The sequence below is a fragment of the Scyliorhinus torazame genome, chromosome 9 (assembly GCF_047496885.1).
Source record: "Scyliorhinus torazame isolate Kashiwa2021f chromosome 9, sScyTor2.1, whole genome shotgun sequence".
Lineage (NCBI taxonomy): Eukaryota > Metazoa > Chordata > Chondrichthyes > Carcharhiniformes > Scyliorhinidae > Scyliorhinus > Scyliorhinus torazame.
Window position 1 is genome coordinate 182,287,124 of NC_092715.1, and position 536,366 is coordinate 182,823,489.

At 47.1% G+C, this 536,366-nt stretch overlaps 2 protein-coding genes and 1 non-coding gene across 7 annotated transcripts; 2 read left to right on the forward strand and 1 right to left on the reverse strand.

Annotated features, from left to right (window-relative positions):
• The first annotated feature begins 20,560 nt into the window (after positions 1 to 20,560).
• On the forward strand, positions 20,561 to 471,769 carry dock8 (dedicator of cytokinesis 8). 5 transcript variants are annotated; one of them, XM_072516863.1, is made up of 48 exons: positions 20,561 to 20,753; positions 101,502 to 101,607; positions 185,026 to 185,201; positions 199,948 to 200,019; positions 201,070 to 201,196; positions 206,549 to 206,761; positions 207,067 to 207,152; positions 213,625 to 213,691; positions 216,907 to 217,056; positions 218,287 to 218,367; positions 221,622 to 221,778; positions 221,882 to 222,018; positions 230,788 to 230,881; positions 238,314 to 238,476; positions 281,357 to 281,474; positions 283,745 to 283,815; positions 296,065 to 296,209; positions 316,694 to 316,795; positions 322,037 to 322,135; positions 331,493 to 331,727; positions 337,288 to 337,452; positions 347,427 to 347,599; positions 352,836 to 352,931; positions 367,599 to 367,694; positions 371,737 to 371,886; positions 372,688 to 372,801; positions 375,855 to 376,010; positions 378,586 to 378,725; positions 384,302 to 384,471; positions 387,267 to 387,409; positions 392,512 to 392,694; positions 393,333 to 393,465; positions 403,712 to 403,799; positions 410,307 to 410,403; positions 412,786 to 412,920; positions 413,933 to 414,085; positions 416,256 to 416,414; positions 420,878 to 420,978; positions 423,631 to 423,823; positions 423,915 to 424,058; positions 425,555 to 425,686; positions 430,974 to 431,108; positions 431,698 to 431,787; positions 438,008 to 438,244; positions 440,346 to 440,489; positions 456,184 to 456,290; positions 458,878 to 459,048; positions 470,670 to 471,769. In XM_072516863.1, the coding sequence occupies exons 1-48, from the start codon at positions 20,704 to 20,706 to the stop codon at positions 470,734 to 470,736; spliced, it is 6,321 nt and encodes a 2,106-aa protein (XP_072372964.1). In that variant the 5' UTR covers positions 20,561 to 20,703; the 3' UTR covers positions 470,737 to 471,769. The 5 variants fall into 5 exon arrangements, with proteins under 5 accessions (XP_072372964.1, XP_072372965.1, XP_072372966.1 ...); XM_072516864.1 differs by having other exon boundaries at positions 322,040 to 322,135; XM_072516866.1 differs by lacking the exon at positions 20,561 to 20,753 and adding an exon at positions 52,754 to 52,949.
• On the forward strand, positions 176,439 to 176,638 carry LOC140430148 (U2 spliceosomal RNA). The gene has a single exon (XR_011949334.1). It is a non-coding gene; the product is annotated as a U2 spliceosomal RNA (small nuclear RNA).
• On the reverse strand, positions 238,696 to 269,652 carry LOC140429620 (angiopoietin-related protein 3-like). Its single transcript, XM_072516868.1, has 7 exons — positions 269,098 to 269,652; positions 262,108 to 262,218; positions 255,076 to 255,181; positions 247,679 to 247,783; positions 247,286 to 247,381; positions 246,084 to 246,359; positions 238,696 to 241,021 (listed from the first exon to the last, which is right to left on the reverse strand). Exons 1-7 carry the CDS (start codon positions 269,572 to 269,574, stop codon positions 240,846 to 240,848), a joined length of 1,347 nt encoding a protein of 448 aa, XP_072372969.1. The 5' UTR covers positions 269,575 to 269,652; the 3' UTR covers positions 238,696 to 240,845.
• Positions 471,770 to 536,366: the final 64,597 nt, after the last annotated feature.

Below are 536,366 nucleotides of genomic sequence, written 5' to 3' on the forward strand. Positions count from 1 at the left end.
ACGGCATTTGTTTGCCGTTTCCCGGTGTGGGAAGAAGGCTGCAACATTTCCCCGACAGTGTCCCCAAGGAGGGTATGTCTCTTGGTTGCCAGACACGGCAGAAACAGTAAAAGATTTGGCTGCAACTGCAAGATAAGCAGGGCCTCTTCCAGCATGCAGGCGGGGGAAGGGCAAGCTTAAAGCTGCAAGCTGACCTGAGGGCCTGTATCAAAGGGAACAACTGTGAAAAGATCTCATCAAGGCCACTGAAGGGACTTCTGGTTGCGGTAATGCCTAGCTAGCCGCACGCTTCGGCGGCTCCAGCTCCGAAGGACCTTCGGGCTCTTTTAAGAGCCCCAACGGGGAATTTTACGACGACGCAACCCGGTGTGGGGTGTGTGAGAAGGGAGTCCCCCCCAAACGAAGGAGGAAAAAACTGGCGGCGGCGGCTGCAGCGCGAGGAATCGTCGACCAAAGGGTCAGAAAGAGAGAAGTACAAGATGGCGGCGGAGAAAGCGCAGGCGACATGGGGGCCTGAGCAGGATGAAATCGTGAGACGGTGCGTGGAGCTGCTGAAGAGGGAGGTGCTGACCCCGATGCTACAGGCAATTGAGGGGCTCAAGGAGACATTAAAGACCCAGGAGACTGAGCTCCGCGTGGTGGAGCAGAAGGTGACAGATATTGAGGACGAGATCCTGGGCCTGGCGGTTAAGACTCAGACGCACAAGGCACTTCATAAAAAGTGTACTGAAAGGATCGAGGCCCTAGAAAACGGAGCGCGAAGGAAGAACCTTCGGATACTAGGTCTCCCTGAGGGTGTGGAAGGAGTGGACTGTGGAGAGTACGCAAGTAAGATGCTGAGCTCACTGATGGGTGCTGAGGCCCCTGCGGGCCCCATGGAGGTGGAGTGGGCAAATCAGATTCCGGCGAGAAGCCCAAAAGCGGGAGAACCACCGAGGGCGATAATCGTGCGATTTTACCGCCTTAAGGTCAGAGAAGAGGTCCTGAGGTGGGCTAAAAAGGTGCGGAGTAGCAGATGGGAGAATGCTGTGGTACGGATATACCAGGATTGGAGTGCGGAGGTGGCGAGAAGGAGGGCGAGCTTCAACCGAGCCAAAGAGGTGTTGCATAAAAGGAAGGTGAAGTTTGGGATGCTGCAGCCGGCAAGACTATGGGTCACGTATCAGGAGAGACACTATTATTTCGAGACGGCGGAGGAAGCATGGTCCTTCATCAAAGAAGAGAAATTGGACCGGAACTGAGGGACTGATGCTGCAGGAAATGTTATTGTTATTGTTTTTGTTAATGTTACGGTGGAAGTTAATTGAGAAGTAAACAGGGAAGGGGGGAGACATTGGGGAAATGTGGGCGCCGGTGAGGGGGGAAAGACGGGACATAGTCGGAGAATGGGGAAGGAGAGGGGGAGGGGAAAGGGATCTGCGCCATAAGAGACGGGTCAGGTAAAGGGATGTTCCCGCGCCAGAAAGAATAAGGCGGGAAGACAGGCGCAAGGCGGATGGGAGTTCCCCACACGGGGGGGTCGAGGAGTGAGCAGGAGTAGCCGGGGTCAGTTGAAGTCAGCTGACTTACAGAAGTAATATGGGGGGAGCAATCATGCTAGAAAGAGATCTAGCGGGGAGGGGGGGAGGGAGGGGCAGGGAGGGGGGGGGGACAAGTGGGTTGCTGCTGCGGAAATCCAAAAGGAAATGGCTAAAGAGTGGGTGGGCGGGGATGGTGTGCGACGCTGGGGGAGCGAACGGGAGCGCGGAGGCGGGATATGGGACTGGCCTAGAGAAGGTAATGGCTAGTCGACACGGGAGGGGGGCAGGTAGCCCCATAGTGAGGCTGATCACGTGGAACGTGAGAGGCCTGAACGGACCGATAAAAAGGGCCCGAGTGCTCGCGCATTTGAAAGGACTAAGGGCAGACGTGGTTATGCTCCAAGAGACGCACCTAAAGGTGGCGGACCAAGTTAGGCTAAGGAAAGGATGGGTGGGACAGGTGTTCCACTCAGGACTGGACGCAAAGAATAGAGGGGTGGCCATTTTGGTGGGGAAACGGGTAGCATTTGAAGCAAAGAACATCGTAGCAGATAGCGGAGGTAGATATGTAATGGTGAGTGGTAGGCTGGAGGGAATGGAGGTCGTGTTGGTTAATGTGTATGCCCCAAATTGGGACGATGCGGGATTCATGAGACGGATGCTGGGGCGTATACCGGACCTGGAGGCAGGAAACTTGATTTTAGGAGGGGACTTTAATACGGTGCTGGACCCGGGGCTAGATAGATCCAGCTCAAGGACCGGAAGAAGGCCGGCAGCGGCCAAGGTACTTAAGGGGTTTATGGACCAAATGGGGGGAGTGGCTCCATGGCGATTTCTTAGACCTAGGGCTAGGGAGTTTTCCTTCTTCTCCCATGTCCATAAAGTGTACTCCCGGATAGATTTTTTTGTGTTGGGAAGGTCGTTGATCTCTAGGGTGGAAGAAGCTGAGTACTCAGCCATAGTGGTTTCGGATCATGCCCCACATTGGGTGGACCTGGAAGTAGGAGAGGACAGGGAGCAGAGAACACTCTGGCGATTAGATGTGGGACTGATGGCGGATGAGGGAGTGTGTGCAAGAGTGCGGAGGTGTATTGAGAGATACCTGGAGGTCAATGACGACGGCGAGGTCCCTGTGGGAGTGGTCTGGGAAGCATTAAAAGCGGTGGTCAGAGGAGAGCTGATCTCTATTGGGGCCCACAAAAGGAAAACAGAGGCCAAGGAAAGGGAAAGATTACTGGGGGAGATTTTAAGGGTGGACAGGGAATTTGCAGAGACCCCGGAGGAGGAATTGTACAGGGAGAGGAGACGACTCCAGACGGAGTTTGACCTTCTGACCACCAGAAAGGCGGAGGTACTGTGGAGGAAGGCACAGAGGAGGAGGTATGAATATGGGGAAAAGGCTAGTCGCCTGTTGGCGCATCAATTGCGAAAGAGGGCAGCAGCGAGGGAGATAGGAGGAATTAGAGACGAAAGGGGAGACACGGTGCGAAGGGCAGGAAAGATAAATGAGGTGTTCAAGACCTTCTATGAGGAATTGTATAGGTCTCAACCCCCAGAGGGAGAGGAGGGGATGCGGCAGTTCCTGGACCAATTGAAGTTCCCGAAAGTGGAGGAGCAGGAGGTGGCAGGCCTGGGAGCGCCGATTGAGGTGGACGAGGTTATTAAGGGACTGGGAAGCAGGGAAGGCCCCGGGGCCAGACGGGTTCCCGGTGGAATATTACAGAAAACATGTGGACTTGTTGGCCCCGTTGATGGCGAGGACGTTCAATGAGGCCAGGGAAGGGGGGACTCTACCCCCGACGATGTCGGAGGCGACGATATCGCTAATTTTGAAGAGGGACAAAGATCCGTTGCAGTGCGGGTCCTATAGACCTATTTCACTATTGAACGTGGACGCCAAATTGCTGGCAAAGGTACTGGCAGCGAGGATAGAGGACTGTTTCCCGGGGATGGTGCACGAAGACCAGACAGGGTTCGTAAAAGGGAGACAACTGAATGTTAACGTGCGTCGACTATTAGGGGTGATAATGATGCCCCCAGTGGAGGGGGAGGCAGAGATAGTGGCGGCAATGGACGCAGATAAGGCATTTGATAGGGTGGAGTGGGAGTATTTATGGGAAATGTTTAGGAGGTTTGGGTTTGGGAACGGGTTTATTAGCTGGGTTAGACTTCTTTATGGGGCTCCAACGGCAAGCGTAGTTACAGGTCGACATAGATCGGAGTATTTCCGATTATATAGGGGAACAAGACAGGGATGCCCGCTGTCTCCATTGTTGTTCGCGTTGGCAATTGAACCTCTGGCCATGGCGTTGAGAGACTCCAGGAAATGGAGAGGGGTGATTAGAGGGGGAGAAGAACACCGAGTCTCGTTATACGCAGATGACCTATTGTTATACGTGTCGGACCCAACGGGGGGATGATAGAGGTTAGGAGAATTTTGAGGGGGTTCGGGGAATTCTCGGGGTATAGGCTAAACATGGGGAAGAGTGAATTATTTGTGATCCATCCAGGGGACCAGAGTAGAGAGATAGAAGGCTTACCGCTAAGGAAAGTGGAAAGAAACTTCCGATACCTGGGGATTCAGATCGCTAGGAGCTGGGGAACCTTGCACAGACATAATCTGACACGGCTGGTAGAACAAATGGAGGAGGACTTCAAGAGGTGGGACATGCAGCCTTTATCGCTGGCGGGCAGGGTGCAAGCAATTAAGATGATGGTCCTCCCGAGGTTCTTATTTGTATTTCAATGTCTCCCTATACTAATCACCAAGACCTTTTTTAATAAAATAGATAGGAGCATCACGAGCTTCGTGTGGGCAGGGAAAGTTCCGAGAGTAAGGAGGGTGTTCCTTCAGCGTAGTAGGGACAGAGGAGGACTGGCACTACCGAACTTGGGTGATTACTATTGGGCCGCCAATGTGGCAATGATACGTAGATGGATGATGGAGGGTGAGGGAGCGGCGTGGAAAAGACTGGAGAGAAAGTCCTGTAAAGGGACGAGTTTAGAGGCGCTGGTGACGGCGCCGCTACCGTTCTCACCTAAAAAGTTTACCACGAACCCGGTGGTGGCGGCAACACTGAATATCTGGGGACAGTGGAGGCGACAGAGAGGGGTGCGGGGAGCCCTGGTGGGGTCCCCTATCAGGAACAACCATAGGTTCGCCCCAGGAAGAATGGATGGAGGATTTCAGAGCTGGTACCAGTTGGGAATTAGGAAGGTGGGAGATTTATTTATAGATGGGACTTTTGCGAGCTTGGGAGCATTGGAGGAAAAGTATAAGTTGCCCCGGGGAAATTTCTTGCGATATATGCAGGTGAGGACGTTTACTAGACAACAGGTGAGGGAATTTCCGTTGCTCCCGACACAGGGGATACAGGACAGGATGCTTTCAGGGGTGTGGGTCGGAGAGGGCAAGGTGTCAGAGATTTATAGAGAGATGAGGGAAGAGGGGGAGGAGTCGGTGGGCAAACTAAAAGGAAAGTGGGAAGAAGAATTGGGGGAGGAGATAGAGGAGGGTATGTGGGCTGATGCCCTAAGCAGGGTAAATTCCTCTTGCTCATCCGCCAGGCTTAGCCTGATTCAATTTAAGGTGCTACATAGAGCACACATAACGGGGGCAAGATTGAGCAGGTTCTTTGGAGTGGAGGACAAATGTGGGAGGTGTGGCGGGAGCCCGGCAAACCACGCACATATGTTTTGGGCGTGCCCGGCACTGGAAGGGTATTGGAAGGGAGTGGCGGGAGTGATTTCGCAGGTGGTGAAGGCCCGGGTCAAACCAGGCTGGGGGTTAGCTCTAATTGGAGTTGCGGAAGAGCCGGGAGTGCAGGAGGCGAAAGAGGCCGATGTCGTGGCCTTTACGTCCCTAGTAGCCCGGTGCAGGATCCTACTCATGTGGAAGGAGGCGAAACCCCCCGGACTGGAGGCCTGGGTAAATGATATGGCGGGGTTCATTAAACTGGAGCAGATAAAGTTTGCCCTGAGAGGATCGGCTCAAGGGTTCACCAGGCGGTGGCAGCCATTTCTCGACTACCTAGGGGAACGTTAGAGGGAAGACAGATGACCAGCAGCAGCAACCCAGGGGGAGGGGGGGGGTTTAGTTTAGTTAGGTCAATAGACAATGGGGTTTTGTTACCTGTGTATTGTTAAAAATTTCTGTTTTATTGTTTCGTTTGCTTTGTAAGGGAAAAATTGTTGTTTGGAAAAATTTTTCAATAAAATATATTTTTAAAAAAAGAGGGCCCGAGTGTTCGCGCACTTAAAGGGACTGAAGGCAGGCGTGGTCATGCTTCAGGAGACACATCTGAAGGTGGCAGATCAGGTCAGGTTATGGAAGGGATGGGTAGGACAGGTGTTCCATTCGGGGCTGGATGCGAAGAATAGAGGGGTGGCAATACTGGTGGGGAAGCGGGTGTCGTTTGAGGCCAAGACCATAGTAGCGGACAATGGAGGCAGATACGTGATGGTGAGCCGTAGGTTGCAGGGGACGGGGGTAGTATTGGTAAATGTATACGCCCCGAACTGAGAGGATGCTGGATTCATGAAACGGATGTTGGGGCGTATTCCGGACTTGGAGGTTGGGAGCTTGATAATGGGTGGGCATTTCAACACGGTGTTGGACCCAGCATTAGATCGTTCCAGATCTAGGACGGGGAGGAGGCCGGCTGCGGCCAAGGTGCTCGGGGGGTTTATGGATCAAATGGGGGAGTAGATCCGTGGAGATTTGCCAGGCCTTTGGCCAGAGAATTTTCTTTTTTCTCCCATGTACATAAGGCCTACTCCCGGATAGATTTTTTTGTACTGGGCAGGGCATTGATCCCGAAAGTGGAGGGAACGGAGTATTCGGCCATAGCCATTTCAGACCACGCCCCACATTGGGTGGAGCTAGAGCTGGGGGAGGAGAGGGACCAACGCCCATTGTGGTGGTGGGATGTGGGACTGTTGGCAGACGAGGAAGTGTGTGGGAGGGCGCGGGTGTGCATCGAAAGGTATCTGGAGGCCAACGACAATGGGGAGGTGCAGGTGGGAGTAGTATGGGAGGCGCTGAAGGCGGTGGTCAGGGGAGAGTTAATCTCCATCAGGGCTCATAGGGAGGAGAGAGAGGGCAGGGAAAGGGAGAGGTTAGCGTGGGAGATTTTAAGGGTGGGCAGGAGATATGCAGAGGCCCCTGATGAGGAACTACTCAGGGAGAGATGAAGTCTCCAGACGGAGTTCGATCTGTTGACCACAGGGAAGGCAGAGGCACAGTGGAGAAAGACACAGGGGGCGATGTATGAATGTGGGGAGAAGGCGAGTCGGATGCTGGCACATCAGCTCCGTAAGAGGATGGCAGGGAGGGAAATAGGTGGAGTCAAGGATGGCAGGGGAACTACAGTGCGGAGTGCGGTGAAAGTGAATGAGGCAGTCAAGGACTTTTACGAGGAGCTGTATAGGTCCCAGCCCCCAGGGTGAAAAGAGGGGATGCGACGATTCTTGGACCAACTGAGGTTCCCAAGGGTGGAGGAGCGGGAGGTGGCTGGTTTGGGGGCGCCAATTGGGGTGGAGGAGCTGGTTAAAGGACTGGGGAGCATGCAGGCAGGGAAGGCCCTGGGGCCGGATGGGTTCCCGGTGGAGTTTTATAGGAAGTATGTAGACCTGTTAGCCCCGTTGCTGGTAAGGACCTTCAATGAAGCAAGGGAGGGGGGGGCCCTGCCCCCGATAATATCGGAGGCGACAATCTCTTTGATCCTGAAGCGGGATAAGGACCCACTGCAATGCGGGTCGTATGGACCGATCTCGCTCCTCAACGTAGATGCTAAGTTGCTGGCAAAAATGTTGGCTACGAGGATTGAGGACTGTGTCCCGGGGGTGATTCACGAGGACCAGACAGGATTCGTAAAGGGTAGGCAGCTAAATACCAATGTGCGAAGGCTCCCAAATGTGATAATGATGCCATCGGTGGAGGGAGAGGCGGAGATAGTGGCAGCCATGGATGCGGAGAAGGCCTTTGACCGAGTGGAGTGGGAGTATCTCTGGGAAGTGTTGCGGAGGTTTGGGTTTGGAGAGGGGTTTATCAGTTGGGTTAAACTCCTATATTGAGTCCCGGTGGCGAGTGTGGTTACGAATCGGCGGAGGTCGGACTATTTTCGGCTGTATCGAGGGACGAGGCAGGGGTGCCGCCTGTCCCCCTTGTTGTTTGCACTAGCAATTGAACCTTTGGCCATGGCATTAAGGGAGTCTGGGAAATGGAGGGGGGTGGTCCGAGTGGGAGAGGAGCATCGAGTGTCGCTGTATGCAGACGACCAGTTGCTGTATGTGGCGGACCCAGTGGTGGGGATGGTGGAGGTCATGCAGATCCTAAGGGAGTTTGGGGACTTCTCGGGCTATACGCTCAATGTAGGGAAGAGCGAGCTCTTTGCGGTGAATCCGGTGGATCAGGGAAGAGGGATAGATGACCTGCCGCTGAGGAGGGCGGATAAGAGCTTTCGATACTTGGGGATCCAGTAGCTAGGAGCTGGGGGGCCCTGCACAAACTTAACTTGACGAGGCTGGTGGAGCAGATGGGGGAGGACTTTAAACGGTGAGACATGTTGTCGCTCTCGCTGGCGGGCAGGGTACAGTCGATAAAAATGGTGGTCCTTCCGAGGTTTCTTTATGTATTTCAATGCCTTCCAATTGTGATCACCAAGGCCTTTTTTAAGAGGGTAGGCAGGAGCATTCTGGGCTTTGTATGGGCGAGTAAGACCCTGAGGGTAAGGAGGGGTTCCTGGAGCGAAGTAGGGATCGAGGAGGGCTGGCGTTGCCAAATCTGGGTGGCTACTATTGGGCAGCCAACGTGGCGATGATCCGTAAGTGGGTGAAGAGGTTGGAGATGGCGTCCTGCAAAGGAACGAGCCTGGGGGCGCTGGTGACGGCACCGCTGCCGCTCTCGCCGACAAGGTACACCACGAGCCCGGTGGTGGCGGCAACGCTAAATATCTGGGGGCAGTGGAGACGGCACAGGGGTGCGATGGGAGCCTCGGTGTGGTCCCCGATCAGAGGCAACCATCGGTTTGTCCCGGGAAGGATGAACGGGGGGGTTTCAGAGCTGGCATAGGGCAGGGATGAAAAGAATGGGGGACTTGTTCATTGATGGGACGTTTGCGAACTTAGGGGCGCTGGAGGAGAAGTTTGGGCTACCCCCGGGAAACGCTTTCAGGTACATGCAAGTAAGGGTGTTTGTGAGGCGGCAGGTGAGGGAATTCCCACTTCTCCCGGCACAGGGGATTCAAGACAGGGTGATTTCGGGCGTATGGGTCGGAGAGGGCAAGGTGTCGGCGATATACCAGGAGATGAAAGAAGAGGGGGAGGCTTTGGTAGAGGAACTGAAGGGTAAATGGGAAGAGGAGCTGGGGAAGGAGATTGAGGAGGGACTGTGGGCTGATGCCCTAAGTAGGCTTAATTCCTCTTCCTCATGTGCCAGGCTCAGCCTGATACAGCTTAAGGTAGTTCACAGAGCGCACATGGTGAGGGCGAGGCTGAGTAGGTTCTTTGGGGTGGAGGACAGATGTGGGAGGTGCTCAGGAAGCCCGGCGAACCATGTCCATATGTTTTGGTAATGCCCGGCACTGGAGGGGTTCTGGAGGGGAGTTGCGAGAACAGTATCTAAGGCGGTGAAAGTCCGGGTCAAGCCAAGCTGGGGGCTAGCACTATTTGGAGTAGCGGACGAGCCGGGAGTGCAGGAGGCGAAAGAGGCCGGTTTTCTGGCCTTTGCGTCCCTAGTAGCCCGGCGAAGGATCTTGTTAATGTGGAAAGGGGCGAAGCCCCCCAGCGTGGAAGCCTGGATAAATAATATGGCAGGGTTTATCAAGTTGGAGAGGATAAAATTCGCCTTGAGAGGGTCTGCGCAGGGGTTCTACAGGCGGTGGCAACCGTTCCTAGACTATCTCGCGGAGCGTTAGATGAAGGTTGGACAGCAGCAGCAGCAACCCAGAGGGGGGGTGGGGGAGGAGTGGGGTTTTTCTGGGGGGCATTTGAGCAAGAAAATACATGAATGATCCGGAAAACTGAAATGTCCGGGAGGAATCCAATGTACAAAGTTCTGTATCATATTGACTTGCCAAGTTCATGTCTTGCTATGCGAGCTTTCTTTCTTTTGTGTTACGGGGGGGTGGGGGGTTTTGTTTGTAAGGTTGAAAATTTTGTTAAAAAATTCTTAATAAATATATTTTTTTAAAAAAGAATTTTGTTGAGATTATGTTTGTGTTCCAAGAAAAATTCTTTTTTAATTAGCTCTTGCATTCTTTTACATTCATTCTGTTTTTTGGCATCTCACTTGGCACAAGTTTTGATTATTATATTTTAAGCTCCACACCGTTAATGCACCCTCGTAGGTCCTTGTCATTCTACACCAACAGCATCAGGCAGAGCCAAGTCATTTTAGTTAAATGCACTGTCTATCTCTGATTGTCCATTTGCCAAGAACATTTCTGCAGTATTCTGCTTTGACTCCTGTGCCTTTGGGGCCCGCAGGCAAGTTCAAAGCAAGTAGATACAGTTTGCTTGTATTTGTTATCAGAGGTTTCAAGTCAGAAGTGTGAGCTTTTGATTTTTTGGACACATCTTTAGTCCAAGCAGCACTTTCAACAGCAGGATTATAAATAGTCCCTATATTTTTTTCAATGTACATACCGACCATCCCTGGAGATGGCAGCACTTTATCTCACATTGGGTCATTTCCTAGCATAAAATGGTCTTAAATAGAATTGCTACAGTGCAGAAGGAGGGCGCTTGGCCCATCGAATCTGCGCCCACCCTCTAAAAGAGCACCCTACCCCCCCCCCCCCCCCCCGCCCACACACACACACACACACACACACACACCCTCACCCTATCCCTGCAACCTTTAGACTCTAAGAGCAATTTAGCATGGCCAATTCACCTAACCTGCACATCTTTAGACTGCGGGAGGAAACCAGAGCAGCCAGAGGAGACCCACGCAGACACAGGGAGAACGTTGAAACGCCACACAGACAGTCACCCAAGATGTCCCTGGTGCTGTGAGGCAGCAGTGCTAACCACTGTGCCATCTCGCCATCCATAATCTGCAATATTGAGACCACTACAACAATAGCAGACCAATTGCCTAAAGCATGAGTTAAATCCACTCGCCCAATGAAACAAGTAAACAATTTCCATCAATGCCCGTTATCAATACATTTTCTTTAGCAAATTCTCTGGAGAGAAATTCATGTATTTTGCTAACATCAAGCTTTGAATCAACCCTGTATCCCGAAGAATAACTATCTTTTTGGCTCCTCAAATCTAAAACTCCTAGAATCTTTTGTGCTCTGATGTATACCCTGCAAGTACATTACATGATATCAGTTTGCCACAAGCTTCACTCACTAGTCCAACATTTTCTGGAGACATACACGACACGCTCACAAAAGTTACCGGCTTAGCTTTTAACATCCAGTAGTTGGCTTTTCACATGCCCTGTTTTATAGCAAAGGTAACAAAGTCATATTTACATTAAAAACTTATATTTAGCCTCCTGACTGTCTTTTCCACCATTCTGAGAAGCATCTGTCTCTTTGGTTCTGCTGTCTCCCTAAAGGAAAATAGTGTACTTAGTCATCTTCCAAGTTTCTACAGACTCCGGAAAAGTTCCTACACATTGGAGGGTAGCTGATGTAACCCCCACTATGTAAAAAAGGAGGTAGAGAGAAAACGGGATTATAGACCAGTCATTCTGACATCGGTAGTGGGAAAAATGCATTATCTAAGATTTTATAGCAGAGCACTTAGAAAACAGTAGCAGGATTGGACAGAGTCAGCATGGATTTATGAAGGGGAAATCATGCTTGACAAATCTACTGGAATCTTTGAGTATGTAACTAGTAGAGTTGATGAGGATGTGGTTGATTTGGACTTTCAGAAGGCTTTTGAAAAACCCCACATAAGAGATTAGCGTGTAAAATGGAAGCGCATGGGATTGGGGTAGTGTATTGAGATGGATAGAAAATTGGTTGGTAAACAGGAAACAAAGAACAGAAATTCACAGGTCTTTTTCAAATTGACTTGTGGGGCACCACAGGGATTGGTGCTGGGACCCCAGCTTGTCGCAATATACATTAATGATTTAGATGAGGGAACGAAATGCAATATCTCCAAATTTGCAGATGAGACAAAGTTGGGTGGAAGGGTGAGCTGTGAGAAGGATGCAGAGATCCTTCAGTGTGATTTAGACAAGTTGAGTGAGTGGGCAAATGAATGGCAGATGCAGTATAATTTGGAGAAATGCGAGTTTATCCACTTTGGTAGCAAAAGTGGAAAGGCAGACTATTATCCGAATGGACATAAATTAGCAGAGGGGAATGTGCAATGAGACATGTGTGTCCTCGTACACCAGTCTCTGAAGGTAAGCATGCAAGTGCAGCAGACGGTAAAGAAGGCAAATGGTATTTGGCCTTCATAGCGAGAGGATTTGAGTACAAATAGCAGGGATGTCTTGTTGCAATTATACAGGGCCTTGGTGAGGCCACACCTGGAATATTGTGTGCAGTTTTGGTCTCCTTATCTGAGGAAGGGTGTTCTTGCTCTAGAGGGAGTGCAGCAAAGGTTTACCCCCAGACTGATTCTTTGGATGGCAGAATGGACGTATGAGGAGAGATTGAGTAGGTTAGGATTGTATTCGCTGGAATTCAGAAGAATGAGGGGGGATTTCATAGAAACCTAACAGGACTAGACATGGTAGATGCAAAAAGGATGTTCCCGATGGTGGGGCGTCCAGAACCGTAGGTCACAGTCTGAGGACACGGGTTAGACCATTTAGGACAAAGATGAGGAGAATTCTCTTCACCCAGAGAGTGGTGAGCCTGTGGAATTTGTTACCACAGAAAGTAGTTGAGACCAAAACATGTATGTTTTCATATAGCACTTGGGGCGAAGGGGATCGAAGGATATGGGGGAAGGCAGGATTAGGCTATTGAGTTGGATGATCAGCCATGATCATAATGAATGGCAGAGCAGGTTCAAAGAGATGAATGGCCTCCTCCTGATCCTTTTTTCTATGTTTCGATGTTCTGTTCATGATTACTAATCTTCTCTCCAGTTCCTGAGAGAGCTTGCAAACAAAGATTTGCTGTCACATATGTATGTGTGGGATAGTTCATATCTATCAGCCAGAACTGCGGCTTCCCTTAATTTAGAAATGTTAGTGTTCTTTCTGGGAATTAATTCCTAAAGGAATACTGCTTTTACACTCCTCCATTAACAATATCTCTAAAGATTTAGATTCAGCTTCACACCATACTATACCATCAATATTTTTTCTTTTTCTCATGCAAATTACACAAAAGTCTGATTCTGTTTCTTCCTCAGATTTCTAAACTTTGCCTTTAGGCTTCTGGGACTATAGCATACATTTTAGGCATCACAGCCTTAACCATATCATCATCTGCAGACTTCATTTGAAAGAGTCGAATAAACCTCCCAATTCTTACCCTACCAAACACTTTAATAAATCACCCAAATTTCTTTAACTTGGTAGCAGTGTAACTTTGTAGCTATAGGTCAAATACATTTCAATCCTTTCCTTACTAAATTTAGAAACTGGGTGAATGTTCTTTGCCTAATCAAGACCAGGCGTTAAATCTGAACCATCATCAAGCATGTTTGCTATTCCCAGTTCACATAATTGAAGCTTTTCCCAATCTAATTCAAATTTCCTGACTTCTCTTTCTCTTTGACACTCTCTGTCTTTCACATTTTCTTCCCTTTGGAATGTAACTTGAGCTTTCGCATTTCTCTTTCTTTTTCACCTTTTCTCCATCTCTTTCCAAATCGGGTTGCATTTTTGTAACCAAATCCGGGCTGACTAATAATCATAATCTTTATTGTCACAAGTAGGCATACGTTAACTCTGCAATGAAGTTACTGTGAAAAGCCCCTAGTCGCCACATTTCGGCACCTGTTCAGGTACACAGAGGGAGAATTCAGAACGTCCAAATTACCTAACAGCGCGTCTTTTCGTGATTTGAGGGAGGATACCAGAGCACCTGGAAGAAACCCACGCAGACATAGGGAGAACGTGAAACTCCACACAAGGCGGTAATCGAACCTCTGACCCTGGAGCGGTGAAGTAACAGTGCTAACCACTGTGCTACCGTGCCGTGACTAATTCATGTCAAAATTATTTTTGTGTTTTTATATTTGCATTTTCTTATCTTTATCTCCATGGTTTTCGGCATAAGAAAGGCACATCCAGTAAAGTGATGTTTTCTTCATAATCTGAACGGCATCTCCCAGTGTGTCATATCTTATCTTCCTAATTGATGCAGACTGCTCAAGCACAGGACCTTCATACACTATGTTACAAAGAATTGGGATGTCTGGCAGCCAGCGTTTAACATGACCAGTGGCAGAGACAGGACGGCAACACTGCAAGATGCTGAACACAAGCTCTAGTGCAGCAGTCTTTACTCCATTGAGCTTCAAGAAGTAATACCATGTGAGTCACATGCACGCATAACGCCAAATAAAATGGTGACTGCAATGGAGGAACAGGAACTTATATCTCAGGACCAGTTCACTTTCTTCCTTGGCCGTAGTGTTTGAGTATTTAGACCTCACAGGGACGGCTAATAAAAGAAAATTGTTGTCTAATTGAACTAACTATATGAGTCAGTCATGTCTGTTTAAGATATCCACCAACGCCTGCTACAGAGGGGAAGGCAAGCAAGGGGTTTGGGTCTCCGGAACCTGATGTATTACTACTGGGCGGCGAATGTGGAGAAGGTACGGAGCTGGGTCAGAGGGGTTGATTCCCAGTGGGTCATGTAGCCACCTAAAATGGCTGATTCCCTATTAATTTGGTCAAAACCCAATTTAAAATGGCTAACCGAAAAGGCTGATGGGAAAAGCAGCCAACAGGACACAAACGGACAGCTGCAGACAAAATAGCGTATTCGGCTCTGGGGAAGTCGGCCCAGATCGATACTCAAGACTATTAGCAGCACATCAACCCAGACATCTGCAGTTTAATCGGCTATCCCCGGGAACAATTGCAACATCTTAGCAATTGAATGCCGGGCCAGACCTGTCGGCGCCTGCAGTGGCCGAAACAAAGACAGGTGAATGACCACCCCCCGATCGAGGAATCGCCCCATTATTGGACATATAGAACCCAGTGATTGGGAACAAGTCCAATCAATTTGGACTCGGGGTCAAGGGCGAGAGGCGGGAAGCCCCTGGGCCCTATAAAGTGAGGGGCCAAGTTCAGATCTCGTTCTCTCTCCCTTCTTCGCCTGCTCGCAGCCTTCGCAAGAACCTTCAGCAAAGAACCGTAAGTTTGACTCCAGCAATCGCTACCAGATAGAGATTCCTAGCCATCGACCCGTATCAGCCTTTTGAATCCCGCAGGCCAGATCCAATTCGATAAGCCATTCATTTCCCTGACCTGGTGGGCCCTTCCGAAAGTTAAGTATTGGCCAGTAGTGGTAGGTTTCGATATAGATAGTAGGATTATTGTGAAAGCATTAATTGTTGTATATAATAAATGACCGTTGATTTCAACCTTACTCAGCAGTGTGCTGACTTATTAATCATAACTTGAGCTTGAACCACGTGGCGGTATCAGAAAGATACCTGGTGACTCGTGAGCAAAGGTGACATAATCAGAGCTAATAAACTAAGGCTAAAAAGAGCAACAGTCAGAATGGAGGAGAGCTTGTGCAGGGGGTCGGGGCTGAAAGCACTCGCAACAGCGCCGCTCCCGATAGTTCCTGGGAAATACTCAGGGAGTCCAGTAATAATAGCTTCATTGAAAATCTGGAGGCAGTTTCAACAACACTTCGGGTTGGGGGCACGGTCAAGGGAAATGCCGATTCGGGGGAAACCACAGAGCCAGGGAGATGGGATGGAAATTTTCGGAAATGGGGAAAGAAGGGGATTAAGACGCTCAAAGATTTGATTCTTTGCGGTCGGTTTGCAGGATTGAGGGAGCTGGAAGCGAAGTATGGGCTGGAGCAGGGAGAAGTGTTTAGATACATGCAGGTTCGGGATTTTGCCAGGAAGGAGATACAGAGCTTCCCGGAGGAACCGGCTTCCTCATTGCTGGAGGAGGTGCTGACGACAAGGGGATTGGAGAAGGGGGCAGTGAACAGTGGTGTACGGAGCTATTCTGGAAGAGGATAAGGCACCACTGGAAGGGTTCAAAGCAAAATGAGAGGAAGAGCTGGGAGAGGTTATAGAGGAGGGGGTCTGGTGTGAGGTGCTCCGGAGAGTGAATGCCTCCACCTCATGTGCAAGGTTGGGGCTGATACAGCTGAAGGTGGTATATAGAGCGCACCTCACGAGGGCGAGGATGAGACGATTTTTTTGAAGGAGTAGAAGATGTGTGTGAGCGTTGCAGGGAGGTGCCCGCTAATCATGCTCATATGTTTTGGTCCTGTCCAAAGCTAGGGGAGTACTGGAAGGAGATTTTTAGGGTAATTTCCAAGGTGGTGCACGTGAAACTGGACCCGGGTCCCCGGGAGGCCATATTTGGGGTGTCAGACCAGCCAGGGTTGGAAACGGGAGCGGAGGCAGATATCATAGCCTTCGCCTCGTTGATCGCCCGAAGGCAGATCCTGCTGGGATGGAGAGCAGCCTCTCCACCCTGTGCCCTGGCGTGGCGGGAGGACCTGTTGGAATACTTGACCCTTGAGAAGGTTAAGTTCGTACTGAGGGAAAGCTTGGAGGGGTTCTACAAGTCATGGGCACTATTTATTATGCACTTTCAAGAACTGGATAGCATCGAACATTAGTTGAGGGGGGTGAGGGTTGGGGAGGAGGGGGGCTGTGTATATAAAGGATGACTACGGGTAATCCCAGATTCCTTTTTGTCATTTGTTTATGTAAACATGCGGGCTGATGTTTGGGGGTTGGTGGGAGGATGGGATCGTTGTTATTGTTATGGAGATTGACATATCTGTTGCTGATTATTGTTTATTGTTGGTGGGTGTAAATGCGGGAGAAAATGTGAAAAAGGAGGAGAATAAAAATATTTATTTTTAAAAAAAGATATCCACCAACTCCTAGCCAGAAATGTCGAGGCGTTCACTAGCTCCATTTATGCAGACAAACAAGCATATATTTCTGGTTTGTAATCTTATGGGGCATGTGGCAATTCCAAACAGGAATTTGTTTTTTGGGCATGTGGCAATTCCAGTCGTATCACAAGAGTGTTATAAAGTAAAATTAGACGCAAAATCATTAATTCTATGATTGTATTCTATTTTAAAGGAGGCCTTGTGGCGCAGTGGTGGCTCTCCTACTGCTGGACCGGACGGCTGTGCATTTGAGTCCAACGCCAGGACTTCTTGACCACAGAAGGAGCGTTTATCGGGGTTTAGCGAGTTGATTATCAGATCAGAACTCCTTCCACCACTTCCCCATCTATCCCCACCTATTCCCCAAAGGGTAAAAAACAGTATATAGTTGTGAATATACACCAGCAGCAACATTCTATTCTATACACCAAGCTACAAATATTAGGACAGATGGTCTAGTGGATTAACATGGGAGAATACTGATTCATCAGCTCAGGGTGGATAAGAGGTGGTAATCAGCAGGCCCATGTTTGACTGAATGCCATGAAACGTCATGAGTTCCAGAATTAACATCAAGGACTCCCAGTTCCAATTCCTCCCCAGTGTATACCACTGCACCCTCACCTCTGGTGATATCTTTTCAGGTGGGGGACAAGATGTGATGGAGGAGTCTGGGACATTTGCATTAAGTTAGGATTCTGCCAGTATTACTATGTCAGTCTGTTGCTTGACTAATCTTGTGGGCTCGCTGTTCAAATTTTGACACATGTCCCGAGATGTCAGTGAGGAGAACTTTGCATGATTGACTGGGCTGAATGCGCCTTTGTCATTGTTTTCAGTTTTCAGTAAACTACCCAGATATGGAGTAAAGAAAGCGGTTTGTCGGACTTAATGAAATATTTTATGGTTTGAATTTAATCTGCACAATCCATAATAATTCATGCCAATCGAACCGAAGTTTGATTCTTGTTTAACACTTTGTATACATACTGTTCGGAAGTTGGAATGAAATGAAAAGTAAAGAACTGGATAAAAAAAAGAACCTGATAAGAACTTTAGCTGCATTGAGGACTTGTGAGATGCAGATTAGTCTAGCAGCAGGATCAAATAGATACTTTGTTAAGCAAAGTGGAGACGAGCAGTCTCGAGACCTAGATCATAGCCACACCCAGTTGCAAAGCAGAGCTCTCTCACACAATTATGCTGTTGTGCAGAAAAGAAAGCAGCCAAAGTCTGTCTCTGTGAAACCCCATATGTTGTACTCTAGTAGAAGTGACCCTAAAAGACAGCTACAGGTCCCGTGTGGTAATTAAAAAAAAAATTTAGAGTACCCAATTCATTTTTTCAAATTAAGGGGCAATTTACCGAGGTCAATCCACCTAGCCTGCACATCTTTGGATTGTGAGGGCGAAACCCACGCAAACAAGTGGGAGAATGTGCAATCTCCACACAGACAGTGACCCAGAGCCAGAATCAAACCTGGGACCTTGGCGCCGTGAGGCAGCAATGCTAACCACTGCGCCACCGTGCTGCCCTCAGTCCCATGTGGTAATTATGGTAATTATTTGTTGAATTTGGCTCATAGTGCGACGTTACGACACCTAGGCAAGGGCGCGGTCAATTCCAGCCTCACTCATCCCGGAGTCACAACACAAGTGAACTTTTAAAAATATAAATTTAGAGTATCCAATTCTTTTTTTTTCCCAATTAAGGGGCAGTTTAGCGTGGCCAATTCACCTAGCCTGCACATCATTTTGTGTTGGGGGGTGAGACTCACACAGACACAGGGAGAATTTGCAAACTCGACATACTGACCTGGGCCGGGACCGAACCCGGGTCCACAGCACCGTGAGGCAGCAGTGCTAACCACTGCACAACTGTGCCGCCCACAACACAAGGGAATAAACCAATAATTCTTATAAAAATACCTGAAGACCTTGGCCCCTGGCTGCCCAATAATTACAATCATCACGTTTGTCAGCTTAAACACAATTACTGTTTATTTATAACAAGGCCTATCATGGAATTCGCTGATACAGTTGGTTAAACATCAGTATGTACCTAACTCCTAGTTTAACTTGCCCCCCCCCCCCCACTCTCAACTAATACGCAAGACAGACAAACACAGATGGGTGGAAAAATGTAAGTGAAAGAGAAAAGAGTCTTTTCTTCAGATGATTGTTCCTTGCAGACCTTCATCTCAGTGAGCTTGTAGATTACAGTCTTTGATTTGCAGCCTGTACTCACAGCTTTCCTGGAGAGGCGGGGTCCTTGTTTCATAAAATTGCTTTCAGTTCGTGGATTGCCGTCAGGCCCTGTAGCAACAGGAATCCAACACCCACGGGCTAATTGGGCACTATGAGCCAAATTCAACAAATAATTACCATACTTACCACATGGGACTGAGGGCAGCACGGTGGCGCAGCACGGTAGCATTTTGGATAGCACAATTGCTTCACAGCTCCAGGGTCCTAGGTTCGATTCCGGCTTGGGTCACTGTCTGTGCGGAGTCTGCACGTTCTCCCCGTGTGTGCGTGGGTTTCCTCCGGGTGCTCCGGTTTCCTCCCACAGTCCAAAGATGTGCAGGTTAAGGTGGATTGGCCATGATAAATTGTCCTTAGTGTCCAAAATTGCCCTTAGTGTTGGATGGGGTTACTGGGTTCTGGGGATAGGGTGGAGGTGTTGACCTTGGGTAGGGTGCTCTTTCCAAGAGCCGGTGCAGACTCGATGGGCTGAATGGCCTCCTTCTGCACTGTAAATTCTATGATTAAACTATGATTGGAGAGAGAGTTAGGTAGTTCCTTCTGGAGCGAGCTACAGCTCTCACAGCAGGCTTTCTGGAAAGAATTTATCCGGATCTTTTTTTGGAGTGGCTTAGCTACAGCTTTATGGAGAGAATTTAGCTGGATCTTTTCCCTCCGGGCTGCCAGAATCAAAACTGAAACCAAATTGGAACCTCGGAATTCTGAAAAACATATCAATGGGATCAGATCCAATCACCACCTGTTACCAGCAGAGCACATCCTTTTGGGGCCAATTCACCAGCCACCAGCCAAATCAATCAAACTGAGTCATCACTGACACTGGCCAGTCTGCAATCATCAGTTTAAACCAGCACATCCTGCCAGATTCTTCTGTTTGAATGAAAGGTATAGGCTTCTTACACAATGTTTGTCTTGAAATGGTATGTACATCCATAAGTCAAAAATGCAACAGCAAAATAAAAGAAAGGGGAAAAAGGGAATAAATGAGAATACCCTTACAGTTAAAACCTATGGGTTGTTGTTTTGGGGAAGGTGTATTCTTGGAATTTAGGAAAGTAGATAATTTGGATTTGGTGTAATTTAAGTATACTCTCTGGGTTATCATAGTTAATTGTAAACTTTGTTCTTTATTGTTGCCTTTCTTGTGTGTTTTAAAGTTTTCAATAAATGTTTTGTTATTTGAATAATTTATAACAAGATTGGTCCCTTTCCTCGCTCAGTTTCATTTTTCTCACATTTTTCCCAAATCGCAAAAATAGTTAAGAATCGGCACTTCAAGTTTTCCTTCTGAGATTTGGGATGACCTTGCATTGAGGAACAGTGGGATTCATAACAAAATATATAACATTCTGTATAGGCCAAGAGCCAAACCGAATACACCTTTTATAAACGAAATGCTAATAATACAGACGTTTCTTAATTATTACAAATACAATTGCATTTCGTTACTATCCTCGTCAAAGTTGTTGTTGTATTCCTTTAATTGCAGCTTCCACTTAACAAACATAAATTGGCGGCAAGTTTCCCAGACTGAAGCTCCAGCGGCTATCAGTTTATTGCAGGATATTTAAGCACAGATAAAGTATTGTTAATATCACCCTGCCCATGTGACTCCGAAAGGAGCCAGGAAGCAGATCTGAATATCACAAGAGCTGACCGTGAGCGAATACATCCCCTGTCAAGTGACGCGACCTTTAATCTCGACAGGCGGGCAATTGCCTGAACACAAGCCTGTCCCCTCATATACAATTGGCTCTCGGGTTGGAGAGAAAGGTGAAAATGCGGAAGTTTCCACCCCGGCTTGGTATTTTAATCAGATCACAGCCTTCACATCTTTGATCGACGGCCAGGATATAAACACAGGGGTCTATGGCCACTTTAAATTCAGAGCGGAGGGCTTTTGCTCAGAGAATCAACAGGTGAGGGGTGCTGTTTACATGAATTATTCCTAGTTATTTTCTGACGAAGTTGGTGAAGACTAACGTTGCCTCAGAAATGCAGAACTGTTTGCAGGAAGGCAGGATAGCACACGCAGCCACCAGCGACTTTCGTACTACAGATGTGTTTGCACTAGCTGTTGCTCTTTGCGATGTGTGTAACCTCAAGCTATATTTTGTTCATTATACCACGACTTTAAACGGGTTCCCTTTACAGAAAAGTTTTTCAAAGTGGGTTTGTAATGTGGGGAAGCTGTGTTATTAACCATGTGAACTGGATGACAGTCATGTGTTTGGACTAACTATGAGTTTGATTGTGTTTGACTGGAAATATTTTCCTTTAACTCAGATCATTGATTTAACAGAGTCCTCAGCTGTCAGCAAATGGGAGAGGGTTAATTAATTAACGAATGACATAGACTATCAATTTATTTAAATGTATGGAACCCAAATTAATTTGAAGATGAGGAAAAAGTCTACATAATATATGTTTGTATGGAAAAAAACATTAATGCTTTGGAGCTCTGAATGTCAATGGAATTAGACTACAGCTTGACTCAGTTGGGAGCGTTCTTGTTTCAGATTAAATGTTTCTGTGTTCAATCCTGACCATCATCCTCGGCACACGAGATTGAAGAAGTGCGGTACTGTCAGCGTTGTCCCTATATTAGACAAGCCATTCATGAAGGCCTGATGAACTGGAAGCACTTGAACCTCTGGCCAAGAAAAACAAAGCTTTTTCCCTCCTTTAATGCCAAATCACAAATATATTATCCAGTATACAATTGCCATTTGTATGATCGTATTATGTTTACTTAGGTCTGACCATGCCAAAGGCAATACATATAGATCCAACTTCTTTCTTATGTGTAATAATGTGATTTCCTCTGGACACTCATGCTATCGTGGGGCAGCACGGTAGCACAGTGGCTAGCACAGTTGCTTCACAGCTCCAGGGTCTCTGGTTCGATTCCTGGCTTGGTTCACTGTCTGTGCGGAGTCTGCACGTTCTCCCCGTGTCTGTGTGGGTTTCCTCCGGGTGCTCTGGTTTCCTTCCCACTGTCCATAGATGTGCAGATTAGATGGATTGGCCATGCTAAATTGCCCTTAGTGTCCAAAAAGGTTGGGTGGGGTTACTGGGTTATGGGGATAGGATGGAGGTGCGGGCTTGGCTAGGGTGCTCTTACCAAGGGCCAGTGCAGACTTGATGGGCCGAATGGCATTCTGCATTGTAAATTCTATGATCGCTGGTGTGAGATTTAGTGTAAAACTCATAGTGTGAGTCTTTGAGATATTCTGTACTGCAGAATGGACCACTGAAAGACTACTATTCCTTTTGAAATGGAATTGAAGGGTGGCACAGTGGTTAGCACTTCTGCCTCACACGCTGAGGACCCAGGTTTGAACCTGGCCCCGGGTCACAGTCCATGTGGAGTTTGCACATTCTCCCCGTGTCTGCGTGGGTCTCACCCTACAACCCAAAGATGTGCAAGGCAGTTGGATTGGCCACGCTAAATTACCCCTTAATTGGAAAAGGGGAAAAAAAGATATACTCTATTTCTAAAATGGAATTGAGTTTCGAAAGTGCCCGTTTAGTTCAAACTTCCCTTTCAAATCACGGCACGTTAAATCTAATAAAGCGGTTGGATGTTTCACAATCAAACATCTGTTTGTTACTAATATCACTGGTGAACACATTTGGTGGCGTGAAGAAGCCCTTCAGTCAGTTTCAAAATGCTTTTTGATCTTCTTGCTGAATGCATTGAAATAGTAATGACTGATACACAGTTTAGCTTTATGGCATTGGTTTGGATGCTCACTTCCCTTTGGTTGAACGATATGATGACGATACTGGCCTACTGTGCATTTTATTTGCATTAGCAATGTAGGAATCGGAATAAATGTTTTGTTTATTGTCATGTAAGGTCAGGGTACAAACAGTTGAAGCTTTGATCAAAATCTTTGGATCCTCCTTGGATTCTGCAGTAATCCCACAGGACTGTAGGATTGAACATATTACAGCCTTACTCAAAACAAAATAGAGGGGAGAGGAATAAACCTGATCATTGCAGGCTAATAATTTGTTTCTCACATTCTCCCTGTGTCTGCGTGGGTTTCCTCCGGTGCTCCGGTTTCCTCCCACAAGTCCCAAAAGTCAGGCTTGTTAGGTGAATTGGACATTCTGAGTTCTCCCTCAGTGTATCCAGACCGGCGCCGGAGTGTGGCAACTAGGGGATTTTTACAGTAACTAAATTTCAGTGTTGATGTAAACCTACTTGTGACACGAATAAAGATTATTATTATTATTATAAACTTCTGATAGAGCTCTTTTGAAGTTGATTTATTGTCACGTGTACCAAGGTCCAGTGAAAAGTATTGTTCAACGTACAATCCATGTAGCTCGCTCCATACATGAAAATATATGATAAATATGAGGATATATAAACATAAACAGTGAGTGAAGTATACGGTATATAATGCTACAACTGTAGAGAAGATGTGTGGAGAGATCAGAGGGCTATTCAGGAGTCTGGTAACAGCGGGGAAGAAGCTGTTTTTTCAATCGATCTATTGGTGCGTGTTCTCAAATGTTTGTATCTTCTGCCCAATGGAAGAGTGAATAGCCCGGGTGGGAAGGGTCTTTGATTATGCTATACGCTTTCCCAAGGCTGCAGCAGGTGAAGATCGAGTCAATGGGCGGGCTTGCATGATGGACTGGGCGGTGTTCACGACTCTCTGTAATGTTTTACGGACTTGGGCCGAGCAGTTGCCATACCAAGCTGTGATGCATCCAGATGGGATACCTTTTATGGTACATCTATAGAAATTGGTAGTCGTCGTGGACATGCCGAATTTCCTTAGATTCCTGAGGAAATATAGGAAATGTTGTGCTTTCTTGGTCGTAGCTTTGATGTGGGTGGACCAGGACAGATTGTTGGTGATGTTTACACCTAGGAATTTAAAGCTGTCAACCATCTCTACCTCAGCACCATTGATACAGACTGGGTGTGTTGCCATTGATTTTCATATATAATACAAACAGATCTCTGTTAAGCCCAATGAAGTAATCTCCATTCCCACATAATACATACAACAAACCAGCATATAAAAAATACAACGTAGAGCTGTAAGTTGAATATGCATGGTCCACAAATGTATGCATCCCCACACCTGGATAAAGAATTTGAGATTGCATTTGAAATGAACAAGCAAATGGGGATGGACAGTATGTGTAAAGTTACAAGAACAGTACTGGAAAATATGATCCTAAATATTTTGTCAAATCTTAAACTAAACTTCAGTTTGGGGTTGAATCCTTGAAAATGCAGCTTCCTTAACGACAAATTGGGAGCTTGTCGGCTGCTTTGAGATGCAAGTTACTGAGCCTAAATCATCAAAATAATCTGGCAGGGATTATTACCATGTATATCTCATTGATGTTTCCATTTGATGACAAAGTACTTATTACATGAAATCTTAGAACAGCATGTTTTCTGGTTCTGTATTCAGAAGCATGTTCATTCTGATTCATAGAATATTTCAAGTCTACAACAGGGGAAAAAAACAGCCTTTAACAATGTTGAGGTATCAAGTATCAAATTCTTCAAAGTGTTAACTGATGCTGTGCATAATATAGGGGGTGGTTTGGCTCCATTGGCTGTACACCTGGTTTATGATGCAGAACAAGGCCAACAGCGTGGGTTCAATTCCTGTACCGGCTGAAGTTATTTATGGAGGTCCCACCTTCTCAGCCTTGCCCCTTGCCTGAGCTATGGTGATACGTGGGTTAAATCACCACCAGTCAGCTCTCCCCTCTAAGCCTATAGTCACCCCTCAAAGCCTATAGTCACCTGGGGCTATGTCAACTTTACTAATATAGAATCCATGATCCTGTTGTACATTTTGTATTAACATTCAGAAATTTTTCAGTGGTTTAGCTAAAAGTGTTTTTTCAACGTTTCTCAAAGATTGATTTGTTCAGCATTTTTATAGAAATGCTTATGAAGGAATGTGAGTCAAATGTGGGATAAATGGAATTGACATACATATCAGCCATTATCTAACAAAATGGTGGACATACTTAAGGGGCTTAATGGCCTGAATGATTGATTGATATTTATTGTCACATGTACTGAAGTACAGTGAAAAGTATTTTTCTGTGGCCAAGGGACATGCACTGTATGTACATAGTAGACAAAAGAATAATCAACAGAGTACATTGACAAATGGTACATCAACAAATAGTGATTGGTTACAGTGCCAAACAAGGGCCAAACAAAGCAATACATGAGCAAGAACCGCATAGGGCATTGTGAATAGTGTTCTTACAGGGAACAGATCAGTCCGAGAGAGAGTCGTTGAGTCTAGTAGCTGTGGGGAAGAATCTGTTCCTATGTCTGGATGTGCGAGTCTTCAGACTTCTGTATCTTCTGCCTGATGGAAGAGTCTGGAAGAAGGCAAAGCCTGGATATGAGGGGTCTCTGACAATGCTATCTGCCTTCCTGAGACAGCGAGAGGTGTAGACAGAATCAATGGGAGGGTAACAAGCTTGTGTGATGCGTTGGGCTGAGTTCACCATAATCTGCAGTTTCTTGCAATCTTGGGCCGAACAGTTGCCATATCAAGCTGTGATGCAGCCGGATAGGATGCTGTCTATCGCACATCAGTAGACAGTTGTGAGAGTCGATGCAAACATGCCAAATTTCTTTAGCTCCCACGGGAAGTAGAGATGTTGTTGGGCTTTCTTGACTGTTGCATCAACGTGAGTGAACCAGGACAGACTGTTGGTGATATGGTTAATATCTTTTGTATGTATGTAACCAGATTCCTGAGTGGCTGTCAAGAGGAATGGTTGCATAGTGGTAATATCAATGGCCTAGTAATTCAGGTTAATACTCTGGAGCCATGGGTTCAAATCCCAAAATTGGCAAATCTGGAATATAAAATAAATCTCTTGAGTAATGATGACCACAACAACTATCATTGACTCAATAATGCAGATTTGCTGACAACCTTGCCTACGTGTGACTCCAGACCCACAGCTTAACTGCTCCCTGAAATGGCCCAGTAAACCACTTAGTTCAGGGTAATTAGGGATGGGCAATGAATGTTAGCCTTTTCAGTGACATGCACACCATTGCAATAAAATAATATGTATTAAGTTAGAAATTCGAGGCGTTACTATGCCAAATGCACCGGGGCTATTGTTTCCTCATGCTTTAGTTTAATTCCAAAAAATGCACAGTACCTGGACATGTTCCTTTGTCCTGCAGAGGAACTGTCCTTGCAGGTGAATATATCATTCAGTATCATTTTCTCCTCCAGTATAAATTGTTGCTCCCTTTGTAATTTGATTTTATATCTATCCTGATGAGTGCAAGATGCAAAGCTTCAACAAAAGTGTCTTATTGCTCATTGTATACCATCAACCCACTACTTTAAAATAAGTTGTAGGGCATGGTGCACAACGTTCATTGTTGCTGTGGCTTAAATGGAAATAGCATCAAGGAGGAAGAGCTGACCAAAATGCTCAGTTTTTTTTTGTTGAATTTCTAGCAGATGTCTGGCATTCAAGGAGGAAGCGTGTTCCATGAAGGATGTTTAAACATTATCTGAGCTTTGTTTAAATTAAACTTGCACCTTGTTGCCACTCTCTGTGCCTTGCCCACAAATGAGCACCAAGTGCTCATTGGACTAGTAATCCAGGGACCCAGGCAAATGCTTGGGGGACATGGGTTCAAATCCCACCAACTAAGAATTAAATTAAATTAATAAATCTGGAATTAATGTGAGTTTCTGTAATGTTGAGTGACCCATCTTGATGTAGTCCTGAGGTCCCCAGCATCATACCTGCCAGTCCACAGCCAATTAGATTCACTCCATGTGATATTGTCACAATGTTTAAAAAAAATAATCTTTATTGCCACAAGTAGGCTTACATTAACACTGCAATGAAGTTACTTGAATATCCCCACATTCTGGTGCTTGTTCGGGTACACAGAGGGAGAATTCAGAATGTCCAATTCACATAACAAGCACATCTTTCGGGACTTGTTGGAGGAAACCGGAGCACCCGGAAGAAACCCACGCAGACACGGGGAGAACATGCAGACTCCACACAGCTAGTGACCCAATCGAACCTGGGACCCTGGCGCTGTGAAGCGACAGTGCTAACCCCTGTGCTACTGTGCTGCCAGTTATTTGCGAGGGTATCACAACTTGGAACACTGTTTCATGGGGGTGTTTAGTTTAGTTTTTGTGTGAGGAGTAGCCCAGTTGCCAGGTAACAATTATTAAAGAGAAGACAAATGCACACAAACAGGATGACTCTACTCTCACGCAAATAGGATGTATGAATGACTAAACAAACACAGTTTCTATAGAACATGCCCCTCCCACCACACCACCCCACTTGAGCCATCTGTTCCCTGTTCCTAGTCCTCCTTTGACACACTGCTCACCTTTGTTCTGCCATCAATACATTCTAATCTCTTATGTTAAAATAGCAGCACCCTTCTGAGCATTGATCACTCCATTTACATTCCCATTGTCTTTCTGTTCATGACATCCTTGTCAATCTCCACCTATTGCTGTCTGTCTATCCAGTCCCACTGTAACTCCGCCCCCGCACAACAGTATGAATTTCATTTTCTTCCCAAATTCTGTCAGCTATGACAGAATCATCCAGACTCAACTTTGAAATTCCCTTCCCTCTCCACAGATGCTGTCAGACCTGCTGAGATTGTCCAATATTTGACCCACGGGTGGGTTGCAGGCGGGTGTCGGGACGGTCGCGGAGCCGTCCGTCGCGGCGCTCCCGATCGCGCAAATCTGCGCGCAACAGCCGCAGCAGCCGGCTGTTAATAACGCCGGCTGCAAGCGGCCTTCAAAATGGCCCCGAGCAGGTTTAAAAAAAAAAAATGGGGCCGCATTGCACATGCGCAAAACTATGCGTATGCGTGCCGATGATCGGGAACGCACGCGCAGTGTGCCCGATTTTATTTTATTTATTTTTTTCGCAGCTTTTTGTTTTACAAGTTCGGGGTTTTTTGTTCATTTTATTCATGTATTTTATCCATTTCATTTTTATTTTTTTCATTTATTTTATTCTTTTTTTTTTACAAGTTCGGGGGGGTTTTATTTGATAAAACTTTACAGGAAAAAAATGCAGAACTTTGTACCGATGGAGACTCCATACATTCCGACACCGGAAGGCTTCACCTTCATCCAACAGGTTCCATTGGGGGAGAGTGTACCAGGGCCAAAGGGACCCAAAACCATTTCCTCCATTTTTGTCAGCAGCAAACAAGGTAAGAGAAAATGGTGGGTCGCGCAGGTCGGCCGGCGTGGGTCGCGCAGGTCGGCCGGGTTGGGTCCCGAAGGTTGGCCGGTTGGTAAAAATGGGTCCCCGGAAAAAAGTTTGAAAAACACTGATCTACGAGGTACACTGCAGTTACTCGCCAAGGTTCCTTTAACACTGTGGCCCTCCCAGTACAACTGATCGAACGTGGTGAACGCTTCGATGCTGTAAATGGTGGCCTGAGCGAGAACACCAACGTTGGTGTGCCTTTCCTGCCAATGGATTTGCAGGATGTTGTGGAGACAGTGCTGGTTGTATTTCTCTTGGATATTGAGCTGCCTGCTGTACATAGTCCACGCCCCTAAGCGATATAGGAGGGTGGGTATCTGTAGAGGGCTCTGGCGACCATGAGCTTAATGCCAGGTCTGAAGTTCTGGTCTTCAAACACTTTCTTCCTCAGGCCACCGGAGGCCATGCGGGCACACTGAAGGCAATATTGAACCTTATTTTTGATGTCTGCTGTGTCAGTAGTGTCACTAAGTGATATGCATTCTGAAAGAAAAACCTGCATTCTCTCAGGCCGAGTTGCATTCAAATCTAGGCCTGAGAAATGAAAGCGTAGTATGCTGAATCATACCACCACCCAATCCTACAGATGCCTGGCAATGCTATCTGAATTGGACTAAATTTATTTGCATGTCTTCTTGATGATGTTTCTATCCATAAAGGCTCTTGATGGAGCCACTGGAGCGAAGATAAATAATCCTAGTTCTCTCCTATCCAATATAAAACAGCAAAAAGTACTGGATACTGGAAATTGTACTTCTCTCTGAATGCAGAGTTTGGAGTTGGCTGAGTAGACTGCTATTCTGCTGTAAGAATAATGTGACTGTTCTGAAGTAATTCTCTTGTTTGGTACACATTGCCTTGTGCTCATCTCAAGGCCTCAGCATTGTGTTTGAATTAAATCTGTGACCTTGAGATAAACTGGATCCTTCAGTTTTTCAGAAAGCAGCATGCTGACATTTTATGTTCTGAGTTTTCATAAATCCATATTTAGAGCTAATTTTGGACAGTCTTCAAATTAAAATGTGTTTGGGAAGATAAAATCTAAACGTTAACTTTTGTTCCTCCTTCTCTTTACCACATTCTTCTGCTGATCATAAGAATATATTTCTAGATTAAAGTTTTTGGTTGGCAGATATGATAATTTTGCACTATTAACATTTAGAAAAACTAAGGCTTGAAACTCAGTGTGAAATTGTCCCAAAATTTGGCAGCGTGTTGGTTTCAGTCCGAAAACGGGCATCTAGCTCTCAAACTGCACAGCCGCGTTTTCGCTCCAGATTCTCGCATTCTTTGCACAGAGAATCTGAGGGCATAGTTGTGGCACTCTGGTGGGGCAGAGCCTGATAGAGCCAGCAAGGCCGCTCCACAGAGATCAGATTGCCATCTTTAAAAAGCGTCCTGATCTGTGCGCACAAACTCTGCCACCCCTCCTCCTCCACCTTAGCCCTCAGATACCAAAGACACCCTCACAAACATTGGGGCGACCGCCACCCCCCCCCCCCCCCTCCCCCCCCCCCCCCCCCTGTCATGATATTCAAACACACACATCATGATGGACACACTAACAGGCAAATCAGAGTACACAACACCACAACCAATCACAGACAAGAACACCAACCACATAAAAAGCACGAGCACGACACCTGGAGGTCAGTAGGTCTGGGGAGAAGGAAGCATGAAAGAGCTGTTGAAACACCACAAGCAGGGAGCCCCCCACGTGCAGAGTGCAAAGACCAAGTTGTAAATAGTGAGTTTAAATAAACAAGTGTTGTACCATATGCAACTGTGTTGGCTCTTCTGTGTGTTAGAACACCCAACACCACATGGTACAGGAGTGGATCGATACCTGCCTACCAACCTGCCATTCTGGACATGGACCACACCGGCAAACCGCAGCCGATGCAAGTCACGGGGAACCTAGGCACCAACTGGAAGCTCTACAGGCAGCGATTTGACCTGTACATCCGTGCCACCGAAAAACAGAATGTCTCGGATGATTCGAAGATTGCAATGCTCCTCTTCTACGCAGGCCCCCACCCAAATGATGTCTTTAATTCACTGGTGTTCGAGGAAGGCGAAAACCAGGCCAAATATGACACGGTCATCCTCAAAATGGACCAGCACTTTCAAACTGAAGTAAACGAAACTTTCGAAAGATACATCTTTCAGCAACGCCTGCAAGGTAAGGAGGAGCTTTTTCAACCCTTTTTGACGCACCTCCGGATTCTAGCGCAGTCCTGCGGTTACGGCACCACCACAGAGTCCATGATCAGGGACCAGATTGTTTTTGGCGTTGCCTCCAGTGGCCTACGCCAGCAGCTTCTTAAAATAAAGAGCCTCACCTTAGCGTCTGCTGTGGAAGCCTGTGTCCTCCATGAAAATGCGACCTGCCGTTTTGCCCGATTCCAGGCGTCCGAGTTGGCACGGAGGGGGTCCCCAGCCGTCGAATCGGCAAGCCAGGCCGCCCACGACGTTGAACGCATCCAGGCCGTCGATTTCTTCCCGCCCCACGGCCCGGACGACAGCGGCCGCTTCCCGCGCTTTTCGCGGTCTCCCGCGCAGGTGCGCGCCAAGAATAACGGCCACAACGAGGGACGCACTGCGCAGGCGCGCCCACCGCAAGATCGCACTGCGCATGCGCAGTGGCGCAACGAACGCCGTGACGTCATGACGTGCAGCAAGTGTGGAGGTCTACACTTAAAAGGGCAATGTCCTGCAAAATACCAACAGTGCAACAGATGTGCCATGATAGGCCACTACGCAGCCCGCTGTCGTGCGGCTCAACCCATGGATCCGGCGCATCCTCGACAACCTCGCACACGAGTCAGGACCGTCCAGCCCACGCATCAAGACTTCCAGTTAAGTGATGCAGATGACCAGGATGACTTCAGAGTTGCCGTCATTGATGTCAACAAGGTCAATGCCATCAATCCAGACGATGAGTGGTGTGCCACCCTGACGGTCAACCGATCGCGCGTCGCCTTCCGTCTGGACACCGGCGCATCCGCCAACCTGATTGCTTACTCTGCAGTCCAGGCCATGAAGGTCAAACCACTCATCACACCATCCCGGCTTAAGATGGTTGACTATAACGGGAACGTTATCCCGTCCGTAGGATCTTGCCAGCTACAGGTGACTCACAAGGGGTACACGGCCACACTCCCCTTCGAAGTTGTGGGCTCATCAAAGGACTCGTTACTGGGCGCACAAGCGTGTAAGGTCCTTCACCTGGTACAGCGCATCATGTCTCTCTCTCCAGATGAGATATCCGACTTCCCGGATGCTGAGTTCCACGCGAATCTCCATTCCCTCCTCGCTCACAACCAGGAGGTTTTTGAAGGCATGGGGACATTGCCACACACGTACAAGATTCGACTCAGACCGGACGCCATCCCTGTCGTTCACGCACCTCGCAGGGTTCCTGCGCCTCTCAAAGACCGCCTCAAGGCACAACTGCAGATTCTTCAGGACCAAGGGGTCCTATCCAAGGTCACGGAGCCCACGCCATGGGTCAGCTCCATGGTCTGTGTAAAGAAGCCCTCTGGCGAGCTCCGTATATGTATAGATCCAAAAGATCTGAACAACAACATCATGCGGGAACACTATCCCATCCCAAAACGAGAAGACCTCACCAGCGAGATGGCGCGAGCCAACATATTCACTAAATTGGATGCGTCCAAAGGATTCTGGCAGATCCAACTGGACCCGGCCAGCCGAAGACTATGCACATTCAACACCCCTTTTGGCAGATTCTGCTACAACCGGATGCCATTCGGCATCATTTCGGCATCTGAAGTATTCCACCGCATTATGGAGCAGATGATGGAAGGCATCGAAGGGGTACGTGTATATGTGGACGATATCATCATTTGGTCCACCACTCCGCAGGAACACATGCATCGTCTTCGACGTGTCTTCACCCGCATACGGCAAAATGGCCTGCGTCTCAACCGTGCGAAGTGTGCTTTCGGCCAGACGGAGCTGAAATTCCTCGGGGACCACATCTCAAGGTCCGGGGTCCGTCCCGATGCAGACAAGGTTAGCGCCATCACAGCCATGCCACGACCGGCTGACAAGAAGGCTGTCTTAAGATTCCTGGGCATGGTCAACTTCCTTGGGAAGTTCATTCCCAACCTGGCTTCTCATACAACAAACATGCGCCATCTCGTAAAAAAATCGACGGAATTCAACTGGCACCAGTCGCATCAGCAGGAATGGGAGGAGCTCAAGCACAAACTGGTCACGGCACCAGTGCTGGCCTTCTTTGACGCGACTCGCCCTACAAAGATCTCAACAGACGCCAGCCAATCTGGTATTGGAGCGGTACTCCTGCAAAAAGACAGCACGTCATCATGGGCCCCGGTTGCGTATGCCTCACGAGCCATGACCCCTACCGAACAGCGCTACGCGCAAATCGAAAAAGAATGCCTGGGCTTGTTAACTGGACTGGACAAGTTCCACGACTATGTGTATGGCCTGCCACGATTCACGGTCGAAACTGACCACCGCCCCCTGGTCAACATCATTAACAAAGACCTGAACGACATGACTCCTCGCCTCCAGCGCATCTTACTCAAACTCAGGAGGTACGATTTTGAACTGATCTACACTCCGGGGAAGGAACTCATAGTGGCGGACACTCTTTCCCGAGCAGTGAGCACACCACCAGATGCGGAGGGGTTCGTGCGTCAAATTGAGGCACACGTGACTCTGACAGCAGCAAATATGCCAGCTGATGATCCTTGTCTGGCCCACATACGCGCAGAGACGGCGACTGACCCTCTGCTGCAGCGAGTGATGCGCCACATGACGGAAGGGTGGCTAAAAGGGCAGTGCCCCCAGTTTTACAATGTGCGAGATGATCTCACCAATATAGACGGGGTCCTTATGAAATCGCATAGGATCGTCATTCCACACAGTGTGCGCCAGATGATTCTTCGTCAACTACACGAAGGCCACTTGGGTGTCGAAAAATGCAGACGAAGGGCCCGGGCGGCGGTATATTGGCCGGGTATTAATGAAGACATAGCCAACATGGTGCTCAACTGCACAACCTGTCAGAGGTTTCAGCCGGCGCAACCTCCGGAAACACTTCTACCACACGAGATGGTGACGTCCCCCTGGGCGAAGGTGGGTGTTGACCTATTTCACGCGCTCGGCAGAGATTACATTGTTATTATAGACTACTTCTCAAACTACCCGGAAGTCATGCCTCTCCATGATCTGACGTCGTCCGCAGTCATTGGGGCCTGCAAGGAAACGTTTGCTCGCCATGGCATTCCAAGGACTGTCATGTCAGACAATGGACCTTGTTTTGCCAGCCGTGAATGGTCGTCCTTTGCCGCAGCATATGGTTTCACTCATGTGACATCCAGCCCTCTGCATCCACAATCGAACGGGAAGGCTGAAAAGGGTGTCCACATCGCAAAGCGGCTCCTGTGCAAGGCGGCTGATGCCGGATCGGACTTTAACCTTGCCTTGCTGGCCTATCGATCGGCCCCGTTATCCACGGGCCTCTCGCCAGCGCAGCTACTAATGGGTCGCTCCCTCAGGACGACGGTACCTTCCGTCCTGGCACCGACAACAGACCATGAGGCGGTTCTTCGGGACATGCAACTGCAGCGTGATCGCCAGAAAGGTCGGTACGACACACGAGCGACGGACCTGCCCCCCCTGTCCTCCGGAGACAAAGTACGCGTCCATCAACCGTATGGTGGCTGGTCAGCACCGGCCGAAGTCCTCCGACAAGTGGCTCCCCGCTCGTTCCTGGTTCGCATGCCGGATGGTTCCGTGCGTCGCCGCAATCGGCGCGCCCTTCGCCGACTTCCACGTTCACAGCCACACAACACGCCAGATCCTCAACAGGCTTCCGAGGATGACTTTGTGGAGCTGCCGCACATCACGCCCTTTCCATCGCCACCCATGGCCATGCCTGCACAGCAGCCGGTGGTTCTTGATCCACCCTTAAGGCGGTCAACCCGAATTCGTCGCAAACCCATTAGAATGGACTTATAATACAGTTCATATGTTTAATAAGTTGGACAATTTTACATGATAACCTGTTGTTGTTTATCGTTCCAGATGTCGTCTGACTGGACAACTGTTCAAAATTTTTTTTTCTTCTTCTCTCGTTCGCATTTCTGTTATGTTATGGTACAACTGGATTCATGTGACGCACTCGACATCGCCCCATGTACATAGTTCCGTCATAGACACATGCTGCACACGACACACACACACTCTTAGATGCACTCACGTCACGATCATATTTATTACCACGTAGGCACATATCTTTGTAAAAAGGGGGGATGTCATGATATTCAAACACACACATCATGATGGACACACTAACAGGCAAATCAGAGTACACAACACCACAACCAATCACAGACAAGAACACCAACCACATAAAAAGCACGAGCACGACACCTGGAGGTCAGTAGGTCTGGGGAGAAGGAAGCATGAAAGAGCTGTTGAAACACCACAAGCAGGGAGCCCCCCACGTGCAGAGTGCAAAGACCAAGTTGTAAATAGTGAGTTTAAATAAACAAGTGTTGTACCATATGCAACTGTGTTGGCTCTTCTGTGTGTTAGAACACCCAACACCACACCCCCCTTGTACTTCCCACCAAGGGTGGCTCGACAGAGATCGGGCAGCCTTCTTTAAAAGGCACCCTGAACTGCGCACATAATAAACTGCCACCCCCCACCTCAGCTCATAGACACTGAGGATACCCTCAGAAGCATTGGGGGCAACCGCCACCCCAACCCCGTGAATCACATTGCATCATCGGGGGGGGGGGGGGAGGAGAGATCAGAAACCTAAATCTCGCTGGCGCCAATCCCACAAGATTTATCCGCCATTACAGGATTTGCGCCTGCAGCTGAATCGTGGCCGGTATTTGCTTTACTCTGCCAGATTCTCACACTTTGAAATTCAAATTTTATTTTTTAAGTGTAAGAAATCCGGCCATCCAATACCCACTAAGTTATTCCTTACATCATCATCTTCTAATTGTTTACAATTCTAAAAGCAAATGATTGCGGATGCTGGAAATCTGAAATAAAACAGAAAATGCTGGAAATACTGAGATGTCTGACATCATCATCTGTGGAAAGAAATATATGAGAGGGGAATTTGGTCACCACACCAGAACTCTGCTTTCCGTCAGACATTGCCTCGGGATCTTTTATGTCACTGTAAACAATCAGCCTCTCTCTTTAAAAAAAAACGTGAAGCTTGATTCTACTCGCTCTTATTGCAACAGTGTAACTACTACAGGCAAGCTAAAAGAAAGGGACAGAACCCCTGGTTCCTCCACGATTTTGGCCTACAGTAAATTTCCTCTCTTTTGATTAAAGAGTGGATTTTCTGCTGGTCTAAACAAAGGGGGAGATCAAAAAGGAATTCCCTGCTGCCCGAGGAATTCTAGCCAGTATGCACTAGTCCAGTATGTTTTGGACAGAGCATTCATTCACTTCAAAGAATGTATAATTGATGTCTTTTTGCATTTCTTTGAAATGAAATGAAAATTGAAAAATTAAATGAAAATCGCTTATTGTCACAAGTAAGCTTCAAATAAAGTTACTGTGAAAAGCCCCTAGTCGCCACATTCCGGCACCTATTCGGGGAGGCTGGTACGGGAATTGAACCGTGCTGCTGGCCTGCCTTGGTCTGCTTTAAAAGCCAGCTCTTTAGCCCTGTGCTAAACCAGCCCCGGGTTGAAGCAGGTTAAATAAGAATTCACACCAGGTTCACCTGCTGAGGGTCCCAGTCTTCTACATTTAGTAGCAGTGTGCCTCTCCAGTTTCCCAGGTTGGCATCAGGTCAGACCCACTGATGCATGCTCATGGTTAGCAAGGTAAGGGTTTACGGGTGAAGGGCATTGATTGAAGTAGCTTCAGCCTACCTTAAGGCACTGTGACTAGTGGGTGCTGCAGGGGGCGGAGCAAATCATCATCGCCCCTGGTAATGACTGTTCGGTTTGGTTTAGTTAAGTTTCCTTTGCCATTTTGCTTTGTTTCAGTCCCCACCAGGTTCTGTCACCCCTCTTTAATTTGTTTATTTTATTGAGGTTTATTAGTTTTACTCAAGAGTATAAAGAAAGACTGCCCCTCTACCAAGGTTATATTCACAGCCAGGTGGTCTTGGAAAGGGTGCATGTGGTAACCACCGATCTGTCAGGGCTGGGGTGCATCATCATCCCCGGTCACGATATTTTGGTTTGGTTTGAATAGTTGGGTTTACTTTTTATTTTTGTTACAGTGCCCCACCAGAGGCTTGTCACCACTCTTTCCTCCCCCTGCCCCCCTGTCATTTTTGTTTCATTTATTTATGTTTTTGTTCTATTCAAAAAGAAATGCTAGGATGCTGGGTGTTGGTTCAGAAGTAGGCAGATACGTACAATGCTGCATTCTGTAGATTAATCTAATAAGTACATTGATTGGGGTCTGGCTTCCTACTTCACCATCTGGCTTCCGAATGAAATATCACTGGGAAGCAATAGTTGCTAATACTGAGGTTTGCAATTGACCCCGCAATTTAAGAGAGGACCTGCATTTTTAAGGCTTTTTGACAGTCTCGAGACCTGCTCTGTCCTTTTATCCATTGACCTATTAGGCTGATTGGAATTTCAGGTCCAGTATCTCTGAAGATTCTATGTTCTCTTGGTACCACACAGAGTTATCAGCCATAGATTATATCTTAAGTGGGCTTGAAACCCATAAATGTATTTTTCAAATAAATTTAGAGTAACCAATTAATTTTTTCCAATTAAGGGGCAATTTAGCATGGCCAATCCATCTACCCTGCACGTCTTTGGGTTGGGAGGGGTGAGACCCACACAAACAGGGGGTTGAAACCCATAAACTTAAGACCTGGAGCATGCTGACAACCAATGAAGCTGGTTGTATTGTTAAAGATTCTTTTGGCTGATATCTCCAACAATGATACCGTAAAAGTTGCAACCCTCAGCTGCAAGTAGACTTTGCAAGTTGGAACTGGGTTCAGATGAAACCATGAAGTGCTGGTTCCCTCTTGTTGGAACAAAAATCGATCAAGGAAAGTGTGATGATAGATGCACGCATGCATTCTAATGTGACAGTGCCCAGCTGAGTAAGGGTTATTGCGGGACTGGTGGGTGGCATCGCCCACAGTGTGATGTATGTAGTCACATAGAGAACAATCTCGAAGCAACATTCTGTAGCAGCTAGCCTGCATGCTGGAAGCATCACCATGCAAGACTATTCTTGAAACTAAATAGTTAAAGCCTTGCAATAAAAGTGTTTGTATTTAAACACGCACACCTCAATACCTCCTCAATGAGCCACCACCACAGCAGCATAAATAACCCATATTATGACAGAAAGATGTTTGAAATTTCGATCTCAAATTGTAAGCATTAGAACTAATTATTTGAAGAAATGCTGATCCAGCATCATGTAATAACGGGATCGCTTACACGTGTTTTGGTCGTGCCCGAAACTAGAAATTCTGGAACACCATGTCGGCAGTGTTACAGTTGGACCTAGAACACAGTCCCCCGGGAGCCATATTCGGAGTGCCATATTCGGGGTATCGGACTTGCTGGAGTTCCACACAGGGGCAAGGTCTTGGCCTATTGGGTTGGAGGTCAGTTTCTTCACCCTGTGACTCAATATGGCTAGAAGATTTAATGGAGTTTCTAAGCCTAGAAAGGATTCCATTTAGCTTAATCGGGAATGAGGAGGCGATTCACAAGAGGTGGCATGTGTACATATCTCACTTTTAAAAATTGGCCTCGGTTAGCAGCTAAAAGGAGAGTAGTTAATTGTTTTTGGGTTGAGGAAGGGATTGTTAAATGTTCGTTAGATATGTGTAATGTAATTCATGTAAAAATTTGAAAAAGCTAATATTTATTAAAATAATAAGGGGATCAGGGGTTATGGGTGAAGGTAGGAGAATGGAGATGAGAAACATATCAGCCATGATTGATAGGCGGAGCAGACACAATGGGCTGAATGGCTAATTCTGTTCCTATGTCTTATGGTCTTATGGCACACAAATAGATAGCTACAAGGTGCATTTGAAGCTATGCATTGTTTTAATTTTCAGATTAATTTCATATTGATCTATATTCTGGATTAAATGTTCATGACTGCAGTGTAAACCGAGAAGCAAGATTTGACCCATGGTCCAAAAGGGAGCGAGTTGAAGCAGAATTTGTGAGAGTGACGGAAAGTTATTTTAACTGTCGAATATGTGGGCTTATAAGGATATTTCACTTTTTAAGTTGTGTCCTGTACACATCCCAGCTGTTCAGTTCAAAACCACGTCAGTGATTTTCTTTTTTGGTAGGAATCAATTTCAGAGCAAGGCCTGAAGTAAATATTTGAAGCGGCCAAAATGTTCCTTTTAAAATTCCAAGCCCAAAATTGCATGACTTTTTTCTGTAACTCAAATGAAACATTCTCTGAATAGTGCATTATTTCTGTTTTATTAATTCACATACTTTAACCATTGGCACTTCCAGAGGAAATTAATGTGTTTGTGTAAAATTGTTTTATGTACAATTTCAAAGTAATTAACACACATTTAATGACTGTATATTCCACTTTAAATAGCACACCACAGTTTTATATAGATGTATGAACTAGTGCAGCCAAGCTAAATAAAATCCTATTTGTTTTCTTTTTCACCTGTAGATTTGTGCTTGCAATGCAGTGTGATTATATTGGATAAGTAAATAGTTATTGACGATTGAGAACTATCTTCTACATATTTATTTAACGCAGGTAGCCATTTGAGCTGGTAACTAATGTTAAGCAATTATGACAATGCCCAGCTGAAAGTGCAAAATTAGTAACAGCAAGAATAGCTTCATACAACCTTTATCTGTAAGGATGTGCTTTACAGTGCTCTTTTGGAGGGCCGGTGCAGACTTAATGGGCTGAATGGCCTCCTTCTGCACTAGAGATTCTATGAATATCCAGACTTTGACTGACAAGTGGCAAGTAACATTCGTGCCACACAAGTGGCAGGCAATGACTATCTCCTCCAAGAGAGAATCAAACTATCGTCCCTTGACATACCATCGCTGAATCCCCCACAATCAGCATCCTGGGGTTACCAATGACCAGAAACTGAACTGCACTAGCTACATAAATACTGTGCAAGTAACTCTCCTCCTGGCTCCCAAAAACTTGTCTACCACCGACTAGGCACAAGTCAAGAGTGTGATGGAATACTCCCTGGGAGAACGTAGCTCCAACAACACTCCAGAAGTTTGATACCATCCAGGGGAGGTGGTGGTGTAGTGGTATTGCCACTGGACTAGTAATCCAGAGACCCACAGCAATATAGTTGACTCTTAACTGTTTCTCAAGGGCAATTAGGGATGGGCAATAAATGCTGCACAGCCTGCGACGTCCACGTCTAATTAACAAATTTTTAAAAAAAGGACAACTTGATTTGCACCCCTTCCAGAAACATTCATTCCCTCCACCACCGACTAACAGTAGCAGCAGTGTGTACCATCTACAGGATGCATTGCAGGAACTCACCAAGGCTCCTTAAGCAACACGTCCTAAACTCATAACAGCTAACATCTAGATGTACAACTGCAGCAGATACATGGGAACACCACCTGGAAGTTCCCTTCCAAGTCACTCACCATCTGACTTGGAAATATATCGCCGTTGCTTGTTGCGGGGTCAAAGTCCTGGAACACACTCCCTAACAGTACTGTGGGTATACCACATGGACTGCAGCAGTTCAAGAAGGCAGCTCCCCACGAGCACCTTCTCGAGGGCAATTAGGGGTGAGCAATAAATATTGGCTTAGTCAGCAATGTCCACATCCCATATGAGTTAACAAAATCTGCAGGAAATACTTGACTGAATGTTTCCCTTCGGGAGAACTGGAAAATAACCTACAATTAATATTACCTACCCACAATAATCAGACAATCCCTACAGTGCAGAAGGAGGCTATTCAGCCCATCGACTCGTTACCCGACCCACCCGAAAGACCACCCTACCTAGGCCCAACCCCCGTAACCCCACCTAATCTTTGGACACTAAGGGGCAATTTAGCATGGCCAACCTACCTATTGCACATTGGGAGGAAGCCAGAGTACACGGAGAAAATCACGCAGACAGAGGGAGAGTGTACAAACTCCACGCAGACAGAGAGAGTGTACAAACTCCACACAGACAATCACCCAAGGTTGGAATCGAACCTGGCTCCCTGGCACTGTGAGGCTGCGGTGCTAACCATTGTGCCTATTTATCTTGAATAGGGACATGGTTAATGGAGACGTTTGAAGTTAAAAGTGGTACACCAATTTATACCTGGTGAATTTAAGTATAATACTCCCTATCAAATCGGATTTAATGAGCAAGTTTCATAATACAACTTTATATATTTTTAAAGTCTGTTAAGAATTATGGTTCATCCTTTTTGAGATACCTTCCTAGATTTAGTCTTTTTGAATGTTCCTCAATAAGAGCTCTGTTGTTAGTTGTTAAGCAAGGATCCTATTGGAAAAAGTTTCCTTTGAATTAGTGCAAGTACCTACAATGTTGTGGACATTTCTTGTTCATGAATCTGCAGCGTATTGGCAAAATGTGTGGCTACAATCATGATTTACAGTCAAGATCCTAAACTCTTGCATCAATGCTTCTGAGTAGATGTAAGCGAAATATTCCAGCAAGCCTGTATTTTTAAGTCCCCCAGATGCTCCCTCAAGAATAACCTGACTAATCAAATAATTCCGTTGAGAATGAGTATTTGGTTAATTGGGGAGTACTGTCAAGTCTCCACACGCAATATGACCCCATAACAGCATTGAACAAAGCTAATTTTAGATCTAATTTCCTTGCAACATAGTTTTATTCCACACTCATGTCAAAAGAAAATGTTTGTCAGATCTATCCATTTATTCTCTGTTACATGAAAGGCTGAAATAGGTAGGGCAGGTTCAGCCAACCTATGGCCTACCTGAAGTTAAGAGCAGGCCTTTTCACAATAGAAAAATACTGAATGAAAATTTCAAATAATTTCTGAACAACCTGGTAATTAAATTCTTTCTTGGCAGCTCACTAATTTATGTTGATCAATTATTTATGTTGTTTAGTTGGGTAACCAGCAGGAGGACCCAGACTCCTGGTGATTTTGCACCATTGTATTGGCACAGCTACATCATCAATGAAGGTTCCAAGCACCTTGTGGTGAGGTAGCCATTCCTGGAGTCATTTCAAAATGCAGCAGTTCAAGAAAAAGCAGGTCGAACCAGTACTCTTATTAGTGTTCCATTTTAAGGCTGACAAAACAAATTTGGACCAGTATTCTTCTTTCCTGGTTTATACTGGTTTTTTTTAGCTTTGGGAGTACCACTGCTTTCTCGAGGTAATTAGAGATTGGCAGTCCATGCTGGTCTAGCCAGCGATACCCACATCCAATGAATGAACTAACCATGGACAAGGAAATCCAGATACGCTGTCTTAACTCCATAAGCAGAACAGAGCAATTTAACAGGAACAAATAAAACATGGGGCAGAAGCCAATCTTTCGTCCTTCTTATCAGTCTACAAAAATATCAGTCTATTCCAAGTTGGGGAAAGCAATTCCTGAACTGGCCAGTAGTGTGACCCTGCCAGCGCTGCAGTGTGAAGCAGAGGGATCAGTGCCTTGTAAGTACAGCCCTACTTTCTGTAACAGGATGCACCCCTATATGGTAAACTGAGTCAAACCCCAAAACGTTATCCATGAGAACGAGACTGAAGACACACAGCCGTGCTTCTTGGTGAAGTCAATTATTGTGCTGTCTCATTCTGGAATGCAGACACCTTTGTCAATGACAATCGAATAACATTCTGCATTCCATTTGGGTGCCAGCGTGACAATTCTGTCAGACGGAACCATGACTCAAAAACCTCTGGTTTTAAATGACCGATACTCCACCTTTGCCATGATCATGGAACCACTGAGGTAGGGTGGCAAACAGATCTTTAAGTTGATGTATGTTATCCATAACCAACCTTTCTCTCCTGAGCAGGAATGCGTGTGTAACCTTGGATCGCCTCCAGATGGCAGAGGATGTCACGGCAACCATAGTCGTGAGCCAACCAGAACTGCTTGGTCTCGAGTGCTCATAGTAAAGAGTCTTCCAACTCCGACTTCAGCTCTGAACTCTCCTCTCTTTTGAAGGACAGGTTTGTCCATTCTCCTTGTAAATTCCAGAACATTCCCAATAGTTAGACCAGCCTACCATTCATGACATAACCACAATGCCTCCAGTGATAGTGGAATAAGAGGGTGATCAGCAGTCTGAGAAGCCTCTATCTCCAACTCCAACTGTGGTACAGCTGGTCAACATAGCGACCACAGTGCATGCACTGCAATGTCTAGCCAGCAGGCCCCCAACCACATAGGATACTGGCATCTGGTAGCAGTGTCCCACCATTAACAACAAAAAGCAGAGGTCAGCCACAGAAAAGAGGAGAAAAGAAAGAAGTGACAGAAAGGTGAGCACAAGAATGCTTTCTCAGCCACAGAAAACATTGAGGCGGCCGACATGTAGAAAGAAGTGACAGAGAGGTGAGCATAATGTTCATTCACCCCAAGAAATAATTTGAAGTAGCAGCAGCCACTGATCAAAGCAGCAGCCAATCCGTGCAAGTGTGGTTCAACGCTAAGAAAAGACTGAAAATATACCCAAATGCTTGTCCAACCTCAACATGCAACAGAAAGAATCAGAAACAACAGAATCTACCACTCCTCCCACAGCATGACGAATGAGATACGGAAGGATCATAAGGCCTCCAGACCAGATGTCACTTTGTCCACAATAACCTGCTCACGGACACTTGTTTAGGTTCCACCAGGGCCACTTATCTCCTGTCCCCATTACACTCTTGGTGCAAATATGGACAAAAGAGCTGGTGAGATGTGGTGAGAATGACTGCCCTCAACATCAAGGCACCAAGGAGCTCCAAACTGAAGCCAATAGTAATTGTAGGAAAATTATCCATTGGTTGGAGTCTTACCTAGCATGGGTTGTGGTTTTGGAAGTCGATCATTTCAAGTCTCAGGCCATTGCGCCAGGAGTTTCTCATGATAGTGTCCTAGGCTCACCCTCTTACAGCTGTGCCATCAATGACTTCATGATAAATTCAGAAGTTGGGTTGTGCAATCATCAGTGAGCAATGTTCCGCACCACTCCTCAGATACTGAAACAATCCAATGTCCAAATGTAGCGAGACCTGGACAGCATTCGGGCTTGGGCTGATGTGTGGCACAAAAATTACTTGCCACTTAAGTGCCAGGCAACGACCATCTCCAACAAAAGAGAATCTAACCACCTTTCATTGACAGTACCATGTCCGACTCCCCAAATGAGAGAACCTGACTGGACCAGCCATGTAAATATTTACAAGAGCTGTCGGAATTCTGCAGTGAGTAACTCCTCACCTTTACCTGGCAAAGTCAGGTGTGTGATGGAATATTCTCAATTTGCCTGCATGAGTTCAGTTGCAACTCGAAGTTCAACACTGTCCAAAACATAGCAGCCTCCAGTGGCAGCAGTGTGTATTATCTACAAGATGCACTGCAGCAACTCATCAAAGTTCCTTCATCAGCACCTTCCCAAATGTCCAACCTCTAGCACCGAGAAGGGCACGGGCAGCAGATGCATAGAACACTATCACCTGCAAGTTGCCCTCCAAGCCACACAGCATCCTGACTTGGAATTACATTGCAGTTCTTCACTGTCATTGGGTCAAAATCCTGAAACCACCTTCCTGACATCTGTGTGGGTGTACCCACACCACATGCACTGCAGCAGTTCAAGCAGCTGTGCAGAAAATTCTAAATCCACCAGCTTAGTAATCAAATGCAAAATACTGCAGGTGCCGAAACTCTGAAATGAAAACAGAAGTTGAAAGGTTAGCCTGAAACATTAACTCCGTTTTTCAATCCCAAGATACTGCATACTTATTTTATTAGCATTATCTATTTTTGGCTCCATAATCAATTAATTATGTTACTTGTGCAGATACAAAGCACAAGCTGTCTTCTGGTATGACCCCTTTTAATAACTGCAGCATAGCCTAACCGTTGGCTAACATCTGTCCCTTTCGAGCATTATCCACATACTGTACCTCAGGGTACAGGACTTTTTAAGCTCAAGGACAAACACAATCCTCAGAATTTACAGTGCAGGAGGAGGCCATTTGGCCCATCAAGTCTGCACCAGCCCTTGGTAAGGGCACCCCACGTAAGCCCACACCTCCACTCTATGCCTGTAACCCCACCTATCCAAACCTTTTGGACACTTAAGGGGCAATTTAGCATGGCCAATTCACCTAACCGGCACAGCTTTGGACTGTGGGAGGAAACCGGAGCACCCGGAGGAAACCCATGCAGACACTGGGAGAAATCCAAACTCCACACAGTAGCAATGCCCTGTGATTTTTTTTTTTAAATCCCAGGACATTGGTCAAGTTCCAGTTGGAAATATTTCATAGCATGACACAGCACAGAACCCCTGTCCATCACAGGAGTATGTATCTCTCTTTTTTGCTTTTACCTGGTCTTTGTACTGGTCATCAGCATGACCGTATTTGTGGATTTAGTTTTGTTGGATATACCATACCTATGCTTTCCTTGTTTTAAATCTGAAACTCGTGCTTTGTGTGACTGGCGAGTTTTATATTGAATTACAACAATTTAATGGTTATCATCTGAAATTCATCACAGATGAAATTGCCATGTCAGCAGTTTACTCCATTGCTAGATTACAGATGGCGCCATTCAAGTCAGGTTCACTGTGCCCAATACAAGTAATAATTTCCAATCGGGGAAGTGAAAGTAAGGGGCTTTCTTTTATGGAAGGTATTGCTTTATAATTTGGTAATGGAAGGTATTGCTTTATAATTTGGTAATGTATTCTGATTAGCTGTTCAGAATAGTTTGGAGTAAATTGTCATCTCCAGTGGAGCGAAAGGGGCAAAGGAGGGTGGTACAGGCGGGTTGCCTCACATCCTTTTTAAAAAGTACCTGGATGAGCATTTGGCACAACATAACATTCAAGACGATGGGCCAAGTGCCGAGGAGCCTCTTCACTGTATTTTCTGTGATTGCCATCTCATTGAGATATTTCCTATGTAGTGTCCAGATGCTTTGAGATATTTCCTATTTAGCCTCCAGATGCGGAGATATTTTGTATGTCGTGTCCAGATGCATTTTGTGTATTTTCCTTCCCACTTGGAATACGCAAAGAATGGATTAAAAGCCAGCTGAAAGATGTCCCACGTGTGTGTGTTCATGAGAACAAGATTTGTAAGCAAACATACTCCCAAGTACCCCTGCAGATAGCCTTTTTGCAGGTGTCTCGCTCACTCTATCTAACTCTCTCTGTGGAAGTCAGCCAAATCAGTAGCTTAAAAGAGAACTGTGAAGCTTCTCCGCTAAACTACAGAACACTGCAATCACCTACGGAAGTCAGCTTTACTTGAGTCTCAAGCCGCGCTGATCAACCATCTGCTCCTAACAAGTCAAGGACTGTTCCATATACCTTTAAAAAAATATTTACTTTGAACTCAATTCTCCCTTCTAATCTGTGTGAATGTATATGCATGTGTTTTACCATTTTCTTGCCCTTAATAATTAATAAACGTACAACTGTTGGATCCAGAAAAAATATATTGTCTGTAAATCTTTGACCAGTTTATTATTCAAACGTTTTACCCAGGTGCCCTTATTTGCGAGATGAACAAAGCCAAATACAAGTTTATAATTCAACCAAATTTATTACCAATCACAGTAAAAACAGTTACTGCCTTTAAATTATCCCAACTACAATAATCCCCAAATTCTTAATACTACCTGTGCCGATGAACTTAATTGGGCTACGGGTGCAATTCTCTGAGTCTCGGTGGTCTCAGGGCCTCCATCTGCGAAGGTGGATCTCAAATGCTGCTTCCTTCCATCCTCCTGGTCCACCATCAAATCTTCTTTGTTGCCTCTGTGCCGAGTCTTCGCTGGGGAGGTCCTGGTGGTCGATTCTTATACCCCTCCTCATGCCTTTCCAGGAATTCTCTGGCTTTCAGGCAATGAGATTGTGGCGAGGGCCGCAGCACCCAATGGAGTTGCCGATTTCAACTCCTGAAGGACACCAGGAACCCACGCCCATCTCCAGCTATTTTCCACACGAACCTTATTCCATAATGGTCATGGTGGGAGATTTGGGTGCCAGAAAGTCTAGCCTTATCTAGGCAATCCACAACAATTGATCCATTTGAATGGGACCGCTTATCTCCTGATGTCCTGTTTACTGGGCAGGCCCAGACTTGTCCCGACTGTCTCTTTTCAGTGGATTCGAACTTGGCTGTTCAAATTCCCATCAGGCCTGTCTGTGGGCTGACTGTGGTTTACAAGTGTCCAATTATATATTAGGCCTAAAATTCAGGCCGTTGTGCATTTTACCACAAAAAGGGATCCTTTCTGGATTAAATTTTGTTGCGACCAACAGAGTTAAATAGCGACTGGGAACCAGTTCATCCCACATCAACATGGGTTGTAATAGTATGAAATATGAACTGTCTGATTGTGTTACCTTGTTCTAACTTGGCATGACTCGTCCTCCTTTAGTGGCTTTAGAATATACATTTAGTTAGGCCACATCTGTCCCTTTTTGAGCATTGTCCATGTACAGGGTCTTCAAAAGAAGGACAACGGCAATTGAATTGGAAACAAAGCAATGGCCCTCCTAATTTTTATTTACAAGTCTCGGGACATTTGTGTAGTTGCATCTAGAAATATTTCATAATATGACATAGCACCGAGCCCACATGAGGACCCAGAGTGGAAACACACCACTGAGCCCACGCGGGGACCTATAATGGAAACACACCCAAGTGTAACGGAGGATCAGCCAGAAGAGCCGTTGCCTTGGTGAACATTGCAGGCTTGTTCCACCCTGTAGATCGTCTAGGCATACATCATGTACAAATCAGCTGTCAAAAAGTTTACAGTGCACTTCTATTCCTTGAGGCTGCTGCAGAATTTGAAGGATCAGCATGCAATTTCATGTCCCATATGGCCAAGTTCCCAATGAGAGGCTTTTCAATACCTGGAGCTAATGTTTTTCATGCAAGATTTCAAAAACAAATGATCCCTTTGATCAAATAATTCACTTTTTGTTTGTAGCCCTTTTATACAAATTCGTTAAAGGAAGATGAGGGCTGTTTCTCCTTCAAGGTTGATGTGTTTACACATTCTCCCCGTGTTTGTGTGGGTTTTGCCCCACAACCCAAAGACGTGCAGGCTAGGTGGATTGGCCACGCTAAATTGCTCCTTAATTGGAAAAAATGAATTGGGTACTCTTAATTTTATAAAAACAAAAAAAAAGGTTGATTTGGGAATGGGTTTGCGCGAAATATGCCCCAACTGCACTATGATCCCAACCAACCTTTGTCAATTGAAATTCATTTTAAAAGCAAGGGACACGCTCCTGGTAACAGAGCTAGACCTTACTTAGCAGCAAGTAAAACTCAGCAATGGAGGAGGCTGGATTAAAGAGGGCCAAGGTGCCTCGAAGAGTAATTTTTCAAATTTGAACTGAAGCTTCTTCATGAACCATAGCTTCTAGATGGTAAGAAGTCTTACAACACCAGGTTAAAGTCCACCAGGTTTGTTTCAAATCACTAGCTTTCGGAGCACTGCTCCTTCCTCAGATGAATGCCTCCGAGTTGAGACGGGAAAGGGAGGTGGGGGCAACACTTATCATCATGCTGCTTTTCCTAGTAGCTGAGACTGGAATGTAAGGACATCAATGAGTTTCTGTGACAATGCCATCACTGAAATGCAACAAGTTAGTCAGAGGTTGGGTAGCCAACTTGTCAGTGGGGTGGCACAGGGGCTGGGGTCTGGGGCTGAGTGGAGGGCAGTTTGTGCAACCTAGTGCCAGAATCTTCAATCCCTCTTTATTGCGTTGCTATTCCACCTGATTTTGGACAGTACAGCAACAGAAAATTTAGCTACCCTGAAAAGGATTCTTTGAAACAATCTAATGAGTTGGTGCATTTACAGCATTTGTGAAAAAGCATCCTAATGTGAACAAACTGACAACTGCCGATCAAAATTTCGCTTCCATAAGTATTTAGGCATTGATTTTTTATTTCATAAACAAATAAGACAATCCCAGCCATCCTTTATAACAAGGTCTATCAGATTATGAATCTCCATTTCCTACTGAATTGTGAACCGTTTTGTACTGTGAACTAAACTTGCTAGACCCTGGGTTGACACTTGGGGAAGACCGAATTTCCTCCATGGACATAGAAAGGTGCAGCACACGTGACTGGACTCAGCTAGATATTTTCTATCCCTTTCCTAACCTAGTGTTATTTGTATGACCCAGATGGAGCTGGTGTTGGTTCCCACCTGCCTCTGCACTTAGCCAATTCCAAACGAGCAGGATTAGGGAACAAAAGTGAGCAGAAATTCAGACCCTAGAGGCATGGAGTTGGAGGTCAGTAGCTAGAGGGCCCTAAAAATGTTTGGATAATCTGAGGGAGATCAGTTAATAAACACAAACAAATAAACAATTGACCCATCTGAAAAATCTCCCTGGAAACCCCTGCCAATGCTCCTGTCTGAAGGCAGGCCATCTGCTCTTTTTTTAAATTTATAATACCCAATTCTTTTTTTCCAATTAAGGGGCAATTTTAGTGTGGCCTATCCAGCTACCCTGCACATCTTTGGGTTGTTGGAGTGAGACCCATGCAGACACTGGGAGAATGTGCAAATTCCACATGGACAGTGACCCGGGGTCGGGTTCGAACCTGGGTCTTCAGTGCCATGAGGCAGCAGTGCTAACTACTTCGCCACCATGCAGCCCTCCACCTGCTCTTTCAACATGTGCAAACACCAGAGGATCCGGGGACTCAGGTTCTCGAGGCATCTGACATCTGCAGCCTCCTGGAGCAAATCCTCCTTCCCAGTGGACCAGGTAGGGATGTATTGCCAATGGACAGTAAGGCGCCTGTCACTGGAGGGTCATTCTGTGACTCCCCAGGCGTCTGCCTATTGCCTAGGTCAGTGTTTTTCAAGCTTTTTTTCTGGGGACCCATCTTTACCGACCGGCCAACCTTTGGGACCCACCATTTTCCCTTACCTTGTTTGCTGCTGACAAAATGGAGGAATCGCAATCGCGCCCAAAGCACGCGACGTCAACGTTCAGGGGGGGCATGACCTGCGCTCCGCCTCCCTTCAGGCAGGAACATTACATTAAAACATTTATCCTGCGTCTCCGATTGCGCAGATTCGGGGGCAAAAGCCGGCTTTTAACAATGCCGGTTGCGAGCGGCCTTCAAAATGACGGCCGCAACCATATTAAAAAATGCGGCCACACTGCACATGCATGCCCGCTCGTCGGTGCGCATCCACAAAACCACGGTGGTTCTGCGCATGGGCACCGATGAGCTGGCTCGCATGCGCAGTGCGCCCGCATCTCTTTGAATGTGGTTGTGGCCTTCATTTTGAAGGCCGCTCGCAGCCGGCATTGTTAAAAGTCGGCTGAAAGTCGACATAGATCGGAGTATTTCCGACTATATAGGGGAACAAGACAGGGATGCCCGCTGTCTCCATTGTTGTTCGCGTTGGCAATTGAACCTCTGGCCATGGCGTTGAGAGACTCCAGGAAATGGAGAGGGGTGATTAGAGGGGGAGAAGAACACCGAGTCTCGTTATATGCGGATGACCTATTGTTATACGTGTCGGACCCAGCGGGGGGAATGATAGAGGTTATGCGAATTTTGAGGGGGTTCAGGGATTTCTCGGGGTATAGGCTAAACATGGGGAAGAGTGAATTATTTGTGATACATCCAGGGGACCAGAGTAGAGAGATGGAAGGCTTGCCTCTAAGGAAAGTGGAAAGAAACTTCCGATACCTGGGGATTCAGATCGCTAGGAGCTGGGGAACCTTGCACAGACTTAATCTGACACGGTTGGTAGAACAAATGGAGGAGGACTTCAAGAGGTGGGACATGCAGCCTCTATCGCTGGCGGGCAGGGTGCAAGCAATTAAGATGATGGTCCTCCCGAGGTTCTTATTTGTATTTCAATGTCTCCCTATACTAATCACTAAGACCTTTTTTAATAAAATAGACAGGAGCATCACGAGCTTCGTGTGGGCAGGGAAAGTTCCGAGAGTAAGGAGGGGGTTCCTTCAGCGTAGTAGGGACAGAGGAGGATTGGCACTACCGAACTTGGGCGATTACTATTGGGCCGCCAATGTGGCAACGATACGTAAATGGATGATGGAGGGTGAGGGAGCGGCGTGGGAAAGACTGGAGAGAAAGTCCTGTAAAGGGACGAGTTTAGAGGCGCTGGTGACGGCGCCGCTACCGATCTCACCTAAAAAGTTTACCACGAACCCGGTGGTGGCGGCAACATTGAATATCTGGGGACAGTGGAGGCGACAGAGAGGGGTGCGGGGAGCCCTGGTGGGGTCCCCAATCAGGAACAACCATAGGTTCGCCCCAGGAAGAATGGATGGAGGATTTCAGAGCTGGTTCCAGTTGGGAATTAGGAGGGTGGGAGATTTATTTATAGATGGGACTTTTGCGAGCTTGGGAGCATTGGAGGAAAAGTATAAGTTGCCCCGGGGAAATTTCTTGAGATATATGCAGGTGAGGGCATTTACTAGACAACAGGTGAGGGAATTTCCGTTGCTCCCGACACAGGGGATACAGGACAGGGTGCTTTCAGGGGTGTGGGTCGGAGAGGGCAAGGTGTCAGAGATTTACCGAGAGATGAGGGAAGAGGGGGAGGAGTCGGTGGGCGAACTAAAAGGAAAGTGGGAAGAAGAACTAGGGGAGGAGATAGAGGAGGGTATGTGGGCTGATGCCCTAAGCAGGGTAAATTCCTCTTCCTCATGCGCCAGGCTTAGCCTGATTCAATTTAAGGTGCTACATAGAGCACACATAACGGGAGCAAGATTGAGCAGGTTCTTTGGAGTGGAGGACAAATGTGGGAGGTGTGGCGGGAGCCCGGCAAACCACGCACATATGTTTTGGGCATGCCCGGCACTGGAAGGGTATTGGAAGGGAGTGACGGGAGTGATTTCGCGGGTGGTGAAGGCCCGGGTCAAACCAGGCTGGGGGTTAGCTCTATTTGGAGTTGCGGAAGAGCCGGGAGTGCAGGAGGCGAAAGAGGCCGACGTTGTGGCCTTTGCGTCCCTAGTAGCCCGGCGCAGGATCCTACTCATGTGGAAGGAGGCGAAACCCCCCGGACTGGAGGCCTGGGTAAATGATATGGCGGGGTTCATTAAACTGGAGCAGATAAAGTTTGCCCTGAGAGGATCGGCTCAAGGGTTCACCAGGCGGTGGCAGCCATTTCTCGACTACCTAGGGGAACGTTAGAGGGAAGACAGATGACCAGCAGCAGCAACCCAGGGGGGGGGGGGGGGGGGGTTTAGTTTAGGTCAAAGATAAAGGGGTTTTGTTACTTGTGTATTGTTTAAAATTTCTGTATTGTTATTGTTGCGTTTGCTTTGTAAGAGGGGAAAAATTGTTGTTTGGGAAAAAATTTTCAATAAAACATTTATAAAAAAAAAAAAGTCGGCTGAAATGCGCACATCGGGAGCGCCGCGACGGACGTCTCCGCGACCCTCCCGAAACACGCCCGCGACCCACCCGCGGGTCGCGTCCCCGACTTTGAAAATGCCTGGCCTAGTTTGTGTGGTCTCTGTTGCAAGGGGAAAAAGAGAGGAGCGAGTTTTCATAATGGTTGTGTGTAGAGGAGGGAACTATACCATTTATGGAGAGTAACTGTGAGGCATGTGTGTGAGAGGGTAATGAGCTGAAGGTGACTGTTCGCTGCTCAGATGTGAGCATGAGGTACCTGAAGAGATATGAATGACAGGAGCTCCCAAGGTTTGCTAAGTGTGCAGTGCAGGAGAATACTGAGAAACTCAGAGTGTTGGGCATGGTACCTTGGTGTTCTGTCATTGCCATCCAGAGATTTGAGATCCTTTTGTTGCACTGTCTCCAGGTTGGAGGGACCACGCTTCTGCTGCTGACTTCCTCGGCCACATCAATCAACAACTGCTTAAGAGGTTGTCCTCTTCCTTCCACCCTTGGGAGAGTTCACCTCATTGTAGCCCCCTCTGATCCTGCAGCAGGACCTCTAGGTAAGAGTGTGAAACCTAGGGAACAGCCTTCCCAGTGCCCTCCATTCCCGTGGGCGGCATGGTGGCGCAGCGGTTAGCACTGTTGCTTCACAGTGCTAGGGACCCGGGTTCAATTCCGGTCATAGGTGACTGTTTGCGGTGAGTTTCCACTTTCTCCCCTTGTCTGCGGGGGTTTCCTCCTACAGTCCAAAGATGAAAAGGTTGGGTGGATTAGCCTTGATCAACGCGCAGGGTTATGGGGCTAGGGTGGGGGGCGGGGGTGCGGGGGCCTAGTGGGGCTAGGTAAGGTACTTCTTCAGGATGTCGGTGCAGATTTGATGGGTCAAATGGCCTCCTTTTGCATTATAATGATATTCTATGTTGCAGCCTTAAAAACCTAATTGCACTTTTAACCCATGTCGTTCGTTTAATTTAGAAATTCCTTGACAGAACTACTTCTCACCCACCCACGGTGCCTGGTTAGTTTGTGAACCCAAAGATGAACTACAGTCTGCTGGATCAGTTTAAAAAGTCTCCGCAAAACCCAACTCCTCCCGTATTTCTGTTCCTGACTTGTAAAGAGATCTGGCAAGGATAAAGGTGGGAAAATTCCACCCACATGTTTTCCTTTCTGAAACACCGTTCATGATCAAGGTGGGATTTTGCTACAGTCATAAATACTATTACTGCTATTTACTTTTTTTTCAAATTTATGTAATTAATTAACTGAACTTAAATTCCCCAACTGCTGTCGTGTTTGCTGATTATTGATCTAAGCTTCTGTATTCCAGTTCCAGTAACATAACTATGTTACTGTAATCCTAGATTATGTTAAATATCCCATCTGATAATATTGGGCAGATCCCAGAGTGAAATCTGGCTTGATAGATCCTCGGCTGGATTCTCCTTTTTGGAGACTTAATTCCCCAGCACGTCGGGAAAACTTTTTTTTAATGCCAGGAACATTAGCGTCAAAAGCCACAGATTCCCCGTTTTGCTGGGGGCCAGCAGGGAATCATCGTGGAGCTTGCAGCTCTAGCTGCCGATACGGCCCCCAGCACTTCCGGTACCGAGGCCGCGCATGGCAGCGGCCGTGCCATGCTCCATGGCGGACTCGGCCCGTGCGCACCGGACCGCCCGCGCCCACCGGAGCGCACACTTTCCCCCCCAGCCCCCACTGCCCGCCGATCGGCCCTTCCCCCAATTGTGGCGGCCCTGGACAGAGTCCGCAACCGCCACGCGAGGATCCCGGACGGTGTGAGCACACGTAAGCCACGCCGTTGGGAAATCGGCCGGTCGGCAACGGAGCATCGTGGGGCAGGCCTTCAGGCAATGACCTGAGGCGGTGGCTACTCGTCGCGGTGTACTCCTAGAGTACACTGCTTTTCAGGGGGCGGAGAATTTAAAAATCGGCGCCGCTCCCAATTTAGGTGGCAAAACGGATTCTCCAGCACGTCGCCAAACACTATTTTGGTGTCGGGGAGCGGAGAATCCAGCCCCCTACCTTTTTTTTAGAAAGTGTAGAGGAAAATTGAAAATTACTGAACAAATTCGCAGGAGTCCATTGATGAACATTAACACAAAGAATAAAATATTTACTAAACAAGGAAATGAATTATAATGCACCACACAAAAAGGTTGAAAAAAATGTCAATGCAAGCACTTGAAGATGATTCAAATATACACAATTCCTTTACACCAGCAATATCTCTACAGCCACATGCAAACTCAGAAAGATAAAACCATTTCCAATATTTTGGGTAACTATGAAGTACATGAGAATTAACAGACAAATTGTGTTTGGACACACCGCATTCCAAAGTAATGATAAATGTGAGCAAAGCAGATTCCATGGATTTCTCAGCAACTCATCCAGACGTTTGTCACATTGTGAGCCAACCAGTCTAACAGAAACCTTGTCTTCTCACAAGGGTTTCCAATCTTCAAATTGAAGAATTTACTTTGGATACTTCTCCAAACGTTGCTCCCACTCGGACAGCTTCAGCAAGGACCCACCTTCAGGGTATCAATCTTGTCTTCGAAGGACTTCCGGTTGCAGCGATGCGGAGCTAAGCCGCACGATTCAGCAGCTCCCGCGATCACAAACTTTCGGGCTCTCTAGAAGAGCCCCAACGGGAATTTTTTGAAGACGTTCCGTGTGGGAAGGGGAGAGTGAGGTCCCCTTTCACTGTTTATGGATCGGACAAGAAGTGAAACGGCCAAAAAAGCGGCGTTGGAGCAGCGGGAGAAGGGAGGGAAGAAAAACAAGGTGGTGGCGGCCAAAGATAAAAGTGGAAGGCGGGCCGGAGCTGCAAGAGTTCATTTAGCACTGTTTTGAGTAGCAGCGGAAAGAGATGCTGGCGCCTATGCTGTCGGCGATTGAAGGATTAGGGATGACCCAGAAGGCCCACGAGGTAAAGATCCAGGAGGTGCAGAAAAGAGTCAGTGAGAATGAGGACGAGATCTTGGGCCTGGCGGTGAGGGTGGAGGCGCTGCACAAGAGGTGGGCGGAAAGATTCGAAGACCTGGAGAACAGGTTGAGGAGAAAGTATCTTCGGATCCTGGGTCTCCCTGAAGGAGTGGAGGGGGCCGATGCCGGGGCATATGCGAGCACGGTGCTCGAGTCGATGATGGGCGCGGAGGCCCCTCCGAGGCCTTTGGAGCTGGATGGGGCACACTGGGTGCTGGCGAGGAGGCCCAAGGCGAATGAGCCGCCAAGGGCAATTGTGGTGAGGTTTCACCGTTTCACGGACAGAGAGAGGGTCTTGAAATGGGCCATGAAAGAGCGGAGCAGCAGCTGGGAGAATGTGGCGATCCGAATCTACCCGGACTGGAGCACGGAGGTAGCAAAGAGGAGAGCGGGTTTCAACCGGGCCAAGGCGGTGCTGCATCGGAAAGGAGTGAGATTCGGAATGCTGCAGCCAGCGCGATTGTGGGTCACATTCAAGGATCAACATCACTATTTTGAAACGCCTGAGGAGGTTTGGACCTTTATTCAAACTGAAAAGTTGGACTCAAACTGAGGGTTTGTGAGGGTGGGGGGGATGCTTGATGTTTGATGGTTGTTGTACATAGGGTGTTAATCACGCGCAGGAAATGTTCCACGGGCTGGGGGATGGATGGGGAAAGGGACCGGGTGAGAAGACCGTACGAGACGGTGGGCGCTGGTGCTGGAGCGGGAGGGGGCTTGGGGATGGGGGAAATGAGACAAGGCCGCGACAGGTGCCGCGCCAGAGGGGGCGGGGCAGGCTTAGGAAAGCGCGGGCTTTTTCCCGCGCTAGGGAAGGACGGAGGGGGGAGGGGAATGGAGGAGCGTACACTGATTGGGAGATTCCCACACGGGGGGGGTCAATGGGACGGCGGGGGAAGCCGTGGTCAGCAGGAGTCAGCTGACTTCCGGGAGTGCTATGGGGGGAGCAAGAGAGCTAGACACTGGTCTAGCGGGGGGGGGGGGGGGGGAATAGGGTTGCTGCTGCACTGGCTGAAGGGGAATTGGACACAGAAGAAGTGGTCGAGGCAGGGGTCCCCCGACTGGGGGACTGGAGGGTGAGGGAGGCGCGGGCACGGGACTGGCCTAGAAAAGGAGATGGCTGATAACGTGGAATGCGAGGGGCCTAAATGGGCCGGTAAAGAGGCCCGAGTGTTCGCGCACTTAAAGGGACTGAAGGCAGACGTGGTCATGCTCCAGGAGACACTTTTGAAGGTGGCGGATCAGGTCAGGTTAAGAAAGGGATGGGTAGGACAGGTATTCCATTCGGGGCTGGATGCGAAGAACAGAGGGGTGGCAATATTGGTGGGGAAGCGGGTATCGTTTGAGGCCAAGAATATCGTAGTGGACAATGGAGGTCGATACGTGATGGTGAGCGGTAAGTTGCAGGGGACGTGGGTGGTATTGGTAAATGTATACGCCCTGAACTGGGATGATGCCGGATTCATGAAGCGCATGTTGGGGCGCATTCCGGACCTGGAGGTAGGAAGCTTGATAATGGGTGGGAATTTTAATACGGTGTTTGACTCAGCACTGGGTCGCTCTAAATCTAGGACCGGAAAGAGGCCGGCTGCGGCCAAGGTGCTTAGGGGGTTTATGGGTCAGATGGGGGGAGTGGACCCGTGGAGGTTTGCCAGGCCGCAGGCCAGGGAATTTTCTTTTTTCTCCCACGTGCACAAAGCCCACTCCCGGATGGATTTTTTTGTTCTGGGCAGTGCGCTGATCCCGAAAGTGGAGGGAACGGAGTATTCGGCCACAGCCATTTCAGGTCACGCCCCGCACTGGGTGGAACTGGAGTTGGCAGAGGAGAGGGTACAAACGCCTGTTATGGCGGTTGGATGTGGGACTGCTGGCAGATGAGGCGGTGTGTGAGAGGGTGAGGGGGTGTATTGAAAGGTACTTGGAGGCCAACGACAACGGGTAGGTGGGGGTGGTATGGGAGGCTGTGATCAGGGGAGAGCTAATCTCCATCAGGGCTCATAGGGAGAAGATAGAGGGCATGGAAGGGAGAGGTTAGTGGGGGAGATTTTAAGAGTGGACAGGAGATACGCAGAGGCCCCTGAAGAGGGATTACTTGGGGAAAGGCGACGTCTCCAGACGGAGTTTGACCTGTTGACCACAGGGAAGGCAGAGGCACAGTGGAGGAAAGTGCAGGGGGCGACGTATGAGTATGGGGAGAAGGCGAGTCGGATGCTGGCACATCAGCTCCGTAAGAGGATGGCAGCGAGGGAAATAGGTGGAGTCAAGGATAGAAGGGGAGCTACGGTGCGGAGTGCGACGAAAGTAAATGAGGCATTCAAGGCCTTCTATGAGGAGCTGTACAGATCCCAGCCCCCAGCAGGGGAAGAGGGGCTGCGACGATTCTTGGACCAACTGAGGTTCCCGAGGGTGGAGGAGCAGGAGGTGGCTGGTTTGGGGGCACCAATTGGGTTGGAGGGCTGATCAAAGGTCTGGGGAGTATGCAGGCGGGGAAGGCCCTGGGACCGGACGGGTTCCCGGTTGAGTTCTATAGGAAGTACGCAGACCTGTTGGCCCCGTTGCTAGTGAGGACTTTTAATGAGGCAAGGGAGGGAGGGACCCTGCCCCCGACAATGTCGGAGGCGACGATCTCTTTGATCCTGAAGTGGGACAAGGACGCACTGCAATGTGGATCGTACAGGCCGATCTCGCTCCTCAACGTGGATGCTAAGTTGCTGGCAAAAGTGCTGGCCACGAGCATCAAGGACTGTGTCCCAGGGGTGACTCACGAGGACCAGACGGGATTTGTAAAGGGTAGGCAGCTAAACACCAATGTGCGGCGGATCCTAAACGTGATAATGATGCCATCGGTGGAGGGAGAGGCGGAGATAGTGGCGGCTATGGACGCAGAGAAGGCCTTTGACCGAGTAGAGTGGGAGTACCTCTGGGAAGTGCTGCGTAGGTTTGGGTTCGGGGGAGGGTTTATTAGTTGGGTTAAGCTCCTATACAGAGCCCTGGTGGCGAGTGTGGTTACGAAACGGCGGAGGTCGGAGTATTTTCGGCTGTATCGTGGGACGAGGCAGGGGTATCCCCTGTCCCCCTTGTTGTTTGCATTAGCAATTGAACCCTTGGCCATGCCATTAAGGGAGTCCAGGAAATGGAGGGGGGTGGTGCGAGGGGGAGAGGAGCATCGAGTGTCGCTTTATTCAGATGACCTGTTGCTGTATGTGGCGGATCCAGTGGAGGGGATGGTGGAGGTCATGCAGACTCTAAGGGAGTTTGGGGATTTTTCGGGCTATAAGCTTAATGTAGGGAAGAGTGAGCTTTTAGTAGTACAGTCAGGAGACCAGGAAAGGGGGATAGATGATCTACCGCTGAGGATGGCGGAAAGGAGCTTTCGGTACCTGGGGATCCAAATAGCTAGGAGTTGGGGGGGGCCTACATAAACTTAATCTGACGAGGCTGGTGGAGCAGATGGAGGAGGACTTCAAACGATGGGACATGTTGCCGCTCTCGCTAGCGGGTAGAGTGCAGTCGGTCAAAATGGTGGTCCTCCCGAGGTTTCTTTTTGTGTTCCAGTGCCTTCCAATTGTAATCACCAAGGCCTTTTTTAAGAGGGTAGGCAGGGGTATTGTGGGTTTTGTGTGGGCGAAGACCCCGAGGGTAAGGAGAGGGTTTCTGCAGCACAAGAGGGACCGAGGAGGGTTGGCGCTGCCGAATCTAGGTGGCTACTACTGGGCAGCAAATGTGGCGATGATCCGTAAGTGGGTGATGGCGGGAGAAGGGGCGGCATGGAAGAGGTTGGAGATGGCGTCCTGCAAGGAAACGAGCCTGGGGGCGCTGGTGACGGCACCGCTGCTGCTCTCACCGACAAGGTACACCACGAGTCCGGTGGTGGCGGCAACGCTAAAGATCTGGGGCCAGTGGAGACGGCATAGGGGTGCAATGGGAGCCTCGGTGTGGTCCTCGATCAGCGGTAACCATCGGTTTGTCCAAGGGAGGATGGACGGGGGGTTTCAGAGCTGGCATCGAGCTGGGATTAGAAGAATGGGGGACCTGTTCATTGATGGGACGTTTGCGAGCCTAGGGGCACTGGAGGAGAAGTTTGGGCTACCCCCGGGAAATGCTTTCAGATACATGCAGGTGAGGGTGTTTGTGAGGCGACAGGTGAGGGAATTCCCGTTGCTCCCGGCACAGGAGATTCAAGACAGGGTGATTTTGGGCGTATGGGTCGGAGAGGGCAAGGTGTCGGCGATATACCAGGAGATGAAAGAAGATGGGGACGTGTTGGTAGAGGAGCTGAAGGGTAAATGGGAGGAGGAGTTGGGGGAGGAGATTGAGGAGGGGCTATGGGCTAATGCCCTAAGTAGGGTTAATTCCTCTTCTTCATGTGCCAGGCTTAGCCTGATAAAATTTAAGGTAGTTCACAGAGCGCACATGACGGGGGCGAGGCTGAGTAGGTTCTTTGGGGTAGAGGACAGATGTGGGAGGTGCTCACGAAGTCCGGCAAACCGTGTCCATATGTTTTGGTCATGCCCGGTACTGGAGGGGAGTGGCGGGAACAGTATCTAAGGTGCTGAAAGTCCGGGTCAAGCCAAGCTGGGGGCTAGCACTACTTGGAGCAGTGGACGAGCCGGGAGTGCAGGAGGCGAAAGAGGCCGGCATTCTGGCCTTTGCGTCCCTAGTAGCCCGGCGAAGGATCTTGCTAATGTGGAAGGAGGCGAAGGCCCCCAGCGTGGAGGCCTGGATAAATGATATGGCATGGTTTATCAAGTTGGAGAGGATAAAGTTTGCCTTGAGAGGGTCTGCGCAGGGGTTCTACAGGCGGTGGCAACCGTTCCTAGACGATCTCGCGGAGCGTTAGATGAAGGTCGGTTAGCAGCTGCAGCAACCCGGGCGGGGGGGGGGGGGGGGTGGGGGGGAGAGGTGTCTTGCGTGGCGGGGGTGGGGGGGGGGGGGGGGGAGGTGTCTTGCGTGGCGGGGGGGAGGGTGGGAGGAGGGAGGGAGGGGGGACTGTCTGGGGGGTATTTGAGCAAGAAGATACATGAAGGAGCTGGAAAACTGGAATGTACGGGTGGAATCCAATGTACAAAGCTCTGTAACATATCGTTTTACCATGTTCATGTCTTGCTATGTGCGCTTTCTTTCCTTTTGTTACGGTGGGGGGGGGTTTGTAAGGGTGAAAAATTGTGTTAAAATTCTTAATAAATATATATATATTTTTTAAATCTTGTCTTCGAAGATTCCTTTTCCCTGGATCTCAATTTCAGATCCTTGGCCATCTCCAAAGCGTTACTTTTGCACTACAACCCACAACACTGGGTCATCAACCTTCAACTTCTCTCAAGCTCTCTTTGCTTCAAGGCTGTTGTTCACATCTCTCTCTTTAACTCTGAGCCAATTTCTCTGCACTTGCAATTTGACTTCTAGGACCTCTTTACAATCCTGCCTGGGACATTCTTCTGGGACATCTCCCTGTCCATCTCCCCATGTCCTCCTTGGGCCACCTTCCTTGGTAACGGCACTCTGGTTCAGGTTACCTGACCTGCATGTCATGCCATCTTACTTCTTTGCTTCTGTGCAGATGTGCAGGGCCAGTTTCCAGCCGAAAGATGTTAAAGGACATCTGTGTGTTTGTGTGGTGGTGTGTGTGACACCCTTTCCATCACATTAGAGGACTAATATTTGGAAAGGACAGTAAATGCTGTGTCATGATTCAGCTGTTGAAGGTCCTCATGTGGCGGGGAGGGGTTGATGATGAAGTGTCAAACTGCAAGCATCCAACTTGAATTCATTGGCATTTTACAGTAATATTATATTTGTGCTAAAATCCCATGTTTGAGCATTCCAAGTGTAAGGATTTGAATGACGCCTTTAGTGAATAGTTTTAATATTTGCAAATAAAAGCTTTAGCATCTTTGAGGGAATATGTTTGATTAAAATTGAAAGGCTGAGAATCTAAGACCGAGTTGCATAAGAAGTGGGTAACTTTTTGATATTCGCTGTGTGAAATTGTGAAACTGGATCCTTGTGTAAGACCCATTGCAAACTATATGGTTTGGGAGAATACAAAAATAGACTCAAGACGGTTAGGTTGGGAAGAAAGGTTTCATATCTGCTTTTCAATTAACTCCACCAGTGACTGGAATGCTAAGTTTAGATTTGACATTCATCAACTTGCCTGTTTCACGAGAAATGATACCATTTCAAGCATGCTTGAACTTTTGAGTTCTGACTTTTGTACAGTTACCTCTATTGGCTTAATAACTCATTTTATGATTTTGCTAAATGCCCTATTCAGTTCCATAGTTTTTACATGTATTTTGTTCGCACAGATGTGAGCCATCTTATTTTGAACCTGAAATGACCAGCTGTACAAAAGCATAACTAGATGAATGCCGTCTGAATCTGGATGTTAAAACCTAAATATAGCCTGATGAATGATTTAATAGAGAGCCTGCCACAGTAATGCTGGCAGATACATCACAGACTAACATTACTGAAGCTTGATGGGAATTGACAAGATTGTTAAACTTAACTAATGGTGATTTATTTCTTCATTTGACGTTTGACAATTACTAATTTCACAACATTCGCTGAGAATTACAGGATATTGGGAATTAGTTAGAATTGCAGCTGATAACCCACCCTTCCATCAGTACCAACATAGGCAGGGATAAGACCAAATAGAAATGATTCTTACCTCCACTGTGAGCTAAGATGCTGAACTTTGGTAGACTATTAGTAAAGTATTGTGTAACACATTATTTTTTTAAAAAAGAAACCATTTTCGACTGTTTTTCTGAGATAGAAGAATTCAACCTCCAGGCAGCAGCTGATCAAAATATTTTCCACAGAAGTGTTGAAGCATTAATTAGCAACTACTAAAACTATTGACTGTTCATGCTGAAATCAGGTGATTCATTAAACTAAAAAGGGCAAGCTGTAAACAGGCAACATATTCACGAATGTTCACATGCTGCCAGGTAGTAAAAGTTAAAATTCATCCCATTGAGTTTCAAATTGAGCTTCAGTAGTTGTGCAAAACGAGCAGAGCGATTGTGACCCAGTCACTGGAAAGGCAAATTGGGCAGAGTAGAAGGCAGGCCAAAGATTTGCTATCAGTGAGGACTAATTTCACTCGTATTATTTGGGAGGAATGGCTTTTCCTCTCCCATGATGCCTTTAGTTATCTTTTCAGAGTAGCTAAATAAAAAATGATCACCATAAATATAGGAATGTGCATTAGCAGAAATGTTAAATCACAAAATGTTGGAAATGTTCAGCAGGTCTGGCAGTACCTATGGAGAGTGAAATAGAAGTTAACTTTTCAGCGTGACAATCTTTCATCATAAATGGGAAAAGTTAACGAAGCATAGATTTTTTTTCTGGGCAGCACGGAAGCACAGTGGTTAGCACAGTTGCTTCACAGCTCCAGGGTCCCAGGTTCGATTCCCGGCTTGGGTCACTGTCTGTGTGGAGTTTGCACTTTCTCCCCGTGTCTGCGTAGGTTTCCTCCGGGTGCTCTGGTTTCCTCCAACAGTCCAAAGATGTGCGGTTAGATGGATTGGCAATGATAAATTGCCCTTTGTGTCCAAAATGGTTGGGTCGGATTACTGGGTTATGGGGATAGGGTGGAGGTGTGGGCTTAAGTGGGGTGCCCTTTCTAAGGGCCGGTGCAGAATCAATGGGCCGAATTGCCTCCTTCTGCACTGTAAATTCAATGATTTTAAGGAAATAAAAGGGAAGGCCTGCTTTAGGGTGAGCAGCAGGAGAGATTAAGTGATCGAAAGGTCTCAAAGAACAAAGAAATGTACAGCACAGGAACAGGCCCTTCGGCCCTCCAAGCCCGTGCCGACCATACTGCCCGACTAAACTACAATCTTCTACACTTCCTGGGTCCGTATCCTTCTATTCCCATCCTATTCATATATTTGTCAAGATGCACCTTAAATGTCCCTATCGTCCCTGCTTCCACTACCTCCTCCGGTAGCGAGTTCCAGGCACCCACTACCCTCTGCGTAAAAAACTTGCCTCGTACATCGACTCTAAACCTTGCCCCTCTCACCTTAAACCTATGCCCCCTAGTAATTGACCCCTCTACCCTGGCGAAAAGCCTCTGACTATCCACTCTGTCTATGCCCCTCATAATTTTGTATACAAAATGTCTCATGCCATTTCCATCACCTGCAATGTGATGCCACCGAATGCATCTTCCCATTTCCTCCTGTCGGCATTCTGGAGTCAGTGATCGTTCCATTTGCAATAACCTGGTCCACCTCTGCTGCATCTTTCCATACAAGCATAGGAGATGCAGCCCATTGACGTCCTTCCTTCCCACTGTTCAAGGCTGCAAACACGTCTTCCACGTAAACAGCAATTTACTTGTAGTTTTTTTGCTTTAGCATACTGCATTTGCTGTTCACGATGCGTTGAATGAGTTGGAAACCACATGCAGATTGGCTGCCTGTTTTGAGTAGACGGTGGGCAGATTGGCTGCCTGTTTTGTGAGTAGGCGGTAGTGCAGTGATATCTTCTCGACTAGTAATCCGGAGATCCAGGGTGATGCTCTGGGGGTTCCAGGTTTGAACCCCACCATGGCGGATGGTGAAATTGAATTCAATAAAAATCGTGATGACCGTGAACCATTGCAGATTGTCACCAAAAATGAATCTGGTTCACTAATATCCTTTAGGGAACGATATCTGTGTTATGGGTCAGGGCTTAGAGAATCCCAAAGTGTATCATGGAGTTCACCTGACCCACAACTTTTAATAGATTGTGGTATGGGGAGCACACGGCCCACTGTACAGGTGTGGTACAGCAGAAATCGAAAAGTATTTTTTAAAGCAAAGCAATGTTTATTCTATGAACTCAAGTTAACCTTTTTAAAACATAGTGAACATCTTAGCAACCATTAACTCAAATACAACCCCCAAAGAATGCAACACTAAGTAATCCTTAAGCTGTCCTTTTAACATCCATAAGACTTAAAAAAGAACACTAAATGACCTGTATGATGTCCTTTTTACCATCCAAAAGACTTAACAAACCTTCAAACAGGAGCACATTAGATTTATATTCAATACTGAGACCTTTTTACAATTCTGAGTTCTCCAAATGATCCATAGATAGTCTTTGGATGGCATAGATCAACAGCAGTGCAGCTCACCGACACCCCAGCTCTTCTCAAACTGAAACGAAAAAGCAGAACCAGAGCTCAGCTCCACCCACACTCTTATGTCATGGGAGAGTACCTTTAAGACATGGATGTTTAAGCAATGTACCTTTAATAAAACAGTGATGTCATAGAGTGGGTGGGGCTGAGCTCAGGTCAGCCATTTTGCAGTTTAGTTTTGCAGTTTGGAGGAAAAGAGCTGGGTGTGTCTGTGTTTTGCAGTGAGCTGGATCTCTGCCATGAAAGACTATCTCTGGATCATTTGAGTGGTTTAAACTTATAATAGTGAAGCCTTTAACCTGATGTGATTTTGTTTAAAGGTGTTAAGTCTCTTGGAAGTTTGAAGGAACATTTTAAGGAATTATTTACTGTTGCAATATTTTCTGAGTTATCTTTGAAGTAAGGGTTGTTAAGAGATCCAATGTTTATTTAAGATGTTAAGTTGAGTTCATGGGATAAACAGTGTTTTGTGTTTAAAAACCCACGTGTCCATAATTGTAATCCCACACCTAGGGAAAAGCCGTGAGCTAGGAAAAGCAACTAATCCATTAAAGGGAGAGGTTGGTTGAACTCCATGATACATTTTGGGGTTCTGAAAACGCCTCACCCATAACACTAACATCACTGCAGTAACATGAGCAGCTCCATTTCTTAAAGGTACATTTCTTAAACACCCATTTCTTAAAGGGTACTCTCATGTGACACCTCCACCCCCAAGAAAAAAAAACCCATCAACTTCAAGATGGTTTCATTTTTCACCTTTTCACCATCCTTTAAGAAATGCACACAGTAAATATACTTTTTGTTTTAAAAAAACCACACGCAAACAGGTACAATAATTGTTCTTTCCGTGTCTGGCTGAAAATTACCAGATCATCAATGTATACCGCACAATTAGGTAATCCTGAAACAACTGTATTAGTTAACCGTTGAAATGTGGCTGGGGCATTTTTCATGCCAAATGACATAACTTTGAATTGGTATATACCATCTAGAGTCACAAAAGCTGAAATCTCCTTCGCCCTTTCGGATAAAGGTACCTGCCAGTAACCTTTTAAGTAAATCCAATTTGAAAATAAACACTGATTGTCCCACTTTCTCAATGCAATCCTCCAAACGTGGGATAGGATAAGAGTCCCTTCTTGTAACTGCATTAACCTTTCTATAGTCCACACACAACCATTGGGTACCGTCTGGTTTAGGCACCATCACTATGGGTGAGCTCCATTGGCTGCAACCCACTTCAATTATGCCATTTTTAAGCATACTCTCAATCTCTTTGCTGACCTGTGCCAATTTTAAAGGGTTAAGTCTATATGGATGTTGTTTGATCGGAACAGCATTTCCCACATCTACATCATGTGTAGCCATTTTAGTACTTCCCAATTTATCTCTACAAACTTGCCCATGTGATATCAATAACTCTTTCAGGTCAGTTTGTTTTTCCTCTGGAAGATAACCCAAAAATGTATCCCAATTTTTAAGAACATCCTCATTTTCCAATTTTAATTTGAGTTACGTCAAATTCACAGTCATCTGGATTTGATTTGTCATTTTGAGTTAGAATCATTAAAACCTCCTTTTTCTCTCCTTCCCTTTCAAAGTACCTTTTAAGCATATTCACATGACACACTCGGTGAGTCTTCCTTCTGTCTGGTGTTTGTACCACATAATTCACCTCACTTAATTCCCTTTCAATCTGATAAGGTCCACAAAAACTAGCTTTTAAAGGTTCACCTACCACTGGTAACAACACTAAAACTTTATCTCCACTGGCAAAACTACGAACTTTGGATTTCTTGTCCGCAACCCATTTCATCACGTTTTGTGCAACTTTCAAATGTTGTCCAGCCAATTCACCTGCTCTATTTAATTGTTCCCTAAAATTTGACACATAATCCAATAATGTAATTTCTGATTTCTCACTCACCAATTTTTCCTTAATCAATTTAAGTGATCCTCTTACCTCATGACCAAAAATTAGTTCAAAAGGACTAAATTTTGTTGACTCATTAGGTGCGTCCCCAATTACAAACAGTACGAATGGAATTCCTTTATCCCAATCCTCTGGATAATCGTGACAATAAGCCCTCAACATTGTCTTTAATGTCTGATGCCACCTTTCTAACGCTCCCTGCGATTCTGGATGGTACGCAGTTGATAGAAATTGTTTTCTTCCTAAGCTATCCATAACTTCTTTGAATAACCTCGAGGTAAAATTTGATCCTTGATCTGATTGCATTTCTGTGGGTAGTCCATATCTAGTAAGGAATTTAAGTAACTCCTCCACAATCTTTTTAACTATAATATTACGTACTGGAATGGCCTCTGGAAACCTAGTAGACACATCCATTATAGTCAAAAAATATTGACTCCCACTCTTTGTTTTAGGATGCGGTCCTACGCAATCAATTAGGACCCTTGTAAAAGGTTCCTCAAATGCTGGAATGGGCGCTAGTTTTATCACAGCTTGAGATTTCCCTATCACTTGACATGTGTGACATGATTGACAAAATTTAACTACATCTTTACGTAGTCCAGGCCAATAAAAATGTTTCTGGATTTTGGCTTGAATTTTCCTTATCACCAAATTACCTCCCACTGGTATCTCATGTGCAACTCGCAACGCCTCCTTTCTATACCCTATCGGCAATACTACTCGATGAACCTCTGCCCACTTTTCATCCGCCTGCATATGGAAAGGTCTCCATTTTCTCATCAAGACATTACTTTTATGGTAATAACACTTTGGTATACACGCAGATTCCTCTTCCGTGTATGCGTTCTGATACATCCGTTTTATTTCTACATCTTTCTGTTGTAACTCCGCCAATTATCCTGAACCAAAAATATCTGCCTCATCCTCCACCTGTTCTTGTTCTTTTTCAACATCTGATCAAAAATCATTTCAGATAATTGCACTTCAACTTCATCTTCACTCTTTGATTTCTCCTCTTGTCTTAACCTGTGACTTTGTGACCTTGTTATTACACAATCCGGAAAAATCCCAGGATATTCGTCCTTCAACACTTCAGTTGTATGATTTTCCACTGGCTTATCAATCACAGTAGTCATCACTCCCACTTACGATCCAGCTATATCATTACCCAAGATAAACTGTATTCCTGGACAAGATAGTTTCTCTATTACCCCTACTACCACTTCACCACTCTTCACTGGACCTCCAACCTTATCTTATATAATGGAACGCGACTCCTCTCACCCTGAATTCCACATATTACCACCTTTTCTGGCAACATTCTTCCCAAACTACATAACTCCTCATCTCTTACCATTAAAGATTGACTAGCTCCTGTATCTCTTAAAATTGTGACTTCTTTATCTGCTCCTCCTGATACACATGAGTAAACTTTACCCACACAAGTAAATTCTTTAAAGAGATCTGGCACCTTCTTATCAATCACCTCTTGATCAGGCTGTACAATCTTTTGCACCCCCTTCGCTTCACTTGGGCTTTCCTTAACCACTCTAACAAGCCCCACTGTCTTATCCTGTTTTACCACATCAGCCTTCCCAGTGCTTTTCTTCAACCACCAACACTGTAACTTTACATGGCCTAATTTATTACAGTGAAAACATTTGAAACTTATTTTACCCACCCTCCTGGATTTCTTTTTTAATCTGAGGTACACTCTCCTTATTATCTCCCATCAGATCACCTTTACCTTTACCACTTGAGTATTTCTCATGCCCCCAGTTTCTATCCCTCACAGGCTGAAACTGATGTCGGAAACCAAGCTTTGATTTATGAACTAATTCATAATCATCTGCTATTTCTGCTGCTAATCTTGCAGTTTTAACCCTCTGCTCTTCCACATGAGTTCTCACTGCATCAGGAATCGGATTTTTAAACTCCTCCAAAAGTATAATTTCTCTGAGAGCTTGGTCTATTTTCAAAGCCCTTATCCACCTATCAAAATTACTCTGTTTGATCCCTTCAAACTCCCATGTATGTTTGACCAATTCTTTCCGTAAATTTCTAAACCTTTGTCTGTAAGCTTCAGGCACTAGTTCATATGCACCAAAGATGGATTTTTTCACCACCTCATACGACCCAGATACCTCCTCCAGTAGTGATGTAAACACTTCACTAGCTCTACCTACCAGCTTTGTTTGAATCAGTAATACCCACATGTCCTGTGGCCATATTATTTGTTCAGCTACCTTCTCAAATGAAATGAAAAAGACTTCTACCTCATTCTCGTCAAACCTTGGCAATGCTTGGACTGTTGCAGCCAGCGCGATTGTGGGTCACGTTTCAAGACGGCCACCATTATTTTGATACGCCAGATGAGGCATGGACCTTTATACAAAACAAGAAGTTGGACTCGAACTAAGGGATTGATGTGGGGTTGGGTTTGTTTTTTCGTTGTTGTGTGGGAAAGCTGGGGTGAGGAAGGGATGAGTGGATGTGATATGTGGGTTTGTGGGCATTGATACTGTTTTGCAGGGGCCAGTCCCTGTGTGCGAAGGGGGGCAGGAGGCCCTGGGTCGTGGGGAGCTGGGGTGAGGTTGTAGGAGAAAGGAGTTGCGCCATAGGGGGCGGGGCCAGCCCAGGTGGAAAATGCGGGCCTTTTCCCATGCTGAGGAAGGAGGGGGTGGGGCCTGTGGGGAGGGACGGTGCTGGAGAGGTGCTCACACCAGCGTGAAGGGGGGATGGGATGGGGATTCCACGCGGGCGGTTGTTGGCAAAGGCAGGAGCGGCCGGGGTCAGCTGACTTATGGGAGTGCAATGGGGGGGAGCAAGGGGGCTAGACGGTGGTCTAGCCGGGTGGGGGGGGGGACTGGTTTGCTGCTGTACTGACCGAAGGGGAGCTAGAGGTAAAAGGGAGAGTTGGGGCGGGGGTTCGCCGCCTGGGGGACTGGAGTGTGCGGGAGGCGCGGGCACGTGGCTGGCCTAAGAAAGTGGATGGCTAGTTGGCAGGGGGAGGGGGGGCGAGTAGCCCCCTGATCCGGCTGATAACATGGAATGTGAGTGGCCCGAATGGGCCGGTCATGGGGGCCCGGGTGTTCACGCACTTAAAGGGGCTGAAGGCAGACGTTGTTATGCTTCAGGAGACACACTTGAAGGTGGCAGATCTTCAGATCAGGCTGACAAAGGGATGGGGAGGGCAGGACTTTCATTCAGGGCTGGATGCGAAGAACAGAGGGGTTGCAGTACTGGTGGGGAAGCGGGTGTCGTTCGAGGTGCTGAATATTGTGGCGGATAATGGGGGTCGATACGTGATGGTGAGTGGCAGGTTGCAGTGGACCTGGGTGGTACTGGTGAATGTGAATGCCCCAAATTGGGACGATGCAGGGTTTTTGAAGCGCATGTTGAGTCGGATCCCGGATCTGGAAGCGGGGAGCTTGATAATGGGGGGGGGGGGGGGGGGGCTTTAATACGGTACTGGACCCAGCATTGGAGCAATCCAGGTCCAGGACGGGTAAGAGGCCAGCTGCGGCCAAGGTGCTGAGGAGGTTTATGGACCAGATGGGGGGAGTGGATCCATGGAGGTTTGCCAGGCCGGTGGCCAGAGAGCTCTCTTTTTTCTCCCATGTACATAAGGCCTATTCACGGATAAACTTCTTTGTGATGAGTAGGGCACTGATCCCAAGAGTGGAGGGAACAGAATATTCGGCTATAGCGATTTCGGACCACGCCCCGCACTGGGTGGAGTTGGAGTTGGGGGAGTAGAGGGACCAGTGCCCGCTGTCGCGCCTGGATGTGGGACTGTTGGTGGATGAGGAGGTTTGTGGGTGGGTCCAGGGGTGCATTCAGAGATACATAGAGGCCAATGATAATAGGGAGGTGCAGGTGGGTATGGTTTGGGAGGCTCTGAAGGCGGTGGTTAGGGGAGAGCAAATTTCAATTAGGGCTCACAGGGAGAAGAGAGCGAGGATGGAGAGGGAGATAGTAAAGGTGGACAGGAGCTATGCAGAGAGGGCTGCTGAGGGAGCGACGGAACCTCCAAATGGAACTTGATTTATTGACCACAGGGAAAGCAGAGGCTCAGTGGAGGAAAATGCAGGGGGCAGTATATGAGTATGGGGAGAAGGCGAGTCGGATGCTGGCGCATCAGCTACGCAAGAGGGAGGCGGCGAGGGAGATTGGAGGAATCAGTAATGGGGGGGGGGAATACGGTGCTGAGTGCGGTTAAAATAAATGAGGATTTCTATGGGGACTGTTGCTAGCTTTCCGTTGGTTCAATTGGTCTGTTTTATTACCTTTGCTCTCGACTCGCCAGGTATCTTTATGATACCGCCACGAGGTTCAAGTCCGAGTAATGATCAATAACTCAATACACCGATTACATAGAACATAGAACATAGAACAATACAGCGCAGTACAGGCCCTTCGGCCCACGATGTTGCACCGAAACAAAAGCCATCTAACCTACACTATGCCATTATCATCCATATGTTTATCCAATAAACTTTTAAATGCCCTCAATGTTGGCGAGTTCACTACTGTAGCAGGTAGGGCATTCCACGGCCTCACTACTCTTTGCGTAAAGAACCTACCTCTGACCTCTGTCCTATATCTATTACCCCTCAGTTTAAAGTTATGTCCCCTCGTGCCAGCCATATCCATCCGCGGGAGAAGGCTCTCACTGTCCACCCTATCCAACCCCCTGATCATTTTGTATGCCTCTATTAAGTCTCCTCTTAACCTTCTTCTCTCCAACGAAAACAACCTCAAGTCCGTCAGCCTTTCCTCATAAGATTTTCCCTCCATACCAGGCAACATCCTGGTAAATCTCCTCTGCACCCGCTCCAAAGCCTCCACGTCCTTCCTATAATGCGGTGACCAGAACTGTACGCAATACTCCAAATGCGGCCGGACCAGAGTTCTGTACAGCTGCAACATGACCTCCCGACTCCGGAACTCAATCCCTCTACCAATAAAGGCCAACACTCCATAGGCCTTCTTCACAACCCTATCAACCTGGGTGGCAACTTTCAGGGATCTATGTACATGGACACCTAGATCCCTCTGCTCAGCCACACTTTCAAGAACTTTACCATTAGCCAAATATTCCGCATTCCTGTTATTCCTTCCAAAGTGAATCACCTCACACTTCTCTACATTAAACTCCATTTGCCACCTCTCAGCCCAGCTCTGCAGCTTATCTATATCCCTCTGTAACCTGCTACATCCTTCCACACTATCGACAACACCACCGACTTTAGTATCATCTGCAAATTTACTCACCCACCCTTCTGTGCCTTCCTCTAGGTCATTGATAAAAATGACAAACAGCAACGGCCCCAGAACAGATCCTTGTGGTACTCCACTTGTGACTGTACTCCATTCTGAACATTTCCCATCAACCACCACCCTCTGTCTTCTTTCAGCTAGCCAATTTCTGATCCACATCTCTAAATCACCCTTAATCCCCAGCCTCCGTATTTTTTGCAATAGCCTACCGTGGGGAACCTTATCAAACGCTTTGCTGAAATCCATATACACCACATCAACTGCTCTACCCTCGTCTACCTGTTCAGTCACCTTCTCAAAGAACTCAATAAGGTTTGTGAGGCATGACCTACCCTTCACAAAGCCATGCTGACTATCCCTGATCATATCATTCCTATCTAGATGATTATAAATCTTGTCCCTTATAATCCCCTCCAAGACTTTACCCACTACAGACGTGGGGCTCACCGGTCTATAGTTGCCGGGGTTGTCTCTGCTCCCCTTTTTGAACAAAGGGACCACATTTGCTGTCCTCCAGTCCTCTGGCACTATTCCTGTAGCCAATGATGACATAAAAATCAAAGCCAAAGGTCCAGCAATCTCTTCCCTGGCCTCCCATAGAATCCTAGGATAAATCCCATCAGGTCCCGGGGACTTATCTATTTTCAGCCTGTCCAGAATTGCCAACACCTCTTCCCTACGTACTTCAATGCCATCTATTCTATTAGCCTGGGGCTCAGCATTCTCCTCCACAACATTATCTTTTTCCTGAGTGAATACTGACGAAAAATATTCATTTAGTATCTCGCCTATCTCTTCAGACTCCACACACAATTTCCCATCCCTGTCCTTGACTGGTCCTACTCTTTCCCTAGTCATTCGCTTATTCCTGACATACCTATAGAAAGCTTTTGGGTTTTCCTTGATCCTTCCTGCCAAATACTTCTCATGTCCCCTCCTTGCTCGTCTGTGTTGGCTGACTTTCCCATCAGCTTTTGCCGTTCGCCATTTTAAATCGGGAGTTGGCCAATTTTGATGGCTACAGGACCTGTACAAGTCAGAGCCCCCGGAGGGGGGGAGAGGGGATGCAGCGGTTCTTAGATCAACTGAGGTTCCTGAGGGTGGAGGAAGAGCAGGTGGCTGGCCTGGGAGCCCCGATAGGGCTGGAGGAGCTGGTTAAGGGATTAGGGAGCATGCAGGCAGGCGAGGCCCCAGAACCGGATGGGTTCCTGGTTGAATTTTATCAGAAGTATGTGGATCTGTTGGGCCCGTTGCTGGTGAGAACCTTCAATGAGGTGAGGGAGGAAGGGACTCTGCCCCCGACAATGTCTCGGGCGCTGATCTCACTGATTCTCAAGCAGGACAAGGTCCCACTGCAGTGTGGTTCGTATAGGCCGATCCCACTCCTTAACGTTGCTGGCGAAGGTCCTCGCTACAAGGATTGAGGATTGTGCCCCGGGAGTGATACATGAGGACCAGACTGGGTTCGTGAAGGGCAGGCAGTTAAATGCGAATGTGCGCAGGCTCCTGAACGTGATTATGATGCCCTCTGAGGGGCGGGAAGCAGAGGTGATGGCGGCTATGGACGCGGAGAAGGCCTTTGATCGGGTGGAGTGGGGGTACCTATGGGAAGTGCTTAGCAAGTTTGGGTTCGGGGAAGGGTTCATAGGGTGGGTCAGGTTGTTATACTGGGCCCCGGTGGTGAGCATGTCTACGAACCGGCGGAGATCGGAATATTTCAGGTTGTACCGGGGGACGAGACAGGGGTGTCCCCTGTCCTCTTTGCTGTTCGCGCTGGCAATTGAGCCGCTGGCCATGGCATTAAGGGAGTCTAGGAACTGGAGGGGGTTGGGCCATGGAGGGGAGGAACACCGGGTGTTGTTGTATGCTGACGACCTGTTATATATTGCAGATCCAGTGGAGGGGATGGCGGAGGTTATGCAGATCCCTAGGGAGTTTGGGGACTTCTCGGGCTACAAGCTCAACGTGGGAAGAGTGAGCTCGTTGTAGTGCACGCGGGGGTCAGGAAAGGGGGCTAGAGGAGCTGCCGTTGAAGAGGGTGGAGAGGAGATTTCGATACCTGGGTATCCAGGTAGCTCGGAGCTGGGGGGCCCTGCATAAGCTTAATTTGACATGGTTGGTGGACCAAATGGAGGAAGACTTTAAGAGATGGGATGTGTTGCCACTTTCCCTGGCGGGTAGCGTGCAGTCGGTCAAGATGACGGTCCTCCAGAGGTTCTTGTTCGTGTTCCAGTGCCTGCGCATTCTAATCCCCAAGGCTTTTTTCAAGCGGGTAAGCAGGAGTATTATGGCGTTTGTATGGGCGAGCAAGACCCCGAGGGTGAAGAGGGTGTTTCTGGCACGCAGTCGGGACAGGGGCGGGCCGGCACTGCCGAATCTGTGTGGTTATCATTGGGCAGCTAATGTGGCGATGATCCGTAAATGGGTAATGGAGGGAGAGGGGGCGGCGTGGAAGAGGCTAGAGGTGGCGTCTTGTGTAGGTACTAGCTTGGGGGTGCTGGTGACGGCACTGCTACCGCTGCCGCCGATGCGGTACACCATGAGCCCGGTGGTGGCGGCGACATTGAAGATATGGGGGCAATGGAGGCGACATAGGGGTGAGGTGGGAGCCTCAATTTGGTCCCCGATACGGGATAATCATAGGTTTGTGCCGGGCAGGATGGATGGGGGGTTCCGAAGTTGGCATCGGGCAGGAATTAAAAGGATGGGGACCTATTCATAGGTGGGACTTTTGCTAGCCTGGGGGCGCTGGAGGAGAAATTTGGGTTGCCTCCCGGAAACGCTTTTAGATATATGCACGTGAGGGCGTTTGTGAGACGGCAGGTGAGGGAATTTCTGCTACTTACAGCACGAAGGATTCAGGATAGGGTGATTTCGGGTGTATGGTTTGGAGAAGGCAAGGTCTCGGCGATTTATCAGGAGCTGCAGGAAGCGGAGGAGGCCTCGGGGGGAGGAGTTGAAGGGCAAGTGGGAGGAAGAGCTCGAGGAGGAGCTGGATGAGGGTCTGTGGGCTGATGCCCTGGGCAGGGTCAATTCCTCCTCCTCTTGCGCCAGGCTCAGTCTAATACAGTTCAAAGTAGTACATAGGGCGCATATGACAGGGGCGAGGATGAGTACGTTTTTTGGAGTGGAGGACAGATGTGTGAGATGTTCGGGGAGCCCAGCAAATCATGCCCACATGTTCTGGACGTGCCCGGCACTGGAGGGGCTTTGCGAGGGCTATGTCCAAAGTTGTGAACACCTGGGTCAAGCCGAGCTGGGGGATAGCTCTATTTGGGGTATCGGACGAGCCGTGAGTGCAGGAGCCAAAAGAGGCCGGAGTTCTGGCCTTTGCGTCCCTGGTAGCCCGTCGGAGGATCCTACTAATATGGAGAGATGCAAAGCCCCCGAGCGTGGAAGCTTGAATCAATGACATGGCAGGGTTCATTAAGTTGGAGAGGATAAAGTTTGCCTTGCGAGGGTCTGTGCAGGGGTTCTCCAGGCGGTGGCAACCGTTCCTATAATTTCTCGCGGAACGCTAGGTGGAGGTCAAAACAGCAGCAACTTTTGGGGGGGGGGGGGGGAGGCGGGGGTGGGGGGGAAGAGTCTGGTTTATGTTTTGGTTAAAAGGGGACATTTCCCCCACATTGTATTTATTTGTTAAATGGGGTTAATGTATCTGTTTGATTTCCTATGTACAATTTTGTTTTTCTTTCTTTCTTTCTGGAGTGCTTGGTTGAAAAGTGTTAAATTTTGAATAAACATTTTTTTTTAAAAAAATCTACAGTTAACAGACTCAGGAATACTTGCCGTAAAGAGATGTCTTGAATAAACTACTTTGAGAAAGATAGATCCTCCAGGAAACAGCTTCCAGAGTCTTGCCATTTCAGAAACCACTTCTGTTCACAATCTTTTTTTAACGAAACTGCTGGGAGAGAAAAAGCTTGTCTGTTCAGACAAGTCCAGAATTCAACAGAACTTCCAGAAAGTGCTTCAGCTCCTGGCTCCTTCCATTAACTACATCATCAAACTAAGCCAAACACAATGTTTCTAATTATCTGCTCCCCAGGGAACCTTCTTAATATTAAAAAAAAGTCAACTAGTCTAAACTTTTACGATGTTTTAATTACATCTGTCTCCAAAAGGCCCAGCTGTTTTTCAAGCCAGATTTTTAAAACCATGACTGCAGCAGTCGTATACTATCTCACCTTTTAACCTTTTATGCACCAAATACATATAATACAATCTATCTGAAATTGCTACATTCATCATATTTTCCCATCTATCTCACTTTCACTTGTGTACGGTTATCAACCTGAAATGTTAATGCTGCTGATGTTGTCAGAAATCCTGAGCATGTTCTGCTTTTCAGAATGTTACTTTTGTATCAGTACTTAACACCACATGAACTGCAGTGGCTCAAGAAGGTGGCTCAACACAGCTTTCTCAAGGGAAATTGGGGATTGGAAATAAATGCTGGATTTCTAATGATGCTCATATCCCCAAAATCAAAATCTAACCTTAATTCTGCACTAAAAATGTGTTGATAATGTTGGCCTCTTCCCATTGATGCTATCATTTTATCCCTGACAATATATGGGACTGAATCTTCTCACCATTTCTAGCATTGCTTGATTTTTGTTCCAAGTTTTCACACCAGTTCCAAGCTGATATCTTGTCCTGATGTATCTATCGTTCACTGATTTACACTCCCTGGTGTGTTCCTCTCCTCTGGTCACAAGAAACACAATTATTCTATGACTTTATTGAAGATTAATCACCAAAGAGACAGGACAAGAAGAGAGTGGTTGCTGAATCACAATTACTAAATCATAAAACTGAGCTCTGCTCCATCAATGTAGGAGCACGACACAAAGTTTGTGATGAAAGTGAACAGCTTAGAGAAATTTAGATTTATTGTCACGTGTACTGAGGTGCAGTGAAAAGTATTGTTCTGCGTACAGTCTAGCAAGATCGTTCCATACTTGAAAATCATAGTACGAAGTCTTACAACACCAGGTTAAAGTCCAACAGGTTTGTTTCGATGTCACTAGCTTTCGGAGCGCTGCTCCTTCCTCAGGTGAATGAAGAGGTCTGTTCCAGAAACACATATATAGACAAATTCAAAGATGCCAAACAATGCTAGGAATGCGAGCATTAGCAGGTGATTAAATCTTTACAGATCCAGAGATGGGGTAACCCCAGGTTAAAGAGGTGTGAATTGTCTCAAGCCAGGACAGTTGGTAGGATTTCGCAGGCCAGATGGTGGGGGATGAATGTAATGTGACATGAATCCCAGGTCCCGGTTGAGGCCGCACTCATGTGTGCGGAACTTGGCTATAAGTTTCTGCTCGGCGATTCTGCGTTGTCGCGGGTCCTGAAGGCCGCCTTGGAGAACGCTTACCCGGAGATCAGAGGCTGAATGCCCTTGACTGCTGAAGTGTTCCCCGACTGGAAGGGAACATTCCTGCCTGCTGATTGTTGCGCGATGTCCGTTCATTCGTTGTCGCAGCGTCTGCATGGTCTCGCCAATGTACCACGCTTCGGGACATCCTTTCCTGCAGCGTATGAGGTAGACAACGTTGGCCGAGTCGTACGAGTATGTACCGCGTACCTGGTGGGTGGTGTTCTCACGTGTAATAGTGGTATCCATGTCGATGATCTGGCACGTCTTGCAGAGATTGCCATGACAGGGTTGTGTGGTGTCGTGGTCACTGTTCTGAAGACTGGGTAGTTTGCTGCACACAATGGTTCGTTTGAGGTTGCGCGGTTGTTTGAAGGCAAGTAGTGGGGGTGTGGGGATGACCTTGGCAAGATGTTCATCATCATCAATGACGTGTTGAAGGCTGTGAAGAAGATGACCTAGTTTCTCCGCTCCGGGGAAGTACTGGACGACGAAGGGTATTCTGTCGGTTGTGTCCCATGTTTGTCTTCTGAGGAGGTCGGTCCGGTTTTTTGCTGTGGCGCGTTGGAACTGTCGATCGATGAGTCGAGTGCCATATCCCGTTCGTACGAGGGCATCTTTCAACGTCTGTAGATGTCTGTTACGCTCCTCCTCGTCTGAGCAGATCCTGTGTATACGGAGCGCTTGTCCATAGGGGATGGCTTCTTTAATGTGTTTAGGGTGGAAGCTGGAGAAGTGGAGCATCATGAGGTTATCCGTGGGTTTGCGGTAAAGCGAAGTGCTGAGGTGACCGTCCTTGATGGAGACGAGTGTGTCCAAGAATGCAACTGATTTTGGAGAGTAGTCCATGGTGAGTCTGATGGTTGGATGGAACTTATTAATGTCATCGTGTAGTCGTTTCAGTGATTCTTCGCCGTGGGTCCAAAGGAAAAAAATGTCATCGATGTATCTGGTGTATAACATCGGTTGAAGGTCCTGTGCGGTGAGTAGGTCCTGTTCAAACTTGTGCATGAAGATGTTGGCATATTGGGGTGCGAATTTGGTCCCCATGGCTGTTCCGTGCGTCTGGATGAAGAACTTGTTGTCGAAGGTGAAGACGTTGTGATCCAGAATGAAGCGGATGAGTTGCAGAATTGCGTCTGGAGATTGGCAGTTGTCGGTGTTGAGTACGGAGGCTGTTGCAGCAATGCCGTCGTCACAATGGACGTCTCGGCACTCTACACCAGCATCCCCCATGACGACGGAGGAGCGTAACAGACATCTACAGACGTTGAAAGATGCCCTCGTACGAACGGGATATGGCACTCGACTCATCGATCGACAGTTCCAACGCGCCACAGCGAAATACCGGACCGACCTCCTCAGAAGACAAACATGGGACACAACCGACAGAGTACCCTTCGTCGTCCAGTACTTCCCCGGAGCGGAGAAACTACGTGATCTTCTTCACAGCCTTCAACACGTCATTGATGACGATGGACATCTTGCCAAGGTCATCCCCACACCCCCACTACTTGCCTTCAAACAACCGCGCAACCTCAAACGAACCATTGTGTGCAGCAAACTACCCAGTCTTCAGAACAGTGACCACGACACCACACAACCCTGTCATGGCAATCTCTGCAAGACGTGCCAGATCATCGACATGGATACCACTATTACACGTGAGAACACCACCCACCAGGTACGCGGTACATACTCGTGCGACTCGGCCAACGTTGTCTACCTCATACGCTGCAGGAAAGGATGTCCCGAAGCGTGGTACATTGGCGAGACCATGCAGACGCTGCGACAACGAATGAACGGACATCGCGCAACAATCAGCAGGCAGGAATGTTCCCTTCCAGTCGGGGAACACTTCAGCAGTCAAGGGCATTCAGCCTCTGATCTCCGGGTAAGCGTTCTCCAAGGCGGCCTTCAGGACCCGCGACAACGCAGAATCGCCGAGCAGAAACTTATAGCCAAGTTCCGCACACATGAGTGCGGCCTCAACCTGGACCTGGGATTCATGTTGCATTACATTCGTCCCCCACCATCTGGCCTGCAAAATCCTACCAACTGTCCTAGCTTGAGACAATTCACACCTCTTTAACCTGGGGTTACCCCATCTCTGGATCTGTAAAGATTTAATCACCTGCTAATGCTCGCATTCCTAGCATTGTTTGGCATCTTTGAATTTGTCTATATATGTGTTTCTTCATTCACCTGAGGAAGGAGCAGCGCTCCGAAAGCTAGTGACATCGAAACAAACCTGTTGGACTTTAACCTGGTGTTGTAAGACTTCGTATTGTGCTCACCCCAGTCCAACGCCGGCATCTCCACATCATGAAAATCATAGGACATACGATAAATACACCGACATCAGGTGAGGCATACAGAGTATAGATCTACAACAGTAGAGAAGATACACAGAGAGATCCATTCAGTCCACAAGGGGGTCATTCAGGAGTCCGGTAACAGCAGAGAAGAAGCTGTTTTGAATCAGTTAGTGCGTGTTCTCAGACTTTTGTATCTTCAGCCCAATGGAAGAGGTTGGAAGAGAGAATACCTGGTTAGGGGGTGTCTTTGATTATGCTGCCCACTTTCCCAAAACAGCGGACGTAGCGTCGACGTGGGTGGACCAGGGCAGATTGGTGATGTGCACACCTAGGAATTTGAAGCTGTCAACCATCTCCACCTCGGCACTATTGATGAAGACAGGGGCGTGTACAACACTTTGCTTCCTGAAATCGATGACCAGTTCCTTAGTCTTGCTAACATTGAGGGAGAGTTGTCGTTGAACCATGCCACTAGGTCATTATCTCCCTCATGTACTCTGACTCATTGTTGTTTGAGATCTGACTTGTGGAGCAGCAAACATGTGGAGGAGTTGGAGCCAAATTTTGCCACAGCCATGTGCGCATAAGGACTATAATAAGTACACTCACGATAAGCCTAACAATTTTAATTAATGCAAAAAATCTGTCTGAAAGAGTCTGTTGAGAGGAATGAAATGAAATGAAATGAAAATTGCTTATTGTCACAAGTAGGCTTCAATGAAGTTACTGTGAAAAGCCCCTAGTCGCCACATTCCGGCATCTGTTCGGGGAGGCTGGTACGGGAATTGAACCGTGCTGTTGGTCTGCTTTAAAAACCAGCGATTTAGCCCAGTGTGCTAAACCAGCCCCAAATCAGCATTCATCACGTTAGATTCTCCATAAGCAAACAAAATCACTTTTTTCCCTGATTGAACCGGGTTTTTTTTCCACCTAACATCAGAAGAGCATGTAACTTGTCTATTTCCTATATCAGTCGCTGTTGTGGGCTCTTGAGTAAGATTGCATAATTCCGAACTAAATTTATGTGGAGATGCCGGGGTTGGAATGGGGTGAGCACAGTAAGACGTCTTACAACACCGGGTTAAAGTCCAACAGGTTTGGTTTGAATCACCTGAGGAAGGAGCAGTGCTCCGAAAGCTAGGGATTCGAAACAAACCTGTTGGACTTTAACCTGGTGTTTTAAGGCTTCTTACAGAACTAAATTGACCAAGCTAAGCTATGACGAGCTTCAATGTTTTGGACTTGTGTCAACTACTAAACTCAATTAATTTCTTTGTTCACATTTTCACAGTCAACAAAGAGAATAGGCATTTGTCCAATCACCCTAAATTAGTTTGTTCAAATCCATGTATTCGAAGTGGATGGAGACATTGGTTAGCAGGTTCGATAACCAAAACCCCTTGTATAAATAACCACCGCCTAGGTGATGAATGATCTTTATTGGTTAATAAGTAATTTTAATCACCCCTGTGGTGTTGGGTTCTCTGGTGCACAGATGAGCCAACACAGTTGTATGTGGTACAACTCTATTTTATTATAACTCTTATAATACAGTTCGTTCTGGATACTCTGCACGTGCTGTCTCCCTGAGTGTGTTTGGCAATAGATGTGTCCTGGTTCTCCTCTGCAGCTAATACTGACCACCGGGGGTCGTGTCTGTGCTTTTATATCTTTCTGTCATTGGTTGTGGTGTTGTGTGTTCTGATTTGTCTGTTGGTGTGTCTATCATGATGTGTGTGTTTGAATATCATGACATCCCCCCTTTTTACAAAGATGTGTGCCTACGTGGTTATAAATATAATTGTGTCGTGAGTGCATCGAAGAGTGTGTGTGTGTGTGTTATGTACAGCGTGTGTATATGATGTAACTATTTACATGGGGCGATGTCGGGTGCGTCACACTAACAAGGTTGTACCATAACAAAACTTGGATGCGAGAGAAAAAAAAAAAAAACTTGAACATTGGTCTGGTCAGACGATATCTGGAACAATAAACAACAACAGGTTATAATACAGAAGTGTTTGACTTTTTGAACGTATGAACAGCGTTATAAGTCCAGTCTAATGGGTGACCGCCTCAAGAATGGGCTGGTCCTCAAGCCGGTTCAGCTGTGGAGATTTGGTTCTGGTGGCGATGGAAGGGGCATGATCCGTGGCATCTCCACGAAGTCATCCTTGGGAACCAGTGGAGGATCCGGCGTGTGCGTACGGTTCAGTTGCGAGCGTGGAAGGCAGCGCAAAGCTCGCTGATTGCGCCTACGCACCAATCCATCCGCCCTGCATGCCAGGAACAAGGTGGAGTCTTTCTCTTTTTATGTTTGTGGTGGACGGCATCTTGTAGCCGATGGGTCGTTGCCATCGAAGTAGCACCATCACTAATATCATGCAAGGCGATGACTGTGCCAGATGTGGAAGTTGGCCGTGACCGTGTACGCTGGTTCCGGCCACCTGCTGTGCCGGAAGGGCGACTCCGCAGAGAAACGTCGAAGCATGTCGCCTTGGAGAGAGAATTGTTGCTCGCATCAACGTCTGGCGATGGCGCGAATTGGTGTGTCCATCTTGGACCGCCGGTGCTGGTTGCCACTGCCGACCCAGTGGGACTGCCACGCGATCCATTCCCTGTCGCCGTGGCATCCGCCGTCACCCTGAGCGTGTCATCACCGAGGCCGCGACACCGCCCGTCCGGAGCAAGGTCTGGCGTGCGCGAATCAGAGTCGGCGCTTGGCTGCTCCCCATCTGGAGTCCGGTCTGCCTTCCGTCGATGCCCCCCGTCCGGAGGCCCAACAGGTTCACTGGAGGCAGCCGAGATTCCCTGAAGCTGCACTTCTGGAGTCGGAACATGCAGGAATGCACCAACCAGTGGAGAGGGTCGAGCCATCGAGGGTGGAAGCGGTGCGCTGCCACCGCAGTCGTCAGTGGTCCCACCGTGATCGTCGAGTGCCTCGGTACGCACTAGGCGAGGTCTGTCACCTTGCACCTTTTGCATGGGAAGTGGGATGCTGTCGTCACTCGTCTCACATCCCGTGGATAGATCCTCATTAGCAGCTTGCTGTTCACTAGGGTTGGGTAAATTGTCAGAGTTTTCATCTGGTGGTGCACACCATGTCGGTGGACTGTCATTGTCTTGCCGTTGTCCTTCATTTGGGCTTTTCTTCTTTGGAATTTTAAATCTTCCCCCAGACATTGCAGAACCTTGTTTATTACCCCCAAATTCTCCCATAGGTATGGTCTCGAATATAGGATCCAATGTTTCTATCGACATTGTACTATTTTCCAAAGAACATTCCGTTTCACTTTTCTTCTCAGGTGCCTCATGTGTATCTTTGTCTAATGTACATGCCTTCATGGTCTCTGGGTCTGATTTTGCTGGGACTGGCATGGTCACAGTCTCTCTTTTACTGTTCTCAATTGCCCACCTTATACTCCCCATACATAACTGCTTAATCACTGGGGTTAGTGTGGTACAATGGATAATCGGGTCGACCTTATCTGCATCTTCACCATTAGTGGAAAGCACACTTGGTTCACTTGACACTGTTGTGGGTTTTAAATTCGTTATCTGGCTACTCGATGTCGGTGTCCTCAGGATTCTTGCTCCAATGTTCTGCTCAATAATCAGTGGAGCGTGTATAGGTTCAATGCAATTAATGTTCCCCTCAAGGTTTGAAGAGTCATTACTGACTAACTGCTGGTCTCCGAAGTTGGGATTTTGCGGTGTTGTGTTGAAGGGAGACATTTGTCCCTGCTGTAGATATGATTCAGGTTGTGTTATTTCCATTACCTGAGGATCAATGTCTTGTCCATTTTTTCGATCCGTACTAAAACACTGGCAATTCTCAGTCTGCTCCTTGCAAGTTAAACATTCAATTAATTTCGTTAGCAAATCCTCAGCATCCTTCTGTGGCCGTGCAGCATTATTAATCTCTGTTCGGCTATAATGATCCTGAAGGTCAGCGCATAAACCTTTTTTCTTCGGGCTTGGACGAGGCGATTCCTTTGGCTTGTCTTCAGTTGGGCTTGAACAGTCTTCAGCGCTGTGCCCTTCATTGTAGTATGAGAGACCGTCATGTTCATGCTGCTGTGTAGTGGAGCATGGTAGACTTGCATCGTCTGCCGCTGGTTGGTCAGGAGAGGTTGCTAGACCCTCATGGTCTTGTTCCTGCAAGGACTGCGCTCTGGAGTCTTGCGTTCCTTCCATCGTGGAGTCCGTCCACGAGCTCTCTGTGGAGGCTTGTGACACTGGAGTCACTTCTTGTTCGTGCAAGGACTGCGCTCTGGAGTCTTGCGTTGCTTCTATCGTGGAGGCTGTCCACGAGCTCTCTGTGGAGGCTTGTGACACTGGAGTCACTTCTTGTTCGTGCAAGGACTGCGCTCTGGAGTCTTGCATTTCTGCAATTGTGGAGTCTGTCCACGAGCTTGCTGTGGAAGCTTGTGACACTGGAGTCACTTCTGGTTCATGCGAGGACTGCACTCTGGAGTCTTGCATGTCTTCTTTCATAGAGTCGGGAACGTTGAGCGGGACGTGGACCACGCTCTGTGTGGCAGCAGGGCACTCTCCGTGTGCTTGCACCGCTCCCTGTCTGTTAATGTCAGGCTGCAGCATCATCCGGTACTGATAAGTTGGAACGTCATATCTGCTGGATTGAAGATCCTCAAATCCGAAAAATGAATCCGCATCTGCGTCGGATTCAATGTGGGGGCCGCCAATGTGCAACACGAAAGGTTCGTCCGAATCATAGTCATATAGGACCACGGAGCTATCATTGGGCTCGCGAGGTCCGGAAACACTGTAAAGATCGTCATCGAAGTATTCAAGGTCGGAATCATCGGCTTGTGCGTAGGTAACTGCTTGTCGGAGGGTTCTTCGGAGGTCAAATTCATCTCCTGGGTCAATTTGCGGCACTGTGCTGTCATTCCAGGTGAGGGAAGGTTGTTTTACAGCTTTAACAGATTTTTGTTTTTTTGATTTGGGACGTTTCCCTTTTAAATTGGATTTGGGACATTTCCCTTTTAAATTGGTGCAGTCTGGGGCCTCTGACATCCTGACGCTCGGTATGTAGCACGTAGGAAGCGACTGCGCATGCTCAGATCGCTGTTCCTTTACCGATGGCCGTTTTCTTGACTGCGCATGCGCAGCATCTCGCGCATGCGGAAACGAAACTTCCGGTTCTGCGCACTTCTCGCGCAACTGTGCTAGCGTTATACCTTTAGCAAGATGGCCGCCGACCTCGACCCAGCCTTTTCTCAGGCCCGGGATTTCGGCCTCTGGGAATTCGGGCTCCGGGATCCCAGCCACGAGGTGAGTACTGCAGCTTTTCTTACCTTTATGTGCCCATTGGATTGCGTATTCTTCACAGTACTTGGAGAATTTGCCCAGGACTGCCTGGTAATCGTACCTTTGCTGCCTCCTGAAGAACCTGAACCTTCTGAATATTTCTCTTGCCCTTGCACCGGCGACGGTGAGGAGAAATTCAATTTTTTCCCTATCATCCAGGTCTTTGAGTTCAGCTGCCACCAGGAACAATTCGAAATTTTGCCGGAATCGCCGCCAGTTTTCGCGGAGGTCGCCGTGGCACTGGAGCGCCTGCGGAACTGGGAGCTCGTACATCATGCCTGGGCACTGCTGGTTGTCTGTGTACACTGAGGTATTCCGGCAGGTATCGATCCACTCCTGTACCATGTGGTGTTGGGTGCTCTGGTGCACAGATGAGCCAACACAGTTGTATGTGGTACAACTCTATTTTATTATAACTCTTATAATACAGTTCGTTCTGGATACTCTGCACGTGCTGTCTCCCTGAGTGTGTTTGGCAATAGATGTGTCCTGGTTCTCCTCTGCAGCTAATACTGACCACCGGGGGTCGTGTCTGTGCTTTTATATCTTTCTGTCATTGGTTGTGGTGTTGTGTGTTCTGATTTGTCTGTTGGTGTGTCTATCATGATGTGTGTGTTTGAATATCATGACAACCCCTAAATTTAAGTTGAAGAATGGACTTTCTAGACAGAGCTAAAGTAATTAATACTTTCATTTGCACCAAAGTAACAGTATTTTCTTTGATTAAAACATATCAGCCAGCGAGATGATCTGTGTATGCAAAATACATTATTACTATTAGTAGTAAATACATTTTTTAAATTGAGATCTCTTCCTTTATAGGTATTGGAGGTTTCCAACAGCATGATGCTGTTTTTTTAATTTGACATTTTGTAGTGTGACTAGGAGGAAATATCTTGGGTAAGGTAATTTCCTACATCTTAATAAAACACTATTCCTATGTGTTTGAAAACCTATCCAAATGTGCACTTAAAAATTGATTATATTTTGCCCCATGATTCTCGATGTTAAGTTGCATCGCTGTTTATGACCGATGCATATATAATGAATTCAATTCAAAACTGATTTGCAACCTATTGTAAGAATTGTTTCAAAAAAACTCATGCAGAGCAGTGAACTAAAGGTTTAAAGAGGAAGGAAGTTCTCTGAAAAAATTACCAACAAATTTCCACTTTTTGTAGCTTTAAATTTAACAAAAATCAGAATGCACATAAATCGAACATGAGTTAATAGGTAAATTATGCTCAGTAAGAATTATAAATTACATATGAAATAGCAGATATAACCAAGATTACAAGCTTTCCTGTCAGCCTCGGAACACATGTGTCACCTTGTGCAATCTCGCTGTCTTTCCAACTCTGGCTCCAGAACAAGGATGTCTCATCTTTTTTCTCATTCAATGAATTTAGTATCAAGTCACCAGCAATGGTAGCTCTACTCCATCCATGTCTCCTGGAGGCACTCATCACCTAAGCAGCATGTTCTAGCAGAACCTCGTTAGCTAGGTTCACAACAGATTTGATGGCACAGATTCTCCAGAGCCTCTTCCATTCATAAACCTTGTGTAATGTTCTTTGTATGCATGGATAGCGATGTCTTTGTAGTTGAAGTGATCAGAGAACATACGGCTTTGTAAATGAACAAAACTGTTTATTAACTAACTAAAGGGTTTTTATGTTGTCTACTATAATTACAGTTGGATACTATGGCTAAATATAAATAACTATGATTAACTAGTATTAGTTACTATTGACTAAGGAGCTACTCGATATGCGACTGGACTCTACACCTGCTAGTCACGTTCTGCCTCACTTGTCTGTGTTCCAGTAACGTTCTCCTGTCGCCACGCCATCTGGGATATGCATATGCAATGGTCTCCTGTTACCACGCCAGCTGTGGTCGGATCTCCTGTTACCACGCCAGCTGTGGTCGGATGCTAGAATTGTAATCTATATATACAGGCACTGATGTTTATATACAGTTTGGTTATTATATTATGTACACATGATAGTTCACATATCATCACACCTTGTTGACTGTATTATGTGCACAACTCCTTGTATATGCGTCTTCTTCCTCTGCTGCAGCTCTCCTTTGTGTCTGCCAGCCACATGTTTTTTGTATATAACTTCCTCTTGGTACTGCTCCCAGATCAAGGGTTACTAAGTCACATGGACCAATGTCTCTTATTGTCCAAGAAAATTACATTTGACCCCTTTAAATTTGTGGCAAAAGGCCCTTTTCAAACGTTCTTAAAATCAATGACAAATTCTATATTTAAATTACAAATTTTCCTTGCCTGCTTCCAGGTCAAACTTCATCACAATATCTAGAATTTAGAGATGTGAAGTCCTTAGCCATTCAAGAATATAAATAATGAGCGAATAATACAGCACAGAAGGAGGCCATTCAGCCTGCTGTGCTTGTGCCAGCTCTTTAAGAGCTATCTTATTTAGTCCCATATTCCAGCTTTTTCCCAATAAATCGCTTTTTGAAGGTCCCAAAGAATCTCGCTCCACGATCCTTTGCAGACCGGAATAACCATCCGTGGAAAAATATTCTTCTCTAGTTCTTTGCTTAATGACCTCTGGTTACTTACCCACTTGTCAACTGAAAACTCTTATCAAAACACCTTACAATTCTGAATATCTCTCTTCATTCTCACCATAAAGGAGAATAATCCCAGCTTTTCTACATCATGGCTGAATTTCACTGGGAGTGGGGGGGTGGCACATGTTACTCACCCACCCCATTGCAAGAGTTGGGTGCATCCCACAGCAATAACACACTATTGTTGGGCGAATCAAGCTGAGAATGAGACTTCTGCCCCTCAGTGGGAGGAAGTCCTGCCCTTGAGTCAGCTCTCGCAGTTACTGCAGTGCCTGGACTCTGTAGTGGATGCTGCAGGGACTGCAAGAAGACCCCTGGGATGACGACAGCCATGGCATCTGGACAAAGGTAACTTTGGGGTTTTGAACAGAAAGGGATCGGGGTTGGGTGAGTTGGTGAAATGGGATGTGGGGGAGTGTTTTGGAGGTTAGGCGGGGAGGAACAAAGGGATATCCCAATGAAGTTTCTTATTCCTTGTATTATCCTGGGTAAGCCTGTTTTGCATCCCCTCCACGGCTTTGATAGCCCTTCTAATTTGTGCTTCCCAGAATGGAAGGAACACTGGTGCTCCATTTGAAGTCCAGCCAGTGATTTTTAAAGCTTTAGAATGACATTTTTGTTTTTTTATTCAACACCCCTATTTACAAAACCAGGCATCATGTATGCTTTTAAATTGATTTTTACATTTATTTATTGTGCCCGTCTCAAGGGTATTATACAGAGGAATCTCAAAAGAGAAAATTGTTTAATAAAAAGGAAAGGAAACAATACTACACAATAAATTTTCATAGAATTTACAGTGCAGAAGGAGGCCATTCGGCCCATCGAGTCTGCACCGGCTCTTGGAAAGAGCACCCTGCCCCCCCCCCCCCCAAAAAACAAAATGGCGGCGCCAACAGACAAAGAAGAGATGCAGGAGTTCATCAAGCGCTGCTTTGAGGAGATGCGCAAGGAGATGGTGGCGCCTCTGCTGGCGATAATTGAAGGACTTGGAGCAACCCAGAAAGCCCAAGAGGTGAAGATCCAGGAAAAAGTGACCGTGAACGACTATGAGCTCGTGGGCCTGGCGGAGAAAGTGGAGCGGCACGAGGCGCTGCACAAGACGTGGACGGGAAGACTCGAAGACCTGGAGAATAGGTCGAGGAGAAACAACTTGAGGATCCTGGGACTCCCAGAAGGAGTGCAGGGGGCCGATGCTGCGGCATATGCGGGCACAATGATCGGGACGCTGATGGGTGTGGAGGCCCCCCCGGGATTGCTGGAGCTGGATGGGGCGCACCGAGTGCTTGTGAGGAAGCCCAAGGCAAAAGAGCCGCCAAGGACGATGGTGGTGAGATTTCATCGGTTTACGGACAGAGAGAGGGTCCTGAAATGGACCAAGAGGGAACGGAGCAGCAAGTGGGACAATGCAGAGATTAGAATATACCCGGATTGGAGCGCGGAGGTCGCTAAGCGGAGAGCGGGTTTCAACCGGGCCAAAGCGGTGCTGCATCGGAAAGGAGTGAAATTTGGAATGTTGCAGCCAGCGCGACTGTGGGTTACACATAATGGCCAACACCACTACTTTGAAACGCCCGAAGAGGCGTGGACCTTTTATACTAACTGAAAAGCTGGACTCTAATTGAGGGTTTGTGTGGGAGGGGGGTGTTTGAGGGTTGAAGTATGATGGTTGTTGTACATAGGGGGTCAATCACGCACAGGGAATGTTATATGGGCTGGGGGAGAGAGACAAGGTCACGACAGGAGGCGCCATGGGGGGCGGGGCAGGCTTTGGAAAGCGCGGGGTTTTCTTTCCCGCGCGCGGCAAGAAAGGCGGGAAGGGGAACAAAGGAATGTATATTGATTGGGAGTCCCTACAATACGGCTGATAACATGGAACGTGAGGGGCTGAACGGGCCGGTGAAGAGGGCTCGAGTGTTCGCGCACTTGAAGGGACTGAAGGCAGACGTGGCAATGCTCCAAGAGACTCACCTGAAGGTGGCGGACCAGGTCAGGTTAAGAAAGGGATGGGTAGGGCAGGTATTTTACTCTGGATTAGACGCGAAAAATAGAGGGGTGGCAATTCTGGTGGGAAAGCATGTGTCATTTGAGGCCAAGACTATCGTAGCGGATAATGGAGGGAGATATGTGATGGTGAGTGGTAGGCTGCAAGGGACAAGGGTGGTGTTGGTAAATGTATACGCCCCGAACTGGGATGATGCTGGATTTATGAAGCGTATGTTGGGGCGCATTCCGGACCTGGAGGTAGGAGGACTGGTAATGGGAGGGGACTTTAATACAGTGCTGGACCCAGCACTGGACCGCTCCAGATCAAGGACGGGAAGGAGGCCGGCGGCGGCCAAGGTGCTCAGGGGTTTTATGGATCAGATGGGGGGAGTGGACCCATGGAGATTTGCAAGACCGCAGGCCAGGGAATTTTCTTTTTTCTCCCACGTACATAAGGTTTACTCCCGGATAGATTTCTTTGTTCTGGGTAGGGCGCTTATTCCGAGAGTGATGGGGACGGAGTATTTGGCCATAGCCGTGTCGGACCATGCCCCGCACTGGGTGGAAATGGGGCTGGGAGAGGAGAGGTACCAACGCCCGCTGTGGCGGTTGGACGTTGGACTGCTGGCTGATGAGGTGGTGTGTGGGAAGATGAGGGGGTGCATTGAAAGGTACTTGGAGGCCATCGACAACGGGGAGGTGCGAGTGGGGGTGGTATGGGAGGCGTTGAAGGCGGTGGTCAGGGGAGAGCTGATCTCCATTAGGGCTCATAGGGAGAAGACAGAGGGTATGGAAAGGGAGAGGTTAGTGGGGGAGATCTTGCAAGTGGACAGGATATACGCAGAGGCCCCGGAGGAAAGAGTACTCAGGGAACGGCGACAGCTCCAGACGGAGTTTGACCTACTGACCACGGGCAAGGCGGAGGCACAATGGAGGAAGGCGCAGGGGGCGACCTATGAGTATGGGGAAAAGGCTAGTCGGATGCTGGTGCACCAGCTCCGTAAGAGGGCGGCACTGAGGGAAATAGGGGGAATCAAAGATGGAAGGGGAGCCACGGTTCGAAGTGCCGAAAATAAATAAGGTATTTAAGGCTTTCTATGAAGAGCTGTACAGGTCCCAGCCCCCAGGGGGGTAAGGGGGGATGAGGCAATTTCTGGACCAGCTGGGGTTCCCGACGGTGGAGGAGCAGGAGGCGGTTGGTTTGGGAGCACCAATTGGGTTGGAGGAACTGAGTAAGGGCTTGGGGAGCATGCCTGCGGGGAAGGCCCCGGGGCCGGACGGGTTCCCGGTGGAGTTCTATAGAAAATATGTGGACCTGCTGGCCCCGCTGCTAGTGAGGACCTTTAACGAGGCAAGAGAGGAGGGAACCCTGCCCCAGACAATGTCGGAGGCGACAATCTCCTTGATTCTGAAGCGAGACAAGGATCCACTGCAATGTGGATCGTACAGGCCGATATCGCTCCTCAATGTGGACGCTAAGTTATTGGCAAAAGTGCTGGCCACGAGGATTGAGGACTGTGTCCCAGGGATGATTCATGAGGACCAGACGGGATTTGTAAAGGGCAGGCAGTTAAATACCAATGTGCGGCGGCTCTTAAACGTGATAATGATGACATCGGAGGAGGGAGAGGCGGAGATAGTGGCAGCTATGGATGCGGAAAAAGCCTTTGACCGATTAGAGTGGGAGTACCTCTGGGAGGTATTGCGCAGGTTTGGGTTCGGGGGAGGGTTTATTAGATGGGTTAAGCTCCTTTATAGCCCTGGTGGCGAGTGTAGTGACGAACCAGCGGAGGTCGGAGTACTTTCGGCTGTACCGAGGGACGAGGCAGGGGTGCCCCCTGTCCCCCCTGTTGTTTGCACTGGCGGTTGAACCCTTGGCCATATCACTTAGCGAGTCCAAGAAATGGAGGGGAATAGTCCGCGAGGGAGAGGAGCATCGGGTATCGCTATACGCGGATGACCTGCTGCTATACGTGGCGGACCCAATAGAGGGGATGGTGGAGGTCATGCAGACTCTGAAGGAGTTTGAGGAGTTCTCGGGCTACAAGCTTAATGTAGGGAAGAGTGAGCTTTTTGTATTACAGGCAGGGGACCAAGAAAGAGGGATAGGGGACCTACTGCTGAGGAGGGTGGAGAGGAGTTTTCGGTATCTGGGGATACAGGTGGCCAGAAGTTGGGGGGCCCTACATAAACTGAATTTGACGAGGTTGGTGGAGCAAATGGAGGAGGATTTTAAAAGATGGGACATGCTCCCGCTCTCGCATGCGGGTAGGGTGCAGTCGGTCAAAATGGTGGTCCTTCCGGGGTTTTTGTTCGTGTTTCAGTGCCTCCCCATCGTGATCACCAAGGGCTTGTTCAAGAAAGTAGGTAGGAGTATTATGGTGTATGTGTGGGCAAATAAGACACCAAGGGTTAGAAGAGGGTTCTTGGAACGCAACAGGGACCGAGGAGGGTTGGCTTTGCCAAACCTAGAGAGTTACTACTGGGCAGCAAACGTGGCGATGATCCGCAAATGGGTCATGGAGGGAGAGGGGGCGGCACGGAAGAGGATGGAGATGGCATCCTGTAAAGGAACGAGCCTGAGGGCGTTGGTAACGGCACCGCTGCCGCTCTCGCCGACAAAACACACCACAAGCCCGGTGGTGGCGGCAACGCTAAGGATCTGGGGCCAGTGGAGAAGGCACAGGGGTGCAATGGGAGCATCGGTGTGGTCCCCGATTAGGGGTAACCACCGGTTTGTCCCAGGGAAGATGGACAGGGGGTTCCAAGGCTGGCATCGGGCGGGGATTAGAAGAATGGGGGACCTGTTCATTGTCGGGACATTTGCAAGCCTAGGGGCACTGGAGGAGAAATTTGAGTTACCCCCGGGAAACGCATTTAGATATATGCAGGTGAGGGCTTTTGTGAGGCAACAGGTGAGGGAATTTCCGTTGCTCCCGGCACAAGAAGTTCAAGACAGGGTGATCTAGGGGGTATGGGTCGGGGAGCGCAAGGTGTCGGAAATATACCAAGAGATGAAAGCAGAGGGGGAAGCGTTGTAGAAGAATTGAAAGGTAAATGGGAGGAGGAGCTGGGGGAGGAGATTGAGGAAGGGCTATGGGCTGATGCCCTGGGCAGGGTTAATACCTCCTCCTCGTGTGCCAGGCTCAGTCTGATACAATTTAAGGTGGTTCACAGAGCGCATTTGACGAGGGTGAGGCTGAGTAGGTTCTTTGGAGTAGAGGATAGATGTGAAAGATGTTCAGGGAGCCCGGCGAACCATGTCCATATGTTTTGGTCATGCCCGGCATTTGAGGGGTTCTGGAGAGGAGTGGCGGGAGTAATATCTCAGGTGGTGAAAGTCCGGGTCAAGCCAAGCTGGGGGCTAGCAATATTTGGAGTAGTGGATGAGCTGGGAGTGCAGGAGGCGAAAGAGGCCGGAATTCTGCCCTTTGCGTCCCTAGTAGCCCGGCGAAGGGTCTTGCTATTGTGGAAGGAGGCGAAGCCCCCAGCCTGGAGGCCTGGATAAACGATATGGCTGGGTTCATAAAATTGGAGAGAATTAAGTTCGCTTTGAGAGGGTCTGCACAAGGGTTCTACAGGCGGTGGCAACCGTTCCTAGAATACCTCGCGGAGCGTTAGAGGAAGGTCGGTCAGCAGCAGCAGCAACCCTGGGGGAGGGGGGGGGGGGGAGAGAGATTGCTGGAGGGGACGGATGAGCGGGGGATAACATGGAGGGTGGGGGAAACTGGCATGAATGGGCGAGAGCCAGTGTATAAAGCTATGTAAATATACCATCTTGCCATGTATATATCTTGCTCAGGGAGAATTTGCGTTACTTTGTAACGGGGGGTGGGGGGGGGGGGGGGGGTTATTATTTGTAAGGGGAAAAAATTGTGTTGTTAAAAAACCTTAATAAAAATATTATTAAAAAGAAAAGAAAAGTAGCTGGTGTCAAGTCTCACCAAAAAAAAAAAGGTATTCAAAGTTAAAACATACTTTTTTTTTTTCAAGCGTTTGTCAGGTGCGGGTACATGAACAAACACATGTGTATCCGAGAGCATGGACCTCTTTTCACCAACTTTACTCAAGTAACGGGCATCCCTGAGAGTTTTTGTTTCCAAGCTGCCTTCTGTACTTCACAGTTTTCCACATGAGATTGCACCTTCCATCTGTCTGCCCATTTCACCAGTCGATGACCTCCAGAAGGCTCCTATTTCCTCCCTTGGCATTTACCACAATACCATAACTTGTATTTTCTCCTTATACCCAAGTGCAGGTCGGTTATATATAACCAGAAAAACCAAGGACTCGATTCAACTAAATGGAAACAAAGTCCCTTCAACTAAATGGAAACAAAGTCCCATAGCGAGCGTGTTTAGCCGTGTGTTTCCCAGCGCTCGTAGTGCCAAGAAACCCATGGCTATACAAGTTGTATAAGGGGCCTCAGCATGGAATGCGCGGCCGAGGCATCATATAGCCCCGTTTTTTCAGCCCCCAAGAGCGATGCCCGATTTTCCTCTCTGTTCTCCCCCCCGCCCCCCCCCCCAGTCCAAACGAACTATGGGAGGGTCCCCAGCACCCTCAGCCCGATTGCGTGTGCACAAAATCAGCCTGATTGTAACCTTGCAGTGCCAGCCTGTCAGTGCACATGACAGCTGGCAATGGCCCCTTGGCACCCAGGCAGTGCCAGGTTGGCATCCAGGTGGTGCTGGCCTTACCAAGGTGCCCAGGTGACACTACCAGTGCCAGGGTACCACCCTGTCCAAAGGACATGCAACCGGGGGCCTCCGATCCCCTGGGAGACCCTCCATGAGTGCCAGTCCCAAAGCCTCGGGCACCTCGGGAATCTGCATGTGACACCAATTGTCTTGCTCTAATATGCAGATTTGGCAAAAATTTAATGGGCAGGATTTACATCGCAACATCGCGCGAGATCGCGTTCGATTTCTCAAGATGTTCTGAGTGGGGTCCCCGGCTTTCTTCAGCCCTGATGCACTGTTTTTCAAGTGTAGCATAGCCATTGGGTTGCGCCCCAAGGCTTAACACAGATCACGGGTTGGGGTGGAAACCTACTGCATGCGTTTCCACAACCAGGAAAACACCCATCCAGCACACTTTCTGTTTCCTATTCCTTAACCAATTACATATCCAAGTTCTCCCACTGGCTCTTTAATCCTATGCATTTCTATTTTCGAGTAAGTCTGTTATGTGTTACTTTATCAAATGCCTTTTGAAATTCTTGTTACGATCCCAGTTGATATAACTGGATGGGATGATCCCAGAATGGCTCAAAAGACCATCACATTTTATAATCACAGGACTACTAACTCATTTGAACAACCAGAAAAAACATTTATTAATCATGAAAAAATTGTGGTTGTGGCATTGGACGCTGAGAAGGCGTTTGATCGGGTAGAATGGGGGTATTTGATGGCAATTCTGAAGCGGTTTGGGATTGGACCAAAATTTGTGGACTGGGTAACGCTACTATATAAGATGCTGAGGGCGAGTGTCCACACAAACATCAGCTCGAGATACTTTTCTCTCCACTGTGGGACTAGGCAGGGATGTCCTATGTCCCCTCTACTGTTTGCACTCACGATTGAGCCGTTGGCCAATGCATTAAAAAGTTCGGGGGTATGGAAAGAGATAGTGCGGGGAGGGGGGGACAGAGCATAGGGTGTCCTTATATGCCGATGACTTGTTATTATACATGTCGGACCCAAGTGTGTCAATAGGGGGAATATTGGAGCTGCTTGGGGTGTTTAGGTCTTTCTCTGGGTATAAATTAAATCTAAAGAAGAGTGAGTATTTTGTGGTGTCTCGGCCGGGGGTGGGGGTAGCCATTCCGTAGGGCAGGGACTCACTTTAGGTACCTGGGGGTGCAGGTTGCCAGGGAGTGGTGGGGGGGCTCCGCAGGCACAACATTTCTAGTTTGGTGGGGAGAGTGAAAGCTGATCTGGCAAGATGGAATGGCCTCCCTCTGTCACTGGCGGGTCGGGTACAGGTGATTAAAATGAACGTGTTGCCACGATTTCTGTTTATTTTCCAATGTCTGCCGATTTTCCTGCCAAAGGCGTTTTTCAGAGAAATTGAAGGAATGATCACCTCATTCGTATGGGGAGGGAAGATGGCCAGAGTTCGAAAGGTGCTGCTACAGAGGGGAAGGCAGGAATGGGGTTTGGGTCTTCCGAACCTGATGTATTATTACTGGGCGGCGAATGTGGAGAAGGTGCAGAGCTGGGTCAGGGGGGTTGATTCCCAGTGGGTCAGAATGGAGGAGAGTTTGTGCAGGGGGTCAGGATTGAAGGTGCTAGCAACAGCGCCGCTCCCATTGGCCCCGGGGAAATACTCAGGGAGTCCGGTAATAATAGCTTCATTGGGACTTCTGGTTGCGGCCATGCCTGAATAGGTCGCACGTTCGGCAGCTCCCGCCGGGAACGGACCTTGGGGCTCTCTAGAGCGGCCCCCACGGGACTTGTTCGACGGCTTCCAGTGTGGGAAGGTGACAGCAGGTCCCCCCGACAGTATATGGATTGGACCAGGAGCGGAGCGGTGTAAAAAGAGATCTTGGAGCAGCAAAGTGAGAGGGAGAAAAAGCAAGATGGAGACCAAGCAGCATGGGCGCAGTGGTCGCAGGAGCAGCAGGAGTTTCTTAAACGCTGCTTTGAAGAGCTGAAGACAGAAATGCTGGCGCCAATGAAGGCGGCGATTGAGAAGCTAGTGGAGACCCAGAGGGCCGCGATCCGGGAGGTGCGGCAGAAAGCCTCTGAGAACGAGGATGAGATCTTGGGCCTGGCGGTGAAGGTGGAGGCGCACGAGGCGCTGCATAAGAGGTGGGCGGAAAGATTTGAGGACCTGGAGAATAGGTCGAGGAGGAAGAATCTTCGGATTCTGGGTCTCCCTGAAGGAGTTGAGGGGCCCGATACCGGGGGCATATGTGAGCACGATGCTCAATTTGCTGATGGGCGCGGGAGCTTTCCCGAGGCCCCTGGAGCTAGATGGGGCTCATCGCGTCCTGGCAAGGAGACCAAGGCCAACGAGCCGCCAAGGGCTGTAGTGGTGAGGTTTCACCGCTTTATGGATAGAGAGTGTGTCCTGAGATGGGCCAAGAAAGAGCGGAGCAGCAGGTGGGAGAACACGGAGATCCGAATCTACCAGGACTGGAGTGCAGAGGTGGCCAAGAAGAGAGCTGGCTTTAATCGGGCCAAGGCGGTGCTCCATCAGAAGGGGGTGAAGTTCTGTATGCTGCAGCCAGCGCGATTGTTCACATTCCAAGATCGGCACCACTATTTCGAAACGCCTGAGGAGGCTTGGAGCTTTATACAGACTGAAAAGTTGGACTCAAATTGAGGGTCTGTGGTTGTGGGGGGGATGTCTGCTGTATATATGGTTTTAACTACGTGTAGGGAATGTTCCCTTGGTTGGGTGCTGCATGGGGATGGATGAAGGGATTTGATGGGGAGACTGTGGGAGAGTGTGGGCGCCGGTGGTGGAGGGAGGGGAGGCCCGGGGATGGGGGAATTGAGATAAGGCCGCAAATGGAGCTGTGCCAGAGGGGGCGGGGCGGCTCAGGAAAGCGCGGCTTTTTCCCGCGCTAGGGAAGGACGGCGGTGGGGGTCGGAGGAGCGCACACTGAATGCTAGGGAGGAGGGGGAGGGGGGATTCCCACACTGGGGGGGTCGATGGGAAGGCGGGAGAGGCCCGGGTCAGCAGGAGTCAGCTGACTTACGGGAGTGTTATGGGGGGAGCAAAAGAGTTAGATATGGATCTAGCGGGGGGGGGGGGGTATAGGGTTGCTGCTGCATTGGCCAATGGGGAACTGGAAATAGGAGAGGTGGTCGGGGCGGGGGTCCACCGTCTGGGGGACTGGAGGGTGCGGGAGGCACACGCACGTGACTGGCCTAGAAAAGGAGATGGCTAGTCTGCGGAGGGGTGGGGTGAGAAGCCCCCCAATCCGGCTGATAACTTGGAATGTGAGGGGTCTGAATGGGCCGGTTAAGAGGGCCCGAGTGTTCGCGCACTTAAAGGGACTGAAGGCAGACGTGGTCATGCTTCAGGAGACACATTTGAAGGTGGCAGACCAGGTCAGGTTGAGAAAGGGATGGGTAGGACAGGTATTCCATTCGGGGCTAGATGCGAAGAACAGAGGGGTTGCAATACTGGTGGGGAAGCGGGTGTCGTTTGAGGCCAAGAATATTGTAGTGGATAATGGGGGTCGATACATGATGGTGAGCGGTAGGTTGCAGGGGGTGTGGGTGGTATTGGTAAGCGTATACGCCCCGAACTGGGATGATGCCGGATTTATGAAGTGCATGCTGGGTCGGATTCCGGACCTGGAGGAAGGAAGCTTGATAATGGGGGGGGGGGGGGGGGGGGTGATTTCACACGGTGCTGGATCCAGCATTAGATCGCTCCAGATCCAAGACTGGGAAGAGGCCGGCTGTGGCCAAGGTGCTTAGGGGGTTTATGGACCAGATGGGGGGAGTGGATCCATGGAGGTTTGCTAGGCCCCTGGCCAGGGAATTCTCATTCTTTTCCCATGTACATAGAGCCTACTCCCAGATAGATTTTTTTGTTCTGAGCAGGGCGCTGATCCCGAAGGTGGAGGGAACGGTGTATTTGGCCATAGCCATCTCAGACCATGCCCCGCATTGGGTGGAGCTGGAGTTGGGGGAGGAGAGGGACCAGCGCCCGCTGTGGCGTCTTGATGTGGGATTACTGGCGGATGAGGAGGTGTGCGGGAGGGTGCGGGGGTGCATTGAGAGATACTTGGAGGCGAATGACAACGGAGAGGTGCAGGTGGGGGTAGTCTGGGAGGCGTTGAAGGCGATGGTCAGGGGAGAGTTAATTTCCATTAGGGCCCATAGGGAGAAGAGAGAGGGCAGGGAGAGGTTGGTGGGGGAGATCTTAAGGGTGGACAGGAGATATGCAGAGGCCCCCGAGGTGGGACTACTTCGGGAGCGGCGAAGCCTCCAGACGGAGTTTGACCTGTTGACCACAGGGAAAGCAGAGGCACAGTGGAGGAAAGCACAGGGGGCGACGTACGAGTATGGGGAGAAGGCGAGTCGGATGCTGGCACACCAGCTCCGTAAAAGGTGGGAGCGAGGGAGATAGGTGGAGTTAAGGATAGCAGGGGGAATACGGTGCGGAGTGCGGTGAGAGTAAACAAGGTATTTAAGGACTTCTATGAGGAGCTGTACAGATCTGAGCCCCCAGCGGGGGAAGAGGGGATGCGACGATTTTTGGATCAACTGAGGTTCCCGAGGGTGGAGGAGCAGGAGGTGGCTGGTTTAGGGGCGCCAATTGGGTTGGAGGAGCTGGTTAATGGATTGGGGAACATGCAGGCAGGGAAGGCCCCGGGGCCACATGGGTTCCCGGTCGAGTTTTATAGGAACTATGTGGACCTGCTCGGCACGTTGTTAGTGAGAACTTTCAATGAGGCAAGGGAGAGGGGGACCCTGCCCCCGACAATGTCCGGGGCGTTCATCTCGCTGATACTGAAGCGGGAGAAGGACCCGCTGCAATGTGGGTCGTATAGACCGATCTCGCTCCTCAATGTGGATGCTAAGTTGCTGCCAAAAGTGCTGGCTACGAGAATTGAGGACTGTGTCCCTGGGGTGATTCATGAGGACCAGACGGGATTTGTAAAGGGCAGGCAGCTAAACACTAATCTGCAGAGGCTCCTCAACGCGATTATGATGCCATCGGTGGAGGGAGAGGCGGAGGTAGTGGCAGCTATGGATGCGGAGAAGGCCTTCGACCGGGTGGAATGGGAGTACCTCTGGGAAGTGCTGCGCAGATTTGGGTTCGGGGAGGGGTTTATCAGTTGGGTTAGGCTCCTATATAGAGCCCCGGTGGCGAGTGTGGCTACGAATCAGCTGAGGTCGGAGCACTTTCGGCTGTACCGAGGGACGAGGCAGGGGTGCGCCCTGTCCCCCTTGTTGTTTGCATTGGCAATTGAGTCTTTGGCGATGCCACTAAGGGAGTCCAGGAAATGGAGGGAGTTGGTCCGAGGGGGAGAGGAACATCGGGTGTCGCTTTATGCGGACGACCTGTTGCTGTACGTGGCAGATCCAGTGGAGGGGTTGGTGGAGGTCATGCGGATCCTAAGGGAGTTTGGGGACTTCTCGGGCTATAAGCTCAACGTAGGGAAAAGTGAGCTCTTTGTGGTGCATCCAGGGGACCAGGGAAGGGGGATAGACGACCTTCCATTGAAGAGGGCGGAAAGGAACTTTCGGTACTTGGGGATCCAGGTGGCTGGGAGCTGAAAGTCCAGGTCAAGCCGAGTTGGGGGTTGGCATTATTTGGGGTAACGGACGAGCCGGGAGTGCAGGAGGCGAAAGAGGCCGGTATCCTGGCCTTTGCGTCCCTGGTAGCCCGGCGGAGGATCTTCTTACTATGGAAGGATGCGAAGCCCCCCAGTGTGGAAGCCTGGATAAATGACATGGCAGAGTTCATTAAGCTGGAGAGGATAAAGTTTGCCTTACGAGGAACTGTGCAGGGGTTCTTCAGGCGGTGGCAACCGTTCCTAGACTATCTCACGGAGTGCTAGTTGGAGGTCAGCAACAACCCGGGGCGGGGGGGGGGGTTCCCCAAGGGTACTCCTGAATGTCATATGGGGGGGGTTAATATATGCGGAGAAACCCAATGTATAAGTAGTTTATTATTTTTGATTGTGGTGTTTGTGTTCTTTTTGTTATGGGGGGGTGCTTGTTTGTTAAAAAATTGTTGGAAAAATTTGAATAAACATTTTTTAAAAAAATAATAGCTTCATTGAGAATTTGGAGGCAGTTTTGCCAACACTTCGGGTTGGGGGCCGGATCAAGGGAAATGCAGGTTCGGGGGAACCACAGATTTGAGCCAGGGAAGTGGGATGGAAATTTTCGGAAATGGGAGAAGAGGATTAAGACACTAAAAGATTTGTTTCTTGGGGGTCGGTTTGAAGGATTGAAGGAGCTGGGAGCGAAGTATGGTCTGCAGCAGGGGGAAATGTTTAGGTACATGCAGGTTCGAGATTTTGCCGGAAAGGAGATGCAGAGTTTCCCGGTGGAGCCGGCCTCCACATTGCTGGAGGAGGTGCTGACGACGACGGGGGGACTGGAGAAGGGGGTAGTGTCGACGGTTTACGGGGCTATTTTGGAAGAGTAGAAGGCACCACTGGAAGGGATCAAAGCAAAGCACCACTGGAAGGGATCAAAACAAAGTGGGAGGAAGAGTTAGGAGAGGGTATGGAGGAGGGGGTCTGGTGTGAGGTGCTCCAGAGAATGAACGCCTCCACCTCGTGCGCGAGGTTGGGCTGATACAGCTGAAGGTGGTATATAGAGCACACCTCACAAGGGCAAGGATGAGCCGATTCTTTGAAGGGGTAGAAGATGTGGGTGAACTTTGCAGGGAGGTGCCCCGCAAATCACCTTAATTTGTTTTGGTCCTGTCCGAAGCTGGAGGATTACTGGAAGGAGGTGCTTAGGGTAATCTCTAAAGTGGTGAACGTGAAACTGGACCCGGGCCCTCGGGGGGGGCCATATTCAGGGTGTCGAACCAGGCAGGATTGGAAACTGGTGCGGAGGCGGATGTTGTAGCCTTCGCCTCGTTGATTGCCCGAAGGCGGATCCTGATGGGATGGAGAGCAGCCTCTCCACCCTGTGCCCTGGCGTGGCGGGGGGACCTGTTGGAATTCTTGACTCTTGAGAAGGTTAAGTTTGAACTGAGGGGAAGGATGGAGGAGTTCTACAATCCATGGGCATTATTCATTATGCACTTTCAAGAACTGGATAACTTTGAACATTAGTTTGGGGGGGGGGGGGTGGTGAGGGTTGGGCGGAGGGGAACTGTGTGTGTTAATGGTGACTATGGGTAATTCCTGATTCATTTTTGTCATTTGTTTGTGTTAACATGCGGGCTAATATTTGGTGGGAGGATGGGATCGTTGCTATTGATATGGGGATTGACATTATATTTGTTACTGATTATTGTTTATTGATGGTGGGTGCAAACTTGAGAGAAAATGTGAAAGAAGAGGAGAATAAAAATATATTTTTTCAAATCATGAAAAAATTGATGGAATACTCCTTTACTCCCGCTTAGTTTAACAATTACACATGTTTTAGGATTAATGCGAATTACAAGTACATAACTTAATAGTTTCATTAACACAATCCCTTTTAAGCACACAAGATGACTGGCAAATGACCATCTCTGGTGCATAGGTACCAGTGAACTCCGAGTGAATGTTTGTGGATGTCTCCTCGGAATCGCCCCAAACACACTTTAATATTTTTTCGCATAATTATGTTTTCCAAGTGGTTTTCCAAATTACACTTTTAAACAAAGTTTCTGCTCCACTTTTTAAAAATAAGTTTCATTTTTTCCAATTAAGGGGCAATTTAGTGTGATCAATTCACCTAGCCTGCACATTTTTGGGTTGTAGGGGTGAGACCCAGAGACTGGGAGAATGTGCAAACTCCACAAGGACAGTGACCCGGGGTCAGGCTCGAACATGGCTCCTCGGCGCCGTGAGGCAGCAATGCTAACCACTGCGCCACTGTGCCGTCCCAACTCAAGGAAAAATAAGGGTTTTTAAGCTAGTAAAGACAGGACACGAGGTCTGTATAAATTGCACTGAACCTGCTATTGATCTGTAATAGGAAATGAATTATTGAATTGTTAATGACAATATAATCATGTAAGATTTCTGCCATTATCCACATCTAAGTTTTTTAATGTAATCCTTTTTTTTTATTGTAGATATTCCTCGGCTGAAATTAGGAGACAATGTTTTCAACAAACAAATCCAGCAACTGTTTGTCAACAACGCACTTCAAGTGCCTATGGCTCCACTTCATTACAGATAGTAAGTAAAGATTTAGTTTCAATTCATGTGAGATTGCAAGGCATATAGTGTGTATCGTTTCTTTAATTTAAAGAATTAAACCGAGACATCAATTTAACTTGTACTTCGAACTAAGGGATCATTATGAGATTTCCCACAAACTCATTCACTAATGTTACAAGAAAGGAAAAGTACAATGATGGTTAGAAAAATTAATGTAGATTAACTGGGAGAGCAGCAGTTCCATTATTATTGCATCAAAGATGTTCATAATTTCCAGTTCATTTTGAAGCTCTTAAGATTAAGGATGTTAACACTGAGGAATGGCTCCCCCACCAAGCAGTCCTCTGTCAATTGTCCTATAATCAGAGTGAAACACACAATGCTCTGTTCAACAATGTACCTTAATGTTCCGGGTGCGGCTATGCAGAGCTAGGTCGCATATTCGGCAGCTCCTGCTTGGAACGGACTTTTGGGCTCTTTTACAGGGCCCCCATGGCATTTGTTTGACATTTCCTGGTGTGGGAAGAAGGCTGCAATATTCCCCCGACAGTGTCCCCCAGGAAGGGTATGTCTCTGGGTTGCCAGACACGGCAGAAACAGTAAAACATTTGGCTGCAACTGCAGGATAAACAGGGCCTCTTCCAGCATGCAGGCGGGGGAAGGGCAAGCTTAAAGCTGCAAGCTGACCTGAGGGCCTGTATCAAAGGTGAATTCTAGCAGCAGAGGGAACAACTGTGAAAAGATCTCATCAAGGCCACTGAAGGTACTTCCGGTTGCGGTGATGCCTAGCTAGCCGCACGCTTCGGCGGCTCCAGCTCTGACGGACCTTCGGGCTCTTTTAAGAGCCCCAACGGGGAATTTTTCGACGACGCAACCCGGTGTGGGGTGTGTGAGAAGGGAGTCCCCCCCCCCCCCCCCCCCCCCCCCCCAAACGAAGGAGGAAAAAACCGGCAGCTGCAGCGCGAGGAATCGTCAGAAAGAGAGAAGTACAAGATGGCGGCGGAGAAAGCGCAGGCGACATGGGGGCCTGAGCAGGATGAAATTGTGAGATGGTGCGTGGAGCTGCTGAAGAGGGAGGTGCTGACCCCGTTGCTACAGGCAATTGAGGGGCTCAAGGAGACATTAAAGACCCAGGAGACAGAGCTCCGCGTGGTGGAGCAGAAGGTGACAGATATTGAGGACGAGATCCTGGGCCTGGCGGTTAAGACACAGACGCACGAGGCACTTCATAAAAAGTGTACTGAAAGGATCGAAGCCCTAGAAAATGGAGCGCGAAGGAAGAACCTTCGGATACTGGGTCTCCCTGAGGGTGTGGAAGGAGTGGACTGTGGAGCGTACGCAAGTACGATGCTGAGCTCACTGATGGGTGCTGAGGCCCCGACAGGCCCCTTGGAGGTGGAGTGGGCAAATCGGATTCTGGCGAGAAGACCAAAAGCGGGAGAACCACCCAGGGCGATAATCGTGCGATTTTACCGCCTTAAGGATAGAGAAGAGGTCCTGAGATGGGCTAAAAAGGTGCGGAGTAGCAGATGGGAGAATGCAGTGGTACGGGTATACCAGGATTGGAGTGCGGAGGTGGCGAGAAGGAGGGCGAGCTTCAACCGAGCCAAAGAGGTGTTGCATAAAAGGAAGGTGAAGTTCGGGATGCTGCAGCCGGCAAGACTATGGGTCACGTATCAGGAGAGACACCATTATTTCGAGACGGCGGAGGAAGCATGGACCTTCATCAAAGAAGAGAAATTGGATCGGAACTGAGGGACTGATGCTGCAGGAAATGTTATTGTTAATGTTATGGTTGAAGTTAATTGAGAAGTAAATTGGGAAGGGGGGAGACATTGGGGAAATGTGGGCGCCGGTGAGGGGGGAAAGACGGGACATAGTTGGAGAATGGGGAAGGGGAGGGGTCAGGGAAAGGGATGTTCCCGCGCCAGAAAGAATAAGGCGGGAAGACAGGCGCAAGGCGGATGGGAGTTCCCCACACGGGGGGGTCGAGGAGTGAGCAGGAGTAGCCGGGGTCAGTTGAAGTCAGCTGACTTACAGAAGTAATATGGGGGGAGCAATCATGCTGGAAAGAAATCTAGCGGGGAGGGGGGGAGGGAGGGGGGGGGACAACTGGGTTGCTGCTGCGGAAATCCAAAAGGAAATGGCTAAAGACTGGGTGGGCGGGGATGGTGTGCGACGCTGGGGGAGCGAGCGGGAGCGCGGAGGCGGGATATGAGACTGGCCTAGAGAAGGTAATGGCTAGTCGACACGGGAAGGGGGCAGGTAGCCCCCTAGTGAGGCTGATCACGTGGAACGTGAGAGGGCTGAACGGACCGATAAAAAGGGCCCGAGTGCTCGCGCATTTGAAAGGACTAAGGGCAGACGTAGTTATGCTCCAAGAGACGCACCTAAAGGTGGCGGACCAAGTTAGGCTAAGGAAAGGATGGGTGGGACAGGTGTTCCACTCAGGACTGGACGCAAAGAATAGAGGGGTGGCCATTTTGGTGGGGAAACGGGTAGCATTTGAAGCAAAGAACATCGTAGCAGATAGCGGAGGTAGATATGTAATGGTGAGTGGCAGGCTGGAGGGAATGGAGGTCGTCCCAAACTGGGACGATGCGGGATTTATGAGACGGATGCTGGGGCGTATACCGGACCTGGAGGTAGGAAACTTGATTTTAGGAGGGGACTTTAATACGGTGCTGGACCTGGGGCTAGATAGATCCAGCTCAAGGACCGGAAGAAGGCCGGCAGCGGCCAAGGTACTTAAGGGGTTTATGGACCAAATGGGGGAGTGGATCCATGGCGATTTCTTAGACCTAGGGCTAGGGAGTTTTCCTTCTTCTCCCATGTCCATAAAGTGTACTCCCGGATAGATTTTTTTGTTTTGGGAAGGTCATTGATCTCTAGGGTGGAAGAAGCTGAGTACTTAGCCATAGCGGTTTCGGATCATGCCCCACATTGGGTGGACCTGGAATTAGGAGAGGAAAGGGAGCAGAGAACACTCTGGCGATTAGATGTGGGATTGATGGCGGATGAGGGAGTGTGTGCAAGAGTGCGGGGGTGTATTGAGAGATACCTGGAGGTCAATGACGACGGCGAGGTCCCTGTGGGAGTGGTATGGGAAGCACTAAAAGCGGTGGTCAGAGGAGAGCTGATCTCTATTGGGGCCCACAAAAGGAAAACAGAGGCCAAGGAAAGGGAAAGATTACTGGGCGAGATTTTAAGGGTGGATAGGGAATTTGCAGAGACCCCGGAGGAGGAATTGTACAGGGAGAGGAGACGACTCCAGACGGAATTTGACCTTCTGACCACCAGAAAGGCGGAGGTACTGTGGAGGAAGGCACAGGGGAGGAGGTATGAATATGGGGAAAAGGCTAGTCGCCTGTTGGCTCATCAATTGCGAAAGAGGGCAGCAGCGAGGGAAATAGGAGGAATTAGAGACGAAAGGGGAGACACGGTGCGAAGGGCAGGAAAGATAAATGAGGTGTTCAAGACCTTCTATGAGGAACTGTATAGGTCTCAACCCCCAGAGGGAGAGGAGGGGATGCAGCAGTTCCTGGACCAATTGAGGTTCCCGAAAGTGGAGGAGCGGGGGGTGGTAGGCCTGGGGGCACCGATTGGGGTGGACGAGGTTATTAAGGGACTGGGAAGCATGCAAGCAGGGAAGGCCCCAGGACCAGACGGGTTCCCGGTGGAGTATTACAGAAAATATGTGGACTTGTTGGCCCCGTTGATGGTGAGGACGTTCAATGAGGTCAGGAAAGGGGGGACTCTACCCCCGACGATGTCGGAGGCTACGGTATCGTTAATTTTGAAGAGGGATAAAGATCCGTTGCAGTGCGGGTCCTATAGACCCATTTCATTATTGAACGTGGACGCCAAAGGTACTGGCATCGAGGATAGAGGACTGTGTCCCGGGGGTGGTGCACGAAGACCAGACAGGGTTCGTAAAAGGGAGACAACTGAATGTTAACGTGCGACGACTATTAGGGGTGATAATGATGCCCCCAGTGGAGGGGGAGGCAGAGATAGTGGCGGCAATGGACGCAGAGAAGGCATTTGATAGGGTGGAGTGGGAGTATTTATGGGAAGTGTTAAGGAGGTTTGGGTTTGGGAACGGGTTTATTAACTGGGTTAGACTTCTTTATGGGGCTCCAACGGAAAGACTGGAGAGAAAGTCCTGTAAAGGGACGAGTTTAGAGGCGCTGGTGACGGCGCCGCTACCGATCTCACCTAAAAAGTTTACCACGAACCCGGTGGTGGCGGCAACATTGAATATCTGGGGACAGTGGAGGCGACAGAGAGGGGTGCGGGGAGCCCTGGTGGGGTCCCCAATCAGGAACAACCATAGGTTCGCCCCAGGAAGAATGGATGGAGGATTTCAGAGCTGGTACCAGTTGGGAGTTAGGAGGGTGGGAGATTTATTTATAGATGGGACTTTTGCGAGCTTGGGAGCATTGGAGGAAAAGTATAAGTTGCCCCGGGGAAATTTCTTGCGATATATGCAGGTGAGGACGTTTACTAGACAACAGGTGAGGGAATTTCCGTTGCTCCCGACACAGGGGATACAGGACAGGGTGCTTTCAGGGGTGTGGGTCAGAGAGGGCAAGGTGTCAGAGATTTATAGAGAGATGAGGGAAGAGGGGGAGGAGTCGGTGGGCGAACTAAAAGGAAAGTGGGAAGAAGAACTAGGGGAGGAGATAGAGGAGGGTATGTGGGCTGATGCCCTAAGCAGGGTAAATTCCTCTTCCTCATGCGCCAGGCTTAGCCTGATTCAATTTAAGGTGCTACATAGAGCACACATAACGGGAGCAAGATTGAGCAGGTTCTTTGGAGTGGAGGACAAATGTGGGAGGTGTGGCGGGAGCCCGGCAAACCACGCACATATGTTTTGGGCGTGCCCGGCACTGGAAGGGTATTGGAAGGGAGTGACTGGAGTAATTTCGCGGGTGGTGAAGGCCCGGGTCAAACCAGGCTGGGGGTTAGCTCTGTTTGGAGTTGCGGAAGAGCCGGGAGTGCAGGAGGCGAAAGAGGCCGACGTTGTGGCCTTTGCGTCCCTAGTAGCCCGGCGCAGGATCCTACTCATGTGGAAGGAGGCGAAACCCCCCGGACTGGAGGCCTGGGTAAATGATATGGCGGGGTTCATTAAACTGGAGCAGATAAAGTTTGCCCTGAGAGGATCGGCTCAAGGGTTCACCAGGCGGTGGCAGCCATTTCTCGACTACCTCGGGGAACGTTAGAGGGAAGACAGATGACCAGCAGCAGCAACCCAGGGGGAAGGGGGGGGGGTTTAGTTTAGTTTAGGTCAAAGATAAAGGGGTTTTGTTACTTGTGTATTGTTAAAAATTTCTGTATTGTTATTGTTGCGTTTGCTTTGTAAGAGGGGAAAAATTGTTGTTTGGGAAAAAAATTTCAATAAAACATATTTAAAAAAAAAAAAAACAATGTACCTTAATCCCACTCTCAAAACCTACTGATAATTCAATTTCCCAAACCATTATCCTTCTGACTTGTGTGACTGGTCATCTTCATTCAATTATTTGAGGAAAAAATAAAGCTGGAGAATGATTCTTGTTTGATGAGGATGACTACACCAGTATTGTTCTTCATTCTATTAAGTGGACGTCTAATATTTATGTGTGCCAATTGATAGCTTTCAAATGTTTAAATATTGTACAAAAACAATGGATTAAATTGGTGAATAATTTGGGTATTTGTAAATGGGAACATACACTAATTTCATTCCAGATATTTGTTTCAATTCTTACAATTATTTGAAAGAAAAAAAGAAAGACTTGCATTTATAGAGCACTGTTCATAATCACCGAATGTCTCAAACCAATTTCCTGTCAATTAAGTACTTTTCAAAGTATTGTAATGTTGGAAAAATGGCAGGCTCCCTGCTCCCTGCTCCCCAAACTCTCTCAAACAGCAAGTGATCGTAACCATATAATCTTTTTTTTGTGATGTTGATTTGAGGGATAAAAATTGACCACCTTTGCTGATGGATGTTTCCATCAAAATGTCTGCCAATCTTATTAATTTGCATAGTACGGTTACCATTGACAAAAAACAACAGAACCATCAACAGTCTGGGACCAAGGAACGCAACAAGTTTTCAAATGCATTACAGATCTTTTCAGGATAAACCATTTTTTTAAAAACTATTTGAAAAATTGCTGTGAAACATCAAAAATTTTTTTTTTTTTTTTTGCTGCACCTTAATTTCTGGGAATTTTGAATGTGAACCAGAATAATTGCAGGAAATTTGTATACGGCTGCTCACCTCGTGGAGGTTAGGGAAACGGGGATTGTCATAATGTTGATATGAGCTGAGATGTGTGCAAGGACAGGGATGGGTGAATTGATTGAGACTTAATTACCTGCCTGACTTGCAAGTGCCCGAATATCCTCAATCTTTTTCATGGGCATTTGTTGTACTCCCTGCTGCATATCTCAATAACAACAACTTGCATTTATCGAACACTTTCAACGTAGCAAAACATCCCAAGGCATGATGCAGGAGTGCTATCAAATAAAATTTGACATGGAGCCACGTAAGATATTAGAACAGCTGAACAAAAGCTTGGTCAAAGAGGTCGGGTGGAATTCTCTGTCCCCGGGACATCGAGAATGTGCTCCCTGATGGGATGGAGAATTGGGTGTCGGGCAAAATTGTGATCGGCGCCTGGTGCCGAACCAAATTCCATGCTCTAACCCTTTGTTGATGGTATAAATGAGTTCTACGCCACACACCAGCGGGAGAATGGAAATAAATGCAAATTGATCCCGGCGTGGGGGGGGGGGGGGGGTCTCCCTTCAGGGGCGATATGCTCCGTCCTCCTGTGATTCTCCGGTCCCCAAGGCCGAGAATCACGTCAGTGAGGTTCACTTGTGAACCTGACATGGTTGACCTCGCGGTTGCCTCCTTGGCCTACCACAAGGACCACCGTGCCAGGGCCACGATGGTCGAGACCATCCGAAGCTCATCCCTCCACACTAGACTGCAGCCCCCAAATTTCCAGGTACCCCCTCTCACAGGGGCCCCTGTGTTAGGGAGACATCTTCCCCCAAAAAAGAGACCCCTGTCTGGAAACTGGCGAGCAGTCCAGAGACGCATTGTAGCTATAATAGAAGGTAAGAGAGACCATGGGGGAAGGTGGACATAACTCGACATGGAGGATATGAGGAACCATGGAGGTGATGAAGGGTCATAGCTTGGCATAAGGGCACATGTGTAAGACCTTTTGAGCTTATCTTTCAAAACATTCCCTCATCCAGACTATGGTTCACAACAACTCTGAGGGGCCGTGAACCATGAATCCCTTAAAAGCTGGCCTTACTCCATGAAGATTACAGGGGTATTGATGATGCCTTATCCATTATGGAAATGATCGGGTCACGAGTGTCGGATGTGGGTTTGCGCCTAGCAGTAGCCCACACACTTGACTCTCACTTGTGAAAATTAGGGGCGCCAGAAATGGATTTGGGAATCTCAATTGGGCCCCGGCTGCCATTTTTTCACCCCCACTGAATCTCCCCAACTTGTGAAAATCCAGCTTTCTATCTCTCCACCTCTCTCTGCAGCTGCAAGGCATTCTTTCATTCTCTTCCCTATCTTAACACATCCTTCACCTTGTCAAGAGCAAGCTTCCTAGTGGAGTGGACATCATCTACAGGATGGTCGGAAAACTTTGCAACCTCAACTGGTTGAAATCGAAGAAGAAGGCAACACTGACATTTTCAGTTTGAGGATAACAATGCTATCTCCACTCTCTCGGAAGACAATCTTCAAGCTATGTTTAACACCTTCACAAAAGCATACCAAAGAATAGGTCTCGGCCTCAAGGTGACCCAATTCCTTTACCAAACCTCCCCAGGGCAGGATTCAGTCTCTTTGTTAATGCGGAGATCCAACATTGCATCCGATCTGCGAGTGCCACCTTCGGACGCCTAAGGATGAGAGTCTTCGATGATCACATCTATGCTGAGACCAAAATCCTTGTGTACAAGGTAGTCATCCTCCCAACACTTTTTTTATGACTCAGAAACTTGGACTAGGTACTTAAAGTCCTGGAGAGGTACCATCAATGCTGTCAGAGACAGATTCTCTGCATCAGCTGGGAGGACAGGTGTACTAACACCAGTGTCTTTGAAGGAGCCAAGATTGCCGTGTGCTTAAGATGCCAGAGACCCGACTGCCAAAACCAGATCATCTTCGCCCCACTCGAGGAAGGCTCCAGGACACGAGAAAGACAAAAGCTTCAAAGACAGACACCCTGAAGGCTTACCTCAAGAAATGCACCATAGATGTCCACATGCGAGACTCTTGCTCAAAAGAGGCCTACTTTGAGGAGCCTCCTGATTTGAAGGAACACAATTCTTGGAGAACAAGACAAGAGGAGGTCCAGAAAATGAGCCTGTGAAAGAAATACCAGCGATCTAGAGTCCAAGGACTGATCCCACTTCCTGGAAACGGCGGTTAGAGATGTCTCTCTCAGCTAGGGATCATCAGCCATGCAAAGACCCAAAGAACCCATGCCTTGTGATCACTGAAGACCTTCATGTGCCTCAGTGTCAAATTCTGATTGATAATTGCTCTTGTGAAATGTTGTCGGACATTTTATTATGCAAAAGCATGATACAAATTCATGTTGCTGAGGCAAACTGTGACATCTGCATTTTGTAAAGAAACACGAGGTGAGTTGAACATTTTTATTTGTGTATGTCCCTGCAGAGAAACCATAAACCAAGATAGCCATTCCTAATTAACCTCCAATGAAGGAATTAACCAGTAAGATTTAAATTTTTGCAATTTTAACTTGCCATAAATCAGAACCAACAAATGTTAAACCTGAATCAGCAAGCCAATAATACTTCAAATAAAAAGCTAAGTTTTATTTTAAATGCTCTTACACTTGCACTATGACAAGCTCCCACATCACCCGTCGTACTTGCACTATGACAAGCTCCCACATCACCCGTGGTACAACTGTGGCACCAAATAGCTACACTGTTCCAAAATCTGCTGTTCTTTATCTATGTAGGGTAGGTCAGACACCTACTGATAGTTTTTAGTTCAGGTTTATGATCATTATCAGCAAGGCACACTTCTCTGAGCCCTCTCTCCCTTCTGTCACCATAGTTCTGATGGTCCAGCCTTTCAAATCACCATTAAATAACGCTCCTGTTCAAAGTTTGGCCTTTTCTGGGAAAACGCTCAGCTGCGTCTCCAGGCTATTTACCCAGCTTTCCAGGCTTTGAACCTTTTTTAGTTAGCTCGATTAGTACCTCCAAGTAATCCTCTGCCAAACAAGAAAACTTAACCTCTTCCTGAGAGTGTGAACATAGAACATACAGTGCAGAAGGAAGCCATTCGGCCCATCAATTCTGCACCGATCAACTTAAGCCCTCACTTCCACCCCACCCCCCTAACCCAATAACCCCTCATAACCTTTTTGGACACTAAGGGCAATTTAGCATGGCCAATCCACCTAACCTGCACGTCTTTGGACTGTGGGAGGAAACCGGAGCACCCGGAGGAAACCCACGCAGACGCGGGGAGAAATTGCAGACTCCGCACAGACAGTGACCTAGCGGAATCGAACCTGGGACCCTGGAGCTGTGAAGCCACAGTGCTAACCACTATGCCACCGTGCTGAAAAATTTTCTGTGTTATTCTTTCTCTTTGTGTACGTAGCTGTGCCTTTGCTCTTCAGCTCATCGTTTTCCTTTGCCTGTCAGGCACACTCCTTCCTGTTTCTTCCAGGTCAAAGGTCAGCTGTGTTGATTGCAAGAAAATAGATTTACAGTTGATGCAAACTTTATGTACTTTTCAAACATGTGTACTTTTCAAACATTCTTAAAACCATCACAGATTTTACAGACCTTTTAGAAAAATTACAAATTTTCATTTTTGTACCTCTATCATTTGTTCAGTTTTATCATTTTCACTTTGTGATTTAGGAATATTACATCTGCTCAAACTGGTTTCATTTGGGTTTTACGTGGATCTTCAGCCAAACTTAACAGCAGACGACCAGAAAAGCCCCACAGAAATTCCCCCCTTATGGTTCAAAAATGGAGCAGAGAGGGTGGGGTGTAGCAAGTTAAATTTGCACCACATCAGTACCAGACAATGCCCATCTCCAGTAACAAACACCAAAATGCTGAGCATCACCAAGCACCTCTGACCTTTGATTAGAAGCTTACCTCAGCCAGCTATGTAAATATCATGGCTACAAGAATAGTGATGGTCCAATACCGTGTGCTTTATCTCTGACCTTTCCGCCTACTAGAGTCAAATCAAGACAGTGATGAAATACCTAGTGCTGGCCTGGATGGATAAATGTACAACAACTTTTTAAGCACCTCCACACCATCCAGGATGGAGCAATTTCCTTGATTGAGCCTGAAGACAGGATTTCCAGGATCTCCAATGTCCACTCCTTGGGACACCAGCACAATATGGCTGCAGAATGTATTAACGACTGAATATGCTAGAACAGTTCACAAAGATGGCAACACTTCTCTTCTCCCTTGACCTGTGCCACTGGGAATGACAATAACAGCAATGTTATAAGAACAGCATTTCTTCCAAGTTTCATTCAAGACCACAAGTAACTGAGAAACTGAGTGAAATCTGCTTGATGTATTCATTGTTGAAGGTGGGATGCCCTTACTTTGGTAGTCAGACTTGGACAGATATCATTTTCTTTTTCATTGTTGCCAGATCAAAAGGCTGGAATTTACTGTCACACCACAGTGGCAGCACAGAAAACACAGCAGCCAATATGCACATAGAAGCTCCCACAAATCGTAATGTATTAATGACCAGATACACACTTTTTGTGTGTGTGTGTGTGTGATGTTAATTGAGGGATAAATGTTAGCCAGGCCACCAGGGCTAACTTCAGTGTTAAGCATCATCTGTTGAAGCCATACTCTGGCATGCTAGCCTCTGTCACATTCGCTGTTGGGGAAGACAATGGCCTGAGAAGGTGCATGATTCTCTGGGCCCTATCCTCTGCCTGCTGAGCTTTTTGTTTCTGATTGCCTTTTTGTAGCCATCTGGGATGGCCACTTCCAACTAAGTACAGAGCAACTCGCAGAGTCTGATGGGCAAAATGGACAAGCCAAGAGTCAGGCAGGCTCAGAGCCTGAAATGCATATTTGTCAGTAAAGTCCAGACGGCATAGATACTCCATCCCATTAGCATGTTAATCAGGCCGATTAGCAGGCGATGGCCCATTTCCCCCAAAACAAAGGTACTCCAGCAACTGCGACAGTCCCAGACATTTCGGCATGACTCCCTGTCTAAGGGAAACGCAAACAACGGGGTCAATGACCGCTTGGGATCGCTCAGTCATCCAGATCCCCGCCCTCTTATTGGTTAAGGAATAGAACAGAGTGATCAGGGATCACCCAATTAGTAAGGCCCAAATCGAAGGACCGGCCAAAAGAGTGCGAAAGCCCCCCCCCCCGAGTATAAAGGAAGAGTTCGCCATATGCTCGCTCCCTTTTGGCCTTGGTCACAGCCATTGCCAACTGCAGTAATACCAGAAGCAAGTTCGAGTTCACTGCCCACTACCAGACAGATGAGCCCAGCTGAGCAGCAATTACCACTTCGAACCCAAGAGACCCTGAATTGAACAGCGGCCACTGTTTCCTGACCTAAGCCGGGTGCCCGAAGTTAAGTACAGGTTGTCTTAGTAATAGGTGTAGTTAACTAGTAGTGTTTATGTTGCATGATTGATTGTCTGTAAATAAAGTACCCTTGACCTTGAACTAACTAACTGGCGTTTGGCTCTTTGATCGTTAGCCGGTTGAAACTTGTGGTGGTATCATTCGATACCTGGCGACTCTAAGCATTCGGACATAGACAATATAGAAAGAAGGCAGATTTACTGTTTGCCCTAACTGGAACAGAGCCACAGAAAGTAGAGATAAATCAACAACATCTTCCAATACCCTTCCCTCCAGGAGACGTGCTATCAGTAACTGTCTCCCAGTTGAAAGTGTCAATAGTTGACAACTTACTGCTAGCAGGAGAAACGACTGAAATAGTTCCCACATTTACCTGTCTCCGATATATACTTGGCAGGACAAGGTCACCAACTCGTAGTGCCATGAGATCCTTTGCATTCACCCAAATGGACAGCCTCCATTCAATATCTCATCTGAAAGATGGTGTGTGTGTGGGTGTGTGGGACGCGTGCGTGTGTGTGTGTGTGTGTGTGTGTTTCAGTGGGACCCAGTGCCACAGCTATTCCTATAAGTGCGACAGCCCACCCCCAAGGCTTGCCAGTCTAACAGAGGCCAGCAGCTCAGAAGCCTCAGATAGTCACTGCTGGGCTACACCAGGAGGCGAGGTCGTTGGGACAAGGTCAATGGATATCTGGGGTTGCTCGATATAGGGAAGCAGGCCCTGTGAGAAAGCAGGATTGCTAAAGGCTGCACCAAAAGGAGCCTGCTGGAATTTGCTTAGCCACTGATAAAACACCAACAGAGGTGGGAAAAGGCCCTTGTTTGGCCACTTAAGTGGTTCAATTTGGCTCTGCAAGCTGCCAATCCTCCAACTTTCCCACTGTTGGAAAAATGGCATGACATTGCAATGACATCAATGCCGTCCCATACTGTTTCTCCAGCCTTCCTGCTGCTGTCCCATTTCCAAAGGCCTGGTAAAATTCATCCCTTTTGTGTCGGTGTTTCTCTCCCTTCTCTTGTTCTGCTGTTGTCTTTTTTTTAACTTGAAAACAAGTTTCAATTTGTCATTTCCATGCAATTGCCATTGCGCACAGTACTGTGGGCTTGCTCTCTCCATTGGTTATGAAGCTGTAAGAATATTACACAACTTGACAGAACCTTAGCAATGACCACCTCTGTTGGCCGAGGCATTTGAGTATAAAAATTGGCAAGTCATGTTGCAGCTGTATAGAACCTTAGTTAGGCCACACTTGGAGTATAGTGTTCAATTCTGGTCGCCACACTACCAGAAGGATGTGGAGGCTTTAGAGAGGGTGCAGAAGAGATTTACCAGGATGTTGCCTGGTATGGAGGACATTAGCTATGAGGGGAGGCTGAATAAACTCAGTTTGTTTTCACTGGAACGACGGAGGTAGAGGGGCGGCCTGATAAAGGTCTACAAAATTATTATGGTCATGGATAGTCAGAGGCTTTTTCCCAGGGTAGAGGGGTCAATTATTAGGGGCATAGGTATAAGGTGTGAGGGGCAAGGTTTAGAGGAGATGTACGAGGCAAGTTTTTTACACAGAGGGCAGTGGGTGCCTGGAACTCGCTGCCGGAGGAGGTGGTGGAAGCAGGGACGATAGTGACGTTTAAGGGGCGTCTTGACAAACACATGAATAGGATGGGAATAGAGGGATACGGACCCTGGAAGTGTAGAAGATTTTAGTTTGGACGGGCAGCATGGTCGGCGCAGGCTTGGAGGGTCGAAGGGCCTGTTCCTATGCTGTACTTTTCTTTGTTCTTTGATTTCCCATTTTAAATATTCAAGAGCTCTGGCTTTGGTACAATTTACATAAGAACATAAGAACTAGGAGCAGGAGTAGGCCATCTGGCCCCTCGAGCCTGCTCCGCCATTCAATGAGATCATGGCTCATCTTTTGTGGACTCAGCTCCACTTTCCGGCCCGAACACCATAACCCTTAATCCCTTTATTCTTCAAAAAACTATCTATCTTTATCTTAAAAACATTTAATGAAGGAGCCTCTACTGCTTCACTGGGCAAGAAATTCCATAGATTCACAACCCTTTGGGTGAAGAAGTTCCTCCTAAACTCAGTCCTACATGAGCCGCGATATTATACATTATAAATTGAAATAGGATGAATAGGTTTCCTCTGGGTGCTCCGGCTTCCTCCCACAAGTCCCGAAAGATGTGCTGTTTGGTAATTTGGACATTCTGAATTCTCCCTCGGTGTACCCGAAGAGGCAGCAGAATGTGGCGACTAGGGACTTTTCACAGTAATTTAATTGCAGTGTTAATGTAAGCCTACGTGTGACAATAAAGATTATAAAGATAAAGATCTGCTCAATATTGTTCTTTAAAACCTTGCAATCAGTTTTAAAATGGCCTAGCGGAACCCCAGAACATTGTTGTTTTTGCCCTTGACCATAAATGGTTAAAATGGAGGTACCAAATTGGAAAAATAAGAGAAAATAACTTTTTAGAAAGAGGGAAAATCTTTTCAGAGTTGTATCTGAACCAGGATGTAGCATGGATGCTGTAAATGTTCGTAGTGCCCAAGAGTCAGAGAAATTACGTGTGTCAGTGGATATCAGACAAGCCGAGACTTTGCTTGGATTGTGATGCTGCCAATGCCCACGATGGGTAGCTCAGTAAAGCTCAGGCAATGATATAATGATAGGTTCTATGCCCACTTTGAGCAGTCAGCCAATACATCAGTGCCATCTGCCCCAACAGCCCTGAACACACCCATACCCACTATTACAGCCTCAAGAGGTAAGAGCTGCCTTCTTGAAAGTGACTCCGCGGAAAGCGACGGGCCCCGATGGAGTCCCTGCCGAGCACTCAGAGCCTGTGCAGACCAGCTGGCGAGTGTATTCGCAGATATCTTCAACACCTCACTCCTCCACTCTGAGGTCCCCACCTCCTTTAAGAAGACCACCATAATACCAGTACCAAAGAAGAACAATGTAGCCTGCCTCAACGACTACCGACCAGTGGCCCTGATGTCTGTTATCATGAAATGCTTTGAGTGGCTAGTCATGAGACGGATCACTGCCAGCCTCCCAGGCGGTCTCGATCCACTGCAGTTTGCCTATCACTACAACCGGTCCACAGCAGACGCGATATCCCTGGCTCTGCAATCAACACTCGAACACCTCGACAACAAGGACACCTATGTAAGACTGCTGTTCATTGACTACAACTGCACCTTCAACACCATTATCCCGATGAGACTAATAACCAAACTCTGCAATCTTAGACTTGACCCCTCCCTGGGCAGCTGGATCCTTGATTTCCTCACCAACAGACCGCAATCTGTCAGGATAGGCAACAGCACCTCCTCCTCATTAGTCCTAAACACCGGGGCCCCGCCAGGATGTGTGCTCAGTCCTCTACTGTACTCCCTATACACACATGACTGTGACAAGATTTAACTCTAACTGAATCTATAAATTTGCGGATGATACAACTGTGGTGGGCCGTATATCAGACTACAGGAGGGAGATAAATCACTTGGTTACATGGTGTACCGAAAACAAGCTCTCTCTAAATCTCGGAAAGACCATGGAACTGATCATCGACTTCAGGAAGCGTAGCGCAACACACACTCCCCTCTGCTTCAATGGCTCTGAAGTGGAGATGGTCGATAGCTTTAAGTTCCTGGGGGTCACCATCACTGACAGTCTGTCCTGATCCACTCATGTTGATGCAACAGTCAAGAAAGCCCAACAACGTCTCTACTTCCTACAGAAGCTAAAGAAATTCGGCATGTCTGCATCGACTCTCTCAAACTTCTACAGATGTGCGATAGAGAGAATCCTATCCGGCTGCATCACAGCCTGGTATGGCAACTGCTCGGCCCAAGACCGCAAGAAATTGCAGAGTGTGGTGAACTCAGCCCAGCACATCACGCAAGCTTGCCACCCCCACATTGATTCTGGATACACCTCCCGCTGCCTCAGGAAGGCTGACAGCATTATTAGAGACCCCCCCACCCAGGCATTGCCTTCTTCCAGACCCTTCCATCAAGCAGAAGTCTAAAGACTCGCACATCCAGACATAGGAACACCTTCTTCCCCACAGCTACAAGACTCCGCTTCGTCCCCACAGCTACAAGACTCCTCAGCGACTCCCCCTCAGACTGATCTTTTCCCTGTAAGAACACTATTCACGAGGCCCTATGCTGCTCTTGCTCATGTATTTGCTTTAGAACATAGAACATACAGTGCTGAAGGAGGCCATCGGCCCATCGAGTCTGCACTGACCCACTTAAGCCCCCACTTCCACCCTATCCCTGTAACCCAATAACCCTTCCTAACCCCTTTGGTCACTAAGGGCAATTTATCATGGCCAATCCACCTAACATGCACGTCTTTGGACTGTGGGAGGAAACCGGAGCACCTGGAGGAAACCCACGCAGACACGGGGAGAACGTGCAGACTCCACACAAACAGCGACCAAGCAGGCAATCGAACCTGGGACCCTGGAGCTGTGAAGCCACAGTGCTATCCACTTGTGCTACCGTGTTTGGCCCCTTGTTCTGCACGGTAACTTTGTTGATGTATCATTTGTCAATGTTCTCTGTTGATTGTTCTCTTTGTCTACTGTGTACGTTCCCTCAGCCACAGAAAAATACTTTTCACTGTACTTCGGTACATGTGATAATAAATCAAATCAATCAATACCTATTTGACTTGCATTCTGAGTTAATGCCACCAGGAAAGGAGGGGTTGAAAGGTTTTGAAGTTAGCTGAAGAAATGGAAACGGCATCACAGGAAAAATAAGTCTGCTCTTGTTGATCTTATCTTTTGATGTTATCTGCATGCACGTTAAATTAAAAGCTCCCACATGTAAGTAGCCTGCATGGAGAAAATTGGAATTAAAATAATAATAATCGCTTATTGTCACATTCTAACTCAGTAATTTTGGCTTTTTTTTTTATAGAAAGAGAACTGAATATGATTTTTTTTAAACCAAGAAACTGAGTGAAATCTGCTTGATGTATTCATTGCTGTAGCGACAGGGTGAAGGAAAGCATTCAGCATATTCTCGATCACAGCTGCTGAAGAGTCACATTGTGTCATGAATTGTTTAGATATGCAAAGGTTATTCAAGGGTGTTGCACTTATGTTTACATGTCATTGGGTGTGGAACCAAACTACATTCATTGAGATTGAGAAGACAAAAAGATAAATATCACCTTCGGCACGTTTCCTTTATTGCAGTGTGCTGCTGGCAGACATGCAAGGGCAGGTTTTCCACTTCACTTGGTTGTACATTGGTGCAGCCCTTGGAAGAAAATTGAGCAAAGAGGATTATACCTGCCTGATGTTCCTCTCCATGGCCGACCAGCCCTCTACAGTTTCTAGCTTTGAGCAGCACCCTGCCTACCTGACTGGTCCCTCAAGATCCCAGCTTCCTGACCCCCGGTGAGCCCTCATCATCCAGGTTGTGGCCCTAGCAATGGCCACTACGATTAGCAGCATTGCTGAGGTTGATGGCCCTCTGGACTGGCAGCTCTGAGCAGAGGGCTACATCCTTAACAGGGACAGCAACACCGGTGCAATCTTTAGCTGTGGGTCATGTTACAAAGTAGAGTACCCTCACCCCTCTGCCACCTACCCCATCACTTTGATGAAAGCCTCCTCCATAAAATCCAGCATTCAGTCTCCAACTATTTTAATTGAACCAAACAAACTAAATTAACTAAACTGAGGGACAAAGAAATAGGAGCAGCCCCTTTAAAGGGATACAGCCTTAAACAAAAGCAAAACACAAATGAGACTTAAAACATTAATTTGAAATGTGATTAAAAGGGGAAATAAAGCACCCCTGAAGTTCCGGTGCTGCCTTCGGTCTCCATTACATGGTAATCCTCGGCAGGTTTATAGATGCTGGTATCTAATTGAAAATGTAAATTGGAAGAAAATCAAATGAACTGAATTACTCTTGAAGGTGATGGTGAACTGCTGCCTTGAGTCCACCTGTCATAGGTACACCCATAGTACTGTTAGTAAGGGAATTCCAGGATTTTAACATGACTGCAGTGAAAGAACGGTGATATATTTCCAAGTCAGGATGGTGAGTGGTTTGGAGGGGAACCTCCAGGTGTGGTGGTGTTCCCATGCATCTGCTGCCTTTGTTCTTCTAAAAGTTAAGAGGTTGTGGGTTTGGAAGGTGTTGTTGAAGGAACCTTGGTGAGTTGCTGCAGTGCACCTTGTAGTTGGTAGACACTGCTGCCACTGTGTATTGGTGATCAAGGGAATTATGTTGGAAGTGGTGATTGGGGTGCCAATAAAACAGGATGCTTTTCCTGGACGGTGTTGAACCTCTTGGGTGTTGTTGGAGCTGCACTCACCCAGGCAAGTTGGGGGGTATTCGATCACACGGACTTGTGCCTTGTAGATGGTGGAAAAGCTTTTGGGAGATGGGTATGTTCAATGAGACATAAGTTGCATTCCTTGTTGCAGAATTCCAAACCTCTAACCTGCTCTTTTGGTTACATTATTTAAATAGCTGGTCCAGTTGAGTTTCTGGTCAATGGTAATCACCAGGATGTTGATAATGGGGGATTCAACAATGGTAATGCCATTGAATATCAAAGGGCAATAGCAATAGTTATATTCTCTCTTGAAGATTGTAATTGCTTGGTACTGCAGCATAAATGTTACTTGCCACTTATCAGCCCAAGCCTGAATGTTGTCCCATCTTGAACCATATGAACATGGGATTGCTTCCGTATCTTAGGAGTTGCAAATGGTGCTGAACGTTGTGCAATCATCAGCAAACATCTCCACATTTAACCTTTATAATGAAGGGAAGGTCATTGATACAACAGCTGAAGATGGTTGGGAATAGGACACTACCCTGAAGAATTCCTGCCGGGTTGTCATGGTGCTGAGATGATTGACCTCCAACCTCCACAACCTTCCTTTTGTGTTAGGTATAACTAACCAGTGGAAAGTCCCCCGATTCCCATCGATTTCAGTTTTGCTAGGGCTCCTTGACACCACACTCTGTCAAATGTTGCTTGATGCCAGGGGCAGCCATTCTCACCTCATCTCGCCTTGTTTGAGTTTAGTTCTTTTACCCACATTTGGATCAAGGCTCAAATTATGTCAGGAGGTGTGTGGCACTGGCCGGGAACCCAAACTGAGTGTGAGTTAGCAGATTATTGCTGTATAATTACTGCTTGATAGCACTGTTGTTGACACCTTCCATACATTGCTGGGTAGATGCCAGCTTGGCAAGGGGTGCAGCTTGTTCTGAAGCACAAGTCTTCAGTGCTATTCTTGAAATGTTGTCAGGGCCCACAGACTTTGCAGTGTCCGGTGCCTTCAGCCATTTCTTGCTATGATATAGAGAATTGAATTGACTGAATGCAGGCATCTGTAGTGCTGTGGAGGCTGAAGTTTGTTGTGAATGCTTCAGCCTTATCTTTTGCAATGATATGCTGGGCTCCCCGATCCTTTCAGGATAGAGATGTTTGTGGAGCCATCTCCTCCAGTTAGTTGTTTAATTGTCCACCACAACAGGATGTGGCAGAACTTATCATAGAATTTACAGTGCAGAAGGAGGCCATTCAGCCCATCAAGTCTGCACCGGCCCTTACAAAGAGCACCCTACTGAAGCCCACTTTTCTACACTATCCCCGGAACCCAATAACCCCCACTTAACATTTTTTGGACACTAAGGGCAATTTATCATGGCCAATCCACCTAACCTGCACATCTTTGGACTGTGGGAGGAAACCGGAGCACCCGGAGGAAACCCACGCACACAAGGGGAGAACGTGCAGACTCCACACAGACAGTGACCCAGTCGGGAATTGAACCTGGGACCCTGGAGCTGTGAAGCAACTGTGCTAACCACTATGCTACCATGTTGCGCACTTGGATTGAATTTTTTGGTTAGCTCTGTCTATTACTTGCTGCTTATGCAGTTTGGCACGCAAATAGTACTGTGCTGTAGCTTCACCAGGTTGACGCCTCATTTATAGGTATGAGCAAATTACTGCGGATGCTGGAATCTGAAACAAAAACAGAAAATACTGGACAACCTCAGCACGTCTGACCGCATCTAAAGAGTCATCCAGACTCGAAAGGTTAGCTCCCTTCTTTCTCCACAGATGCGGTCAGACCTGCTGAGATTGTCCAGTATTTTCTGTTTTTGTTTCATTTTTAGGTTTGCCTGGTGTTGCTCATGCTATGCCCTCCTGCACTCTTGAATCAGAGCTGATCTGCTGGCTTGGTGATAATGGTAGAGTGGGGGTTATACCAGGCCATGAGGTTATAGATTGTGGTCAAATGCAATTCTGCTGTTGCAGATAGTCCACAGCACCTCAAGGATGACCAGTTTTAATCTGCTAGACCTGTTTGGAATCTGTCCCTTCTTGCACGAAACAATGGAGCGTATCCTCAATGTGAAGGTGGGGCTTTGTTTCCACAATGACTGCCTCCCCTCAGCCAGTTCTGTTATGGTGCTGCTCAGCATCTCTTGGTGATGGACATTGACGTCCCGCACCCAGAGTATATCCGGTGGCCGTGTCACCTCAGTGCTTCTTCAAGGTGGTGTTCATCATGGATGGGGTACTGATTCATCAGCTGAGGGGGGAGTGGAAGGGGTGGTAGGTGGCAATGTTTGACCTGATGCCACAAGACTTCTTGGTCCAGGGGTCAAAGTTGGTGACTCCTCAGCTAATTCCTCCCAACATTGTATCCACTGTGTCCCTACCTCTGGTGCTGGACAGGGCACACACATGGATGGTGATGGTGTTGTCTGGGACATTGTGAAACTTAAACTTAAAAATCAAACTGAAGTGCAGCATATTTAGGGATTTTTTGTTCTTGAACAGTGATTTGAAGAATAATATTTTCAGTCTGTGAAGCCTTTTTTTTTCTTTTGTTTTTATAAATTTAGAGAACCAAATTATTTTTTCCAATTTAAGGGGCAATTTGGCATGGCCAATCTACCTACCCTGCACATCTTTGGGTTGTGGGGGTGAGACCCACACCGACACTGGGAGAAAGTGCAAGCTCCACACGGACAGTGACCCAGGGCCGGGATCGAACCCCCGGGTCCTTGGCGCCGTGAGGCAGCAGTGCTGACCACTGCACCACTATGCTGCCCTGCCAGTGAAGCTAAATAAACTCAGTTCCGCATCATGATTAATTCTGCAAAACTCTTAAAATAATGGCCCATGATTCTGCCATTGACAAAGTAGACAATAGTTGCAATGCGATTACAAGAATCATGGGGTTTTGGTCTTTCATGACCTCCACTAAATAAGTGCCAATATTAATAACATTTGAGCAGTAGTTGGATGCTGTGATGGTGACAAATTGAAGCAGTTCCAAATGGATGAACTAGACTAGCAGAATGGCCTTCCTTATCTATATTTATCTCAGAAGATTTAGCTAGTTAATAAAGAAAGCAGTCATTCCTGCTTAAGCAGGAACTAGACATTGAAGTACACATTAAATAGCTCCAACATTATCTGTGAGTGAACAGCAGAACAATCATGAAGATATATTGGAATCAATAGAATCTGAAAAGGAAAGAAGCCAGATGTGGTTAAGAGTTCAAACCAGAAATTTCTAAAATGCAAAGGAATAGCTTGTCAGTACAGATTGAACTGAACTTTCTCCAAACTATCCTTGACATCTTCCCCAAAACCTTGAACAGTTCACCTGAAGATGATACATTACAAATAGGGAAACTTGCCATTTGAATTCAACTCCTTGCAAGAGTTCCTAAAAACAAAATTGTGAATTTTTTAATTCGACTTACACAAAGGAAGGTACATAGCAATTTGATCCAAATGATAATCTTTATTGTCGCAAGTAGGCTTACATTACCACTGCAATGAAGTTATTGTGAAAAGCCCCAAACAAGTGGTTCACTAGGCCATTTCAGAGGACATTTCACTGCTGAGAGTCTGGGGACACACATAGGCCAGACGAGGCAAGGATGGCAGATTTCCTCCCCTAAAGGACATTAGTGAACCTGATGGATTTTTATGATAATTGACGATGGGTTCATCATCGGTATTACTGAGACTAGCTTTTAATCTCCGATTTATTAGTTGAGTTTGAATTCCATGAGTTGCCATGGTGGTAATTGAATCTGTGTCCCCATAGTTGGGAGCCTGGGCCTCTGGATTGTGTTACAACATCCTGGGCTAGTGCACAGTCAATTCCAGCCCCCTTTGACCCTGAGACGCAACACAATTGAATTAACAAGTAATTCATCAAAAAATGGCCAAAGTCTTTGGCCCTTGGCTGCCCAATGATTAGTCACCAAGTTTGTAAATTTAAACACAATTGTTTTTATTATTAACAAGAACTATAATTAAATATGCAGCAAATAAAACTGGTCAACTATTATCTAATTCCTAATCTCCCACCCCACCCTCTATATCTAATGTAATATAAATATATTTGTTTCTAGCACAGTGTCCTTCAAACCAGGATGGGATCAGCCACTGAAGATGTTTAGGCTTAGGAGGCTAAATTGCCTGCTCCTGCTCCTAGGTCATGCGTTCAAGGGAGGAGATGCTCTGGCTGATTTTGCGATCCAGCGCTTGGCCTGTAGCATTGTAGGTAGCAGATGAGGAATATATCAGCCATGATAGAATGGTGGAGCAGACTCAATGGCCCGAATGGCCTAATACTGCTCCTATAATCTTATGAATTTATGAACTTTAAACTTCAAATCCAGATTTCTGCTTTCCAGTCTGTAATGGTTTTCATTGTAGATTCATTCAGGTCTCTGCAGTTTCAGAAATACAGCAACTCACAACCTTTCTGAAGAGAGAAAAGGTCCTTTCTTCGGTATGTCCAGGGATCCAGATTTCCTTAGATCTCTGGAAATCATCACACTCGGCCAATCACCATCTGTTACCGGGTAGAATATGGCATTTTGTTAATTCATGGCCACCAGCCAACCAATCAATCAGAGCCCCACCCAATTTCTCTAATGCCACAAAGTCTGAGTTCAGCTGACCAAACTAGCACTGAAAACGGTTTGAACTTTTTGAATTCCTCATTCTCTCTGCTGCTTGATTTAAAGATACATATCCATTAAGCATCCATGGATCAAAAATAGAGAAAGGGGAAATAAGGGAATCAACACCTTACAATTGCTAATCCAATAACATTACCACAATGCCACTGCTTTCTCCTTAGCTCTTGGGTGTTGATACACCGCATGGGGTGTAGTAGTTTAAGAAGATGGCTCACCACACCTCAAGGGAACTGGGGATGGGCATAAATGCTTGCCTAGCCAGCAACACCCACATCCTGTGAAAGAATAAAAACTAACCTAAGTAATTGGTTGATTTCAATGGCTTGTGTTAATTATGCTCTGTGACCTAAAGTAATTAACAATCAACATTATTGGTGAATGCAAGACGAGTATAACCAGTTGTAGTCAAATCCTGAGTTTTATTACTCTGAATTAATATAAATGTCTGGAGGTCGACCCCAAAACATTCTGTGACCATTTCTGGTGCAAATGATAAAATATGCAAATAATATGATGTGTGCCCAGTTTGTGGTACATATCCACTTTTCTAATTAAAATCAAGGAACACCTATGCTTCTGACAACAAAATGGGGAGGGGTCATATATTGGGTTTTTCAGGATTCAGACATCTAGCTACATCTAAATTTTAAAAAGTTATTTTTGTTGTCTGAAACAGATTTTTATTAGAAATGCAGATATATATTACCAGCAGAGCATTAGGAAAGCCCTATTGGATTTGGGAATGTTAGACTTCCACTGCCACTTGGAGCACCTTTCCGGCACGCCAATTCCAAAATAAACCTCAGCACCACCTTCTCAAGGAACAATATAGTTGAGGAATAAATACTGCAGTTATCAGCAATGCCTATACCCTGAGAATTATATAAGATTCCCATCTCTCATCCCAGCCTTCATCCATTGCCAGAATGTGCCACCAGGGAGGAGGCAGGGATGAGGCAGTCTGTAGATCCACATTCCAGCCTGAATGTGATTGCCTCAATTAATTCTGGTTCCTGTGGACTTAATCACAGGCCACCTGTTGCCACCATCCCTCTGATTTTAACCACACAGGCAACAGGAGACAGTTTGATGAAGTAACTCAAGAAAACTTGACAAAATTGTATATTAATACTAATCAAAGACAGGACTTGACTGGCGTACTACGGCTCTTGCTGTCCGGTTCAGCCTTGGGCGCAGGTTGACACTCCATCTCTGTTTTCTCTCCATAACCTCTGCTTCCCTATGCACAGCAGGCACTTGCTGCGCGACTTGCTTAGTGAAAGCTTCTTTCTGTATTATTAACTCATTCCAAGTCACAACCCACAGCATTATCAATTATGTTACAGCATTCTGATAAATGAGGTGAGGCTATTTCTTAATTGGCTTAAGAGGTGTGTAATCGGTCTGTGATTGATTTAGGTGGTGCATGATCAGTTTCTAATTGGTTTCTTGAGGGTGATGGTCATCTATTGATTTAATTTCCCAATGCTCCTGACCAGGCCTCCTGAGATGTCAATTACTTGTGGGACCATCTCTTTTATTAATGTGTTAATATTTTTAGCCTTATGACTTCTTGCTTGCGGGTCCTCACCGCTGCCACGTGTCCTGCAGCCTCCGGCTGGTTCCCCCCCCACAACCCGGAGCCATGCACACCCAGCCGCAGCGGGCCCCCCTTACCAAACTTCAGACCCTGTACCCCAGACACCCATTCTTTTTTTAATTTTTTATATTTTTATTAAGGTTTTTTAGCAACACAATTTTTTCCCCCTGACAAACAATAACCGCCCCCCCCCCCCCCCACCCCCCCACCCCCGGTAACAAAATAACGCAAATTCTCCCTGAGCAAGATATGTACATGGCAAGATGGTATATTTACATAGCTTTATACTCTGGCTCTTGGCCACGCGTTCCATTTCTCCCCCCCCTTTCATGCCATCTCCCGCTCGTCAATCCCCTCAAACAGTCTCTCGTTTCCCCCCCCCCCCCCCCCAATTTTATGAACCCCGCCATGTCGTTTATCCAGGCCTCCAGGCTAGGGGGCTTTGCCTCCTTCCACAAGAGCAAGACCCTTCGCCGGGCTACTAGGGACGCAAAGGCCAGAATTCCGGCCTCTTTCGCCTCCTGCACTCCCGGCTCGTCCACTACTCCAAATATTGCTAGCCCCCAGCTTGGCTTGACCCGGACTTTCACCACCTGGGATATTACTCCCGCCACTCCTCTCCAGAACCCCTTCAATGCCGGGCATGACCAAAACATATGGACATGGTTCACCGGGCCCCCTGAACATCTTTCACATCTATCCTCTACTCCAAAGAACCTACTCAGTCTTGCCCTCGTCAAATGCGCTCTGTGAACCACCTTAAATTGTATCAGACTGAGCCTGGCACACGAGGAGGAGGCATTAACCCGACCTAGAGCATCAGCCCATAACCCCTCCTCAAACTCCTTCCCCAGCTCCTCCTCCCATTTACCTTTCAGTTCTTCTACTAGCGCTTCCCCCTCTTCTTTCATCTCTTGGTATATTTCCGACATCTTGCCCTCCCCGACCCATACCCCCGAGATCACCCTATCTTGAACTTCTTGTGCCGGGAGCAACGGAAATTCCCTCACCTGTTGCCTCACAAAAGCCCTCAACTGCATATATCTAAATGCGTTTCCCGGGGGTAACTCAAATTTCTCCTCCAGTGCCCCTAGGCTCGCAAATGTCCCGTCAATGAACAGGTCCCCCATTCTTCTAATCCCCGCCCGATGCCAGCCTTGGAACCCTCCGTCCATCTTCCCCGGGACAAACCGGTGGTTACCCCTAATCGGGGACCACACCGATGCTCCCATTGCACCCCTGTGCCTTCTCCACTGGCCCCAGATCCTTAACGTTGCCGCCACCACCGGGCTTGTGGTGTGTTTTGTCGGCGAGAGCGGCAGCGGTGCCGTTACCAACGCCCCCAGGCTCGTTCCTTTACAGGACAACATCTCCATCCTCTTCCATGCCGCCCCCTCTCCCTCCATGACCCACTTGCAGATTATCGCCACGTTCGCTGCCCAGTAGTAACTCTCTAGGTTTGGCAAAGCCAACCCTCCTCGGTCCCTGTTGCATTCCAAGAACCCTCTTCTAACCCTCGGTGTCTTATTTGCCCACACATACCCCATAATACTCCTACCTACTTTCTTGAAAAAGCCCTTGGTGATCACGATGGGGAGGGACTGAAATACGAACAAAAACCTCGGGAGGACCACCATTTTAACCGACTGCACCCTACCCGCCAGCGAGAGCGGGAGCATGTCCCATCTTTTAAAATCCTCCATTTGTTCCACCAACCTCGTCAAATTTAGTTTATGTAGGGCCCCCCAACTTCTGGCCACCTGTATCCCCAGATACCGAAAACTCCTCTCCGCCCTCCTCAGCGGTAGGTCCCCTATCCCTCTTTCTTGGTCCCCTGCCTGTAACACAAAAAGCTCACTCTTCCCTACATTAAGCTTGTAGCCCGAGAACTCCCCAAACTCCTTCAGAGTCTGCATGACCTCCACCATCTATCTATTGGGTCTGCCACGTATAGCAGCAGGTCGTCCGCGTATAGTGATACCCGATGCTCCTCTCCCCCACGGACTATCCCCCTCCATTTCTTGGACTCCCTAAGTGATATGGCCAAGGGTTCGATTGCCAGTGCAAACAACAGGGGAGACAGGGGGCACCCCTGCCTCGTCCCTCGGTAAAGCCGTAAGTACTCCGACCTCCGCCGGTTTGTCACTACACTCGCCACCGGGGCGCTATAAAGGAGCTTAACCCATCTAATAAACCCTCCCCCGAACCAAACCTGCGCAATACCTCCCAGAGGTACTCCCACTCTACCCGGCGTCATAACCTGCCTACTTACCATTGGCTGGAGACTAATGACTATCCCACAATCCTGTGGGAGTATGAGCTTCCCCAATGAGGGGGGGCGGAGAAACCACTAGTAAACTCCTAGTATAAATAAAGCTGGCCAGTTCAGGAACCGGCAGGAAGGAGTATGTAGCAAGGGAAGTTACTGCTACTGTTATGTATATATGTTATAGTAAATAAATGTGATTACTTTATATCCTTAAAACTCGTGCTGGATTCTTCGTGGCCCTTACAAAACTGGCGACGAAGGTTAAAGTGAATAGCTGTCTACACTGCTGAAGCCAGCTCCCTGCATTTTTGTTGGATACAGGCTGGGAGTTGTTTTCTATTATACCATGCCTCTGTACGGACGTTTGGATGTTTTTGATGCTGCGCTAGAAAGCTGGAACCAGTACACACAACGGATGCGTTACTATTTCCGGGCAAACAATATCACCGAAAACGAGCGGCAGGTGGTCATATTGCTCACCGCCTGCGGCCCGCATACGTTTGGGGTGATTAGGAGCCTTACGTACCCAGCTGCGCCGGACACCAAAACGTTCGATGAACTTGTGAATATAGTGGGGCAACATTCTAACCCAACCCCGTCCACGGTAGTCCAGCGTTACTGGTTTAATACCGCTGAGAGGAGCCCTGGAGAATCCCTTGCCGATTTTCTATCCAGGCTACGCAGGATTGCGGAGTACTGTGACTATGGTGAGACCTTGTCAGAAATGTTACGCGACCGTTTGGTTTGCGGTATTAACAATGCGGCCACCCAGAGAAAGTTGTTAGCTGAGCCAACATTGACTTTTCAACAGGCCATTCAAATAGTATTGTCCCGAGAGAGCGCAGAGCGAGGAGTACAGGAGCTACAGGGAATGGAAGTGCATGCCTTGGGGCGCAACCCCTTCCATCCGAAAACGTCCCCCCGCACTCCTGCGGTACCTTGGGCGAGGCAACATCCGGACCGACACCAGTGGCCGTCGGACATTCCTCCCCGAAGGGAGCCTTCTCCAGAGCCAATGGATGAGGAGCCATGTCCGTGTTAGACTTGTAGGCGGCGACCCCGTCGCGGACAGCGGTCCTTCGTTCCGACCGAAACTGGGACCAGCCCAGGGGCCGTAACTGGGACCAGCCCAGAGGCCATACCTTCCATGTGGATGAACCTGCGGCGACTACTCCTGAGGACGTGGAGACTGAGGACGACTGCCTGCAGCTGCATTGTGTGGCAGCTCCCCGTGTGGCCCCCATTAAGGTGACAGTACGGGTCAATGGCCACCCGCTTGAGATGGAGTTGGATACTGGCGCAGCGGTCTCCGTGATCGCCCAGAGGACATTCGACCGCATCAAGCAGGGTATACAGACCCTTACATTAACCGACTCACAGGCCAGGTTGGCCACCTACACGGGGGAACCACTGGACATTGCAGGAACTACAATGACCCCTGTTATCTATGGACGCCAGGAGGGGCGTTTCCCACTTATCGTGGTGCGCGGCCATGGGCCCAACCTGTTGGGTCGGGACTGGTTGCGCCATTTGCGGTTGCAATGGCAGCACATCCTCCAAACAGTTTCTGAAGGGTTGACTGAGATGCTAGGACGATACCCAGATGTATTCCAGCCTGGTTTGGGGAAAATAAAAGGGGCCGTAGCCCGTATCCAAGTTGAACCAGGAGCCACGCCGCGCTGTTTCCGGGCGCGCCCAGTGCCTTACGCCTTGCTCGAGAAGGTAGAAGGGGAGCTCACTCGTTTGGAGAGTTTGGGTATTATCAGGCCCGTCCGTTTTGCTGACTGGGCAGCACCAATTGTACCTGTAATGAAGCCAGATGCCACAGTTCGCTTGTGTGGCGACTATAAACTTACAGTGAATACGGTTTCCCGACTCAACCGATATCCAATGCCTCGCAGAGAGGATCTCTACGCGAAACTTGCAGGCGGACTCTCGTTCACAAAATTGGATATGAGTCACGCCTACCTGCAGTTGGAGCTGGACCCTGCCTCCCGACCATCTGTAACGATTAATACACAACGGGGCCTGTATGAATATACACGGTTGCCCTTTGGAGTATCCTCTGCCTGCGCAATTTTTCAACGTGTTATGGAGGGCATTTTGAGAGGTTTACCACGTGTGGCTGACTACTTAGATGACGTTTTGATTACAGGGACGTCGGAGCAGGAACATTTGGAAAATCTGGAGGCTGTCCTTAGACGCCTTTCGGAGGCTGGAGTCCGTTTACATCGCACAAAGTGCGTATTTCAGGCAAAGGAAGTAGTCTACCTAGGTTATCGGGTGGACCGCGAAGGTATGCACCCCGTCGCAGAGAAGGTGCGTGCAATTCAACATGCCCCTGCCCCGACTGACACTTCGCATCTTCGTTCTTTTCTCGGTCTCGTAAACTATTACGGGAAGTTCCTCCCCAATCTGGCAACTACGCTGGCCCCTTTGCACCTCCTGCTAAAGAAAAATCACACCTGGGTTTGGGGTCAGCCGCAAGAAACCGCTTTCCGGCGGGTAAAGCAACAATTGTCGTCGTCTGGGTTACTAACCCACTATGATCCTGGAAAGCCTTTGCTCGTCACATGTGATGCATCCCCGTATGGTATTGGGGCCGTCCTGTCCCACAAGATGGAGAACGGGGCCGAACGACCGATAGCTTTCGCCTCCCGCACATTGACTGCAGCGGAGAAAAAGTACGCGCAGATCGAGAAGGAGGGCCTGGCAGTGGTTTTTGCGGTGAAACGCTTCCACCAGTACGTGTACGGCCACCATTTCACTATCGTGACTGATCATAAGCCCCTGCTGGGACTTTTCAGAGAGGATAAGCCAATACCGCCCATTGCTTCTGCACGGATCCAGCACTGGGCTTTGTTGCTTGCTGCATACGAGTATTCTCTGGAGCACAAACCAGGTACGCAGATAGCAAATGCCAACGCACTGAGCCGATTGCCTTTATCGACCGGCCCCATGTCGACCCCCACGACCGGTGAGGTGGTTGCAACCCTAAATTTTATGGACACCTTGCCTGTCACGGCATCACCGATCCGTGAGTGGACCCAGACGGAGCCAGTCCTGTCAAACGTTTGACACATAGTCCTGTATGGTGGGCAGCATAGACAGCTCCCAGGCGAGTTGCTGGCATTTTCCTCCAAGCTGTCAGAATTCAGCGTGGAAGACGGCATCCTCTTGTGGGGGACGCGTGTGATTGTCCCGGAAAAAGGCCAGGAGCTGATACTAACAGACTTGCACAATGGGCATCCAGGCGTGACCAAAATGAAAATGTTGGCCCGGAGTTATGTCTGGTGGCCAGGCCTCGACACCGACATTGAGAAGGTGGCCCAAATCTGCTCCATTTGCCAGGAGCATCAGAAGCTTCCGCCGGCCGCGCCCCTACATCACTGGGAATGGCCAGGGCGGCCTTGGGCACGCTTACATGCAGATTTCGCAGGCCCTTTTCAAGGATCCATGTTCCTTCTATTAATTGACGCCCAGTCCAAATGGCTAGAGGTGCATAAGATGCAGGGGACAACGTCCTGCGCAACAATTGAAGAGATGCGTTTATCGTTTAGTACGCATGGCCTCCCCGAGGTGCTGGTCATGGATAACGGCACTCCATTCACGAGTGAGGAGTTTGCGAGGTTCACGAAGATGAACGGCATCCGCCATATCCGCACTGCCCCTTACCACCCAGCTTCAAATGGGTTGGCAGAGCGCGCAGTGCAGACATTCAAAAGAGGCCTAAAGAAACAGTCTTCTGGATCAATGGACACGAGACTGGCTCGCTTTTTGTTTACGTACAGGAACACCCCCCATGCAGTGACTGGGGTAGCTCCCGCAGAACTCCTAATGGGCCGGAGACTTCGCACCCGCCTTAGTATGGTTTTCCCGGACATTGGCGCAAAAGTACGCTGCACACAAGAACGGCAGGGACAGAGTTTTTCTCAGCATCGGCCGATTCGGCAGTTTGCGCCCAGTGACCCAGTGTTCGTTCGGAATTTTGCTAGTGGTGCCCAATGGGTTTGTGGTGTAATCTTTTGCCAAACGGGCCCTATATCTTACCAAGTGCAAGCCCAGGGTCGTCTCCAGCGAAAACATGTAGACCACGTTCGGTCCAGAAGACCATCCCCTCAAACGATTCCCCGCCCCCGGAGCTCATTTCAACAGCCGCAGAGACCAGAGACAAGGGAAGGTAGTCCTCACAATCTTCCACTGGTGCCTCACTCGAAGCCTGCGCAGGTCGTTACGGGACCAAATGGAGATAGAGACGCTGACATGACGGAGGCAGCAGACTCTGACTCCGAGATGGAGACACAGGATGCATCAGAGGGGGAATCCTCGGGTCCACGGGCCGTGGATGTACAACCGCGCCGTTCATCACGGAAACGCCGGTCTCCGTCTCGTTACACACCGCCTGATCCAGCGCCGCGTGCAAATGGTGTCCGGCCTGCTGCCAAACGAGTCCGACGCCCTCCTTCGCCAGGGTCTTCGGTGGATTCCTTGGACTTTGGGGGAGAGGAATGTTATAACCTGCCTACTTACCATTGGCTGGGGACTAATGACTATCCCACAATCCTGTGGGAGTATGAGCTTCCCCAAGGAGGGGGGGGTGGAGAAACCACTAGTAAACTCCTAGTATAAATAAAGCTGGCCAGTTCAGGAACCGGCAGGAAGGAGTCTGTAGCAAGGGAAGTTACTGCTACTGATATGTATATATGTTATAGTAAATAAATGCTGTTACTTTGTATCCTTGAAACTCGTGCTGGATTCTTCGTGACACTTACAAAACTCGGTCAAAGACTTTTTCCGCGTCCATAGCTGCCACTATCTCCGCCTCTCCCTCCTCCGATGTCATCATTATCACGTTCAAGAGCCGCCGCACATTGGTATTTAACTGCCTGCCCTTTACAAATCCCGTCTGGTCCTCATGAATCACCCCCGGGACACAGTCCTCAATCCTCGTGGCCAGCACTTTTGCCAATAACTTAGCGTCAACATTGAGGAGCGATATCGGCCTGTACGATCCACATTGCAGTGGATCCTTGTCTCGCTTAAGAATCAAGGAGATTGTCGCCTCCAACATTGTCTGGGGCAGGGTTCCCTCCTCTCTTGCCTCGTTAAAGGTCCTCACTAGCAGCGGGGCCAGCAAGTCCGCATTTTCTATAGAACTCCACCGGGAACCCGTCCGGCCCCGGGGCCTTCCCCGCCTGCATGCTCCCCAAACCCTTGCTCAACTCCTCCAACCCAATTGGCGCTCCCAAACCAACCGCCTCCTGCTCCTCCACCGTCGGAAACCCCAGCTGGTCCAGAAATCGCCTCATCCCTCCTTACCCTCCCTGGGGGCTGGGACCTGTTCAGCTCTTCATAGAAGGCCTTGAATACCTTATTTATTTTCGTGGCACTTCGAACCGTGGCTTCCCTTCCATCTTTGACTCCCCCTATTTCCCTCGCTGCCGCCCTCTTACGGAGCTGGTGCGCCAGCATCCGGCTAGCCTTTTCCCTGTACTCACAGGTCGCCCCTTGCGCCTTCCTCCATTGTGCCTCTGCCTTGCCCGTGGTCAGTAGGTCAAACTCCGTCTGGAGCCGTCGCCGTTCCCTAAGTACTCTTTCCTCCAGGGCCTCTGCGTATCTCCTGTCCACTTGCAAGATCTCGCCCGCTAACCTCTCCCTTTCCATGCCCTCTGTCCTCTCCCTATGAGCCCTAATGGAGATCAGTTCTCCCCTGACCACCGCCTTCAACGCCTCCCATACCACCCCCACTCGCACCTCCCCATTGTCGTTGGCCTCCAAGTACCTTTCAATGCACCCCCTCACTTTCCAACACACCACCTCATCAGCCAGCAGTCCCACGTCCAACCGCCACAGCGGGCGTTGGTCCCTCTCCTCTCCCAGCCCCATTTCCACCCAGTGCGGGGCATGGTCCGAAACGGCTATGGCCGAATACTCCGTCCCCTCCACTCTCGGAATAAGCGCCCTACCCAGAACAAAGAAATCTATCCGGGAGTAAACCTTATGTACGTGGGAGAAAAAAGAAAATTCCCTGGCCTGCGGTCTTGCAAATCTCCATGGGTCCACTCCCCCCATCTGATCCATAAAACCCCTGAGCACCTTGGCCGCCGCCGGCCTCCTTCCCGTCCTTGATCTGGAGCGGTCCAGTGCTGGGCCCAGCACTGTATTAAAGTCCCCTCCCATTATCAGTCCTCCTGCCTCCAGGTCCGGAATGCGCCCCAAAATGCGCTTCATAAATCCAGCATCATCCCAGTTCGGGGCGTATACATTTACCAACACCACCTTCGTCCCTTGCAGCCTACCACTCACCATCACATATCTCCCTCCATTATCCGCTACGATAGTCTTGCCTCAAATGGCACATGCTTTCCCACCAGAATTGCCATCCCTCTATTTTTCGCGTCTAATCCCGAGTGAAATACCTGTCCTACCCATCCCTTTCTGAACCTGACCTGGTCCGCCACCTTCAGGTGTGTCTCTTGAAGCAATGCCACGTCTGCCTTCAGTCCCTTCAAGTGCGCGAACACTCGAGCCCTCTTCACCGGCCCATTCAGGCCCCTCACGTTCCACGTTATCAGCCGGATTGGGGTGACCCCCCCCCCCCGACTAGCCATCTCCTTTTCTGGGCCAGTCCCTTGTCCGCGCCTCCCTCACTCTCCAGTCCCCCAGCCGGGGGACCCCCGTCCCAGCCACCTCTTCTGTGTCCCGTTCTCTTTCGGCCAGTGCAGCAGCAACCCTTCCCCCCCCCCCCCCCCCCCCCTTCCCTCCCCCCCGCTAGATCCCCGTCTAGCTTTTTGCTCCCCCCATATCTCTCACGTAAGTCAGCTGACCCCTGCTGACCCCGGCTTCTCCCGCCATCCCTTTGACCCCCCCCCGTGTGGGAATCTCCCAATCAATATACATTCCTTCGTTCCCCTTCCCGCCTTTCTTGCCGCGCGCGGGAAAGAAAATCCCGCGCTTTTCAAAGCCTGCCCCGCCCCCCATGGCGCAGCTCCTGTCGTAGCCTTGTCTCCCTCCCCCAGCCCATATAACATTTCCTGTACGTGATTGACCCCCTATGTATAACAACGATCATACTTCAACCCTCAAACACCCCCCTCCCACACAAACCCTCAATTAGAGTCCAGCTTTTCAGTTAGTATAAAGGCCCACGCCTCTTCGGGCGTTTCGAAGTAGTGGTGTTGGCCATTATGTGTAACCCACAGTTGCGCTGGCTGCAACATTCCAAATTTCACTCCTTTCCGATGCAGCACCGCTTTGGCCCGTTTGAAACCCGCTCTCCGCTTAGCGACCTCCGCGCTCCAATCCGGGTATATTCTGATCTCTGCATTGTCCTACTTGCTGCTCCATTCCCTCTTGGCCCATTTCAGGACCCTCTGTCAGTAAACCGGTCAAATCTCACCACCATCGCCCTTGGCGGCTCATTTGCCTTGGGCTTCCTCGCAAGCACTCGGTGCGCCCCATCCAGCTCCAGCAATCCCGGGGGGGCCTCCCCGCCCATCAGCGTCCCGATCATTGTGCCCGCATATGCCGCGGCATCGGCCCCCTCCACTCCTTCTGGGAGTCCCAGGATCCTCAAGTTGTTTCTCCTCGACCTATTCTCCAGGTCTTCGAGTCTTCCCGCCCACGTCTTTTGCAGCGCCTCGTGCCGCTCCACTTTCTCCGCCAGGCCCACGAGCTCATAGTCGTTCACGTTCACTTTTTCCTGGATCTCCTGGATCTTCACCTCTTGGACTTTCTGGGTTGCTCCAAGCCCTTCAATTATCGCCAGCATAGGCGCCACCATCTCCTTACGCATCTCCTCAAAGCAGCGCTTGATGAACTCCTGCATCTCTTCTTTGTCTGTTGGTGCCGCCATTTTGTTTTGTTTTTTCTTCTTCTCTCGCTGCTCCAGGGCCGCTTTTTTGCCGTTTCGCTGCGGGTCCGATCCATGCAGGTTGGTAGGGGACCTTCCTTCTTCCTTCCCCCACGGGTTGATTTTCAGAAAAATGCCGTTGGGGCTCCGTTATCGGGCCCGAAAGTCCGTTTTCGCGGGAGCTGCCGAATCGCGCGGCTCAGCTACGCATCGCCGCAACCCGGAAGCCCCAGACACCCGTTTTTAACATTACCTTAACCAGGTGCTGGCCTCCTCCCAGTGGCACTCACCCATCCTCCGACTGTGGACATGTCCCCGGAGCTGTGTCCCATCCCCTGGGTGTTCGGATGTTGGCTGCTGCGTGTGTGGTGTTGCCACCCGCAGTGTTCAGGCAGAGTGTCCAGGCATCACGGTGTGATTGGGATGCTTGGCAATGGCTCCCACATGCAACATGGCCCACCCACTCACTGGAATCCACTTGGGTTGTGTGAAGGCTCACCTAACCACGATTGCCAATTCCCTATTAGCAATAGCCTTCAGCTGCACGGCCAGAGGCCTCGGCAGTCAGTGAGGGTTATGGGTGGTCCGGGGACAAACGGGCAGGGACAAGAATTGCTCCTGGAATGGGTATACACGATCCAGGGGTTGGCATGATTGTGCTACGAGCGGTTGACTGTGACTGCCTCAATTAACTCTGGTTCCTGTGAACACAAGCACAGTCCACACCATACCATCCTTCTGGAAGAGCCCATCATAATGTCCCCTTGACCACAATGCAAAAACAAAATGTACCACAGAACAATCATTTTTGCACCAAATTTATACAAGCCATCCAATATTCCAAATAAAGTTCAACTCATCCCAATCCCTTAACACCTGTTTTATAGATTCCTTTGCATGCCAGTACTGTTGCTCTTTGTGTTTCTCTCTTTATTTGGCTCTGAATATGGCAGACAATATGGTCGCCTTCCTTAATTCTAATTACGTTTTGCTCTAGAGTCGCCAGGTATCTTTCGACACTGCCACAAGGTTCAAACCGAATACTGATCAAAGACTCGATACACCAGTTAGTTAGTTCAAAGTCAAATGCTTATTTATTTACACTTGCAGTTAAATATACTCATGCACAAATGCTACAGACTAAACTATCACTACTGCTAAAGCCTATACTTAGCTTCAGGCGCCCACTCGGTCAGAGGAACAATGGCCATTGTTTGGTTCGGAGGCTGTTGGGGTCGAAGTGGTGAAGGGGAACAGCTAAGGTCGTCTATCTGGTAGCGTGCGTTGACCTTGGACTTACTTGTTCTGCTGCAACTGTTGGGCGGGTATCTCCTCGGTGAGAGCTGGAGCCAAGAGAACGATTCCCTCTTGGGGGATCCTTCTTATACCCAAAAGGCACTTTGCGTGCTTTTGGGCAGGCCTTGAACTTGGCCCCAATTAATTGGGCCGTTTCTCGATCGTTCCTATCGATTTCCTCCAATAAAGGGGTGGGTGCCCTGATGGCTGGGTGTGTCCTAGATGGCCATTGGCCTGCTTTGTTCTGGTCTCCTCTGGCGCTGGGATGTCTGCCTTAGTATCGGTTACTCAAATGTTACTCTTTTGTCCCCGGAGATGGGCTATTAGTATGCTAATGGGTTTGCAGTTTTGGTCTTGTCTGGGAGCTGCGGCTCCAATATGCAGACAAACCCTGAACCTGCTTGTTTTCTCAGTATTGTCCATTTTCCCTGCAATCTTTGCAAAATGTCTATTTTGTAATCGGGAAGTGGCCATCCCAGATGGCTACAATCCCTCCTTGTGATCCTCCACGCAAAGCGTGAAGGATCACATTACCGCATCGTCTTCGTTCTCTGACCAAGTGGAGCACCCATAAGCACTTCACGGGCTCTACACTGCCCTATCCTATGAAACGCAATTTTTACCTAAAATCATTTTACATACATACATCATTAAAGAACTCTACGGGGTGCTAAGACATTCAGGCATGCATTACAAAATAAATAAACTGGGACCTCTAACTATCCTCAATAAAGTATCCTCACTCAAACAATCAAAAATTATCTACAACACTTTAAAACTACAAATAGCAGCAACACAAGTTTCTCTGGCTTGGCAGTCAAACACAGAGGTTTACATTTTTTTATTGAACAAAACACACACAAAGAAAAACGGATGCACTTTAATTCACTCAAGGGGTTAGGGGGTTTGGTTAAGTCCGAAAATAGGGGACCTAAACGTGTATACCGGGGTGCGAGAGCGGAAGGCTCTCCTTCGCCATTTTCTGATTCCAAGTGTCTGCACGACACTGCAAAGTATCGCCAGTACGAAGAGTGATTCTACTATGTGGGATAGTGAATACCAGGTTATAAACTTGTCACAACAGGTCGGGGTGTCAGTAACTGTCTCGGGGTTAACTATCTCAGGGTACAGTGTATGGCAGGGGTGGGAATCATTCACGGCCTGTGTGATGGGGTCAGGGGGGTAGCGTCCGCGCGCAACTGAAGGGATCCCACTAAGATCCAGGTGAAAAGCATGAAGGCTGTCTTCATCTTTCCTTTTGTCGGTCTTTTTCTTCCTCTGGGGTTCCTGAGGTTCCAGAGTTCTATGGACACGAGCATAATATCTGTTATTATCTTGCTTAATATCTCGTATGTCTGTCTGTCCTTTATTTCCAATTACCCATTATAATTGGTCACCATCTGTGACTCCCTCATTTTTTTTTATTAAACCGAATATTTGGACAAGACATCCGAGAAAAATACTGACATAGTGCGAGCCATCTCGCAGCCTGTGCGATCTACCATCCTAGTGTGTGAGGATGTAAATAGCATACGGAAGCAACTTAAGGGTCGCCAGAAACAAACAAAAGAATTTCTAACTGAAAGTACCAAAATGGGGTGCGGAGGGTAAGAATGGGTGGAATCCCCGGGTAGGACAGTGATCAGTGCCGTATGTGCTCTACCCGAGCGTAGCTGACCAGAGGGGGGCCCTCAGGCAGGGCGGGGACCAGTGCCGTTTCTCCATTGCCTGAGCGACCGGCAAGAACGGGAAAGAATGTGGTCGTCGTGGAGGGCTGCCTCTCGTGATCGAATCAGAAGAGTAGCTATGAGTGGTGTCTGCCGACAAACTGGTTCCTCTGAACGGTTGTCTGTGAACACGCTTGTTCCATTAACAGCCATTGGGCGCCAAAAGGGTGGTGGCGTGGGACCATGAAAAACTGTTGAATTCACAAATAACATTTAACATGTACATTAAACAAGCAAACATACGACAAACATGGTGCAGGTTCCATCAGAAAGGACACCGTATCTCTCCATCGGTTCCTTTTTGCCATCATGTGGACACCTCATTGCTCAGTAGCGAACAGGGTCGCAAAGGGATTTGTTTGGTGGGAGTCAGACTCTATGTCATCATCATCTTCCGGCTGCCATACTCTTGACTGGAGTAGTTTGGCTAAAGTTGGGGTCCGTCTCATCATTCCGGATGAGCCTGAACTAAATGTCTCGGGCCCGAATCGTGTGTCGAGGTTGGAGTTACTAGGTTTTAATCCGTAATCATCGGGCGGTGGGTCTGGGTCAGGAGCTTTGATGTACGTAATTTCGCGGGGGTCACTGGAATCATGCTCGGATTCGCTGGGAGTGGGGCCTGGTGCAGGGGTGTAATCATAATGTAGTGTACTGTGGCTGTCGTCATTGCTGCCGCTATCACTGTCGCTGTTGCTGCTGGTTGAAGGAAGGGAGAGGCGGAGTTGTGCCTCTGGGGGTGGAGTTGAAGATATGTCTGAGGACGGGCTGGACTGGCTGGGGGAGGGTAGGAATACGTCATCTGTGGGCGGGGCGTGCTCATCTGCTGCTGCGAGCAAGATGTGGTGTGCATGGTTGTTCGGCGAGCCATAAGCCCTAAGCTGGTTTATGTGGAACCACGCAGACTTGCCATTGGGATATGTGATGTTGTATAGAGAGGGGCTGACTTTGTCCGAAATGGCGTACGGTCTGGAAAATTTGGGGGAAAGGAATGAACTGGGGTTGTATAGGAAAAGCATCACTTGCAGCCCTACTACAAACTCGGTGGCGTGTACCTTTTTTTCGAAACAAGCTTTGCTTTGTTTCCACCTGGTCCCAAGTCTCACAGCTGTTGCGAGCTGGGCTGCCTTTATGTTCTCAATTAGCTGCTGTACAGCATTTTCATGCGTGAGGGTGGTGACTGGGGCTGGCCAAATCCAGTCCTAATAAATACTCTGTCCGTTTCATGGGGCGTCCGGTCATGAGGGTGTGGGTGGTGTATCCTGTGGACGTGGATACCGTGTTTCTTAAGAACATCAGTGCAAATGGGAGAACTGAGTCCCAGGTGCTGTTGTTCTCTTGTACCATTTTCCTGAGAGTTGCTTTTAGAGTTCTGTTCATCCTCTCTACAATGCCACTTGACTGGGGGTGGTCGGCTCTGTGAAACTTCTGCCTAATTGCGAAAATTGTGAGGACGTTTTTCATTACTCGTCCTGTAAAATGGGAGCCTTGATTGGACTCTATACTGCGTGGGCTATGGCTGCCAGTTCTGCTGCCTGCGAGCCTAGATGTCCTGGCAACTTTAGTGAAATCTCTTCTAGGGCGCACCCCTGCGCGTCTTCTACATAAATGCCACAACCGTTGATTCTCTTTCCATTCAAAACTGTGGAGGAGCCATCCACATAGGTTTTCAGGGGTGCGCACGTGTCTGTTGGCTGGGGTCTCTGGGGTGTATTTCTTGCTTTCCTGGGAGCTGACTTAGGTATAAATGGGCCTGTGTTGTGCTTTGTGGTGATGATCTCACACTCATGTGAGGTACCTGCATATGGTAAATTATCGGCTAGGAAAGTGTGGGTCTTGGTTCTTTTAACTGTAATGTCCCGTCCCTGTAAAAGAAGGGTCCAACGGGCTGCGTGGATTTGGCTGACTGTGCCATCTTTAAGTCGACCGTCTAATAATAGCTGTGTTGGGGTGTGTTCAGTGAGAATGGTGATGGGGTTGAGTCCTGTAATGTAGGCAAAGTACTGTACTGCCCAAAGAACTGTGAGCAGGTGCCTTTCGCAGCAGAAAATCCTTGCTCGACGGGATCTAACAAGCGTGAGGCGAATGCCACGGGGCATAATTGGTCATGGCGTTCCTGGAGGAGCACGGCCGAAAGGGTTGAGGGATCCTTCTTATACCCAAAAGGGGCTTTGCGCGCTTTTGGGCGGGCCTTGAACTTGGCCCCAATTAATTGGGCCGTTTCCCGATCGTTCCTATCGATTTCCTCTAATAAACGGGTGGGTGCCCTGATGGCTGGGAGTGTCCTAGGTGGCCGGTGGCCTGCTTTGTTCTGGTCTCCTCTGGCGCCAGGGTGTCTGCCTTAGTATCGGTCATTCAAATGTTGCTCTTTTGTCCCTGGAGATGGGCCATTAGTATGCTAATGGTTTGCAGTTTTGGCCTTGTCTGGAAGCTGCGGCTGCAATATGCAGACAAGCCCTGAACCTGCTTGTTTTCTCAGCATTGTCCATTTTCCCTGCAATCTTTGCAAAGTGTCCATTTTGTAATCAGGAAGTGGCCATCCCAGATGGCTACAGTACACTCCCAGTGGTTGCAGCATTGCTGGTGGAAGGCTCCTTACTTTGGATGCCTTTGAGCAACTCTGGGCTTAGAAAGCCGGGCGTTGAATTATGCCACTTCAACATCGGTGTCAGCATCAGGCTGGCTGGCTGGCGAGCACTGGCATAGATTACAGGAAAAGTGGCAATGCTGAGAGCCTAAAAGCTGAGAGGAAAGTGGGATTGTGCTGCATAGGGCACTACCAACCACCTGGGGCAGCTCTTCAGAAATCTGGTATCTGCTAGAGCACAGATTGTTGCACTTTTGTGAGTCTCTGAAAGCCTCTTTGAGCACCAGTATATTCTGCCATGATGGCAGCAGTCTGAGCAACAAGAATTCATGCCCCCAGTCTAACATTCCAGTGCAGTCCTCAACATTGGGTGGCTTCTGCTTGAGGCTTGAGGCATTAGCCATCAGATTCTGCACCATGGTCAGGTCCAACAGTGTTCTTAATAAAGCTGGAAAATTTAAGTTCCCTGTTCGCTGCAAATTCCTGTGCCAAGTTGGAGCTAGATACCTTCATTATCCTTGACGGTGACAGTATACTTTATTGTAGGTCTGTCAATGAACCAAACACCTAATGTGCATGCCCATCATACTTTTTTTAATATGTCACCCGATCAAAGCCTCATCTCAGTCCTCTGCAGCAGAATGTACAAGCGACCCTGTCCTCCAACAGACTGTCACCTGCACTATCCATTCTCCTTGATGAGTGACTCCAGTGACTCAACATTTGCAGATTCCACCTGATGTATTCGAAAGTATGCCAGTATTTGAGTTGGTGACAGTGAAATTGAATGACAGTGGGCTGACTAAAAAGCTCCCAGTTTGGGAGTGTTCACCACCTTGCGGAGTACAATGTGGAGTGTGCTGATATTGGGTGCTGCTTATGATGTCATTACACTGTTTGTGATAATACGGTACATGAACGGGTCATAAAGTTAGAAACCCGTCCACATTATTTAGATTGCAACTGGGAGGGCAATTTAGGTCATTAACAACCCAAATCATAGCTATAATACAGAAGGCAATAATGCACCTTCAGGGTGAGAATCACGACGGGCGAGGAATCCGTTTTTTAAATGAGAAAGCTTGTTTGGCGGGTTTTAGAACTGTAGCTGAGACCAGAGTCTGTCCATTGCTCAAGGGTGTAAAGTCTGTGAGACAGATGGATAGTGTGTTCTCAGTTGGAGATGCAAGCTCCTGTGAGGAGGAGAGAGTAAGGAGAGAACACAGGGTCACTCGGGATGGTGTGGTTTTTCAAGTAGGGGACAGAGCAGCGCCAGACCACAAGGGTTAACAAGAACCCAGAAACTCTCAATGGAGATGCAGACAATCTTTTGCTGCCCTACAAGTTTACAGAGATGTAGCCACCTGCAACTGAGTGAGACTCCGCGCAGGAGAATCCAGCCTTCAAGAGCTACAGTGACATCACTTTTGCATCAATAACACCAGCTCCTGAGGAAGGCCAGGGTGCCGGGAGTCGAATACAAGGGGTGCATTGGAACAATACTAATTTTCAGGCTTCAGCGTGTAGCTGTCCTTCTGTTCACACATCTAACTCACTTTCTCCAGCTCTTATTTTATGATCCATCTTCCAGTTCCTGCTTGGTGGTCAGGGATTCATTCATAGTTCCCTTGCTCTCTCCAATCGACTTTGGTATAACACGATGATGGAACCAGCCTGATGGGCTAAATAGACTACTCCCTGCTCTTTGACCCTCTCTTCTCCCGCTCCTTCTATTTCTTTGCTCCCTTCCGTGTCTTTGTCTGCCTGTCTCTCTCTCTCCCTCATTCTGTTCTCTATCTCTCCATTTCATTCACCAGTCACTTGTATAAAATTCTCTATCCAGTCACAGTTACTATCTCTTTCTTTTCTGTTCATTTCTGTGTCAACTCCTCTTACTCACTTTATTGGCCTGTGCTATCCTCACATTGGTTTCTATGGCTATGCAGAGTGAATAAAGTTGTAGCAGAGAGGCAGCACGGTGGCGCAGTGGGTTAGCCCTGCAGCCTCACTGCGCCGAGGTCCCAGGTTCTATCCCAGCTCTGGGTCACTGTCCGTGTGGAGTTTGCACATTCTCCCTGTGTTTGCGTGTGTTTCGCCCCCACAACCCAAAGATGTGCAGGGTAGGTGGATTGGCCACGCTAAATTGCCCCTTAATTGGAAAAAATGAATTGGGTGCTCTAAATTTATCTTAAGAAAATAGTTGTAGCAGAGATTTTTTTTAAAACTGGATTCTGCAAATTTGAAATAAAACCGAAAATGGTGGAATTGCACAGCAGATCTCGCAGCATTTGAGAAACAAAACATTGGTTAGCACTGCTGCCTCACAGTGCCGAGACCTGTGTTCAGTTCCAGCCTGTGTGGAGATTGTACATTCTCCCCGCGTCTGTGTGGGTTTCCTCCCACAGTACAAAGATGTGCAGACGAGGTGGCTTGGCTATGCTAAATTGCCCCTTAGTATCCAAAGATGTGCAGGTTGGGTGGGTTATGGGGCAAGGGAGCGGGGCCTGGGTAAAGGGGATTTTCACAATCACTTCATTGCAGCATTTATGTAAGCCTACTTGTGACACTAATGAAGATTATTATAAAGTGCTCTTTAGGAGTGTCGGTGCAGACTCGATGGGCTAAACAGCCTCCTCTCCACTGTAGGGATTCGCATTGAGAATCAAAGTGGGCATGCTCTAGCTGACCAATAGAATCTTTACACATCCTTTCTGGAATTATCTGGAAGCATCTCTTTTTTTTTTCAACATTTGAAAAAGTACACTTTCATGCCTCCACTTCTAGGTATTTCTTATGATTAATTCCAATGATTAGTTCAGCCAGCAGGACTGCAGAATAATTGAATAATGTGAAGGAAGTGAGTGAATTGTAAGGATAAAACCAAACCAGGCCTCTGTTTGGCTTTGTGGATGTCGCTCAGCAGAATTTGCTCTTTCAGTAGTGGTTGGGAAATGTTGCAGTAACATGTGCTTACACAAAGTAAGGGTATGAATGATGGCTGTATGAGGAACTGACATCCACAGCACTGCAGAAAACAACTAACCAAACTCTTGAGACAGGCACACTAAAGTCACGAGGTTCAACACAAGGTAATTTGATCACATGGAAATTTTCTAACATGTCATCTCAGTTCTTAACGATTTGCCGTGAAAATGCCGTGGCTCATTTTAACACTTCAGAGTACGCTGCTTCTCCAATGCATCTCTGCTGCTACAGGTTCACTATATAATTTAGACACGGAATTAACAGTCTCCGCGAGCCAAAACAAACACTGTGTTACAAATGTGTCGGATTAGAAGATTTGAGGTGAAAATAAGACTGATTTCCTATATTTTGTCACACTATCGGTGACATCACTTCCTGAGTGTGTAGCTGCATATTTCAGATACATGTCTATTTATTTGCAGAATTGTGTGTGGTTTTGCATAAGGCAGGAAGGAGAGTGGTTTTGTAACCACCACTTCTCCTCTCGGAGACTTCACTGTGTAGATTTGTTCTTTTTTTTTTGTGAGCTCGAGGCGCCATTTTAAGAAGGTAGATTTTGCCACTCGTTCTTATCAGGTAAGAAACATTTTAGCAATTCTAGTTGTTATCGCAAAGCTAATTTCAGCAAGAACTTTGAATATGACCTGCAGATGTGTTCAGTATTATCATTCCACACTTTGATGCCATCCTGGGCAATATGCAAACGATGTATTTCACATTCGAGTGACAGCCTGGTTTCATCTAGTGTGATGGTGATTCTTTGCAATGTGAAACCAATTGATGTACTTGGCCAAATTGCATTTTGGACTTCATCATTTTGTTCTATGTGGTAAATTGAGCAGCTGTTGGTGGAAATCAGTAGATTGGCTCATGTCTTGAGCAAATATATATTTTTTAATTAAATAATATGAATGAACTGTGTTAATGATCATCAAAGCATTTTTAGATATGCTTGAAACCCAATAGTGCCATTTTGTCCCATAATTAGCATGTCATGAAAGGCCTAATATTAATAGATTAATAATATTTCCACCAGACTCGGTAACTTGGTTTCAAATATTATTTTGGAATAACTTCGAATGATACTGATTAAATTTAGTGAGAAGACAAAGCTTAAAATTTTTGAAACAAATATTGTAGTTGTGCAAAGGGCATTGCTGTTGGCGCGTGACATCAGAACAGCATTTGTGTTGCTGGTCTAGCTTGAGGCCGATAGATCGTCTGGCCTACGGAAGTGTGGTTGTGCAGAGCACATCCACAGGAGGTAACAAGTGCGCATAAAGGTAGATCTCACTAATATGAGTCAATCTAATTTTATCCCCTCATTTTAGTTGGATATTTTAAAGTTTTCCTCACTATGTTCTACCAACTCAACTGTTGAACTAACTGACGAAACACCTCTCTCTCTCCCTCTCTCTGAACGGGGGGCAGTATTCTCTCTCTTAATGGGAGGCAGTACCTTAAACTGGTACTGGGTGGTACAATTATTGCATTAAATTTATAATAAACTGTGATGTAACTACAGATGGAATCGGTGATGCCTAAAAACATAATTGTTTACATATAATACAGCAAAGATGGTAGGGCAGGTAATGTGTAGCTGCGGTGGCATGTAAGAGCGGGAGGACACCTGTGTGAGCCACATCAACCACATTTGCAGTAAGGTCCGGAGTTTGAGGAATCTCGGCTCAGATTTGATGAGCTGGAGTCTGAAGTCTGAGCTTCAGACACTGTGATACATCAGGGAAGGTGCAAATATCTGGACACTTTGCTCCACGGAGGAAACAGTCACATTTGTGAGGCTATAGATATGTCAGATTTGGTCCATGGTCAGGGACAGGCAGATATGCCTGCAGGTAATGGCAATTATGATCTGGAAGGTAGCACATGAGGACCCTTAGCCCTTGCAATTGGCCAACAGGTTCAAGGTTCTCGCAGCTTGTAGAAACAAGAGCAGGAACAGCAGAAAGGATGAGAAAACTTACCATTCCAAGGTCGGTGGGGCTGGGGGAGTTTTAAAAATGTAGCTTAGTAAGGGACAGTTTGGTTAGAGGAATGGATATGGTTCTCTGTAGCTGAGAGCATGAGTTCCGATGGCTGTGTTGCTTGAATGGTACCAGTGTTAATGATACCTCTGTAGCGCACAAAGACTCCATGAGACGAATAGAGTGAAGTCGATGAGGCTTTATTAAGCGTGTCTGTTCCCCCGCAGCTCGATAGTAAACTGGCCTGCGGGGGAAGACTCCGGCTTCTTATACTCCGCCTTCAGGGCGGAGCTTGAGGTCAACGGCCAACCAGGACCCGGGATCTGTCAGCCAATGACATTAGGGCTTCCAGTCCCACATGACCCCCAATACATACTACCACATTCACCCCTTGTCAAAAATGAACCCGGCGGGGTGATGCTTCGTATGGTGGTAAGGGTTTACAGGGCTGGTCCTGGGAGGACAAAACATTCACATGGCAATACAGTATTGGACAATTTCGTCCTGTTGCAACTATTTACAGAGGGTATAGGAAGAAAAGCAAAATGTTCTTGTGAACCGTCCATATTTGTTTTACATCGACGCCACGAGTCGGTCGGGCGGTCTGGTCGTCCGTGTCGATCGCCTCAGCCCCGGCGGTGGTGGTGGTGCTTGTACTAGTGTTGTCGCCTCCAGGAGCCGTAAGGTTTCAGCTCGGGTTTGATTCTTGGTCGGTGCTGAGGGGAGGGGAACCGATCCTCCTGGGAAGGGGGCGGTCGCGGGGTGCGGCGGTGGCAGGAAGGGGGGGTTGGGTTGATGGTGTCGGGGGGGTGTGCGTGTTGCCGGCGGGCTCCAGATCCCGCAGGGAGACCGTGTCCTGTCGGCCGTCGGGGTACTCCACGTAGGCGTACTGGGGCTTCGCGTGGAGGAGGTGAACCCTTTCGACCAACGGGTCCGCCTTAAGTGCCCGCACATGCTTTCGGAGCAGGATGGGTCCTGGGGCCGCCAGCCAGGTCGGCAGCGACGTTCCAGAGGAGGACCTCCTAGGGAAGACAAGGAGACGCTCATGAGGCGTTTGATTAGTGCTCGTACATAATAACGACCGGATGGAATGGAGAGCGTCCGGGAGGACCTCCTGCCACCTTGAAACTGGGAGGTCCCTGGACCGTAGGGCCAGTAGGACGGCCTTCCAGACCGTGCCGTTCACCCTTTCTACTTGCCCGTTCCCCCGGGGGTTGTAGCTGGTCGTCCTGCTTGAGGCTTTGCCCTTGCTGAGCAGGAACTGGCGCAGCTCGTCACTCATGAAAGAGGACCCCCTGTCGCTGTGGACGTATGCGGGGTAACCGAACAGTGTGAAGATGCTGTTCAGGGCTTTAATGACTGTGGCCGCGGTCATGTCAGAGCAGGGAATGGCAAAAGGGAAGCGGGAGTATTCGTCCACCACATTAAGAAAATATGCGTGGCGGTCGGTGGAGGGGAGGGGCCCTTTGAAATTGAGACTGAGGCGTTCAAAGGGGCGGGAAGCCTTAATCAGGTGCGCTCCATCTGGCCTGAAAAAATGCGGCTTGCATTCCGCGCAGATGTGGCAGTCCCTTGTGACTGTACGGACCTCCTCTAAAGAGTATGGGAGATTGCGGGACTTGATGAAGTGGTAAAACCGAGTGACCCCCGGGTGGCAGAGGTCCTCGTGGAGGGTTTGGAGGCGGTTAATTTGTGCGTTGGCACATGTGCCGAGGGATAGGGCATCGGACGGCTCGTTCAGCTTTCCGTGACGATACAAAATCTCATAGTTGAAGGTGGAGAGCTCGATCCTCCACCTTCAAGATTTTGTCGTTTTTGATTTTGCCCCGCTGTGCACTATCGAACATGAAGGCTACCGACCATTGGTCGATGAGGAGAGTGAATCTCCTGCCGGCCAGGTAATGCCTCCAATGTCGCACAGCTTCCACTATGGCTTGGGCTTCCTTTTCTACTGAAGAGTGGCGGATTTCTGAGGCGTGGAGGGTCCGGGAGAAAAAGGCCACTGGTCTGCCCGCTTGGTTAAGGGTGGCCGCTAGAACTACGTCGGAGGCGTCGCTCTCGACCTGGAAGGGGAGGGACTCGTCGATGGCGCGCATCGTGGCCTTTGCGATATCCGCTTTGATGCGGCTGAAGGCCTGGCAAGCCTCTGTCGACAGAGGGAAGGTCGTGGTCTGTATTAGGGGGCGGGCCTTGTCTGCGTATTGGGGGACCCACTGGGCGTAGTACGAAAAGAACCCCAAGCAGCGTTTCAGGGCTTTTGGGCAGTGTGGGAGGGGAAATTCCATGAGTGCGCGCATACGTTCGGGGTCGGGGCCTATTATCCCATTGCGCACTACGTAGCCCAGAATGGCTAGCCAGTCGGTGCTAAAAACGCACTTGTCCTCGTTGTACGTGAGGTTCAAGGCTCTGGCGGTCTGGAGGAATTTTTGGAGGTTGGCGTCGTGGTCCTGCTGATCGTGGCCGCAGATGGTTACATTGTCGAGATACGGGAACGTGGCCCGCAACCCATGTTGATCAACCATTCGGTCCATCTCCCGTTGGAAGATCGAGACCCCGTTTGTGACGCCAAAAGGGACCCGTAGGAAATGGTATAATCGCCCGTCTGCCTCGAAGGCTGTGTACTTGCGGTCACTTGGGTGGATGGGGAGCTGATGGTAGGCGGACTTGAGGTCCGACTTTATATTGGGCAATCCGATTGACCATGTCGGATATGCGGGGGAGAGGGTACGCGTCTAGTTGTGTGTACCTGTTGATGGTCTGGCTGTAGTCAATGACCATCCTTTTTTTCTCCCCTGTCTTCACTACTACCACCTGCGCTCTCCAGGGACTATTACTGGCCTGGATTATGCCCTCCTTTAGTAGCCGCTGGACTTCGGACCGAATGAAGGTCCGGTCCTGGGCGCTGTACCGTCTGCTCCTAGTGGTGACGGGTTTGCAATCCGGGGTGCGGTTCGCAAACAAGGACGGGGGTTGCACCTTGCCGCCGAATTTGAACGTAAGGCTCTGTAGATTGCATTGGAAATCTAATCCCAGCAAGGTGGGGGCACAGAGTTGGGGAAGGACGTTTAATTTGTAGTTTTTGAACTTCCTCCCCTGCACCGTTAGGGTAACTATGCAGAATCCCCGGATCTGTACGGAGTGGGATCCTGCAGCTAGGCAAATCTTTTGTGCGCTGGGATAGGTGGTCAAGGAACAGCGTCTTACCGTGTCGGGGTGTATAAAGCTTTCCGTGCTCCCGGAGTTGACTAGGCATGGCGTCTCGTGGCCGTTTATTAGTACCGTTGTCGTCGTCGTCTGGAGTGTCCGGGGCCGGGCTTGATCGAGCGTAATCGAAGCGAGCCGTGGTTGTAGTAGTGGAGTGGGGTCCGTTGTTGCCGTCCAAGATGGCGGCGGGGATGAACAAAATGGCCGCCCCCATACATCGCACGTGGCTGGGGGGGTCACAATATGGCGGCGTCTGCGGGTCGCACATCGGCGCCCTTCCTCCCCTCGTGGTGGCCGGGACCCAAAATGGCGGCGTCTGCGGGTCGCACATGGTGTGCTGGGGGGGCTGGGGAGCGCTAGGACCGCGAGCGCTAGGACCGCGTGGAGCTCCCTCACCGCGAGCGCTAGGACTGCGAGCGCTAGGACCGCGCGGAGCTCCCTCACCGGGGACAGCGGTGGTCGGGGCCCAAGTCGGCGGCGCCGGCGGGTCAGGCGTGGGGCCGCGAGCGCTGGGACCGTGCGGAGCACCCACGCCGGGGACAGCGGTGGTCGGGTCCCAAGTAGGTGGCGCCGGCGGGTCAGGCGTGGGGCGCGGGGTGGGGGTTAAGGTGGCGTTAGGGACGCGGAAAACTCCCTCCTCTCCGTGGAGAGTGTTGGCCGGGACCCAAAGCGGTAGCGCCGGCGGCGGGTCATGCATGGGCTGCGGGGAGGGGGGTTGGGGAGCGTAGGCGGCGTGCAGGGCTCCCAGTTCTCCCGGGACCGCGGTGGTCGGGACCCAGAGCGGCTGCGCCTGCGGGTCGCACATGGCGTGCTGGGGGGGTTGGGGCGCGTAGACTGCTTGCAGGGCTCCCTGTGCTCCCGGGACGGCGGCGACCTCGCGGGACCGGCACACAACCGCATAATGGCCCTTTTTCCCCGCAGCTTTTGCAGATAGCTGCGCGGGCCGGGCAGCGCTGTCGGGGGTGTTTCGCCTGACCGCAGAAATAACAGCGGGTGCCCTCGGTGCGACTCGGCGTTTGGACCACGCAAGCCTGTGGGGTGTCCGGGGGGGGGGGTAGGGGGTTTGCCGCGACGGGTACATACGGGGCCCAATGGGTTGCCGCACGGTCGGGGCCGTAGGCGCGGGTATTACGCGCGGCCACGTCTAGGGAGGCTGCTAGGGCCCGTGCCTCTGAGAGTCCTAGCGACTCTTTTTCTAGAAGTCTTTGGCGTATTTGGGAGGATTGCATACCTGCCACAAAAGCATCGCGCATTAACATGTCCGTGTGTTCGTTTGCGTTCACCGACGGGCAACTGCAGGCTCGTCCCAAAATCAGCAGCGCGGCGTAGAACTCGTCCATCGATTCTCCGGGAGCTTGCCGTCTCATCGCAAGCTGGTAGCGAGCGTAGATTTGGTTAACTGGGCGAACGTAGAGACTTCTCAGTGCTGCGAACGCCGTCTAGAAATCGTCTGAGTCTTCGATGAGGGAGAAAATCTCCGTGCTCACCCTCGAGTGCAGGACCTGCAGTTTTTGGTCTTCTGAGACTCGGCCGGTGGTCGTTCTGAGGTAGGCCTCGAAGCAAGTCTGCCAGTGCTTGAAGGCTGCTGCCGCGTTCACTGCATGGGGGCTGATCCTCAGGCATTCCGGAATAATCCTGAGCTCCATAGTCCTTTTTAGGCACACTTAATAAATTGTAGCGCACAAAGACTCCATGAGACGAATAGAGTGAAGTCGATGAGGCTTTATTAAGCGTGCCTGTTCCCCCGCAGCTCGATAGTAAACTGGCCTGCGGGGGAAGACTCCGGCTTCTTATACTCCGCCTTCAGGGCGGAGCTTGAGGTCAACGGCCAACCAGGACCTGGGATCTGTCAGCCAATGACATTAGGGCTTCCAGTCCCACATGACCCCAATACATACTACCACAACCTCCTCAGGCTGGAAAGGAATTGGAGTGGGAGGGAAAAGACTCAATTGTCATGGTCCACGCCAGTACCAGTAGCAAGGTAGGACTAAGAAAGAGAGGTCCTGTTAATAGGTGTGAACGTCTGGGGGCTAAATTTAAAAGCAGATCATCAAAGATGTTCATCTCTGTATTAACACCGGAGTCACAGGAAAATTGTCACAGGGTAAATAAGCCAAAGAATTTAATACATGCCTCAATGATTGGTGTGGGACTAATGGGCTTCAATTCCTGGAGAGCTGGCACCAGTACTGGGGAAAGAGGATGCTGTTATATTGGGTTGGCCTTTACCTGAACAGTACTGCGACCAGAGTACTCAAATCGCATAACTAGGGCTGTGGGGAACGGGAAGTGTTCACATGAGGGAAGTTTAAAAACAAGTTAAATAGAAAGGACAAGGCAATAATACAGAGAATTGATATGGTTGTTATAACCAGAGTGTGACAGGAAGGGACCGAGCATACAAATATGAGTGAACCAGCAAAAGGTTTAGAGCAGACAAAAATGAAAAAAAAAGACAGAATTGAAGGCTCTTTTTCCAAATGATTGCAGTATACACAAGAAGGTATAGGAATTCAGAGCACAAATAAGAATAAATGAGTATGCTGGCCCAGTTAATTGAGTGAATGAAGGAGGACTTTCGAAGGTGGGACATGCTCCCGTTGCCACTGGCGGGGAGGGTACAGACTGTAAACATGACGGTTCTTCCGAAATTTCTGTTTATTTTTTACTGTCTCCCTATTTTTATCCCAAAAGCTTTTTTAAAAGAGGGTCAATGAGGTGATCTCTGGGCTTGCTGGGGCGGATAAAGCCCCGCGAGTAAGGAATGTATTGTTGGAGCGGAGCCGAGGGCTGGCTTTACTGAACTTTAGGAATTACTACTGGGCGGCAAATATAGCCATGATCAGGAAGTGGGTAGTGGGGTAGGGATTGGTATGGGAGGGGGTGGAGGCGGCATCATTTAGGGGCACTGGTAATGGCACCTCTGCAGTTCTCGCCCGCTTGGTACTCCACAAGCCCGGTGGTGGTGGTGGCGCCTCTGAGGGTTTGGAGGCAGTGGCGGAAGCATATCGGAGTGGAGGGAGCATCGGCATGGGCTCCAATTTGTGGCAATCACCGGTTTGTGCCAGGGAGGTTTGATGGGGGGGTTTTGGAGGTGGCAGAGAGCAGGTATTGAGGGGCTGGGGGATCTATTTATTGATGGAAGCTTTTCTTGTTTGGAGGATTTGGAGGAAGAGTTTGAACTGCCAGGAGGGAATGGGTTTTGTTATCTGCAGGTGAGGTACTATGTACGTAGGCAGGTCTTGACCTTTCTGCTTCTGCCGCCCCAGGGGATACAGGATAAGGTAGTTTCAAAAATGTGAGTGGGGGAGGGGAAGGTCTCAGAAATTTTTAAAGAGTTCATGGAGTGGGAGGGAACACAGATAGAGGAGGTAAAGCGTAACTGGGAAGATAAGCTGGGTAGGGAACTAGAGGCAGGTTTGTGGGAGGATGCTCTGAGTAGAATCAACATGTCCTCATCATATGCAAGGCTCAGCCTGATACAATTTAAGATGGTTCACCGGGCACACATGACGGTGACCCGGATGTGCAGGTTTTTTGAAGGAGCGGAGGACAGGTGTGGGCAGTGTGCTGGAGGACCAGCAAACCATGTCCACATGTTTTGGGCATGTTCGAAGCTTAGGGGATTCTGGCAGGGATTTGCCAATGTCATGTCCGCAGTATTAAAGACAAGGGTGCTGCCAAGTCCAGAGGTGGCGATCTTTGGAATGTTGAAAGATGTGGGAGTGCAGGGGGGGGGGGGAAGAGGCTGGCATTTTGGCTTTTGCCTCCTTGGTAGCCCGGAGACAGATCTTATTCGGGTGGAGGGACTCAGAGCCCCCGAATTCGGAAGTATGGGTGAGCGACATGGCTGGGTTTCTCAGGCTTGAGAAAATCAAGTTCGCCCTAAGAGGACCAACGTTGGAGTTCATCCGGAGGCGGCAGCCGTTTATCGACTTTGGGGAAAATTAAACTGTTAGCAGATACAAGGCGGGGTAGGGGGAGATAGTTTAGTTTAGGCGGGATAAGCGTGAGCAGGAGAGGCTGGGGAATTGTGTGTATAAATCATGCTGGCTGGGTGTGGTTGGGGGGATGTTATTTACTGAGTTAAGTTTACATTTGTATTTGTTGTCATAAAATCATAAATGCCTTAATAAAATGTTTTTTAAAAGAAGAAATAAATGAGTATGGTATAACAGCCATTATGGAGACTTGGTCCCAAGGTGACCAAGAGTGAGATGTGAATATTCAAGGAATTTGACATTTCCAAAGCACAGGAAGAACGGAAAAAGAGGTGAGGTTGCTCTGTTAATAAAGAATGAGGTCAGTGCAACAGGGGGAAATGATCTTGGTTCAGAAGATCAAGCGGGAGAATCAACTTGGGTGGAGATAAGAAATTGCAATAGAAAGAAGTCACTGGTAGAATTAATTTATAAGCCCCTAACAGTAGCTCCACGGGAATAAAGTGCAGATAAAGAAAAAATGGAGCTTGCAAGAATGATACTGCAATAACCATGGGTGACCTTAATCTTATCACTGAACAAATTAAATTGGCATAAAGAGCTTGGATGATGAGTTTGCAGAGTATATTAAGGACCGTTTCAGAGAACTATGCATTCTGAAATCTACCCGAGACTGAGCTATTTTGGACATGGACATGGCAATGTGGATGAGAGAATTAATTAATGACTTCATAGGAAAGGATCCATTCGGTAAGAGTGATCATAACATGGTGGAATTTCACATTCAATTTGAAAGTGAGAAATGTGTTTCCATAACTAGAGTCTTAAACTTAATGGCAAGGGTACGTAAACAGAGTTCGCTAATGAAATGGGGATATACATTGAAAGATAAGATAGTAAAGAAGTAGTGGCAGACATTTAAGGAGATTCTCCACAGTCATAATATATACCTTAGTTAAAAGCTGACAAACAAATACTCCACCAGATGTGTGCATCATCTGTGGCTACCTAATGAAACCTAAGGGTGGTATCAAATTAGAAGAAAAGGTGTGCAATGGTGCAAATATTGATGGTGAGCCAGTACGTTGGGAACAATTTAGAAACCGGCATAGGATGATGAAGAAAATAATAAAGAGGGGGATATTATGTTATGCAAGAAAACTCTCAAGAAATATACAAACTGACAGTAAAAGCCTTGACAAGTATGTAAAAAGGAAAAGAGTAGGTAAAATGAGCATGCAAGTTCAGCAGGTAATAGGGAAGGCAAATGGAATGCTGGCCATTATTTCAAAGGGAATGGAGTATAACAATAGGGAAGTCCTGCTGAAGCTATGTTAGGCCACATCTGGAATACTGTAAATAGTTTTGGTCCTCTTATCTAAGGAAAGATATTGGAGGCAGTCCAGAGAAGGTTAACTATGTTGATCTTGGGTATGGAGGGATTTTCTTGTGATAAAGAGGCTGAATAGTTTGGGACTTTACTCGCTGGCATTTGGAAGAAATGAGAGGCGACCTTATAGAGGCATATAGGATTCTCAGGAGGCTTGACTGGGTAGATGCTGAGAGGCCGTTTCCCTTTTGTGGGAGAGTTTTGGACCAGAGGGCAAAACCTCAAAGTAACAGATCGCCATTTAAGACAGAGATGAGGAGGAATGTCTTCTCTCGTATGGTAGTGAATCTGTGGAATTCTTTACCACCGAGAGCTGTAGAGCCTGGGTCATTAAGTATGTTCAAGGCCGAGACAAATAGATTTTTAATCCACAAGGGAATCAACGGTTATGGGAATAAGGCAGGAAAGTGGAGTTGGGGATTATAACAGATTAGTCGTGATCTCATTGAATGGCAGAGAAGACTCGATGTGCTGAATGGCCTACTTCTGCTCCTACATCTTATGGTCTTCTATCCATCAGATTGTGAGGAAAGAGCGCCCCACTTAAGCCCACGCTTCCACCTTATCCCAGTAACCCCACCTAACCTTTTGGACACTAGGGCAATTTAGCATGGCCAATCCACCTAACATGCACATCTTTGGACTGTGGGAGGAAACTGAAGCACCCGGAGGAAACCCACGCAGACACTGGGAGAAAGTGCAAACTCCACATAGACACCTTCACAGTAGAAATGACAAAAAGCATCCCAAGAATAGTGAAAGAAACAGGAGGCATAAGGGAGGAAGCAGCTTTAAGCAATCGTTATCACTAGGGAAAAGTAATGGGCAAACTAATGAAACGTATGGTTGACATGTTCCCTGGACCCGATGGCCTGCATGCTAGGGTCTTAAAGGAAGTGGCTGCAGTGATAGCAGATGTATTGGTTGGAATCTTCCAAAACTCCCTAGATTCTGGAAATGTCCCAACTAATTAGAGACCCCAAATGTAGCACCACTAATCATGAATGGAGGGAGGTGTAAGCCAAAAACTGTTGGTCAGTTAGTCTAACGTATGCCATTAGGAAAATGCTAGATCAGTTGTTAAAGAACAGGTAAAGGGAGATTTCAAAACTTTAAATAAATCCGGGAAATCATGTTTGATAAATTTATTATAGTTCTTTGAGGCTGTGAAGTGCAGGGCAGATAAAAGGGAACCAGTAGATCTAGTGTATTTGAATTTTCAAAAGTCAATTGGTGTGGTGCTTGTGAAACAGTGGGTAGCATCCCTGCCTCTGGGTCAGTATCTCGAGGTTCAAGTCCCACCCCAGGACTTCATGGCCAAGGAAAGTGTGTTCCTGATACAGCCAAGAGGTTGAGTAACCGCCTGCAAAATCTTTCCAAAACCCCAATGGCAGTGGGAGAGACCCCTGGTCAGCCATGCTTGATGCAAAGTGGCACCCCTCAAGTGGCGATCGGCTAACCACCTGCGCTCGGAACAACCTCGCTCTGGGAACACATGAAAGTTTGCCTTGTGCACCTAGTGCAAGAGAAACAACATAGAATAAGAGCTTATGTTGTTGGGGGTGATATATTGGCGTGGATGGACTAACCGGAAACAGCGAGTCGGGATAAATGCGCCCATGATCAGGTTGGCAAAAATGCAACTAGCCATAGTATCATAGTATTTACAGTGCAGAAGGAGGCCCATCAAGTCTGCACCGACCCTTGGAAAGAGCACCCTACCGAAGCCCACACCTCCACCCCATCCCCAAAACCCAGCAACCCCACCCAACCTTTTGGACACTAAGGGCATTTTTTCCAATTAAGAGACAATTTAGCGTGGCCAATCTACCTACCCTGCACATCTTTGGGTTGTGGGGGCGAAACCCACGCAAACACGGGGAGAATATGCAAACTACACACGGACAGTGACCCAGAGCCGGGATCGAACCTGGGACCTCAGGGCTATGAGCCAGCAGTGCTAGCCACTGCGCCACCGTGCTGCCCTTTGTGAAGTAAGGTTGAACAGGTTGGAGTTTGAAAGAATGAGAGATCATCTTATTGAAATATATTAACATTCTGAGGGGTTTTGACAGGGTATATGCAGAATGCATGTTTCCTCTGATGGGGGAACCCATAACTAGGGGATCCAGGTTAAAAATAAGACTGAGCGGAAAAGCTGTTTCTTTGCTCAGCGGATTGTTGGTGTTTGGATTGCTGTTCTACAGGGAGCAGTGGAAGCTGGGTCATTGAATATTTTCAAGGCTGAATTGGACAGATTTAAGTCAAGGGTTATGGGCGTAGGCAGGAAAGTGGGAGTTAAGTCAACAATCAGTTCATCCATGATTTGATCGAATGGCCGAGCAGACCCGATTTGTGTTGTTATGGTCACACAAAAACAGTAAGGGGTGAAATGGATCCACCCATCAGTGCAAAATGGAATCCTAGCCAATCAGCAGCCCATTTTTCACCGCTCTAGTTTTTGATTTCCACTGATGTGAAAATATTGCCATGGTTTTAAATTCGAACCAGGCAAAAGTGAGAATTGGAAATGGTTTCCAAAAATGATTTGAACTATCATTCTGTGACCTGATTAGACACAGCGAAGAATTGACTGCTGATTTAGCACAAGCCCATTTCGCACAAGCTGGGTGTGTACCAATTCCACCCGCAGGAAGCGAAATTGTCCTTTAAGATGTTATCTCTCATTTTAAATCTAGACTGCATTGCCAACTTCAGTCAAGCTTTTGGAAACCAGAACTGTGCACAGGCAGGTACACAGCAAAAACTTGTGAAAGATGGGGGGCGGGATTCTCAAAGCCGTGCCGGCTGGGAGAATCGGCGGTCGCGCCATTTTTCCACCGACGCAGGCGCGCGATTCTCCAAGGTGTGGAGAATCGGCACCATTCGCGCCGGCGCGTGTGGCGCGGCGCCAGTCGCTATCCGTGGCCGGGCCGCCGATTCTCCGGCCCGGATGGGCCGAGCGGCCTCATGTAAACGGCCTAGTCCCGCCGGCGGCGTCCACACCTGGTCGCTGCCGGCGGGTACTCATCGCGAAGGCTTGGGGGCCGGCCGGTGGGGAGGGGGGCTCCGATCCCAGGGGTGGCCTCCGATGGGGTCTGGCCCGCGATCAGGGCTCACCGATTGGCGGGCCGGCCTCTTTTTCCCCCCCCCGGGCCTATTTGCTTGTGCAACCGGCCCCAGAACCCCGGTGCCATGTTGGTGAGGGGCCGGCGCTCTGTGAGGCTTCTGCGCATACGTCGGTTGACACCGACGCCACTGCGCATGTCATCGTTGGCGCCGGCACAACCACGCATGCGCGGATCCTGCGGCACCCAGTTCGCACTGGGACCTGCGGCTGGAGTGTCGCGAACCACTCCAGCGCTGTGGGGGGGGGCCAGAATTCGACGTGGGAGCGGCCTGTTCATGCCGTCATAAAGCGCGACGGTGTTTGCGATGGCGTGGACACTCTGCCTCCATTTTGGAGAATCCCGCCCAGGGTTCTGCAAGAAGAATGACTGCAGAAAGAATCCTGTGGTTTACAGGGGCCAAACCTAGACAGAGATTATCCTGTTTAAATTTAAGATAAAACAAATGCACATGCAAAAAAACATGAATATTTCAGACTATAAATCAGAAGAGGATGCTTTTGTTGTACCCATTGTCATGATATACAGACAGGCAGCTAATGAACACAAGAGAACAGTACAGGACCAATGAGCAGGCAGGACACTCAGGGGGGTATCTCACTATAAAAGGCACAAGGCACTCACACTCCGCCTCTTTCCACTGATGAACATTTACAGAGTGAGTCAGGGTGTTTGTACAGTATCACACCTCCAGCACGTGGCTAAGAGCCAGTCTGGTTCAGTCAGACAGAGTAACCACACTTAGGTTAGCAGAGAGTCAAACTCTTGGAGAACTGTGCTAACTGTGCTACTGGTTCAATAAATCAGATTGAACTAACTTCAAGGTCTGGAGTATCTTTTGGTTAAAGCTGCATCCAGTTGCAGCCTGTGTTATGCCAGAGTACATAACACATCACCCATGTGATGCACTATAAGAGCAGCAGAGGTCAACTCACACAAGTGAGATTTTCAGACTTCTAAAGAAGGTGTTTTAAAAACATTTGTTTGTGGGATCTGAGCGTCGCTGAGAAGGCCTGCATGCATTGCACATCCCTAATTGTGGTGGCTAGCTGCAGCTTTTAACTGCTGTTGTAGGTACACCCACAGTTCTGTTAGGTTGAGAGTTCTGTTGTGTGACTTGAAGGGTAGTTTGGAGGTGGTGGCGTTCCCATGCTTCTGCTGCCCTTGTTTGTTGTGGATTAGGAAGGTGCTTTCAAAGAAGCCTTGGCAAGTGCATATAGCAGACGCTCCACACTGCATCTACCATGCATTGGTGGTCGAGGGACTGAATGTATATAATGGGGTGATAATCAAGTGGGCTGCTTAGTCCTGGATAGTTTGAGTTTATTTTGTTGTTGAAGTTGTACTCATCCAGGCAAATAAAGTATAGAGCAACAAAGTCTTGACATGTGTTGTTCAGTAGATAGCGAAATGACTGACGAGTGGGAGATGAGTTTAAAATATTTATATTGCTAATCCAGTATAGTTTATGGTCGTTGATGGTGGAGAATTTGGTGATGATGATGCTGTTGGATGTCAAGGATAGGTAGTTAGACTCTTCCTTGTTGGAGATGGTCACTGCCTGACTCTTGTGTGGTGTGAATGATATTGTCATTTATCAGCCCAAGCCTGAATGTTGTCCAAGCTTTGCTCAATGCAGGCACTGACTGCTTCACCATCTGGGGAAGTACCAATGGGACATTACCAACTGAACATTGAGCAGCCATCAGGGAATATTCCCACTTCTGGGGCGAGATTCTCCGACCCCCCGCCGGGTCGGAGAATCGCCGGCGGCTGGCGTGAATCCCGCCCCTGCCGGTTGCCGAAGTCTCCGGCACCAGAGATTCGGCGGGGGCGGGAATCGCGCCGCGCCGGTTGGTGGGCCCCCCTGCTCGATTCTCCGGCCCGGATGGGCCGAAGTCCCGCCGCTAAAATGCCTGTCCCGCCGGCGTAAATTAAACCACCTATCTTACCGGCGGGACAAGGCGGCGCGGGGGGGCTCCGGGGTCCTGGGGGGGTGCGGGGCGATCTGGCCCCGGGGGGTGCCCCCACGGTGGCCTGGCCCACGATCGGGGCCCACCGATCCGCGGGGGGGCCTGTGCCGTGGGGGCACTCTTTCCCTTCTGCCTCCGCCACAGTCTCCACCATGGCGGAGGCAGAAGAGACTCCCTCCACTGCGCATGCGTGGGAAGCTGTCAGCGGCCGCTGACGCTCCCGCGCATGCGCCGCCCGGAGATGTCATTTCCGCGCCAGCTGGCGGGGCACCAAAGGCCTTTTCCGCCAGCTGGCGGGGCGGAAATTCGTCCGCCGCCGTCCTAGCCCCTCAATGTTGGGGCTCGGCCCCCAAAGATGCAGAGCATTCCGCACCTTTGGGGCGGCGCGATGCCCGTCTGATTTGCGCTGTTTTGGGCGCCAGTCGGCGGACATCGCGCCGTTTCTGGAGAATTTCGCCCCTGATCTAATGACGGAGGTAGGTCGTTAATACAACTGAACCTGACGGGTTATTTATTGTAAACCTTATTTTTAACATCCATTAGATTAGAGGCAACTGGTAAATGAACCGCTGTGTGCGTGCACCTTCTCGCTGTGTGCTAACTGGCTTAATCATTGATGTGGTTTTGTGTGATTTGGGACTGGCAGCATTAACTACCATTTTCTCCTGATGACATCTGCTGTGTTAAGCTATTTGCACTGGACTAATTTTGCAATTAAATGTCCACAATCTTTTGCACAGGTTACATCGATTTTGGATGAAGTGCACTGAAGAATGTAGCAAAACCCAATGGAAACTCTTACTGCAGATTCCTTCCACCAGTGACATAAAGCATTTATGCAAATAACACCAAACTGGTGGAGACGCGTACTTATTTCCTTCCTGGTGGAAATACCTCATTACCTGCTGGCTTTCGCACCTTTCTCATTTCTGTGGGACCTCACAACTTTAGCATCCATTCAGCAAGAAAACAGATTCTAATTAATAGCAGATCAGTTAATGAATTATTTACATTTTTATGCAACAAAATTAGTGTGCGCACATACAATTTGACACAAATGGTTCAGATGGTATCACAGTAAAAGCATAAACCACAAAGTATGAAACCACTGAAGATACATGCTATAAATTAACAGGTCAGATGGTTTGTATAGACTGAGTATAGAGCAGTCGATTAAGTAATTGTAAGTGAACATGCGTACATCATACACAAAACTAATGGGGATCAATCACATACTCACGACAATGTGCCTGCAGTGCAGCACTGAGAGTGCTGCACTGCAGGAGGTACCAATTTTCAGATGAAATGTTAAATCGAGGCCTTATCTGTCCTCTCCGATGGACATAATAGATACACTATGCAAAGAAGAACAGCTGAGTTTTCCCAGCATCCTGATCAATGTTTATCCCTCAATCAACAACTCAAAAACAGATGTTCTTGACATTTATCAAGTCCCAGACAAAAATGTAGCATCCTCATCAGAGAGAGTTCTACACTGATGATGCCAGATGAGCATAACAAAGAACACCTACAGCATCAGCCTGGAAAGAGTTTGGTTTCAGCATCACAAATAAAATGTCATGGTCCAGGATGTTGCCATATAGCCAGTAATCAGCATTGCCAATATGACACCAGAGGCTATTGTCAGCTTTGCATATCTCTGCTCCACAATCAACAACGATCTGTCACTTCTTGGTGAAATCAACATACGTATTGCAAAAGCTGCAGTTATATCCAAGCTGAATAAGAGTGTAAACAACAGCATCTGGCCAAAAAAAACAAACTGAGAGTCTACCAGGTCCGTGTCCTCTGTACACTCCTCTGCAGGAGAAAAGGCTGAATTGCTGTCTTGGATGTTTCTTTGGCATCTCTTGGCAGGACAAGATCATCAATTCAGAGGTGCTGGAGCGTGCCAATTCCAACAGCATGCACTCATTTTTAAGCCAATGATATCTGTGCTTGCTTGACCATGTTCATCGGATGATTGAAGGTCATGTATCCAAAGACTATCTGCACAGTGAGCAGGCCACTGGGTTACAATGGCTGGGCACCCTTTCCCCCCTACAAGGACATTTGCAAGCAAAGCATGTGAATGGCAGACATTGCCACAGACAACTAGGATTCAGTCACCGACCGCTGTGACCCCTTGAGACTGACTGTTTGGAGATGCATTGGAAGAGACAAGGTGAAGCAGAAATCTCAGCTGTCTGAGGGAAGAACCGAGAGAAAACTAAGACCTGCAAATTTCGCACCTTCTCAGCCCATTGTCTTCCACTGCAGCAAATGCAGCAGATACTCCCATCCAGGTTGGGTCTCCTGAGCCACACCAAGTGATGTTTAGGCATAAATAATTATTGATGTGTTGGGTGTTCTGGATCCGTGGAACACATACAGGCCATCAACTATTAAAATAGTGCAACACTATTTTATTATGCTGCAATTGTATAAGGTGTTAGTGAGGCCACACCTGGAGTATTGTGTTCAGTTTTGGTCTCCTTACTTGAGAAAGGACGTACTGGCACTGGAGGGTGTGCAGAGGAGATTCACTAGGTTAATCCCACAGCTGAAGGGGTTGGATTACGAGGAGAGGTTGAGTAGACTGGGACTGTACTCGTTGGAATTTAGAAGGATGAGGGGGGGATCTTATAGAAACATTTAAAATTATGAAGGGAATAGATAGGATAGATGCGGGCAGGTTGTTTCCACTGGCGGATGAAAGCAGAACTAGGGGGCATAGCCACCCAAAGGGTTGTGAATCTATGGAATTCCTTGCCCAGTGAAGCAGTAGAGGCTCCTTCATTAATTGTTTTTAAGATAAAGATAGATAGTTTTTTGAAGAATAAAGGGATTAAGGGTGATGGTGTTCGGGCCGGAAAGTGGAGCTGAGTCCACAAAACATCAGCCATGATCTCATTGAATGGTGGAGTAGGCTCGAGGGGCCAGATGGCCTACTCCTGCTTCTAGTTCTTATGTTCTTATTAAGCTAGAAACTGTTGAACATACTTTCACTGTGGGTTAACACGATGTTAGATTAAACTAAAGACCTGTGCCTGTCCGAACACTCAGCGCATGGTGAAGATCTGTGCTGTAAGCTGTAAGCTCTGTCCTTCTGAGAGGCTGCATCCCGAATGAGCGGGAACTCTGATGCCCCCTGTCTTTATAGTGAGTGTGCTCTAACTGGTGATTGGCTGCAGTGTTGTGTGTGTTGATTGGTCTTGCTGTGTGTCCATCAGTGCGTGTGTATCTGCACCATGATATGCTGGTGTATATCATGACATCCCCCCCTTTCATAAAAGAATTTATGTGTGTGGCAATAAATAATGTATGGTGAGAATGTTCCTAACTACGTGTGGGGTGCGAAGACATATTTACAGGACTACGTACATGAGAACTAAGCTATTGACATGGGAAGGTGCCTGGTGCAGAGAAGCAGTATGCAACAAGAATAACAAGATCAACACTATATACAAACCAGGGAAACGATCAAACAAAGCAACAAAACAATTCAGAGAGTCTATAAGTCTGCAAAGTTCATAAATTAAGTCTCTGAGGTGGGCGACGAATTCTGGTTGACCGCCTCAAGGGTGGGTCGAGAGCCGTCGGTTCAGGAGTGGGCTGGACTGCGTCAGAGTCAGGGGGAGGCAGAGTGACAGGGAGCTCTGCTTAGTCCGTGGTAGGGTCAGCAAGAGGGCGAGGCGACAGTGGAGGATCACGTGGCGAGCGTGGAACGAGACGAAGGGTGCGTCAATTGCGGCGCAGAATAGAACCATCCGGTAGACGAACCAGGAACGAGCGGGGGGGCCACCTGCCGAAGGACAACAGCGGTCGCAGACCAGCCCCCATCCGGAAGATGGACGCGGACGTTGTCATCTGGAGCCAGAGCAGGGAGATCGGCTGCACTGGAGTCACGAGCCGCCTTGTGCTGTGCACGAGACAGCTGCATCCGGCGAAGGACCGGAACGTGGTCGAGGTCTGGGACATGGATGGACCGTCATCCTCAGGGTACGACCCATGAGTAACTGGGCTGGCGACAGGCCAGTGGACAGCGGGGCAGAGCAATAGGCCAGCAAGGCAAGGTGGAAATCGGACCCAGCATCGGCCGAGCCTTGCATAGGAGCCGTTTGACTATATGCACTCCCTTCTCCGCTTTGCCATTGGATTGGGGGTACAGGGTACTGGATGTCACATGGGCAAAATTGTACTGCCTGGCAAAGTTGGACCATTCCTGGCTGGCGAAGCAGGGGCCATTGTCCGACACAACCATGAGCGGGATGCCGTGTCGAGCAAATGTTTCTTTACATGCACGAATGACGGCAGACGAGGTGATGTCGTGCAACCATATCACCTCCGGGTAATTCGAAAAGTAGTCCACGATCAGGACATAGTCTCTACCCAGCGCGTGGAACAGGTCGATGCCCACCTTGGTCCATGGTGACGTGACCAACTCATGGGGCTGCAGGGTCTCGCGTGGTTGGGCCGGCTGGGAGCGCTGACAAGTGGGGCAGTTGAGCACTGTGTTGGCTATGTCCTCATTAATGCCGGGTCAGTACGCTGCCTCTCGGGCCCGTCGGCGGCACTTTTCCACGCCAAGGTGGCCCTCGTGTAGTTGTTCCAGGACAAGTTGCCGCATGCTATGCGGGATGACAATGTGGTCCAGTTTTAGAAGAACCCCGTCTACTACCGCCAGATCATATCTGATATCATAGAACTGAGGGCATTGGCCCTTGAGCCACCCGTCCGTTAGGTGGCGCATGACACGCTGTAGCAAGGGGTCAGCTGCCGAATTTGGACAAGGCGTCCCTCCGTGGCAGGTAGATTGGAGGCCGCGAATGCCACATGGGCGTCAATCTGGCAGACAAATCCCGCTGGGTCACATGGAGTGTTGACTGCCCTGGAGAGAGCGTCAGCAATGATGAGGTCTTTGCCTGGGGTGTATACCAGCTGGAAGTCATATCGCCGGAGCTTGAGAAGAATACGCTGGAGGCGAGGCGTCCTATCGTTCAAGTCTTTCTGTATTATGTTAACCAGTGGGTGATGGTCGGTCTCGACGGTGAATTGAGGAAGTCCGTAGACATCATCGTGAAACTTAACCACACCGGTCAGAAGGCCCAGGCACTCCTTTTCTATCTGCGAGTAGCGCTGATCCGTGGGGGTCATCGCACGTGACGCATATGCAACGGGGCCCATGATGAGGCCTCATCACGTTGAAGGAGCACTGCCCCAATGCCGGATTGACTGGCATTGGTCAAGATTTTGGTCTCCTTTGCTGGATCAAAGAAAGCTAAGACCGGGGCAGTGGTCAGCTTTGCTTTGAGTTCTCTTCATTCGTGCTCGTGGGCAGGGAGCCATTGGAAGTCTGTCGTCTTCCTGACCAGGTTCCTGAGAGCCGTGGTATGAGAGGAGAGGTTAGGGATAAATTTCCCTAAAAAATTGACCATGCCCAGAAATCGGAGGACGCCTTCTTGTCCTCTGGCGTTTTCATAGCTGTGTTGGCAGCTACCTTGTCCGTATCCAGCTGCACACCCAATTGGGGGATGTGGTCCCCGAGGAACTTGAGTTCCGTCTGACCAAAAGAGCATTTGGCCCTGTTGAGGCGGAGGCCATGCTCATGTATACGTCTGAATATGCGCTGGAGGCGACTAACATGCTCCTGTGGGGTGGTGGACCAAATGATTATGTCATCGACATAGACGCGAACACCTTCAATGCCTTCCATCATTTGTTCCATAATCCTATGCAACACTTCTGAAGCAGATATGATCCCGAATGGCATCCTGTTGTAACAATATCTGCCAAAGGGGGTATTAAATGTGCAAAGTTTCCTGCTGGATTTATCGAGCTGGATTTGCCAGAATCCTTTTGAGGCGTCGAGTTTGGTGAAGAGCTTGGCGTAGCATGTGAGCTCTTCGCACTTGGGAATTGGATAATGCTCCCTCATGATATTGCGATTTAGATCCTTGGGATCAATGCAAATTCTCAATTCGCCGGAAAGCTTTTTTACACATACCATGGAACTGACCCAGTCGGTCGGTTCTGTGACTTTGGAAATCACACCTTGGTTCTGGAGGTCCTGCAGCAGCTGCTTGAGGCGGTCCTTAAGGGGTGCTGGGACCCTGCGAGGTGCAAGCACCACAGGCATGGCATTCGGTTTTAATAAAATCTTGAAGGTGTATGGGAGCGTGCCCATGCCCTCGAAGATTTTGTGGTACTGGTTGATAATGGTGTCGAGCTGCGCCCTGAAGTCGGTGTCCTGAAAGGCAGATGCGTCAGCAGGAGAGAGAGAGTGAACTCTCGGAACTAGGTTCAACAGCTTGCATGCCTGCGCGGCAAGCAGGGATGCTTTCGAGGAGCCCACGATTTCAAAGGGAAGGATGGCTTTGCGTGACTTGTGTGTTACTTCGAGCTGACACGAGCCGCTGGCCGCAATGGCATTGCCATTATAATGTAATAGCTGGCAGGCTGATGGGAGATTGGCTGGTTTGACACAAAGGCTTTGGAGGTCAGACGTTTTTGTTGTTCTTTTTGTCGCGCTTGTTGCTTCTGTTTTCATTGTTTTAGCTTTTATTCTTGTTCTTTTTCTTGTCATGCTTGTTGTTTCTGGGATGCTTCTTGTTGCACTGCATGTTGTTTTTGTTACTGCTGTGCTTCATGTGGTTTTTGTTGTTTTTGTTGCGCTCAATGAGTGTGCCATGTGGATGATTTGAGTCATTGTCACAGTTATTGGTGTCAGTGTCCTTTGTGATATCTGCTACATTGAGCGTATCTTCTTGAGAATTGTGAGAATGATCTGATGTTGCATTGATGTTGGTGACATCAGTCATTTGTGGTGGATTTGATTCCTCTTCTTTGCTTACTTGGTACTCCTCTTCTAGAGTCATTTCTGGTTCACTTGAATCATCATTGATTTCTTGGTGCTCCTCTTTGGAGTCAAATTCTTCACTATTTCATTTTGTTGTGGGTTGTGGTGCTCCTTTTCTGGAATCAAAATCTTCAAGATTTATATTGACATGGTCTCGCTGGTCTCTTGGTGCTCCTCTTCTGGAGTCAAAATCTTCAAGATTTCAATTGACGTGGTCTCACTGGACTCATGGGTGACCGTCCTCTGATTATTGAGTGCTTCTGTGCAGACGAGCTGAAATATGTCAGTCTCGCTGTGATCCTGCACATCCTGTCTGGGAATTGTGATTTCTTCGTCACTTGTCTCACATACAGTGGGTAGACATTCAGTGCCTTCTTCTGGTGGCTCAAATAAGCTTGATAGATCTTCATGGCCTTGTACATGCATGGCGTTCGCTATGGAGTGTTTGCTTGCTTCCATTTTTGAGCCTGTCACCGAGCTGTCTGTGGAGGCTTGCATCACTCTCTTTGTGGAGGTTTGTGTCGCTCTCTCTATGGAGTCCTTCATCGCGCTCTCTGTGGAGTCCTTCATTGCTCTCTCTGTGGAGTCTGTCATCGCTCTCTCTGTGGAGTCTGTCATCGCTCACTCTGTGGAGTCTGTCATTGCTCTCTCTGTGGAGTCTGTCATTGCTCTCTCTGTGGAGTCTGTCATCGCTCTCTCTGTGGAGTCTGTCATCGCTCTCTCTGTGGAGTCTGTCATCGCTCTCTCTGTGGAGTCTGTCATCGCTCTCTCTGTGGAGTCTGTCATCGCTCTCTCTGTGGAGTCTGTCATCGCTCTCTCTGTGGAGTCTGTCATCGCTCTCTCTGTGGAGTCTGTCATCGCTCTCTCTGTGGAGTCGTGCAGTGTTCTCATTGTCGAGTTGATCTGTGCTCTCTGTGTGGCGTCGTCTTCGTCTTGGGTATTGCTGTCATCCAATGTATCGACGATCTGCCATGGCACCATGGTATTGGATTCATCTACCATGAGAAGAGTCGTATTGAGCTTTTCAACCGTGTTGCTGATGCTGTGATCAGGATCTCCGAATAACTCAGCCATGTCTGAGCAGTATTGTGTGCATTGTTCGATAGACAAATCATCACTTTTTGTTTCGGAGTTGTGATCGTTCTCCATGTTCAATGAACAAATCATCTTCTTGTGTGGAGGCTGGGACCCTCCGTGGTGCATGGACCACTCTCTGTTTCTTGGCGTCAGACTCGTCTGCACCACGTCAATAGAAATCTGACTGGCAGCATAATCCTGTACTCATGAGTCGGGTGTCATGTATGCTGGGCTGAAGATTCCCCATTCCGAAGAACTTATCTTCGATGTCTTCACGGTACAACACCTCTAGTTGCGGTTTGGATTTGGTGCTGGGGTAGCCATTCCCCAAGATGAAATCTTCGTCTGGGTCGTAGTCTACAAGGACCACATCATCTTCTAGGGCGGTACTAACTGCTTGTTCCAGGGTGTTGTGAAAGTTATTTTCAACTGCTGGTGTAAGTTTGGACATTGTTCTGTCTTTTGAGGCAAGAAAATTGGGTTTTGCAGCTTTAAATTTCCTTTTGTTTATTTTCGTACATTTCTCTTTTAAGTGGACACAGCCCTGGTCCTCTGACGTCATGGCGCTCGTGACATCATGCGTAGGTCTCGATTGCCCATGCACACTGAGTTTCCTATACTGTGCCCTTTCTTCGCAACTGAGCATGTGCGGCTCCTTTCCCAAGATGGCTGCCGCTCCGAACTTCCTTCAATCCTGCCTCTGCCTCGTGGTAAGTTTTGGTGCCGTTTTTTCCGATTTTCTTTTCTAGACACTGATTCTGTGTTTGTAAAAACTGACAGTATTTATTTTGTTTTTGTTCATAAGCAAGGCATTTTTGAATAGCAGTTTCTAGAGTTAGATGCTTATTTTGTGATAGTTCTTCCCTCAAATGTTTATCAGATAGTCCAGAAATTAATTGATGTATTATCACAGTGTCTCTGAAATCAGCATAACCACAGCCTTGTGGTTATTAACTTGAGATTTGTAATAAAATCAGTGATGGGCCCTCCGTTTCTCTGACAAGAGTTAAATCTTTCCAGCCTCTCACCAGACGGACCCTTACAGTGTTCATCAAATTTTTTGAGTACAACTTCTAATTTGGATTTGTCCTCACCTTCTAAGTAATTAAAGCAATTATAGATTTCTCTAGCTTCATCCCCTCCTGTTGAGAGTAGTAGGGCTATTTTCGTTGCGTCAGAGGCAGTGCTTAAATCATTAGCTGTAATAAATATTTGGAACAGTTGTTCAAACATTTTCCAGTTATAACTTAAATTACCGGTTGTTTCCAGCTGCCATGGAGTTCCAACAAGTTCCATCGAATCAGTTAGTTGTCGAGGATCCATTTGCTGCGAAGTCTTCCACAGTCGAATATCCAGTTTAAGTTTTTCTTCTCTTGCTGGTGTCTAACTCGCTTTCTGAAATCACTCCTGGTATCATATGTTATTCTCTAAGTCTGAATAAAGATTGTAGACTTCCAGTTAACACAAATACTTTATTCAATGGGTTTGTTCTGTTTCCAGAGCTTAACTAGATTAATACAGTCAAGCGGTATGACCAGTGAAGCTAAGGTAAGCTGCCTATGCAGAGCTGTCTTTGTGTGCTGCTGCTCCCTAGCCCTGTGCTTCTGAAAGACGGATCCTGCCTTGGGCTCGACCCTTTATACCCGTCTCTGATGCTGCCCTCTAGTGATGCAGTGGCTGTTACATCTGTGCTGCAGTCCCTGGTGTATCACTACAGGTTGCTGTCTTGTGTGGAATTTGCACGTTCTCCCCGTGTCTGCATGAGTTTCCTCCGGGTGCTCCAGTTTCCTCTCACCAGTCCAAACATGTACAGGTTAGGTGGATTGGCCATGCTAAATTGCCACTTAGTGTCCAAAGGTTAAGTGGGGTTACAAAATAGGGTGGGCGTGTGGATCAAGGTAGGGTGCCCTTTCGGAGGGTCAGTACAGACTTGATGGGCCGAATGACCTCTTTTCACATGATGGATTCTATGATTCACTCCACTTCCTTTGGACTTTGACGCAGGAGCCAGGGACCTGGTGTGCTGCCTGAAACTCACTCGGCATGAGTCAGGAAGGTTGGGAGGGGCATTTTATTTTATCATGGGTAATTGGGTAAGGAGTGACATTGCAATGCTGATTGCCACTCTGATGGCCCAATAATAAGCGTCTGGATTCCATGGGTGATGTCAGATTTGAGAAGATCAGTAAAGCTTGAAGTGAGAAGAAGACGGCTTAATATTTCCAAGTAAGGAAAGTAAGTATAGAGTGCCAAGATACTGCATCATTGATGCATACTGAGAAAACTTACCTCAGCAGCATGTAAAAGCCTACAAGCTAGACTTCGCTCGGACTCTGAGCAAAAGTACAGCTATGCACCATGACGCAACACCATTGTACTCTCCTCTGTCATCTTTAGTTTTATAATAAAGGGTGTTGCATTTCGATGATGAAGCTGCAATAATGCTATACTCACTCGGCTATGGTTTATTAGATGTGACCATGGTCCAAGTGCTGAGTTTTGACCCAGAACAAATAGTAAAACATGACCACACATGAAAAATTAAAATCAAAGCCAACTTCATCTCAGCTGAAGCATTATCTTCAGTGCCGAAATGTCTTTGTTCCACATGTACAATATCTGGAAAGTGGAACCAATGACATAAGCATATTCCCTCAGATACTAGCGCCTTATTTCATCATACATTGAGGCCCCAAATCCACACAACACCAAGGATGCACAGCATTTTCTTCTCTTATTCCATGTAGATTACAGGCGAGCCCCATAATGTATCAAGAATGTTGGGCTGCTTTGTGCATGAACCTTTAAGGGTTATATCATAAATGACTGTCAATAATTACACCGAATGTGATGTATTCATCCTATGACTTGGATTCCGGCTCGAGCTAGGAGTAGATATAATAGTCTCCTGGTTAACTCTAAATGGTCCTATTTTCAAATAAATAACCCACACTTTTTTCTCACCAATCCTTACGTATGATTGGTACATTTATATCGAAGACGAATGCAACAATGCCTCAGTAATATTCCTGATCCAATTTCAATGGTTACTTCAAAGCGGGAGCTCAATAATGCACGACAGGGTGGCTCAATCCTCCATGTAGGGCCATTGGGGACCTAGGATTTCTGCTCCATTGTTTCCAAAGCTCAACTGCTGCATCAGATATATTTAGGAAGCTCTTGTTTTACTCAAACATTGGCACACATTTTAGGGGAGTCAACATGTCTCAACATGTCTCAACATGCCAACTCAACCTCAACATACTAAAAGTGTGCATGTGTTAGAATTGTCTTTGAAACATTTTAAAATAGCTAATTTTGAGCTCAAATGCCAGATCAGCTTGAGGTCCCACAGGCGTGGCATTGCCTGAAGTGAAGTTTTCCCATATTATGGGGTATGGTAGCACAGCAATTGCGTTACTGGACTAGTAATTCCGAGGCCTGGTGTAATGACCAGAGACACGAGTTAAAACGCTACTGCAGCAGTTGATTAAATGAATGAGGAATAAAAAGCTAGTCTCAGCAACAGTTCATGCTAACCCATGGCCCCCATGATCCCGATGCCAAATTGGTGCACACTCAAGCCAACCCATTCACTGCATACATCACCATTTGCCCTTGTCCCCTCCTCACCTGGTATCCTTGGGCAGTTTATTGATAGCTTTGACACTTCCTGAGCATGTTTGACAGCTTTGACACTTTCTGGATAGCTTTGACAGGTTTGATAGCTGGAGATTGTTTTACAGTTTCTTGCCAGCTGGACAATTCCTTGATAGCTTGACAGCTCCTTGACAGTTCCAATAAGTATTTTTGTGTAAAATGTGCATACTCCCGTTCACTTTCACCAATCCAAAAGCATGCCATGCCTCTCTCCAAGATTGCCGTACCTTACCTAAAGATGTCCTAAGACATCCAAAGAGTTGCCCTGGCTGTCCAAATGCATCCAACAAGTTCAGTCCTGCCTTTACCTGTTCTAATCTGCACTCTCCAGATTCCACACTCCTATTCTTCCAAATTTCGTGGAGGCAGACGCAGCTGCCTCTGAGTCAGTCACGCGTGAATTCTGGCCTGACTCCAGTCTTACCCCGGTGAAGATGGGAAATGCCTGTTTTGGGGGCAGAGTTTAGAAATTTTGGCCATTTCTGGGATTTTCACCACAATGGAAAGCCTCTGTCGTGGTGAATATCTGGGCCATAGTTTTGTGTTTAACTTTTAACTGCTCTCTAGAATCACCTCGCAAGCTACTCCCATGTATTCAAGGAAGTGGTTGGCTGCCAATTTTTCAAGTGCAACAGGGAAGCCTGCTGGCCTACCAGTGTGCCTGCACCCTGAATTAAAGATTATTAAAAACATAATGAACAGCCCCATGTGACTATATATTGATAACTTCAGGATTGTAAGAAAATTCAATTCTGGATGCCAGTTCAGAACTGGTTTTATTGGTTATGAAGCTGAATGATGTAGACATAAGCAGCCCAATTCTATTCACACATTTGTCTGCATGTTCTACTGACATGTTGGCACAAGAAAAGGCAGTTGCAGCATTCACGGAGGTCAATGTGACAATTAATTCACTGCTATTGTATGGTGTTTGTAGGGAGTTTTTATCAAGCATATCAAATTGGGTAAGTTACATACTTATTTTAACAAAGTAGCTGGTATTTAGAAGCAAGTGTTTTGTATCTCTAACAGGTGCAGCTTTTGTACAGGCTATGTATGCTTTTGGTTCAATGACATACCATCATAATGAATGCTATGATGCCTGTTTCTTCATGTAATTCAGTGCTATCTAGTATATGTCTTGACAAGGCCAGAAGTATGTGTAAATAACAGGGATGGGGGGAATTCATTTAATTCTGACTGAAGCGTCCAATTTAGATTTGATTTCTTGGTGTAGAGTGGCTGAACTGTAAATGCAAGATGCTACTCAACAAGAACTGTGTCCTGATATAGCAAATCGAGCCCAATACAACATTCAATAAACGAGTAGGGAGCACTTGGCTGCATATCAATAGGCATTGAGCCACCAAAGCAAGGTGTTGAAGTCAATAATTTCCTGCTTCTGGACTGCAGTAGAAAGATTCAACAAAGCTCGTTAAGGCAAAATAACAAGGCTTTTTTTACTAAAAGACTGCATGCAATAATGGCTGAAACTTGAGGTCAGAGAGCAGTTAGTACCACTGCTGATTCCTTCCCAAGTCCGCGCTTACAGAGAATCAACTCAGTATTTATACATTGCCATTATCAAGATTGCGTGACTACAGCTTAGTCAGGAATTCGATCGGAAGTAGAAACGGAAGCAATGTCATAAACCTGTTGATCTTCTCGGACTCTTTGTCTCATCCCTCATACCATTATCTTGTCCTTTGATAGAACATTAAAAGGTCGGAGGAGACTCATCCATTCCTTATCTTTTCTTATTCATGCTGCCCTGAGTTATGACGAGTTAGCCTTATCAGAAATTACAGAGGTCAGGCATTTTGGAATAGCTTGACCTTCTCTGACCTTATTCATGCTTTAAGTTATGCGGAGTCAGCCTTATTGGTCTTCCAAAGGGGTCTGGTACATTGAAATGGCTAGGTCAGCTTTTCTTACATCGAACCGAATTGTACCAGTTTTCCCACCGTGCCATTACTTAATTCAGACAACATCACAAAGGCTTTGCTCCATCCAATGTACAGTGACAGAGTATGTAGGCCATTGATCTAGACTTATTTTTTATAAACATTTTATTGAGGTATTTATGGTTTAACAACAACAAAATAAACGGCTGCCACCTCCGGGCGAACCCTAACATTGACCCTCTCAAAGCAAACTTGATTTTCTTCAAACAGAGAAAGCTAACCATGTCAGATAGCCAGGTTTCCGACTTCGGGGGCTTTGAGTCCCGCCAAGCTAATAATATCCGTCTCCGGGCTACCAGAGAGGCAAAGGCCAGAACGTCTGCCTCTTTCTTCGGATCTTCCGACACTCCGAAAATTGCCACCTCTGGACTCATTGCCACCCTTGTTTTTAACACCGTGGACATGACATCCGCAAACCCCTGCCAGAATCCCCTAAGCTTTGGGCATGTCCAGAACATGTGGACACTGTTCACTGGCCCTCCCACACACTTTGCCCACCTGTCTTCTACCCCAAAGAACCTGCTCATCCGGGCCACTGTCATGTGAGCCCGGTGAACGACCTTGAATTGTACCAAGCTTAGCCTGGCACATGATGTGGATGCATTGACTCTACTCAACGCCTCCGCCCAGAGACCATCCTCTATTTCGCCTCCCATCTCCTCCTCCCATTTGCGCTTCAGCTCCTCCGTCTGCGTTCCCTTTGCCCCCATGAATTCCTTGTAGATGTCCGAGACCCTCCCTTCTCCCACCCACACTCTGGAAACTACCCTGTCCTGTATCGCCCTTGGTGGTAGGAACGGGAAGGTTGAGACCTGTCTACGTAGGACGTCCCGCACCTGCAGGTACCTGATTTCATTTCCCCTCGCCAATCCAAATTTCTCTTCCAGCTCCCTCAGGCTAGGAAAGCTCCCTTCTATAAACATATCCCCCATCCTCTCAATCCCTGCTCTCCGCCAGATCGGAACCCCCCATCCATTCCCGGGGCAAACCGGTGATTATTACAGATTGAAGACCACACCGATGCTCCCACATGCCCCCAGACCCTCAGGGCAGCCACCACCACGGGGCTGGTGGAGTACCGTGTCGGCAGGAATGGCAGAGGCGCTGTTATCAATGCCCCCAAGCTGGTGCCCTTGCATGAAGCTGCCTCCATTCGCTCCCATGCCGACCCGTTCCCCACCACCCACTTCCTGATCATGGCTATATTCACCAGCCAATAGTCATTACTGAAGTTCGGCAGCGCCAGCCCGTCCTCCCCCTGGCTCTGCTCAAGCATCCCCTTGTTTACTAGCGGGGTCTTGCCCGCCCATACAAAGCCAGTGATTACCTGATTGACCGTTTAAAAAAGGACCGTGGAATAAAGATGGGGAGACACTGAAACACAAACAGGAATCTCGGTAGGACCGTCATTTGCACCGTCTGCACCCTCCCAGCTAGTGACAACGGGGGCTCCATCCCCCCTCCGAAAATCATCCTTCATTTGGCCTACTAGTTGGGCCAGATTTAGCTTGTTCTACCTGGAAGCCTAGGTACCAAAAGCTACCCCCTACCACTCTAAATGGCAGCTCCCCCAACCGCCTCTCCTGTCCCCTTGCTTGGACCGCAAACATCTCACTTTTCCCCATATTTAGTTGATACCCCGAAAACCGGCCAAATTCCCCCAGAATCCTCATAACCTCTTCCATCTCCTCTAATGGGTCCGATACAGACAGGAGCAGGTCGGCTGTGTAAAGCGAGACTGTGTTCCTCCCCACGCCCCCCCCCCCCCCCCCCCCCCCAACCAGCCCCTTCCAGCCCCTTGAGCCTCTCAGCGCAATTGCCAGCGGCTCTATGGCTTACGCGAACAATAGTGGGGAGATGCAGCCTAAAATAGTCCGATGTTGTCCTATTCGTCCGTACGCTCGCCGCGGGAGCCTTATATAATAACCTGACCCAGTCAATAAAGCCCCACCCAAATCAAAACCGTCCCAGTACCTCCCACAGATATTCCCATTCTACTCGATCAAAAGCCTTCTCTGCGTCCATTGCGACCACTACCTCCACCTCCCTACCTTCCGGGGGCATCATTATCACATTTAACAACCTTCTTACATTGGCCACCAACTGCATTCCCTTAACAAATCCCATCTGGTCCTCCCCAATGACGTCCGGAACACAATCCTCAATCCTAGAGGACAAGAATCTGGCCAGCAGTTTGGCATCTACATTCAATAGGGATATCGGCCTGTAGGACCCACACAGCTCTGGGTCCTTTTCCCGCTTCAGGGTCAATGAAATCGTGGCCTGTGACATCGTCGGAGGAAGGACCCCACGCTCCCTTGCCTCATTGAATGTCCTCCAACAGCGGCCCCAATATCCCAGAGAACTTTTTATAAAACTCCACTGGGTACCAGTCTGGCCCCGGGGCTTTACCCGACTGCATGGCCTTCAGACCCTCCGCTATCTCTTCCAACCCGATTGGGGTCCCCAGCCCTTCTACCAGCCCCCCGTCCACCTTCGGGAAATTCAGCCCCCCCTAGGAAGTGCCTCATCCCCTCCTGCCCAGCTGGGGGTTCTGACCCATACAGCCTACTGTAAAACTCCTTGATATCACATGGAGTGAATTGAAATGGTTGAAGACTGGCAGCTTATCGCTTCTTGGCCTTTTGGCTCAGATCAAGTGTAGTATCTGCTCTGCCTTTTGGCTCAGATCTGGCATGTCTCTCTTGTGGGGACCATGAATTGGATTCAATTTGAATTTGAATTTGGTTTTGGAGCACGCGAGGAGCTGGATTAGGGGTTCGCCCCTGTCCACACTCTGAGCCCTGGCTTGGTAACTCAGAAAAAGTATATAAAGAAAATAACCAAAGACTGTCGGCAGTGATTCTGGAGACCTCCCAAGGAGGCCAAGATGGATCATCCACTTGACACTTCTGGCTGAAGGTGTTTCCAAATTCTTCAGCCTTGTCTTTTGCACTGATGTGCTGCACAATACCTCCCCGCATTATTGAGGATGGGATATTTTTGCAGACTTCTCCGGTTAGATGTTTAATTGTCCATTGCCTTCATGACTGGATATGGCAGGTGTACATAACTTTGATCTGATCTGTCAGTGTGGAATCGATTGGCTCTTGGCATGCTTCACCGGGATGACATCCTGTTTTTAGGTATACCTGGTGCTGCTTCGGGTATGCTCTCCCACACTCTTCATTGAACCATTGATGATAATGGTAAATTGGGGGATATGCAACCATAAGCTTGCCGATTATACTTGAATTCATTTCTGCTGCTGGCACACAGTACCTCTATGGATGCCCAGTTTTGAGTTGTTAGATCTGTTCTGAATCTGTCCCATTTTGCACGGTGAGGGGTATCATCTGTGTGAAGATGGGACTGTGCAACGATTGCTTCTAACAATACTGTCATAAGTAGATTGTTGGTGATGAGAGCAAGTAGTTTTTTTTTCCTCTTCCCCTCACCTCCTGCCCCAGCTCAATCTAGCAGATTTGCCCTTCAAGATTCAGCCAACTCCGTCAGTAGAAGTGCTACTGAGCCACTCTTGGTGATGGACATTGAAGTCCCCCAACTAGAGAACATACTGTGCTCTTGCTGTTCTCCATGCTTCTTTCAAGTGCTGTTCAACATGGAGGACTACTGATTCAGCAGCAGAGGGAGGATGGGAGGTGGTAATCAGCAGGTACTTGTCCATGTTCAGCCTGATGCCATGAATCTTCAAGGGGCCTGGAGGCAGTGTTGAGTACACTGAGGTAATTCTATCCTGACTGAACACTACTGTGCTCTCACCTGCCTGGGTGACATGAGGGCCTGAAATATCAATTCTTGCAACTCGGAAGACACGAGTTGATGACAAAGGAAAATGGTGAAATCACCATGACGGCCAGGATGCAACCCCGAAAAAAATCCTACAATATCACCTGATAACAGTTTCTTATGTGCCAGAACCTGCCTCTCACTGATTGGTCTCTCCAGTCATCGGCAAACGTACTCTCTCCTCAATTGATTTGCTGCATGTCCATATCATACGTAGATTGAAGGATGCTGCAACAATGACCAAGTTGTTGTTTACTTGAAGATTTCTGTCACTGTAGACTTTCCACGGTTGAAAACTCATAACAAGTGAATCTTTCATATTTCTGGAGACTTCAACAAGGCCAACCTCAAGAGTGTACTGCCAAAATTCCACCAGCACATCTCCTGTCCCACCAGAGGCGACAACACTCTTGATCACTGCTACTCAAAAATCAAGGGATGCCGTTCCATCCCCCGACCACACTTTGGGAAATCAGACCATAAGACGGTGCTCCTTCTCCCGGCATACAAGCAGAAACTCACGTAGGAGAATCCAGCTAAGAAGGTCGTGCAGTGCTGGTCCGAGGAAACAGAAGAGCTCTTACGTGACTGCTTAGAGACAGTGGACTGGTCCATATTTAAGAACTCAGCGACCAACTTAAATGAGTATGCCACCACCGTCACAGACTTCATCAGCAAATGTGTGGATGACTGCATGCCAAAGAAAGCAGTACGTGCGTTCCCCAACCGGAAACCATGGCTCAATCGCGAGATTGACTCCCTACTGAAGGACAGATCTGAGGTGTTCAAGGCAGACGACCCTGACCTATACAAGAAATCCAGGTACGACCTCCGCAAAGCCATCAGAGATGCCAAGAGAGAATATCAAACCAAGCTAGAATCACAGACAGACTCTCGGCGGTTGTGGCAAGGACTAAACAACATAACGGGCTACAAAGCGAAGCCTAACAGTATCTCTAGCAGCAGCGCACCCCTCCCCGATGAACTCAATGCATTCTATGCTCGGTTTGAGCAGGTAACCAACAATCCGCTGTCGAATGCCCCAGCAGCCCATGATTCACCCATACCCACCATCACAGCTTCCGAAGTCAGATTGGCCTTCCTGAAAGTGAACCCACGGAAGGCGACAGGCCCGGACGGGATCCCTGGTCGTGCACTCAGAGCCTGCGCGGACCAGCTGGCAGAGGTATTCGCGGACATCTTTAACCTGTCCCTACTCCACTCCGAGGTCCCCACCTGCTTCAAGAAGACCACCATCATACCGGTACCAAAGAAGAACCAGGCAACGTGCCTCAATGACCAGTGGCCCTGACTCCAGTCGTAATGAAGTGCTTCGAGAAGTTGATCATGAAGCGCATCACCTCCATACTCCCAGAACGCCTTGATCCACTGCAATTCGCATACCGCTGCAACCGGTCCACATCAGATACCATTTCCCTGGCCCTACACTCATCCCTAGAGCATCTCGAAAACAAGGACTCCTACATCAGACTCCTATTTATTGACTACAGCTCCGCCTTCAACACCATTACCCCAGACAAGCTCATATCAAAGCTCGCCAACATTGAGGGCATTTAAAAGTTTATTGGATAAACATATGGATGATAATGGCATAGTGTAGGACAGATGGCTTTTGTTTCGGTGCAACATCGTGGGCCGAAGGGCCTGTACTGCGCTGTATTCTATGTTCTATGTTCTATAAAGCTCCAAAACCTAGGACTTGGCTCCCCACTCTGCAACTCGATTTTCTGACCAACAGACCACAATCAGTAAGAATTAACAACAACAGCTCCTCCACAATAGTCCTCAACACCGGCGCCCCGCAAGGCTGCGTACTTAGCCCCCTACTCTACTCCCTGTACACACACGACTGCGTGGCAAAACGTGGTTCCAACTCCATCTACAAGTTTGCTGACGATACGACCATAGTGGTCCGGATCTCCAATAACGACGAGTCCGAATACAGGAGGAAGATAGAGAATCTAGTGGAGTGGTGTAGCGACAACAATCTCTCCCTCAATGCCAGCAAAACTAAAGAGCTGGTAATTGACTTCAGGAAGCAAAGTACTGTACACACCCCTGTCAGCATCAACGGGGCAGAGGCGGAGATGGTGAGCAGTTTCAAATTCCTAGGGGTGCACATCTCCAAAAATCTGTCCTGGTCCACCCACGTCGACGCTACCACCAAGAAAGCACAACAGTGCCTATACTTCCTCAGGAAACTAAGGAAATTTGGCATGTCCACATTAACTCTTACCAACTTTTACAGCTGCACCATAGAAAGCATCCTATCGGGCTGCATCACAGCCTGTTATGGCAACTGCTCGGCCCAGGACCGCAAGAAACTTCAGAGAGTCGTGAACACTGCCCAGTTCATCACACGAACCTGCCTCCCATCCATTGACTCCATCTACACCTCCCGCTGCCTGGGGAAAGCGGGCAGCATAATTAAAGATCCCTCCCACCTGGCTTACTCACTCTTCCAACTTCTTCCATCGGGCAGGAGATACAGAAGTTTGAGAACACGCACGAACAGACTCAAAAACAGCTTCTTCCCCACTGTCACCAGACTCCTAAATGACCCTCTTATGGACTGACCTCATTAACCTGTATGCTTCATCTGATGCCAGTGCTTATGTAGTTACATTGTATATGTTGTGATGCCCTATTATGTATTTTCTTTTATTCCCTTTTCTTCTCATGTACTTAATGACCTGTTGAGCTGCTCGCAGAAAAATACTTTTCACTGTACCTCGGTACACGTGACAATAAACAAATCCTATCCAATCCAATTTACATGAAAAGTTCCTAATAAATTGTTTTAAATCTTGTACTGGAGAGATTGAATTCACAAAAGAGCAATACTCTAAAGCATGTGTTGGGTATCGGATGCAGCATTTGAGCCACCAAGCCAATGAAAGATAGTTTCATATTCCAGCAACATTTTGTACCCAATGTACTGTGACAATCCTTTTTGTTTAACACAGTAGGATTCATTGCTAAGCGAGGTCACTGGATTCTGCTCTTGTGCTCTTGGAATGTGGGCCTAGTTAGTTTTGTTGAAGTTACTGAAAATGGTGTATCAGTGTGAGATCTAGTGTTATCTCAGTCTGTTATTAAACATATTGAACAAATGTAAATGCGGGAATATCCAGTGCTGATCTCAAGGAGATGCTGTTGGTTACATGCCTGGGTGATGCTACTGTCCAAGCACAATTTGTTTAATGTGCACTATATGTGTTAAGAAATGGTCTCATCAGATTGTTAATAGTTAAAGATTAAAAGAACAATGATGCTGTATTCCGAATTATTTTTAAATTCAAATTATGGGACAATTAAAAATTGGCGCAAATAAAATCTTCCCCTTTAGTATTTTAATCTCTGATCTTTTTTTCTCTTATCTCTATTGTGCAATCTTTTGAACATCTCTCAACTATCTGTTACTCTGCCCGCTTCTCTCCGAGGAATGACAAGTTTTGTGAAGCAAAAACGTAAAATCTCTTTTTTTTTAAAAAATACTTTAAACACAGCACACTGCGGAAATCTACTGCTTCAACCTCAATCTTTGTGCATCTTAACAGTTCTATCTAGAAAGAAACAGAGTTAAAGTTTCAACTCAAATAAGATGCGGAAACTCTGTGTATTCCTCTTCTGCACTTTGTTTTAAGTCAGATTTCCGGCGTTCCCAGTATTTCGCTTTCAGTCTTCTGATTTGTTTCTTCCTCTTTTTGGTTTTATGTGACCTAGCCAAATGAAAAACGAGGCTTGCATTTATAGGAAATTGACCACAAGGCATCTCAAAGCGCTTGACTTTCAATGGAGTGCTTTTGAAGTGTAGTCACTGTTGAAATGTAGGAAATGAGATTAGTGAATCTAAAAACAATGCGTTGAACATATATCCACCTGTAATATGCTAAATATCTTGCATATACTGTGCCCTTCCTGTTTGCGTCATGCTTATTTCCTGTAACACTCAGCAAGTCAATTTATTTCAGTTCAAACTTTTACCATTCACATGAATGCCAACAGAAAACCAACCACTAAGTAAAAATCTATTCAAAAATACAGACAGAATCAAAGGAATGGTCCCCAAGTTTCCTTCTGTATGTTGTCAAAATCAGTAGCAAATGAATGTACATTTTGAAACTGAATAACCTAATTTATTCCTATTAAATTGAATTACAATTTTATATATTTATTTCAAAGGCTCTGCTGCACGACTAATATTTGAAGATTTCATTGTCTTCAAAACTCTTTGAGGAACGAGAAACTTATACAGAATTGAGGGAGTTTCTTTCAGTGGTTTGTGACTAATCTCTCTAAAATGGTGCATTTTTATGGCTGAGTTGGGTTATTGGCCCTAAAGAGACCCACAACATGCTCAAGAGGAAGAACCTTGAGCTTCAGTAATCTATTTTGACCCTCTATTTACTTCTCTTCCTGCCATTTAACAGTTTGAGTTCGATCTCATGGCAGTGGTAATAACCATTTGTATTTGTTGCTGAGTCCGTAGTAGCATGTACAGACAGAGCAGTATAAAATACTCTTTTGTTGTGCTCTCTCTGTATCTAATTACTATAGCCGGAGGTAGGACAGGAGTGGTATACAGGCATCAGTAGCCCCACTCTTTGGTGATGATCAGTCAAGGGAGGGTATGGTCTTGTTGCTACGCATCGTGAAGATCCACTCTTTCCACCAGTGTCCGATATGTCTGCCTTCAGTAGAAGGAAGAGTGGAGTGGGAGCAAGTTCGTATCTGCGTGGCTGATATGGTTTTTTGCTTTGAACTGTATTAAGGACGTCTTTTATTTTGCCGATTGAGAGTGATAATATAATAACATTTGAGTTGTGCTATGAGGTAGCCGTATCACAATTGGAGGACAAGCCATGAAACATTGCTCACCGATTTCCAGCCTCACTCCTATCCCACTGAAACCCCTGTTTACATTTTCACCCCAGAATCAACCACTCTAATGCTTTGCCAAACTCTCACGCTCGACCTTCTAGAAGTGAATAGGTGTGAGAATAAATAATCAACAATATATTTTAGTTCTGCAAAACTTTTGCTAAAGGCAGGACAATTTAGTCTACTTTTCAATAAAAACTATTCAGCTTGCCAATCTGTTATATTATTATAGTATATCAGCTCAATATTTTCCTTTGCTAAATGTTTATGTTGTCCAAGAGATTAGGAAGCTTCTTAATATACTGAACCGTGCCAGAATCCTGATTTGAAACCAATTCCCAGTCAGCACACAGTTGCCTGCAATGTTTGCTGTCAATCAGAGTACTTGGTTTGCATATTAGCTGTTCTTGTTTTTTGGACAGATTTTATGTCCCCAATTTCTCCTCAAAGTGCGAGCTTGCGTTAGGCTGTTAATCTCCCCCTTTACCCTTTTTCATCTGTGAACCAAAACGGTGAAATTCAGCCACTGAGACTGGATATCTTTGGCAATTTAATTTTTAAAAGCATTAGGAGTGAATGTTAGTATCAGCTCCCATAGCCTTCAAGCAGTAGGTTTTTTAGTGCTCTGATTTGCTAATAACCCCCCATTTTACATAAATTAATTTTGAGTTGGCACCAAAAGTAAGGGTGAGAACTAATTTCCAATATACATCAGAAAGGACAGGGCATAGGAATGTTGTGAGATAGTATATGGACAGCAGAGTTTTGGATATGCTCAAGTTTATGGAGGATGGGTAACCAGCCAGAAGCAAAGAGCCCATCACTATAACGTAGTAGTTGGAATGTCGTGGCAGGGAGCTTAGCTGCCAGCCGGAGAGCTGGCGAGAACCACATCTGGCCTCTTTCTGGGAAGGCCCTCTGCATCTTGTTCCCCTCAGGCACTTGACAAGCCATTGGTGGGCCTTGCCCTAAGATCAAGGACTCCAGGGGCAGAGGTCCTGCCCACTGAGAGCTGCTGGCCAATCAGAGAGCAGCAGTTGTATTAAGCGGCGGCGCTACCAGGGAGACGATTGCGGTTGCCAATATGACACCCACCTGAGGCATCAGATTTTTTTTAAAGTCCATTACTGCGGATGCTAGAAACTGAAATAAAAACAGAAAATACAGGACAATCTCAGAAGGTTTGACAGCGTCTGTGGAGGGAGAACGGTGTTGACGTGTTGAGTCTGGATGACTTTGTCAAAGCTAGAGAGAACTGGAAATGGAGTCAGATTTATACTGTAGTGGGGGGACGTGGAGCAGTGGGGCTGGATAGGGGGCCAGTGATAGGCAGATTGGCAAAGATGTCGAGGACAGAAGACAAAAGGAATGTAAATGTTGGCCCAAGTGGAGTGGGGGGTGAGGGGGAACAATGGTGAGGAAAAAACAGATCAAATGAAATGAAAATTGCTTATTGTCACAAGTAGGCTTCAAATGAAGTTACTGTGAAAAGCCCCTAGTCGCCACATTCCAGCGCCTGTTCGGGGAGGCTGTTACGGGAATTGAACCGTGCTGCTGGCCTGCCTTGGTCTGCTTTCAAAGCCAGCGATTTAGCCCTGTGCTAAACAGCCCGCAACAGCTAAATGAAGAAATTGAAATAAATTGACAGAAATAAAAATGAGGTGAAGGTAGAGGAGAGAGTTCACAGTCTGAAGTTGAACTCCGTGTTCAGTCCGGAAGGCTGTAATGTGCCTAATCAGAAGGTGAAGTGCTGTTCCTCCAGTTTGCGTTGGGCTTTACTGGAAAATTGCAGCAGGCCAAAGACAGTAATGTGGACGTGAGAGCAGGACAGTGAGTTGAAATGGCAAGCGACAGTAAGGTCTGGGTCCTGCTTGCGGACAGACCGGAGGAGTTCTGCAAAGCGATCACCCAGTCTGCGTTTCGTCAGATATCAGATTGTTGCTGCATCGCAGGCCATAGATGGGTGATGGCAGAATGGGAAATCACGAAGAAGGGTGTCGGCAGCAAGAGAGGGGTTTAGCTTTCAACAGGATCCCTCCTTCCCAATGCCAGGACTCTCAATCAGGCACTGTACCTTTGAATGAAGGACCCCTCCCCCAGGAGTCTGTAAGCAACATTGCACAGGTTTGCTTGTTGTGCTCCCCACATGGTGAGCCGTCCACTCATCACTAGGCTAATACCAACGGTGGTGGGATGAGACCCTTAAGTGAGCATTAATTGGCCAGTTAAGGGCCTCCATTGGTGACAAGAATGGTAAAATTGTCTAGGGGCTTTCCTGCTGCAGGTTTAATCAGGATGGATGTGTGAAGGGGATAGGGTCTGCAACCCCTCCATCCTCCTGGCTAATTAAATGCCACCAAACTCTCCACGGGCAAGGTACAACATTCCACCGAGTCACTAATGCATCAAATGGCATTTTGTTTGAATAAAGTGTTGGATTCTGAATAGTGTTTATTTGTTTCCTCGTATGTTAACCCCGAGCTTTTTCTGCTTACATTCAGCCTTCATTTTATGACCCTGTGGTGCCTGTGGACTTTGAAGAGTTCCTGATGTCGCAGTTCAACATTATAGATCCCGATCTGCAGCAAGACCTGGGTGACTTCCCCGATGATGACCTAGAGATTACTTTTGTTCCAAGAGAATGCAGGACCCTGCTGCCTTCAGTTCCTGAAGAAGGGTAATCCATCCACGTACCTGTTTAATCAAATGTTAATAAATATGGGTGAGATTTTCTGGCCCTTCCTGCCAGCGTGATCTTCGGGTCCCGCTGAAGTTGACCCCTGCCAGGGGTCGTGGCGGCAGGACAGGTGAGCCATGCAAAGTTCCGTTGATTTTGGCAGGACCAGAAAATCCCACCAGTGACCAATGATGGGCAATCACTGCTGTGGGGAAGAAAGAATTCCGGCCTATGTTGATACACTGGGAAACATAAAATACCAAAACAGCAGTATTTTATGGGCTTCTTGATGTATAAATGCTGTCAATGGTATTAGAAATCCTAAAACTTGGAAAGGATGCAGAGACAGTTACTTCAATGGTACTAGGAAAGGGGAACTTCGGTTACATTGAAAGACTTGAAAAGCTGGATTTCTCTCCCTGGAGCCGAGAAGGAATATTTCGATCAGAGTAATTAAGGAGGAAATGGGTAACCAGAGAACACATATATTAAAGAACCAGAAGGGGATGAGGAGTTTTCTTTTATGCAGAAAATTGTGATGATCTGGAATGCGCTGCCTTAAAGGGTGGCCGCAGCAGATTCAGTAGCAACATTCAAAGGGAAATGGTTCCTTCACTGATTGAGATGTCTTGATTTATACTGAGGCAATAATCAGCATGGTCATAATATAGATATATACAAATGCACAAACGTGTCAATGTTTATGTCTTTGAAGGCTTTAAATGGGAAGATGACAAGTTAGGAGCATTTTTCTTCATGTTGGGTTCCTCTGTGTTACATGCCAACTGGGACTGCTTCCACCCCATTACCAGTGCTGCCCTTAGTATGACAACACCAAGACACCAAGATTACATCAGCACAGAATAGTGTATCTTGTTAAAGGAAGAGCATGAAGCTAGAACAGCTAAGCAGCCATTCTACAAAAGGCAGGCATCTGAGTTAACATCCAAATGTTTGTTCAAATATTAGAACTAAATAAAGGAGGCATTATATGAGCATGGGGAAAAAGCCAGCAGGATGCTCGTGCACCAGCTGAGGAAGCAGCAGGCGGCGAGAGAGATTAGAAAAGTGAGGGATACAGGAGGGGAAGGTGGTTTTGGATCCGACGGGGGGGTAAATGATGTGTTTCGGGAGTTTTATAGTAAATTGTATAAATCGGAACCCCCAGCTGGGGAGGAGGGTATGAAGCAATTTCTGGAGGCGCTGGAGTTCCCGAAGATAGATGAGGAGATGGTGGAGGGTTTCTGAGCCCCAATTGGTTCCCCCCCCCCCTCTCTCTCTCTCTCTCTCTCTCTCTCTTCCCCCACCCCCCCCCCCCTCACAGGCATTGATTTCCATTATTTTGCCGTGGGATAAGGATCTGTGGCTCGTATAGGCCAATCTCCCTGTTAAATCTAGATGCAAAATTGCTGGCAAAGATCGTGGCCACACGCATAGAGGATTGCGTTCCGGGAGTAATAGGGGAGGACCAGATGGAATTTTTTTTATTTTTTAAAATTGTTTTTATTCAAAAATTTTCAATACTTTTTACGAACCACTACGAAAGAAAATATAATGCAAAGAGAACAAAACAATATGCCAACAAAAACAACTTAACCCTCGAACAAATTAACAATTTAACAAACAAAACAAAACAAGGTGGCGCATTTGCCCCTTACAAATAAAGTGAAATCAACCCCCCCCCGCCCCCCTCTGGATTGCTGCTGCTGCTGACCTCCATCTAACGTTCCGCGAGAAAGTCAAGGAACGGTTGCCACTGCCTGGAGAACTCCTGCAAGGACCCTCACAAGGCAAACTTCATCTTCTCCAACCTGAGAAACACCGCCATGTCACTGACCCAAGCCTCTACGCTTGAGGGCTTCGCGTCCCTCCACATTAACAAGAGCTTTCTCCGGGCTACCAAGGAGGCAAAGGATAGAACTCCGGCCTCTTTCGACTCCTGCACTCCCGGATCATCCGATACCCCAAATATCGCTATCCCCCAGCTCGGTTTTACCCGAGTGTCCAAGACCTTGCAGATAGCCTTTGCAAAGCCTTTCCCAAATTCCGTCAGTGCCGGGCATGTCCAAAACATATGGGCATGGTTCGCTGGGCTCCCTGAACATCTCACACACCTGTCCTCTACCCCAAAGAACTTACTCATTCTCACCCCTGTCATATGCGCCCGGTGCACCACTTTAAACTGAATCAGGCTCAGCCTGGCACAAGATGAGGAGGAATTGACCCTGCCCAGGGTGTCAGCCCACAGGCCCTCATTGAGCTCCTCCTCCCACTTGCCCTTCAGCTCTTCCACCGAGGCCTTCTCCGCCTCCTGCAGCTCCTGGTATATGTCCGATACTTTGCCGTCCCCCACCCACACGCCCGAGACCACCCTGTCCTGTATCCTCCGGGCAAGTAGCAGCAGGAATTCCCCCACCTGCTTTTTCACAAACGCCCGAAACTGCATGTACCTAAAAGTGTTTCCCGGGGGCAACCCAAATTTCTCCTTTAGTGCCCTCAGACTGGCAAAAGTCCCATCGAATGGCAAAAGTCCCATCGATAAACAAGTCCCTCATCCTTTTGATTCCCGCCCTGTGCCAGCTTAGGAACCCGCCGTCCATCCTATCTGGAATGAACCTGGGGTTGTTCCATATCGGGGTCCAGACTGAGGCCCCTACCTCCCCCCTATGCCGTCTCCACTGCCCCCAAATCCTCAGTGTCGCCGCCACCACCGGGCTCGTGGTACAGATTTGTTAAGGGACGACACCTGACATCCAACATTAGGCGGCTCCTCAATGTAATAATGATGCCTGCGGAGGGGTGCAAGGTCGAGGTGGTGATGGCCATGGATGCAGAAAAGGCCTTTGATCGGGTGGAGTGGAAGTACTTGTGGGTTGTTCTGAGAAGGTTTGGGTTTGGGCAGGGATTTGTGGAGTGGGTCCGGTTGCGATATCAGGCACTGATGGTGAATGTGAGGACAAACCAGGTTCGATCAGAGTATTTTAGTCTGTGTCGGGGGACGAGGCAGGGGTGTCCACTCTCTCCACTACTGTTTGCCCTGGCCATAGAACCTTTAGCAATGGCGCTGAGAGCATCGAACATTTGGCGGGGGACAGTGAGAGGGCGGGGGTAGAACATAGGGTCTTGCTCTATGCGGACTATTTGCTCCTTTATATAACAGACCCGTTGGGGAGAATTGTAGGAATTATCGGTTTACTGGAGGAATTTTGTCGGTTCTCAGGTTACAAACTGAATATGGGCAAGAGTGAGGTTTTTGCGATCCATGCAAGGGGGCAGGAGAGGAGACTGAGGGAGATGCCGTTTAAAGTGGTGGGAGGGAGTTTTAGGTACCTGGGGATTCAAGTGGCAAGAGACTGGGGTCAGCTTCATAAACTAAATTTGGGCAGGTTGATTGAGCAAATGAAAAGGGGATTTCATCCAGGGGCTGCCACCAGCGGGGAGGTACAGACTGTGAAAATGACAGTCCTCCCGAGATTGCTGTTCGTGTTTCCGTGTCTTCCAATCTTTATCCACAAGGCATTTTTTAGATGAAGAATGCGGCGATCTCTTGTTTTATATGGGCCGGGAAAGCCCCGAGGGTGAAGAAGGTCCTTTTGAACAGGGATGCGGGGAGGGGGACTTGGCGATTCCGAACTTTATTAATTACTACTGGGCGGCGAATATATCGATGGTCAGGAAATGGGTAGTGGGTGAGGGGTCGGTGTGGGAGCGAGTGGAGGCGGCATCTTGCAAGGGCACGAGTCTGAAAGCTTGTTAACTGCACCTCTGCCGTTCTCGCCGGCTCGGTACTCCACAAGCCCAGTGGTAGTGGCAGCCCTGAGAGTGTGGGGGCAATGGAGGCAGCACATGAGACCGGAGGGGGCGTTGGTGTGATCTGTGACAATCACCGGTTTGCTCCGAGGGGGCTCAATGCGGCTTCAGGAGGGCAGCGATTGAGTGATTTGGGGATCTCTTCATTGAGGAGAGTTTCCTGAGCTTGGAGGAACTAGAGGAGGAGTTTGAGTTGCCGGGTGGGAACGGGTTCCGGTACCTGCAGGTACGGGATTTTGTTTGGAGGCAGATCCCGAGCTTCCCGGGCCTCCCACTAAGGGGACTACAGGATAAGGTCATGTCAAAAACAGGAGTTGGGGAGGGGAGGGTCTCAGAAATATACAAGGAACTGATGCAGTGAGAAGGGGTTCAAATGGGGGAGGTGAAGAGAATGTGGGAGGAAGAGCTGGGAGGGGAATTGGAAGTTGGGTTATGGGAGAAGGCCCTGAGGAGAGTTAATTCCTCCTCGTCGTGTGCCAGGCTTAGCCTGATCCAATTCAAGATGGTCCACAGGGCTCATAATGACTGTGGCCCGGATGAGTAGGTTCTTTGAAGGGGTGGAGGACAGGTGTGGGGAATCATGTACATATGTTTTGGGTGTGACCGAGGCTGAGAGGATTCTGGCAGGGATTTTCAGGCAGGGATTTTCAGATGTCGTGTCAGAGGTCCTGGAAGGGAGGGTGACTCCGAGTCCAGAGGTGGCAATATTTGGAGTGTTGGAAGATCCGGGAGCCCCCCCCGGGGGGGGGGGGGGGGGATTGACTGTCAACAGCGGTGGGAGGGGGGAATTGACTGTCAGCAGGGGGATGGTGGGGGAATTAGAGGGGGGGCGGGGTAGGGGAGGCATGGAAGTGACGACGAAGGACAGGGAATCTAATGTCTGGGTAGTTAGGGTTTAGGGCTGGTGGGAGTCGGGTGTGTTATTGCGGGGGTTTTGCATGAGTTGGATCTCTCTGTTTAGAATATTAAAAATGTTAAAACTAAATGCCTCCATAAAATATTTTCTAAAAAAAATATTAGAACTAGCTTGACCATAGATTTCCTTTTTAAAAATTTCATGGGATGTGGGCGTCTGTCAATTGTTGTCCATCCCTACTTGCTCTTAAACGGAGTATCCAAAACTAGAACTCCTACCCCAAACTGATATACGGCTCTACCAATGGCTCATTTGATAAGAATGTAAGTGGCCTAGAAGTTCTTGGAATTATTCAGCGTAACTATGGTGTAAGATTGACACAATGCTACTTTTTCTGAGGAATTTCCCAAGCATCTGGATTTATTTCAGAGGGCAGTTAAGAATCAACTACATTACTGTGGATCTGTAGTCACATGTAAGCCAGATAAGGACAGCAGATTTCTTTCCCTCAAGCATATTAGTGAACCGGATGAATTACGAGACTTGATGAGGGTTTTGAGACATCATTATTGGGTCTAGATTTCCATGGGTAGTGTCTTTGGCCCAACAATCTTCAGCTGCTTCGCCAATGACCTTCCTTCCAACATGAGGTCAAATGTGGGGATGTTCACTGATGACTGCACCATGATCGGTACCATTCGCGACTCCACTGACACTGAAGCAGTCCACGTGCAAATGGAGCAAAACCTGGACAATATCCAAGCTTGGATTGACAAGTGGCAAGTAACATTCGTCCTACACGCGTGCCAGGCAATGACCATCTCCAATAAGAGAGAATCAAACCATTTCCTTCTTGACATTCAAAGGCATTACCATCACTGAATACCCCACAATCAACATTCTGGGTATTACCATTGAACAGAAACTCAAATGGACCAGCCATTTAAATAATGTGACTATATAAGAGCAGGTCAGAGGCTGGTAGTTCTGCAACAAGGAATGTCTCCTCGAAGCTTGTCAACTGGACTAACCATATACATACTGGGCGGGATTCTCCGAAATGGAGGCAGAGTGTCCGCGCTGTCGTGAATGCCGTCACGTTTCACGACGGTGCAAAACGGGCACGGCACTACCAATTCTGGCCCCCACAGGGAGCCAGCACGGCGTTGGAGCAGTTCACGCCGCTCCAGCCTCCCTTCCCGGGGCCAACTGGGTGCTGCGCCAACCCGTGCATGCGCAGTGGCGCTGCGCCAACCCACGCATGCGCGGGGGACTTCCTCAACGTGCCGGCCTGACGCAACATGGCACGGGGGCACGGGGGCACGGGGACCCCATCAGAGGCACTCCCCCCCCCCCCCCCCCCCGGGTGAAGGAGCCCCTCCACAGGCCACCCCCCGACCCAACCCTGCGCGCAGAGTTCCCGCTGGCTGCGAGCATGTGTGGACAGCGCCGGCGGGACTCTACCGTTTCCGGGCGGCCGCCCGGCCCATCAAGGCCGGAGAATCGCGGCCCGGCCGCGGACTGAGGCCCGCGACCGTCGCCTTGCCAAACGCGCCGGCGCAAATGCCGCCGATTCTGCGCTCCTCGGCGCGGTTGCGCCGATTCTTCAGCCTGACGCAGGGCTTGGAGAATCACGTCCATTGTGTCTATAAGAACAGGTCAGCCGCTAGGAATCCTGTCACGAGTAACTTACCATTTGACTCCCTAAAGCCTATTCACCACCTACAAGGCACAAGTCAGGAGTGTGATGGAATACTCCCCATTTTCCTGGATGGGTGCAGCACCAACAGCACTCAAAAAGCTCAACACCATGCAGGACAAAGCAGCCCGTTTGATATTCTTTCACAAACATTCAATCCCTTCTCTACCGACGCACAGTAACAGCAGTGTGTACCATCTGAAATGAAATGAAATGAAAATCGCTTATTGTCACAAGTAGGCTTCAAATGAAGTTACTGTGAAAAGCCCCTAGTCGCTACATTCCGGCGCCTGTTCGGGGAGTCTGATACGGGAATTGAAACGTGCTGCTGGCCTGCCTTGGTCTGCTTTAAAAGCCAGCTATTTAGCCCTGTGCTAAACCAGCCCCGAAGATCTCTACAAGATCTTATGCAGGAACACTAAGACTTCTAAGGCAGCACCTTCCAAACCCACGAGCACTACCATTTATATAGAACCATAGAAAGGTTACAGCACAGAAGGAGGTCGTTCGGCCCATCTTGTCCATGCCAGCCTGAGGGCACTCAGGTGCCCTTTCTAATCCCACCTTCCTGCACCCGTTCATAGTCTTGTAGCTTACAGCACTTAAGGTGCAGATCCAGGCACTTTTTAAAAAGATTTTAGGGTCTCTGCCTCCACCAACAACTCCGACAACAAATTCCCGACTTCCACTACCTCTGTGTAAAAACGAAAAAGTTCTTCCTGATGTCCCCTCTATACCCTCTTCCATTTATCTTGAATCTATGTCCCCTGGTTCTAGAATTCTCCACCAAAGGAAATAATTTTATCCTGCCCACTCCATCTCTTTGGCTCTGAATTTTGTAAACCTAAATCATGTCACCCCTCGACCTTCTTTGTTCCAAGGAAAATAACCCCAACCAATCCATATCACCTCATAGCTACACCATTCTAGCTCTGGCACCCTTTTTGTAACCTCTTCTGCACTCTCTCTCCAGACCAATTATGTCCTTCCTGTAGTGTGCTGACCAGAACTTCAAATAATACAGTTGGGCAGCACGGTAGCATTGTGGATAGCACAATTGCTTCACAGCTCCAGGGTCCCAGGTTCGATTCCCGGCTTGGGTCACTGTCTGTGCGGAGTCTGCACATTCTCCCCGTGTGTGCGTGGGTTTCCTCCGGGTGCTCCGGTTTCCTCCCACAGTCCAAAGATGTGTGGGTTAGGTGGATTGGCAATGTTAAATTGCCCATAGTGTCCAAAATTGCCCTTAGTGTTGAGTGGGGTTACTGGGTTATGGGGATGGGGTGGAGGTGTGGACCTAGGGTAGGGTGCTCTTTCTAAGAGCCGGTGCAGACTCGATGGGCTGAATGGCCTCCTTCTGCACTGTAAATTCTATGAAAAGTTGTGGCCTCACCTGCATTTTGTACAATTCCAACATTATTATATCCTTACTTTTATTCTATACCTTTTCCAATGTCTAGTGAGGATTGCCTTCAGTAGCCTCGGAAACAATCCATCTGGCTCTGGCGTCTTATCAACGTTCAAGGATTCCAACCCTTCCGAGTAGTTCCTCTCTTTATTAATAAATACTTTAAAAAATACACTGCTGTACCACACCTGTAGAGTGGGCCGTGTGCTCCCCATACCACAATCTATTAAAAGTTGTGGATCAGGTAAACCCCATGATACACTTTGGGGTTCTCTAAACCCTGGCCCATAACAAATTTATTTTTCTGTTTGATCTTCCCCTGTTTTTCTCTAGACAACCAGTGGGGTCTAGATTTGGCAGTGCCACTCTTATTTTTTGGAGGGGTCATGTCTACTTTGTACATTTTGTCTAGTTTGTACATTTACATGTATATCAACGTTCCTTCACTGTCGCTGCGTCAAATTCTTGGAACTCCCTCCCTAATAGCATATGGGATACAACGGTACAAAGAGGCAGGTCATGACTACCTTTTTGAGGGCAATTGGGGATGGGCAATAAATGCTGGCCTAACCAGCAAAGCGCACACCCCAAACCCAAAATTATATGTAGCTCTCCCAATGGCTCAGATGGTAAGCAGGTAAGTGGCCCAGACTTTCTTGGAATGATTCAGCATAATTATGGTCTAAAAGATAACAGTGCTACTTTTTCTGAGGAATTTCACAGGAATTTACACTGGATTTATGCTAAATATTGGTCCAGGCAAGTTACCTTGATTGTTTTTCCTGTTTCTCCAGTTTCTGAGATTTTTTTGAAAATTCATTTACGGGATTTGGGCATTATTGGTTGGGCCAGCATGGATTGCCAACGGCCGTTGTCCTTCAGAAGGTGGTGGTGAGTTGCCTTCTTGAACCGCTGCAGTCCCTGAGGTGAAGGTACACACACTATGCTGTTAGGGAGGGAGTTCCAGGATGTTGCCCCAGCGACAGTGAAGGAACAGCGATATATTTCCAAGTCAGGGTGGTGAGTGACTTGGAGGGGAACCTCCAGGGGGTGGGGTTCCCAGGTATCTGCTGCTCTTGGCCTTCCAGATGGTAGTGATCGTGGGTTTGGAAGGTGCTGTTTAAGGAACCGTGGCAAGTTACGGCAGTGCATCTTATAGATGGTGCACACGGCTGCCACACTGTTCGTCGGTGTTGGAGGGTTTGAATGTTTTTGGAAGGGGGAGCAATCAAGCGGGCTGATTTGTCCTGGATGTTGTCGAGCTTTTTGAATTTTGTTGGAGCTGTACTCATCCAGGCAAGTGGAGAGTATTCTATTACACTCCTGACTTGTGCCTTGTAAATGGTGGACAGGCTTTGGTTGGGGGGGGGTTGTCAGGAGGTGCATCACTTGCCTTACGATTCCTAACCTTTGACCTGCTGTCTGGCAGCCACAGTATTAATATGGCCAGCCCAATTCAGTTTCTGATCAATGGTAACCCCCAGGATGTTGATTGTGGGGGATTCAGCCATGGGAATGCCATTGAATGTCTTTTTAAAAAAAATTATTCCACACGGATATAAACGTTACAACACATACACAGTTCGGGAAACAAACTTCCAAACACACAACTATACAGTTTTTACAAATTTTACCCCTTTTTTGCCCCCTCGCCCCGCTCAATCAACTCAAACATGGACACGAGTGCCCCCCACCTTAGCTTGAAACCCTCCGCTGAATCCCTTAACTCGTATTTGATCTTTTCAAGCCAAAGAAAGTCATATGTCCCCCAGCCAGGCCGCTACCCCCCGTGGCGTTGATGGCAACCACTCCAATAAAATTTGTCGCCGGGCAATCAGAGAGGCAAAGGCCACAACATCGGATTTTCTCCTCTCCATCAGCTCCGGCTTCACCAATATCCCAAATATTGCCACCAAAGGACCCGGTTCCACCTCCTCCTCCCCTGTCCGTGCTAGTGCCGGAACACTCCCGCCCAGAACCTCCCAACTTTTCACAGCCCCAAAAACATATGTGCGTGGTTCGCTGGTCCCTGCTCACACTTCTCACACTCGTCTGCCACCCCCTCAAAGAACCCACTCATTCTTGCCCGAGTCATATGTATCAGGCTCACCCATGCGCATGAGGAGGTCACATTTACCCTTTGTTGCGCCTCACTCCATATACCCCAGTTTATCTCCCCTCCCATTTCTCCTTAATCTTCACTACCTGCTCACCTCCCTGTTCTCCCACCCACCTGTATATATTTCTGATCCTGCTCTACCCTTCCACATCCAGAAGCAACAGTCACTCCAACAGGGTGTACCTCGGCAAACTGGGGAACTCTTTCCAAATCTTCTGCGCGAAGTCCCTTAGCTGCATGTACCTAAACTCACTTCCTGTCGGGAGCTCTACCCTCTCCTTCAATTCATCTCTACTGACAAACCCTTCTTTTAGATACAAATCCTTCACTTTAACCACTTCTCCCCACTTCGTATACATGCTGTCAATCCCCCCAGCTGAAAACTGTGGTTTTCACACAATGGCGAACACCGACAGCCCCTATATACTAATGTGCCTCCTCAGCTGCTACCAGATCTTCACCGTGGACTGCACCACAGGCATCTCCAAGTATCTGCTTGGCACCATTGGCGACGCCGCCGTCACCATAGCTCTTAAGCTGGAACCACGACTGGAATCCTCTTCCATCCTAACCCATTCTCCCACTTCTCCTTCCCACCATCGCTTCACCTTCTCCACGTTCACCGCCCAATAGTAATGTAGCAGGTTCGGCAACGCCAACCCTCCCTGCTCCCTCTGTAACAGGATCCTCTTAACCCTTGGCAGCTTCCCTGCCCATACAAAGTCCAAAATAATCGTGTCTAGTTTTTGAAAGAATGTTCATCTTCACCACTTGGACCCTCCCTGCCAAAGTCAAGTGCAGCGTGTCCCAGCTCTTGAGATCCTCCCTAACCTCCTCCACCAGTTTTGTTAAATTTCATTTGTGTAGCATCTCCCATTCCCTCACTACCTGAATCCCCAGGTATCTAAACCTGTCTCTAGCCACCTTTTAAGTGGCATCTCCCCCCTAAATTGACTCGCCGACCTGATGCATTCACCGGGAACAGTTCGCTTTTCCCTACATTTAACTTGTCCCAAGAACGGCCCAAACTTTCCCAACAGGCCCATGATCCTCTCTTTGCTTTCCAGCGGGTCCAAAACACACAATAGTAGGGTGACAGCATAAAGCCCTATACGGCTCCTTATAATAATCCCTAAACGCCTTGTTTATCTTCCCCAGCTCTGACACCACATCCCCTGCTCCAGTCCATATCTTCAATATTTCCCTGGACGTAGCCTACCTCCATAGCTGATGCGCAAACATTCAGCTCGCCTCCTCCCCGTATTCGTACTGCACCCCTCTTGTCCTACGCAGCTGTCCTACTGCCCTCCCTATTGCCAGCCTTTCAAATTGCCCCGTAATGTTTTCCTCCTAGCCAATTCCTCCATGGTGGGCATCCTCGAGTACTCCACTACCTCGCTCATTAGCCATTCATATTTGTCCCTCCTTTCCCTATCTGCATGTGCCTTGAACAAGATAATCTCCCCTCGGGCCACCGCTTTTAGCGCTTCCCAAAAAGTGGCCGCCGACCACTCCCCATTTTGGTTCAATTCTACATATTCTTTAATCACAGCTCACACTTTGTCACAAAACCCTCTATCTGTCAACAACCCTGAATCGAGCCTCTACCCCCCAGCCTCTGCTCCATGGATCCACCATACCCATCTAAACCCACCCAGCTCCTTTGCCATATGTATCTTACCTATTGACCTGGGGTTCGATCTATCTACTCTCGGCTCTAGGACACAATTAAAATCTCCTCCCATGATCGACTGGTGTGTGGCCAAGTCCGGGATTGCTGCCAGGAACCCCCTCATAAAACCTACATCATCCCAATTCGGTGCATACACATTCACCGACACGCCAATGCCCCTTCCGATACCCCACTCACAATCACATATCTCCCAGCTGGGACCCTCGCGTCCTTCGCACTCTCAAACCCCCGTTTTCCTACTCCTCACAATTTCCACCCCTCGCAACCTTGAATCAAACCCCAAGGGGAAAACCTGACCCACCCACCACTTCCTTAGCATAACCTGGCCCTTCACACGGAGGTTCATCTCCTGAAGAAAGACCACCTCCACCTTCAGGCTCCTAAGGTGCGCAAAGACCTGAATCTCTTGACCGGTCCATTGAGCCCTCGCACATTCCACGTTATCAGCCTTACCGGGGCTTTATGCCTCCATTCCACAAAAAATCCACCGTTCTCCCCTTCTCGCCCTCCACCTAGCCCATCCAAGATGGCCCCTTGCTCTGACCCGACCTTCTCCAACCTCGTTGTGTCAACCCGCCCCCCACCCCCCCCAAAGGCACCTCCCACTGACCCCCTCCCTCACCTCTCTGTTCTGTGAAGAAAGCTTCCTGTTGACCCCCCCCCCCTCTACCCAAACAAGGACACCTCTCGCACCACAGGCCCCCTTCCCCAAGAACAAACAAACAGGAGAAAAAAACCACAAGCCCCAAGGCAGCAGGAGGGGAATGGGGACAGCAGCCCCCTTACAAAAGTTTCATCCCTGCTACCCTTTTCAACCCAAAAGTAAAAACAAGGAAAAAAAACCTCCACATCGGAGGAAAAGAAGCCCGCCCTTCCCTCCAACCCCCGCTCTACCCGTATTCCCAATTACTTCAAAGTGCCAGCACCTCAGCCCACCCAATTTGTTCAGTTCTCCCCCAGTTTATGCTCCTTGATAAAAAAGGGGTAGCACGGTAGCATTGTGGATAGCACAATTGCTTCACAGCTCCAGGGTCCCAGGTTCGATTCCGGCTTGGGTCACTGTCTCTGCGGAGTCTGCACATCCTCCCTGTGTGTGCGTGGGTTTCCTCCGGGTGCTCCGCTTTCCTCCCACAGTCCAAAGATGTGCAGGTTAGGTGGATTGACCATGATAAATTGCCTTTAGTGTCCAAAATTGCCCTTAGTGTTGGGTGATGTTACTGAGTTATGAGGATAGGGTGGGGGTGTTGACCTTGGGTAGGGTGCTCTTTCCAAGAGCCGGTGCAGACTCGATGGGCCGAATGGCCTCCTGCACTGTAAATTCTATGATAAAAATCATTGGCTGCTTCTGGCGTCTCAAAATAGTGTTCCTGGTCTTCATACGTCACCCAAAACTTCACTGGGTAGAGCATCCCAAACCTTGAGCGGAGTGGGAGTCCCGCCACGCCGCCCCGGCACCCGCACGCGATTCTCCCACCCCACCCCCAAACCGGCGCGGCGACAATCCCGACTGGCCGCTGGGAGAATCGCCGCTCGCCATTTGTAACGGGCGAGCGGCGATTCTCCGGCCCGGATGAGCCGAGCGGCCTGTCCAACACGACGGCTTCCCACCGGCGACGTCCATGCCTGGTCGCTGCCGGCGGGATCAGCGCGGGAACGCGGGAGGGGGGGGTTTCCTGCACCGGGAGTGGCCTCAAAAGGGGTCTGGCCCACGATCAGTGCCCACCGATCAGTGGGCCGGCCTCTCTGAAGGAGGACCTCCTTTCCTCCGCCGCCCTGCAAGATCCATCCGACATCTTCTTGCGGGGCGGCCTCGGGGAAGACGGCAACCGCGCATGCGGGTGACGTCATTTATGTGGTGCCGGCCCTGCGCGTGTAAATGACGCGACGCCGCTCCTAGCCCCCCTGGGGCGGGAGAATAGGGGGCTGGGAGCGGCTTCCGACGCCAGAGTGAAACACTCCGGTTTTCACCCCGGCGTCGGGACTTAGTCTCCCGATGGGAGAACTGCGCCCCTTATCTGTCGCCGATATAGCACCACCTTGGCTTTGTTGAAGCCAGCAAGCCATTTTGTCAGCTCAGCTCCAATATCCTGGTATATTCGGAACCTTTTTTCCCTCCCATTCGCAGTTGGGCTTCTCCCTGGCACACTGCAGAATCATCCCCTTCTCCACAAACTTGTGGAGCCTCACGATCACCACCCGCGGCAGCTCCCCAGCTCTAGACTTCTGCCTCAGAGACCTGTGCGCTCTGTCCACCTCGGGGGCCTTGTTCAGAACCCCCTCCACCACCAGTCCCGCCAACATCCTTGAAACGTACCTCGTGGCACTCGCACCTTCCACTCCTTCGGGCAGAATCTACCTTATCGATCTATTTTCCTGCTCCTCGAACTTTGCTCTCGACGTCTTGCAAAGGTCCCCTGGGAGCCCCATTTCCATCTCCAATGCCACCACCCGATCGCTGTGGTCCGACATCGCGCTCTCAATCTCTCGGATCTGCGCCTCCAAACATTTCTCCACCCTCTCTATCAAGCCCTTCAGGGGTACCACAGATCCTTCGATGGCCTTCAAGCGATCCTCCTGCATCTCCTTCCTCTGTTGGGGGAACTCATCCTTGATGAAGGCCATCAACTGTTCCACCTGGGGCTTTGCGACTTGCACTAGCCCTTCCCCCTCCGCCATCCTTCCACTGGCTGCTGCACAACAGGTCGCTTCCAACTCCTTGACCAAGTCTTTCACCTTCTGCCGGGTTTCATAACCAGCAGACATGCCACTCCCGGGGTGAACGTCTCCTCCGACCTTCTGCACTTTTCCATCAGACCCAATTTTGGGTAAAAAGAGCTCTTTTCCACGCTTTCAAGCGGGAGATGCCCGGTGTGCAATCACCCACCCTGTGGCTGCCACCGGAAGTCCTGCCATTGAATGTCAAGATGCCATGGTTAAATCCTCTCTTGTAGGAGATGGTCATTGCCTGGCACTTGTGTGGCGCGAATGTATTGCAAATGTAGCACACAGAAGCAAACTTCCTCTTGTGACTAAATTCTAGAAATATCACTTGTAATGTAGCATTTTGTGCATAATTCCTTTATTTATTTTCTTACCAGAACAGAAGTTCACATATAATGAGGATGGTTTGTTCAAATATATATATATTTTGTTCAAATTTCTAGGGTTGATTTAGATCCACTTGTACGAGATTGTGTGCAGACCTACACTCAAGATTGGCTCATTGTCAACAGAAGGTAGGTTAACAATTCTAACTTGACTGAAATAAAATCAAGGATACCATTTTGATTGGAAGGTTGACGAGTTAACCATTCATTTGGAATTGTTAGAATTTTTTGATCTGATTGGAAGTATGAATATACTTTGAGCTTTGAAATTGTGCCATTTTGGGAAGCAGACAAGATGGCACGCCACTTTTGGCACCATGAAACACGCCACCGAGGAATATCCCACCCCAGTGTCTTCAGTATGTTGCTTTTTGTACTATGTATATAAAATGTCAGAATGTGCAAAACTATCAGCGAGTAAAGACCACAAAGCCCATCATTGCTCAGTGTTCCCCAAACATCTTCAGTGATGTGGAGGGGGACGCACATCCTGATTTGAAGTGCCAACATATGCCCAACCGGACTCCCACAGCCAATACCAACTAAGTTCATGGAGAGTTACAAGGAGTTCTTTTCATTAACATGGCAATAGTGGGCCCTCACAGCATTATGGCTGCATCTAGGGGACCAACCTGCTACAGACATCAATGAAGACTTATCAGGTGTTTGGAGGGAATGGGGGTAGTGGTTTGTTGTAGACAAGTAAGGGGTTACATCTTTTTAAAAACTGCTTAACATTCTGACATTTTCTTCAGGGGTCCAGTCCTGATTCTGCTTGGGACCTCTTCATATGTGCATTTCTACTGTTTAGCTGATAAGGATGCTTCTGATAACACAATGCCCACACCCAATGAGGGCTGAAAAAGAACTCCGAACCCAACAAATCTTTGTCCCTAGCTTTTGCCCCCTCTTTTAACAATGGATTTGTTTGATGTGAGTGATTACGGAATCCTGGAACCAAGTTCCGAATATGAAGTATCTTTTTTTTTTGTCATGCTCCCACCATAATGACAGCCACATTATACTGGAAGGGTCACATATTCTCTCTTTTTTAAAATAGCTGCTATTATCTCACACAATTGTTTTTTGTGCTTTATTCTGCTAAGGTTATTAGCAGAAACATTGAAATGTTGTTGACTCCTATCATAACTTGTGTTTATTTTAATGTCTGATGTTCAGGAACCAAGGAGATACTGGGCCCTTGAGTTCAAGCAGACTTGAATTGAGGAGAGATTTATTCAAGACTCTTCCAAAGCAGTTGTTTGAAACAGATGACAGTGGCGATGCAGCCAGTCAAGAGTTTCAGGTATCATCTATTCGTTTATTTTGCTACAACAGTCCTCTTTTTTTTCTCCTTTACTTTGCATTTTTATCCTTCTTTTACTCATTTTAGAACTTTTGCTAATGAAAATTGTAATCTGGCCAAGAGCAAAATGAGGCTGGTGAATTGTGGGAGAGGCAGAAAACGAGAATCGCGGGTATTCAAGTGGCACGTGACTGGGGTCAGCTTTATAAATTAAATTTGTGCAGGTTAATGGAGCAGTTGAAAGGGGACTTCCGAAGGTGGGACGCGCTCCCTTTATTAAGAATAATCTTTATTGTCACAAGTAGGCTTCCATTGCAATGAAGTTACTGTGAAAAGCCCCTCGTCGCCTGATTCCGGCGCCTGTTCGGGTACACAGAGGGAGAATTCAGAATGTCCAAATTACCTAACAGCACGTCTTTCGGGACGAGTGGGAGGAAACCGGAGCACCTGGAGGAAACCCATGCAGACACGGGGAGAACGTGCCGACTCCGCACAGACAATGACCCAGCCGGGAATCAAACCTGGGACCCTGGTGCTGTGAAGCCACTGTGCTACCGTGCTGTCCTTGGCAGGGAGGGTACAGACTGTGAAAATGACAGTCCTCCTGAAATTGCTATTCGTTTTTCAGTGTCGCCCAATTTTCATCGCTGAGGCATTTTGTAGGAAGATGAATGCGGCGATCTCGGGTTTTATTTGGGCTGGGAAAACCCCGCGGGTGAAGAAGGTCCTACTTGAGCGGGGGCACGGGGAGTGGGGGGCTGGCCCTTCTGAACTTTGTTAATTATTACTGGGTGGTTAATATATCAATGGTTAAGTGGGTAGTGGGGGAGGGGTCGGTGTGGGAGCGGGTAGAGGCAGCATCTTGTAAGGGCACGAGTCTGAAGGCTTTGTTAACGGCACCTCTGCCGTTCTCGCCGGCTCGGTATTCCACAAGCCCCGTGGTGGTGGCAGCCCAGAGGGTGTGGGGACAATGGAAACAGCACATGGGACTGGAGGGGGCGTCGGTGTGGTCACCAATCTGTGATAACTACCGGTTCACTCTGGGGGGGGGCTTCAGGAGGTGGCAACGGGCAGGATTCGAGAGATTTGGAGATATTTTCATTGAGGAGGGTTGCCCGAATTTCGAGGAGCTAGAGGAGGAGTTTGAGTTGCCTGGGGGGGAATGGGTTTGGGTACTTACAATTGCGGGATGTTGTGCATGGGCAGGCCCCGGGCTTCCCTCGCCTTCCACTAAGGGGCTACAGGATAAGGTGATGTCAAAAACAGGGGTTGGGAAGGGGTCTCAGAAATGTCTCAGGAACTGATGGAGTGGGAAGGGGTTCCAATAGGGGAGGTGAAGAGGAAGTGGGAGGAACAGTAGGGAGATAAGTTGGAAGTCGAGCTACGAGAGGAGGCCCTGAGGAGAGTCAATGCATTCTCATCGTGTGCCAGGCTTAGCCTCCAGGGAAGGCATGGAAGTGACGAATAAGAGTAGGGAATCGAATGAAGGGAACACCGTGGGATGGAGTGGGTACATGGACCATGATAGAGTTTATGCTTGAAGAGTGATGGGTATGTTATTGTGGGGATTTTGTGTGTGTTGGAACTCTTTTTGTTTAAAATATTAAAGTTATAAATGCCTTAATAAAACATTTTCTAAAAAAAAAAGAAAACGAGAACCGCGGCAAATAGTTTTCGTACAATTAATGGGAGCAATCCCTTATCCAACGGCCTCCCTCCCTTCAACCGCCTCACAGGCAAGTGGTCACGCTGGCGCCAATTAGTACTTTGTTTTAGTACTTTGGCGGAAGGGCTTCTGTGGGGAGTCCAGGAGATGATTAGCCATCTTTGCTCACAGGCAAAGAGCACGGCAGTGCTGGGCTTGCCACCCCAGTTCTCGACGGGGTGTGGGGGACCGTTGACCGGGGGACGGGGGGATGTGGAGAACCACTGGCTGGTGGAGGACCTCAACTGAGGTGGGAGGGGGGGCAGGGGGAGATGTGGGATGCCATGGGAGGGTGGGGGCAACCTCAGGTGGCACCACCATGTCAACCCCTGATCATGCTCCCATTCAAGGAGCAACCCTTTTCCTGGCTCATCTGCCCCACCGACCACCCATTACCCCTTCCAGCTGCCGAGGCCTCTGGCTGTGCGGCTGAATGCTATTGCTAATAGGGAATTGGCGATTGTGGTTAGGAAAGCACTTCATAGAATTTTTTTTTTCATAGAGGTTAGAGTGCAGAAGGAGGCCTTTCAGCCCATCAAGTCTGCACCGGCTCTTGGAAAGAGCACCCTACCCAAGGTCAACACCTCCACCCTATCCCCATAACCCAGTAACCCCACCCAACACGAAGGGCAATTTTGAACACTAAGGGCAATTTATCATGACCAATCCACCTAACCTGCACACCTTTCGACTGTGGGAGGAAACTGGAGCACCCGGAGGAAACCCACGCACACACTGGGAGGATGTGCAGACTCCGCACAGACAGTGACCCAAGCCGGAATCGAACCTGGGACCCTGGAGCTGTGAAGCAATTGTGCTATCCACAATGCTACCGTGCTGCCCCTCACCGTCACACGACCCAAGTGGATTCCCGTGGTTGACCAGGTCATTTAGCTTGTGGAAGTCGGTGCCTAGCATCCCAATCAGACCGTGATGCCTGGACACTGTGTTTGGACACAGTGTGGAGGCAACACCACACACGCAGCAGGCAGCAGCCAACATGCGAACAGGCAGCGATACAGCTCCTGGGACATGTCCATGGCCGGAGGGTGGGTGAGTGCCACGGGGATGGGACCAGCGCCCGCTCCAGGTGATATTATGAGCGTGTGTCCATGTACGGGTTTGGGGTCCGGTGAGAGGGGCCCACTGCAACTGGGTGAGCGTGGGCAGAGTGTTCCGGGGGGGGGGGGGGGGTGCGTTGGTGGTGAAAGTCACTGCAACCCTGAACCGTTACACCTCGGGATCATTCCAGGACTTGAGTGGGGACCTGTGTGGTATCTCACAGGCATCAGGTCATGGGTGCCCTGTATGCCCGGGCGGAAATCTACATCACTTTGACATGGACCAAGCCCAGCAAGATGCCCAATCTGCAGGTTTCTCCACCATCGCCGGGATGCCCCAGGTCCAGGGGGTATTAGATGCCACGCATGTTGCCCTGTGCTCACCGGGCTATCTTGGAGTGCCCTATGTTAACCGAAAGAGGTTCTACTTCCTGAACATGCAGCTCGTGTGTGGCCACCAGATGAAGAGCATGCACGTATGCGCATGCTTCCCGGGGTGCGTCCACGACCATTACATCCTGGAGCAGTCAGTCATCCTCAGCCTCTATGGGGAACCGCCCACGATGGGCGGCTGGCTCTTTGGGGATAAGGTTATGCTCGGAGGACATGGCTAATGATGCCAATACGGAGACTGGTGACCGAAGCAGAGACCTGGTACAATGAGGCCCATGTGACCACCCGGGCTGTCATTGGGCAGTGCATTGGACTCTTCCTTGATGCAGTTCCGATGCCTCGACCGCTCTGGTGGTACACTCCAGTACACTGCCCGGAGGGTTCCCCACTTTGTTGTGGTCTGCTGTGTCCTCCACAACCTCGCACAGCAGCGGGGCGATGAGCTGAAGGTTGGTGATGGGGAACAAGTGGCCAGTTCCGAGGAGGACAAGTATGAAGAGGTGGCACCGGACCAGCAGGGGCTGGAAGACGAGGCCAGGGAGGAACCGGAGGCTGCAGGACAGACGAGCCCTGACCAGACCCTAACAGTCACTAGGATACCGGACAGAAGCCGCCAAATTTTATTTCAATTTTGTAAGATTGTGAGGAAAGAATTCCTCACTCGAGGAGTGATTTCACATAAAATAAAGGTATCGTATATTAAATTAAACTTTATTACTAACACAGGATTAAAATATTTTTAACATCACACAAGAAAGTAGCTTACAATTACCCCTTAAATAATGCTAATCAATACAGTAACACAATAACCCTTAACTGCTATCTTTATTTCCACTCAAACAACAAAACCATCTCGAGTCAGGGATCCGGGTTCGATTCCTGGCTATTGGCTCACTGTCTGCGCAAAGTCTGAACATTCGCCGCGTGTCTGCGTGGCTTTCCTCCTGAGCCAGCACTTTGTCAAAAAAACAGAAAATCCTGCCCATCAAGTGGTCACTTGGGCAAGGAGCTGGTGGTGGCTTCACCACTCAGATAACCATACCCAAAGTTCAATCCCTGATTTCAGGCAAGTTGGACAGAAATGTAGGGAACAAACATAAGGAGGGACTCCTCCCAGTTGTATATGAATATAGCTCTGATCAGACAGCTAAGCAGCGTTATCCATCCATTTCAAGCAACTTTCACTCTAGTTGTCCTTTCTTATGTCTCCAGTGGCTTGTTTCCCCTTTTCTAAATTCTTCTTTCACATGTAGTTTATTAGTGTCGATCATCTATCAATATAGTGGCTGTTCATTTCCTTAGATGGTATGGTAATTATTTCTGAATAGTTTTCTGTCCTGTCAAGTATTAGCATTATTGCAATATTCACATGGAAGGTGCTGCGAGTTGCTATGAGTTGAAAGAGCTTGTTAAATTTACGTGTAAATAACCACAGTTGTACAGTAAGAATGCCGCCCTACCCTAATGTGATGTACTTTACATTTCTGGTACTACTGTTCGATAAACTTTGACACTGATGCATGATGCCTCAGAATACTTTGACATAGAATGGACTGGCAGTTTTACTGATGCATACATCATGGGGAAAAAATGGCTTTTACCACATTCGACAGAATTTTATCTGCCAAAGGGCGGTTTGCTAAGATGCAGCAGGAATGTGATGGCATGCGAGGAACCCAAACGTTCTGCTCACAACTGCATTTAACAAGGCTGTGTTTGGAACCTCCCAAATATTTGAATAAGTTAAATAGCAATTAACTCACAACTTGACCTAGCAATCTGGATTTTAACAGCCAGTGCACAGGTTTCCTGAGGTATGTGAACCTTGTCATCTTCATCAGCAGTCTCACAGGATTGAGGATGACTTAATTTCCTCACTGTCCTCAAGGCAAGAGGACAGTGGAAAGTCACAGAGCATTGAAACTGGCATGCTGTACTCACTTGTGATTTTCCTGATTTTAAAGTACAGTCGGAACTTTGGGGGAGTCATTTTCCTTACTTGTACCTTACTCACCTTAGCCTGAACCTATTGTTTGTCGGCCTTTACTGTGGCATGGGAGCAGCTTATGCAGTGAAGACGTTTATGGTGGTTTTAGCCCAAAATAAAACGACTCTGATTTTGCAATCATGTCAGCTATATATGCTCTATGCCTTTATCTGGCCTTCTAATCAGTAGCGTTTTCTTTTCTGTAGGATGATACGAGGCCTCATCCGGTTGTGGGTGAGCAGTCTGGGAGGACAACATTGACATCATGTGACTTTGACCTTCGAAGCTTGCAGCCAGAAACCCGCTTGGAAAGTATACTTCAGCCCATCACTCCAGAGGAGCTTGACAAACAAAATGAAGAAACACGGAGAGCCAACAGACAGACAGAACTATTTGCTCTCTATCCAGCAACAGATGAGGTTACAAATATTTTATGCATTATTTAATCCACAGTAAAAGGATAATTAATGTTTTTATTAATTTGAATATTTTACAAAGCATGCACACCCTCTTGCGAAAAAAAGTTTTCTGAAAATGTCATGATGCTCTTTCAAGAAAAAATACCCCTTTTCATCAACAGTTACGTATCTGTGATCATAACATCAGTTAGCAGTTTTTGCACAGTTATTCTATATATTTAATTGGATTAGAACCATATGTTCGAGCAAATAGCAATTTCCCTCATTTTTAACATGCTTTCAATGTTTTTTCTTTTAATTGCTAGGAGGATGCTGTGGAAATTCGCCCAGTTCCTGACTGTCCAAAAGAACACATGGGCTATAGGATCCATGTGAAATGCCAAATCTTAAAGTAATTTTCACATTTTAAAATACTCACCATAAATCTACCCAATGTATGGATCGCAAAATATAATTGTGTTATTATACCAGGAGTCAAAAGCAATGATCCAATTCAAGAAGACACTCGCACTATTTAAATGTAATCTTGGGTACAAAATGCCTGTGTTAGCTACAAAGGGCAATAAGTGATGAAAGAAGTAAAATGCTGCAATGTTCTAAGATTAAAACAGAAAATTCTGGAGATTTTCAGCCGATCAGCAGGTACTTCACAGCCTTCCGGACTTAACATTGCAACATAGAAAATAGGAGCGGGAGCAGGCCATTCGACCCTTCGAGCCTGCTCCACCATTCAATATGGTCATGGCTGATCAACCAATTCAGTAACTTGTTTCTGCTTCCCCCTCTCCCCCCCCCCCCCCCCCCCCCGCCATATCCTTTGATCTATTTAGCCCCATAAGCTATATCTAACTCCTTCTTGGCCTCAACTGCTTCCTGTTGTCGGGAAATCCACAGGCTCACCATCCTCTGGGTGAAGAATGTTTCCCCCCCCCCCCTCATTCTGATGAACTCCAACGAATATAATCCTAACCAACTCAATCTCTCCTCATAAATCAATCCCGCCATCTCAGGTTATCAGTCTGGTAAACTTTCTCTGTACTCGCTCTACAGCAAAAACATCCTTCATCACATAAGGAGACCAAAACTACACACACTATTCTAGGTGTGGCCTCATCAAGACCCTGTATAATTGCAGCAAGACATCCCGGGTGGGATTCTCCGACCCCCCGCCAGGTCGGAGAATTGCCAGGGGCTGGCGTGAATCCCGCCCCTGCCGGTTGCCGACTTCTCTGGCACCGGATATTCGGCGGGGGTGGGAATCACGCCACGCCGGTTGGCGGCCCCCCCCCGGCGATTCTCCGGCCCGCGATGGGCCGAAGTCCCGCTGCTGGAATGCCTGTCCCGCCGGCGAGAATCAAATCACCTCTCTTACCGGCGGGACAAGGCGGCGCAGGCGGGCTCTGGGGTCCTGGTGGGGGGGGCGCGGGGCGATCTGGCCCCGGGGGGTGCCCCCACGGTGGCCTGGCCCGCGTTCGGGGCCCACCGATCCACGGGCGGGCCTGTGCCGTGGGGGCACTCTTTTCCTTCCGCCTTCGCCATGGTCTCCACTATGTCGGAGGCGGAAGAGACCCCCTCCACTGCGCATGCGCGGGGATGCCGTGAACAGCCGCTGACGCTCCCGCGCATGCGCCGCATGGCAAAGTCATTTCCGTGCCGGCTGGCGGGGCTCCAAAGGCCTTTCCCACCAGCTGACGGGGCGGAAATCAGTCTGGCGCGGGCCTAGCCCCTCAAGGTGAGGGCTCGGCCCCTCAAGATGCGGAGAATTCCGCACCTTTGGGGCGGCGCGATGCCGGACTGATTCGCGCCATTTTTGGCGCCGGTCGGCGGACATCGTGCCGATTGCGGAGAATCCCGCCCCCTGTTCCTGTTTTCGAATCCTCTCGCTATGAAGGTTAACATACCATTTTCCTTTTTACCGACTGCTGTACCTGTATACTTACCTTCGGTGACTGGTGGAAGAGGAAGCCTAGTCTCATTGCACATCCCCCTCTCCTAATTTATAGCCATTCAGATAATAGTCTGCATTCCCGTTTATGCCACCACAAGTGGATAACCTCGCATTTATCCATATTACTGCGTCTGCCATTCATTTTCCCATTCACTTACTCAGCTTGTCCAAGTATCTCCTCACAGCTCGCCCTACCACCCAACTTATCATCTGCAAATTTGGAGATAATCTATTCAGTTTACTCATTTGAATCATTAATATATATTGTGAATAGCTTGTGATCCATGCATCAATCCCTGCTGTACCCCACTAGTTGCTGCCTGCCATTTGGAAAAAGACCTGTTTATTCCTCCTTTATTTCCTGTCAGCAACCAATTGTCTGTCCATCTCAATACCAGGACTCCTAATCCCATGTGCTTTAATTTTACACACAAATCTCTTACGTGGGACTTTTGTCGAAAGCCTTCTGAAAGTCCAAATAAACCACATCCACTGGCTCCCAGCTCCCCCTTATCAACTCTACTAGTTACATCCTCAAAGAATTCCAGTAGATTTGTCAAGCAGGATTTCCCCTTCATAAATCCATTCTGACACTGTCCGATTCTATCACTGTTTTCCAAGTGCTCTGCTATAAAATCTTTGATAATAGATTCTAGAATTTTCACCACTACTGACATCAGGCTGACTGGTCTATAATAACCTGTTTCATTACCACCATTTTTAAATACCGGGGTTGCAATCGCTACCTTCCAGTATATTTTAAATTCCATTGTTTCTGACTGAAAGGAACCAATATTTGTCTTCACCAATCTTTTTCTCGTCACACCTATAGAAACTTTTACCGTCAGATTTCATTCAAATTTTTAATATTTTTAAGTCAAAATATTTTTCATTAAAACAAAACAATAACATACAGCAAACACCATTTTGAAATAAACACACCCACATCTAACCAACCCCCATCCCCGCAACCCCAACTCCCTATAGAAAAATGTAACAAGAACATCCCCCCCCCCCCTAGCAACTGACAGTAACCAACTCCCTGAAAAAGGAAATGAAAGGCTGCCACCTAGAGTCAAACCCTTCCACCGACTCCCTCATGGTGTACTTAATACAAAAAATTTCCATTAGATCACTCAACCAGGCTGACCTGGGGACCTCCACCCGAGCAGATCCCGCTTCCGGGCTATAAACGGGGTGAAGGTGAGAACGTCCACCTTCACCCCTGTCTGCAGCACCGGTGAATCCAATACACCGACAATCGCCACCAACAGGCACAGCTCCAGCTAAATACCCAGAATCCCCTACATGGTGATGAAAAAGGAGACCCAGAAGCTTACAGGTTTATGGCAAGACCATATGATTCGCCAGTCCCCTAGCACAACGTTTGCCCATATCCTCCACCCCCCCGAGAAGAAACCACTCTTCGTGACCTGTGTACCAACTTGAGCTGGATCAAGCTGAGCCTAGCACAAGAGGAAGTGGAGACGACCTGTGAAGAGCCTAACTCCAGACGCAACCCCCCCCCCCCCCCCCCAAAAAAATCAAAAACCAGACCCAGCTCACTCTCCCACTTTCTTTTTACTTCCTCCAACGAAGCCTGCTCCATCGACCGGATCCAGTCGGAGATATCTGAAAACCTCCCCTCACCCAACTCAGCCAGGACCCTTTCCAAGAGCTAGGGTGACGGTGCTAGGAGAAATGAAGAAATCTACTTGTGCAAAAAACCGCAAATCTGCAAATACCTAAATACATTGGGCGCGATCTACCCGAATGGCAATAGAATCCCATAACAAACACATTTAGCAATTAGTTGATGTGAATCCAGGTCCAGAATAGAAGCCAGCACCTTATTGTTAAATGCTATATCATCCCAGTTTAGTGTGTATATGTTAACTCGGACTACTGACATGCCCGCCAACAACCCGCTGACAATTATATACCCCTGCCTGGGCCCACCAATATTAGAGCAGCTAAAAAAGATGCACTCTTGTTCATCGACACTGCAGGCCACAGAGCCCTGCCATCAAAACCCGAATGGTATACCTGTCCCACCCAGCCCTTCCGTAAAGTTGTTTGGTACTTGACACACTGTAAAAACACCACACCAGCCTTCAAACTTTTCAGGTGAGCCAAGACCCTCTATCTTTTTACAAGGCCCTCCTTGTTTTCCAAGTTTACAACCGGACAGACATTTCTTCCTCCTCCCCCCCCCCCCCCCCGACCCCCCCCCCCCCCCCCCCCCCGACCCCCCACCCCCACCCCCGCCGCGCTGCAACTCACAGTCAGCCTACCCCCCCCCCCCAGCCTCTCAGTAGAACCACACCCCAATAAACAAACAGACAGCCAAAAGGAGAACACAGACAACTATCCTCGCGAACCCCCCTGCACCCAACTCCAGATAAAACAAGAACAACAATCCTATGCTCATTACTTTAAACAACCCTAATGTAATGGGTAGCAGATACCCCACTCCTCCATTCCCATTAACTAAATTTACAGCTAGCAGTGTGTGCCCTGCTCAGTAAGAACAGAAAAGTAATCATGATCAGTCTCGCCACGTCAGCTTTGAGTGCCACGATCCGGTCCCCTTGGTCCATGGCAGCATTCTTGAGATCTCTTGGGCCTCCAGCTGCCGCTGCATTTTGGACACAGCTTCCCTCATAGGGGCCATTGTCGCCTCCACTGCTGTCTCGATGGTTGCCAGGAAATCTCCGTTCAAGCTCCTCCATGTGTCTTTGGAGCTCGGAGGTGTCGAAGCCTATGAGTTTGTCCATCAGTGCATGGGTCTGCGCTGAGAGCTCTGTGGAGTCGGTCCTTCCTGGTTCCGTGCCACCTCGTGTGGCTGCCAGCTCCGAGGCTGAGGTTTCCCTCCCATCGTCCTTGCTGGCTTTTCTGCTGGCAGTTCAAGGGGCTTCTGAGTCCAGTGACAATTCTTTTCCCGTCTGCTGCCTTGTGATATACCTGTTGGGCATTATGTTTATGTGGGAACCATGTCTCATTGAACAACTCCAGTTTCCCCCCAAACATCACCCAGAAACTGGACGAAAAGCACCAAAAACGAAGTACCCTGCCAGGAACCATCACATGTGTGACTTCCACCAGAAGTCCCCACAGTTCCCCGCAAGCTTGCTCTCGTACTGTATTTTCTCCTTCTTAATCAAGCCCTTGATCCTCCTTTGTTGAATTATAAACTGCTCCCAATCTTCAGGTCTGTTGTTTTTCTTGGCCAATTTGTATTCCGCTTCCTTGGATCTAATACGATCTCTAATTTCCCTTGTAAGCCATGGTTTAGCCACCTTTCCCATTTTACTTTTGTGCCTGACAGGAATAAACAATTCTTGTACTTCCCTTATGCGTTCCTTGAATGTTTGCCATTGCCTATCCACTGTCATCCCTTCAAGTTACATTCTCAATCCAGCATCGTCAACTCTCGCCTCATACAATTGTAGTTTCCTTTATTTAGATTCAGGACCCTAGTCTCAGAATCAACAACGTCACTCTCCATCTATCATATTATGATCCCTCAACCCCAAGGGGCTTCACACAACTAGATTGCCAATTATTTATTTTTCTTTACACAATACCCAGTCTAGGATGGCCTATTCTCTCGTTGTCTCCTCAGTCTCCTCAACATATTGGTCCAGAAAACCATCCCCTATACACTCCAGGAATTCCTTCTTTATGGTTTTGTAACTAATTTGATTGGCCCAATCAAAATGCACCCATAATTACTGATGTTCCTTTATCGCATGCATCTCTCATTTCCTGTTTAATGCCAGTCCCAGCATCAACACTACAGTTTGGAGGCTTCTATACAACCCACATTAATGTTTGTTGCCTCTTAGTGTTTCCCAGCTCGACCCATACAGCTTCCTCATCGTGGGAGCTAATATTTTTTCCTCACTATTGCGCTAACTTCCTCTTTAACCAGCAGTGCAACTCAACCGCCTTTTCCTTTTAGCCTGACCTCCCTAAATACTGAATACCCCTGGTCACCTTGCAGCCATGTCTCCGTAATCCTGACTATATCATGCCCGTTTGCATCGATTTGCACAATTAATTAATTTACTTTATTGCGAATGCTCAACAATTTCTGATCAAACCTCTGCTCCCATTTTGTCAGTCTGACGTTGATGCCAGTGATTCTGGTTTTTCCATTTACACCATCTCTGAGCCCTTCTTTTAGTTCCATACTTTTGCCCCTTTATCATTTCCTTTCAAATTGCACCATCATCCCTTTTGTCATTTAATCTTTTCTACCATCCACCCTATTACAGACATCTCCATTTATTCTTTCCCCTGCCCCTTTTTCCTGCCACTGTACTTCCTTAAAGCCTGTAACATCTCTAACGTTTTCTAATTCAGATGAAAGGTCATTGATCTGAAACGTTAACTCTGTTTCTCTTTCCACAGAAATTGCCTGACTCACTAAGTATTTCTTGCATTTCCTCTTTTTAATGGCAAATGAATTGGATTGTAGTTTGAACATTAGCGTGTTTAAATGGTGCAGCTTTGATATTATTGTTATTATGTCAGTGATTAAGACCATCCATCATTGTTTTTATCATTATGATACTTTCTTTTCAAGTTCAATGTGGTATTCATGTAGTTTTCCTGACCTATTTGCAATTTCAGAAAGGCAATATTTATTCTTGTTGCATTCGTATATTTTTATTTAAGATTTTTTTTTAATGAGATGTGACTGCAAAAATCTTCAAACTAAACTGTGTACTTAAAAACGGCAGCTGCAAAAGTTCATAGTGGATGAACTATGTTGTGATGTTAAGGTTTTGCCTTAACAAGTATAAGGAATGTTTCTGAAACGTACCTTCTTTGAAATTCTTGACAACCAGTTTGTTCTAAATTGCTGTTGTCAAATTTCTCATGCATCTTTTCATCTTTTCCCTGACAGGTTTGAAATTGAAGTAGAGCCACTGTTTGCCAGTTTAGCCTTGTACGACTTAAAAGAGAAAAAAAAGGTAATTTCTCAGATGTGTGTGTATATATATTGCTATTTATGAAGGACATTTTTTACCTTGTGTAAATCATTGCGCCTGTAACCTGTTGCCTAAGCTGACCCTTTTGAAACAAAACATGTTAATTGTTCTGCCTTTCCATCAACCACCCTCCACTGCCAATACACAACTGTATAATTTATATTATATATTGTTATTATTTAGTAAACTATTTCTTTAAGAAAGGAATTGAATCCAGTTTTATTTGTAGGGAAGCTGAATGTGAAGTAATGAAAAACGCAGAGCCAGCAAACATGTCAAAGACCAATAACTTCATTTAATATTTTCAACTTCTCTTTGATTTAAAAAAAAAATCAATAAAGGAAGTAGTTGCTCAAGTTTGCACTCCGATGTAATAGAAGCTACTGTAGCCACCAGAATTTCCTGCTTCAGGTGTATGTCCTCCATATGGACTGCAGCGATTCAAGAAGGCATCTCCCACCATCTTCCCAAGGGCAATTTGAGATGGTCAGTAAATGCTGGTCCTGTCAGCAGTACATCCCACAAATAAATTTTAAAAGTTACTGAACACAATTAATGTATTAAAACATCCCAAGGTGCTTCACAGGAGCATTATCAAATCAAACAAAACTTGATACGGGATCACAAAGGCAGATATTATGGCTGATAACCATAAGCTGCGCCGAAAAGGGAGGTTTTAAGGAATGTCTTGGTGAAAAGAGGGATAGAGAGGAGGAAAGCGTTCAGAAAGAAATTCAGAGCTTCGGGACTTGACAGCTCAAGGCACGACTGCCAACGGTGGAACAATTAAAATCAGTGATGCTCATGAGTCACCATTGGAAGAGTGCAGATATCTCCGGGTTGCAAGGCTGGATGAGATTAAGCAAACTCAAGTGGTGGGTTAGGATATGGACTGCAAAGTCCGGGATGAGCTTTGGTTTATGGACAGTGGAAAATTGGAAGCCAGATAGATTAGAATAGTCAAGTCTCAAGGTAACAAAGGATTGGTTAAAGGTTTCAACAGCTAATGAGTGAAAGCAGGCATGTGGCCTTTTTAAATTCATGTTTAGAATCACAGAACCCTACAGTGCAGAAGGAGGCCATTCGGCCCATCGAGTCTGCATCGACCCTCTGAAAGAGCACTCCATCCAAGTCCATTTCCCCGCTGTGGTAAACCACTGTAGTATATTATATGTGTATTTTGGTAAACTGCTACTGTATTACACGTAATGTGGTAAACCACTGCCTGATGGCTCCCCCTCCCCTCGGGTTCGGTATAAAGGTGGCTGACCTCCGCCTCTGCCCCAGTTCGGGATCAGAGGCCAGGAGGCTTTCTGTTTAGCTTATTAGAGCCTCAGTTACGTTCACTACCCGTCTTGTGTTCATTGATGGCACATCACCCGCCCTATTCCTATAACCCTTTAACCTAACCTACACATCCTTGGACTTGAAAGTACAATTTAGCATGGCTAATCCACCTAACCTGCACATCTTTAGACTGTGGGAGGAAACCTGAGCACCCGGAGGAACTCACGCAGACACCAGGAGAAAGTGCAAACTCCACACAGACTGTCACCCGAGGCTGGAATTGAACCCGGGTCCCTGGCGCTATGAGACAGCACCTTGTGCCACCATGCTGCCCCAGGATCGCTGGCTAGGCCAGCATTTGTTGGCCATCCCTAATTCCCTGTGGTGGTGGTGAGCTGCCTTCTAGAACTGTTGCAGTCCATGTGGTGTAGGTCCACTCACTGTGCTATTGGGAAGTGACAGTGAAGGAATGGTGATATATTTCCAAGTCAGGATGTTGAGTGATTTGGAGGGGAACTTACAGATGGTGGTGTTCCCATGTACCAGCTGCCCTTCTCTTTCTAGATGTTAGTGGTCATCGGGTTGGAATATGCTTCCTATGGAGCCTGGTGGGTTCCTGCAGTGCATCTTGTACATGATACACACTGCTGCTACTGTGCAGCGGTGGTGGAGGGAATGGATGTTTGTGGAAGGGGTGCCAATCAAGCAGGCTGCTTTGTCCTGGATGGTGTCGAGCTTCTTGTGTGTTTTTGGAGCACCACTCATCCAGGCAAATGGAGAGTATTCCATCACACTCCTGACTTGTGCCTTGTAGGTGGTGGTCAGGCTTTGGGGAGGTACATTACTTACTGCAGGATTCCTAGCCTCTGTCCTACTCTTGTAGCCACAGTATTTATGTGACTAGTCCAGTTCAATTTCTGGTCAATGGTAACCCCCAGGATGTTTCTATTTTATAGGATATATAAGATGGAGGTAGCTCCAAAAATATCCAACAATCAAAGACTGCCGGAGAGCCCTCTTCTCAATTATCACTGTGCCAGACCTGTTTCTCTTAATTAACTTCTTATTCCTCAATCTCTTCTAGTGGGGAGCTATTTTTACATTTTCATCTTCTCCAGATTATCTAGAATTAAACCAGGAAGGCCTAAATACTTTAATGCATCAAAGGACGGCATGGTGATGCAGTGGTTAGCACTGCTGCCTCACAGGTGCAGAGGACCCGGGTTCGATCCCGGCCCCAGTCACTGTCCGTGTGGAGTTTGCATATTCCCTCCGTGTCTGCGTGGGTCTCATCCCTACAAATCAAAACATGTGGCGGGTAGGTGGATTGGCTACGTTAAATTGCCATTACTTGGGGGGAAAAAATGAATTGGACACCCTAAATTTAAAAAAAAAAGTACTTGAATGCATCTAAAATATCTCTACAGAACTTAACTATTTATTGATGCCATGTCTTACCTACCAGCAATGTGTCATACTAATTATTTGAAAATCTACAGATGATTAAAAGTAGCTCTCCCTTCAGGGTGAACTTGTTCATTTAGCTCGACAGTAAGTACAATTTTAGAGCAGATTGAGGGCGGCAGAGTGGCACAATGGTTAGCGCTGTTTGCTTCACAGCGCCTGTGTCCCAGGTTCGATTCCTGGCTTGGGTCAAAACTGGGGTAGGAGATGGTACAAGCCAATGCCACCCCTTAGTTTGCCCATTAAGTCTGAGAAAATGGAGATATTTTTGCTGGAGCATTGGAATAAATAACAGCCATCCTGCCCCTCAAATCTTGCCTCAATTGATTCATCTTGGTTCCATAACTCCAAATCCAATAGAGGTTGAGTTAATATTATTCTGCATTATGTGGAAAGTGACTTTTTTGGTTTTCTTCACTAAAAGGTGAATGTCATTTTTCTTTCAGATTTCAGAAAATTTTTACTGTGATTTGAACAGTGACCAGATAAAGGCCTTTCTTCGTCCACACACAAATCAAATGGCATCATCCAGTCTGAGTAGATCAGCCATCTTCTCCATTACGTACCCTTCTCCGGACATCTACCTGGTCATTAAGGTAAAGTGCTTTGATTATCTGAGTATCCTGTGCCAAGAGGTTGCTTGATTACACTGGCAATTTCGACCAGGATCTCCTGCTGGAATTATCCACCACTCCAACAGGATGTGGCATGATTTATTTTGTGAGCAATGTGGTGGTATGTATTAGGGGTAGTACGGTATCCAGTGATGCCGAGAGGCTATTGGTGGACAGACACTGGGTCCTGATTGGATCTGCCGCCTACTGGCTCCACCCAGTAAGGCGGAGTATAAGAACCCGGGTTCTCCCAGCAGCTGCATTCTGTAACCGAGCTGCTGGGGAACAAGTCTGCGTAATGAAGCCATCGATTGACTTCATCTCGTCTCGCCTCATGAGGATTGATTGTGCTACAAGCTCCTGCAAAAAGCTCCTGCTCTCTGCCAGTTCCTTTTACTTCTGGTGAAAAATCCAGGAAGGTGTACAATACATCCACACGAATAGGAGTATACATATACATGAACAGTAGGATAAAGATGTGGGGCTGGATACTCCGATTTCCAGGCTATGTCCTGACGCCGGGGTGAGAAGGGTGGCGTTTTATGACTGAAAAATAGGCGCAAAACGGCCACCGATCCTCCGTTTGATGGGGGGCTAGCAGGCAGGCAGTGTAGAGCATCCGGCTCTAGCTGCCGATACAGCGGGGGAATTGCTGGGTCCGTGGCCGCACATGTGCAAGGCGGATTCTTCCAACTGTCTTGTACAAAAGGCGTCTATGCTTTTATATTCACCGCCACTATATTTAAGACCTAGAATCCTTTTTTTTGAGGCAGTGCACGCAGACCCGGCCTGCCAAATAGTGCCCCCACTTTGGCCAAGCTCGCGACCCCAGGACCACCCTCCAACAGTGCCGCCAGACCCTGCCAAAGTCCCCCTGCCCACAGATCAGCTCTCCCCCGACTCTGCCTGTGCTGGACTGAGTCCGCAGCCGTCATGCCGAGTTCCTGACAGAAAATAGCATGAGAGACCCATGCCCAGAGTACGCCACTTTGAAGGGGGCAGAGCATCGGGAAAGCGGCACCGCCCCCCGATTCTGTCGCAAACGGGGATCCTCCGGCTGATCGCCGAACACGATTTTGGCGTCGGAAACCGGAGAATTCTGCCCGTGGCCTCAAGACAGATGTATTTGTTATTTAAGATAGTACCTGTGGATTAATCCAGCTAAGTATACTCCTGTGTCCCAGTTATTTACTCATTTCTTGCTGTTTTTAGATTGAAAAAGTCCTTCAGCAGGGAGAGATCGGAGATTGTGCTGAACCATATCTGGTAATGAAAGAATCCGAGTCAGCAAAGGTATCTGATATTTTCTTTTCTGCTAATGTTTTCGTGATCCTACACAATTTTCATTTAAGATTTTCGCAGGTTTATCACTACTAGTACCTGTCAACCCCACATGCTTGAATGTAGATTTTAACTAATGGTGAGTCACACAACTTTGCACCATACGTTATACTCCTAAAAAGCCCTGACTTACCGCAACACAATGCAATCACAGACTCTGAAACACTATCTTTCATTTTATTAAAAGAAAAAAGAGGTAAATAAAGAGGTAGATGTTTCTTTTCCATTAACATCGATGGAAGGCATATGGGCAGATCCAGTCACTGGACCCCACCTCTGCCTCTAATCTCCATTGCAGAGGCTGGGAGATGGGATAGGGGGGGCGGGATGGAGATTTTAGGATTGGATCAGTGGCGAGCAGAAAGTTTTATTGGGTTCTTTAGTAACTTATATCCTAATTTTCTTAACACACCCCACTCACCCCCCAAACAAGCCTCTCCCTAACACCAGATTTCCCCTCCCAGCGCAACCTTTGGGTCTTCTGCGTGGTGCTTTCTATCATGCTTGCAGGCAAAAGCACGTGCTCTGTTATTTCTATAATGAGTTGACTGAAAACGCATGCGTTCTTCCAACTGTCTTGTACAAAAGGCATCTTTGCTTTTATATTCACTGCCACTATATTTAAGACCTAGAATCCTTTTTTTTGAGGCAGTCAGGAAATTACGCCCAAAATGTGCTGAAAGAGATTTACAAAGGTAGACCAGGCAGTTGGACAGTGTGATAGAACAGTACAGCACAGAACAGGCCCTTTGGCCCTCTATGTTGTGCCAAGCATTGTCCAAAACCAAGATCAAGCTATCCCACTCCCTATCATTCTTGTGTGCTCCATGTGCCTATCCAATAACCGCTTGAAAGTTCCTAAAGTGTCCGACTCCACTATCACATGGAACATAATATTTTCTTTTGATTTCTTTCCATCAAAAACATATTTCCCAATGTATTTAAAATCTGGTACGGTTTTATTAATACAGAGGAAAATAACTGTATCACCAAAATTAATCATTTTTAAATCCGTTATCTAGTCCTTAACTGTAAGTACCGTACGCTAACCGATTGCGCCATTGGAGCCACATCTAGCCCTCAACTGACGAACTGGATGAAAAAAGAATCACTGAAGGTGACTTTAAAAAAGCACAGCTGAATCATTTAATTGTTTCACGAGTGTATACTAATCCAGTGTTTCCTGATATGAAAAACCTTTAAAAACGTATGTACTAGTGCCTGTGAGTGTAAAAAAATGAACAGAATTTGAAGAGTCTTCCCAAACCAGCGCACTGAGCGGAATCTCCCAATGTCGACCTGGAGTTGTGGCCCATTTGTAGGTGGTGCCTGATCCAGTGAATTGAACCGTGAACCATTGTTAATTCACTCAATTTAATTTAAAATTCCCCCAATCTTTTATGTTGATTCAGCTGCAGTGAGTTTGTGTTAATAGCATATAAAAACCGAAACTTTACTCCCCATAACATCAAGTCCAATTCCTTTTGTCTGAAATCACTTACTTCCCATTTCTCTGCATTGAGTGGCATTTTCTATCTGGCTGCTATGGAGAGTTTTACCTCCGACCTTTTCCCCATTCTTCCACACTAAGTCCCAGGACCTAGAATTGCAGTGAATATGCCTCTGAACAAAAGGAACTGCTCAACACACTGACTGTTTTGAACTCACAGCAGTATTTATTTATTGTTGATTTAAAACTTTAGTTACCCATAAATTCCCCTCACAAGTTCTTGTTTCCATCTAGATCTCCTTTCTGGTTACTAGAGCGCCTACTTGCAACGGCTCCTGGGCAGTCATTCTGTCAGTGATGCAGAGTGCTGAAGTCATTAAGTCACAAATGAGATCCAGAAGGTGGGATTGAAATGGATGGAGATATAATGTGACAAAGACAGTACAAATATCAGCTTGGCTTTGGGTTCAGGCCAAAGATCTGCAGATGGGCACATGAAGGGAACAGAGCCTGAATTGGCTGACTAGGCTCTGTTCCCTTCATGTGTCCGTCTGCAGATCTTTGGCCTGAACCCAAAGCCAAGCTAATATTTGTACTGTCTTTGTCACATTATATCTCCATCCATTTCAATCCCACCTTCTTGATCTCAGTTGTGACTTAATGACTTCAGCACTCTGCATGGAGGTTGATCAACACACATCAATACAATTTGCAAACATGTAGTCACCATCTCAGCCAGCAGTAGCTAACCCATCATCATCCTTCACTGCCCAGTTGCTAACCCCTTCAACATCCTCGATCCTCCTACAACCTCGTTCAGTATGTCTTTCAGTTTGCCATGCCTTCAAATTTGGTACCAACAACAAACTTTTTATCAGTTGCCTTGAACCTGCATCCACAATTTTATATAAATTTAAAAATACAGGAGGTCCTGGAACAGATTCCTGGGAATAGTATTATCCACATCCTGCTAACCCAAAAAAGATTTGTTTATATCCTTATTCTCTTTTCTGTCCCTCAGCTATCCTTGTATCTATCTATGTAGATCATAGAATCATAGAATGTACAGTGCACAAGGGGGCCGTTCGGCCCATCGAGTCTGCACCGACCCTTGGAAAGAGCACCCCACTCAAGCACACTCCTCCTTCACCCCATCCCCTTAACCAGTAACCCCAATTAACCTTTTTTTTGGACACTAAGGGCAATTTAGCATGGCCAATCCACCTAACCCGCACATCTTTGGACTGTGGGAGGAAACCGGAGAACCCGCAGGGAACCCGCAGGAAACCCACACAGACACTGGGAGAACGTGCAGGCACCACACAGACAGTGACCCAAGCCAGGAATCGAACCTGGGACCCTAGCGCAGTGAAGCAGCAGTGCTAACCACTGTGCTGCTTCTTAAAACTTGCCTCATAGTGTTGGGTCAATTGGAGCTTTTAAGATTGAGATCAGTAGGTTTTTGTTACACATGTTTATCAGTGTATACGGATCAATGGTGTTGAGATACAAGTCAGCCATGATCTAAGAAAGAAAGACTGGCAGTTATGGATGCCTTTGATGACTTTATAATACCCTAAAGTGCTTTAAACCACTGAGGTACTCTTTAAACAAAGTCACCATTGTAATAGGAAATTGTATAGTGGAACAGGCTTGAAAGGAGGTGAATGTCCTTTTCATTTCTTATGTTCCTCTGAAATCATTAATGTGCTCCTTATAAGTTTTTAATTTTTTTCTCCCCCCCCCCCCCCCCCAGAATAAAGATAAAATTGAGAAGCTTAAATCTCAAGCAGAGTCCTTTTGTCAGCGACTCGGGAAATACCGCATGCCATTTGCCTGGGCTAACATAAACATCATGAATGTGGTCAACACAGTATCAGACAGAGATTCAATGGAGGTTGAAAACATCAATGGTAATATAGAAAAAAATAAATTCTCACTGCAGTGGAATTTAAACATTTTCTGTGTTGCGAACTATAATAAAGTACTTTTATTTTTCTGTTGTACCCTAACAAGGTAAAGGAAACAGTGGTGACAAGAAAACTTTCACACATCAAAGGCGACTTTCTGAGAGGTCAGCTCTTCTGGAAGATCAGTATAATCTGTCCAACTTCAAAACTGCCACAATTACCATCAATAACTTCTTTAAACAGGTACTTTTCAGTTCTGTCTCGCTGTCTGGTGTTTTTCACCTCATGCAGGATTACAGTTAAAGGCATTTTGAAGTTTTCTTTTGAGCCACACATCAAGACATCAAGACACCTCACAGACCACATGTGAAAGTGAAATCCATCATGCCATTCACTTAGGTTCTGCTCTGATTTGGAATTTATCCATCAGGGAGGAATCATTGCTTTACTATAGCCTCCATGCCCACAAAACTTAGCCAAGACAAGGCGACAAGAGTAAAAGTAAGAACAAAATAGACAGTTTCTTGGGCTGTGAGGCATGGGTTTCTAGGACTTGGGAGCACAGATTTACCAATAGGTGTCTCTCTTTGCCTAGATATCTTGCTAAGCCTTTAATACATGTCTGAAAGATAAAGCACTATTAAGTAGTTGCTTTTAGTTACAGGACTTATTCAATGGCTCCAAAAAGTGGTTGAACATGACAAAGGTCTTGTTCCAAGTTTAAAATATTGAGCACATTTACTTTACTTATTTTTCAAGTACATAAATAACAGCCATTTAACATACTTGAATAATTACAGTAGACAATGTTTCATTTAATTATTCTGAACTATGCTGACCCAGTGTAAGTAACTCCTGCAGCAGGAGTTCAGGGAGCTAGGCAGAAAGTTAAAAGACAGGACCTCGAGGGTTGTAATCTCGGGATTACTCCCTGTGCCACGTGCCAGTGAGGCTAGAAATAGGAAGATAGAGCAGACAAACACGTGGCTAAACAGCTGGTGTAAGAGGGAGGGTTTCTGTTATCTGGACCACTGGGAGCTCTTCCGGGGCAGGTGTGACCTGTATAAGATGGACGGGTTGCATCTAAACCGGAGAGGCATAAATATCCTGGCCGCGAGGTTTGCTAGTGTCACACGGGAGGGTTTAAACTAGTATGGCAGGGGGGTGGGCACGGGAGCAATAGGTCAGAAGGTGAGAGCATTGAGGGAGAACTAGGGAATAGGGACAGTGTGGCTCTGAGGCAGCGCAGACGGGGAGAAGTTGCTGAACACAGCGGGTCTGGTGGCCTGAAGTGCATATGTTTTAATGCAAGGAGCATTACGGGTAAGGCAGATGAACTTAGAGCTTGGATTACTACTTGGAACTATGATGTTGTTGCCATTACAGAGACCTGGTTGAGGGAAGGGCAGGATTGGCAGCTAAACGTTCCAGGATTTAGATGTTTCAGGCGGGATAGAGGGGGATGTAAAAGGGGAGGCGGAGTTGCGCTACTTGTTCAGGAGAGTATCACAGCTATACAGCGAGAGGACACCTCAGAGGGCAGTGAGGCTATATGGGTAGAGATCAGGAATAAGAAGGGTGCAGTCACAATGTTGGGGGTATACTACAGGCCTCCCAACAGCCAGCGGGAGATAGAGGAGCAGATAGGTAGACAGATTTTGGAAAAGAGTAAAAACAACAGGGTTGTGGTGATGGGAGACTTCAACTTCCCCAATATTGACTGGGACTCACTTAGTGCCAGGGGCTTAGACGGGGCAGAGTTTGTAAGGAGCATCCAGGAGGGCTTCTTAAAACAATATGTAAACAGTCCAACTAGGGAAGGGGCGGTACTGGACCTGGTATTGGGGAATGAGCCCGGCCAGGTGGTAGATGTTTCAGTAGGGGAGCATTTCGGTAACAGTGACCACAATTCAGTAAGTTTTAAAGTACTGGTGGACAAGGATAAGAGTGGTCCGAGGATGAATGTGCTAAATTGGGGGAAGGCTAATTATAACAATATTAGGCGGGAACTGAAGAACATAGATTGGGGGCGGATGTTTGAGGGCAAATCAACATCTGACATGTGGGAGGCTTTCAAGTGTCAGTTGAAAGGAATACAGGACAGGCATGTTCCTGTGAGGAAGAAAGATAAATACGGCAATTTTCGGGAACCTTGGATGACGAGTGATATTGTAGGCCTCGTCAAAAAGAAAAAGGAGGCATTTGTCAGGGCTAAAAGGCTGGGAACAGACGAAGCCTGTGTGGCATATAAGGAAAGTAGGAAGGAACTTAAGCAAGGAGTCAGGAGGGCTAGAAGGGGTCATGAAAAGGCATTGGCAAATAGGGTTAAGGAAAATCCCAAGGCTTTTTACACTTACATAAAAAGTAAGAGGGTAGCCAGGGAAAGGGTTGGCCCACTGAAGGATAGGCAAGGGAATCTATGTGTGGAGCCAGAGGAAATGGGCGAGGTACTAAATGAATACTTTGCATCAGTATTCACCAAAGAGAAGGAATTGGTAGATGTTGAGTCTGGAGAAGGGGGTGTAGATAGCCTGGGTCACATTGTGATCCAAAAAGACGAGGTGTTGGGTGTCTTAAAAAATATTAAGGTAGATAAGTCCCCAGGGCCGGATGGGATCTACCCCAGAATACTGAAGGAGGCTGGAGAGGAAATTGCTGAGGCCTTGACAGAAATCTTTGGATCCTCGCTGTCTTCAGGGGATGTCCCGGAGGACTGGAGAATAGCCAATGTTGTTCCTCTGTTTAAGAAGGGTGGCAGGGATAATCCCGGGAACTACAGGCCGGTGAGCCTTACTTCAGTGGTAGGGAAATTACTGGAGAGAATTCTTCGAGACAGGATCTACTCCCATTTGGAAGCAAATGGACGTATTAGTGAGAGGCAGCACGGTTTTGTGAAGGGGAGGTCGTGTCTCACTAACTTGATAGAGTTTTTCGAGGAGGTCACTAAGATGATTGATGCAGGTAGGGCAGTAGATGTTGTCTATATGGACTTCAGTAAGGCCTTTGACAAGGTCCCTCATGGTAGACTAGTACAAAAGGTGAAGTCACACGGGATCAGGGGTGAACTGGCAAGGTGGATACAGAACTGGCTAGGCCATAGAAGGCAGAGGGTAGCAATGGAGGGATGCTTTTCTAATTGGAGGGCTGTGACCAGTGGTGTTCCACAGGGATCAGTGCTGGGACCTTTGCTCTTTGTAGTATATATAAATGATTTGGAGGAAAATGTAACTGGTCTGATTAGTAAGTTTGCAGACGACACAAAGGTTGGTGGAATTGCGGATAGCGATGAGGACTGTCTGAGGATACAGCAGGATTTAGATTGTCTGGAGACTTGGGCGGAGAGATGGCAGATGGAGTTTAACCTGGACAAATGTGAGGTAATGCATTTTGGAAGGGCTAATGCAGGTAGGGAATATACAGTGAATGGTAGAACCCTCAAGAGTATTGAAAGTCAAAGAGATCTAGGAGTACAGGTCCACAGATCACTGAAAGGGGCTACACAGGTGGAGAAGGTAGTCAAGAAGGCATACGGCATGCTTGCCTTCATTGGCCGGGGCATTGAGTATAAGAATTGGCAAGTCATGTTGCAGCTGTATAGAACCTTAGTTAGGCCACACTTGGAGTATAGTGTTCAATTCTGGTCGCCACACTACCAGCAGGATGTGGAGGCTTTAGAGAGGGTGCAGAAGAGATTTACCAGAATGTTGCCTGGTATGGAGGGCATAAGCTATGAGGAGCGATTGAATAAACTCGGTTTGTTCTCACTGGAACGAAGGAGGTTGAGGGGCGACCTGATAGAGGTATACAAAATTATGAGGGGCATAGACAGAGTGGATAGTCAGAGGCTTTTCCCCAGGGTAGAGGGGTCAATTACTAGGGGGCATAGGTTTAAGGTGAGAGGGGCAAGGTTTAGAGTAGATGTACGAGGCAAGTTTTTTACGCAGAGGGTAGTGGGTGCCTGGAACTCACTACCGGAGGAGGTAGTGGAGGCAGGGACGATAGGGACATTTAAGGGGCATCTTGACAAATATATGAATAGGATGGGAATAGAAGGATACGGACCCAGGAAGTGTAGAAGATTGTAGTTTAGTCGGGCAGTATGGTCGGCACGGGCTTGGAGGGCCGAAGGGCCTGTTCCTGTGCTGTACATTTCTTTGTTCTTTGTTTTTGTTAATCTAGTGACTTTTCCTCAGCCTGGAAAAGAGTTGCCAGACCTGTTTCGTCAAATTTAACAAGGCACTGTCAGTGTATTCAAATTAAACCAACGTCATCATGTTTGAATTATTTCTGTACAACTGATGCAATGTATTGTCAAAGAGAGATGCAAGAAGATTCTGTTTTTGCTAGTTGTTAAAATCTTATGCAAGTAGTTTTTATGGGCTATTTAGGCTGTTTCTCTCTTTCATCGATCTTCTGATGATATGGTGGGAGAGTGAGGAAACACAATGGATGTATTATTACTGGATTCAAAGAGACATCTATCTAATTAAAACTGGAAATATATACATCATTCGATCACATTAAGGAGCATGGAGTGAGAGGCGAGACTTAAACAGCACACAGAGCGAGAGATGCAAGAGTTGAATAAAAAGTGAAGGGAGGGAAGTGAGACTTCAGTAAAGAGCATGGAGAGAGAGAGAGGGGAGACTTCAATGAAGAGCAGAGAGAAAGGCATAGTAGTGGAGAGTACTCGAGGAGAGTGCAAGAGGAGAACACTGGGCAGTCAGCAACACCTCGAGCTGGAGTACACGCTACAAGGCAGAGAGAGCTGATAGGTAAGTAGTAGGTAAGTTGATATTCTCAATTTGAAGCTACATTTTGGAAAAGTAAGAGTTCTAGCTTAAAAAAAAATTAAATTTATTCCAAGTGGAAAAATTATTTAACGGAAGCATCTTTTTGTATGACTGGGGAGCTCAGTGCTGTGTGCTGCATGACCTGCAGTATGTGGGAATTCCTTGACGCTCCATGCAGTTTGGATGACCACATTTGCAGGAAGTGCCATCAGTTGGACCAGCTTGAAAGCCGGGTTTCAGAGCTAAAGTATTGCCTGGGGCTACAGTGGTGCATCCGCAAGGTTGAGAGTTCAGAGAATATTTTTAGGTGTGGTCACCCCACAGCTTAAGCAATTGCAGTCCGAGAGGGAATGGGTGAGCGCCAGTCAGAAGCCAAGAGGGCAGCCAGGTAGTCAGCAAAGCCCCAAAGTGCATCTCACTTGAGAACCATTTTTCTGTGGGAAACGGTGAGATTGACAGTTCCTCTGATGAGTGCAGCCAGAGCCAAGTTCACGGCACTGTGGGTGGCTCAGCTGCACAAGGAGGGAGGAGTAAGAGTAGAAGAGCAATAGTGGTAGGACGGTGCAGACAGTGAGGGGTGCAGATAGTGAGGGGTGCAGACAGGTGCTTCTGCAGCTGCAGACGTGACTCCAGGATGGTGTGCTGCCTCCCTGGTGCCAGGGTCAAGGATGTCACGGAACAGCTGCAGGGCATATTCAAGGGGGAGGGTGACCAGTCAGAGGTTGTGGTTCATATTGGTACCAACTGCATAGGCAGAAAGAGGAATAAGATCCTGCAGCAAGAATTTAGGGAACTAGGAACTTTGGTGAGGCCACAGCTGGAGTAATGTGTGCAATTCTGGTTGCCACGTTATAGGAAAGATGGAGTTGCACTAGAGGGAGGGGGGAGGGGGATTGTAGAGATGTTTCACCAGAATGTTGCCTGGGATGGAACATGTAAGTTATAATCAGATGTTGGATAGGTGTGGGTTATTGGCTCTGGAGCAGAGAAGACTGAGGGGTGACCTGATTGAGGTGTACATAATTATGAGGGGCATGGACAGGGTGGATAGGGAGCCGCTGTTCCCCTTAGTTGAAGGGTCAGCTATGAGGGGACACAAGTTCAAAGTGAGGGGTGGGAGGTTTAGGGGGGATTTGAGGGAAAGCTTTTTTACCCCGAGAGTGGTGATGGTCTGGAATGCACTGCCTGGGAGGATGGTAGAGGCGGGATGCTTGGATGAGGATTTGGCACGCCATAACATTCAAGGCTATAGGCCAAGTGGGATTCAGGGCCTTTCATGTGTCGGTGCAGACTCGATGGGCCGAAGGGCCTCTTCTGTACTCTAGTTTTCTGTGATAGGTAGCAGATTGAAAAGCAGGACCTCAAAGATCTCTGGATTACTACCAGTGCCATATGCTCGTGAGTATAGTAATAGGAGGATAGAGCAGATGAATGCGTGGCTGAAGGGTTGGTGCAGGAGGGAGGTTTTAGTTTCCTGGATCACTGGAGCCATTTCAATGGAAGGTCGGACCTGTATGAGATGGACAGGTTGCACCTAAATCAGAATGCGGGGGAGCAAGATATGTTTAAACTAAATTGTCGTGGGGGGGCAAGATGTGTTTAAACTAAATTGGCAGGGGGGTGGGGTCACAGTGTGGAGGTACAGTAGGGGGGTCTTGCACAGCCAAATATAGAAGAAAACCCAAGTCAGTATGGGAGGTAGTGCAATGAGTGACCTGTTGAGACACAAGGGAATATGGCAAGGCTGGGTGACATTTTAATGCTAGGAGTCTTTTCATAGAATTTACAGTGTAGAAGGAGGTCATTCGGCCCATCGAGTCTGCACCGGCTCTTGGAAAGAGCACCCTACCCAAGGTCAACATCTCCACCCTATCCCCATAACCCAGTAACCCCACCAAACACTAAGGGCAATTTTGGACACTAAGGGCAATTTATCATGGCCAATCCACCTAACCTACACATCTTTGGACTGTGGGAGGAAACCGGAGCACCGGGAGGAAACCCACGCACACACGGGGAGGATGTGCAGACTCCGCACAGACAGTGACCCAAGCCGGAATCGAACCTGGGACCCTGGAGCTGTGAAGCAATTGTGCTATCCACAATGCTACCGTGCTGCCCATACCGTCTTGCGGGTAGGGCCAATGAACTGAGTGTTGTTAATTCATGGGAGTATGATATTGCTATCACGGAGACATGGTTGTCAGAGGGGAAGACTGGCAGCTCAATATTCCGTGGTACAGAATTATCAGGTGAGATGGGGGAGGTGGTATAGCAACAATGATCAATGTATCAATTATTACAGTGAGGAAGGGTGATATGTTATCATGCTGCTCGGCCAAATGGGTGAAACTTACAAGCACAAAGGGAGCAATCATGGTGCTGAGAGAGTACTATAAGCCGCCAAACAGTGAGGGAGAGATATAGGAGCAGATTTGTTGGCAGATCTCAGAAGTGTGAACACAATAGGGTCATTATAGCATGGCTATGTTGAGGGGAAATCATGTACAACTCATTTGATTGAATTTTTCGAGGAGGTGACTTGGTGTGTAGATGAGGGCAGTGACATTGATATAGTCTACATGGGACCTTTAACAAGGTCTCGCATGGGAGACTGATCAAAAAGATAAGAGCCCCATGAAATCCAGGACAATTTGGCAAATTGGATCCAAAATTGGCTTTGTGGCAAGAGGCAGAGGGTGTTGGTCAAAGGTGTTTTTTTTGACTAGAAGTCTATGTCGTGGTGTACCACAGGGATCGGTTCTGGGTATACCTTGCTGTTTGTGGTGTGCATTAATGATCTCAGTGGGAATGTGGGTGGTATGATCAGTAAGTTTGCAGATGACACAAAATTTGATGATATGGCAAATAGCAAGGAGGAAAGCCTTAGATTACAGGATGATATAGAGAGGTTGCTCAAATGAGCAGGACAGTGGTAAATGGAATTTAACCCTGAAAATTGTGAAGTGATACATTTTGGGATAACTAACGAGTCGAGGGACTATACAATGACTGGCAGGATGCTAAGAAATGCAGAGAACTCTAGTTGCTACACTATAGAAAGGATGTGATTGCACTAGAAAGGGTGCACAGAAGATTCACCAGGACGTTTCCTAGGCTGGAGAATTTCAGGAGGCTGGCTAGCCTGCGGTGTTCTCCTTAGTGCAGAGAAGGCTGAGGGGGAACCGGATTAAGGTGTACAAATGTATGAAGGACATAGATATAACCAGGAAGCATAGGGCAGGAGATTTAGTGGGAATTTGAGGAAACCCTTTTTCACCCAGAGGGTGGTGGGAATCTGGAACTCACTGCCTGAAAGTTTGGTAGAGGTGGAAAACCTTGCAACATTTAAGAAGCATTTAGATGAGCACTTGAAATACCATAGCATACAAGGCTACTGACCAAGTGCAGGAAAATTGGATTAGAATAGATAGGTGCTTAATTGCCAGCACAGACATGATGGGCCGAAGGGCCTCGTTCTGAACTGTAAAACTAAGTGACAGGCTCTCTTTTCTTGCCTTTCCTGAAAGCATTGAAGTTTCAAGGTTACAGTTTCACATTCATCAGGAAATCTTTGGTAATTATGTCACAAGAGTTTCTTGAATTCGTGCCTATCACATAACATTTTGCAATGTGTCATTACAAGCAAGGTTAAGCAATAGCATGTAGAGGCAGGAACAAAATACGATGACAATCACAAAATAGTAAGATGTCTTACAACACCAGGTTAAAGTCCAACAGGTTTGTTTCGAATCACTAGCTTTCGGAGCACAGCTCCTTCCTCAGATTTCACCTGAGGAAGGAGCTGTGCTCCGAAAGCTAGTGATTCGAAACAAACCTGTTGGACTTTAACCTGATGTTGTAAGACATCTTACTGTGCTCACCCCAGTCCAACGCCAGCATCTCCACATCAATCACAAAATAGGCATACCTGCAAAACTGAAGACACCATCAACATCCCTTTTTATAGGGGAACTACTTTCGAAGATAAAGTTACTCCCTCCATACAATCTTCAGTCTTTCGCTGAATCCTATTCAGAGTGAAAAAGCGAGGAAAGATTAAATAAATGCATTTAAAATACCTTTAAAACCAAGTTAGGTTAAATATTTTTAATACTTAAACACTTCTGAATGGAACACTTTTAACCTTTTTCATTCCACCATTCAACAATCCTCGGATGGACCCAAAAGTGTTAAGTTTTCTTTGTGTTATTTACAGGAAGGTGATAGGCTAAATGACGAAGATTTGCTCAAGTTTTTAGCTGAATTAAAAAGATCTTCTGCATCCCTAAGAAGATTGCGGCCAATATCAGGTAATCAGCTCTACTTCATTTAAACTGTAAAGTACATCAGGCCTGGTTTGAAGTTGACATTTAGTTTAAAAATTAATGAGGAATTGAGCTGAAAAGTTGAATTTACACCATTGGACGTATTCCGATTGACTTCCTGTGTATCAAAATTTGATTGAATCCAGTTATTTTAGGATGGCCTATGCAGGTCTCGATAAAGGAAACAAGGGGCCAGATACTTGTCTTCCAGCCAGGAATTGGGAGTTGGAAATGTGGTTTTGCCTCTGCCCTAGTCGTGCCCACCTGTCATATTTTCATCCTGAGGACGGAGGCACAGGCCTGAAACAGGTCCACTGGAAACGGACTCCCAAAGCAGGCCTGAGGCAACAACAGAGCTGGTAAATGCAGAGATGGACAGGTTAGAAGGCCCACCTCTGTCCACTGAGACATGATTCCAGTTCTGATCCCTCACCTCACCCAACCCCCCCACCCCCATGCTTCCTCCAGACCACCCATGCACTCTATATCACCTCCATAGTATTCATGTCCCTCCCAAACACTCACGCATCCTCCATAACCACCTTACCAGTATTGATTAAGTGTTGAACAAGTGAGCTCTGAAGTAACACTGGAAAGTCTTTATATTGTTCATAAAATAAACAGCCTGAGTCCATTATAAATCTCTGTTAACATTCATATTTAGGCCACCTAGCAAAACAGATGTCTGATTATCTGTCCCACCTACTTTTGTTGATACTGTCATGCGAGAGTGCCTTTAAGAACTGGATGTCTTAAGCAATGTACCTTTAAGAAAACAGTGATGTCATAGAGTGGGTGGAGCTCAGCTCAGTTCAGCCATTTTGCAGTTTGGAAGGAAAGAGCTGTGTGTGTGTGTCTGTTTTTGCAGTGAGCTGGATCTCTGCTATGAAAGACTATCTCGGGATCATTTGGGTGATTTAAAGTAAAGCCTTTAGCCTGAAGTGATTTTGTTTAAAGGTGTTAAGTCTCTTGGAAGTTTGAAGGAACAGTTTAAGGAGTTATTTACTGTTGCAATATTTTCTGAGTTATCTTTGAAGTAAGGGGTGTTAAGAGATCCAATGTTTATTTAAGATGTTAAGTTGAGTTCATGGAATAAACAGTGTTTTGTGTTTAAAAACCCACGTGTCCATAATTGTAATCCCACATCTAGGGAACAAGCCATGTGCTAGGAAAAGCAACAAATACATTAAAGGGAGAGGTTCGTTGAACTCCATGATACATTTTGGGGTTCTGAAAAGCTTCGCCCATAACAATACAGTTGGTATATCGCCAGATTAGGAATGCTTGGCTGAATTCAAAAAATGACCGATGGACTCAGCCCTTTGAGGGTTGCTTAAGTTGCTGTAAAGGGGGACTGTTAGCTTTGTTTGATTGATGGTTTTCTGAGACTAAAATTATGTTATCTTCCTTTGTGATTTTAAAAAAAAATGTTAAGTATATTGAAGGTTTAAGGGGACTGGAGAAGGGGGCAGTGTCAGCGGTGTACGGAGCTATTCTGGAAGAGGATAAGGCACCACTGGAAGGGTTCAAAGCAAAGTGGGAGGAAGAGCTGGGAGAGGTTATAGAGGAGGGGGTCTGGTGTGAGGTGCTCCGGAGAGTGAATGCCTCCACCTCATGTGCGAGGTTGGGGCTGATACAGCTGAAAGTGGTATATAGAGCGCACCTCACGAGGGCGAGGATGAGCCGATTTTTTGAAGGAGTAGAAGATGTGTGTGAGCGTTGCGGGGAGGTGCCCGCTAATCACGTTCATATGTTTTGGTCCTGTCCAAAGGATTACTGGAAGGAGGTTTTTAGGGTAATTTCCAAGGTGGTGCCTGTGAAACTGGACCCGGGTCCCCGGGAGGCCATATTCAGGGTGTCTGACCAGCCAGGGTTGGAAACGGGTGCGGAGGCAGATATCATAGCCTTCACCTCGTTGATCGCCCGAAGGCGGATCCTGCTGGGATGGAGAGCAGCCTCTTCACTCAGTGCCCTGGCGGGGGGACCTGTTGGAATACTTGACTCTTGAGAAGGTTAAGTTCGAACTGAGGGGAAGCTCGGAGGGGTTCTACAAATCATGGACACTATTTATTATGCACTTTCAAGAACTGGATAACATCGAACATTAGTTGGGGGGGGGGATAGGTGGGAGGGTTGGGGCGGGGAGGGGGGCTGTGTAGATTAAGGGTGACTATGGATAATTCCTGATTCCTTTTTGTCATTTGTTTATGTAAACATGCGGGCTGATATTTGGGGTTGGTGGGAGGATGGGAGCGTTGTTACTGTTATGAGGATTGACATATCTGTTGCTAATTATTGCTTATTGTTGATGGGTGTAAATGCAGGAGAAAATGTGAAAAAGGAGGAGAATAAAAATATATATATTTTTTTAAAGTATATCGAAGGTTTCTTCAATGGAACGTTTGCTAGCTGTGTTTTATTGATAGTTAATGAGAATTTAATAGGGGCAATTTATTTGAAAAAGAATGTTGAATGCCTGTTTTCTTTTCATTTCCTGAGTTTTTCCAAGACTTGCCAGTGTTACTATGGGGCTTTCTGGTTCTCTATCGAACGGATACTTGCGGAGTTCTTCATATGCTCAACAAATAGCCGGATGTTAAATCAATGTGAAAATGAAACCACAGGGTCCGCTACATACATTCATATCTTATGTCATTTACAGTAGAGTACAGAAGAGGACTGTAGCCATTGGAGAAAGGACTGTACTGCATCTGAACCTTTGTACAATGCTGATAAATCATTGCATTGAAAACATAGTTAAAGCCATACAAAAACCTGAAACACAAATTTGAATACTTAAAAAATTATCATACACCATCGAAACTCCGTTTAAACTTACATGATAAAATATTCTCAAAGGGGTCAGAGGCCCCCAGTAGCATGCCCTTTGGGCAGGATGTTGCCCTGGCATTACTGGTGCCACATGGGCACCCTGCTAGTGCCATCTATGTGCCACCAGGAACTGCCAAGATGCCCAGGTGGCACTGACAAGATGCCAGGTTGGCACTGACAAGGTGCCAAGCTGGCATTTTTTTGCGTGCACGTGATCGGGCACTGCAAGTGCCGGGAAACACACAGCCAAACGTGCTCGCTTGGGAACCACCGCGTTGTGTCAGTTATACCGGGTGCATAGTGGGAGAGACCTAAAACTGGTTTTGCACTGGGCGGCGAGCCGCGCATGATGCATCCAACGTGCTATGCCTGATGCATTGCTGGGCATGATCCAGATAATCATATCTGAATGAGCCATTCAACTCATTTAAATAAACCCCGTATCTGCGTGGGTTTCACCCCCACAACCCAAAGATGTGCAGGTTAGGTGGACTGGCCATGCTAAAATTGCCCCTTAATTGGAAAAAACAATAACAATTGGATACTCTAAAAAAAATGTTTTTAAATCTTTATTTGTGTCACAAGTAGGCTTACATTAACACTAAAATGAAGTTACTGTGAAAATTCCCTAGTTGCCACACTCTGGTGCCTGTTCGGGTACACTGAGATCAAATTCAGAGGAGTGCTGGTCTCTATAGCTGGTGACAGCAGTCTCCTCTGAACGGTTAACTGGGGCGAAATTCTCCTACCCGCCCCGCCACATTTCTGCCCCGACCGGCTGGCGGGAGTCTCCGTAACACCGGCCGGTCAATGGGGTTTCCCATTGTGGGGCAGCCCCACGCCGTCGGGAAACCCCCCGGCGCCGGCAAAACGGAGACTCCCGCCGGCGGAGAATGACTCCCCTGGTGTCAGCCAGAGTGTGGTGTTGGGCTAAAGCCAGTGTCGATCACTTCAAAATCTCTTTGCTCTTGACAGCCTGTATCAACCTTCACACAGACAACTGCTTTTGGGTCTGTGTCCTGAGATCCAATCGTATCCGGGTTAGAAATCTCTTGTTTCAGGGTCTGTATTAGAGACATTTCCTTGGCAGAGGGAACAGGTCTGTGCTGTGTTAATTACCCAGAAAGCTGCTTTGAGTTTTCTTCACAAGAGAGAGATAGTGAGCTATTTCTGTAATATTCCATAAATCGATAAAGATTTAATGCGGTTATTAGTAGCGATTTCTTACATAGCTACTGGGGTTGAACTTGTCTCTCTTCCCATGCTGAAGGATTTCTGTATCAGATGGGAGGGTAACATTTGAGAATTAATAGTGGTGTGCGATTTATCAAAAGCGTTGTGCCCGTCGCCAATCCGGGTGCATCGTGTGCAATCCGGGGGAGGTTCAAATTGGACTTTGCGTCGTGCACGAAGCCTCACACGAGTCACCCGACCCGCGGTATCTGGCGCGATCTCCGAGGACATGATTCATATAATGTTTAAATGGGGCATTAGACTAATTTAAATATGCACAGTTTAGTTGAGGCCACATTATCCCGGAACGTAGGTGTCACTGGCTGCACCGGGTGTGAGGCCTCACGCAGGCCCTGGTTAGTACCAGATGTGGTGGCCACTCCGGGGGCCTTGAAGGCCATTATAGCGCCCCCCCCTCCCCTGGTGATTGGAGACAGGGCAGGGTAGTATCCTGGCAGCTGGGTGGGGAACTGCCCAGGTGCCTGGCTGGCAGTGCGAGGGTGTCCAGGTGCCAGATTGACACTGGCCAAGATTGAGGCCTGAGGGGGGGCATGCCCATGAAAGAGGGGTATGAATGGGCTTCATAAAGTTCAGGGGAGTGAAGGGGACTCCTGAAAGGGGCAATGAAGGGGGCCTGAAAGTAGATGGGCTCACTTGTTGCTGGGGAGGCGATGGCATTGTCCAGGGGTGAGGGGGACCTACAAGCTCACTTTCAAAATGGCGCCCCGATATCCGAGGAGCCACTCTCGCCGGTGAGTTCAGCTCCACACTGCAGAAAAAATTTCTAAATGTGGACTAGACCAGGGAGAAACTCCCCCAGACCCAAACACATGGGGCTGGATTCTTCCGCCCCGCCTACCGCAAGAACACCACGGGCGAGAGGCGGACAACGGAGAAGTCCATTGACCTCAGGGGGGATTCTCTGATCACCGGGCGGACATGGTTAGAGAATCCCGCCCATGGTTAACTGTGGGTGAATACTGGTCCGGGCCTCATCCAAAAAGCTGTTGAGAAACACCCCACCAAATGCACCCAAAATGGTACTGAGTCATTTTTTTGGGTGAATTGCGCCAGATGTTTCCAAAAACGGAGACCAGATGTGATGGCCATGCCGGGGGGCTTGGAGGCCATTGGAGCCCCTGGGCGGTCGAGGACAGGGCACTGCCCATGTACCTGGTGCCAGTGGGTTTGTTGGTAGTTTCCCGTCAGCTCTGTCAGCGGGTTTCTAACCACACTTAGTCACGTTTTTGGGTGTGTGGTGTTTTTCACCAGTTTAGCCGACACTTAATTATTTTCATCACTGGGGAGCTGACCTTTCTTGCCAGACCGGCTCTTCAGAGATCATGGCACTATTTTGAAAGGGTGCCCCGATCTTTAAGTGAGCTTGAGGGTTCCCCGCCCCCCTAACCATGGGCAGTGTCACCCCCCCCTTCCCTGCCAGTCTTTAGCCAGCTCCCCCACTCCCGCCCCCAAGTCCGCGTCTCGCACTCTTCTGGGCCCGCCACAAGATGTCCACCCCCTTCCTTTCCTAACTAACCAACTGCGCCGCACCAACCCTGCCGAGGTCAGCATCCTTAACCCCCAATACCAAACAAAGATCCAACCCAGCACCCCCCTTCTCTCCCATTAACTAGCTCAAACAGGTAGTATGGTAGCCCTCGTCTGGGACCTCTGGCTATCCCCATCCCCCCCTCCAAACAATTCCACCTCGAGTGGGAGCCACCAAATGTGCAACCAGTCACTCCATGGCCGCCATCAGAAGTGTTCTTGAACACTACTGAGTATACTGCATATCCCTTCCTTGGATATCGAGACCAAAACTGCACAACTGCACACAGTTCTCCAGGTGTGGTTTCATCTTAGTCCTGAATAAATATAGCCAGACTTCCTTGTTTTTGTATTCCAGTCCCTTGCTAACTTTCTGTGTCCCTTGTGTGAATACACCCACCCTTGACTGAGCGTATACTGTAAATTCAGTTCAGAAAGTGTGTGACATGAATCAGCAAGCTTTAAATAACTTTATTTAAAGCCATATATTTGGCTAATAAAAATGATATAGCTTAAAAGAAAAATGTTATTGAAAGTCACAATCATTAATGAATTTCTTATTGTTTGGTATGTACAGGTTAAGAGTTCAATCTGTAGCCTTTCATGCTTAAAATATCAGCTTGGCCCAGTTTGAAACAGTCTCACCGCTGAAGATACTATAGGCAGCACTGATGGAATGCTGCAATGTTTAAAATTCTGTCTTTCAGATGGCCCATTAAACTAAAGTCATGTTAGCCTGTTCAAATTGCGTTGAAGATCCAGTTAGCACTAATCGAGGAAGAACAGAGTTCTCCCACCGCGCTGGCCAACATTTCTTCCTCAACCAATGGGCCAACATAAATGAAATGCATGTTGCTCTGCCAAACATTGAGATAGATTTCAAATATTCACTTATTCATGACTATGGCACCCTGAGCAGATGCCAACATTACTGTAAGACTGACCCTTTATAGTAAACACTTTCACATTATTTCCTGGACCCTGTGGAAAATCATTGAATCCCTAGGGGTCTGCATACATCAGTTTGAGACCATTGCTCTACACCCTTTATTGGGAGATTAGGGGCAGCACGGTAGCCTTGTGGATAGCACAATTGCTTCACAGCTCCAGGGTCCCAGGTTCGATTCCGGCTTGGGTCACTGTCTGTGCGGAGTCTGCACATCCTCCCCGTGTGTGCGTAGGTTTCCTCCGGGTGCTCCGGTTTCCTCCCACAGTCCAAAGATGTGCAGGTTAGGTGGATTGGCCATGATAAATTGCCCTTAGTGTCCAAAATTGCCCTTAGTGTTGGGTGGGGTTACTGGGTTATGGGGATAGGGTGGCGGTGTTGACCTTGGGTAGGGTGCTCTTTCCAAGAGCCGGTGCAGACTCGATGGGCCGAATAGCCTCCTTCTGCACTGTAAATTCTATGATGATGATGTTGGAATATGATCCATAGTGAAGCCAGGACCCCGTGACTCATTGTCTGCTGCTGCTTCACCCTGAGCTGTAATCTTAGCAGATTATTTTTGCCAGTGTTACTTTGCCTTCCACTTTTGGGGGCAGGGTGAGGAGGCAGGTCAGATGCCTACCTCAGCCACAACAGGAATCAAACTCATGCAGTTTGTGTTCCTCTGAACCACAGGCTAGCCAACTGAGCTAACCAGCCCTCAAGAATGCAATAACCGATCATTAATTCCATCTTGCTTGTAACAAAATGGCAGCAGCAGCTATCTCCAGAACAACAATCGTTGCATTGAGGTATTTTTAAAAGATGTGAAAAGGTGCTGCAAGTTCTTTCTAATTCACGTTTGTTGATGTTTTTCAGGATTAATAAAGCTCGAAGTTTCACCAGCTGCAGAGAAGCCCACATGCTGCATCACGCCTGAACTTTTACCAGTCAAACCGTATCCTGAAAACCGTAGCCGACCAATCAAAGAAATTCTAGAGTTCCCGTCTCGAGAGGTCTATGTTCCACATGCATCTTACAGGTGAGTGACCCATAGTGCCTGTTCAAAATGCAAATCTGCTGAGTTTTTACCATAAAGCTTGCAATTTTAAAATTTATTTCTTAAAAATAAAATGTCCTTATATTTTCTGTCACTCTTTTCATTTTGCCAGTTGTAGTTTCTGAGGGTGAAGGTCTTTGAAGCGCTTTATTACAGTCATACTTCAGCTGATTCTAAACCATTAATCACATCACCACAGGGTAGTGTTGCCCAAGAACTTTTAATAATTTTGTAGATTACGAGCTTGGCCGAACCTCACAGTGCTTATAATACAAGAATTCAAGAATGGTTCAATACGAACGTTTGAAAAGCCTGGGCTGCAGAAGAGTTATTTTTTTCCTCCTTTTCCAAATTCTCATTCTATTCAGTATATGCAGATAAAGGTTTTGACCTGAAGAGGGAGCATTTGCTTCTGTTTTGCCATTGGACCTCGGGAATCTTAATGCTTAACATTGCTACAGCAGTTTACATTGCAAAACAGATGAAAATGTCATAAAGGATCAAACAAAATAAAGTAATTCAAATAATTAACCCACTCACAATCCACCTTAGCTTGTGAACGAGGAATAAAATAGAAGGAAGGGTATCATGTTGAACTATGCATAATACCTCAAATGTACTAATATACTATAAGAGCTTTACTACGGAGTCTCAATTTTAACTGTGCAAGTGGAATTTTGAGGGGTTAAAATCTCACCCGCTATGTTCATTATCACTATTATAAGAACAAACTGTTTTTCGGTGTGATGCTGTTTGTCATGTTGTTGGATGTGGTCTTTTATAACAGTTTCAGCACTAAGGCAGGATAATAAAGGGGTTAGCTGTCAGATCTTTAGAAAGAGACAATGCAGTTTGTTCGATAGAGTTCTAACACTTTTGTGTGTATATTTTTTTTAATTGGGTTAAAACACTTTTTGAGCTGTATCATTGTGAAATTTTATTCTCAGCATGGAGCTTCCTTAAACTTTCAGGTGAAATATATCAGTGTTACATAGTGGAGATTTTCATCCCTTAACATCACCACCCTCAAAATACTACTGAACCGAGGCAAACCAATTAGTTCATGATAAGTGTTATTATTTATAATAAACTTAGAGATGCCTATTGTTAGAAATATATCTTTATTAGCTGATCGGAGCCCCCATCACCATCCTGCGAGAGACTAGATATCTTGGGGATAAAATGCAGAACCTTCTTGGTCCATGTAGTTCACTCCTGCACTCTGCTGTTGCCTTGTCAATTAAGCCATCAGGAGACTGCTACATTTAAAAAATTGTCCACAAAAGAATTTTTGACAAATAGGCACTTAACATTGGGATACCTTTGAGGTTGATTTTAAGTTGTGAAATTGGCAGTAATGGCTTCAAAAATGAGGTTGGCACACTTACCAACCTGATCTGCACTCAGAGAGGCCCATCACTGAGGGACTGAAGCATCTGCTTATGGGGCTCCAAATCCCATTGTAAGACAGAATTCATTGGAACATGAATTCTGGATGTTACTGGAGGCAGGGTTTTGGGGGGTAAGAGGGGGGGGAATAGATTTCTAGACCAAGGGGGGTCAAGGGATGGGAGGAGAGAGCAGGAGTATGACGTTCATATAGAGGATCAGCCATGATATTGAATGGCGAAGCTGGCTCGAAAAGCCGAATGGCCTATTCCTTCTTTTTTCTATGTTTCTATTACCAGTTTTGTAGGCGATTTAAAGGTGACAAGGGCCTTGAAAGGTAAGTTTTTTTTTTTTTTTTAATTATTTTTTGTGGGGCAAATAGGAGATGGATTCCATGTTCAGTTCCCACAAAAAGAATCTGAGCCACTGCCCAGTCTGGGCTTCCCCAAAATCATAACGCTCCTCCTGGACTTACTTTCGGCCTATCCAATGGTTTTTGGCCTACCTAGCCTGAATCTAGCAAGCGGGATATGCCCATTTGTCACACGCAGGTCAAAACCGTAGCATTTTGATTGAGGCCTCAAAATGATTCCAGCTTTGTTACCCCTGGAATGGGTCCACCAGTTGCCCCAAAGTTATGATCAGTGCCTTTGCAATTCAGTTATGGGAAATGTTGCTTGAAATGTTCTCCTCCGCATCAGAGACTCTTAAGCAGAAACTTTGGCTCTGCAATACACTGGGTGCTGTATTATACAATTGTTAAGATGTTTCCATGGTAATAAATACAGACAAGGCACAGAAACATACGATATGAAACACTGGCTTTCCAGTTCTAATGACAAATTATCATGTGAAATTAGTCGTGCTGATAGCTGCAATAAAATGTCGCTCTGGGAATGTAAACTTTGGTCCAGCTGCTTGAATTCATCGCTCTCAAGTTCACAGAAGTTCAGCATGTTTTCTTAGTTCACAATCTTCATAGGTCTGACCATTAGTTGTGTAGATTTAAAAGAGTAGTAATTTCCTTTCCAAGTCTTCCAGAAAATACCTTTCTTCCGATCTTGCCTTCTACTGATTTGGGATCTAAGATATTTTCCATTCAGATTTGCTTCTCCACATGCACTAAACCACCAGCCACCTATAATGAGAAAGATCACGTTCTAATTTCAGTTTGCAGCAAAACTTTGTCAAGTAATAACAGCACAAATATCTATCCATCCAAATATTGACAAACACGCTCTGTGTTTATGAGTTGGATAGTTGCCATTCTTATCCAAGCCAAAAGTTGGTCAAAATTTTCAGAAATTCCTCTCACTCTGTTAGATTGTCAGGAAACACTTTACCCTCCTCCACATTATATAATTTCTAAATCCTTGTGGAGCATTTTCAAAAGTCACACTTATATTTTGGAAATTCAGTTTAATTGTATTTCCTATTCGTTCTCTCGCAGTTGAGGCAGTTAAGAAACTTGCCACTTGCCCACTCTTTTTAATATTTTAATAATCTTTATTGTCACAACTAGGCTTACATTAACAACGCAATGAAGTTACTGTGAAAAGCCCCTAGTCGCCACATTCCGGCGCCTGTTCGGGTACACAGAGGGAGAATTCTGTATGTCCAAATTACCTAACGGCATGTCTTTCGGGACTTGTGGGAGGAAAGCGGAGCACCTGGAGGAAACCCACGCAGACACGGGGAGAACGTGCAGACTCCGCACAGACACTTGCCCAAACCGGGAATCGAACCTGGGTCCCTGACGCTGTGAAGCAACAGTGCTGACCACTGTGCTAGCGTGTCGCCCATATCTCTGAATCTAGGGCTGTCAAGGGTAACTTAATTTGTAACTTATAATGAAATAAATTAATTAAATATGATGGAAAATTATAAATAACAGCTGTGGGGGAGTGAGCAGGAATGAGAGTTCACTATCTCTTAATGTGTTGAAACCATTAAGTAAAATTCATTAAGCTTGTTAATGTAATCTTGCCTGCATGATAGCAGATGTTACGAAGATAGTGCCACTTAGTATGAAGTGGATGATCATGAGAAAACATTGCCTGGAATTTCAGTTGTGTAAACCATTTTCAGCTCTGAATAATCAATTCACCACTCTGTTAGCCAGTTGATTTAATCAGCCACAGCTTGATGCTTCACTAAAGCAGTCAAAATTGTGATTGTTGCAGTCTATATTTTTCCCTAGCACATACTGGAGAAGAGCATAAAGTCTGAAAACTGCTAAAATAGTTTAGTTAACTGCTTTGAATTTTAGCTACAGCAAGTGTTCATGGATACAAAATAGAAGCCTCATGGTTCGATATTCCACTTTTATTAAATTAATAGCTCAAAGAGCTGTTTGAGTCACTGATGAATATCTGTATCTATTTGGTTTCTTAATTACTTTGCAGATATAGAATTTATAGAATTGTGTACCAGACACAACAGAGGAATGGAATCCTTGTATGTTGGACATGCCTGGTAGGTGTACAATTACAATGTGGCAGAGTGAGTCGAAGACCTAAAATTCAGATATTTATTACATTATTCGAGAAGAGGCTTTTGTTATGGGCCAGGGTTTAGAGAACCCCAAAGTGTATCATGGAGTTCACCTGACCCACAACTTTTAATAGATTGTGGTATGGGGAGCACACGGCCCACTCTACAGATATGGTACAGCAGAAATCGAAAAGTATTTTTTAAAGCAAAACAATGTTTATTCTATTAACTCAAATTAACCTTTTCAAAACAAACAGTGAACATCTTAGCAACCATTAATTCAAATACAACCCCCAAAGAATACAACACTAAGTAATCCTTAATAAATTCCCAAACAACATCCAGAAGACAAAAGAAACACCTTTTAACAGAAGCACATCAGGTTTACATTCACTACTGAGAACATTTATTATTCTGAATTCACCAAATGATCAAGGGATAGTCTTTTCATGGCAGAGAGAACAACACTACACCTGCTTTGTCTGGCTTCAGCTCCAGCACTGAAACGAAACCAAAAAAACACAGACACACCCAGGCTTTTCCCAAAGTGAAACTAAAAAGCAGAGCCAGAGCTCAGCTCCACCCACACTCTGACATCACTGCAGTAACATGAGCAGCCAAACATTTCTTAAAGTGACATTCTCATGACACCTCCCCCCAAGAAAAAAAATAAACTATCAACTTCAAGATGGTTTCATTTTTCACCTTTTCACTATCCTTTAAGAAATGCACACAGTAAATATACTTTTTCGTTTCAAAAAACAACACACACAAACAGGTATAATAATATAGTCCATTTTTTTTTTGTACTTCCTCCAACTGGAATCCTTCTCGATTGACAGTTTCTTTGGATAAGAAGGTCTCTGCAGGATCCATCCATTTCTCTACCCCTCGGCATGACTCTTTAAAGTCAGATATTTTAGTTCAATCTGATCACAGAGTCCCTTGTAATTCTCCAACACCTGAGCATTGGTTATCACAGCTTTCAGGCATTCAAATGCCTGTTGAAACTCCGCTGTTCACTGAAATTTTTGACGTGTCTTCAGCAAGTCCATCAGTGGAGAAACCACGCAACAAAGGTTTTTCACAAATGTTCGATCAAATCCACTCATGCCAAGGAATCGCATTATTTCCCGTTGTGTCGAGGGTATTGGAAACTCCTCAATAACTGTTGTCTTCACAACCCGTGTGACCATTCGACCCTGTCCATTTGCATGGCCAAGGAAAGTGACTTGGGCTTTTCCAAATTCACTTTTGGCTAAGTTTATCACTAACCCGCCTCCTGAAGTCGATCGAATAACTCCATCAGATGTTTTAAATGTTCTGTCCATGTCTGGCTGAAAATTACCAGATCGTCGATGTATACCGCACAATTGGGTAACCCTGAAACAATTTTGTTAGTTAACTATTGAAATGTGGCTGGGGCGTTTTTCATGCCAAATGGCATAACTTTGTATTGGTATATACCATCTGGAGTCACAAAAGCTGAAATCTCCTTTTCCCTTTGAAATACCCACAACAAAAATCAGCTATTTTTTCTCCCAATTACTCCCATGTATTTCCTTCTTTTCCAATAAATCATTTAACTATTGATATAATCCTGCATATTACTGAGTCAAATAGGCAGAACACGAAGCTAAGAAACTGCTTCCATTTGCTGATTATATGATCGGTTTGTTCGCCAGTGCTCATCACTATGGAGGCGGATTTTGTTTTGTTCCCCTGTTCTTTTACCCCTTTTCTCCTTCCTAAGGTACAATTGCTAGCACGTACATTCCACATAAAGAAAGATTTGCACATGTATATCACGACGTCCCAAAGACCTTTTGTTGTGGTGTACAAGGCAGACTTTCATCTGATTCCATAATGAGTTTTACATGGAACAGCTAGCCTACCGCCAGAGGCTTGTAGCTTAAGGGGAGAGTGTCTCGTTCTTCCCCCTGCCATTGGGGTGTTGGAAGGATTTTGCAGGTACTACTCAACCTGTTGGCCCTGTTATGAATGCACCTTCCTTAGCCATCAGGTCCTGGGGAGGGACTCAAACCCGGAGCTTCTGACTCCGAGGTAGGGATGCAAGACCGCCAAAGAATTTTACAGATAATTAATACATTTGAACTGTAGTCGTTGATAATAATCTTTATTGTCACAAGTAGGCTTCCATTAACACTGCAATTAAGTTACTGTGAAAAGCCCCTAGTCGCCACATTCCGGCGCCTGTTCGGGTACACAGAGGGAGAATTCAAAATGTCCAAATTACCTAATAGTTCGTCTTTTGGGACTTGTGGGAGGAAACCGGAGCACCCGGAGGAAACCCACGCAGACACAGGGAGAACGTGCAGACACCGCACAGACAGTGACCCAAGCCAGAATCGAACCTGGGACCCTGGCGCTGTAAAGCCATAATGCTAACCACTATGCGACCATGCTGTAACATAGGAAACGTTTGTTTCAGTAGTGGTTCGGCACAGCTGACTGGCTTGCTAGGCCATTGGCTGTGGGTCAGGAGTTGGATATAGGACACTTGAGTAAGGATGGTAGGTCTTTTCCTGCAGGATATTAGTGAATCACGGGGGTATTTCAAACTAGTTTCATGGTCACCATTACGGAGAACAGCTGTCAGTTCCAGTTTTATTAACTCATTGGATATAAATTCCACCAGATGCTCTGGATGATTTGAACTGCATACCTGCAAAGCATCGCCTGGGCCTCTGGATAACTAGTCCAGTAACATTACCACCACATTACAGTCCCCTCACAAGTGCCAAGTAGCATTAGTGCCACACAAGTGCCAGGCATCGATCATCTCCAACAAGAGAATCTAACCATTTCCCCTTGACATTCAACAGTAAAATGTAAAATCGGCATAATCCCAGATGACCATAGGCTGCTTCCCCTTTAAGATGGAGAGCTCACTGGTGGTGATTTGACCTGAGGATCACCACGCCTCAGGCGAGGTGCAAGATGAATAACCATGAATATATTATTATTAAATAGTATACCATCACTATATCTCCTGAGGGTTACCATTGAACCCAAAATCTGAACTGGACATCAGGTCCGAGGCTGGGAAATCTGTGGCAAATAACTCACCTGCTGAATCCCCAAAGCCAGTTGACCATCTACAAGACACCAGTCAGGAGTGTGGTGGAGTGCTTTAGACTTGACTGGGTGGGTGCAGCGGCAGCAAAACTCAAGAAGCTCAACAAAATCCAGTTCAAAGTAGCCAGCTTGATCGACACCCCATCCAGCACCCACTCCCTCCACCAATAACGATGAGTGGCAGCAGTAACATCTACAAGATGCATTGCAGCAACTTATCAAGACTCCTGAGACAGCATCTTCTAAACCTGCAACCTCTACCGAGAAAGACAATGGCAGCACATGCATGGGAACACCAGAATCTGCAACGTACCCTCCAAACCACATGTCATCCTGACCGAAACCATATTGCGGTTCCTTCACTATTGCGAGGCCAAAATCCTGGAAATTGCACCCTAACAGCATTGTGGGTTCATCTACACCAGATGTACTGCAGCAGTTCAAGAAGGTGGCTCACAACATTTCAGGGCAATTGGGATGTGCAATAAATGCTAACCTTGACAGTGATGCTCACATCCCATTAAAGAAGTTCTTTAGGTATTGAACTTGTGGACCTTCTGAGACAAGTGAGAGAATGGATCTGCTGATTGTAATTAACAGTATCCTACCTGAATGTTGCTCAGCACAGTTAATAACAGTGTGAAGATCATTGTCTCGATCGCTGGTGGAAAAAGGAAGCGCTTTACAGTCACTAATGGCTGACGAGAGGTCTCCAGTCAAAACCTGACCGATTTGCAGGGTGTAGTTGTTGTCCTTGCCGCCTATCTTAAATGTATACTCAATATACCGTGTGTCATTCTTCCAATCCTCCAGTTCAATGCGCAAAATATATTTGGCCCGGTGAGCAACTTGATAGAAACTTTCCAAACCTAACCAGAATTCACCTAAACAGAAAAGAGATCAGTTGATTTGAAGGTGGAGGAAAAGTAAGGTTTTGCCTTAATATCTCATTTATGTTATACAAATTTACTTTAAATACATATAGAACAAATTTTTTTTAAAAAAAGAAACAAACTGCTCGGAAACACACAAAATCAATCCTGTTTAAAACGTCAATGTTTGCAATATTAACTACAGTGCCAGTTTTTTCGATAGGATCTTTGATCTCAATTAATCGCTAAAACCGAGATAAAGGGAGGGATTCTCTGGCCCACCAGCTGCGTGTTTCTTAGCAGTGTACTGTTCGCTGGCGGTGGCATTCTGTGCACCCACCGCTTGTCAATGGAGTTTCCCATTGAAACCACCCCACGCCTCCCGGAAACCGCAGATGGAGGTGCTGTGCCGGCAGGAAGAGAAATTCCCAACAGCTGGAGAATTCCAGCCAAAATAACAAAAGACAGTCTTCTGACATTTCAAACTTGCTTCTGTAGACACCAAGAACGAAGAGTGTTCTCATGATATTGCAGATGATGAGGATTTATTATATTCATTAATATTGAACATTATCAGAAACAACAAATGTTATTAATTGGGACAAAAAATAAAATACTGCAGATGCTGAAAATCTGAAATAAAAACACAAAAATGCTGGAAATATTCAGCGAGTTGGGCAGCATCTGTGGAGAGATACAGTTAGCTTTTCAGGTTAATAACCTTTTAGATTCGCTTTATTATCGCTCAACATACAATATATGATGCAATTGTAATTTACATAGAGGTTTACATAGAATTTACAGTGCAGGAGGAGGCAATTCAGCCCATTGAGCCTGCACCGGCCCTTGGATATATTTTCCTCTACTGACTATTGATTCATTTTCATATGGTGCTGATAGTATAGCATTATCCAACACATCCTGTGTCAGATTCTTACCATGAAGGTCCCCAAATCCAGTTATATAATCCAGCCAGGACCGATCAAAATCCAAAGTGCCATTGTATCGCCGCTGAATTACAGTCCAACCAGATTCTGTTTGAGGGCACAGAAGAGAGAATGAGAGTGGATTAATCTGAGACCAGACATGGCAGGATAGTTGTTCACAGCAGCTCTTTGAAGAATGCTCATTCATATGGCCTTTAGAAGGAGCTGACTAAAATGTTGAAGCACAAATAATCCCCACTAGTAATGCCAGTTCTTTAATTACATTGACATTTGTCTCTTCAATTGTTACATTTAAGAATTGTAACATGTGATGAAATCAAGTGCAGGACTCTCAGCTCTCATGTAGAAGCTTAACAGATCCAGAAAAAAACTGTTCAAACTGACCTGCAGTCATTTGGCAATATGTTTGCAATAGCTGGGATCCTATTGGCTGAATGCTATAAATTCCGCTAGTTCTTTCACCCCTCTTGAAAATCTGATCACAGTCAGCTGGAAGATATAAGGAGTAAACTTCAATTGTCATAGTTGAATCACATCTGTTAAAGAGCATTTAAACAGATTCAATTAGCTAGAATACAATACTCCCCAAATACAAATTGGGGGAAGGTCATAGCAAATGGTTTGAAGATTTTCCTGTCATTGTTCATTTTTTGTGGCAAACACATAGATGGCAACACATATCAGTCGATACATCACCTACATCCTCCTATCAATACAGTGAGTGGTAGAGGTAGCAGGGTGCATCCTCATTTAAAAGTTTAGAGATAAAATGAACACAGATCCATCTGTATTATCAAGTACAGTAAAAACCTGGATTTGTGTCGCAATCCCAGGATGCCAATGCAGAGATATGTGTAGTCCAAGCACTATTCTTCTTTTACATTTGTTTGGACTAATGCTGTTAGCTTGTCCAGTGTGCCGAGTCACCCAAATCACTAAGTGTGGGAATTGGAACATCGGATGATAAAAGCACAGCTTTTTTTCATTTCTGCTTTCTTCTCTCTGACGCACGTTGGTGCAATAGGGCTTCTAAAATTTAATGATGATCCTATAGTGATGCATTTCATTCCTTTAATTGCCATGGCTGACCTCTTAAAATGATCCCTGTATTCAAATTGTATTCCAGTGAAGAATGGACTTGATTCCCATAACACAACTTCATGATATTTAAGGAAAGTTGCATGTAAAATGTCCAGTTTAATTTTGCCTTTAACCAGTAGTTTTGTAATGTAGATGTAGATGTCTATTTTTTTAAATTATAGACTAACAACAAAGATGTACAACTAATGATATACCCCATACCCCCATGCTACACCACAACACAAACACCATTGCAGGATTTTGCTGCACAGAAGGTTACCCCTGCTAGTACCCACCTTCCAAAACCTAATTCAGCACACCCTACCACACATCTCCTTGCACCAGCCATGCCACAATCATTGTTCCACCCTTGCAATTCTCAGAAGGATGCCACCTTTCCATCAATATCAAGCCATCTGTGGTTTCCGATTTTTACGATGCAATGGTTCTTTGTCCAGTAGTTGAAAATATTGCCAGTTATTGTGTATGAGGGTTGTGCAAAAAAGCTTAGATGATTAACAGCTCGATTGATCACATGCTGCTGAACCCATAGATGTAGCCTGGACTGTACCTGCTAAAAATTGGACAATATGGGTTGTAAGATTTGACTGATGTCCAACGGCATTCTTCAAGGACCAGGGAGACATTTTGAAAAGCATTGCCTACTTGTAGATTTTCCCTGTGACTGGTTGATTGCTGTCCTTGAGTAGATTAAGTTAATTCTACGACTGGCAGCATGGTGGTGCAGTGGTTAGCACAGCTGCCTCACGGCGCTGAGGTCCCAGGTTTGATCCCGGCTCTGGGTCACTGTCCATGTGGAGTTTGCACATTCTCCCCGTGTTTGCATGGGTTTCGCCCCCACAACCCAAAGATGTGCAGGACAGGTGAATTGGCCACGCTAAATTGCCCCTTAATTGGAAAAACTGAATTGGGTACTCTAAATTTATTTAATTCTACGACGCACTAAATTTACAGAATGGGCAAGTTTAGTGAACTTTCCTTATCACCTATTTGTGCTTTTTTTCCTTTATTAAACAAATAATTTGTCAATTAATACAGTGAATGCCTTAAATCAAGCTTTTCCAGACAATAAATGTTTTTCAGCAGCAGTGTACATGTTTCAGAGATGGTGAAAGTTACTTTAAGAAAAGTAAATTGTTGCTCCACTAAATGCATGCCAAGGGAGCTTAGTTGTTTTCAAGCTCTGACAGCTGATGAGGTTCAGATGAAGTTCAGGTCAATTAAACAGATTTCTTAAATAATGTACTTACAACAAGTTGCTTGGGCATTTGCTGAATATCAGATCACTTCTGTTTTGTTCACTTTAAATATGATGGATACTTAATTGTATTAATCCCTTGCCCAAAACAAAACTAGAGTGAGACCGACCGAACTTGCATGACCCGTTAAAATTCCTAAAAATGTTACACAACTGGGCAAAATGGGCTCTCCTGTGCCATAATGACTCTAGGTTTGCAAAATATATTTCTGATATTCTCAGAGTATTCATATGTTTCATTTTCTTTTAATTAGCTACTAAGAAATGGTTCCCACGAGAGATTGACAATAAGTCTAATGCAGGCCTCAGCCTGAAATATCTCTTTAACCTTTCAGTTAATCCTCTTAATCGTTCTAAAATTCTTTCCATTTCATGTGCTTTTGGCTTTATTATCCTTTTGGCATGGTCATGGGTTGTATGGAATAAGGATTTTTTACACCACTGCAGAGCAACTCTATGCCAATTATGAATTTAATTCCAGGTACAATAAGGATCAAAATTCTGAGATTCTCATTGCAAATACTTTCTTCATACTATCAAACTACTATTTTGGATAAACTTATCCAGTGTTTTGTTTGAGCAACTTTCATTGAGCTGGCAAGTAATTTGGGTATCGGGATAATTTGGGTATCGGGATAATACGGATAAGGACAGCAGCATTATACTATTATATTGTGTTATGAAAAATGTTATTCTACTGCAAAGGTGAAGTCTGTGAAACCTAGCCTGCCTTTTTAAGATCATTTCTGAGGACAATTAGGGACGGACTGAACATATTTTAAAAATAAAGTATTATTGTTTCCTTGTAAATTGGCAGTTGCTTGCAAATCCTCAGCTGCTCCCCAACACAAAAGGTTAGAAAATAAGCAACTTGAAATTTTTACATTTTTGACAAATGGACAATGTGTAAAATTCAAGACCAACTGTTTATAGTAAGAAAAATATAACTGCTTTCAAAGTTGGCTTTGTTTCTCAATGATCTTTCATGTCTTGCGGTATATCTGAATTTGTTGGAAGCCACAAGATAATGATTGGAATTGGAACAGGGCAAAGCAGCCTGCTTGATTGCTACTCCTTCCACAAAACATTCAAACACTCCACCACCGATGAACAGTGGCAGCCTTGTGTACCATCTACAAGATGCACTGCAGTAACTCGCCATGGTTGCTTAGACAGCACCTTTTTAAACCCACTACCACTGCCATCTAGAAGGACAAGAGCAGCAGATACCTGGGAACCCCACCACCAGGAGGTTCCCCCCAAGTCACTCACTACCCTGACTTGGAAATATATTGCGTTCCTTTGCTGTCGCTGGGGCAACATCCTGGAATTCCCACCCTAACAACACAGTCAATATACCTACACCTGAAGGACTACAGCGGTTTAAGAAGAAAACTCACCACCACCTTTCGAAGGGCAACTAGGGATGGGCAATAACTGCTGACCTAACGACGCCCACATCCCAGAAATGATTTTTTAAAAAATAAAATAAAATTACATTTACAATGTCGATGCGATATCTTTGGACTGGTGGGGTGACATAAAGAGGGCGATTCTCCGAGTCCCGGCCGGGCTGGAGAATTGCCGCAACCGCGCCACGACGCCCCGATGCCGGCGCGCGATTCTCTGAGGTGCGGAGAATCGGCGCCATTTGCGCTGGCGCGGCACCGTCCCGGCAGAGTCCCACCGGCGCCATTCACCCCTGGTGGGGGGGCTCCGATGGGGTCTGGCCCACGATCGAGGGCCCACCGGCGGGACGGCCTCTACCCCCCCCCCCCCCGGTGCCTATTTTCTGGCGCGGCCGGCCCCTAAATACCAACCACATGTTGGGTCGGGCCAGTGCGCGTAAGAAGACCCCCGCGCATGGGCAGGTTGGCACGGCCCATCTGCGCAAGCGCAGGTTGGCGCAGTCCAACTGTGCCTGCGCGGGTTGGCGCGGTGCCAAAAGGAGGCTGGAATGGCGTGAACCACTCCAGCGCCGTGTTGGCTCCCTGTGGGGGCCAGAATCCGTCGCACCTGGGCCCGGTTCGTGCTGTCGTGAAACGCGACGGCATTCACAACGGCGCGAACACTTGGGCTCAATGTTGGCGAATCGCCCCCAACAAGTTTATTGGTACTGAAGAGGAAGATTTTGTTAACACGAGTTCTATAAATTATTTCTTCATAGCTGCATTGTTTTGGGTCCCAATTTTTGCCATGAAAGAGAGCCTCTCATTTGTGGCAAAGCTCAGAAATCCTGAGTCCAGCCCCCAAGCAGTGCACTTCCTATTTTTCATGAGTAAGGCCAGGGTGGGATGTTGGCAGGCTAAGGGTGTGAAACCTAGAGTGTGCAGATTAGACCAGGTAAGAGCTAGCCTGACCTTGGTAAATTCATTTGGATAGCCAGAGTACCCCTTTGGAGAGGGACGGTACTGCTTAGGATATGATCCCGGGACACCTTTGGGAGAGGGAAGGCACCTTCTGTAATTGTTAAATATAAACATAAAAGTAACCTGCACATAAAAAGTGCATAAACCCGTTGGAACTGTCAAAGGATTCTAGGTGAGTTGGCATGGAGGGGATAAGGACAGAGATGAGTATGGAGCACGGGTTGGCATGAGTTAGCTGATATTGGGGTTATAAAGAACCATGTAGGTGGCATAAAGGATGAGGGAACCTCCCGGTGGATTCCATACCGCCCCCTCCGCATCCAGCAGCCTCCGCACTCATCCGGGACCAACAGGCCCAGCTTCTAATCTGACCTTCTCTCACCACCACCCCTCAGAATGAAAATCAAACTGTGGAAGGCCATTTTTAAAGGTCAGTGTCCATGCACTCGACCTGGAAGTGAAAATCTGAGCCATAGTGTTTGATTTCCCCATTTCCTGGAATCAGCATTTCTGAAGCCCAGAACCATAGAAGAATTTGACTTTAGAATGTCATGAGGTAATAGCTCGAACAATTCTTTGTTCAGCCGCTAAGAAGCAGACATTTAATTCACCAGTATCTAAGCGTATAATCTCAGATAATTATATTGATTTGGTGAAATATTACTGCAGTGAGACTGAGAGGTAGCACTGTTGTTACTTCTTGTAAAGATAGAGTTGTGTTGAAATTTTTGAAATTTGTTTGTGTTCGTTCTGATGCATTGAAGCCCTGGATTGTCCATCAGAAACTTTGGACTATAACTTCCAGAGTGGCAATCTCCAACGGAGAAGTTCCAAAAGCTTCTGTCTTGCCCAACCTTCCTCACTCAGGTTGGGTGAGACAGGAGCAGCGAAGCACACCCCCAGTTGCATCAGCAAGGAGTAACAGGGAGCAGGGAAGAAAGGAACGCCCCTTTTTAGTCTAGCTATTTAAAAGTGTTCAAAGGGACAACTTAATGGCAGAAAAAAAGTTGCAAACTGAAATGGTTCAGACAATCTGGGAAGGGAGACCGGAAGGGGGGAGGGGTGGGCCAGCCGGGGGATAGGGGGAATTGGGTCGGGAGAGAGAAGGTGGGGGGGTCAACAATGGATGGTCGGGTGGGATGGGGGGTTCAGACCGGACCGGGAATGGAGGGGGGAGGAGGGGTAGGCGAGTGGATCGGACCAGGAAGTGGGGAAGGGAAGGTCGGAATGGTGGCCACTTTGGGCGAGGCGGGGGGTGGGGGGGGGCAGCATGTGCGAATGGTGTGTCCCATGCGAGGCTCAGTCTGGGCGCTGAAATAGTTACTCTGGAGTTACAAGTATTTTTTTCCTTCTAACTCTTTCAGAGTGACTATCGGGATAAAACTGGCAGAACCATTCAAAGTTAGCGATTTAAATCACTGCTAGTCAGGATTATTCCCAGCCCAACGCAATGGTCTGGGGAACTTAGCACTTACTGGGCAATTGCAGGGTAAACCCTTAATGGGAAATTCTTCGAGGGATTCCCCAGCGCATCATTCGATACCCCGAAAATGCAACACTGGGGAGCCAGGAAGCTACGGGCCAATAAATTACTGAAACTTTAATACACACTGACTATTCGTGTTTAATTGCCAATATTAATATTGGCATCAAACTACGAAAGGAAATGCTTCTTTCGCATCATACAATATTATCAGGTGCTGTCAACTCATTCTTGTGCTTTTTAGCTATTTGGAGATTGGTCAGTAATAGTTTTCCCACAGTGGACTATTTGGGATATACTTTGATACAAGTTACCAAATAAAGAGCCCAAGGGCCTGAAGTAATTCTAATGAGGACAAATAACCTGTTTTTCTCTTTAAGTAACAAGCCAGCAACAAACTCATGGAAGCAACAGTGATTGCTGAAAGCGCAATTTCTGTAGCAACTTGTTAATTATGCAGGCACATACCTATCCTCTCAATTTTTGTTCAGTGACAAATTCTAGACTTCCAGCCTATTATCCGAATGCTGGTCCTGGTACATATTCCAATCAAGATTCCTTGACCTACCATTCATTTATGGAATTCTGCCGTGAGAAACGTTTTGCATCATCCCTAGCAATATTTCTGACCTGTCCAAGTCCCCTAGACTGTGCTGTTATCATAAGTAAATGTCTGCATATTTTTTACATTGTGTGACATTCATCATCTTTCAGAATATTGTTTCAGAGAAATGGACATTGATTGAAAATATTCTTTTCATTTCATTTCATCCTTGAGTAAAGTAATTTTTTTAAAATGTGAACATTTTACTTTTGGTTACATTTATTTTGGTTGTCTCCAACCCTATTCCTCTGACAAACTTTGGACTGCTCCCAGACCAATTATCGCTCTGAAGTTGATGTTGGAGTTACATGAAAAAGACACGGATTGGCTCGTGTGCATTTTTGTTTCACTGATCGACCACCAATCTGTGGTAAATACAGTATTTTTGTGATCAGGCGTGCGTTGGAGCAGCAATGAATTGTTAAAAATAGTTCTCAATTTTTCCTTTTCCCCACACACAGCTGAACAACATAAGGCCTGTCATAATATACATCTATGTATACAATGGAGTGCAGATAGGCAGTGATTGACACACAGGATGACCAGTAAGCGCGCACAACAGAGCAGCCAATCACCAGACAGGACACGACCACTATAAAGCCAGAGGGCACCAGTTTTCCCGCTCTCTCGGGACCCAGCCTCTGAGACAGTCCGAGCTCATGAGCTAGCCAGTGCCTACACCATGTGGTAGCTAAGTTAGTCTGGTCATGCTCGTGTCAGGTCTCCAGCCAAGTCAGCATAGTGTCGACCCACAGTTGAACATGTATAATAGTTTAGATGTTGAATAAAATCATGTTGCATTTTATCAAGTGTTGGAGGTCTGTCTCTCGCTACACTGTTTCAAGTGCCGTTCACCTTGACCCAGCCTACCCAACACATCAAGGCCCATTTCAACCGCTATCCACAATATATTCAGGACAGCTCCTATTTCATAAATTAAGATTAAGATTGCAAACATGTACTTACAGTCAGATGAAGCTGCATTTTGGATACTCCATTGATCACCAAGGCTGTTGCTTCCCTTCACATCCTTCTTGAAGTGTTTTCTAGGGTCTAAGTCTGCATTTGAAATCTTCATTCAGGGAAAATAATATCTCCTTATAAATCAATTATATTGGATCCAACTATTACAGCATGTGATTTATACATTATATCACTTGTCTTTTGAGAGGTGGAGAAAAAGGTTTGTTTACGGCAATTACTGGAATAATTAGCATGGGAGGACACCTCAGAGGGCAGTGAGGCTATATTGAGGAATTGAACTAAAGAAAAGAGCATTAGACTGGGATGACCAGTTAGAATAGTGCATTATGGACATTAATTTGGGTTACAGGGAGTGAACAAAGAGATGGGCAAAGCATGGCGAGAGGGGGAGGGGTGGCTATCGGGACTGGTTCTTTGCACAAAGGATGCCACAAAGGATGCTGGGAGGCAGAGGCCCAGAGGAAGGAAAGGAATGTGTAATGAGCCTATCAGAATCAGTGGCAGTTAGATTATATGACCAGGTCAAGGAAAGGGCCTATCGGAAATCTTGTTTTCGTGTATGTGGAACTTGACACTGCATGAATGTATATGAGACCACATGTGTTGCCTCCCTTTGTCTCACTCGCTCTGGGAGTTTCAAGAGACATGGGTCTCCTGCCTTCATCAGAGGGAGTGTAAGCTTGCAAGCTATTTGAAATAAACTAAAGGAATTTCTAAATCCGAACTCAGCCTTTTGATTGAGACCAGACTGGACATAAAGAACTCAATTCCTTCAATATGGGTAGAGATCAGGAATAAGAAGGATGCAGTCACAATGTTGGGGGTTTACTACAGGCCTCCCAACAGCCAGCGGGAGATAGAGGAGCAGATAGGTAGACAGATTTTGGAAAAGAGTAAAAACAACAGGGTTGTTGTGATGGGAGACTTCAACTTCCCCAATATTGACTGGGACTCACTTAGTGCCAGGGGCTTAGACGGGGCAGAGTTTGTAAGGAGCCTCCAGGAGGGCTTCTTAAAACAGTATGTAGACAGTCCAACTCGGGAAGGGGCTGTACTGGACCTGGTATTGGGGAATGAGCCCGGCCAGGTGGTAGAAGTTTCAGTCGGGGAACATTTCAGGAACAGTGACCACAATTCAGTAAGTTTTAAAGTGCTGGTGGACAAGGATAAGAGTGGTCCTATTGCTAAATTGTGCTAAATTGGGGGAAGGCTAATTATAACAATATTAGGCAGGAACTGAAGAACCTAGATTGGGGGCGGATGTTTGAGGGTAAATCAACATCTGACATGTGGGAGGCTTTCAAGTGTCAGTTGAAAGGAATTCAGGACCGGCATGTTCCTGTGAGGAAGAAGGATAAATACGGCAAATTTCGGGAACCTTGGATAACGAGAGATATTGCAGGCCTCGTCAAAAAGAAAAAGGAGGCATTTGTCAGGGCTAAAAGGCTGGGAACAGACGAAGCCTGTGCGGAATGTAAGGAAAGCAGGAAGGAACTTGAGCAAGGAGTCAGGAGGGCTAGAAGGGGTCACAAAAAGTCATTGGCAAATAGGGTTAAGGAAAATCCCAAGGCTTTTTACACGTGCATAAAAAACAAGAGGGTAGCCAGGGAAAGGGTTAGCCCACTGAAGGATAGGCAAGGGAATCTGTGTGTGGAGCCAGAGGAAATGGGCGAGGTACTAAATAAATACTTTGCATCGGTATTCACCAAAGAGAAGGAATTGGTGGATGTTGAGTCTGGAGAAGGGTGTGTAGATAGCCTGGGTCACATTGAGATCCAAAAAGACGAGGTGATGGGCGTCTTGAAAAATATTAAGGTGGATAAGTCCCCAGGGCCTGATGGGATCTACCCCAGAATACTGAAGGAGGCTAGAGAGGAAATTGCTGAGGCCTTGACAGAAAACTTTGGATCCTCACTGTCTTCAGGTGATGTCCCGGAGGACTGGAGAATAGCCAATGTTGTTCCTTTGTTTAAGAAGGGTAGCAAGGATAATCCAGGGAACTACAGGCCGGTGAGCCTTACGGCAGTGGTTGGGAAATTATTGGAGAGAATTCTTCGAGACAGGATCTACTCAAATTTGGAAACAAATGGACGTATTAGTGAGAGGCAGCATGGTTTTGTGAAGGGGTGGTCGTGTCTCACTAACTTGACAAGAGTTTTTCAAAGAGGTGGCAAAGATGATTGATGCAGGTAGGGTAGTGGATGTTGTCTATATGGACTTCAGTAAGGCCTTTGACAAGGTCCCTCATGGTAGACTGGTACAAAAGGTGAAGTCACACGGGATCAGGGGTGCGCTGGCAAGGTGGATACAGAACTGGCTAGGTCATAGAAGGCAGAGAGTAGCAATGGAAGGGTGCTTTTCTAATTGGAAGGCTGTGACTAGTGGTGTTCCACAGGGATCAGTGCTGGGACCTTTGCTGTTCGTAATATATATAAATGATTTGGAAGTAAATGTAACTGGACTGATTAGTAAGTTTGCAGACGACACAAAGGTTGGTGGAGTTGCGATGAGGACTGTCAGAGGATACAGCAGGATTTAGATCATTTGGAGACTTGGGCGGAGAGATGGCAGATGGAGTTTAATCCGGACAAATGTGAGGTAATGCATTTTGGAAGGTCTAATGCAGGTAGGGAATATACAGTGAATGGTAGAACCCTCAAGAGTATTGAAAGTCCGAGAGATCTAGGTGTACAGGTCCACAGGTCACTGAAAGGGGCAACACAGGTGGAGAAGGTAGTCAAGAAGGCATACGACATGCTTGCCTTCATTGACCGGGGCATTGAGTATTAGAATTGGCAAGTCATGTTGCAGCTGTATAGAACCTTAGTTAGGCCACACTTGGAGTATAGTGTTCAATTCTGGTCGCCACACTACCAGAAGGATGTGGAGGCTTTAGAGAGGGTGCAGAAGAGATTTACCAGGATGTTGCCTGGTATGGAGGGCATTAGCTATAAGGGGCGGTTGAATAAACTCGGTTTGTTCTCACTGGAACAACGGAGGTCTACAAAAGTATGAGGGGCATAGACAGAATGGATAGTAAGAGGCTTTTTCCCAGGGTAGAGGGGTCAATTACTAGGGGGCATAGGTTTAAGGTGCGAGAGGCAAGGTTTAGAGGAGATGTACGAGGTAAGTTTTTTTACACAGAGGGTAGTGGGTGCCTGGAACTCGCTGCTGGAGGAGGTGGTGGAAGCAGGGACGATAGTGACATTTAAGCGGCATCTTGACAAATACATGAATGGGATGGGAATAGAGGGACACGGACCCAGGAAGTGTAGAAGATTGTCGTTTAGTCGGGCAGCATGATCGGCACGGGCTTGGAGGGCCGAAGGGCCTGTTCCTGTGCTGTACTTTTTTTTGTTCTTTGTTAGGCAAAAGTATTTTCAGGTAAGCTTGTAAAATTTATAGGATTGAACTGATAACATTTATTTGACTAAAAGACTCATAGCAAAAGCACTGTGTTCAGACATGAATTATAATGGTGTGTACTTCCACAGAGTGATATTTTTTTAAGTACAGTTGAACTTTGCATTGCCGATCCAGTTCCATGTTATAGACTGAATTTCGAAACATTTCCAGTACCAAAATGCACATAAAACTGACATCAACAGTAATGTTTTAGTGTGATGTTACAGTGATTTGGACAGTTTTTTCTACAATAGGATGTCCCATAAACACAGTAGTTTGATCTGAACACACATCTCTCTATATGTTTTGTAAGTATGATATTTCATTAATTTGACATGAAGCATTATTCTTGTATTGAAATACGATGAAACAACATTTCATCATTAACATAAATGGTAAACATTCCATAGTATCGGCGGCATGGTGGTACAGTGGTTAGCACTGTTGCTCCACAGCACCAGGGACCCGTGTTCAATTCCCGGCTTGGGTCACTGTCTGTGTGGAGTCTGCACGTTCTCCCTGTGTCTGCGTGGGTTTCCTCCGGGTGCTCCGGTTTCCTCTCTCAATCCCGAAAGACGTGCTTGTTAGGTGAATTGAACATTCTGAATTCTCCCAGTGTACCCAAACAGGTGCTGGAGTGTGGCGACTAGGTGATTTTCACAGTAACTTCATTGCAGTGTTAATAGAAGATTATTCTTAAAAATATTTATTTTGAATGTCCAGTTGACAATGTTATAATAATCTTGAATGTAGTGAACATAAAATCTATGATCTCTGTTTAAGATTATTGAACAAAATAGAAATAATAACTAACCTCCAAACTAATAAAGTTGTTTGATTTTTATTCTCTATTCTCGACAATGTGGGTGGTAACTATTTTAAATGTAATAATAAAAGTTGCTATTTAAAAGAACATTGTTCCCATAAATAGATATTTGGTGTGCCCTTTCTTGTTTCTTTCGATATTGTTCACTCTAATTTAGCAACAGCACCTAAACTGTATGTTCCAGTCCACTTTCTTTGTCTCTTTGCTCATTCTTCAAACTACTCCCTGCCCTCTTCAGAGGCCATTCATTCATTCACCATGGGCGCGATCTAACCAAAATGAATATCGAACGCATTTAGCCAGGTGTTTCCCGGCACTCGCAGCATCGAGGAAGAACCCCACTATCTGTTGAGACTCTTTTTGGGGCCTCAGTGGGGAAAGCCTGCTGAGGCTGCACTTGGTCCCATTTCCTGCACTGAAGAGCTCCACTCGCAGGAAGAGATCGTGGCGCCCGATCTTGAGACTCCGCAACACGACTCCTGGACTCCCCCAACGCATCTGTAAGGGGACCATCAAGCTCCCCACCAAATAAGGACAGCGCACCCCCACACCCGATCCCTGGCACATACAAAATGTAGAATCATAGAATTTACAGTGCAGAAAGAGGCCATTCGGCCCATCAAGTCTGCACCAACTCTTGGAAAGAGTACCCTACGTAACCCCACGCCTCCACCCTATCCCCATAACCCAGTAACTCCACCTTTTTGGGCACGAAGGGCAATTTATCATGGCCAATCCACCTAACTTGCACATCTTTGGACTGTGGTAGGAAACCAGAGCACCTGGAGGAAATCAACACAGACATGGAGAGAACGTGCAGACTCCACACAGACAGTGACCCAAACTGGGAATCGAACCTGAGACCCTGGAGCTGTGAAGCAACTGTACTAACCACTGTGCTATCCACCCAGGCACTGCCACTGCCCTTGCCAAACTGGCAGTGCCAGGATGCCCAAGTGGCATCAGGAGTGCTAGGGTACCACCATACCCAGAGCACAGCCCTAGATCTCCTGGGATATCCCGCAAATGTCATTCCACCTGATCCCCTTTTGCGGAGACCAATGCTAAACAGTGCCCACCTAGGGTCTCCAAGGCGAAAGGATTGGATCCCACAAGGGTATATCAGGCGACTGCATATTAAAGTGACACTAGCTGCTCACTTCAATATGTAAATTTGCCCAATAGGGATCCCCATAATCACAGGGTCTTGCAAGATCCCATTAGATCTCGCAAGACATGGCAAGCCGGGCAAATCCCGTGAGGAGCCTCCCGCAAGATTTAGGCACAGCATGGCCATTAGATCATGCCCTATATTTCTGCTTCTTGAAATCCTTTCCCCAAATCACTTTGCTCTGCTACTTTCTTTTCCTTTGAAAATCTATATAGAAATAGAAAATCGCTTATTGTCACAAGTAGGCATCAAATGAAGTTACTGTGAAAAGCCCCTAGTCACCACAGCCCCGGAGGTAGCAGATTTTAGAAACATTCTAGAACAACAAACAGAGCGTTAACACCATGACTGGTAACATTATCAAAAAGCAAAATACCATGGGCTGGATTCTCCGTTCTTGAGGCTGCGTGAAATGAAATGAATGAAATGAAAATCGCTTATTGTCACGAGTAGGCTTCAATGAAATTACTGTGAAAAGCCCCTAGTCGCCACATTCCGGCGCCTGTTCGGGGAGGCTGGTACGGGAATTGAACCGTGCTGCTGGCCTGCCTTGGTCTGCTTTAAAAGCCAGCTATTTAGCCCAGTGTGCTAAACCAGATATATCTATCCGTACTTCTGGTTTTCATGTCTTCTCTCCTGATATTTTCTTCTCTCCTGGTATTTTCTTGCTCCATACATCCTCCTTGTAAAGTATTCTGGAACATTCCTTATGTTACGAACAAAAGTGCAAATGAAAGAAATGAAAGTTTCAAATGAATGAAAGTCGCTTATTGTCACAAGTAGGCTTCAAATGAAGTTACTGTGAAAAGTCCCTAGTCGCCACATACCGGCGCCTGTTCGGGGAGGCTGGTAAGGGAATTGAACCGTGCTGCTGGCCTGCCTTGGTCTGCTTTCAAAGCCAGCGATTTAGCCCTGTGCTAAACCAGCCCGAGTTCCTCAATATTGAACAGCAACGTGCACTGCAGCACAATGCACCTTTGTGCCACTTGCCTGTGACATTTTTAGAAACAAAATGCAAAATGAGAAAGTTCTCTATTCCTTCTCAACTGCGAAAGATTTTTTTTACAATTTCTTCCATTAGGTCAATGCCTCTTTGAATATCTATCCCCTTCAGCAGTATGTTGCAAAGTAATGTACCATGGTCATTAGGGGCACAGGAGACTCAGGAAAAGGTTTGCATCATGACAAAATGTCACCATAAAATGTGACACATTGTTTTTGTTGCAAGCTCAAATATAACCAAATTTAGCAATGTTATTAATTCAAAGCTCAGCTAAATTATTGTTGAAAGTTTACACAAATGCCAGTTTTAGTTCTGAAATAATTCATAGTCATGTTGCCTACTCGCCTGGTCTACATATGGTGAGAAATATGCTGAAGACATAAGCCTGGAATCTTCTGCTCATATTGTACTAAACATATGAAAATGTGATGTAAACACCCTCTCAAGTTCATTTCCCTTTTCCCTTCCACAAATATTTACAGTTATGATTGCATGAAATGTTTCTTGTGAGAATTATCTTTTGTACTAAGCATAGAACTCTCAGAGATGGCTGTCGAGGGTACAACAGTGCGCTGAAATGACAAGTCAGAGGGAGGGTGGTGCACCGACCTTGTTCACCAGCAGTTGAATCTGTTGGTTCTGTTCATCAATCTGTTGCTGCTGGGCCTTCAGCAATACGACAACTTCATCTATGCGCTGGTTTTGAAACTCGGTTGCAGACTGTGAAGCAAATTTAATTTGTTGATGTAACCATGTCCAACATTCATTCAAACCAAGTGCATCACATTTTCTATGATGACAGAAGAGGTTTATATTTTCAAAATTTCAATGTATATATATTTTTATTCACCTCCATGAGGTTTTGGAGCAGACTGTCACGATGCAGCAACAGAGCTGTATGGTTATATAAGGGCTTGGCATGGTCAAGTACAGACATGCAACCACAGCAACACAATGCAAATCAATACCATCCTGGACAAAGCAGTCCACTTGAGGGTAATTAGTGATGGATAATAAATATTGGCTTTGCCAGCGATGTTCATATTCCATGAATGAATTAAATAAGCAACATATTGTGATATGAAATCATATACCATCTCCATGACACATCATTCTGTTGGGTAGACGTACTTTGCCAAATTCTTTAAAGATTGTTTTGTTTCCCTTTCTGTTCCTATGTAGGAACAGGAGAAGGCCATTCAGTTCTCTGGTCCCATGTCCTCTATGTACAGTAAACAATGTTGAACCTGAATGCCATCATCCTCTTCCAGGAATCATGCGCTGCTACTCTCTGGAGTGCCTGCATTAAGAATTCTCAAAAAAGGCCACTTTGGGAGGGATTCACCAGCCTCTCAGCCGCATCTTTCTCAGTGGCGAGAGACGGCGTGCTGTCTGCAGGCGGCAGGAATTTCTGCTCCTACCGCTGTCAATTGGAATTCCCACTGGAGCCACCTCACGCCACTGGGAAACCCGTGAGGGGGATACGCTGCTGGCGAGACCAGAGAATCCTGTCAGCATGAACGGCTGGAGAATTCCAGCCTTTCTTTCTCCTCCACCTGAGACCATTTGCTCATAGAATTCTGCTTTCTGCTCCCACAAGAGTTTTCCAAGTTATCATTGCTAGTCACCGCTTCTTTCTAGTCAAAGGCTAAACCCTTCAAAATAATCTCTTAGCATTTTAATAGCTTTCCTACATGTAGCTACTTACTTTTAACTGGTAGCATCCTTTTAAATTTGAGGACTAACCCTTTTGAGAGCATTCTGTGCAAGACTCAAATTGACTTTGCAGTGTCCACCAAGGACAGCTCATCATTTTCTGGCACATTATTTTGGCCCTCATACAGCTGTTCAGTTTGAATCAGTGATTCATTCCTTTAATTTCTAATTCTGAGCCTTGAGCTAAAGCTGAACAATTACAGGAGAATTGAAAATACGACATGGCAAACAGACAACAGATAATATCTAGATCAATACAGTCAGTCAGACAATGGCAATTTCACAAGGAAAAAATATAAAATAGTAAGGATTGTTTAATCACCTAAAACCTGAATGTTTTCTTCATACTGTTAGTGCTGAGTGTATAATTTATGAAAACTACTTATGCTGTAGATAAATAAAATAATTCCCATTGGAATTATTCCAAGGAACATTTTGTGACAAGTATTTGTGTTAAACATTGTATGTGAACTGATAAAATAATGGATCTCCGTTATTACGCAACCTCAGAAACCAATAGATCACCTTTGAACAATTTTGTAACCAACAACTGAATGTTCATTATTGTACTCAAATTACACCAGGCAGCTATTCTTCAACACTTCACCAAGTGACTGTATTCAATTTTAGTTGCTCTTTTTAGCCAACCACAGTTCCACATGCATATACAAACATCCACTTATGACACAATCCACAACCAATAATGTTTTAAATTCATGGTTTGGGAGTTGTATCATGTCTGCACTACCAGTTATTTAATATTGTGAGTTACCATGCCAGTATGTGACATCAATCACCTAATCTGGCATTCAACATGATTCAAACTGAAACAGAGAAAGTTTTGAATAGGATTGCCTTTTCCACAATGAAAAACTAAATCAAAGTAGTGAAAAGAGCTTAAAGAAATTATTCTGCATTTGCAGGTGTGAAGGCTGTCAACTCTTTGGGCTGGGTATGCTTTTGGCAGGGAGGGCATAAAATATAACAGGTGGTTAGCCCACTGCCTTCCTGCCTGCCCCCGACCTGGTCCCTGTAATAGAGTAGCGAGCAGGCTTCAGCCATTTTGCATTTGTTGTTTTCCAATCTGTTGGGACCTTTCCAGAATCTAGAGAATTTTGGAAGAATACAACCAATACATCCATGGGCTGGATTCTCCCAAAATGTGCGGACTCCGGTTGGGAGTCCACGCATGCGCATGGCGGCGGCCTCCAGCGGCCGCGCCGAGCTCCATGGCGGACTCTGACTGCAGAACCACACAAAGAAAGGAGACCCGCCCCCTGATCGGCCGCGCGCCCGAGCCTTAAACCGCGCAGTTCTAATCCCCGGCCGCATATAAGGCCCCCCCCTGGCCTCCGATCCTCCCGCCCCTGCCCAGGGAGGCTGCGGACTGAGTCCGCAGCCGCCACGCCAGCATCCCGACTGACAATAGGTGGTTAGTTCCACACCGTTGGGATCTTGGCCGGTAAGGAGCTGAGGACTGGGCGGGCCTCTGACAATGGACCCCTGGCCGCGCGCTGTACTCCGCGGTCATGCCGATTTTCGGGGCCCGGAGAATCGCCGGACTGGTGCCAGGCCCGATTACGGCGTGAAAGTGGATTCTCCACCCCCACGATGGCTGCGATTTCAGCACGGGACCGTGGAGAATCCAGCCCCACTTCCTTTAAGACACTAGGACACAGGCCATTGGGTCCAGGAGACCTGTTAGCATTTAGTCCCATTAGTTTTCCAAGTACATTTTCTCTAGTGATAATTGTTTTAGGTTCCTCACTCCATTTTGCACCTTGATCTTCACTACAATTGGGGTGCTTTTTGTGTCTCCTTCTGTGAAGAATGATGTAATATACTTGTTCAATGTCCTTGGCATTTCTTTGTTTCCCATTAATTCCCCACTCTCACCCTCTAAGGGAGCAGTGCTCACTTATGCTACCTGTTTCATTTTTATAAATGTGTAGAAGATTTTACTGCCTGTTTTTATATTTCTTGATGGTTTTCTGTCATACTCCAATTTCTCCCTCTTTATTTTAGTCATCTTTCGCTGGTTTCTAAATTATTTCCCAATCTTTTGGCCTACCACTAATCTTTGTAGCATTGTGCATCTTTTCTTTCAATTTGATACCATATTTAATTAGGCACTGATGGTGCGTCCTACTCTTACTCAATGGGATATTGAGAGTTAAGAAATATCTCCTTAACTGTCTATCATTGCTTCGCTATGGTCTAATCTTTTAACCTATTTTCCCATTTAACTTCAGCCAAGTTTGGCTTCATACTCTTATAATTGTGTTCTGTTCAAGGCATGAGTTTCTGACCCACACTTCTCACCCTAAAATGGAATGTGAAATCATGTTATCATAGAATTTACAGTGCAGTTATGTTCCCAGCTGATGTAATTCTTCAATCTCCAGCCACATCGTCCTCCTCTCCTGCCTCTTTCCATTTCCCTTCCCCTCTCCTCTTACCTATTCATCATTCTCCATTCAGCCACCTTGCCCCTTCTACATTCCATTCCCCTCCTCCCCATTCTCTCTCCCTTCCCTTATCTCTTGATCCACTGTCTGGATCCAGTTGATCTCACAGCCGTTTATCCTGCTTGATTTTGATGTGGGTTTGTTTTTTTGATTGTCCATGTGTAATGGCAGAGAAAAGTGAGCAGTGAAGAATTGATAATGGTAATGCAATATGTGCATTTAGCAAAAAAGCAGCAATAGCTAACTTGAGAAAAATATAGAACTCATGTAGAGCTATGTAGGTCCCATGCATTTTAGTTGATCTCATTTAGTGGATGTGGGCATCACTGGCAAGGCTGGCACTTATTGCCCATCACAAATTTTCTTAAACGAGTGGTTTGCTAGGTCATTTCAGAGGGCAGTTTAGGGTCAATTGCTTTGCACATATAGACCAACCTGGCCTTCATGGAAGGGCTTTAATGGACCATGTGGGTTTTTACAATGATCCAATATTGATGTGGCCACCATTACTGATACTGGCTTTTTATCCTGGATTTATTTTAACTGAAACTGCTGTGGTGGGACTCGGTTTTGTGTTTAAATCATTAGTCCAAACCTCTGGATTACTACTTTAGTAACATGGCCACTGTGCTACCATTTCAGGGCAAAGTCTTGGAAAGTTTTATAAGAGATGGATGTATAATCATCTGGAAAGGAATAATATGATTGGAGATAGTCAACACGGTTTTGTGAAGGGTAGGTCATGCCTCACAAACCTTATTGAGTTATTTGAGAAGGTGACCAAACAGGTGGATGAGGGTAAAGCAGTTGATGTGGTGTATATGGATTTCAGTAAAGCATTTGATAAGGTTCTCCACGGTAGGCTACTGCAGAAAATACGGAGGCATGGGATTCAGGGTGATTTAGCAGTTTGGATCAGAAATTGGCTAGCTGGAAGAAGACAAAGTGTGGTGGTTGATGGGAAATGTTCAGACTGGAGTCCAGTTACTAGTAGTGTACCACAAGGATCTGTTTTGGGGTCACTGCTGTTTGTCATTTTTATAAATGACCTGGAGGAGGGCGTAGAAGGATGGGTGAGTAAGTTTGCAGATGACACTTAAGTTGGTGGAGTTGTGGACAGTGCGGAAGGATGTTACAGGTTACAGAGAGACATAGATAAGCTGCAGAGCTGGGCTGAGAGGTGGCAAATGGAGTTTAATGCAGAAAAGTGTGAGGTGATTCATTTTGGAAGGAATAACAGGAAGACAGAGTACTGGGCTAATGGTAAGATTCTTGGTAGTGTGGATGAGCAGAGAGATCTCGATATCCATGTACATGGATCCCTGAAAGTTCCCACCCAGATTGAGAGGGTTGTTAAGAAGGCGTACAGTGTGTTAGCTTTTATTGGTAGAGGGATTGAGTTTCGGAGCCATGAGGTCATGTTGCAGCTGTACAAAACTCTCGTGCGGCCGCATTTGGAGTATTCCGTGCAATTCTGGTCGCCGCATTATAGGAAGGATGTGGAAGCATTGGACAGGGTGCAGAGGAGATTTACCAGAATGTTGCCTGGAATGGAGGGAAGACCTTATGAGGGAAGGCTGAGGGACACGAGGCTGTTTTCGTTAGAGAGAAGAAGGTTAAGATGTGACTTAATTGAGGCATACAAGATGATCAGAGGATTAGATAGGGTGGACAGAGAGAGCCTTTTTCCTCGGATGGTGATGTCTAGCACGAGGGGACATAGCTTTAAATTGAGGGGAGATAGATATAGGACAGCTGTCAGAGGTAGGTTCTTTACTCAGAGAATAGTAAGGGTGTGGAATGCTCTGCCTGCAACTGTAGTGGACTTGCCAACACTAAGGGCATTCAAATGGTCATTGGACAGACATATGGACAATAAGGGAATAGTGTAGATGGGCTTTAGAGTGGTTTCACAGGTCGGCGCAACATCGAGGGCCGAAGGGCCTGTACTGCGCTGTAATGTTCTATGTTCTATTCCTCATTATAAAATTACTGGTGTGTATGTGAGGTTGATGTCCTCTGGCACTGCAATATCTACGTTACTGATAATGTCTGGAATATTTGGACTAGACGTTGATCAGATTATTCAACAACACCTGTAAGGAGTGTGAAAATTGTTGTTGTTTCAGTGAATAAACACATTTCAGGATCCAATGTTGTTTCGTGTTCTGTTATTTCAGTAAAAATCTTTCATTTTTTAAAGTGGATTATTACTTGTGCCAGTGCACAGCATTTTTCCACTGACATGACCAGTAACAAACTCTAGACTTGTATCTACATCATTAATATGGTTATTTTGAGGGGCGCAAGTGGCGCAGTGGTTAGCACTGGGACTACGGCGCTGAGGACCCGGGTTCGACTCCTGGCCCTGGGTCACTGTCCGTGTGGAGTTTGCACATTACCTGTGTTTCACCCCCACAACCCAAAGATCTATGTTTCAATGTGCAGGATAGGTGGATTGGCCACACTAAATTGCCCCTTATTTAGAAAAGAAACAGTTGGGTACTCTAAATTTATTTTTTTAAATATGGTTATTTTGTACTTTTAATAATGTAGGGAGACTATGTTCTAAATACTCTCAATGGCAGCAGATAACATTAGAGATTATTCTGGATCAACACACTGATACGTTGAGGTGTCTGGATGCAGTGAATATTATAAAGCTGGATGCATCGGAGAGTGTCCCAATAAAAGAGTGTACCTCTCAATTTCCCTCCGTTATTTAAATTTGAACAGAAGGAAAATTTAGTTGGCTTCCTTTACAGGCATGCCCTCCAACCCATCAAATTTCTGCTGTTTGTTTTGTCCAAATTAGCACACCTGGCTGCAATCTCAGTTATAAATCTCATATTGTGTTGCAGATTTTCAAAGATAATTTTTAAAAAAAATTTAGAATACCCAATTCATTTTTTTTTTCCAATTAAGGGGCAATTTAGCATGGCCAATCCACCTACCCTGCACATCTTTGGGTTGTGGGGGCGAAACCCACGCAAACATGGGGAGAATGTGCAAACTCCACACGGACAGTGACCCAGAGCCGGGATCGAACCTCGGACCTCAGCGCCGTGAGGCAGCAGGGCTAACCCACTGCGCCACCGTGCTGCCCTGTTTCAAAGATAATTTAAAGTTTACAAAACCCTTTGTCTAACAATATCTGAGAAGTATTGTCTAACAATATCTGACAAGTATTTTCTTCTTTATTCCAAGAATGAGACACGTCTGCAGTGATATTTTGTAGCTCTAGATACTTCCAAGTGAATAATTCCTCTGGGAGAGTTACCCAGTCCTCCAGCAACTTGCTGTAAGAGCCATTAAGTAGTAACATATTAACACCATAAATCTATCAAATCATTATACTTTATAAGTACTGTCAATTTTATTGCATTTCATGGTACTTCAAGATGTGCTTACTTACTCTGTAAAAGGGGACATCGGCAGACTTGTTTTTCTCCACGTAGTTCTCCAGTATCCTCTCCCGCTTTCCTTCCAGGGAATCTACCTTGTTGGCAACTGACTGCTGGTCCTGCAGTGCTTTCATTAGCTCATTTCTGAGCTCCATGATTCTTTTATGAAGCTCCTCATCCTCCATTTCCAGCTTCAGAGCCTTTCCTTGCAGATCCTTTTCATCACTTTCTATAAGCCTCACCTGGCTGCCAAGGTTGTTGATGGAGCTATTGCAAACATTCAGCTGTCCTAAAACATCATTCATCTCTCCCTTAATTTTGTCCGTGTTCTCCTTCAGCCCTTTTCCGAGCAGGTACAGACCATGGGCGAGTATGCTAATGTCATCTGACGAGGCAAATTGAGTTTTCTCTCCTCGGCGAATGTTCCCAGGAAGACCTGACATGGAGCAAATTAGACAAATTATCACAATAAAATGAACGGTGTTCATTATTTACAGACGGGCAGTTCAGTTTTATCAGTTCTTTTCCTACTGTTGGTCCAAAAATAATCTCTTCTGATGTGCCAAAGCAGACGCTGCACTCACTTATGTACTGTTGAAAAGTCCTCCCCGTTCCACTTATTTAAATGATGAATATTTAAACTCAGTGGGAACCAAAGTCACATTGTAAAAAACCACAGCTATGTAGTAACTGCTCTTAAGGGAGTGTCTCCAAAATATGTCTGTGTTTAGCTTATTAAAAGTACTTTTCTCATTTTTTTTAAAACCCTGAACGTATCTAGCTTACCAACAGTACATGTTGAGTATTGTTCTCAAGTTTTTTTATCCTGTACATTTTTGGTTTAATCAAGGTGGGGAAAATTATTGCTGAGAACTGGTATACATAATTGCAGGTATCCGGGATTTGCACCAAACACTCAGAGCCTAAGGGTAACACAAATGGATGCAGAAGGGGAAAAAAGTCCTTCAACTCTGCCTCAATGTTGTGCTTCATTTGCAGCTTCAGAAGAGTACCCTTGTACCGACAACTTCTAATGCCTACTTCACTCTATGGCTTCTCTGAATGAGAATTTCATGTTCAGTAATGTTAAATTAGGGACAGGATTTTGCTGTTGGTGCACACTAATTGTCAACTGAATAGATATTACCTACGTTTGTTTTACACAAGAATTTTAATGGAAATATGATCATTTGTGTTGATCTGCAGTAGATTTAAACTGGTGATTTCAAACCCATGATCACTAGGCCGTGCAGTCTCCCCACTGAAGATATCTTTGAAACAATATTTGGTTTTTTTAACAGATCACCTACTTTTTAACACATTTATCGGGTGGATCATGCCAGACAGCATATTGGTGAGGGTTAGCGTATGGAAAGTGAATGTCCATCAGACGTATGCAAAGCAAACAGATCTTGACATCAGTGTGCAATACTATTTATCACCACTGGTGTCATTTGGAGCTCAGCACACCTACTAATGTCCTCTGTTAACCTGCCAGTCAAGAGCTGAACACAGGTTCAGCAGTAGAAGGGATTTCTCCTACCAGACCAATTTAAAGGGATTACCAATGACCAGTAGGTTTGTTGGTGATTGATTCTTCACCTCCTGCTACGATTCTACACCTCCTGTTACGATTCTACAAGTGTTTGATGTCTTCTACCTTCGTTTCAGGCTCAAAAGATCGACAGGTAGGGATGTAGCAGACACTGAATGATGTTTTGCTTACTTCACAGTAAGGATATCATCACTGAAATCTTCCTTTTGTTGCTGCCACAACTACAGCCTCCGAGCAGAGAAAGCAGTGCATTGCCAGTGGTTGTAAAGGTGGCTGTGGCAAAGCCCCTGTGTCTTGCTCCTTCCAAGCAGGAGCTGGAGATAGTTACAGCACTTTGCAGTTTGAAGTTAACAGTCACTGAGACTTACTCTAGCCAAGACGAGCAAAGTACATTTCATTGTCTCACGCCAGAGGGAAGCCAGGTGAGCGAGCAAGTGGCTTCGTCAGGATTGCGGGATTTCCCATCAGGAAAGATGCCTTTCACTACATGCACTTTGCTCTGCCCTACATTAAAATTGAAAGGGATGACAGGGGGACTGGAGAAGGGGGTAGTATCGGCGGTTTACGGGGCTATTTTGGAAGAGGAGAAGGCGCCGCTAAAAGGGATCAAGGCAAAGGGGGAGGAAGAGTTGGGAGAGGGTATGGAGGAGGGGTTCTGGTGTGTGGTGCTCCGGAGGGTGAATGCCTCCACCTCGTGTGCGAGGTTGGGGCTGATACAGCTGAAGGTGGTGTATAGAGCGCACATTACAAGGGCGAGGATGAGCCGGCTCTTTGAGGGGGTAGAAGATGTATGTGAACGTTGCGGTGGAGGGGGGGCAAAGCACATTCATATGTTTTGATCCTGTCCAAAGCTGGAGGATTACTGGAAGGAGGTGTTTAGGGTAATCTCTAAAGTGTTGCACGTGAAACTGGACCCGGGCCCTCGGGAGGCCATATTCGGGGTGTCGGACCAGCCGGGGCTGGAAACTGGCGCAGAGGCAGATGTTGTAGTCTTCACCTCGTTGATCACCCAAAGGCAGATCCTGTTAGGGTGGAGAGTCACCCTGTGCCCTGGCGTGCCGGGGGGTCCTGCTGGAATTCGTGATGCTTGATAAGGTCAAATTTGAACTGAGGGCAAGGATGGAGGGGTTCTACAATTCATGGCGTTATTCATTAGGCACTTTTGAGAATTGGATCACATCGAAGATTAGTGGGGGGGCGGGGGGGGCTGCTGCTGGGAGGGTTGGGGAATTGGACTGTGTGTGGTACTGGTGACTATGGGTGATTCCTGATTCCTTTTTGTCATTTGTTTATGTTAACAGGTGGGCTAATGTCTGTGGTTTGGTGGGAGGATGGGATTGTTATTGATATGGGGATTGACATTACATTCGGTACTGATTATTGTTTATTGTTGGGTGTAAATTTGGGAGAAAGTGTGAAAAAGGAGAATAAAAAATATATATTTTTTTTAATTAAAAGGGATAACACTTCTTCCATCTCAAGTTGGTGTGTGACCACATACAGAGATGTCCAATATCCTAGGAGCAATCATAATGCTTACAGTCTGTGGCAATCTAATGAAAACCAAACCAAACCAAGAGCTAACTGATGACCATGTAACTGATGACCTAAGTGCACAACCTACATATGTGGGCAGCATGCACACAATGAGAGCCATACTGCCAGACAGAATGTGATTGAGTAGATCATTGGCAGACGAAACAATGCGTCTGCTTTCGGGGCCACTTCCAGGACACCTCTGAAGAAACCCTGCCTTACTCTCCAGAGCAGGTATGAAGAATCGTGATGGTCTGTTACATGCTGCATAACCTGCCAGTCAAGAGGGGCATGAGCATGAAGACGAATAGGAGAATGAGGAGGAAGAAGAATTGAGGAGGAAACCTGGACAACCCGTCAGTTGTCCAAACTGTCCATGAAGTGGTATCAGTAAATTAAACCCCAATTCCCCATTCACCAACAATCTCACACCTTCTCTTCCCCTCCTGTCACTGCCCATCACAACATCTGCTTGACTGAATTGCACACAAAATACGTATTCCAAACCAAATTTACAAATAAAATCACATCATGCTGCATGCAAAAGTCAAATAATCACTCTACATTTCCTTTGTTCCCGTCTTTGGCCTGTTTCTAGCACTACAATGGTGTGCTATTAAGTGACTACAACATGGCTGGTGGAAGGCTGCTGAACTTCAATGGAGGAGACTTAACAGCTCCTGTCTTAAACCAACTGTGGGCATCATCATCATGGCATGGACAGCAGCAGTATGGGTTGGTTAATGGACAGGTAAAAGCAAGGGAACTGGCAAAGTGGCATGAATTATAGGATGAATGCTGTCATCCTGAAAGAGGACAGGAGATTTGTGTTCCGTGCAGCCACATAGAAACACACATAGAAAATAAAAGCAGGAGGAGACCATTTGGCCCTTCGAGCCTGCTCCACCATTCATTATGATCATGGCTGATCATCAAGTTCAATACCCTGACCCCGCCTCTCCCCCCTCCATCCTTTGATTCCTTTAGCCCCAAGAGTGATATCTAATTCCTTCTTGAAATTACACAACATTTTGGACTCAACTACTTTCTGCGGTTGTGGATTTGATAGATTCACCACTCTCTGGGTGAAGGAATTTCTCCTCATAGTATCCCTACAGTGCAGAAGGAGGCCATTCGGCCCATCGAGTCTGCACTGGCCCTTGCTCTGATCGAGCACCCCACCTAGGCCCAATCCCCCACTCTCTCCCCTTAACCCCACCTGATTTTTTGGGCAATTTAGTATAGCCAATTCACCTAACTGCACATCTTTGGACTGTGGGAGGAAACTGGAGTACCCGGAGGAAACCGACGTAGACACAGGGAGAACGTGCAGACTCTGCACGACAGTGATAGTTCCAATCTTGTGCTGATAGGAGATGGGTTGAAGTAGTCCAACAAAGCACTCAGGAAGTCCATTGAATTTATCCAATGAATGGTTGAGCCATGCAGCAAAAGAAATGGGCCAAATTCAAGGTTTCATCAAACTGCCATAATGCAAAGGAGCAATGCCAAGATCTCTACTTTGGAGCAAAATGTAGAAATGCAGTTTGAAGGTTCAATATCAACTTTCACTTTCCCACTCTGCCTTAGGTTCTATGATTCTATTAAAAGGCATTTGGACAGGTGTATGGATAGGAAAGGTTTAGAGGATTATGGGCCAAATGGAAGCAAATGGGGTGAGCTCAGTTGGATCATGGTTGGCTTGGGCCGAAGGGCCTGTCTCCATGCCGTAGATTCTATGATTCTACTAGCTTAACATTTCTTAAATTCCACATTCTTTCCCATGAACATGGATTACAAAATATAGCACATTCGGCATCATATTCGGTGCCAAACTAACAATGTTAAAAACATTAATTCCATGTGACATTAAGAAGTGGCTGAATTAACTGAATGCAGAAATGTTATGGGACCAACACTATAGACCTGAGCACTAGAACCAGCCGGTCCCTGAGTTGAACTATTTCATCTGCAGTTGTAGCATTGCCTGACCATATGACGTATAGCCCAAATATGTCCTATTACTGAAAATCTATCTGAGCCAATTAATACCATCCACAGTCAGCAGTAAACTGATGACAGAAGTGATTGATTAATGTGGAGTATAGATATCACCATAGACCAGTTGGGATGACTGGCTAGTTTTGCGGCTGTATGTTCAATGTAATTCTAATTTCAATAATTTCAAACACTGGTCTTTTTTAAGTTAACTGATCTTGATGAGGGCAATAATTAGGATATTACGATCAGGTTTAGTGTTCCTGGATTGAAAAGGCAAAATCAGCTATGCAACCTCCTCCTGACTGCTAACCAGATATCCAGTATGACTAGATGATGGGTGAAGACAGAATTGTATTTGACAGCTACTCACTATGATCGGTGACACAGTGGTTGGCACTGCTGCCTCACACCTCCAGGAACCCGGGTTCAAATCCGGCATTCGGGGACCGTGTGGAGTTTGCACTTTCTCCCTGTGTCTGCATGGGTTTCCTCCGGGTGCTCCAGTTTCCTTCAACCGGAAACGATGTGTGGGTTTGGTGGATTGGCCATGCTAAATTGCCGCTTAGTGTCCAAAAGGTTTGGTGGGGTTACGGGGATAGGGTGGAGGTGTGGGCTTAAATAGGGTTCTCTTTCCGAGGGCTGGTGCAGACTCGATGGGCTAAATGGCCTCCTTCTGTACTGTAAATTCTATTATTCTATGAAGACTCAGCAAGGCAGCAGCCATTTGCAGCAGAGAACGAACACGGGCTACAGCAGAGAATGAACACGGGCTGCAGCAGTTCAAGAAGGCAGCTTATCACCACCACCGTATCGAAGGCAATTTGAGATGGCCAATAAATGTTGTCCGATCGAGTGATGCTCACATCCCATGAATGAATATTTAACAAAATGAAATCCTTCAAAAGAAGAATGGAAGAGGGAAATTTAGAATCCATGCAGCCAATAGCAGGAAGATTCTTTATTACCTCCATCAGGTTCAGTGCTCTTGTAACAAAGTGACTGGACAAAATGTATGTTTTTAAGGATAGGACCTTGACAATATGCAAAAGCAGAAAATACTAATATGGCATGCTGGAACAAAGGGCTGGATTTTATATTCTGCTTCTGGCTGGTTATAAGGCAGAGAGGCTTGTTAAATCCAGCGGGCGGCCTGCCCACAGCCTACCCCCCCCCCCCCAACACCAACCAATTGAGACTCAGAAGTTAGCGATTAATTCCTTCCTAGTCCTCATTCTGCCACTTCCAGGATTTATCAAGTGACAGGAGACCAGGAGATCGCAACGGTAAGCGGCTAGCCCGACATGTTTCCTTGCATGGGTTGATGGCAGGCAAACTGAGTTTCTCCTTGACAGGCCACCCTATCATGGCAGGTTGCCCCCCACCCCCCCCACCAACCAATTGGTCTCTGAAATCCTAGACCCCATTCCTCTCATTGGTGCCTGCCAGTTTAGCAGCAGACGAGACAACAAAACGCTGACCCAAATTCTAATTCAATATCCTATACGTCGATCAGTTGGCAGCTCTCTAAAGCAGAACGTCCTGTCCCTGAAGGGCAGAGATACCACTACCAGTTTATTGGCTGTGAAATGGTGTTCACTCAGCAGGCTCCCCACCAACTGTTTAGCCAGGAGTGAGGGCAGGGAATCTGGTTCCTCATAATTCAGCCAAAACTGGCCAATAAATATACCATAGATTGTGGACATAAATTCACCTGGCCTATACGATGACCCCACTTTGATGGAGCCAAAATTCGGCCTATTCTCAGCATTTAATTCGTCCCCTCAGCTCCCTTTCTGCTAAGAAATGCTGTACCCACAGGAGGACCCAGCCTCAATTTCTCTCCTCAGGAATACACTTTTACTCACCTTGTAAGGTAACACATTGGATCATGCAGATGCCACATTGCCAAGAAAATGGCCAGGAGTTTAAGACATGCCCACACAGAGAAGATCATGCATGGGTCCTCCAGAAAAGGAATGCAGATTTCAAGTTAAAAGTAGCAACATTTGCTAACTTGTCAATTAACTGTGCTGCAACGCGGATACTGGGTATTAGTGAAAAACTGGTGCAAGAGTGGAAGATGAAAAAAATCCACCCTGAAGAAGATGCCCAATGCCAAAAAGACCAGGGACCAGCCACTGGCCTGATCTTGTGAAGCATGTATTGGTCTGGGTCCTCAAAAATCATCAGGAAATGGTTACCACCACCACCTGAAATTAAACATGTGTATCTGCACTTAAGGGCCAAATAAAACCGAGTCCAGCAAAGATCTCAAGAGTAACAGCTAGTTGGTGCAGCCACTTTACGGAAATAAAATGCTGAGTCTTGTAGCAGAAGACCAAGATAGCTTAGAGACTTCCAAAATACCGCAATGCCCTCATCAGACAAGAGCAAAAACACCCATTGTGTCACATTGGCAACATGGATAAAACGCAAGTACAATTTCATGTCCTCAGCAACTGAATTGTGGAGTGCATAGGTTCAAAAATAGTCCTGGTGAAAACAAGACATGAGAAGGCAGGATTCACAATGGTACTAGCCTCCAAGACAATTGGAACACAATTGAAGCCCATAGCAATTTTCAAATGTAAAACCAGAAATCCAGTTCTCTGCAGGAGGTTTTGTGCATGTCCATGACAATGCATGGATAGATGAGGATGGAGTGAAGTCATTGGTCTATGTGGATTGGTGTTCTGAAGCAAAGAAAGCAGCTATTGCATCCCATATAACCAATGAGATCAAAAGGCACTTGTATACGTCATTCATAAGCCATTCAAAAAATCGTGTTCATGCCAAATGAAAGAAGTGGATGGTTATGCATGCTGCCCTGCTTGATGTTTTGTGTGGTTTCATCATCAAATTGTGGGATGCTATTAACGCTCAAACTGTCGCCAGAGCGTTTAAAAATTAGAAATATCCAATTCCGTGGATGGAGATGATTTATTGTGGAGGGACGATTCTGAAACCAAAGCACCAAATCTGATCTGGAGTGGGATCTTTGACATTGAATAGTCAAAGTGATTCCGAGTGAATTCAATGAACTCTTTGCACCGGATGCCGAAGTTCTTTTTAAATAAGTTTTTGATTGAGGTTAATTCATTCAGTAAAACATAATTTTGAATACCAGTGTTATGGTCTTTTCCTTCATATTTCAAATTGGCGACCACCTATACCAATACAGGCAGTTCACATTTTATCGGAATTTAAGTCAACCTCCATTTTTTGGGAGGATTTTTAGAGGCTAATGTTCGAGTAACATGCCACAATCCACAGTATTTTGTGGATATAGGCCTTAAAGTGTTGTGGCGAATATACAGCACCTCAGCAATTCACTGTGGAATAAGACTCAGTTATTCCAATTGTCCTTCTCTTTTTGAAATAAAATAGCAAAGAACTGACTTTATCTCATATTCCTGACCTTCACCCTATGCAAGGAAGAATGTTTTAGGCGTTCCCTGCACTCGCCAAATGCTAAGCGATTGACATCAAAGTGTGCGACATCCATCCCAATTAGCCCTACCCTGGAGGACTAGTACCATGGTGTAGACATAGAAATATATTACTTTTCCTACACCAGTGTTCCCTTTAAAACAATACAGTTGTGCGTGGCAGTGAACACGCCAGTACAGATGTCCTGGATGGTTTAAATGTTAACAGTGATATAACTTTCAGTCAAATGTAGGAATGTGTTCTCACATAGGTTTGCTCATTTCTGCAGTTACTTGACAAGCACTCTGACCTGGATACCAGGTGGCATACTCTTTATTTATGTTGAATGCTTGCTTCCTTTACAAATTCTGGATTCATGAACCATCCTGACATAGAAAATTATAAGTATTATGCTTTTAATAACACTGTTAGGGCATTGTAGCCTTGAAATCTGTGGGTGTATGAGTTCCAGACAGGAATATGAACATGCAGTGATCAAAATTATTGGTCTCAAAATAGTTGCTGCAATTTGGTTCTTCGTCTTTATAGAAAAAAACTCCCACTGGACTGTGTTTTAAGGAACATAGCAAACAGGTTCTCAAAGATATTCATAAAGGGTGACTTCTACCAATATCATGAAACATTTCAATAAAGCTCCACCAGTCTTTATTTTCTTTGAGAAACGGAATTGGAAGAATGATTTCCACCTGTTAAGTTTTGAAATAAAATAGTAGAGCACTGACTTTAGGATAAGTATGATGTGGAGATGCCAGCGTTGGACTGGGGTCAGCACAGTAAGAAGTCTTAAAACACCAGATTAAAGTCCAAGTGTTGAGATTCTGCCACTTTGAGGATTTAGCCAGTGTCAGGAGGCAGCAATGGCAAGCGGCTAGCCCGACACATTAGGATAAGTGTTGAACATTCTCTGCCTTCCCTGTAGCCTAAAGAACCAGTTTGTTGAACCAGCTTTTCACTGTGTAGTCTAAAGAGCCAGCTTTTCCTGCACTTACCCATGTACTAAGGAACTGACATCAAGATGAGGACACATCATCCAATTGCCCTGCACTGCAGGACTAGCATTTATCTCTCTCTCCCATTTTTAAAAAGTATTTAATTCCATACTACTATTGACTGCTGGCCCAGGTGATCATTATTCGCAGATGAGTTTTGGTAATGAGTATCAGCCTGCTATTGAACTGCATGGGTATCACAGTCAAATCTGATTCTGTTCTCACCCACCATCCAGCCATACTAGATATCCAGACTGGTTAGCAGTCAGGAGTGAGCAGCGGACCTGATTTTGTCCCATCAACCCTGGGACACGAAAACTGACTGTAATGCCCTAATTACTGCCCTCATTAAATTCAGTTAACTCAAACTGGATCAATGTTTGAAACTAGAGTTATATAAAACAATGAGCGCCACTGTACTATTCAAGTGTCAGACTGTAATGATGTTGTGATGAGCTATGAATAATATATCAGGAATCTGTGGGCCGGATGAAAATGTTCTGCAGGCACCATTCAACCTACAGGCTATATGTACAAGGAATTTGTTTAACTATGCTGGAGGATGACACATCGGCTGATTGTCATCCTGCTCAACATCTGCAAGTGCAATTTCCAGCAGTAATCCACTGTTTAATGATCAGCAGCATATATCAAGGCTGTTTCCCCATACCCAGTACAAAGGCATTGACCTGAACTGATTGATTCTCTAATCTTCCTATTCCATGTACATTATTATCACACCTGGCAATACTATACAACTACCTAGTACATCATCATAGGTGCTACATGCAAACAGTAACTGTATTTGATCAGCTTACAGTGCAGCAAATTATCACGATTATATGCTACCCCCAATTTTCCACCAATTGTAATGGTTGGATGTGAAAGTGGGGAGAAGGGAGGCATCTAAATGCCAGGACTTCCAATATCCCTCCATGGCATGAAAGCGCCAAGGTTGGTGAAGTAATGATGAATATATATCTCCGTATTCATACATGTATTGTGCATACTCCATGCTTGTTGATAATATTGATACTTTTTCTTAAGATATCAGCACAATGAAGATGACTGTCTAGTCTGAAATATAAACTTGGGTAATATTTCCTTTTTAAAACAATCTCTCACCACATTTTGATGAGCTAACACATTACTAGCTCTCATGCTAAGACGAGCATTGTGCAATTAAAAGTGTAAATAAACACCATGATCTCACAATGCTGCCTGGACCTTGAGAATCATTGAAACAATTCCAGCTCTGGCCAGCCGTGTGTTGAGCTATCACCTCCTAAATAACAAGAAGAAAACTTTACACCTTATCAGACATTGAAAAGGCAGAATCATTTCCTCATTCCTAAACGTTGCAAAATTTGTGGTAAGACAGAAACACCTTTATAGATTCCATTGATGTGCAGCTATTCCAAAACAGTCCAAAAATGTTGTTAATTTGATACACAAAAGCAATAACTGGAAGTGAGAATCCTTTGAGAAAATAAATCCACATTGCCATAAATTGCCACACTATATTTTTTCAATGGGACAATTCATATTTTGAGCAGTCTGTTCTTCTTTCCCATGTAATCCAGCAGTAATTCTATTTAAGACTTTCTGGGCGTTATTCTCTCACCCCGGGGCTGGCACGGAGAATCAGCGCGACCGGCGCAAATCGCGGCACGTCGCCCCGACGCCAGGAAGCAATTCTCCGCAGAGCAGAGAATCGGCGCCATTGGCGCGGTGCCGGCCGGGGGCCGCTCTACGTGCCCCCCCCCCGGCGATTCTCGGCCCGGGATGGGCCGAGCGGCCGTTCCAAAAAACCTGAGTCCCGTCGGCGCCCTTCTAACCTGGTCTTACCCGACGGGACCTCGGCGTGGAAGGGTCCAGGGCGGCCTGTGGGGGGGGCATGCCTCCAATGTGGCCTGGCCCGAGGGGGGGTCCTCCGCTGTGGCCTGACCCGATCGGGGTCTACCGATCGGCGGGCCGGCCTCTCGGGCTGGGGGCCGCCTTTGTTCCACGCCGGCACCTGTCACCCTACACCATGTTGCATCGCCCTACGCCATGTTGCATCGGGGCCGGCGTGGAGAAGGGAGACACCGCGCATGCGCGTGTTGACGTCGATGCCACTGAACATGCGCGGACCCCGCAGCGCCCATCTGATTCCGGGATCGGCAGCTGGAGCGGCATGGGTCACTCCAGTGTCGTGCTGGCCCCTGTAGGGGCCAGAATTGCTGATCCTGAGAACATGTTGATGCCGTCGGGAAACGCGACGGCGTTTACGACGGCGTCAACACTTAGCCTCAGGATCAGAGAACCCTGCCCTTTATTTGTTAATCCAGTATATGGAATAGTTACAGCAAAATATCAAAACCAAATACATTTAAATTATTACAATAATTACAAAATCACAATGCCTTGAAACTGGGATTGGGAAATGGAATTAGAATAGTTAGGTGCTTGATGGTCGGCATGGACACAATGGGCCGAACGGCCTCTTTCCATGCTGTAAACCTCTATGACTCTCTGTGACTCTAAGTAAAGTTCAGCAATAATATTCACGAATTGCTGATTTTTGCCTTTATACAACATTTTAAATAATCTCTTGCCTAAACTAAACTGTGACTTTTTACTTAGGTTCATCCAAAATGGTCCAAACCTTTAATGTACTGCTTAATCGACTATTTTTCATTTTGGCTGATCCTGTTTTGCTGGTAATAATTTTGGTTTTTGGTTTGTGTTTGTTTGCAGGAATCTACTTTATGTCTACCCACAAAGACTTAATTTTGCCAACCGGCTGGCTTCCGCTAGAAACATCACAATTAAAATCCAATTCTTGGCAGACGAGGATCAGAGCCATGCCATGCAGGTAATTGATGAAAATAATCACATTTCATTTTGTGAGTACTGTAGAGGTATACTGCCTGTTGCGACCTTGGATTTACCATCACTGACATAAAGCAAGATCCAATCTAAAAGGTTGTACCTTCATATGGCCCCTCATGTCCTGGAAACCTACAGTTCCATTATACTGGAGCTTGCACATTGCTGCAAAGTGATTTGAATGCGCATTACTGAAAAAGTTATGTAATAACTGAGGAGTCGGAGGTCAGGCTCCCAAGCTGGGCTGCTAAAAGATAAATGATCTTCGCACAGTAGGTAGTCTGGAGGGTTGCATGGCTCCATCTCAGTTTGAAACCACCTTTAAAAAGTTCCCAGGTATCCCAGTGGATGGGTTTTGAACTTGTGAAATGTGGTTTTATATTATTTTAGCTTTAGCAGAGTGCACACTCTTAACGGCTCTCATTTAACAAAATTGACCAGCTCGAATTTACACAAATGATATTGAAGCATTGGAAAACGTGCAAACGTGTTTTGAAAATTATGGGGATGTGATGATCTGGTAAAATTGAACAAGTTGGGACTCTTCTCGGTGGTAAAGGAAGGATGAAGAGAGTGGAGTGAAGAGATGTGTACACAAGAGAGTAGAGAAATTCATAAAGAGAGTGGAAAGAGGTACTTTTAGAGGTTCACATTGAATAGACATGACAGTTGGACTAAATGCCATGTTGCTGTACTGTAATTTAGGAGTAATTCTATGTAATACTAGCAGTGTAATTTGCACCAAGACACAATTATATGGAAAGCTTGAGTAAGTCAGGGTTCTTTTCTCTGATAAGGAAAGACTAAGAGGAATCTTGAAAAGGTTTTCAAAATTATGATTAGGGTCGATATGGTTTATGTGAAGAAATTGTTTCCACTTGTGGGTGAGTCCAGAACAAGGGGCCATGGATACAAGGGAAGGGCAATGTAACTCCAATCTGCTGGCTCTTTGTATAGTGCTCTTAATTCCAATATCTGTAGTGTTCAGACATCCTTATGTGTGTTTTTTATTCCAGAGAATTTATGACGATTGTTGATTCAGATGGTTTTCTTTTGCATATTTACCATCATTTATAATTCACAAACCCAATTGAAATTAATTTTCCACTGGAAATTGTAAGTTCCACCAGATAAAAGTTCATGGGAGATGCTTTCCTTCTCTGGTGACTATTGGTTGATAAACGTTTTCAATGTTCACCTTTATGCTTTTCCTGCGGGAATTTGCTCATCCTCCAATGTTTTACTGGGGATAATGTACAAATAAGATGGGGCTGGTTTAGCACAGTGAGCTAAACAGCTGGTTTGGAATGCAGAACAATGCCAGCAGCGCGGGTTCAATTCCTGTACCGGCCTCCTCGAACAGGCGCCGGAATGTAGCGACTAGGGGCTTTTCACAGTAACTTCATTGAAGCCTACTTGTGACAATACGTGATTATTATTATAAATCAGATTAAAGTGAGCATGTCAATTGGATATTCTCACATTAGCGCAAGTTTTTAGACAACCAGTATCTGGAACAGCCGCTCCACATTTGTGGTTATTTTTAAATGTGCTCCTGGCACAGAGCCTCGCTCAATGGGCACCTCGGGCAAGATCCTTTCTTCTTTTTTAGGAGTGCCGAGCCCACCTTTATGCTGCACGTCTGTGCAACTGGCATGCACTGGTAATGTGACCAGCCCTTTAATAACCACGCCCACGAGTTAACTGACACAAGATAGTTGCCCGGCAGCTGGGCAGAAGGAATTTAGAAAATGGGCTCTGTATCTTTTTGACTCTTGTAACACATAGGGCCGAAGGGCCTGTACTGCGCTGTAATGTTCTATGTTCTATGTCTAAAAATGTCTAACGTATGAAATAAATAAAGCAATAAGTTCTTGTATCTAAGATACTTTGATAGTTCAGAGGTTTTCAGCACAAACATATAGACTCACAAAGGTAGGCTTTGCCGTTTTTATTCATTTCCGAGCTTGAGCCAGGCTGATATGAACAGTAATGAACAAAGACTGTGACAACCACTGACTTGGAGATGGAATAATAGGAGGATAATTTATGAGAAGAGCATTGTGGATTTTAAGAATCTCTACATCCCAATGAGGAGGTAACCTTTAAGGACAGACAAAAAATAGTGTAATAAGTTTAAATAATTTAGATTCTACTGTTTTCACTCATTTTGAGAAAAGAAACAATTAAAAACTTTCAAGTGTTTTTATCAGAATGCCAATTGCCCTGACTTTAAATATTGTTTTTTATTTTCAGGTTATCTTTGGAAAATCCAGCAATGCAGAGTTTGTTTCAGAAACGTACACTGCAGTTACTTACCATAACAAGTAAGTATTATATATAAGTGGGGTCATGAAGCAACAAATCCTGCAATGTATTTTGCAAATAAGAAACGCATAATATATGTGTGCATAACTTCTTAAATGTATTTTTTGTCCTCTTAATGCCTCCCTGTGCATTTTCTTAATCACTGGGGATATAATGGTAATGTGTTATCCTCCTCATTCAATTCGCAATTCAACCCTGTTATGGCATGCACAAAAGAAGCCTGGTGTGAATCATCAGCCCAACCCAATCTCTCAGATGGGAAGCAGGCATGGAGAGTGTAGAAGGGAACCGCCACGTAGATAGGAATGTAAAAATTATTTGAAAAGAATGTAGCTGAAATGAAATTCTCAGCAATAAGCAAAAGGACCTTGTGTGATACGATACTGTGGGCTTGTTTTCTTATGGACAAAAGCAACAGACATACCTCCACTGACCTTGTGCTGCTGTTAGTATCTGCCAGAACTTGGGGACTCTGTGACAGATGTCTGGCCACAGCACAGCTACTATGGGCAATTAGAGCACAGCTACTTGGGTGATAGCGAGAAGTCCAGTTTGGCCCCAGTGGGGCCCCATTACAGTCGTGTGTTGCACTTTTGTACAAAAGAGAATTGTAGACAGAATCTGTGTTTGCACTGTAATCTTACTTGTTTCTATGCCATCACTTTAGGAAGACTGAAATAGCTGGACGTATATATAGCATAATTTAAATTCAACTTTGCCAACCAACTAAGCCTGCCATTGATGATAAATATATAGGAAATGCTTGGCTTTTACATTTCCTAAATAGACTAGACAAACTAAGGAATAGAAATCATCTCTACACAGAAACACTGATTAAACCATGTTGAACTGCCTATATGTCATATTTCAGCAGGATTTCATTATGACTTAGAGTTTGTACTCCTAATGATATTGGTGCAATAATCAGTTACACAGTGGAGTATTAACATCTGTTTTAGAGGCATGATTGAATTCTGGTTTGAAGGTGTTTTAAGAACATAAGAACTAGGAGCAGGAGTAGGCCACCTGGCCCCTTGAGCCTGTTCCACCATTCAATGAGATCATGGCTGATCTTTTGTGGATTCAGCTCCACTTTCCGGCCCGAACACCATAACCCTTAATCCCTTTATTCTTAAAAAAATTATCTATCTTTATCCTAAAAACATTAAATGAAGGAGCCTCAACTGCTTCACTGGACAAGGAATTCCATAGATTCACAACCCTTTGGGTGAAGAAGTTCCTCCTAAACTCAGTCCGAAATCTACTTCCTCTTATTTTGAGGCGATGCCCCCTAGTTCTGCTTTCACCCACCAGTAGAAACAACCTGCCCGCATCTATCCTATCTATTCCCTTCATAATTTTATAGATTTCTATAAGATCCCGCCCGCATCCTTCTAAATTCCAACGAGTACAGTCCCAGTCTATTCAACCTCTCCTCGTAATCCAACCCCCTCAACTCTGGGATTAACCTAGTGAATCTCCTCTGCACACCCTCCAGCGCCAGTACGTCCTTTCTCAGGTAAGGAGACCAAAACTGAACACAATACTCCAGGTGTGGCCTCACTAACAACTTATACAATTGCAGCATAACCTCCCTAGTCTTAAACTCCATCCCTCAAGCAATGAAGGACAAAACTCCATTTGCCTTCTTAATCACCTGTTGCACCTGTAAACCAACTTTTTTTTGACTCATGCACGAGCACACTGTTTTAATATTTTATAATTTAAATAATAATCCCTTTTGCTGATATTCCTACCAAAATGGATAACCTCACATTTGTCAACATTGTATTCCATCTGCCAGACCCTAGCCCATTCACTTAACCTATCCAAATCCCTCTGCAAACTTCCGGTATCCTCTGCACTTTTTGCTTTACCACTGATTTTAGTGTCGTTTGCAAACTTGGACACATTGCACTTGGTCCCCAACTCCAAATCATCTATGTAAATTGTGAACAATTGTGGACCCAACACTGATCCCTGAGGGACACCACTAGCTACTGATTGTCAACCAGAGAAACACCCATTAATCCCCACTCTTTGCTTTCTATTAATTAACCAATCCTCTATCCATGCTACGACTTTACCCTTAATGCCATGCATCTTTATCTTATGCAGCAACCTTTTGTTTGGCACCTTGTCAAAAGCTTTCTGGAAATCCAGATATACCACAACCATTGACTCCCCGTTATCGACAGCACTGGTAATGTCCTCAAAACATGCCACTAAATTAGTTAGGCACAACCTCCCCTTTATGAACCCATGCTGCGTCTGCCCAATGGGACAATTTCCATCCAGATGCCTCGCTATTTCTTCCTTGATGATAGATTCCAGCATCTTCCCTCCTACCGAAGTTAAGCTAGCTGGCCTATAATTACCCGCTTTATGCCTACCTCCTTTTTTAAACAGTGGTGTCACGTTTGCTAATTTCCAATCCGCTGGGTCCACCCCAGAGTCTAGTGAATTTTGTTAAATTATCATGAGTGCATTTGCAATTTCCCTAGCCATCTCTTTTTGTACTCGGGGATGCATTCCATCAGGGCCAGGAGACTTGTCTACCTTTAGCCCCATTAGCTTGCCCATCACTACCCTCTTAGTGATAACAATCATCTCAAGGTCCTCACCTGTCATAGCCTAATTTCCATCAGTCACTGGCATGTTATTTGTGTCTTCCACTGTGAAGACCGACCCAAAAAACCTGTTCAGTTCCTCAGCCATTTCCTCATCTCCCATTATTAAATCTCCCTTCTCATCCTCTAAAGGACCATTATTTACCTTAGCCACTCTTTATTGTTTTATATATTTGTAGAAATCTTTACTATGTTTTTATATTCTGAACAAGTTTACTCTCATAATCTATCTTACTCTTCTTTATAGCTTTTTTAGTAGCATTCTGTTGCCCCCTAAAGATTTCCTAGTCCTCTAGTCTCCCACTAATCTTTGCTACGTTGTGCATGTTTTTTCCTTCAATTTGATACTCTCCCTTATTTCCTTAGATATCCACGGTCGATTTTCCCTCTTTCTATCGTCCTTCCTTTTTGTTGGTATAAACGTTTGCTGAGCACTGTGAAAAATCGCTTGGAAGGTTCTCCACTGTTCCTCAACTGTTTCACATAAAGTCTTTGCTCCCAGTCTACCTTAGCTAGCTCTACTCTCATCCCATTGTAATCTCCTTTATTTAAGCACAAAACACTAGTGTTTGATTTTACCTTCTCCCCCTCCATCTGTATTTTAAATTCCACCATATTGTGATCGCTCCTTCCGAGAGTATCCCTAACTATGAGATCATGAACCAATCCTGTCTCATTACACAGGACCAGATCTAGGACCGCTTGTTCCCTCGTAGGCTCCATTACATACTGTTCTGGGAAATTATCGCGGATACATTCTATAAATTCCTCCTCAAGGCTGCCTTGACCGACCTGGTTGAACCAATCGACATGTAGATTCTGTACCATTTCTACATGCATCCGTTATTTCTTTGTTTATTGCCTGCCCCACCATAATTTTACTATTTGGTGGCTTATAGACTACTCCTATCAGTGACTTTTTCGCCTTACTATTCCTGATTTCCACCCAAATCGATTCAACCTTATCCCCCATAGCACCGATGTCATCCCTTATTATTGCCCAGATGTCATCCTTAAATAACAGAGCTACACCACCTCCCTTACCATCCACTCTGTCCTTCCCTACAGTTTGATACCCTTGGATATTTAACTCCCAGTCGTGACCATCTTTTAACCATGTTTCAGTAATGGCCACTAAATCATAAGTCATTCACGATGATTTGCACCATCAACTCATTTATCTTATTTTGAATACTACGAGCATTCAGGTAAAGTACACTTATGTTGGCTTTTATACCTGTATTTTGAATCTTAACACCTTGATCAGTAACCTCTCGTAAGTTATTTTTTCTCTTAACTTTTCTCCTAATTTTCCTAGTCGTTGAACCCATATCTTCATGTAACAACCTGCCGCGTCGCTTTCCATTCATGTTTTTACTTCCCGTTTTATTCCTTTTAGTACTACTGGGCCTATTCACTGAGCTCCCCTCAGTCACCATACCTTGTACTGTCGCCCTTTTTGATTTTTAACTATGGCCTCTGTGTCTTACACTTTCCCCCTTACTGCCTTTTGTTTCTGTCCCTGTTTTACTACCTTCTGACTTCCTGCATCGGTTCCCATCCCCCTGGCACATTAGTTTAAACACTCCCCAACCGCTCCAGCAAATAGTAGGACATCACTTCCAGTCCTGCCCAGGTGTAACCCATCCGGTTTGTACTGGTCCCACCTCCCCCAGAACCGGCCCCAATGCCCCAGGAATCTGAAACCCTCCCCCTGACACCATCCCTTCAGCCACGTATTCATCCTATATATCCTATCATTTCTACTCTGACAAGCACGTGGCACAGGTAGTAATCCTGAGATCACTACCTTCAAGGTCCGATTTCTTAACTTCCTTCCTAGCTTCCTGTATTCTGCTTTTAGGGCCTCATCCCTTTTTTTACCTATGTCATTTGTACCGATGTGTACCACGACCACTGGCTGTTCACCCTCCCTCTCCAGAATATCCTGTACCCGCTCCGAGACATCCTTGACCCTAGCACCAGGGAGGCAACATACCATCCTGGAGTCTCGTTTGCGGCCACAGAAATTCCTGTCTATTCCCCTTACAATTGAATCCCCTATAGCTATTGCACTGTCACACTTAACACCCCTCCCCTCTGCAGCAGAACCAACCGTGGTGCCACAAGTTTGGCTGTTGCTGTTTTCCCCTGAGAGGCCATTCCCCCCAATAGTATCCAAAACGGTATATCTGTTCTGCAGGGGAATAGACACAGGAGATTCCTGTGCTACCTGCCTCGCTCTCTTGCTCTGTCTGGTGGTCACCCATTTCCTTCCTGCCTGCGGAGTCTGAGCCTGTGGTGTGACCACCTCTCTATACGTGCTATCCACGATACTCTCCGACTCGCGGATGCTCCACAGTGTCTCCAGCCGCCGCTCCAGCTCTGAAACCCGAGCTTCCAGGAGCTGCAATTGGAGACACTTCCTGCACACATGCTGACGCTGGGGACTGGAACCGTCTTCAGCCTGCCACATGGAGCAAGAGGAGCAGACCTCGTCTTGGAGCTGTCCTGCCATGAATTATTCATTTAAATTAAACCTTTGAAATTAAACTTTAGAAAGAGGCTTTTGTGTCAGATTAAATCCAATCCCTGTGTACTATTTAATTAGTTTTTTTTTAAAACTGAGTATTTATCCCTATTGATCTGACAAAAAATTAAAAAGTTATTTAATTGAAATTTAAAAAGTTATTTAAATCAAATTAAAAATTGTAATTTAAATCAACCCAAAATAGCTATTTAAGTCAAATTAAAAATGTTTTAAATAGTAATTCAAATCAACTTAAAAATGATAACCTAAGTCAAATCAAAACTAGTATTTAAATCAGTAACTCCAGATATTCAGATATTGACTTTCAGCCAATCAGGTCACAGTCTCGTGTGACGGCACATTACGTTTTTTTTTTCAATTTTGAAACAAACAAACAGCTGTCTTACCCAATAGCGCTCTTTACTGAAGTCTTGCCCTCTCTCTCTCCACGCTCTTCACTGAAGTCTCGCCCTCTCTCTCTCCGCACTCTTTATTGAAGTCTCACCCTCTCTCTCTCCGTGCCCTTTACTGAAGTCTCGCCCTCTCTCCATGCTCCTTATTGAAGTATCGCCCTCTTTCTCCGTGCACTTTACTGAAGTCTCGCCCTCTCTCTCTCCGTGCTCTTTACTGAAGTCTCGCCCTCTCGCTCTCTCCGCGCTCTTTATTGAAGTCTCGCCCTCTCTCTCTCCGCGCTCCTTATTGAAGTCTCACCCTCTCTCTCTCTGTGCTCCTTACTGAAGTTTTTCATGGTTCTTTGGAGGTTTTTGTAAGTACAGAAATCTCCATCCAGATGCAAACTGTGCCAAAATCACACTATTTTTCTGAAGTGACTAGGGTTCATAGTTTGAGGATAAGGGGTAAACCTTTTAGGACTGAGGACTGTTGTCTCACAGCACTAGGGTCTCAGGTTCGATTCTGATCTCGGGTGAGTGTGTGTGTGGAGTTTACACGTTCTCCCCATGTTTGCGTGGGATTCCTCCCGAGTACTCCAGATTCCTCTCACAGTCCAAAAATGTGCAGGTTAGGTGCATTGGCCATGCTTAAATTGGCCCTTAGTGTCAAAAGGTTAGGTGGGATTATGGGGTTACGCAGATAGGGCGGAGGAGTAGGTCTAGGTACGGTGTTTCTTCAGAGGGTCTGTATAGACTGGCTGGACCTAATGCCTTCCTTCTGTAGGGATTCTATGATTCTAAGAGTCGATCGCCTCAGTCAAATTACCAGAACTACTGTAAACTTGTAAAAAGCAAATGAGCATACAATAACGACAGCTAGGAAAAGATTAGTTAATCAAACAAACTCTACATCATGATGAGCTGGATAAATTTGGCTACACTCCCTCGCTCCAAATTGCTACCACCCCCACCTTTACACCCACCCTCCCCCATCTCCTAGGAGAAGCAGAAGAAAAAACATAAAACTTTGGGGCAACAAGGGAATGAAATACTTTGTAAAATTCCTCTCCAACACTCCTCAGGCTAACAGAACCATTCCAGGAGATCAGGCACAGAAAAGTGTTACCTTTAAGGACTTCCATTCTACATGATGCAATCTCTGCCCCAGGTCAACACTCACTGCACCAGTGAACCTGCATTCCAGAGAAAACAACAGCCTCACATCCAGTTTATTCCCACTCTTTCTTCATTTTAATGCATACTCAATCTGTTAAATTGGAATAATCTTATCAACGGAGATGTTATAATTAATGTAATTAGTTTATCAGATCATTGCTAAACCGCAGCTGCTGTAATGTAAATAGACCAAGATCTTTGAGCAGAGGTAATTAAAAAAAAAAAAAATTTAGAGTACCCAATTATTTTTTTTCCAATTAAGAGGCAATTTAGTGTGGCCAATCCACCTATCCTGCACATCTTTGGGTTGTTGTGCGGGTGAAACCCACGCAGACACGGAGAGAATGTGCAAACTCCACACCGACAGTGACCCGGGGCCAGGATTGAACCCTGGTCCTCAGCGCCATAGGCAGCAGTGCTAACCACTGCGCAGCCGGTCTGCCCGAACTGTGGTAATTTCTGCAGTTCTGCCGCTGCAACTCCAGTGATAGGTGAATAGAACCCTCTACAAGACAAAAGTTTCCTTGTTGCTTTCTGTCCACCCCTACGAAGCACATGAAAATGATAAAGTGTGTTTATACAGCACCTTTTTGTGGTGATGTGCATCAATGTAAATGCATGTAGGCTAGCTAGACACTAGAGGGAGCACCAAAGACATCACACACACACACTCAGCCAATAGGTCAAGTAGATAGTACAGGACCAATGGACACTCACGATACACACGGAGGTGACACGACCACAGAGGGGCATTACACCAACCCATATATAAAGGACACCGCACACATGATCTTCTTTCCAGTGGAGACAGTCAGTGAGTACAGAGACAGGGTTGATTTAATATTACACCCACCACGTGGATTGCAACAGCTGGTTAGTCAGTCTGGGTAGCTATAGTAGGATTAGCAGTAGTGTCGAACCCGAGTAATAGAAGTGTAAATAGTTTAATAAACTTGTTGAAGTTATCTCCACGTCTGAACCTTCCTTTGTCAAGTGCACCACAAGGAAGCCGCTTCTGTTACACCTACAACATAGCAAATCATGGTACCAGGACTGAACTGGTTCAATCCAGAAAGCCATACTCAGCGTACAGTGACAAACAGCAACAATACCCAGGCAAGATGTTCGAGATCCGGGTTCCGCAGCAGCTCCAGTGCCACGGCAATCTCCGCGAAAAATGGCGAGCGTTCCGGCAAAAGTTTCAAATCTACCTCGTGGCAGGCGAACTAGAAGAACTGGCCGATTCTGAAAAAAACAGAGCTTCTCCTCACCATCTGCCAGAGCAGAAGAGATCTTTAAAAAATTCAAGTTCTCCAAAGGGCCAAACAGGAGCGACTTCCAGGCAGTCCTGGACAAATTTGGCAAATACTGTGAGGAAAACACACTCCAACCAGCAAGAAACAGCAAGAAAAGGTAAGAGAAGCGCCAGTACTCACCTCGAGGCCAAAATCCCGGAGCAGAGGACAATTTTGATCGGCGGCCATCTTTCTACAGGGACTGCACTTGCGCAGTTGAGCGAGAAGCGCACAGAACGGGAAGGTCCGTTTGCGCGAGAAGCCGCGCATGCGCAATCACGAAAAAGGCCCGATGTAAAGGGACAGCGATCTACGCATGCGCAATCGCTTCCAATGCGATGCATCATGATGTCAGAGGCCCTGGACCACGCCCATTTAAAGGGGAAATGTCCCAAATCAAAGAAAAAATCTTTTAAAGCTGTAAAACAACCTTCCTTCACCTGGAATGACAGCACAATGCCTCAAATTGAACCGGGGAATGAAATTAACCTCCGAAGAACCCTGCAACAAGCAGTTACCTATGCCCAAACCGATGATTCCAACCTTGAATACTTCGATACCGACCTTTACATTTTCTCTGGACCTCCCGAGCCCAATGCCAGCCCCGATGCAAACAGTGATGATATGGTCCTCGAAGACTACGACTCGGACAAACCTTTCACCTTGGGAGGCTGCCCCGGTACCAAATCCGAACCATAACTAGACGTGTTGCACATTGGCGACCCCCGTATTAAATCCGAAGCAGCCGCGGATTCGTTCTTCGGATTTGAGGATCTTCAGCCCAGAAGATATGACATCCCGACTCGTGAGCGCAGGATGATGCTGCAGCCTGACATTAAGAGACCGAGAGCGGTACACGCCCACAGAGAGCGGCCTGCCGCCACACAGAGCGTGGTCCATGCACCGCTCAGGGTTCCCGACTCTAAGAAAGAAGACACGCAAGACTCCACACCGCAGTCCTTGCACACACAAGACGTGACTCCAGTGTCACAAGCCTCCGCGGCGAGCTCGTGGACTGCCTCCACGATAGAAGCAACGCAAGACTCCAAAGCGCAGTCCTTGCAGGAACAAGACCATGAGGGTCTAGCAACCTCCTGATCAACTAGCGGCAGACGATGCAAGTCTGCCATGCTCAAGCAAACAGCAAGAAGACTATGACAGTCGACCACACTCCAGTTCACAGCAGGACGACCATGATGGTCTATCATGCTACAGTGAAGAACAAAGCGACGATGACAGTCCAAGCCCAAATGAAGGACAACAGCAAGACAATGAGAGTCCACCCACATTGCTTACACCATCAGATGAAGACTCCGACAATTTACCCAACCCAAGTGAACAACAAGCAGCTACTGAGGATCTACCCACGGTATGTGAGACGAGTGGCGACAGCATCCCACTTCCCATGTAAAATGTGCAAAGTGACAGACCTCAGCTAGTGTGTACAGAGGCACTCGACGATCACTGTGAGACCACTGGTGACTCCGGTGACACCATGATACTTCCACCCTCAATCGTTCGAACCTCTCCACAAGTCAATGCATTCCTGCATGTTCCGACTCCAGACGTGCTGCTTCAAGAAATCTCAGCTGACTCCAGTGAACCTGCTAAGACTCCGGACGGGGAGCATCAACACACCAACACTGACTCAGTTAAAACTAACCAGACTCCAGATGGGGAGCAACCAAACGGCGACTCTGATTCACGTAAGCCGGACTTTACTCCAGACAGGGAGTGCCGCAACCTCAGTGATGGCATGCTCAGGGTGACAGCAGATGCCACTACGACAGGAGATGGATCACTTAATAATCACACTGGGTCAGTAATAACAAGCAGCGGCTACAGTCCAAGAGGAATACACCAATATTCACAGCAATATCCACACATTTTTTCCACACCAGCAGTGCAGCCAATGACAGCTCATGCTGGACAAACCCAGTATTCAGGCATGCAGCAGCCAGCAGTCTATGCAGCATATTCTCAAACAGGCCAGCACTACGGATTGCCCACTATCAAGACCGAAGGAAGACTACTGCAAGCGCAATCTGCACTACAGACTGGATGTCTTAGTGACAGCCCAGGATTTGCTGCGCCCCAGCCTGGCCGGACGGCATATTCCTATCAGATGCAAAGTTCTAGTTTCACACCATCACCAGGTATTTATGCGAGCAGCAATTCTGTTTCCAGTTCGACAATCTTCAACGGTTCTCAGCAGGATCACCCTTCCAGCACAGCACGTGGCCAGAACCAGTATGTACAGTCTTATCCAACTTCAACATATGGCACATCCATGATCTTGAATGATACTGTTGATGGTACCTCTTCAACGTCAACACCTTATCAGCTACAAGATGCCATCCGACAGCACCAACACAAACATCAAAAAAAGAAAGGGACTCCAAATCAGACAGCGAAGTGATTTGACCACTTCTTGGTTCTTGTGGCACAGGGACGTTGATGGCGTTCATAACCAAGAGAGACATTTGACCATGATGATTGATGGTTTTTGGACTCGCACGAATGATTTGGACTTATTGTTTAATCACTGTTCTCATGACTTATATATACCTTAACCTACCTACCCGTTTTTTCTTCAATTTTCTCAAAGTGTGCAGAAAATATGTAACATATAAAACAGGGGGGATGTGGTGATGTGCATCAATGTAAATGCATGTAGGCTAGCTGGACACTAGAGGGAGCACCAAAGACATCACACACTCATTCAACCAATAGATCAAGTAGATAGGACAGGACCAATGGACACTCACGATACACACGGAGGTGACACGACCACGGGGGGGGATTACACCAACCCATTTATAAAGGACACCACACACATGAACTGCCTCTTTCCAGTGGAGACAGTCAGTGAGTACAGAGACAGGGTTGATTCAATATTACACCCACCACGTGGAATGCAGCAGCTGGTTAGTCAGTCTGGGTAGCTATAGTAGGATTAGCAGTAGTGTCGAACCCGAGTAATAGAAGTGTAAATAGTTTAATAAACTTGTTGAAGTTATCTCCATGTCTGAACCTTCCTTTGTCAAGTGCACCACAAGGGCAGCGCGGTAGCATTGTGGATAGCACAATTGCGTCACAGCTCCAGGGTCCCAGGTTCGATTCCGGCTTGTGTCACTGTCTGTGCGGAGTCTGCACATCCTCCCCGTGTGTGCGTGGGTTTCCTCCGGGTGCTCCGGTTTCCTCCCACAGTCCAAAGATGTGCAGGTTAGGTGGATTGGCCATGATAAATTGCCCTTAGTGTCCAAAATTGCCCTTAGTGTTGGGTGGGGTTACTGGGTTATGGGGATAGGGTGGAGGTGTTGACCTTGGGTAGGGTGCTCTTTCCAAGAGCCGGTGCAGACTCGATGGGCTGAATGGCCTTCTGCACTGTAAATTCTATGATAAGCCGCATATGTTACACCTACAACATAACAAATCACTTTTAACAAAATGAAATATCCCAAGTCTCTCTGCTGTTTGGCCTTTCACATCTTTTGTTCTCTCTGGGGACTGCTATTAGCACCCTTTGCCATTGGTATCTGTGGCCATTAGCCCGTTTCCCTGGGTTTCTGTGGCTGTGACTCATTTTTCATTCTCACTCCACAGTATAAAAATTTCCTACTTTCTCTGTCTGTTAGCTTTGACAAAGAGTTATTGGACTCGAAACATTCGCTCTTTTCTCTCCCTATAGATGCTGCCAGACCTGCTGAGATTTTCCAGCATTTTCTCTTTCATTTCAGATTCCAGCATCCGCAGTAATTTGCTTTTATCCAGTAATATAATTCTCCGCACACATATACTGCATCTACAATATAATAAGAAAGGCAGGAACATGCTGGGCTTTCTCATGTACTCACAATTCTACTTCATAATTTGTGTACAATGCTGTTACATTCAAGCAGCTTATTATTTATAACTTGTATTGAATAAACTGATGAATCTTCCTGAAATGTGTATTATTGCATTTTATCACACTAATCTATTGTGGCACATCCATTTATATATATATTATTAGCTTTACTAATGGACAGGCTTAATGCAGCAGATAGGTTTCACCCATAACTGCTGCAAAATGTAGTCCACAAAATGCAATAGAAGTCAATCAATGTCTATATTACTACAATAAGCAGAATGTGAAGGCTTTGCATTGTGAAGATACTGAGTTGGGCTATATATAATATAATACACAATGGCAATTGATTGTTAATCTTTTCTTGTACTGCAGATCACCTGATTTTTATGAGGAAGTAAAACTTAAACTTCCTGCCAAAATTACAGGAAAACACCACTTGCTGTTTACTTTCTATCACATCAGTTGCCAACAGAAACAGAACCAAACAGGCTCTTCAGAGACTCTGATTGGCTACTCGGTAAGTTGGTCAGTTCATGGAGCACTTTCTGTTAACACCAGGGGACTAATATAACCCAGAGATCCCAGCAGTGTTGTACATTTGTCACGAAAACAGGATTCCTGGATAGCTCAATGGATAAAGTTCCATGTTCACCTCTCATTCGTTCGATGTAACATCATCGCCCAGTCAAGTTAAGCTGTTGAACAAATATACTGGGTCTCGGTGCCCCTGGACTAGGAACATAGGACCTATGAGCACGAGTAGGCAATTCAACCCTTCAAGTCTGTTCCACCATTCAATAAGATTAGTGCTTTCTGGTTGTGCGTCAATTTCACTTTACTGTCTGCCCCCCAAAATTCTTGATTCCCTTGTCTATCAAAAGTCTAACTCAGCATTGAATAAATTCAATGATCCAGCTTCCACTGCTTTTTGTAAAGAGAATTCCACATGCTAATGACCCTATGAGAGAGAGAAAATTCAACTCATTTCTGTGTTAATCTGCTTCCCCTAGTTCTAGTCTCTGCCACAAGAGCCAACATCCTCCTGGTATCTACTGGACCAAGTACCCTTAAGATCTTGTATGTTTCAACACTTCTCATTCTTCTGAACTCTAATGGGCATAGGCTCAACCTGTTCAAATTTTTTTCACCTCAGCCCTTCATCCCAGGAATGAGTTGAATGAATCTTCTCTGAACTTCTTCCATTGCATTTATACATTATAGCATGGTAGCACGGTGGTTAGCACTGTTGCGTCACAGCGGCAGGGTCCTGGGTTCGATTCCCACTTGGGTCACTGTCTGTGCGGAGTCAGCACGTTCTCCCCGTGTCTGCGTGGGTTTCCTCCGGGTGCTCCGGTTTCCTCCCACAAATCCCAAAAGACGTGCTTGTTATGTGAATTGGACGTTCTGAATTCTCCCTCAGTGTTCCCAAACAGGCTCCGTGTGGCGACTCGAGGATTTTCGCAGTAACTTCATTGCAGTGCTAATGTAAGCCTACTTGTGACAATAATAAAGATTATTTTTCAAGTCAGGAAACCAAAACTATACACAGTACTCCAGATGTGGTCTCACCAAGGTCTTGTGCAACTGCAGTAAAACTCCATTCCTCTTGCAATAAATATCAATGTTCTGCTGCCTTCCTAACCACTTGCTGTACCTCCATAGTAACTTCATTTGTGATTCATGTTCCAGTACACCCAGATCCCTTCGGAGCGCTGAATTCTGTAATCTCTCCATTTAAATAGCATATCGCTCTTCTATTCACAATCTACTCCATACTCCAGCTCTCAAATTTTTCCTCTTCTAGAAAAGGGGGAAAAACACAGCCAAAGTTATAACTCTGAATTACCAGTAAGTGACCCTTGCTGAACAATTTGTATTTGTGTTCATGAGTTGGGAACAAGTTCAGGCTCAGCTGTGATCTCGCAGGATGAAATGGAATCTGGCATTTGCTCTCCTGGCTCTGACGCACACAGTTCTCACTGGGTTAAGACACTAATGACTTGTTGCTATTTAAGGAACAGTTCTTGAGTTGAGTTACCATTTTCACAAGAGAAAATGTGAGGAGGAAAATAATGTAAACAGTAGTTATTTATTTTTGAAATACATTTGCTATTCCCTTTGGGCATTTAATCTGATACATGAGAATACACAGCAAATTCAGGTTAAGATCAATACAAAGTAATATATTGAACATGCATGTTTGAACTTGATCACATCAATGACTGGAAACAATGAAACCATTCCAAAAATATGACTGGAATTTTGTATGAAACCTTTTGGTAACTGTAGTTTTGGACTGCAAACTTTAAGCATCATGCATACCAATAAGCACCTTTCTATGTAACACTTACACCTGGGGACTTCCGATGTGAGGGGAAGACACGCACGAGGTGGCTCCTGCTGGAGAACTGATGATTTTGCCCTTTGTTAGTTATTCCTTGGAAGCTCATGATCGTTATCAGGGTAGAGTTCTCTCTTCACTAAGATGCCCAGAAAAAACAAAGCGAACAAAGCTTTGAGCAGAAACCCATTGACGGAGTCTGAAGCCTCTCTGGGGTCAACAGGAAGTAAGACGGCGGGGTCGGTTTCTTTCTCTCAGTCCACTCCACTAACGGCCAAGGCTCTTACTAGGATTTTGATGGAAGCGTTTCAGAAACACTTGACAAATCGTGTTGGAAGATCTAGCAAAGTTAACTTGGCTCCCATTCGTGTGACTCTGGAAAAAAATAGTTAGACCTTGGAAGTCCGTGGAGTCACGAGTAAGAGCATGAAGAAGACTTTATCGCACCACAGTGATCGAATTGAAGTCCTGGAGTCCGATCTGACTTCAGTGGCTGAAACCAATAAGCCTTTAAAGAACCATGCTAAATGACTTGGTAACATCCGGATTGTGGGATTGCCAGAGGGGGTCGAGGGCCATGTTCCTCAAAATAGTGGGTAAGAGTGGATTTGCATCCCCGCCTGAATTAGACCGGGTCCATTGCTCACTTCAACCAAAGCCTCGTTGTGAAGATCCACCGTGTGCGGTAATTGTAAAATTCCACTGTTTAAAAGAAAAAGAGAGGATCCTGCAATGGGCAATGGAACACCGCGATAAGTGGGAAGGACACTCCATTAGATTGTATCAGGACATGAGGGCAGAGTTAGCAAAAAAAAAATAGTCGTGTTTATTGGAGTGAAGGCTGCCCTGTATAAGAGTGGATTTTGGATTGGGGTGGTCTATCCAGCTCGTCTTAGAGTCAAGTTTGTGGAAAGACTATTTGTTAGTATGTCGGGACATGTGGACTCTTTTGTTAAAAGGTACAAGTTGTGCGCTATATAATCAAGTTTATGGCTCTGTTGCGGGCATGTTGTATTGCTTGTATTTCTTGTTTTTCCTTGTTTTTGGTGGGGTTGTGTTCTTATTGCCTTGGATTCAATTCGAGGCTCTCTACTATGTGGGTTTTGTTCTTGACATTATTTGGTTTCCTTTCTTTTTTCAATGTAATTTGCCGCAACATTTAATCACAAGTGGAGTGTGCAATCCAAATGGGGTTTTGGTATTTTCTTTAAAAAAAAAATTCTTTGAGTAGGGAGTTAGTTAACAGTAGTGGTTTTGTAGGGCTCGCTGCTGCTGCTCGAGTTTATGTTTTGTTTGGTTCTGTTAAATGTAGGTTTTAGTTTTAGGATAGGTCATTGTTTGCTTCATTTTATTTGCTTTTGGGTGTGGTAACATTTAACGGTGATGGTGTTTTTGGGAGGAGGAGGGTGGGGTTTGGTGGCTGAGGGTAGTATGCTGACTGTATCTGTTTTGTCTTTGTCCAGTCTTCTGACTTGGCTTGGTGGCCATCTTGGGTGGATCGTCTTGCTTTATCTTTTCAGTATCCCTTGTTTGATCTCTCTTGGTGAGAATGGCTGACTCCGGAATTAAGGGGTGGTGGGAGAGCTCCAATCCATTTGGCCGCCTGGAATGTTGGAAGTTTGAATGGACCAGTGAAGCGGTTGAGGGCATTTTCCCATTTTAAGAGCTTAAACTCTGATGGTGTGTTTATGCAGGATACACAGTTGCGGGTCCGGGATCAGACCATGCTTCTCAAAGGGTTCGTTGGGCAGGTTTTTCATTCCGGTTTTGATGGCAGGGCCAGGGGTACAGCGATTATAATTCATAGGAGTTCAGTTTTCCTCCTCACAGATTATAGCCAACCGCAGTGGTCGATATGTTATTGTTTGTGACTCCCTGTCGAACACCCCGGTAGTCGTAGTCAACGTTTATGCCCCCAACTGGGATGATACAAATTTTATTAACTCCCTACTAGCCTCCCTTCCCAAACCTCACCTCGCATCAACTTTATTTAGGTGGAGATCTGAACTGTTTTTGGGACCCGAGATTGGATCATTTCAAACCCGAATCTCTTGTTCCATCTGTGATGGCCAGGGCGTTGTCTTTTTTATGAGTCCTTGGTGCTTTTTGCACCCGAATGATAGAGATGACTTTTTATTCACGTGTCCGCCATGCATATTTCCGTATTGATTTTTTTGTTTTGGATAGGGTTCTCCTCCCTTCAGTGGTGGCAGCTGAGTACTCAGCAATTGTTATTTCAGATCATGCCCTGCACATTATTGATTTGTTGCTCGAGTCTGGCCTCACCCAATGTCCACACTGGAGATTAGATGCAACATTGTTAACTCATAAAAAAGTTTGCAAAGATTTGTCCACCTCCATAGGCAACTGTGTAAACTCTAATAGGTCTGATTTTATCTCACCTTCCATGCTGTTGGAGGCTCTGAAGGCAGTCCTCAAGGGGGAAGTTGCTGTGGGAGACTCTGAAGGCAGTCCTCAGGGGCAACGTTATCTCTCACAGAGCATATATGTTGAAGATAATGAAGTTGGAGCAGTAGAGGCTGGTGGATTCCATTCTGGAGATAGATCACCAGTACTCCTTGATCTGACTCCAAAGCTATTGGCAAAAAGAAAAAAATGCCAGACACAGTTTGAGCTATTGTCTACGAGCGGGGCTCCAGGGGCACTTTTTATGAGTACGGGGAGAAGGCCAGTCGTCTTCTGGCTCACCAACTCAAAAGTCAAGCGCCTCCCGGGAGATCACTCATGTAGTCAATTGGGGCGGCAACCTCGTTTCCGCCACTCCCCAGGCCATTGCGGCTTTTAAAATCCTTTTACCACGATCTTCATAGATTGGAGCCACTTGCAGATAAATTGGTCAAGCAGATAAATTGGTCATGTTCGCCTTTCTGGAGAGTCCAATGGTTGAGGTGGATAAGAGCAACAAGTTGAACTCCGCATTACGCGCCGCCGAGATTCTAAAATGTTTTTGGCTAATGAGGTCTGATAAGACCCCTGTCCAAATGGCTTTCCAATAGAATTTTACAAGATGTTCTCGGGGTAGCTTGTGCCTTTATTATTGGACATGTTCAATGATTCCCTATCACTGCCTCCGACCCTTACTCAAGCCTCTATTTCCCTGCTTCTTAAGAGGGACAAGGACCTGACAGTGTGTGGTTCATACCATCCTATCTCACTTTTGAATGCGGACGGCAAGCTGTTTGCTAAGGTGTTGGCACTCCGGTTGGAGCCTTATTTAAAAAATATAATTTCAGAGGATCAAACAGGCTTCATGAAAGGCTGACACTTGTCAACCACTATGCTTGTCACCTGTTAAATGTCACCATTTCCTCCTCCCCAGTACCTGAACCTGAGGTGATAGTATCTCTTGATGCTGAAAAGGCATATGACAGAGTGGAATGGAAGTATTTATTTGAGATTCTTGGGAGGTTTGGATTTTGGCCTAAACTTGCTTCCTGGACTCGTCTGTTAAATAGTGCCCCTACTGCCAATGTTTGTACAAACGCTTTAACTCTGATTATTTTCCCTTGAATAGGGACACTAGACGGGGCTGCCCACTTTCTCCACTCTTGTTTGCCCTGGCAATAGAGCTGCTCTCTATAGCGTTGAGGTCTGCTAGTCAATGGAGGGGTATTAGCCGAGATGGGGTGGAGCATCATGTGTCTCTCTGTGCGGATGACTTACCTCCTTATATTACAGATCCATTCCCTCCATTGGTGGCATAATGAAGTTGCTTAACACCTTCGGCCCCTTCTTGAATTTAGGCCAGAGTGAATGTTTTCCAGTTATCCCCCTTGGGAGGTGAGCCCAATTGGAGACGTTACCTTTTTGACTTTCTAATACAAGCTATCGCTATCTGGGGTTCCGGGTGGCCCACAACTGGACCTCACTTCATAAGTTGAATTACACAAGCCAAAGTGTCAAAATACATTTGCAACGGTGGAACAATCTTCCTCTATCTTTGGCAGGTCGGATTCAAACTGTTAAACCCCGAGGTTTTTTTTTCAATGTCTTCCTATTTTTCTTCCCAAATCCCTTTTTATCAAGGTTTTTAAAAAATATATATTTCATTCTCCTTTTTCACATTTTCATCAAATTTATGCCCTCCAACAAATAACCAACAATAACAAATACAATGGCAATACCCTGGCCAACAACCCCCAACATTTTAAACACAAAAGAAAAAGAATCAGGAATCCACCATCAACCCATACATAATAGCCAATAACCTATATATTCCAAACCATTCCCCCCCCCTAATGTTCTATGTCATCCAATTCTTGAAAATGCATGATGAACAAGGCCTATGAGTTGTAGAACCCTTCCGTCCTTCCCCTCAGCTCGAACTTCACTTTCTCGACTGTTTAAAAACTCCAGCAGGTGCCCCCTCCATGCCAAGGGACAGGGCGGAGAAGCTGACCTCCACTCCAACAAGACCCCCAGGTGCAAAAACCTCCAAGGGTCCACTCCTCCCATTTCAACCTTTAGTCCAGCCAGTGAGTGAAACACCTAACTAACCCAGCCCTTCCTAAGCCTCACCTTATCCTTCACCCTCAAGTGAGTCTCCTGCAGCATTGCTACATCGGCCTTCAAACTTTTCAGGCACGCAAGCATCCTCAACCTCTTCACTGGGCCTCCCAACCCCCTCATGTTCCACCTAACTATCCTAACAGGCGGTCTCTTTCTCCCCCCCCCCCCCCCCTTCCTATCCACCATAATCATAATTCCAGGCCCTGCCCACTGAGCCTGACCCATCCCCAACCATTATTAACATCAAACCCCATCCCCCTCCCAGTATCCCCCCCGACACTACCTTTCGAAAAACCCTTACCCAATATCGATCCCCTCCTCGCCTGTTTTGACACTGCCTAACCCATTGAAACCTGCTCATCAGGCTCCGTCACCTCAGCCGATGACTTAGCCACAGCCACCCTCACCGGGGCAATTGCCTCCTCCACCAACCCCTTCAATGCCACCACCATCTCCTTTCTCAGTACCTCCATATGTTTCGCAAACTGCTTCTCCAACTTTAAAGACATCATCTCAGTCATCTTCTCTGCCGTAAGCAGTGCGGCCCCCACAGCAGCCCAGCCTCCGCCATCTTGCCAGCTCCCAAGCTGGCCCTCTCATTCGACGGTGAACCCTCGCTCGCGCCCTTCTTCACAACTGTTTTCCTTTGACTCTTTGACATTCTTTGCCTTCTTTATACCTTCCTACACCCAATTCTTCCCAAATTGCCCCCAGGACCGGTCATTAAAACTCCTAAAACCATGCTTCGAGCAGGAGCCACCCAATGTGTGACTTCCCCTCTAAATGCCGCCACTAGAAGTTCCCTTTTTGTCAAGGTTGACAAATTGGTATCCTCTTTTATTTGGGCGGTTAAGAATCTCAGAATCTGTAGCGTTCTGCTGCAAAGAGATAGACCGGAGGCTTGGCCCTCCCCAATTTATTGTTTTATTACTGGGCCACTAACGTTCAAATAATTTTGTTGTGGATCAGTGACCCTGATTCTATTTGGGGACAAATGAGACTCGCTCCTGCACTACATCTACTCTTCTTGCCGTAGTCACTGCACCATTGGCTTTCCCCCGCTAGACTTTCCTCAAACCCAGTGGCGGTCTCCTCTCTTAGAATTTGGAAGTATTTTACACAACATTTTAAGCTCCTTTCCCTGTCTTCACTCGCACCTATTTGCAACAATCACCTTCCGGTTTGGACCCAACATTTAAATGAACGGTAGCATTGTGGATAGCACAATTGCTTCACAGCTCCAGGGTCCCAGGTTCGATTCCGGCTTGGGTCACTGTCTGTGCGGAGTCTGCACATCCCGTATGTGCGTGGGTTTCCTCCCACAGTCCAAAGATGTGCAGGTTAGGTGGATTGGCCATGATAAATTGCGCTTAGTGTCCAAAATTGCCCTTAGTGTTGGATGGGGTTACTGGGTCATGGAGATAGGGTGGAGGTGTTGACCTTGGGTAGAGTGCACTTTCCAAGAGCCGGTGCAGACTCGATGGGCCGAATGGCCTCCTGCACTGTAAATTCTATGAAATCTTGGGAAGTGCAGGGTCTGGAGCTTTTGGGGACCTTTTCCTGTAGGGCAGGTTTGCTAGTGTTCGGGAGTTAGCTGATAAATTCCAACTGTACACCTCCAGCTTTTTTTGGTATTTTCAAGTTTGCGACTTCTCAAGTAAGGTTTTTCCTTCCTTCCTTGAGGAAGACAATTCCTGGCGAGGGGTCTATTTCAGACCTGTATGGCCATATTCTCTCACCAGATTTTGCTCCGTTAAGCAGTGTGAAGGGGAATTAGGAAAGTGAATTGGGTCCTATTCTTATTGCTAGCCCTTCACAGGGTCAACTCCACGTCCTCGTGCTCAGTTAAGCCTGATTCAGTTTAAGTTGTTACACAGGACGCACTTGACTAGGGCAAGGATGAGTGGGTTTTCCCTAATGCTGAGGATAGATGTGATCACTGTTCTCTTGGTCCAGCTAGCCACACACATGTTCTGGTCCGACACCAAACTTGTAGGCTTCTGAGTTTAATTCTTTAATACCATGTCAGCGATACTCCAAGTCGATTAAGAGCCCTGTCCGCTGGTGGACATATTTGGGGTGTTGGATTCACCCGTGATTCAGGCTGGGGTAAAGGTGTGTGTTGTCGCGTTTGCCTTACCGATAGCCCAATTTTGTATTTCCTGGGAGGGGAGTATCAGTAGCAGTGGATACCAAGGTATATCCTTTATTATTGGCCAGCATTACCATGGATACACTTAGGATACCATCAGTCTCTGATAACAACAAATACAGAGACAAACTATTAGGGCTGGAACAGACGCACCGATTGCTGTTACTCTCCCCAATTCCCACCAGATGGAATTCTGCCACCTTGGCCTGATTACTGGATGGGTCTTCCAATCTCCTTGCATTTTCTGTGGCCAGAGGCACCTGTAGCCTTCCCCGATTGCTGTTGGCTTTGTTCCACAAAAAACACCTGGTAGCGGCCAGAGTCCTATCTTTGTTGCCCTAACTATTCAACCCGGGTGTCACCAATGTTTAAAATAGCATCTCACCATGTACTGAATACATAATCAGTAAGGGCCCCATCTACAAGATGAACGCCCTCAACTGCAAAGGAGTCCGTGATCTGTAAGCAGAAGTGTCCTTATCATCACACTCTAATCCTCCATATAGGAATCTTGGGCGGGATTCCTCCCTACCCGGCGGGGCGGGGGGGTTCCGGCGTAATGGAGTGGCGGGAACCACTCCGGCGTCGGGCTGCCCCAAAGGTGCGGAGGTCTCCGCACCTTTAGGGGCCAAGCCCTCACCTTGAGGGGCTAGGCCCGCGCCGGAGTGGTTTCAGCTGCACCGGCTGGCGGGAAAGGCCTTTGGCGCCACGCCAGCCAGGGCCGAAAGGACTTTGCCGGGCGACGCAGGTCGGCGCATGCACAGGAGCGTCAGCGGCTGATGACGTCATCCCCGCACATGCGCAGGGGAGGGGGGTCTCTTCCGCCTCTGCCATAGTGAAGACCATGGCGAAGGCGGAAGTAAAAGAGTGCCCCCAACGGCACAGGCCCGCCTGTGGATCGGTGGGCCCCGAACCCGAGCTAGGCCACCGTGGGGGCACCCCCCGAGGCCAGATCGCCCCGCGCCGGACCCCGGAGCCTGTCCGCGCCACCTTGTCCCGCCGTTGAAAAGGTGGTTTAATCCAAGCTGGCGGGACAGGCATTCCAGCAGCGGGACTTCGGCCCATTGTGGGCCGGAGAATCGGCGGGGGTGGGCCCGCCAACCGGCGCGGTGCGATACCTGCCCCCGCCGACCGGCGCGGCGTGATTCCCACCCCCGCCGAATCTCTGGTGGCGGAGACGTCGGGACACGGTGGGGGCGGGATTCACGCCAGCCCCCGGCGATTCTCCGACCCGGCGGGGGGGTCGGAGAATCCCGCCCCTTGTTCTGTCCGCCAGAAAGCACCATTGCATAGGGGAGGTTTGGACTGCCTTGAAAGTCCATTCAAGAGGTTTAACCAACACCACAATGGCAAAATTGTCACTGATGGGTTTCAGGAAACTGCAGATGCAGTTGACACAATGCTGTGATTTAGTATAACACCCAGGAAAGGATAGCACACCCACCAATTCCCTCCCACTCCCAGGAATTCAACTTTATATCCACCCTGATATGTTCTGTTGTTATGTTCCTGGGGTATACTTATCACAGATGTTATGTCACCTATACCTCTTGTCAAGAGTTGTGTAACTACCAATACCTGTTGTTCTTCCTGTAGATTGATGAGATCTAATTTCTCCACAGCCTTATCTGTTCAAGGTGCAATAACAAATCTTATATATTCAATATCGGACTTAATCTATCAAGTCCTGAGCCAACATGCCCTCCCCTTAGTTTGTGAGTCAGTCATATTAATGCATGTAATATTGCATCCAAGGAAGGTGACATGGTAGCTGGGTACTTAGTAGGGATCTGATACCTGCATGTTGACAAAAACATGTGTAAAACATCGTGAATTGCTACAATCAAGTTGATTAGTAACATCTATACAACACTCTTGACAGAATTACCCCTCTAATCCAGATCCCCAGACAAATGGGGTCAAATTAGTCCATTCTGCTGTCCATTCACTCCTGTGTTGGACACAGTTGTCCCTACACTCAAGCTGGTATGGTACACTCCTTTTGGGTCCACATTTCGAGCTGTGTCAATCGTGTAAAAGGTAGGGGCAATGTTACCTGAGTCAGTCTGCCTTCTTTTTGATAATAGAATCTGAATAACATGACTACTGGTAGTGACTTCTGTTAGAAATCCCAACACTTGCTTTGTTTATCCATTCTCTGCTCCCTACTTTATGTAGCTGCATGTACTGTCTTGGATGCAGACAGGTGGCTTTACTGGTGTTCATGGTGGGCCCTCCCATGCTGTTGTTAGTGTTAAGAGTGTGATTACTTCTGCTGCGGTCCTTCAGATTACCATTGCTCTGAGGATTTGTCGAGAACAAAATGGTTAAGTGAGCTACTGGTTGCATTCCTGCTGACAGAGACAGACAGTGTGATATAAGGTTTCACCTGTGACCAATGCTTCCAAACCTAGACATGTATCACCAGTCATATTTATGCTGTAAGGTCCTTGTCTTTGCGGGGTAGATATAGATCATTCTAGTGTCCCCTAACCGTGACCTTATCCTGTACTTCTGGCATGGCCTGGGGGAACTGCTCCTCCTTACTCCTTCTGGTCCGCCACCTCCTTTTGGTCTCTCACCTTGGATCTCAGTTCCTTAAACTGACTACACCATACTAAACACGCCTTCTTTACCTGTCTTTCAATAGCTCAGTATCTTCACTCCATACAGTTCCCTCTCTGTGTATAACTCTGTCCGTGATCATGATGTTATTCCAGCAATCCTACTTGTTGCAGCCCATAGGCACGGTATTATGGTCAGTAACACATCCACCCATCCTTTCCCCATTCTTCATTTACCCAAATCCAACTTGTAAATTGTTAAAGTATTTTTCTGTTCTCCATGACCTTCAAATCATCTCAACCAAAATTTCCATGCATCTCTATGTTAATTATTTTTTTACTCTCTGGCCATGATCATCATAAGATTCTCTGAAAGTTAGTTTCTCTATGGTCTTGAGTTTTCTGAAATAAAAACTGTTTTCTTCTAATTACATAAGAACATAAGAACTAGGAGCAGGAGTAGGCCATCTGGCCATTTGAGCCTGCTCCGCCTTTCAATGAGATCATGGCTGATCTTTTGTGGACTCAGCTCCACTTTCCCGCCCGAACACCATAACCCTTTATTCCTTTATTCTTCAAAAAACTATCTATCTTTGTCTTGAAAACATTTAATGAAGGAGCCTCAACTGCTTCACTGGGCAGGGAATTCCATAGATTCAGAACCCTTTGGGTGGAGAAGTTCCTCCTAAACTCAGTCCTAAATCTACATCCTCTTATTTTGAGGCTATGCCCCCTAGTTCTGCTTTCACCCACCAGTAGAAACAACCTGCCCGCATCTATCCTATCTATTCCCTTCATAATTTTATATGTTTCTAAATACCAATGAGTGCAGTCCCAATCTACTCAACCTCTCCTCGTAATCCATCCCCCTCAACTCTGGGATTAACCTAGTGAATCTCCTCTGCACACCCTCCAGTGCCAGTATGCCCTTTCTCAGGTAAGGAGACCAAAGCTAAACATAATACTCCAGGTGTGGCCTCACTAAACCTTATACAGTTGCAGCATAACCTCCCTAGTCTTAAACTCCATTCCTCTTGCAATGAAGGACAAAACTCCATTTGCCTTCTTAATCACCTGTTGCACCTGTAATTTAGGCTACGTTAACCATGTCAAGGGGATCTCTGACTCTAGATCTTAGCTTTACTCCCCCTGTACAATTCAAATGTCTCTGATGATTGTCAGATTATCAAATTCCGTTTTCTTAAAGTTTTATATGTTGTGTCCTTTCCCCTGACTTTGTTTCCTATTTCCGTACCCCATTTTACATCTGAATGTTCCGTTATTCAGTTTGTCTGGGAACTCCAATGAAATATTCTCATCATATCTTTGAAACAGAAATCAAACATTCTTATTTGATTCCAGACATGTTTTGAATCCTTGCCTCCTTTCCCTGAAGCAATTTTTATTTTCTCAAGGGAACCCACTAAACTATTATGCCTGACTTTTTTTTCAGTTTTAAAATTATCCCAGCAGTGTTGTCAAGCTGCCTCCTTTAACTGCCAACATTTCTGAATAAAACACAAGGTCCATTGTGCTAGAGGTGGAATTAATCAGTCTAAAAGTTGGAGCTGGTATCAAAAAGAGTTAACTCCCATTTTGCAAAGTCTGGTTCTTTATTTTATATTGTTGTGGGTAAGTCTGGTTCAGAGTGCCTCTTGTTCCTTTTTCCTGAATCAGCAGCCCTACCTCTGATTTACCTGACCAACACGTGCCATAGAATCCGAGAATCCCGACAGTGCAGAGGGAAGCCATTTGTTCAACAAGTCTGCACCAACACTCTGCAAGAGTACCCGACCAAGGCCCATTCCCTCACCCTATCACTCCACCTTACCTTTGGTCACTAAGGGGCAATATAGCATGGCCAATCCACCTAACCTGAACATCTGTGGACTGTGGGAGGAAACCGGGGCACCCGGAGGAAACCCACGCAGACACGGGGAGAATGTACAAACTCCACACAGTCACCCGAGTTGGAATTGAACCCGGATCCCTGGCGCTGCGAGGCAGCAGTGATAACCACTGTGCCACCGTGCTGCCCATAAAAGAAGAACAACCACTGGAGCACAGTTTCCATAGAATCTAGAATCTCGACAGTGCAGAAGGAGGCCATTTGGCCCATTGTGTCTGCACCAGCCCTCTGAAAGAGCTCCCTACCTAGGTCCACTCCCCAGCCCTATTCCCACAACCCTACCTAGCCTGCATATCATTGAATACTAAAGGGTAATTTTATCATGGCCAATCCACCTAACCTGCACATCTTTGGACTATGGGAGGAAACCGGAGCACCCGTAGGAAACCCACGCAGACACGGGGAGAATGTGCAAACTCCACACAGACAATCACCCAAGGTCCCAATTGAACCTGGCTTCAGGGAGTCACCCTTCGGGACCCCAATCCAAATTTGTATCTGTCATGACTAATGCACTGTTGATGGTTGGACTCCCATCCCAGGTTATTTTCCCCCTCACTCCATCAGACAGTAGGAAACAGTCAATACCATTTTACTGAACCAGTTTTCTCACTGCACAGGAAACTTGGCAACAGTCGATGCTGTTTTTCCGCACCTGGGGCTGGATTCTCCGATCCCCGACTCCGAAATCACGTTCGGCGACGGGACGGAGAATCCCCGATGACACCGAAATCGGGGGCTGATCCGCTTTGACGATGCTCCGCCCCCTGAAAAGCGGCATACCCGCACAGAATCCACGGCCTCCGTACGTTGGCTGAGGCTCGCCCTGCGATGCTCCGTCCCCGACCGGCAAGTTTCCGACGGCATGGGTCTCTCACGGCCTCTCCTGTCGGGAACTCAGCATGGCAGCTGCGGACTCACTGCGGGGAGGGCCGATCTGCATGCAGGGGTGGACATAAACAAGTCCCTATCCCCATCTGCCGCCACCCCTGGAACCTCGTATCCAGCCCCACCAGCACAAACCTATGGTTGTCGCATATCAGCGACATACCCTCCTGTCCAAAATGTTGCCTGCACTGGCTCCACACCCGTAATGCCAAAACCACCACTGTACTCACGGAGGACCTGACCACCGAGAACGGAAGCGGTGCCAACAACAGAGGCCTCAAACTCATACCCCTATACGACGAGGTCTCCATTAGCCCCCAAACTGACTTGTCCTCCACAGCACATTTCATCACCATTGCAATATTTGCCACCCAATAATAATTTATCAAATTTGGCAAAGACAGCCCCCCCCTCCCCCACCCCGCAACTCCCCCACATGCCCCCCACCACTCGTCCCCTCTCCAGTAACACCCGCTTCACCCATGGTGTCTTCTCCCCCCACACATACAAACACACCTGAAATTATCCTGTTAACCTTCATGAAAAAAGGACTTTGGAACAAAGATAGGGAGGTTCTGGAACAAGAACCTGGGCAGCACCATCATTTTCACCGTCTGCACATGCCCAGCCAGTGACAGCAGCAACACATCCCACTTCTTGAAATCTGCCTTCATTCCCCTCATCCGCCAGCAGCCCCTCGTCTAGCCTCCACTGCGGCCGTTGTGCCTCTCCCTGCACTACCCACAAATCCACCCAGTGAAGCGCATGGTCAGAAACCACAATTGCCGAGTACTTCGAGACGGCCGCACCCGCCAGCAGCGCCATGTCCATATTTTTAAAAATCAGTCTGGGAGTGCAACCGGTGTACATGGGAGAAGTACAAAAGAATGGGGGACCTGTTCATTGACGGAACGTTTGCGAGCCTAGGGGCACTGGAGGAGAAGTTTGAGTTACCCCCGGGAAATGCCTTTAGATATATGCAGGTGAGGGCTTTTGTAAGGCGACAGGTGAGGGAATTCCCGTTGCTCCCGGCACAAGAAATTCAAGACCGGGTGATCTCGGGCGCATGGGTTGGGGAGGGTAAGGTGTCGGAAATACACCAGGAGATGAAAGAAGAAGGGGAAGCGCTGGTAGAAGAGTTGAAGGGTAAATGGGAGGAGGAGCTGGGGGAGGAGATCGAGGAAGGTCTGTGGGCGGATGCCCTAGGTAGGGTTAATTCCTCCTCCTCGTGTGCCAGGCTCAGCCTGATACAATTTAAGGTGGTTCACAGAGCTCACCTGACGGGGGCGCGGTTGAGCAGGTTCTTTGGGGTAGAGGACAGATGTGGAAGGTGCTCAGGGAGCCCGGCGAACCATGTCCATATGTTTTGGTCATGCCCGGCACTGGAGGGGTTCTGGAGAGGAGTGGCGGGAGCAATATCTCCGGGTCAAGCCAAGCTGGGGGCTAGCAATATTTGGAGTAGTGGACGAACCGGGAGTGCAGGAGGCAAAAGAGGCCGGCATTCTGGCCTTTGCATCCCTTGTATCCCGGCGAAGGATCTTGCTAATGTGGAAGGAGGCGAAGCCCCCCAGCGTGGAGGCCTGGATAAACGATATGGCTGGGTTCATAAAGTTGGAGAGGATTAAGTTCGCCTTGAGAGGGTCTGCGCAGGGGTTCTACAGGCGGTGGCAATCGTTCCTAGACTATCTCGCGGAGCGTTAGAGGAAGGTCGGTCAGCAGCAGCAGCAACCTGGGGGGGGGGGGGGGAGGGGGAAGTCCGGGGAGGGGGAGGGGGAGCTGCCTGGGGGGGCGGTGGATGAGCAAGAGATAACATGAAGAGTCGGGGAAACTGGCACGTACGGGAGAGAGCCAGTGTACAAAGCTATGGAAATATACTATTTTGCCATGTATATATCTTGCTCCGCGTGATTTTTCGTTTCTTTTTTTTTGTTACGGGGGGGGGGGGGGGGTTATTGTTTGTAAGGGAGAAAAATTGTGTTAAAAACTTTAATAAATATATATATTTTTATTAAATGGGAGAAGTACAAAAAACTCCTTTGCCCTCAGCCTCCAAACCTCCACGAGTCCACCCTCCCTGTGCACTCCATGAACCCCCTCAACTATCTTCCCACCTCCGACACCTTCGATGACTTTGGACTCACCGGTCCAAACTTGAATCTGGGACCGTAATCTGGGATGAGAAAAATATCAACCACGATTGAATGGCGGAGCAGACTCGATGGGCCGAGTGGCCTAATTCTGTTTCTGTGTCTTATGGTCTTATGGTATTGAAATCGTCCCCCCATAATCAGCCAATGCGTGTCCAGGTCCGGGATCCTCCCTAATATCCGCCTCATAAAGTCCACTGCATCCCAATGCGGGGCATAAACATTCACCAGGACCACCGACATCCCCTCCAACTCTTCATTGACCATCACATACCTACCCCTGGATCGGCCACAATGACCCCACCTCAAAAGCTACTCTCATATTAACCAACATCGCCATTCCCCTCGTCTTCATATCCAGCCTCGAGTGGAACACCTGCCTCACCAATCCCTTCCTCAGCCTTGTCTGATCTCCCAACTTCAGTTGCTTCTCCTGCAAAAACATAACATCTGCTTTCAGACTCCTCTGATGCGCGAAGACAATCAACTGTTTAACTGTCCATTCCGCCCTCTCACATTCCACATGACCAGCCTGGTCAGAGGGTTTCCTGTCTCCCTCCCCTACCAATCAGCCATACCCCATTTAAGCCAGTCCCTGCCTGCGTCATGTGCTCCTCTAGGCCCACCCACAGATGTCTGCCGTCATCTCTCCCTTCCTAACTGTGCCACGCCAACCACAGCCATGTCAACAAACCCCCTCCCCCCCCAACCACCAAACAAAAAAACAACCTCGCACCTTGCTCCTAACAACCCCCACTTCATTCCCTTTAACTGGCCCGCCCAACTAGCATGGTGGCCTCTGTCTGAGGCCTCTGACTTCCCCTCACCCCTCCAGTCTATCCTTACCGCCCCCTACCCCCTCCCATCCTCCCAACGACCAACAAAGAGAAACAAAAGGAACATTCACCATCACTGCTCCCCCATTGAAACTTGCCCCAAATTACCCACCTAATATGCCCTGCAGTTTACACAAAACCCCTCTGAAGTTCAATGTCCTCACACTCCTCCCAGTCCATGGTCCCTCAGAAAGTCCATTGCCTCCTCCGGTGAATCAAAACAAAATTCTTGCTTTTGATATGTCACTTACAAGCGGGCAAGGTACAATACGCCAAACTTCATGTTCTTCTGAAAGAGGACCGCCTTTATCCGGTTGTACATGGCCCTCCGCTTAGCCAGCTCCACATCCAGGTCAGATAAATCAGTAGCTCACTCTCCTCCCAGGTGCATTTCCTGGTCTGCCTCGCCCACCTCAGGATCTTTTCTTTATCCAGGAACCAATGCAGTCTCACCACTATCGCCCTTGGCAGTTCTCCCACCTGCAACCTCTTTCTCAGCACCCTGTGCAGGTTAGGTGAATTGGCCATGCTAAATTGTCCCTTGTGTCCAAAGATTACATGGGGTTACGGGGATAGTGTGGGGAATTGGGCCTAGGTAGGGTGCTCTTTCGGAGCGTCAATGCAGAATCCATGAGTCAAATGGCCTCCTTTTGCACTGTAGGGATTCTATGGTTATATATATATATATATATATATATCCAACACAACAATAAAACAAACCTATGAACATTCATATAAAACCGAAACAACACAGATTCTCGCTGCTTGTAAATTTCAGACAGTTAATTCTTAGCATTCTCTCGCTACAGAGTGCTAAAGAGACAGAACAGTACAAACTCAAAATCCACAGTTAAACCTTATAGTAAATTAACATGGGTACATGCAGTAATCACAATACACTTTCATAATTCCATGCAGCCCTAAAAATATGAACTCCTATAATGAGATAAACCCAAAGTGTCAAAGATATCCCTAGATTGCGAGCTCCAGGGAAGAGAAGAAAAACAAATTAAAGTTTGAACCGGGTTAAGATTTCAACCATAATACAAATGAATACACACATTAAACTACAGGGGGTCACAAGCCACTAGTTCACTGACACACAAACAGCACAGGCACACGAGGAATCACATTCAGACAGGAAAATAATTGATACTTCAGCAAAACACAGGTACTCACAAGTTATTTTTTTCTTTATGTTGCCTTTTTACACAGCATCTGAATTATACTGTGGGCTATGAAGTTAACTTCTTACTTTCTCCTAACTGTCTTTGTTGCGCACAGTGTGTCTTTAACCCTTATGCGGTGGACAAATGACTGCGAGTCGACTTTGTTTTAAATCAATAGTCTTTAGTCACACACACACAATATTAGAATCAATCAATCACAATATCAGTTTAAGTTATACTGCAAAATGCTAAAGTGCAATACCAAACCTTGACTTAACTTTGAGTGACTGACAAGTACCCAAACAGATATTGGCTTTTATCCGTGATCTGGTTTCTGTCGTCCTCAATGTTTGGTCCTTGGTCTGGCCTGATACTCTGACTCTGGTCTTCCTGCTACTGGTGATGTGATGGACCTCCTGGTGGTGGCCGGTGAAGTTCACCGTTGTTGTATTCCTGGTGCTGGCTGCTGCAGAGAGAGATTCTAAAGTGTTGCGGCACCTTCTACCTCAAGGGATTTTGCGCCCTTTTGGGCGGTCACTGGGTCATTGCCAATCAGTTGATCAGGGTTCGATCACCCTGATCGATTAGATCCAATCAATGGCTGCCACTTCGATTTTGCTCACCGACCATGTCTGCAGGTGTTAGGGGCATGTAGGCTTTCCAAATAAGGAGTTTAGGTGCTGCAGTGTCTGGTAAACATTTGTGATTGACTGGATAGTTCTATTGTTCCTGGGATGGCCTCGAGTTGGCCCTTTTCCTGTGTTTTGCAACATCTAGGCTGCAGCTTGCTCATCAATGTTTATTTAAACCACAGCCCGCTTGTCGTATACTTGGCAAAGATTTCCCATTATCCTTTGCAGGACGTCATCTTAGGTAGCCGTTCGGTCACCCCTTGCTTGTGACTAGGTGGGATTTAGAGAAATGGATTGTTTTACATTTTGGTCAGGCACACAAGCAAGTGGTATGTCATCTCGCTGAAAGGGGAACTTGCCTCCTGTAACTGCCGCTAGTAACGCCTGCTGTTTTCCCAATTCCCCTTTTATCTACAATAGCTGAAACGTACACAGGGAATGACTGGCTTAACTGTGAGGCTGCTTAACTGCTTCCTTTACAGTTCTTCTGTCATCACACAGCTCCTGTATGAGCCTCGCGTTAGTCCTGTTACTTTCTGTGAGCTCCAGCCAGAGTTGCTGCACTCAACCAAGGCAGCTCCTGCATGCAGACTGGATATACTGTGCTGTGACAATATTGTAGCTGACTGCTCAGCTCCTAACCCTAAAGTATGAATCTGCCTCTCCAAACCATCTGTCTCTTGATCTCTCTGCTGGAATTGCTTTCTCAAATTCTCCACCACCTAAGTTATTTCTTTATTTTTCAAAACCTCATCAGATTTTGGAGTATGGTAATATGTTTCATAATCAAAAAACCCATAACCTTTTCAACTCTTAACTTCTTTGTTTCATCCTGCCTCTTAACTACAATCACACACTCGTTCAGACTGACCCGCCAGCTTCCCATGTCAAATGCTAACCCCCAATCCAGTGCTAGTGTCGATTTTGTGACGATCCTGCCAACTACACCAATTTGTTGTAGTAAAAGATTGAAACCACTCAAGTCTATTCCTTGCAGTAACAGAGACTTTGATTCCCAAGCAAGCTTGGGAGACGCAACCTTCTCCTACAGGATGTCTGCCTGATACAAAGGCCATGTCACATAGTTGCATCTTTTGTTTTATTCATTTACGGGATGGGGGCATCGCTGGTTAGGCCAGCATTTATTGTCCATCCCTATAAGGTTTATCACCTTTACACTACAAAATCCTAATAAGCAGCATTATAAAGGCTGTTGCTGTAATTTAACTAACTGAAGGCTGAGGTCTGTGGTTCTTATCACACTTTTGCTTCCCCATCTTGTGAAGGTCATTAAGTTTGTGATTGTTACTTTCCCACACCATCATGCTGAGAAAGGGCCTAATAACTATTCTTTTAAAGAATATAATTTTTTATAATTGAAGTTGCCTACTTACTTCACAGCTATCAATGTTTAATGTTGAATTATTTCAATTACCCCACTTTAGTCCTTCTAGCCAATTCCAACCCACAATGCAAGTATGCCAGTTAAGGCAGAACTTGTATACATCAGATTTTGATTTCTACAGGGCCTGGTCTGGGGTAGAACCCCTTTCAACATCAAACTTTGTCTCTTTCATCATTGGGGTGCAACCAGTGAAGAAGAATCAATTGGGGAGCTCTGTCCTCCTCAGCCTTTTTTCTATAGCTCCGCCTGTAATTCGGATTTTCACTCACACAGTCACAGTGGTAGTTGTAACCAATATGTCAGGTATTGATTGCCAGACCAGATTTGGAATGTTACTTTACATACTGGCTGCCGACTTTGTGGAAAAAACTTTGATGTGCCCAGCAGTGTTCAGTAAATTGACGGATTGTGTCATCTTTATTTTCTAGTGGTTACCAATTCTTATGAATGAGCGTCTTCAGACGGGCCATTACTGTCTGCCAGTGGCCTTGGATAGGCTCCCCAACAAATACTCCATGCACTCTCCAGAGGTAAGCGTATCCTGCAAGAAGGGTTTGCAAGATGGGCTTGCAATGCAGAACAATGCCAGCAGCATGGGTTCAATTCCCGTACCGGCCTCCCCGAACAGGCACCGGAATGTGGCGACTAGGGGCTTTTCACAGTAACTTCATTGAAGCCTACTTGGGACAATAAGCAATTATTATTATTATTATCTTCCATACACTATTAGAAAAGTATAGAAACATAGAAAATAGGAGCAGGAGTAGGCCATTCAGCCCTTAAGAGTCTGATCCGCCATTCAATATTATCATGACTGATCCTCTATCTCAACCATACCCCCATTCTCTCCCATACCCCTTTAGAGTCCAGAAATCTATCTATTTTCTTCTAAAATATATTCAGTGACTTGGCCTCCACAGCCTTCTGTGATAGAGAATTCCAAGGTTCCGCACCCTCTGAGTGAAGAGGTTTCTCCTCATCATACCTATCCCGTAGCCCCAACCAGAGGCAGCAACATCCCCACATCCAGTAACATCCAGGATGCGTGGTACATGCTCCAATGAATTCTGTCCTACAATGGCAATTGGAGCCCCAAAAGCAGGTGCTTTAATCCCTCAATTAACGGCCTCGCTGAGGGCAGATCATTGGCCTCAACAGGTGGGTAAGTCTACTGACCTTTCTTGTGATTGATTTTATGGTGGTACACCTGAACTTGGCAGGACCAGGTTATGGGCAATTCTGCAAATTGGATGGTATAAAATTGTACATAACTACATGGCCAACCTCCTGTCCGTGTATCCATATCCAGAGAATCCCTTCAATGCAGAAGGAGGCCATTCAATCCATCGAGTCTGCACCGGCCCTCCAAAAAAGCACTCTGCTTGGTCCCACCCCCCCATCCTATCCCTGTAACCCCTGCATTAATCATGACCAATCTACCTAGCTTGCATATCTTTGGACTTTGGAAGGAAACTGGAGCACCCGGACAAAACCCACATAGACAAGGGAGAAACATGCAAACTCCATGCAGACAGTCACCCAAGGCCGGAATCAACCTGGATCCCTGGCACTGTGGCAGCAGTGCCACCGTGCCGACATTTGAAATCATTGATGTTACAGAATGTACATGCCTTGGATGAATAGGTGAACATGAAATATGCATTAAAGGCATTGACATTCTAATGGGTCTCAACTCCAGACCTTTGTCAGTGAGTCCTGATAGCCCATTTCAGAGTGTGAGGCTAATCACAGCTAATTCTATCTCCTTATGACAGCCACTCGTGTGCACTTGGGAGCAGAAGGTACTGATCATGGTCATGAGTGGGAGGCCATGATATTGTAGGGACGCTGAAGTCAGTTGTAATGCTTCAACCATTGCCCTGGCTATGTTCGATGGCTTGGCACAGATTGTGTAGTATGTATGGTTCAGTCGCTCCTGGGCAGGTCAGAGTGCAGTGAAAATATATCACCAGAGAAAGCTGACATTTTTTTCATCGGAAAAGGAATAGGCTATTCGGCCCATCAAACCTGCTCTGCCATTCAATTGGATCATGTCTTATCAGCTACTTGAATGCCACTTTCCCACACTATCCCCACATCCCTTGATGTCATTAGTATCAAAAACTCATTAACGATTTCTGTTTTGAACATGCTGTATAATTGAGCTTCCACAGCACTCTGTGGTAGATTCACCACCCTCTGAGTGAAGAAATTCCTCCTCATCTCAGTGTTAAATGGCCCGTCCGATACTCTGGGATTTTGCCTGCTGGTTCTAGGCTTAACAGCCCAGGGGAACTATCCTATCTATATTTATCCTGTCATGCCACGGGAGAATTTTATAAATTTCAATGAGATTAGCTCTCATTCGTCAAAACTCGAGCGAATACAGGCCCAGTTTCCTTACTCTCTCCTCATAAGACAATCCCGCTGTTGTGTTATGTACTCTGGGATAACACAGGCTGCAACTCGATGCAACTTTGACCAAAAGATACTCCATACTTTGAAGTAAGTTCAATGTGATTTATTGAACCATTAGCACAGTTCTCAATGAGTTCAACTCTCCTGCTAATCTTGCTATAGTAACTCAGTCTAACTAACCAGTCTGCTCTAAGCCATGTGGTGGGTGTGATGCTTCTGATCTGGCACTGTCCTACTCCCTAAATGTCACCTGTGGAAAGAGACAGAGCATGTGTGCCCTGTCCTTATATATGGGGTGTGTAATGCCCCCTTGTGGTAGTGTCACCTCTGGGTGTCTTGACTGCCCATTGGCCGTGTCCTATTTTATGTGTTCATCCGCTGTATGTCTGCATGTCATGACGTCTATGGTGCTCCCTCTAGTGTTTACTTAGTCATAGTGTATTTACATTAACCCCTTATGTATTTACAGTGATACATATCACCACACCCGCCATCCCTCACTTCAGCATGGCATGATATTATTGCTTCAAAGTTGGAAGCAGAAATATTTTAGGGCCACTCTGGCTCCTCACACACTCTGTTCGCAATGATGGGCAACAGACAACATTTCCATCATTAGTGAATGAACATATTGGGCCAGATATTTGCGACGAAAGCTTCCCAACTCAGACCACCCACCTTTGTTTGAAGAGACCCAATTTGTTACTCCTAGGAGGTGGAGGATGAGGTTCAGGGGTGTGGGGGGGGGGGAGCAACAGGATTGAGTTGGGGCTGCTGATCCAAGAGGGCACAGGAGTGAGCGAAGGCTGATGAGAAAGCCTGCCTCTGTTCTCTGAGACTTTGTCCCAGTTATGTTTGAAGCTGTTAGGTCTTTTAAACCTCCTCCCTCAAACCTCCTAACCCCCCACCAGCCCCATTCCACCTCCATGCCATTTCAAAGCCCCCACCCATCTCCACATGCTCCATACTCTTCATGCCACCTCCATAGCCAATAACCCAGTATCCACCATGGACAGAGCTCAGGAGCCGTATGGAGATGAAAAAATACATTTATAACAATCTAATACAGAACCCACTCCTACACACTTGAAAGTGAAAAACTCCCTTTCATGAGACCCTTTCAAATCTTTTAAATCTCACATCAAGAAAGTTAATTCTTGAAACATTAAACTGTCAACATTGTAACTTTTGAAACATAGCCAAGCATTCATAATGATACAGCAATAGCCCATGAGAAATGTCAATAAAGACCTCTATTGGAAGTATATAACCTATAATACATGGCCTGTCAATCAAAGCCATCCAAACGAGTTGTTTTAAATTCTCACTGACAAAGTAAGCATGTTTTCTTGTCATTTAGAACCAGTTGAGGGTTTTAAAAACGTCCCACATCATGACACTTGAACAGACTTTATCTGCCCTTCAAGAGCATTTATGTTTACTCCATTAATTCATCTCCCACACTACAGAATCAGACCCTTTACCAGCCAAAATGAAGTATGTTAGAACTCAGCAGTAAGTTCAAATGGCCCTGTTGAATTTGGATTTCCTGGCTGTGTGAATCGCGCCCTTCCCCTTCCCCTGCTGTCAAAAATTGAACATGTTGGAAATGGTGGCAGAACCTCAACATCTGGGTTCCACCTACCATTTTTAAAGGTCTACAGAGTCATTTGTATTACAGAAACACCAAAAACAGGGGTCACATAATCACCCAGCTCTGGAAAAAAAGGTAGGGGAGTTTGAGATATAAAGCAAGACTCAAAAGGTTATATAAAGAAGAGAGTTGAGGGAGGAAAACAAAATAGCATTGCCTGCTGATCTGTATCATAGCTTATTGGCAATTATCAAATTCATTCGATTGTACATACATAAGTGTTTTTGGAGTTTTGCCAGAAGATGTTGACATCCTTATAAACTAATGGCCACTACTAAGAGCAGGCTGATGGTAAAATACAAGAATGTAAATCTCATCAGATTGACTTCTTTTGTAGCAATAGTTCCTTGATTATATTCCAACACAGGGTTGGTTAAAACCTTCACTATACACAGTTTTCATTACTCCATTTGTTTAAAAATAAAATCCACCAGTAACTTGAAGCCACAATGGTACTGAATCAACCAACGCTTAAATTACAACAATAAATATTCAGTGAATATTTAGTGAACAGTTACATCACTGCCTTGTATCAGCTCCTATAATGAAAGTCATTTGGTTCCATGTACTTACAGGCCTGACATTTCCAACATTATTGCCTTTCACCTATGTCATGCTGCCCTAATCCTGTTCCACCAGTCTGTTTCATTACACTGATGAAAGTGAAAACAACTATACAATATCATATTCAAGGGCAAAGACCATTTGTATTCGGAACAAATGTAAAACTTGCATTGCCACCAGACGGGATCTTCCAGATTCTCCTTTCTCAGTAGGTGAATTTGACAGGCAGCAAATACATTTGGGTTTTCAGGCGGAAAAATAGTAGGGAAGAAAGTGACATTTTCTGTTATCTGACTGCCAGAAACAACTGCACACAACTAAAAGCAGGAAATCTGGGAAAAATGAAAGATATCCAAACCAGTAAAGTGAGATCTTCTTCGTGATTAAGTTCATCCCTCTCATGTGTCATGTGAGAGTACCTTTAAGAAATGGGTGTTTATAAATGGGTATGTATATAAATATCTGTAGTGAGAGTACCTTTAAGAAATGGGTGTTTATTACTGCAGTGATGTCAGAGCTGGGCTGTCTGTCAGCGTTTTCCTTTCGTTTTAGGCTGTTTGCTGCAGGGTGTGTTATAGTTTCGTTTTCAGAGCTGGATAGCTGCAGTCACAGTCAGAAAGGGTATTAGTCTCCCTCTATGTAATCTAAAAACTGTAAGTCGATCCTTTGGTGATTTAAAACTAATAACGGCTCTCAGTAGTGACTTTAACCTGATGTGCTTCTGTTAAAAAAAAAATTTTTAAAAGTCTTATGGATGTTAAAAGGAAAGCTTAAAGGATTACTTAGTGTTGTAGTCTTTGGGGGTTGTATTTGAATTAATGGTTGCTAAGATGTTCACTGTATGTTTTAAAAAGTTTAACTTGAGTTCACAGAATAAACATTGTTTTGCTTTAAAAGATACTTTCCCATTTCTGCTGTACCACACTGTAGAGTGGGCCATGTGCTCCCCATACCACAATCTATTAAAAGTTGTGGGTCAGGTGAATTCCATGAACCACTTTGGTGTTCTCTAAACCCTGGCCCATAAAATATGTGCAACATTTAAAATGCTCTGCAATGCCTGACAAATACATTTGCAGTGCTTTATATACTTTTTAAATGCATTCCCACTTTATAATCATCTTTTTGTTCAAAGCAGAAGATTCCAAACCAGAATCCACAAATCAAATGGGTAGATGGCCACAAAGGTGTGTTCAATGTTGAGATCCAGGCAGTTTCATCTGTGCATACTCAGGTAAGTCTCCAGACTCATTTAATTTTTCTGCAGAGCTGCACAGCGCTGTTCTGTTCAGAATTTATTCTTATAATCAGGTTAGGAGGAGTGAATTGCATTCTCTCCTTGTTCTACTCGTGGGTTAGTTATTTCAGAATTTGAATTTAAAAGGTGATATTGGCAATTCCATATCAATATATAATTTTATATTTATATAATGCTGACAAAAGAGACCTTTTTTGTCAAAGCTTTTCATCTTGCACTTAGTAGGGAATTCTCAAGAATACAATGGAGGGGAAATCAACAAATTTATACTGTGCGAGAAGGGAATGCTGATTGGTTGGCAGTGGACTCTGATTGGTAGAGAGAAGGCAATTCCAGGTGCTAGAGGTTTGGCCTTATTGGCAACCTCATAAATGTGGCTCAAGCTTTTGCCCATCATGAAAGCTTGATGCTGCAATAAGGCATGTCAAAGACATCCCGCGGGGGTAATGGTTACTCTGGTCTGATCATTTCATGCTCTATATCACACAAATTCATGAACAGGCCAGCCAATCACTTTCAGCCCTAAAAAGTGCCCAGTCGACCTCAAGTTACCCTGGAAGGGCAAGGTATCTGAAAAACCCAATAATAACACGAGTGGTATTCGGCACTAACAGGGTGCGGCCATCAAGCCAAAAAGACGTTCTGGTTATTCCACAAATTAGTAATATCGTACATGAATTTCAGTGCCAATGCTAGATATGTAGGCCGTATGTCCCAAAGACTTGCGGATTGTAGTAAACAGCATGTCTCTTCTGTTGTTCACAACAGGCAAGGTACAGACCCGTAGCCAACCAGCCCATGCTTGCAACACACAATGTCCAACATTAGATGTGATTCCCTGATTGGGCAACATTTGCTAAATAACCCTCCAGGTCCTAAGAATTACACTGACAGCCAATTTAAGATCCTCAGTCGGGTTTACAGGGTGACATGTTTGCATGTACTGGGAGCTACATATATTAATACACTGATGCCTGTTCTTTGCAGACAAAAAGAACATAGACATGCATTGCATCTGTTTCAGCAAAACTAAATAAGCGACAACCATTTTCTGGTTCATTCCTCAGAGCTATGTCTTGGCCAATCAGGTTCAACCTGCCTGGTTTCAATTTCAGACAATGCTTGGCAGTTCACTGTCAGTCACCATCAACTGGTGCATTTTCCAATCAACTGGTGCCTATCAATCAGAGTCCATTTGTCAAGCAATCAGCACTCTTCTCATACAGTATAAATTTTTTAATTTCCTTTACATTATATTCTTGCAAATGTTTTGATAAGTGCAAGAATAAAAGCTTCAACCAAAAATGTATTTGTTGATCAATACTCAGGCTCGGTACCACCAAATGACTATCCATGTAATATCTCTATATACTTAACTTTGTGTAGCTCAGTCTAAGCAATAAGCCTCATGTCAATTAGTAAAGTATTACTTTTATTGTTAAAAATCACTCGGGTAGAGATGCAGAAATTATCAACAAAAGGTTTAAAATGTACAAATATGTCCATCTACCCATTAATGGGCAAAAACACACACACAAACCGCACTTGAAGCATGCAAAAAAAATCCTGCAGCGTATCAGATCTTAAAACTTAGCCAAATAATGAGGAAAGGCAGGAAAAATATTCAGGGATTCTCCTTATGCTGGCGGGTCACTTTCCAGCTGCTGGTACTTAGATTACTCACTGAAGCAGTCATATTGCAGTTATGACTGGGTGATATTCTTCTCTCTTCGAGACAGTGGTGTTGATTTGGAATTCTCCTTTAAGAACTCCCAGTTTGCAGCAATGCGACCTTCTGGTGGGTTTTCAATCACAAACAAATCGGCCTTGAAGAGAAATGTTTCAGAGAAAGATAGATAGGATAAGGCTGTTTCCCCTTCTGTTCCTGTGCCAATCTCTCTGACTTAGTTCAAATCCAGTATTTGTTTACACACGAGCTGGATCATGTGACATCTCTAGTTTCTATCAGAGCTTACCTTAGCCATTGTCTCTGCGAGCTGATTGCCGCTGTCATTATAAAGTAATATTTTAAATAACAGATCTTTATAACATTCTGGAAATATATGGATTGGCAGAGTGAACTTCTCTAGTGCATACTCTAGTATCACTCGAATAGCAACTTTGACCTGCGCACTCTTGTGGCTGGGCAAACCTAAGGAGGTAATTAAAATGTTGTCAGTCTGAGGGACTGCTTCAAGTTGAGTTTAAATCTAACATTCCACTTCAAGTTGTTTTTGGCTGAGCAGTTAGGAGAATAAATTTGAGGGAATTATCGCTCTCTGCACAAAACGTGGGGCCTTGGTATTTATTGCTGCAAAGTCATTGAGATAAGTCATTGGACACTGGCTAAACAAGTGGTACCAAGAGCTTTCTTCAGATCACTCTGCTGATAAGAGTGTTCATAAAAGTGAAACAGCAAGTAATGTCAGAATAGGAAAGAAAATGTAGAAAGACAGAATTAAAGACCCTGGGTGCGATTCTCCCCAAATATTTCTCAGTTAATTTGTGGCAGATTTTTCAGGGAGATTCCTGCCAGCAAGTTCCAGTATTCAATGACACTTCAAATTGTGTTTAGCACTGGGGAGCTGAACTCCGAGATCGGGCCGCCATTTGAAAGGGTGCCCCAATTCCAAGTGAGCGTGTGGGTCACCCTCCACCCATGGGCAATGTCAGCCCCCACACACATGGACACTACCGCACCCCCCCCAAGTAAGGACACCACACTATGGGGTCCCTGGAGGTCGCCCCTCTTCGGACCCCCACCCATCACCCCTCCAACCTCCTAGAGGCCCCTACTTCCCTGCCCTGCACTCCCCCACCCTTCAGACCCACACCCACCCTCATTTCATGGGCATGGCCCCCTGGCCCTTGGCAATAACATTATATTCTGCCTGCCCGAGGCACTTTCTTTGGCACTAGCCGTCATAAAGCAGTGGGTTTAAATGTCCCATTGAAAATAATAGGCCAGGGAAAGGGTAAGTGGATGGGATTTAGGGTGTGGACATGGGGGGGGTGCGGGGGTCCAGCTGGGTATTGGGGAAGGGCTGGGGGTGAAGGTGGTCCAGTCCAGTCGGATCTGGGGTGTCGAGCTGAGGGGGCCAGTGCGGAAACCCATGCGGGTGTGGGGGGGTTGGGAATAGGGAATACCACGTGGGGGTGCTTAGTGGGGGAGGGGGAAGCCCACCTGTCTGTGTATTGAAAATAGTCACCCTGAAGTTAGAAATGGTTTAATTTTTAACCATTGATGCAACACTGACAAAACCATCTGAAGTTAGAAATTTAAATTGCTTTGCGGGATGTTTCTCAGTACAATCATCCAGGAGAAGTTGACACTGGACAATTCTGGACAATTACAGCGTAAACGCTTACCTGGGAATTTCCCAGGGGGAAAGCAGACAGGGTGAGGGTGCAAAGGGGAAGGAAGGAATTTCCTTGTGCAAAATGTCACGCACGTCAAAAAAATTAAATAGATTAATCTTCTGAAGTTGAAATTTATCCAACCAATCCTCAAAACCGGCAAACCTCCCCTCTATAATCATTTCCCCAAACTGCTCCAGCCCCTCCTTCCCCCTTGACCCCAAAAAACAAGTCCAAAACCGCCGGAACACGGCGATGATTTCTGCAGATTGGAGCTAATATTGACATGACACCCAGCCTGAACTGCCTCCAAATCCTCAGAGTGACCACCAGCAATGGGCTTGATGTAAATGTTGCGGGGGGAAACGGAAGCGGGGCTGTGTGACCAAGGCCCTCAAACTAGTACTCTGACAATCACTCGACTGCCTCCACCGCCATATGGAATCAGGATCCTTAAGCCACCCCCGTACTTTCTCAATGTTCACAGCCCAATAGTAAAATAACAAATTAGGTAGCAGTATGCTCCCAGACTGTCTCTCCCTCTGCAGAAACGTCCTACGAATCCGTGGGGTCTTGCTTGCCCAAATAAAGGAAGAAATCAATTTATTCACCTTCACAAAAATAGATTTGGGAAGGAAAACTGGGAGACACTGAAACAAAAATAAAAATCTTGGAAGGACATTAGTTTCTACCAACTGGATCCTGCCCGCCAAGGGCATTCGTATGAACACTCACAGTGGGAGTTTTGTACGAAAGACGGATCCAAGATATAAATCTAGGCCCAATCCCGAACCTTCCAAGGATTTCGAACAGATGCTCCCATTCCACCCTATCAAACACCTTTTCAGCATCCATTGATATAAACACCTCTGGCTCAGGGACTTGAGAGGCAGACAATATGATATGAAACAGTCACCGTATGTTGGCCGAAAGTTACCTGCCCTTAAACCCAGTTTGTTCCTCTGATATCACTCCCAGAAAGCAGAGCTCCAAGAACCTTGCCAAAACTTTCGGCAATTGCTCAGCGTCTGCATTCAGTAACGAAATAGGGCAATATGGCACACACTCTGTCAGGTCTTTGCCCTTCTTCAAAATCAAAGAGATCGATTACTGCGCCAATGTAACCGGCAATACACTCCAGGACAAAGAATCATTAAACATATCTAACAGCACTGGGATCAACTGACCTGCTGATTTCTTGTAAAATTCAATCAGTAATCCGTCCGGCTCGGAGCCTTATCCAACTGCATTAAACCCATGCATTCCGTGATCTCCTCCAGGCTCAACGGGGACTCCTCTCTTCTCTCTCTAGCTCTACAACTGGGATAGACAAGCCATCCAAAAATTCTAGGGGCTCCAACTGATAAAGTAGGCGGTAAAAGGCCTCAAAAGCCTCATTCACGTTTTCTGGGGCGGAGACCAACCTACCTCCACCTGCACTATCTCCCGGGAGACAGCCTGGCACCTCAGCTGGTTCTCTAACAGGCAACTGGCCTTCTCCCCATTTTCATAAAATGTCCCCCTCGAGCGTCGCAGCTGGTGCAACAACTTGCCCATCAAGAGCAGCCCAAACCCCATCTCAATTTCTCCCTGCTCGCCAACAACTACGGTGTTGGTGCAAGCGAGTACTGGCGGTCCAGCACCACGATGGAATCCACCAACCTCTGCCTCTCCACCTCTTTATGTGCCTTATAGGAGATTATCTCCCTCCAATGACTGCCTTTAGAACCTCTCACAACATGGAAGGCAGGATAGTCTCACTCCTTTTAAAATCAATGTACTCCCCAATGGCGGAGGATACCCTCTCACAGAATCCCTTGTCTTTCACTAAAATCATATCCAGGCTCCACAGGGGGCACTGAGCGGGGCCCGGCCCCACCATCAAGTCCACAAAATGTGGAGAATGATCCAAAATAACTACTGCCAAATACTCTGCCCCCACCACCCCAAAAAGGAGAGACCTACCCACCACAATAAAATCAATCCGAGAGTATACCTGATGCACTTGAGAGAAAAAAGAAAAGTAATTCTCAATCGGATGTAAAAAGCACCCCGGGTCTGCCCCCGCACCTGTTCCATAAAGGCTAATAGTGCCTTTGCCATCCCAGTTTGGTGCATACAAATTAACTAGACCCACTAGAATACCCACCAACAACACACTAACAATCACGTATGTTCCGTTTGGATCCACCAAGAATTTTACCGCAGAGAACGATACTTCCTTATTATTCACCAAAACCGCAGCCCCTCCAGGCCCTACTGTCAAACCCCGATGAAATTCTTCTCCCACCCTGTCCTTCAGTAACCTTGTCTTATCCTTAATCCGCAAATGGGTCTCCTGCAAAAGCACCACATCAGCATTCAATCTCTTAAGGTGCACAAACATCCTAGATCTTTTTTCTGGGCTGTTCAATCATCTTACATTCCAGGTGATCAGCTGAACAGGGGGCTGTCTACCCCCCTCCCCCGACCCAGAGTCAGCTATCCCCACCATGTGCTGCAGTCCAGCATCTACTCAGAGAGTCCCCATCCAAACATAACAAAGGAAAGGCTATAGTCACCATCTGAGAACAAACCCTCCCACTCCCCTCCCCCGCCCAACCTGCCTCCCCATCAATACCACACTCAAATCAACCAAAAATAGCAACAAGGCAGACAAAGGCTCCTACCCCTCCCCCACCTCAGCTTAACCCCAAATTTAAAAAAACAAAAATCCTAAACTCATCCTTAAAAGAAAAAGCCTACAGTATGATCTGCAGTTGCCCCCACCACTCTGCTCCCGTGAACTAACTATACAGCTAGCAGGACAGCCCCTGCTCAGAGTAAAAACAGAACAAATAACCATAACACCAACCAGCCCTCCACCCATATTCAACTTTAATAGTTAATTTTAAAAAACCAAAGAGAAATAATACCCATGCCACAAACCATCGGTAAAAATACAAGCGCAAACTCCAAAATGCCCAACAGACACCCCAACAAATCCCAAATATCACATTCCCACTCACAAACAGACATCCCACAACAGCTACAATTCCCCTGCCATGCCGCCTGTAAGCATCCTAGCAGTTAGTGGAGGAATCAAACACCCAGCAGAAGCGTCCGCCATTTTCTCAGCAGGCGTAGCTTTCGACGTACCCAAGTCCCAACGTTGAATCTTTGCCTTTCTGCTGCCTGGTTTTATGTTTATCAAGCATTCCTTTCACTTGGGAATCTTATGCCATCAGACTAACAAAGTACCTCCTCAAACCATCACAGAAAACTGGGACGAAAAGGTCCAAAAGCAAGGTACTCTGGCGGGAGCCACCTTGTGTGCGACTGCTCTCTACATGACACCACCGGAAGTCCGGATCATCAAAGTCATCGGATATCACTCTCATGGTCGCAGGATAATGCAGGGCATAATTCATTCCAACTGCCTTGAGTTGCCTTCGAACTTCATCGAAGTCTCGAAACTTCAACTGCTTCGCTGCCAAAAAATCCTGGTAAAACAAAATTCTCGCCCCTTCATGGAGTCAGGTCATGCCATGCCTCGCCATCTCCAGGTCCATCTGTTGATCTTTAAAATTGTGGAAACGAATGATTATAGGCCTTGGATTTTGGTTGTTCCTTGGCTTCAACGACAGGCTATGGTGCACCTTTTCTAATTTCACAACCAGCTTAAGAAAATGTGGCAGCCAGTTCTCAAAGAACTTATCAGGAGCCTTACCCTCCACTACTTCTAGAAAATCAACGACCCGGATATTCTTTCTACAGCCTCAATTCTCCAAATCTTCCAGGATTTCTGACATGTCACCTAACTGGTTTTCCGAGGATTGAACACGAGCTTCAGCTGAGGAAGCAACAATTTCAATGTTCAGGATTCTTTCCTCCGTTTCATCAAGCATCTTGTTAGTATTCAGTAGCTCGATCTCATGGGCACTCCAATTCTGTGTCTGCAAGCCTTGTTCCTGACCTATTGCTCGGATAATGTTTTCAGCACCTCAGCAAACGCCGGGTCAAGAGACCACTCGAGGGTCAAGTCGCCATATTGAAAAGGCGGCTCCACCTCTGCCGAATCTGACTGCGCCCTTTTCCTGCCAGATGTCTTCGCGTTTTTCAGAATTTTCAACCTTGGGCAGTTGTCTGTGTAGAGTTTCCACGTTCTCCCCGTGTCTTCATGTGTTTCCTCCAGGTGCTCCGGTTTCCTTCAACAGTCCACAGAGGTGTGGGTTCGGTGGATTGGCCGTGCTAAATCTGTCCCTTAGTGTCCAAAGACGTGCAGGTTAGCTGGGGTTGCGGGGATAGGCTGGGGGAGTGGGCCTAGGTAAGGTGCTCTTTCAGAGGGTCGGTGCAGACTCGATGGAGGCCCCAATGGCCTCCTTCTGCATTGCAGGGATTTCTATGGCAAAGTGCCTATTACTTTAAGTTATCATTTACATTAGTGGAGTTGTTTGTTTTTCTGTCCAGTATTTAATAGGCAAGCTTTAGCACAGTGGGCTAAGTAGCTGGCTTGCAATGCAGAACAATGCCAGCAGCGTGAGTTCAATTCCCGTACTGGCCTCCCCGAACAGGTGCCGGAATGTGGCGATTCGGGGCTTTTCACAGTAACTTCATTGAAGCCTACTTGTGACAATAAGTGATTATTATTATTAAGGGTGTAAATTTGAAGTGTCTGAAAAGAATGTAGAACGATTTCAGTGTTTTATTAATATAGTTGTGTTTTTCACACCTACCTGTACTGCGATAATTAAAAATTTACACCAATGTGATATATTACTGTGCAATACATACACACACATATCTTATTTTTCTATGCCTATAATACATGAGTTGGGAGATGTGAAATTCCACTGAGCACATTTTTGGTGCCTTGATTAGCAGGTTCATGTAACTTTCTGTTGTGGAATTTTGATAAAGTCGTTCACCATTTTTACATAAACATATCAACAAGCTTGCTAAGGTAAAAGCCATAGGAATTTAATGTGAGCATGATAACTATTGCTGTCATACTCTGCTGAATTTCAATTTTTGATATCTGTCACAAATTAGTGTCTTCACTGCAATTTCAATAGAAGATTGGCAGAAGCCCTGCAGATATGGTGGAATTGGTTATTTTTAGCTAACAACATAATTTATCCAGGGGGTTCTACTACCCCTCACTGGGAAAATGCCATAGAAATTCCAGGCATTGATGTTTAGTCAAACTGAGGGAGGCAGGGAAGGTGCAGGGAGACTGGAAACAGCCCCCAGTGTTGCAAAGTCCAAGAGAGCAAAAGGACATTGGGCTGAGAGGTCAGTGATTAGGAGGATGAAAGATGAGGTTGCGATTAGGGCGTACAAAATTGAAGGCTTCCGTGAGGGCTTCTTGCAACCCAAAAGGAGTGCTGGCAAGGATACATAGCTTGTGAAGCTACAGTTAACACCTCCCTTTCAGAAACAAGTTCCGCAACTCCTGGGAATTCCTGCACAGCCGCAGTGAATTTTAAATCTTAATTGTACTGTGGGAGCCCTAAGAGATATATGAGTGATGGGTTCCATCTCTTTACAGTGGATGTAACAATATCTGCTCACATTACAACAGCAAAAGATGCATTTGCAACAGCTAGGTGTCAGGACCTGCGCATTGGACAGTTAAACCGCCACCTTCCTGCCCCACTCCCAGGACCCTTTGTTGCTGGACAGGGCAGAGAATTAATACCAAAGCCCATGTTTATAAACAGTCAGTGGTTGTTTGACAATCAACTTCTAGACTAGTTTCCAGAAGTAATAAATAAATGGCACATACTGCCTAATCTTGAACCATACAACCAAATCAAAATCAAATTCTGCCATTATGTCATATATTTTTCCATAGAATTGAACATTAGAAACAAAAGGGACAATTTAGATTTGAATGATTTTTTAATAATTACATTTCACAAAAATGGGCACCAATGCGGTGCAACTAAAAGGATTGATTATAGCACTTAAAAGAATTCTATTTCTTTGACACAGGACAACCACCTGGATAAATTCTTCGCTTTATGCCACACTCTGGAAGGACAGGTGACATTTCCATTTTGGATTCTAGACCAGAAGATAACAGAAAATGACCTGGAGCATGAGCTGAAATTGAGTATAATCTCACTGCCTTCAGCTCGACTTGAACCATTGGTACTGTTTCTACACCAGGTCATGGATAAGCTCTTTCAACTGACGATACAGCCTATTGTCGTCGCAGGCCAGACCGGTAAGTTGACAAGGGAAACACCACTGATATTATCATAATTTCCAATCTGATTGATTGACATTTGGCTTGGGTGATAATGGCCCAGAGGTATAAAATTGAAGAAGAGTTAACAGTCTGAATGGTGGTGGAGTGGTTAGCACTGCTACCTCATGGCGCCGGGGACCCGGGTCCAATACCGGCCCCAGGTTATTGTCCATGTGGAGTTTGCACATTCTCCCAGTGTCTACGTGGGTCTCACCCCCACAAACCCAAAGATGTGTAGGATAGGTGGATTGGCCACACAAAATTGCCCCTTAATTGGAAAGTAAAAAATTGGGCACTTTAAATTTAAAACATAAATAAATAATAACAATCTGAAAGCAAACAATCTTATTGTTTTATGAATTCTCATCCTTGTTTTCAAATTCCTCCACTTCCTCACACTTCCCGACTTCTGCTATCTCCTCTAACCCTGCAATCTTCATGAGACCATTTGCATTCCTCCAATTCTGGCCTCTTGGGTATCCCCTATTTGATGGCGCCAGTGGCGCCTCTGCTTTTAGCCGCCCCGCTAACCTAAACTTTGAAATCCCTTCTCTACATTTCAATGGTTCTCTACTTGTGTACCCTCCTTTGCGATACTGCTTACAATTTTGCTCTAACCAAGCTTTTGATCACTTGACCCCTCACACCTCCTTCTGTAGCTCAGTGCCAAATCCTGTTTGAGAATGGTTCCATGAAGTGCCTTGAGACATTTTACTGCATTAACAGGCGCTTTATAAATGCAAGTTATTGTTGTTGTTTGCCAGTGATTAGTAGATGAATGAGCCAACCTCCTGCATTAAGTATGATGGGATTTTATTGGACCAAATTCAATGACATCAACCCATCAACATGGCTGGCCAATTAACCACACAATTATGAAGATGAAGAAGATAGATTTCTCATTTAAAATAATGATTTTATTTTCAGCCTAAGGTGGTATTTCCTTTAAACATACTCAAGAGTTAAAATCCATTTTAATTAGTTATTAATTGAAGGAATTGTCTGCACTGAAGCTTTTGCAAGATGCCTCATTGGGAATTGATTACATCAAACCAGAATTTCACATTAGTTCCCCACTATTCTTTTTTTAAATTGCTCTCTTCCTCCCAGTTTTCTCAACTTATCTTTCTTCTCCTATAGAAAGTGACTGTAGGAAATGACTTGTACTGTCAATTTGAAAATTGCTAATAACAATTTTTAAAATCTTCAGAATTATTTTAGAAAATCGAACATGAATTGATGGTCCAGATACTCATTCACTACTTATTTCATGAGTGATGTGTCTCCATATTCTCAATTCCTGGACACTGAGGTTAATTTTAGTGTTCCTATAACCCCTCGGGCAATATCTTTTAACTTGGTACAAATGACAGATAAACCCTTGGGTCTCTTGGTCTCTGTGCCTCAGCAGTTTAGTTACCCTCCGATTTATCCAGCAAAGTCATCAGGATTCAACCAGGATCCCGGGCGAAATTCTCCGGAAATGGCGCGATGTCCGCCGACTGGCGCCCAAAACGGTGCCAAACAGACTGGCATCGCGCCGCCCCAAAGGTGCGGAATGCTCCGCACCTTTGGGGGTCGAGCCCCAACATTGAGGGGCTAGGTCGGCGCCGGAGGAATTTCCGCACCGCCAACTGGCGCGGAAATGACATCATGGGGCGGCGCATGCGCGGGAGCGTCAGCGGCCGCTGACAGTTTCCCACGCATGCGCAGTGGAGGGAGTCTCTTCCGCCTCCGCCATGGTGGAGACCGTGGCGGAGGCAGAAGGGAAAGAGTGCCCCCACGGCACAGGCCCGCCCACGGATCGGTGGGCCCCGATCGCGGGCCAGGCCACCGTGGGGGCACCCCCCGGGGCCAGATCGCCCCGCGCCCCCACCAGGACCCCGGAGCCCGCCCGCGCCACCTTGTCCCGCCGGTAAGGTAGGTGGTTCAATTTACGCCGGCGGGACAGGCAATTTATCAGCGGGACTTCAGCCCATCCGGGCCGGAGAATCGAGCGGGGGGGCCCGCCAACCGGTGCGGCGCGATTCCCGCCCCCGCTGAATCTCCGGTGCCGGAAACCTCGGCAACCGGCGGGGGCGGGATTCACGCCAGCCCCCGGCGATTCTCCGACCCGGCGGGGGATCGGAGAATGTCGCCCCTAATTCTGGACATTTTTGATAATGGACTAGATTTTCCATTCCCAAATCGAGCATGCTGGCTCCCCAATGCTGGCAAAACATTTGATGTGATGGCATTGCGATAGTAATATGACATCATCATGCCAGTCTCCCAAATTACGAAAGACCAGCGGGCCCAATTGTCTGCTGCGAGAAAATGTTTGAGCATCTTTTACGTCCAGCTATAACAATACATCATAAGAGCAATAGGAAAGGCCTGCCACTGAGACTGTGGTTGAATGTAGCAGCAAGTTCTGCTGAAGAAGGTGGCAGCATCTGTATGTTTTTGAATGACATCTTTTACCTTTTTTGTGCCTTCAATTCAAAATAAGGACAGATTCTGAGAGCAGGGGGCCTGTACAATTCTTGCCATGACCCAATTTCCTTTTTGCACCAGTATCCTTCTGCCCCATGACCTCCTGGCCTACAGTGCTGATTGGGTGCGGAATCCACCCTTTGCACATTTAATTGGCCTCTTTCCTACTGGACAGCGACAAATTGGCCACCTGACGTCTCCCTACCTATGAAAGGATATATTCTCTAAAGAGGAAATGCAGTGGAGGTTCACTAGGCTTATACCAGGGTTGGCGGGACTATCGTATGAGAAGAGTTTGATTCAACTTGGCCCGTATTCACTAGAATTTAGAAGGATGAGAGGAGATCTGTTTGAAATGTATAAATTCAAAGAGGCCTGGACAGACTAGATGCAAGGAGGACGTTTTCCCTGATTGGGGGAATCTAGAACCATGGGGAACAGTCTGAGGATATGAGGTAGACCATTTAAGACGGAGGTCAGGAAAAAGTTCTTCACGCAAAGGCGAGTGAACCTTTGCAATTATTTACCATAGAAGGCTGTAAGGCCAAGTCACTGAATGTATTCAAGAAACAGATAGATTTTATTTTAATTTTAATGGCATCAAGGGGTATGGGGAGAAAGCAGGAATGTGGCATTGAGATAGAGGATCAATCTTGATCATATCAAATGGCGGAACAGGCTCGACAGGCTGAATGGCCTATTTCTGCTTCTAGTTTCTATGTTTTGATTGAACAAGCAGGGACAATTCCATGTCCCTCACTCCACCGAGAAAATAAAATTTGGCACAATGTTTCTTGTCAGTCTTATCCTGAAATGCTTCGCACAGATTTTCTTGTCAAAATGGTGCTCAACTTTATTTATGCACAAATGGGATAGCAACTTCTGGTAAGGGCAAATGCGAGGTTGAACTAAAAAATCCAAACATTGCTATCAAAGATTCGCCACTACACCATTAGCTTTGTGAATCTCACTGCCTGACTCACCAATGAGCAGTGTGGGGTTGCTGAATATATGTGGTAAATACAAACTAAACTTGCTGTAGACAATTAAATCTTGTCTATTCACGTCTATGTATACTCTTAATGATATAGTAAGTGTCAATTATACTGAGCTTCTCCGGCACTAGCATGTACATATATAAAATGAACTTTTATGTATGGAGTCTCCTTCATGTTTTATTTTTTGGATATTTAAGATAAAACATTATTTTATTTTACATTTTCTCATTGGCCTCCTTCTTCTCCTTGATCCGGTCTTTATTAAGCAAATCCTTCTTTCCTTCTTTATTTCTTTTTCTATGCCTGACTTGACATCAAATTCACCAACTCTAATTGGCAATTCTTTCCCTGTCCTTGCACTGTTAATTTCATAATCTATCAATCTGATTGGTCAAGGGGATGCTTGCGCTGTTTTCTCATGTTCCAGGTTTCCCTCACTGCAATTTTATCAGCTTGCGCTTTTAGCAATCTGCCACACAGCTAAACATGCAATGACAAATGTAACTAATGACAGACCACCATCGGCTGCAGGAAGGAAAGTGGGCCAGAAGCCGACACACTGGAGGAAGCCAGCCCCACAACCATAACTCACTGAGGGTCGACTAAAGTGGATGAGAGTGGGACATCAGCCAATCAGTAAGGGTCAGAGCTCAGTAGTGGGCCCTGCTGATCCCTGCAGGTCCCTGCAGGACAAGGGCCTTGCCGGGACTGCAGGAAGGAACATGAAGAATCCACACAATTCCTTCTGGCAGGAGGCCATTTGGCCCACCAAGTCTGCATTGACCCTCTGAAAGTGCAGCCTACCTCGGCCCACTTCCCTGTCCTATCCCCATAACTTCACCTAACCTGCATATCTTTGGACGCTAAGGGTCAATTTAGCAAGGCCAATCCATCTAATCTGGGCTGTGGGAAGAATTTTAAGCATCCAGAGGAAACCCACGCAGACACAGGAGGAACGTGCAAACTCCACGCGAAGAGGGACCCAAGGTCCCTGGAGCTATGCGGCAGCAGGGCTAACCACTGTCACTCTGCCACCCTTCATGATAGATCATAGTTATCCCCTGAAAGGTAAGTCCTGGGGTTTTAGGGCAGGCAGGAGCCCAGCAAAGGAGATGGGTGCCAGGAAACAACGAGGGACCGTTTTTTTGGAGGGGAGGGGGAGATGATAGCCTTCCTTCTCGTTCTTTTTCACCTAGACCTTAAAAAACAGAATTCCCACTCCTGCCTGCCTATGCCAACTGTATTATGGCATGGGTCAATAGGCTCTTTAACAAGTTTAGTTGATCTTTTATTAATTTTGTTCTTAAATTTAGAGTACCTCAGCACTGTGAGACTGCAGTGCTGCCACCGTGCTGCCCTTTTTATTAATTATTTACGTGTGGCTCTCTTAGGGTCTGAAGAAGGATAATGTGGACTCGAAATGTTAACCCTTTTTCTCTCTCCCAGATGCTGCCAGACCTGCTGAATTTTTCTTGCATTCTTTGTTTTTATTGTACATCCAAAGATGTGTGGGTTAGGTGGATTGGCCATGCTAAAATTGTCTCTTAGTGTCCAAAGGTTAGGTGGGGTCGAGGGATTATGGGGATAAGGCGGGGGAATGAGCCTAGGTAGAGGGCTCTTCCGGAGGGTTGGTGCAGACCCGATGGGCCGAATAGCCTCCTTCTGCACTGTGGGAATTCTATGATTTCAGATTTCCAGCATCCATGGTATTTTGGTTTGATTATTACAATAATTTTCCTCTTGCTTTACAATTACAGATTTAAATCCTTTATGTTTTAAAAGTTTAGATTTTATTGACTAATAATTATTGACATAGTTTAAATTATTGCAAAAAGGCAATTGCACAACATTTTACTACCTATTTTTAGGAGGCTTATCTGGAATTGGGTGTTGCTGCCTCAGTCTTAGAAAGTACCCAGCATCCTGGATTTTACCATCGTATCAATATTTGACAGTTCTACAGATCTGTTTTTTGTGCCTGTGTGTTTGGGGAATGGAAAATTACAGCAGTTACAATTGTCATATCACATTGACTCTAACACTCCTGTATTGTTAATTTTCAGCCAATCTTGCCCAATTCACATTTGAGTCAGTTGTGTCGATAGTAAACAGCCTTCATAATAGTCCTGACCTCAGCAAGGATCAACATGGGCGCAATTGCCTACTGATGTCTTATGTCCATTATGTTTTTCGCCTGCCAGAATTTCAGAAAGAGATAGCTAGAGGAGGTAAGTGTTGGTTTATTCTCTGTGTTAGAAGCTATTAGAGTAGACATTCATTGCAGCACTCCATGATGCATCACATCCAGGGATGATTTTCATCCCCCTGTCAGTCGAGGTTTTGTTGAGGACCTTCAAATGGATGGCCCAGGCCTGAGAACACGACAACTAAGTTATTTTTATTGCACTCTCTTGGAAAATTATTTTTTAAGCATTAGAAGCTGAAAAGCTCAATCCACACTTGGAATCATAGATTAATTTACAGCGCAGGAGAAAACCATTCGACTAATCAAATCCATTTTGGCTCCCTGAAGAGTAATCCAGTCAGTTCCACTGCCCCACTTGATCCCCGTAACCCAGCAAGTTTATTTCCTCCAAGTGTCCATCCAATTTCCTTTTGACGTTATTGATTTTTACTGCTTCCACAACACTTGTGGACAGCAAGTTCCAGGTCATTACGATGTGTAAACAAAGTTCTTCCTCACATTCCCCTGGCATTTTTGCCCAAAACTTTACATCTCTTTCCCCTCGCCCTTGTACCTGGCCTAGCCCAGCACAGTCCGACACACAAATATCAAAAACCTTAGGACCTCCAGCACACCCCAAAATGTATATACCCCAGCCGCTCCTGTGTCTCCTCATCCACACCCAGGGCAATGCACCTACCCCACTGCTACTAAAAGAAAGGATTACGGCAGCCCAACCGGGCAGGACCCATCACCAAGAGAAGAAGAATTGTTAAGACACCCAATAATTGGGTTCCCTGGGAGTGGGGAGGCCAACTCCCTTCTCCCGGTACAATAAGGGAAAATCCCCATGGACCAACGAACCAAACCAGGATTTACTTTTTTATTTTTTTAGAGTACCCAATTCATTTTTTCCAATTAAGGGGCAATTTAGAGTGGCCAATCCACCTAGCTTGCACATTTTTGGGCTGTGGGGGCGAAACACACGCAAACACGGGGAGAAACACACGCAAACACATGTAAACTCCACACAGACAGTGACCCAGAGCCGGGATCGAACCTGGGACCTTGGTGTCGTGAGGCCGCAGTGCTAACCCACTGCGCCACCGTGCTGCCCTCAAACCAGGATTTATAACAGCACACTGTTCACCCAGATGAAGAGAAAAAGAAAAAAGGACACTGAAAGGAAAAACGCTCAAATGAGGAAGAGTAAAAACTGCTTGGTCAAATAAAATAGTGTCCTGACCACAAGGACAGCAATAGGATAATCTGCCCAGGCCATCAATTGAGAGAGGCACAGATTCTTCAATTCAACACAACAAAAAAACGGTGAGCGCTAATTGGGGGGCTGTCCTGAATCTCAGTGAGGACTGAACTAGCCCTCTAGTACAACTCCATCCCACCATCCACTCATCACTTGTCTTCATTGTAAATGAGATAAGGGGTGTCAAAATAAGCACTCCGCTCCCATAAAGTAAGGTGAGGTAAAGTCGCCATCGTCCCAATGACCATAGGCTGCTTTCCCACTCAAAGGTGAAAGCTGACTGGTGATGATTTAACCTGAGCTCACCACACCCCAGGTGAGGGGCAAGGTTGAGAAGGTGGGGTCTTCATGAACAACCTCAGCCGGTACAGGAATTGAACCCACGCTGTTGGCTTCATTCTGCATCACAAACCAGCCATCCAGCTAAACCGGTCCCCATAACCATAAGGATTAAAACACATAATTACAAAACGGAGTAAACCTATGCACAGACCACATTTCACATAATTGACTCAATATGATTTTTGCGATAGCAGACAACTTTCACCCTCAAGCTCGCGCTTCGCACACCCTTGGGTAAGACAACAATAAATAATCAATAGCATAATCACATGGGAGTAATATACAGGATTACAGAAGAATTACCTGATAATGACACCATCTATGTTGCTCAAGAAGGCTGATGCCAAGACAGGACCAACAAACGCACCTCAGGATTCCAACGAACGAAGCACCTTTTTCACTTCCACCATGCTGCCGTTCTGGTGCTCGAGCATCCCACAGCCTAGGCCTCCGGCCAGTGGGGGTGACTCAACCGCTCGATACCTCCAACCCCTTGCAACAAATATCAAGGAAAGGACAATATAGGGCCAGTGGTCAGGGGGCCCAAGTAACTCCAGACTCGAAGATCAGATACTCTGTGCTTTGTCAAACCCGATGCACCCAGCTTCCAGGGGCTGGTTTAGCACAGGGCTAAATCGCTGGCTTTGAAAGCAGACCAAGGCAGGCCAGCAGCACGGTTCAATTCCGTACCAGCCTCCCCGAACAGGCACCGGAATGTGGCGACTAGGGGCTTTTCACAGTAACTTCATTTGAAGCCTACTTGTGACAATAAGCGATCTTGATTTTCATTTCATTTTCAAAGCATTTTTTTTTTTTTTAATTTTTTATTAAAGGTTTTCATAAAATATCAATAACAAAATGAAAAAAAAGAACCCAACAGGGTTAAGTACAAACACAATCTAGAAAAGCAACCCCCCATACCGCCCCCCCCGTACATAAATCATAAATTAACATTAACACCTCGACTTAACATAACAGGTAGATACACCCCCTCAGACCCTTCAGTGTAAATAACAAAAACAATAATAAAGTAAACCCCCCCCCCCCCCCTGCCCCGGAGCTGCTGCTGCCATTGACCAATGTCTATCGTTCTGCCAGGAAGTCTAAGAACGGTTGCCACCGTCTGAAGAACCCTTGTACCGACCCTCTCAAGGCAAATTTTACCCTCTCCAATTTAATGAACCCTGCCATATCACTAATCCAGGATTCCACGCTTGGGGGCCTCGCATCTTTCCACTGAAGAAGAATCCTTCGCCAGGCTACCAGGGACGCAAAGGCCAGAATGCCGGCCTCTTTCGCCTCCTGCACTCCCGGCTCCTCTGCCACCCCAAATATTGCGAGCCCCCAGCCCGTTTTGACCCTGGATCCTACCACCCTCGACACCGTCCTCGCTACGCCCTTCCAAAATTCCTCCAGCGCTGGGCATGCCCAGAACATATGGGTGTGATTTGCTGGGCTCCCTGAGCACCTAACACACATGTCCTCACCCCCCAAAAAACGGCTCATCCTTGTCCCAGTCATGTGTGCCCTGTGCAGCACCTTAAACTGTATGAGGCTAAGCCTCACGTACGATGAGGAAGAGTTCACCCTCCCCAGGGCATCTGCCCACGTCCCTTCCTCAGTTTCCTCTCCCAACTCCTCCTCCCACTTACCTTTTACTTCCACCACCGAGGCCTCCTCCTCCTTCTGCTGTTGCTCTTTTTAACCTTAGTCTATTTGCTCTGATTACATCACCTTTGCTCATGAGTCGCCAGGTATCTTTATGATACCGCCACGTGGTTCAAGTTCAGGTTATGATTAATAATACAGCACACCGCTTAGTAAGGATTAAAACAACGGTCATTTATTATATACAACAAGCAATATTAATACACTAACACTACTATCTATATAATAAACCTATCACTACTGGCCAATACTTAACTTAGGAAGAGCCCACCAGGTCAGGGAAACGAATGGCTTGTCCAATCAGATCTGGCCCGCGGGATTCAAAAGGCTGCTACAGGTCGGTGGCTAGGTGTCTCTACCGGATAGCGATCGCTGGATTCAAACTTACAGTTGCCGGTTGCTGTTCTTGCGAAGGTCTCGAGCAGGCGAAGAAGAGAGAGAGATCTGAACTTGGACCCTCACTTTTATAGGGCCCAGGGGCTTCCCGCCACCCGGGGCGGCCCTTGACACTGAGTCCCAAGTGATTGGATCTGTCCCCAATCTCTGGGGTTGATGTGTCCAATGGTGAGGCGATTCCTCGATCGGGGGATGGTCGCTCACCTGTCTTTGTTTCGGCCACTGCAGGCGCCGACAGGTCTGGCCCGGTATTCAATTGCTAATATGTTGCAATTGTTCCCGGGGATAGCCGATTTAACTGGATGTCTGAATAGATGGGCTGCAAACAGTCCTGAATGCAACTGCAAATACCTGGGTTGATGGGCTGTTGATAGCCCTGAGTATCGATCTAGGCTAACTTCCCAGAGCCGAATATGCAATACTGTCTGCAGCTGCCTGCTTGTGTCTTCTTAGCTGCTTTTCCCAGCAGTCTTTCGGGTTAGCAATTTTAAACTGGGTTTTGGCCAGATTAATCGGAACGCAGCCATTTTACGTGGCTACACTGCATCACCTGGTAAGTTTCCGAGATCTTCCCCACTCCCACCCACCCCCGCGAGAGCACCCTGTCCTGTACTGTGTGTGGCAGTAGCCGTGGGAATTCCACCACCTGCCATCAGGCAAACGCCCTTACCTGTAAGTACCTGAAGGTGTTCCCCGGGGGGAGCCCGTACTTCTCCTCCAGCTCACCCAGGCTCGCGGACTTCCCGTCCACAAACAGGTCCCCCAACTTTCGTATCCCTGCCCTGTGCCACCCCGCAAACCCTCCACCTGTTCTTCCTGGGGCGAACCGGTGGTTCCCCCGTAATGGGGTCCACGCCGAGGCCCCAACTTCCACCCTGTGCCGCCTCCACTGCCCCGCAGCCACCACTACCGGGCTCGTGGTATACCTCCTTGGAGGGAGCGGCAGCGTGCGTTGCCAGCACCCCCAGACTTGTATCCACACAAGACGGCGTCTCCAGCCTCTTCCATGCAGCCCCCTCCCCCTCCATCACCCACTTGCGCAACATCGTCGCATTGGCGGCCCAGTAATACCCACAGAGGTTGGGCAGCGCCAGCCCCCCCCTATCTCTACTCCGCTCCAGGAACACCCTTCTCACCCTCGGAGTCCCTCGCGCCCACACAAACCCTATTATACTCCTGTTAACCCGCCTGAAAAAAGCCTTCGGGATAAACACGGGGAGGCACTGGAACAGGAACAAAAACCTTAGGAGCACCGTCATTTTGACTGACTGCACCCTACCCGCCAAGGATAGCGGCAACGCGTCCCACCTCTTGAACTCCTCCTCCATTTGCTCCACCAGCCTTGTAAAATTAAGCCTATGCAGGGCCCCCCAGCTCCTGGCCACCTGGACCCCCAAATACCTGAAGCTTCTCTCCGCCCTTTTTAGTGGGAGCTCGCCAATCCCCCTCTCCTGGTCCCCTGGATGAACTACGAACAGCTCACTCTTCCCCATGTTGAGCTTGTACCCCGAAAAGTCCCCGAATTCCCTAAGAATCCTCATTACCTCCGGCATTCCCTCACCGGGTCCGCCACATACAGCAGCAGGTCGTCCGCATAAAGCGACACCCTATGCTCCTCCCACCCTGCACCAATCCCCTCCAGTTCCTCGACTCTCTCAGTGCCATAGCCAGGGGTTCAATCGCCAGTGCGAAGAGCAGGGGGGACAGGGGACACCCCTGTCTCGTCCCTCGGAAAGTACTCAGACCTCCTCCTGTTTGTGGCCACACTCGCCATCGGGACCTCATACAGCAGCCTAACCCACCTGACAAACCCCTCCCCAAACCCGAACCTCTTCAGCGCCTCCCACAGGTACCCCCACTCTACCCTATTGAAGGCTTTCTCAGCGTCCATCGCCACCACTATCTCCGCCTCCCCCTCCCTCGCCGGCATCATGATAACGTTCAAAAGCCTCCGCTCATTCGCGTTCAACTGCCTCCCCTTCACAAACCCCGTCTGGTCTTCATGGATGACCTGCTGCACACAATCCTCAATCCTCGTGGCTATGACCTTCGCCAGCACCTTGGCATCTACATTTAGCAAGGAAATCGGTCTGTGAGACCCACATTGCAGGGGATCCTTGTCCCGCTTCAGGATCAAGGAGATTGGTGCCTGGGACATCGTCAGGGGCAAAGCCCCCCCCCCCCCTCCCTTGCCTCAGTAAAGGTCCTGTCTAACAGCGGGCCCAACAGGTCCATATATTTTTATAGAATTCGACCGGGAAACCATCCGGCCCTGGTGCCATCCCCGCCTGCATGCTTCCTATCCCTTTGATCAGCTCCTCCAGCCCAATCGGGGACCCCAATCCCGCCGCCAGTCCCTCTTCCACCTTTGGAAACCTCAATTGGTCCAGGAAGCGGCCCGTCCCTCCCTCCGCCCGTGAGGGCTCGGATCGGTACAATTCCTCGTAATAGTCCCTGAAGACCGCATTGATGTCAACCCCACTCCGCACCACACTCCCTCCCCTGTCCTTAACTCCCCCGATCTCCTTAGCTGCGTCCCGTTTCCGAAGCTGATGCGCCAGCATCCGGCTTGCCTTTCCCCATACTCGTAAATCGCCGCCTGGGCCTTCCTCCACTGCACCTCCGCCTTCCTGGTCGTCACCAGGTCGAATTTGGTCTGGAGGCTATGCCTCTTCCTCAACAATCCTTCCTCGGGCTCCTCCGCATACCTCCTGTCTACCCTTTCCATCTCTGCCACCAGCCTCTCCCTCTCCCCCGCTCCCTCCGCTCCTTGTGGGCCCTAATGGAGATCAGCTCTCCCCTCACCACCGCCTTCAGTGCCTCCCATACCATCCCCACTCGGACCTCCCCGTTGTCGTTGGAATCCAAGTACCTCTCTATACTTCCTCGGACCCGCTCGCTCACCTCCTCGTCCGCCAACAGTCCCACCTCCAAGCGCCACAGCGGGCGCTGGTCCCTCTCCTCCCCCAGCTCCAAGCCCACCCAATGCGGGGCATGGTCCGAAATGGCTATTGCCGAATACTCAGTATCCTCTACCCTCGCTATCAGCGCCCTACTCAAAATGAAAAAGTCGATTCGGGAATAAGCCTTATGGACATGTGAGAAGAATGAAAATTCCCTAGCCCCCGGCCTTGCAGATCTCCAAGGGTCCACCCCTCCCATTTCATTTTCAAATGATGATTAACGCATGGCAGCCAATCTTCAAAGACAATCGGGGATTCATCCCCCACTTCTCGGCAGGGACCAGCTTCACGGACACACCTTGCCAAACCCCTAGCTCCAGAAACTGTCAGGATAAATGACACGCCATGCAGCAGAATCTCAACATTTTGAAGTCAGGCCCTCACCAGGGAAAGTGCTCTTCCAATGCACACACTCTCCCATTCACCTTCACCATTCTCCCAAGGATACCTTGCAAATCTTCCAAGTGAGCTCTAAAGACTCAGCCCAGCCCACTCCCACCGTCAAAGTCAAATGAAGATTTTCTGCAATTTATCTCTGCCCCTCTTCACAAAACACCAATCGGGATCTGCCAGAGACAGTGCAAGGCATATATCCCTAGAAAAGACGAGGATAAAATAAAGGATGACTAGATGAAGGGCCGCTCAAGACTTAATACTGTTAAATGGAGCATTTCTGGTACAAGTTCCATTCATTTGTACATGAACCAATAACCTGGAGTCCGACCATGAGTATAGGGTCCTACTTTACAAACTTAAGAACTGAACACCTGTTTCAAATATGTATCTTGGGCAAGTTAAATTCACCCAATATGACATGGCAAATTCCAGCGCAGTTTAGGCACGTCAGGTTATGTTGTAAAATTTGGAAGATCAGTATTAGTTTTGCATTAAAAATGCGGAGTTGAATTTCTCCTCCTTGGATTTCCTGTTGCTCTTTACTAACCAATAGCTCCGACTGCAAAGTACTTACATCTGCACATTAAATGAGAATGGAGTTGGACTGCTCTGTAATAACATTCCTGGTTGAATATCCAGCCATCATGTCCTATTTAGGCTCAATCAGGAAGCTATTGGATAAGGTAACAAAGGATACCTAGCACCAAGAGAGCTATATCCTTGCAATAGTCAATATCTTTGGGGTAATAAGGCGGGGGAAATTAGAGTGCAATTAAATATTTCATCAGCAAATTGTTCTAATTCGATGACGCCAAAGTAGTACATGTGCAAAATTACACTAAGACCACTAAAATAACCAATAAATAATTGCTGCCCTCACATTTTAATAAAATGCATAATTTACCTGCCTTATTGAAAATTAGCACGGTTAACATTATTTTTTAACAATGCATTTAATAGTGCTGCATCAAGCTATCATCCAGTCTTCTGATAAAATAAAGCTTTGGTGTGAACAAATTTTTTTAAATGCTTTGGTTTTTGCCTCTGGTTTGTCTGAAACAGTATAAGACTTGGTCGAAGGCATCACCATTACCGCAAGAAAAGGCTGACAAATACATTCAAAACAATAGATTTTCATTTATAATCCTTGTTTCACTTCTTAAAAACTGACGCTTGTTCACAGATATTTTGAAGTTGACCTTCTGACCCTTCTCCAGTGTTTTGGTTTCATTGTCTGAAGTTGGCAGAGCAATGTCTAAAAGCTCTGCTTCTGACTGGCAATGGTATGTATGTGAAAATGCCAACTGGTGCTGAGAGAAATATGTTTGGCCCATTTGGCACCACAAAAGTACACCATACAAATTCTGTCCATTCAATTTAACAAAGGTGTGCTTATTGCATATTTCAATTCCCACAGATTCAGACATGATTTTTGTGTGTGTGTGACTGGACCCAAGCCTGTTTTTGTTCTTTGTTCTTTGTTCTTCACCCAGGTGTGATTGGACAGTACAGGGGGCGCAATTCTCCCATCGGGAGACTAAGTCCCGATGCCGGAGTGAAAACCGGAGTGTTTCACTCCGGCGTCGGAGGCCGCTCCCAGTCCCGTATTCTCCCGCCCCGGGGGGCTAGTAGCAGCGTCGGGTCATTTACGCGCGCCGGGCCTTGGCGCCGTGTAAAAGCGGCGCCGCGTAAATGACATCAACCGCACATGTGCGGGTTGGCCCGCGCTATCCTGCGCATGCACGGTTGCCATCCTCCCCGAGGCCGCCCCGCAAGAAGATGTCGGATGGATCTTGCGGGGCGGCGGAGGAAAGGAGGTCCTCCTTCAGAGAGGCCGGCCTGCAGATCGGTGGGCACCAAACGTGGGGCAGACCCCTTTTGAGGCCACCCCAGTGCAGGAATCCCCCCCCCCCCCCCCCCACAGGCCGCCCTTCCAGCGTTCCTGCGTTTTTCCCACCGGCAGCGACCATGGGCGTGATTCTCCGCAATTGGCGCGATGTCCGCCGACCGGTGCCAAAAACGGCGCGAATCAGTCCAGCATCGCGCCGCCCCAAAGGTACGGAATCCTCCGCATCTTGAGGGACTGAGCCCTCACCGTGAGGGGCTAGGCCCGCGCCGGACTGATTTCCGCCCCGCCAGCTGGCGGGAAAGGCCTTTGGTGCCTCGCCAGCTGGCGCGAAACTGACTTTGCCGTGTGGCGCATGCGCGAGAGGGTCAGCGGCCGCTCACGGCATCCCCGCGCATGCGCAGTGGAGGGGGTCTCTTCCGCCTCCGCCATAGTGGAGACCATGGCGAAGGCAGAAGGAAAAGAGTGCCCCCACGGCACAGGCCCGCCCGCGGATTGGTGGGCCCCGATCGCGGGCCAGGCCACCGTGGGGGCACCCCCCGGGGCCAGATCGCCCCGTGCCCCTCCCAGGACCCCGGAGCCCGCCCGCGCCGCCTTGTCCCGCCGGTAAGAGAGGTGGTTTGATTCTCGCCGGCGGGACAGGCATTCCAGCAGCGGGACTTCGGCCCATCGCGGGCCGGAGAATCGCCGGGGGGGTGCCCGCCAACCGGTGCGGCGCGATTCCCACCCCCGCCGAATATCCGGTGCCGGAGAATTCGGCAACCGGCAGGGGCGGGATTCACACCAGCCCCCAGCGATTCTCCGACCCGGCGGGGGGTCGGAGAATCCCGCCCCAGGTGTGGACGGCGCCGGTGGGAAGCCGTCGTGTTGGGCAGGCCGCTCGGCCCATCCGGGCCAGAGAATCGCCGCTCGCCCGTCACAAACGGTGAGCGGCGATTGTCCCAGTGGCCAGCCGTGATTCTTGCCACGCCGGTTTGGGGGGGTGGGAGAATCGCGTGCGGGTGTTGGGGCGGCGTGGTGGGACTCGCACGGCGCCCCAGCGATTCTCCCACCTGGCGCGGGTGGGTGGGGCGGGGGTGGGGTGGGGGGGGGGGGAGAATTCCGCCCATGATGTTTTTGCTGATAAAGACTGTTTTCTTTAGTTCCAGCAGCAGGTCCTATTCTCCCAGAGAGTCGTTATTATACTGTGGGACGTTCCAGTGCTGCCAATGTGGGATCCAGACTGTTGCAGTCCCGCATCCTGAGCAGCAGCAATCCTGACATTGCAGGCACCCCGGTTTTAGCAGATGAAGTTAAAATTCTTTCATCTTCAAAGGTATGGTGCTCAAATTAGGAGAACTTTATTCGAACAAATCTTTTTAGAAATCAGTTTTTCTTTAAAAGACATAAGAGAATGAAGGCCAATAAATCCATTGCTGTTTAATCCAGATTACTGAATCATCTCAATGTGCAGTTCTACCCTAATCTACCATTCACTTCTGGTATCTTCATCCAATTGCCTTACAATTTAAAATATGTTTCAACTTCAGTGGCCCTACTTGTGAAAACTGATGGTGCTTTGATAATAGCCAGAGAATTAATGTGAAAATAGTTTCAGTGGGTGGAATTTTCCCAGAATCTATCAGAGGGTGTGATCCTCCAGCCACGCCGCGCCAGAAAAGCAGCTCGCTGCAGTGCAGCGTGGCCGGTGAAAGGCGGGAGACCTGCCCGGCTCGCAACGCCTCATGAGATTCAACACAATCTCGTTAGACGTTGCAAGGGGAAGTGGACGGGAATCACCTTTTTGCAAATCTGCATATTAGAGTGAGACAGCAAACCTTACTCTAATGTGCAGATTTCCAAGGTACCTGAGGCTTTGGGATTCAATCCCTTTGCCTTGGTGATCTTGGGTGGGTACTTGTCCCCACAAACCAGGACCAGATGCACTGGCACTTGTGAGGGTCTCCAAGGGGATTGGAGGCCCCCAGCTACTTGCCCTTTGGGCAGGGTGGTGCCCTGGCACTGTTGGTGCCACCTGGGTATCCTGGCAGTGCCAGTCTGGCAATGTCACCTGGGTGCCAACCTGACACTGCCAAGGTGCCCAGATGGCACTGTCAGCTGGCAGGGGCACTGCCAAGATACCTGGTTGGCACTGTCAAGGTGCCAAGCTGCCATTTTTTACACAGGCCGATCAGGCAGGGGTTTCCTGCTGTGGGTGTTTGGGGGGGGGGGTGCGGGGGGGAGCCCCCTTGTTGCATTCGGGCCATTTAACAATTATAAAAAACGGGGCTGTGTGCGATCAGGCCCTAATTCAAAGTCAGTCGCGTTGAATAGCCATGGGTTTCTTGGCACTGCGAGTGTCGGGAAACATATAGCTAAATGCGCTCGCTCGGACACTTAGTTCCCTTTCGGGAAGGTTGCGCCCAGTGTGTCAGACTCTGACTGAAAACCAGCATGTTTCTCTCCAGAAACACAGTTGAGTTTTCAGACCGGAATTTCTGGCACATAGTGCACAGCAAACCTGGGAGTGTGATTTACACCGTTACTCTGACAGGGTGGAGCTTGATAGAGCCTGCATGGCTGGCTTCACCGAGGTCGAGGCGCCATCTTTAAAATACATTGACCCAAACCTCCATGGATACTGAGGACACCCCCCCCCATCCCCCCCACGCTTCGGATCAAACCAACCCCCACCACGGAAGTGTCGGGACACACACTCCCCCGTCTGCCAACCCTCCCCATCACAGAGGTACCGGGGGCACGCTCCTCCCTCTCACCCAGCAAAGAAATATCAGGCACCATAGGAGAAGGCATTGGAGAAGTGTTGTCCCATCAATTGCCTACGCATCACACAGAGTGCCGTTACGCTGAATTATAAAAGGAAGGACTGGCTATGATCTTTGCAGTCAGAAAACTTCACCAATACATCTATGGACGTCATTTCTCAATAATCACGGGCCACAAGCTGTTACTTGGTCTTTTCAAAGAAGATAAACTGATCCTGCCAATAACTTCTGCCAGGATTCAGCAATGGGCATTGCTGTTGGCAACATGAGAGTATACTTTTGAGTACCATCCAGGTGCACAGATTGCACATGCGGATGGCCTCAGCCAAGTCCCGCTGCCTGTATCCTCCCCCCCCCCCCCCCCCCCCCCCCCTGACCCCACCAGTGTCCACCCCTGTCCCCACCAGTGGCAGACGAAGTTGTGGTTGGCAAAAAATGTCATGGACACATTAACTGTTACGGCCTCTCAAATTCGTACATGGACTCAAAAGGACCACACATTGGCAAAACTGCGCCACTGCATCCTACATGTGGGATTACAAGGGAAATGTCTGAAAGAATTGCGCGCATTCACACAACAAAGCAGCAGGAGCTCAGTTTTGAGGCTGGCATCCACCTGCGGGGTTACCGCGTGGTCATCACAAGGCAATGCCAGAAATCCATTTCGCAGAACTTGCACATTGGATTTGCAAGGGTTTCCAAAATGAAAATGCTCGTCAGGAGGTACGTGTGGTGGCCAGGGCTCAATGACAATATTGAGAGGATTATGCAACAGTGTGTGGCTTGCAAAGATCATCAGAAGCTCCTGCCATCAGCCTCGCTCCACCCATGGGTGTGGCCGATGCGTTACAAACTCCATGACTCAGCCCCACAGCTGTTGGAGGTACAACTGCGGGCAAAGTGGTGAAGGATACCTCTTCTGCATCCACGACAGAGGGACCTTTGGACATCGGGGGGAAGGGGATATAATAACTGCACAAGACCCATGGGAACGACCTAATTAAACTCCCCATGGGACTCGTGGAATACGGGCTCCGCCGCTATTAGGTGGAGGTCTATCAGCTGGGGCTCATAGAATCACCCGCAGATTAAGACGGGCATGATCAAAGTCCTGGTTGGCACTCTGTGCTGGATGCCATGTTGTGACCTTTTCTTCTGGCTGGAAATAAACTACTGTTTTTGATTCACCTTCTCCGATCTCCTGAGCTTTTAGTATCATTCTGGATCGGAAAACCGGTGAGATTCCCACTGCTGTTCCGACACGATTCTCATCGCAATCCAACCACACTTAGAGCGCGATCGAACAGCCACGTTACCCCTGAAAGGCAGCGGCCCACAGGGCAACATGGCCGGAAGAAGCCGGGAAGCCCCCGCTCCCAGGATCTACCTGACTCGGCAACACCTCGCGAGGTCTAACACAATCTCGAGAGGCGTTGCAATGTGAATCCTGCCCATTGTGGACGGGATCACCTTTTGGCAAATCTGCATATTACAGCGAGACTCACTTTATTATGCAGTTTCCCAATGCATTAGGATCTATCCCTTTCTCCTCGGAGACCTTGGGGGAACACCATTCAGTCCTGGTTCTATAACCGGGGGACCAGACGGAACAGCACTTGTGGGGGGGGGGGACTGCCAAGGTGCTCAGGTGGCACTGCCAGCAGGCAAGGGTACTGCCAGTGCTCCTGGTTGGCACTGCCAAGGTGCCAAGCTTGCATTTTTCACCCGGCGGTGATCAGGCCAGGGGCTTCCTGCATAGGTGTTGGCAGGGTTGCGGTGGGGCCCGGGGATGCCCTCATAGTGAGTTGGGGCTTGGTGGGATGGGTCGGGGGTTGCATTGGGGGCTCCAGCTACACCAAGTTCCCACGAGCGGGTCTATGTACAGCCTCGGCCATGCGTTCCCCGCTGAGGCCCCTATCTAATCGGGGGCTTGTTAAATAGTGGGGTGTTTATAGACACTGCAAGCGCCGGGAAACAGACGGCTAAACGCGCTCGCTATGGGACTTTGTTCCCATTTAGTTAAATCACGCCCATAGTAATTTTTTTGGAGATTAGGGAGATTCGCACTGAATTCTCCCACAGTTATAACCCTACACGGACATCGCAAACCTCCCAGCTCTCGACATCGAAGGGGCAATCTCTTCTCCGCCCCCCCAACCACCATTAAATGTCTAGGTCACCCCGCCTCCCACACACACCATGCAAGTGAGTGATACCATGGGCATCCCACCGCACCTGCTTTCTGGTGCAATGCACCCCCGCCGACAGCGGGGCCTCCATCCCGTCTGCCGGCCAATGGGGTTTCCCATTGTGGGTACCCGATGCTGTCGGGAAATCTGTGGGCGTGAGTGCGCTGCCGGTGAAGTGGAGGATCCTGCCAACGGAGAATCCAGTCACATGCCTTCCGGTCGCCGAGGGCCCACTTTCAGGACCAACCCGCCCCTCCCTTCAGGCCACTCCCTTTAGCCCCCCCCCCCCTTGGCACTACCAGCTGTCACTCTAGCAGTGTCACGTCGGCAGGGGGTAGTACCAGGGCACTGCCCTGACCTGTCTCCGAACACCCTGAGGATCAAACGACCCCCGAACTCCCCGGGATGACCATCACAACTGGTTTTTGTTTTTGGAAACCATTCGTGATTCCGGCCAGCCTCCGGCTGAGCTGGCATGGGTGGAGAAACCCTGGAGCTGGGAGACTCCGGCTTCGGACAGGCTGAGCAGATCTAAATGAGTTTAAAGACTAATGTAAATATGGTCACCTGGTTCATGTCCAATGAGGGTGCGAACCAGATTGCGCTGGGCGCTGCAGGCTGGGAGTATCTCACCCATTCAGCGTCGGGCACAACTTGTGTTTAGGGGCTCTCCTGATATACCCAGGAATATCAGGAGGAGCACCAAGTGCAGCGGGGGACAGATGGGGATAGAATCGCGCCCCATGGCTCATCTGAAACCTAACTGCACATTCATGCCTTTGCTTGACCTCTCTTTGTTTAACAAATATCGATATATATATATTTGATTCAAAATTACCGATTGATCTGGCATCTGCCACCCATTGGGCCAGATCTTGTGGAGTTGACAAAAGTCTCGGTCACCAATTGGGGAGCCAGCAAGAACCCCCCTCTGCCTCTTTTGTCAAAGATCCACAGCATCTTCTTCCACTCAAGCATGAGACAGTCTACTGGCGGACCTTTTCTCATGGAGGCCGGCAGCTCCATTAAATGGCAGCACCACCTAGGAGACAGTGGTTTCTGCTGGCATAACACCCAACTGAGACCAAGGATCATTGCTGATCCCAGGCCAGAGGTGAGTGATGGCGGGAAGGGGTTGCGCATTGAGGTGCAGGGCTAATGAGTGAGGAAGTAAGAATATGTATGGCAAGACTTGCATACATGCTGGGCTAATACCAGTGGTGGTGGAATGAGGTCCTTAAGTGGGCATTAAGTGCCCTTCAGATTTAAAAAAAATTGTTTTCTTATGTCTCTGAATGCCTTGAGATGTTTTTCTATATGAAAGGTACTATAGAAATAGAAGCTGTAGGTTGATATCGTGACAATCCTATGCTTGGAATTATTAACCTCTTCTGACATTTCAAGAGTTCCAGAGGTGGTTGATAGCTCCAGGTATGGATAAATGTGCAGGGCGATGGGAAGAAGGTGGGTGAATTCCCTCCTTCAGAGAACCAGCACAGACATGACAGGCTGATTGGCCTCCTGCTGTGAGGTAACCATTCTTTGATTCTGTGTAACATTTTCCCTGCTATGCTTTGTCCTGGATCTTTTACTCCAGGGACTGGATCGAAGTGGCGTTCGGATGTCTTCCTATGTCGAAGTCAGCAGCTACTTCCACAACGCTGTTTCTGTTGGACGATCATCAACCAAAAAGGTAGACTGCCACATAACACAAGGAGATGTTTGTTACACCTGGCAGCACAGCACTTTAAACCCAATTGCAAACAATTGTTCCATGTATGCCTTGCTGCAGCCTTAGTTACTGAATAGAAAATGTATAATGTCAACTCATTCTATACTTTGATACTTCTACCAACATTATACCTTTTTGATAAGGTCTTTCGTAGCTTTTTGTATTAGGATTTTTGGCAGAAAAAGCATGTCAGCAAAGGTTTCAGATGCACAAATAAGTTGCATTTTCTAGCAATATTAAACAATTCATTTTTAATGATTGATCATGCATATTTAAACAAAACCAACTTCAATCCTTAAATAAAATGAACAAGATAAATGTTGAAAGAAATCATCACATGATAGTCCCAAATGACATAAAATATAAATAATAAGGTTAGAGTTGTATATTCAACTGATTTATGACAGAAGTACTCTTAAACATTACTGCCACTTTGATTCAAGAACTTGATTTTTATAGATAATCTATTTAAATTATTGGACAAAAACTCAACATGTTTGATCCATTAACATTTTAATTTACGTACATGTGAGGGTACAAATTTTATTTTCCTCCCTCATTTCATCCCAGTACCATGCTGCAGCTATCATTATTTGCATAAATGGGAGGAATTTGAATACTGTCCTGAGGCAGCTACTTGGAGTGGCAACTACTTGCCTTTTGGGCCAATCTTCCACTTCATGTGGAAGTGCCTGGCCCCAACTTGGCATTTCCGCTTATCCATGTAGCTGAGATTGACAATGCAGCAACTCTGAGCGTTAAAGGCACAAATTCAAGTTCCACTAGATATTTTCTTCGACATGCAAGGCATGGATTAGTAATGGATTGGTAATGGATTGCTTGAGTATTAACAAAGATGCCATAGAGCTGCAATTGTTCAGTTATTCCTTGTCATCAGATCTTAATTGAACCTTCTCTAACAAAATAGTCAGCATGTAATAGACTTCAATCTTTTTAGGGGTCATTTACATTTAACAAATATCTTCCCATAGCGCATATCATTTTAATAGAACATAGAACATAGAACAATACAGCGCAGTACAGGCCCTTCGGCCCACGATGTTGCACCGAAACAAAAGCCATCTAACCTACACTATGCCATTATCATCCATATGTTTATCCAATAAACTTTTAAATGCCCTCAATGTTGGCGAGTTCACTACTGTAGCAGGTAGGGCATTCCACGGCCTCACTACTCTTTGCGTAAAGAACCTACCTCTGACCTCTGTCCTATATCTATTACCCCTCAGTTTAAAGTTATGTCCCCTCGTGCCAGCCATATCCATCCGCGGGAGAAGGCTCTCACTGTCCACCCTATCCAACCCCCTGATCATTTTGTATGCCTCTATTAAGTCTCCTCTTAACCTTCTTCTCTCCAACGAAAACAACCTCAAGTCCGTCAGCCTTTCCTCATAAGATTTTCCCTCCATACCAGGCAACATCCTGGTAAATCTCCTCTGCACCCGCTCCAAAGCCTCCACGTCCTTCCTATAATGCGGTGACCAGAACTGTACGCAATACTCCAAATGCGGCCGTACCAGAGTTCTGTACAGCTGCAACATGACCTCCCGACTCCGGAACTCAATCCCTCTACCAATAAAGGCCAACACTCCATAGGCCTTCTTCACAACCCTATCAACCTGGGTGGCAACTTTCAGGGATCTATGTACATGGACACCTAGATCCCTCTGCTCATCCACACTTTCAAGAACTTTACCATTAGCCAAATATTCCGCATTCCTGTTATTCCTTCCAAAGTGAATCACCTCACACTTCTCTACATTAAACTCCATTTGCCACCTCTCAGCCCAGCTCTGCAGCTTATCTATATCCCTCTGTAACCTGCTACATCCTTCCACACTATCGACAACACCACCGACTTTAGTATCGTCTGCAAATTTACTCACCCACCCTTCTGCGCCTTCCTCTAGGTCATTGATAAAAATGACAAACAGCAACGGCCCCAGAACAGATCCTTGTGGTACTCCACTTGTGACTGTACTCCATTCTGAACATTTCCCATCAACCACCACCCTCTGTCTTCTTTCAGCTAGCCAATTTCTGATCCACATCTCCAAATCACCCTCAATCCCCAGCCTCCGTATTTTTTGCAAAAGCCTACCATGGGGAACCTTATCAAACGCTTTGCTGAAATCCATATACACCACATCAACTGCTCTACCCTCGTCTACCTGTTCAGTCACCTTCTCAAAGAACTCAATAAGGTTTGTGAGGCATGACCTACCCTTCACAAAGCCATGCTGACTATCCCTGATCATATTATTCCTATCTAGATGATTATAAATCTTGTCCCTTATAATCCCCTCCAAGACTTTACCCACTACAGACGTGAGGCTCACCGGTCTATAGTTGCCGGGGTTGTCTCTGCTCCCCTTTTTGAACAAAGGGACCACATTTGCTGTCCTCCAGTCCTCTGGCACTATTCCTGTAGCCAATGATGACATAAAAATCAAAGCCAAAGATCCAGCAATCTCTTCCCTGGCCTCCCATAGAATCCTAGGATAAATCCCATCAGGTCCCGGGGACTTATCTATTTTCAGCCTGTCCAGAATTGCCAACACCTCTTCCCTACGTACCTCAATGCCATCTATTCTATTAGCCTGGGGCTCAGCATTCTCCTCCACAACATTATCTTTTTCCTGAGTGAATACTGACGAAAAATATTCATTTAGTATCTCGCCTATCTCTTCAGACTCCACACACAATTTCCCATCCCTGTCCTTGACTGGTCCTACTCTTTCCCTAGTCATTCGCTTATTCCTGACATACCTATAGAAAGCTTTTGGGTTTTCCTTGATCCTTCCTGCCAAATACTTCTCATGTCCCCTCCTTGCTCGTCTTAGCTCTCTCTTTAGATCCTTCCTCGCTACCTTGTAACTCTCCATCGCCCCAACCGAAACTTCACACTTCATCTTCACATAGGCCTCCTTCTTCCTCTTAACAAGAGATTCCACTTCCTTGGTAAACCACGGTTCCCTCGCTCGACGCCTTCCTCCCTGTCTGACCGGTACATACTTATCAAGAACACGCAGTAGCTGATCCTTGAACAAGCCCCACTTATCCAGTGTCCCCAACACTTGCAGCCTACTTCTCCACCTCATCCCCCCCAAGTCACGTCTAATGGCATCATAATTGCCCTTCCCCCAGCTATAACTCTTGCCCTGCGGTGTATACTTATCCCTTTCCATCATTAACGTAAACGTCACCGAATTGTGGTCACTGTCCCCAAAGTGCTCTCCTACCTCCAAATCCAACACCTGGCCTGGTTCATTACCCAAAACCAAATCCAACGTGGCCTCGCCTCTTGTTGGCCTGTCAACATATTGTTTCAGGAAACCCTCCTGCACACACTGTACAAAAAATGACCCATCTATTGTACTCGAACTATATCTTTTCCAGTCAATATTTGGAAAGTTAAAGTCTCCCATAATAACTACCCTGTTACTTTCGCTCATATCCAGAATCATCTTCGCCATCCTTTCCTCTACATCCCTAGAACTATTAGGAGGCCTATAAAAAACTCCCAACAGGGTGACCTCTCCTTTCCTGTTTCTAACTTCAGCCCATACTACCTCGGAAGAAGAGTCCCCATCTAGCATCCTCTCCGCCACCGTAATACTGCTCTTGACTAGCAGCGCCACACCTCCCCCTCTTTTGCCTCCTTCTCTGAGCTTACTAAAACACCTAAACCCCGGAACCTGCAACATCCATTCCTGTCCCTGCTCTATCCATGTCTCCGAAATGGCCACAACATCGAAGTCCCAGGTACCAACCCATGCTGCCAGTTCCCCTACCTTGTTTCGTATACTCCTGGCATTGAAGTAGACACACTTCAAACCACCTACCTGAACACTGGCCCCCTCCTGCGACGTCAAATCTGTGCTCCTGACCTCTATACTCTCATTCTCCCTTACCCTAAAACTACAATCCAGGTTCCCATGCCCCTGCTGCATTAGTTTAAACCCCCCCAAAGAGCACTAACAAATCTCCCCCCCAGGATATTTGTGCCCCTCAGGTTCAGATGTAGACCATCCTGTTTGTAGAGGTCCCACCTTCCCCAGAAAGAGCCCCAGTTATCCAGAAATCTGAATCCCTCCCGCCTGCACCATCCCTGTATGCTCTCTCTCACTATTCCTCATCTCACTATCACGTGGCACGGGCAACAACCCAGAGATAACAACTCTGTTTGTTCTAGTTCTGAGCTTCCATCCTAGCTCCCTGAAAGCCTGCCTGACATCCTTGTCCCCTTTCCTACCTATGTCGTTAGTGCCAATGTGGACCACGACTTGGGGCTGCTTCCCCTCCCCCTAAGGACCCAGAAAACACGATCCGAGACATCACGTACCCTTGCACCTGGGAGGCAACATACCAAACGTGAGTCTCTCACGCTCCCACAAAATCTCCTATCTGTGCCCCTGACTATAGAGTCCCCAATTACTCATGCTCTGCTCCTCTCCCCCCTTCCCTTCTGAGCAACAGGGACAGACTCCGTGCCAGAGGCCCGTACCCCATGGTTTACCCCTGGTAAGTCCCCCCCCCCACAAGTATCCAAAGCGGTATACTTGTTTCTCAGGGGAACGACCGCAGGGGATCCCTGCACTGACTGCTTTTTCCCAGTCCCTCTTCCAGTTACCCACCTATCTCCAATCTTTGGTGTAACTAATTCCCTGAAGCTGCTATCTATGACCCCTTCTGCCTCCCGAATGATCCGAAGTTCTTCCAACTCCAGCTCCAGTTCCCTAACTCGGTCTCGGTCATGTTTGACATTTGTTTAGAGTTATTTGAGGATGGATCAAGCAGGTGGAAAAAGAGGGGGGGGGGCAGTGGATGTATTTGAATTTTCAAAAGGTATTCAATAAGGTGCCCCATTAACAATTAATCCACAAGATACGAGCTTATGATGTTGGGGGTGATATATTAGCATGGATAGAGAGAGGACTGACTAACGAACAGGAAACGGAGAGTGGAGACTGACTAATAGGAAACAGCGAGTTGAGATAAATGGGTCATTTTCAGGATGGCAAACTATACTGAGTGGAGGGCCACAGGGATCAGTGCTGAGGCCTCAACTGTATGTAATCTATAATTAATGAGTTAGATGAAGGGACCAGTTGTATTGTAGCCAGTTATGCTGACGATGAGTAGGAAAGTGAGCTGTGAGGCGAATACAAAGACTTTGCAAAGGGATATAAATAGGTCAAGTGAGTGTGCAAAGATTTGGCAGATGGAGTGTAATGTGGGAAAATATGACGTTGTCCACTTTGGCACGAAGAATAGAAATGCAGAATGTGATTTAAATGGAGACAGACTTCAGAATGCTGCAACAGAGGGATCTGGGTGTCCTTGTACATGAATCACAAAAAGTCAACATGCAGGTAAAGCAAGTAATTGGGAAGGCAAATGGAATGTTGACCTTTATTACAAGGGGGTGGAGTTTAAAAATAGGGCAGTATTGCTCGAGTTGTACTAAACATTGGTGAGGCTGCATTTCATTGAAACCAGTTCAGAGAATGTTTACCAGGTTGATTCCAGAGATGAAGGGGAGTAACGAAAAGTTGAGCAAGTCATGTCTACTACACACAATAGAGTTTAGAAGAAAGATAATTTTATTAAAATATATAAGATTCTGATGGATCTTGATGGAGTAAATGTTCAGGAGGTGTTTCTCCTTTTGGCAGGATCAAGAATTAGGAGGCCCTGTTCAAAAATAAGGGATCTTCCATTTCAAATTAATCTATGGAATTCTCTTCCACAGAGATTAGTGGAGACTGAGTCATTAAATATATTCAAGGCTGAATGAGAGAGATTTTTGATCTACAAGGGAGTCAAAAGGTTACAGGGACGCAGGCAGGAAAGAAGAGTAAGACCACAATAAGACCAGATGAGATCTTAAGGAAGCAGAGCTGGAGTAGGCCATTAGGTCCCTCAGGCTTGCTCCATGATTCAATTTGTTTTCATTAGTTTATTTCATCGTCTGTTCCCTTTATACCTCATAAAACATTTTCCTGTAAATTTGTACCACATTTTTCCATCTTGATTGCCACCTTTTAAAAAAAAAAAAAAAAAATATTTATTAAGATTTTTTGACAACACAATTTTTTCCCCTTACAAACAATAACCCCCCCCCGTAACAAAATAACACAAAATCGCATTGAGCAAGATATATACATGGCAAAATGGTATATTTACATAGCTTTATACACTGGCTCTCGCCCACACGTGCCAGTTACCCCCACCCTCCATGTTATCTCCCGCTCATCCATCCCCTCAAACAGTCTCTCATTCGCCCCCCCCCCCCCCCCCCCCCCTAGGGTTGCTGCTGCTGCTGACCGCCCTTCCTCTAACGCTCCGCGAGGTAGTCTAGGAACGGTTGCCACCGCCTGTAGAACCCCTGCGCAGACCCTCTCAAGGCAAACTTAATCCTCTCCAACTTAATGAACCCGGCCATGTCGTTTATCCAGGCCTCCAGGCTAGGGGGCTTCGCCTCCTTCCACAATAACAAGATCCTTCGCCGGGCTACTAAGGACGCAAAGGCCAGAATTCCGGCCTCTTTCGCCTCCTGCACTCCCGGCTCATCCACTACTCCGAATATTGCTAGCCCCCAGCTTGGCTTGACCCGGACTTTCACCACCTGAGATATTGCTCCCACCACTCCCCTCCAGAACCCCTCCAGTGCCGGGCATGACCAAAACATGTGGACATGGTTCGTCGGACTCCCTGAACACCTTCCACATCTGTCCTCTACCCCAAAGAACCTACTCAACCTCGCCCCCATCAAGTGCGCCCTGTGAACCACCTTAAATTGTATCAGGCTGAGCCTGGCACACGAGGAGGAGGAATTAACCCTACCTAGGGCATCAGCCCACAAACCTTCCTCGATCTCCTCCCCCAGTTCCTCCTCCCAATAACCCTTCAACTCTTCTGCTAGGGCTTCCCCCTCTTCTTTCATCTCTTGGTGTATTGTCGAAACCTTGCCCTCCCCGACCCATACACCCGAGATCACCCTGTCTTGAATTTCTTGTGCCGGGAGCAACGGGAATTCCCTGACCTGTCGCCTCACAAAAGCCCTCGCCTGCATATATCTAAATGCATTTACCGGGGGTAACTCAAACTTCTCCTCCAGTGCCCCTAGGCTCGCAAATGTCCCGTCAATGAACAGGTCCCCCTTTCTTCTAATCCCCGCCCGATGCCAGCCCTGGAACCCCCCCGTCCATCTTCCCCGGGACAAACCGGTGGTTACCCCTGATCGGGGACCACACCGAGGCTGCCACTGCACCCCTGTGCCGTCTCCACTGGCCCCAGATACTTAACGTTGCCGCCATCACCGGTCTCGTGGTATACTTTGATGGCGAGAACGACAGCGGTGCCGTCACCAACGCCCCCAAGCTCGTTCCTTCACAGGACGCCATCTCCATCTTCTTCCATGCTGCCCCCTCTCCCTCCATAACCCACTTGCGGATCATCGCCACATTTGCTGCCCAGTAGTAGCTCCCTAGGTTTGGCAGCGCCAACCCTCCTCGGTCCCTACTGCGTTCCAGGAACCCTCTCCTTACCCTTGGAGTCTTAGTCGCCCACACAAACCCCATAATCCGCCTCCTTACTCTCTTAAAAAAGCCCTTGGTGATCACGATGGGAAGGCACTGAAACACAAACAAAAACCTCGGAAGGACCACCATTTTGACCGACTGCACTCTACCTGCCAACGAAAGCGGCAACATGTCCCATCTTTTGAAGTCCGCCTCCATTTGGTCCACCAACCTCGTCAGATTCAATTTGTGTAGGGCCCCCCAACTCCTCGCTATCTGGATCCCCAGATACCAAAACTCCCCGTCGCCCTCCTCAGCGGTAGGTCCCCTATCCCTCTTTCTTGGTCCCCTGCCTGTAATACAAAAAGCTCACTCTTCCCTACATTGAGTTTATAGCCCGAGAACTCCCCAAACTCCCTCAGAGTCTGCATGACCTCCACCATCCCCTCCATTGGGTCCGCCACGTACAACAGCAGATCATCCGCGTATAGTGACACCCGATGCTCTTCTCCCCCGCGAACCACCCCCCTCCATTTATTAGACTCCCTCAGTGATATGGCCAAGGGTTCGATTGCCAGTGCAAACAACAGGAGGGACAGGGGGCACCCCTGCCTCGTTCCTCGGTACAGCCGAAAGTACTCCAACCTCCGCCGGTTCATCACCACACTTGCCACCGGGGCACTGTAAAGGAGCTTAACCCAGCTAATAAACCCTCCCCCGAACCCAAACCTACGCAACACCTCCCAGAGGTACTACCACTCTATTCGGTCAAAGGCCTTTTCCGCGTCCATAGCTGCCACTATCTCCGCCTCTCCCTCCTCCGACGTCATCATTATCACGTTTAAGAGCCGCCGCACGTTAGTGTTTAATTGCCTGCCGTTTACGAATCCCGTCTGGTCCTCATGAATCACCCCCGGTACACAGTCCTCAATCCTCGTGGCCAGCACTTTTGCCAATAACTTAGCGTCCACATTGAGGAGCGAAATCGGCCTGTACGATCCACATTGCAGTGGGTCCTTGTCTCGCTTCAGAATCAAGGAAATTGTCGCCTCCGACATTGTCGGGGGCAGGGTCCCCTCCTCTCTTGCCTCGTTAAAGGTCCTCACTAGTAGCGGGGCCAATAGGTCCACATACTTTCTATAGAACTCCACCGGGAACCCGTCCGGTCCCGGGGCCTTCCCCGCCTGCATACTCCCCAGACCTTTACTCAGCTCCTCCAACCCAATTGGTGCCCCCAAACCAGCCGCCTCTTGCTCCTCCACCCTCGGGAACCGCAGTTGGTCTAGGAATCGTCCCCCCCCCCCCCCCCCCCCCCCCCCCCCCCCCACCCCCCCCCCACCCCCCGGGGGCTGGGATCTGTACAGCTCTTCATAGAAGGCCTTGAATACCTCGTTTATTTTCGTTGCACTCCGAACCGTGGCTCCCCCTCCATCTTTGATTCCCCTTATTTCCCTCGCTGCCGTCCTCTTACGGAGCTGGTGTGCCAGCATCCGACTGGCCTTTTCCCCGTACTTGTAGGTCGCCCCCTGCGCCTTCCTCCACTGTGCCTCCGCCTTCTCCGTGGTCAACAGGTCAAACTCCGTCTGGAGCCGTCGCCTTTCCCCAGGTAATCTCTCCTCTGTGGCCTCTGCGTATCTCCTGTCCACTCGCAAAATCTCCCCCACTAACCTCTCCCTTTCCATGCCCTCTGTCTTCTCCCTATGAGCCCTGATGGAGATTAGCTCTCCCCTGATCACCGCCTTCAACGCCTCCCATACCACCCCCACTCGCACCTCCCCGTTGTTGTTGGCCTCCAAGTACCTTTCGATACACCCCCTCACCTTCCCACACACCACCTTATCTGCCAACAGTCCCACGTCCAGCCGCCACAGTGGGCGTTGGTCCCTCCTCTCCCAGCCCTATTTCCACCCAGTGCGGGGCATGGTCCGAAACGGCTATGGCCGAATACTCCGTCCCCGCCACCCTCGGGATGAGCGCCCTGCCCAGAACAAAGAAATCTATCCGGGTGTAGGCCTTGTGCACGTGGGAAAAGAAAGAAAATTCCCTGGCCTGCGGTCTTACAAACCTCCATGGGTCCACTCCCCCCATCTGATCCATAAACCCCCTGAGCACCTTGGCCGCCGCCGGCCTCTTTCCCGTCCTTGATCTGGAGCGGTCCAGTGCTGGATCCAGCACTGTATTGAAGTCCCCTCCCATTATCAGTCCTCCTACCTCCAGGTCCGGAATGCGCCCCAACATGCGCTTCATGAATCCAGCGTCATCCCAGTTTGGGGCGTATACATTTACCAACACCACCCACGTCCCTTGCAACCTACCACTCACCATCACATATCTCCCTCCATTATCCACTACGATAGTCTTGGCCTCAAATGACACATGCTTTCCCACCAAAATTGCCACCCCATTATTTTTCGCGTCCAGTCCCGAGTGAAATACCTGTCCTACCCCCCGGCCGGCTTGCCATCTCCTTTTCTGGGCCAGACCCGTGTCCGGGTCTCCCTCACCCTCCGTTCCCCCAGCCGGGGGACCTTCATCCCGACCACCTCTTCTGTGTCCCATTCCCTTTCGGCCAGTGCAGCAGGAACCCTTTTTCCCCCCCTTCGCCCCTTCCCCCCCCCCCCCCCCCCCACCCCCTCCGCTAGACCCCTGTCTAGCTTTTTTGCTCCCCCATATCACTCCCGGAAGTCAGCTGACACCTGCTGACCCCGGCTTCCCCCGCCATCCCTTTGACCCCCCCCCCCCCCGTGTGGGAGTCTCCCCATCAATATACGGTCCTTCGTTCGCCTTCCCGCCTTTCTTCCCGCGCGCGGGAAAAGAACCCCGCGCTTTCCAAAGCCTGCCCCACCCCCTCTGGCGCAGCTCCTGTCGCGGCCTTGTCTCTCTCCCCCAGCCCATATAACATTCCCTGCGCGTGATTGACCCCCTATATACAACAACCATCGTACTTTAACCCTCAAACACCCCCCACCCTCACAAACCCTCAATTAGAGTCCAACTTTTCAGTTAGTATAAAGGTCCACGCCTCTTCGGGCGTTTCAAAGTAGTGGTGTTGGCCATTATGTGTAACCCACAGTCGCGCTGGCTGCAACATTCCAGATTTCACTCCTTTCCGATGCAGCACCGCTTTGGCCCGGTTGAAACCCGCTCTTCGCTTAGCGACCTCCGTGCTCCAGTCCGGGTATATTCTGATCTCTGCGTTGTCCCACTTGCTGTTCCGCTCCTTCTTGGCCCATTTCAGGACCCTCTCTCTGTCCGTAAACTGGTGAAATCTCACCACCATCGCCCTTGGCGGCTCATCTGCCTTGGGCTTCCTCGCCAGCACTCGGTGCGCCCCTTCCAGCTCCAGCAATCCCGGGGGGGCCTCCGCGCCATTCAGCGTCCCGATCATTGTGCCCGCATATGCCGCGGCGTCAGCTCCCTCCACTCCTTCTGGGAGACCCAGGATCCACAGATTATTTCTCCTCGACCTGTTCTCCAGGTCTTCGAGTCTTCCCACCCACTTCTTGTGTAGCGCCTCGTGCCGCTCCACTCTCACTGCCAGGCCCAAGAGATCGTCCTCATTCTCACTCACTTTGTCGTGGATCTCCTGGATCTTCACCTCGTGGGCTTTCTGGGTTGCCCCCAGTCCTTCAATTATTGCCAACATAGGCGCCACCATCTCCTTACGCAGCTCCTCGAAGCAGCGCTTGATGAATTCCTGCATCTCCTCTTTGTCCCCGGCCGCCGCCATTTTGCTTGTTTTCCCTCTCCTCCCGCTGCTCCAATGCCACTTTTTTGGCCGTTTCGCTGTGGGTCCGGTCCATACAAGTTAGTAGGGGACCTCTCTCCTCTCTTCCCCACGGGTTGGCTGTGAAAAAAGTTCCGTTGGGGCTCTTCTGTCGAGCCCGAAAGTCCGTTTTCGCGGGAGCTGCCGAATCGTGCGGCTTAGCTCCGCATAGCCGCAACCGCAAGTCATTGCCACCTTCTAATGCCCTGGTCACAAACTAATTCCGATCACATATCCTGCAAACTTTCTGAATAGAGACAAGTGTAGGAAATGCCTTTTATAAAAAGAGAAAATGCAGGAATATATCAGCAGGTCAGGCAGTTTCGGTGGAGAAAGAAGCAAGAGTTAATGCTTCAGATTGATGAGCTTTCATCAGAACTGGAATTAGTTAAAGATGCAACAGGTTCTAAACCGAGGCAGGAAAATGGGGAGGGAGAAAGAACAAAAAGAAGCTCTATGATAGAGTGGTAGGCAGGAGGGATTGATTGAGGCAAGGCAAAAGAGGATGGTAACTGGACTACGTAAGTAGTGGTAGATGGCCTGCTGTACAAAATTATTAGAGATATGGGATGAATGATAAATGTGTTGCCCCATTTGTTTTAAGGTTGTGACACCTGAGCATGTTACATTCTGAAAACGGTTCTGGAAAATTTCTATGATTCAGCCTCAATCAACCAATTTTTCAATTTAATAATGATCTGGTGATAGTTGATTAATTTGCCATTAGGCTTCTTTCCCAGTGCTCAAAAGGCACGGGTTTGATTACTCCTTATACCCACGATATAATGGAAAGTTAGAAAGTGCATTTTTAATAATATTTGCTGGCTAATATCAACTTCACGTCCTACCGAGCGAATGGACTGGTGTGCTGCAGTTCTATCTGTGTACATGTATTGAAACCACTAATTTAGAAGTGAGTGCTGCTTACCCTCCTTTGTCTCCTTTGTTGTTTTGTGTGGCAGTCTTCCTTTTGATCACATTGCCAAATGTTTTGTTTTGCTTTAATAACAACCTCTTTCCCCCACAGATTAATTTTCTTTCCTCCTCTATATGTGCACCCCTTTCTGAAGGCGCATGTTGAATTTTAACAGTTGGTACATGTTGCTAAAGGACTAGGATTCATAGTTCTAATCAAGTCACTGAACTCATTTCCTTCTGGTAACATCAAAGGGGGGGGTCAGTTGTCAGACCTACTGCATGTATTGTCATGCCTTTATTACCAAACAACAATCAACACAAATAGCCCAATATTTCAGTTTGGACATGCCCTGTTGTATCTTCTATGGTAAGTTATGTCACATTAGTTTGGTAGTTGAACAAAATTCTAACTAATGTATTGCTTTTTGTATTGCTTCTATTCTAAGGTGGGCTTGTATTATTTTAGACATATAAGAAAAGATGTGATTGTTCCGTACTGCAGAGTTATTACACCTGTTTCTTACAAAGAAGCAGTGGAACCAGAACTTGAAAAAAAACATTGATTATTAGATGAGGCGTCCTCAGTTTGGAATCGGTTTTCTGACCAGTCCTTCAAACTATAATACTGGCCTTTTTCTGGGTTTATCTGTTATGAACCCATAGAGATCGCTAACTTTTTAAAATAGATTAATTTTCCGAAGAGCAATCTGAAATAAACCGTTGACAAGATTTCACTTTTTAAGACTTTTAATGTAACAAATTAACAAGAGTCAATCTAGATCAAACAATAATTAACGGATAATTGATACAAACTAAAGAAAAAGGTTCACTTCACAATAATTACCTAATGCAGCCAAAATATGTCTTATGAAATGTTTTTACTTTTCACCACAATTCTGGCAGATATGTATTACTAAAGGAAGCCAAAAAGCTATTCCCAGCTATCCAGCAGATGTTCATCTCTCTCCGCCACACCTGGTTGAAACTTCCAGTGTCCCTTGACAATCATTCCACTCGCCTGAGTTTTTCAGATGTGATCATCACCAGCAGGGCACAACTTGATGACCCCGCCATTCTTTAAATCCTCAAGAGCTCATTCTGTCTGTTCCCACCTTTGAACAACTGAACACTCAGAACCATCACGCTTGGGCTTTTTCACAGCAGAAGTATTTCCCCTGTACATCTCAGCAGCAACTTTTCCTTTGCTGTGTGAGATACTGTGAAAAGCGCCTTACAAACTACCACCCGGCAACTCACTGGATTTCTATTTGAGTTTCTCTCCCATTGCCGTGACCTGAAGTCACATGGGTACTTCTGTGAACTGAGGGGTTTACCAGGAATTCTAATGATTTATTCCTTTCTAGCATTCTTGGTTTTACTTTGCGTTAAAGGTACATTTTGAAACATGATTGCCCTGTCAAGTTCAGCATTCATAACACTGTCCCACTCCTGAATGCCCACTCCTGCAGTTCAAGTTCAGGCCTGTAGCCTGACGTGCTCAGATGAAGGGAAAATGTAGACCAAGGCCCAAAAGACAATTTTCATCTTTTCTTCTGGGGACAATTTGGCCCCTTTTAACCCAACCGCTGCTTTGCCAGATGGCGCAGCAGCAGTCCCCAGCAACACCTCCAGTATTTCTTGGCTTTACCATGGAGAGCCTTTGCTTACTAGTGAGTATTCTACCAGCAGGTTTCCCTGCACCCATAATGATCCTCCAGCCAGATAAATGGGCAGGGGGGCTGCAGAAACGTTGAAGGGATGATAAAAGTGTTCTAGCCGCTGCTTAACCTGCAATGTTACTCTAGATCTGCATATTATTCACATGTAAGCAAATGCTGATTTGCAGGATACGCTGAACATTCCTGTTGTGTATTCATATTTCTTCCTGGTTGGAAAAAGGTCACTCTAAGAGTCTGATCACGTGATTTATTGATGCTGTCACCAGCCATTTGCACGGGCAAATGGGCAGTCTATTCTAACCACCTATAGAGTAAACACCTTTCCAATAAAGGTGTTTCTTGTTTGTTTGACTCTTCGCAGTCTACAGGCCTATCCTTTAAAAATGCCACAATTCTTCACTAGTTGGAGGCACAATAATATAAATCTTACGCATGTTCAAAATTGTTTGTCAATTTCTGTCTTACATAATTAAAAAGAGGGAATAATTAAAATATGGATCAAATCTTTCTGAACATATGTTTTCTGTGACTATTGCAGTATTTAATGAGGAAAGTTAAAAATTGATGTCACAAAATCTAACAATTTTCTGTAACTTTTTTGCTATCTTTAAGTGCAGGGAAAGGAGTGGGCAAAGAGAAAACCTATTGAAGGCTTTTTAAGAAAGGTCATTCTTTTATCTGCAACTTTTGTAAAATCTTGTTTTTCATTATTATCTAGCATTTTCATGAAGAGCTGGCACTGCAAATGGTCGTAAGTGCGGGAATGGTGAGAGAAAATGTCTTCAAGTATGCCTGGTTCTTCTATGAGCTTTTGGTACGTCCGCTTCCAATTCATTCAAAGCCAATTGGTGTCATTGTAAACTATTTCACACAGATGTATTTTGAAAATGCTCGTTTTCACAGACTATCTTGTTTGACTCAATTCTTCTTTCCAAACATGTAACTCTCTTTCTTTTCCCTCTCGCGTTCCAGTCATTCTTCCCTATCGATTTGACTTGAACCAGTTGTTTTCTTTCTTTCCTGTTCTTTTTCTCCCATAATCCTTTTTATCAATTACCAATTTTTCTTTTGGAATTTTAGTATGATCATGTCTCCATCCCTATATTTTGTCGCTTTTCTGTTTGATCTGAATCTATATCAATGCAGTGTACCTTTTTCTTAAATCTTAGAACAGAATTGCGCATGAAGCCATGTTCATCCTCTTTCTATCACTTGTCATTCATTATTTGCCTGTTGCAAGTCTTGTGGTGACCGGCAAGCGGTATGGTAGCAGGTGTGGATTCACTGGGAGGTGTAGGGGAAACCCGTACCGCACATAGGTAACTCATGCCGTAGGGTTATTTTTTACTGGAATGAAGCAGAAATGGAACTTGGCAGCTCCCTCTGCGACTGAGCAATCCATTTTAATACCACACTGCTCACCTCACCAGTATGAGGAAGGGGCTAGAAAAGGTGCTCTAAACATTGTCTACTTCGCCTCTCTGACCAGGCAGTGCCTGGCCAAATAGGCTGCAGCTGGCAGAGATCCCATCAACACGGTCCTAAGTCAATCTCAAAAAAGAACGTAAAGGTTACACGGCGCATGATATATGCACTCCCTTATGGGCAAATCTACAGTGGACAGACCTGAGAGAAGGGCTGCTCTAGTTTGTAGAGAGCTGGATAGGTACAACTTCCAGATCACTACCCTCAGCAAGATTCATCTTCCTGAGGAGAGCCAACTCAAGGAAATCAGTGCAGGTTACATTTTCTTTTGAAGTGTCCTGGAAAAGTAGAATGGCGCAAAGCTGGTGTAAGCTTTCTGTCATGAACCATCTTGTCAATAAGTTGAATTGCCTCCCTAGGTTGTTACTGATAGACTAATGGTATTTAAACTCCCCTTGCATGGCAGCAGGCAGGCAACTTTGATCTATGTATATGTTCCTACCTTGGCCAATACTAATGAAGTCAAGGATAAATTCTATGATCACCGCCACTCCTTCAGTGCCAAAATCAGGCAGGCTAATCATACTTGCTGACTTCAGCGCAAGAGTTAGTGCAGATCACCATGTGTGGGAAGGGGTTGTCCGGAAAAACAGGGTTGGTAGTTGTAACAGCAATGGTTTCCTCTTGCTGAAGATATGTTCTGATCATGAACTCGATTACCAACACAGTTTCCCACCTCCCTAATCGCAACAAGACACTTTGGATGCACCCCCATTTTACGCATTGGAGCTGGACTGACAACCATCTTACCATTTCAAAGCTAAACATCAAGATCTATTCCCACTAGGCACACAGGGCATGAAGATCCAGAAGCAATTCAATACCTCAAGGCTCAAACAGAGTCATGAAGGAATCTCTCAAGAGAGAAAGTTGCCTGTGTGCAGTGAAACTTGACACTCACTGCATTCAGCATGCATGGGCAGCCTTCAGGGATATAATGTAGTCTGCTGATCTATTGGCCCTTGACTGTACCTCTCGTAAGAATCAAGATTGGTACAAGGAAACAATGAGGTAATTTAGAAACTACTGGAGGAGAAATATGGCCTTCATAGGGTTTTTCTCAATGACAAGTCATCACAATCCAAACACGATGCCTGCCGAAACACCTGCAAAACCGTCCACTGCAAGCTCGGAGAGATGCAAAGCACTTGGCTGAATCAGACAGCAGATGAGCTTCAGCCATAGGCAGACCTCAAGGACTGGAAGAGATTCTATGATGCTCTGAAAACTGTTTAGGGCCCCAGCCTACTGGTTCACTACCAATCCTCGTGCCAATGGGTCAACACTGTTCACAGAAAAAGGCCAAATTGTATAAAGATGAGCCCAGTGGCACAGTGGTTAGCACTGCTGCCTCACAGCACCAGGAAACAGATTCAATTCCAGCTTTGGGTGACTGTGTGGAGTTTGCACATTCTCCCCATGTCTTCATGGGTTTCCTCCAGGTGCTCCGGTTTGCCCTCACAGTCCAAAGATGTGCAGGCTAGGTGGATTGACCTTGCTAAATTGCATTCTGGTGGTCAAAGATGTGCAAGTTAGGTTATAGGGTCAGGGCTGGGTGGGTGGGGGAGTGGACCTGGATAGAGTGCTCTTTCGGAGGGTGGGTGCAGACCCGATGGGCTGAATGGCCTCCTTCTGCACTCTAGGGATTCTATGAACACTAACTGCATCCTCAATCGGCCTTCATTCGCCAGTAAAGAAGCAATCTACAGGCTACCTCAGGTGGCCACCAATGTCCTCCTAATGACCCTTCCACAGTGTTAGAACTGACAAACTTAATCAAACTCCTGTCCAGTTGCAAAGCTCCAGGAGCTGATGCCATCCCAGCTGAGGTCTACAAAGGTGGAGGTCAATTCCTGGACAAGAAGCTCACTGAACTCTTTCAGTCAATATGGCTGCAAGAAAGCATTCCGCAAGAATACAAAGATACCTCCACTGTCCACCTGTACAAGCAGAAACAAGCCCACTAATCTTGCAACGATCATAGAGAAATCTCACTCCATTGTATTGTATATCCCAGGCATTTTCAAAGTCGGGGTCGTGACCTGGGGGTGGGTCGCGGGCGGGTGTCGGGAGGGTCGCGGAGCCGTCCGTTGCGGCGCTCTCGATTGCGCAAATTTGCGCGCAAAAACCACAGCAGCCAGCTTTTAACAATACCGGCTGCGAGCGGCCTTCAAAATGACGGCCACGACCATATTAAAAAATGCAGACGCACTGCACATGCATGCCCGCTCATCGGTGCGCATGCGCGTGGTCCCAAAGGTTGGGAGGTTGGTAAAAATGGGTCCCTGAAAAAAAGTTTGAAAAACACTGGTATATCCTGTTAGATGGACATAAATGATCACATTGCACTATTTTGAAGAAGAGTAAGGGAGTTGTCCCAGATGGACTGGCCAATATTTGTCCCTCAAGCAACATCCTTTTAAATAGTGGTCATTTTCTCATTTTTGTGAGATTTCCTGTCTATGGGCGTCATTCTCCGACCCCCCGCCGGGTCGGAGAATGGCCGTTGGCCGCCGTAAACCCCGCCCCCGCCGAAGTCTCCGCTCCCGGAGATTGGGCGGGGGCGGGAATCCGGCCGCGCCGGTTGGCGGGACCCCCCGCTGGATTCTCCGGCCCGAATGGGCCGAAGTCCCGCCCAGGAATTGCCTGTCCCACCGGCGTAAATCAAACCTGGTATTTACCGGCGGGACCAGGCGGCGTGGGCGGGCTCCGGGGTCCTGGGGGGGGGCGCGGGGCGATCTGACCCCGGGGGGTGCCCCCACGGTGGCCTGGCCCGCGATCGGGGCCCACCGATCCGCGGGCGGGCCTGTGCCGTGGGGCACTCTTTCCCTTCCGCCTCCGCTACGGCCTCCACCATGGCGGAGGCGGAAGAGACTCTCCCCACTGCGCATGCGCGGGAAACTGACAGCGGCCGCTGACGCTCCCGCGCATGCGCCGCATTTCCGCGCCAGCTGGCGGGGCAACAAACGCCATTTCCGCCAGCTGGCGGGGCGGAAATCCCTCCGGCGTCTGCCTAGCCCCTCAATGTTGGGGCTAGGCCGCCAAAGATGCGGATACTTCCGCACCTTTGGGCCGGCGCGATGCCCGTCTGATTGGCGCCGGCTTTGGCGCCAGTCGGCGGGCATCCCGCCGTTGGGGGAGAATTTCGCCCTATGTGTTTGCTGTCACACTTCCTGTGCTAAATCAGTGACTACATTTCAAAAGTAATTCATTGACTGCAAAGCACTTTGACAAGTCCTGAGGAAGTAAAGGAGGTTACTTAAATGCCAGTTCTTTCTTCCTTGTCCTTATCTCTTAGTGATTTTACTGATTTGTGAATTCACAAATGTTCTTGTAATAATTGTAAAAAACATTTTTGTTCTGAATCAAAGGTTAAAAGCATGGCTCAGTACCTTTGCCAGATGGACAAGCAGGATTCTGCCCGAAAACTACGCTTCTCTGATCGCTTCAAAGATGACATCAACACTATTGTTACTATTGTTACTGCAGAGATTGGCACAATTCTTGTGAAACAGCAAAAGGTTGATTTTCTTTTTAATATCTGTGCTTTATGTCAAAATGTTTAAAAAGGCAATGACACTGAGATAAAATATCTTGTCAGTTAGTTTACATTCTCAGTTATGTTTTTTTCCCACCACACCACAGCCCTGGTGTGTGCAGGTTGGTTGGTGGGTAGGTTAAAATATCAAACCACTGCCGATTGTCATAAAAACCCATCTGGTTCACTAATGCCCTTCAGGGATGGAAACCTGCTGTCCTTGCCTGGTCTGGCCTACAGGCCCACAGCAATGTGGTTGACTCTTAATTGCCCTCTGAAATAGCCGAACAAACCACTGAGTGGGCAATTACGGATGGGCAATAAATGCTGGCCCAGCCAGCAATGCACACATCCCATGAAAGAATAAGTTAGAATTAATAAGGAGGCTTTCGTCTCCCTGCAGATTTCAGTCATAGCCAGCAGCCTTCTCTCCATACTGACTGCCGACAACTAATACCACAAGTCCCCAGGATGGTCCTTCTGCCAGTACTTAATTCTTCCTGCTCACTCGACAGGCAGTCAAGCTGGTTGGAAAGGGTACTTCCTAAAATTATTCAAATGAGGCCTTTCCATTGAACTGGGCCGGGCTTCAAGATCCCCAGCACTACTCAATTCTTTGGCAGCTGCTATGCTTCTCCTCATCTTTTTGCCTCCTCCTTAATATTGAGACCTTGGTGATTGAAATAATTACTTCAGATTAAATCAAAGATGTCACAAAAACCATTGAAACTTTAAGAGACATTTGTCAGGTTGTGAAATATGATTTTAATTTTCTTCATCTTAGGAAGCAGAACAAGCAGAAAAGATCAACATAAGCTTGGCATTTTTCCTGTATGACCTCCTTTCTCTCATGGACCGTGGCTTTGTATTTAATCTCATCAGAATTTATTGCTGCCAGGTAAAAAAACATGTTCTCTTGCTGCATTTCTGGTGTACAAGTCTAAGACAACAGAGATAAGATATATTCTTCACACAACAATGTCTTTGCAATAATTCAAGCACAAAATTGCATTCTTTACAATTAATATTGAGAGAAGTTTGAAAATGATCAAATGCCTAAATCATGGGTGCGATCTAATGGAAAGTAAAGACTCCCATTCTGGGCGGGATTAGCGGGGTCGTTCCTCATTCTTGTAGTGGCGCGATGACCCCGCTATTGAATGGCAATCTTAGGATTTTTTGGAGCCTCAGCGGGGAATGTCCGCCGAGGCCGCTCTCAGTTGCATTTCCTGCACGGAGGAGCTCCACTTGCCAGTGCAAGGCCCCGATCTCTCGACTCCCTGATGCCCAAATCGCCTGTTGGGGATTCCTCAAGCCCCAATACCCCACCTCATATGGGCATGGGCACCCCTGGGCATGGGCAAAGTACCACCCTGGGCACCCTGGCAGTGCCCAGGTGGCACCTTATTAAGTTGATCTGAAATTACTCTCTGGGTTATTTTGAATTTAAATAATTTATTTTCATTTTTTTTTTTTAAACCGTGAGGAGACAAATAACAAGCCATTAGTGTCCCATAGTGTAATTTCAGGAATTTAGTCATTACTACCATTAATTCTGCCTCCGGGCGGCGCGGTTAGTTTCTATCTGGGCAAACTGCTCCAGCCTAGGGAGCAGACAGACAGCCTATTCCCAATGCCCCTGCCAAGCTAGCTCTGGAATCAACTCTTGGGAGAGCCAGCAGAATAGCCTTTCCTTTCCCACAGTGATCCTTCCCTTAATAACCTGGAGAGAATTGGAAACTTAGCTGTTTATCGATGATGATTGTGTAGTCACATCCTAGCTGTACTCCATTCAAAAAAAGAACACAAGCACAATTTTTGCCCATTAAACCTTGATATAAATAACATGTAGTGGTGCCTCAGGCCTGAAGTTTCCTCTGGGGTGAATTATGCTGCCAGTGGAAGGTTAAGCACATTGCCCTCGATATTACCCCAATCTACTTTTCCTGCTAGGGGGCTTATTAATTAATGTAGGCTGGGCTTTTGGTGGAAGTCCACTGCTGCTGTCCAAGAAAATGAGGCAGCAATGCAGTGGGAAAGAACCAGGGGTTGGATTCTGTGTTTCTGAAGCGAAGTACTGCGGGATGTTCACGACAGGACAATCGGCGCGAACCCCTCACCGATTTCGGTACCGGTGAAGGGCTAACACCGGCGCCAAGTGACATTCCCACGGACTGCGCCGCAAAAGGCCGGAGAATGGCCGAGTCCCAGGCCGCGCATGTGCACAGCTGACAACTTGCAGAGTCGCGCCGTACAACATGGCGCCGACCGTGCACGAACCCTAATCTGCCAACCACAACCCCACAGCCCACCCCCTGGCCACCCTCCACCAATCCCCCCAGCCCAAGCAGAAGCCTCCCTGGTCAGCGGCATTGGTCCCGGCCAAATCTGGTGGCGCTGGACACTGTCCGCAGCCGGCACGCTGGGTTCCCGACCGCTGGGGCCACATGTGGCCCCCGCCGCCGGGAGCTCGGCCCATCAAGGGCAGAGCATAGTGGGTGGGCCGGCCAATGACGCACCAATGGCGTTGAAACAGCGCGCCACACGCGTCACAATGCTGCCGGTTTTGAGTGGGCGGACCGGCAGCAATCTGGCGCCAGCCCCGATTCCGCCATCGGAATCCATTCTCCGTCATGATTTTGGCATCGGGCTACAGAGAATCCCGCTGCAGGTTTTAAAACCACACCTTTTTCTCCCCCCCCCACTACTTCATTTATTTGTGACAGATGATCACCAGGCAATTGGATGACTTCCCTGCTGAAACAGGTGAATGAAGCTTCTTTGCTGTTCTTCCAATACCATTCAATCTTCCAATTCTGTTGCTATGCTGCCCAGTTTTGAGTAGGAAAATTGAGAAAAATCCAGCCCTTAAACTTTGTTACTATACCTTATGGACCAGATGGCGGCCAGGGTTCAATTCCTATCAATGTTGAGTTTATTAACCTTCACCATGGTGTTATTGGGTGCAGCAATTATCTGCACCAACTTTGAAATAGAGACAAACAATTATCAGCTCCTAATCATTTTCCAGTAATCCATGCTAACAAGTATGTACATGTGTATGTCATGACTGTGATGCTGCTGTAGTTGAATAGCCTGACAGTATTGCTGTCTAGTGTCACACACAAGTGGTCATTTGGATGAAGTACTAGACAACTGCGAAAGGAAAGCAAGCAGACAAAATTTAAAAGATAGCTAAATACCAGTCAACTCCACATCCTCTTGTGCTCAATTTAGCTTGATCCAATTCAAGGTGGCACATGGACTCATCTGACCAAGGCGAGGATGAGTGGGGGGTTTTCTGGGATGGAGGACAGGTGTGAGCGTTGTTCTCCAAGACCGGTAAACCACACTCATATGTTCTGTTCTTGGCCTAAGTTAGTAAGCTTTTAGGTCTCTTTCTTCAACATCATGTCAGAGATACTTCATGTCGATCTGGAACCATGTTCGCTGGTGGCCATTTTTGGGGTGTCAGTTTCTCCAGTGCTGCAGATGGCGGTGAGGGTGTCCTTGCCTTTGCCTCGTTAGTAGCCCGGAGGTGAGTTCTGCTTGGGTGGATGTATCCTACTCCGCCTAGAGCCTCGTCCTGTTTGGGTGACCTCAGGTCGTTCCTACATTTGGAGAAGGTCAAGTACACCATTAGGGGGGTCAGTAGAAGGATTCCACCAAAGATGGCAGCCATTTCTTTTATTGTTCAAAGAATTAGTCACCGTCAGTTGTTAAGGGAGTTTAATGTTGGGGGGGGTTAAGTTTAGTTGTGTTCTTGATTGTTGATTGTGTTCTTTTTGCATTGTAATTTGAAGCAACTGTTTTATACTATTCTGTTTATAATGAAGAAGTTTTCAATAATTTTTTTTAAAACAAAAGAAAGCTAAATACAACTGACCATCTATATGAACCAGAATATTGTGTTGGTTTCATTAACATTATTTTGAACCCACTCCTTTGTAGCTGTCGGGCAAACTGCAATCGCTGCCCACCCTCATTTCTATGAGACTGGAATTCCTGAGGATACTCTGCAGCCATGAACACTATCTCAGCCTGAATCTTTTCTTCATCACAAATCAGTCTGCACCAGCTTCCCCATGTCTCTCAATATCATCACAGGTGAAGACGATCGTGCATCAAATTTAAACTATTTTGTTTTGTGAACCTTATTGTGCCTTTGTTTGAATGATATTGCGTATGCTAAATGCCTTCTGTGTAATATGTTCCATTCATACAGCTGGAGAAACTCCAATCTTGTGAGTTTACTTATCTTCTGTGGCTTTGAGTTGCAGGCAATATCTTCCCCTTCATTGAAACTCAAAATGTGGGTGTGATTAATGGCCAATATTGGAGGCGTATTTTGCGACTGGATTTTCTCCTGCCACCCAACGCAAGCACTTCCATTCTGCAGGTTTTACAATTGTCAGGCAGGCTAAATGAACTGCATAATTGGCAAAGACGTAAACAGAGCCTAGGCAACAATTTGAAAGCAGACTAGTGCTTGCAGGTAATGTTCATGAATCCTGGTCTACAGATCAGGACATGTAGGTAATTTGATAGTTTAATAGAATTATGCATAGATTTAATTTTGTCCATACATTCACATTTTGGGCTTCGCTGAAAGAGGAAAATAATACCAACATCTTCATGAATAAATGCACGAGGCTAGACTTTATTCATCTGGTTGAATGAAACGTGTTACACAGAAGGCACTTGCCCTACAAAAGGGGCAGTTATAATCAACCCCACTGACTTCTTGATAAGCAGTACAGCATTCACTCTGATTGCAATATTATGGAAAAGATATAGAGGCACTGAAGACAGTGAAAAAAAACTTTACAAAGATGGTTCCTGAAATGCAGGAGTGTACATTGGATTGGATTTGTTTATTGTCACGTGTACCGAGGTACTGTGAAAAGTATTTTTCTGCGAGCAGCTCAACAGATCATTAAGTACATGGGAAGAAAAGGGAATAAAAGAAAATACATAATAGGGCAACACAAGGTATACAATGTAACTACATAAGCACCGGCATCGGATGAAGCATACAGGGTGTAGTGTTTTTAAAAATATATATTTGTATTCAAATTTTTACATATTTTCAACAAACCCCCCCCCCCCTTACAGAAATAAGAAAAAACAAAGAACACATAAATAAACATCTTATAGCTATGTCACTTATTCCCCCAATATACAAGCCCCCCATTAAATGATAATAAACACAGTAGTAAACGCAAAGTACCCCCCCCCCCCCCCCCGGGTTGCTGCTGCTGTCCACCTCCTAACGCTCCGCTAGAAAGTCAAGGAACGGTTGCCACCGCCTGAAGAACCCTTGCACAGATCCTCTTAAGGCAAAGTTTACCCTCTCCAATTTAATGAACCCTGCCATGTCCCTGATCCAGGCTTCCATGCTTGGGGGCCTTGCATCCTTCCACTGTAGCAGATTCCTCCGCCGGGCTACCAGGGACGCAAAGGCCAGAATACCGGCCTCTTTCACCTCCTGCACTCCCGGCTCATCCGATACCCCAAATAGTGCGAGCCCCCAATTTGGCTTAACCCGGGTGTTTACCACCTGAGACACCGTCCTCGCAACGCCCCTCCAGAACCCATCCAGCGCTGGGCACGCCCAGAACATGTGGGCGTGATTTGCTGGGCTCCCCGAACACCTCACACACCTGTCCTCTACTCCAAAAACCAAGTCAGCCTTGCCCCAGTCATGTGCGCCCTTAAATTGTGCAGAGCCTTAAATTGTATCAGGCTAAGCCTGGTGCAAGAAGAGGAAGAATTTACCCTACCCAGGGCATCCGCCCACGTACCCTCGTCTATCTCTTCCCCCAGCTCCTCCTCCCATTTACCTTTCAGCTCCTCCACCGAGGCCTCCTCCTCCTGCATCTCCTGGTAGATCACCGAGACCTTACCTTCAGGGTGTAGTGTTAATGAGGTATGTCCATGTCAAGAAAGGATTGATAGGCTTGGTCTTTCCTCATTTGAAAGTAGAAAGTTGAGAGGTGACCTAACGGAGGGCTTGAAAATTCTGAAAGGTTTTGATAGAGTAGATACGGAGAAAAGCTTTCCTCTTGTGAGAAAGAGTATAACTAAAGACCATCGATATAAGATATCCACCAAGAAATACAATAGGAAATTCTGAAGAAATATCTTCACCAAAACTGAAAAGAAAATGTGCACCACACTTCTACAGAGTGAGGTTGAAAGAAATAATCTAGCTCTATTGAAGGTGGAACTAGACAAGCATATGAGAGAAGGGAATAGATTGGTGCAGTTATAGATTTGGATGAGGAAAAATGGGAGGAGGCTCAAGTGGAGCATAAACACCAGCATGGACTGGTTGGGACGAATGGCCTGTTTCTGTGCTGTAGATCTTATGCAATTCTATGTAAATTTATGGCTGGTATTAATTTTGTTTTTCTATCATTTATTGACTGGACAATATGTAAAATGTGGCTAGCTGTTCTTTGTCTAGTTATGTGAACGTAGCACATCCTTCGCGGTAAATATTAGCCATTGCAGCTCATTTTTAAATTGCACACTATTTATGGATTCTTTCTTTTATGTGACATTGGTTGGATTTTCTTCAGGCGAGGGAATAAATGTAACTTTTATTTTACATGAGATTGTTTTTCTCAATTTGTATGTTAATATTTTTGATTTTGATCATTTCATTTTTATTGAACAGAATTCTAGCTCATCTTCAAGTGTTCAAGACCAAAAAATTGTCAACATGTTTGAGCTTTCCGCTGATTACCGTCAGCAGCACTACCTGACTGGGCTTCTCTTCACTGAGCTTGCAGCAGCCCTGGAGGCTGAAGTAGAAGGGTACGGCTTTTAAGCTTAGTTTTTCATTTTTTCGCCGGAATTGTTGCATTTCAGTGAAACGAATGAGTTCTATGGAACAGACTCGCATGATGCCCATGAGGGTGATGGGGAGAATTTATTGGCGCTCCAGAAATATGCCACGGAATTGTATAACTCCAGTTTATTCCAATCACAAATCCTCAATTATGGTAGAAATGAGAAGTTAGGTGCTTCTCAACAGCAGAGGAGAGGAACGGAGGGAGCCACCTTGACAGTTCAGCACCCTTCCTAATGATCAATAGAAGATTGACATTGACAAAGACCTGGGTGCAGGTAAAGAAGTGAGTGACAAAGGGAGACTAAAGAAAGCAGAATGTAATTCAAACTAATATATTGTTGGGGGAAGGAGACAGAAAAATTATGAGAGCAAAAAGTACTTCTGGATTTCATAGACCCAGTCTGAGATCTGGTTGTCCTGGTTCATAAGTTACTGAAAGCTAACATGCAGCAAGCAATTAGGAAAGTAAATGGTTATGTTGGTCTTTATTGTAAGAGGATTTGAATACAGGAGTGAAGAGGTTTTGCTGCAATTGTATAAGTCCTTGGAGAGACCGTACCTGGAGTATTGTGTACAGTTTTGGCCTGCTTATCTAAAGCAGGATAAACATGCAATAGAGGGAGTGCAACGGAGGTTCACCAGAATGATCCCTGGGATGGTCTATGAGAAAAGATTGATAATAACTGGACCCACATTCTCCCCGTGTTTGCGTGGGTTTCGCCCCCAGAATCCAAAGATGTACAGGGTAGGTGGATTGGCCACGCTAAATTGCACCTTAATTGGAAACAATGAATTGGATACTCTAAATTTAAAAAAAATAAAAAATAAACTGGACCCATATTCTCCAGAGTTTAGAGGAATGAGAGGTGATCTCATTGAAGCATGCAAAATTCTTATGGGGCTCGACAGGGTAGATGTCAGGGGACACCGTCTCAGAATGGCTAAGCCATTTAGGATTGAGATTAGAAGGAGTTTCTTCACTTAGAGTGTAGTGAATCTTTGGAATTCTCTTCTGTGGAGGGCTGTGGAGGCTTAATGATTGAGCATATTCAAGACAGAGATTGATAGATTTCTGTCTCGAAGATATATAAAGGGGATATGGGGATAGTGCAGGAAAATGAGGTTGATCCAATTCAAGGTATACCTCTATTTGCCAGTTGGGTGAAATTGCTAAGAACAGTATTGATGAGTTTATTCTAAGGATTGCTGTCCAGAAACATGGGGCGAAATTCTCTGACCCCCCGCCGGGTCGGAGAATCGCCGGGGGCTGGCGTGAATCCCGCCCCCGCCGGTTGCCGAAGTCTCCAGCACCCGCGATTCGGCGGGGGCGGGAATCGCGCCACGCCGGTTGGTGGGCCCCCCCGCACGATTCTCCGGCCCGGATGGTCCGAAATCCCGCTGCTAAAATGCCTGTCCCGCTGGCGTAAATTAAACCACCTACCTTACCGGCGGGACAAGGCGGCGCGGGCGGGCTCCGGGGTCCTGGGGGGGGCGCGGGGTGATCTGGCCCCGGGGGGTGCCCCCACGGTGGCCTGGCCCGCGATCGGGGCCCACCGATCCGCTGGCGGGCCTGTGCCGTGGGGGCACTCTTTCCCTTCCGCCTCCGCCACGGTCTCCACCATGGCGGAGGCGGAAGAGACTCCCTCCACTGCGCATGCGCGGGAATGCCGTCAGCGGCCGCTGACGCTCCCGTGCATGCGCCGCCCGGAGATGTCATTTCCGCGCCAGCTGGTGGGGCACCAAAGGCCTTTTCCGCCAGCTGGCGGGGCTGAAATTCGTCCGGCGCCGACCTAGCCCCTCAAGGTTGGGGCTCGGCCCCCAAAGATGCAGAGCATTCCGCACCTTTGGGGCGACGCGATGCCAGTCTGATATGCGCCGTTTTGGGCGCCAGTCGGCGGACATCGCGCCGTTTCCGGAGAATTTCGCCCATGAAGTGAAAAGTGTTAAGGTCACAGAATTGCAGTTTCGAAAGCAAAATGTCAGCTGAATGTATGTTGGAATGCAGTTCTGAAGAGGCATATTGGACTTGAAACGTTAACTCTTTTTCTCTCGGGTAGCACGGTGGCACAATGGTTAGCACTGCTGCCTTACAGCGCTGAGGTCCCAGGTACGAACCCGGATCTGGGTCACTGTCCTTGTGGAGTTTGCACATTCTCACCCCCCCTCCCCGCCCCCCCCTAATTAAAAAAAATATTCCATTGTTACGTTGGAATATATTTACAATCAGTGGAAATGCCTTTGGTACAGGTGTAAGAGGTAATGCTGAGGCAAGAGCCCAACAAAGTAGAAATCATCATGAATGCAGATACATATAGTTGTTTTTTACATTTATTATAAACTATATTTAGACAGAAAAATCCAATATAAGTCTGAAAAGAGCTGCTGGTCCTAACCAAATCAGACTTGGATATCTTCAAATACCAGCAACTATTAATGACATCAGTCCCATAAGTCCATTCCTGGTTGGTCACTGGATTGCTTGTGCCCAATGTGTTTAGAAATATAGTTAGTTGGTGGACATGAGAGCAGCGTATCTGAAGGGGGGGAATCCTTTTGGGGGAGGGGGGAATCCTTTTTGGGGAGGGGGGGAATCCTTTTTGGGGAGGGGGGGAATCCTTTTTGGGGAGGGGGGGGAATCCTTTTTGGGGAGGGGGGGAATCCTTTTTTTGGGGGGGAATCCTTTTTTTGGGGGGGAATCCTTATTTTGGGGGGGAATCCTTATTTTGGGGGGGAATCATTTTGTGGGGGGGAATCCTTTTGTGGGGGGGAATCCTTTTGTGGGGGGGAATCCTTTTTGGGGGGGAAATCCTTTTTTTGGGGGAGATCCTTTTGGGGGATCCTTTTGTGGGGGGGAATCTTTGGGGGAGGTCCTTTGGGGGGGGAGATCCTTTGGGGGGGAGGTTCCTTTTTTGGGGGGGGAGGAATCCTTTTGGGGGGGGAATTCTTTTTGGGCAGGGGGAATCCTTGGGGGGGGGGGAATCCTTGGGGGGGGATCCTTGCGGGGGGGGGGGGGGGAAAGAAATATAGTTAGTTGTGCGAGGTCCTGGGACGGTTTGGGTTCGGGCAGGGATTTGTGGATTGGGTCCGGTTGCTTTACCAGGCACCGGTGGCAAATGTAAGGACGAATCGGGTGCGGTCGGAATATTTTAGCTTGTGTTGGGGGACGAGGCAGGGGTGTCCACTCTCCCCATTACTGTTTTCCCTGGCCATAGAGCTTTTGGCAAAGGCGCTGCGAGCGTTGAACGTTTGGCGGGGGATAGTTTGAGGGGGGTGGAACACAGGGTCTCGCTCTATGCGGACAATTTGCTCCTTTATATAACAGACCCATTGGGGGAGATTGGAGGGATTATGGGGATACTGGAGGAATTTGTCCGGTTCTCAGGTTGTAAATTGAATATGGGCAAAAGCGAGGTTGTTGAGACCCGGGCAAGGGGCAGGAGAGGAGATTGGGGGAGATGCCGTTCAAGGTGATGGGAGGGTACCTGGGTATTCAATTGGCACAGAACTGGGGTCAGCTTCACAAATTGAATTTGGGTATACTAGTAGTGCAGATGAAAGGGGACTTCTGAAGGTGGGACGTGCTCCCGCTGTCATTGGCGGGGAGGGTACAGACTGTGAAAATGACAGTCCTCCGAGTATTTCAGTGTCTCCCAATTTTCAATCCCCAAGGCGTTTTTTAGGAATATGAATGCGGTGATCTCGGGTTCTATTTGGGCCGGGAACACCCCGCGGGTGACGAATGCCCTGCTTGAGCGGGGGCGCGGGGAGCGGGGGTCTGGCTCTTCCGAACTTTATCAATTACCACTGGGCGGCTAATATATCGAAGGTCAGGAAGTGGATAGTGCGGGAGGCGTTGGTGTGGGAGCGGGGGGAGGCGGCATCTTGTCAGGGCACAAGCCTGAGGGCTTTGTTGATGGCACCTCCGCCGTTCTTGCCAGCTCGGTACTGTACAAGCCTAGTGATAGTGGCAGCCCTGAGGGTGTGGGGACAGTGGGGGCAGCAAATGGGGCTGGATGGGGCCTCGATGTTGGCACCAATCTGTGACGACCATTGATTTGCCATAGGGGGGCTGGATGGGGGTTTTAGGAGGTGGCAGCGGGCAGAGATCGAGAGATTTGGAGATCATTTCATTGAGGAGGGCTTTCCTAGTTTGTAGGAGCTAGGGGAGGAGTTTGAGTTGCCAGGTGGTACCTGCAAGTGCAGGATTTTGTTCGGAGGAAGATCCCAAGCTTCCCACGTCCTCCACAAAGGGGTCTTTAGGACACGGTAATGTCAAAAACAGGAGTGGGGAGGTAAGGTCTCGGCAGTATATGAGGAGCTGATGGAGTGGGAAGGAGTTCCAAAAGGGGCGGTGAAGAGGAAGTGGGAGGAAGAGTTGGGAGGGGAATTGGAGGTTGATTTATGGGAGGAGGCCCTGCGGAGGGTGAACGAATCCTCGACATGCGCCAGGCTCTGCCTGATCCAATTTAAGGTGGTCCACAGGGCTCAGATGACTGTGGCCCGGATGCGCAGGTTTCTTTGAGGAGGTAGAAGACAGGTGTGGTTGGTGTGGGGCAAGCCCTGCGAATCATATGCACATGTTCTGGATGTGTCCGAGGTTGAGGGGCTTTTGGCAGGGATTTGCGGATGTCATATCTGAAGCCCTGCAAGGGAGGGTGACTCCAAGTCCAGAGGTGGCGATATTCGGAGTGTCGGAAGATCCGGGAACCCAGGGAGGGGAGAGAGGCCGACGTTTTGGCCCGGAGACGGATTCTGCTGGGTTGGAGGGACCCGGAGCCCCCGACGTCGGGGGTATGGGTAAGCGACAGGGCGGGATTTCTCAGGTTGGAGAAAATCAAATTTGCCTTAAGGGGTTCATTACAGGGGTTCGCTCGAAGGTGGCAGCCATTCATCGACTTCTTTGAGCAAAATTAGTCTATCAGTGGGGGGGGGGAGAATGGGGGAAGCTATGGAACTGACGAATAAGGGTAGGAAAACCAATGAAGGGAGGACCGTGAGACGGAGTGTTTATATTGATCATGTCGGTTGGGGTCTGTGTTTGGGGGTGGCGGGGGGTTGCTTTGTTATTGTGGGTTTTTGTGTCTTTGTTGGATCTTTCTGTTTAAAAGTGTTAAAATCATAAATGCCTTAATAAAATATTTTCTAAAAAAAAAAAGAAATCTAGTTATTTGAAAGGAATATTTATTATCCATAATATATAAACCTGCCAGCAGCTTTTCATGAAATTGTAATAGTTTCATGGAATTGAGATGCCAAGTACTCATGGGACTGAAGAGGAACATTGCCTCTGTGCAAGACTTTACAGAATATCTCCTTTCGTTCACTGTTATCTTCTCTGTGCGTACCACTGTCAAAAGATTCGAACACATCTAATATCAGCTCAAGTGTTTATCCAGTCCAAATGATGTTTTCAGTTAACACTTAAAAAATAGCAAATCTCGAAGAAGGGAAATGTTTCCTAGTTCTTTGCAGGCCAGCTTACTACAGAAACAACTTGAACAGAAAGGATTGATCTTCTGGTATCTGCTTGCTCCTACAGGATAGCAAGGGTACAAAAGAAGGCGGTCAGTGCCATACTCAATCTACTGTGTTCACATGATCTGGACTCTCGCTATTCAAAACCAGAGATTAAAACAAAAATAGCTGCCTTGTACCTCCCTCTGATAGGGATTATTCTGGATGTACTGCCACAGCTCTACGACTTCACAGGTACAAGCTTTTCAAATGTTCATATCTGTTAGAGTAACAGTCTCGTGGTGTCAGGCATATTTATGAAAACACATATCAATTACTACTAGATAATTAATTATCACAGAAAGAAATTATGGACATTTTGCTCCCAGCGAGGAAGTGATTGGGGAAGTGGGGCTACTTTATTGTACGACTGTCTATGATCTACAGTACCTTTTGGGTATGGTTCTCCAATTTAATCTTGTGTGCCACCCAAAATTCTATTGAGTGTAAACAAAAGAAAACACTTGTGATGAGCCTAAGGAAATCGAGGAGAACAGGGTACACAGAGGAATCTGTAACTGGGAATGCTTCCACATTGTTTTCCTCCAGCTATGTCCCCTTAATATTTCTCTCCAAAAGGCAGTGATTGATATTGAGGTAAGGTTTTGCTGATGTTAGCATTAGATGAGACAGTAAACTTAAATCCTTTCTGCTCTGTCAGATGGATGTAAGTGGCACAGTTTTAAAGAACAGCGAGAAAGTGATCCTGGGTAATCTGGTCAATATTTATCCCTCAATTAACAGACTATCTGGTCATTATTATATTACTGTTTCAGGGACTTTCTGTGTGCAAACTGATGACCATATTTCCTACTTTTCAGTAGTTTCAGAGAGTATTTGAGAGATATGGGGCGGGATTCTCCGCAATCGGCACGATTTCCGCCGACCGGTGCCAAAAACGGCACGAATCAGTCTGGCATCGCGCCGCCCCAAAGGTCCGGAATTCTCCGCACCTTGGGGGGCCGAGCCCTCACCTTGAGGGGCTAGGCCCGCGCCGGACTGATTTCCACCCCGCCAGCTGACGGGAAAGGCCCTTTGGTGCCCCGCCAGCTGCCGTGGAAATGACTTTGCCGTCCGGCGCATGCGCGGGAGAGTCAGCGGCCACTCACGGCATCCCCGCGCATGCGCAGTGGAGGGGGTCTCTTCCGCCTCCGCCATAGTGGAGACCATGGTGAAGGCGGAAGGAAAAGAGTGCCCCCACGGCACAGGCCCACCCGCGGATCGGTGGGCCCCGATCGCGGGCCAGGCAACCGTGGGGGCACACCCCGGGGCCAGATCGCCCCCGCCCGCGCCACCTTGTCCCACCGGTAAGAGAGGTGGTTTGATTCTCGCCGGCGGGACAGGCATTCCAGCAGCGGGACTTCGGCCCATCGCGGGCCGGAGAATCGCCGGGGGGGGGGGGGGCGCCAACCGGCGCGGCGCGATTCCCACCCCCGCCGAATATCCGGTGCCGGAGAATTCGGCAACCGGCAGGGGCGGGATTCACGCCAGCCCCCGGCGATTCTCTGACCCGGTGGGGGGTCGGAGAATCCCGCCCCTGGAGTCACATGTAGGCTAGATCCAGTAAAGACAGCAACTTCCTTAAAGTGAATCAGATGGGTTTCTACGACAATTATCAATGCATTAATGGCGATCATTAGACTTTTAATTCCACATTTTTTATTGATTTCAAATTTCACCATCTGCCATGGCGGGATTCAAACCCAGGTCCCCAGAGCATTACCATAGGTCTCTGTAAAGGTAACATAAAGTCGCCATAGTTCCAGGTGAGCGTAGGCTGCTTTCCGCTTTGCGGGGGAGAGCTGACTGGTGGTGGTTTAACCTGAGGATCACCACAACTCAGGTGAGAGGAAAGGTTGAGAAGGCGGGGCCTTCTTGAATACCCTCAGCCAGTAAGGGAATTGACCCGCACTGCTGGTGTCGCTCTCCATCTCGAACCAGCTATCTGAGCTAAACCAGCCTGGATCTCTGTATTACCATTCCACTAGCAATACCCCTGCGCCACCATTTCCCCCTTGAGTGACATCCAGAATGCTTTATTGGCCACACAGCACTTTGGGATTTGAGTCACCCTTTGGCCATGAATGCTGCTCGGAAAATGCAAGTCTATTTTTTAATACAATTTTCTTGTGTTGCCCTTGACATGGGTGCCAGCCATTGCTGGATATCCAAGGTAATCCGAGTCAAATCAAAGCCCGTCTTCAACTGCTATCCATATTGACTGCCTACTCAGAACTTCCTGTAAAATTTGAAAAGGTTCATACTAGACAAGCTAGGTAACCAGTGTGAACCGTGCAAATGCAGTTAACAATTGATAATAAGGTCAGTAACCAAGCGAACAACGTTATATTGCAAAACCATTTCAACAAAGCAGCTCTGTATTATAGTGGCAGTGTCGATATCGTTTCTGCTGAATTCCGTCCAACAGAGAGGCTGGGACTTGGCTCCTGTATAGGACTATGCTGAATGGCTTTTTCCCCCTTGTGGGACCAACTAGAACCAGAGGAGACATTTTCAAATTATGGAGTCTCCCATTTAACACAGAGGTGAGAAGGTTTTTTGTCTCCGAGGTTGAGAATCTTTGGAACTCTCTTCCCCAGAGAGCCGTGGAGACAGGGTCATTGAATATTTTTAAGGCAGAGGTAGATAGATTCCTGACTATCAAAGGAGTCAAAGGTTACACGGGGAGGCAAGGATGTGGACTTGAGGCCACAGTCAGATCAGCCATGATCTCCTTGAATGGAGGAGCAGATTCAAAGGACTTGGGTGGTCAACTCCTCCTCATTTGTATTTTCATATGCAGTATGTAGAATTGAATTGTTAACTTGCGAATAAAGATAATTTCTGTCAGCTTACACTTCCACAGCATCATTTTACTTGCAATACCGTCAATCAATAGATTAAGTTTGGGAACTGAATTCCACCTGTAGTATCTGCAGGTTATACTTCACCTTCACAGGGCTTCTCCCAATCTGTATTTGTTGTTTCAGATGCCCGGACCAGGAAGATTCGTCCAGCTACTTCTGATGGTGAGGCAGATACCAACACCATCAATCATAATGTTGCCTTGATCATTGCTGGAAATCCTGTAAACACAATGCTGAGAAGTTCTGCAATAGCCTTCTCATCACTGGTATGCTGAGAGTCTCTCAGAAAGACTTTGTTTTAATTTCAATTCTGACATAGATATGCTGGGCTAGACTTTTCGCTCCCCTTTCAGTTGGGTTTGAACTTGGAGAAGAGGTACATGATATCCAGTGGGTGGCCTGCCCACCATCTGCCTGAGTCTGCACTCAATGTAATTTTACCATCAGCAGAGGTGGCATCAGGTGGGACCTTCAGCAGGTTTGAACTGACTGAGCTGATGGCAGGCAAAGCTTCTGGCCCATCATATTGTCCCCAAATGTGTTCACCCCACCCATGGTTCTTCTACCTCTGGCTTCTCAAACCACTGTCCCCGAACCCCTCTCGCCCATGACCTCCAAACGCTGACCAATTCCTGATCCGGCACTAAACAAGCCCCAAGCACACTACTGGCAGTTCCCGCTGCTCCCAGTGGTGCTGCCAGTCCTAGAAAACTGCTGGCTTTGGCTGGTAGCCAGCACCCTACATGGGACTTCAGTCCGTGAGGGATGGATGTCCCACCTTAGTCCATTTACCGGCCACCTGGCCATTTAGTTGATGTGGGCTGCCGTGCCATCCGTTGGTGTTCGCCCCACCGACTGAAAAGTCATGGCGGAGGGGGTGGGGGGGGGCGCGCACGCGGTGGGGGGTAGCACGGTTGGTTGCCGTTGGCTGTGGTAGCTACAGTGGCCTGTAAAATCTAGGTAGGGAAGGGTAATATAGTTCAACGGCAATACGTTATTTTCATCACAATGATAAGCAACACAATGACATTTTAGTGATTCTGTGATACATTTTGGTGCAAGGTGGGTGAAATGGCACTATATGATCTTTGTTCCAAAATGTGTTTCAGATTAATTTGTTAAATTGTTCATGTGCAAAGTCACATAATTTGATTTTACTTGGTTGAATCTTGTAAGTTTTCCAAATACTTAATAAATGATATGGCAGTTTATATGTCCATTACTTTATATATTTTTTAATTCTTCCATGAGTCATGGATGTCGCTTGCTAGAGGCAAAGACTTTTGATTGCCCATCCCTAATTGCCCTCGAGAAGATGGTAATGAGCTGCCTTCTTGAACTGCTGCAGTTCATGTGTTGTAGGAACACCCTCATTGCCATTCGGGAGTTCCAGGATTTTGATCCAGTCTGGATATTGTGTTTCTTATTTTTTCTCTTCATCTTTCTCTTCTGTGTTCCGTCCTTCACCTCCGAAGCAATGCACCATTTTTGGTCCAGAGCTAACTTCCATCTAAGACTCTGCCAATCTCTTAAAACATGCTCATGATTTGCTGAACCGTCGGGCTGGGTGACTCTCCCTTCATTCAAGTGGGGTTATTCACAAATGGTTCACTAATGTTTGGTTCCATTCACATACCTCTGGTAATGAAACAAGTGACAACATCCAGGTATGGGCCGATAAGTGGCAAGAAACATTTGCACAACACACGTACCAGCCAATGACCATCTCCCACAAGAGATAATCTTAACCATCTCCCATTGGCATTGCATGACATTATCATTGTTGAATCTTCCACCATGAACATCTTGGGAATCATCATTGGCCAGAAACTCAACTTGACGAGCCACATATGAATGTTGTGTCTATTGGAACAGGTCAGAGATTGGGAATTTTATGGCAAGTAATTCCTATTTTGATTTCTCAAAGCTTCTTCACCACCTACAAATCACAAATCAGGAGTGTAATAAAACACACTCTAATTGCCTACATTTGCAACAACTCTCAAGATGCTCAATACTATTCAAAACAAAGCAGCCTGCATGATCAGTAGGTCATCCATCACTGTAGATATACTTTTTTTAAATAAATTGAGCGTACTCAATTCATTTTTTCCAATTAAGGGACAATTTAGCGTAGCCAATCCTAGCCTGCACACCTTTGGGTTGTGGGGGCGAAACCCATACAAACACGGGGAGAATGTGCAAACTCCCATGGACAGTGACGCAGAGCCGGGATCGAACCTGGGACCTCGGCGCCATGAGGCAGCAGGGCTAACCCACTGCCCAACGTAAATATACTGTCCTTGAACCATGGATGCACCGTTGTTACAGTGTATACTATCTCCAGGATGCATTGCAACAACCTGTCTAAACCTCTGACAGCATCTCCCAAACCCACCACCTCGACCAACTGGCAGGACAGGGGCAGCAGGTGAATGGGAACATCATCATCTCCAAATTATGCACGATCCTAACTTGGATATATATCACTATTGCTTCAACAGTGGGTCAATATAGTGAAATGCCCTACCTAACCCTCTGTGGGAGTTCTTTCACAACATTGGTTGCAATGCTTCAAGAAGGTGGCTTGCCAGCACCTTCTCAAGTTCATGGGGATGTGGAATAAATGGTGGCCTTGCAAGCAATGCCCTTATCTATGCAATGTTTTTTCTTAAACCTTCCTGATGGAATTGCGACATATCTCACGGTGGCAAACTCTCATGGTCCCATGGATAAGATCATTAATAAATCATGTGAAAGGCCATGGCACAACTTTCACCTGACCATTCTATTGTGCTTTACTTCCTTGCAATCTAATTTATAGGTCTATTAGTGGAAACCAGAGCACTGTGGCTCTTCTCCACTCCCAATTAGATTTGCATTCCTCCGTGTACTATTTTTAGGGAACTCATTGACTGCATTAAAATAACGTTTTTGAGAATTTGATGCATTTTAAGTAGTGTGATAAAAAGGAGATGCAGAGGAGTTTCTAAAACCTCATCTCTTTCTGGAATTTACCAGCCACTAGCTTATTGATCCTGCCCTCGTGCAGAGATGGTGGGAAATTCATAGGGTGCCTCCATTCCGAATACAGCTTTATTCAGCAGCAAATCACAGAACCACATAGAAATTTGCTGTGTGTTAGTAAGACTATGGTTTATGGATGATGGTTACATGTGATCTGTGCTTTGTAAATAATTGGAAAATGCTTTGATTAAAATATTATTTTTAAAAAAGGAATTTGTGGTGTGACAATGTAGGAGGCATATAGAAAGTCATTTTTCAGCTGTTGTATGATTTTCCCTGTCTTTAATCATAAATAAATCAGAATATCACCCAGGTAGGCGGCATGTGGTTAGCACTCGGACTGCGGCTCTGAGGACCTGGGTCACTGTCCGTGTGGAGTTTGCACATTCTCCCCATGTCTGCGTGGATTTCACCCCCACAACCCAAAGATGTGCAGGTTAGGTGGATTGGCTACATTGCCCCTTAATTGGAAAAATATACATAATTGGGTGCTCTAAATTTAAAAAAAAGAATTTCACCCAGGTACATAAATTGCAATGGGATCTAAATTGGGCAACTCTAGAAACAGGCCTGAGCAATGCATGATTACCCCATGCACATCAACGTGAAATGGGCAGCACACCAACTACATGCAACCTGCTCACTACCATCATCGTGGCATGCAGCCAGAGGTAATTGCATGACTTAAAGTCAGCCTGCAGCTCTTAAAGGGAAGATGCATTGTGGCCCAAAAGGAAAACCCTTCTACAAGTCACTATCACATGAAAAATGACTGAGTAATGGCACAACATGAGAGAGAGAGCATGCCCCCAAGATTCTGGGGTGCTACACTGGAGGCCTTGGTGGAGGAGCTGAAAAGGAGAAGGAGGGGCCAGGAAGTCCTCCAGATAAACTCTCGGAAGGCAGTGGTGTCAGCCTGCCATAAGTCCTGCCTCAGAGGTATCAGAGGTTGTGTACAGAAGAGGTTGGTGGATATGCACAGTTAAATGTTTTGTGTATTGGCAAACCTGCCAGTAAACCTATGCACATTATCAAGGAGCATTGAGGAGTCCAGGACCAACTTTACACAAGTCTTGGAGCCCATCCAAGATTCTCCCTACTTTGCCAAGTTAAATCTTCCAGTGTCCTTTTTAAACAAAAATACCCTTCACTGCACCCTTTGTGCACAATTGAATGGATTTCCTGTTGTAAGATTCCACCTGGTGATTCAGCGTTCTCTAGCCTTTCACAATCTTTCTTTCCTTGACCATGGGTCCCATCCTCACCAACCCTTTGCTGGGTGTTTAACCCAAGAGTAGTCTTTCCTTCTGCTTGGCACAGCAATGTCTGTTGTGGGTTCTCTTTTCCCAACGCTTTCAGTCTCACTGCCTCTGAGAGCCTTTGAGTCTTCAAACAGCGCGAACCGCTGCCTTTCTGTTTGTGTTCAGGTGTTAAATCTAGCACTTGACTTCAAATAAGTGGTGAACTGGGTCTCATGGCATCCAAATCGCTTGGGCTTTTATCTGGGCAGAAGGAGGTCACATGCCCGCATCCTCTAAATCACTCAATTTTACCTCAAATTAAATTAGGCAGTTTAAAATATAACCATCTTATAACATCCAGCAGTCATATCTCATACTTGAAGTGTTAGCTATCTTCCAACAATAATACAGGGGTCGATGGAGTATATTCTGAAGCAGGAAAATATCCAAGAGGTCAGTCATCCCTAAAATTAAAAAATAAGTTAACCATTCGGGGGTAACTCTTCATTAGCAATGATTTTGATGGGGGTAACAGAATCAAAACATTAGTCTGTGTTCATCAAACTGTTGTGCCTTTTCTGTTTTACTTCAGTGTTCCATGTCAGGAATCTTTGCGGGGATTCTCTGACAAGAAATTGATGGAATCCCTAATCCCCCACTGGAGAAACAGTGTAAATGGACAAAAATAGCATTTCCACCATTTCTCTGGGGTTTCTGCAGATCTTCCAGATTTATGTCAGGAAACTAGGAGGACCTATCAGAATTTCTCCCTTACCGTGTTTGTAGTTTTAATTTTGTCCTTGCACATTGTAAAATGAATTCTGTATACTAGATTCAACAGCTGTAAACCAAGTTGTCCACACTAGACTCACCCCAGTCCTGAAAGACGTGCTGTTAGGTAATTTGGACATTCTGAATTCTCCCTCAGTGTACCCGAACAGGCGCTGTAGTGTGGTGACTAGGGGCTTTTCACAGTAACGTCATTGCAGTGTTAATGTAAGCCTACTTGTGATAATAAAGATTCTTATTATTATTATCTTTAGTACTCTGAAGGTAGGATTTTGTATGATTATTGAACGTTTCGTTTTATTTCTCCGCAGTCAAGCAAACCGATAACTCCACTGGCTGCTGATACGAGTCGGGATTTGCTGATTTCTTTTTTATGGATCCTGAAGAATGCTGATCAAACTCTTATCAGAAAATGGGCTGCAGATCTCCCTGTGACCCAACTCAACAAGATCTTAGACCTGCTGCATCTCTGTGTTTCCTGCTTTGAGTACAGGGTAAGGATGCAGGCTGCAGTGCTGTCTACTGTTGAATATATTGTCACACATTTAACATTACACCCGTGTTTAAATGAGAAATCAAAATAAGGGCAGTGTACTGGGATATACTAATCTTAAAAATGTAAAAGTCCAGAGGTACCAAGCAGTTCTCTCAGCATCTTAATTGAAAAAAGACAAGTTAATATTTTAATTGAGATCCTTTACTGATGGTCTGCTGGGTATTTGCAACATTTTCAGTCTTTTTTTCCTTTTCACCTCACACTGTGATGTGTTAGTATGCCAAACTAACACTTACAAATCAACTACGATCATCAAGCCAACTCCTGCTTGCAGAAAATATAGAAGTGTAAATGTGGTCAATGGATTTTCAGCCCCATTTTATTTCTCCTCTCAATAAGGTCTACATACATAAAAAATGGTGAAATTGAATTTGCGATTCCTCTGATTACTTGGAACAACTGGACTATTAATTACCACATGTCAGTATTGTATAACCTATCCATTATTTGTACTGTAAGTTCACTTCCAACTTCAGAAAAAAGTTAGAAAATGTTATAACACTTGGTGCAGAGAGAAATTAAGCATTGAACTATTATTTTAGAAGGAACTTGTCATTAGCTTTTTTTGCATTTCAGGGCAAAGTAACTTCAGATAAAGTCAGCACACAAGCCCTCCAAAAAAGCAAACATACTAAGGCACGTCTGGAAGAAGTGCTGCTGGGAAATGCAGGAGCCCGGGGAGAAATGATGAAGCGGTGCCGTGGCCCAGGTAGGACATTCACCTCCTTTTGTAGTTCCCCAATAAAACAAATCCCTTTGCTTTAGAGAATCACTTACCCAGTCAGAAGTGCTGTCCGTCAAAATCAGGGGTTTTCAAACGGGGGTAGCGACTCGCACGTGGGTGTCGCAGAGCGATCGGTCGCGCCATTCCCCCGATGGTTCCCGATCGCGGGGAAAGTGTCCAACAGCCACTATCGGCTGCCGCTTCTGCCTTTTAAATGGAAATAAATGAGGCTGTGTGTGGACTTCTGGGCAGAAACGGCAGCAGAGAACAGGTCATTCGCCCTGCACGCACACTTGATTTCCAGCATCCTCCAGGTACATGCTTTTGGTGCCAAATCACAGAGCAGTTTTGCTTTCATTTTCCAGCTGATTGCAGGCAAGGCAAGTGAACTGTGAAGATTAATGATTTTCTTAAAAGTAAGAGTCGGCCAAAGACTCAAATAGGCAGTTTACCTATTTGACAGGATCTCACAACATAATCTGCTGGAGAGAGCTGCTCAAGAGCGTCCAGGGCAGGACAGAGCAGTGCTAGTGTTAGCTTTGTATAAAGCTCCAGGGCCTCTGGTTAACAACCTATAAAGAAGAAACTTAACTCGGGGGGGGGGGGGGGGGGGGGGGAAGCAGTATAAGGATGATTCCTGAGGTATGGTTTTGTCAATTGTGCCAATGCAAAGTCCATGTGTGTTATGTGCCGGGAGGTACTGGCAAATGAGAGCAGTTTTGAAAGAGAAGTGGTGGGTGAAAGATTCCTTTTGAGTTTGAGACCCCAGAGTCAGTATTAACTTAGAGATGACTCCAAATTACACGACTACACTGCTTTAGCTGGCCTGTGATACCACATTAAAAACACAAAAATAGACCATGAGGCTGTCAGCATTCTAGTGTTGCATTTCCCAGGTGTATCCAGTGCTGAGTAAAACAAGCATCTTGTTGCTATTTCCCTACATGTGCGAGATTGGATTTTCCGTTTTCATAAAGATTAAGAAGGCAGAAAGGAACTGGCTGAAATCTGCACCTAACATGTGCATTGCTCTCTCCCCCTTTGAACCTGGTTCAAGTGAGATCGTGAGGACCAAGCAGGCTCCCCTTTCACATTAAAGGAAAGCAAACGTAGTGTGGGTCACGAAGCTCGGCAGGCGTGGGTCACGAAGGTTGGCTGGCGTGGGTCACGAAGGTCGGCCAGTTGGCAAAAGTGGGTCCCAAGAACGAAAGTTTGAAAAACACTGGTCTAAATGACACACAGGCTGGAGTAATTGGAAAAAGTGCAGTAGAGTGCTATCTGTTAGAAATATATTGCTGAAACTGAAAGGAAACAGACAGTTGTGAGACCAGCCTTGTTGTATGGTGCAGAATCATAGAATTTACAGTGCAGAAGGAGGCCATTCAGCCCATCGAGTCTGCACCGGCTCTTGGAAAGAGCACCCTACTTATGCCCATGCCTCCACCCTATCCCCGTAACTCAGTAACCCCACCTAACCTTTTTGGACACTAAGGGCAATTTATCATGGTCTATCCACCTAACCTGCACATCTTTGGACTGTGGGAGGAAACCGGAGCACCCGGAGGAAACCCACGCACACATGGAGAGAACATGCAGACTCCGCAGTGACCCAAATCGGGAATCGAACCTGAGACCCTGAAGGTGTGAAGCAACTGTGCTGACCACTGTGCTACCATGCTGCCCATGAAACCAAGGCATGCTCAACACAAGAGGAACGACTGGCTACTAATAAGATGCAGATGCTGAGTTGGACGCGTTGTATAATTAATGAGAAGGGACCATATCCGTAACCAGCACATCAAGGGGTTTGTGAAGATTGTGGGAGCATCAAAGAAAATAGCCCATTGGAGATTGAAATGGTCTGGTCAAGTGTCGTTGGGACGGAAAGGAAATATGGTGAGGTGAGTGACAGACATGAGACTACCATATGCCCAGGTGGAAAGATGCAGTGAAAAGAGACTGAAATGCAGCAGGATTGGAAGAGTGACAGACAGAAGGAGATAGAGGCGGCCCTGGGCTGCTGCTGCTGCTGACCTCCTAACGCTCCGCGAGATAGTCTAGGAATGGTTGCCACCACCTGAGGAACCCTTGCACAGACCCTCGCAAGGCAAAATTTATCCTCTCCAGCTTGATGAACCCTGCCATGTCATTGATCCAAGCTTCCACACTAGGGGGGCTTCGCATCTTTCCACATTATCAAAATCCTCTACCGGGCTACCAGGGACGCAAAGGCCAGAATACCGGCCTCTGTCGCCTCCTGCACTCCCGGCTCGTCCATTACCCCAAATAATGCCAACCCCCAGCTCGTCTTGACCCAGGCTTTCACCACCTTGGACAGAGTCCTCGCAAAACCCCTCCAAAACCCATCCAGTGCCGGGCACGAGCAGAACATATGGACGTGATTTGCCGGGCTTCCCGAGCACCTGCCACATCTGTCCTCCACCCCAAAGAACCTACTCAACCTCGCCCCTGTCATATGCGCTCTGTGAGTAACTTTGAACTGTATTAGGCTGAGCCTGGCGGAAGAGGAGGAAGAATTAACCCTACTCAGGGCATCAGCCCACAGACCCTCATCTATCTCCTCCCCCAGCTCCTCCTCCCACTTGCCCTTTAACTCCTCCACCTAGGCCTCCTCCTCTTCCTTCAGCTCCTGGTAAATCGTCGAAACTTTGCCTTCTCCAACCCATACACCCAAAATCACCCTGTCCTGAATCCGCTGTGCCAGGAGCAGCGGGAATTCCCTCACCTGCCGCCTCACAAATGCCCTCACTTGCATGTACCTGAAAGCGTTTCCCAGGGGTAGCCCAAACTTCTCCTCCAGCGCCCCTAGGCTCGCAACCGTCCCATCGATGAACAGGTCCCCCATTCTTCTAATCCCTGCCCGATGCCAGCTCCGAAACCCCCCATCCATCCTTCCCAGGACGAACCAATGGTTCTCCTGAATCGGGGACCAAACCGAGGCTCCCACCTTGCCCCTGTGTCGCCTCCACTGCCCCCAGATCTTCAGCGTCGCCGCCACCACTGGACTCGTGGTATACCTTGTCGGCGAGAGCGGCGACGGTGCCGTCACCAGCGCCCTCAGGCTCGTGCCCACACAGGACGCCATCTCTAACCTCTTCCACGCCACGCCCTCTCCCTCCATTACCCACTTACGGATCATCGCCACATTGGCTGCCCAATAATAGCCGCACAAATTCGGCAGCGCCAGCTCCCCCACTGTCCCTGCTACGCTCCAGAAACACTCTCTTCACCCTCGGGGTCTTATTCGCCCACACAAAACCCATGATGCTCCTACTTACCCATTTGAAAAAGGCCTTGGGGATCATAATGGGAAGGCACTGAAACACAAAGAGAAACCTCGGGAGGACCGTCATTTTGACCGACTGCACCCTACCCGCTAGCGAGAATGGCAGCATATCCCATCTTTTAAAATCCTCCTCCATCTGCTCCACCAACCTCGTCAAATTGAGCCTGTGCAGGGCCCCCCAACTCCTAGCTACTTGGATCCCTAGATACTGAAAGCTCCTTTCCGCTCTCTTCAGCGGTAGCTCATCTATCCCCCCTCCCTGGTCTCCTGAATGTACCACAAAGAGCTCACTCTTCCTTACGTTGGGTTTATACCCCGAAAAGTCCCCAAACTCCCTTAGGATCTGCATGACCTCCGCCATCCCCTCCACTGGATCTGCCACATACAGCAACAGGTCGTCAGCATACAACGACACCCGGTGTTCCTCCCCCCCCCACCCACCCCCCCCCCCCCACCCGGACCAATCCCCTCCATTTCCTGGACGCCCTCAGTGCCATGGCCAGAGGCTCAATTACCAGTGCAAACAACAAGGGGGATAGGGGGCACCCCTGCCTCGTCTCCCGGTACAGCCGAAAATACTCCGACCTCCGCCAATTCGTAGCCACACTCGCCACCGGGCTCTATATAGCAGCCTGACCCAACTGATGAACCCCTCCCCAAACCCAAACCTCCGCAACACTTCCCAAAAATACTCCCATTCCACCCGGTCAAAGGCCTTCTCCGCGTCCATAGCTGCCACTACCTCCGCTTCCCCCTCCACCGGGGGCATCATAATAACATTGAGGAGCCTCCGCACATTTGTATTTAATTGCCTACCCTTCACAAATCCCGTCTGGTCCTCATGAATGACCCCCGGACATAGTCCTCAATTCTCGTAGCCAGCACCTTCGCCAGCAACTTAGCATCAACATTGAGGAGCGAGATCGGTCTATACGACCCACATTGCAGTGGATCCTTGTCCCGCTTCAGGATCAAAGAAATCAGCGCCTTAAACATTGTTGGGGGCAAGGTCCCCCCTCCCTCGCCTTATTGAAAGTCCTCACTAGCAAAGGGCCCAGCAGGTCCACGTATTTCCTGTAGAATTCAACCGGGAACCCATCCAGCCCCGGGGCCTTCCCCGCCTGCATGCTCCCCAATCCTTTAACCAGCTCCTCCAGCCCAATCGGCGCCCCCAAACCAGCCACCTCCTCCTCCACCCAGGAACCTCAGCTGATCCAGGAATCGTCGCAACCCCTCCTCCCCCGCTGGGGGCTCAGACCTGTACAGATCCCCATAGAAGTCCCTAAATACCTTGTTTATTCTCACCGCACTCCGCACCGTATTCCCCCCTCTATCCTTAACTCTACCAATCTCCCTCGCTGCCTCCCTCTTACGAAGCTGATGTGCCAGCATCCGACTCGCCTTCTCCCCATACTCATACGTCGCCCCCTGCGCTTTCCTCCACTGTGTCTCTGCTTTCCCCGTGGTCAACAGGTCGAACTCCGTCTGGAGGTTCCGGCGCTCCCTGAGTAGCCCCTCCTCGGGGGCCTCTGCATACCTCCTGTCCACCCTTAAAATCTCCCACACCAACCTCTCCCTCTCCCTCCCCTCCTTCTTCTCCCTGTGGGCCCTAATGGAGATTAGCTCTACCCTGACCACCGCCTTCAGCGCCTCCCAGACTACCCCCACCTGCACCTCCCCGTTGTCGGTTGGCCTCCAGATATCTTTCAATACACCCCGGCACCTGCCCACACACCCCCTCATCCGCCAATAGTCCCACATCAAGGCGCCACAGCGGGCACTGGTCCCTCTCCTCCCCCAACTCCAGCTCCACCCAATACGGGGCGTGGTCCGAGATGGCTATGGCCGAAAATTCCGTTCCCTCCACTTTCGGGATTAGCGCCCTACTCAAAATGAAAAAATCAATCCGGGAGTAGGCTCTATGGACGTGGGAAAAGAAGGAAAATTCCCTGGCCAGCAGCCTGGCAAACCTCCATGGATCCACTCCTCCCATCTGGTCCATAAACCCCCTGAGCACCTTGGCCGCAGCCGGCCTCTTACCCGTCCTGGACCTAGAATGGTCCAGTGCTGGGTCCAGCACCGCGTTGAAGTACCCCCCCCCCCCCCAATTATCAAGCTTCCTACCTCCAGATCCGGAATCCGACCCAACATGCATTTAATAAATCCGGCATCATCCCAATTCAGGGCATATATGTTCACCAGTACCACCCGCACCCCCTGCAACCTACTGCTCACCATCACATATCGACCTCCATTATCCACTACAATATTCAGTGCCTCAAACGACACCCGCTTCCCCACCAATATTGCAACCCCTCTGTTCTTTGCATCCAGCCCTGAATGAAAGACTGCCCAACCCATCCCTTTGTCAGCCTAACCTGATCTGCCACCTTCAGATGTGTCTCCTGGAGCATAACCATGTCTGCCTTCAGTCCCTTTAAGTGCGTGAACACCCGGGCCCTCTTGACCGGCCCGTTCAGGCCCCTCACATGCCAAGTTATCAGCCAAATTGGGGGGCTACTTGCCCACTCCCCTGCCGACTAGCCATCTGCTTATCTAGGCCAGCCACGTGCCCGCGCCTCCCGCACCCTCCAGTCCCCCAGGCGGGGGACCCCCGCCCCGACTACCTCTCCTACTTCCAGCTCCCCTTTGGCCAATGCAACAGCAACCCTGTTCCTCCCCCCTCCCCCCGCTAGATCCACATCTAGCCATTTTTCTCCCCCCATGACACTCCCGTAAGTCAGCTGACCCCGGCCTCTCCCGCCATTCCATCGACCCCCCAGTTTTAGAATCCCCCCTCCCCTTGGCAGTCAGTGTGCGCTCCTCTCCAGCACCGCCCTTCCACCCCCCCCCCCCCCCCCCCCGGCCCCACCCCCACCCTTCCCTAACGCGGGAAAAAGCCCGCGCTTTCCTGAGCCGGCCCCGGCCCCGCCCCCTCTGGCGCAGCTCCTTTTTGCGGCCTTACCCCAACTCCCCATCCCCGGGCCTCCACTAACCCCTCTTCCTCCGTGGGGGCCTGCCCCTCCAACACCGACGCCCACACTCTCCTACAGCCTCCACATCAAATCCATTCACCCATCCCCACCCAGCACTCAAACCAAAAGAACATTCCCCACACATAATAAACACAGTGAACACAGTAAACATCCCCCCACGACAAACCCTCAATTGAGTCCAACTCTTTAGTCTGTATAAAGTTCCACGCCTCATCGGGCGTTTCAAAATAGTGGTGCCGATCTTGGAACGTGACCCACAATCGCGCTGGCTGCAGCATACCGAACTTCACCCCTTCCGAAGGAGCACAGCCTTAGCCCGATTGAAACCAGCTCTCTTCTTAGCCACCTCCGCACTCCAGTCCTGGTAAATTCGGATCTCTGTGTTCTCCCACCTGCTGCTCCGCTCTTTTTTGGCCCATCTCAGGACACACTCTCTGTCCATAAAGCGGTGGAACCTCACCACTACAGCCCTTGGCGGCTCGTTGGCTTTAGGTCTCCTTGCCAGGACCCGATGGCCTCATCCAGCTCCAGGGGCCTCGGGAAAGCTCCCGCGCCCATCAGCGAATTGAGCATCGTGCTCATATATGCCCCGGCATCGGGCCCCTCCACTCCTTCAGGAAGAGCCAGAATCCGAAGATTCTTCCTCCTCGACCTATTCTCCAGGTCCTCAAATTTTTCCGCCCACCTCTTGTGCAGCGCCTCGTGCGCCTCCACCTTCACTGCCAGGCCCGAGATCTCATCCTCGTTCTCCGAGGCTTTTTGCCGCACCTCCCGGATCGCCGCCCCTTGGGCCTTATGGGTCTCCACAAGCTTCTCAATCGCCGCCTTCATTGGCGCCAGCATTTCGGTCTTCAGCTCCTCAAAGCAGCGTTTAAGAAACTCTTGCTCCTGCGACCACTGCGCCCACGCTGCTTGGTCTCCACCCGCCACCATCTTGCTTTTCCTCCCTCGCACTTTTCGCTGCCCCAGGATCACTTTTTTAACCGCTCCACTCCTGGTCCAATCCATATAATGTCGGGGGGTCCTTGCTGTCACCTTCCCACACTGGAAGCCGTCAAACAATTGCCATTGGGGCCCCTCTGGAGAGCCCAAAAGTCCGTTTACGGCGGGAGCTGCCGAACGTGCGACCTACCTAGGCATAGCCGCAACCGGAAGTCCCTAAAAATAGTTTCTATGCATGCTAGAGAAATACCTTGAATATTTCATTTTTGCAAACGGACATCATTATTTGTGTTGCCTTATATAGTCTTCTTGCCTGAAGAGATTATCTGTGTATACCTGTTCATAAGTCTTATTAATCAGCCATATCACATCTCAGAATTATTTAATGTGTACATTACAGAAGGCATCAATTAGAAGCAGTTCTGTTGTAGCCTTGGCATATGGAGCTGTGCAATTGGTCCGATATATTACAGCAAGAGGCAAACAATGGATATATGCATGAGCATATTGTCTTGAAAATATTTGTTGTTACTTTCATTTTGGTCTTCCAAACTTTCCCCGTCTAGGGAAGATTAGTATAGACCAACGGTTGAAAGTCCACATTGTTGGCCTCGGTGGACAGCTTAATCACTGGGCCCACCAATGTCCAAGGAAAACTATGGCTGCTGCTCCTTGGGATAATATTTATACTCTGGTACTACAGCGTCTGAAGGCCCAAAGGAAAAACGCCTTCTCATCTGGGTCTCAGAGATTCTAAAGGCAGCATCTAATTTGAAGCAAAACTTCTGGCTGAGGTGCCACTCGCGTTTCATCACCTGAAGTGAAAGCAACAACAAGGCATTCGTCCAATTTCAGATGGTACCACAAACCACAAGCATGAATATGGAGGAAATTATGACCGTCACTTCAACCCTGAGATGAAAGGAGTGATTCTGTGGCCTAAGCAGGCGGCTGAGGTAAAGGTTAGGCGACAATACCCTAGCCTTAATTCACTAGTCCAAAGTCTCTACACAAGCGGCTTGTTGGCCGCAAAAGACCATAGAATTGTGCCTTTCATCACTGCCTAAAATTCAGTCCCAGTTTGAGTTAATTATTTTCCAGGTTTCTGTGCCTCCCGCACACATTCAGTAAGAATTAGCAGAGATTTGTTTCTGTTGGCTGGATTAAATGCAGCCCATTGCGGCAGAAACTATGGCAGCTGGACTCACTTAATCATGGGACTGGCTGTCCGTCTGTATCCCAGCAATTAGGTTGGTGGTGAGAATGGGCCAATTGGGGTAACTTGCCTACATGGGGCATGTCATCAATTGGGTTCATTAATGAGCCAATTGGCAGAAATTATCCCTGAGCCCACAGGAATTTAATCATGCCTCAGGGATTACATGCTAGTGACGTGGCTTTCCCATGCCTCCAGAAGGACCTATCAAGGTGCCTGTGCCCTACCAGAGGTGTCCCTCTTTCGCAGGTACTTAGTGTCCGATCGAGCACCCAACACCGAGCAGGGTGGATGGGCACTGGAAGTGATCCCTCTGCCATTGCCTCTGATCTTTCATAGCCGCCCCTTCCACTCAACCCACAGCCCAACCTCACTCACCTGTGGTTTGGGTCCCTTGGCAATCATAGGGCTTCTGCTGGTTAACCAGCAACAGCCACCGCTCTGGGTAGCGCTGCCTATAATAGAGAGCTGACCGCTTCAGATTCACCATCAGCTATGGGGGGATGGGATTTTCATCCCTTGCGTTCCACTCATGGTGTGATTCACCGGAAGAATTTCAACGTCCGGTTTCAGGTGCGTTTGAATCATAGAATTTACAGTGCAGAAGAAGTCCATTCATCCCATTGAGTCTGCACTGGCTCTTGGAAAGAGGACCCCACCTAAGCCCACACTTCCCCCCTATCCCCGAAACCCAGTAACTCCACCTAACCTTTCTGGACACTAAGGGCAACTTAGAATTGCCCATCCACCTAACCTGCACATCGCTGGACTGTGGGAGGAAACCGGAGCACCCGGAAGAAACCCACGCAGACACGGCAAGAATGTGCAGGCTCTGCACAGACAGTGACCCAAGCCGGGATTCGAACCTGGGACCTACTGTGCTAATGACTGTGTTTGTCAGGGTGCTTCTCGGAACCTGCAGTGCCGGGATTGACAATGCTATTCAATGGTACTGAGCCGTTTTCTTTTGAGCCTCGAGGATTTTCTCCCTGTCGAGGCCACACTTAGGAAGATTTCATGTACTGGGGAGCTGAGCTTGCCAGCATGACTGGCTCCTCACAAATCGGGGAGCCATTTTGAAAGGCTGCTCTGATCTCTGCCCCCACCCCCCTGCTTTTCAGGAACCCACTCCCATCAGTCCCCCAGCTTTTCTGCGGGCCCTTCAGAACTGCCTCACCCCCTCCCTTTTCATGGGCATGGCCCTCCAGGCCCTGACCCTTGGCACTGACAACTAGACATCCTGGCTCTGCCAACTAGGCACTGTCAGTTGTCACTGCTATGGTGCCCAGTTGGCACCAAACTGGCAGTGCCAAGGAGTCCAGATGCCAGGAGGAGTGCCAGGGTATTACCCTGCCCTGTCCCTGACCACCCGGGGCTCTAATGGCCTGCAAAATCACCAAGGTGTCATCTTGCCTGTTCCACGGCAGTGCTAAATGATGCTTGGTTAAAGCATCGCAGGTACAGGCGTCGACTCCCAGGCGTCGGGATAGTTAAATGCGCCTAATGACGAATTTAAATATCATTATCTGGATCACTCCCAGCGTGGGTGTGACGCAGATTGTGCTGGGTGACTTGTGTGAGGTTTTGCACCTGGCGTGGAACCCAATTTGGGGCTCTCCTGCGATTCACCCCTAGCGCTATGAGGTGAGAAAATCACGCCCTTAATCTGGTCAGGCCTCTGGGTTCCTCTAATTGCTGGACTGAACCCACATCAATTATCTTACATTTCTCTTTAACTAAGTCTATGCTTATTTATTGTATTTGCTGCAGGAAATGAAAGAAATTTTGGACTAAGTGAAAACTTACGATGGAGAAAAGATCAAACACAGTGGCGACAGGGCAATGAGAGACATGAAAAGTATGTAACTAAAAGAGTAGTCAATCATAGAAGGAAGCCATTCATTTGATCTATGCTGGTACCTTTGTAGGACTATCAATCAGTGCTAAACCCTGTCTTTTCTCCATAGACCTGCATTTTACTCTTCACGCATTTATCCAATTCTCTTTTAAATGTTTCTTTTGAATCTGCTCCTGCCAACCTTCCAGGCAGAGCATTCCTAATGTCAGCAGCTCCATGTATAAAAAATTAGTTTTCTCATGTCACCTCTGGTTTGATTTGTCAATCTATTTGTCAATCACCTTAAATCTGTGTCCTCTAGTTACTGACCTACTGGCACAGGGCAGAGTTTCTCCTTATTCGCTCTATCAAAACCAACACCGCTATCAAATTTCCTTTTTCACCTTCTCTGTTCTGAGGAAGAAAACACTGGCTTGCCCAGTCTCTCCAGTTGACTGGAGGCCCACAACTCTGTTTATTTTCCAATATGTTAATTTTACAATAAATCTCTTCTGCATCCTCCAAGGCATTGGCATCCTTCCTCAACTGTAGCATTTGGAATTGAACACAGTACAGGCAGCACAGTAGCACAAGTGGATAGCACTGTGGCTTCACAGTGCCAGGGTCCCAGGTTCGATTCCCCGCTCGGTCACTGTCTGTGCGGAGTCTGCATGTTCTCCCCGTGTCTGCGTGGGTTTCCTCCGGGTGCTGCAGTTTCCTCCCACAGTCCAAAGACGTGCAGGTTAGGTGGATTGGCCATGATAAATTGCCCTTAGTGACCAAAAAGGTAAGGAGGGGTTATTGGGTTACGGGGATAGGGTGGTAGTGAGGGCTAAAGTGGGTTGGTGCAGACTCGATGGGCCGAATGGCCTCCTTCTGCACTGTATGTTCCATGTTCTATGTTCTACTCCAGCTGAGGAGTTTTACAAAGTGGTTTTCAGTGTTTTACAACACATCAATGTTTTACAAAATTTTAGCATCCTTCTTTGGTTTTGTACTCCATCCTCTATTATTAGTTTTTAGTTGCTAGCCAGACCTTGGTAGAAGGTTAGAGGGATGGCAGGGAAGGGAGTGCAATGTTCCTCCTGCAGGATGTTTGAGGTGAGGGATGCCGTTAGTGTCCCTGCTGATTTTACCTGCAGGAAGTGCTGCCATCTCCAGCTCCTCCAAGACCGAGTTAGGGAACTGGAGCTGGAGTTGGAAGAACTTCGGATCATTCGGGAGGCAGAGGGGGTCACAGATAGCAGCTTTAGGGAATTAGTTACACCAAAGATTGGAGATAGATGGGTAACTGTAAGGGGGACTGGGAGGAAGCAGTCAGTACAGGGATCCCCTGCGGTCGTTCCCCTGAGAAACAAGTATACCGCTTTGGATACTTGTGGGGGGGGGGGACTTACCAGGGGTAAGCCATTGGGTACGGGCCTCTGGCACGGAGTCTGTCCCTGTTGCTCAGAAGGGAAGGGGGGAGAGGAGCAGAGCATTAGTAATTGGGGACTCGATAGTCGGGGGCACAGATAGGAGATTTTGTGGGAGCGTGAGAGACTCACGTTTGGTATGTTGCCTCCCAGGTGCAAGGGTACGTGATGTCTCGGATCATGTTTTCCGGGTCCTTAAGGGGGAGGGGGAGCAGTCCCAAGTCGTGGTCCACATTGGCACTAACAACATAGGTAGGAAAGGGGACAAGGATGTCAGGCAGGCTTTCAGGGAGCTAGGATGGAAGCTCAGAACTAAAACAAACAGAGTTGTTATCTCTGGGTTGTTGCCCGTGCCACGTGATAGTGAGATGAGGAATAGGGAGAGAGAGCAATTAAATACGTGGCTACAGGGATGGTGCAGGCGGGAGGGATTCAGATTTCTGGATAACTGGGGCTCTTTCTGGGGAAGGTGGGACCTCTACAGACAGGATGGTCTACATCTGAACCTGAGGGGCACAAATATCCTGGGGGGGAGATTTGTTAGTGCTCTTTGGGGGGGTTTAAACTAATGCAGCAGGGGCATGGGAACCTGGATTGTAGTTTTAGGGTAAGGGAGAATGAGAGTATAAAGGTCAGGAGCACAGATTTGACGTCGCAGGAGGGGGCCAGTGTTCAGGTAGGTGGTTTGAAGTGTGTCTAATTCAATGCCAGGAGTATACAAAATAAGGTAGGGGAACTGGCAGCATGGGTTGGTACCTGGGACTTCGATGTTGTGGCCATTTCGGAGACATGGATAGAGCAGGGACAGGAATGGATGTTGCAGGTTCCGGGGTTTAGGTGTTTTAGTAAGGTCAGAGAAGGAGGCAAAAGAGGGGGAGGTGTGGCGCTGCTAGTCAAGAGCAGTATTACGGTGGCGGAGAGGATGCTAGATGGGGACTCATCTTCCGAGGTAGTATGGGCTGAGGTTAGAAACAGGAAAGGAGAGGTCACCCTGTTGGAAGTTTTCTATAGGCCTCCAAATAGTTCTAGGGATGTAGAGGAAAGGATGGCGAGGATGATCCTGGATAAGAGCGAAAGTAACAGGGTAGTTGTTATGGGAGACTTTAACTTTCCAAATATTGACTGGAAAAGATATAGTTCGAGTACATTAGATGGGTCGTTTTTTGTACAGTGTGTGCAGGAGGGTTTCCTGACACAATATGTTGACAGGCCAACAAGAGGCGAGGCCACGTTGGATTTGGGTTTGGGTAATGAACCAGGCCAGGTGTTGGATTTGGAGGTAGGAGAGCACTTTGGGGACAGTGACCACAATTCGGTGACGTTTACGTTAATGATGGAAAGGGATAAGTATACACCGCAGGGCAAGAGTTATAGCTGGGGGAAGGGCAATTATGATGCCATTAGACGTGACTTGGGGGGGATAAGGTGGAGAAGTAGGCTGCAAGTGTTGGGCACACTGGATAAGTGGAGCTTGTTCAAGGATCAGCTACTGCGTGTTCTTGATATGTATGTACCGGTCAGGCAGGGAGGAAGGCGTAGAGCGAGGGAACCGTGGTTTACCAAAGAAGTGGAATCTCTTGTTAAGAGGAAGAAGGAGGCCTATGTGAAGATGAGGTGTGAAGTTTCAGTTGGGGCGATGGATAGTTATAAGGTAGTGAGGAAGGATCTAAAGAGAGAGCTAAGACGAGCAAGGAGGGGACATGAGAAGTATTTGGCAGGTAGGATCAAGGAAAACCCAAAAGCTTTCTATAGGTATGTCAGGAATAAGCGAATGACTAGGGAAAGAGTAGGACCAGTCAAGGACAGGGATGGGAAGTTGTGTGTGGAGTCTGAAGAGATAGGAGAGATACTAAATGAATATTTTTCGTCAGTCTTCACTCAGGAAAAAGAGAATGTTGTGGAGGAGAATGCTGAGACCCAGGCTATTAGAATAGATGGCATTGAGGTACGTAGGGAAGAGGTGTTGGCAATTCTGGACAGGCTGAAAATAGATAAGTCCCCGGGGCCTGATGGGATTTATCCTAGGATTCTCTGGGAGGCCAGGGAAGAGATTGCTGGACCTTTGGCTTTGATTTTTATGTCATCATTGGCTACAGGAATAGTGCCAGAGGACTGGAGGATAGCAAATGTGGTCCCTTTGTTCAAAAAGGGGAGCAGAGACAACCCCGGCAACTCTAGACCGGTGAGCCTCACGTCTGTAGTGGGTAAAGTCTTGGAGGGGATTATAAGAGACAAGATTTATAATCATCTAGATAGGAATAATATGATCAGGGATAGTCAGCATGGCTTTGTGAAGGATAGGTCATGCCTCACAAACCTTATTGAGTTCTTTGAGAAGGTGGCTGAACAGGTAGGCGAGGGTAGAGCAGTTGATGTGGTGTATATGGATTTCAGTAAAGCGTTTGATAAGGTTCCCCACAGTAGGCTATTGCAGAAAATACGGAGGCTGGGGATTGAGGGAGATTTAGAGATGTGGATCAGAAATTGGCTAGCTGAAAGAAGTCAGAGGGTGGTGGTTGATGGGAAATGTTCAGAATGGAGTTCAGTTACAAGTGGCGTACCACAAGGACCTGTTCTGGGGCCGTTGCTGTTTGTCATTTTTATCAATGACCTAGAGGAAGGCGCAGAGGAGTGGGTGAGTAAATTTGCAGACGACACTAAAGTCGGTGGTGTTGTCGACAGTGTGGAAGGATGTAGCAGGTTACAGAGGGATATAGATAAGCTGCAGAGCTGGGCTGAGAGGTGGCAAATGGAGTTTAATGTAGAGAAGTGTGAGGTGATTCACTTTGGAAGGAATAACAGGAATGCGGAATATTTGGCTAATGGTAAAGTTCTTGGAAGTGTGGATGAGCAGAGGGATCTAGGTGTCCATGTACATAGATCCCTGAAAGTTGCCACCCAGGTTGATAGGGTTGTGAAGAAGGCCTATGGAGTGTTGGCCTTTATTGGTAGAGGGATTGAGTTCCGGAGTCGGGAGGTCATGTTGCAGCTGTACAAAACTCTGGTGCGGCCGCATTTGGAGTATTGCGTACAGTTCTGGTCACCGCATTATCGGAAGGACGTGGAGGCTTTGGATCGGGTGCAGAGGAGATTTACCAGGATGTTGCCTGGTATGGAGGGAAAATCTTATGAGGAAAGGCTGATGGACTTGAGGTTGTTTTCGTTGGAGAGAAGAAGGTTAAGAGGAGATTTAATAGAGGCATACAAAATGATCAGTGGGTTAGATAGGGTGGACAGTGAGAGCCTTCTCCCACGGATGGAAATGGCTGGCACGAGGGGACATAGCTTTAAACTGAGGGGTAATAGATATAGGACAGAGGTCAGAGGTAGGTTCTTTACGCAAAGAGTGGTGAGGCCGTGGAATGCCCTACCTGCAACAGTAGTGAACTCGCCAACATTGAGGGCATTTAAAAGTTTATTGGATAAACATATGGATGATAATGGCATAGTGTAGGTTAGATGGCTTTTGTTTCGGTGCAACATCGTGGGCCGAAGGGCCTGTACTGCGCTCTATCGTTCTATGTTCTATGTAATAAAACCAAGCATCCCACATGCTTTTTCTAAGCCTTTTCAACTTGCCCTTGAACTTCAACATACATAGAACCCCAGTTCTCTCTGTCCACACAACCCCTTTAAAATTGTACTATTTATTTTGTACTGCCTGTCTTCAATCTTTCTATCAAACTGCTTCACACTTCTCCACATAAAATTTCATCTGCCACCTGTTTGCCCTTTTAACTCGTCCATATCTTCCTGAAGGCTGAGGAGGTATCTGATTGAGGTTTAGAAAATTATGAGGGGCATAGTTAAGGTGGATAGGGAGGAACATTTCTCCATAACGGAGCGGTCAATACCAGGGGACGTGGATTTAAGGTAAGGGGCAAGAGATTTATAGGCGAGGTGAAGGGAAACTTATTCACCCAGAGGGAGGTGGGAATCTGAAACTCACTGCCTGAAAGGGTGTTGGACACACTCCCAATATTTAAGAAGTAATTAATTCAATGCTGCACACAAGGCTACGAGCCAAGTGCTGGGACTAGAGTAAATAGGTGCCTGATGGCCAGTGCGGAGAAAATAAACCAAAGGCCCCTCTCCCTGCTGTGAAAAATCTATGACTATCCTGACCGTTTTCTACATTTCTAAGTTATGTATCAACTACAAACTTTGAAATTATGCTCTGTAAACAAAAGTCCAGATCATTAATGCATTGTAAAAGCAGAGGTCCTAATACTGTCAGCTGGGGAACACCATTGTATAAGAACATAAAAAATAGGAGCAGGACTAGGCCATTTGGTCCTTCAAGCCTACTCTACCATTCAGTAAGATCCTGGCTAATCTCCAGCTCAACTCCACTTATCTAGACTATCCCCATGTCCCATGATTCCCTTAGTATCCAGAAATCTATCGTTCGCTGCCTTGAATACACTCAATGACTAGCACCCACATCCCTCTGGGCATTTGAATGTCACCATCAGCTCTATACCAGTGCCATCTCAAACAATGTGAACCCCCGCCCACCCGACATATCCCAATCATCATCTCAGATTGAAATAGATTGTTTCCAAACTTGAAATCCTGTTTAGTCCTGAGCTGAGTTTCAAGTCCTCTCCATCATTAAAACTAGTTTTCTTTACTTCTGTATCAATGAACACTTTCATTTCAGTCTCTTTCTTGCCTTCTAGGTCTCCTATCCATAATCTTCCATAACTGAATCAATTGTTTTTTTCCATACGTATCTTTGTTTTGGATCCTACTTTATGGAATTTTTTACTTCAGCCCCTATGTCTCTTCATATCTCTCTTACTGTAAAATCTTCCTCAAAACCCATCTCATTAACTACCCTTTCGATCACACTTCTGATTCTGCATCAATTTTCCATGTCTACTCTGTAACATAGTTTCGGACATTTTCTTTATCCGAAAGAAAGTCTGTAAATGGAATTTATGTTTGGTAGTAATTATTAATAACATTACTTTTAGATCTCATCACTGCATCACATAGTCTAGTACTTGTTTTTGTAGCCACATTTTAAAAGACAGTTTGTGTATTTAGATAATCATTTATAACATAAAGCATACTGCAATCACTGATGGTTCTTTTGCCTTTTTTTCAGAACTAAGGCAGATCTAGATCAGGAAGCTCTGGTCTCTGGAAATCTGATGACAGAGGCTAATCTGACTATTTTAGATACACTGGAAATAATCATTCAGGTAACATTAGTACAACTTAATAATGATCATCTTTATTAGTGTCACAAGTCAGCTTACATTAACACTGCAATGAAGTTACTGTGAAAATCCCCAGTTTCCACCTGTTCGGGTTCACTGAGGGAGAATTCAGAATGTCCAATTCACCTAACAGCACGTCTTTCTGGACTTGTGGGAGGAAACCGGAGCACCCGGAGGAAATCCACGCAGACACTGGGAGAACATGCAGACTCTGCACAGACAGTGACCCAAGCCGGGAATCAAACCCGGGTCTCTGGCGCTGTGAAGCAACAGTGCTAACCACTACGCTTTTTTTTCTTTTTAAATTTAGAGTACCCAATTAATTTTTTCCAATTAAGGGGCAATTTAGCATGGTCAATTCACCTACCCTGCACATCTTTGGGATGTGGGGGCGAAACCCATGCAAATATGGGGGAGAATGTGCAAACTCCACACGGACAGTGACCCAGAGCCGGGATCGAACCTGGGACCTCGGCGCCTTGAGGCAGCAGTGCTATCCACTGCACCACCGTGCTGCCCTACTAACCACTATGCTACCGTGCTGCCCAACATTGACTTCCTCCATTGCACTTGTTTGCATTGAATAAATATTGAATTAATTAATTGCACTATTTGCTTTCTTTTTGAATAATTGTTTTTTAAATTCATGACTTAATGTCTCACACTTGGATATATTTAATGCTTTTTAAGGGGTTTAACGGGATTTAAGAATTATTCTGTGTTTATTGTTGTAGCGTTGCTGCTGCACTAACAAACTGGGTGTACTGGGGCATATATGTAAACATTGGAATGGCTGTAGATATGATTGGAATGATCCAGAATTGGCTGTTTTGGCAGAAAAAGATCATTAGTCCAGCAGTAATTTCACGATTGTGGTTCCTCAAAGGTGTATTCAGTACTCACTGCATTAAAAAAAATGAAAAAGGAAACCTTACTTGGTATCATTTGTAACCAACTACAGTACATATATATATATATATATATATATATATATAAAACCTTGCCCATCGCTTGAGGTATGGTGACCCTCTGGTTAAATCACCACCAGTCAGCTCTCAACGGGAGAGCAGCTTATGGTCCTCTGGGACTGTGGCGACATTTAAATATATTTTCAGTATGTAGCTGTCTTTACATATAGATGTTTTTGGGGAGAAAGGTCAGAGAGTCTTTTTCTTATTTCCTAGCTATAATACAGCATTGATGGAAAATTGGCAATCAACTTTTGACATTCCCTTTCATCTGAGGGATAGGGTCTATTTAGGCGGATTGGAAAAGGTGGAAATAATTTTTAAATGAAGGAGTGAGGGTGAAAAACAGCAATGTTTCTAAGCTAACTTCTGAATATTTTTATTATCCACTTTGTTCATATTTTGAAAATTATGACTGATGTAGCAGTTAAAAAGAGAATCACCAACTCTATGATTTCAGAGAAACTTTTGAATCATGGCTGTCTGATTTTTACCTGAAAACCTTGGGGGAATCACCTTGGCTTACCCATTAAATTCAAGGCCCACCTGTTGCTAGGTGTCAATGGGCTATTGATTGGTTGTCACCTGTTTGAGGCTTTCTACATTTCTAAATTATGTATCATCTGCAAACTTTGAACTTGTGCTCTGTAAACAAAAGTCTAGATCATTAATATATTATAAAAACAAAGGCCCCCTAATATATTATAAAAACAGATCTACTATCAGCTGGGAACACTATCAGCTGGGGAACACCACTGTATAAGAATATAAAATAATAGCAGCAGGACTAGGCTATTTGGCCTTTCACGCCTGCTCTACCACCCTCTAAATAATCAAGCCTGCTCTACCAAATAATCAGTTTAACCACTTTATATTACATCTGTTAGTTATGGCAGCAGACTTAAGAGTAAAGAGCTCACTGGTTTTCTCCCCACTCCGATCTCCAAAGTTGTTGATCCCTTGCTGAGGTTACTGCTCCATTGTTGTCATGAAGGTGAACCCATGTGACCAATCTCACAGTTCATGTTTCAGTCTTAGCTATGAGTGTTAATAAACTATTCCGAACTGATCCCTCACCTTTTCACACTTCTAACACATTTCCTATGTTTCTCGGACACCCGGTAGTAACCAAGAATGATTATAACTTTTTGTAAGGGAGTTGAAGAGAAAAATCTCTCTATCTGTTTCAGGTTTGAGTATTGAATACATCTTTGGGGAACAATAATCATGAAATTACTGTTGGACTAATTTTTCTCACGTTGAAATAACTCTATATGCAAGTACCATTGAAATACTCAGTAATTGTTCATATTACGTGTGAAGTGTTGTGTGTGGTGACCCTTGGGTTCAGTAATCTAAAATGCCTTCAAAGATCTTCATTCTTTCTTCTTTGTAGGTCATTTCGATGTCCGATTGCAAGGACAATGTTTTGGGAAGTGTTCTCAGGATTCTGCTTCACAGCCTGGGCTGTATTCAGAGCTCCCACTTCCTGACTCATTGCTTCAGCACACTGAGAGCCCTCCTGGCCAAGGTAAAACCGTAACATTTGTCTCTTTACTTTAAGAACAATGCATAGAATAGGAGCTGAATAGTAAAATTATTTAGAATAATTTAAGATTTGCTGACTATTTTTATGGGTTGTCACATTGCCCTTTCAAATCCGGGAGTTTCTAGGTTGAAACCCAGCCAAGTTTGAAAAGTTTAAGGTTTCTTTGAAATAGGTTTTGGCAGTTCCAAACAATTTTCCAGTGGGCACAGGATAGACAACACAAAGCTAGCCTAATTCAACACCAGTTCCTAATATCACTCGGACTCGGATTTTCACTCAGGAGGCAGGTGTACGGAGGCAGGAAATTTCCTGGCTTCCTGCAGTGACTCAGGAAAAAGATAATGGGAACTTTGTTCCAGGGAAATGGGTGCATGTTGGAATTGCGCCCACTGCCCCCTGGAAACAGTTCAAAGGCAGCCACAGGGGTTGCCACCTGCCAAGGCACTGTCCCTGAAAAATGGCCTGATTCGCCAGTGAAACATCGGAGGTAAAGCAGAAAGTTCTGCAAGATACACAGGAGAGCATTTCTACTTGGTCCACCTTGAAGCACTGTTATCCAAAATTTTCGACAGGCACTAATCCCTTTATGGAATGCTTTTCCATCTTAAATGAAACTGGTTAGTATTGTGATATGGAGCACAGCATATTCTTAAGATGCATGCAGTAGGACAATGCATATCATAGGCTACCGGCTTCAGCAGCTGATAGGCCTAAGTAATTACAACTGATGCGCAGAAGCTCTTTAAATAACATGAACATCTTAATCAGCCCTATTATGCATTCCTTGAATAATAAGAATTGTTAAACTCTTGAATGACAGTTCATATGATGGAAGGAGTGAATTGGACAACACGATTGGATATCTTGGGCCTATTTCATTTGAACCTACATCTGTGACGTGGCTTGTGATTTCTTTTACATTCAAGGCAATATGTGTATTCAACTTGTTGTGGTTGATTAAAATACTGACACTTCCATTTTCTTGTTTCACCAGTATGCGGACCTGCTATTTGAGGAGGAGGCAGAGCAGTGTTCTGACATGTGTCAGAGAGTCTTAGACCACTGCAGCAGCAGTATGGACAGCACCCGTACCCAAGCCTGTGCCACACTCTACCTCATCATGAGACACAGCTTTAGCACAATCAGTGTAAGGCTTCTTTATTTTTATTCAGAAAGTGTAGTAACTGCTGTAGAGTTGATCATAAGTAACAACAAATCACATCCAGACTTGCGAAAACCATAAGACATAGGAGCAGAAATAGGTCACTTTTGCAAAATGTGAACCAGTCAAAGAAAACTCAGGTAAATATAGCCGCTTGGGGAAAGGGACATGCGAATGTATTTTTTATCACAGATTGGGTGCCCTTTATAAAGGGCGTCCCAATCTCTACTAGACACTGCCCCGACTGCAGGACGTAGTGGGCCAAGTCGGGACATTTCTTCTGCACAGAGTGCTGCAAACCGTGGTGAGAAAAGTTGGCTGCGCTGCCTGCGAGCTGCACGCTATTTTGTGCGCCTCAGCCAGAACTCTGTAAATAACAAAGTTTCACCCAATTGGTGGAAACTGTGGTGAGCAGGCCCTGATTTGAGTCGACAATGTAATTCCTGCCACCAACTGGAAAGGCTTCAGGAGCAATTGCACATTCGCACTAGGCCCACATGGCAGCTGCTCGCACATGTGCAACTGTTCCTGAAGCCTCTGCAGTCCGCAGCAAGAGTTTGGATTGGCATAGATTTCACTGCATAATGTAGAAAATGTAATATGCCAGCAATAATTCATCCCAGCTTCCAATCTGTGATGGGCTCTCAATCACAGTGAGGTTTTTTATTTGACTGCTGCCTCCTTCAGCTGGATCCAGAGTGTAAAAAGTTTTGTGCAGGGAGTTCCTGCACGAGTACGTTGCTCATTTGGTGGATAATGGGACTCTTAATCACAGAGTCATTGTTTTGAGTTCCACGAGGGGTGGCATGCTGGCACAATGGTTGGCACTACTGCCGCATAGCGCCAGGGACCCGGGTTCAATTCCGACCTTGGATGACGGCCTGTGTGGAGTTTGCACTTTCTCCTGGTATCTGCATAGGTTTCCTCCCACAGTCCAAAGATGTGCAGGTTAGGTGGATTGGCCATGCTAAATTGGCCCCAGGTGGGGTTACAGAGATAGTTTCAGGGGGTCGGTGCAGACTCGATGGGCCAAATGGCCTCGTTCTGCACTATACGGATTCTACGATTAGGTGATGGAGGTTTTTCTCAAGTACTTTATATTTCAGTCAAAATTGTCTTTTTTATTGACCACTTATTTGCCAATACGTTTCTTTTGTTTCGATAAATTTAGAGTACCCAATTCTTTTTTTCAATTAAGGGGCAATTTAGCATGGGCAATCCACCTACCCTGTACATTTTTGGGTTGTTGGGATGAAACCCACGCAGACACAGGGAGAATGTGCAAACTCCGGACGGACAGTGACCCGGAGCCAGGATCGAACCCAGGTCCTCGGCGCCGTGAGGCAGCAGTGCTCCACTGTTCCACCGTGCTGCCCCGTTACTAAGTACCCTTAAACTGAATATTACAAATCAATTCTCCACATTAGATGGTGAGAATTTCATTTACCTAATTTCCTAAATATATCCCTTCATTGTTTACTGAATTATCAGAAGCATGTTTTTACAACGGGAACAGTTAATAAATGATACATAGATTAAACACAAGAATTTGCAATTGGTTAAGGACGTACAGACCTAAGAATGGGTAACTTAGTCTGTGCCCACCCAGCTTGTTTGTTTTAATACACGCTGCTTTTAAACTGATGCTGAGACTACAACTGCACATGTGCGAGAAGTGCTCCCCCTAGTGTTGCGACAAAATAAACACAGCCTGTCACAATCCGAACTCTGAAAAGAATTTCCATCCTGAACAATTTGTGATGTGAACTCCCATCCTTCCTTGAGAACTTGTGCTTACTGTCTCAAGACAGTCCTTCCTTGGCATGTTACAGGAGAGGTTCCTTCAGAAATTACCCTCACAGGGGAAGCTGTCACACCGGTATGACATCTTCTGGCGACCAAACTGGCAACCTCTGCAACAGTTGCTGTATCATGAGCAGCTCTCTGTCGCCCTATCATGATCTCATCCCATCTAAATGTAATAGCAAAATTAAGCCAAGAGCCAGGTCAATATACATTTAAATCAGTAATCTCATCTGCTGGAGTCATGAATTATACTACCTGTACCTTCTATATTTTTCATGTTTATCATCAGAGTGGAAAGTAAATGTGCGCTCATGTTGCTTGCACTGATTTTGGTGTTTTACACTTTCAGAATTTTGCCAGGGTTAAAATGCAGGTCACCATGTCCTTGGCCTCTTTGGTGGGTAAATCTTCTGATTTTAATGAAGAATATTTGAGGCGATCTTTACGAGCTGTTCTGGCTTATGCAGAGGAAGATGAAGATATGCAACCAACAATGTTTCCAATGCAGGTAGGATGACCTCACACTGAGCATAGCACCCCATTGAAATAATTACGTTTTGTATACTTTGATAATGGCTGTTCTACTGCATCCAGTGCCTGTTTGTATGTGAGGCTGGACAGTGAGTACTTATGGGTTATCCAACCATGAGAAGCAAATTGACAGAGGGGGGGAGGGGTGGATGGTCATCACAATTGAGATAAATCCCAACCTCATCTATGTGCACGTACGTAGACTTTCCGCTGCGATAAGGATAAAATAAATGAATGTCAAGCTCTGCTCAACCTGATTACACAGGTTGAATTTTACACCCCCCACCCCATTCCCCCCACTGTTTTTTCAGCAGTGGCAGAGTGTGAAATTACAGGGTCAGGATTCCCTCTGGGATCCCCCCCCCCCCCCCCCCCCCTGACCACACAGCGATTTCATGTTGGGATGGACATGGCCTCAATTTTAAGCCTGTCCTTGCCCCAAATGAGGCCCTAATTGGCAGATTAATGGCTGTTCCCTGCCCAACCTCAACTTTTAGGCTGGTGGTAACATAAAACCCCCATGGGAAAGCTGGAAATAATCAAATTTAGATCTCGGGCAGGAAGCCCCCTTCTGACAGAGGGCACCCTTCCCATAAGGCCCCGGTGACCTCCAGACCATAAGACATAGGAGCTGAATTAGGCCATCTGGCCCATCGAGTCTGCTCTGCTGTTCAATCATTGCTGATGTGTTTCTCATCACCGTTCTGCCTTCTCCCCATAACTCCTGATCCCCTTATTGATCAAAAACCTATCTATCTCTGTCTTAAAGACACTTAGTGATTTGGCCTCCACAGCCTTCTGCGGCAAAGAGTTTCACAGATTCACCACCCTCTGTCTGAAGAAATTCCTCCTCATCCCAGCTTTAAAAGATCGTCCCTTCAGTCTGAGGCCGTGCCCTTGGGTTCCAGTTTTTCCTACCAGTGGAAACATCCTTTCCACGTCCACTCTATCTATACCTCTCAGTATCCTGTAAGTTTCAACAAGATCCCCTCTCATTCTTCTAAACTCCAACGAGTACAAAACCCAGAGTCCTCAACCCCTCCTCATATGATAAGCTCTTCATTCCAGGGATCATTCTTGCAACCTCCTCTGGACCCTTACCAAGGCCAGCACATCCTTCCTGAGATACGGAGCCCAAAACCGCTCACAATAGTCCAAATGGGGTCTGATTAGTGCCTCAGAAGTAATCCCTGCTCTTATATTCTAGCCCTCTCGACATGAATGTTAACATTGCATTTGCCTTTCTAACTGCCAACTGAACCTGCATGTTAGCCTTAAAGGAATCTTGAACCAGGACTCCCAAGTCCCTTTGTGCTTCTGATTTCCTGAGCCTTTTCCTTCCGCAATCTCTCATTCTTCCACTCCCTACCCTGGGATCCCTAACACTTAACGTGTCCTCCAGCTCCAGCACTTGGGCTTCAGCAGGTTGGTATAGTGACTAACCCCTACCATCCTTAAAATTCAGGTCTAAGTGGTACTGAAGTATAACTACTCCAAAATAAATACTGGTCTCCAAATGAGTACCAACAGTATAAAGGGACCATAAAATGTTGATTCCTTGACCTCCCAGAGAATAATATCAGAAGTTTAGTGTTGCACTATTTGTGCGTATGATGATCTTAAGGACATTGAATTGGGAATAGGACCTTTCTTATTTGATTTTATACTGGGTTCAATGGCTTTCCAGCGTGGTTGGATTCAGATGCTCAAGTATTGCATCTTCTTAACAAATCCAGCATATTTATTTTGGAATAAATTACTGTCAAACTGTCGAGATATACCAGATTGTTAGTTGTCGTCAGAAACCACTGCTACCACATTGTAATAAATTAACATATTTGTAAATGCAAAAAAAAAAAAATGTATTTTGGAATTTCAGCCTGCTGTGTTGCACGGAGGTAGCAATCGCCAGAACAACACTCAACCCAATATAAAATGTCCTAGGCCCAACCATCTGCAGCTGCTTCATCAATAACCTCCCTTGCATCATAAGGTCAGAAGTGGGGGTATTTGCGGGTCTGCAAACATGTTCACCACCATTCGCGACTCCTCAGACAATGAAGCAATCCATGTCCAAATGCAGCAAGTTTGTTTCGAATCACTAGCTTTCAGAGCACAGCTCCTTCATCACTCACCTGATGAATGAGCTGTGCTCTGAAAGCTAGTGATTCGAAACAAACCTGTTGCACTTTAAACTGATGTTGTAAGACTTCTTACTGTGCCCACTCCAGTCCAACGCCGGCATCTCCACATCACAAATCCAGCTAGACCTGGACAATAACCTAGCTTGGGCTGACAAGTGGCAATTTACATTTGGCCACACATGTGCCAGGCAAGGGGTGGCATGGTGGCATAGTGGTTAACACTCATTAAGCTCAAAACCATCCAGGACAAAGCAACTCACTTGATTGCTGCCCCTTCCACAAACATTCAAACCCTCCACCACCGACAAACAGTGGCAGCCATGTGTACCATCGACAAGATGCACAGCATTAACTCGTCAAGGTTCCTTAGACAGCTTCCAAACCCATGACCACTACCATCTATAAGGACAAGAGCAGCAGATACCTGGGAACCCCACTACCTGGAGGTTCCCCTCCAAGTCACTCACTACCCTGACTTGTCTTCATTGTCGCTGAGGTAACATCCTAGAACTCCTCCCTGACAGCACAGTGGGTGTACCTACACCTCAGGGGCTGCAGCGGTTCAAGAAGGCAACTCACCATCACCTTCTGAGGGGCAACTAGGGATGGGCTAACCAGCAACGCCCACATCCTGTAAATGAATTTTTTAAATGGAAGCGTAGGTCTGTCTCATCAATGGGAAACATATGCAGGCTGAAAATTTGCATTTTTTCTCATGCACTGAAGTTTTATAAAGGGTGGAACCTCCACCCATTATAAAACCCGTGGCTTTCCCATGACTGGGACCAAGAAATCCCAACATTGAAATTGCCTATGTGGCTTCACAGGCCCCAGTTTATCTTCGGTGATGTTGCACATGGTTAGACTAAGCATACCAGGTCACCTATCGGATGTTATTGTCTTCAGTCTTTGATCATGATGTGGACCCCCCAAAGAATAGCACATTTATTTCACATTATGTCGGTTGTAACTCAGTTGGTAGGATTCTGGCCTCCGAGTCATGAGGTTTAGGTTCGAGCCCCACTCCAAGGCTTGAGCACAAAAATCAAGGCCGACACTCCAGTGCAATGCTGAGGGAGTGTTTCACTGTTGAATACGTGGCCTTTTAAGGGTGAGACCGTAAACTGAGTCAGTCCTCTCAGGTGGACGTAAAAGAACAGGGGAGTATAACTATTTCTAAGAACAGCAGGCCAGATGGTGTCCTAACCAAGGTTATCTCTCAATTGATAACACAAGACCAGATTATCTGCTCATTACCACATTGCTGTTTATGCGAGCTTGCTGCGCACAAATTGATTGCTGCTTTACAACAGTAAGTATACTTCAAAAGCTTTGCTGTAAAATGCTTTGGTACATCCAGCGGATGCGAAAGGCGCTATTTAAATGCAAGTCTTTCTGTTTACATCATGGGTCCTTTACAAAGCAGGTCAAACCAGTTTCCCCTTGTTGTGGATAAATGCACCTCTCCCCCAGGACAGCAGAATTTGCTGAATTTCCCAGTGTACTAGGGCTAGCAGGCACCCTAGCCAGTGACATACTTTAATCCATACTTTAAGGAAACCACCAACCCCATGCATGAATTTTGACAGAGTCAGCAGTGAGATTCCAGACAGGTACATTCCGGGTGAACTACCCTATTGGCAGTTTCGCAGCCCCATTGTATTTATATTAAATACTGTTGCACAAAATAAATGAATGGGATCAAATGACTGCAGTGCCACAATGAAGAATCAGAGATCCAAAATGGCTTCACAAGGCATCAGGCAAGGAATAAGACTTGCTACTCCCACTCAAATAATCAGTAGATTATCAAATTAATTAGCTATACCTTGTAGACCAGGAAGTAAACCAGTTTGATTCCTCGTCTGTGCTGGGTTGATCAATACCAGGGATTGATATCAGCAGCACCACCAGTTTTAAAGGCGGGAAATTGGACACGATTTTTATTCCTGATCACCAGCCTTACTGGAAGTGCCTGTGCACGGATATCAGGTGAGGACTGGATTGGGTTCAGATGTGATGCCCCTCAGAGTTTAACAGTCTGTCATCACTCATCGTAATAATTTATGTATGCCAAACTGCTGCTGGAAACCAGTGGAACCAGATGTTAGCAACGACTCAATAACTTTGGTTGAGGAGAAAAGTAATGAGAAAATTCTATTCAAAGAATTATATACCAAGATTATATAAAATGTAATCAAATCTCATGTAAATTACAAAAAATTGATTTGATGACCCATTCTTTGCCAGTATGCATTGTTGTTAAAGCATTGCCTATCCTTTCAATTGCTTCCAGGTGGAGGAATTACTGCTTAACCTCAACAGTATCTTGTCTGATACAGTGAAAATGAGGGAGTTCCAGAAGGATCCCGAGATGCTCATGGACCTGATGTACAGGTATACAAACACACACACAAAAATAGTCTTCCATCTATGTTAGATACCGTCAGAATTAGATATACTTCTTGGGGCTAAAGGGATCAAGGGATATGAGGGGAAGGCGGGATCAGGGTTTTGAACTCGATGATCAGCCATGATCATAATGAATGGCAGAGCAGGCTCAAAGGGCCGAATGGCCTCCTCCTGCTTCTATTTTCTATGCTTCTACCACTGTTACACTTTTTCTTTTAGGCAGATAAGCGAAGGCCAACAGCTGATCCCTAGTTAGCACCACTGTTGATTCTGGGATATGTGTTACCAGTGTGTTGATGCTTGGACAAGACACATGCGACATTCTGTGTGTAATTGCCTCTTTTCAAGCTATTGACAAGCTGCTCTACAAAGTTTACACTGACAGAGTCGAGATAAATATAAAAATGTTCGTTCTCTGATGCATTTTTAATCAAACGTTGCAGAGCACAATCAAGTGGATGATGTCCTTGTGCTTGTACATTTGTCTGTTTTGGACTAAAGAAAATTAGACAAGAAAATGAGAGCAGAATGGTACCAAGGGAGTTAAGGGACTGTGAGTTGTTGGTCTTATTCATTTGGGATCTTGACATTTGTGCCATCGCAAAACAAAAAGTACTCTTGAAATATAAGCTGCAAGAGCATGTACAGAGTAATACCCATGTGACCAACCCGAATGTCAAACTCTATGTCAGGTGATCACATACTTTTGCAGCAATGTTTTGCTTGTGATTTTGTTTGTGAAACCCTTTAAATATTAGTTGTCTGTTTCACCTTGAATGTGTACCTTGCTGAAGCATGGATAGGCGTCAGATGCAGTGAAGGTTTTATGAGGACATGTCAAAGGTGACATTTTAAGGTGCAGCCTTAGGCCTTTGGCCTGGGAAAGGAAACTTTTAGTCTGTTACCATGCCTAAAATGTCTGATGCTCTCCACCATCTGCTCCCAAGTTCAGTAAATATTGAAGAACTAATTGGGCATTGCCATTTTATTCTGGCAGACATGGTGGACTGTTAAGGAGGTTGCCTAGCAGCTAAACAGGACAAAACATCCTTGCATTCTCAATATCAGCCATCAAACATGAGGTTGGGTGCTAAGGCGTTCTACCACTTGTCCAGAGATACCATCTCATATCTCCACATTGGGTCGCTTTGAATTTCATTTATGTCTCTTATCTTCTGGTATTTAAACCTCAGTAAACTCCAAACAGACTGGAAAGCTTTATGACTGAAATTCAATTGTTGATATAAAAGCAAATAAACTGTAAAACAGGAATAAAAGCAGAAAATGTGTACATCCAGAGGAGATTGACAATGTTTGAAATGAGAAAAGACAGCTTACATATGTAGTTTGTAGCTTATGTGCTCCATATCTTCTGAAATATTGATGACAACCTTAACTCCTGTCTCCAGCCAATTAAAATACCTTGGCGTTAAATGGCTGTGGGATCTGCGCTGATCCCAGCGTATCTTCGGGTTGTGGGGCGGGAAACTATTCCAACCAAAATACCTTGCCCCTCATATCCAAATTTGCCAATGACATAAAGATGGCTTTGTAAACAGTATAGATGAAAGCATAGAATTACAAAGGTTATTGTCGTAACCCCATGAGGACCACGGGGAAACTTGTCGATCTTCCCATGGGACCCGTGGAGTACGGGTTTCCCAGGTAGGGTTGCAGGCCACCCAGCTGGAGCTCAGTAAAGACTACACATAAAAGCCAACCCAACAAGGACTGGATTGGGAGCGAGTTACAGCCGTGGGCAGAGTATTGTACATAGTTCAATAAATCCTTGTTCCACTACTGCTGGCTTCCTCCAGTTATGAAAGTTATAATAGGTTAAATGAACAAACGGAACTGTGATAAATGGATTTCAATATAGGCAGATGTGAAAACATCCACTTTGGGCCTCCCAGAAACAGTGAAAGTACAAAGAAGCTTGGGAATCCAGAGATTGGATAATTAAAATTCTAAAAAGAGAATAAAAAATAATTTTAAATGCTAATGGAACGCTGCCTTTCAATATAGAGGACAAGAATGCAGTGGGCAGAAATCATCCTTCAACTAGTCAAAGACCACACCTGGAGTGCTGTGTGGAGTCTTGGACACCACATCTTAGGAAGGATATATTGGCCTTGAAAAGAGTGCAGTGTAGATTTACCAGATGATAACTGGACTCCATGGATTAAAAATATAAATGAAGGTTACACAAATTATGATTATGTTCTTGGAATTTAGAAGGTTAAGGTTAAAGATTTGATCAAGGTTTTCATGATATTGGAGGGGAACAGAAAGTGTAGATTGTGGCTGGTTGGAGAGTCTGGGACCAGGAGCAGAATCTAAAATTAGGGCCAGACTTTTCAGGAGTGCAATTAGGTATCGTTTACTCACAAAAGTTGGAACTCTCTTCTCCTACTTGCGATTGATGGTAGAATCAATTGTTAATTTTGAATCAGAGATTGATATCTATGTTGGTCAAAGGTGTTAAGTGATATGGAGCCTTTGGAGTTAGGTTGCACGTCAGCCATAATCACATTGATTGGCAAGGCATCCTCAAGGGGCAAAATGACATATCCTCTTCCTATTACTTTTAGTTTAATATATTGGTTGCTACATTCATTTTTTTTTTCTAACTTTCAGATTGGCCAAAGGATATCAGACTTCACCTGACCTACGTTTGACCTGGCTTCAAAACATGGCGGAGAAACACACAAAACGTAAATGTTACACCGAGGCTGCACTGTGTTTGGTCCATGCTGCAGCTCTGGTAGCTGAGTATCTCAGCATGCTGGAAGACCACAAGTACCTTCCTGTGGGCAGTGTTTCCTTTCAAGTAAGTCTGTTTCTAAAACTTTCACTATACCTACCACTAGACCTAAGGAACTTGATTAAAACACTTCCATTTTTTTTGTCATGGTTTCCAGAATATATCACCCAATGTGCTGGAAGAATCTGCTGTTTCAGATGATATTTTATCCCCTGATGAAGATGGGATATGCACTGGAAGGTATTTCAGTGAAAACGGTCTTGTGGGTTTGCTTGAACAAGCGGCTGAACTCTTCAACACGGTAAGTGTTCTTTCTCTCCTGGTACTTTATTTTTCTTTCCTCTTTTAAGTCATCATTACCCCATATACTAACACTGCCAGCAGAGATAGGCAACATATTGCAGACTTCTTACCAGTGTCCCTTTCCAGCTCACCATTAGGAGATGTAAGAGATTGGCCTGTAGAGGAATGGCTCAGGCAGTTTGCATTTGCCAAAGCAGAGGTCAGGGCCAGAATTCTCCGTTTGGGAGACTATGGGTGCGATCTGCCGGCCATGTTGCACCAGAATGGGAGTGCGGCGCTGCCAGGAGATGCCTCCCGGGGGCTTCCCGACAGCCACTACGCCTCACAAAATCTACCCAGACCTTGTGTGGCGTTGCGATCAGGATCCCGCCCACAGTGGGCGGGGCCAAGCCTCGCACACCTAAGTAGGTTTAAAACCCGCTTTGTACAAACTTATTCAACTCCCGTAAAATACGGCTCAGGTTTCCTACCGGCTATCTGTCCACCATGATCCCACTGCAACCTCACATTCAAATCTAACCCAGTGCGTCAATTTCAATTGAAATAAGTTAAGAGTTCAGATCAGTTTTCATGACTCTGTCATGCATATAATTTTCCTTTTAAATGCATTCTTGTGCTTATTGTCAATGTTTGACAATGGAATACATTGCCATTTCGTTCACTCGCAGCTCAGGTACAACACAGCCCAGATTAAAAGTAAATTGCTTTCTGTTCTATTCCAATACTCCGCCTCATCTCAATAATAGTGCAGCAGGCCTCTACTGCATCAGCATGATATTTTCCTCATCCTGAACTGAGATCTTTTAATTCCAAGTAGATTTTGTGCTGTGGGGTGCTGACAAAAAATACTTTCATCCGTGATGTATCATGACACTGGTTTCTGCCTGTCATGGTTAAATGCCAGGTTCATCGACAGAAAATCAGTTGGTACAAAATAGATGCAGAATGTATGGAAGAGTATACAGATGTATCTTTTTTCTATTACAATAAATAACAATAGAAAATGCTGGAAATGCTCAGCAGGTCTGATAGCTTCTGTGGAGAGAGAAATGGAGTTAACATTTCACACCTGAAACGTTAAACAAAATATTTTGATGTTTCCTCAGAAGCACCGCAAACACAGTATCACACTTTCAGTGGATTACTGTGAGAGAATAAATCATCCATTTTGGACCAGCTGCCATTTATCAATACAAGGGCAATTAAAGAAAAACTTCTGTTTGTTTTTTTTCAATTCATTTTTATCCCAAAATACATGTACAGTTCATCGGTTAGGAGTTTAGGAGACCAAACGTTAAGAAATATACAATTACATGGATGGAAATCAATCTGATTATGTAAATAATTGGTCCAAGGAAGTAAATACATTTAATAGCGAACCAAAAAATAGGGGGAAAAGATCTAACTTTAAACACAGTGAATTAAATGGTTAATGCAGTTAATTGTAGTGCCACAATTGATTATGTTAACATAATTCTTCCTTCTTTCCTTTAGGCCTGTATGTTTGAAAGTGTGAACGAAGTTTACAAAGTTGTCATACCAATCCAAGAAGCCCATAGAGATGTCAACAAATTGGCGTATACACATGGGAAGCTCAAAAATGCATTCAATAGCATAACAGCAAAGGTAACTTATTTAAATTTAAGAATCTTCCACAGTGTCACAGGTAGGCTTACATTAACACTGCAATGAAGTTACTGTGAAAAGCCCCGAGTCGCACAATCCGGCACCTGTTCGGGTACACAGAGGGATAGTTCAGAATGTCCAATTCACATAACAAGCATGCCTTTCGGGACTTGTGGGAGGAAACCGGAGCACCCGGAGGACACCCATGCAGACACGGGGAAAACGTGCAGACTCCGCCCAGACAGTGACCCAAGACAGGAATCAAACCCAGGTCCCTGGTGAAGTGAAGCAACAGTGCTAGCCACTGTGCTACCGTGCTGCCATTTATCCCAGTTGTCAATGTTTTCTCAGTGTTTCAGCAGTTTCTCCAGATTAGTCATCATGATGGGAAAGAACCATTTGCAAACTTTTTTTAGAAAATGTTTTCTACAGGCATTTAGAATATTAACAATTTGAAAGGCGGGACCCTATTCTCTGGCGCTGTTTTTCGTGTGGGGGCGGGATTTGCGCCACGCCGGTTGGGGCCCGTTGGCAGCGCCCGCCCCCCCCCCCCCGGCAATTTTCAGGGCCCCGATGGGCCAAGCGGCCGTCTGTTTTGGCCAGTCCCGCCGAGGTAGGCGGGACCTGGCAGGTAAGTCAGCGGGGGTGATCCTCGGGGGGAGGTCGCTGGGGGATCCGACCCCGGGGAAGTCCCCACAGTGGCCTGGCCTGTGATCAGGGCCCACCGATCTGCGGGCGGGCCTATTCTGTGGGGGCACTTCTTCGTACCGCGCCGGCCCCTGTAGAGTTCCGCCATGGCCGGCGCGGAGAACAGATGCACATGCACCAAAATATGGCGGCCGGTCTGCGCAGGTGTGGAACCACGCCGGCGATTCCGCGCATGCGCGAGATCATGCCGTCCGTTCGGCACATGCACAAACTCGCACCGTCGCTTTGGCGCTGGCTGGAGCGGCAGCAACCCCTCCGGCGTCCACCTAGACTGTTGATGCCGGAGTGGTTGGCGCCGGTTCTCCCGCTGGCGTGGGGACTTAGTCCCCAGAAGGGAGAATCCCGGTCTAAACATCAGGGTTCAACACAAACAAAACAATACAACCAACCCCCCACCAACACCCCCCCCCCCCCCCCCCCCCCCCCCGCAACCCGCCAGTGACACACCCCAGCCAACATAGCTTACACAAATAGTACCACCTTCCCCAGCCCCCCTTCCACTGGTTTCCCTGCCCTTACTCGTCCCCCCAAGCATCTTCTCCCCCCCCCCTCTACATCCCACCCCTGCTGACAGCCTGATCTTTCTTGAAGAAGTCAACAAACGGCTGCTACCTCCGGGAAACCCCTGCATCGATCCCCTTGAGGCAAATTTTATTTTTTCAAGTCCCGCCATGTCACTGACCCATACCCCCGACTTCGGGGGTTCCAAGATTCTCCAGCCTAGTAAGCTCCGTCTCCAGACCACCAGGGAGGCAAAGACCAGGACATTGGTCTTTCTCAAACCCTGGGCTCCCAGATCTTCCGACACACCAAAGATCGCCAGCTCCGGACTTGGCACCCCCTCAGCTTTTATACTTCTGACATTACATCAGCAAACCCCTGCCAGAAACTCCTCAGCCTCGGACATGCCCAAAACATATGGACATGGGTCGCAGGACCTCCTGAACAGCGCCCACACCTATCCTCCACCCCCTCAAAGAACCTGCTCATTCGGGCCACCGTCATGTGCGCCCTTTGGACCACCTTTAATTGTATCAGTCTGAGCCTGGCACACGACGAGGATGCATTGACTCGCCTCAGCGCCTCCTCCCATAATCCAGCCTCCAACTCCCCACCCAGCTCCTCTTCCCACTTTCTCTTCACCTCCCCTATCGGGGCTCCCTTCCACTCTATCAGTTCCTTGTAGATCTCTGCAACCTTCCCCTCTCCTACTCCTGTTCTCGACACCACCTTATCTTGTAGCCCCCCGGTGGGGCAGGTGCGGCAAGGTCGAAACCTGCCTCCGCACAAAATCCCTCACCTGCAGATGCCGGAACCCATTCCCACCTGGCAACTCAAACTCCTCCTCCAGCTCCACTAAGCTCGGGAAGCCCTCATCAATATAAAGACCTCCAAATCGCTTGGGGGGGGGGGGGGGGGGGGGAATACACCCAGCACCCATTCTGTACCTGCCGAAACCAGGTACGTGTCATTAATCTCCACATATTCCCGGATGGCCTTCCTCACCCCTTCACACACCTCTTCCTCTGCCAACAGTCCCACATCCAGCCTCCATTGCGGGCGCTGGGCCCCCCTTTTTGCTAACACCTAGATCCACCCAGTGCGGGGCATGGTCCGACACCACTATTGTCGAATATTCAATATCAACCACCCCTGCCAACCACGTCTTGTCAAACACAAAAAAGTCTATTCGGGAGTACACCTTGTGCACATGGGAGTAGAATGAAAATACTTTCGCCCTCGGTCTCCCAAATCTCCAAGGATCCCCCCTATGTGCTCCATGAACCCCCGGAGCTCCTTTTTTAAAATAAATTTAGAGTACCCAATTCTTTTCCAATTATGGGGCAATTTAGCGTGGCCAATCCACCTAACCTGAACATCTTTGGGTTGTGGGGCCGAAACCCACGCAAACGTGGGGAGAATGTGCAAACTCCACACGGACAGTGACCTAGAGCCGGGATCGAACCTGGGACCTCGCTGCCGTGAGGCAACAGTGGTAACCACTGCACCACCGTACTGCTACTCCCCCCTCCTCTTGAGCTCCTTAGCTTTTGCCAACACCCTCCCCGACCTCGAGCTCGACCGGTCCAGTCTCAGGTCCAGGACCGTATTGAAACCCCACCCCATAATCAACCGATGAAAGTCCAGGTCAGGGATCCTTCCCCAGCACCCGTCTCATAAATACAACATCGTCCCAGTTCGGGGCATAAATGTTCACTAACACCACCGGCATCCCCTCCAGTTTGCCGCTCACCACAACATACCTACCTCCAGAGTCCGCCACGATAGGTCGCACTTCAAACGCCATCCGCTTATTGATCAAATCCATCAACCCCTTCATATTTGAGTGTAATCCCGAATAAAATACTTGCCCAACCCATCTCTTCCTCAATCTAGTCTGGTGCTCCACCTTCAGGTGAGTCTCCTGTAGCATGGCCACACCCGTCATTAATCTTTGTAAATGTGAGAACACACGAGTCCTCTTGACCGGCCCATTCAACCCTCGCACGTTCCACGTGGTCAGCCTGGTCGGGGGGCAACATACCCATCCCCTCGCCCCCCCCCCCTCCCCCCCCCCCTGATCAACCATAGTCCCTCTTGGGCCAACCTCTAGCCCGTGCCCCGCACCTCCCTCGGGCGCCCACCATCATCGATCCTCCTCCCATCACATTTCAAATGTCATTCCCCTGTCAGCAGTACATCTCACCCAATCTCCACAAACAACAACCCATGCCCCCTTTGACCTTCTGCTCACCCCCACTGAGTTTCCTCCAGGATCTAGCTTGCCCAGCTGGCCTGGCAGCCCCCGCCCATGGCGCCTAGCATCCTACCCTCCCACTGATTCCCCTTCCCCCCCCCCCCCCGCTCAGTCGTCCTGCTAGTGCAAACAAACAAAACCAAGCCCTCCCCAAGCCCAATCGAAGAGGTCAACTCCCCATCTTCCAACAAAGAACAAAAACAAACCTGAAGCCAAATAATGGCACCAAACACAAATTAAAAACAGCGCCAACGCATCTCCACCAAGGTTCAAAGTCCACCTTCTCCTGCCAGTCCATTATCACTGATAAATTCTATCACCTCGTCCGACATCCCAAAATACAGCTCCCGACCTGATAAGTCACCCACAGACGATCCTAAACTTCACCCCCTTCTTGTAGAGGGCCGCCTTGGCCTTGTTGAAACTCGCTCTCCTCTTGGCCAGCTCTGCACCCAGGTCCTGATATATTCCAAGTTCACTGCCCTAACCGGTGCAGTGCCTAGTCTGCCTGGCCCACCTCATGATCCGCTCCTTGTCTAGGAAACGATGCAAACGCACCACCATTGCCCTCGTCGGCTCGTTCTCCTGGCGTTTCCTCATTAGCGCCCTTTGCACTCGATCCACCTCCAGAGACCGTGTAAGTGCTCCCTCTCCCAGCAGCTTCTCCAGCATCCTCCCCACATACACGTCAGCTCCTTCACTCCCTTCCGGCAGGCCCACAATCCTAATATTCTGCCGGCGTGACCAGTTCGCCAGGTCTTCGACTTTCTCCTGGAGCCGCCTCTGCTGATCCCGCATCAGCCACATCTCCGCTGCCATCGAGGCGAATTGCTCCTCATGTTCCCCGCCACCTGCTCGATCATCTGGATCGCCTGACCCTGGGCCTCCAGCCTCGTTTCCACACGGTCGATCACCACCAATCGAATCCAATGCCTGGGCCAGGTCCTCCAGGTTCTCCTTGCGTTGCTGGGTGAACCTCTCGTTCAGGAAGCCCACCAGCTGCTCTGTTGACCACTGAGCCATAGGGCCACTCCCTGAACCTCCACCATCTCCACGTGCGTTGCAGGCATCGCACCAACCTTTGCAATCTGTTTCTGTCTTTTGCGACCAGTTCTGGCCCTTAGGTCCATACACCAGTGGGTCAATCTCTTCTGCGAACTCTCCTGCACCGTTTTGCTTCCTCACATCCAACCATTAACTGGGGAAAAGGTCCGAAAAAACCGCCACGAGCGGGAGCCACCAAATGTACGACCACTAACACCATGGCTACCACCGGACGTCCCCGACCATTTACAAACATAAACGATGATAGCTTCATGGATTTCTGTGAGCAAGGAGAGCAATAACGTTCCCCATTTGTTTTTGCTGATTTGACATATGACAGAGCAGAAACTCAATCTGTTTGAACTATTAATGGCTCAAAGCCCCAAACCCCCTCTGCTGGAAAAGGCCTCCCCATCCCCTCTACAAATCATTAAAATCCAAGTGCCAATAGTTAATTGAGAACATGGTCAATTAATAAATATATGTATTTCTGCTCCCAGCACATCATTCACTTTTTTACAGAGGTGCTTTGCATAAAAGTGAAGTATGTTCTTCACTGAGTTCAATTAGTTCAAAACTTCCTCCTTTTTACAAAGGCAACGTGTTTTAAAGCTTTCTGACATGTTGTACGTGCTTGGGAGTTTAATGAATAAGTTTGTACTAAGCAGCTTCTTGTTAATGTTCCCATCACCTAAGGGTTGCTGTTTAGCAGCCATGCTTTTACAGCCCAGCTATGATCATCTAAATTAAATACGTGCCATTTTTATTTTCTGCAAGGGATCTAAACGAATGTTTGGTACATATTTCCGTGTTGCATTCTATGGAGCTAAATTTGGGGATTTGGATGAACACGAATATGTCTATAAGGAGCCGACCATCACCAAGCTGCCAGAAATTTCTCATCGGCTGGAGGTAAACAAACCTATCATTAGTCGAATAAATAAAATAATATAAAAGCAAATTACTGTGGATGCTGGAATCTGAAACCAAAATAGAAAATGGTGGAAAATCTCAGCAGGTCTGGCAGCATGTGTAGGGAGAGAAAAGAGCTGACGTTTCAGTCCAGATGACTCTGTCAAAGGGTCATCTGGACACAAAACATTAGATCTTTTCTCTCCCTACAAATGCTGCCAGACCTGCTGAGATTTTCCACCATTTTCTCTTTTGCTATCATTAGTCTACAGGATTGATGATGTTAGTCAATTTTTAATGTCACATCAAAATTGTAATGTTTTCTAATATATCTCTTTTCTTGACAAACTTCTTTTCAACTGTTTTTCTTGCCTTCTCTTCCCAAAGGCATTGTTCAGGTATGTAGCTCTTTGTGCAATGTTCAATTTGCAATTCCAGCGGCGACACTGCAAAGCAATTGGCAAACCCTTGGTTTTGATCTTCAATAACTGAACTTCAGCAAAATGCACACATTTGGTTAGCTGCCATCAACTGATGGTACTTTAAAAATTCCTTTAATGCAAGGGCTTCTGTATTGTTTTTCAAATAGGCATTTTATGGAAAATGTTTTGGTGAAGATGCTGTGGAGGTGATTAAGGATTCTAGTCCTGTGGAGAAAAGCAAGCTGGACCCTAACAAGGTCAGTTGAAAATTGTTCACAATGTGTAATATGAATCAATGCCTCGTAAAAATTTGCATTTCATTCCATAATCTGCAAAAAAATCTTTTTGGCCCTATGTATTTTTTCTGAGCTTCATGGGCTGGATTCTCCCCAAATGGGACTGTGTCCCCACACCAGCGTAACAACGGTGGAGGTTTACTCCCAAAATTCCGATAAACAAGTTGATCTAATTCAATGCCCTTCAGGGGGCTAGCAGGGACCCGGAGTAAATCTCGTAGCTTCAGCTGTGGCTACGGGCCCCCGCACTTCCGGTTTGGAGTCCGCGCATGCGCACGGCGGCGGCCGCCAGCGCCCACGCCAAGCTCCATGGCAGACTGTGACTGCGGAGCCACACAGAGAAAGGAGACCCTCCCCGATCGGCCGCGCACCCGAGCATTGAACCCTGTAGATCTAATCCCCGGCCGCCTATAAGGCCCCCCCTAACCTCCGATCCCCCTGCACCCAACCAGGGCGGCCGCAGACTGAGTCCACAGCCGCCAGGTGAGCATCCCGACCGGGAATAGGTGGTTAATTCCACGCCGTCGGGAACTCGGCCGGTCGGGAGTGGAGGATCGCTAGGCGGGCCTCTGGCAATGGGCCCCCAGCCGTGCAGCGTACTCTGGGGTCACACCGATTTTGGGGGCCCGGAGAATTGCCGGACCGGCGCCGGGCCCGATTATGGTGTGAAAGTGGATTCTCCGCTCCCCTGCCGGCCGCGATTTCGGCGAGGGGCTGCGGAGAATCGAGCCTCATATATTTTGCAATATTACCCAGATTTCTGAGTTGCTCAGGCCAGCATGCCTTGGAAGTACGTAAAATCATGCCAGAAGACGTTAGTCATGCATCCCAACATCTTTTCACACTCACGCCATATTTCAGTTGGTGGGCATGTGTGTTAAGTAATGGGTTAAGAGACATTCCAATTAGTTGTCGCATTTATGTTAAGTATCCAATAATTGACACTGATTATGTAAAGGGGCTTCAGCTGGCCTTTGTGCCAGGTGATGTGATGATAGAGTTTTGTGCAGTCTGTAAAGTAAAATGAAGGTGTTTGTGGAAAGGAGCAGAACCTCTTTATACAACAGCTGCTAAATCTAACAAATGGTAGCAGAGGATGGTTGCTGTGCAAATGTGAAGGTTGAAAGATACAACTTTTCCAGACCAAACCAAGGAGTGAGTGAGAAAAAAAAAAAGATATATGGCTGAACCTAGGATAAAGATGGCTGGATATGACTATCCCCCTTATTTTTTGAAAGGGGATCATACGACCAATGGAGAAGTGCAGTAGTTATGTGGTCTAAGGTAACTGCCTTGGGAAAGAGAAAACAAGATATGGCATTGGTTCTTTCTCTACCTTCTCTATCTAAAATCCGTAGCAAAGTGTTTTCTGAGCTGCAATTGGAAGAGTTACACTCAGAAGAAGGTCTGCAGACTCATTACGTTATATGGATAAGATTTATTAAAAGGATTACTTGTTAAGTGCATATGAAACATGGTTGGAATTTGATAGGTTCCGGAAAATAGAGGATTTCTCCTTTGAAGACTATACAATGGAATTTGGCAGATTATATAAAAGGCTGCAGAAAAACAACCTGGAATTTCCACAGTCTGTGTTGGCCTTTGAATTACTTGACTGTGCTAGAGTGCGCAACATGGATAGGCTCCTGGTTTTGACAGGAGTTCAGTTTGTGGATACGGATACCTTATTCAATCAGATGACAGAAGCTTTAAAAACGTTTCTGGGGAAACATTCAATTCTGATGGCTCTGATGACCCATATAGGTCAGCCTGCAATAAAGCAGAACATGGAAGATCCACTACGAACAGGGTGGCAAAATTGTAGGCTACGAATAGGTTCCAAAACTATAGAAGGAGATCGGGACCTGGAAATTATGAAGACAGAAACCCAATTAGAACCTACAATAGGAAGATGAACCCCAGAAATGCACGGGGCATGATAAATCGATGTTTTCGATGTGACTCTCAATACCATTATGCTTTCAACTGTCCAACAAGTTATAATAAGAGTGTTTGAAGCGACACATGACACGGAAGAGTCAGAAGAGGAAAAAGATAGTGACCAGAAAGAAGGCATTGTCCTATTAACAAGCAGTTTTACGCCGGTAATGAGGGTTGCAGAATACTTCAATCGTGCTGTATTGGACAGTGGCTGCACATCTACTGTGTGTGGAATCGACTGGTTAAAATGTTACCTGGACTCCTTGAATGCTGAAAATCATAACAATGTTAAGGAATTTGAAAGTTCCACAAGTTTCAGGTTTGGGGATGATAATACTCTGAAGTCGCTGAAAAGAGTGGTGTTGCCGGAGTGAATCATTTCATTAGCATGGATGTTGTATTAAGCGAGATACCTTTGCTTCTGAGCAGACCGCCGATGAAGAAAGCACACATGAAACTGGATATGGAACAGGATAAGGCAAGAGTTTTTGGAAAGATGGTGGACTTACAATTTACACAGTCGAGACACTATTGTATTCTATTACTGAAAAATAATATTTCAAGTAGAGTTGTTAAGGATGTGTCAATGGCAGTTGAAAATGGAACTTCAGCTGTTAAAAAGCTTGTTGTATTAAAACTGCATAGGCAATTTGCGCATCCGTCTCCTCGGAGGCTGAAAAATGTATTAAAGGCTGCAGGGGTAAGGGATGAAGACTATACTAAACTGATAGAATCGCTGTGAAGTTTGTAGAAAGCACAGAAGGACACCAGCACGACCAATAGTAACCCTACCTTTGGCCAGGGATTTTAACGACATTGTGGCCATGGACCTTAAGATCTGGGATAAAGCCAATAATATATTTATTTTGTAGATTTAGCAACCAGATTTAGTCAATCAACGATTGTATGAAGTAAAGAAAAGAGAGTAATTCTGGATCAAATGGTGGAAAAATGGATAGGGACAGGAATGGGCCCACCGGCAAAATTCCTTACGGACAATGGGGGAGAATTTGCTAATGATGAGTTTAGGGATATGTGTGAAAACGTGAATATCACAGTTATGAATACAGCTGTGGAAAGCCCATTAGTAATGGTGTCTGTGAAAGAAACCATGCTGTAATCAATGACATGCTCCGGAAACTTTTGGCAGAAAGACCGAATTGCAAACTAAATTCAACTTTAGCATGGGCGGTCAAATGCAAAGAATTCATTGCAGATGGTTGGGGGCTATAGTCCCTATCAATTAGTGTTTGGTAGAAATCCTAAAATTCCGTCCATTTTGGATGACCAGCCTCCAACTTGGAAAGGGACTACAATTAGCTCTGCCTTTGCTGAGCATTTAAATGCATTACATAGCAGTAGAAAAGCTTTTTTGGAAGCAGAAAGAATTCACAGGGCTTTAAGACATAATGTACGGCCATCAAATACTGGTTTTCAGCAAGGAGACATAGTATACTACAAGAGAGACAATTTTAATGAATGGAAAGGCCCAGGGAAGATGGCAAAACAATTATTTTGCAATGTGGCAATCAAACTGTTCGGGTACATTCATCAAGGTCTCAGAACATGAGTAAGACGACGAATACTAATAGGAGTAGAAGCCCACATGCACGTGAGATTTTGGTGGCTTCCAATAAATTAGATGAAAAAGTTATCAAAGATGCCAAACAGCAAGAACTGCATAGTTGGAGTGAATTTGAGGTATACACGGAAGTACTGGAAAGGGGACAAAGAGCTCTATCCCACAGATGGATTTGCACTGAAAAGGTTCTTCCAGATGGAACTTAAAAGGCAAAGGCCAGCTTGTGGCAAGGGGATTTGAAGAAAACTTAGAAGATCAGGATTTAAGGGTAGATTCACCTACAGCAGGAAAGGTTATTTTAAAGATCTTCTTGGCTCTATTAGCCACAAAGTCATGGGAATGCAAATCTATAGATATAAAAGCTGACTTTTTGCAGGGGTATCAGCTCCAGAGAGACATTTTCTCCATCCTCCTAAAGAGGCAGATAACACAGAAGGGGTACTCTGGAAGTTGAACAAATGTGTCTATGGATTAAATGATGTGTCTAAAGTCTGGTATTTTTCGGTAAGGTCAGCTTTGTTAAAGTTAGGCTGTTGCCAGTTGAAAGCAGATCCGACAATGTTTTACTGGCACCAAAAAGGAAATCTTTCTGGCATCTTTATGATGCATGTCGATTATTTTTTGTGGGGTGGAACTCATGATTTTGAAGCTATTGTAATCTCTGGTTTGAGGAAAGAATTCAGGGTTGGAAGTCAGGCTTCCGGTGCATTTAAATATACTGGACTGGAAATCGGACAGACTAAGTTAGGGGCAACTTTACGTCAGCAATCTTATTTAGAAAGCATCAGCCTAATAGCAATTAGTCGTAGCCAGGTTGCACAAAAAAACGCAATGGTTTCAGGGATGGAAAAAGAGCAACTGCGAAGTTTAATTGGGCAACTGAATTGGTTGGGTAGACAGACTAGACCGGATGTGAGTTTTGATGTCTTAGAGTTGAGTACCAAAATGAATGATCCCAAAGTGGAAGACATAATAAGAGCAAATAAAGCGTTGGTCAAACTAAAAATGCAGGAGTGTGTTTTGAGGTTCCCGATTTTAGGTGACCTTAGGCACTTGAAACTCCTAGTTTATCGTGATGCGTCCCATGCAAATTTATGTGATGGCGTTTCAAGCGTAGGAGGTTTTATAATTTTCCTTTTGGAGAACAATGGTAAATGTTGCCCTCTTGTGTGTGAAACAAAGAAAATAAGGAGAATGGTCAAAAGCACTTTGGCTGCTGAGACTCTAAGCCTTGTAGAGGCGGTGGATATGGCCTTTTATATATCTCAGATATTGACAGAAATTTTTGGATTAGGAGATTTGTGTAATATACCTAATGAATGTCACATTGACAATAAATCCCTGTGGGAAAATGTGCACTCTACAAAAAGTGTCAATGAAAAAAGGTTAAGGATAGACATTGCAAGTTTGAAGCAGTTGTTGGACAGAGGGGAAATAGCAAAAATTAAATGGGTCGACAGTAGCTATCAATTGTGAGACTGTTATACAAAAAGAGGGGCGAGTTCACAGAAACCTTTCGATATTGTTAATGAAGGGTGCCTGTTTCTGTGACTTTTTTTCCTTCTTCCAAAAATGAAAAAAAAAAGAAGGGGGGAAATTGCGTGTGAGTTTTTGAGTTTCTTGTAATTTAGTTTTCACCTAATTATTTTTTTTCTCCAAGGAAGGAGAGACTGTTAAGTAAGGGTTAAGAGGCATTCCAATTAGTTGTCTCATTTATATTAAGTATCCAATAATTGACACTGATATATATGTAAAGGGGCTTCAGCTGGCCTTTGTGTCAGGTGATGTGATGATAGAGTTTTGTGCAGTCTGTTAAAGTAAAATAAAGGTGTTTGTGGAAAGGAGCAGAACCTTTGACTCTTTATACAACAGCAGCTAAACGTCTAACAATGTGCGAGAATCGGAAGCGCTCCTGCCAACAATCAAGCCAGCAATTTAACAGGGCTCACCTCCCTTTACAGGTAGTGGATGGGCTGATTGGCCAGGTGGCCTTTATGTTTAAGCTGCAACCTCAATCCAGGGTGGAATGATATGTCAGGCCTGAAATAAAATTAAGGAAGATGTACGGGGACTGAGCTTTATGATTGAATGTGCTGTCGAGACACACTTAGCAGCATTTTACCATTGCAGTTTATATTTTGACAGGTCTGCAGCTCCTTGAGACAGCTCCATATCAATTGTTCCTCTGAGGGAGCATATTAAAAGCACCAGCCCGCACCCTCCATTTTCTCCACACACGCCCTCCCCAGCAACACTGAGCCATATTTTGCACTTGTTTCATGCTGGCTGCCCATTAATTAGCCAACTAGCGTGAAATCGGGTTCTGGGGCCAATCATAGCCAGTAGTGTGTTTCGCGTCTGATGGTGAAAAATTCAGGTCATGGTAACACCATGTATGAGAGAGTCAATTTCAGCTGCACTACGACAAACAAGGCAGAGTAAAATCCTGCAAGCTGGAGTGAAATTGTATTGCACAGTGACCAGTCTTGCATGGATCCTCCTAATTGTTTTGGCTCAGTGTCCAGTCCTGAAGTTTTGGACACAGGAATATATACCCTCTGTATGGAGAGAAAGAGGCAACATGCCTTCACAATAAGTATATATTACAAAATAAAAATTAGTTGTATATTTTAATATTTTGAACTTTTGTGTTTCTAGGCGTACATACAAATAACATTTGTTGAGCCGTTCTTTGATGATTATGAAATGAAAGACAGAATCACCCATTTTGAAAAGAATTTCAACCTTCGGCGCTTCATGTACACCACTCCGTTTACAAAGGATGGACGTCCCCGAGGAGACCTGAAAGAGCAGTACAAGAGAAAGACCATCCTGACAACCCTACATGCTTTCCCTTACATTAAAACTAGAATTAATGTCATTCAGAAGGAAGAGGTAATAAATCAACATACCATTCTGCATGAATGCTCAAGAAATCTTTGAAAGAAACCCAGGGTGGAATTTTCCCTATTTGTATGCAGATTGTGGCAGTCTGGAGGGGAAAGTGGCTTTGACGGCACACGCGAGAGTCAGAAGCGCGCCCGCCCAAGTGCCGACTTTCTCCACCTTATCATTCGGGAGATAAATTTAAAGCATTGGAGGTGGTGGGTCCCACATCATCACGTTAGCGGGGTGGCGCTGATTGTACCTTCCCCGTCAGCAACTTTGTTAATTAAAGATCGGAAGGCAGCCCCAATGCACAGAAGTTAAATTAACTCTCTCTCCCCAAAGTAAAACGCGATTTGGGCCTCTTACGAGATTTTCCGCTCTTGTCGCCAAACCTGCCTGAGAAGAATGGCAATGTAAAATCCCAGCCAGGTTTTGAAAATTGACCGGGAAATACACTTAATGGACAGGAGCAACCTGTCTGGCTCACCTCATGGGCATGTTCTTCATGACAGTCCCTTCACTGAACAACATAACTTCAAAAAATGTAGCAATATGTACGCTGCACTTACTGGGTCCACTGGTTGAACCAGAAAGTATTTTCATTTAAATAAAAACTTGTTAATTTTTTTTTTGTTTTGGGTTAGCATGTCAGAAGCTGGCAATTACATTTTTAATGGTTGTGCATAAGAAACAACTAAAATTAGATTTCATGATGAGAAATAGGGAAATATTGTGAAAAGATTTTTTAAAACATCAATCGGAAGAGCAACTGCCGTCCTGGAAATGCAAATAGCAACTAGTCAATAAATTATGTATGTATAACCCAATATCCTTTCCTGATTGAATTTAAAGGAATGATGCCCCAAGGCAAAAGTAATGTAGAGATATGGTTGCCTCAGGTTAGTAGAAGATAAAAGTTGGTAAGCAGCACAGCGAGATGTAATAAATAAAAAGTAGTTCAACTACAAAATTGTTCAGCCAAATGCCTTTCTTTAACACCATAAGGCCATAAGACGTAGAAGCAAAGATAGGCCTTTTGGCTCGTCAAGTCTGCTCTGCCATTCAATTAGATCATGATTGATCTGATTTGATAATCCTCAATTCCACTTTTCCCCGTAACCCTTGATTCTTTTCTTGATTAAAAATGTATCTCAGCTTCAAATATACTTCACAACCTAGCCTCCACAGCCCTCTGCGGTAAAGAATTCCACAGATTCACTATCCTCTGAGAGAAGAAATTCCTCCTCACCTCTGTCTCAAATGGGTGATCCCTTATTCTGAGATATGCCCTCTGGTCCTAGACGCTCCCACAAGAGGAAACACCCTCTCAGCATCTACCCTGTCAAGACTGCTGAGAATCCTACAAGTTTCAATAATGTCACCTCTCATTCTCAACTCCAATAAGACAGGCCCAATCTACTCAATCTCTCCTCAAAAGAAAATCCCTCCATACCCGAGATCAACTGAATCAACTGCCTCCAATGCCAGTATATCTTTCCTTAGATAAGGGGATCAAAACTATTCACAGTATTCCAGATGTGGTCTAACTAGTGCCTTGTAAAATTTTAGCAAGACTTCCCTATTATACTTCATTTCCTTTGAAATAAAGGCCAGCATTCCATTTGCTGAACTTGCAGGCTAGATTTTTTGTGAATTATGCGTGAAGACTCCCAAATCCCTCTGTGCTGCAATTTTCTGCAGCCCTTTCACAGCTTCCTCTTTATAATCTCTGCACTTGAGCACATACCTTCTCTTGGTACATTTAATTTGTGGTTGTGGACCATTTGCTGAACCATGGATCTTATTGAAATGTACACAAAAGCCTGGCACCTCATTCCAATGAGCTGTGTTACAATTAAAATAGGGTGTGACATTACCAGGTAAAATTTTACAATATTCAACTCATACAACACATGAGTGTAAAACGTTTCAGTAGAAACAGCAATGAATAGTGAGTCCCTGTATCTTTAAGGTTTAAACTGCTGACATCTGATGCAAGCCATTTAATTAATATGGGACAAGTGTACTTTTATTGAGAATAGAATTCAAATTTATTTTCAATTGTAGCAGCCTGAAAACAAGTAACTTTATCTGGCTCGTTTTACAGTTTATCCTGACGCCAATTGAAGTAGCTATTGAGGATATGCAGAAGAAAACCCTTGAGCTAGCAACTGCAACTCATCAGGAACCTCCAGATCCCAAATTGCTTCAGATGGTGCTACAAGGCTCTGTGGGAACTACTGTAAACCAGGTATAGTACCACACCAAAGAGTCTGAGTCTGTTCACTGTTGATTTGTATATGTCAGTTTTGGTAGGAATAACATGGAGAGACAATAGTAAATAAGGGGTAGAATTCTTAAAGGATGTGCAGGAACAGAAGGACCTGGGTGTATATCTGCATAGAGCATTGAAGATGGCACGACAGGTGGAGAGCAGTTAATAAAGCATACATATCCTCGTCATAGAGTACACGAGCATGGAGGTTATGCTGAACTTGTACAAGACAATAGTTAGACCTCAGCTGGAATATTGTGTACAGTTTTGGGCACTCCACTCCAGGAAGAATGTGAACGCATTGGGGAGAGTGCAAAAGAGGCTTACAAGAATGGTTCCAGGGATCAAAAACTTCAGTCATACGGATAGATTGGAGAGGTTGGGACTGTTCTCCTTGGAGAGAAGGCAGCTTAAAGGTGATTTGATAGAGATGCTCAAAGTCATGAGGGGTTGGACAGAGAAGATGGGGGAAAACTGTTCCCACTTGTAAAAAGGATCAAATACGAGAGGGCACACCTTTATAGTGATTTACAAAAGAAGCAAATGTGATGTGAGAAAGAACTGTTCGCATGAGTGGTTTGGGTCTGGAATGCACTCCCTGGAAGTGTGGTGGAGGCAGATTCCATTAAGGCATTCAAGAGAACATTAGATAGTAACTTTTTTTTAATAAATGTTTTTTATTGGGTTTTTGAACAAAGTATATTTACCGTTATGTACACAGGATAAGATATATTTATATATTGTACATATAGAAGAGAAGGGCACACACAAACGTACCTAAAATAAATAAAATAAATAAATAATAAGAAAGAAATAAAATAACTGGTAAGGTATTATGCACCAGCTCAACAGCAGCCTCTCTACAATTGGCAATATTATTTATAACACATAAGTAGGCATCTGTTTTTTTTTGGAGGGGGGGGTGGAGTGGGGAGGTGGATATACATGAATGGCAACAATGTGCAGGAGTACACCGAAAAGGCAGGGGAATGGCACGAAGTCACAATGCTCTTTTGGAGAGCTGGTGCAAACACGATGGACCAAATTGCCTCCCGCACCACAACAATTCTGTGATTCTGCGACACTCTGCTTGAAGGTCTAAGACTTGATGTTTAGCGGCCAGGTCTTTAATAAGTGCTTATTTCATTCACAATATGAAAGTACGTACTCTTGTGTGGTAGGCGCAGGATGAGATTTGTATAGAGAACACTTTTCATGGCTTCTGGTTAAGATGTCAGCTACACTAAAAATAAAACTCCATTCTTTTTTTAAAAATATATTTATTAAAGTTTTTTAACACAATTTTTCACCCTTACAAACAATAACCCCCCCCCACCTCGTAACAAAATAGCAAGAAATCGCACATAGCAAGATATATACATGGTAAAACGATATGTTACATAGCTTTGTACACTGGCTCTCTCCCGCACATGCCAGTTTCCCAAATCCTTCATGTTTTCTCTTGCTCATCCACCCCCCTAGGCAAGCCCCCATTACCCCCCCCCCCCTCCCCTCACAGGACGTCCCCCCCCCCCCCCCCCCCCCCCCCCCCCCCCCCGGGTTGCTGCTGCTGCTGACCGACCTCCCTCTAACGCTCCGCGAGATAGTCTAGGAACGGTTGCCACCGCCTGTAGAACCCCTGCGCAGACCCTCTCAAGGCAAACTTAATCCCCTCCAGCTTAATGAACCCAGCCATTATCATTTATCCAGGCCTCCACGCTGGGGGGCTTCGCCTCCTTCCACATTAGCAAGATCCTTCGCCGGGCTACTAGGGACGCAAAGGCCAGAATGCCGGCCTCTTTCGCTTCCTGCACTCCCGGCTCGTACACTACTCCAAATATTGCTAGCCCCCAGCTTGGCTTGACCCGGACTTTCACCACCTGAGATATTGCTCCCGCCACTCCTCTCCAGAACCCCTCCAGTGCCGGGCATGACCAAAACATATGGACATGGTTCGTCAGGCTCCCTGAGCACCTTCCACATCTGTCCTCTACCCCAAAGAACCTACTCAACCTCGCCCCCATCAAGTGCGCTCTGTGAACCACCTTAAATTGTATCAGGCTGAGCCTGGCACACGAGGAGGAGGAATTAACCCTACCTAGGGCATCAGCCCACAGACCTTCCTCGATCTCCTCCCCCAGCTCCTCCTCCCATTTACCCATCAACTCTTCTACCAGCGCTTCCCCCTCTTCTTTCAACTCCTGGTGTATTTCCGACACCTTGCCCTCCCCGACCCATACACCCGAGCTCACCCTATCTTGAACTTCTTGTGCCGGGAGCAATGGGAATTCCCTCACCTGTCGCCTCACAAAAGCCCTCACCTGCATATATCTAAAGACATTTCACGGGGTAACTCGAACTTCACCTCCAGTGCCCCTCAGCTCGCAAACGTCCCGTCGATGAACAGGTCCCCCATTCTTCTAATCCCCGCCCGATGCCAGCTCTGAAACCCCCCGTCCATCCTCCCCGGGACAAACCGGTGGTTACCCCTGATCGGGGACCACACCGAGGCTCCCATTGCACCCCTGTGCAGTCTCCACTGGCCCCAGATCCTTAGCGTTGCCGCCACCACCGGGCTCGTGGTATACTTTGACGGCGAGAGCGGCAGCGGTGCCGTCACCAACACCCCCAGGCTCGTTCCTTTACAGGACGCCATCACCCTCTTCCATGCCGCCCCCTCTCCCTCCATCACCCACTTGCGGATCATCGCCACATTTGCTGCCCAGTAGTAGCTCCCTAGGTTTGGCAGCGCCAACCCTCCTCGGTCCCTACTGCGTTCCAGAAACCCTCTCCTTACCCTTGGTGTCCTTTTCGCCCACACAAACCCCATAATACTCCTACCTACTCTCTTAAAAAAGGCCTTGGTGATCACGATGGGACGGCACTGAAACACAAAAAGAAACCTCGGAAGGACCACCATTTTGATCGACTGCACTCTACCCGCTAGCGAGAGCGGTAACATGTCCCATCTTTTGAAGTCCTCCTCCATCTGCTCCACCAACCTCGGCAGATTCAGTTTATGTAGGGCCCCCCAACTCCTGGCTATCTGGATCCCCAGGTACCGAAAGCTCCCCTCCACCCTCCTCAGCGGTAGATCCCATATCCCCCTTTCCTGGTCCCCTGCCTGTACTACAAAAAGCTCACTCTTCCCTACATTGAGCTTATAGCCCGAAAAATCCCCAAACTCCCTTAGAGTCTGCATGACCTCCACCATCCCCTCCACTGGATCCGCCACATACAGCAACAGGTCATCCGCATAAAGCGACACCCGATGCTCTTCTCCCCCTCGGACCACCCCCCTCCATTTCCGAGACTCCCTCAATGATATGGCCAAGGGTTCGATCGCCAATGCAAACAACAGGGGGGTCAGGGGGCATCCCTGCCTCGTCCCTCAGTACAGCCGAAAGTACTCCGACCTCCGCCGGTTCGTTCCTACACTCGCCACCGGGGCTCTGTAAAGGAGCTTAACCCAACGGATAAATCCTCCCCCGAACCCAAACCTACGCAGCACTTCCCAGAGGTACTCCCACTCTACTCGGTCAAAGGCCTTCTCCGCGTCCATAGCTGCCACTATCTCCGCCTCTCCCTCCTCCGATGGCATCATTATCACGTTTTAAGAGCCGCCGCACATTGGTGTTTCGTTGCCTGCCCTTTACAAATCCCGTCTGGTCCTCGTGGATCACCCCCGGGACACAGTCCTCGATCCTCGTAGCCAGCACTTTTGCCAGCAACATAGCATCCACGTTGAGGAGCGAGATCGGCCTGTACGACCCACATTGCAGTGGGTCCTTGTCCCACTTTAGGATCAAAGAAATCGTCGCCTCCGACATTGTTGGGGGCAGGGTCCCTTCCTCTCTTGCCTCATTAAAGGTCCTCACTAGTCGCGGGGCCAACAGGTCTACGTACTTCCTGTAGAACTCCACCGGGAACACATCCGGTCCCGGGGCCTTCCCCGCCTGCATGCTCCCCAAACCCTTGCTCAGCTCCTCCAACCCAATTGGTGCCCCCAAACCAGCCACCTCTTGCTCCTCCACCCTCGGGAATCTCAGTTGGTCTGGGAATCGTCTCATCCCCTCTTCCCCCGCTGGGGGCTGGGATCTATACAGCTCCTCATAGAAGGCCTTGAATACCTCGTTTAGTTTCGTCGCACTCCGCACCGTGGCTCCCCTTCCATCCTTGACTCCCCCTATTTCCCTCACTGCCATCCTCTTACGGAGCTGGTGTGCCAGCATCCGACTAGCCTTTTCCCCATACTCGTAGGTCGCCCCCTGCACCTTCCTCCACTGTGCCTCTGCCTTCCCTGTGGTCAACAGATCAAACTCCGCCTGGAGACGTCGTCTTTCCCCAAGTAATCCCTTCTCCGGGGCCTCTGCGTATCTCCTGTCCACTCTTAAAATCTCCCCCACTAACCTCTCCCTTTCCATGCCCTCTGTCTTCTCCCTATGAGCCCTGATGGAGATTAGCTCTCCCCTGATCACCGCCTTCAACGCCTCCCATACCACCCCCACCCACACCTCCCCGTTGTCATTGGCCTCCAAATACCTTTCGATGCACCCCCTCACCTTCCCACACACCCCCTCATCTGCCAGCAGTCCCACATCCAGCCTCCACGGCAGGCGTTGGTCCCTCTCCTCTCCCAGCTCCAGTTCCACCCAGTGCGGGTCATGATCCGAAACGGCTATGGCCGAATACTCCATTCTCTCCACTTTCAGGATGAGCCCCCTGCCCAGGACAAAAAAATCTATCCGGGAGTAGGCTTTGTGCACGTGGGAGAAAAAAGAAAATTCCCTGGCCTGCGGCCTGGCAAACCTCCACGGGTCCACTTCCCCCCATCTGATCCATAAACCCCCTAAGCACCCTGGCCGCCGCCGGCCTCTTTCCAGTCCTCGATCTGGAACGGTCCAGTGCTGGGTCCAACACCGTATTGAAGTCCCCACCCATTATCAGGCCTCCTATCTCCAGGTCCAAAATGCGCCCCAACATGCGCTTCATGAATCCAGCATCATCCCACTTCGGGGCGTATACATTTACCAACACCACCCACGTCCCCTGCAACTTACCACTCACCATCACATATCGCCCTCCGTTATCCACTACGATATTCTTGGCCTCAAATGACACCCGCTTCCCCACCAATATTGCCACCCCTCTATTCTTCACGTCCAGCCCCGAATGGAACACCTGTCCTACCCATCCCTTTCTTAACCTGACCTGGTCCGCCACCTTCAGATGTGTCTCTTGGAGCATGACCACGTCTGCCTTCAGTCCCTTTAAGTGCGCGAACACTCGGGCCCTCTTCACCGGCCCGTTCAGGCCCCTCACGTTCCACGTTATTAGCCGGATTGGAGGGGCTCTCACCCCCCCCCACCCCCCCCCACCCCCTCACCCCTGCCGACTAGCCATCTCCTTTTCTAGGCCAGTCCCGTGTCCGAGCCGCCCTCACCCTCCAGTCCCCCAGTCGGGAGACCCCCGCCCCGACCACCTCTTCTGTGTCCCATTCCCTTTCGGCCAGTGCAGCAGCAACACTCCCCCCGCCCCCCCCCCTCCCCTCCCCCCGCTAGACCCGTGTCTAGCTTTTTTGCTCCCCCCATATCACTCCCGTAAGTCAGCTGACACCTGCTGACCCCGGCTTCCCCCGCCGTCCCATTGACCTCCCTGTGTGGGAGTCTCCCAATCAGTGTGTGTTCCTCCATTCCCCCTCCTGCCTTTCTTCCCGCACGCGGGAAAAGAACCCCGCGCTTTCGTAAGCCTACCCCGCCCCCTCTGGCGCAGCTCCGGTCGCGGCCTTGTCTCTCTCCCCCAGCCCATGTAACATTTCCTGCGCGTGGTTGACCCCCTATATACAACAACCATGAAACATCAACCATCCCCCCCCACCCTCACAAACCCTCCGTTTGAGTCCAACTTTTCGGTTTGTATGAAGGTCCACGCCTCTTCAGGCATTTCGAAATAATGGTGTTGATCCTTGTGTGTGACCCACAGTCGCGCTGGCTGCAGCATTCCAGATCTCACTCCTTTCCGGTGCAACACCGCCTTGGCCCGGTTGAAACCCGCTCTCCTCTTTGCAACCTCCGTGCTCCAGTCCAGGTATATTCGGATCTCTGCATTGTCCCACTTGCTGCTCCGCTCCTTCTTGGCCCATTTCAGGACCCTCTCTCTGTCCGTGAAACGGTGAAATCTCACCACCATCGCCCTTGGCGGCTCGTTTGCCTTGGGCCTCCTCGCCAGCACCCGGTGTGGCCCATCCAGCTCCAGCGACCTCGAAGAGGCCTCCGCGCCCATCATCGCCTCGAGCATCGTGCTCGCGTATGCCCCGGCATCGGCCCCCTCCACTCCTTCAGGGAGACCCAGGATCCGCAGGTTCTTTCTCCTCGACCTGTTCTCCAGGTCTTCGAGTCTTCCCGCCCACCTCTTGTGCAGCGCCTCGTGCTCCTCCACTCTCACCGCCAAGCCCAAGATCTCGTCCTCATTCTCACTGACTCTTTTCTGCACCTCCTGGATCTTTACCTCGTGGGCCTTCTGGGTCATCCCTAGTCCTTCAATTGCCGACAAGATAGGCGCCAGCATCTCCTTCCGCAGCTCCTCGAAGCAGCGCTTGATGAACTCCTACAGCTCCGGCCCACACTCCGCTTTGTCCCCGGCCGCCGCCATTTTGCTTTTCTTCCCTCGCTTCTCCCGCTGCTCCAATGCCGCTTTTTTGGCCGTTTCACTTCTGGTCCAGTCCATAAAAGTTGAAGGGGGACCTCTCCCTTCCCTTCCCCACGGGTTGTCTTCAAAAACATTTCCGTTGGGGCTCCTCTAAAGAGCCCGAAAGTCTGTGATAGCGGGAGCTGCCAAATCGTGCCGCGTAGCTCCGCATAGCCGCAACCGGAAGTCTAAAATTCCATTCTTAACAATGTACCCAACTTTTATAATGCTTCCTATTATACAGAAAGGTTGCTCGCAACACATTTTGAAATTCAATCAACCAACTATTCCCTCTAGAGTGATAGGAAGGAGTAACAGGGCCAGAGAACCCTGGGTGACCAGATATATTCAGGTTATGATGGGAAAGAAAAGAGAGGCTTTTAGCAAATACAAGGCATGTAAATCAGTGGAGGCATTAGTGGAGCACAGAAATTGCAGGATGGAGATTAAGAAAGCAAATCGGAGAGCAAAAAGGGGATATGAGAAAGCTCTGATTGTTAAAAGTACGGAAATCCCAAGATATTCCATAAGTATATCAATGGGAAGAGGATAACCAGGGAATGAGTAGGGACCAAACAGGCAATCTGTGGTTGGAACCAAAGGGTTTTTGTAGGGTGTTATGAATACTTTGCATCTGTTTTCACCCAAGAGAATGAGGATGTAGGTATGGAACTCACGGAGAGAGACTGTGAGGTCCTTGAGCAAATTGACATGGGGAGTGGCAAGATATTGGAGGTGTTGGCAGGCTTAAAAATGGACAATCTCCAGATCTAGATGAATTGTGTCCCAGGATGCTGTGGGAGGCAAGGTGGAGCTGGAGTGGTGTCTGGGGACACAGCAGATCATTTGCAAAGTGGAGAGTATTGTGGATAGCACGTATAGAGAGGTGGTCACACCGCAGGCTAAGACTCCACAGGCAGGGAGACAATGGGTGACCACCAGGCAGAACAAGAGGGCTAAGGAGGCAGTGCACGAATCTCCTGGGACTATTCCCCTGCAAAACAGATCTACCTTTTTGGATACTGTTCTTCGAATAATAGAATTCCTATAGTGCAGAAGAAGGCCATTCGGCCCATCGAGCCTGCACCGACACGTGGGAAGAACATCCTACCTAGGCTCACGTCCCCATCCAATCCGCTTAACCCAGTAACCCCACCTAACCTTTTGGATACTAAGGAGCAATTTAGCATGGCCAATCCACCTAATCTGCACATCTTTGGACTGTGGGAGGAAACTGGAGCACCCGGAGGAAACCCGGGAGAAGGTGCAAACTCCACACTGTCAGTCACCCGAGGCCGGAATTGAACATGGGTTCCTGGCACTGTGAGGCAACAATGCTAACCACTGTGCCACCTGTGCTGTTGAGGGGAATGGCCTCTCGGGATAACAGCTACAGCCAAATTTGTAGCACCAAGATTGGCTGTGCAGCACAGGGGAAGGGCAGAAGGTGTAGCAATGCAATAGTCATCGGGGATTCAATTGTAAGGGGAATAGAGAGACGTTTCTGTGGCCGCTAAAGACACTCCAGGACACTGCTCGGTCAAGGATGTATCAGAGTGGTTGCAGGGCATTCTGGAGAGTGTGAACAGCCAATTGTCATGGTACACATTGGTACAAATGACATAGGTTCAAAATAAGGGACGAGGAGAAGGAAGTCAGGGCAAGAAGAGAGCCAGGGCATTAAAGGATTTGTTTCTAGGAGGCCGGTTTGAGGGATTGAAGGAGCTGGGAGCGAAATATGGGTTGGGGCAGGGGGATGTGTTCAGATATATGCAGGTCCGGGATTTCGCTAAGAAGGAGATACAGAGCTTTCCGGTAGCTCCGGCCTCCACACTGTTGGAGGAGGTGCTGACGACAGCGGGAATGATGGTGTCGGCGATTTATGGGGCGATTCTGGGGAAGAGAAGGCATCGCTGGAGGGGATTAAGAGAGTGGGAGGAATAGTTGCGAGAGCGCATGGAGGAGGGGCTGTGCTGTGAGGTGCTCCGGAGGGTCAATGCCTCAACTTTGTGTGTGAGGTTGAGGCTGATATAGCTGACGGTGGTTTATCGGACGCACCTCACAAAAGGATGAGCCAACTCTGTAAGGGGGTAGAGGATGTTTGTGAACATTGCGGGGGAGGGCCCCCGCAAACCACACTCATATGTTTTGATCGTGTCCAAAGCTGGAGGGGTATTGGAGGGAGGTGTTCAGGGTAATTTCGAAGGTGGGACATGTGAGGCTTGAGCCGGGTCCTCTGGAGGCCATATTTGGGGTATCGGATCGGCCAGCGTTGGAAGCGTATGCGGAGACAGATGTTTTAGCCTTCGCCTCGCTGATCGCCTGAAGGCGGATCCTGTTGGGGTGGAGGTCAGTCTCTCCACCCTGTGCCCTGGCGTGACGGGGGGGATCTGTTGAGAAGGTGAAGTTTGAGTTGAGATGAAGGATGGAAGGGTTCTACAATTCATGGGCTTTGTTCATTGTGCACGTTCAAGAATTGGATGACACGGTGGGGTTTGGAATGTGAATTTTCTTGATGTCTCTGTATGGGTGGATGGTGGATTCCTGAATCCTTTTCTTTGATGTTTGTATTTAAAATGTTGAGGATTGTTTGGGGGTTGGTGGGAGGAAGGAATTGTTGGCCAGGGGATTGACATTGTATTTGTTACCGTTGATTGTTGGTGAAGGTAAATATGGATGAAAATGTGAAAACAGAGGAGAATAAAAATATTTTGTAAAAAAATAAATAAATAAGGGATGAGGTTCTAAAAGCAGAATATAGGGAACTAGAAAGCAAGTTGAAAAGTAGGACCTCAATGGTAGCTATCTCAGGATTACTACCAGTGCCACGTACTAAAGAGTAGAAAGAAACAGCAGGATATATAGGATGAATACATGGCTGAAAATATGGTGTGAGGAGGAGGGTTCCAGATTCCTTTGGCATTGGGACTGATTCTGGGGGAGGTGTGACCAGTACCAACTGGACGTGTTATACCTGAGCAGGGCCTGGACTGATGTCCTTGGGGGGCACTTGCTAGAGCGGTTGGGGAGGGTTTACTCGAATATGGCAGGGGGATGGGAACCTAACATGGCAGGGGGATGGGAACCTATGTAAGGATTCAGGGCAGGGGGAATTAAGAACAAGAGAAAAAGAAAGTAAGGAGAATAAGAAAAGTTATAGGCAGAGAAATCAAATGCCAGAATCAGAAGAAGACACAGTAAAAAATAGTAGGGATGGGACAAGGAACATTAAAAGGACTAGCCTTGAGGTTTTGTAACTGAATGCTTGGAGCATTCAAAATAAAATGGGTGAATTATTTGTGCGGATAGATGTGTAAAGGGTATGATATAGTTAGGATTACGGAGACATGGCTCCAAGGTGACCAAGGGTAGATACTAATCATTGAGGGCTCTTTGGTTTTTTGGAAGGATAGACAGAAAGGAAAAGGTGGAGTTGTATCGTTGATTAAAGAAGATATTGATACAATATTGAGGAAAGATATTGCACAGTCGTTGTGGAATCTGTATGGCTTGAGTTAAGAAACATCAAGGGGCAATAAACATTCATAAGGGAGGTATGCAAACCACCAAACTGCAGTTGGAATGTTGGGAATAGCATTGGACTGGAAATCAGAGATGCATGTGATAAAGGATTATGAGTGACTTTAATCTGCATATAGATTTGTTGAGTCAAATTAGTCACAGTACAATAGAGGAGGGAACCAGCAAGGGAACAGACCACCTAGGACTGGGTATTGTGCAATGAGAAAGGATTAGTTGGCAATCTAGTTGTGGGAGAACCCTTGGGGATGAGTGACCATAATATGATAGAATTCTTTATCAAGGTGGATAGTGAGGTAATTGATTCTGAGACTAGGATGCTCAACCTCAATAAAGGTAACTACGATAGTATGAGGCATGTGTTGGCTATGATGGACTGGGAAACATTACTGAAAGGAAGGATAGTGAACAGGCTACGACAGGATTCGAGGAACGAATAGGTGAAGTCCAAAAGTTGTTTATTCCTATTTGGTGAATTAGAAATGGAACTGTGGCCAAACCATGACTTACAAGGGAAATTGGAGATAGCATTAGATTCAAAGAAAAGGCGTGCAAATTAGGGAGAAAAGAACAATAGACCAGAGGATTGGGAACAGTTTAAAATTCAGCAAAACCGGACCAAGGGATTGGTTAAGATGGGTAAAATACATGTGAAAGTAAGCTAGGGGAGAACATAAAAACTGACTGTAAAAGTTTCTATAGAAATGTAAAGAGAAAAAGTTTGACAAAAATGAATGTAGGCCTCTTACAGTCAGAAACAGGGGAATTCAAAGCAGGGAAGAAGGAAATGGCTGAGGGACAAAATTGGACATGAATAATGTACTTAAGGTCCTGAGAAACACAAGTTTTCATGAGGAGCTGAAGGAAATCAGTGAAGAGAAATGGTTTGGGGAAAATTAATGAGATTGGAGACTGATGAATCTCCAGAGCCTGATAATCTTCATTCTAGTGTACTTAAGGAAGTGGCCGTAGAAATAGTAGATCCATTGGTGATCATTTTCTCAAATTCATTTGACTTGGCAATGGTTCCTACAAATTGGAGGGTAGCGAATGTAACCCCGCTATTCAAAAAGGGAGATAGAGAGAAACCAGTGAGCCTAACGTCGGTAGTAGGGAAGTTGCTCGAGTCCATTATCAAGGATTTCATAGCACAGCATTTGGAAAGCAGTGGTATACTCAGCCAAAGTCAGCATGGATTTACAAAAGGGAAATCATGCTTGACAAATCTACTGGAATTCTTTGAAGACGTAACTAGTAGAGTTGACAAGGGAGAATGGGTGGATGTGGTTTATTTAGACTTTAGGAAGGCTTTTGACAAGGTTTCATGCAGCAGATTACTATGTAAAGTTAAAGCGTATGTAGTGTCGTGAGATTGCTAGAAAGCTGGTTAGCAGACAGGAAGCAAAGAGTTGGAATAAATGGGTCTTTTTCTGATTGGTAAGCAGTAACTCGTGCGGGTACCGCAGGGTACTGTACCCAACTGTTCACATTATATATTAATGATTTGGACGAGGGAACTAAATGTATTATCTCCAAATTTGCAGATGATACAAAGTTCAGTGGGAGGGTGAACTGTGAGAAGGATGCAGAGATGCTTCAGTGTGATTTGGACAGGCTGAGTGAATGGGCACATGATTGGCAGATGCAGTATAATGTGGATAAATGTGAGGGTAACCACTTTGGTAGCAAAAATAGGAAGGCTGATTATTATTTCAATGGGTGTAAATTGAGAGAGGTGGATACACAGCGAGACCTTGGTGTCCTCATGCATCAGTCACTGAAAGTAAGCGCACAGGTACAGCAAGCAGTAAAGAATGCAAATGGCACATTGACCTTCATAGCTAGAGGATTTGAGTATAGGAATAGGGATGTTTTACTGCAATTGCACAGGCTGCACCTGGAGTATTGTGTGCAGTTTTGGTGTCCTTATCTAAGGAAGGATATGCTTGCTAAGGAGGGTGTGCAAGTCAGTTAGGATTATATTCATTGAAGTTTAGAAGAGTGAGAGGGGATCTCATGGAAACTTATAAAACCCTAACAGGATTAGACAGGGTAGATTCATAAAGAATGTTCCCGTTGGTGGGGGAGTCCAGAAATAAGGGTAATAGTTTGAGGGTAAGTTAGTAGGCCACAACTGCAATTCTGGTCGCTACATTATAGGAAGGATATGATTGCGCTGAATGGGATGTAGAGGAGATTCACCAGGATATTGCCTGGGATAGAGTATTTAAGTTATGAAGAGAGATTGGATAGGTTTGGGTTATTTTCATTGGAGCAGAGAAGACTGAGGGGGTGACCTGATCGAGGTGTACAAGATTTGAGGGGCATGGACAGGGTGGATAGCAAGCAGCTGTTCCCCTTAGTTGAAGGGTCAGTTACGAGGGGGACACAAGTTCAAGGTGAGGGGTAGGAGGTTTAAGGGGAATATGAGGAAACACTTTCTTACCCAGAGAGTGGTGACGGTCAGGAATGCAATGCCTGGGAGGATGGTAGATGCGGGTTGCCTCACATCCTTTAAAAAATACCTGGATGAGCACTTGGCATGTCACAACATTCAAGGCTATGGACCAAGGGGGCGGCATGGTGGCACAGTGGTTAGCAATGCTGCCTCACAGCGCAAAGGACAAGGGGTTTGATCCTGGCCCCGGGTCACTGTCTGTGTGGAATTTGCACATTCTCCCCATGTCTGCGTGGGTCTCAGTCCCACAACCTAAAAGATGTGCAGGGTAGGTGAATTGGCCACTTAACATTGCCCCTTAGTTGGAAAAAAAAATTGGGTACTCTAAAATTTTTTCTAAAAAGGCTATGGGCCAAGTGCTGGCAAATGGGATTAGGTAAGTAGGTCGCCAGGTGTTCTTCATGTGTCGGTGCAGACTCGATGGGCCGAAGGGCATCTTCTGCACTGTTTTTTCTGTGATTCTGTGAATCAGGTTCACAATGAAAATGAATTGATTTTGATTTGATTTGATTTGATTTATTATTGTCACATGTATTAGTATACAGTGAAAAGTATTGTTTCTTGTATGCTGTACAAACAATGCATACCGTACATTGGGAAGGAAGGAGAGACTGCAGAATATAATGTTACAGTTATAGCAGGGTGTAGAGAAAAGATCAACTTAATACGAGGTAGGTCCATTTAAAAGTCTGATGGCAGTAGGGAAGAAACTGTTCTTGAGTCGGTTGGTACGTGACCTCAAACTTTGGTATCTTTTTCCTGACAGAAGAAGGTGGAAGAGAGTATGTCCTGTGTGCCTGGGGTCCTTAATTATGCTGACTGCCTTTCTGAGGCAGCGGGAATTATAGATAAGAGTCAATGGATGGGAGGCTGGTTTTCATGATGGACTGGGCTACATTCACAACCTTTTGTAGTTTCCTGTGGTCTTGGGCAGAGCAGGCTCCATACCAAGCTGTGATACAACCAGAAAGAATGCTTTCTATGGTGCATTTGTAGAAGTTGGTGAGGGTCGTAGCTGACATGCCAAATTTCCTTCGTCTTCTGAGAAAGTAGAGTCGTTGGTGGGCTTAACTATAGTGTTAGCATGGGGGGATCAGGACAGGCTGTTGGTGATCTGTACACCTAAAAACATGAACCTCTCAACCCTTTCTACTTCGTTCCAATTGATGTAGACAGGGGCATGTTCTCCACTACGCTTCCTGAAGTCGATGACAATCTCCTTCGTTTTGTTGACATTGAGAGAGAGATTATTGTCGTTGCACCAGTTCACCAGATTCTCTATCTCATTCCTGTACTCTGTCTCGTCATTGTTTGAAATCCGACCCACTACGGTGGTGTCATCAGCAAATTTGAAAATCGAGTTGGAGGGGAATTTGGCCACACAGTCATAGGTTCATAAGGAGTATAGTAGGGGGCTGAGGACACAGCCTTGTGGGGTCCGGTGTTGAGGATGTTCGTGGAGGAGGTGTTGTTGCCTATCTTTACTGATTGTGGCCTGTGGGTTAGAAAGTTCAGGATCCATTAGCAGAGGGAGGAGCCAAAGCCAAGGCCACGGAGTTTGGAGATATGTTTCGTAGGAATGATGGTGTTGAAGGTGCGCATTAGTCGATAAATAGGAGTCTGACATAGAGATCTGAGATCTCAATTCAGCTATTTGTACAGCTAAACAATACCCTTTTAAATAAGAAAATGTTATGTTTCTTTAAACTTCTTAAAATTTTGCCAGGAATTAATGGAGCAGCCATTTTGCACATTATTAACTGTTTGATACTTTGTTTGGAGTAGGGATATGTGGTGACCGTTTAAGAATTGTTTTACTTGACTCCGAGGGTTGGAGGGTCCAGTGGCGATTAGAGATAGGAGGCGGGATTCTCCAGTCTCCGACATTCGGCGATTGACCGGAGAATCCACATTGGTGCCGAAATCGGGGGGGGTGCCGCTTTTACGATGCTCCGCCCCAACAAACACGCGGTATGGACGGCCTCAGGTCATCCCACCGATGCTCCGCGCCTGACCGGCCGAGTTCCCGACGGCGTGGGTCTCTCATGCTATTTTTATTCGGGAACTCGGGGTGGTAACTGCGGACTGAGTCCAGCGCTGCCACAGTCGGGGTAGAGCCAATCTGTGGGCAGGGGGGGATTTGACAGGGGCTGGGGGCACTGGTGGGGAGGGTGGTCCGCAGAGAGCGAGCCTGGCCAAAGGGGGGGCACTATTTGGCAGGCCAGATCCGCGCGTGGCCGGCGCCATGTTGCACCCAGCAGACAGAGGATCGGTGGCTGTTTTGTGTCGATTGTTCGGTCGTAAAATGCCACCGTTCCCTCGCCGGCATCAGGACATCGTCTCCAAATCGGAGAATCCAACCAAGGGAGGGGTAGGGCTAAGGAGGCAATCAAAAACAATGATGAAAATGTTTATTTGATCGCTTCACGGCCTTTTGGCTAAGATTAAGATAAGTGAGGTCAGGTGTAATGCCTGGATCTGGTATGTCTCTCTTGTGGGGATCATGAATTGGATTCAATTTGAATTGGTTTTTGGAGCAGGCAAGGAGCTGGATTGGGGATTTGGCCCTGTCCACACATTGACCTCTGATTTTATAACTCTGATAAAAGAATAACATTTTAAAAAAGAAATGTTTTATTTAAGGCATTCCTTGCCTTGGCAATATAGGTCAGTGACCACAAGAGTGGTGGATGAGTTGGACTTGGAAAGAGCAGCAGGTTTTGGATGACGTTGAGTTTACAGCGGGTAAAATGTAGGAGATCAGGCAAGAGTGCATTGGTATAGTCAACTCTAGAAGTAACAAAGGCATGAATGAGATTTCAACAGCTGATGAGCTGAGGCAGGAACGGAGTCGGACAATGTTGCGGAGGTGAAAATAGGCAGTCTTAGTAAGTTATATTATAATGGTTTTAATTCTTTACAAGCTAACCAAAGCACGATCTTTCTTTCCTCGTGTCTCATACCAGTTTTGCCTTCTTGTTACAGGGTCCATTAGAAGTAGCTCAAGTATTTCTAGCTGAAATTCCGGAAGATTCAAGGCTCTTCAGACATCACAATAAATTGAGGTTATGCTTCAAAGAATTTATCATGCGGTAAGCTAAATGAAATGCAGGATGAGTTATTTGTTGAATTTGAAAACGTGGAGATCTTTGATTGCACAGCATATTGCAGATCAAAAACGTGTCATGTGTGATCTCAGTCTGTAGCACATTCATTGTGTTTAGCAAGGGTGGCAACTGAAGTAACATAACTGGCCGCAGTGCATGATTACAGAGAAAACTAAGGGTCACCCAGTGACTCTTGCTATCTGGTGACTTATGCTAGAAATGCACACACTAGCCAAGAACAGGGCAGGATAGTTGAATAACCTACCAAAGCTCTCACCTGAATAATGACAATTTGGGTGAAATACTTGAGAGCAACTGATTCACTTGGAACCATGGGCTGGATTCTCCGCACCCCAACGCCGAAATTGCATCTGGCGCTGGGGCGGAGAATCCACTTCCGTGCATGGAATCTGGACTGACGCCGATTCCCGATTCTCCAGGCCCCAATGTCCAAAGTCCCGACGGCGTGGATCTAACATGGTCCTCCCGGTCGAGATACTAGCGTGGCGGCTGCGGACTCAGGCCATGGCCGCCATGGTCGGGGGCGGGCCGATCGGACTGCAGGGGCGGCCTCATACGGAACCGGGCTAATTTTGGCGGGTGATCCGATCGGCACGCGGCAGATCGGGGGCACTATTTGTGAGGTCTAGCTCCGTGGTCTGATTCCGCCATGGTGCACAGTGCGGCCGCTGGAGGCTGCCACCGTGTGCGTGCGCTGCCTCTGACCCGGAAGTGCGGGGCCCCGTACCTGCAGCAAAAGCTGAGAGCATCCCGACGGGTCCTTGCTAGCCCCCGACAGGGCTATGAATATGTGGCCTTTTCACGCCAGTTTTTCTGACAGAAACAGGCCATTCAGTCGTACCAGTCCCAGCTTATGCTCCACTCGAGCCTCCTCTCACCTTTTCTCAATTCAGTATCTGTGTTTGTTTGACATGGAGGTGCTCCGATTACTATGAGTCAAAGTTTGTCTTCAAGAGCCTGAAGAAATATGAGAAAATTATCTTGGTGTTTCATTTCCTCTGCGTGTCATTTAAAAAAAATTAGACTACCCAATTCTTATTTTCCCAATTAAGGGCAATTTAGCCAACCCACCTACCCTGCACATCCTTGGGTTGTGGAGGTGAGACCCACGCAAACACGGGGGGAATGTGCAAACTCCACACAGTGACCCGGGGCTGTGGTCAAACCCGGGTCCTCGGTGCCATGAGGCAGCAGTGCTAACCACTGTGCCACCGTGCCACCCTTTTCTGCATGTCATTTTACTGCATTTTTCTTTGCATTTTATTTTATCCAATAGTGGATTAACCAAAGTATTAAGATAGCATAAGCATGAAGTTGTTAGGAATGCATAAACCGTGCACTAAAAATAAAAATGCAAACCTATTGTATCCTCTGCCTGCATGTACCTCACTGCTTTACTGACTAGTTTTATCTCTAAAGAAATCATTTGCCAGATCAGAAATCAGAATAAATATGCGAATATTAACATGTAGTTTAATTAATAAATTTACATTTTTTCAAATGAGGATAAGTTTGAACAAATTATAATTGGATTTGTTATGGGCCAGAGTTTAGAGAACCCCAAAGTGTATCATAGAGTTCACCTGACCCACAACTTTTAATAGATTGTGATATGGGGAGCACACGGCCCACTCTATAGGTGTGGTACAGCAGAAATGGAAAAGTATTTTTTAAAGCAAAACAATGTTTATTCTATGAACTTAAGTTAACCTTTTTAAAACATACAGTGAACATCTTGCAACCATTAATTCAAATACAACCCCCAAAGAATACAACACTAAGTAATCCTTACTTTCCTTTTAACATTCATAAGACTTTAAAAAAAACTTTTAACAGAAGCACATCAGGTTTAAATTCACTACTGAGACAGTTATCACTCTGAATTCACCAAATGATCGAGAAATAGTCTTTACATGGCAGAGAGAACAACATTACACATTCTGTGGCTGACTGCAGTTCCAACACTGAAACAAAACCAAAAAAATACAGACACACCCAAGCTTTTCTCAAAGTGAAACTGAAAGCTGACAGACAGCCCAGTTCCACCCACACTCTGACATCACTGCAGTAATAAACACCCATTTCTTAAAGGTACACCCACTACAGTTATTCTATAAAAAAACACCCATTTCTTAAAGGTACTCTCACATGACAGATGTTTGGTCATGGTCATGCTTCATAGTATTAATTATTGCAGTTGTGCCAGTGTGTGGCAGTGGGTAGGGTGACATTACTAAGCTGAGGAGAAAGCAAGGGGAAGTCAGAGAGATTTACCCCAGGGCTCTCTGCACACCACCTGGTGGGTGATTATAACATGGAACTGGTGCAGGGAGAAATTCATATCTTCCAAGCCAGAAGCTTTTCCGAAGGGAGGAGAAAATAAATAACTGCCAAACAAATGTAAAAGTTGTAATGAAAAAGGGATATTGGACAACATCAATACATCAAATATAGAGTGAATCTGAGCTTGCAAAATAGTAAATGACCACATGGTAAAAGTAAGTGAAATAATATTTCTCGTGTCTTTGTTAATGTTTTATTTCCTCTCCAGATGTGGAGAAGCTGTGGAGAAAAACAAAAACCTGATTGCATCTGACCAAAAGGAATATCAACAAGAATTGAAAAAGAATTACAACAAGTTAAAAGAGAATCTGAGACCAATGATTGGGAGAAAGATCCCAGACCTGTATAAACCAGTCATAAAAATCCACAGAGAGACCAAGTAAGATGCACAAATGCGCCAGTATTTCTACAATAGCTCAGTGACAAAAAAGAGAGATTATATGTAATAAAAGGGTTTCAAGCGGAGTTTGTTGATTTGGTGCTACGTAAAAAGTTTTAGTCCATCATTTTTGTTCAGAAGCTGGTGACTGGCTAGATATTTTGGGCCTTTGTTAGTTTTTTCAGAATTCGTTGTACAACACGCAACCTCTTGTCATTTTCCATAGTCAGCAGGAAGGTCAATTTTTGTGCAGCAATCCCCTTCACACGAGGGAGATCAGATGCAGTTGGTACATTATTTAGCAGGCCCAATAACTTCAGCATTTTTATTCTTGAACAACATAAACAATGTGAGAGGACAACCTAATTCTACAGAATACCTGACTTTCCCAGAGTCTACAAGCCATCCATTGTCCCCATGGTGCCAGTTAGGCTTTTGTAGCCCTCATGAATGCCAGGGTTGTTTTGTTGCCAAATCCCAAATGCATCAATGTAAGTGGCCACCAGCTCAGGACCACACAGAGCAGAGCTTGTTTCTCCAGAAGACCTTTTAGTACCTTTGCTCTCAATGAGATCCCCAGATGGTTCAGTTCAGAAATGCATTGTATGCAATGATTCTGACCTATACAGACCATGAGCATCCTAGCTTCGATTCCAGGCTCTACTGATCTGGCTGCTCTCAGTCAGGGTGGCAGGAAGTGTTCAGTAAAGGGTAAGAGACATTGCAATTAGGTGTCTCATTTATGTTAAGTATCCATTAATTGACACTGATGTAAAGGGGCTTCAGGTGGCCTCTGCCAGGTGATGTATAGTTAGAGTTTTGTGCAAAGGCTGTTGGAATGAAATAAATGTGTGTTTGTGAAAAAGGAACAGAACTTTAGACTCTTCATATCACAGCAACTAAAACGTCTAACAATTGGTAGCAGAGGATGGTTGCTGTGTAAATGTGAAGGGTTGAAAGATACAACTTTTCCAGATCAAACCAAGAAGTGAGTGAGAAAAGAAAAAAAGGGATATATGGCTGAACCCAGGATAAAGATGGCTGGATATGACTATCCTCCCTTATTTTCTGAAAGGAATCGTACGACCAATGGAGAAGTGCAGTAGTTATGTGGACTAAGGTAACTGCTTTGGGAAAGAGAAAACAAGGTATGACATTGCCTCTGTCTCTACCATATGGCAGTAAAATCCAAAATGAAGTGCTTTCTTAGCTGGAATTGGACGAGTTAGACTCAGAAGAAGGTCTGGAGACTTTATTACATTATATGGATAAGATTTATAAGAAAGATGACTTGTTAAGTGCGTATGAAGCATGGTCGGATTTTGATAAGTTCCGGAAAATTGAGGATATCTCCATGGAAGACTATATAATGGAATTTGGCCGACTATATAAAAGCTTTCAGAAACACAACCTGGAATTTCCACAGTCTGTGTTGGCCTTTAAATTACTTGACTGCAGAGTGAACAACATGGATAGGCTGTTTTGACAGGAGTTCAGTTTGCTGATAAGGATGCACTTATTCGAACAGATGACAAAAGCTTTACAAAAGATTCTGGGGAAACATTCGATTCCGATGGCTCTGATGACCCAAATAGGTCAGCCTGCAATAAGGCAGAATATGGAAGATACACTACTAACAGGATGGTGAAATCGTATGGCTACGAACAGGGCTCTAGACTATAGAAGGAGAGCGAAACAAAGAAATTATGAAGACAGAAACCCAGTTAGAACCTACAATAGGAAGATGAACCCCAGAAATGCACAGGGCATGATAAATCGATGTTTTCGATGTGACTCTCAATACCATTATGCTTTCAACTGTCCAACTCGTTATGATAGAGTGTTTGAAGTGACACATGACACGGAAGATTCAGAAGAGGAAAAAGAAAGTGACCAGAAAGAAGGCATTGACCTATTGACGAGCAGTTTTACGCCAGTAATGAGAGTGTTGGTTGCAGAATCCTTCAACTGTGCTGTATTGGACAGTGGCTGCACATCTACTGTGTGCGGAATTGACTGGTTAAAATGTTATCTGGACTCTTGAATGCTGAAAATCGTAACAAGGTTAAAGAATTTGAAAGTTCCACAAGTTTCAGGTTTGGGGATGATAATACTCTGAAGTCGCTGAAAAGAGTGGTGATCCCTTGCAATATTGCCAGAGTGAATCATTTCATTAGCACGGATGTTGTATCAAGTGAGATACCTTTGCTTCTGAACAGACCGTCGATGAAGAAAGCACACATGAAACTGGATATGGAACAGGATAAGGCAACGGTTTTTGGAAAGACGGTGGACTTACAATTTACACAGTCGGGACACTATTGTATTCCATTACTGACAAATAATATTTCAAGTAGAGTGGCTAAGGATGTGTTAATGGCAGTTGAAAATGGGACTTTAGCTGATAAAAAGCTTGTGGTATTAAAACTGCATAGGCAATTTGCACATCCGTTTCCTCGGAAAAATGTATTAAAGGATACAGGGGTAAGGGATGATGACTGTACTAAACTGATAGAACAGGTTAGTGATCGCTGTGAAGTTTGTAGAAAGCACAGAAGGACACCAGCACGACCGATAGTAACCCTACCTTTGGCCAGGGATTTTAACAACATTGTGGCCATGGACCTTAAGATCTGGGATAAAGCAAATAATATATTTATTTTGCATTTTGTAGATTTAGCAACCAGATTTAGTCAATCAACGATTGTACGAAGTAAAGAAAACAAAGTAATTCTGGATCAAATCGTGGAAAAATGAATAGGGACAGGAATGGGTCCACCGGCAAAATTCCTTACGGACAATGGGGGAGAATTTGCTAATGATGAGTTTAGGGATATGTGTGAAAACGTGACCATCAGAGTTATGAATACAGCTGCAGAAAGCTCAATTAGTGATGGTGTCTGTGAAAGAAATCATGCTGTCATCGATGACATGCTTCAGAAAATTTTGGCAGATCGACCAAATTGCAGGCGAAATTCAGCTTTAGCATGGGCGGTACATGCAAAGAATTCATTGCAGATGGTTGGGGTCTCTCGTCCTTATCAATTAGTGTTTGGTAGAAATCCTAAAACTCCGTCCATTTTGGATGACCAGCCTCCAGCTTGGGAGGGGACGACAATTAGCTCTGGTTTTGCTGAACATTTAAATGCATTACATAGCAGTTGAAAAGCTTTTTTGGAAGCAGAATTCTCTGAAAGTAGTCGCAAAGCTTTAAGACATAACGTACAGCCATCAGATGCCGTTTTTCAGCAAGGAGGCATGGTATACTATAAGAAAGACAATTCTATTGAATGGAAAGGCCGAGGGAAGATCATAGGCATAGATGGCAAAACAATTATTTTGCAACATGATAATCAAACTGTTAGGGTACATTCATCAAGGATAATGGGTACAGATTACGAATTTTCAAATTTAGACAGAGCAGACAGACAGGACGAGGAACCAGAGTCATCTGGTACGCATGTGTTACAGAACTATGAGGATCAGTTAACTGATATAGACAGGGTTTCTGTAGAGGAACACAACACTTCTGATGAATTAGAACAGGCCATTTCTCCGAAAGGGCAACTGCCAAAAGTTGGTACAAAAGTGTCATACTTGCGATTTTGTACGTGAGATTTTGATGGCTTCAAATAAATTAGGTGAAAAAGTTATCAAAGATGCAAAACAGCAAGAATTGCATAGTTGGAGTGAATTTGGGGTATACACGGAAGTACCGGAGAGGGGACAAAGAGCTCTATCCCACAGATAGATTTGCACGGAAAAGGTTCTTCCGGATGGAACTTAAAAGGCAAAGGCCAGGCTTGTGGCAAGGGGATTTGAAGAAAACTTAGAAGATCAGGATTTAAGGGTAGATTCACCTACAGTGTAAAAGGTGATTTTAAAGATCTTCTTGGCTCTATTAGCCACAAAGACATGGGAATGCAAAGCTATAGATATAAAAGCTGCCTTTTTGCAGGGGCATCAGCTCCAGAGAGACATTTTTCTCCGTCCTCCTAAAGAAGCAGCTAACACAGAAGGGGTACTCTGGAAGTTGAACAAATGTGTATCTGGATTAAATGATGCATCTAGAGTCTGGTAAGGTCAGTTTTGTTAAAGTTAGGCTGTTGCCAGTTGAAAGCAAATCCTGCAATGTTTTACTGGCACCAAAAAGGAAATCTTTCTGGCATCTTTATGATGCATGTCGATGATTTTTTGTGGGGTGGGACTAGTGATTTTGAAGCTCTTGTAATCTCTGGTTTGAGGAAAGAATTCAGGGTTGGAAGTCAGGCGTCCGGTGCATTTAAATATATTGGACTGGAAGTCGGACAGACTAAGTTAGGGGCAACTTTACGTCAGCAGTCTTATTTGGAAAGCATCAACCCAATAGCAATTAGTCGTTGCCGAGTTTCACAAAATGATGCAATGGATTCACAGATAGAAAAAGAGCAACTGCGAAGTTTAATTGGGCAACTGAACTGGTTAGGTAGACAGACTAGACCGGACGTGAGTTTTGATGTCTTGGAGTTGAGTACAAAAATGAATGATCCCAAAGTGGAAGACATAATAAGAGCAATTAAAGCATTGGCCAAACTAAAAATGCAGGAGTGTGTTTTGAAGTTCCCGGTTTTAGGTGACCTTAGGCACTTGAAACTCATAGTTTATAGTGATGCGTCCTACGCAAATTTATGTGATGGGGTTTCAAGCGCAGGAGGTTTTATAATTTTCCTTTTGGGGAACAATGGTAAATGTTGCCCGCTTGTGTTGGAAACAAAGAAAATAAGGAGAGTGTTAAAAAGCACTTTGGGAACTTCCGGGTGCGGCGATGACCAGCTGAGTCGCACGTTTCGGCAGCTCCCTGTGAAACGGACTTTTGGGCTCTTGATAGGAGCCCCAACGGCAATTTTAACGGCTGAAAACACCGTGCGGTAAACCAGAAGGGTGTTCCCCCTGGACACGGATGGAAAAAGGAGAGGAAAGTGGCCGGATTGCAGCGGATCCTTTGGAACAACGGCAAGGAAGGCAAGCAGAAACCAAGATGGCGTCGGAAGGTGGCAGTTTCATATGGGGCCCTGAACAACAAGAGTTTTTGAAACGCTGCGTGGAGGAGATAAAAAAGGAAATGAAGAAAGAGTTGTTGGCCCCGATATTACAGGCGATTGAAGGGCTGAAAGAGGAACAAAAGACCCAGGAGCAGGAGCTTCGGGTCGTGAAGGCGAAAGCAGCAGAGAATGAAAACGATATACAGGGCCTGGTGGTGAAGTCGGAGATACAGGAGGCACACCAGAAACGATCTGTGGAGAGGTTGGAGGCACTGGAAAATAACGCAAGGAGGAACAACTTGAGGATTCTTGGCCTTCCTGAAGGTGTGGAGGGGGCGGACGTCGGGGCATATGTGAGCACGATGCTGCACTCGTTAATGGGAGTGGAGGCCCCGACGGGTCCGTTGGAGGTGGAGGGAGCATACCGAGTTATGGTGCGAGGATCGAGAGCAGGAGAAGCTCCCAGAGCCATAGTGGTGAGATTTCTCCGTTTTAAGGATAGAGAAATGGTCCTTAGATGGGCGAAGAAACCTCGGTGTAGTAAATGGGAGAACGCGGTGATCCGCGTCTATCAAGATTGGAGTGCGGAGGTGGCGAGAAGGAGGGCGAGCTTTAATCGGGCCAAAGCGGTACTTCACAAAAAAAAGATAAAGTTTGGAATGCTGCAACCGGCAAGACTGTGGGTCACATATCAAGGGAGGCACCACTACTTTGAGACGGCGGATGAAGCGTGGACTTTTATTGTAGAAGAAAAATTGGAATGATTGGACTACGAAAATGAACGTTTGGACAAAGTGGTGGGACGAGTGGGGGGGGGGCGAAGAGGGATTGTATGATTAATCCTGCGGTATGGTAACTTTTCTTTCTCCCACAGGTGGTGATGGGGGGAGGTGGGGAGGGAGAGGAGATGGGGCGTTGGCCATGGGAGGCGGGGCCGAGGGAGAGGCGCGGGCTTGGTTCCCGCGCTATGATAGTTATGGCGGGAATAGAGAAGCAGGAAGGAGGGGGCGCCGCACGGGGCGAGCCGCGATCACGGGGGGAAGCCGAGGTCAGCCAGAGTTTGCTGACTTCTGGGAGCAACATGGGGGGAGTAATTACGCTAGCGGGGGGTCTAGCGGGGGGGAGGGGGGAATTACTGGGTTGCTGCTGCTGGGGAAAGGGGGGAGTGGGTACGGGAAAGGAAGGGCGGGGGGGCACCGTCTGGGAGAAATACAGCTGCGTGGGAACTGGGCGAGAAGCTGGAAAAAGATGATGGCTAACCGGCAAGGGGGGGGGTGGGAAGCCCCCCAACTCGGCTGATCACGTGGAACGTGAGGGGGCTTAACGGGCCGATAAAGAGGGCACGAGTACTCGCACACCTTAAGAAACTTAAAGCAGATGTGGTCATGTTACAGGAAACGCACCTGAAACTGATAGATCAGGTTAGGTTGCGCAAAGGATGGGTAGGGCAGGTGTTCCATTCGGGGCTGGATGCGAAAAACAGGGGGGTGGCTATATTAGTGGGGAAGCGGGTAATGTTCGAGGCAAAGACTATAGTGGCGGATAACGGGGGCAGATACGTGATGGTGAGTGGCAAATTACAGGGAGAGATGGTGGTGTTGGTAAACGTGTATGTCCCGAATTGGGACGATGCCAATTTTATGAGGCGAATGCTAGGACGAATCCCAGACCTAGAGACCGGAAAGCTGATAATGGGGGGAGACTTTAACACGGTGTTGGAACCAAGGCTGGATAGGTCGAAGTCCAGGACTGGTAGGAGGCCGGCAGCAGCCAAGGTGCTTAAGGATTTTATGGAGCAGATGGGAGGGGTGGACCCGTGGAGATTCAGTAGACCTAGGAGTAAGGAGTTCTCGTTTTTCTCCTATGTCCATAAAGTCTATTCACGCATAGACTTTTTTGTGTTGGGTAGGGCATTGATCCCGAGGGTGAGGGGAACGGAATATACGGCTATAGCCATTTCGGATCATGCCCCACACTGGGTAGACTTGGAGATAGGGGAGGAAACAAGAGGGCGTCCACCCTGGAGAATGGACATGGGACTAATGGCGGATGAGGGGGTGTGCTTAAGGGTGAGGGGATGCATTGAAAAGTACTTGGAACTCAATGACAATGGGGAGGTTCAGGTGGGAGTGGTCTGGGAGGCGTTGAAGGCGGTGGTTAGGGGGGAGCTGATATCAATAAGGACACATAAAGGGAAGCAGGAGAGTAAGGAACGGGAGCGGTTGTTGCAAGAACTTTTGAGGGTGGACAGACAGTATGCGGAAGCACCGGAGGAGGGACTGTATAGGGAAAGGCAAAGGCTGCATGTGGAATTTGACTTGCTGACCACAGGCACTGCAGAGGCACAATGGAGGAAGGCGCAGGGTGTACAGTATGAATATGGAGAGAAGGCGAGCAGATTGCTGGCACACCAATTGAGGAAAAGGGGAGCAGCGAGGGAAATAGGGGGGGTGAGAGACGAAGATGGAGAGACGGAGCGGGGAGCGGAGAGAGTGAATGAAGTGTTTAAGACATTTTATAAAAAATTGTATGAAGCTCAACCCCCGGATGGGAGGGATAGAATGATGGAGTTTTTGGATCGGCTGGAAATTCCCAAAGTGGAAGAGCAGGAAAGGATGGGATTGGGAGCACAGATCACGGTAGAAGAAGTGGTGAAAGGAATTAGGAACATGCAGACGGGAAAGGCCCCGGGACCGGACGGATTCCCAGTTGAATTTTACAGAAAATATTTGGACTTGCTCGCCCCGCTACTGACGAGGACCTTTAACGAGGCAAAGGAAAGGGGACAACTGCCCCCGACTATGTCAGAAGCAACGATATCGCTTCTTTTAAAGAAGGAAAAGGATCCGCTACAATGCGGGTCCCACAGACCAATCTCCCTCATCAATGTAGATGCCAAGGTCTTGGCCAAGGTAATGGCAATGAGAATAGAGGAATGTGTCCCGGGGGTGGTTCATGAGGACCAAACTGGGTTTGTGAAGGGGAGACAGCTGAACACGAACATACGGAGGTTGTTAGGGGTAATGATGATGGCCCCACCAGAGGGTGAAACGGAGATAGTAGTGGCGATGGATGCCGAGAAAGCATTTGATAGAGTGGAGTGGGATTATCTGTGGGAGGTGTTGAGGAGATTTGGGTTCGGAGAGGGGTATGTTAGATGGGTGCAGCTGTTGTATAGGGCCCCAGTGGCGAGTGTGGTCACGAATGGACGGGGATCGGCATATTTTCGGCTCCATAGAGGGACAAGGCAGGGATGTCCTCTGTCCCCATTACTGTTTGCACTGGCGATTGAGCCCCTGGCGATAGCGCTGAGAGGTTCCAAGGGATGGAGGGGAATACTTAGGGGAGGAGAAGAACACCGGGTATCTTTATATGCGGATGATCTGCTACTATATGTGGCGGATCCAGCGGAGGGGATGCCAGAAATAATTCGGATACTTGGGGAGTTTGGGGATTTTTCAGGGTATAAGTTGAACATGGGGAAGAGTGAGCTGTTTGTGGTGCATCCAGGGGAGCAGAGTAGAGAAATAGAAGACCTACCGTAGAGGAAGGTAACAAGAGACTTTCGTTACCTGGGGATCCAGATAGCTAAGAATTGGGGCACATTGCACAGGCTAAATTTGACGCGGTTGGTGGAACAGATGGAGGAAGATTTCAAGAGATGGGATATGGTAGCATTGTCAATGGCAGGGAGGGTGCAGGCGGTTAAGATGGTGGTCCTCCCGAGATTCCTCTTTGTGTTTCAGTGTCTCCCGGTGGTGATCACGAAGGCTTTTTTCAAAAGGATAGAAAAGAGTATCATGGGTTTTGTTTGGGCCGGGAAGACTCCGAGAGTGAGGAAGGGATTCTTACAGCGTAGTAGGGATAGGGGGGGGCTGGCACTACCGAGCCTAAGTGAGTATTATTGGGCCGCTAATATTTCAATGGTGAGTAAGTGGATGGGAGAGGAGGAAGGAGCGGCGTGGAAGAGATTAGAGAGGGCGTCCTGTAGGGGGACCAGCCTGCAGGCTATGGTGACAGCCCCATTGCCGTTCTCACCAAGGAACTATACCACGAGTCCGGTGGTGGTAGCTACACTGAAGATTTGGGGACAGTGGAGACGACATAGGGGAAAGACCGGAGCACTGGGGGGGTCCCCGATAAGAAACAACCATAGGTTTGCCCCGGGGGGAATGGATGGGGGATATGGAATGTGGCAAAGAGCAGGTATAACGCAATTGAAAGATCTATTTGTGGATGGGAAGTTTGCGAGTCTGGGAGCGCTGACCGAGAAATATGGGTTGCCCCAAGGGAATGCATTCAGGTACATGCAATTGAGGGCTTTTGCGAGGCAACAGGTGAGGGAATTCCCGCAGCTCCCGACACAAGAGGTGCAGGACAGAGTCATCTCAAAGAAATGGGTGGGGGACGGTAAGGTGTCGGATATATATAGGGAAATGAGAGACGAAGGGGAGACTATGATGGACGAACTAAAAGGGAAATGGGAAGAAGAGCTAGGGGAGGAGATTGAGGAGGGGATGTGGGCAGATGCCCTAAACAGGGTAAACTCGTCGTCCTCGTGCGCCAGGCTAAGCCTGATTCAGTTTAAGGTATTACACAGGGCACATATGACTGGAACACGGCTCAGTACATTTTTTGGGGTGGAGGATAGGTGTGCGAGGTGCTCGAGAAGCCCAGCGAATCATACCCATATGTTTTGGTCATGCCCGGCACTACAGGGGTTTTGGATGGGGGTGACAAAGGTGCTTTCGAAAGTAGTAGGAGTCCGGGTCGAACCAAGCTGGGGGTTGGCTATATTTGGGGTTGCACAAGAGCCGGGAGTGCAGGAGGCGAAAGAGGCCGATGTTTTGGCCTTTGCGTCCCTAGTAGCCCGGCGCAGAATATTGCTAATGTGGAAAGAAGCCAAGCCCCCGGGGGTGGAGACCTGGATAAATGATATGGCGGGGTTCATAAAGTTAGAGCGGATTAAGTTCGTCCTAAGGGGGTCGGCTCAAGGGTTTACTAGGCGGTGGCAACCGTTCGTCGAATATCTTGCGGAAAGATAGATAGGGGAGAACAAAGAAGGCAGCAGCAGCGGCCCAGGACTTGGGGGGGGGGGGGGGGAGGGATGGGGGGGGATGGGGGGGGGGGTGGCCTGAGACAAGGCAGTTGCCAATTAGGGCTAGTTTTTATTTTTTGTTATTTAATATTTATTTATTTGTTGTTGTTTTTGTTTAAATGTAAAAAGGTCATTATTATCTGTATTGTTACAATGTTGTGTAAAGGATGCACAATTTACTGTGTTGGTTGACCAAAAATTTTCAATAAAATATTATTTTTTTTTTTTAAAAAAGCACTTTGGCTGCTGAGACGTTAAGCCTTGTAGAGGCAGTGGATATGGCCTTTTATACAAGTCAAATATGACAGAAATTTTGGGATATGGGGATTTGGGTAATATACAATACATCCCTGTGGTTACGGATAGACATCGCAAGTTTGAAGCAGATGTTGGACAGAGATAGATTTTTTTATCTGTGATAAGAGGGGAAATAACAAAAATTAAATGGGTCGACAGGAGCTATCAACTGTCAGACTGTTTTACGAAAAGAGGGGCGAGTTCACTGAAAACGTTTGGATATTGTTAATGAAGGACGCTTATTTCTGTGACTTTTTTTTTCTTTCTCATCCAAACAAAAAAAAACTGAAAAAAGGGGGGGGGAAATCATGTGTGTTTGAGTTTCTTGAAATTTTGTTTTCACCTACTTATTTTTTTTCTCCAAGGAAGGGGAGGCTGTTAAGTCATGGGTTAAGAGACATTGCAATTAGTTGTCTCATTTATGTTGAGTATCCATTAATTGACACTGATATGTAAAGGGGCTTCAGGTGGCCTCTGTCAGGTGAAGTGTAGTTAAAGTTTTGTGCAAAGTCTGTTGGAATGAAATAAATGTGTGTTGGTTAAAAAGGAACAGCACTTTAGACTCTTCATATCACAGCAACTAAAATGTCTACCAGGAAGGATGCTGCAACTGGTCTCAGGATTTGGATTGAGTAGGGGGAAATAACAGCCAGGATTGCTGTTCCTGATTGCCATCCTGTGCCACCTGCTGGACAGATAGTAATGCATCCTGCAGTAAAATATCCTATCGACTAACGCCCACCATCTGAGGGGGTGCACATGTGCATTGATCACTTAAAATATCAGTGCCGGGCAGCATGGTAGCGCAGTGGTTAGCATTGCTGCTTCACAGAGCCAAGGTCCCAGGTTTGATCCTGGCTCTGGGTCACTGTCCGTGTGGAGTTTGCACATTCTCCCCGTGTTTGCGTGGGTTTCGCCCCCACAATCCAAAGATGTGCAGGATAGGTAAATTGGCCATGATAAAAATTGCCCCTTAATTGGAAAAAATGAATTGAGTACTCTAAATTTATATTTTAAAAAATATCAGTGCCGAATAAATGTACCTCAGGCTGAGCCAGTGCAGTTAAGAGAGAAAAGGAAAATATTTTATTGAATGAATAATGATCAGAATTTCAACCATAAGAATAAGTGATGTGGTACTACTGTTTAATTTTAATGTTCCATGAAGCAATATTAGTAACACAACTTTTACTTTTTCTACCAAGGGAATCCTGTAAAAGATCAAGCTTTAGGAAAAATGAGACATCATCATCCAGCTCACAGAACAGCTGATGGAATCTTAGCCTATATGAGACACTAGGACCATGTTTTGATTCATTTACGACAAGGGCAATATATTGAGCTCTAAGAATCATCAAGGCAAATGAATGAGAAGTATGAAAACTGCACTCTATTATCTTTTCAAAAATGAAGCACTTTTCCTAAAGTAATAACCATGGACTGAGACTGATATCATAAACTTCACATGCAGACAAAGTTGCCAAGCATCATTTTAAGCTGCTGTTTGTTGATTCAATTTGCAAAAGTGTTCTAATGCCATGTCACACCTGTATTCTCCGTGATACCACCGATGAGGTTTTATTCCCTTCATTCCATTCCCAACCAATTAATAATTCCATTTTATAATGTTTACATAAACTGGCATTGCATTCTACAGCCTAAAGTGCAGCTAGTTTATCATGTTACTATTTCTCTCAGTTGCTTCTGTATATAGCTTATCTTTGTGACTGTCATTGGATTTTAAACAAGGTGTAGCTTTATTTTGCATCTATTCATGGAGTTGTGTTGTTTAAATATAATATTTGCTTCGAATCGGGATTCCTTTAGTACATGTTAGATGTCTATCATGTGTTCTGCAACTCGTATACCTCTGTTGTTAAACTCAGTGCAATTTAACTATTTCACTGGTATGGATTTACATACCAAGTAAACGTGAGACACAATGCATCCAGAATTGCGTTAACCTCTGTTTTAACTTTGCAGTGTTGTCTTAATTTCTGAGCAACCAGTTCTGCGGCATTCTATTATCCAAAGTAGGTGTGAATCAACTAAGAATTTTACAGGAATTGTTTTTTTTTAACATTTAGTAAAATGCTAAATTTTGTGACATGAGAACATAAATCCATACAATCCAGCATGCCCTGTATTGCCAAACAATCTATCTTAATGAAGAGGTTAAAAGTAATAAGGATAACCAAATATTTCATTTCAGAAAGTAATTATGTGCTATGTGTCTATCAGAAAGTGATGCGTTGATTACACTTGAAATACTGTATAAATGAAGTTAATTCTTTGTGTCCTCCCACCCTGGAAGTTTTTCTTTTCTCTATTCTCAGAATTTGAATAAGATCATCACTTTCTATAAAAGCTGGTCTGCTGATAGAGTTGAAAAAACAATTTCATTTTAAATTCCTCATCTGATAAATCAAAATGCGGACTTCCGGGTGCGGCTATGCAGAGCTAGGTCGCATATTCGGCAGCTCCTGCTTGGAACGGACTTTTGGGCTCTTTTACAGGGCCCCCACGGCATTTGTTTGACATTTCCCGGTGTGGGAAGAAGGCTGCAATATTCCCCCGACAGTGTCCCCCAGGAAGGGTATGTCTCTTGGTTGCCAGACACACGCAGAAACAGTAAAAGATTTGGCTGCAACTGCAGGATAAACAGGGCCTCTTCCAGCATGCAGGCGGGGGAAGGGCAAGCTTAAAGCTGCAAGCTGACCTGAGGGCCTGTATCAAAAGTGAATTCTAGCAGCAGAGGGAACAACTGTGAAAAGACCTCATCAAGGCCACTGAAGGGACTTCCGGTTGCGGTGATGCCTAGCTAGCCGCACGCTTCGGCGGCTCCAGCTCCGACGGACCTTCGGGCTCTTTTAAGAGCCCCAACGGGGAATTTTTCGACGACGCAACCCGGTGTGGGGCGTGTCAGAAGGGAGTCCCCCCCAAACGAAGGAGGAAAAAACCAGCGGCGGCGGCTGCAGTGCGAGGAATCGTCGACCAAAGGGTCAGAAAGAGAGAAGTACAAGATGGCGGCGGAGAAAGCGCAGGCGACATGGGGGCCTGAGCATGAAATTGTGAGACGGTGTGTGGAGCTGCTGAAGAGGGAGGTGCTGACCCCGTTGCTACAGGCAATTGAGGGGCTCAAGGAGACATTAAAGACCCAGGAGACAGAGCTCCGTGTGGTGGAGCAGAAGGTGACAGATATTGAGGACGAGATCCTGGGCCTGGCGGTTAAGACACAGACGCACGAGGCACTTCATAAAAAGTGTACTGAAAGGATCGAAGCCCTAGAAAATGGAGCGCGAAGGAAGAACCTTCAGATACTGGGTCTCCCTGAGGGTGTGGAAGGAGTGGACTGTGGAGCGTACGCAAGTACGATGCTGAGCTCACTGATGGGTGCTGAGGCCCCTACGGGCCCCTTGGAGGTGGAGTGGGCAAATCGGATTCCGGCGAGAAGACCAAAAGCGGGAGAACCACCCAGGGCGATAATCGTGCGATTTTACCGCCTTAAGGATAGAGAAGAGGTCCTGAGATGGGCTAAAAAGGTGCGGAGTAGCAGATGGGAGAATGCAGTGGTACGGGTATACCAGGATTGGAGTGCGGAGGTGGCGAGAAGGAGGGCGAGCTTCAACCGAGCCAAAGAGGTGTTGCATAAAAGGAAGGTGAAGTTCGGGATGCTGCAGCCGGCAAGACTATGGGTCACGTATCAGGAGAGACACCATTATTTCGAGACGGCGGAGGAAGCATGGACCTTCATCAAAGAAGAGAAATTGGATCGGAACTGAGGGACTGATGCTGCAGGAAATGTTATTGTTAATGTTACGGTGGAAGTTAATTGAGAAGTAAACAGGGAAGGGGGAGACATTGGGGAAATGTGGGCGCCGGTGAGGGGGGAAAGACGGGACATAGTTGGAGAATGGGGAAGGGGAGGGGGAGGGGAAAGGGAGCTGCGCCATAAGAGGCGGGTCAGGTAAAGGGATGTTCCCGCACCAGAAAGAATAAGGCGGGAAGACAGGCGCAAGGCGGATGGGAGTTCCCCACATGGGGGGGGTCGAGGAGTGAGCAGGAGTAGCCGGGGTCAGTTGAAGTCAGCTGACTTACGGAAGTAATATGGGGGGAGCAATCATGCTAGAAAGAGATCTAGCGGGGAGGGGGGAGGGGGGGGGGACAACTGGGTTGCTGCTGCGGAAATCCAAAAGGAAATGGCTAAAGAGTGGGTGGGCGGGGATGGTGTGCGACGCTGGGGGAGCGAGCGGGAGCGCGGAGGCGGGATATGGGACTGACCTAGAGAAGGTAATGGCTAGTCGACACGGGAGGGGGGCAGGTAGCCCCCTAGTGAGGCTGATCACGTGGAACGTGAGAGGCCTGAACGGACCGATAAAAAGGGCCAGAGTGCTCGCGCATTTGAAAGGACTAAGGGCAGACGTGGTTATGCTCCAAGAGACGCACCTAAAGGTGGCGGACCAAGTTAGGCTAAGGAAAGGATGGGTGGAACAGGTGTTCCACTCAGGACTGGACGCAAAGAATAGAGGGGTGGCCATTTTGGTGGGGAAACAGGTCGCATTTGAAGCAAAGAACATCATAGCAGATAGCGGAGGTAGATACGTAATGGTGAGTGGCAGGCTGGAGGGAATGGAGGTCGTGTTCGTTAACGTATATGCCCCAAACTGGGACGATGCGGGATTTATGAGACGGATGCTGGGGCGTATACCGGACCTGGAGGTAGGAAACTTGATTTTAGGAGGGGACTTTAATACGGTGCTGGACCCGGGGCTAGATAGATCCAGCTCAAGGACCGGAAGAAGGCCGGCAGCGGCCAAGGTACTTAAGGGGTTTATGGACCAAATGGGGGGAGTGGATCCATGGCGATTTCTTAGACCTAGGGCTAGGGAGTTTTCCTTCTTCTCCCATGTCCATAAAGTGTACTCCCGGATAGATTTTTTTGTTTTGGGAAGGTCGTTGATCTCTAGGGTGGAAGAAGCTGAGTACTCAGCCATAGCAGTTTCGGATCATGCCCCACATTGGGTGGACCTGGAATTAGGAGAGGAAAGGGAGCAGAGAACACTCTGGCGATTAGATGTGGGACTGATGGCGGATGAGGGAGTGTGTGCAAGAGTGCGGGGGTGTATTGAGAGATATCTGGAGGTCAATGACGACGGCGAGGTCCCTGTGGGAGTGGTATGGGAAGCACTAAAAGCGGTGGTCAGAGGAGAGCTGATCTCCATTGGGGCCCACAAAAGGAAAACAGAGGCCAAGGAAAGGGAAAGATTACTGGGGGAGATTTTAAGGGTGGATAGGGAATTTGCAGAGACCCCGGAGGAGGAATTGTACAGGGAGAGGAGACGACTCCAGACGGAATTTGACCTTCTGACCACCAGAAAGGCGGAGGTACTGTGGAGGAAGGCACAGGGGAGGAGGTATGAATATGGGGAAAAGGCAAGTCGCCTGTTGGCTCATCAATTGCGAAAGAGGGCAGCAGCAAGGGAGATAGGAGGAATTAGAGACGAAAGGGGAGACACGGTGCGAAGGGCAGGAAAGATAAATGAGGTGTTCAAGACCTTCTATGAGGAACTGTATAGGTCTCAACCCCCAGAGGGAGAGGAGGGGATGCGGCAGTTCCTGGACCAATTGAGGTTCCCGAAAGTGGAGGAGCGGGGGGTGGTAGGCCTGGGGGCACCGATTGGGGTGGACGAGGTTATTAAGGGACTGGGAAGCATGCAAGCAGGGAAGGCCCCAGGACCAGATGGGTTCCCGGTGGAGTATTACAGAAAATATATGGACTTGTTGGCCCCGTTGATGGTGAGGACGTTCAATGAGGCCAGGAAAGGGGGGACTCTACCCCCGACGATGTCGGAGGCGACGATATCGTTAATTTTGAAGAGGGCTAAAGATCCGTTGCAGTGCGGGTCCTATAGACCCATTTCATTGTTGAACGTGGACGCCAAATTGTTGGCAAAGGTGCTGGCATCGAGGATAGAGGACTGTGTCCCGGGGGTGGTGCACGAAGACCAGACAGGGTTCGTAAAAGGGAGACAACTGAATGTTAACGTGCGACGACTATTAGGGGTGATAATGATGCCCCCAGTGGAGGGGGAGGCAGAGATAGTGGCGGCAATGGACGCAGAGAAGGCATTTGATAGGGTGGAGTGGGAGTATTTATGGGAAGTGTTAAGGAGGTTTGGGTTTGGGAACGGGTTTATTAGCTGGGTTAGACTTCTTTATGGGGCTCCAACGGCAAGCGTAGTTACAGGTCGACATAGATCGGAGTATTTCCGACTATATAGGGGAACAAGACAGGGATGCCCGCTGTCTCCATTGTTGTTCGCGTTGGCAATTGAACCTCTGGCCATGGCGTTGAGAGACTCCAGGAAATGGAGAGGGGTGATTAGAGGGGGAGAAGAACACCGAGTCTCGTTATATGCGGATGACCTATTGTTATACGTGTCGGACCCAGCGGGGGGAATGATAGAGGTTATGCGAATTTTGAGGGGGTTCGGGGATTTCTCGGGGTATAGGCTAAACATGGGGAAGAGTGAATTATTTGTGATACATCCAGGGGACCAGAGTAGAGAGATAGAAGGCTTGCCTCTAAGGAAAGTGGAAAGAAACTTCCGATACCTGGGGATTCAGATCGCTAGGAGCTGGGGAACCTTGCACAGACTTAATCTGACACGGTTGGTAGAACAAATGGAGGAGGACTTCAAGAGGTGGGACATGCAGCCTCTATCGCTGGCGGGCAGGGTGCAAGCAATTAAGATGATGGTCCTCCCGAGGTTCTTATTTGTATTTCAATGTCTCCCTATACTAATCACTAAGACCTTTTTTAATAAAATAGACAGGAGCATCACGAGCTTCGTGTGGGCAGGGAAAGTTCCGAGAGTAAGGAGGGGGTTCCTTCAGCGTAGTAGGGACAGAGGAGGATTGGCACTACCGAACTTGGGCGATTACTATTGGGCCGCCAATGTGGCAATGATACGTAAATGGATGATGGAGGGTGAGGGAGCGGCATGGGAAAGACTGGAGAGAAAGTCCTGTAAAGGGACGAGTTTAGAGGCGCTGGTGACGGCGCCGCTACCGATCTCACCTAAAACGTTTACCACGAACCCGGTGGTGGTGGCAACATTGACTATCTGGGGACAGTGGAGGCGACAGAGAGGGGTGCGGGGAGCCCTGGTGGGGTCCCCAATCAGGAACAACCATAGGTTCGCCCCAGGAAGAATGGATGGAGGATTTCAGAGCTGGTTCCAGTTGGGAATTAGGAGGGTGGGAGATTTATTTATAGATGGGACTTTTGCGAGCTTGGGAGCATTGGAGGAAAAGTATAAGTTGCCCCGGGGAAATTTCTTGAGATATATGCAGGTGAGGGCATTTACTAGACAACAGGTGAGGGAATTTCCGTTGCTCCCGACACAGGGGATACAGGACAGGGTGCTTTCACGGGTGTGGGTCGGAGAGGGCAAGGTGTCAGAGATTTACCGAGAGATGAGGGAAGAGGGGGAGGAGTCGGTGGGCGAACTAAAAGGAAAGTGGGAAGAAGAACTAGGGGAGGAGATAGAGGAGGGTATGTGGGCTGATGCCCTAAGCAGGGTAAATTCCTCTTCCTCATGCGCCAGGCTTAGCCTGATTCAATTTAAGGTGCTACATAGAGCACACATAACGGGAGCAAGATTGAGCAGGTTCTTTGGAGTGGAGGACAAATGTGGGAGGTGTGGCGGGAGCCCGGCAAACCACGCACATATGTTTTGGGCATGCCCGGCACTGGAAGGGTATTGGAAGGGAGTGACGGGAGTGATTTCGCGGGTGGTGAAGGCCCGGGTCAAACCAGGCTGGGGGTTAGCTCTATTTGGAGTTGCGGAAGAGCCGGGAGTGCAGGAGGCGAAAGAGGCCGACGTTGTGGCCTTTGCGTCCCTAGTAGCCCGGCGCAGGATCCTACTCATGTGGAAGGAGGCGAAACCCCCCGGACTGGAGGCCTGGGTAAATGATATGGCGGGGTTCATTAAACTGGAGCAGATAAAGTTTGCCCTGAGAGGATCGGCTCAAGGGTTCACCAGGCGGTGGCAGCCATTTCTCGACTACCTAGGGGAACGTTAGAGGGAAGACAGATGACCAGCAGCAGCAACCCAGGGGGAGGGGGGGGGGGGAGGGGGGGGGGGTTAGTTTAGGTCAAAGATAAAGGGGTTTTGTTACTTGTGTATTGTTTAAAATTTCTGTATTATTGTTGCGTTTGCTTTGTAAGAGGGGAAAAATTGTTGTTTGGGAAAAAATTTTCAATAAAACATTTAAATAAAAAAAAAAAAGATAAATCAAAATGCCAAACTATAATTCTGAACACATTCTTATTGATGTTCGGACACTGCCTTGAGTCTTCATCTGTTGTATATTGTCTTCTGTACAGAAACCTCCGACCATGCAAATAAATCCTTGTCAAATGATGATAGCACTGATCAATACTAATGCTTCCAAAGTCCTTGCAAAGTCTGTTTTAATTTTGTTGAACAACCAACATCACTTTAAGAGGAACCAGAGATGCCTATGTCATAATATACACCCATGCACACCATGAAGTAAAAGCAGGCAGTGACAGACACCCAGGTGAGCCAATCAACATACAGAACAGAACTAATCACCAGACAGAACACCAGAGGTGGGCTTCCAACTATAAAACACACGAGGCATCAGCACTCTGCTTCTTTCCACTGGTGACAACTGTAGTGACAGTCAGAGTGTACAAATCATTCAACACCTTCTACACGTGGATCAGAGCTAGCCTGGTCTAGATAGTTAGAGTTAATTTACTTGGAGTAGTAGAGAGTCAACCCACAAGCAGCTGTGTGCTTCGTTACTGAAGTTCAGTAAATCTTACTGAACCAACGCCTACGTTTGGTGTATGCTTTATCATTTATCTGCATCGTGTTGTAGTCCGTGTTACCCCAGGGTGAATAACACAACATGATACCAGAAGTGGCTACTGCTTCTAAGTAATTTACCTTCGAAAATTCACTGGCGACCAGCAACCACCTTCCAGTGGCATGGAAAAGATCCAGGCACCTCCACAGCTCCGGATCTCCGTAAATCTTGGCGCCAACTGGCGGGTCTTCAAGCAGAAATTCAGTCCATACATTGAGGCCACGGGCCTCGAAGGTGCGTCCGATTCCCGAAAAATCGCGCTGCTACAATCGGCTGTGGGGTCCATGCCATCCAAATCTTCAATTCGCTCACTTTTGCCGACAGTGAGGACAAGACCAAGTTCTAAACCGTCTTAGCCAAATTCGACAGTCACTGTGAGGTTGAAACGAACGAAAGCTTCGAGCGTTATGTCTTCCAGCAGCACCTTCAGGGTAAGGATGAGCCTTTCCAGTCTTTTCTCACTCATCTGCGCATTCTAACGCAATCCTGCAACTATGGTGACACCGCTGACTCTCTCATCAGGGATCAGATCGTGTTTGGCGTCCACTCCGACGCCCTGCGGGAGCAGCTCCTAAAAATAAAAAATATGACCCTGCCAGTAGCCATCGAGACGTGCAAAGTACATGAACAGGCGAAAAGTCACTATTCCCGCCTTAAGTCTACACAGCAGGACCAACTTGCCTCCCACGATGCTGAGAGTGTACAGGCCATCGCCCGAATGCGGTGCCTGAGCATCGGCGAAGGCGGCCATTTCACGCGTTTTTCCAGGGACCCCACGCATGCGCACCACAGTCGGGAGAACAAAGTGGCCGAAGATCACACTGCGCAGGTGCGAGTGGCGGCTGACCGCACTGCGAATGTGCGACGACGCACGGAGCATCATGACGTCGACGTGATGACATGCCCCAACTGCGAACCAGTTTAAAGCAGCAATGCCCTGCAAGAGGCAGGCGATGTCTCAACTCAACAGATTTGGAACCTGATCCCGCCACGGATCCAGAGGACGACTGCCCGGAGTCCCCATATCGAGTGGGCATCATCACCATGCATGACAAGGCCTCCTCACATTCAGCAACACACACACCCATCCTCAATGTGGATTCTGCAGACGAGTGGCATGCAACAGTACACGTCAATCATTGTAGCATCTGGTTCAAGCTGGACACCGGTGCTTCAGCCAATCTAATCTCCCAAGCAGATCTTGCTCGTATCCAAAGGCAGATTCTTCCGCCGGCGTGCCAGCTGCTCGACTACAATGGCAATGCCATCACTGCGTTAGGGTCCCGTCACCTGCATGTGTCTAACAAGGCCATCAAGGCCACTTTGCGGTTTGAGATCGTCAAGCCCGGCAAGGCTTCTCTGCTTGGTGTCCATGCATGCAAGCTACTCCATCTCGTCCAGCGCGTACATGCCATGTCCTCTGCCAACACCACTCTTCAGGCCGACATTGATGAACTACTATTGCAATACCCAGATGTGTTCAGTGGGATGGGCACTCTGCCCCACTGCTATAAAATTTTGCTCAGGTCTGATTCCATGCCTGTAATCCATGCGCCACGCCGGGTGCAGGCACCTCTAAAGGACCATCTAAAGGCACAGCTGCAGGAGCTCCAAGATCAGGGGATAATATCTAAGGTGATGGAACCAACTGACTGGGTCAGCTTGATGGTCTGTGTCAAGAAGCCCTCTGGAGAATTGCGCATTTGTATCGATCCCAACGATCTGAATCGTAATATTATGCGGGAACACTATCCAATCCCGAAGCAGAAGGAGCTGACAAGTGAGATGGCACATGGCAAATTCTTTACAAAGCTGGATGCATCGCGTAGCTTCTGGCAGATACAACTGGACAAGTCTAACAGGACGCTGTGCACGTTGAATATACCTTTCGGAAGGTATTGCTACAACCGCATGCCGTTTGGTATTGTTTCGGCCTCTGAAATCTTTCATCGAATAATGGAACAAATGCTAGAGGGCATTGAGGGTGTGCGGGTTAATGTTGACGACATCATCATATGGTCCACGACCCCGGAGGAACATATTTCTCGTCTGCAACAAGTATTCAGACGCATACATGCCAAGAGCCTGAAGTTAAACAAAACCAAATGCTCCTTTGGCATGTCGTCAATTAAATTGCTGGGTGATCAGATATCCCAGCAGGGCGTGCAACCGGACTCGGACAAAGTCAAGGCCATCAACACAATGAAGACCCCAGAGGACAAAAAGGCGGTCCTCCGCTTTATGGGTAGGGTAAATTTGGGGGGGAAGTTCATTCCCAACCTCGTCTCACACACCACGGTCCTCAGGCTACCCACACATCAAACAGAGTGGCTTGAGTTGAAAGCGAAGCTAACCACCGCTCCTGTTCTAGCTTTTTTTGACCCAGCGAGGGAGACTGAAATCTCCACTGACGCCAGCCAGGACGGCATTTGGGCGGTGCTCCTTCAGAAGGACGACACCTCGTCCTGGACTCCAGTGGCCTACGCGTCAAGGGCCATGACCCCCACTGAGCAACGATATGCACAGATAGAGAAGGAATGCCTGGGCCTTCTCACTGGCATTGTGAAATTCCACGATTATGTCTATGGTCTCCCAACCTTTTACAGTAGAGACGGACCACAGACCCCTAGTGCACATTATACACAAGGACTTAAATGACATGACGCCCAGGCTCCAGCGCATTCTCCTTCGACTCTGCAGCTATGATTTTGAACTGGTTTACACACCTGGAAAGGAGCTAAGCATCGCGGATGCCCTGTCGCGTGCCATCACCTCGCCATGTGAGCAGGTAGATTTGATACACGACAGTGAGGCACAGGTGCAACTGTGTGCCAGCACCCTCCCGACGTCCGACGAACGACTTGTCATCATTCGAGAAGAGACCGCCAAGGACCCTCTTCTGCAACGGGTCATACAACATCTCACGAATGGTTGGCAGAAAGGGCAGTGCCCCCAGTACTATAATGTAAAGGATGACCTAACAGTTGTCGAGGGGTTCCTCCTTAAATTGGATCACATCGTCATTCCTCGCAGCCTCCAGAGCTTGGTGCTCATGCAGATCCACAAGGGACACCTCGGTATTGAGAAGTGCAGGCGCAGGGCCCGGCAGACTGTCTATTGGTCCGGCATCAATGAGGATATCTCAAACGTCGTCCTCAATTGCGCGACCTGCCAGCGCTTCCAGCCTGCTCAGCTCAAAGAAACGCTCCAGCAGCACGAGATCGTGACCTCTCCGTGGTCTAAGTTAGGAGTTGACCTCTTTCACACCAATGGGCGTGACTACATCCTTATAATTGATTACTTCTCCAGTTACCCCGGAGTAGTGAAATTGTCCGACCTAACATCCAGGACTGAAGGAGACATTTGCCACACATGGGATCCCGCACACGGTTATGAGCGACAACGGCCCCTGTTTTTATAGTCAAGAAAGGTCCAACTTCGCAAGGCAATACCAGTTCCAGCAGATCACCCCGAGCCCGCATTACCCACAATCTAATGGGAAGGTCGAAAAGGGGTCCATATCGTGAAGCAAATGCTCTGCAAGGCTCCGGACTCAGCTTCGGACTTTAATCTTGCTCTTCTGGCGTACAGGGCAACCCCTACGTCTCCGGCACAGCTCCTTATGAATCGTAACCTGCGGAGACTGTTCCGGCCATTCGTTTACCTGACCTGGATCACCTTCCGGTGCTGCAAAAGATGCAGCAGATCAGAACCCGGCAAAATCTGACATATGATGCTCATGCTACTGATCTGCCCGTGCTCTCTCCGAAGGATGCTGTTCGCATCAAGTTGCCTGGTGGAGGCTGGTCAGCTCCAGCTGTTGTTGTTCGACAGGCTGCTCCCAGGTCATTTGTGGAAGAATGGCTGATGGGTCCATTATCAGGTGCAACAGAAGGGCACTGCGCAAACATGACTGCCCACCACCGGATCTCACATTTCCAGATGTCGTTATGCCTTATCCGGACACCTCGCTCCACGAGGCCACCAATCTGGCTGCATACCAGCCTGTCAAGACGCCATCATCCCCACCTCCACCTCTCAGGCGGTCCACAAGAATCCGACGACAGCCCCAATGACTGGACTTACAAATAGTTCCTTTGTATATACACTGTTATGTTTCTGCACACTAGACACCTTACATGTACATATCCTTTCACTCACCAATTGCTGTAAATAGTTACTTCTGTAAATATGTCATATATGCTATAAGCAACCGAAATTTTTTTTTTTTAAAGGTGTGATGTCATAATATGCACCCATGCACATCATGAGGTAAAAGCAGGCAGTGACAGACACCCAGGTGAGCCAATCAACAGACAGAACAGAACACAACCAATCACCAGACAGAACACCAGAGGGGGGCTTCCAACTATAAAACACACGAGGCATCAGCACTCTGCCTCTTTCCACTAGTGACAACTGTAGTGACAGTCAGGGTGTACAAATCATTCAACACCTTCTACACGTGGATCAGAGCTAGCCTGGTCTAGATAGTTAGAGTTAGTTTACTTCGAGTAGTAGAGAGTCAACCCACAGGCAGCTATGTGCTTCGTTACTGAAGTTCAATAAATCTTATTGAACCAACGCCTATGTTTCGTGTATGCTTTATCGTTTATCTGCATCGTGTTGCAGTCCGTGTTACCCCAGGGTGAATAACACGACAGCCTAATGACGACTTGATAAAACAGTAATTGGATGTAATACATTGTTGCACTAATTTAAGGTGTTTTGCCCAGTCCTGAATGATTCTTATTTTCCTTTTCCATTTTAATTCAGATTTTAAAATACAGATGCTGTCCGTATAGTTTACTGTTTCTCTTTGTAAATGTCCCAGGACTTTTTTTCCAAATTGCTTACGGAACCATAATATATGCAACAAAAATGTACTATTGTATTACTTGCACATGACTTCCGAGTATCACAAAAATGACAGCATTGCAGGAGGCCATTCATCCCTTCTGGCGATGCGCTGTTAGCCCTTCAACTTTAACTGTCTAGTCCTAAATTTTCACCTGTCATTTCCCAGCATACTTTCTTGTCATTCATAATTCTTATCTAATTCACTTTTAATATTACAGTAGCTGTCTGAATAGCTTCTTGCTATATTATATATAATAACATGGTCTTGAGGGTCCCATCATATCAATCGCAGATAAAGCTATCTCTGATCACTTCCTTTTATCAGTCTGCACCCATGCCCCATTCCACACCCCAACATTGTCTCCTTCTGTATTCATCCCTGGAGAAACTTAGCTCTCAGTTCATTTAAAACTGTACTTTTGAAATCCTATTTGACTATCCTTTGGCCCTTCTGTTTGCTACATTTCTGTAACTATTGATTTGCTAAACTGCACCTTCATGACAGACTTTAGTTTGAGAGGGAGAAGCTGCAATCCGATATAACGGTATTACAATTAAATACGGGTAACTACAAAGACATGAATGAGGAACTGGCCAGAGTTGATTGGAAAAGGAGCCGAGCAGGAGTCACAACAGAAATTCATCCCAAGGAGGAGGAAACATGCTAAGGGGAGGACAAGGCATCCATGGCTGACGAGGGAAGTCAAGGACAGCAGAAAAGCTAAAGAAAAAGCAGACAAAGTGGTGAGAATTAGTGGGAAGCCAGAGGATTGGGAAGCCTTTAAAAGGGAGCAGATGACAACTAAAAAAGCAATAAGTTGGGAGAAGATGAAGTATGAGTGCAAGCTAGCTAGTAATATAAAGGAAGATAGGAAGAATTTTTTTCAATATATAAAAGGTAAGAGAGAGGCAAAAATAGACATTGGACCACTGGGAAATGTGGCTGGAGAAGTAATAATAGGAAACAAAGAAATGGCAAACAAACGGAATAGTTACTTTGCATGAATCTTCACGGTGGAAGACACCGGTGGGATGCCGGAGAACCAGGGGACAGAGGTGAGTGCAATGACCATTACTAAGGAGAAGGTTCTGGGGAAACTGAAAGGCTTGAAGGTGGAGAAATCACCTGGACCGGATGGACTACACCCCAGGGTCCTACAAGAGATAGCTGAGGAAATTGTGGAGGCATTAGTGATGATCTTTCAGGAATCACTGGAGGCAGGAAGGGTTCCAGAGGACTGGAAAGTGGCTAATGCAACACCCCTGTTTAAGAAGGGAGGGAGGCAGAAGATGGGAAATTATAGGGCGGTTAGCCTGACTTCGGTCATGTGGGCAGCACGGTAGCCTTGTGGATAGCACAATTGCTTCACAGCTCCAGGGTCCCAGGTTCGATTCCAGCTTGGGTCACTGTCTGTGCGGAGTCTGCACGTTCTCCCCGTGTGTGCGTGGATTTTCTCCGGGCGCTCCGGTTTCCTCCCACAGTCCAAAGATGTGCAGGTTAGGTGGATTGGCCGTGATAAATTGCCCTTAGTGTCCAAAATTGCCCTTAGTGTTGGGTGGGTTATGGGGTTACTGGGTTATGGGGATAGGGTGGCGGTGTTGACCTTGGGTAGGGTGCTCTTTCCAAGAGCCGGTGCAGACCCGATGGGCCGAATGGCCTCCTTCTGCACTGTAAATTCTATGATAATCTATGATTGGTAGGATTTTAGAGTCCATTATTGAAGATGAGATCGTGGAGTATTTGGAAGTGCATGATAAAATAGGACTGAGTCAGCACGGCTTCGTCAAGGGGAGGTCATGTCTGACAAATCTATTAGAGTTCTTTGAGGAGGTAACAAGGAAGTTAGACAAAGGAGAACCAGTGGACATGATTTATTTCGATTTCCAGAAGGCTTTTGACAAGGTGCCACATTGGAGACTGTTAAATAGGTTAAGAGCCATGGTGTTAAGGTTGAGACCCTGGCATGGATAGAGGATTGGCTGACTGGCAGAAGGCAGAGAGTAGGGATAAAGGGGTCTTTTTCAGGATGGTAGCCGGTGACTAGTGGTGTGCCTCAGAGATCGGTGCTGGGACCATAACTTGTCACAATATACATGAATGATCTGGAAGAAGGAACTGAAGGCACTGTTGTTAGGTTTGTGATGATACAAAGATCTGTAGAGGGGTAGGTAGTATTGAGGAAGCAGGTGGGCTGCAGAAGGACTTGGATAGGCTAGGAGATTGGGCAAAGAAGTGGCAGATGGAAGACAGTGTGGAAAAGTGCGAGGTTAGGCACTTTGGAAGGAGAAATGGAGGCATAGACTATTTTCTAAATGGGGAAATGCTTAGGAAATCAGAAGCACAAAGGGACTTGGGAGTCCTTGTTCATGATTCTCTTAAGGTTAACGTGCAGGTTCAGTCAGCAGTTAGGAAGGCAAATGCAATGTTAGCATTCATGTCAAGAGGGCTAGAATACAAGACCAGGGATGTACTTGTGAGGCTGTATAAGGCTCTGGCCAGACCCCATTTGCAGTACTGTGAGCAGTTCTGGGTCCCGTATCTAAGGAAGAATGTGCTGGCCTTGGAAAGGGCCCAGAGGATGTTCCCAAGAATGATCCCTGGAATGAAGAGCTCATTGTATGAAGAACGGTTGAGGACTCTGGGTCTGTACTCGTTGGAGTTTAGAAGGATGAGGGGGGATCTTATTGAAACTAACAGGATCCTGCAAGGCCTGGATAGAATGGACTGGATAGAGAGGATGTTTCCACTTATAGGAAAAACTAGAAGCAGAGAACACGATCTCAGACTAAAGGGATGATCCTTTAAAACAGAGATGAGGAGGAATTTCTTCAGTCAGAGAGTGGTGAATCTGTGAAACTCTTTGCCGCAGAAGGCTGTGGAGGCCTTAAAGACTGAGTGTCTTTAAGACAGAGATAGATAGGTTTTTGATTAATAAGGGGATCAGTGGTTGTGGGGAGAAGGCAGGGGAATGGGATGAGAAAAATATCAGCCATGGTTGAATGGCGGAGCAGACTCGATCAGCCGTGTGGCCTAATTCTGCTCCTATGTCTTATAGTCTTCACACCACCTTTGATGCCCTTCTCCACATTAAAGCTATTACCCTCTCTCACCCTAGGGCCTTCATTCCCCGCCCCTTTAAGTCCAAGGATCGAATACATGAAAGAATATGGAAGGCAACTGGTTTAGTCATTCCCTCTGCTTGAATCTGGGCAGCACGGTGGCATTGTGGATAGCACAATTGCTTCACAGCTCCAGGGTCCCAGGTTCGATTCCGGCTTGGGTCACTGTCTGTGCAGAGTCTGCACATCCTCCCCGTGTGTGCGTGGGTTTCCTCCGGGTGCTCCGGTTTCCTCCCACAGTCCAAAGATGTGCAGGTTAGGTGGATTGGCCATGATAAATTGCCCTTAGTGTCCAAAATTGCCCTTAGTGTTGGGTGGGGTTACTGGGTTATGGGGATAGGGTGCTCTTTCCAAGAGCCGGTGCAGACTCGATGGGCCGAATGGCCCCCTTCTGCACTGTAAATTCTATGATAATCACCAGATACGGATGCACCACATTAAATCACCCAACCAAGCAGAAGAGACTGAGCAGAGTAGGAGACCTCCAACCAAGCAATATTCGCCTCCGGGCTATAGAATCAATTTACATAGAATCCCTCCAGTGCAGAAGGAGGTGATTGCCCACCTGGTCTGCACTGACCGTTTGAAAGAACCCTGTCTATGCCCACGCCCCTGCTCTATCACCGTAACCTCAATTAACCTTTGAACACCAAGGGGCAATTTACCATGGCCAATCCACCTAACCTGCATATCTTTGGACTGTGGGAGGAAACCAGAGCACCCGGAGGAAATTCACACTGACACGGGGAGAACATGCAAACTCCACACAGTCAGCCAATGTCAGAATTGAACCTGGGTCCCTGGCGCTGTGTTCACCATGCTGCTATCAGCGAGGTAAAGGCAACAACATTCGCCCCAGACTGAATCACCGCCGGTTCCGACACCCCAAATATGGCGACCAGCGGACATGGGTTTAAATCCACATGGAGTATCACCGACATGGTACTAAAGAAGGAAGCCCAGAATCCTACAAGTTTAGGTCAGGACCAGAACATATGCATGCGACTAGCCGGACTAAGAGAACAGCGATTACACCTATCCTTAGCATTTGGAGAAAACCCACTCATCCTTGGCCTAGTCAACTGTGTCCTGCTTAACACCTTAAACTGAATTAGGCTCAACCGAGCAATTGAGGACATGGAGTTGACCCTGTGAAGGACCTCACTCCAAACCTCACCAGTAAGTATAAGACCCAAATCATTTTTCCATTTCACCTTCACACCACTTAGTGGAGGGGCGTCCAATTAGAGAATGTGGCCTTATAGGTCCGAAATAGACACCTCGCCAGGGACAGAATCCTCTTCATCAAGGCAGTGGGTGGCACCAAACGAAAAGGAGGAAAAGCTTTTACGCGAGATCCTCCAAAATTACATTTGGGGAACAAGGCTCCAAGCGGAGTGCCAACACCTTAGCAAACAGCTTGACGTTTTCATTCAAAAACGAGATAGGACGGTATGAACCACACTCGGCGAGGTCCGTGTCCCCCTTAAGGAGCAAGGAAATAGAAGCTTGAGTGAAGATTGGAGGCAGCAACCCCCAGGATAGGAAATAATTGAACATGTCCAATAAGGGACTTCCGGTAACGGTGATGTGCTGAGCAGATGCACATCGGGTGGCTCTCCTCCAGACTCGAACCACATAGGCACTTTTAGGTGAATTTTGCACGAAAATTCAAAGGTAAATTTACCTCAATGGCAAGAAGAGAACAACCACGAAAAAATGGCAGCAATCGGGAGCCGGAGGGGTTGAAGAGACTGCAGAAGTGGCGGAAAGGGCCACGAGCAGCAGGCGGACGAGACGGGAGAACCGTGAGGCGAAGGGGCTCTTGCCACCGAGGAGAGGAGGAGACCAGCGGCCCGAGAATCAGCCTCCCCGCTCCCCACCCCAACCCCCTGGAGACGGATGGAAGAACCTCCTTGTGAAGGAGCTGACTGCGTTGAAAGAGGTGATCAGGATAGAAATCCAGGTGGCGTTGACAGGCGATGGTCACCATGCAGAAGACAAGTTGACGGGCTGGGGAAAAAAGTGGATGCACAGGAGAGGACAATCCTCGACCTGGAGAAGGCCTTGATGGACTGGAGTGACAGAATCATCGCCCTGGAAGCAGAAGTGAAAAGGTTGGTAGCGGCCCAAGGGAACTTAAAGGAGAAAGTAGAGGACCAGGAAAGTAGGTCCCGACAACAAAATATTCAGATCATGGGCCTGCCAGAAGGCATCGAGGGCAGAGATCTGACTGTCTATGTCACCCAAATGCTGGATAACCTAGTCAGGAGAGACTGCTTCCCCAACCCGCCAGAGCTTGACAGAGAACACAGGTCGCTCAGGCCAAGACCCAAAGGTGGGGAGCAGCCGAGGGCAAAGTTCCACCGACATTAGGATCGTGAGAGGATCCTGTGGTGGGCATGACAGATGAAAGCGAGCATCTGGGAAGGACACAAAATCCGAATTGACCATGGCATTGGGGCAGATCTGACAAAACGCAGGGCTGAGTTTAACCAGGCGAAGTCGGCCCTGTACGAGAACTGGGTACGATTTGGTATGCTGTTCCCAGCCAGGCTCCGGGTCACGTACCAGAATAAAGAAAATTACTTTAATACCCGGGAGGAAGCAAATGAATTTGTTTCGGCCTGGACAAGGGGCAGGCAAGGCTACGTTGAAGGCTGATCAGAGAAGGATTGCAAAAGAACCAAAGACTTATTGGACGGTGAACATGTTTGCGCAGGATTGTGCTGCCTCGCTCTGATCAAAAAGACCGGGTCACAGAAAAGAGCCAGGACAGGGGAATGCAGGTGAGGATATAGGCAAAGAAAGCGGGCAGTCAGCGGGCATAAGTAAGGGGCTAGACCAGCCCCAGGAGGGGAGCCAGCACTCTAGCAGGGATAGCAAGCATGGAAAGACAGACAGCAAGGGGGGCTGTGGCGCACCTCCCGGCAGGGAGGGAGCGCCAGGTTGGGGCGGAGGGGGGCACGAGTATTATGCTCTTGTTGGATGGCCCGATTTATATTACAAGAATGCTTGTAGCTAAATCTATAAATGATTTATTAACATTAACAATTAATGTGGGTCAAATATATACAAAACAACTGATGAATAACAGTATGAACATGCACAAACCACCTATCTCTCCCAGCTCCCTCGTCAGTCTGAGGTCACCTGACTCTAACATTCACTTTTATATTAATGAGACTCCTCCTCATCAATCGGTGAATTGCAACACAACCATAATATCACTACATCCCCTTTCCTTTGAAGGAATAAATTAATATATTATCATCAGTATATTTACATGTGATATCATTAACCTTTGAGTCTAACAGTATTAATTTTTTTATTTAAAATTTTTTAAACTGGTTTAACAAATATATATATAATTTTTTATATATATATAGAAACACAAGAACAGCTAGTATAGTATGTACGAATAGTCCAAATGCACAAATTGAGTCGATCAGATTTTCTTCTGACTGGTTGATCTTCCCAAAGTTTGACCTTGCTGCTCAGAACTTGTAGATTCAATGAACTCCCTGACATTCTCATGCTCAGGAACTGCTGAACTATCTGACACTGCAGCTGATGTTGATTCTGACGTTGATTCATCATCCATCACATTGTTGTGAAAGTCTCTGGTTTTCAACAATTTCTTCTTTAAACGAACCCTTCCTCTGTACATTGTAAGAACGAGGTGCGACTGATTCAAGTACAATAGCTTTTCTCAACCAATTGCCTGAATCTTCTATTCTCACAATGTCATCACTGCTCAGAGGCGGTAAAGCTGACACTCTATCATAGAACTGCTTTTGTTTTGCCTTAATGTTCTGCATTTCTTGCAGTACCACTGCATTCCTCCTTCTTTTCCAAGTGTGGAAGTGTGGTACATAGCCTTCTATTTATGAGTAACTCTGCTGGCGGTCTACCATGTCACCATGGTGATACTCTGTAACTCAATAGTGTGAGATATGGATCATATTGGCTGCCTTGTTTAACAATTGCTTGACAAAATGTATACATTTTCCGGCTTTGAAATTGGCTTATCGGCACAACGGACTTGACGTGACATGATTGAAATCATACCTAACAGCAAAGTGCTGCCACTCTTTACAACTAAAACAAGGACCGTTGTCACTCACGACGACTTAAGGAATTCCGTGTCTAGCAAAAATTGACTTGGTTTGCAGTGCTTTCCGTTATGCTTGACAATAGAGCCATTTCGGGATAGTTTGAAAAATAGTCTATGATAATTAAATAATCTTTCCCTCGTAGGTGAAAGATCCATTGCTACTTTCTGCCATGTTGCCCTAGGTAAGTCAAATATTTGCATAGGTTCCCTTGTTTGCCTGCAATGATGCCACTTGCAAGTGTCACAACAACTGACCATCCTGTCAATATCCTGGTTTATACCTGGCCAGTAAACAGTGTCACGAGCTCTCCATTTACACTTCTCAATCATGAGATGTCCTTCATGTATAGTCTTAGGTACATCCTTGCGGGACTTCCGGTGGCGGCCATGGAGTAGGAGGTCGTAAATTTGGTAGCTCCCGCTCGTGACGGACCTTTAGGACCCTTTTCCCTGACTTTTTTCGCGTTTTCTTTTAGAAAATCGGGAGTGGATGGGACAGTGAGGAGGAATCCCAAACCAGTATATGGAGACGGGACCAGAAGTGGTCGGATAAGAAGGAAAAATCGAATGGAGAAGGAACGTGTAAAACCCACAGCACAGAAAAACATGGCAGAGGTGCAGTGTACTGGCTCAGCGGCCCAATGGTCAATGAAGCGGCTGGTGAAATTTATACAGGAGGGTTTCGGCAAGCAAAAAGAGGATGGTCTAGACCCGATCAAGGCATCAATCGACCAGGTGGAGCAGGGGCTGGAAGCCCAAGGTTGGGCAATGCAGAATGTTGAGGAGAAGGTGGTCGAGCACGAGGAGCACCTAACAGAGCTGGAGTTACAGGTGGGGCTGATGAGGGATCAGCAGAAAAGGCTGCAAGAGAAGGTGGAGGACCTGGAGAACAGGTCCCATCGACAGAACATGAGGATCTTCAGCGACCCTGAGGGCTACGAGGGATCAGGCGCAAGGGCCTATGTGACGAAAAAGGTCGAGAAATTAATGGGTGATGGGGCGTTTGCTCGACCCTTGGAAGTGGATAGAGTGCACAGAACGCTTGCGAGGAGACCATGTGTGAACGAGGCACCGAGGACGATGGTGGTGCAAATGCACCGGTTCCTGGCTAAGGAACAGATTTTGCGGTGGGCCAAGCAGACACTGAGATCAAGTGGGAGAACAGCATGCTGTGCATCTACCAGGACCTGGGTGCGGATCTGGCCAAAAGAAGAGCGGGATTCAACCGAGTAAAAGCAGCCCTTTTCAAGAAGAATGTGAAGTTTGGGCTGCTATATCCAGCTCTTTTATGGGTCACGTTTGAAGATCAGGAACTCTGTTTTGAGTCGCCGGACGAGGCTCTGGACATTATTAAAAGTAAAGGGCTGGCAGGTGACTGAGGACACTGAACTCTTGGGACAGGTAATGCTGTATCGATTTTGTTAGAGAATTTCTCGCTTTTGAACTGTATGTGAAATGTTTTTTATATTGATTTTTGGGCTGTTGCTCAGTTTTGTAAGTTAACCTGGTGCTGATGGGGGAAGGATGGATGAACCTTCTTTGTGTTTGGTTGGAACTGTGTTTTTTGAATATGTATATCCGAGCGGGGGAGGGGGGGGAACAATAGTGGGTAGGATGTTTGGCGCCATGGGGGGGGAGCTACCAGGCTAGCTGGGCGGGCTAGTTCACGGAAGCGCAGTGCAGGGTGAGCAGATAAGTTTGCTAAAGGGGGTTGGAATTGTGTTGTTAGCTGGGTAGGGGAGGGGGGGTGGAATTACTCTGCTGACAGGGGAGGGATTGTTGCTGGGAGACAAATGGGAGATCGAGGACGGAGGGTGCTGATGGGCGGGCCTGCGGGGGCGTGGGGCACGAGCTGGAGGCTGACCTAAGAAGGGTGATGGTTGATCCCCGGGGAGGGTGGCGAGATGCCTCCCAGTCAAGCTGATCATGTGGAACGTTAGAGGACTGAATGGGTCGGTTAAGGGGGCTTGCGTGTTTGTGCATTTGAGGGGATTAAAGGCGGGCATGGCAATGCTATATGCGACACACCTGAGGGTAACAGATCAGACCAGATTGAGGAAGGGGTGGGTCGGGCAGGTATTTCACTCGGGGTTGGACGCAAAGACTAGGGTGTTTGCGATCCTGATTGATAAACGGGTGTCATTTGAGGCGGGAAAATAGTTGTGGATATGGGGGCAGGTATATCATGGTCAGCGGGAAGCTGGAGGGGACACCGATGGTGCTCGTGAATATCTACGCACCAAACTGGGATGATGCGGAGTTTATAAGACGGGTGTTAGGGAAGATCCCGGACCTGGATTCACACAAGCTGATCATGGGGGTGGACTTTAACACGGCCATTGACCCAAGGTTGGACCGATCGAGCTCAAAGACAGTGAGGGTGCCAGCAATGGCGAAGGAACTAAAGGGGTTCATGGAGCAGATGGGTGGAGTAGACCCATGGAGGTTTGGTCTGCCAAGAGCGAAGAAGTTTTTTTTTTCGCATATACATAAAGTATACTCCCGGATCGATTTTTAAATTCTGAACAAGACTCTACTGGCGGGGGTGGTTGATACTGAGTCTTCGGCGATTGCTGTGTCGGACCATGCCCCGCATTGGATGGATCTACAGGTGTGCAAGGAGGGGGGCCAGCAACCGCAATGGAGATTGGACGTAGGACTGTTAGCGGACGAGTGGGTGTGCGGGTGTGTAAGGGAGTCCATCCAGAACTATCTGGAAATAAGCAACACGGGGAGGTCTCTGCAGCAATGGTTTGGGAAGCGCTGAAGGCAGTAGTTTGAGGGGAGCTACAGGATAAAGGTGGATATAGCAGAGATAGATAGGTTGATTGGGGAAATACACCAGGATACACGAGGCCCCAGAGGCAGGGTTATTGAAGGGGCGGCGGAAGCTACAGATGGAATTTGGTCTGGTGTCTACGGGGAAGGCGGTGGAGCAATTGAGGAAGGCAAGGGGGGCGATATATGAGTATGGAGAGAAGGCTAGCAGAATGCTTGCACACCAGCTAAGAAAAAGAGAGATGGCCAGCGAGATAGGTAGAGTGAAGGACAGAGCTGGGAACACGGTCTTGGACCCAGCAGGGGTAAACGGGGTGTTTAAGGAGTTTTATAACCAGCTGTAGTAGTTGGAAGCCCCAGCTGGAGTAGAGGAGATGAGGCAGTTCCTGGGTGAGTTGAAATTTCCAAAGGCGGAGAAAGGGTTGGTGGATGGACTGGGAGCCCCGATCGGGATTGAAGAAATAGCAGAGGGGCTAGAGGCCATGCAGTCGGGCAAGGCCCCGGGACCGGATGGGTATGCAGTGGAATTTTACAAAATGTTCTCTGAGATGCTGGGCCCACTGCTGGTGAGGACATGTAATGAGGCAAGGGAGCGGGGGGTTCTTTCCCCGACAATGTCACAGGCCTCGATCTCACTGATCCTGAAGAGGGAGAAGGACCCTGAGCTATGCGGGCCATACAGGCCAATCTCCCAATTGAATGTTGATGCCAAACTGTTGGCTAAAATCTTGGCCTCAAGGATAGAAGATTGTGTCCCAGAGGTGATAGGGAAGGACCAGACAGGGTTTGTTAAGGGCAGACAGCTAACGGCCAATGTTAGAAGGCCGTTAGGGGAGCGAGGTGGAAGTAATAGTCACGATGGACGCAGAAAAGGCCTTCGACCAGGTGGAATGGAACTATTTGTGGGAGGTTCGCGTTTGGGCGGGGCTTTATTTATTGGGTCCGGTTGTTGGCGAGTGTCCGAACAAATCGGTTGACGTTGGACTATTTTAAATTGCACCGAGAGACGAGGCAGGAATGCCCCCTCTCCCCACTGCTGTTCGCTTTGGCCATAGAGCCACTGGAGATGGCACCATGTGCTTCAAGAGACAGGAAGGGGTTGGTCCGGAGGGTGGGGGGGGGGGGGGGGGGGGGGCGTAGAACACAGGGTCTCGCTATATGTCAACGACCTGTTCCTGTATATTTCTGACCCGAGCACTCCACAGTTCCACCACAGAACAGACACAGAGTTCGGTGGACCATGCCAAATGCAGGCAGCAAATTGCAAGGTTGCAATCCCTGCTATCAGTTCAAAATGGGTTTCGAGACACCTTTGGCCCATAGCTAGACCAGGAAGATGGCCCCGATTGGCAGGAACTCAGTAAAACGGCCCAACGGTACATAAGCGAGACCGAGAATCGAAATAGACGCCCGCGAGAAGATAGATACTTTCCACCCCACATCGGACCCATATCACTTTTTCGAGTTAGTAAAACAACAAACCCTGATGTATGGTTTAGACGAGCCGGAGCAGGTTAAGCTAATAGTTATGTGCTTAGACCCCTCAGTTAGTTCAGCCCTTCCCGACCCACAAAATGTAGGAGGAGATAGCCTCCAAGAAATGAAAACGGCCATTTTAGACGCCATAGGATAAAACAGAGGAGATCCAGTAGACTGACTCAACCAGTGCAGGCAGAAAAAGGGAGAGCATCCAACAGCGTTTTCTGGACTCCTTTGGATCCATTTCACTGCGGTATTCGGTGAGTTAGCCCGCGCCCATTTATCAGCAGACAATACGGCCAAATGGACCCGTACGTTAGTGTCCCACGCCACAGAGGCAGCACACAATGAAGTGTGGGTTGTGAAATGATTGTTCAGAGCTTGGGAACAGTCTGTACAGAACATAAGAGAGTAGACGCCACAATGAACCCAGTAAGGGCACACCAAGACACTGCATGGGTAAATGAAGGCAGAGGTACAGCGCAGCACCCCAAGACACAGGAATGCTATAATTGCGGACAGAAAGGACATTACGCCTGAGAATGTCAACCCCCCCCCCCCGGAGCAGCAAAGGAATCAGCACCCAAATGCTGCCCCCCAGAAACAATACCTGACCCATTCACAGCATTAGCGCCCGACCAGATAATTCGGCCACGGGTGGCACTGATTGACGGTGTTCGGGCTCCCCAACTTGGGTCTGCGATACCCTTTGGGATAAGTCCGGAAGACCGTAGTCGCAGGCACAGTCCAGGGACACCCCATCGAGTTCCTTTGGGACACAGGAAGGTCCCGAACCATGTTAAACTCCTCCATCATATTCCAGAAAGAGATTTGGCCCACTATGGATACCATTACCCTTAGTGGCTTTACAGGTCACCTCCAGCAGGGACACATCACAGCCCCTGTGGAGGTACAGCTCGGTAATATTAGGACAAAACATTTGGTTGTTTCAGTAGACTTGCCCCAGGCAGCAGAACACATTCCAGGTATCGATTTCATGAGTACACACAACCTCTCATTCGACCCAGTTAACTGATGCATCTGGAAAATGGCTAGAGCAGTACGAGCCCCCGCCACGCTCACAGTAGGAGATTATGCCCATAGAATCAGCTCAGTACGAGATTACTGGTTTGATCCATAAACCATTACCACAGACAAAACAGTTAGAGAGGTCTTGAAATTACATAAGACAGCATTTGCCCAGCACAAGCACGACTGCGGTAAAATCCCAGGCCACAGAAACAGTACGGCTTCCCCCAGCAAGCCGAGGGAGAGATAGCCAAGGTAATTCAAAGCTTATTGAAGCAAGGCGTGATTCGACCCGTTGCATCGACAAATAATTCCCCCAATTTGGCCTGTAAGAAAACCCGATGGATCATGGCAACTGACCATCAACTACAGAGAATTGAACAAAGTGACCTCCCCTAGCAGCCCCCACCATTGCCACAAGTCCGAGACCATGTTGAGACAGGGACTCCAGTTGAAATTTTTTTCAGTATTAGACATCAGTAATGGCTTTTGGTCCATACCACTGGACAAAGCATGTCAGTATAAATTTGCATTCACCTTCCAGGGAAAGCAGTACACGTGGACGTGCCTTCCACAAGGCTTCCACAACTCCCCCTCCATTTTCCACAGACAATTGGCAAATGGCTTATCTAAATTTTCCCGCCCTGAATGCATTGTCCAGTATGTGGACAACTTGCTCCTACAGACTGATACCAAGGAAGAGCACATCTCGCTTCTTTTTGAATTATTGGAACTCCTTACAACGATTGGATGCAACATTAACCCCAAGAAAGCCCAAATTCTTCAAGAAAAGGTCACATATTTAGGTACAGTCTTCACGCATGGGAAGCGTGAAATAGATCTCAAACGGATTGATTCCATTGTAAATTTGCCCTTGCCCCACAATGTTACAGCCCTTCGGTCATTTTTAGGACTGGTTGGCTATTGTCGGAACCATATCGACGGATTCGCCACAAAGGCGGCCCCACTCTCCGAGTTACTAAAGAAACAGGCACCATGGAAATGGCTTCCACAGCACACACATGCCATGGATGCATTGAAACGTGCCCTGAGCACAGCCCAGGCTTTGCAAGCCCCCGATCCCCACTCCCCGTACATTTTAGAGGTAGCGACCACAGATCGCACCCTTTCAGCCGTACTCCTGCAGGAAAGGCACAATCGTCTGAGACCCGTGGCCTATTCCTCACTAGTCTTAGATCCGGTCAAACAAGGATTTTCAGCCTGCGAGAGGCACCTTTTAGCAGTTTTCTGGGCGGTACAGTACTTCTCGTACATAACCATTAACCCATTAACCATTTTGACCGAGCACACCCTGACACAGCTTTTATTGGATGGCAGACTAAAAGACGGCACAGTAAGCCAAATTTGAGCAGCGCGATGGACCCTACTCCTACAGGGACACGACATCATGGTAAAATGGACCAAAACACACACGTTTCTGGCCGATAACTTGCATTATTCAGGGGCTCCACGAGTGCGAGATCATAGCCCCAAAACACACCACAGGACCCTTTGTTCCAAAGTCAGTACCAAGAAAGACAGGTATCGGACCCCAGCCCACAGACAAAGCCCTGAGAATTTATGTAGATGGATCCTCCACAGTCCTTGAGGGAAAAAGGATAACAGGCTGTGGCATTTATGTAGAGGACGCGCAGGGACATGCTTTAGAAGAGATAGCTTTAAAGTTGCCTGGACACTTAGGTTCGCAGGCAGCCGAGTTAGCGGCCATTGCTTACATTGTCCAGCACCCCGATTCATTCCCGACCCCTGCAGACATATATTCGGACAGTTTGTACGTCTGCAACAGCATTACGGAATTCCTAACCCTGTGGGAATCGAAAGGATTTATTTCCGCGGACGGAAAACCTCTACCCTCAGCCCCACTACTAAAACATATCCTTCAGACAGCTAAAGGCAGAAAATACGGCATCATCAAAGTAAGAAGTCACCATCGCTCCTCCCCACCCGGTAATGTGAAAGCTGATGCCCTCGCGAAGGCAGGCTCACGACATGGCCACTTGTGGTAAGCCCCCAAGAGTGCCCCAGTACATGCAGTTCATGTCTCACAGACCAACATCCAAGACCTAGCCCAGGCACAAAAAGACGACGAAGCATTAAAGGAGATTTTGAAAGGAAACTTCCCAGTTCCCTATGAAAAGTTTAGAATTTCTTTGACAGTCCACGAGGGAATCATTTTAAAAGATGGACTTTATGTAGTCCCCACCCAGGACAGGAACGAGATAATTTGTAAGTTCCATGATGGACATGGACATCAAGGGATTAAATCCACCCTTGCCCACCTCAGACCCCTCTGCTGGTGGCCCGAGTTGAAAACCGACATGTCCCACTACGTCAAAAACTGTTTAATTTGTGCTCAAAACAACCCCAATAGGTATGCAAGAAAAACCCAGCTCCGACACACCCGCCCTGTAAATAGCCCGTGGACAAACCTCCAATTGGATTATATTGGCCCCCTCCCCCCCTGCAGAAATGGTTACAAGTATGTGTTAGTGGTGATAGACACATTTACAAAATGGGTTGAAGCGTTCCCATTGAGAACAAACACAGCTAAGGCCACCACAAAGGTCTTAACAGAACAGATTTTTACAAGATGGGGACTCCCCCATAATATTGAGTCAGACTAAGGTTCCCACTTCACGGGACGGGTCATGAAAAATGTAATGACGATATTTGGAATTAAACAAAAGTTCCACATTGCCTATCACCCACAGTCCAGCGGCATTGTGGAGCGCATGAATCGGACGCTAAAAGCCACACTTAGGAAAATGGTGCAGCAGTACAACACAACATAGGACACAGTGCTCCCATTCGCACTGATGTTTATTAGGAGCGCAGTGTCGAGCTCTACAGGATATACCCCCCATACCCTCGTGACCAGACGATCCATGAAGGGTACCGAATACTTATTTGGACTTGATTTGGCCAGCCCCACATTCCCCGCCCTGACCCATGAGAAAGCAGTCCAGCACATGGTAGAGAATATTAAAGCAGCACAGCTCGCTGCAGCTGTTCGACTAGGCGCTAAACGAAAGCAGAGTAAGGCCTGCTTTGACAAAACAGTACACCTGACAGAGTATACAGTCGGACAGCAAGTAATGATCACCTTGTACAACCCTAGTTCGTTCCTCTCCCCTAAATTTGCAGGACCCTATTCAATTTCAGACAAGGCAATCCCCTCGGTTTCTAAAATCACGTTTCCAAATGAAAAATCAGGATGGTTCCATGTAAATCAGCTTAAGGTTTATGGAACGCAGTGCAGCCCCTCACACCACCTCTCATTGGCGATGGCAGACACTGAGGCCCTGCCCACTGACAACCTGAGTTCCCCCTCCCCCAGCAGCAGCACGTCCACAGACAAGACCTTGACCACGCCCCCAGAATCAAATTTCACCCTGACGCTTGATTCGGCTGCTAGCGACAGCGACAGCACTGCCGAAGCCCGTGACAGACCCGAACAAAGATCCCTCGAATCAGGCCCCAGTCACGACAAGCCCAAACACCCCGATGACGATACACGCAGCCCCTTTGAAACAATTTATCTGCCCAATCCGGAACCTGACCCACCACCCGACGATAGCGACACTCCCCTGACAACCTCCCTGCGGACCATAAAACACTGGCACCGTGACAATTCCTGTCTCTTGACGAGAAATTACGAAATGACCCCACATCGGCACACGCCGCGTTAGCACGCAAACTCCATGAAAGAGTTTGGCACCCGGGAGATAGTGACAGCTACAAGTCTGACCCCACCATGGTAACTCCTTTGCAAATCTTTTTGAAATGGAATCTTGAGGTGTCCAGATGATGTGAGTCAGGAACCAATGGAGATTTATGGTATCCTGTTGGCCCGAGTTTTCAAGAGAGGTTCCCACAAGCTCCACACATTCTTCACCATCTGGGATAACTTAACCAGACAGGATGGACTGATACTGCTTTACCGATGATTTGTCATCTCCAGATCTCTGCAGAGGTACTACTCAGCAACTCCACCAAAGGTACCCAGAGCTGGAAGTAATCATATATGGGGCAAAGGAATCTCTCTACTGGTCCTCCATATATGCTGACATGGAGAGGGAAGTATCCAGATGTGCATCATGCAATGCACTCAAGCCAAAGAGCCACATCACCTTGATGAGCCACATCATTCATATGCAGGCAGCGCTGTAGCACAAGTGGCTAGCATTGTGGCTTCACAGCGCCAGGGTCCCAGGTTCGATTCCCCGCTGGGTCACTGTCTGTACGGAGTCTGCACGTTCTCCCCATGTTTGCGTGGGTTTCTTCCGGGTGCTCCGGATTTCTCTCTCAGTCCAAAGACGTGCAGGTTAGGTAGATTGGCCATGCTAAATTAACTTAGTGTTCAAAAAGGTTAGGAGGGGTTATTGGGTTACGGGGTTAGGGTGGAAGTGAGGGCTTCAGTGCGTCGGTGCAGACTTGATGGGCTGAATGGCCTCCTTCTGCACTGTATGTTCTATGAGTTCTGGACCTCCCATGGTCACTTACGATAGCTGACATTTTCGAATGAAATGGTAAACAGCACTTGGTCCTAGTCAACTCATATTCTTTGTGGTTTGAACTCGACCAACTCCCAGACACGAAGAGTTGATCCCAGAGTTGAGGGGATTAGATTATGACGAGAAGTTGAGTAGACTGGGACTGTACTCATTGGAGTTTAGAAGGATGCGGGGGGATCTTATTGAAACATATAAAATTATGAAGGGAATAGATAGGATAGATGCGGGCAGGTTGTTTCCACTGGTCGGGGAAAGCAGAACTAGGGGGCATAGCCTCAAAATAAGGGGAAGTAGATTTAGGATGGAGTGTAGGAGGAACTTCTTCACCCAAAGGGTTGTGAATCTCTGGAATTCCTTGCCCAGTGAAGCAGTTGAGGCTCCTTCTTTAAACGTTTTTAAGAAAAAGATAGATGCCTTTCTAAAGAATAAAGGGATTCGGGGATATGGTGTACGGGCCAGAGAGTGGAGCTGAGTCCACAAAGATCAGCCATGATCTCATTAAATGGCGGAGCAGGCTCGAGGGGCCAGATGGCCTACTCCTGTTCCTAGTTCTTATGTTCTAGTAATATAGTCATAATCAAACTCGAGACACTTTGCCACACATGGCATCCCTCAAAGGATAATGATAGACAACACTTACCAGTTTGTCTCCAGTGAACTTTCACACACATGGAACTTTGAGCACATTACGAGTAGCCTCCACAGTCCAATGGCCTGGCAGAATGGGCAGAATGCTCAGCCAAGCACCTATTTGAGAAATCTGCCCAAGATCGCAGATATTTCTATGCTGCAGTTCTCAGCCTGTGAAATGTGCCAAATCAGGATCTGCCTTCGTCAACAATGCAAGTGTTCTCCAGCTGCACCAGGACCACAACCCCATTGCCAAGGTCTTCTTGCAGCCTAACATCAAAACCAATGTGAGTGGCTCCTTCATGGAGTGCAGTTTAAGGGGAAATGGTACTTTGATCCAAATGCTCACAGGCTCTGCCCTTTTACATTTGGTCAAAGAGTTAGGATCCTGACCACACATGGCACAACAAACTGGCGGTGGTACACGGCCCAGCCCCTCAGCCAAACAGATATGTGGTAACTTCAGATGGTGCCCGTTATGAACAAAACTGGTGTCACCTACTGCAGCTAGTGGAACCAGCACCATCAACCACCACAGTTCCCCAGCCATCCAGCCTACAATCCAGACCCCCTACACCAGTGGAAATGGAGGTTCTGCAGAGGCAACACAGCAAGCCCTGCAGCCACTGGGTACACTGAAAGGACAGCTGGTGCCATTCACACTGAGTACACCAACCCTAGCACAGCACAGCCAACTGGCACAATCACACACTCCGAGTGTATGACTAAAACAAACACAAAGTTCCAGGACTATGTCACGGACTAGTCGACAATTGGTCTTCGTTTTTTTTTTAAAGTACGGGGGTGAAGGAGACGCAATAGACTATGCACCAGCTGCAGCAGCCTAATCCGTGTTTCGCAAAATATAAATAGTTATGTGTTGTTAGCCTGTTCAATTTGTATGTTGTAAAGTGATGTTCGTGCACTCTTTCACACCTCATAACTACTGATTGTCCTAACTTGGAAGGGGAGGATGTAGACCGGGTGGTCACATAGATGCTGTGCTGATGCATCAAGACAAGTCATTTAATGTTGAATAAACTGTGGGTAAACTAAACTATTACGAATCAAACTGTGGATCTTTTAACCATGCTTCTGACAGCTTCTGTAACTCTGATCAAGACTGGCTCTGTCCGGTTCCAGTGTCCTGTTCCTCTTGCATGACACCTAGTGGTCGGAGGCCATATATACTTTTATATACACTGTTCCTGCATATTATTACATTATTATTCTAAGTCATTGGTCAGCAGTCCTTGGAACCCATCATCTCTTAACTAGGTTTCCATTTCTTGTTTTCTACATCCCTTCAAATTACACAATTTCTGTCCTAAGTTGAACGGAATACACAAAACTTTAATTTGGAATGATCTGTGGGCCCATATCTTCATGGACCTGCTTTAACTGGGCAACTGGAATGTTACGACTTCTAATCCTGAAAGGTACAATATAACAATTCAGTCTCTGATCCACCACTGTTTGCATTCTGCCATATTTATAATCTAGCTGTTTTTCACTGAAAGAATAATTGTACAAATCTTATCTTCAGCACAATGTGTTATACAATAGGAATGTTCTTTCAGCAGCCACCCCCCTCTTTCTCAAAGCAGGGAATGCCTGTATCTGTAACCATGAAGCCAGTAGACGACCAGGTATAAATGCAGGCAAACACCTAATAGTGAAAGAACACATTAGACTGTAAGGGGAGATTAGTAATAGTATTTACCTGCACCTTCCTCTTTGGATAGTACAGTCTAAATTGAAGAAGCTACAAACTAACTCCAATCAATAATTGTACGTCAATACAATCCAGTAACATTAGAAATAATAAATTTGTCCTTTTGTTAAGCAGGTCCATCGGAGTAGATGGTTTCGCTCTAACTCTTACTCACATCACAGTCAAGAATACTGAGCCAAACTGAAATTTAAACAGAAAGTGCTAGAAATACACAGTAGGCCAATAAAGATAAAAGATAGATAAATGTTTCAGATGTTGTGACTGCTCATCAGAATCCAAGAAATGTTATTCTGTTTTTGTTCTTTACAGATACCGATGGATCTGTTGTACATTCCTTGCATTTTTTGTTTTTATTGCAGCTTCCAAGGTTTACCATTAATTTGGTATCCACAAAGGAATCAAAATGGCTTCCAAGTGCAAGCCTCAAGCAAATGCAAAATTATGAAAACAATGTGCAGTCCTCCTATCGAATTCACCCTTCAAACACAAGGTGGCGACAGGGAGCCACAATGGGAAATTTGGGGAATTGATTCAGGATATTTATATGATTCCATTTATTTTGGTTATTAGGGTTGCTGATATAGATCCAGTGCATCAGGCAGTATCAGCTATGTACAGTAAATGCACTGATAATCTGCAGGACTAAACGATAGAGAGTGATTTGAACCATATGACCTGCTAATGTTAACTTGCCTGACTGAATTCAGGAGTTCAGAAACCGGTGAATGGATAACAGCAAGCACAGAGAAAAATCTCTATTTTTTTGGACAAATGAGTGACCCCCCTCCTGTTTCTAAAATTTCACACTTGTCTAAGAGATAGTCAGATGGTAGGTAACCCAAAATGGCAAAGGATTGATTCCACCAGCAAACAAAATATAATTGATAGCAATTTTTTCACTCCCTTCTGGCTCTCCCCTCTTCCCGTTCTGGTAACCTGACAGGGTTGCTAGGAGCTCACAAAGCACTTAGTGTACAAAAACACTCATACTTGCATCTGGATTGAAGCTACTTGAATCTTAACACATATAACCATGTTCCAATACTGAAAGGTAGCATAGTTGGATCTCAGAAGCAAATATTAACTGTTTATGGAATTGTGTATCATGCTGTGAATTAAGTGTAAATAAAAATACCCATTTGTTTCTGCTTTACCAGGCTTAGATTGTTCATTCCCTATTCAATACAAACTAAGTGCATGTGGAAATGCTTATGGAGAACAGTGAAGGCAAACAGAATTGAAATTTTTACTTTGCAATGAGTGTATATTATCCAATATAAGTAACAAATCTTCATTGTAAACATTGTTTTTCCTAATTATTTAACACTTGTATGCATTATTTTTTGCTATAATACAGTTCCACAAATGTATATTTCTTGCTCTAATGGCTATTTTATTGATGCTCCATTTTGACTTGAGTGTAGGTTATTAGTGTAGGTTATTTGGCTGAATCCAATCTCAATCCCATTTAAAATGCAGAGACAAACACATTCCAGCAGGGGTCACTGGATAGCAGTCAGCAATGGCTGATATCACCGCTCCAGAGCACAATAGTACCTCGATTATTTGATCAAATTATTATTTTTTTACTTTCTGCCTACTGTTACCCATTTATGCGATATGCTTTCTGACCTCCTATATCCAGTCAGGCAGAATAACTCGCGCACTTCAGAAGGTTCACACCACTCTATATCGCTTAGTCCTTCAGATTATTGATGCACTTCCTGGTGCTATGAACGAGGGTGAATAACTAATAATTTTCTTACTTAAGTTTATACATTTCCTTTGGTTTTATGGTTATGCTTTTTATTAGTTACACCCCTTTAAAATGGTAACTTTTGTTTAATTTTTGGTTGGTGACACTGGGATAAGCAGTGAAATTCTGGTCTACACAGCATTGTGTGTCTCCTTTACCCACATGACTAAGAGTATGGGCAGACACTCAACAGATCATTATTGAAAGCCAAATTAAAATCAACATTTTCTGTGAATACACAATAGAGCTGTCAGCATCTGGAAGGAGAAAGGACAGATTGTTTCCAGTTTGGATTAACACCTCACCAGAACTAACAGGAAAACGAGTTGAAGAGGAACAGAGAGAAAATAAATGGATGCACCAGTCACAGGAAGGAGGGAACTGATTAAATGTTTTCCAAACTGCTTAATGTGAGATGATGCAAAAGGTCCTTGGCAAGGAAGGACAAAAATGTAAATAGTGGAGTGTGTAAATTTACTTAAGAGGCCCAACTAAACAAAAGCAAAAAATCCAAAGCACAACTTTGAGGATGGCTGCTATAATTGAGTCAGCGGCCAGCTTTCTTGACTTGGATCAAGAATCTGAGTTTTCAATTTTTTTCACAAATATTTCTATCCAGGCCGTTTGGACTTATTATGTATTTTATGAAAGTTGGGGGAGTAAATCAGATTAAAAGTAATTTATTTTCTGTACACAAGTGAACTGTAAAGCCTGGAGGCCTGTGAAAACAAGAAACCAATCCTCCCTTTCACCTACTAAGCACATCAAAGAGAAAATCCAAGACTCAAGCTGTGCGTGTACCATTCATGGCTTTGTTTTTGATCTTTGTTTAATCCATCTGGAGGAACAAACGCTCATAGTAGGGGCCGGTGATGTATTTTTTCCAACTGAAAACTCAATAAAGACTTAAGTCTCACATACATAAGAAACTATGTACTTTGCATACACTTTGTGCCATTGAACTGTGCAGCTCAATATCACAAGGTATGTTCTGTATGGAAGATGCAAGGGACAATTATAAAAAAAGAGTGGGTGACTAATTCTGTGAATGTTGCACAAGCATTAATGAAATCACAGAAACTTACAGCACAGAAGGAGACCATTTGACCTGTCCTGCCTCCACCGGCTCTTTAAAGAGGGCTGCCATGCTTTACTCCCACAACATAGCATTTTGTCTGTATCCCTGTAGGTTCCTCATCTCAAGAACCTTGATATGTGAAGAGGACCTATGGATCCTGCAAATGGATATAGACAGGCGAAGTGAGTGAACTGAAATTTGGCAGATACAGTGTGGGAAAGTATGAACTTGTCCACTTTGGCAGGAAGAACAGAAAAGCAGCATATTATTTAAATGGAGAGAAGTCACAAAACTCTGAGGTACAGAGAGATCTGTGTGTCCTGGTACATGAATCACAAAGAGTTGGTATGCAGGAACAGCGAGTGATTAGGAAGGCAAAGGCAAAAGCAATGTTGTTGTTTATTACAAGAGGAATGGAATATAAAAGTATGGATGTTCTACTACATTTGTACATTTGGCACGGTAGCACAGTGGTTAGCACTGTTGCTTCACAGCGCCATGGACCCGGGTTCAATTTCCAGCTTGGGTCACTGTCTTTGCGGAGTCTGCACATTCTCCCCGTATCTGCGTGGGTTTCTTCCGGGTGTTCCGGTTTCCTCCCACAAGTCCTGAAAGGCGTGCTTGCTAGGTGAATTGGACATTGTGAATTCTCCCTCTCTGTACCCGCATAGGCAACGGAGTGTGGCGACATGGAGATTTTCACAGTAAGTTCAGTGCAGTGTAATGTAAGCCTACTTGTGACACGAATAAAGATTTTTATTACAAGGCATTGGTGGCACGGTAGGCAGCACGGTAGCACAGTGGTTAGCACTTGTGCTTCACAGCGCAAGGGACCCAGGTTCGATTCACACTTGGGTCACTGTCTATGCAGAGTCTGAACGTTCTCCCCGTGTCTGCGTAGGTTTCCTCCGGGTGCTCCGGTTTCCTCCCACAAGCCCTGAAAGACGTGCTTGTTAGGTTAATTGGACATTGTGAATTCTCCCTCAGTGTACCCGAACAGGCGCAGGAATGTGGCAACCAAGGGATTTTCACAGTGACTTCATTGCAGTGTAAGTAAGCCTACTTGTAACATGTATAAAGATTATTACTATTATTATTGGAGAGACCACATAGAATCCAGATTCTATGTATAGTTTTGGGCTCCTTATTTAAGAAAGGACATGTGTTAGAAGTAGGTCAGTAGGGGCAGAACGGAGGCTCATTGGTAACACTGCTGCCTCACGGCGCCGAGGACCCAGGTTTGATCCCGGTCCCAGCTCACTCTCTGTGTGGAGTTTATATATTCCCCCTGTGTCTGTGTGGGTCAGCCCCACAACCCAAAGATGTGCAGGGTAGGTGGGTTGGCTGCGCAGGAGCACCAGCGTGTTCTGGTGCATGCACAGAACCGCTGGCGTGTTTCCTGCGCATGCGCAGGAGTATTCCGCTCCGCGCCTGCCATCGCGGAGCCTTACAGGGACGGGCGCGGAGGAAAAGAGTGCCCCCACGGCACAGGACAGGCCCGCCCGCAGATAGGTGGGCCCCGTTCGCGGGCCAGGCCTCCATGGGGGCCTGGATCCCCCCGCGCTCCCCTCCAAGCCAGGTCCCGCCGGTATGGACCTTGTCTATTTCACGCCGGCGGGACCGAGCAACACCGACACGGAATTGACCCATATGCCTGAGACCAAGGAGCTCGAATGCGAGGCTGATACAGCTTTCCCATCATAGCTGTCGCCAACACCCTCCACCATCCCCGAGACACTCCCCTCGGTTGGGCATTTTAGTGAAGAGGCTCTTGGACACTATCTGGTGTGCAGTACATAGCTGATTCAGTGCAGCAGGTGGAGGTAGGGACTCCCGAGGGGGACAGACTGTCGAAGAGCGGGCCGACCCCAGGGACTAGCTGCCATCCAGATGGGTTTCGGGCTTCTGGAATGGACAGTCTCATCTATTGTGGAAATGCCGTCGCAGAGCCAGGGACTACATGGGGGGTTGTCAGCGAGCATCCAACACCTACAGGCACTGGTGGAGGAGTCAAACTGCATGCAGGAGCAGGAGACGGCATGCCCAGTAAGGCAGGGTCTCGAATGACAGGCGCAGCCGGTACATGCAAGGCCTCATGCTGCACCTCCTTTGCACCACCTCCTCGTCGGCCTGTTGGCGGCTGGCTCTCCATCCTGAGCGGCTGCCTCCTGTTCCACTGCTGCACACTTTGCTATTGCAGCTTCCTCCTCCTCGAGCAGCTCCAGCTCGTACAGCCGCAGGGCATCCACCAAGGCTGCGGCGACTAGCAGGAAGGCCACCATTGCTCATTGTATTCCAATACCCATTATCTACAGGGCAGAAAGGCCGACATGTTAATATGGTGCGTACCCCCCATGGCCAACCAGGTCCAATGGGTTAAAAGTACCCCCGGTTGCCCTGCCTCCTCCTCTCTTGGGCCCCATCGGTGGTAGGAACCATGGGGGCCTCTGGCCTTGGCACCCATCCCTGCTGCCAGGGTTACTGTAGGCAGGCACTACCCTTGCCAGTGCTACGTAAAGGCTACAGTGGCATTTCCCTGGGTGGGCCACCTGAGGCCCCGCCGTTGGGCAGCGGCTGGTTGGGAGGTGTAGTGGGTGGGGGCTGAGGTGTAGGAATGGGGGCTGGGGTGCAGGGGTGGGGTGCAGGGGTGGGGGGTGTGGGCAGGTGTTTGGGCACAGGGGTGGGTGCGTGGGTTGGGGGCTGGGTGCAGGGGGTGGTGGGGTGGGGTCGGGGCTGGGTACAGGTGTGGGGGCACCCATACGGCCGGTCTCACTCTGCAGAACCAGGTCCACGGTGGATGGTCAGTGGGGTGCACACCAAGATGGCTGCCTTGCAGATCGCGGCATTAGCGGTCCGTGTCTGGACGCCGCCCAGTCCCATGGGGGATCACCCTGGCCTGTTCCTCCTCCCGGCCCTGGCAGGGCACCCTCCCAGACAGTGTCCGGCCCCGCAGCCCTTAGTCGCGCATCTCAGTGTCCTACCTTCTCTCTCTCCCTCATCAGCCACGATGTCCGTTTCACGATTTGTTTTTTAAATTTAGGTACCCAATTCATTTTTTCCAAGTAAGAGGCAATTTAGCATAGCCAATTCACCTACCCTGCTCATTTTTGGGTTGTGGGGGTGAAACCCACGCAAACACGGGGAAATGTGCAAACTCCACACGGACAGTGACCCAGAGCCGGGATCGAACCTGGGCCTTCGGCGCCGTGAGGCAGCAGTGCTAACCACTGTGCCACCATGCTACCACATGGTTTCACGATTTTTAAAAGCACAAGTCAACCGTGCTATCGGGAATTCGGCACATTGGAGGCGAAGAATCGCGGAGACCCTGGAGAATATCGGGTGGGGTCCGCTAATGATATGCAAACGGTGTTTGCTGTACATGCGTTTTGGAATGCATTGTCAAGGCGACAGAGAATTGTGATTTGGGGTGAAATCGGCGCCCGCCACGATTTCGGCATCAGAACCAATTCTCTGCCAAATCGTGTTTCCTGGATGGATATCTTTCTACTGCAAGGTGGTTTGCAATGGTGCTACTCAAGGGTCCACTTTCCAAGGGATCATTAACCTTAAAAACCTTTATAAATGATGCTGCTCCCTACCCCAGAAGCCAGCTCATTTATAAAGGTTTTTAAAGTTAATGAACACAAAGTAGACCCTTGGGTAGCGCCACTGCAAACCATCTCTCAGTCTGAAAGATATCCATCCAACACCTTCTGGTTCTGGTCACTTTCACCTTCCATCTTCTAAAAAGCCTCCTATTTATCTTATACTATTTGTGTGAATATCAGACGGGGACAGTGAATATCAGACGGGGACAGTATCAGCATCAGCTGCAATGCTACCCACAAAAAGATAGCCTGCCAGCTTTCATATATCAAATGTTCAAATATGGAGATTACTGAGACAATTATTGAGACAAAATCCTGGATGGTCAACACAGGACTATGTCTATATCGAGGGGAGGAAAGAACATATATAATAAATACATCGGAAAATTAGGGTAAAAAATTAAGAACAAAGAACCTTAAAGCCTTTTTAATGAAATGACAATAAAACTTTTTAGGTCAGCTCATTGTTATGAAGTACACATTGCCCTCCCGCGATATTTTAAATCCATTGAATTAGAATTATGACATTGAAATTACTATTATCATAGAATTTACAGTGCAGAAGGAGGCCATTCGGCCCACAGTGCAGAAGGAGGCCATTCGGCCCATCGAGTCTGCACTGGCCCTTGGAAAGAGCACCCCACCTAAGCCCGTACCTCCACCCTATCCCTGTAGCCCAGTAAGCTCACCTACCCTTTTTTTTTGTTTGGACACTAAGGGCAATTTAGCATGGCCAGTCCACCTAACCTGCGCATCTTTGGACTGTTGGAGGAAACCGGAGGACCCAGAGGAAACCTACAAAGACACGGGGAAAACGTGCAGACTCCGCACAGACAGTGACCGAGCCGGGAATCAAACCTTGGAGCTGTGAAGCGACAGTGCTAACCACTGTGCTACCGTGCCTCCCCATTATCCACTGATAACTTTACAATACGGCATCAAAATACCAAAACAATTAGTTGGTAACCATTGAAGCTGCTAATGACTAGTTGGTAACCATTGAGTCAAGGCCTGAAACATCTACTTCCAATATCTTCCTACAGCTGTACATCATTTTCTGCATCCTTACCACAAAGAAAAATAAATATATAACCCTTTTATATACTGTCATAAATAGACACCGCTTCAATTGTTATCAGATGAGTGCTCAAGTTGGGACTTTCAATAACATTGAATCTGGAAAGAAAGTTGTATTTTCAGGGTGTGCTATTAACCAAGTATCAAGGCTTGTTCACCACATCAACCATGTTTGTTCACATACAAGTTAAGAACTGATTCAGTTTCCAAGTGAAGCTTGTTCAGCACATTTTATATGTACTTAAAAGTTTGAAATCTAATTGTTCCAGGAGTTTCAAGTTCATTAGTACAGATATGAGAATCAGCTTAACAAACAGGAGTAATTAGTGGGGGTAATTGGGATCAATCAATAGCAGTAACTATGGTGTTCCTGCTGAAATTTTGTGTGAAACAGCAGGTTTTGGAAGAGGCATCATTTCAGAACCAATTGGGAATGAGGTTTACTTACCCAAGAACAGACTTCAAAATCACTTTCACGTGCCAGGAGACTCTGAAATACTAGTTTATTCCTCGTCTGAAACACAATGGTGTCTTGCAAAAATCCACTGACTATAGAGTGGAGGAGGAGAACGCAATTAATTGCTTAGTCATTAGCAGCTTCAATGAATAGACATTTGTGATGATTTTATATATCAGTTTTCTCTTTTGTATTGCAAAAACTTATGACTTGAGTGGTTCAAGAAGGCAGCACACAACCACCTTCACATGGGCAATAATTGCACGACACCCAGATCCTATGAAGGTTTTTGTATAAACTTTAGATTTGTTGTCAAGGATGGCATAGTGGTTAGCACTGCTGCCTACAGCGCTGAGGACCCGGGTTTGAACCCGGCCCCGCATCACTGTCTGTGTGGAGTTTGCACATCGTCTGCGTGGGTTCCACCCCCACAAACCCAAAGATGTGCAGGGTAGGTGGATTGGCCACGCTAAATTGCCCCTTAATTGGAAAAAAAATGATTGGGTACTCCAAATTTATTTATTTTTTAAAAACAGATTTGTTGTCAGCATATCTTTCAGAGAGTCAATATTCACAACTTTCTGCATTTTATTAAATTATTATAGATTTGTGACCAATTAGAAAAGAAGTACATGTGATAATGTTATCAAATCATGTGACAAATAATTATGTAGTTTCTATTTCCAAATGATAATATTTTAATGTTCAAAATGCATCTCCATTTACATATTATTTTGCTTGTGAAAACACAAGACGTTACGTATTATGATTTAAAATAATGCTATTTTTAACATTTTCCTATCACTGCTCCTATCAGCCTAAACCTTGAATATCAGTAGGCTGGACAAACAGGAGTATCTTGATTGATTCTTATCCTGTCTTTAGTGATATCTACATGCACATGCTTTACGACAGGTCTTGTTAGTTGGTGTGCAGTGTCATGATGTTCAGATCAACATCATGGTGCAAACATACATACACACTGATGGACAGATCAACGGACCAATCAATATACACACAACATCACAGCCAATCACAGGCAAGAGCATACACACTATAAAACGGGGAAGACGACACTTCCCGCTCATTCCAGCAGGAGACAGCTCAGGGCACAGAGCTCACAGTAAGCGACTCAGACATTCACCATGTGCTGAGTGCTTCTCCAAGATAGTGTTAGGGCTAGGTCCACAGGTTAGAGGGTAATGAACGAACCACAGTAACCAGTTTACAGATGTTATTATTGTTAGTAATAAAACAGTTGTACCATCCACAACCGTGTTGGTTTGTCTATGTAGCAGAGCACCCAACACGACATGCAGGAGTGGGATTCCTTCCTGATTTGACATCCCTCTGTAGTCCCGCAGTAGCATCTGCCATTTGCCCCAGATTAGCAAATTCAGCACACACCAGGAATCAAATCAAAATGCATGCATTGTGCACCAAGAAATACTTATTTGCATAAACAAGATGATCTTGCATTATAGCATGAGGTCGATTTGTTGTGCTACAGGAAGACACATGATAGACAAACAGTAATTCTTCTGGTGCTGAATACTGATGACTTCTAATTTCAGGTAACTCTCTCACCTGTAGCTTTGAATGGGATAATTGATGGCATTGTTCCATTGTGTAGAAGGGGGTCTGAAGAAAGGTATACTTTCAACTATAAGAAAACATTGCCATGAAAATTATGTACTGGATCGTTTAGATTTCAAAATTAATTATAGAAGTGCTTACAATCCTGGGTTGATTTTGGGTCCCAGAGTGCAACTCTATGTCTGAATGTTATCTGGTGACAGTGATGGCTCTTTTGAGGCATGCAGCCGGAGCCAAATCCACAGCTCCATGGCACCACGGTGAGCTCAGCTGTGCAGAAAGGCAGGAGGAAGATTGGGAAAGAAATAATGATAGGAAATGCAGTAGTCAAAGGAACAGACATTTGCTTTGGTAGCTGCAGATGTGAATCCAGGATGATATGTTGGCTTCCTGGTACCAAGTTCAAGTATGTCACTGAGCAGCTGCAACTCCCCCGACAATCCTTGCCAGCATTCTATACCCTCCCTCGAATTCCTGTTGGCATCGATTGCTCCCCAACACTATGGAAGAATAGCCTGCATTCCGCCCCACACCACACATCCATACACCCCCACCCCTCTCTGGGGCTGCCACTACTGCCAACCTGGCAGTGCCAACCTGTGCCAGGGCCTGGGTATGTTCCTCTACCTCCCCGGGGGACCATGCCTACCTCTACTTACCTCGAGGGATCCACTCGACTGCCTCATGCCTGGCCAAACCTGTTTTAAATCTTACTGTCTGAATATTTAGTGAGGGAGGAATCATTTGTCGGGAGGGGGGGGCTAATTACATTTAAATTCATTAAAATTTATGAAAATGAGGTTCACGTTCTTTGTGTGCATGAATCTCATGACATCGCCGGCAAGGGGTGGGAAGAATCAGGAAACACGACCTCTCCAGTAAGAATCGTGTTTCCCAAAACACGCGAAAATTTCCGTCCGCGTCACTGATCTGGCGGATGGAGGGTGCGGGTTCAAGATCGTCCCATAATCCTATTGTACCTAATAATCATGATCGGCCCTAATATCCTGGCATCTGAAATAGTTTTTTAGTGCCGGTTTATTTGCCCCAGGTTAAGAGGTTGAAAAAAGCTTGATTGAAGTATGACTGAGTGTGACAACTACAGGTCAGAGGGGCAGTGGAGGTCAAAGGGAATGTTGAATAGCTGTTTCTTTTGTTCCCAACTCGGGACAAGGGTACCACCATGGTTCACCTCTTGAGGAACATGAACTGTAACCACATCTAACCGAACAGGCCTGGCTCCATCAAAATTGTGGCGGGGTTAGAAATGTCCATCCCACCCTAAAATGGACCCAGCAAAGGCAAATATTGACTGAAACGGGAATTGGGAGGAAGGTCTGAGTCAAGTCATGTCCGCTGCTTTGAAAGGCCTCCGAAGTCGGCCCAATTCAACAAAAATCCAGGTCAGCGAGAAAGGTGAAGCAGACTAAGGTTTTGTATGACAGACGTCAGATTGATAATACAAGCAATAATCAGGCTAAATAGAAAACATTCAGGAAGTGGTAAAGAGAGAAATAAAAGTAGGGAATATTTATGAAAATGATTCCAGGGATGAAGAATTTCAGTTGTACAGATAGATTGGAGAAGCTTGGGTTATTCTCCTTAGAGAATAGAAGGTTAAGAGGAGATTTGACAGAAGTATTCAAAATCAAAATGGGTCTGAACAGAGTAGATAGGGGAAACAGTTGGCATTTTCAGAAGTCGAGGATCGCGCAATTTAAGATGAATGGCAAGGGAACCAAAGGCAATATGAAAAAAGGTAATTTTACACAGTGTGTGGTTGGAATGTAGAATGCATTGTCTGAGAATGTGTTAGTGGGTGGTAGTGTGTTACCATTCACTAAGGGAGTCTGGGTTGATTTGATTTGATTTATTATTGTCACATGTATTAGTATACAGTGAAAAGTATTGTTTCTTGTATGCTGTACAAACAATGCATACCGTACATTGGGAAGGAAGGAGAGACTGCAGAATATAATGTTACAGTTATAGCAGGGTGTAGAGAAAAGATCAACTGAATGCGAGGTAGGTCCATTCAAAAGTCCGATGACAGTAGGGAAGAAGCTATTCTTGAGTCGGTTGGTACGTGACCTCAAACTTTGGTATCTTTTTCCTGACGGAAGAAGGTGGAAGAGGCCCAGGGTGCCTGGGGTCCTTAATTATGCTGACTGCCTTTCTGAGGCAGCGGGAATTATAGATAGAGTCAATGGATGGGAGGCTGGTTTGCGTGATGGACTGGGCTACATTCACTACCTTTTGTAGTTTCCTGCGGTCTTGGGCAGAGCAGGCTCCATACCAAGCTGTGATACAACCAGAAAGAATGTTTTCTATGGTGCACCTGTAGAAGTTGGTGAGGGTCGTAGCTGACATGCCAAATTTCCTTAGTCTTGTGAGAAAGTAGAGTCGTTGGTGAGCTTTCTTAACTATTAGTGTTGGCATGGGGGGACCAGGACAGGATGTTGGTGATCTGTACACCTAAAAACTTGAAGCTCTCGACCCTTTCTACTTCATTCCCATTGATGTAGACAGGGGCATGTTCTCCACTACGCTTCCTGAAGTCGATGACAATCTCCTTCGTTTTGCTGACATTGAGAGAGAGATTATTGTCATCGCACCAGTTCACCAGATTCTCTATCTCATTCCTGTACTCTGTCTCATCATTGTTTGAAATCCAACCCACTACGGTGGTGTCATCAGCAAATTTGAAAATCGAGTTGGAGGGGAATTTGGCCACACAGTCATAGGTGTATAAGGAGTATAGTAGGGGGCTGAGGACACAGCCTTGTGGGGTACCGGTGTTGAGGATGGTCGTGGAGGAGGTGCTGTTGCCTATCTTTACTGATTGTGGCCTGTGGGTTAGAAAGTTCAGGATCAGTAGCAGAGGGAGGAGCCGAGGCCAAGGCCACGGAGTTTGGAGATGAGTTTCGTAGGAATGATGATGTTGAAGGTGAGCTGTAGTCGATAAATAGGAGTCTGACATAGGTGTCTTTGATATCTAGGTGTTCCGGGTAGAGTGCAGGGCCATGGAGATGGCATCTGCTGTGGATCTGTTGAAGCGGTAGGCAAACTGTAGTGGATCAAGGCAATCTGGGAGGCTGGAGTTGATTCATGCCTTGACTATCCTTTCAAAGCACTTCATGATGATGGATGTCAGAGCCACTGGATGATAGTCATTAAGGCACGCTTCTTGACTTTTTTTGGTGCAGGGATGATGGTCGTCTTCTTGAAGCAGATAGGGACCTCAGATTGTTGTAAAGAGAGGTTGAAGATGTCTGTGAATACCCCCGCCAGCTGATCCACGCAAGACCAAAGTGCTCGTCCGGGTACCCCATCCGGGCCAGTGGTTTTCCGTGGGTTGACCTTCGAGAAGGCTGCTCTGACGTCTGCAGTGGTGATCTCAGATACAAGTTCATCCGCGGCTTCTGGGATGGAGGGCTCGCTCTCGCTGACCTCTTGTTCAAAGCGGGCATAGAATACGTTGAACTCATCAGGGAGGGGTGCGTTAGAGCTGACGATTTTACATGCCTTCATCTTGTAGCCCGTTATGTCTTGCAGACCTTGCCATAGATGGCTGGGATCCGTGTGGCTAGCCTGGGACTGGAGCTTGGTCCGGTACTGTCTTTTGGCATCTTTGATGGATTTCTTGAGATCATATCTGGCTTTCTTGTAGAGATCAGGGTTGCCTGACTTGAACGCCTCAGACCTAGACTTCAGCAAGCAGTGGATATCCCTGGTCACCTAGGGTTTCCGGTTGGGAAACGCACAATTTGCTTCTTTGGCACACAGTCTTCTACACACTTACTAATGAAGTCAGTTACTGTAGTGGCCTACTCGTTCAGGCTGGTCGCAGAGTTTTTAAATACTGACCAGTCCACTAACTCTAAGCAGTCCTGTAGGAGGTCATACGATTCCTCAGACCACCATTGCACGACTTTCTTTGACGGATTCTCCCGCTTCAGTTTTTGCTTATAAGCCTGGAGCAGGAGCACAGTCTTGTGGTCAGATTTGCCAAAGTGTGGGCGGGCGATAGAGCGGTAGGCATGTTTGATATTTGTGTAGCAGTGGTCCAGGATGTTTGGGCCTCTGGTGGAACAGGTGATGTGTGAATGGTAACTTGGCAGTATGGTCTTGAGCTTGGCCCGATTTAAGTCCCCAGCTACAAAGAACAAGGCCTCGGGATATTTCATTTAAAGGCTATTTGTGGTGGTGAATATTTCGTCCAGTGGGATTTTCACGTTCGTATGGGGTGGGATGTAAACTACCATCAGGATAACGGAGCTGAACTCCCACAGAAGGTAGTAGGGACGGCATTTTAGCGTCAGGTATTCTAGGTCCGGGGAGCAGAAGCCATTGTTGCTACATCTAGGCACCAGGAGGTGTTGATTAGGGTTGCTGTGGCAACATGGACTTTTTTTTAACAAATATTTTATTAATGGTTTTATAACAACAGAAGATACAAATACAAATGTAAACATCATTCAGTGCGTAACACGCCCCCAACCAACAACCATACCCCGCCAACATAGCTTATACACACAATCCCCAAGTTCCTCCATCTCCTCTCGCTGATCCCGCCTAAGTTGAACTTCCCTAAAACTAAACTAACTCCCCCTACCCCCCTTATTCCCAACCCCCCCCCCTTTATTGTATCTGCTAACAGTTTAGTTTTCCCCGAAGAAGTCGATAAATGGCTGCCACCTCCAGACGAACCCTAACATTGATCCTTTCAGGGCAAACTTAATTTCTCAAGCCTGAGAAACGCAGCAATGTCGCTAACCCATACCCCTGATTTCGGGGGCTCTGAGTCCCTCCACGCTAATAAGATCCGTCTCAGGGCTACCAAGGAGGCAAAGGCCAAAATGTCAGCCTCTCTCACCCCCTGGACTCCTGGGTCTTCAGACACTCCAAAGATCGCCACCTCTGGACGTGGCGCCACCCTCGTTTTTAGCACCGTGGACATGACGTCGGCAAATCCCTGCCAGAATCACCTAAGCTTCAGACATGCCCAAAACATGTGGACATGATTTGCGGGCCCTCCTGCACACCTCACACATCTGCCCTCTACCACAAAAAACATGCTCATCTGGGCCACCATCATGTGTGCCTGGTGAACCACCTTGAAGTGTATCAGGCTGAGCCTGGCACATGATGAGGATGTGATGACTCTGCTCAGAGCATCTTCCCACAGACCTGCCATCGGGCTCCTTACCCAGCTCATCTTCCCACTTACGCTTTACCTCCCCTATCTGGGTCCCCTCCTACTCCATGAGCTCTTTATAAATTCCGAGACCTCCCCTTCCCCCACCCCCGTTTTTGAAACTATCTTATCCTTTATCCCCTGTGGCGGTAGAAGCGGAAAGGTCAAAACCTGCCTTCGCACAAGGTCCCTCACCTGCAGATCGCAAAACCCATTCCCACCCGGCAATTCAAACTCCTCCTCCAGATCCTCCAAACAAGGAAAGCTCTCATCAATAAACAGATCTCCCAGTCACACAATCCCTGCTCTCTGCCACCTCCGAAACCCCCTGTCCAAACTCCCTGGCACAACCGGTGATTGCCACAAATTGGAGTCCACACCGACGTTCCCTCCACTCCCATATGTTTCCATCACTGCCCCCAAACTCTCAGAGCCGTGTCCACCACTGGCCTTGTGGAGTACCGAGCCGGCAAGAACGGCAGAGGTGCCGTTATCAGTGCTGCTAGACCTGTGCCCCGAGATGATGCCGCCTCTACCGCTCCCTCCTAAAGTTTGGCTGGGCAAACCCCACCCCCCCCGGCTCCGCTCCAACAGCACTTTCCTCACTCGTGGAGCTTTACCCGCCCACACAAGCCCAGAGATCACCGCGTTAACCCGCTTAAAAAAGGCCTTTGGTATAAAAATAGGAAGACACTGGAAAAAAAACAAAAATCTCTGGAGAACCGTCAGCTTTACAGTCTGTACCCTCCCCGCCAGTGATAATGGAAGCATGTCCCACCTCCGAAAGTCATCCTTCATTTGCTCAACTAACCTGGCCAGATTTTATTCATGAACTGCTCCCATCCCCATGCCACCTGAATTCCCAATTATCAGAAATTCCCTCCCATCACTTCAAACGGCAACTCCTCCAGCCTCCTCTCCTGCCCCCTCGCCTGGATCACAAAAACCTCACTTTTCCCCATATTCAATGTATACCCGAGAACCGACCAAATTACCCAAAGATCCGCATAATCTCTCCCATCCCTCTTAATGGATCAAAAATATACAGGAGTAGGTACAACGAGACCCTGTGCTCCTCCCCCCACCCCGGACTAGCCCCTTCTAGTCCTTTGACACTCTCAGCGCGATCGCCAATGGCTCTATAGCCAAGGCAAACAACAGTGGGGAGAGTGGACATCCCTGCCTCATCCCCCGGCTCAGTCTGAAATATTCCGAGGTCACCCGGTTCGTCCGCACATTCGCCACCGGCGCCACCGGACCCAGTCTACGAAGCCCTGCCCAAACATCCCCAGGACCTCCCACAAATACTCCCACTCTACTCGGGCAAAGGCCTTCTCCGCGCCCATCGCGACCACTACCTCCACCTCCCTCCCCTCGGAGGACATCATGATGACATTCAAGAGCCTTCTAACGTTGGCCGTTAACAGCCTGCCTTTAACAAATCCCGTCTGGTCCTCCCCTATCACCCTCGGAACACAATCCTCTATTTTCGAGGCCAAAACCTTGGCCAGCAATTTGGCGTCAACATTTAATAGGGAGATTGGTCTGCATGACCCGCATTGTTCTGGGTCCTTCTCCCACTTCAGGATCAATGAGATCGAAGCCTGTGACATTGTTGGGGGAAAAACACCCCGCTCCCTTGCCTCAATAAATGCCCTCACCAGCAGCGGATTCAGCACCCTAGAAAACATCTTATAAAATTTCACTGGGTAACCTTCCGGTCCTGGGCCCTTGTCCGGCTGCATGGCCTCCAATCCCTCTACTTCCGCAATCCCGATCGGGGCTCCCAGCCCTTCCACTAACTCTTCCTCCACCTTCGAAAACTCCAAACCCTCCAAGAATTGCCTCATCCCCTCCACCCGCAGGGGGCTCCGACATACACCGACTGTAAACTTCCTTGAACTCCTCACTCACCCCTGCTGGGTCCAGAACCGAGCTTCCACCCTCTATCCTTCACTCTTCCTATCTTCCTAGCCGCCTCCCTTTTCTTGAGCTGTTGTGCCAGCATCTTACTGGCCTGGGAAAAATTGATGTACAGAGAGATCTGGGAGTTCAGGGCCATTGCACCCTGAAGGTGGCAACGCAGTTCGATAGAGTGGTCAAGAAAGCATACAGCATGCTTGCCTTCATCGGACGGGGTATTGAGTACAAGAGTCGGCAGGTCATGTTACAGTTGTAAAGGACTTTGGGTAGGCCACATTTGGAATACTGCGCGCAGTTCTGGTCACCACATTAACAGAAGGATGTGGATGCTTTAGAGAGGGTGCAGAGGAGGTTCACCAGGATGTTGCCTGGTATGGAGGGTGCCAGCTATGAAGAAAGGTTGCGTAGATTAGGACTGTTTTCGTTGGAAAGACGGAGGTTGAGGGGGGACCTGATTCAAGTGTACAAAATTATGAGAGGTATGGACAGGGTGGATAGCAACAAGAGTGGGGGTGTCAATTACAAGGGGTCACGATTTCAAGGTGAGAGGGGGAAAGTTTAAGGGAGATGTGCGTGGAAGGTTTTTTACGCAGAGGGTGGTGGGTGCCTGGAACGCTTTGCCAGCGGAAGTGGTAGTGGCGGGCACGATAGCATCATTTAAGATGCATCTAGAAAGATATATGAACGGGCGGGGAACAGAGGGAAGTAGATCCTTGGAAAATAGAAGACAGGTTTAGATAAAGGATCTGGATCGGCGCAGGCTGGGAGAGCTGAAGGGCCTGTTCCTGTGCTGTAATTTTCTTTGTTCTTTTCTTTGTTCTTTGTTCTCCCCATGCTCAAATACCGTGCCCCCTTCCTTCCTCAACTGTCCCACTGCTTTCCCTGTGGATATCAGCCCAAACTCCATTTGCAGCGTCTGCCGCTCCCTCAACAGTCCCGACTCCGGGTCTTCCGAGTATCTTCTATCAACCTGGAGTATCTCCCTAACCAGCCTATCCATCTCTGCCCCCTCCACCTTCTCCCCATGAGCTCAAAGTCAGCTCCCCCTAACTACTGCCTTCAGTGCCTCCCACACTGTTGCTGCCGAAACCTCCCGTGTCATTTATCTCCAAATAATTCTGGATGGCCTCCCTCTCCCGCCCGTACATCACCTCATCCGCTAACAGTCCTACATCCAATCTCCATTGCGGGCACTGACCCCCCTCCTTGCTCATCCATAAATCTACACAGTGTGGGGCATGGTCCGACACAACAATTGCCGAATATTCGGCATCCACCACCCCCGCCAGCAAAGCCCTGCTCAAAACGAAAAAAATCAATCCGGGAGTACACTTTGTGTACATGGGAGAAAAAAGAAAATTCCTTCGCTCTTGGTCGTCCAAATCTCCACGGATCTACCCCTCCCACCTGTTCCATAAACCCCTTTAGTTCCTTTGCCGCATCTGGCACCCTCCCTGTCCTCGATCTCGTCTGATCCAACCTCAGACCTATAACCATATTAAAGTCCCCTCCATGATCAGCCTATGTGAGTCTAGGTCCGGAATCTTCCCCAACACCTGCCTCATAAACATCACGTCGTCCCAGTTTGGTGCATAAATATTCACTGATACCAACGGCATCCCCTCCAGCTTCCCATTCACCATAACTTATCTACCCCGCGAATCTACCACTATGCTCCCTACTTCGAATGACGCCGGCTTATTGATCAAGATCACTACCCCACTAGTTTTAGAGTCCAGTCCCGGATGAAATACCTGCCCAACCCACCCCTTCCTCAGTCTAGTGTGATCCACTACCCTCAGGGGTGTCTCCTGTAGTATTGCCACGTCCGCCTTCAAACTCTTCAAATGCATGAACACGCAAGCCCTCTTGACCGGCCTATTCAGCCCTCTCACATTCCATGGGATCAGCCTGGTAAGGGGGCATCCCACATCCCCCAGCTCCATCCCGCCTGCCGATCAACCATCACCCTTCTTAGGCCAGCTTCCAGCCTGCATCCTGCGCCTCCTCAGGCCCGCCCTCGGGCGTCAACCGTCATCAACCTCCAAATTGTCTCCATCGCCAGTCCTTCCCCTGCAGCAGAACAATTCCCCACAATAACAAATAACAATCCCAACTCCCCTCAACAAACTGATCACCTGCTCACCCCCCATTGCGCATCGGTGAGCTAGCCCACCCAGCTAGCCTGGTAGCCCACGCCCATGGCGCCAAGCATCCTACCCCCTCATTGATCCCCCTACCCCTGCTCGAACATACATATGCAAACATTACAATCCCCAACAAACACAAAGAAGAAAATTCCACCCACCATACCCCATTAAGAACAAAGTTAACCCACAAACAAAACGAAGCAACGATCCCAAACTTAGTGCAAAACAATACATCCAAAACCCAAAAAGAAAAAAGAAATTTAGCAGCATAATAAGAACACAGCTACTCGCCCTCAAGTTCAATGTCCTCCATCACCTGCAAGTCCTCTGTCCTTAACAAAGTTCAGCGCCTCATCTGGCGATCCAAAATAAGGTTCTTGGCCCTCAAAAGTGACTCACAAATGAGCTGGGCACAGCATGCTGAACTTCACCCCCTTCTTAAAGAGGGGTGATTTCACTTCATTGAAACTCGCCCTTCTTTTGGCCGGATCCGCCCCCAAGTCCTGGTAAATCCACAGCTCGCTATCTTCCCATTTGCAGCTCCTTGTCTGTCTGGCCCACCTCAAGATCTGTTCCTTGTCCAGGAACGGGTGCTTTCGTACCACCATCACGCTTGGCGGCTCGCTCTTCAACAGCTTTCTCATCAGCACTCTGTGCGCCCTGACCATCTTCAAGGATCGAGTAAACGCACCTTCCCCCAGCAGCTTCTCGAACATATGCGCCACATATGCATCCGATATTCTCGCTGCCCTCTGGGAGGCCAACGATCCTCAGGTTCTGCCTGCGCAACCTGTTCTCCAGATCCTCCACTTTCTCTTGCAGCCTTTTCTGGTGGCCCTTCATCAGCCCCATGTCCGCCGCCATCGCGGCTAGCTGATCATCGTGCTCAGCCACCGCCTCTTCCACCTTCTTAATCGCCTGGCCCTGGGCTTCCAATCTCTGTTCCACCCGGTCAATCGCCGTCTTAATCGGATCCAGGTATTCTTTTCTTTGCTGAGCAAAGCTCTCCTGGAGAAAGTCCACCAGCTGCTCCGTTGACCACTGTGCCGGCAATTATGGTCGCTGACCCTCCGCCATACTTTTCTGTGCTGCAGACTCCACTCCCTTCTTCGACCAACGATCTCTCCTTTTCAGACCACTTCTGGTCCATGAATCCACACAATAGTGGGGAAACCTACTCCTCTACCTCACCAGTCTCCTGTCCAAAGGTCCACCACGAGCAGGAGCTACCAAATAAGCGACCACTTGCTCCATGGCCGCCACTGGAAGTCATCGGCAACATTGACCTTTACATGCATGTTGCAGTCTGGAGCTATGATTGGTGAGTGTAGAGATGAGTGTGATGAAAACAGAGACAATTGTGGCTGCCAAAGACGAATTGGATGATTATCTGAAGAGAAAAATATTACATTACTTCTGCAAAAGATGTGAGAATGGGTCTAACTGAGTTGATGTTACAGAGAACCAGCACAGACAGGTTGGCCTGAATGGCCTCCAAGGGCGGCACTTAAATATTCAAATTGGCTAATGTCCTGACTCGAGCAAGGTGGGTGGGTAGTCTCTGGCCATTCACTGGCGCTGGGGTTCTCTGCTCCCATCGGCAGTGCACCCCCGCCCACAGGTTTCCCAGCAGCCTCAATGGGAAATCCCAATGACAACAGCAGAAACAGAGAATGCCTCCACCAACGAATGGTGTACCGCTTCCCACCACCGAGATACACGTGGCTGAGGGACCGGAGATTCCAGCCCTTCATCTCAAATTTTACTCTGAGGCCTGCCTTCAAGCCTGTTTGTGACCAGGAAGATTGTCTATGGTCAGGATTTTTAGGATGGCGAGTTTACCCTTCTAGCCATTTGAATAAGTCGATAGAGAACACATCACTCTCTAACAAGCGTTAATTGGCTGGAGCTGGGACTTCCACCCCTCACCCAGGAGGAAGTCTCACTTTAGTTACCAGCGGCCAAGCTCTCTAGTTCCTGCAGTCCCAGAAGCAGTCGTGGACAGGACTGGGACTGCATGCAATCCCCAGAGCCTAGGCCCAGGAGTCCAGGACCAGATAAGTATGGGAGTCTTGGGGTGGAAACTGTATGGTCCATGGCACACACACACACATGCTGACTACAAACATGCCAGCAGGGGAAGATACATTTCTGCCCAATGTCTTTCTGAAAAAGAAATGAAGGAAAATATGATATTGTAATTCAGCTCAAATAATATCATTCGGTAATTGAATAAAGTCCCACCTGCAGAAATCATATTGAATAATGGAGGTTGCAGAATTTTTAATCAAGTCAAAATTATACAGATGTTTGATAAACATAATTCTCTCGGATTCAAATTAATTTATGAAAGTTCAAAATTTGATCTCATGACATGATATTTTCTGAATCTCCTGATGTGATACTGCCTTGCCATGCCCATTAGTTTTTGTGTTATTCCACATGCAGTGTTTAGCTACGACATTATTTCTGAACTACTAACTTGCTATACTGATGTAGAAACTCCAGGGCCTCAGCTTGTATAAGAGAACACTTATGGATGAATCAGCCTCTTTGCCTGGAGCAGAGGCCCAAATGCACTGAACATGTTCTTGGAATTCTTCAACTCCCACTGAAGCGACTCCAATTTGAGGAGGTATTTGTTTCCCACCCCTAGTCCTTCCCCTTCCCCCTTCTTGGGATCAGTTACCTTAGGCTTGTGAAGGGTTGGATCTATTAGAGGACTTCAAAGGGATTTATACTTGGTGTAAGTTCTGCTGAAACCTTTCAAGATTGTAAAGGCAGGCAATTACTGGAGAAGCCTGGGAACCAACTGTGTGACACACCCCCTTGGCGTAGGGGGAGGGGGGCTTGGTGGAAGTTTCACCCAACAACAGCACCCTTTACAAAGATTCACCCCACACCTGCACCCTTTACCCATCTCCCCTCCCTCCCACTGCACACCAAGAATTTCAAGGTTCATTCAAAATGTAGCAGATTCCCACATTAGCCTCCCACCTCTCCACAAGCAAGCCCCCCCGCCCCCCCCCGCCCCCCAGCCCCCGCCCCTCTCACCCCTACCCCATCGTAGCTGTCAATTGCTTCTTATATGGCCACAGAAGTACCGTGGACATTGTGTCAAATCATTCAGTTTTCATTATGGATATTATTTTGAATCAACAGTAGCCATCAATAAAGTTAGCTAAAAAGTGGTCAAAATTCTGAAGTGCTACATTACTTGTCTTACTGCTGTATGTGTCTCTATCCATGTGATCTCTTTCTGCAGAGAGGTCTTGCATTCAGCTGTCACATTTGGGTCTCACAGCTAGTTTCAGATTAATCTGAATTTGCAGCTACCTGTGAGAAAGAAAGACAAAGGTATAATTTTAACTGACTGTTCTACCCTTGGCAAAAGAATGATATTTACAGGCAACTGCCAACCTGTAACAAACATATCATATGACTTGTGTGCACTTCACCATGGGAGACCCCCTAATATTGGGCGACATGGTGGTACAGTGGTTAGTACTGCTGCCTCACAGTGCCAGGGACCCAGGTTAATTTCCGGCCTCAGGTGACTGTGTGGAGTTTGCACGTTCTCTCCGTGCCTGCGCGGGTTTCCTCCGGGTGCTCCGGTTTCCTCCCACTGTCCAGAAATGTGTGGGTTAGGTGGATTGACCATGCTAAATTGTCCCTTAGTGTCCAGGGATGTGTAGGCTAGGTAAGGGGTGATTGGGATCGGGGGCTGAAGTGGGCTTGGGTGGTGCTCTTTCGGAGGCTCGTGCGGGCTTGGTGGGGCCGAATGGCCTTCTTCTCCACTGTAGGGATTCTATAATATATAAAAGGTTCTTGGAGATTAATTTCATGATGGTTTCTATTCCATGGTGCAGGTGACAGTTCAAAATCACACAATCGTCTCTCTCAGTTTATGATATAATCGAACACCTCAGTGAGATTGCTGCTGCATTATCATCACTCTTGGTAATTAATTATTTTCTGAATAACAGATTTGTCTGCTTATGCCTCTGCTTAATCACATTATTGTAAAGCTTTATGTTTTTACAGAACATCTTTGTTCAGAAAATTTGCACATGCACATTATATAAAGTGCAATGCAGAGCATTTTATTTTAATATGGTACACAAGGTGCCTCACCACATTAGGCACTATGAAATGAAATGAAATGAAAATGAATGAATGAAATGAAAATTGCTTATTGTCACAAGTAGGCTTCAAATGAAGTTACTGTGAAAAGCCCCTAGTCACCACATTCCGGCGCCTGTTCGGGGAGGCTGTTACGGGAATCGAACCGTGCTGCTGGCCTGCCTTGGTCCGCTTTCTAAGCCAGCGATTTAGCCCTGTTCTAAACAGCCCCTACACTACAGGTTATATTTACAATGTACGGGGCAGCGCGATGGCACAGTGGTTAGCACTGCTGCTTCATAGCGCTGCAGCCCCAGGTTTGATCCCGGTCCTGGGTCACTGTCCATGTGAAGTTTGCACGTTCACCTCCACAACCCAAAGATGTGCAGGGTAGGTGGATTGGCCACGCTAAATTGCCCTTAATCGGAAAAAAATGAATAGGGTACTCCAAATTTTTTTTTAAATATTTACAATGTACATTTAATTTCATGCCAAATGTTCTCTGGCATATACAATCGAGGGGTTTTATGGGAGCCTCAGACCTTCAGTGTACTGTGACAGGAGAGCCTTAGACATTGGCTTTTCCCCATTGTGCCTTCATGGTGGCTAGCCCAAGGCCTTGTGTGTCTCTCAGCATGCGGTTTTTGACCTTGGAATGTGGCAGCCTGCAAAACCCAGTCGTCGACAGCTCTTTGCACTGGAAGACCAGCAAGCTTTGAGCAGACCAAAGAGCATCTTTCATCATGTTGATGATCTTCAAGCAGCAGTTACTGTCTGTTTCAGTGTGCATCCCTGAGTCCTGCATGCTGGAGCTGCCCAGGATGAACACTGACAAAAACAATGGCATCTCTTTCCAGACCTACTTAAGAAAGGCACATTCCAGAAGGAGGCAAGAATGATTTCCACCCTGGCATAGCTGCTTCACAGGCAGCATGTGGTGGTGCTAACATTCCAGAGCAGAAATTTATTGCTCTGTCGTACTGGGGGCAGGGGTATAAAATGCAGCAAGTCATTCAAAAGTCCATTGACTTTTGACCATTCAAAAGACCCCAGCGGGAGGGGTCATTAAATTCTGCTCCTGGTGTGCATGACAGGGAGGGCCCTTCTCACCACCAACCAAGCTCTGTCTTGGTGCTTGTTTGAATGTTTTGGCGATGAGGAATTCTGCCAAATGAGTTTCACGGTTTGACAGAATTCATCATCACCTTAAACCATAGGGTCTCGTGGAAGTCACATGTGTATCATTGGCTGATTGACTTGTGGCACCCCCGCCAACAATATGCTGTTGAACAGAACATTAAACAAGAAATTAGAACAAACGCCACCTGATAGCTGTGGAGGATTTTAATCTTCATATAGACTAGACCAATCAAATCGGCGAATTTGGTTTGGAAGATGAGTTTGTAAAATGTGTTTGTGGACAATTTCCTGGAACAAAATGTTGTGGAACCAATTGAAAATATTTTAGATCTAGTATTGTGCTATGATGCAGAGTTAATTAATCATGTCTGGAGCAAAAGATCCCCTAGGAAATAGTGATCTTAATACAATTGAATTCCCGTTAAATTTAAAAATGACATACTCCAATCACAAACATAAATCTTAAACTTAGACAACCAATTACATAGATATAAGGGAACAACTGGCTAAGGTTCATTGGGTAAATAGTCAAAAAGATATGGCGGTTAGCACTGCTGCCTCACGGCGCCGAGGTCCCAGGTTCGATCCCGGCTCTGGGTCACTGTCCATGTGGAGTTTGCATATTCTCCACTTATTTGCGTTGGTTTCACCCCCTCAACCCAAAGATGTGCAAGGTAGGTGGATTGGCCACACTAAATTGCCCCTTAATTGGAAAAAAAAATGAATTGGGTACACTAAATTTATTTTTAAAAAGATGCGGCGGTAAATAAAGTGTGGGAAACATTTAAGGGAATGATTCAAAATATTCAACAAAACTACATTCCATTGGAAAAACAAAAGCTCATGAAGAAAGATTCATCTGTGGTTTACTGAAGAGGTTAAAGATAATGTTAGATTTACAAAAGAGGCTTATAACTTTGCAAAGAATAATAGTAAATCTGAGGATTTGGAGTGTTTTAAAAATCACCATAGGGCCACCAAAAAGTTGATAAAAAGGAAGAATATAGAATATGAGAATAAATTAGCCAAGAATATATGAATAGATTGCAAGAGTTTTTCGACTAGCTAAAGTAAATGTTGGTTGCTGGAAAGAAAAGATAGGAGGAATTAGAATGATGAAATGACAGAGACAGTGAATATATATTTTGTTCATCACTTTCATAATCAAAGGCACAAATTACATACCAGAAATAAAGTCTAATCTAGGGGCTAATGAGAGTGAGGAAATGTAGGTAATGAATATCAACAGAGAGAAAGTAATAACAACAATAATAATCTTTATTAGTGTTACAAGTAGGTTTACATGAACACTGCAATGAAGTTACTGTGAAAGTACTGGAGATACTCAAGGAACTAAAATCTGAAAAATCCGCAGGACCTGTTAGCCTACATGCTAGGGTTCTAAAAGAGATAGTTGCAGACATAGTGGATGGGCTGGCTAGAATTTTCCAAAATTCTCTAGGTTCTGGAACAGTCCCAGCACCGCTAATCAAGAAAGGAAGAAAAGAGAAAACAGGGAACTATAGACCAGTTAGTCTGATATCAATCATCAGGAAAGTGCAGGAATTTATTATTAAGGAAGTCTTAACAATATTCTGGGGAAAACACAATATGGTTAGAACGAGTCAACATTGTTTTCTGGAAGGGAAATTGTTTTTGACAAATCTATTAGTTTTTCTTAAGGATAGAACTGTCAGAGTAGATGAAAGGGAACCAGTAGATGTAGTATACTTGGATTTCATTCGATAAAGTGGCTGGCAAAAGGTTAATATATATTTTTCAAGTGGTCCCTGGGATGAGAGGGTTGTCCTATAATGAAAGGCTGAGTAAATTGGGTTTATATTCTCTGAAGTTTAGAAGAATGAGAGTTGATCTCATTGAAATATTAAGGATTATGAAGGATAGCGTAGACACTGAGAGGTTGCTTTCCCTGGCTCGGAAATCTAGAACAAGTTTCGGGATAAGAGGTCAATCCCTTAGGATTGCGGTGAAAAGATATGTCTTCACTCAGAGGGCTGTGGATGCTCCATCATTGAATATGGTAAAGGTTGAAATAGACAAACCTTTGGTTTCTCAGTGAATTGAGAGATTTGAGGAGTGAGTGAGCAAGTGGAGTTAAACTTCATGATCAACCATAACCATAGTGAATAGCAGAGCAGGCTCGATGAGCTGTATTGTCTTCTACTGCTCCTTTTCCTTATGTTCTTAAGGTGTTTTTCTGTACAAATATTTCTACAAGTTATTTCTACATCTGAATGGAATATTCTGCAGCAATGTAACCAGATCCGTCCTTCACAATATCAGAGTCAGATAGAACCTCAGCACATAGTGATGCTTGTTATTTGTGTACTGGGGTCTATACACGCAAATGTGGAATAATGGTTCGCACTGCTGCCTCACAGCACCAGGAAACCTAGTTCGATTCTGACCTTGGTGACTGTCTGTGTGTAGTTTGCACATTCTTCCCGTGTCTACGTGGGTTTCTTCCGGGTGCTCCAGTTTGCTCCCTCAGTCTAAAGATGTGCAGGTGAGGTGGATTGGCCATGTTAAATTGCCCCTTCGTGTCCAAAGGTTAGTTTGGGTTACGGGGATAGGGTGGGGGAGTGGGCCTAGGTAGAGTTCTCTTTCGGAGCAGACTTGGGCCAAATGGCCTCCTTCCGCACTCTGTCAGGAGGACACAGTGTCCATGCGGACATAGTCCATTTTTGATCTCCATATAAAGTGGAAGATGGCTCGGGTGAACACCATGGCGCAGGAGTAGCATGTGGGCCAGACTTGAACCAACAAGACCAAGGAGGCCTCATACCAGATGACCAGCTTCTTTCCCACAATGGCATTGCTCCCATATGCCCAGTTTCTCTCTTTCCATGGCTGTTTCGGTGCACATCCCGGCTCCTCTGAACTGTATCCCCAGCATCTTCAGGTAGTCTGACCTGACGGTGAGGGGGGATAATGGTTTATCCAGCCAAGTTCCCAAAGAAGATGGTCTCACTCTTGCTGCTACTTACTTTGTAACTTAAAACTAGTTTTAATTGGCACAGATGCTCACCAATCTGTGAACTGACAGCAGGTCTGAGCAGAAGATGGCAATGTCATCCATGTATAGGGAAGCTCTGCTGCCTGGGACTGTCACTCCTCATGTCTGCATTCTTCCTGATGGACTTGGTAAAAGGTTCAATACAACACGAAATAAAGAGAGGAGAGAGAGGCAATCCTGCCTGGCTCCAGATTTGATCAGAAAGCTTTTCAATTCCTACCAATTGATTGAAATCACCCTGCCAACGTTTGTGTCGAGCAGTTGGATCCAATTGTGGATTCCCTCCCTTAACCCCATTTTTGAGAGTACTCCCGTCATTTAGGTTATTCTATGAAAGGCTTCTTCTGGTCCAAGCTGATGAAGCAAGTATCCAGTCTGCTATCCCACATATAGACAGTTTTTTCCCTGAATAGTACAGGACTATCAGAGATTTTCCTGCTGAGTTCAGGAATAAGCCAGTGCTTATGTAGTTACATTGTATATGTTGTGTTGCCCTATTATGTATTTTCTTTTATTCCCTTTTCTTCCCATGTACTTAATGATCTGTTGAGCTGCTCGCAGAAAAATACTTTTCACTGTACCTCGGTACACGTGACAATAAACAAATCCAATCCAATCCAATCCAATCCAGTGAAGGTCTAATCACCAACTCCAGAGCAAACTTGACCTTACAGGTAATAACTTTGGTCAGAGTTTTGTACTCCACTTTGAGCAGTGAAATACATTGCCAGTTTACTTCTGCTTGTAGATTGGTGTGCTGATACCTTTCCTCGTGGATTATGATATGCTGCCAATCAGGGGGGATTTTCCATGTGCCCCGTGGTGTGTTTCTCGGCAGTGGGAGGCGGTTCACTGTTGGCCAGCGGCAGGATCTTCTGCTCCCTCTGCTGTCAATGGGAATTCCCATTGAATCCACCCTATGCCACCGGGGAAGCTGCGGCAGGGATTTGCCGTTGGCAGGACTGGAAGATCCCACTGGCGAGAATGACTGGATGATCCCCCTTATAGTCTCATCCACATCCAGCTGGCCTGGGTCAATCTAGTCTCTCAGAGCTGAATACAACTCAGCTGGATAAACATCACTTCTTGCAGTTTTACTCATCTCATAAGACCTGTTGGCCTTTGTCAGCTTGTCCAGAGGTAGCAGTTTGTCTAGGCTCTCCCAGACACTGTCACCTGAGACCTCTGTGATAGAGAACAGGAAGGACTAGGAGGCTGTCATGCCTGTGGACTTTACACCATTCAATCTGGCATAAAAGGTTTTGCTCATCTTTAAATGTCAGACTGTGAGGATGTTACCAAGCCTTCAGGCTGAGATCAGAGAGCTTGCATTGTGTACATTTTGGACGAGGAAACGCGAGCATGTCTCATCCTGCTCACCTGGAAGATGATCTTGGAGGTCTCGGAGTCAGAGGCTTGCTGACTCTCCACCTCTTGGAGTTCCTCCCCAACATTAATCCCCATTGACTATAGCAGAAGAGGATTCTGTGTGCTTTTCTGGAGGCGCATCATTTCCCCCTGCACCCTTATCTCACTTTCTGAACACTTTTAAGGACAAAGAAACTCTTGATCTACACCTTGATCGCTTCCCATCAGTGCATTGGGGACTCAAAGAGGGATTTCACAGTTCCCCAAGCCTTGTCGGCCCATTTGAGTTCCTCAATGCTTTCTGGGCCAACAGTTTCACTTTGGGTTTCCATGTCACCGTGCCAAACTTCTAATCTTCCTGTGACAGTCAGCAAGTAGCAAGCAATGGTCAGAGAAGATGGGCAGCACAGTAGCACAATGGGCGGCATGGTAGCACAGTGGTTAGCACAGTTGCTTTACAGCTCCAGGGCCCCAGGTTCAATTCCCGGCTTGGGTCACTGTCTGTGTGGAGTTTGCATTTTCTCCCCGTGTGTGCGTGGGTTTCCTCCGGGTGCTCCAGTTTCCTCCTACAGTCCAAAGATGTGCAGGTTAGGCGGATTGGCCATGCTAAATTGCCCTTCGTGTCCAAAAAGGTTAGATGGGGTTACTGGGTTATGGGGATAGGGTGGAGGTGTGGGTTTAAGTAGGGTGGTCATTGCATGGGCCGGTGCAGACTCGATGGGCCAAGTGGCCTCTTTCTGCACTGTAAATTCTATGTCTATGTCTATGTCTGAGAACGCCGGCTTGATGTCAATGGGTCTGACCATGAGTGAACTGGACACAACAGTATCTATCCTGAAACAGGTGGACATGTATGGCCTCAAACATGTGTATCTGTGGAGTGCTCCATTTGCAGACCTGCTGAAGATGTCACGCAGCTTGGCGTCTTTTACCACTTCCGTCTGGTGTCTGAACACAATGTCCAGCTTGCTGCCATCCATGCCAGATCATCCAGCAATATCAACTGTATCAGTGAAGTCACTTTCTAAAACATCCAGTCTGGGCATCACCGGCAGCAGAGGAAGCTGCGAGAAGATGATTAGCCACACGCTCTGTAGAGCTGGGGCACACACATTGATTAACCAGAGCGTTTCATTTCATAGTTTTATTTTGCAGAGTAAGGTGACTATCATTTGTTGTGTTATGCTTCTTCGTGTAGCATAAGCTGCTTCCTTGATGGATACTCTGACAAAGGAAGGTTCAGACTTGGAGATAGGCTTAACACATTTATTGAACAGTTAACAATTCTCCTACTTGAGTTTGACTCTCCTTCTAATCTTACTATAATAACTCAATCTAACTAACCAGTCTGCTCTAATCCACGTGGTGGGTGTGATGCTCTGATCTGCCCCTGTGTCTCTGAGTGTCACCTATGGAAAGAGAAAGAGCATGTGTGCCCTGTCCTTTTATATGGGTAGCCCCCTTGTGGTAGTGTCACCTCTGGGTGTGTCTTGACTGCCCATTGTTCGTGTCCCACCTTACTGACCTATTGGTTGAATGTCTGTGTGCCATAATGTTTCTGGTGCTCCCTCTAGTGTTTACCTAGTTCTAGTGTATCTACATTAATCCCTTGTATATCTACAGTGATGCATGCCACCACATCCCCCCTTTTTTGCGTGTTACATATTTTCTGTACAGTGTTCAAGAAAATTGAACAAAATAGGTAGATAAGTGATGACATGTACAAATCATGATGACAGTGATGATTATACAATACCAAATAATATATATGAGTCCAAAGTTCATGAATTAATATGGTCGAGTGGCTTACTTGTGTTGTGATGGAAGTGTTGATTTTGATGTTGTCATTCCCTTGTGAACGCCATCAGTATCCCCGTGCTTAAGGAACCAAGAAGTGATCAGGAGGTGTGCAAACGGGCAAATCACTTCGTTGTATGATTTGGATTCTTTTTTTTTTCTATGCTTGTGGTAGCGATGCAGTATGTCATCTGTGTCGTCCAACCTGGACTGTTTCTTGTGAACGCGATATTGATGCAGTATGTCATCTGCCTTGAAAGCTGGTTTGCTTGTTCATAGTGGTGCAAACACATCTGCCTTGAAAGCTGGTTTGCTTGTTCATAGTGGTGCAAACACATCTGCCTTGAAAGCTGGTTTGCTTGTTTGTAATGGAGCAAACTTGAATCAATGAGATTTGCTGTCATGCCATGGTATGTCTGTACTCTTGCCAGTGTTAGGATCTGTGCTGTTACATTGTCCTGTGTTTGCAGAGTTGTACCATGTTGTACCAGTCATTGTTCTATTGTTGTTGTCATTGTTGTTATTGACGTGCTTGTTGTTGACGTTGTTGCCTCTGGTACGCTTCTTGTTGTTCACCTGAGTGTGGCAAACTTGCATCGTCTGCTGCTGGTTGTTCAGATAAGGTTGCTAGACCTTCATGGTCTTGTTCATGCAAGGACTGCGCTCTGGAGTCTTCCATTGCTTCCATCGTGGAGTCTGTCAACGAGCTCGCTGTGAAGGCTTGTATCGCTCTCTCTGTGGAGTCTGGCATCGTTCCCTGTGTGGAGTCATGCAGTGGTCTCGCTGTGGAGTCGATCTGTGCGCTCTCAACGGAGTTGTGCAGTGGTCTCGCTGTGGAGTCTTTCCGTGTTCTCTGTGTGGAGACGTGCAGTATTCTTGAAACTTGTCCAGGACTGTCTGGACATCTCTCTTGTCTTGCCCTTTGGAGTACTTGAAGGTCATGAAGATTTCTGCTGCATTTGCACTGGCAATGGTGAGCAGAAGCTTTATTTTCTCTGCATCCGCCACGCCATCTAGGTTGGACGCTACCAAGTAGATCTCAAAACTCTGCCTGAACGCACGCCAGTTTGCACTGAGATTGCCATGGTACCTGAGCTGCTGTGGAACTAAAATCTCGAACATCTTGCCTGGGTGCTGTTGCTGGTAGTCACGGATATGTTGAGTTTAACTATATAGATCCAACAGGCACTCCTGGAACCATATTGTGTTATGCTTCTTCATGTAGCATAAGCTGCTTCCTTGATGTATACTCTGACAAAGGAAGGTTCAGACTTGGAGATAGGTTTAACACATTTATTGAACAGTTAACAATTCTCCTACTTGAGTTCAACTCTCCTGCTAATCTTACTATAGTAACTCAATCTAACCAACCAGTCTGCTCTAATCCACGCAGTGGGTGTGATGCTCTGATTTGCCCCGTCTCTCTGAGTGTTGCCTATGGAAAGAGAAAGAGCATGTGTGCCCTGTCCTTTTATATGGGTAGCCTCCTTGTGGTAGTGTCACCTCTGGGTGTGTCTTGACTGCCCATTGGTCGTGTCCTTTCTTACTGACCTATTGGTTGAATATCTGTGTGTCATGATGTCTCTGGTGCTCCCTCTAGTGTTTATTTAGTTATAGTGTATCTACATTAACCCCTTGTGTATCTACAGTGATGCATATCACCACATCATTGAAAGTAGTCTGGACTGAAATCAAAAGCAGATATCACAGTAGAAAAGATGGCATGCTGACACTTTGCACCATGCAATATCATAATCAATCATATAATATGACATGTGCAATCCTTGCCTCAATAACACCTTCCACAATCTCAGAGTGATTATGGGAACGTTTGTTGGACCCTGGGCCCATTTAAATTCTGCCAATAACTTTTCAATAGTTGCACAGCCATCATGACAGCAATGCAGCGGTAATTTGCTGACTTGGGACTCTGTCTTGAAAATTCAGTGCAGCTGGCTGCTCTTCATCCCCTTTCATCACAAGACACTGTCAGCTTTTATGAGGAACTCGGACACCGCTAAAAACGTGCCATGTTATCTTACACCAATGATGTAAGGGCCTTTGTGCAAAATTAGATACTGAGCCATAAGTTGCTGTGGCAGAGTATCTAATTATGTCTGCCATTGGTTAGACTTGGCCTCTGCATGTTTAGGTTTTTAAAAGTGTGTATGGTAAGTTGCTGAATGTGCAAGCTGTTGAGATTGTTGACTGGGAACAGAGCAAGTCAGGGGTTTCCAAAGTCAGACCCTGGGCAGGTTTCGGGAGGGTCGCAGCGCCTGCTTCTAAAAATGCCAGCCGCGACAGACTTCTAAGATTGTTGGGCATCCTTTTTTTTTTAAGCATTTATAATTTTAACATTTAAATATTCGCAACAACAGTGCGGTCCGACACACGCAACAACATCACAATAACATACCCAACTTCCCCCCAGCCCGACCTCCTGCCTGCCCGTGTATTAGATTCCCTATCCTTATTCTACAATGTCATGCTTCCCTTCTCTCCCCCTTCTGCTAGATTGCCGGCCATCCTGCGCATGCCTGCTGGATCAATCAGTGCGCAGGCCCAGAGCCAACAGGGAAGAACGACTCCTCCTGACGTCAGCGCACTGTCCAGGGGCAGTTTTTTCAGCAAATGTTGGAGACCTCCCACCAGAAGCAGCGGCCGAGTACAGATATGCGCTCGTAAGCTGACGTCACGTGTTCTGGGCGCGAGAGAAATTCATCCATTTTGCACCTGCCAGAAGTGCTGATGTGAACTTCTGGGCAACAACCCATGAAGAAGAAGCTGAAAACAGGAACAAAGCAGCATTAAGATGATTATTTGTGATATGGGTTATTAATTCTTCCACTGCAAATCAGGATTCAAAGTTCATGTGTGTTATATGCAGGAAAGCACTAGCAAATGAAAGGTTAAAACCCTCAAAAATTCAAAAACATTTGAAGACTAAACATTGCGAGTTCAAGGACAAACCTTTTTATTGTTTTCAGTGGATGCAGTGAGATCTTAAATCACCGGCAGAAGACATTATCAAAAATGTGACATTGAATAAAAAAGCAAGTGACATCGTGAGGACCAAGCAGGCTTGGTCTCGGACCAATGGTCGGTCCCGAAGGTTGGCCGGCGTGGGTCACAAAGGTCAGCTGGTGTGGGTCACAAAGGTCAGCTGGCGATGGTTGTGAAGTTCAGCCGGCGTGGGTTGTGAAGGTCAGCCGGCATGGGTCGTGAAGGTCGGCCGGCCTAGATCGTGAAGGTCAGCAGGTGTGGGTCACAAAGGTCAGCTGGTGTGGGTCACAAAGGTAGGCTGGCGTGGGTCGTGAAGGTCGACTGGTGTGTCTCCCGAAGGATGGCCGGTTGGTAAAAATGGATCCTGGGCAAAAAGGTTTGAAAAACACTGGGGTAAGCAATG

Excerpts from the sequence above, each read along its gene's own strand:
- dock8 (XM_072516863.1), top strand. The coding sequence starts at position 20,704 with ATGGCCACTTTAAATTCAGAGCGGAGGGCTTTTGCTCAGAGAATCAAC. Across the intron at positions 200,020-201,069 it reads TGGCTCATTGTCAACAGAAG|GAACCAAGGAGATACTGGGC; the intron begins GTAGGTTAACAA and ends TCTGATGTTCAG. Across the intron at positions 222,019-230,787 it reads TCAATAACTTCTTTAAACAG|GAAGGTGATAGGCTAAATGA; the intron begins GTACTTTTCAGT and ends TGTTATTTACAG.
- LOC140429620 (XM_072516868.1), bottom strand. The coding sequence starts at position 269,574 with ATGAACACCGTTCATTTTATTGTGATAATTTGTCTAATTTGCTCCATG. Across the intron at positions 255,182-262,107 it reads TTCAACTGCTGGTGAACAAG|ATTTCAAATGCAGACTTAGA; the intron begins GTCGGTGCACCA and ends CCCTGAATGAAG. Across the intron at positions 246,360-247,285 it reads TGGATTTGGGGACCTTCATG|GTGAATTCTGGTTAGGTTTG; the intron begins GTAAGAATCTGA and ends TTTTCTGTTTAG.